The sequence below is a fragment of the Castor canadensis genome, chromosome 1 (assembly GCF_047511655.1).
Source record: "Castor canadensis chromosome 1, mCasCan1.hap1v2, whole genome shotgun sequence".
Taxonomy (NCBI): domain Eukaryota; kingdom Metazoa; phylum Chordata; class Mammalia; order Rodentia; family Castoridae; genus Castor; species Castor canadensis.
Genome location: NC_133386.1, coordinates 56,366,285 through 56,943,000, shown reverse-complemented (window position 1 = coordinate 56,943,000; position 576,716 = coordinate 56,366,285). Strand labels below are relative to the sequence as shown.

At 39.1% G+C, this 576,716-nt stretch overlaps 1 protein-coding gene, 1 long non-coding RNA gene, 1 other non-coding gene and 1 pseudogene across 6 annotated transcripts; 1 reads left to right on the top strand and 3 right to left on the bottom strand.

Moving 5' to 3' along the window:
- Nucleotides 1-79,189: 79,189 nt before the first annotated feature.
- Nucleotides 79,190-198,225, bottom strand: Prep (prolyl endopeptidase). Of its 2 annotated transcripts, none has more exons than XM_020184652.2 (15): nt 198,114-198,225; nt 193,326-193,400; nt 175,374-175,507; nt 173,674-173,804; nt 171,085-171,294; nt 164,825-164,946; nt 151,263-151,368; nt 136,412-136,603; nt 131,827-132,024; nt 127,450-127,553; nt 93,046-93,182; nt 90,089-90,183; nt 87,188-87,319; nt 84,223-84,379; nt 79,190-81,761 (listed from the first exon to the last, which is right to left on the bottom strand). In XM_020184652.2, the coding sequence occupies exons 1-15, from the start codon at nt 198,156-198,158 to the stop codon at nt 81,467-81,469; spliced, it is 2,133 nt and encodes a 710-aa protein (XP_020040241.2). In that variant the 5' UTR covers nt 198,159-198,225; the 3' UTR covers nt 79,190-81,466. The 2 variants fall into 2 exon arrangements, with proteins under 2 accessions (XP_020040241.2, XP_020040242.2); XM_020184653.2 differs by lacking the exon at nt 198,114-198,225 and adding an exon at nt 197,180-197,581.
- A 79,421-nt stretch (nt 198,226-277,646) lies between these two features.
- Nucleotides 277,647-545,171, bottom strand: LOC141424228 (uncharacterized). Of its 3 annotated transcripts, none has more exons than XR_012449216.1 (6): nt 542,278-545,171; nt 289,420-289,533; nt 287,320-287,351; nt 283,068-283,096; nt 282,678-282,821; nt 277,647-279,387 (listed from the first exon to the last, which is right to left on the bottom strand). It is a non-coding gene; the product is annotated as an uncharacterized lncRNA (long non-coding RNA). The 3 variants fall into 3 exon arrangements; XR_012449217.1 differs by having other exon boundaries at nt 282,691-282,821; XR_012449215.1 differs by lacking the exons at nt 277,647-279,387; nt 282,678-282,821; nt 283,068-283,096; nt 287,320-287,351; nt 289,420-289,533 and adding exons at nt 434,709-438,480; nt 462,075-462,237.
- LOC141416375 (U6 spliceosomal RNA) lies at nt 338,720-338,823 on the bottom strand. The gene has a single exon (XR_012441117.1). It is a non-coding gene; the product is annotated as a U6 spliceosomal RNA (small nuclear RNA).
- Nucleotides 523,191-523,921, top strand: LOC109701354 (peptidyl-prolyl cis-trans isomerase A pseudogene; annotated as a pseudogene).
- Nucleotides 545,172-576,716: the final 31,545 nt, after the last annotated feature.

Sequence of the window (576,716 nt, the reverse complement as noted above, 5' to 3'; positions counted from 1 at the left end):
TTTCTCTATATTCCAACCACTGACTGATTTGCTGTGCAAGTTGTCTCCAATCAGATCATGCACACAGGAGCAGGTGATATTCTGAAGCTACTGACTTGCTTTGAATTCTAGTCTAAATGAACCATGTGCTTGAGTGTTTCTGGGATAAATTTAGTAGAGTGGTGGCCTTGGCATGAGTTTTTAGGCCTGGCATTAAGTTGTACCCTGTTATCACAGGTCTAGTTAAAATTCCCACTCCCTGTGTGGTTGTTTATAATCAAGCTCACTTGTTTCCCATCCCACTGACCCCAAGTCTAATGTACTTCATACTGCTGACTATGATAAACCCTAATGATCAAAACCAAAATCAAATATGATTCCTCCCTTGCATAAGTTTTCTTTAAATAGCCATCCCACGATGCCTAAGGTCCTTAATAAAGGTGGAGTTGCACAGTTCTCTCTGCTGCACCTCCAGCCTGGGTGCTACCTCCAGATCTCTCAAGGGCTGTTGGCACCCCTGACCTCTCCAGATCAGTAAGTACTATATTTTGTGTGATTCAATTTTACCTCCTTGCTGTTTCTTACCTGTCTGACACTGGAATCTGACTTCCCTTGGTTGGGTTTCAACTTAAGAGTGGCTATCTTGACTTATGGTCACTCTTAATAGAGAAACCAAAGACCAAAAGAAGGAAACCATCACAGTAAGAATCACAACAACTTCCTTCTGCTTTGCCATTAGGAAGTTCAGGATGATTTGGTGGTCCATCTGTAGTTGTTAAGTTCTGACTTTTGTGTGTTAGACTCACATGTCTTAATCCTCTTCCCCATCAATTTTTCATGTATTTTTGTTAGTTTTGTAATGTATGTATTTATATAGCTTTGCTTTAGAACTATTCACAGTGTGAATATAAGTAATATGATGTAATTAATATGTTATGCCTACCTACAAACACACCCATGCTGAATATCTCCATCTTGATGGTCCACGTGAGTACACTGTAAATCCATCATGCTTGATATTTATCCTCCTCATATTTCTCTGCCATGAGCTAAGTGGGCCAGTCTCCCAAACCAGTGGTAATCTTAACCTTCAACTCTTCTTTCTTCTTCCTTCAACCTCATGTCTCATTAGTCATCAGGTCCTTACAATTTATCACAGCTTTCTTCTCTAGTCCCCTCACTGTTCCAGCTGGACTACTACAGCAACCTCTTGGCACTCCAGTTTATCCTATGTTCTGCTTCCAAAACAGCTGTCCTAAACTTGTGCTTGATCTTGTCAGTGCCCTCTGTAAGACCCTTCAACTGCTTTGCTGAATAAGGCTCTTCATTATGAGAACAGTGGATCTTTTCTCTCAACAAGAACTTCCCTTCTGGAGGCTCACGGCTCCCTTGAGTCCCCATATGTTACAGTTTGGATTCCCTGGGAAGCAGATTCTGAGACAGAAGAGAATGGAGAGGAGGATTTTGATCAGGGTTTTTTCTGGGGTTTACTACCAAAGCAGAGGAAGAAAGATGGTAGAAAGGGGCTGAGGGAGAACTTTACCCATGATGCTTGCATGGAAGTTGACAAATGCCATAGATCAGGGTTTCTTCTTCTGCAGAGCTCACTTTCCAACTTACCTCTGCTGCAATGCAATCTCAACAAGGCCTTAACTGAACCCATAAAGAGGTCAAAAGCTGACCCTTCCCTTTGGAGTTGCCCTGAATATGAAGTGAAAGACCAGGCACCCCTATCCTTGTGTCATCAGTCATTGGATGTAGACTTCCCCTTAAATAGGGCATGACCTTGGGGATGACAACTGCCTTCAGCTGAGGCAATTCAAACAGGTAGACAGCTGAAGAGTGAGTACAGGCACCACCTCACATCTAGGGCAGTGAGTGTCTCAAGAGAGGTCTTCTACAAGCTCTAGATGGCCTCCCCATCTCAAGCACTGCATACCACTGATTCTACTGGGTCAGAAGCATAGTTCAAGTGTGAGACCGGCCTTTGGCAAAAAGATAAAGGAGTCAAATGTAGTCCGTGGTTTTCACTCTGTCCCTGAACTTAGAATTTAAGAATTAGGGATTGCCATTGTTGTTTATTAAGCTACCCATCCTAAAGTCCTTTGCTTAATCAGCCTCATCATGTTCTTTATGATACTACTTCTGAACCGGGGGCAATTTTGCCCCTTACCGGGGAACATTTGGAAATGTTGGTTGCCATTACAGTGTATGCTGTTGGCATCTAACGCACAGAGGTCAGGGGTGTTACTCAAGATCCTATAATGCATAAGATAGCCCCTGTAACAAAGAACAATCTAGCTCAATGTGTCAGTAGTGCTGAGGTAGAATACACTTTACTCCATGGCAGTAACCACTCAATGATCACATCATCCCAGATGGCCATGGGGGAACAGTGAAATCAATTGTTCCCTCTCCGCTGGTCCTGAGAAGGCTGGAGCCATCCCCACCCTGCCTACAAGCTAGGTTTTCATTACCTTTTACCTCAACCAGGCCAGGTAATCGCTCTCAGATTCCTCCCTGTTTCTCTGGGAGTCGATTGCCTACAACTGTTCTTGTATGTTATGATGCTTTTACAAGAAAAATAAGACAACCCATTTTGATTTACACAGAAATTTATTGGGAGCACATTTGGTAACTCATAGAAATACCAGGAAAACTAGATTCTACTATCCCCACTGAATTAGGTAGCCCAATACATCAGGATCCTAGACATCCAAAATTATAGCACAAGGTTGGTCTAGTGAGGACACTGGCCCCAAATATTGACTTTTACAGCTTGCACACAGGATAGGATACCCATCATCTCACTGTGCTGCTGCAGCCCCTTAGTACTGTGTGCTGCTGGGGACAACCCCCTTCTACTCCTCTCTTCCACTTCCTCTGTTTCATAGCCTATAGCAGGTATATCTACCTGAAGAAGCCAAGGAGGTTGCCTGCAGATGTTGCTGTGAGAAAAGGCTCAGGAAATCTCAGCTTGGATGGCGGAAAGTGCGCTTTTCCCCTGTCCATGACTTTTAAGGGAATTCCTCAGACACAGGGATGTGCTCAGATGCTGGAGAGTGAATAGTGACAACCTCAGGTGAAGAAAGTGTTAAATTGCTTCTGACATTTGCACACATTTCAGGCTGTTTTATTGCAAACATTTATAAAGGCAATTCATAAATTCATAAATTTCTGACTATCACAACTGTTATTTATTATAGACACACAGTCCTCCAAACTCACACTTTGGACCCACTTGAGATGGTTGCTATATTTATTTTCTCAGGATAAAAATAGGTGGATGCCCTCTCCCAAAGATCTTACCTTTATTGTTCTAATTCATTTCAACATGTTTTAGGAGTACTGAAATAAAGAATGCAAAAATCGTTTCCTAATGAAATGAAACTAGACAGCCTGGCTTTTCATTTGTGTCCTTGATTCATTGCGTCTTGTCTATTCTTTTGTGGAAGATAAATCCACACGTAAAGCTATATCAAGGCAGAAAAACAGTAGACCTTTTGTAAGTTCTCTTAGTTCCAGTGTGACATTTTTCTACTTTTTTTTCTCTTGTCACTTGATGGGTTTTTTTCATTCACCTTTTATAACACCATCAAAGATGAAAGGCTGTGTGCCTCCCAGATGAGCTGCTGATATCCTGACAGTGCTGTGCAAGGGTTTCTGCTAACCTATCTCATAAAATACCAACATTGTCTACAAGACTCAAATTGCCAGTATGGTAGGGTAACTTTTTAAAGTCAACTTAATGAGGTATCGTAAAGTATTCAAGGCAGGTTAGTTTTGACTTTTCTATGAAGAATATAGGCAGCCAATTTTTTATCACTGTTGGAGACATTTGGGGTGCTTTGCTAAGAATCCAATTGTTTTAGTTCATTTTCTGACACTTTGACAGAAAATAGCTCTGGAGACTTAAGAACATGCATTCGTATCTGCTCAGCTCTGATCAGGGCCTTCTGGCTACCTTACAATATGATGGATGGTGTATTGACCGGAGTGTGTGTGAGAAGGAGAGACAACATGTAGGCCAGAAAACCAGACAGATACAGGGCCCAGCTGCAATTTTTTTTTTTTAATAACAATCCACTTTCTTGGGAACGTACTCATTTGTGAGGCCAGCATTAATCCTTTCAAGGGCAATGGATGCCCCTGTGGCCTAATTACCTCCCACTAGTCTCCACCTCTTAAAGTTCTACCACCTCCCAATAGTATCACAGTGAAGACTAACATCCCCTCTCACTTCCTTCAGTCTCTAGTCATCACCATTCTACTCTCAGGTCAACTTTTGACCAATATAAGAAAAAGATATACTTGTCTTTTTGGGTCTGACTTATTTCACTTAACAAACATAATGTCCTCCAGTTCCATCCACTTTGCTATAAATGACAGGATTTCATTCTTCTTTATGGTAGAATAATACTCTATTGTGTATATATACCACATTTTCTTCAACTACCTATCTGTTAGTGGGTGCTAAGGTTGATTCAATGTCTTAACTATTGTGAATAGTGTGAATAGACATGGGGGTGCAGGAATCTCTGGAATGCTGATTTCATTTCCTTTAGAGATACCTGAAAGTGGGATAGCTGGGTCACATGGTAGATGTACCTAGTTTTTAGGGTTTTTCTTTGTTTTTGAAGAACCCCTTTACTGTTCTCCATAATGATGGTACTACTAATTTACATTCCCACCAACAGTTTATAAGTCTTCCTTTTTCTATACATCCCTACCAGCATTTGTTATTTTTTTTTCCAAAATACCCTTTATAACTAAGGTGAGAATATCATTGTTTTTGATTCGTTGTTTCCTTTGTGGCTCATGATACTAAACATTTTGCATATATTTGTTGTCCATTTGTATTCTTCTGAGTACTGTCTATTCAGATTACTTAACCATTTAAAAAATTAGATTGCTAGGTTTTGTTTTTTTTTTTTCTTATGGTACTGGAGATCAACTCTTTTGCATGTTGGACAAGAACTCTACCATGGAGCTACATTCCCAGCCCCTTTTGCTAAGTTTTTTGAGTTTCTTATATATTCTGGATATTAAATTTCTGTTGGATGAATTGTTGGCAAATATTTTCTCCATTCTGTAAATTCCCCTTTTACTCTATGTTTCCTTTGCTGTGCAGCAGCTTTTCAGTTTGATATAATCCTATTTGCCAACTTTTGCTTTTGTTTTGTTTGCTTTTGGGAGCCCTATGCAGAAAATCATTGCCTGTACCAATCTCTTGAAATATTTCCCCTGTTTTAGTCTAGTAATTTTAAATTTCAATTCTTAATCTAGACATTTAGGTCTTTGCTCCATCTTGAGTTGTTGTTGTTGTTTTTTAGTGCTAGGGATCAACCCAGGGAATTATGCATCTAGGTACACACACTCAGGATACCACGAACTACATTCCTAGCCCTTGTTTTAGTTATATTTCTTTGTTTTTGAGGCAGACGGTCTCATGATGTAGCCCAGGGTGGCCTCAAACTCATGATTCTTCTGGTTCCTAAGTACTGGGATTACAGGTATGTATCACAATGCCCAGTTTGAGTTGATTTTTGTATAAGATGAGAGATTGGGGTCAAGTTTCAGTCTTCTTCATGTGGATATCTTGTTTTTCCAGCACCACTTGTTGAAGAGGCTCTTTTCTCCAATGTATGTTCTTGACAACTTTGTGGAGAATCAGTGGGCTTATTTCTGGGATTTCTGTTTGGTTTCATTGGTCTATGTGTCTGTTTTTATGACAATCATGTTGGTTTAGTTACTATGGCTCTTGAAATCAGGTATTATGATGCCTCCAGCTTTGCTGTTTTGCTCAGAATTGCTTTGGCTTATTAGGATCTTTTGTGCTTCAATATTTATTTTAGGATTGCTTTTTCTTCTGTGAAGGGTGTCTTTGGTATTTTGATAGGGATTACATTGAATCTGTGGATTGCTTTGAGTAGTGTGAATATTTTAACATATTACTTTTTCTAATTCTTGAGAATGGAAGTTCCTTCCATCTTTTTATGTCTTTTTCAATTTATTTCATCAGTGTTTTGTCATTTTTATCATAGAGGTCTTTCATTTTTTTAGTTAAGTTTATTCCTAGATATCTTATCTTTTTGTAGCTATTGTAGCTAATGGTTGTGTTCATGATTTCTTTCTCAATAAATTTCTTACTAGTGGGTAGAAAAGCTACTGGCATTTGTATGTTGGTTTTATATCATGCTCCTTTACTGAATTCATTTATATATTTGGTAGAATCTTTAGATTTTTCTATAGATGCAATCATATCATCTGCATACAGGGATAATTTTAATTCCTCTCTTCCTATTTATATCTGTTATATTTCTTCATCTTGACTAATTGTTTTGGCTAAACCCTCTAGTACTATGCTGAATCAGAGTGGTGGGAATGAACACCCTTGTCTTTTTCCTGATTTTAAAGGAAATGCTTTCATGCTTCTCCCAGTGGGTTTGTCATATATAGCTTTCTTGTGGTGAGATACAATCTTTCTATACCCAACTTGTTCAGAGTTTTTATTATGAGGGGTTGGTGAATTTTTTCAAATGCTTTTTCTGAATCTTTTGAGATGATCATATGACTTATTCTTCAATTTTATGTGATGTATTATGTTTGTTGATTTGTATATGTTGAACTATCCTGGCATTCCTGAGATGAAACCAACTTGATCATGGTTAATGAATTTGTTGAAGTGCTGTTGAATTTGATTTACTAGCATTTTGTTGAAGATATTTGAATGTATGTTCATAAGGGTTATTGGTCTATAGTTTTCTTTTTCTGTTATGTCTGTGTCAGGTTTTGATAACAGGATAAGGCTAGCCTTGTAGGATGAGTTTGAAAGGGTTCCTACCCTTTCAATTCTTTGTAATAATTTAAGAAAAACTGGCATTAGTTCTTTAAAAATGTGGTAAAATTTGGCAGTGAAGCCATCTAGTCCTGGATTTTTATTTTTTGGGAGATGTTTTATTGCTAATTCGATTTCATTACTAGTTGTTGGTTTATTCAGGTTTTTATGTCCTCATGTTTCCATTTTGGTAGTTTATAAGTGTCCCAAAATGTGTCCATTTCTTTTAGGGTTTCCAGTTTGTTAGCATATAGTTTTTCATAATGATCCCTATGATCCTTTATATTTCTGTGGTATCAGTTGTATTTTTTTTGGACCATATCAAAATACTTTAATTTCAAAAATCCAGACTATATTGAAATAAATGAAGTATGATCTAAAAGGTGGGTGTTTTTGAGAATTAAAATCCATATACAGTGGTAAATAGAAATTGAAGAATGCTCAAATATTACCTTCACTTTCTCTTGTCATGGCCTGGACCCAAAGCTGCTTGCATCTGTCATGATGACAACCTTCCAACCTCATTAGCATCGATGTGCTGGCACTTGCTCACCTCTGGAAGGGTGAGTTGGCACCATGCATTTTACTGCTGCAGGGGTCCTTTTTTATTATTATTTTTTATTGTTTTATTATTCATATGTGCATACAAGGCTTGGGTCATTTCTCCCCCCTCCCCGCCCCTTACCACCCACTCCACCCCCTCTCTTCCCCACCACCCCCTCAATACCTGGCAGAAAGTATTTTGCCCATATCTCTAATTTTGTTGAAGAGAGAGTATAAGCAATAATAGGAAGGAACAAGGGTTTTTGCTGGTTGAGATAAGGATAGCTATACAGGGAGTTGACTCACATTAATTTCCTGTGTGTGTGTGTTACCTTCTAGGTTAATGCTTTTTGATCTCACCTTTTCTCTAGTTCCTGGTCCCCTTTTCCTATTGGCCTCAGTTGCTTTTAAGGTATCTGCTTTAGTTTCTCTGCGTTAAGGGCAACAAATGCTAGCTAATGTTTTAGGTGTCTTACCTATCCTCACCCCTCCCTTGTGTGCTCTCGCTTTTATCATGTGCTCAAAGTCCAGTCCCATTGTTGTGTTTGCCCTTGATCTAATGTCCACATATGAGGGAGAACATACGATTTTTGGTCTTTTGGGCCAGGCTAACCTCACTCAGAATGATGTTCTCCAATTCCATCCATTTACCAGCGAATGATAACATTTCGTTCTTCTTCATGGCTGCATAAAATTCCATTGTGTATAGGTACCACATTTTCTTAATCCATTCGTCAGTGGTGAGGCATCTTGGCTGTTCCCATAACTTGGCTATTGTGAATAGTGCACACATGGGTGTGCAGGTGCCTCTGGAGTAACCTGTGTCACATTCTTTTGGGTATATCCCCAAGAGTGGTATTGCTGGATCAAATGGTAGATCAATGTTCAGCTTTTTAAGTAGCCTTCAAATTTTTTTTCAGAGTGGTTGTACTAGTTTACATTCCCACCAACAGTGTAAAAGGGCTCCTTTTTCCCCGCATCCTCTTTGCTAATGATGGCTATTCTAACAGGGGTGAGGTGGAATCTTAGTGTGGTTTTAATTTGCATTTCCTTTATTGCTAGAGATGGTGAGCATTTTTTCATGTGTTTTTTGGCCATTTGAATTTCTTCTTTTGAGAAAGTTCTGTTTAGTTCACTTGCCCATTTCTTTATTGGTTCATTAGTTTTGGGAGAATGTAGTTTTTTAAGTTCCCTATATATTCTGGTTAGCAGTCCTTTGTCTGATGTGTAGCTGGCAAATATTTTCTCCCACTCTGTGGGTGTTCTCTTCAGTTTAGAGACCATTTCTTTTGATGAACAGAAGCTTTTTAGCTTTATGAGGTCCCATTTATCTATGCTCTTAGTTGCTGTGCTGCTAGGGTTTCGTTGAGAAAGTTCTTACCTATACCTACTAACTCCAGAGTATTTCCTACTCTTTCCTGTACCAACTTTAGAGTTTGTGGTCTGATATTAAGATCCTTGATCCATTTTGAGTTAATATTGGTATAGGGTGATATACATGGATCTAGTTTCAGTTTTTTGCAGGCTGCTAACCAGTTTTCCCAGCAGTTTTTGTTGAAGAGGCTGCTATTTCTCCATCATATATTTTTAGCTCCTTTGTCAAAGACAAGTTGGTTATAGTTGTGTGGCTTCATATCTGGGTCCTCTTCTATTCCACTGGTCTTCATGTCTGTTTTTGTGCCAGTGCCATACTGTTTTTATTGTTATTGCTTTGTAATATAGTTGTAATGTTTCCTTTTTCATCTGTCATTTCATTAATTTCTCTTAGTGTGTGTGTTTGTCTTCCCCCTCCTTTCTTGATTAGTTAATTAAAGGTTTATCAATTTTATTTTTCAAAAACCAACTCTGTTTCATCTTTTGTATTTTTTAAGCTCTAATTTATTTCTGCTCTGATCTTTGATATTTCTTTCCTTCTCTAAATCCTTCAGATGTATCATTAGATTGTTTATTTGAAATCTCTTTTTCATAGGCACGGAGTGCTATAAACACTTAGTAATGCTTTTGCTGCATCACACAAGTTTTGATATGCCATTTTCCCATTTTCATAATTTTTTAAATGTCCCTATTGATTTTTGTTCAGTGACCCATTGTTCATTTAAAAGTGTGTTGTTGGGCTGGAGGCTTGGTGCAAGTGCCTTGCACATGTGAGGCCCAATGTTCAAGCCCCAGTATAGCCAAAAAGAAGTTGTGTTGTTCAGTGTCTGTGTATTTGCATAATTTTTTTCTTTTGTTGTGAAATTCTAGTTTTATTCCATTGTGATGAGAAATGATACAAGATAAAAGTTAATTTTTTAGAAGTTTTTTAAGACTTGTCCTATGGCCTAATACATAGTCTATTCTAGAGAAAGTCCTATATGTTGATGAAAAGAGTATATGCTCTATAAAGTGTCTAAGTCCATTTGCTCTATGGTATACTTTAACTGTTTTTTTACACTTTTATCTCAATGGTATGTCTGTTAAGTGGAATGTTGAAGTGCTACACTTATCACATTGGAGATGATCTCTCTCTTTAGGTGTAACAATATTTGTTTTATAAACTGGGTGCTCCAACCTTTGGCACATGTAGATTTAAAATCATTCTATCTTCTTATTGAAACAATCCCTCAATCATTTTAATGTAGTGTTCTTATTTATCTCTTCTCTAAGTCTATTTGTCAGATACGAATATAGCTACTCCTGCCTATGTTAAGTTTCTGTTTGTTTAGAATATCATTTCCCATGGTTTTACTTTATTAATGGGACAAGTTTCCTGTAGGCAGCATATGTTTTTGTTTTGTTTTGTTTTTGCAATACAGGGGTTTGAATTCAGGGTCTTGTGCTTGCTAGGCAGGTGCTCTACCACTTGAGCCAGTCTACCAGCCCTTTTTACTTTTGTTTATTTTTTGAGATAGGGTCTTGCTTTATCCTCAGGCTGACCTGGATCATGATCTTATTTATGCTTGCCTCAAAGCTAGGATGACAGGCACATGCCACCACACCCAGCTTCTTTTCTATTGGTTGAAATAGGGTCTTGTGAACGCTTTCTCCTGAGCTGGCCTTGAACCATGAACTTCCTGATGGCTGCCTCCTGAGTATGTAGGATTACAGGTTTTTGCCACCATGCCTGACTAGGGTTCTAGGGTCTTTTTTTTTTTAATGGATTGGTCATAGTCAGTCTGCTAGGCCAAGTTGGTCTATGAGGTTGGTATGAGGTGGTCAGTCCCCTAGCCAGTGCATTGGAATGTCTGAGGAGTCATGGAGTTGGGAAAATGTAGGAATTTCTGAACTCAGTAGCAGTCCAGCCTCAGACAATAGCTCCTGTCTCAAGATGGCTCCTATCTACAGCACTCTGGGAATTGGAGATGGTATCCCCTAACTTTTCTAAAGCAAAGTTACTGTGTTACTTACCTAAATGAGCCGCAGGCCTGTGAAGATTGTGAAACTTTTCAGCAGCTGGGATTACCACCATCCACACTGATAGTTTGCTGGGATCCTTTTTCACTCTTAGCCCTGAAAAGGGGAGACTCTCCTTCCCCCAGCTGTGGAGCTAGGATGGAAGATGCTGGGGTCCTTTATTTCTCTTTTTCTTCTGTTTTCCCAGGTCTGTGAATCTTCCAGGTTTCAATCTCTCCTTGCTGCTGTGCAGTGTTCTCCAGAGTTGCTCCTCTCAAAATGCTATACATTTGTTACTTTGGTTCTCCTTTGTGGTTGAGGAGGTGAGAGCTGGGTGCCTCTATTCTGCCATCTTAGATCTCCCCTTTATTGGGATTTGTCTGATGTTTTTCTCGATAATGCAATCTAAGACTGTCTCAGAAAATTAACTGTGACAGCAAGGGAGAATGTGAACTCTAATCATGATTCTCCAGTATTAAGATAGAAACCTTAAACCATTTGAAAAGAGGAGAGATAACCAACTTTGAGAGTCCACAGTGCTTGCAGACATTCATGCTCTATAGGAGTTAGTTACAAAGTTTATTCTGGAAGGTGCGTTTCTGACCAGGCTTTTTAATTTTTAGAACACACGACACGATGTTCTGTTGGTTATGAGGACTAATTCTCTCCTCATCTGAGGCTCTCAGTGAAGTAGTAACTTGTCTTTGTTGCATGCTAGTATTAAAACAGGACTTAACTTTGGGACTTTCAAGTAAAATTAAATTAGATACATGGATCTTGAGATCTATAAAATGAGCCAGTATTTAGGAAACATAAAACACAAAGCAAATTCATAGGTATTTTCCTTTGGTTGGGGGAAGAAGCAAATATTAGGATCCCTTCAACCATTTTAAACATGCTTGTTTCCATCTGTACAGTAAGAAACACCTTAGCGGGAAAAAAAAAAAAGAAAGAAACACCCTAGAGCATGGTCGTTTTACTGTATTACATCTCAAAATAATTTAAGGCACTGGAAGTTTGAAATTGTGTCCTTAAAAGGTTGTTCACAAGGCCAGGTCCACAATGTCCTCAGAGTTGATAGTAGTGGGTGTGGTTCAAAAGGCACCCTAAGAAGGGAATCATTTTTTAATTCCCTCCTTCTCTCTTTCTCTCTCTCTCTCTCTCTCTCTCTCTCCCCCTTTCTTTCATGGTACTGGGGTTTGAACTCAGGGTCTCATACTTGCTCGCTCGTCAGGTGCTCTGCCACTTGAGCCACACTCTAAGCCCTTTTTTTTTTTTTTTTTTTTTTGCTTTTAGTTATTTTTTTGAATAGGGTCTTGCATATTTGTCTGGGGCTAGCCTGGGACCCAAATCATCCTACTATGCCACCTGTGTAGTTATGACTGCAGACGTGGGCCACCATGCCCCCTCTTGTTGATTGAGATGGAGTCTCCCTAACGTTTTACCCACATGGGCCTTCAACCACGACCCTCCTGAGCTTTACCTCCTGAGTAACTGGGATTACAGGTATGAGCCATGGTGCCTGGTCTGTTGAAGGCATTTTGTAGGCTTGATGTTGCTGAATTTTTTAAACAACCATGTGACCTAACCTTTATTTACATGGCACAAAAGCTGAGACACAAAGGGTAGTTTGGTCAAGGTCACATGGATTTTTGATGGCAGAGTTGGAATGTAAGCCCACTTCCAATCTGACTTCGTGTTCTTTCAAGATTTTTTCCACTTTGGCTTTGTGCAATGTCACTTTGAGTGACACTTTGGACTTTGTTAGTCTTCTTGAATCCGTGGATTGATATTTTAAAGTTCTGGAAAATGCTCAGCCTTTGTTTCATCCAGTCTTTCTCTGCTCCTTTCTTCTCTCCTTCTATGAATCTAGACATGAATTTTTATACTGTATCCTCTCTGTCTCTAATCTTTATTTTCTTATCTTCACTTGTTTCTCTGTCATTTCGCTCTGTCATTTCCTGCTGGCCAGGCACCAGCCTGTAATCTTAGCTACTGAAGAGGCAAAGATCAGAAGGATCAGAGCTCGAAGCCAGCACAGGCAAGTAGTTCACAAGACCCTATTTCAAAATTCTTTTTTTCAACTATTTATCTATTGTTTTCTCATTTTTTGCTCTACATTATAAAATGATTTCTCTAATCTGAAATATCACTTTTTAAATTTCCAGTTTCTCCCTAAATTTACAAGGCTGTCCTTTATCATGGTAAGCAAAGTGGTCCTTCATCTTGTGTCTAATAATCCAGTGTTTGAGTTCCCCTGGTTCTCTTTATACTTTCTGTTGTTTCTGGGTCATGTTGTTTTATCTCCTCATGTCCCTCATTTACAATTATTTTTTGAAAAAGAAATAAAAATAATTTGAAACTGGAATGATGGTTGTCTTTCTCTGGAAAACATTTCCTTCTGTAAGCCCCTGAATGTGATAGTAGAACAGGGCCTTGGCCTTGAGGTTTCACATTGATTGGACCACTCAGACCAGTCTGCAGCTGGTAGCCTCCTTTCCATGGTGTCACACTTTAGAGTCCCAGCTAGGACCTGGGGAGGCAATGTTCAGCTTCTAATCCTGGGTAAGTACAAGATTACAAATTTTGATACACTGTTCTAACACCTCCCTATTCTTATAAAATCATCTTCTAGGTGCCACTTCTAGACTGGCAAGAATCCCCAGGATAAAACAAGTTCTACTTCCTTATCCAAAATTTTCACCTGGTAAATCCTTACTAGCATTTATCTCTATGATGTTTCTAAGATTTTAAAAAAATTGAGACTTCAGTGGAAGAATTGATCCAAATGACCTCAATTACTAATTGCAGCTGGAAGTGACTCTTTGCTCTTCTCATGACACCTCTCTGCTGCAAACTGTTCTTTACTGAAAAATTTAAGTTCAGAGAAAGCTGATGGCTGATCACTATAATGAAAAGTAAGAGTGTCTAAATGGCTGGCCCACTGTCAGTTCTCCTGTGCCTTTGACTTTTGTTTTTAGTGTGTTTTCCAAGTGATTCTCATGCACACACCAGTTTGAGAAGTATCTAGCTAATTCATGTTTCTGGTTAGTTTGTTGAAGGGGGCAGGGAGAGATGATATGTGTGACTGTAGTCTGTTATTTTCATTTCTTTGAAGAATCTATAACAGGACCATAATTGGTAAGAGGCATACAGGCCACATGCAGAAATAAACCACCTTTACCTCACTCTTCCCTTTGTCTAGTGTTTCCTCTCCAGATCTTCACCTGGTTGGTGCCTCACTTCCTCAGGTCCCTCCTCAGAACCCTTTCCTGACCAGCCTATCTGAGATGGTCCTGCTTTATGTTCCCCCATTTCCAGCACCCATCCATATATATATATGGATGTTTTATATATATATAAGTTTTCTGCTGCCTTGGCCTCCTCCTGCACTAGGCCACAAGCCCAACAGGAGCCAGCAACCTGCCTGCTTTGTACCATGTTCTCTGAGTCCCTGCGTATAGGAATCCATTGTTCCTAAGGAACATGAAGTACCATGCCAACTTGCAAAGGGCAGGGAATAAAAAGCCAGAGGTGATAGTAAGATTTCTTAGCCACCATATTCAATGAGCCATAACAAATGTTTATTATAAAAGAAAGCTTATCTGGTAGGAGAAATAGAGTGACTTTGATTAAAAAAAAAAATCTTTAAGCAATGTACCTACCATCACAATGATAGCATAGTACTGGCTCTTGTCATCATAACATGTTCACTCTTTACCAAATTCTGTAAGCTTTTAAATGTCATTTTCATGTACCAGTTTAACCAAAATTATGTCTAGTGCAACTGTCTGGACATTTTCACAATGGTACCACTTGGATGCATCTGATCAACATTCAGCAGCTATTTAAGTAGGAGATACTAAGTCCACTATATCATATTACAAATCAAAACAACTAGTCAAAGAAATAGATTCAAAAATATTATATTTAGTGGATAACACTTAGCAATTAAAAGGAATTAACTACTTTTCCCTACTAAAACATGAATCTCAAAACCATTAAGCTAAACTAAAGAAGGCAGTAACATTGTGTATATTTGTAAGACACCAATCATGTGAAATTGCAGAAAAGGCAAAAATAATCTAATCTAAGACTTTTGGTTGCTAGAGGAAGATGAAGTAAAGGCAAAAGGGCACAGGGCATGGTATGGCAAGATCATATGGCAGTTCTCTTTTTAGCTTTTTAAGGAACCTCCATACTGATTTCCATAGTGGCTATACCAATTTACATTTCCCACCAAAAGTGTATAAGGATTTCTTTTCCCCCGCAGCCTTGCTACCATTTTCTATTTTTTTCTTGGATAATAGCTATTCTGACTGGAGTGAGATGGAATCTCAGTGTTGTTTTGATTTTTATTTCTCTGATGACTAAGGATGTTGAACAATTTTTCAAGTTTATCGATCGTTTATATTTCTTCTTTTGAGAAGTGTCTGTTCAGATCACTTACCCATTTATTGGTTAGATTATTTGTGTATTTGTTAATTTTTTGAGTTCTTTATGTATTTTAAATATTAATCCTTGGCCAGATGAACAGCTGGCAAAGATTTTCTCCCATTCTGTATCCTGTCTCTTCTCTGTTAATTATTTTCCTTTGATGTACAGAAGTTTTTAATTTGATGCGATCCCATTTGTCAATTCTTTCTTTTTATTTCCTGAGTTATTGGAGTCCTATTCAGGAATTCATCACCTCTGATAATATGTTGAAGTATTTCTCTTATGATTTATTCTAGTGGTTTCAAAATTTCAGGTCTCACATAAAGGCCTTTGATTTATTTTAAATTGATTTTTTTTCTGCAAAGTGAGATAGGGATTTAGTTTGAAAGAAATGAAGTCAGCATAGACTAGAGATACCTGTGTACTCATGTTTATTGTGCAACTATTCACAATAGCCAAGATATGGAATCAGCCTAGGTTCCTGTCGACCGATTAAGGGATAAAGAAAATGTGGCATATATGTGCATAATATATATTCAGCCATAAAGAAGAATGAAATCATGTCATTTTCAGGAAAGTGGATTAAGCTAGAGGTCGTCATGTTAAGCAAGATAAGCCAGACACAGAAAGATAAGTATCATGTTTTCTCTCATATATAGAATTCAGAATTTCAAAAAAAGACTACCTAAAAAATAGTAAAGGGATGTCTAACATAAGGTAAGGGGACTGGGGGAAGGGAGAGAACAGGAGAGGATAAGAGAGGTTAGTAGGGAGGATGACTATGATTAAAGTACAATGCACCCATGCATGGAAATGTCACAGTGAAACTCACTAATATGTTTAATTAATATGCATCAATAATTATAATAAAGAACATGAGGAATATCTTAGGTATAATGGAAATGTTTTATATCTTGGTTATGGTAATGGTCACATGGGTATATATGTTTGCCATATTCATTGAATTTTATGTTTAAAACAGATACTTTTAATTACATGAAAATTACACCTTAAAGTTGATTTTAAAAAAGGTATTAATCCTATCTTCTCCAAAACTTTTATCACGTATCTACTTTTCCTCATCAAAACAATTCCAAACCTGATTAAATACAACAGTTACTGGATTATTTGTTAAAAATATGTTCTTACTTACTGTGTTAATACTCTCAATAAAAATAAGTTATAACCATATTTTATTAAATTACTATCATGTTTTTTAGTAAACATCTTCTGTAGGCTCTTCCTGACATGAGATCTATACTTGACAATGTTCTTGGAGGTCTTGGAATGAAACTTTCTCATTGGTTTATTCTTATTTGCAAGAATAAAGAGCTGTGATAGGTTTCATCATTTTAAAATAAACAACTAGTTAAATGTACATTAAATAGAGTAGATTGGTGAATACCAATTTCCATATTACATTTTTGGGTTGATTATTGCAGATAGAAATTTATTGAGCATGAGTTCTTTTTCTTACTGAGTTAGGAATTGGAATTGCATTAACAAAATGGGGCAAACAAGAAGAAAATAGAAAAAAGCCCAAAGAAGGGCTGGGGTATAGCTTAGATGTTGCTTAGCATAAGGCCCTGTGTTTAATTTCCAGCACACACACACACACACACACACACACCCTGAATGATATTATGTTGTGAAGCTCACATTCAGCAACAAAGAATGAAACAAACTTGGCATTCCTAAGCAAGCTTGGTGATCACAATCCATGCCAGCAGCTTCTGTGAAGCTTGTTACCATACACCCACTTTCTGCCCCAAGAAAGTCATTATTTTTCTCCATTAGTTGTAATTCTGCTGAAGCTGGTACTCTTATAGTAACTATCTTATAACTCAGTTGGCTAGGATTAATTTGTAGACTCTGAGTCTTTATTAGTAACCCTTACTGACCTTATAAAATTCACAGATCTTCATTATGGCAGAAGCCCAAAGTGCTTCACCACACAAACTATTTGGAAACAGCCTATGAGTCTGGATGGAAGAGAGGTTGCCCTGCAATGAGAGGCCATGCTGCCTAAACCGACAATTTTCTTTGACGATCCCAGTCTATGTTTGTTCTCCAATGGGACACATCTAGCTTCCTATTGCTGCATCCTTTGTAGCTCAAGGAAATGAAGGGCTGCCTTGAATTCTGATAATGCCTGTGTCAACACAAAAAACACTGAATCTTATACTGATCTATGTTGAGAAAGATTGAGATCTTTTTCAGCTCTTATAGCAAAATTGAATTTCTTCTTAAGAGAACTGTTTCATGCAATAAAATGTAATCTTTTAAATCTTCCACCATTGGTTTCTTATCATTAAGTCTGGAGAATTATGTTTTGGGATTGTGAATGTGTTAGTGAGAATAATGTCATAAAACCCAGAGAGGCAGCTTTTTATTAGTATTCATAAAAGCCAAATCCTTATTTCCTAGAAGAGCCAAGCAAATGATGACATTTTCTATAGTGTGTCACCATTAGTTCATCATTTTCACTGAGTGTCTACTCACGCTCTGCAGAAGCCTGTTTTATGTGGTCTGGAGGATTGGAAGAGGAAATGATGGAGGAAGAATTCTGTGGCTAAGGAATATAAATTTTAATTAGGATAAATGAGAAACATGAATATATATGTGCATGCATATATACATACACATATATGTGTTTGTATATATATACACACAAACACATACTACTCTGCTTGTCACCTGTCTTTAGCTGATATAGAGATTAACTGGGGATGATGGGTGTGTTTAAGGCAAAGAGAAAGTAGGTAAATTCAAAAGTGAAGTAGCAAAAGGAAAATGCCCTCTCTTCCTATCAGAGAAACTAGTATGTAGATATTTTCTCTCTGCATGCCTCAATTAGAGGGGATATTATACCAATTTATCTCTCTTTTTGTGATATTAGCAGCCACTGATAGATGTAAAATAATGAATCCATTATTTTATAAAATATAACAAAATGACATCCTAGTTCTATAATTTCCTCATGTATTAGCTGCTTCAACCATTTGATTATGAATTCCCTAAGCTGCGTGGAACCCCATAGCCGAGGGAAGGCTTGTAAATGGGTTTTATGGGGAGATGCACTCCAAGAGAAGCATGAGTGAAGGAAGAGGGAAGGGAGGCAGGAAAGGAGGAAAAGAAGAGGTGGGGTGGTGGGTGTGAGCTAGCACAGCCTCACAAAAGCACACAATTGTCTGCTTGGTCACAGAGAACATCTTCCAGAGGGCCAGTGTGAAACATGACATTTTGAATGTGTCCACAGGGGAGAAGAAGTCACATTTATGTGTTGATGCTTCCCTGTCTCTTATTATAAACGTTCACCTGAAGAGATGTTATATTCTCTAACCTTCTAGGTAGAGCTAGGAGACTATCTAGGACATCTGGAGATCCATTTGTCTTGCACTAATGTATAGCACATTATCTGGGCCTAAAAACAATGGGAGGAACCAAAGCCTTTGTGCCTGCCTTCTTAGGTTGGACCTGGGCAACAGGCAGGACAAGCATGCTGGAGGTGTGCCTGTTGAGCCTGGTCTTAGCTCAGGACAGGCTGAGACAATTAGCAGTATTAGAACAGCAGGCAATGATGGCAATGGTGAAGGTGGCCCAAACTCAAGAGCAGGTGGGGCTGTGCAAAGATGAGGAGTGTATAAACTGCACTGTATATGTTCTGAGGTATATCTCGTATAGGGAAAGTAAGATAAATGCTTGACTTTTTCTCAATAGTGAGTTGGTTCCATAGATCCTCCCAGGTTGATCAATAAGGGTGTTACATTTTATGGGGGTCATAACATACACATCCATAGAGGAGGAGGGCAGGGGTGTTGTCTGGGGATGTGGAGAATGCTCCTGGAATACACGCATGGACAGCCAGGAGGACCTGGTGTATTCCCAGACCTGCATCTGTCATCTCGTATACGCCAATCTCTCTTGATTCCTAGCTTTGATTCCCATTAGTTACCGCTCACTAGGAGCTCTCTTCCTCTTCCCTATTCCTGACTTGGCTGATGACTTCTGAGTGGCTGAGTCTTCTAGGACAACGATCCTTAATTAGCAGTAGTAGCTACCTTTGGGTCCTGAAGTCACACCTGGTAGACCTTCAAGCTAATCAGAGTGAGTTTTGTGGCAGCTTTTTTTTCTTCTTCTGTATATTACTTGAATAAAGGGGTTTCCTTATGCATTTTCATGCATGCATATAATGTACTTCAATCATATTTACCTCCATCAACTTCTTCTCTCCCACCTGACACTCTTTCCCCCCTAAAGTAGTCTCCCTTCTCCCTTTTTCAGTCATGTCATATATTGGGATAGGAACTTCCAAGACAAATTTAAAATAAAGTCTGATAAATAAGACTGGGAACAGTGTCATATTACTTGTTTTCAGATAAATCTAAGCATCAGTAACAATGATACTCTAAAACATGATGACTTAAAATGAATGAAATGCTCTCTCTCTCTTTTTCTCTTTCTTCCCCCACCCCCGGGGATCAAACCCAAGACCTCATAATGTTAGGCAAGATCCCTACCCCTGCGGCAGGCCCCCAGCCCTGAATGTTTCTTTATGTCCTATAAATAGTTCCAGAGTGAGCACTGCAGGTCAGTGGGACAGCTATACTCACATGAAGACCCAGGTTCCTCCCAGGACTCAGCAATGCCACCCCCTGGCCAGTGTATCTCAAAAATTAATGTGTATTAGACTTCCCAGGGATCTAGTTAAAATATGGATTCTGTGTTTTTTGGTCCATGTTGGGGCTTGGGATTCTGCATTCCTCACAGTTCCCAGGTGGTACAGTGCTGCTGTTCCCTGACCGCACTGGAGTAGGAGCCCCTACGGTGTTACCATCGTCTGCAGTGTCAAAGCTAGGATGGCCAGTACAGGTTCTAACCTACAGGAATTGGGAGGGCAGGGTGGAGAGACCCTCTTGATATCTTAAATCCCAGACCTGGAGGTGGCTCATATCACATTCCTTGGGTAAAAATTTCCATGTCCACATCTAACTGCAAGGATATCTGGGAATTATACACAACTACAATCTTACTACTTTCGAGTGAGGAGCAGATGTTGGCGGACAAATCACAGTCCCTGTCCCATTAGTCTATCTACAATCCCCTCACATGCTTCCAGGGACCTCTGGTGGTTACCCAATCAGCTGAGGTGTACTCAGAGGTGTCCGGGAGGTTTTCCAGAACTGGACTTCACAGCATTCTTTCCTTCAGTGCATACTTGAAAAATTCCACTCCCAGAAATTCCTGCATGCAGAAATGGCCTATTTAGGAGACAGTGCAGGAATAGACATTCTCTTTCCACTTTCATGACTTTGGAAGTGGACAAGATGACCAAATTATGTCTCTTCAAGATCTACTTGTCTGCTATTTCCTGCTTGGGTGAGAATAAATCAAATCCTTCATGCCCACTTTTGCATGGTTCCAGCAAAGACAGTCTTGCTGGGCTAGATCAACTGCACTGCAGGTTTTCCCGTCTGGTGAGTGAGATAGGATAATAAACGAGTCCAGGCAGCTGGTAAAATACACAGGCAGTCCGGGAGTTGAATCATAATCATGGTACTTTTACAATGAAGCTTTTGTTTATTTAGTAGACAAATAGCAGCATTAGATGGTCAAATAGCTCAAGGATATTGAATGAAAAACCTATTGTTCATGAGTGATGATATTTGCCCTTGTATTTTTATTTACCTGACTGAAGTGTGTGGCTTATTCACTAAAGGTATTTTCATTTCCTGATATCAGTCTCAATATTCAAGTAAATGACAGAATTAGCTAAAAATGAATAATATAATCTGCATTAGTCAAAAGGATAGAAAGGCAGTGAATAATCAAGCAAATACTCCATGGCTACTTTAATATATCCTTAATAAACAAATATAAAAGGAGAGATACATGAATATTCTCTGGAAAAAATTAAATGTGTGTATATTCTCCCCTCAAAATACAGGATGAGGGAAGATTGACTTCTAAGTTACATTTTCTCTCCAGCCTGGCGTTTTCATGCTGTCTCCTATTGAAATAAAAAATTTCAACATAAAACAAAACTGGAATATAACTCGAAGAAAAATCAGCCTACATAGCCTTCCAAAAACAGGTGCTTCCAGTTTTCCTGACCAGATTTTCTCATTTGTGCTTCATAAAGAACATTTGCATTTTAGGAGGAAAGCTGAGAATTGACTCACTTTATGTAGATGGTGAAGAGAGTAGCATAGAAAAGTAGGAAAAGTTCCCCTTTCATTCTGAATCAAAAGATATTGATTAAAGGCTGGATAGGGTGGCTCATATGTATGAGAGATTGAGAGGATCACAGATTAAGGGCAGCCTGGGAAAAAGTTCATGAGACCTCACTTCAACCAGTAAACCAGGCATGATGGCATGGGCTTGTGATCACAGCTACGCAGGAGGCATAGGTGGTGAGATCCTGAATCAAAGCTGGTCGTGGGGGTAAGGGGGACTGAGACCCCATCTGAAAATAGCTAAAGCAAAAAAGGCTCAGGGTATAGCTCAAGTGGTAGAGTGCCTGCCTAGCAAGTACAAGGCCCTAGGTTCAAACCCCAGTACCTCCCACTGCCCCCCAAAATATATAGATTGAATCTGTGCTGCTTCAGTGTCTAATAATCATCGTGATAAAAATAGGACAGGGATGATAACAATGACAATAGCCAGCATTTATTCAGTTTACTGAGAACTTGGCATGTTCAATAGGCTTCTGCACATAACTCATTTAAAAAAAAAACAAAACTCTTTAAGGCAGGTAATAATTCTTTTTTCTTTTTTGTCCCTGCTAGGCTTCTAACCTGGGGCTTCACACATGCTAGACAAGTGTTCTACCACTGAGCTACACCCCCAGCCAGTTGTGGAACCAGTGAGATACAAAGATGTTAAGTAACTTTCCCAAAGCTATATAGCCACTGGAGCCAACACTGTTCACTCAGGGTGTTTCTTTTTTCTGGACCCATTACTGTTAGGCATTTTCCAGCCTTCTCACAGTAAGGAATGGTCACTGGACTAAGAGCCAGCAGGTAGAAGTTGTGCCATTTTTACATCAAAGCTTTTAAGAAGTGCCCCTCCATGCTCATTCACCTTCCGCTGGATGCAGACCATGAGGAGGCCCTGGGGGATGGAGGGGCTACCAAGTGGAAGGAACCTGAGTCCTTGAATCACTCCACTCACCAGAAATACCCTCCTTGGAATATTACATAGAGTAATTCATAAAGAGAGTATTCGTAAAGTTCTATTCTGAACCATTATTGCTTTGAGGGGCTCCTTCTGACCAGAGTACAGCCTACCCTAGTTAACTCCCCAGGAAGTGGTAGAATCTGGATTTAAAAGTTTGGCTGCACAATCCACCTTGAGGAAGTAATTTCTTTATCTGAAAAATGACAAGGGATGGGAGTGTAGCTCGGTGGTAGAACACATGCTTAGCGTGTACAAGGCTCTGGGTTCAACCCCCAGCACCAAAATGAATGAATGAATGAGTGAGTGAATGAATGAGTAAACAAACAAACAAACAAATAAATAAATAGAAGAAGGGAATGACTGTTATGACCTGTTTCTCCAAGCTGATAAGCTGGTGTTCTTAAGGTGTCTGGAAGACTGATTCTGTGTAGTTCCTGAGGCAGCCAGAGACAGTGTAAGAAGTGCCTCAGTCAAGGAGCATCCCTTCTGCAAACACTCCATGGGGGGCAGAAGCTTGCCATAGTTGGGTTTGGATTCATTCTGTCTCTGTCTCTGTCTCTGTCTTCTTCCCCCACACCCCTCCCTCTCTTGGGACCTTAGTCATCAGTTGGGGCTTTCCAGGTTTCAAGATGACATTTCTGCCGTTCTCCTAGCCCAGATGAGATGTCTTCTGGGCCAGTCCATCCCTTTGCTGTATTGAGCTGTTTCTAAGGGGGGTCGCCCTATAAGCATTTCTCATCCTCCTCATTCCAGTCCTCCCACTCTGGCTTTTTTTCTACTTCCCTTCTACTGCTGAACTTTTACCCTAATAGAATCAGCCCTGCCTGCCTTAAAGGTTTGTTGTGAGGATGAGCTTAGATGCATGAAAATGTGTTTCAAATGTGTATTATAAAATCAGATATTATTAACATGCTTAAAGTTTTTATTCTCATGGGAAAGGGAGAATTTCATTTTGTTCAAAATATGTATTATTTAAAGAAATAACCCAAATGATTTTAAACTATTTAAAAATTTTTGATTTTGCAGATAAAACTAATCCAAATATTCCTTGTGTTGCAAGAGAGCTTTGACAAGAACTGGAGTGAAAAATGAAGGTGATATTTGAGTATAGATGTAATTACCAAAATCACAATTGAAAAGTGTTAATAGTTTCAAATAACACATTCACTAGTGATTCTCAGTGGCACAGACTGCTGGTTCCTTGGTGGCTTCCTTTATACTGAACGGTGGCACTGAAACAAACTGTTAATTACAAAAGGCTAAGAGGAAGCCTTTCAATGCTGACCTATAACTCTCATTTGCTCTTCCTTGGCAGAGGCTCCCCCAGAGCTCTGCCCTGGGTTGAAAGTCTGTAATTTTCAGTTCATGCAGAGAGGGCTTGAGAGGCCTCTTATCCTTAGCCCAGATCCACTTATCCTGGCCGATTTTAAGGAATCAGATTTCAGTTTCCAGGCAAAACAAATTCCGAATAAGTAAGATAGGAACACCAGGACAGAGAAAGCACTCATTTGCTTGAAAGAATTTTATTTGCTTGACTCTGTGCCCAAGGCAATGTACACACAAACAGTAGTCCCTGTTGACTGTGAGGGATGGGTTTCATGACCCCCAGAGGGTGCCTGAAGCACAGATAGTATGCAACACTTTATTAACTATGTATTTTTCTATTCCTGTGCAAACCTATGATAACGTTTAATTTATAAATTCAACACAGTAACAAATTAACAAGAAAAATTAGAACAATACACTATAGTAAAAGTTATGTGACTGCGATCTTTCTCTCTCAAAATATCTTATTGTGCCGTATCTACCCTTCTTGTGATGATGTGAGATGACACAATGCTTACATGATATGAGGAAAGGTAAGTGACATAGGCACTGTGATGTAGCATTAGATTACTATTGACCCTCTCCATCGAGCCTGGGAAACAGTTTTGAGTAGCATGATGAAGTCTGCTGTCCCACCCAGTACTCAAATTGTCCCTTTGCCTGGTGAACCCACACCGTACATGTTACCAACCCATTAGTCATTTCCTAGCCATCGTGGTTATTACAACTACTGTCATGGTGTCAGCACTTGTGTTCAAGTAACCTTCAGGCCACTGGGCAATTTAAAATCTATGAACTGTTTATTTTGGAAAATTTCCAGTTACCCCAAAGTTAACCATTAATAACTGAAACCACAGAAAGTCAAACAATGGATTGGGGAGTGGGGGCTCCTTGTGTATATTCTGAAATAATTTTTGATATGTAGAAAATTGTAAATACAGAAAGAGTTTCTAGATACTCTTCATCAGCTTTCCCTAACTTTAGCATCTTAAATAACCATAATATATTTGTCAGAACTAAGAAATTGACTTGTATACTATTAACTTCATTGCAGATTTAAATCAGATTTCACTGGACTTTCCAACTCCTGTACTTCCTTGCTCCAGTATCCTACCTATCCAGGATGCCCATAGCATGTAGTTGTAATGTTTCCTTACCCCTCTAGTCTCTGACAGTTTCTCATAATTTTCTTGTTTTTCATGACCTTGACAGTTTGTGGGGGGTGTGACGATGGTACTGAGGTTTGAACTCAGGACCTCATGCTTGCTAGGCAGGTGCTCTACCGCTTGAGACACTCCATTAGTCCTATTTTGTGTTGGCTATTTTTGAAATACGGTCTCACAGATTATTTGCCATGTCTGGCTTTGAACAGTGATCCTCCAGAACATTGCCTCCTGAGTAGCTGGGATTATAGTCATGAGCCCCCAGCACTCTGCAGCCTTGATAGTTTTGAAGAATAGTAGGTATTTTGTAGATTCTCCCTGAATTTTTTGCTTATCTGATATGTTATCATTCTCATCACATCACAACAAGGGGTGTACACAATGAACATGGCTTACCACTGGTGATGCTAACCTTGACAACCTGGCCCAGGTAGTTTTCTCCACTGTAAGCTGCTGTCACTCCCCTCCCTTGTTGTAGTCTATCCTTTAGAAGCAAATCACTAAATCAGGGGATGGATTGGGGATTAAGCTCCATCTCAGTGGAGTACCTAACATCAATTATTTAGAAACTTTTGTAAAGAGGGCTTGTCTTGGGCTGAGGATGTGGTTCAGTTGTAGAGTACTTGGCTAGCATGCAGAAAGCCCTGGGTTTGATCCCCAGCACTGAAAAATAAAGAAGACTTATGTCTACTCCTAAATGTATTTCTTCAATAAATTGTTTATAACAGCACAGACTCCTGGATATTCATGTTCTGCTTCAGGTTATAATCCAATGCCGTGTTATTTATTTCATTGATCAAATTGTTCCAATTTTGTCCACTGGGAGCTCTTTCAGGCTTGCTCTTGTATCCCTTTGAAATGGCTCATCTTTTTAATTTTAACTTCTTTTTAACACTTCCTTTCTTACACCAAGAGATGCTCCAGGCTTATCTTGTGCTTTTACTGCCCTACGGTCAGCCATTTATTAAATAAGCTCTGGTTCCTTTTATTGGAGAATTGTAACATGTTTAACACTACTTCAGAACCGTGGCAGTGTTCTTCACAGAGAAAACTTCAGCACAAGTGAATCTAATTTGGGCCCAGACAGAATTAAATGACAGTAGTATTAAATAGTTCTATAAAGGGCCTCAGGGGGACAGACCCACACAGGGTTTAATAATTGTGTGCAAGGTGACATGGTACAATTTCTTCGCCTTTTAGAAGTGATGCAAAGCCATAGAAATTCATTTGCCCATCTCAGGAGTTGGGATGCCTAAGCCAAATACATCTAAGTCAGATAGTTTTTATGGCTAGCTATGAATGTTAGTGTTTCAGAATTAATCTTAATGCCTCTATTATCAGCAGTAGTTTTAGTTGGAAATCTGTTTTCTTAGTCATAAATCATTGTTAGAGGTTGTCTGTGGATGTTGTAAGCAAAGAGTAGACTGGAGATACCCAGTGGAGATTATGTATTGGAGAAAGATTAAGTCATAGTGAAGTGTCTACTATTAGAGAAATGATACAGAAGAAAAGTTGCTCACTGATATTATGAAGTAGATGACTTTGGTCAGAATGTTTCTTAAATAAAATGTTTGCCATTTTGCAGCAGGATAGCCTGTCGAGATAGTATTATGTTTTGTTCATAGTGTTGTAGAAGAATCAAGGAATAAAGGATTAATTCTTACCCATTCTTCTTCCTCTGCTTCTTACACTATGTACACAGAGGAGTAGAAAGAACCTTGAAATTGACAATAGTACACATCAACTTTGGTGAATGATGGATGTGGACCAGAATTTCTTTGAATAGAAAAGTGAAAAAAATATATAGCATCTGATTTGGACGAATGACTTTCATGACTCACAGGATTCACATATAGTTGTACTCATGGCTATGATCTATTACAGTGAAAGGGAGCCAAACACAATCACAAAGAGAAAAGGTACATGAGTGAAAGCCCAAGGAGACCAGGCACAAGCTTCCAAGGGTCCTGGTTATCTGGTGCCTGAATCTTTGTTGATTTAATGCAAGGAAGCTATTGGCTTGGTATATGAGTCCAGTAAAGCAGATGGCTGGGAATATGGACTTCGGAATCGTTGGTTTGTTTATGAAAGGCATAGTTGCTGAAGAGTTAGTTATTATCCCTAGGAATTCAACCAACTCTGGGAGGAACAGTCTCCCCCCAGTCAGTAATACCTCAAAATGTCAAAGCTTCATAAAATTTAAAAAATTGTATTATGAAATTCTTAACCCAAATTCTTATTATTCACCAATGTGCAGCCATTTAGTTACTCCCATTTATCTCCATTGATCAAATTTCTACAGATTAGTGGGCCCACTTGCAATGGTCAAGAGCATTGTTGGTGTAATTAATGACAACTGGGATGTGTCACAGGCTATTAAAAACTATGAATATTCAAAGAAATGTTTTAGGAGCATTTGAGATTATTAGAAAGAGTGAAAGAGGAAATTAAACTATGTTGAAAGGTCTATTTCATGAAAGTGAACAAGTCATTTGTGGATATTGGTTAACTATTTGGTTTAGTCAACTGAAATAAATCCAGTTGATTTAGGGCAAGGAGGAATGGAAGCTTGTCATTGATTATTCTTAAATGGGTGGATTGTAAAACAAATGGGATTTACCTTTTGAGTTTGAAGAGAAGGTATTCAAAACCTATGTGAGAAAGAGGAGCCTTGTTCTGAGAGTGAGGGAATGAGATTAAAGTAGGTTACAGGTAGGAAAGGGTAGTTTGCAGGAAGAAGATCAATAAAGAGACCAATAAGGAAACAAGCCAGAAACAAGTAGAGGCTTATTAAGAATAAAAGGAAGACAAATCATCCAGTCTTGCCTGTGTGAAAAATGAATGGCAAAAAAGATAGAAATAGCTCAAGCGTCCATCAACAGATGCATGGCTAGTCACAATGTAGTATATTCATGGAATATTATTCAATTATAAAAAGAAATGAAATCCTGATATGTGCAACATGGATGAATCTTGAAGCTATTATACTAAGTGAAATGTGCCAAGCATGAAAAGATAAATATTACATGATGCCACTTATATCAAATACCTAGAGAAAATAAAATTCATAGAGACAGAAAGTAGAATAGTGATTACCGGGGGCTGGCAGGGAGAAGGGGACATTGGTTATGTCACAGAGTTTCCATGTGAGATGATTGAAAAGCTTTGGAGATAGACAGTGGTGATGGTTACACAACATTGTTAATGTAGTTAATGCCTTTAAATTGAACACTAGAAATGGTTAGGATGGTAAATGTGAGAAGATGTACATATAAACAATAAAAAAGGAAAAAATATGCAATTGATTTTTTGAAAATGGCAGTTGACCAGTGACTTTAGAGGATAACATGGACAGCAAGATGGGTTGGCATAACTTGGTGATTGGTAGAGCCAATACCCAGGTCACAGATTCTATGTACCTTTCTTTCTTTAGTGCCTGCCACTGATGGCTCCATTATCCCTAGTTAAGTGCTATGTGGATGCATAATTGAGTCCAAAGAAGATAAGATTTAAACTGACAGAACAGTACAACTTTATCAATGACAATGAAAAAGAAAACAAGCTCTTATGACAATGGGTCAGGAAATAATCTAAGTGTGTGCGTGTGTGTGTTTATGTACCACATATATGACTCATGATATTTACGATAGTAATAAAACCATGGTGTTATAACTAAGAACAGAAATCAAAGACTGCCCATTTCTATGGGAAAAGTGCTAGATTAAGCATCCACATCTGTTGGTTCTACTTCTCTCTCCTGCCTTAATTGCTCGAGCTTGGATAAGTCACTGCTCCTTTCTAAGTCTGTTTCCTTAACTTATCTTTACTTTAAAATAAGGAAGTTATTTGCTTTATTTATATTTTTAGTAGTTGTCTGTAAGATTCATACTGGTTAATATTGTCTAAAATTAATCAGTATCCACCTTTGGGACTGACACTGTTATAGTCAGCCCAAAAGCCAATCTTCATCCTTTCCTTACCACAGAGTTTGCCTCCCACTAAGGTGTTTAAAATACTAGATGCTCACTTTGCAGGCTATCTTCTATCAAGAAACATAAGCAGGTGATAATTGTCACCCATTGGACTTCAGGGGGAAGTTTGCTGGATGGAAAGTGTTTCTTCCCTGGAAAGAAGAAATATGTGAGGGGCAATATGACTGGGTCATTATCATGGTTAATGTTATGTGTTGATTTGACTGGGCATGGGGAGCCCAGATTAAACATTATTCCTGATGTATCTATGAGGGTGTTTCTAGATGAGAACAGCATCTAAACTGGTGGACTCAGTAAAGGAGATTGTCTTCTCCAATGTGGGTGGGCATCGTGGAATCTGTGGACAGCTTGAATAGAACAAAAGCAGTGGAAGGAAGACATTCCCTCTTTTTGACTGATCACTGGAGCTAGAATGTCTATCTTCTCTTACCTTGGACACTCCCAATGATCAAACTTTCAGATTCTGGGCTGGATTCTACATCATCAATGCCTCTCATTCTAAAGTCTTTAGACTTGAACTGGATTATACCACCAGCTTTCCTGGAGCTTCAGCTTGCAGATGGCAGATCATGGGAGTTCTCAATTTCCATAATTGCATAAGCCAATCTGTATACATACATGCATGTGTATATATACATATATAATATATATGCATATATTTGTATATATGTATATATAGGATAAGATTGTGTATGTGAATGTTGTATACCTCTATGTGTTTGGGCTTTTCTCTCTGCTACTCTTTGGAAACATTTACCAAAGATACCAATGACTTCCATGTTACCAGTATAATGTCAATCCCACTCTATACACATATACCTCCATATCTATTGGTTTGCTTTCTCTAAGGACCCTGGACTAGTCTACTCATTTCTGCTATCCTTGCTTAAACAAATAGTATTATGTCTGTACCAGTCATTTTGCAACCAAGAAGGAACAAGTTGAAAAGACCAAGTCAACACTTTGAAGATGCTGAATAGAAGTATGGGAAGAGCCTGGATCCTTGGAATCATTCCCGAGCTACTGAAAAACAAAAACAAAAACAAAAAAAATCTGGAACTGTTTACCTGGGAACTTCTCGTAATAATCCCCATTATTTAAGCAACTTTGGTTGGATATTTTGCTTCCTCCTGCCCAAAGTGTTATATATTATATAATCCAATTCCTAAAAAATGTAACCTTACAAAATAGAAGCAACTGGAAGGACAACTTCAACACACCCTTATTCAATCTAATGCTTACTCTTGTGTACTTATACCCTGCTCCTCTCCTGTGACAGGAGGAACAACCATGGGTAAACCATCCATGTTCCTGTGCAATTTGTGCACAGATCCCATCATCTTCTATTTACTCAAGGACTGTCCTCTCTCTTTCCTCATTGCAATTATCCTCATCCTCTCTCTTCTAGATTGTTCCCATTAGCATATAAATAATAGGGTAATATCTTCCATTCAAAAACAACACAAAACAGAACAAAACAAATGACTAAACCCTCTCAACTCTGACAGTCCACTCACTTCCCCATTTTCTTGCTTATGCTACACCAAGATTCTTTGAAACACTTTTCTATACTTCACCCTCTCTACCTACCCTCCTATTTTCTCTTGACATCAAGAGAGAGGTTTTTGTCTCTGCTACTCTTCAGAAATATTTGCCAAAGACATCAATGACTTCCATGTTTCCAGTCTAATGACTGATTCCATGTAACACATCAGGAGCATTTGATACAATTGTTACTCTCATGTTGAAACGTTTTATTGACCCTCACTGTCTCATGCCTTCCTACCTACTGAGGCTCCTCCTCAGTCTCCTTTGTGGATTCTTTTCAACTTCCTGACCGATAAGTGCTCAGTGACTCAGGACTTAGTCTTCAGAACTCTGCTACTTTTTACGTTCCCCAAGTGATTTATTTAATTGAAGTCTTTTCTTTGGTGATGAATCTCAAATATCTCTACCCAGAACAACAATATATCTAACTGTCTAATAGACATCTATGTTTGTAATGAGCATTTCAAATTTGACATCCTTGGGCAGTAGGAGCATCTTCCTGGCAAGTGCAAAGCCCTAAGTTCAAACCCCTGTACTGACAAAATAAATAAATAAACAAAAAAGGAAATTAAAAAGTTGACATCTTCAAAAAGTAGTTATTTCCCTCTTAAAACTACTACTCTTATTCCTTTTTATTCTCAGTAGACAGTATCTTAATCATTCCATATGCTCTAGCCAAGAATCGTGGAGTCGTCCTTGCAAATTCTTCTTGGTTCTATGTTTGCTATTATCCCTGTCCAAGCCACTATCAACTCTCACCCATGGTATTGCAACAGATTCTAAATCAGTAAAAGATCAAATTTGTACAATAGTACTCCTTCTTTGGGAGAGTTATTTAATATCACAAGTAAATAATGGAATCAACTGGATGTAAGGTCTCTTTCCCAACACCTTTTTTGAAGAGTGGTAATAAAAGCTAGGCCTACTTCTCATTTTCCCTGAAAGATTGCTCCTAATTTTTAATAATGCTTTATGAAGACATATGCGTGACTTCCCATTTTAAGTTCCATTTACACAGTGCTACAAAGGGTGCTACTGAGGACTGCATTGATTCAACCTTGATGTCTTCCAGTTTTAATAAGCTGGGGGAATCTGAAATTGCAGGGCAGCTATGACCTGACCCTTGCTTGGCCACTCACAGAGCTGAGTATTATGGTATGCATTAAATATTCAGCAACCTATCCCCAGTTTAAAACAAACAGAGATGATCTTTTCAGACTGTCTAGTGGGTCTGCATTGCAACTGAAGAATGACTTTCCTGCTTCATTAAACATTTAGGTTACTTCTTGGCTTGTGCAGCTGCCTGTCATTGTGATAGCAAACAGAGTACAGGAGTGTAGACTTCCTTTTTAGTACAGAAAAACTTCTATCTTATTTTTATTGATGATCTTTGGCAAAAGGGACCAGGAGAGGGATGGAATTTTCAGGAAGATAAGTAATTATTCTAATTCACATAAAATTGGCACATATTCTCAAGAAACAAGTGTTTAGGGCATTCAAATATGTAGATGTTTTAGCAATAATATTATGATCATTTATTTCAGTTTTGGAATGTGGTCCCTCTTGCTCTTGATGAAAGCACAAGAAATTTCTAAGGACTTATCTAAAATAATCCATAAACTTGTACTAGGATTCACATTAAAGATGACCTAAAAGACACTTAAAATGTAAGCTCTTCTTGTGTCTCATTCCTTGTATTTGTAGATATTTGGCCATCCTAAATTCTGAACATCATTATTTAAATTTTTGTTTTGCCAGATTAATTGTCTTAATGGTTCGTGCATGATGTTAGCTACCAACTTCTGTTTTTATAGTATATATTCAAATGCCTCCAAGAAGGTGCTATGGGCACTGGTAATTCAGAGAATCTATGCTTAACTGAAATGGTTGAGTGATAATAAAAACATGAACTACTGGGTATTTGTGAAGGGCTTTGAAATGATGCTCACAAATTTTGTTTGCTTGAGATAGGATCTTGTTATATAGTTGGAACTGGCCTTGAACTCATAGTCTTCCTGCCTTAGCCTCCTGAATGCTGACATTACAATGAGCTCACAAGCTTAAAATTTTTTCACAAATGAGACTTTTTGTTACTATTTAAATATGAGTTTTTAACAGATTCTTGGACTAGTGGTTAGGGCCATTAGTTCATTGACTTTAGCACCTGTCTCTCACCATGAAGCTCCATGAATTTCCTCAATTAAAAATTGGCTTCTTTACCACTTTTACTTTGCTAACAAAGACATCATGAAGAGATTAGATTGGCAAGCCTTTTCCAGTGCTGGTTAGAATCAATTTATTGTATACTTCTTTCAAGTCATTTGCACTTCTTATATTATGTCATGATTTCCATCACCTTCTAGGTTTGGCAGACCTGCTGGTGCTGACTGCAAGAAGTCTTCCCTAACCAATTACTGCATTTTTAAGCAAAACCATCACAGGATAGATGAAGCAAATAACCACTAGTCTTGGCATCAATGAGAGCCATTTTTTGACCATGGAATATATTTTGTCATGGGTAAGATCCATGCCATGGAAGTTCGGCTGTTTTTACTGAGCTTCCTCAGTAATCAGATTGAATTTCCTAAATGCAATTCCATCACCTGTGGATCAGCAAGGCTCACTTCAAACACACAACTCTTTTTTTTTCTTTTATTATTCATATGTGCATACAAAGCTTGGGTCATTTCTTCCCCCTGCCCCCACCCCCTCCCTTACCACCCACTCTGCCCCCTCCCTCTTCCCCCCACCCCCTCAATGCCCAGCAGAAACTATTTTGCCCTTATTTCTAATTTTGTTGTAGAGAGAGTATAAGCTATAATAGGAAGGAACAAGGGTTTTTGCTGGTTGAGATAAGGATAGTTATACAGGGAGTTGACTTGCATTGATTTCCTGAAACACACAACTCTTGAGGCCATCAGATACAATGTTGGTTCTACAAGTCTTCATGCCTAGTTTCCCAGTACTTCTTACGCCGAACATAGCAAGTATGCTCACACCATACCAATTGTTAGTAAAATGATTGTTTTTGCCAACTGCTGTGGTGCTATTTTGAGAGGCAACAGGCATTTTAGTGTTTATGTTTTAATAAAATTTGTTTTAAACAACATATCATAACAAAAGTGCACATATTAATGGAGTCCATGTTATGTTTTGATACAAATATACAATGTATAATGCTAAAATAGGTTAAACATAGTTCCTCAAATATTTATCTCATCTTTCTGGCAAAGAGATTTTAAAACCTTTCTTTTAATGGTTACCATATTGAAGAGGCAGCCCACAGAATGGAAAAAATCTTTGCCAGCTATACATCTGACAAGGAATTAATAACCAGAATATACAAGGAGCTCAAAAAACTAAATTCCCAAAAAATAAATGACCTAATGAAGAAATGGGCAAGTGAACTGAACAGAACTTTATCAAAGGAAGAAGTCCAAATGGCTAAAAACCATATGAATAAATGCTCACCATCCCTGGCCATAAAGGAAATGCAAATCAAAACCACATTATAATTCCACCTCACTGCTGTTAGAATGACTACATCAAGAACACAAACAATAAAAAATGTTGGTGAGGATGTGGGGAAAAAGGAACCCTCATGCACTATTGGTGAGAATATAAAATAGTACAATCACTAATAGAACCACTATAGAAAACAGTATGAAGGTTCTTCAAAAAACGAAAAATAGAACTGCCATATGATCCAGCAATATCACTCCTAGGAATATACCCAAAGGCATGTAAGTCAGGCATAAAGACTTCCACACAGTCATGTTTATTGCAGCATTATTCACAAAAGCTAAGCTATAGAAACAGTCAAGATACCCTACAATTGATGAATTGATTGTGAATATGTGGTATTTATATACAATGAAATTTTATTCAGCCATAAAGAAGAACGACTTTTTGTCATTTGCAAGTAAATGAATGAAACTGAAGAACATCATCTTAAGTGAAGTTAGCCAGGTTCAGAAAGCCAAAGGCCATGTTTTCTCTTATATGTGGACTGTAGCCTCAATGCAAATATGAAAAATATTATCTATACATATAAATATATGCAGATCATGTATCCAAAGGAGGTACTTGTAGAAGGAAAGTAAAGTAATGACTAATAATGAAGTACATTACCTCTTTTTATGTAGGAACAAGACACAAGGAAACACACTAAAAATTGTTAAACAACACAGGATGGAGGGAAGGGGTGGGGAAGAGCAGTGGAGGAGGGTTACATTGACTTAAGCGTAATGCATGTACAGAGACAATAACAAGGCAAAAGTCCCAATGAACAACAAACAGACACATAAACAATGAAAGACAAGAATGAAAAATGGGTCACACTAATAAGGGAGGAGTAAAAGAACAAAGTAAAGAAGGTGAATATGGTTGATGTACTTTTTTATTCATGAATGAGTACTGGAGGTGTCACTCAAGCAATAGAGTGTCTACTTTCAAGCATGAAACCTGAGTTCAAATCCCAGTCCCACAAAAAAGAAAAGAATGAGTGTAGAATTTGCTATTTTACTGTCAACTTCTATGAGATCCACTTTCTTAGATTCCACATATGAGTGAGATCATGTAGAACTTATCCTGCTGTGTTTGGCTTACTTCACTTAGCAAAATTGCCTTTAGTTTCATCCATGTTGTTGTAAATGACAGGATTTCATTTTTGTATAGCTGATTAATTTATATATATATATATATATATATATATATATATACACACTATACATATGTAATATACATATATGTATTTCTTTACCCATTGATCAGTTGATGGATACTTAGGTTGTTTCCACTTAGCTGTTGTGTCTAGTGCTGTAGTGGAAGTGCAGATGTCTCTTGGTCATATCCATTTAATTTCCTTCAGCTATGTAGTCTTGAGTGGGATTGCTGGATCAAAGATGATAGTTCTATTTTTGCCTTTTTGAGGAACATCTATATTGTTTTCCATAATGATTTTACTAACTTACATTCCCACCAACAGTGTACATGGTTCCCTTTACCCCACATTCTTGCCAGACCTTGGTATATTTAGACTTTTCAATAACAGCCATTCTTACTAGAGTGATGTGCTATCTTATTGTGGTTTCAATTTGTATTTCCCTGATGATTAGTGATGTTGAGCACTTTTTTATATATCTCCTGGACATCTGTATGTCTTCTTTTGAGAAATGTTTCAACCCATTTTTAAGTAAACTTATGAATTAATTAATTTATTCATTTGTTTATTTTGCTACTTATTTTTTATTTGAAGTTCCTTATCTGTCTTGGATATCAACCCTTTGTCCCATACAGAGTTTGCACATATTTTCTTCCAGTGTGTAGGTTGCTTCTTCACTCTGATTGTTTCCTTTGCTGTGTAGAAGTTTTCAGTTTTATGTAATTCCATTTGTCTAGTTTTGCTTTTGTTCCCTATGTTTTTGGTATCTTGTTCAAAAGAATCATTTCATTTCATTTTAGTAGAACTATCAGTGATACCACCTGACTCTGGGCTTCTTTTTTGGGAAGCTTTTTATTACTGATCCAATCTTGTTACTTGTTATTGGTCTGTTTAGATTCTCTATTTCTTCATGATTCACTATTGATAATATGTATGTGTCTAAACATTTGTCTATTTCTTCTAGGTTGTCAAATTTGTTGGCATATATTTGTTTATAATCTCTAATGGTCCTTTGTATTTCTGTGGTGTCAATTGTAATGTCTCCTTTTTCACCTTTCATTTTTGTTTGAGTCTTTTCTCTTTCTTAGTCTGGCTAAAGAGTTTTCTATTTTGTTTATGTTTTCAAAGAACTAGCTCTTTGTTTCATTGCTCTTTTGCACTGGATTTTTTAATCTCCTTTTCATTTATTTCTGCTCTGATCTTCATTATTTCTTTCTTTCTACTAATTTTGTTTGTTCTTATTTTTCTAGTTCCCTGAGACAGGTTATTCTTTTGAGCTCTTTCTCCTTGTGTGTATGTGTGGTACTTGGGATTGAACTCAGGGCTTCATGATTGCTGGGCAAGCACTCTAAACTTGAGCCACACATCTAGTCTTTTTGCTTTTGTTTTTCAGATAATGTCTCAAGCTAACTTTGCTCATGCTGACCTCAAACTGTGCTGCACCACGATTCCTAGCTTGTTTGAGATAGGGTCTTGCTAACTTTTGCTTCAGCTAGCCTTGAGCTGTGATCCTCCTGTCTCTGTCTCCTGAGTATCTGGAATTACAGGCATGCACTACCATGCCCAGCTCTTTTTGCTTGTTTGATGTGAGCACTGATTGCTGTAAACTTTCTTCCTAGTACCGTTTTTACTGTAGCCATAGGTTCTTATATGTTTCATCTCCATTTTCATTTATTTTGAGAAACTTAATTTCCTGTTTTGATCCATTGGTTGTTCAAAAATAAGTTGCTTAATTTTCATGTATTTGTATAATTTCCAGTGTTTTGTGCTGATTTCTACTTGTAGTACATTGTGTGTGGAAAAGATAGTTGATATTTCAGATTTTAGAAATTGGTTGAGACTTATTTTGTGACCTATCATGTGATTTATCCTATGGAATGTTCCATGTGCTGATGAGAAGAACAACGCATATTCTGCAGCTCTTGAATGGACTGTTTTGTAGATGTGTATTGGGTCTAATTTGTCTAGGGTGCAATTTAACTTTACTATTTCTTTGTTGATTTTCTGTCTGAATGATCTCTCCATTGCTGTCAGTAGAGTATTGAAGTCCTCTACTATGATTTTATCAATCTATCTCTCCTTTTCTGTCTATTGGTATTTGCCTTATGTAGTTGGGTACTCTGATTTTGGGTGAATATATGTTTTGAATTATTTATTCTTTCCAAATTGACTCTTTTATTATTATATAATGACCTTCATTTTTTTTCTTTTTACTGATTTTTTTTTGACAGTACTGGGGTTTGAACTCAGGGGCTTATACTTGTTAGGCTGGTGCTCTACCACTTGAGCCACTCTGCCACCCATTTCTATTGCTTTGGAGTTATAAATCTATTTTAACTAATTTTTTTTTTTTTGGATTCTGTGTGCCTGAAATATCTTACTGCATCCTTTCACTGTTAGTCTACACATGTCCTTAAGGTTGGAACAAGTTTCTTATAAGGAAGATATTGCTGTTTTATCCATTCAGCCACTCTGTGTCTCTTAAATAAAGAATTTAATCCACATATAATTAATGTAATTATTAATAGTTAAGGTCTTATTGTAGCCATTGTGTAACTTAATTTCTAATTTTATTATAACTCATTTCTTTTTTATTCCTGTTTTTAGGGTCTTTGTTTGTGGTTATTTCTTTTAGTAGTGTGCTTTGATTTCTCACTCAGTATTTTTGGTTTGCCTCTGTTAGATTTTTGTTTTATGATAATTATGAGTGTTAAACAAAACATCTTTTGATTTGAACACACTATTTTAAAATGGTAATTACTTAACATGATTGTAAAAGTAAGAAATAAAAAATATACTAACTAAAATCTCTACACTTGAAAAAAAAATAAAATATCTACACTTGTACTTCATTTCTCCCCTCCATTTGAATTTTTCCTTGCATTTTATATCTAACCATGTTGCCTAGCTCTTATTAATGCAATTATTGCTTTAATTGCTTTGTGTTTTAGTCATCACACTAAAGTATGGATGATTTATACACCATGCCTACAATATTAGAACATTCTGAATTCATCTGCATAATTACTCTGACCAGTGACTTTTAAATCATTGGATGTCTTCTCATTACTCATTAATGTCTCTTCCATTCTTGTTGAAGAACTCCCATTAGTGCTTCTTATAGGACAGATGTGGTAGAGATACGTTCCCTTAACTTTTGTTTGGGAGTGTCTTTATCTCTCCTTCATTTTCAAATGATAACTTTGCAAGGTACAGTATTCTTGGTTGGTAGGTTCCCCCCGCCCTTTAGTACTGTGAAAAATCTCCTGCTCCCCTTCTCCAGCCTATAAAGTTTCTACTGAGAAGATCTTTATCAGACAAATTGAGACATCCTTACATGTTATTTTTTTCCCCCTCAGTGCCTTGAGAATCTTCTTTTTATCTTTCATGGTTGAGACCTTGATTATGTCTTGGGGTAAACTTGGTTGAGTTAAATATGACTGATGACCTTTGGCCTTCCTGTACCTGTATATGTATCCTTCTCTAGGTTTGGAAAGTTTTCTGTTATTTTATTTTTGAACAAGATTTCTACTTCTTCAGCATTCCCAAGATCCTCTTGAACCTCCATAACCCAAAAGTTAACTCTAAAGTTCCCATAGAATTTTTTTTCATTCTTTCTTCTTTCTCCATTTTCAAGTAGCCTGTCTTCTAGTTCATCAGTTCTTCTGTTTGATCTATCTTGTGAATAATGCCTTTCATTGCATTTTAAATTTTTCTTAGTATATTTTTCAGCTCAAGGATTTATTTGGTTTTCCTTTGCTTGCTTCCATCTTGCTGTTATATTTCTCTGCTAGAATCTTAAAAATAATTTTTTAGTTTTATTGAAGCCTATTGAGTTTTCTTAAAACAGCTGTTTTAAATTCTCCATCAGAGTTCATCAAAGAGTTATTTTCTGGTCAGTTTCTGGCAACTTATCAACTGTTGAGTAAGGTCATGCTTTCTTGAAAGTTATTGATACTTGAAGGTGTATGACATCATAAAGGCATTGAAGGATTAGGTATTTATTTCAGACTTCTTAATCTGACCTTGTACTGTCTTTCCAGAAATCCTAAGACAGCTATTCATTTTCTCTGAGCCTGGAGTCACTTCTGCTGTTTCAACACTATATGGTACCCTAAGTCCAGGTTTGCTGCAAGTTGGTTTGTTGTCACTGTTTCAGCACTAGAAGGTGGTCCAAGCCCAGGTTTCTCCTAAATCTACCATTAGTATGTTGTACAGTACAAACCAGAAAAGTATCTAAAATTGATGGTTCATCACCCCAACCCTTTCCCTGAGGCTAGGGGAGGCACAGATGCTTTGCAACTTTCACCAGCCTGTGATCAGGCATTGTGGGATTCTGCTTAATCCAGTTCTGGGCAGAATTACTGTGGGGTAACCAACCTCAGATTCCTATGACACCCCTTTGTCCACCAATACCATAGCACTGTGTCACACTCTGAGCCCATAGCCTTCTTGGACCAGCACAGCACTGGAGAAGGACTAAGGCCCACACTGCAATGGGGTGACTATCGCTGAAGTGAATTTGTGGCACACCACCACTGAAAGCAGCCACAGGTAATGTTGGCTGGAAAAGAAGTCTGATAGACTCAGTCCGTATGACTCTAATGGGCAGGGTGTTGTCCTGGAAATCCTATCTGTGGACATTGGCTTGGATAGCTGCTGTTGGATCTGCCCAGTATTAGGTTTTATCAGACTGACCCTGAGTTTCAAAGCAAATTCCTATGCTAAAGCCTGTCCTATTGTAGTGTACAGAGTCTTGCTCCGAACTATGTTGTCTGAAGTTGAGATAGTGGTGAAGACAGTCCCTTAGCTACCTAGGCTGATACTAAGTCAAGTTGCACCTGAGTGTCTCAGCTGCAAGAACCTATACAGCTGTAAGGTGGGCACCCTAAGCTCACTCCAAGCTAGCAATGATGTAGACCAAACTCCAGTCAATCCCACTGGCACATCAATTTCTGCCTGATGCCAGGACAGGACTAGAGGCTCCATCTATGAACTCTGGCTGCTTACAGTGGCCTTTGGTTTCTGTGTGGTGCTAGGGATCATGATGGCAGGCCCAGTCCTGAGCTCTATGGCAAAGTCTTATGCTGGTTTTCATACTCTGTTCCCCATTGTGTAGTCTTGCTACCTGCTCTGCCATCCAAGTTTGGAGGAGGGTGTTGGCAGCAGTTAGCCAGCTAGCTAACTTGAGTTCCAGTGATTTGATCTGCAGTATCAACCTGGTGGTGAAGGTTGTGTTGTTCTGCCTGACACTGGCATTCCCTGTAGTGGGCCTGGTACTGGGTTTCAAATCAAAAGTCTGGACTTAACTCCCTCTCCCTCTCCCAGGTGGAAGTTGTCTTGCTCCACACTGATTGAAGTTGGGGAAGGAGAGATGCCAGCAACTCTTTTCTTCCTGGTTCCTTCAAAGTATCTTTTCTGTTTATTATACTAAAACTGGATACTATGAACTCTCACTTGGCTTCCTTTGCTCTTGTGTAGGTAGTCTGGTATGTGAATACCTGCTTAAACTAGTGTGTCTCTGCAGAGATGATCACTCAAACATCTTCCTCAGCTGCCATCTTGCTCTGCCCTCCTTTTTTTTTAATTTATAAAAAACAACTTTGCTTGCATTTCTTCTTCCATTCCTAAGACCAATGAAAATTCGAAGCATATTAAATATTAGTTCATTTTTAAGTGTAATGACTCAAATCACTTTGTTTTCCCTTTACTTTCTCTCCTTGTCACCTATTAGTCTTCCATTGCATTGTGGCCTCTTCAGGTCCAATGTCCTAAGAACCAATTCACATGCTGTTCTAATTTTTTGCTCAAACTCAACTTTACAGCAGGAGTTTCTTTTTCTTTTTTTTAAGCTGATCTTAATGTAGTTTGTCATATAAAACATTTCAATTGATAGCTTTGCTTTTACCCCAATTCTTTATGCTGATTCTTCAACATTGTTTGGTAATCAAATTTTCAAGCTGAATCTGACCTCAGAGATTGTTTAATCTAAATTCCTTACTTTATAGATGCATAACTGAAGTCTAAACAGGTGGCATGCACTGCCTGAGGGTTGTTTGATATCTTTCTTAATATTCTCCATCACTTTTCTATCTTCTGGGATAAAACTTTTCCTTTGTCCCCAGATCCTTGACCTTTTTGATGTTCCACCTAACATGACCTTTTCCAGGGCATATCTTTCTGAGTTTGTACACATCTTCTTCCCTCTATGGTATTTCTTCAGTGTGAGCACTTTTGTTTTTTGGTAGTACTGGGGTTCAAACTCAGGGCCTTGCACTTGCTAGGCAGGCAACTTACCACTCCCCCAGTGGTATTTCTTCAGTGGTATTCTGTTCAGGGTATAGTCTGACCCTTGACACCCAGATCTTATCATTTGCTGCCCTAAACAAATTTGTTAAACAGAAACAATCAGGTATAAACAATGTCCTAATTTCTCTGATGACACAGTCAAGAAATGTTTTCAGAGTTTGGATTCCATCCATCTGATCTGCCTGTTTCTATGAGCCACATAGAATTAATGCACAGAGAGTGAACACCAAAAAATGGTTTAAGTTTTGTTCAGCTTCCTTCTGTTAACATCCAAATTCACCATCTGTATTTTATCTTTCCTACTTTTGTGTGTGTGTGTGTGTTACAGATTTTTCCCCCATATTCTACCTATTCAAAAAGGTGTAGCAAGACTCATCAGTGTTCTAGCTTCCATGCATTCATCTTTAATAAAATCCCACTTCTGCATCTTTCTTTTACAGTTTTGCATTTTGCTTTGTTGATGCTTGCTTCAGACTCTCTGAATTACCTATTTACTCATTTACATGGAGACTTAATCTACCTGGATTCAGCATCTTCCTCTCCATACTGGCCTGACTGAACCTCACATATCTGGCGCCTGGACTCACTTTTTTTTCCCCCACTTTTCTAAGCCTGTTACTCCTTGCTGTCGGATTCCAGTTCAGTGGAGGAGCATACAGCATTTTTTGGCCACATCCCAGGCCTAGAGCTGTAACCTGGTCACTCTGATAGGATGTTGCCAGCACCCAGCACATGATGTGAAATACAAACCCCTTATGTATTTATTTAAATGCATCTATTTTAATTTCCAAATTCCTAGCAACATTTTTCCAGTGAACATTTATTTGGGTTGCTTATTTTCAATGTGGCTTGATTTCTCTCAATGCATTTTCTAGCTGCCCTCCAAGAAAGACTTTTCTAGTTCTTGACTCCCTCATCTCCTTCTTTTGGGGATTTTCCCCAGGTTAGTTAAATATACAAAATTCTGACTTCAATATTTAGAAAAGTTAGTGACCCATGTTTTTAATATTTTTCCCTATCTGCTTTTACAATTAACTTGCAAGATCTCCCAATTTCACTTTGCTGTTCTACTTACAGTCACTGATGTCTGTAGACCCTTCACTGCTTTCCATCTGGATGAAAATCCTGGGGACAAAAAGTGTGGTCTCCAGTTTCAAGGTACAATAGCAACCTTATCTCCCCCTTATCTGGTTTCCAAAGCATATGTCCACTCAGAATCAACAACTTGGAATACCACATAGAAGGCAGCAGATTTCTATGCCAGCCATTGTATTCGATTCTTGGCTCCTTCCTTCCTTCAGCTTCCAGCAAAGCTTGAAGTAGAGAAGGGTCACTTAGTCTGAGAGACTTGCTTGCACATCAGCCTCCTTCACTTTGAACAGAAACCAATAGACTTAGACCATGATGGTTTGGCTCAGGATAGTTTTATTAGCAATCATTATGAGCACTCACTTTCATGAAGTCTTCTACACTGGATGTAAAACAGGTGTCAGAGCATTTTCTAGACCATGACTCAGTGACACTGATATGAGATCACAAGTGAAAAGTGCCAATTTTTAATCCACTGTTAGAGCTTCCATTGCATTTTGTACCTGCCATGTTTTCCCATTGTTAAGTGCTAATTAAGCGATTTTTCATCTCTGCTCCAGTTGGACCCTTTTTTAGATTGTGCTTTCCTGGTCAGCAGGAGCTCTGCCTTACCCATTTTTGCATTGCCTACAGCTTGTGCCCTGGGAGTTGAATAAAATGTCTGAACAGGAATTTCATAAAATACCTAATAAAATAGTGTTTGAGAATGAGTAGAAACTTTTAGGAGTGGTGAATAAGTGTTAGGGTAGCAAAAAAACTTTATGTAGTTCTGAAAGGATTGAAAATCAGTTCTGAGATTCTTATAGCAAGGGACGCATTGTATTTTGAAATAGTATTGAAAGGAGAGTAGACTGCTTGGGTTCAATTGTCTTCAAATATAAACATGACCTAAGGAAAAGGTGTAGGAGGGTGAATAAAATGGAAATATTATGTACTCATGTATGAAAATGAAAAAATGAGATCTGTTGAAACTATTCCAGGAATGGGGGAGGGAGATAAAGAAGAATGATGAAGGGAGTGAATCCAACTGTGATATATTGTAAGAACTTTTGTAAATGTCACAGTGTACTCCCAGTACAATACTAAAAAAAAGTAAACATAAGCTAAAGGTGAAAAGCCACAGTGACTTGCTTCATGATCAGCCATCCCTTTTTCTATCTTGATTTTCCTACTTTAAGTTATTCTTCCTAGGACAATTCTTCAACCCTTTTTAATTAGAAGAGAGAAATTGTTATAGGAAAAGGTGTTGCATTCTGAACAATGTGTTTGTTCTTTGAAATATATTAAAGTAAAGACTTTCATTTTTTGACCAGGACTATCTGGTTGCCTTAAAGGAAGATTAGGATTACCTCAGCAAGGACACGAAGTGAAAGGTTCAATAGTCAGTCTTGGACTTCTAGGTCTTCAGAAAAGTATGCGTTTTGACAAGCAAGCTTTGTGGAAAGAGAATTTCTTTAGCACCTAGCATGAGCATTCCTGGGGGTCAAGATCACAATGAATGACAAGGATTGAGGGAAGTCAGTCAATGACCCAAGGTAGGTGGACTGTGTGGAAGTGAAGGGGAAATAGAGGGGGAAGTCAGGCAGTGAAAGACATATATCCTGAAAACTCTTCTTCGGGGTGATGGCCAGAGAAGGGTTGATGGTGGATAGGAGGATATAAATAGGTGTTTGAGCCTGGCTCATTCTGGATAACCTAGGAAGATGGCAGTATCCACAGGTTGGCATGTTGGCCATGGTGCATCCCTGGAGGAGAACTTGGCTTGACCTACGAGCCTGAGGCAGCTTTAGGCTTCCCATGGTCTTCAGAATATATGAAGATGACAAGAGATCCTTAAGTGTCTCTCTGAAGAAATTTGGGCATTGTGGGAGGACATAGGACCATCTAGAGCCTGAGGTCAGAACAAAATCATGAAGCTACAGTAAGAGAAAATGGTTAGGATACAGGGGGTGGATGACAGAATGCTACCACCAATGGGTGGATGGATAGGCCTGCTGAGACTCAGTCATCATCAGTATAGGGCAAAAACCAGACCATAACTTGGCAGCACAGGGCTAAACCCTGAAGGAATGAAGAGAAAAATCAGCTAAAGAGAAAAGCTATCTTTAGTCAGGGAAATCATTCACTCACTTAGCCCATGTACTGTACAGTTCTTTGAGATAAATAGGATAGTAACTTTACAGTTAAAGAAGCTGGGGCTCTTCAAATTTGAAGTAATTTACCTAAATTCCTCCAAGAGTTAAGACTTAGTGGTAAATTCAGTGTTCAACAGTTTATCCCAGGTACTTAACATCAGTTTTTCTGCTCCTTTGAGGTTTTACATGTTTTTATGGTTTCCACCTTTTCATGTCTCATTTAATTTCAAAAGATCCCTGTAATTCTTCCAAAGTACATACACCAAACAAATAAAATGCAGTGTGATCTGGCCTTGTGATATAATGACTTAATCAATCACCTTTTAATAAAAATGTTGCAGTAATCCCAAATGAAAAATTCCACATAGTATAAAATTAGCTGCCGGGGAAATCCCTGATTAAGTCTCACAGTTGATTTTATCATTCATTCATTTGGAGCTTATTGGATTTACATTTTAGACTCGAAACTCAGGAGAATATTACATTTTCAAATTCATTACACTTTGTTCATTTCCAATTTTTCTTTTGCATATAGTCAGAGTCTATGATGAAGATCTTATCCTAAAACCTATATTTTTCTTATTAACTAACAAAAAAAGTATTACCTATGGGAAATTTCATTTCTTAATCAAGATTTTTGTCATTATTTAAGTCACCTAGTTTGTCTTAAAAGTTAAAAAGTACTACATTTGTAGAATTTCAGTTTCCATTCCACGTGTAAGGAGCTTCAAAGTCTCTGTCCTAACAGGCAAAAAGCTGAAGAGAGTGAAAAACCAAGCCCTCTTCTTAGTTCTGTAAGAGAGGGTGACACTGGCTACACTGTTGCCTCCAAGGTTGAAGAGAGAGACAGGAAAATGCAGTGAGTCATGGCTAACCACTGTAGAGACTTGTACACAAGTGGGAGTGTACAAAAGCAGGGATGGGAAAACCCAGGGTGTAATTGATAAATTTCTGGAGGTTCAGTTGGATAACTCTGACAGTTAAAAGCATTGGGAGAATTTGGTCAGAGGGAGCCTCCCCACCAACCCCCAAATATTGTTAGATTTTTTTCCTACAGGGCTTGTTAAGGTTCTCACAGTTAAGCATCAGTGAAAAATCCCCTTGTGCTTTGGGCAAAAGGAGGTGGAAAGGAGCCATACTGAAATATGACACTTTGTTCTTAATGAAGCCCATCCTTATGATGCACAAGAATTTCAGGAGACCTGAGGTTTTTGCCTTTTAACTGTTTTTTTTTCTCTTTCCCTGAGGGCAGGCTGTGGAACCTGTTTATCCAGTTTACCTGATGCTTGACAAAGACAGTTAATCCTAAATTGGAGATTAGCACTTTTTGGTGCATGTAGGGATTTTTCCCAAACTTCCTGAAGGAAGCTCACTGCTGTTTAGAGCAAAGTGGGGGAGGAGGACATTCACCCTGAACTACTTGGGAAAGGGGAAGGAGAGGCTGAGGGTTGGGGGAAAAGAGAGTTTCCAGGCTCAACGTATGAGAGATTATTGGTCATCCCTGCTTCCAGGTCGATCCTGCCTGAAGGCAGTACTGGAGAACTGGAAGCAAGGGGTGACCTCCACTCTCGGGCCACAGAAGTCCTGAAGGAAGCATAACAGACCTGATTGTCTGTTTCTCATGGACATGGCTGGAGGGATCCAAGACCTAGCTGCCTTTGGAGCCTCAGGGCAGGTCAAGAAGTTGCATTTCCTGCCTTTGGGTGACACCAGGGAGTGCCCCAGCCAGAACACCTTTTTAGGCTTGAAGACAAACTTTCTTTTCCACTGGCTGTTTTTGGACCTCCTCTTAAGTGGGTCTGATCTTGAAAGAGAAAGAGTTAGAGTTTAAGTAGAGGGAAAAAAAAAAGCCTCAGTGCACTGAAGTTCGGTTCTGCCCAAGTAACATTGGCAGTGTGGTATGATCCCCCACCTGGCATCTGAGTTCCCTCAGATTGCCTACCTTACAGCTGTAATGAATGGGCTCAGAGCTTTTCCTCAGTTTCCCAAGGGAGAGACCCTCCTTAACAAGACAGAGAAAGTCAGCCTGAGAGTTCCACGATAGCTAGACCATGGTGGGGAGGTCTCTCCTGGAAAACAGACTCCATTGGAGTGCTGGATGCTCATGGTCACATTCCTAGGCAGCCTTTCACAGTTTGGCACAACCTATACTGACCTCAGGTGATGGCTGGTCCCTTTGTGGTCACCAAATATGATCCATGGATGGCATGCACAGGAATTTCAGGTGCTCAGGGTAATTGAGCCTACTCTGAGAATGAAAGCACAGACAGACTCCAACAGCAGAGGTCAGAAAGATTTTATTTTTTTTTTCCTTTTTCTTTTATTATTCATATGTGCATACAAGGCTTGGTTCATTTCTCCCCACTGCCCCCAACCCCTCCCTTACCACCCACTCCACCCCCTCCCTCTCCCCCCCAATACCCAGCAGAAACTATTTTGCCCTTATTTCTAATTTTGTTGTAGAGAGAGTATAAGCAATAACTGGAATGGACAAGGGTTTTTGCTGGTTGAGATAAGGATAGCTATACAGGGCATTGACTCACATTGATTTCCTGTGCGTGGGTTTTACCTTCTAGGTTAATTCTTTTTGATCTAACCTTTTCTCTAGTACCTGTTCCCCTTTTCCTATTAGCTTCAGTTGCTTTTAAGGTATCTGCTTTAGTTTCTCTGCGTTAAGGGTAACAAATGCTAGCTAGTTTTTTAGGTGTCTTACCTATCCTCACCACTCCCTTGTGTGCTCATAGTCTAATCCCATTGTTGTGTTTGCCCTTGATCTAATGTCCACATATGAGGGAGAACATACGATTTTTGATCTTTTGGGCCAGGCTAACCACACTCAGAATGATGTTCTCCAATTCCATCCATTTACCAGCGAATGATAACATTTCGTTCTTCTTCATGGCTGCATAAAATTCCATTGTGTATAGATACCATATTTTCTTAATCCATTCATCACTGGTGGAGCATCTTGGCTGTTTCCATAACTTGGCTATTGTGAATAGTGCCGCAAAAACATGGGTGTGCAGGTGCCTCTGGAGTAACCTGTATCACAGTCTTTTGGGTATATCCCCAAGAGTGGTATTGCTGGATCATATGGTAGATCTATGTCTAGCTTTTTAAGAAGCCTCCAAATTTTTTTCCAGAGTGGGTGTACTAGTCGACATTCCCACCAGCAGTGTAAGAGGCTTCCTTTTCCCCGCATCCTCGCCAACACCTGTTGGTGGTGGTGTTGCTGATGATGGCTATTCTAACAGAGGTGAGGTGGAATCTTAGTGTGGTTTTAATTTGCATTTCCTTTATTGCTAGAGATGGTGAGCATTTTTTCATGTGTTTTTGGCCATTTGAATTTCTTCTTTTGAGAAAGTTCTGTTTAGTTCACTAGCCCATTTCTTTATTGGTTCATTAGTTTTGGGAGAATGTAGTTTTTTAAGTTCCCTATATATTCTGGTTATCAGTCCTTTGTCTGATGTATAGTTGGCAAATATTTTCTCCCACTCTGTGGGTGTTCTCTTCAGTTTAGAGACCATTTCTTTTGATGAACAGAAGCTTTTTAGCTTTATGAGGTCCCATTTATCTATGCTATCTCTTAGTTGCTGTGCTGCTGGGGTTTCGTTGAGAAAGTTCTTACCTATACCTACTAACTCCAGAGTATTTCCTACTCTTACCTGTATCAACTTAAGAGTTTGTGGTCTGATATTAAGATTCTTGATCCATTTTGAGTTAATATTGGTATAGGGTGATATACATGGATCTAGTTTCAGTTTTTTGCAGACTGCTAACCAGTTTTCCCAACAGTTTTTGTTGAAGAGGCTGCTATTTCTCCATCATATATTTTTAGCTCCTTTGTCAAAGACAAGTTGGTTATAGTTGTGTGGCTTCATATCTGGATCCTCTATTCTGTTCCACTGGTCTTCATGTCTGTTTTTATGCCAGTACCATGCTGCTTTTATTGTTATTGCTTTGTAATATAGTTTGAAGTCAGGTATTGTGATACCTCCTGCATTGTTCTTTTGACTGAGTATTGCCTTGGCTATTCGTGGCCTCTTGTGTTTCCATATAAATTTCACAGTAGATTTTTCAATCTCTTTAATGAATGTCATTGGAATTTTGATAGGAATTGCATTAAACATGTAGATTACTTTTGGGAGTATTGACATTTTTACTATGTTGATTCTACCAATCCATGAGCATGGGAGATCTCTCCACTTTCTATAGTCTTCCTCAATCTCTTTCTTCAGAAGTGTATAGTTTTCCTTGTAGAGGTCATTCACATCTTTTGTAGGTTTACACCTAGGTATTTGATTTTTTGTGAGGCTATTGAAAATGGAATTGTTTTCATACATTCTTTTTCTATTTGCTCATTGTTAGTGTATAGAAATGCTAATGATTTTTCTATGTTGATTTTATATCCTGCTACCTTGCTATAGCTATTGATGATGTCTAGAAGCTTCTGAGTAGAGTTTTTTGGGTCTTTAAGGTATAGGATCATGTCGTCTGCAAATAGGGATATTTTACAGTTTCTTTACCTATTTGTATTCCTTTTATTCCTTCTTCTTGCCTAATTGCTCTGACTAGGAATTCCAGTACTATGTTGAATAGGAGTGGAGATAGTGGGCATCCTTGTCTAGTTCCTGATTTTAGAGGGAATGGTTTCAGTTTTTCTCCGTTAAGTATAATGCTGGCTGTAGGTTTGTCATATATACCTTTTATAATGTTGAGGAACTTTCCTTCTATTCCTAGTTTCCTTAGAGCTTTTATCATGAAATGATGTTGGATCTTATCAAAGGCTTTTTCTGCATCTATTGAGATGATCAAGTGGTTTTTGTCTTTGCTTCTGTTAATGTGATTTATTACGTTTATTGATTTTCATATGTTGAACCACCCCTGCATCCCTGGGATGAAGCCTACTTGGTCGTGGTGAATAATCTTTTTGATGTGTTGCTGAATTTGGTTTGCCATTATTTTGTTGAGGATTTTTGCATCAATGTTCATTAAGGAGATTGGCCTATAGTTCTCCTTTTTGGAGGTGTCTTTGCCTGGTTTTGGGATAAGTGTAATACTGGCTTCATAAAATGTGTCCAGCAGTTTTCCTCCGCTTTCTATTTCGTGGAACAATTTAAGGAGGGTTGGTATCAGTTCTTCTTTAAAGGTCTGATAGAATTCAGCAGAGAATCCATCAGGTCCTGGACTTTTCTTTTTGGGGAGACTCTTGATTGCTGCTTCAATTTCATTTTGTGTTATAGGTCTACTCAGGTGATTAATTTCCTCAGTTCAGTTTTGGATGATCATATGTATCGAGAAATCTGACCATTTCTTTTAGATTTTCAAATTTATTTGAATATAGGTTCTCAAAGTAGTCTCTGATGATTTCCTGGACTTCCATGGTGTTTGTTGTTATTGCCCCTTTTGCATTCCTGATTCTACTAATTTGGGTTTTTTCTCTCCTCATTTTAGTCAGGTTTGCCAGGGGTCTATCGATCTTGTTTATTTTTTCAAAGAAACAACTTTTTGTTTCATTAATTTTTTTGGTTTCTATTTTGTTGATTTCAGCTCTTATTTTTATTATTTCTCTCCTTCTATTTGTTTTGGGATTTGCTTGTTCTTGTTTTTCTAGGAGTTTGAGATGTATCATTAGGTCATTGATTTGGGATCTTTCAATCTTTTTAATATATGCACTCATGGCTATAAACTTTCCTCTCAGGACTGCCTTTGCTGTGTCCCATAGGTTCCGGTAGGTTGTGTTTTCATTTTCATTGACTTCCAGGAACTTTTTAATTTCCTCTTTTATTTCATCAATGATCCATTCTTCATTAAGTAATGAGTTATTTAGTTTCCATCTGTTTGCATGTTTTTTTCTTTACTTTTGTTGTTGAGTTCTACTTTTACTGCATTGTGATCAGATAGTATGCACAGTATTATTTCTATTTTCTTAAATTTGCTGAGGCTTGCTTTGTGCCCTAGGATATGATCTATTTTGGAGAAAGTTCCATGGGCTGCTGAGAAGAATGTATATTGTGTAGAGGTTGGATGAAATGTTCTGTAGACATCTATTAGGTCCATTTGATCTATTGCATATTTTAGATCTTGGATTTCTATATTGATTTTTTGTTTGGATGACCTATCTATTGATGATAATGGGGTGATAAAGTCTCCCACAACCACTGTGTTTGCGTTTATATATGCTTTTAGGTCTTTCAGTATATGTTTGATGAAATTGGGTGCGTTGACATTGGGTGCATACAGATTGATGATTATTATTTCCTTTTGGTCTATTTCCCATTTTATTAGTATGAAATGTCCTTCTTTATCTCGTTTGATCAATGTAGGTTTGAAGTCTACTTTGTCAGAGATTAATATTGCTACTCCTGCCTGTTTTCGGGGGCCATTGGCTTGGTAAATCTTCTTCCAGCCTTTCATCCTAAGCATATGCTTATTTCTGTCAGTAAGATGAGTCTCCTGTAAGCAACAAATTGTTGGATCTTCTTTTTTAATCCATTTTGTCAAACAGTGTCTTTTGATGGGTGAATTAAGTCCATTAACATTAAGTGTTAGTACTGATAGGTATGTGGTGATTCCTGTCATTTAGTTGTCTTAGTTGTTTGACGGTTTGATTATGTGTACCTAAGTTGAGGTTACTCTCTACTGTCTTGCTTTTTCTTTTCCTGTGGTTTGGTGCTGCCTGCCTTTTCATGGTTAAGTTGGGTTTCACTTTCTGCGTGCAGAATCCCTTGCAGAATCTTTTGTAATGGTGGCTTTGTGGTCACATATTGTTTTAGTTTCTGCTTATCATGGAAGACTTTTATTGCTCCATCTATTTTGAATGATAGCTTTGCTGGGTAGAGTATCCTGGGGTTGAAGTTATTTTCATTCAATGCCCGGAAGATCTCACCCCACGCTCTTCTTGCTTTTAATGTTTCTGTTGAGAAGTCTTCTGTGATTTTGATGGGTTTACCTTTGTATGTTACTTGTTTTTTCTCTCTTACAGCCTTCAATATTCTTTCCTTAGTTTCTGAACTTGTTGTTTTAATGATGATATGTCTTGGAGTAGTTCTATTTTGATCTGGTCTGTTTGGTGTCCTGGAGGCCTCTTGCATCTGTATGGGAATATCTTTCTCTAGATGTGGGAAATTTTCCATTATTATTTTGTTGAATATATTACACATTCCCTTCGCTTGCACCTCTTCTCCTTCTTCGATGCCCATGATTGTCAAGTTTGGTCTTTTGATGGAGTCGGTGAGTTCTTGCATTTTCTTTTCACAGGTCTTGAGTTGTTTAATTAATAGTTCTTCGGTTTTTCCTTTAATTACCATTTTGTCTTCAAGTTCTGAGATTCTGTCTTTTGTTTGTTCTATTCTGCTGGATTGGCCTTCCGTTTTGTTTTGCAGTTCTCTTTTGTTCTTTTTTCTGAGATTTTCCATATCCTGGCAGTTTTCCTCTTTAATGTTGTCTATTTTTGTCCTGAGTTCATTTATCTGTTTATTCATTGTGTTCTCTCTTTCACTTTGGTGTTTATACAGTGCTTCTATGGTTTCCTTTATTTCTTCTTGTGCTTTTTCAAATTCTTTATTTTTGTTGTCTTGGAAGTTCTTGAGTGTCTCCTGTACATTTTGGTTGACCCTATCCAGTATCATCTCTATAAAATTCTCATTGAGTACTTGTAGTATGTCTTCTTTTAAATTATTCTTGTGGGCTTCATTGGGTCCTTTGGCATAGTTTATCTTCATTTTGTTGGAGTCTGGATCTGAGTTTCTGTTCTCTTCATTCCCCTCCGGTTCCTGTACTAATTTTTTGCTGTGGGGAAACTGGTTTCCCTGTTTTTTCTGTCTTCCCATCATTGTCTTTGGTGTTGTTACTGTCTCTGTACTGTGTGCAGTTAAGTATTTTCTAGCTTGTAATAATAACAATGGTAATATTTAGAATGGAAGGGTGAGCTGAGATGGAAAGCAAGAAGTTAAAGAAAAGGGGAAAACAAATATACAGACTAGAGGGAGAAAGCAGAACAAGGTTTCAAAGGTATAAACAGGGAACATTAGTGTACTAATCGACAGTAAGCTGAATAGACATTAGAGAGACAGAGAGAGGATTGAAAATCAAAGGTAAAAAAATAAAAAATAAGTAAATGAAAGAAATATCTGTATATAAAAATGAATTAAAATAAAATGGAAAATAGAAAATTAAAAAAAAAAAACAAAAAACTTCCAAGTTTATATGCAATGCAGTTTCAGTCTTAATAATTTGTCCGTCTCAGTCTCCAGTCTTGGAGATGGTGCCTCAGATGTTGTTCTGTAGTTGTCTCATCAAAGGGGATGCATAAAGTAGAACAAAACTACATACACACACACACACACACACACACACACACACACACACACACACAAAAGCCCCACCAAGTGTCCCAAGTTCAAATGCAATACAGTTTCAGTAAGTTTTTCGGCTTGCAGGTGTAATTCGGTTGTTCTCTCATCAAAGGTAGGGAGAAAAAGAAAAAAAAGCGTCTGGAGACAGTTCTGAGAGTGGTATCTGCAACTGTGGCTTGCCTGCCTGCTGCTCTCAGCCTGCTGTTGCTGGCGGCGTTATTTATGCAGATCTCTGGGGTGAGCTTAGCACTCACCTGGTCCCACAGGCTTTGTTTGCTCAGAGTTCTCCTGTGCGGCGGCCTCTGCTACAGGCTTTCCCCTTTCCAAGCACTGGGAAAGGTGACACTGCCCCTGTGTTGTCAGGCCTGTGTGTTTATTTACAGTTCATGTGGGAGGTGAGTCTTCCCCCCTCTCCTGTGCAGTTTTCCTCCCACTGCCACTTTCACAAGCTTTCCTGTTCCTGCTTACTGAGTGGTGCTGCTGCTCCTGCCGGCCGCCATGTTTATTTACAGTTCACGTGGGAAGTGGGTCTTCCCTCCTCTCCTGTGGAGTTTCCTCCCTCCGCCACTCTCACAGGCTTTCCCACTCCTGGTTGCTGGGCTCATGCCCCGCTCCCGCCAGAGGCTCTCCAGCCTGTCTGGCTTGTTTATTTACAGTCCTGGGAAGGATTCCCTTCCCCCAGTCTTCAGCGCTCAGCGCACCCCACCCTCTTTCCAGCATGTCTTAATTGTTCTTATTGCTTATTACTCAGTTTCTCTTTTTTTCCCCAGGTGGGGGTCAGTCTGTCCAGGAGGCTATGCTGCTCTGGCCCAGGCTTGTCTGTGGGGGTACCGTGAAGCTCACCTGGTCCGCGTCTTCACAAGTCGTCTGGGTGCCAGCCACTGGCGGCCTGGGGGGCCCTCCTTGTTTCTCCATTTAACGTGAGGTGGAGATTCTCTGCGCCGGCTGGAAGTATGGAGGGGTCAAAGTTATGCCTTTTCTCAGTGATTATGCTTGCAAAGTGTGTCTCTGGCATCTCTCCAAGATTTCACTATTGGAGGCTTGCTTTCTGCTTCCTACCTCTAGCCGCCATCTTGGAATCTCTCCAGAAAGATTTTATTTGTAGAGGGACCTGGAAACTGGCGACCCCTGTGGGTCAGGGTGGGGAGTGGGGTTTTATAGCCTTTTTTGCATTGCCTGAGGGTGGAGATGCATTTCAGATGCAGACAGACATTCCCTAGGGAGGAGAGGTGTCTCCTTGACCACTTATCACCTTTTGGGATCTCCTGAAGTTCATCCTTCACTTAGGAGAATCTAGTTCATCAGAGCCTAACTGTCTTTGGGGGAGAAGACACCCAACTCTAGTATCTCAGCTCTCATCACCCTCTATAGTAAGTGTGGAGAAAACACTAAGAAACACTTATGAAGCTCATGGTCCAGAGGTCTAGGTCACTAAACACTGAGATCTAATCATAGGTCTGTGGGACACCTCCCCCACTCCCCAAATGCTCAGTAATGTGCATCTTAAATTGAGTGTGCTTGGGAATGTGCACCCCCCCAAGTGCTTTTCCATATGAATATGTCTCAGTTTCCAAAACAAATCCTCATCCTTCCTTTGTTTGAGGATGATATTGCTTTGGAAATGACTCCTCCCATGTTCTCCTTACCTGTTGCAGGTAATAAATCTTTCTCTACATTTTTTATATTTGACCATGCTTGTTTTGGCTCTGCACTCATCGAGATGTGAACCTACTGCTATTTGGTTACAAACTCAGCATTCTGTACCATCACTTCAAAAGTGAAGGAGAAATAGTTTCTCAGTGATACAAAAATTGAGCAGTTTTGTTGCCAATAAGTCTTTTGGTTTACCAACAAAATGTTAAAAGAAGTTCTTTAAGAAAAGGAAAATTAGCTCGGTGCTGGTGGCTCACACCTGTAATCCTAGGTACTCAGGAGGAAGAGATCAGGAGGATAGTGGTTTGAAGCCAGCCCAGGCAAATAGTTCAGGAGAACTTATCTCAAAATACCCAACACAAAAAGGGCTGGCAGAATGGCTCATGTAGTAAAATGCCTGGTTAGCAAGCCTGAGGCCCTGAGTTCAAACCCCAGTACAACCCCCCCCCAAAAAAAGAAAGAAAATGAAAATTATGCATATCAGAAATTTGTATCTACAAAAAGAAAAGGAAGAGCATCATATTAGGAATAAGTGAAGGTCTAATAAAAACTTTTTATTTTTCCTTCTAATTGATCTAGCAGAAAGTGTTCAAATTAACAGCAACAATTAATTATGTAGGCTTATGTATATATATATATATATATATATATGTCAATATGTATCTATACATAAATTTTTGTATGACTGAGAAACTATTTCTCCTTCACTTTTGAAGTGATGGTGCAGAATGCTGAGTTTGTAACCAAAGAGCAGTGGGTTCACATCTCGATGAGTACAGAGCCAGACAAGCATGGTCAAAAGATGAAAAAGTAAAGACTTATTACCTGCAACAGGTAAGGAGAACATGGGAGGAGTCATTTCCAAAGCAATGTCATCCTCAAACAAAGGAAGGATGAGGATTTGTTTTGGAAACTGAGACATAGTCATGTGGAAAAGCACTGGGGGGGCGGGAAGGGGTCACATTCCCAAGCACACTCAATTCAAGATGCACATTACTGAGCATTTGGGGAGTGGGGGAGGTGTCCTGCAGACCTGTGATTATGTCTCATATATATATAATATGCAGGTAAAATGAATGACAGCAATGATACACAGAACAGGAGAGAAGGAATTAGGATTGTTTTTGTTATTATTATAAGGCACACCACCTGTAAAGTGGTGTTGTGTTTTTCAAAAGTGGACTTGGATTACTTGTACACATATATTGCAAATTTTAGCTCAAGCAATAATAAAGAAATTAAAAAAGTACAGATGATCCATGGCCTACTCTGATTTGACTTAAAATTTTCAATTGTATTGTAGTGTGAAAGTGAAACCATTTTCAGTAGAAACCATATTTGAATCTTGAATTTGGTCTTTTCCTGGACTAGCAATATATGGTATGATACTCTCTCATGATGCTGGGCAGGGTGACAGCCATAGCTCTCAGTCACATGGTCACATCGGTAAGCAACTCATACTCTGCAGTGTACTGTGTTGCTGAGGGATGGTGTTCAGCACGTTAGGGGTATCAGCTCCATTTAACTTAGAATCCTTTCAACTTATGATTGGTTTACTAGGATGTAACCCTATTGTAAGAAAAAGTAACATCTGTATAATTGATATGGTAACAAAAGATAAGAAATGGAATTGTAAAACAATAAGATGCATTAAAAAGTATGGGACAAGGAACAAGAATAACAAGTAAAAACTAGTAAATATGGCATATAGCAATCTAATTATATCAATAATCACTTTGACACTTTGAAAATCAACAATCTAAAAGCTCTAATTAAAAGATGGAGATAGTCAGAATTGACTAAAAAATAAACAAGACCCAACTATATGTTTTCCATAAGAAATCATTTTAAATGTAAGCCATACATAGATTAGAAGTAAGTAGATAAAGGGCTGGAGATGTACCTCAGTGTAGAGTCTACCCTGGCATATGCAAGGTCTTGTATTCAATCTTCAGTACCACAAGAAAAAAGAAAAAATAAATGGACAGAGAAATGCATATCATGCTAATACTAATCAAAAGAAAGGAAAATGTGGCTATGCTAATGTTAGACATGGCAAACATCAAAGCAAGGAAAGTTATTAGGGATTAAGAAGAGTATTACATAATGATAAAGGGGTCAGATATCCAAGAAGACAGACATCCTTAATGTCTATACCCTTAACATCAGGGTGTAAAGGATTAGAGGCAAAAAGCAACAGAAGAACTATAAGAAGAAATCAATGAACCTACCATCATCATTGGAGATTTCACTCCACTAGCAGAAATGGATAGAGCCAGCAGGTATAAAATCAGTGAGAACACAGTTGAAGTAAACACCAAAAGTCAGCTGGATGTGACATTCACAGACTATTTCATTCAACCACCACAGAATACACATTTCTTTTAAACTCACCTGGAACTTTCACCAAGACACATCACATTGTGAGCCATAAAATCTACTTTACTAAAGTTAAAAGAGCAGAAATCATATGGTGTCAGCTTTCAGAACACAATGGAATTGAACTAGAAATCAGTAACAGAAAAATAATGGGAAAATCCCAAAGACGTGGAGATTAAATGATACATTCTATGTAAACATGAGTAAAAGAACACTCATGAGAAATTTTAAATTATTTTGAACTAAATGAAATAAAAACGCAACACATAAAACTATGTGATAGGAGAATTCCAAGATGGCGGCCAGAGAGAGGAAGCAGAAAGCATGCCTCCTATAGTGAAATCTTGGAGAGATGCTGGAGACACACCTTGCAGGCAAAACCACCAAGAAGAGGCAAAACTTTGACCCCTCCACACCTCCAGCTGGCACAGAGAATCTCCACTTCACATTAAATGGAGAAACCAGGAGAGCCCCCGGGCTGCCAGTTGCCTGCGCCCAGATGGCTTGGGAAGACAAAGTGAGCTAAGCAGTACACGGTACTCCCACAGACAACCCTGGGCCAGATCAGCATAGCCCCCTGGACAGACTGACCCCCACCTGGGGAAAAAAGAGAAACTGAGTAATAAGCAATAAGAACAATAAAGACACGTTGCAAAGAGGGTGGGGCACCTTGAGCTCCAAAGAGTGGAGGAGGGGAATCCTTCCTGGAACTGTAAATAAACAAGCCGGGCCTGGCCATAGAAGCTCAGGTGGGAGTGGGGGCATGTGCCCAGCAACCAGGAGTGGGAAAGCTTGTGAGAGTAGCAGAGGGAGGAAAACTCCACAGGAAAGGGGGGAAGACCCACTTTCCACGTGAACTGTAAATAAACCACCTGAGAAAGCGGTTGCAGTGTCATCCCCCAGTGTGCTTGGAAAGGGGAAAGCTTGCACCAGAGGCTCACATACAGGAGAACTCTGAGTAAACAAAGCCTACAGGGCCAGGTGAGTCCTAAGCTCACCCCAGAGATCTGCATAAATAACACCTCCAGCAACAGCAGGCTGACAGCAGCAGTCAGGCAAGCCACAGCCACAGATAGCCATTCACAGAACTGTCTCCAGACTCTTTTTTTTTCTCTCTCCCTACCTTTGATGAGAAAACAACTGAACTACACCTGAATGCTGAAGCCAGTATTACACTTATCCCAAAACCAGGCAAAGACACCTTCAAAAAGGAGAACTATAGGCCAATCTCCTTAATGAACATTGATGCAAAAATCCTCAACAAAATAATGGCAAGCCAAATTCAACAACACATCAAAAATATTATTCACCATGACCAAGTAGGCTTCATCCCAGGAATGCAGGGGTGGTTCAACATATGAAAATCAATAAACATAATAAACCACATTAACAGAAACAAAGACAAAAACCACTTGATCATCTCAATAGATGCAGAAAAAGCCTTTGATAAGATCCAAAGCTTTCATGATAAAAGAGCTTTCATGATAAAAGCTCTAAGAAGACTAGGAATAAAAGGAAAGTTCCTCAACATTATAAAAGCTATATATGACAAACCTACAGCCAGCATTATACTTAATGGAGAAAAACTGAAACCATTCCTTCTAAAATCAGGAACCAGACAAGGATGCTCACTATCTCCTCTCCTATCCAACATAGTACTGGAATTCCTAGCCAGAGCAATTAGGCAAGAAAAAGGAATAAAAGGAATACAAATAGGTAAAGAAACTGTAAAATATCCTTATTGGCAGATGACATGATCCTATACCTTAAAGACCCAAAACACTACTCAGAAGCTTCTAGACATCATCAATAGCTACAGTAGGGTAGCAGGATATAAAATCAACATAGAAAAATCATTAGCATTTCTATACACTAATAATGAGCAAACTGAAAAAGAATATATGAATACAATTCCATTTACAATAGCCTCAAAAAAAAATCAAATACCTAGGTGTAAACCCTACAAAAGATGTGAATGACCTCTACAAGGAAAACTATAAACTTCTGAAGAAAGAGATTGAGGAAGACTATAGAAAGTGGAGAGATCTCCCATGCTCATGGATTGGTAGAATCAACATAGTAAAAATGTTGATACTCCCAAAAGTAATCTACATGTTTAATGCAATTCCCATTAAAATTCCAATGACATTCATTAAAGAGATTGAAAAATCTACCGTGAAATGTATATGGAAACACAAGAGGCCACAATAGCCAAAACAGACATGAAGACCAGTGGAACAGAATAGAGGACCCAGATACGAAGCCACACAACTATAACCAACTTGTCTTTGACAAAGGAGCTAAAAATATACGATGGAGAAAGAGCAGTCTCTTCAACAAAAACTGCTGGGATAACTGGTTAGCAGTCTGCAAAAAAACTGAAACTAGATCCATGTATATCACCCTATACCAATATTAACTCAAAATGGATCAAGGATCTGAATATCAGACCACAAACTCTAAAGTTGATACAGGAATGAGTAGGAAACACTCTGGAGTTAGTAGGTATAGATAAGAACTTTCTCAACGAAATCCCAGCAGCACAGCAACTAAGAGATAGCATAGATAAATGGGACCTCATAAAACTAAAAAGCTTCTGTTCATCAAAAGAAATGGTCTCTAAACTGAAGAGAACCCCCAGAGAGTGGGAGAAAATATTTGCTAGCTACACATCAGACAAAGGACTGATAACCAGAATATATAGGGAACTTAAAAAATTAAATTTTCCCAAAACGAATGAACCAATAAAGAAATGGGCAAGTGAACTAAACAGAACTTTCTCAAAAGAAGAAATTCAAATGGCCAAAAAACACATGAAAAAATGCTCACCATCTCTAGCAATAAAAGAAATGCAAATTAAAACCACACTAAGATTCCACCTCACCCCTGTTAGTATAGCCATCATCAGCAACACCAGGAACAACAGGTGTTGGCGAGGATGCGGGGAAGAAGGAACCCTCTTACACTGTTGGTGGGAATGTAAACTAGTACAACCACTCTGGAAACAAATTTGGAGGCTATTTAAAAAGCTAAACATTGATCTACCATTTGATCCAGCAATACCACTCTTGGGGATATACCCAAAAGACTGTGACACAGGTTACACCAGAGGCACCTGCACACCCATTTTTATTGCAGCACTATTCACAATAGCCAAGTTATGGAAACAGCCAAGATGCCCCACCACTGACGAATGGATTAAGAAAATGTGGTATCTATACACAATGGAATTCTATGCAGCCATGAAGAAGAACGAAATGTTATCATTCGCTGGTAAATGGATGGAATTGGAGAACATCATTCTGAGTGAAGTTAGCCTGGCCCAAAAGACCTAAAATCGTATGTTCTCCCTCATATGTGGACATTAGATCAAGGGCAAACACAACAAGGTGATTGAACTTTGAGCACATGATAAAAGTGAGAGCACACAAGGGAGGGGTGAGGATAGGTAAGACACCTAAAAAATTAGCTTCCATTTGTTGCCCTTAATGCAGAGAAACTAAAGCAGATACCTTAAAAGCAACTGAGGCCAATAGGAAAAGGGGACCAGGAACTAGAGAAAAGGTTAGATCAAAAAGAATTAACTTAGAAGGTAACACACATGCACAGGAAATTAATGTGAGTCAACTCTTTGTATAGCTATCCTTATCTCAACCAGCAAAAACCCTTGTTCCTTCCTATTATTGCTTATACTCTCTCTGCAACAAAATTAGAAATAAGGGCAAAATAGTTTCTGCCGGGTATTGAGGGGGGTGGGGGGAAGAGGGAGGGGGTGGAGTGGGTGGTAAGGGAGGGGGTGGGGGCAGGGGGAAGAAATGACCCAAGCCTTGTATGCACATATGAATAATAAAACAATAAAAAAAGCTATGTGATACATGAAAGCAGTACTTAGATGGAAATTTACAGCAATGAATGCATATATTAGAAAAGAAGACAGATCTAAAATCAATCACGTTTTCCATTTTAGGAAACAACAAAAAAAGAGGAAATTAAATCAACACTAAACAGAAGGAAATAATTAGAGCAGAAATAAGTGAAATTGAAAATAAGATATCAATTGAAAAAATCAATTAAACCCAAACCTGACTCTTTGAAAGCGCAATAAAATTGATGTCTCGAGCTAGGTTAAGTAAAAAAAAAGAGAGGACGCAGATTATTAATATCAGAAATGAAAAAGAGATTATCCCATGGGCATTAAAATCACAATAAAGGAATACTATGGAGAATTCTATGTCTATAAATTTGATAACCTAGAGGAAATGGAGAAAGATGCAAACTGACAAAACTCACATAAGAAGAAATAGAGAAAGCTGGGGGCATAGCTCTATCCAGTACTGAGAAGGGGAGAGGAAAGGGAAGGAGAGGGAGAGAGGGAGGGAGGAAGAGAGAGAGAGAGAGAGAGAGAGAGAGTGAGAGAGAGAGAGAGAGAGAAATAATCTTGCAGAACAGAAAGCATCAGACCAGATAGGTTCTTTGGTGAAGTCTACCAAACATCTAAAGAGAGTACACCAATTCTTAAAGTCTTTCAGACAACAGAAGCAGAGAGAATACTTTCTAACTCATGCTATGAACCCAGTACAACTTTAATGCAAAAACCACACAAGGACATTGCATGAAACTATGCTCAGTATCTTTTATGAATATAGATACAAAAATCCTGAACAAAATACTGGCAAATAGAATGCAAGAATGTGTAAAAAGAATTACATACCACAAGCAATTGGGATTTATCTAGTCTGTTCAAGGCTGATTCAATAGTAAGAAATCAATGTAATCCATCACATTAATAGATTAAAGTGGAAAAATTATATGATAATAAAAACATATGTAGAGAAAGCATTCAATAGTCCAATGTTTTATCAATGATAAAACCTCTCGGAAATAGAAATAAAAAGGAACTTCCTAAACTTGTTAAAGAATATTTATAAAAAACCCACAACTAACATCATATTTAATAGTGAAAAACTCAAAAGTAATCCACTAAGATCAGGAACAAGGTGAGGATTTTCCTTCTCACCACTCCTTTTCAAAGTCATGCTAGAAGGTTTGGCTAATGAAATAAGACAAGAAAAGGATAAAAAGTATGCAGGTTGAGAACAAAGAAAACTTTTATTTGCAAATGTCATGATTACCTATGTAGAATATTCAAAATTCTTAGAACTAACAAAAAATTTTAGCAAAGTTTGCAAGATACAAGGTTAATACACAAAAGTCAATTGTTTTCCTATATATTGTCAATTAATACATGGAATTAGAAATTAAAAACATAAATTTTAATTTATGTGCATTAGCACCTCCAAAATGAAATACTTAGGTATAATTCCAACAAAATATGTACAAGACCTGTGTTAAGAAAACTACAAAACTCTGATGAAGGAAATAAGATAACAGCTGAGTCAATGGAGATATCATCCATGATCATGGGTAGAAAGACTCAATATTGTCAAGACATTGGCTCTTACCAAGTTGATCTATAGGTTGAGTGCAATCCCAATTGTTTTGTAGATGCTGATAAACCAATTTTAAAGTTTATTTGAAGAATAGCCAATATAATATTAAAAAGAACAACATCAGGGTAATTTAGCATAGGTGGCCTTCCACATATCCAATATGGTCCACTTGGGGCCCACAATTCAATGTCTGCACTGTCATCATTCCAGGCCTGTCAGAGGTGAGAGAAGTGAGACAAGGGGTGAGGATCTGGTTCGGAGTGGTTTGGGGATCTCCACCATTGCGTTTGCTGGGAAGTTGCATTATAGAGTCTCTGGCCCAGACATGTCAGGCTTCCAACAGAGATGTTAAATCGTTCTCCCTATTGGGCAAGACAGTTTTTTCCAATAATTGAAGTTTTTAGAAGCCAAACCCCAGTAACAGGATAGGGGGTACCCTGTCCCATTATAGGGCTTATGGGTATCTAGCTCTCTAGTCCCCCAGGGATAGTTAATCCCCTATATTGGTTCCTCCACATACATAGCGAGAAGAGACATTTAGAGACTGGGCTATAGTCTCTGCCAGGTCCAGAAACAGACTTTTTGACATGGTGGAGATGGGAGGTGGGCTGCTTTCTATTTTCTCATAAAAGGAATGGAAAACCTGGTGAGATGAAGCTTTGAGTGGGAACATGGTGCTCTTGAAGTATGATATGGTTCCTGGGTCAGTGCCCCGCCCATTTATATATAATGCTAACATTGTAGCCAATTTTCTGTCTCAATTCTTCAGGGTTAAGAATAGTAAAGTTAATGGGGTTTTAGGCTCCTAATTTACAGTTGGATGTGGCAACTTCTTTTTGGAGGAGGGCCGCCTTTTCCTTACCCTGTCACGTGGCCCATAACACATAGCTCCAGGAGGGACAGTAATCCCAATGGTCACCATATCACCCGGATTGGGGCAAGGCCTGTTCACACATGTACTTATCATTGAGCCTGTATTCCTGTTCCCATGGCAGACCCCCACACTTGATGACAAGTGGAGGGTTATTATTTATGGCCGTACATGCATCAAAATGTACTGACACTGGCAGGCGAGGATTAGTAATCTGGGTTCAGGTAATTACAGCCCCGCCCCCCTGCCCCACCTTGGAAGTATCAGGACCTCTAACCACTCTTCACTAGCTGAGTACTGCGGGTTGAAATAAATGTACTGATCCCCCTGTTAGCAGATAGAATAGATGGTCTTATTATGTGTGCAGGTTCCCAAGGCCTTTTTTTGGCAAGAGAAATGAGGGTGGTATGGCCAGGTCCAAGTAACTCCCTGGCCCGGCTGAGTTTTGCACATACACAGGTCACAGGATGAAGGCTCTGGAACCATGAAGGGAAACCAGATCAGTAACACCAAGTAGTAGATGTACATTTTGTCTTAATAGAAACAGTTCACTTATCCAGCCTGGTGGTTGATTCCTCAGGCTTCTTCTGTGTGTAGATTAGACAGCTACTGGAGTGACTAAAGCAAGGCTGTCATCTTGCTGCCCAGAGGTAGCCCAAGATTCTGGATGGTACAAGGGTGCAGGTGTTTCAGAGGGTGATCTTGCATGGTGAAGCCAGATCAGGGATGCACTTCCATTTGGTAGCAGCTGGCTTTACTCGGTTGTGGTGGATCCAGAAAGCGATCTCTGCTACCTTAACCGCAGTGGGGGGAGACAAAATAGTAACAAAAGGGCCCCTCCAATAGGGTTTTAATGGTTGGACATTCCATTCCTTTACCCAGATGGCATCCCTGGTTTGTAAGGGCATGTGGGAGTTGTCAGGCTAACGGGAAGTCTCTCTTGGACCCAGTCATTGATTTTTGAGAGAGTCACCCTGAGGGCTTGCATCTGTTGTCTCAAGGTGAGGTCACCTATTTCTTTGAGGTCCCCTCATATACCCTTCATTAAGGTGGGGAGTAGATTCCATAAAGGACTTCAAAGGGTGAAAGTCCTGTCTGCTTCATGGGGCTATACCTAATCCTTAGTAATGTTATGGGTAGTAACTGATCCCACTGCAGATGGGTCTCCTGACATAGTTTTCCTAACTGTAATTTTAGGGCCTTCCTCATATGTTCCACTTTTCCTGAACTTGTGGCAGTAAGCCATATGCAACTTCCAGGTGATTCCTAAGCCTTTAGCTACCAGCTATACCATCTCAGCCACAAAGGCTGGCCCATTAATCAACCTAATAGACATGGGTTTCCCAGTGTCTATTGGGATGATCTCTAGCAGGCATCTTGGCCACATCCCAGGCCTTCTCAGTCTGTGTAGGAAAGACTTCCACCCATCCTGAGAAGGTACAGACAAGCTCCAATAGATGTTTGCATCCTCAAGCTCATGGCATTTCAGTGAAGTCCACGATAAAGTTTTCAAGAGCAGTTCTGCCAATGCTATGCACCCGGCGCGGTGCCCTTGACCCTTGCTGGGGGTTGTTTTTGACACACAGGCTACATCTTTTGCATACTGCCTTACTTATGCTGGAGAGCATGGGGACATAGAAGTGCTGGGCGAGGGTGGTCTTGAGGGTTGTTTGCCCTGAATGGGTTCCTTTGTGGAACTGCTTGACAAACATGGGAGCCAGTGACTCAGGGATGGTGATGCAACCATTGGCAAACTTCCACCATCTGTCTGGTAGAAAGCTTTCCTTCTCAGTCTTGAACGAGGCCTGTTCTTGTGGTGTGTACCGTGGGTACCATTCAGCTAAGAGACATGGGAACAAGGCAGCTGTCAGGACACTTGGGGCTAGTTCCCTCATGAGGGCTGCCTGTTTGGCCTCTCTGTTTGCTCTTAGTTTCACCAAGTAATTGTTGCATCTCCTTTTTGGTGCCCTTGGCAGTATATAACTGCCACCAATTTAGGGCCCATTCAGTGCCTAGCAGTTTAAGAATTTCCTGCCCATTCTTGATACTTTTTCCTCTCAAGTTAATGAGTCCCCTCTCTTTATATAAGGACACATGGACATGAATGGTTGTGAAGGCATACTTAGAATCAGTGCAGATATTGCACCTGCATGAGGGTGACAAGTTCAACCTTTGTGTTCCAACTGGCAGCAGGAGGGCATCAGTGACTGAGTCCAGAGTTACTGCCTTATACCCGGCAAAGTGCATGTGGTCCCGGACAAAGCTGCTGCCATCTGTGAAGTATTCAATGTCCAGATGGCCCATAGGCTGATCAGTTAGATTTGGTCAGCTTGAGAACACCTCATCCATAACTTCTAGGCAGTCATGCTCTTTGTTGGTGGTGGGGCAGGGGGCTGAATCAACTGGCAATGGGGTGTCCGGGTTTAAGTGTTAACAACCTCCAGCTGGATGTGTGGGTTTTCACATAGCATACTCTGGTATTTGACCATCCAAGAGTTGGTCAACCAATAATTTCCCTTGTACTCCATGAGAGTCAGGAGTAATGGGGAACCCAGCCAGGGAGTTCTTGCTCTAGAGTAAGCTTGTCTACTTCTGCCACTAAGATGGCAGTGGCTGCTAAGGCACACAGGCAAGGCAGCCAGCCTCGGGAAACAGCATGGAGTTGTTTTGACAAGTAAGCCACCAGATGGTGCCAGGAGGTTAGTAGCTGAGTCAGGAACCCCAACAGCTGTCCCCTTTGGCTCTTGGACATACAGGAAAAAGGGCTTCATCACATCTGGCAGGCCTAGAGCAGGGGCATTTGTGAGTGCCCTCTTGATTTCGCTAAAGGCTTTCTCTTGTTCCTCTTCCCAAACTAAGGGTTCCCATTCTCCCCACTTTGTGGCTTCATAGAGGGGTTTGGCCAAGAGGGAGTAGTTAAGGATCCAGATTCAGCAGAAACCTGTGGCTCACAAAAAGTCTCTGATTTGCCAGTGAGTCTTGGGGGCTGGAATGGAACAGACAGCTTGTTTCCTCTCAGGGCCAAGCCTGCATTGCCCTTGGGACAGTGAAAGCCAAGGTATTTGATGGTGTTTTGACAAATCAAGGCCTTTTTCCTGGAAACTTTGTATTCTACCTCCCACAAAAGAGAGAGAAGGAGGCAAGTCCCTTCCATACAGTCCTTCAGGGTTGGTCCAGCCAGTGGAGGTCATCCACATACTGGAGGGATGTGCAGCTGTGCTGGTTGGCTGACAAATCTTTGAGGTCAGACGCCAAGGCAGTTCTGAAGATAGTGGGGGAGTTTTTGAAGCCTGTGGCAACTGCGTCCAGGTTATCTGAACTTTTTTCCCATTATTGGGATTTTCCCATTGGAAGGCAAAAATAGGCTGGTTCTGTGGGGCTAGGCAGGTGCAGAAAAATGTATCTTAAGATTTAGGCAGGTAAAAAAACTTTTTCTCAGCTGGGACAAGGCCTAAAAGCATGTAGGGATTAGGGACCATGGGAGTACAGAGTAACAGTTGCTGAATTTACTGCCCAGAGCTCCTGAACTGGCCTGAAATCCTTGATCCCCAGTTTCTGGACAGGTAATATATAGGGGGTGTTCCAGGATAACTGGCAAGGTCAGAGGATCCCATATTTTAGGAGTCTATTAAGGTATTTTTGAATTCCGACCTGGGCCTTGCAGGGAATGAAATACTGTTTTTGGCTGATGGGGGTGGCTCCCAACTTAGTTCTACAACTACTGGGGGCACGTTTTGGACCAGACCTTGGGGTGATATTCCACACACATGCCTGGAATCTTGAAGGGAAGCTCAGAAATCTCAGAAAACCTTTCCTCAGGGGCATAGAGCCACCACTCCTTTTCTTGTGCTACTGTGAGGGTTAGAATTCTTGCCTCAGGTCCTCTCAGTTTTAAGGCTGCCATACCATCAGAATCAAAGGTTATCTGTGCCCTCAATTGACATAACAAGTCTCTACCCATTAAGGCCATGGGGCAATCAGGGAGATAAAGGAACTTGTGTTTACTTCATGGCTCCCAAGATTACATTGTCTTGATGCTAAGAAGGGGTGGTGGGCCTAGTTCCCCTGGCTCCCCATGGCCCTAATAATAGTTACATGCCTCTTTGAAAAGGTCCCCACTGGCTATGTCACAACTGGATGCTCTGCTCCTGTATTGATCTTGAGATCAACAGGATGGTCTCCAATCTTCAGAGCATAGGCTCCTTGGGGGTCCAGTAGAATGGAGTCTGGTCTATCCTATTCCTCCTCATATTCTTCTAGGGCTGCCAGTGTGACAATGTTTTCTTCCCAGGGGCTGGCTTCCTTGCAGGTGGGCTGATAACTTCTCTTGGAAACTTGGCCTCTGCCTCTGGTCTGGGGGGCCTACTAGGAGACCTTGGACCATTGGGGACATTCATTCTTCCAATGCTCATCCTAGTGACCGTAACCACATCGATTTCACCCTAATTCCTCCTTGGGGTGGGTGTGTCCTGGGGGTGCCAGTCACCATCCATAGTGATGCCCTTGCCTCTATTTAGACCAACCTGTGGGGGTCCACCTGACTGCTCAACAAGGGCTGCAGCAAGGAGGTCCACTTTCCTTTTCATCTTCCTGTCAGCCTCACATTTTGCCTCCTGGTCTTAATTGACATACCTTTGTGGCTACCTCCTGAAGCTGGCTGGCGTTCATTCCAGCAAATCCCTCCAGTTTCTGCAATTTTCACTTTATGTTCCCTTGGGCCTGGCCAACGAAGGCAGCATTAGTCATCTGATGGTTTTCAGTAGCTTCTAGGTCAAAGGGATCAAACAGAAGACCTCAAACAATTGCTCATAAAACTGGCTGGGACTCTTGTCCAGTCCTTGGAGGACTTCTGATGTTTTGCTCATGTTCATGGTCTTTCTCCTTCCTTCCTTCGTGCCCCCAAATAGTAAGCTGCTGGTAGTCTCAATTGTCATTGGGCTCCCAATGGGGGTCTTCCCCAGGGAACTGAACCTGAGCATTGGCTTGGGCATTTAAAGTGCCAGCAGGGGTATGATCTTCTAACCACTTTAGAGCTGCCAACATTATATGGTGTCATTCTTCAGTGTTAAATAGAGTTAGAAGTCAACAGTCGGGTCCAGGTGAGTTTATGAGTCTGGATGATAGACTACATCAAATCAATCACAGTCTGAGGTTTTTCCATGAAGGAGGGGGTATGCTGTTTCCAGTTTAGGAGGTCTGTAGTGGTAAAGGGCTGGTAGGTGAATGCTCCCCCAACTCCTTGTATTGACCATGCTTGTCATAATATATCAGGGCTTGGGCTTCTCTCAGGGGCATCTGAAGAGTGGTGAGAGTCTGAGGAGAAAAGGGGTCCTTGCTGGGACTGGTTGGGTACCCCCATTTGAATGGTGGGTACAGGGTCAGAACTGGTGGACTTGGAGTGGACTTAGGATCCATAGGACCCAGGGAAGTCAAGGAAGTCATAGCCCGAGGCTTCTGGGCCAGATTTTACAGCTGTGTTCATCCCTCAGTCTTCCCCATTTGATGTTGAAGGCGAGGGTATGGAACTGGGTGCTGGTGCCAGAGGTGGATGAAGTGGCACATAGGGCGGTGTTTTCTCGGTCTCCTCAGGCAATACAGGCTCCTTAGACTTCTCCCTACACTTGGAAGTTGTGGCTACCCTAGCTATCATGATCCTACAGGTCTCTTCCAGACACGGTCTTAGCCATGCAGGCTGGCTGAAAACAGCAACCTGCCAGCAATCAATGTAGGGAAACTGATCTGGGTGTCCAGGCTTTCCTACAATTACCCTATAAATTTCATTGACTACAGTCTTGTCTAGTGATCCTTCCAGGGGCCACCTTACACCAAAGTGGGCCAGACTGATTCACAAAGGGTACTAACTTGCTAGGAGTTAACTGGACTCCATTGTCCCCATTAAATCCCTTTTTAAAGTTTTAAAGCATACACTCCAAGGGGCTGCGTTTATTCTGATTTCCACCTATTTCCTCCTGTTACCAGATGTCAAGACAGAAATGAAGGGGTAGGGGGTTTTGGGAGGAGAGGCAAGGGGTCCTCTTCTCTGATGTACATGGAAGAATAATACATGCCCCTTATTGGTGACCTGATGCAGTTGCCCAGCCAGGAACTGCTCCTACACAAGGTTCTCACTCTCTTTGTCTGTTTCCAGCCACTCCCCTCACTGGGATTTAGGTGTCTCTTAGCCAAAGTGAGTCTGTACAATTCTTGGACTGGAGGCCCTGTTAGGGCTCACCCTACACCATATGAGTTTGCCATGGACCCACAGATTGGGACTCACTTCTGCTTCATAGCCAGGCTATGTATCATTCACACACATTCACATGCAGGCATCCAACATTTCCACACTGCTCCTAGTCGGAGTTTCATTTTTGCTCAAAGCTACTCGGGTGACTCTGAGCAGTGATCAGGCTCCCCTTCTGGCACTAAGGGGCAGGCCTAATATTTGAACCTGGGTTCTTACCAGTCTAATGGGTAGTGCTCCCCTCTCTGGTTCCTGCACCTCTCTGGGTTCTGTTGTGCATCTGAAACCCTCACCCCGACTCACCATAAGGGTGAGTCCCTCGTCCAGGTCAAACTGTCTGTTAGCATCTGGTGGGATCACTTTTCCCAGCAGTCCAGCTGGTGACAAGGGAGGTGAAAAAAACACTGTCTCTGAATCCCAGACAAGAGCCCCCAGAAATGTGGGATTCTCAGAGTAATGGGACACTGAGGTAGTTCTGCAGTAAGCAACATTTTATTGTGTTGGCAGATTCATCAGACTCATGTCCAAAGTCTGAGTCTGGAGAACAAAGGGGACTTGCTTTATATACCCTTGCAAGCAGATGACAGAAGTGTATGGTTACATACTACTTCATTGGCTACTTTCTCCTCAGTGCTACATGACCCTCTCGTGTCCAGCTTCCTGAAGTTTCAGTGTCCTGCCACACCACCCCCAACTCCCTACTACAGCATAAGATATGGATAAGATGTTTCCAGGTCCTTTGGGTCAAGTGCAGGTGGTACTGGGGCTGGTGGCTTTGGTATCTGTGGTCCTAGAGCTGCAGGATATGAATGAGGTCTTCCCCTGGTCTCCAGGGAAAGGGTTGGGTAATGTCAGGGCTTTTGGCATGGAGCAGCTGCTGACCCAAGGCTGTGGACTAACTTCCTTAGTTCCCACCTGGCAAACACAAATGGTGCTGAGGTTTGGGGCACTAACAGCTGTGTTTCTGGAGCTGCAAAACACAGTTAGAACCTTCCCCAGGTCCCTCAGGACAGGCACAGGTGATGCCTGGACTTTGCATGAGGTTCTGAGCTAAGGAGGAGACCATCCTTAGTTCCTGGGAGGCGAGAATGGGTTGAATTCCAGCTTATGGCTATGATACCTGTTGGTCTTGAAGCTGAAGGTGCTGAAGGGGCTGTCTTTCACCCTTTGGGAAAGGAAGACACAATTGCAAGGCTTCTGAAGGCATGGCAGAGGAAGACTGGCTGCTGACCCCAAAGGCAAGATTGCATCTAGCAGAGGTTGTTGTAGCAGCTTGGGTTCTGGGGGTTCATGGAAGCCTCATGACCAGCTCCCCAAATTGGATTTAACATCCATGAATATTGGGATTCTCCTGCAGTTAGCTCCAGTGTTCTGCTTCTTTGATTGGGCTTGCTAGCACTTTCCCACTTACATTTGTCAGCAGAGGGGAGTCATCCTCTCTAATTCCCGCAACCCCTGGGAAGGAACCAGGTTTGAAGTTACAATTTTTTTCTCTTTTGTAATTTTCTTAACCACAGTCTGATAAACCTCACAGGTGTTAAATAATGGTAAGGTATAATGTCTTGAAAGCACCCTATAGTATCTGTCATATTCATTTAATATTAACTTTGTAGTTTCCATCAGAAGTCCTCTCACCTTCCACTTCAGTTTGGCAGTTTCTTAACAAAATTAAATGTACTCTTACCAGATGATCCAGCAATTGCATTCTTTGGTATTTATTGAAAGGAGCTAAAAAAACTTGTCCATACAAAAACCTGCACATATGTGTTTAAAGCAATTTTATTCATAACTGCCAAGGCTTGGAAGCAACCAAGATACTTTTCAGCTGGTGAATAAACTGCAATATACCCATACAATCGAATATTGTTCAGCAGGAAACAGAAATGAGCCATCAAGCCATGAAAAGTGAGAGAGGAAACTTAAGTGCATATTATTGAGTAAAAAGCCAACCTAAAAAGGCTACATTCTGTATAATTCCAAGAAAATGACATCCTGAAAAAGGAAAACAAAACAAAACAGAACTCTGGAGAGAGCAAAAACTATCAGCTCTTGCCAGGGGGTTTGGAGGGGTAGGAATGAATGGATGGGACATAGAGGATTTTTAAGACAGTGAAAACTGTATGGTACTAAGATAGGTACGCCGGTATACATTTGTCCAAGTCCATAGTGTTCAATACCAAGAGCAAACCCTAATGTAACCTGTGGACTTTGAATAACGGTGTTTTCATCAGTTGTTGCAAAGGCACCACTGATGAGGTAGGGGCTATTCATGCAGGAGGCGAGGTGTGGAGGGGAGGGGAAAGAAATGACAGCTGTGGTATGTAGGGAATCTGCACCTTTTAAAATTTTGCTGCAAATCTAAAACTTTTTGAAGTTTTATACACACACACACACACACACATACACACACACACACACACACACACCATGAATATGTTTATCACAAGAAAAAGTTAGCAAAGGAAGACATAGTGGAGGAGAAACCTCTAGGGCTGCGAGAGTGACATCATTCAGTGGTTTCCACTTGGCAAAGGAGTTTAGAGAACTGGGCCAGTATATGCTGAGACCACTTTGGTTCCCATCTCCTTTATCTCTGCCAGCATTTCTCCAGGATGTCCAACTGATAAACCTGCAAGACCAGAAGTGGAGCAGGTACTCATTGCTCATAAAAAAAGTCTGATTAAATGCTATACCTATTGTTTTCTTGGAAGATAAAATACTCACATTTTATATTTAATTAAAATTTTTTTCCTGAGGTGCTGTGGATAGAACCCAGGGCTTCTCACATGCTAGGCAAGTGCTGTGTCACTGAGTTATATCCCCAGCTCTGAACTTTAAATGTCATTGGTGGAAATTTTTTGCCATCTTAGAAATGAGGTTAGGGAGCCAGGTGTGGTGGTGCACACCTGTAAGCCCAGCAATCAGGAGGCTGAAGCAAGAAGATCACCAGTTCAAGGCCAGCCTGGGCTGCGTAGCAAGTTTGAGGTTACCCAGAGATATACAATGAGACCCTTCGGAGGAGGGAATAGGGTTAAGAGTTATTTAGGAATTATGCTGAGGTTTTCCCAAGCCTGCCTGTTCTGGTCTCTATAATGGTACAGTGAACTTGATAGGAATAATTGCTTGCTTAGGTTTTGGTAATGGTATGTGGGGCGGGGGAGAGAGCTGGGAATCAAACCCAGGATTTTGTGCATGCTAGACAGTAACTCTACCTATGAGTTATATCACCAGCCCCAAATTGCTTAACTTTTATTTTAATTTGAAAATGCTAGGAATGACTAAAAAGACCTAGTAGGTGAATTTTGTCTTTAAAAGCCTTGGAAGTCAATACGGTATGTATTGTTTCCTAATTTGTGCAACCGTGCCCATTACCATGCTTTGAGGACCAGCACTTGGGAAATGCCTTTTACAGATACTGGTAGTGGTTGGGAACTTTAAAATAGGACAATAGAACTTCATCTCATGATTCCCAAAAGATAACCTTAATAACTCTAGGGCATTCAATTTAATGAGTCTTAGGAAATTAAATCCATCTCCTTTCTCAAGAAAAGTAACAAAATTTTTGTAAGATGTGCAAGTTCAACAAGCATTAGAATATGCCAAGATTTCATGTTTAGTTGATTTTTTTTTGTTTGTTTGTATATAGTGTTGGGGATCAAACCCAGAGTCTTGTGGTAGACAAGAGCTCTACCACTGAGCTACACTCCCAGCCTCTAGCTGCTTTTAAATAAAAATCTTCAATATGATGTAATTCTAAATAAACTTGGATACATTTACAAGCCACAGCAGGACTGCAATAGCATTTACAGAAAGTTAGAAGATGAGGAAAGATTCTTTTTTCATACTCCCCTCCAAGAACTAACATCAGTTGGTATTTATTTATTTACTTTGTCTTTTCTTTTTTGGTGCTGGGATCGAACCCAGGGTCTCGTGCATGCTAGGCAAAGCGCTGTACCACCGAGCTACATCCCAGCCCCAGTTTGGTGTTTTAAATTGGTGATTCCTTACCTGTTCACATCAGAGTCACCTGGGAAGGTTGTTAAAGTCCAAATCTCAGGCTCTTTCTGTGGAGTTAGAATCTCTGTGGGTAGAACTCCATGGATTTGTAGTTTTAACAACCTCTCCACATGGTTCTGAGTTTAATTTAACAGCTGGGAGATTAATTTGTTCAGCTCCTCCAGGGATCATTTTAACACCCATTCATTCCAGAGGGCCCAATCCAGGCTTTGCTGCAGAGATAACCTCTGCCAAAGGCAGGAGTAAGCTACTGAAGGCTCAAAGCAGTTGATGACCTGATCTTATAATTGCTTTTTCAAGCTCTGGGGTCAGTGAGCAGAGAGAATTAGAGGAGAGCAAAACTCAGAGTCAGGAAGACAAATTATGGAGCAGGATAAGGACTGAGGTGGATACATTGAGGTACATTTGAAGCCAGAATTTGTAGAACTTGCTGATGACTGATTTAAGGAAAAATCAAGACAACTTCCAGGCTTATGGGACAGGGTTCATGGAAAGGACTATTCCTTGAGATGGGCACACAGGATCCCTTTTATATACATCTTTTGTTATAATTTGTCTCATTTTTTCCCCCAAAAGTGGTGCTTATGCATCTTAATTTAGCAAAAATGTAACGATCATCATTAAATTTCGAGGTTATCTTCAAGAGGGAAAAATAGTCACTATATAGTAGAGGAACTAGGCAACTACTGATATAGGAGTTAGGTAGACATTAGAAACCTGATGACTGAGAATGATGGTTAGATACTGACAGAAAAAAAATCGTATCTTGGCCTGCTGACATTAATGGAATGATTCATAACATATAGCAGGGTCTTACTGATCCACAGTCCCTGCAGCCTGCAGAAAATGACAATCTCAGTATGACCATCTGCGATAAAAACAAAACAAACAAAAAAACTCCACGTCTGATGTATGGGAGGAGTTGATGATACATAACTCAGTTTCCAAGGAATGATTACCTCGGTGTCTGCAGATTCCAATAAAAGCTTGAGATCTTGGGACCCCCAGTTTAGTGCTTGCACACCCTCTTGTCACTTTTGCTTTGCTTCCGCTTTGCTTTGCATAGATAAACCTACTCTTGTTAGTCTTCTCTGGGTCTGTCCTTGAATTATTTTTTCAATGGGACCAAGAACTTTCTGGCCCCCAACCTGTAGACCCAAATCCAATAACAATTTCATTTTAGCCAAATAATCCAGGTTGGAATTAGCAGTCATAAGACACATCAGCCCCATGTGCCCCTCTGATAATACCCTGGGAAGGGCACAGTCTGACACCTGGGACATTCTTACCAAAATGTATAAATGTATAACCTCAATCTCGTTATGAGAAGACATCAGACACTCAAAATGAGGGATAGTCTACAAAATAACTGACCAGTGTTCTTTGAGGGTGTCATGGTCATTGAATAAAAGACAAAGAAACTTTCACAGGTACTGTTACAGATTGGAGATGATTAAGAACCCATGACAACTAAGAGCAAAGCAGCCTCCTGGGGTGGAAAAAGAAGAGTCAGTAGGAATACAGAAATTTTAAATAAGATGTGCAAATTAGTTAATAGTACTATATGTCAGTGATCATTTCTACGTTTGATAACTGTACCATACTAAGATTGTGGAAGATGTCAGCATTAGGGAAACATGGATGAAAGTGTGTGGATACTCTATACTTTCTTTGTTTTTTTCTTTTTTGTGCTGCACTGGGGGGGGTTGAAGTCAGGGCCTCATACCTGGTACTCTACTTTTAAAGCAACTTTTCTGATCTTAATTACAAAGTCCGAAAATTAAAAGCAGCACACATTGTCAAACAATTCAAAAATATTACTAAAAGATACTTTTTCTAAAGATACATAACTTTGAGATAAAATGCAGGTGCTTGAAACAATGTATAATGTAATCTGGCCAATATGTGTGTGAACTGGTTCCTGTGTGCCTAATAGTTTTCCTTCCTCAAGGCTTCAGGCTGTATCAGCTTGACCAGAGCTCTCAGCCAGAGCTCTTGACATTATGGGATTGCTGGGGGTTGACCCTGAGTGACAGGTAAGCCATGCAAAATCTTTCTGGGTTGAGACACCAAGAGAAGGAGTAAGAAGCAGGCAAACTTTCTTGCAAGATCTATTCCCTAATGTCTGTTCTGGAATCATGCCTTCCGAGTACCTACCTCCCTACTCTGACTTTTCTCTCCCTAACCAAATAAACCTTAAACCCTCTTCACTCAGGATCCCTCACAGCCCTGAAATTCATAGGAAATAGTAAAATCAACTCAAAAGTGCACTTATTAGTAAATGCTGAAGCCCCTCTCAGTTATCTTCATCTCAGAAGCCACTTGCATTTAGCAACTGTCTTGGATGTAGCAGAGGGAATTTCACACCCTGAGGCAGGACCAGAGCAGTGATACAGTTGGGGGTCCCAGGTGTTCCCAGTTTCTGCACTTCTGGGGAACAAGGCTGCAGGGAATGGGTCCTGTGGAAAGTGACATAGTGTTATCTGTGTTAATTTCCACTATTTCCCTGGGATTTAGGGTTGTTGTGTTTTTGATGCTGACCTTGTTTTCAGGTTAACCTCACTTTATCTCATCAAACTGGCCAGAAGCTTTCCTTTGATATTTACCAAGGCCTTTAACATAGGACGTTAGAACTAGAAAACAGTTTATTTTCATTGTTAACTACATGTGGGTAACTTTCTAAATCAGTTGCTACCACTAAGGATTTTGTTTACAATTCCTAGGGTTATTTGGTATTAAGAACTTCCACAGATGTCCACCTAACATTTTGTCCTGCTCTGTAGGTAAACCAGCAGTAATAGAGCTGGCTTGCTGTCACTCTCCCTGGCTGCTTCTGTGCTGCAGTCCAGGATCTGCAGAAGACTCTGGACTCCTGAGCACAGTGAGGTCAGCGAGGCACATTCTGAGGGCAGCGATCAGCAGGGCTGACTTTTCGATCTAAGGAGTAAACTCAGTGAAGGGGAGAGTGACAGCATTGCCCTGAGATGTGACACAAGGACTGCTGCTTAAAATAGCCCTGTCCTCCCTACCCAAGGCTGATATGCAAGTTTTTATCTCAGTTGCTCTGGGTCACCTGCCTTTCTTACTTGACATTGCAATTCTCCATTGCTATTCCTGGATGATACTCATCCAGATAATTTTCCCCTCCTTTTTCAACTATCAGGATTCGTTTGATATCTTTATTGAAGTATCATTTCCATCTCAAATGTACAGTTCAATGAGTGTAAGGAACCAGGCTGTACAACCATCACCTTACTCCAGTTCTGGAGCAGTTTCACCCCCCAGGTAAGATCCTTTATGCCCAATGAGTGAATCTCCATTTCTACCTTCAATTCCACACACCCACTGATCTACATTGCCTTAATAGAACTGCCTTTCCTGAAGTTTCACCCAAATGCAGTCAGTTTACAGTCATTTGTGTCTGGCTTCTTTCAATTAGTGTACTCTTGAGCTTCATGATAGCACGTTGGTTGTTTGTGGGGTTCTGCTGTCACCTGCCCAAAGTTCCTCCAAAGTACTGGGACCTAGCCTTCCTGCTTCACCCTAGACTCCCTGGAGTCAGGTGTTGGTCCAACCTCAGTGGCTCCACCTGGGCTGAGCCCACTCTCTCATGCCCTCTTGTGCCCTGTTCCATCTCCAGTCCTGAGCTTTGCTCCCTCAACACACACCTTTGCCCTTTGATATCTCATTTTGTTTGGCCCACATGTCACTTCATTACCTCCTTGACAGAAACAGCATTTCTTGTCATGAACTAGTCACTTGTCTATGTGTCTTCATACTTCTTAATTCCTGAAATTATATTTCCTGTTTATTATCTTAATAGATTAGGAGGGGTCTTTGTCTGAGCTGCTACAACAACATACCATAAACTGGATAGCATATTAACAGAAATTTGTCAATTCTGGAAGCTGAGAAGCCCAAGATCAAGGTATTAGCAGATCAGGTGTCTGGTAAAGCCCAAAGTCCTGGTTCATAGATGGCACCTTACTTGCTGTGGCCTCAGCACATGGTAGAAGGGATGAGGATACGAATCCCACTCATGACAGTTCTGACCTTGTGACCTAACCCTCACACATGCCCATCTCCTAATTCCATCATTTTGGGAATTAGGATGATATTACTTTTAGGGGGTCACAGTCTCATGGTCCAACTGCTAGGGTTACTACCCTGCCTGGCCACTTCCAGGATGGGGAACTTTGGGTGGCCTTTACCAAGTGGAGTGTCATGTGAAGACAGACATTTGCACACGTGCAGTGCTTAGAATAGTGGTACAGGGTAAACAGAAAACTTACCATGCTTCCTCCCCTGCAGTGCCAACTCAATGAGGGCAGGACTTTCCCTCTGTACTTCCAGCTCGGGAAATGGGAGGGGAGTGGAGTATGGCTAAGTGTTGCTCACTTATCAGCCTCAGTCCTTCCTTCACTGACCTAACCACCTCCTGACAATCTGATCTTTGCCTCTTAACAGCCCCCTCCACCATTTTCCAACCTGACCTCAGCCCACTCCTGGGTGGTAACTGTGTTGCCTGGGGAGCTTGAGAGGCCAAGAATGCCTCACTAAGGTGAAGACTGGGAATGGTTTCCTTAGTTGAAAGTTAACCTTTTCAAATTAGCACCATTTGTGTATAACTGCCTAAGCTTTTTAGGAGTATTAAGAAACAAGATTAATTACAAAGTTTTACAATATTGCAGGGATGAATACATTAACTGTCATAAACGTAACTTCATCTTACCAAGTTAACATACGCTCTACGGTGTGTTCAGCAAAGCCCTGTAATGAGGCAGTTAGACTGTTTGCTCAACAGGTTCAACTTTCCCTCAAACACCACAGAACATTAAGACAGAGCTGCAGGGCAGAGCATAGGGCACAAAGAAAGGTGGCACTGAATGAAGATTGCCTGAGCGTTCTGGAAAGGAACCCAGTCTCATATATGTTGGGATTTGAACTCAGGACTAACTGTGAAATTCAGACACTGTACACTGTACTTCCACTCTGCTGTTAAGTAGACCTCCACAGGAAAGTATTGTTGGATTATGTGCAAACTGAAAAATGCTTGGACTGGGTGGGTACAACTCAGCTATTCTGCACCTCAAGTCTAGCAAAGAAGGTCTTTGGCCTTCCTGGACAAATGTGTTTATTGCTTTCCCTGCCACGCTGGTCAGAGGGTGCCCTACAGTTGGCTAGTGTTAGCATCTCTGAGTGGATGGTGCTGTCAGTTTCAGCAGCACTATAAGCTGGTGGCTTATTTTTCTCCACAGGGGTTATAGTGGATCAGATGTTTGGTAACAGCTGTGCTATGCACAGTACTTATTTATACAACAGTAAACAGGATCTAGAAGAAGGAAGGAAAACCTGTAGTCACCTTCAGTTGAACCTGGGATACAGTGATACGCTTGATACAAATGGTGTTTCCATCAAGAGGGAGGGAGTGAGGGAGGGAGGGAAAGAACAGACAGACAAAAAGAGACAGACACAGAAAGAGAAAGAGAGGGGTGGTGGAGGGAAAGAAAGGGAGGGAGAAAAGAGAGGATGAGCTTAAAAAATAGTGGATTTGCATGTGCATGTGATTTGGAAAAACAGGACTAACTTGCAAAAAGTACAAAGAATAATCAACCTTTTAAGCTATTTTACAAAATTAAGATACCTCATGCAAAATAAATATTTTAATCCCATTGGATAAAGCAAGACAAAGAAAAAACTTTTCTTCTTATAAATTAGATGAGCATTTCCCAAACCAAAACCCAAAGGAACACCGTTTTGTGAGATACAAAAATATATGCCTAGGGCTGGCAGAGTGGCTCAGGTGGTACAGCATGAGGCCCTGAGTTCAAACCCCAGTACCACCAAAAAAATCCCAAACAAAAAAAATCAACAAAAACATATGCCTTGAAAAAGGTATTATGAATAAGTTTTATGGATAAGTTTAAGCAATAGCATATCATTCTCTTAAAGATTCTTGGCGGGGAGGGGTGGCAGGACAAACCAAATCTGTTTTCTTTGGGGAGGTTGTTCCTTTTCAGTACAGAAGGAAATCACAGCTGGGGTAAATGTGTAGTACTCTAGGCAATGGGGAATCATCTTCTATTTCATAATGCTTTGACAATACTTAGTAACACAGAAGCCACTGTTCACTGGTAGACAGTGGCAGTCAGTGGAGTCCTTCAGAAGTTATGTCTTACATACGGCCATTAGAATTTATTAAATAAATGTTTTCCTCAAACTTTAAAAATAATCATCCACAAAACTTTTCACCAAAAAATCATTATTTAAAACAAGTTCCAAGAATGGACTAGTGTGGCTACTGAGATATGAATTTGCTTTCAGAGTCGAAAATACTTCTCATTTCATTTGCAACATGTATCCTACTGGTTTTTAAAAATGTTTCTAAATCATTCATATGCCAACGAGGCCACATTACACTTCTGTCCTTTTTTAAGGAAAGGTAAGATCATCTCTGGGGCTGATCTCCATCTTTGCTTCTGCATAACCACTGTGTCCAACCAATGACCACACAGCTCTTAAATGTTTAAGTGGACAAACATCCTAGTCATCTATGGTATTTCTCTTCTTAAGTTGATGTCCTGATGAGACAAACATCTAGACTCTTTTTGAGGCTTCCAATGTGCAAAAACAGTTTCCAAGGCATTGTGTCAACGTGGGCTTGCATTAAAGGTGTTTTGGGTAATTGTTTCAGCTGCCGCAAACCCTGTCTTGTATAGTGCACCAAGTCCACCAAACTGCTGTTGGGGGGCAAGGTGCATACTTTTGTGATGAGTTGAGCAAAGAATTCTTTATATTCTTCTTCATAAACACCACAGCCTATTCCCAAAGATCAGAGGTGGTAAGGACATGGATGTGATGGTAGCATAGGAGCAAGTCATATTGTGGATGGTGATTTGGGAACTGCTGCTGGCAGTCACCTTGCTGCTCCCATACTGTCAGTGTAAGCACTGGGACCCTATGAAGCTGGCAGAAGACACTGGGGAATGAGATGTTTTAGAAATAGTATGACTATTTCCAGGGATTGGTCAATGGGGGAGAAAAAGTTTGGGAAATCCTGACATTTCTGATTTGTTGTAAGATAGTCTGGATAAATACAGTTGTTTAGATAATTTACTCCTGGGTCTCTTAGTTTCATGTCTGAGGTGTTTTAATTTCCAAGAATACTCTGTAACCAAACCAATACACAGTCAAATAGTCGAACAATCTGAATTTTCCAGTCCACAAAGTTTTAAATGGAGGCATGGAAACCGGGGTAAGATCTTCACCTGAGTGGATAAAGGTTCAGACAGTGAGCACCCATGAACAAGGGAATTGGAATAGTGGAACTTGACTTCTTTTCAGTGCTAATACTCTGATTTAATTGTTTAGAAGCTAACTTGTTGCATAAAGGCAAAATGCTTTATTCCCACAGTCAAGTGCATCTTGAGGGATGTCCCTCAATGCAAAAGAACCAAAAATAAAGCCTCCCATTTTCCTGTTCTTAAATAGCATTTATTAGTATTGCAATGAAGTCTTTTTCATGAGAAGAATTCTCACATTTACTTAAGGATAGATAGGCTATAGTTATAGAAGCAAATTTCATTGAGTTGCTATATGCGAGTATGCCAACTACGACCCTTAATTCAGCAATCTAGTATTCACAACATGTTCGCTGCCACTTAGCTTTTCATCCAAACATGCTTTTTTTTTTTCTTTTTAAAATATATGCCTGGATAGGGTGGAAAAAGAAACTCCAAGGGCCTGCTAAAAAGGTGACGCCTAGAAAAGATAAAATTCCCACAGCAGTTCTGTTCAGCTGTAGTCTCTGAGCAGAGGAACGGTGTTCACGCTGGGAAGCATTCTGCCCGATAAATTCTTGGTCAGAATGGTGTGAAAGCCCTTGAGGTTTTCTGTGGTTGTTAGGAGAGTGCAGGGAATTCCATTTACTGAATCCAGTCGATGTTCAGGCACCGTGCTATGAATGCAAACATATCTGAGACCTCCTCTATCACTTTGGCGGTAGGCTTCCCAGCGCCGTGGCCCGCCTTGGTGTCCACGTGGATGAGCAGGGGGTTGCTTTGCTTCCGGCTGCGACCCACAATATATTGAAGGGTGGCAATGAACTTCAGGGAATGGAGTGGGACCACACGGTCATCGTGGTCAGCAGTGAGAAGCAGCATAGATGGGTATTGGATGTCATCTGCCTCTGGCAACCTCACGTTATGCAATGGGGAATACCTGCAAGGCAAAGGCACTTCAGTGAGGCTGACTACCAAAAGCAGAGTTGTTCAGGAAGACAATCACGGAGGACTACTGTTACACGGGATCCACATGGCTTACCAGCCTAACTTCAACAGCAAGGAGGACTGCAGGTAGTGACCATGGCAGCCTATGCTGGCATCATCAATAAGACCACAATAGTGAAGGCTACTGGAAACTGGGGAGCTGTATCAGTTATTCAGCTCCAACTTTGCAAGACTGTGAAAGAAAGGAGTTCACAGTGCTGCTAAAACCACCCAATTGCCTTGACTTGAACATTTTCATATTCTCTAGACTTTCTATCATGTGTGGTCATCTAGCTGTTTATCTTTTTCTGAAGCTGAAGTCCACAGTGCCCAGTAGCTTTCTGCCCCTTCACTATCTACACAGTCTTTAGTCCAGACTCAACTTGGCAATCTTAGGGAAAGCATGTGTCTTCTTTGGGCCTATTTCTTGTCTACAAGCCAAGGAACCTTAGCTGGACATTACAGTTAGTGAGAGAAATATCTAGATATTTTTTTTCTTTACATTTTACCCAGTATCAGTGTCTCTTCCCCCCCAGTGTTTAGTATTAATGAATATAATATGTTATTTTAGTAGTCTTATTTTGAAGGACAAACACCAAAAACCACTCTCAGGCTCAGTTATCCAGTGGATAAGATAATGGATGGCAATGGATCTGTCTTCTGATTGATCCCAGTCCTCCACATAAGGGTTAGTTAAAGGGGAAAAAAGTGTGGAAAACTCTGCCTACTAAAAATGCAGAGAAGTTCTGTAGAAAGTACAATCTGTTAGGCTTTATTTATTCCATCCATTTTCAAACTTGAAGATCGAGCACTTTTTTTTCTTTTGGGAGTTGGGGGAGCCTGTTAATATTCTGGACAGGGGTCCAGAGGACACACTCTGGAGCTCCCTATGTGGCTTTTTGTAGCTAATGTTTGGGGCTGAGCTCTAAGCTAATTTCCTAGCAGCAGAAAAAAGAAAAATATAGCCCTGAGAGAGCAAGACTAGAACACTGAGATCTGAAGTAGGAATAGCACAAAGAAAAAATATTTAGAACTTTATTTTTTTTTCAAATTAATTTTGGAAATATTAGGTTTCTTCTAATAGTTTGTTGCCTTTGATAAACAATTAACTTAGAATTTTCAAATAAGTTTTCAAAGGTCTTAGTCCCATACGGTACATATTTTAAGTTAATTTGAACTGTAACTTGTTTAGACATACAGCTTTTAACAGTGGCATCAATGAAGCTATTTGAACATTTAAAAGCCATAGTGCTTTCAGAGTTAACTTTTTTCTTCTTAGAGAACAAAATTTAGTAGTTTCAATGTACTCAGTTAAAAATATTCAGTTTAACCAAATTTCTAGGAGGGAAGCTAGCCACAGAAAACAAAATAAATTTTCAACTTTTTTGTTTTGTTTTGTTTTAACAAAGTTTATGGTTTTCTGAGAAGACCAGGATGGGAAAGAGACTTTGTGTGCTGGTCTGAGGGTTATTCCTCAATACTGCTAATAGCTTACATGTGGTAAGTGAAGATGAGGAGTCACAGAGTGTAAATGTCTTGTTTGTTCATTTATCACCAAAGTGGTTGAGGGATATGAATGAGTAATGCAATTTATAGCTTCAAATATATACTGAGAGTACAAAATGAGCTTAATTGTACTTGTGCATGTTCCTCTTTTATATTTCCTTATTTATTGATTTAGAAAGGGAAATCCCATGTACTGATTTAAGGTATAATGACACCTTTTTTTTTTTGTATAAGTTTCTGGTTATTGCAGTAACAAATTACCAGCAATTCAGCAGCTTAAAATAATACATTTCTTATCTCACATTTCTGAAAGTCACTGAGCTGTTCAGGTGATTCTCTGCTCTGGGTCTCCCAGGGTCAAAATCAGGGCATAGGCTGACTGGGAAATTTTGCAAAAAAATCTACTTCTAGACGCAGGTGCTTGGCAGAGTTCACTTTCATGCTGAAATCAACATTTCTTTGAGGTGGTCAGGACTGTTCTCAGCTTTAGAGGGCCTTCTTCCTTCTGCAAAGTCACAGTACTACCTAGATTACTGTTTGTATAAACGAGAGAATCTTGGCAGGTCATCTTTGCAACTCTGCCTATCACATCTTGAGGGTTTATTGTTTTTGTTAGAGACCATATTAAAACAAGGAAGAGAGTGAGGCGGGAGATATAGCTCAGCAGTAGAGCACTTGCCTATCATGTGCAAAGCTCTGGGTTACATACCCAGCACTGTAAAAAAAAAAAAAATTAAAGGAAAACAGAAATGAATTCCCATCTCTTCTTCCACTTTTGTGGTCAATTATATCAAATAAAAGACAATGAAGGGGTCCAACACCAAACACTAACCCTGTTGACTATGTTCAATATTATGATATCAATCCATTAGCATCATACATGTATGTCAATAACAATGAAAACCTACTTGACAAGCCATTCGAAGTGTTGTTTGCTGTCTGAGCACCCGTAATCAGTGGTCCAGGCATGACCGATGGTAAATTTATGGAACTTCAGCATGTCCATTACTCCAACTTGAGCAATAACACAACCAAAGAGGTCGGGACGCTGATTTGCACAAGTCGCTAAAACAACAAAGAAAGAAAAGGGAGACCATCTATTATTAAATATATAAACAAACAAAAGCACAGCAACACTTCCATGCTTTCAGAACCCTGGCTATCATTATCTTTTAAACATAAGAAGAAACCATTAGTAATCACCCAAACCTCAGCTTCCAACATGCCCCAAAGGTGGGGTACTCATTACTATTACAACTTTGCTCCTCAAAGTGTCTCTCAAAGGGAAGTGTTGCTTGCAGTGCTCCAGGGACTTCTGAAGAGCCTACTTCCTCTTCCTCCCATTCTAATTGCCTTCACAGGTGATGGGGGAGGTAAGGAAACTTGTTCAGGATCTCGGGACCAGACCAAGGCAGAACAGAGTCTGAAATGCAGCTCAGGGCTCTAACCAACATTGGCACACCTCCTTGTTCTGTTTCTTAAATACTTCTTTGGGTTATTCAACAGACATTTACTGAGTACTTGTCAGGTACCTGACACTAGGCCTTAACAAGTATCAATGGGAGAGATAAAGACGTGAATGTTCCATTACAATAAAACATGTCAATTACTATTGATGAGAAAGTTCAGGCACCAGGGAAACAAGGTGTCAGGGTGTCTAACCCAGTGGAAAATGATCAGGGAAACTTGGGAGTAATTCAACTGGTAGAATGCTTGCCTAGCATGCACAAGGCCCTGTGTGCAATACCCAGTAATGGGGGAAAAAAGGCAAGCAAGGAGGAAGTAACATCAAAGATGGCATGACTAGGAGTTAGTCAAAAGATCTGGGCTTTGCCAAAAAAACCAAAGTTCCCACTCTTACTATGGTTTCAGCACTTATTAATAATACTGAATTCCGAGCCCTACATTGGAAACCCAGATTCTTTTATTTGGGGGTGGGAAGTAGGTTAGGAATCTGTACTTCTGAAATAAGCATGCTGGTATCTTGATGGGGGAGCTCCATTTCTGAGGGTTCCTTAAGGGCCTTGGCTTATCAACAAGCATAAACCAATTTCTGAATATAAAAGCCCAAAAACATAATGGAGTTATTGGGTGAACCAGTAAATTTTAACATAATTCTCCCATTATCAAAATCAGATATTATTTGCAATGTTTTTCCCATCAAATCTTAGATTCACCCTTAGGTTCTCTTGTTCTCTTTCTCTTATTCTTCATATGTAACCCTAATTCACATATATTATGAATTCAGAATATATTCAGAATATATCCAGATCCCGTCTTACTACTTACAATGCCATAACCTGGCCCAAGCTATATGGTCACTTACCAAGACGGAGGTTGCCTAATTGCTCATTTCTCTGCCCAGAACTTCCCATTTCACACAGAGTAGAATGCTCTAGACTGGGTATGGGATCCCACCTGGGTTAGCCTGGACATGAACCTGCTGAGCCCCACCAACCCATGCCCCCACGTCCTCACCCTCACAGCCAGTGCTAGCCTCAGGGCCTTTGTTTTATCTGCTGCCTCCAATTAGAAGACCAAAATCAAAGCTCCATGAAGGTAGAGCTGCTGCCTGTTTTCTTTGCTCAAATGCCCAGTATCTGGAAAAATGCTTGGCAATTCTTGGTGCCCAATAAATATTTTCTGAATGAATGGTTCAAATTTGTTATTTAAGAATTTTATCAATACCCTTTCCAAATTAAAAAAAAAATATTTCAGACATCTGTATTTTTACCAGTACTGGGATCAAACCCAGGGCCTCATATATGCTAGGCAAGTGCTTTACCCCTGAGCTACCTCACCAGCCTGTGAGATTTTGTTTTTTGTTTTTTTTTATTATTTTATTATTCATATGTGCATACAAGGCTTGGGTCATGTCTCCCCCCTGCCCCCACCCCCTCCCTTACCACCCACTCTGCCCCTCCCTCTCCCCCGAGATTTTGTTTTTTAAAGGTTATACTCTATTGTGGTGGGAAGTATAAAACAGGAATTTAGGTTTTTTATATGACTCAGCATGTTCAAAGATAAGGACAATGAATACTGCTCATCCCCAGGTTCCCACCAAATAACAGACTGAAAAACCTGAAAACTCTCCCAGTTAAACACTAGTGGACAAGGACCCAGCAAGCTAAGTCCAGCCCCACTACACATATTTATTACGTTGTTAGGTGCTCTTGATAGGGGAAAAAAAGGAAAATTTCATAACCACTGCTGAGAGGCAATGTTACATTAGAAGTTAAAAGAGCAGAATCCAAAAATCATAGGATTTTTGGATTAAATGGCAGCAGCACCATTTTCCACTTGTGTGACACTGGTAGGCTATTCAACCTCTCAGTGCCCCATGCCCTCCCCTGTAAAATGTGGACAGTAACAACACCCATCTCACAGGGATCTGTGTGCATGAAGGGCTTGGTGACACAGGTGATTGACAAGTGTGGATTGTTTTAACACTATTAAACTGTGGGTCCATCTTTGTGTACCTCATTTTCTTCATGACTTCTCTCTGTGCCCATAGCATTTAGCATCACACAGCAGTTAAGCAACACATTTTCAGTGAGGCTCACAGCCACAGGGGATGTCAGGCTCAGTCCTGGGCTGGCTGAACCCTATGAACCTGTGGTTCCAATTTGTGTAGGAGAAGAGCTCAGGTACGGCATGGGGCAGCTTTTCAGACTATTATGAGGTAAGTCAGTATGATGTGGAATCACCTGTCTCTTTGTCACTTATCAGACACCTAAACATAAGTGGGTTTTGCTTTCTTTCCACTACTGCTACCATCTACAAACCCCAAAGTAAAGCAGAGCTGCCTATCAAGTGTCTGAAAACCCCATGAGTGTCAGGTAGTAAGTACAATGAGTAAAATCCAGTTCTCACCTACTAAGAGGCCTCCATTTGAACCTCCATTAATAGTCAGCCTCTTGGGGGATGTGTAACCTTCCTTGATTAGATATTCGGCAGCACACTGAAAATCATCAAAGCAGTTTTGTTTGTTGGCCAAGATACCACCTATAATGTACCAAAGAGAAAGATGGTTAATTAATAAAGCAACACAAAAATAAGCTCAACCTAAATGGAATTCAAATGATGACAGAGCATAGCTTCCAATTACTATCAACTTAAATAATACTTATAAAAACCACATTCACAGAAATGTCTCAATTTAAATTTTATGTACTATTGAAAGATATCACCAATACCACAATTTTGATTTCATATGGTGAATGTGTATTTATCAAAAATGCCTAGTACTTAAAAGGTCCAAAAAGAACAGATGATCTATCACGTGAGAGAAGCATGACATCAAAAAGACTCTCTTTAGAAGAAACTGAATGGAAAAATGAAACAAGATCTCCCGCAGTATTCAGCCCAAACTGTCATCCTCTGACAGAGCTGACACTGAGGGCCATGAGGGCCTCTCTCCCCGTGAAGATGGAAGCACGTTGCAGGGGCAATTTCCCATCTTCTCTCTGGGGGAGTCTGAGGTGGGTAAATGATGATCCAGTTGTGCTTGAGTTATTAACTTCATGAAAAAGTAGGAACTGGTTGGGGAGGTAGTGCAGCTGTAGATCACGCTGGGGTTTCTTGATTCTTGAATGAAAGAAGACCTAAGACATTTCCCCAAGGGAATCTGCACTTTACCACTGGTAAGTCATTCCCATGCATTAATCCAAAGAAATCACTTAGAAACATTCACAGGGGTTTGGAATATCTGAAAAGTAAAGGCCAAAAGCATGTCCTGAGAGGAACAGATGTCTGAAATAACTGCATCTGAGAGGAACAAAAAGCAGACGTAGATCTAACTAGATATTGAAGATTAACCACTTCTGCAAAAATTCAATTAAAGATGAAGTAATGCTACTGAAGGAATTTTTTCACATCAAAACAAATGTTATTAAGATTTTAATAAGAAATTATCAGTGAATTAGAGCAGCTAGGATTACTTAGTTTCCAGGAAAAATATCATTTGGGGGTATATAACTATTTTTAAAAGAGCATTAAATTTTAAATTCAACAAACAGAATGAACTTAGATTTATCAATACTCTGTATACAAGGCTATAATTGGAAAAAAAGTCCATTTTTGGTCTTTTCACTACCTAACTTTTGACAAAGTTTATGAATAAGTCTAAACATATTTTAGCTTGGTCGAGATCTAACCTGCTTAATTCCAAGGCTATGGACAATAAGCTGTATCGAATTAAAAAAAAAAAAAAAGATGGGAAAAAGAGCCAAGTGCATCTTTCCTACCAGGTCATAGTGGGCTTAATGGAGAATTTGGTTTTCAGGAAAAGACCACAGGATCAGGGGTCCATGTCAGAGTGTGTGTCTGCATGCATAACTGCATACAATTTAAGCAGGAAATCAAGTGAGTCAAGGGGTTCAATCTTAGCATATGAATTTGAATGTAAATCAAGAGTATAGTATGTAGAAATTTCGTTTCCATTCTCCTTTTGTCAGTCATCTTTTCATATCACAGTATGATTTTGGCATAATTATAGTCTAGTCGTACTATGAAGTCAAAATTATGTCATGAATTCTATGTAGTGTCCAATGTGGTAACTGGAGATGAGAGCCGACACTGCAGAATCAATCCATGAGATGGCCGGCAGCTAGGAGCACTCACTCTTGGTGAGATGCTCTAGTACCAAAGTGTCTAACATCAGCCCTTGGAATGTGTGGATGCCCAACATCAGGCCCGGGTCTTTTTTTCATCTTGGTTCCTAGTTTCCTAGTTACAATAATCTCATTACAGGTTCAACATCATTTTAGTGGATTTGATATAAAAAATTAGAGCCGTAGACCTCATAGGATAGATAATTGGGAGGTACTGGTCTGAAGGTGGTCTGTGAGGCTGGTCTTTCTCTGAAGGGAGAAGACCCCTCTTGCCTGGTGCCGCTGACCAAGACTAAGCACTGGTGGCAACTTTTGTCCCTGATGGCTGAAGACAAGAGCAGGGGAAGGATGAGTTGGCAGAAGTGAAGGTGCTGTGCCCATCCCCTTTCCCAAAGACACAGGACCAAAACTGTCATGAGCTTACGGGGCAGTCTGTGAACTCAACTGCAGCTCCACATGTAAAGAAATGGAAGAGTCAGGACATTAAAATAAAGATGATCCTTTTAAGAAACACTGGTCCTCTGGGGTATGAAGCTGAGTATTAATCAACTAGAATATGTGCTTCAAGGAGGTCAAAAAACAAAGAATGAATAATACTAGAAAAGAAAAACACTAGATTCTTCTGTCTAAAACCTACATGTTATCAGCAGTGACCCAGTGCCATGCCAGTAGGATATGATTTCCGGGTAATGTTGGGACCATGAGGAGGCCCACAGAGGGAACAGGAAAGCTGTAAGATTTCTCTTTCTCAGGAGAACATGGCCTGCTTGAAGTCTATTTTGAGATAGCTAAATAATGCTAAACTATAAACACAAGGCTACCAGGAGACAGAATAAATACCAAAAAAGCTCCCCTAAGACTCTTCTGATGCTGATAATTAAAAATGCACCTTATGCATTGCTACAAACCTGAAATTTTGATGATGGTCTTATGCGGAACACTTCTGAAAAATGCCTGCTTCATTATCATAGATGGCAAAGGAAAGTAAAATAGTGAAAAGAGTGAGCTGTTTTTAAAGGGGGGTTGATGTGTTTGCAAATATCCTTATTTTTTGATTGTTTAGCCAAAAAGCTTTTTTTACCCCGCATTCAAACGTGAGGGCTCGGCACAACTTGAGCCTTAACCTGGCTGGACTTGTGTTTCTACAGAGAAAAGAGCTCACCTTTATGCCACGTCTCTCCATATTCACCACCGCCTCTGATGTTGGCTACTGCAAGGATGCCACCCATGTGTCTCACAAAAATGAGCCTGGACACACTGAGAAACAGGGAAGATAGTTTAACCTCCCTACCAAACACCAAGCCATCTCTTGCCATCGCAAAACAAAAATGTGTCCCCAAGGTCACTCCACGAATCACAGCATCTAAACACAAGCCCAAGGCTTTTATATTACTTGATAAAAGTGAAAAATATGTAACTTGTGGCTAATGTTTACCGACAAAAGTGCATACATTTTATAAACACTTTTCTCAGTTTTCTATGTGGGTAAATATTTTACTGTGTAATTTATACTGCAGACAGAGAAGCAATCAGAGGCCCTGGTTTGACACTGAATCCATCTTTGAAACTACAAACTTGGCAAACAAAAGACTGTCAGGCCAGACAAGAATGGTGCTGGGCTTGCAGGCGCACTTGACAGTGGCTCCTGTCACTAGTAACACTCTACAAGGTGTTCAAGTTGGGAAAAGGCAAGTTCTTTCTGCAACATGGATTTGAAACATTTTCACTTCTTTGTCTGGGATGAATTGTAATTGAGATCCTTTTGATCTTCACCTCTAGGTTAGCTGGGATTACAGGTATGTGCCGTCATATCCAACCCTGATATTTTCCACTTCTAGAGAGATTTCAATGTTATGCTAGACAATACAAGGTGTAAAAGGTAGAGGAGATGAACTGCCACAAAGACTAGAAGAACAGAGTCCTCAGGGATGGAGAGTTCTAGAATTAAACAGAAGAAACTATACACAAAGTTTCTAGGAAAAAGTGTTAACTTCTTTGGAGAAATTGGATTTTGTTTTTTCCTTTCCTTTTTTACTGTGGCCTTAAAAGTGTTGAGTGACACTTATTTGTCTATGGTTAAAATTCCATCATTCTTCCTTTTAGCGATGGAGAGATGGGGAAACTAAGGACTGCAAACCTGAAGCTCTACTAGATTGAATGCTAGTTTCCTGGGTTATCAAGGATGAAGAGGAAATGTTACAAGAGTTGGGGCAGATGTAATTAGGTCAGCCACATCCAACTGGCCAAACTCATTTTTAATCTTGTGGTCTTCTAAATTCTCATCTCTGCTGAGACCATCTCTGATGTTCTCTCCTGAAACTACCATATCTATCCCCTGGCTTTTGAGATGAAATACTCCCGAGGACTCATCTTTTGACTTCAAACTCAGCTTGCAAAGGACTTATAGCATAAATGAACAAAGATGGGCAGTTTTAGCTACAGGAAAGCCCCTCAGGGATCAGTGTGCAAGCCTCTTGTTGTTCACTGGCTGGATAATGTGTTCACTGCCCTCCACTGAACCACTGTGGGCCAAAAATCCAAGAGACATCATCTCAACCAATGGCTGGGCATGGCGGCATGCACCTATCATCCTTGCTATGTGGGGAAGCACAGATAAGAGGTTCACGGTCCAGATCAGCCTGGGCATAAAACAAGATCCTAGTCACAAACTAACCAATGCAGAAAATGACTGGGGTGTGGCTCAAGTGGCACAGCACCTGCTTAGCAAGCAGTCCTGACTGGAATTCAACGTACATTACCACTCCCCCCAAGTGGTAAACAATGACGTATTTTATTCTTTATTGGAGGGATTAGACTAATCTAATGAACTGGCTTGCATTTTCTGGCCAATAATATCAGAAAGAATGTGGCATGTGATTTTATCACATAGATACAAATGTACTAATGAGATGACATGTCGCACTGCATGGGAAGCCATCTAGGGGCTGCTAGCTATCAACCAGGGTTCGGGCCATGTCTGGAATGGTGCCTGGTATATGGTACAGTTACAGTAGAATGAGTGAAGAGTCACCTCTATGGCACTCTTCTAGTTTCCCTTCAGTTTAGTCATAAAATGACATCAGGCAAATCTGTATCATAAAGCACTGCTCTACCTTAACAAAAGCAGAGTCCTTAGCCAGATGTTCAGGGGGGAGTCCACAATTTGGTTAAAAGCCAATTGAGGGCACAAACCATCTTTTTATACTTTGTTAAATCTAAAATAATGAGCTGCTACTGTTACTGAATGTTTAAAACAAAGTAACGGCTTTCTTGTTTGGAGTTAACTCTGGGACAGCTGGTAGACTGTTCTGAATTTATGTCCTCTCATAGTCATCAGTCCATGAATCTCTTTCCAAATAGAAAAAGACCCTGGGTGAATATGTGAATCAGATTTTATATGAGGCTCTATTTAGAAGTTAGATTAAAGCTGAGGTTACTGGTAGGAAATGTCTTGCCCTTATTAAAAATGCTCAAAGCGAATTCCATTTCATACTAGGAATAGGATGTTAAAATCAAGTCTGCAAAAAACTGAGAGAAGCTATTTACATAAACAATAGCAATGTATAAATGTAGATTTTCCTCCCCGAACATAAGTTATCTGGGAAATAATCACAAACAACAAGCTTAGAGCAGTTTAAAATGGATGATATAGTATTCAGAAAATATATTTATGGCTGAATGTTAGTAGTCTATTTTAAACCTCTATGCTGGTGAAAAACATAATCATTAGTTAAAAATCATTCCCTCTGAAGAGAATGCTGAGGGTAGTGATGTAGTAGCAAATGTACACACTGAGGACAGGAACTTCCTTTCTTAAAGACCTCATTGGATACTAATCTTTTGGAGCCAGGCAACTATGACTTCAACATCTAGCTCTCAATCTATTCAACTGAGAGCATTAAGGAAAACAAAAACAAGATTAGCTTGTCATAGTCCTGCAATTCTTGAACAAAAATTCAGGTACTTTCACATAGTTCTGTCTCTTTGTGAAAATACCAAGCAAGAAACATATAGTTATATATACTAGAAAAACATGATTTGGTATACCAGTCTTTGGTTCCTTTCCACTATATGCAGAAGATCAAATACACATCAAGTTCCAGAGTGCCCCACTCTTACCTGTAATTAGGTGTGATAGATATGTTAAAGCCACCGTAGCCATATAAGAAAGCAGGATGAGAGCCGTCTAATTTTATGCCTTTTTTATGCACAATAAACATTGGAATTTTTGTACCATCCTTGCTAGGGTAGAAAACCTAGAACAAAAGAAAGCAGAATCCTTAGATGTAGCACTACTTAGTAAACACTTGCATGCGTTTAAATGGGAAAAACAAACAGGTATGAAGATCTCTCGTCAAATAAACAGTAGCACAATGAAAACCTTGTACCACTACAGGGCTGTTTCATGGTGAGGTCTTTCAGCTTTACAGAGGTGGTGTAGAGCAGAGAAAAGACCATAGCTCCCAAAGATGGGACAGGGAATCCCAATTCTTACTCTATTAACTATCTAGCTGGGTGCCCTTGGACAAGTTGTTCATCCTCCCTCACCATCTGTTCATCTCCAAAACGTGGCCATGCCAGCCTCTCAGGACCTCTATGGGACACACAAAAGAGCAGGCACTCAGTTCTCTGCTCCTCCTCATCCCTCTGCACTGGAAAGTGGGATTCTGCCACACTGCCAGGCTGCCTAATCTAGGGAGATTTCTTGTCTTAAAAACAAATTCACTTTCAATTTCCTCTCTAAGGGTTAAGACACTCAATACGTCTTCATTTTTCTATGTTCAACTATTAAACAAATGTTAGCAACAACAAAACAGATTAGCTTAGAGAGCTGATGAGGAACAACATAGAAATCCTATTATTCCTGGTTAAACAAAGACATTTCCTGCAGTATTGATAATTAAGGCTCATCAAACCTTTCTGAATCTGGACCATCTTGGGCAAGTTCAGTCAACATTTCCATATTCATTACTTTTGGGATAAAGGATTAAGAGAAAAAAGATAAGGAAGGGAGCATTAAATGCTACTTAAGTGATAAGCCATAGAATGAATGAATGGTAAAAGCCAGAAAAGGCAGATAATGGCTTCTTCCAGACAGAAAAGCTGTAAATAGCTTTCTCTTTGGGCAAACATGGTGTCTTTACCCCAATTAACACTGGGAAGTGCCCCAGCTTGGCTCAGAACAATCTTGCTGGCTTCTCTTGTTACAGTCAAGGGCATTTGCTTTGTGTAACTTGGAGCCACACCACATCTGGAGCTTTTTATGGTAGCAGCTCTTTTGCAGAAAGTTGTCCTAAAGTCCTTGAAAACAAACAATGGGGACAAGGAGGAAAGTGTGGGCAGATGGGTGTGGCTCTAGAAACCGCTGCTATAGGACCCCAATAAATGACGGCAAATTAGTTGTTTTAACAGTAGCATAAAAAGCATTTGTTTGAACTTTGGAGAGAAATGCTGAGAGAGAGAGAGAGAGAGAGAGAGAGAGAGAGAGAGAGAGAGAGAGAGAGAGAAACTTTTGGCAGTTTAGGAATAATGGAGATATACAACAGAGTTCAAAATTATCAGAGGGGACAGTTTTCTTTAAAGTTGCCTAGTGCCAGTTGCCAGCCACTAACAGAGTGTAGTGGGTAACTGTGGGGTGGGTAAAGTAAAACAGAGTAAGAGGAGGCAGTGGGCAGTGTGAAGTGACAGGCCGGGACTGATGGACTGAAATATAGGGCCTTCACCTCTGAGTTGTGAAGAATTTAAGTACTTAAACCACAGAAGCAAAGCATCAAAGGAGCAAGTGAGAAACTCTCTCACATGATGGCACCTTAACTGAGTCATTTGTGCAAAACAGTATTCCCTCCAGTTACCCCCACCTACCCACACTGTCCCAAGTCCCTGCTTAGCTGCTGTCCCCCAGGCTGACCTCTCCTTGTGCTCCCAGTTCTCATCTAGCCAGTTGGATGTATGCACCTCTCATTCCCACTGACTGACTCTCAGACTGTCCACCAGTTCTCAAAGTGCTATTTCTTGCTATTTCGTTCATAACATTTCAACTTCCTCCTCTGAAACCACTTTTCCTGCTCTCTCTTGTAAGACTTCCAGTACCTGCAGCTGGCCTGCCATTCTGTTTCATCTGCCTCCAGGACCAAGGCATCCATTTAATGCACCATCAACAGCTCAAAGCACCCATATGCCTGTAGGAGCAGACATAACCACATTTTAAGTTGGTGTGGTTCTGATGTTAAAATAACGATATTTTGAACTGTCCAAAAGTCAAAGGGCATTGTAAAAATGGTTTTATTATGGGCAAGAAAATACCTTACAAAAAGATTATTTCAGTCCTGAGTTATACACACCACATATAAATGTGCACATACAGCAATTTCTATGCCTTTTCCACGTATGGAATTGCACGTGACTCCAAACCTAAACCCGACTCTTCAATGAAAGGGAAAGCTGAACCTGAGATTTTTTGATAACTAAGGGAGGAATCATTTGAATATTTTGGAAACAGTCATTAAAAACAGCCTAGGCATTTTGCACCATGCATTTTCTATTTATTCGCCTAACTGATCCTAGTTTCCTCTGGAAGCCTCTTTGCTAGATTAGGAGTAGAGACTAGCAAACCCTTGCTGCCATTTGCTTCCCAAATCTCATCAGAAAGCTCTCCATCAGTCTATACCAATGGGTTTATGAACCTCATTGGCTGGGCCTGGGCATCCATGAAGAACCATCAAAGGTAAAACTACTCCAGGACTGGGGGGAGGGCGGATAAAGGAGAATGATGGAGGGGGTGAATTCAACTATGATACATTGTAAGAACTTTTGTAAATGCCACAATGTACTCTTATTATAATAATAATATGATAATAAAGTAAAAAAAAAAAAAAGAACCTGTAAAAATATAATTTCTCAGGTTTTACTGCCAGAGATTCTGATTCATAGGTTTGGGGTGGAGCCTCAAACCTGTAGATTTAGCGCACCTCCTGGATACTCTGTAGCACGTGGACCTGGGCTCAGAAAACTAGTCACACCATTTGCTTTCATCATTCCCTTTATTCTGACAAATTATTATCAACTGAAATCAGATATTTCCCCTCAGTCCATTCTGACTTTACAGGTGCATGAAGGCCTTAAGGTCAAGACCTTCATTTCAACCCCACCATAACCCCTGGTTCGTTAAAATGTTTGCCAGGCACTGTGCTAAGCTCTGGAGACATAAAGATGACCAAAACCTGCATAATCCCTGCACTGCATATACCCATCACCTTTTGTCTTTACAGCTTGACATTCTTCCATTGCTCCCCCCCCAAACTTCTAGGGTATCTGTCTTTATTATTTTTTTAAAGCTTTTATCATGATATTTAATTCCTTATATTCTCTTTCACTGTCAGTCTCCCTTATGCTTTCCTGCCTCGTTCAGGACTCCTGGAGAGCCCTGTAAATGTCACTAGTACCTAAAACACTCTAATTCTAATCCTAGCTCACTGGACTCCTTTTTCTCTCCTGGGTGGCTGGACAATCAGGAAATGCCAGCCCACATCACCACAAACTAATACCTGAACTCATCTGAGCTCTGGGATTATGTCTCGGGACACCCTCCCCACCCCCCAGGAACATAAACTTATGTTTTTCCCTTCTGACGTCTTTCTGAGTCTTCCCTATATCCCCCCTCCCCACCATTCCAGAACAGCTGTTTTCAAATTTTCCACTTTCTTCCACTCATGATACCATTCATTTGCATTTCCTTCTCTTTGTAACTTGCTTATCTTCATAGAGGTCATCTGCTTGGAGTTCTCAAAACACCTTCCAACCTTATTCAACCTCTACAACCCCAAAGAAAGATCTTTCCAACAGTCTTGATTTTATTCCTTACGTCCTCCTCCCCCACCACACTCTTCTGATTACCACTTACTGTTTCTGAATTTTCTCCTTTACCTTAGTATATTAAACACTTAATCATTTCCTATCCTATAACAAAATCTTTTGCTTCACTCAGCTCCTCAAGGTAAATTTCTACCTCTCTCTTCCACACTCATAGCTTGCCACCTTCCTACCTGTTTATCCCTCTGTCCTGACCATCCTTGCTCTTTCAAGGGTCATCAATAAGTGTTTTGGTCTTCCCATCACTAGCCGTACCCATAGTTTATATACTTCCAAAATTTTCCGTAAGTCTATAAAGACACACCAATTTATACATATTCACAAGCAGGTTGTTTATGTAGTAATAAATAGAATCATGCTACTATTGGGCTACAACTTACTATCCCACTCCTCACTTAGCCAGAGATCATGGAATTCTTCCTGGTTTGAAGGGCAGACTGCAGGAGGCCCATATATTCCCAAAAGGTGTCAATTAGCCAGGGGGAAAAAACACCCCTTCTTCTACCCCAAAAAAACATCTGTTTGAAGACCTCTCCTTTGACATCTGTCCATGCCAAAATCTCCGCCCTTGGGCAATAAAAAAAGCTATAAAACCCAGTTTCTAACCTGACCCAGGGGACCACCAGTTTCCGGATTCCGCTGCATGACCGACCCCATGCAGCCTTTCCTTTCTCTTCTCTGCAAATAAAACTTTTTGACCTTTGCTGCTTGAGTCTACCTTTGATTTCCATCTAAGCGCAGAACAAGGACCCTCACCAAAATTCCTGTGTATCATCTTGGTGACCACAAAGCGACATTTCTTCACCTGAGGTTGGTACAGGTTGCGCCAAACTACAAGTGACTGCCTAGGAAATGGTTGTGATCGTTAGCACTCTGATGGAGACCGTCCTCCAGGAGAGCCCCCCCACCACAGCTTAGCTATGGTGAAACTCTCACGGGCATACAGGGGGTCAAAAATCTGCCCCATCAGAAGCCTCCATTCATGCCTCCACTGGAGTCCTCCCTCTGGCCATGCAAGCCCTCGTGGTTGCTTTAGAGCCCCTCACTGATAAGAGTTATATTTAAATTACAAGCTTTACAGCTGGTAGAGGAGAACCACATACCTGGGTCACAAGTCAAATAGGCAAAATAAGACAAACAGGCAAAAAAAACTGATCAAGGTCACTCCAGACAGGAGGCTGCAGCCAGATGTACGTAAATGTCTCCCCCACGATCTTAGCCACAGGTGGCAGTGGCAGGAAAGCACAGGGGAAGAGACTTCTCCTTACCTGGGGATGCCTGGGTAAAAGGAGAAAATTCCTCTTAAGGTGATCAATTTTCCCTTACTTCCCTTGTTTAGATGGGGAATCAAGCTTCCAGGATCCTGGAAGGATCCCCCTTTGCCTGCTTGAAAGACCTTGATCCAGAAAGTCTTCAATGGAAGCGACTCAAGTTTTACTGCACCCAGGCATGGCAGACGGGGAAAAATGGCCAGAAAGAGGGAGCATTAATTATAACACCATTCTTCAATTGGATATATTCTACAGAAAAGAGGAAAAGTGGGCTAAAGTCCCATATGTTCAACTTTTCTTCTTCCTAAGAGGCTACCCAGAATAGCTAATCAAATGCAGACTAGACACCCAGACCATGGTTACTCTTTGCAAAAAGCCCCCAGACTTCCTTGAGGAGCCAGAACTCGAAAAACCATCTGATGCCCAAGGGCCCCCAACAATGCCAAAGGGGGCCTCCCCCATGACAGAAATCAAATCTGCAGGGGAGCTACAGGGGATATATCCCACCCTGAGGAAATTGGTTGATGCCCCCACAGCTACCCCTCACCCCCTTACCCAGCTACCTTGTGCCCCTGACATCATCCCACAGGACTCTACCCCTCCAATTATTCCCGGAGAGGATAGGGCTCACGTTCCTTTTAGATTAAGTGAGCTTAAAAAAATAAAATAGGATTTAGGAAGTTACACAGAAAATCCAGATCAGTATATCCAGGCATTCAGAGAAGTCAGTCAAAACTTTGAACTAAGCTGAAAGGATGTAATGACATTGTTATCTCAGACTCTCACTTCTCTGGAGAAACAGCAAGTACTAGATCAGGCAGCCACAGCTGGGGACGATTATCACTTAGATAAATGTGGCCTTGTGGGCCTATCTCAGACCAGGCCCTTGGAGGAGGAGAAGAAGGGGAGGGGAGAAAGACAGAGACACTGGTTATCCAAAAGGGAATCCCAATTCCCAATTCCCACAGGCGATCAGGCGGTGCCTAGATATGATACTAAGTGGGACCCTAGAATGACAAGGATAAATGGACCCATAACCACTTCATCCACTGCCTTCTTGAGGGTCTAAGGAGAGTCAAAGGAGGGCCAAGGTAAAATCCCTTAATTACTCCCAAGTCATGGCTGTACAGCAAGGACCCTCAGAGACCCCAGGAGCTTTCCTATAGAGACTTAAGGATGCTTTACAAAAGCATACCAACATTGTACCGGGTCACAGGAGGAGGAAATCATTCTAAAAGATAAATTTCTAACACAGTCAGCCCCAAATAATTCATAGAAAGCTTCAAAAACCTGTGGCTGAAGGGAGCAGAGATCTAGACCAACTGGTCCATGTAGCCACAACCTTATACTATAACAGGGACTTAGAATAAAAATAAAAGGACCTGAAAAAAGAAAAAGAGAAAGGATAAACAGCAGGAGGTTCTGATCAAACACTCTGAGAGGTTCCCCCAGGGTACAGTCCAAACCCACAGACATGTTTTCAATATGGACAGGAAGGCCATTTTAAGAGGGAGTGCCCCCAGAGGAAGCCACCTCCAGGACCCTACCCAATCTGCCAGGGAAATCAGTGGAAGACACATTGTCCTCTGTTCCTAAGGTAACTGAGGCCAGAGCCTCTCACACAATGACAGGTACCAGAGCCTCCCATCCAGGTTCTTGTGACCACCATAAAGCCAGAGGAGCCCCAGGTGATACTTACTATTAAAAAGAACAAGGTCAGCCTCCTTGATACTACAGCCAGCATTTCAGCTATTCCTTTTCCTCCCAGACACAGGTCCTCCAAGAAAATTAATGTTCAGAGCATATCAGGCCAGCCCCTAGAGTGTTATTTCACTCAGTCTCTAGCCTGCTCCTGGGGAGATTTCTACTTCTGTCACTACTTTTTAATTGTCCCAGAAACCCCTACTCCTCTGCTAGGGAGAGACCTTCTATCTAAATTGGGGGTGCAGCTTTTACCCCCAGGGGAGTACTTTTGCTTGCTCCTGATAGAGGAACAAGTAGAGCCCACGATGTGGATAGATGGACATACTATGGGACAGGCACAAACAGTGATCCCAACCCTAACTCATCTCAAGGTCCCCCTCTTGGTTTCCCCATTAAAAACAATATCCTTTTAGACTGGAAGTTAAGGAGGGGCTAATTCCCATAATCAAAGACTTAAAGAGACAGGGACTGCTAATAGAATGCTCCAGCCCATATAATACTCCTATGCTCAGTGTCAGGAAGGCACTAACAAATGGAAGCTAGTCCAGGATTTCCGCCTGATCACGAAGCAGTAGTGCCTCTCCACCCTGTAGTTCCAAATCCCTATACGCGTCTAGCCCAACTACCCCCAGGGACTGCTTACCACTCTGTCCTGGACTTAAAGGATGCCTTCTTTTGCATTCCCTTACATCCTAAAGTCAACCTATCTTTGCCTTTGAGGACCCCACATGAAAGGATGGACAGCTCACCTGGACTGTTCTCCCCCAGGGATTTAGAGACAGCCCCCACCTTCTTAGGTTGGCCCTAACCCAAGACTTATCAGAGTGGCAATATCTACAAGCTACTCTGCTACGATATGTAGATGACATCCTCCTCCATGGACCAACTGAGCCTGTCATTTTGTGAGCCACTGAATCTTTACTAAACTTCTTAGCAGATAAGAGGTTATAAAATCTATAAAGAAAGAACCCAATTGTGTCAGTCTAGGGTTGCATATTTAGGTCTTGTCCTGGAGAAAGAAATGAGGGATCCGATCCTGATGTTTCCTCTACCTAAAACTGAAACAACTGAGGGCCTTTTTGTGGGTGACAGGATACTGTAGAATATGGATCCTGGGATGCAGACCTAGCCTTATATCAAATCCTTAAGGAAGCACAGGAGCCTTTTATTGAATGGGAAGACAAGTCAGAAAATGCATTCCACCAGCTAAAAAAGGCCCTTATGACAGCTCCAGCCCTGGATCTCCCGGTACAGGACAAGTTTCAATTATATGTCTATGAAAAGGCAGGAGTGGCCCTGGGAGTGGTGACTCAGCCCCAGAGCTGAGTCACTACTCCCCAGCCAGTGGGCTTCTTAAGTGAAAAATTAGATCAGGTAGCCAAAGGGTGGCCAGGATGTCTTCAAACAGTTGCTAGAGTTAACCTTCTAGTGCCTAAAACTCAAAAACTATTCCCAAACCGGCCCCTGACAGTTTATACCCCACATGACCTATGGGGAAGTTGAAACTCAAAAGAAGGACTTTGGCTGTCCGACAGCCATCTACTTAAACACCAGGCCCAGCTGCTAGGAGGGACAGAAATAACTATAAGGACCTGTCAGAGCCTAAATCCTGCATCCCGCCTACCAGAGACAAAGGAAATCCTGAACACTCGTGTGAGGAAGTACTTATGGAGAATTACGCTGCCTGACCTGACTTGACTGATTAGCCCTTAAAAAACCCAGATCTAGAATTATACACCAATGGCAGCTTCTTTGTCAAAAATGGCGTGAGACACACAGGGTTTGCAACTGTGACAGAATTTGGAATCCTCAAATCAGGTCCTCTTCCTCCTAATACAAGTGCTCAATTGGCAGAATTAGTGGCTCAAACAGAAGCCCTAAAACTGTCAAAAGAACAGAGAGTTCTAAGAGAATCTAATACAGATTCTAAGTATGCCTTCCTGATCTTGCATGCTTATGCAGCCATCTGGAAGGATGGGGAATGCTAACTACAGTGGGATCTCCCAATAGACACAACTCACAACACACTAGCCCTTCTAGATGCTGTTCTATTGCTTAAAGAGGTGCTGGTGATTTATTATAGAGGTCACCAAAAAGGGGAATATAAGATAGCAAAGGGAAACAAAGCAGCTAAATGGGCAGCCATGCAGGAATATACAGCTGGCCCTCCTCTGGGAGGGGACTCTTCTTCCCCCAGAGACCACAATATTGATCAGAGGAAAGTAAACAAGCCTCAGACGAGGGGTACCAGTTGGATCACCGGGGCTGGAGGTTTCCCCTGAAGGAAGCTGTGGCTGCCTGAGGCACTCCAATGGGAAATTCTTAAGGCCTTCCACCACCTTTATCATTTGGGCTTAGACAACACTTTGGTTTTGGTCAACAAAATGTTTGGGGGGACTAAATTAAGGGACACCATCCAACAAGTTGTACAGGGATATGAAACATACCAAAAAAAATAATCCCAATAATAAAAGACTCCAGGTGCCAGGGGCACAGAGACAGGGGTCCCATCCCAGGGAAGACTGGCAATTAGAATTTACCCGTATGCAGGGGGACCAAAATCAAAACTACTATTAGTATTGGTAGACACGTTCACTGGGTGGGTAGAGCCTTTCCTTGCAGTACAGAATGTGCTAGAAAGGTGGTCTGAGTTCTAATCACAGAAAAATCCCTCGCTTCGGTCTCCCCCAAAGCCTTCAAAGTGATAACGGGTCTACATTTAAGGCAAAAGTAACTCAGGGACTCTCTAGGACACTAGACATAAAACATGATCTCCACTGTGCCTGGCATCCCCAATCACCTGAAAGGACATGGTTCCTACCCTTTCTGGTGCCTATAGTTGCCATTACTCTCCTACTTGTGTTTAGGACTTACATTTTAAACTTGGTTGTCAAGTTTCTCCTTTTGCCTCGAATCCATCAAACTACAGATGCCCCTGATGGGAATGAAAATGACCTACTATCATGGTTCCCTCAAGACCCCTCTTGTGGTCAGTCCTGACACTGCAGGCCTCCTCATCACGCCCGTCAGCAGCAAGTAGTTACTAAAGAGACTTCGTCATCTCTATTCCTAACAGCAGTGAAGGCGATTATTGAGGGGGGACTTGAAGGGTGGCGTGTGGGAGGTCCGCGAATTTCCAAAAGGTGTCAATTATTGTGTGGGGGGGGTTTCGCCCCTTCTCCTTCCCAAGAAACATCTGTTCATGCCAGAGGGACACCTCTCCTTCAACATCTGTCCATGCAAATATCTCTACTCTCGGGCAAAAGAAAAGCTGTAAAACCCAATTTCCAACCTGACCCAGGGGACCACTGGTTTCCTGCTGCATGACTCCATGCGGCCTTTCCTTTCTCTTCTCTGCAAATAAAACTTTTTGACCTTTGCTCATTGAGTCCGCCTTTGATTTCCATCTAAGCATAGGACTCAAAAATCCCTGCGTATCAGGTTTGTCTCATTAAAGTGACTACCTATTATTTCATGGTATGGATGTACTCAAATTTACTTACCATTTGCTCACTGATACATAAAAAAGTTCTCAAGTCACTTATATATGTGTGTAACATGAAAGTTGTTCGTGCCTGATGAATAGATAGTTGCTAATGGTTAAATCCATGCGCTGGTTTTCTATTTGTCCACAGTTTATTTCTACCACAATAGGTTCAAGTTAAAAAACAAAAACACTTCCTTTTTCTCGTACTTGTAACCAACGAGAGAGATGCCAATACACATTTACTCTTTAAAAAATTTATTTTTAAAAAACTTTAAGTGGACACAATAACTGTACGTGTCTTTGGGGTCCAGTGTGACATTTTAACACATGTACACATATGCGACGGTCAAATGAGGATAATGGGTACATCCATCACTTCAGACATTTCTCATTTCTTTGCATCTATTGTGTCCATTATGGGCAAAGCCCTGAAGCTTTTATGGAAACTTTAATGTAAAGGAAAACAAAGTGCTCAAATGGGTCTAACAGGTACCCACTTGAGTAACAGGAAAGTCTGTCATCCAAGGCTCATCACATGAGGCTGATGGGCTCTGTTTTGTCTTCCTGTTAGGAGAAGAGCAAATGGATTGTGTGCCTGCTTTATCAAAAGGCCTTGCTTTATCCAGTTACACTGACAAAGGGCTGTCCTCTATCAACAGCTAAATGAATCCCTCATGATTAACCAGCTCAGGGATCTGAACCCCGAGCAGCAGTTAAGCTACTGAACTGTTTAGTCTGGTTCTCAAGAAAAGAACAGAGACTGCTGGATTGGGTTGAAAAGAAAGTGGCTAGCAAAGGGGATGTCCTCACTAAGAGACCAGCTGTCCTTTAAGCAGGGGGCCAGTCCTGTCTCCACCTTGCTGGAGAATAAGAAGGCTTGCCTGGTGGTGACTACAAGGCTATGGATCCTGTCAGCCGAGCTGCCTGTCTGCTGCCTGCTAGCCCTGTATCATACATGGGCTCCCTACTACACTCTCAAGGGGAAGGCCAAACTGGGCCATCTAGTTCACAGGAATATCTATCTGCATGACTATCACCCTCACGCAGGTTAACTTGGAAGACAAAGGAGCTCTGGCTAAGCTAGTGGAAGCTGACAGGACCAATTACAACACAGATCTCATGAGATTTACCACTGCTGGGGAAGGCAACAGCCTGGGTCTAAAATCTGTGGCCCACATTGCCAAGCTGGAAAAAGTACAAGCCACAGTGCATCATTAAACTGGTTAAATGCACACTGTTGAGTTTTCTATACTTTAAAGAAATTTTTCTTCAAGCTGGGCATGTGGTTCACACTTGTAATCCTAGCTACGTGGAAGGCTGAGATCAGGAGGATCACGGTTCCAGCCCAGGGAAAAAGTTCAAGAGATCCCATCTCTAAAAATAACCAGGGCAAAATGGACTGGAGGTGTGGCTCAAGTGGTACAGCACCTCCTTTGCAAGCGCGAAGCCCCGAGTTCAAATCCCATTCAGTCCCCCAACCCCAAAAAATTTTCCTTCAAAAAAAAATTAAACTCAAATTCTTCATTTTGGAGATTCACAGCAGCGTAACATTGTTATTCACATTTAAATCTGAGACTATTAAGCACAAGACTGTAAGGAACCATAGCCTTGGCGAAGCCCATGTTGTTTCTTGGTATTTTCTGAGCAGTCACAAGACTGAGTTGCCTGGTAACAAAGCTGGTGTCATTTCTTTCTCAACCCAGAGGAAGTAAGATGACAATCCCAAATTCGAGGACTTTAAAATGTTTCAGGTCCAAGGAGGGGTTGTTGGTTTAGGACCTTCTCTAGGCTGGATGTCCTCTTTTATTTTATGAGTGACAAAATAAGATTCAGGAAGATAAGTTAACTGCCAAGGTAACAGTGCTGGTAACTCTCCCCAGCCCCTGGTCCAGAGTTTTTTCTACTCTGTCACAAAGTAATTCACTTCAAACCATTACTTCCTTATTGTATCTTTATTGGGTACAACTATGCAAAATTTTGCAAATGTTAACACCTTCAGCATGGATTTAACACATTCCTCCTCCCCTCCTCCCACCTCAAGACAATGACCACCAGTCTCTAGGGAATCCAGTGACAAATGTCACTCTGCTACAGGTGCTATGTCCTATGTGCTTTTCTGTGTTCATTATGCCCATAAAAAGGAGACTCACTCAAGCATTTCAAAAGCCGTATTCCAGAGACAGGGATGGTTATCATTATTTTACAATAAGTCTGCTTAGAAAGATGATCCTTCATACAGACAGTACTCCCATCTTGAAGACAGATTATTAATACAATAAAGCTCCCACTGTATCTTGCCATGCCATTCTACTGAAAATTTCAATAGCATTTTTAAAAGACTTAACAGATACAATTCACTTTACAAATGAAACAAATATTGCTTGGGAGAATCATAACGAAAGCAATTCCAATTTTCTTAGTAACAGTCATGGTTTGAATGCCCTCCATTGGGGGACTGAAACTTAACCTCCCCAAATTCTATGATGATGGCATTTGGAGTCAGGGCCTTGGGAAATTCATGGATTAGATAAGGTCACTGGGGTGAGGTCCTCATGATGGGACTGGTGATTTTATCAGGAACTTGAGCTGACACATGCCTTCTCTGTCTTGTCATGTGATACCCATGTTATGATACAGCAAGAAGGCTCTCATCAGATGCCACCGTCATGCTCTTGGATCTGCCAGTCTCAGGACCATGAGGTGAATAAACTATTATTAACTAGCCAATCCTGCACAGACTGAGATAATCAAATTTAAAATAACTTCTAACTTTGTGCACTTAAAACCATGTTTTAATGAGTGGGTGATTAACAGATCCTTCAGCTGAACCCTTTAAATTAAAAAAAAAATTACTAAGGAAGTTTTTCTTACTAAAGAAAGAAAAGTCCACATTTACACAAAGCCATTTCAGAACTAACCCATTCCTATGGCCAAGCATGGTTTTCCAAGACATCACCATATACAGAAATTTCTCTTTGGAAGTATCTTTTGGCACAAGATGGCAGTCACTGAATATATGCCTATCTCACTTCAAACAAATGAAATGAAAACATCTTCCTTCAAAGGAAAAAAGAGGAGCAAGTTAACATAACGAATCAAGGAAACAATCCTTTTCCTCCAAGTGAATGACACTAGTTATGGAAAGACCAACTGTCTCCCTGCATTACACTCCTTGAGATGAATACACTTACTAACAACATCAATTTCCTTTAGACACTCAAATATGTGCAACCACTGAAGTTTCCAAAACAATCTCCACTGACACATTTGATACCACTTGAGGTAATGCCAGAACTCTCACTACCACCAGTAATGGGAAGAGCTCCTATATGAAAGATGGAGGCAAACTGCAGAGGGCGAGCCCTTCAGAGAGAAGAATGCCTGGTGACAGCAACTTCTGCCTAATTTTAGAGCATGACAGGTTTAAAGGAGAATGTTCATAAAAGGGTACTGAGCTCCTCCTTTTATCTGAGCTGACAGAGGCCACTTGTGTGGCCTATACATAGTGTAGTCAATAAATCTGACAAGAAACAGAACTGCCGAGATTCCACAGTCAAGGTACAGAGGGAACAAGACATTCATTACTTTACCAAGAACTGGGCAGAGGGCAACCTCTGTGCCTCAATTACCTTCCAAAACAAGTTTCTGACTTAGGGGGAGGTACTGCACATTTCTGTGCTGGGCTAAGGTTAAAAATACTAGCCTGCATTAGAAGGTTGTAATCCTGCCTATTTTCCAGGCATTTAACTTTGGGGGAGTAGGGAGGAGTTTAAGAGTCACCTTTTGGGCAGAAAATACAAAGGGAAAGTTTATTCCAGACTGCTTTAGTTTTTCAAAGGATGGCTGGACATTTTGGCAACACTCGAGATTTTAAAACTCCTGCAAGGCACCTCATAACAGCAAAGTCAGGCTATTTAAAACCCTTTTTTCATTCTTGGGTACCAACAATGCTAACACTAATGTCTGCAGAAACTCATCAGCTCTCTAGGGCTCGGTCTTATGTTTTAGGAATATGTCTCTTCCTGTGTCAAACTGTAGAACAAGACATGGGCTAGAAAGTTCTGAACAAAAGGAGAGAAGAGCATTGCTAGAGGCACAACTGGACCTTGTGCAACAGTACTTTGGTGGGGTGTATGGAGTTTAGAGGTAGTTGGGTAGAATGCCGGGCAGGACTATGATGAAGACATTTGACATGAGTGCAGAACAGAACAGCCATCTTCAGTTCCTCTGTTCTGATCTGCAATCACACCATCAGACATTTTCATTAAAGTGAAGAGACCCCCACCATGTGCAGAGGCCCCAAGGAAGCAGGTTCTATTGTGGTACAGGCAGAAACTGCCCTGAGATAAGGCTTTATGTGATGGGATTTAGGCCCCTCATGGAACACGTGTGCAAGGTGTTTTCATGCAGGCATGGAGCCAGCAGGATGAGCCCACCATCAGGAGTTCTGAGTTTGGCACTGTTTGCAATCAGTCACTATCTGTTAAATGAATAACTGAAGTAGAATTGCACATTAAACATTCTCTTTTGGAACACCAAGTACCTATGCCAGCTTGACTCAGTTTCTGAGACTCAAAGGCCTCTTGGCACAATGGTCTTGCCTTCTAGCAGGACTCCTGCTTGCAGCTTTTGGGCACCAGTTACCTCTGAAACTCTTCTTTTAAACTAGGTCAGTCCCCTACTGAAAACCTCAGTATCTCCCATTCTCCACAAAGCCTTCACCCTTGGTGAAGCCTTCCTAACTTCAATGGCCCTCTGGAGAGAAACTGACCTCCCACACCTCCAGAGCCCCAATGCCACACACTTTTCTATAGTAATCATGAGGGGAAAACATCCATCAGCTCTCAGCAGTTCACTCATTTGACCCCTTCCCTGCCGACAATAAAGCACCCTCAAAGCTACATCTCAGACGAGTTCACTCTTTGCTTGAATATTTCTAGCAATGAGAAGGAAACTTAAAAATAGCCTAAGTGACCATTCATTTCATTTTGGAGCCTGTTAGAAAGTTATCCCTTACCTAAAAATATTAAAATAACCAAAACCACAGAAACAGAGGTTAGCCAAGGCCCTAGAAAGAGAAGCTAGTGATATACTGCCATGCAAGCCAATTGTCAACTAAGCCAATTGTCAAACTAAAGTCCCCATAGGTTCAAAATATTAAAATGCCTGCTGGTTAGTTTCTATACTTTTCACAATAGGGTTTTCCTTAGTTCTTATGTTAGTCCATATATACATTATTCATTTTACTTGATTTGTTTAAAACACTTACTGGCTAGTACCAGGTAGCAAACACTGGTCTAAAGACTTTAGAAATATTCTCTCATTTTAATCCACATGCAATCTATGCTATGGATATACTCATTTTTTAGCTAGGGTCATTCTGATGCATTTTGTGAACGATGGGGGTTAGGATTTGAACCTAGATCTTTTGTTCTAGACTCCATACTCATAACCACTGTAAACAAGGGTCAGCAAATCACTGCCGTCCCTCCTCAACAGCCCTCCCAGGCACTGCTATAGTGCCCTTGTGTGACTTTCTTCCTAGGCTGTGTATCTCTTTGCCTCTGCACCTAGCAGGGTGCCTAGACGCCAATATGCTGGATAAATGCATAAACAAATGCTCCAACTGGACTGTATATTTCAATTAAGCAACAAAAGAAAGTGTTTCAAATGGCATTTCATTTAAAAATCACTACAGATAGAGCAGCCTAGAGAGTCTGGCCTCAAAGTACTTGCAAGTCGAAAAGTAATAAAATAAAAATTAACTCTGGCCGAAGCCCTTAAAAGATTACATAAGCTTTTTAAGGTCACAAATTTCCAACTTATTGCTAATAAAAATATTTTAACATCTGACATTTCCCTTATGTGTAGCTGTTAACCTATTAACGTAGCAACCCCTTCTTTAGGGCAGAAGCGCTTCATGGCTCTCAAGTTGTTTAGCCACGGTGCTTGAAATTGCACCTGTGTAGTAAAAAAGCCAGACGGGGGTAGTTGAAATCCACTCCAAATTTTTATTAATCCAAAACTACAGCAGACCGCTTATTTAACTTATTGCATCAGAAAAAATAAACTATATAACCAAAATGCAGAAAAGACAAACTTTGGTCAGTCTGTTCATTAACAGAACAGAAGACAAGTGTGCAGCTTTAAAATTTTGTGGCTGGTAGTTACTCACTCCTTAAAAGGGAGACTCATTAGAGAGAGACAGAGGTGAGCAAGAAGAAAGTAGAGCAGGGTTTGTGCAATCAACCAGTGCACAGCCAAGTAGGGGGATTAAACGGGACTGCAAAAGGCTGAGTGTGACCATGAACTGAGATGCCACTGCTCAAAGTCCTAAAATCAGGATGCTGGCGTTGTGCCCAATTACCATTCAACTGCAGACTGACATGTGGTAAAACACTGAGGAACAAATGCACACAAAATATCTTTTACTACAGAAAATGAGTGACCAGAATACCAAAAAGGACTTTAAAAACAGTCTTTCATTTTAATTCACATGAGGTCTATGCTATGGATTCATTCATTTTTAGCTGTGGTCATCCTGACACATAGAAATAACTAGTTCAAGTCACACATCTTGTAAAGGACGGAGTCAGGATTTGAACCGAGGTCTTCTGCTCCAGACTCCATGCTCTTAGCCACTGTGAATTTGGCAGTACAATCCTCTGGCGCAGACATTTACATGAACTTTTGTTGGCAAAGCTAATGTTCGCTATGATCTTCTGGAAGGAGTAGCTCAGATAACACAGATGCAAATTATTTAAAATAAAATCAGTATTCCTTTGGGTAAGAAGCAAAAAAGAAACCCATCACAGATGATTTCAAGTTACTCAGGAAGCCCATGAGCACCACAGTGCCCTTCACTCCCCAACCTGGGAAACGTGAGGCCAGAAGCAAAGGCAAGCTGGGGAAGGCAGGTTGCGAGCAGGTGGGCAATTAAGAGAGACTGCATCACAAGCAGCTACTCACAGGGGAATGGGGGTGGGGGGGTGGGGGGGTGGGAAGGATGGTAAAGAAGTCAAATGACAAAGTTCACAACTTCTTCTGTGAAGGTACAAGAACAAATTCTTTTTGATTTACATTCTCAACTTGGCTGTCTGAAATGTTGCTCTGTATTTGTGTGGTAGAATAACAGGGGCAGAAAGCTTATCAGTGAAACTGTATCCTTCTTCCCCAGCACTATCTTGTCTATCGGCTGGGCGCCAGTGGCTCATGCCTGTAGTTCTAGCTACTGTGCAGGCAAGGGATCAGGAAGATTGCAGTTCGAAGCTAGCCCACGCAAACAGTTCGTGAAACCCTACCTTGAAAAAAAACCCTTCACAAAAAAGGGCTGATGGAGTGGCTCAAGGTGTAGGCCCTGAGTTCAAACTCCAGTAACCATAACACAAAACAAAAAACCAAAGAATCACTTGTGTATTGTTGTATTGCTTTGAAATGTTTCTAAACACAGAAAAATACACACATGCCTTTGTTTATTATCAGCAGTAATCAAGCAAAATGATAGCTGAAGATGAATAATTGAACGATGTGCAGGGATGATCTCAACAAGAACATTGTTTGCTGATGATAGACAGCACCTGATGGTTATGAAGCTAAATCAGAGGTGTGTGCAGAAAAGCTGGGTATAAAGCCAGCACAGTGAGTACAAAAACTTCCATTTAGAGTTCCATCTAATATTTCTATTACCTACTAATTAGCACACAGAGCCCTTGCCTGTACAGAGACATCTCACTTCATTAGAAGCACCTGGGTTCACCAGCCCTATGCATACAGCATCTTCCATCCACTGCTACCTGGTGCTTTCTGACCCATTCATGTTCAAATGCTCATAGTCAATCCCATCACTGGCTAGCTCATATTCTCAGTGACTTCTCTGCAATGCCAAGTCATTCTCCTTGGACCTTCTCTTCTTGCTTTCATAATGCAGGCTTCCCTGGCTCTTCTTCCCGCCTTGGTACCCATAGGTATTAAGTGTTCCCTTGGGACTCTAGTCCTCTTTTCCCTCTATACACACTGCCAGAATTTTCAGTTGTGCCTATGGGTTCATTGTTCACCACAGCCTCTGTCAGGCATCTTGACTCTGACTTCTGATCCTAATTCTTTGAGCACTGGTCAGGATGATGGCCCCACATGCATTCTGTATGTGCCCTTTCAAGTGTTGTCCCATTTGTGGGTCAGAGCAGGCCTGTAGGGTCCAAGTCTGTCTCCCTTTCCAGGCACAAGTTCCAGCCAGCTTTCTGCTTTTAACAGTGCTGGGTGCCCCTCTGCTGCTGTACAGGCTTTTGTCCTCCCACCATCCATGGAGCCCTTCCCTGCTGCCTGGAGCTGCTTTCCAGGAAGCCTCCTTCCAGAGAAGTCTTAGATCCTCCTTGTCTGGGATTCCCAGGACCTGAGAACGATTGTAATATACCACCCCCATGAAATTTCTGGAGATGTTTGATTACATCCCCATTTTCCCTAATAAATTCTGTTCTTCATTATGTGCCCAGCAAGATCCACACTGCCAGATACCAAGCCAAGTACTTAAAAAATGTTTGTGAAAGTTGTTTTTATTTGCTTAACCAATCCTTTCATCCAGTCATTTCCAAACACTTGCTCACTTGAAAGTGATTTCATTTTATTAGGATTAGTCACCATAACTATCACTGTCTTTGGCAACCTTGGTGCTTCTCCCCATGGGGGACCTGACTTAGACTAACAAAGTGGGGAAGACATTTCACAAGAAACAAATAATCAAGGGAACTATAAAGAAAAAATTTGCTGTGATTCTCTAAAAATGAGGCAGTATTGTTTTTTGCTTTGGTTATAAACCATGACCAAAATAATTTCTTTTTTTTTGGGGGGGGGGGAAGCACTGAGGTTTGACCTCAGGGCCTTGCCCTTGCTAGGCAAATGCTTTACTACTTAAGCCCTATCCCAGGCCTTTGTGCTTTGGTTTATTTTTCACATACAGTCTTGTGCTGCCCGGGTGGTAGGCTTAGACCAGTCTTCCAATCCACCTCCCGAGTAGCTAGGAACCACGTCAAGACCTGACCAAGATAATTCTTAAAGATCAGATCATGCAAAAAATTCCGCAGAAGAATAGTGGCAAACATTCATTTTGTGACGGTATCTGTGTTTTGAGTGGACAAGACCAATTACCCTTCAAGAATAGAGGGAAAGATGGAACAGAAAGGAAATGCTCCATTTTTTGTATGTTTCTGGCAACAACTAGATTATTTCTGAGTCCGTCATCTATCATGGCCTCCCTTATTCATTCACCAAGCATTTATATCTGTCTGCTCTATGCCTGGGGGATACAGCAGTGGGCAAAACTGCATTCTAATAGGGAGACAGACGAACACATAAACAAATGAAATTGTAATGTCAACTGGTTTAACAACAATGGAGAAACAATAAAAGCTGGAAATAGGGATAAAGGGATAAAGAATGGCTGCTAAATCACACAAGGAGCTAGAAGGAGCCTCTGGAAACACACTGAGAGTAAATGAAGGAGTGGGCCAGGAAGGGGGGGGGGTGGACATTCCTGGGGGGTGTGCAGCAGGGGAGGGCACATGTGCACAAGCAAAGCAAAACAAAGCAAGGGGGCCAGTGTGACTGCATGGGCTGGATGAGGGACAGAGTGGCGGAAGATGACGTCAGGCAGAGGGCTGGGGCTAGATGGGTCTTGTGGGCATAAGTCAAGGCTGGCCTAACTGGAAGGGCATGCTGTTTATTACGAAGCCCCAGTAGCCTGGGAGACAATGGCAAATAGTTCCTTCTTCCCAGAGATCTCAGGACTGGGCTGCCCCACATGCCGATACCACCCCCAGCCAAGAGGTCAGCTAACGACTGCATCAAGGATGACATTACTCATTCACCTAAATGGATGGGACCACAAACTCTCAATACTGTGGGGGTAGTACACTGATAGGAGGCTTCAATCCACCAATGTCACTCTAAGGAAAGAGTCTGGGTCAATTACTCTTAAGTTATTTCACTGATGGATGAGCACTGTATGAAGTCAGTCTAGCTGGGAGAGCTAGTTTCCTTGCCTCCAGATACATGAACTTTGCTATTAGCCCTGCAGCTCTGGGCAAAAACAGTGGCCAAGGAGTGCGGTAGGGGGCCTGGAAAGCACTAGAGCTCTCACTCCAAGGGAGGGAGAAAGAGGAAGTGGCCTGTGGGAGGTGGGGGTGAGCAGGGAGATAAAAGGCAGGTAGATGCCAAAACTAAGAAGGATCCAGGGCCAGGGCCAGTGCCTGTTACACTGGGATGCAGCTAAGAGGCCGGCCACCAAGTCCCCAGTGCTGTTCCCCTGCCTTAGCCCCTCACTGTGCCTTCCTCTTACAGACCCAACATGTCAGCCCAGTCCAAGACTCCTGGATACAAACAAGTCCACAGAGGAGTGACAGGGCCCTGAGAGCTATGGGCAGAACTCCAACAAGTCCAAGGAGAAGCAGGCCTGCAAAAAGCCATGCAGATCAGCCCCTACCATCAGGCTGGGAAGAGGCCCTAATCACAGGAGGTAGAAAATTCTAATGCTCAGTATGAGTTTTTCTGCTCCTAAACTGAGCACATGACATAAAAAACCATAAATATTTCAAGATTTCAAAACCACTTTTGATTTTTATTTAAAACTCAAAAGTTGTTTGAAAAAAAAAAATCACTAAGAAGATGAGAATTCAGAGTCTACAAGGATTTACAGAAGGAAAGGGAAGAGCTGGCAACGGGAGCCCCCAAATCTGTAGGCCCTAAGCAGCCTCAGATCCAGTTCCCTTTCTTCCCTTCCAACAGAAAGGAGGAAATGTCTTCTTTCCACAAAGACTGGTCCTTCCACCGGTGTTTTGGGTCCCTCACCTTCTCCTTCACTTTCTCCAGGCCAGTGTCTGTGGTAGCTCCCTGTCCACTGGAACCAACCCTGAACACACCAAAAGAATGTGTTTTCTCCCACTTAATGCATTCTTCTCACCCTATGCAAAGAAACCTCCAAAGTCTATTTACACACAAGGTATCCATTTCTTTCCTTCTCATACCTTTTCCCTGACCCTAGGCCACAGAAGCTACTTGCTTGTAAAATTAACAAATAACCAATTTAATTTACAAAATGAAAAATTTTATTTTTTATTGGTAAGTTTTTTTTTTTTTGCATAGCAATACAAATTATTCTACATGAAAACAAAAGACAAATTTGAAAAGTGATCTGGAGGAGAAGAAATAGAGTGGGAAGTGGATATAAACTACAGCTACTAAGAGTCAGAGATGCTCAATTAACCTAGCAGGGATTTTTTTTTTCTTATAAAGACTTAAATATTGTTCAACTTAAGCCATTTACATTACAGCACCAATACAAGATTGACTTCAGTAGGAAAATAATGCAATATAAAAATGGGTAAAAGCAAAACTATTGCTCCCTACCCCTCAAACATACCCCCTCATTAGGAAACAGTGTTATGAGCACCATGTAACCTTCTCCAGTTCTTAGTACACCCCATCAGGCCACCAGGCTGCTCCCCACTGCTCACTAACAGTGCTGTTGTTAAGATCACTGTCCATCTTGTCAAGCCAAGAATTCCTCTCCCTCCCTCACCAATATCACCAATATCCACCAATATCACTGATTTACATATACCATTCTTTCCTTCAGCAGCCTCCTTCCACTTTCTGGTCTACCTCGCCTATACTTTCCTTCCCTCCCTGGCTAGTTCTTCTCAGGCTCCTTTGTTGGCCCTTCTTCCTTCAACTGACCACCCAGATGAGGGGCTCCTAAGGGCTCCATCCTGAGCTTTTTTCACTTACCACATGGTTCCACCCACCATGGGATTGTGTGCTTTCCCCTAGACTCAAATAATCCATTTATGCTGAAAATTCCCACACTTGTAACTTACTCAGATTTCTCCTTTGAATGTTAAGATCGAACTCCATACCTGACAGTATTATCTGGACAACAATTTAACATGCACTGAAAACAACATGCTGGAAACACTGTTCCCTCTAATCTCATCCTACCCAATCCACTGATTGGGTAAATAACTGATAAATGGTACCAGCTGCTCAGATTTCACATCTATGAGCTGTCTTTGACATGTCACTTCCTCCACCCCTCCAGGCATGCAATCCAGGAGCCTGTTCTCACCAGGGATGTTCTACCTTTCAGGTGCTTTCCAAACCCACTCTCCCCATGTCCATTCTCCACTCTAGTCCAGGTCACCTTGTCTCTGACCTGGCCTACTGCTACAAATGTCTATCTGCTCTGTTTCCACATCAGCCCCATTAATCTGTTCTCCACAAAATGGAAAACAATTTTCTTACATCAGAACCATGCCACTTTCCAATATGAAACCATGCAACAACCCCCACACTTGGAATAAATCTCAAATCCTGACCATGGCCACGAGGTCCTGCCTTCATCCATCATGTTTCCTCTGGTCCCCACTGGTCCCCAGTCTTCTCCCAAGTCCCTTCTGAGGCCAAGCATCTTGTGGCCTTCGCTTTAACATTTATTTACATGTCTAGCACCCTCTTGGTTTTTAGGTTTCCATTTAAATGAAAACTTGGGAGGGCTTTCCATGAGCACCAGACCCACATTCTTGGCTGCAGTCCTTGCTTCTTCCTTTGTAGCTCTTCTCTGAACCTGCAGTGTGGATGTTTGCTTGTTTTATTGCTCATAATGACAAAGGCCACATCTCTTTTGGCTACTGCTCCTTTCTAGTGTTTAGCACAATACTTGGCATACAGTAAATTCTTAGTGAACACACACTGATGGTTTGAATGAAAGTGGTTTCCCCATTCCCCCCTCTCCCTTCAATGCTGACAGAGAATTTCTGAGAAGGTGAGGAGAAGATCCACTGATACCTATATATGGAATAAGGCATTAAGTCCAGAAAGGTGAGCAGAGGCAACTTAAGAAATACCCCCTGAACACTCCACTCCTTTGTCCCTCCTACCTCTAAGGCTTCTGAGGAATGATGTTAAAGGCAGCACTTATAACACAATCAAATCTGCTGATTTTCACACAACACACTGTCCAGGATTCAGATTATTTATACTTCCCTCCAATCTCTTCCAAATACTTAAATTAGATATATATTAAGCCTGCCTTATTTACAGAATTATTATAAGCAGTTTTGACCAAGTGTGGTAAAATAAATAAAAGTCAAAAGAAATTTCAAAAACAAAAATTTTCACTTCCTGTGTGTACATTACTCAGCTCAGTTGAGGCAGAAGCTCTCGGTCAGTCCCACACTGTCACAGGTAAGTATTGTTCACTACCCTTAATTTTGTGAAAATATGCCTGCTCAAAAAAAAAATGGTGGCCCAAAAGCAAGGCAAAAGTTAATGCGCTTAATTTAAGTGTTAAAGTAAAAAGTTTAGATTTGTTGAAAGGAGGCATGTCTTCAATGGAAGGTGGGTGGTGGTGTGGGAAAAATGAATCAAGCACACAGGCCAGTGCTAAACTTTACTCATCCTGAGCATGTACAGTTTTTCTCATCAGCAGGCTCGTTGGATCCACATGCCTGTGGATCCCAACTGTATGCACTTTGGAGTTGAACTACATATATCTTATGAGGGTCCAGATGCAGGCAGCACACATGTGGTTTTCCACTTGAACCCTAAATGTTTTCTGTTTTGAAGTCCAATTTCAGAACTACCCAGTACTTGAACTGGGATAAAAGAGCACATTCTGTTTAAAAACATTTTTCCATGCACATTCACCCTTAGTTTGCCCTCTGTCTCTCTGTCTGTCTGTCTCTCTCTCTCTCTCTCTCTCTCACACACACACACACACACACACACACACTCACGTACACACATGTACAGAAACATAAAGACAGCTGAGGTAGGGAGGACACAGGGCATCATTTATGATCTACTTTAACAGAACTGATAAGACAATCTTAAACATTTCAGAATTAACACGGGCTGCATTTATCAATTCAGCCTGAACAGATGATTTATGGTTCTTTGAGACATCAACTAGGGCAAGTGATGAAACTTTCTCTAGGGTCTTAATAAAGCCACAATATTTTACATCAACTTCTATGTGAAGACCCAGAACTAACTACTGCAGAGTATGCAAGTGCTTAATTATGATGGCCTCATCAGAGAAGCCAGCTCTACTTCTCAGGGCAACTCACCTCAAGTTTCCCTCTGAAGAAATGAGATAATACACAGAGTACGCTGGCACAGGGCCTGGCATACTGTATGCAGCATACACATGGTATTGTCAGGTGACAGCTGAAGATGCCCTGTCTTCTGCTTTAGACTGGGTCCCCAAGGGTAGGGTCAAGAAGAGAAGCTTCTACAGAGATTTGGTTGAATACTGAAAAAGTGTGCAGTTTTGGAAAACAGAGTAAAGGAAAACAGCAGTTGCAGGTTGAAGAGTGGAGAAAGGAGAGATGGCAGAGGTGAAACTGAGAATGATGGTCTCAGGGCTTGGCTGGAAGTGAACCAGAAGTTTGCAGGGAGGTGGCACCTACAGGGGGCTCGATGAAGAAGGCCATTTTTACAGAGGAGCTCAGAGTCAACTTCTATGGATCTCAGAAGCCATGACTCAGAACAAAATATGTAAGACAATGACCAGGGATCTGCATGTGTCCTATGTGGTATGCTCACAGTGCCTTCCACATTGAGATGTTACCATGATGTTTATAAACATAACATCACTGAGTATGAACAGAGAATAAGCAAGTCACCTCTCTAAGCACAGGTGGGGTATACTTAATCCAAATCAAAAGATTGTATTTGTTGAAATGGGAAAATTTTCTTCCCTTCTTCATATCCAACAGTTATACCAGCAATGGTTTTTCCTCCAGGGGCATAATGGAATATCCCCAGTACCATATCTATTTTTACTCACCCCATCATCCATGCACCATCAATGTAACTCCAGGCAAAGCAGAGAGGAGGGGAGGAGAGGGAAGAAACTGTGGAGCAGGTAGGAGCCCACACTAAGCTCCTATTGTCTCTTCTCTCCTTTTGCCCTAAAAGACAGAGTAAAGCAGGAAGCCAAAAACAGTTGTGCATCTGGCAACCTAAAATATCCCCCTGGGGCCTAGGAGTGGTTATGACAGAAAAGCAGAAAGGGATCACCCCCAAGTCTCTCCTGCTGAGCCTTCTCAATGCAGGGAAAATCTAAACTGGTCAGAGATTACTGTTTCTAGCTGTCCCTTAGATCCTATCCATTCTTGTTTTTTCTTAGTTTTTTTCTTAAGTGACTTCAAAGACTCAATAAAAGCTTAACTAGGAAGGATACACAAGCAGTAACATCTTATTTTTATGTCATTTGACCATAATATTCTTTTGCTTTGAAATATTTTGAAGGAGCCTACTCACTCTTTATCTAACTTCCTCTACTCAGAGGCAGAAATATTTAAACAGACACTGGAATGGCTGTGCTCCAGCAAGGCAGTAGAGAAGGTCACCAACTGTGGGTATACAAGCTGCTGCCCATATTCAGTGCACAAGCAGAGGTCTTCCACTAGAGTTTCCAAAGGAAATCTGCGAATATTCTTCTGAATTTGAGTACCAATACAGATCAGGTGATGAGCGGAAACAAAAATATTTAGGTTTTATTTCACTTCTGAATACATTTTAAATGGGGTTTCAAGGTGCCACATGCAATATTTCAAACTTTAACTAAAGCTTCACAGATAAAATGCTCACGTGCCGTGTGTGTGTGTGTGTGTGTGTGTGTGTGTGTGTGTGTACTACAACTAATCAAATGGGTAAGGCAATAAAATCTCCATTAATGTGTAATAAGGAGAGTGGAAATGAACAATAAAATATTTGTCACTTAAAATTATTTATAAAATATGACATTAAATAAATAACTATAAATCACAACTACAAAAAAAAAAAAAAAGGATTTGAGAGTCCCTTTGCCTTTTACGCAGGGAGTGTTCTATCTCTTAGCAGGTTCTATTAGGGTCTACAAAGTAATCACCAGGTACTTAGCATAGAAATATACTTTCAGAGGTAACACAGTTTAGCAAATTAGAGGTCATTTAGAACGTTTATTTTAGAGGTGAAAAGCCAAAACCAAAAGACAAATCCTGAGTCACAGAAAGAGTAAATATTACTCTTATATTGATAACAAAATGTGAAGGATCATCACAGATCTGAGACCTGAAATTCTGAGTTCTTGTCTTGGCTTTTGACAATTACCAGTGGTGTAACCTCTGTTAAGGCATTTACACTGACTTTTAGTTCCCTCCTCTGTTAGGCAAGAGAGCCCGATCAGATGAAGTCTAATGTACGTGCAATTGGAAGGCATATCTGTATTAGTTCATTTTCCTTACTGTAGCAAAATACCCGAGGCAAAATAACTTTTACAAAGTAAAGAGGCTTATTTAGCTTGCAGTTTTGGAGGCTGAAAGCCCAAAGTAAGAGCAGCCTCATGGTTTCAGCCTCTGGTGAGGGCCTATGGAAAATGTCATTGAATGGCATAAGTCCATGTGGGAGGAAGAAATCACATCACAGAACGGGAAGCCAGAGACAAATTCAGGGTCAGGTTCACTCTTATAAGAGCTCTCAGGGGAGCTTCCCTAATCCCTTCCAACAGTAGCTTCCTCAATGACTGCCACTAGGCCCCACCTCTTAAAGGTTCTGCCACCTCTCAGCACCATTATTCCAGAGACCACACCCCCAGACATACAAACCCTCAGGGACACAATCAAACCATACATACCCAAATCAAAGGAGTATTAACTTTGTCCTGAGGCCAAAGCCACATTAGTGGAAACATACCACCAAGAAAAAGAAGGTGGCTATGGAAAGAGAGGCCTCGCCACTTCTCTGTAGGCTGATTCGAGCTTCCATTCCAAACAGCAGGCCCCTCATGCTGTGTCACAGCCATCACAAGGACATGCAGAAGAGCAGCTGGGAGTCGGTTATCCCAGGTGAGAAACAGACCCTGGCATCGAATCACACAGCTGGTGGGCCATCTGGACATTAGCTTACCTTGCTTCCTCACAGGTCCAGATAACCCCTCAGAGATCATCTTAAAGCTCGACTGCTCCACACTTCAAGTTTTAGAAGAAATATTAAACTTATTTAGCCATGGGAGAAGCATCTCCACATAAGGTGGTTGTTTTTATAGTCTGTGACTTCTGCTGTCAACAATTCCAGTATCTGAAAATCCACTTTTTTAAGTGCCTTCATTTTTCCAACCCTGATGCCGACATTTTGGTATCTGGCCACCAGGTGGCGTTGGATCCCTTGGTCTCAGGGCCTATCCCGAAAAAGTTTTTTGGGCACCTGTTTTGCCTGGTGTGGAAGACACAGTTGACCCCAACATTCAGTCCTCTGTCTCTTTGATAATAAAGCATCCCCCTCCCCACTTTTTAAAAAAAGCTGGGCACATTTTCCCCTCCTGGGATTAAAACTACATCTCAATTCTTCCTGCATCTAGGTCTTAATAGGTTTTAACCAATAACATGTAAGCAGATGTAAGCCATGCCACCTTCTAGCAAATAGCCTAGAAGCCATTCCCATTTCTTCTCTACTGCCACCTCCTTGTGGGCTGAAGAGTAGATGTAAGATGGTCAAAACTTCAGCAGCCGTCTGGGACCGTGAGGTGATAATGGGGACAGAAGTCATGTGTGACGAAGCAGCAAGAGAAGGTATGGGATTCCTCATTCCTTTGGACACCAAGCCGTCCCTGGGCTGGGTCCTCTGCATTTCTTTCATGTGAGAGGAGAACAGATATTTTCTTCAAGACATGGATGTTCTGATTTTATTTCTCCAGTTGTTCACAACTGAACCACACTTGAAAATATAGTTTAAGATTCAAACAGTTTTTTGGGATAGGAATAGCATATTAAATCAGCACCTGTTTGACTAATAAACATCTCAATGAAGTAAGCAGAAAGGAAAATTTCCAAGGCACTGGGCCACTGTGCCATGCCCCATACCCCTGGGAGAGCCGAGTGATGGGGCCTGTTTTCCTGGCATCCTTTCCATGCTGTAAGTGACCAGGCATGGTTCAACTGCTTTCCTGGTCTCCATCTCAGTGCAGATCACATTCATAATCTAAACAGGAGCATTTCCTCAGAGCAAAGCTCACAGATACTCAGGAAGTTCCACCCAGGACTGACCCAGCCCTGGATGTTTCTCCACCTGTCCCTGGGTATCTCCACAGGCTTTCATTATGGAGAGATTACACAGCTACTTGAGGCTGCCCTGTGATACTTACACATCTGGTTCATGTATGTTCTCACATTGCTGCAGTGACATTTTTGACATGCAAGAGAACGTATGTACAGGGGCAGAGAGTCCACAGCAACTACTGACTTGGAACACATGCTTTATTTCTCTATTATAAGGTAGCAAGGAAAGGGAAAGCAACACATATGTACACTCTGAATATGAACATTACACCAGTGATCCACAATGCCTCTGTGACACAAAAAACTCTAAAGCATGGCAGGAATTTTTCTGTGTAAAAATACGTCAAGATAAAGCATAAAAAGTAACATATATATATATATATATGCTTAAATCATTAGTTGTCCAGAACAAATGATTCCATTCCAGGCAACCTCCTAGTCACATTAGAAGTACAGTGAGCCTTCAACAAGAATTTCTTTTTGAAAATGTTCCCCCTTTTATTCTTTTCTAATATGTTCTGAAGATTTCTGACCAATACCCAATTGCATGAATCCAGTGCCATAGAAAATCCTAGCCAAAGAGGGTAGCTCACACCTGTAATCCCAGCACCTGGGAGAAGAAGGCAGGAGGACCAAGAGTTTGGGGCCAGCTTGGGCTACATAGTGAGACCCTGACTCAAACCCCACCCCCCAAAATTAAACATTATCATTAGTTCAATAGTCAGCTCGCCTAGGACACAGATGACTCAGTGTTCCATGTGCCATGAACGTGGAGAAGTTAATGAGTATTAAAACACTAATTAATGTTCCCAGAACATGTTCTCTAAATAGCAAATTTTGCATGCTAGCAATCACAAATTAGTCATTACCAATGTTAGAAAAATCTAAATTAAAGGAAAAAAAAAATCCCACTGCCCTGACCCCAAGGCATGTAGGTAAAGCCAAAACATCATCTAATCTTTAACATTTCTGTTCAGCTACAAAGCAAGCATCACTTCTGGGGTAGTCTTGATGCTTTATGTGCACTATAGCATAGTCCTCAGAAAGGTAGAATTCCTACTAAGGATAAGAGAAGAATAACAAAAAATAAAATTTTTGCATTTTCCCTCCTACAATTTTAAGTTTGCTCTCTCTCCATTAAAATATGGGTACTTGGATACTACCAATTTATTTTTCTTTTATAAAATGTGAAAAACTGTTGTACAGTATTTTCTAGTGTGTTCAGCTAATGGTTCATTTCTAGGTCTATGAATTTTATCTTTCATTTTAGGAGGAGAAAAGTCCATCTTTCAGCTGGCTGAACAACAACGAGACGCTGAGAAGCCAGAAAGTACATTTTTGCCACACTACATTTCTTTGTCGTGCCACATTGAGCCACAGTACACTACTCATCCACCAACGTCAGGGACCAGAGGCAACCTCCTCACAGAATGCTGCAGGATTAATCTTAATCCTATCCTTCTGGATTCACTGCGAGAGCATGGAATTACACTGCAAAAAGGCAGAGGCAGTCTCTGAACCAAAGGTGGTGGTAAAACCACCAGCAATCTCAGGAAGAACTGGGAATTATGGGAACAGCTTTCCCTTGGAGCAATGCCGACTCCCACCCTTTAGGAAGGCTTCTCCTTGACCCTGGCCAGATGGCCAGCATGCACAGAAGCCTGCAGCCTTCCCTTGAGCCTGGTGACATGATCAGGTTGACTGATATTTTCGGATCTATGTTTCAACTCTGCAACCTGACTGTACACTTGCTAGGGACAGGGCCTGTATCTGGGATGTCTTGGGATTCAAACAGTCCCTGGTGTTGCCTGCCATGTTAGAAATACTATTTAAGTATCATTACCCTCTTAGTTCACTTCACTGGTAAAATGAAACTTATTACTGGTGATACATATAGACAGGTTTTTTTTCAGGTAAATTTGCTTAGCACCAAATGTTTGTAAATATGCTCAAATACTCAATATCTCAACTTCTTCAAAAACACAGGCAAAAAGGTACTAATCAATCTTATGTGGTTGTACCATATACCTTAAAAGCAGGGGAAAGATTAATCAATTGAAGATTTGATAAATTTATGAAATTCTTTTCTTTCCTTCTGTTTTTAGCAGTACTGGGGTTTGAACTCAGGACCTCACACTCGCTAGGCAGGTACTCTACCACTTGAGCCATGCCCCCAGCCCTCTGTTGCTTTTAGTTGTTTTTTTGGATAGGGGTGCCTGCTCTTTCCTGAGGCTAGCCTTGAACCACGATCCTATCTATGCTTCCCACAGAGCTAAAATTACAGATGTGCTCCACCAGACCCAGCTTATTTGTTGAGACTGGGGGAGAAGGGGTCCTCACTAATTTCTTTTTTTTTTTTTCTGTCCTGGCCTGTCTTCAAACTGTGATCCTACCAATCTCCATTTCCCAAGTATGAGCCACCATGCCTGGCCCCTAAAACTAATACTCCCCAAACGGGAAGAAAAAGTGACAATTTTTCTAGGATATGACTTTCAAATTTGTCTTCTTCTTCTTCTTTTTTTTCCCCCCGCTTTGTGGTACTGGGGGTTGAACCTAGGGCCTTGCACTTGCTAGACAAGTACTCCACCAATTGAGCTACATCCCTAGCACTCAAAATTTTATTTCTGATAAAATTTTGAACCCTCGGCTATAATTAGGAATGGGTAAAAGTTAGTGTAGACAACAGTTTTGTTTCATGTCTGTTGGCAAAATATGACACCAGATCCCTCATCTTGCCATTCTCTTGTGGGAATATAAATCCTCAAAGAACAGCCCTCAGTGGCTTCTCCAGCCATGTGCTTCTCTGTCACTCTCCTTTTCCTCTCCTTGGCTTGGGCTGTGTTACCAGCTACATGTCCAGGTAAAAAGTACTATCAAAAGGTATGTATGCATGGCTGTGTCCACCTTGATAACTGCTGGCCAACCATGGAGGCTAACCTGTGGTACAGTGTGCAATTCAACATAAAAATATGCCTCACAGAAGGGAAAAAGAAATTACAAACATCCCATGGGATATTCTTTTAAAACCACACAGGAATAAATAGAAACCCCAGAGTCAAGTGGGGTACAAAGTGACACTACCCTAAGGTAACTGAAAACAGAGTATCTTTTTTTCAAAATGCTGTGTTTTTTCCTACATACTGCTAGGACACTTTCCATTCCTGCCCAAGCCCCTCTATAGAGGCTGCTTTGTACAATGATGTCACTAAGGGGACCTCTGCAGAAGGCCTCGGCAAACATGTCAGCAAGTTTGTCACATTCTCATCCACGTCAGAGCTGTGTTACACACACGTGACATTAAACCGCTGCAAAATGGGTTTTAAGGAACACAAGTCAAAGGTGTTGTCACATCAGAGTGCCTTTTTTTGGTGGTGGAGGGTGGGTACTGAGGATTAAACTCACTTGAGCCTCAGGCCTGTTCTTGCTTTTAGTTCGTTTTGTTTTTCAGATAGGATCTCACACTTTTGTCCATGGCAGCTTCCGACAATAATACTCCTACCTCATCTTCCCAAGTAGCTGGGATTATAGACATGAGCCACCACACTCAGATATCACAGTGCATTTCAAAGGCACCTTTATACAATAAAAGAACTCTATCTTAATAGCAGTACCGTTGGTATGATATGTATACTCAGTAGACATAAGATTGTCTACTGGGACTTCACACAGAGGCTGCACTCTGCGTATAGGCATAGTTCCAATTTCTAAAACATGGACATGAGGAACAACGAATTCAGATTTGCCAGCTAGTGTCTCTCCAGTCGCTCTGTTTAAATATTCACCAGGAGGGCTGCAGGTATAGCTCAGTGGCAGAGCATTTCCCCAGCATGTGTGAAGCTTTACAGCACTGCCAAATTAATGACAATCATAATAACTGCTAAATATCTACCCTCAATCTTCCCCCTACTGCAGCAGTACAAAGAAACTGTTGCAGGCATTTGAGTACCTCAATGTCAGGGAAGTTTTGTTTGGATGTGGAGAGCCAGGTGCAGAAGAATTGTGTGAGTTTTCCACTGACACAGGCAACTGGCAGCAACCAGGCACAATTCTACCTAGATTAACCTGGAAATTCCAGGCTGCTGTGTACACAGTTTCATCTTCTCATTTATAAATGAAAAGAATACATGTTAGGTGATGACTAATTTCTCATTTCTAAAGAATATGACTTCTATCAGATAGGAAAGAGTAGCAACTCCAAGCATCCTCACTGAGAGGTATGAATGAGTTTTCTGTAAAAAGCCACCTCTCCCACCTGGCACTATTACAGGTGCCACTCCCTGCCCTTTTCTCAAAGGCACAAACTGTGGGAAAGTGGGAAGAGGAGATAATTATGTAGCAAAGATAAGGAGAAGATCCGGGTCTTTCCTAGGCAACTCTGTCCAATCCTATAGTGGCTGAGGCTGTGCTGTGAAGAGAAGAGCGGACACTTGCTGGTGCTGCCTGAATCTCCAATACTAAAAGGACAGACACATCTATCCTAGCAGAAGACATCCAGGCAAGGAACAGAATAAGGCTGCAAGAGGCCAAATGTAACAGCTGATAGGGACAAATTTTATTACACATGAAGAAACTGGAAAAGAGCAAGGAATGATGCCCTAAAGGTAAATGGATTTATAATGTTTTAGCGAATTAATGAACCATGGTAACACCAGACAAAGGCTGTGGCCCCCACAGAAAATCTTCCAAGTAATGGCTCACCTTGAAAATGAAACCAACAAGACAAATGGACACAGAAAACCACAAGTCTGTTACACTTGTTTCTACTGAATGAAACAGATTGGATTCAATCTATCAGACTATTAAAATACATTATAATAATCCTAAAGACATCCTAAAAGCTAGATAATATCCCTATTTCACAGTTGAAAACATTATGGCAGATAGGTTACGTGACTTGCTCAGTGTCACCCAACAAGTACAGGGCAAATTTCAGGTCTATCTTGATGGGATTTCTTGACAAAAGCCCAGTGTTGCTGATTTTAAGTACTATTTACACTGCTGAAGATTGAGCAAGCTTTTTCTTAGTAAGTCAAAATTACTCCATACTCAGGCCTCATGGGCCACGCAGGTTGTGTAGTAACTCTGTCGAAGCACTAAAGCAGCTATGGATGGTGTATAAATGCATAGGCCTGGCTGCTCTCCAATGCAACAGAAGGCCAGCTTCTGTTGGTAAACCACAGTCCTGCGCCAAATCTGATCTGCTCCCTCTTTTTGTAAACAAAGCTTTATTTATGCTCCAGACCTAGCCCATCAACTAGACTACTTCTAAACAGTCAAAGGACAATTCACCAAGCTATAATAATGCTTGAGTTTGTGGAAGCGTTCTTGGGAGCATCAGAGATGCTCAAGCCTAAGTGTGTTCCAGTCTTTCTTCACATGTTCTGGTTCCCACCCCGTGTGTGGCCCAGCCTTCCAGGTGGCAGTGTCATGTTCAACACCTGAAGCCCTATCAGTGACCTCTCATTGCAAAAGAACAGAGACATTCTTCGTCATCATCAATCAACCAGTGATTCAGTTTCTGGAAGACTCAGTACCCTTGGGGAGCTGAAAGAACAAAGGAGGTTCTTAACCTGAAAAGCTGGTGATCAGAGACTGAACTTGTGGTGACAAGACATCCACTAGCTAATTTATTCATTCATTCGAATGTGCTACTGATTACCTCCTCTGTGGCAGGCAGAAACTCACGCAACTTCAGGCTGAAAAGACTGACTCCCATACGTGACTAAACATTTCACATGGAGCAAATCTCAGAAAGACCTGAGCTTGAGCACTACTGGTTTTCAAGAAAGCAGATGGACAAACAGTGCTGCTTTGTTAGCTATTGCAATAAAGCTCTGGAGACAAACAGCTCTGGTTTCCTGTTGAGAACGGCAGCCCTGAGAACAGAACCCACGAGTTATGAGAGGGCAGAGACTGTACCAGACTCACTGCTGAGTCCTGAGCACCTGGCTCAGTGCCCAGAAAGCGTGGGGACTCCAAAAATGTTTGTCATCTGTATTCCCATAGATTATCTACACAGCTGCTGACAAGGTGGAGTGTGAACAGCCCAGCCTAAAAGTCAGATTTCCTAACTCTCACATGAGTGAGATCAATTTCTCCATACCTGGATTGTCTGGTAATCGGAAGCATCGATTCCCTTCACAGTCACCTCTCGGAAAACTCTGGGCTCCAGTTCCTCTTTGGTAAGATCACAGTGATAAATGATACCTACAAAGGTAGGAAGTCTTAGGTTAGTCCACAAGACTCAAAAGATGCAAGAGCAACAAGGACCAAGAAGCACAACTCATGCCAGGAATGGCCAGAGAGGAGCACTACACATGGTCCTTGTTGTATGGAGGTGGGTGGACAGTCACTGCATGGAGTGCCTAGGAAAGGGCCCAATATGAGAGGTGCCCTGTAAGAGCTCACCTCCATTAGCACCATTGCACGCCATCTCCCTCTCTATAACACTAACCTGACTATACACTGCAGGAGATTCTAGTACACTCTGAGTATGAGAAATGGTAAAATACCTGACTGTAGGAGTCAACAGATTTTCTCCAAGCCAGGTCACTTAAGAGTTCAAGTCAAAGGAAATGGTAAACTTTGTTGGGGGAGTCTTTTAACTGAGAGGCAACTGACAGAAAACTCCAGTGACTTGCCCAAGGTCAACAGCCTACCATGGGGTCTCTTGACGGGTCCCCTGGGGCTCCTGAAACCTACCCATCCTTGGACACACAAGTGTTCAGCAATCAGGGACCATAAGTGATCGGTGCTCATGGCAGGTCTTCTTTCTGAATGTTCATTGTCCCAGAAATTATGCACAACACAAAATAATTAATACACACCAAGAATTTACACACCAGCTTATCTAGTGGTAATTAAATTCTACTTCCTAAATTTAATGCTACATTCTAACTTAAGAACTAAATCAAAGAAGCATTAAGGACAAGTCATTAATGTCTGCAAACAATGGCGCTGCTATGGTTTATGAAACAGAAATTGTCTGAGTGGCTGGCGTGGAACTCAGTACCTCTCCCTACACAATATTTTAAACATATGCCATCAAGTGTATAAAAAAAAGATTTTGTGATCCCAGTACTTGCAGGAAAACTAAAAACCAGACAGGATTCCCACAGGGCACATTTAATTTGATCGATCACAGGTTCAATGGCAGTTCTTTGTTTCTTCTCGACTCTTCTGTGTATGCATACTTCATTAGTAATTGGGAAACTATACTCTGCCCCCCACTTGCAAGGGTAATATGTTTTGATTTGTTAACACCCTGACAGCTAATCTTTATGAATGTTATTTCAATTCTCATGCTTACAGACAAACTATTCTGAGGTAACTATAATAGGGTGTATGATTAACACTGACAGTAAGAATATAAAACATGGCTGAAGTTTTGGCTTCCCCTGTTTAAGTTATATATGGATAGTTGATAGAATATTTCTTCATATGTAAAGTGCCTCCAAACTACACTCTTGTGAACATGGGTCCTGACTAACACTGAAGAGTGTATGTACTTCTTTATACGAATGTAGTCTTGAGAGCAAAGGCTGTCTGCACACATGAGCTTTTTTTTTTGGTGGTGGTAGTACTGGGAGGGTTCAACTCAGGGCCTTATGCTTGCTAGGCAGGGGCTCTACCACTTGAACAACACCTCCAACCATCTTTTTTGCTTTAGTTATTTTTCAGACAGGGTTTGGTGCTTTTTGCCTGGGCAGGCCTCAGACCACAATTCTCCTATCAGCGATGCCCCACAAGCTGGAATTATATGTATAAACCACCATGCCCACAGCTTATTTGTTGAGATGGGGGTCATGTTAACTTTTTGCCTGGGCTAGCCCTGAACCACAATCCTCCCTCTAGCTCTCCTTCCTGAGTACCTGCTATTACAGGTATGTGCCACCATGACCAGCTTAAAGATGAACTTTTTGATTAGTTCCAGGTACTGGTCACCACAAACACAGAAAGCATCTGAATGTTTGTGGGGGAAAAAAAAACCCTCCATTCAAACAAAAAGAAGACTGGGTGCAGATCAAGTGCATGCCATCTGAGCACCTGACTCATTATTATTTGTGATGATGTCAGGGTGAGTCAGGTGCCTGCCATTCTGGATTACTAGAAGACACAAGTCTGGCTGGAGATAACCTTAGACAACCCCTAGGTTCCACAAGCAAGAGTTAATCAGTTCAAACACTAAGTGGTTTGAGCCACAGGAAATCAATGCATCTTGCTTCAAATTGCCCTGGCTGACTGTTTTCTCCCAAGTCCAAGGTGCCAAAGTCACAAGTGGCTCAGGCTCAAGATGCACCTTCACTATGTACCTCCAGGGGAAACAGAGTCAGATGGCACACACTCACCAGATATTCCACACGTCCACAGCAGGGACTTGACCCACAGGCTTTACTCATTTCATATCTCTCCTACGACTGCAGTTGTGAACAGCTAATCTTCACAAAGCATGCAAGACAGCTTGAGTGATGTGTCTGTGTATGGATGTGTCTACACACACAGACAATTTTTGCTTTCCTAAAATCAAGTTAATTATCTGATGGCTGGTTTTATGTTGGACTCAGAAGGCCAGAGTCTGGAAACCCTATTCTCTGGCTTCAGATATCAAATTGCATTAAGAAGAGAAAGATGGAGGCAAATAAGTACATGTTTTGGAGACAATGGAGCTCAACAAAGCCTTGCAGTAACAAATTAAGGCCTGGTCAGAAACTGCCTGGCAGAACAGAACTGGGAGCACACTTCTCTTTTCAAACTCGGCAGCCACAGTCACGGATAATATTTCACTGCTTGGCACAGAACCCATTGTTTTACACTGGGACAATGAGCTCTTTCTTCCCCAGGTAATGATGAGCTGGCTCCTGAAATAAATGGTCACATGGGGTCAATCAAGAGGTTTACAGGCCTTTGGGGACCTGGCTTTTATTAAGAGCAGGTGAGTCACTTCTACTCTTCCTTATTGTCCTTCATCCATTTAAACTATTGAAGATAAGAGATTTTCCAAAGTAAAGTTTCTGGAACCAGTATAGCTTGAGGAAATGCACTGTGGGTCCTGCAGCAGTGGGTGAGAATAGCTGTCCAGGGAACTGGACTTGTCTTAGTCTGCTCACTGGCTGCTGCTATGCTCCGGGCTCCAGGGTTGGGGAGGCACAGGGCACCCTGACATGGAGTTCTTGAATGGCTGGCTCTTGGCTCTGTATTCTTTGACAGCTGTAATTTACTTCAACTTTCCCCCCATACTTTGCTGTCTTTAAAACATTAAGGCACATAAAATATACTGCTCGAGGTACTCTTAAAAAAAAAAAAAAAACTTAACAAATGAGCAAATTACTTTCAAATGAAGAGTTCTTTGTATCCCTGCTTGAGGAAAATTTGTTGTGGCAATCTAAGCCACTCAAGAGTTCCCTGGGCCTGGTTTCCACAGCTCTTTCACTAACCTTTCTTGATTCTTTGAAAAGTGCTTGGGAAAGTAAAGCCTGCTACTTACAGAACATCATTCTTTTGATTTTAATAACTCTGACAGCAACCTGTCACCATGATAAGATTTCTAATGGATGGCTGGCTCTGTGATGAGTCCTCACTGTGATCTGACCAAATCCCAAGAGGGGGATGGAGCCCCATAAGCACCTGCCTAACTTTCCCCTAAGACTGCTTTATTTTCTGATGAACAAATGAACACAACCAAACCTGGTGGGACAGAAAATGTTCCAGACTAGCTCAACACAGGAACAAGGCAAGGGCGGAAATTGTTTTCAGCCACATTGCTTTCAAGACAGGGTCTGCACAGTGAGCTGCAAATGGCCAACTGAGCCAGACTCCTGGGACAGAGCACTGTGTATCTGGTTACGACTCTACATGAACAAGTACAATGGAGAAGCAGAGAAAGCAAAATGAAAGTGACTGACTTATAAAGAAGCATAAAAGAGAATTATTTTACTTTGGGGAAAATTAACCCACATCAGGAAATCTAAAAATCACAACTCATGAGTATTTTTCTTTTCCTACTACACCCAAAGTTACGCTTTTTTTTTTTTCATGAGGTTAAGATTATACTTTTAGAATATATTTTAATTCAGTTTAACAGCAGAAAATTTACTCTCAGTTTTCTCAAAAGCACTTTTTATTTTTATGTCAGCTATGGGTACAGAATTTGTTTTTGTGTTATCTGCACTGTGTCTTTGTGGACTCTTCATAGACCAAAGGCTCAACTAAGGGTTACATTTATTGGTACTAATTTTTAAAATCAACTTAAAACAATAGTTGTTCCTACCCCAGAAGAACAGACTATAAAGTCAATGAGAGTATAGGTGTTTACATTTGCCTCTGTTCTGAGTTCCTATTAAGTAATTTTATCCCCATTAAGTATTTGTGTCTATCATACAGCCTGCGTAATACACAGTAACAGAGCATTATACTTCCAGTTCCCTAAAGAAACCCAACACATGCCTGATGTTAAGTGAACAGCAATAGGGAAGAGACTCACCTGGAGATAAGAAGGAAGTGAACTGATAGAAGATCTCGGTGTCCTTCTTCCGCCCGCTGTACCCCACGACACTGCCGACCTCGAGCGGGAAGGTCTTGAGGAGAGCACCTGTGGTCAGATCGTGAAGCTGCAGGATGTTCTTCACATCATGGAGGTAGCATAAGACCAGAAAGTTGGACCTGACGCAAGCCACCCATTCTGAACAGACAAGAAGAGAGAAAACCTAGTGCAGTTTTGAAAACAGGTGAAAACCGTATGATTTATTTAATTAACAACAGTCTAGAGCTCTACCTTGTGCTATGCAGCCATGAGACTTGTAAAGTCATAGTTGGTTTAGTCACTCATGTAGTGTTCAGCATAGTCCTTTGATAATGATTGTAGCTGTTATGTTCAGAGGAAACAAAATAGTCTCTACCTTGGACAGGGGCTTTTTCTAGTGTAGATAATGTGTGCAAATAACTGCCGCTATGTCCCCCAAAGGTTTGTGTGGAAGACCTGGCCCTCAGCCCACGGAGCTACTGAGAGGTGGTAGGACCTTATTTCAAGGATGAGCCTAGTGGGAGGAAGTTAGGTCATTGGGGGCATGTCCTTGGAGATATGGGGACCCTCACCTCTCCTCTTCCTCTCCTTATTGCTTCCTAGCTGCCAGGAAGTAAGCAACTTCGTCTTCCATGAGCTCTGGCCATTTTGTACTGCCTTATACTGCCTTGCCACAGGCCCACAAGTAACAGGGCCAACTGACCATGGACTGAAACCTCCAAAACCGTAAGTCAAAATAAGCCTTATTTTGTCAGTTGATTATCTCAGGTATTTTGTCACAGTTATGGAAAGGTGATTAATACCCTTGCCTACGTATTTTGTATCTGACATGCTATAAGAAGAAACAAAGATGTACTAAGCTCTTGGTGTATCATCAGATACTCTGCAAGGTACTAGAGAGGCAAGCAGTAAGGTAAGATCATTTCTGCCCTTAAGACATAATAAAATGCAAGTAGTAAGCTGCATGTGTGGTGATACGTGGCTGTAATCCCAGCTACTAGGGATGCTGAGGCAGAACAATTGAAAAGTTTGGGTCAGTCAAAAAATGGCTGTGGATGTAGTAATTTGTTGACTGAGGACCCCAAACAAGTGAGAGCACTTAAGCAAGGGCTGAGTTTCATCTTGAATTTAGGGTGTACTAACTGGAGAAAAAGATGTCTGGGAGTTTACTGGGGAAAGGACAGTTTCCAAAGGGATAAGGTGATGAAAAGGCAGGTGACTCAAAGAATGAAGGCAAGAGTGAGGAAAGAGGAAAGGATTGTAAATTAATGAAGGACAAACAGTAGGAAGGGCAGGAGGGAGAAGTCTGGTAAAGAGAGCAAGTGAAAGATCCATTTTCGAAAACAGGAAAACACTGCTCAGTTTAGGGGTGGGTGGTAATGCTGATGGTGGTCTGCCTGGGGCATTTGGTGAGTCAGGTAGAGAGGAGTTCAGTTTGCCACTACTGAGGAGCTACTGTTTGAACAGAAGGGTTGCATAAGCAAAGACAACATTAATACAGGTTGCATATATCTGACAGCTGAATGCAGACCAATGGAAGTCTGCAGAAGGGCAAAAGGGACAAACACTATTGCAGTACGCCAGGAAGAATACAGGAGATAAAGCTTGCACAGGGAAAAAAAGCAATGAAAGGCATTTTCTAGGAAGACACTCTGGGACTTGGTGACTTCAGAGATAAAGAAAGTGAGGTAGAGATGTGAGTTCTCCTCACTGCCCAAGGTGGCAGCTCACAGGTTAGTGCTTAGTGGCAGAGCTGGGACAGGAGAGGTGAACAAGGAAACAGGAAAGGGGGAAACAGAAGGGCAGGCACAGAGGTCAGCCTGAGGTAGGGACAGGCCATCCAGAGAGAGGGATACTGTGGCAAGTTAAAGTAAAGACAGGGCTTCAAGCAACAGTTGACCTGTTGAAAAGACTGGGGTTCTTGACACTGCCTATTTTCCTAACCTGGTAAGCTAGTTCACACTTACAATGTTATCACTTATCCACACAAACAGCAGGACATTGGCCCCAGGGAACTCTGAGTGGCTTAGATTACCACAACACACTCTCTTCAAGCCAGGATACAACGAACTCTTCATTGGAAAGTAATCTGATCATTTGCTAATTTTTTTTTAAGAGTACCTCAATTGAGCAATATATTTTATGTGCCTTAATGTTTTAAAGACAGGAAAGTATGGGGGGGGGTTGAAGTAAATTATAGCTGTCAAAGAATAATCAATCTGTGTTAACTATGAGTACATTAGAATTATAAAACAGACAAAGTGTGTAAGAAAAAGACAAGGAGATTTGTAGACTGTCATTAATAAAAGCCCTAACTTTATGGCTGTACTTTATGACTCATAGCTAGTTTTTATTCTCAACAGGGCATTCTGTGCTAATGATATGTAGCAAATTCGCCTGTGCTTCTTTTTGAATTGATGAGTTCTGGTGGATATTGAAGGTTTCCCCTTTCCAATCTAAGAACTTATAACCTTTCAGAAGGAAGGCTATGAAAATATATCACCCCCATTCCCAAATCTCCAAGTGTTAATTTGCATTTCATTAGCTCTACAAATGAGATAGGATGCTACCTTAAGGCACAGTTAAAACCTCCCTTCTTAACTTTAAATGGTAGAAACTTCTTATGCCTTGAGAAATATTTACAACATCCATGATGCCTTCCTCTCTAAGAATCACAATTGCAACCTAACTTGTGCCTAAAAAACACCAGGGCACCCACACAAAGACTTAGGCCTCATTTGAACTTAGGTCTCATTTGGACATACCAAGGCTGTGGTCAATGCCGTGGAGCAGAGCTGTGTCTGGCACCCAGGAAGCACCTACTAGGTGTTGGCTGTGACTAGTCTTAGGGAGGGATATTCCTGCTTCAGTGTGGACAGAATCTATCAGGCTGTCAAGGTGACTAAGTAAGAGTCCTTGTATGAAGATGTTTGTGGAAATGGCCCAACTCCTGATCCACGACTCATGGATGCCTCATCCAAATATAAACAAGGGTCAGTAAGTGTTTTCAGGAGAAAAGTGAGGTGATTTCCTCACAAAGAGTTCCTGCCATGCTGTGAGTCTCCCTTCCCACTAGGGGAAGGGTGGTCTTCTGTTGACCCCAGCTTGAGAGAGATAAAGTACTGGTACTTGACTCAATTCTAAGAAATGACAAAAACTGTGACCAGAAATATTGAAGGCAAAAGAGTCAGCTAACTACTTTAGAGGAAGAGCCTGGGATGGGCGGCTCCCTGGAGATACAGGCATGGATTTGGCAGGAAAGAGCAGGCAGGGGTCATCTTGGATCCTGTCCAATATTGGCTGGAAGGGTGTGACACCTCAATACAAAACAGTGGACAGATGCAGTCAGATGTCCAGGGGTTGAGGAGATGCTCAAACAAACAGTGCTTTCTCTGCAGCCAAGGGAACTGTAGAAAAAGGGACCCAACAGGAGATGCCCATAGGAACTTGTGACTCCAAGAAAGTCAGCTCTCTCCTATCCAATCCATTTGATACCGCCTTTAAATAGGTGCCAGTGGCTCACATCTGTAATCCTAGCTACTCAGGAGGCAGCGATCAGGAGACTCTCAATTCAAAGACAGCTTGGGCAAATAGTTCGCGAGACCCTATCTCAAAAATAAACCCCATCACAAAAAAAAAAAAAAAAAAAAAAAAAGGGCCGGTAGAGTAGCTGAAGTTAAAAAAATAAATAAATAAAATCAAGTTTTCAGAGAATGAAAGGATGAGAAATGGTTAAATGTTTACTGAATAGGGAGAATTTGAAACTAGAGTTAAAAAAAATTGCCATATTCAGATACAGACAAACACACACCTAAATAGTAATGACATAGCTAAGTAAGCAAGCAACATGAACTCTACGTGGACGGTGGGTGAAATGGGAGAATACTGCTTCTTCATGTGCCTAACAGGTATTTATTTATTTATTTTTGCAGTACTGGTAGAATAGACTGTTGTCAGACTTAACTGAAAGCCATTGCAGTTACTTCCTTGTGGAACTACATTAATCTCTTCAGAACCTGACTTCTGTATCAATTGTTTTTCATGGTGCTTTTCAGGTTCTTTTCATTCATTTTGTCTGATTTTTCCAAAAATGATACACTTCTATTCTCTTTTCTAATACGAGGGCCATAAACCCACTCTCAGATCTACAATAGGTACAAAACAAATGGCCAAAGGTTATTGAAAAGCTTAAAGCTAAGAGCTGTAAATCTAAATGTTTAAAAAACTAAGTGGTAGTGATTATTATCAGATAGTAAGTACACAAAGATAACTGGTATAAAAAAAAAAAGGAAAAAAAGCAGGTACCTTTGAAAGACTGAATTTGTACCTTGACAATCTTTATGAAGCATCTCTACACGATTCTGTATTAAGCTACAAAGATGTCATACAGCAAAAACTGGATGCACTATTTAGACACTTTGGTCCTCATAACCAGGATCAAAGGTTCTGTACATTGATACCAGTCACCAGAGAATTGAGAGACGGACCAACTTGATGCTATTCTCACCAAAAGCAAGCACAATTACCAAGTAACCTGCAGTCTTACCTAAGACGTCTTTCTTGTGCTCTGGAATGAGCACTTTCCACTTAGACTCAGCAGGGTCCGTGAAGTCGATGCTGATCAGGCGGTAGTTGGGAGAATGGCGATTCGTCTTGAATGTGAACACTGTCCCTTCATTGGTTACGTAGTCATATTCTCCTTCAAAGTTGTCGATTAGTTTTACCCACTTCAGAATTCCTGGTGAGAGACCACACATTCCCGTCACCTCTCTGATGTTGGGAAATGATACAGGTTTGTAAGAAGGGAGGCAAGGGTGGAGCTTTTCTATCTAAACACACGAGCAGAGAAAAATACCTGGAAGCTCTAAGGTACAAAGAAAGTAAGCATCGGTCGTGAGCGAATTAGTTTTTAAAAATTCTAGGGCTGGCAGCTAGGCTCAAGTGGTGAAATACCTGAGTTCAACCCCAAGTACTGCCAAAAAACAAAATAAAAAACTTTGGCAGTGAGGAGAGGGAAGGACTTCTCCTAGCCTACTGGTCCACATAATCCGCTAATTCCACGACTCTCCACCTTTCTTGTCAGCACACCATGCCAATTCTCCATCATCCCCCTGCTGGTCTACAGCAGTGGCTCTTAACCAGGGTCAACTCATCACCTTTCTCCCATGGGATATTTGAAATGTCTACAGACAGTTTTGGTTGTTGTGAAGTGGGCAGTGAGGACTGCTACTGGCATCTGGTGGGGAAAGGCCAGAGATGCTGCTATACAAGTTACAATGCACAGGACAGCCCTGTGACAAAACAGCAGCCAGCTCAAAAGGCCGACAGTGCTAAGTCTGAGAAACCTTGGACTACAGCACCGGCTTTCTGCCTGGTCTTCCCGTGGTTACCTTGATTTCCTCTGTACTTCAGCCACCACAATGTCTGAATAACCAATAAGCATGGTCCATGTTGGTCCCCTTTGAAACTTTCAAAGACTTCCCCATCATGCTTTGAATAAAAGTCAAATGCCTGGTCACAGTCTCCATGCAAAACTTATTTCCCACTGAGCGAACATCAGCTTGTTCGCACTCTTGCCTTGTCTTCTGTGCTCTAGCAATACTTGGCTATTCAATTCCTTAAAATGTGTTTCTGGCCCATATAAGAAGCTGTATCCTCTGCCAGGTCCAGTCTTGAATGGCCAGCCACTCCAGTTCATTCCTTCAAGATACACTTATGTGATTATTTGTCTTTCCTATTTGCTATTTCACACTCAGTACTGAAAATAGAACAGCTGGTATTTGAAAAATACAATTAAAGGTGTGTAGAACAAAAGAAGGGATACATTCCAGTCCTTTATCTCAAAGAACTAGTGTGGAGTTGAAGCACACAAACTTACTAGAAGCATCGAAAATATGTTCACTAACATCAATATTTAACTGGCTCACTACATACCACTTTTAATACTTAAAAACCCACAGGGAAGACACTGCTTCACAATGTATCTGACACAGATGTTCAGAGAACATCTCAAAAGTTTTATAAATGAACTGCATATAAGTGGCTCACACCTGTAATCCTAGCTACTCAGGAGGCAGAGATCACAATGATTGAGGTTCAAAGCCAGCCCAGGCAAACAGTTCCTCAAAACCCTATCTTGAAAAACCCTTCACAAAAAAAGGACTGGTGGAGTGGCTCAAGGTATAGGCCCTGAAGACCCAGTACCACAAAAAAAAAAAAAAAAAAAAAAGTTTTATAAATGAAAAAGTTGTCTGACTTCTAAACTACAAAAAGGCAATTCCAGACCTTAGGTATTCTCCAACCATTTCCTACTTTCAGTTCCTACAGTGAAACTGCTAATTTGGATAATTCGTATTCTTTTTATCTTTCACGAGCACTTTATACTCATTATGTATCCACAGAATATTTTTATACAATTTGTTGATGAATTAAGCTTATCAGGGAAAATATAATTTCACCAAAGAAAGAAAATTCTGTCTGTAGTCAGACATTTGAATTAAAATCCCAGCTCTCCCACTATTTAATTGTGTGACTTCAAGCAATGGCTTTATCCCCAGCTATACCTCATTTCCTCAACTGTCAACTGTGAATAATAAGAAATTGTGAAAATTATTTCAAAAAAGTGACTGCTAGTGTCTACCCCACAATAAAAATGCAACAAAAATTATTTTTAAATAAGTAATTCAAATTAAAACTAGTAAGATAAGTAGTTTTTTTTCTTTTTCTTTCTTTCTTCTTTTTTTTTTTTAAATCTAAAGCTTTCCTATGTGTGGGCAATAACCAGTTAGAAAACACATGGGGAGAGACCTCATTTACAAAAGAAGCAAACTTAATACTTTGGACTGCACCTAACATGAAATATGGAGTCTGTATGAAAAAAATATCTAAAATTTTTCTAAGGAAACTTAAAAAATGTAAAACAAAACCCCTGAGTAACTACATATCCCTACATGGGAAGACTCACTATTTCAAAGGTGCAAATAATCCCAAAAGAAATGTATGAATTTAACACAACTTTTGTTCATACTGAGGAGGAACCTCTCATACTGTAAGGCTGATCAAGCCCCTCTCCTGGGAGGTAATCACCATCTTGACTTTCATGAAAATCTTCTCAGTTTTCTTTTTGCTTTTTCTGCCTCCATTTGCATCCATACCTTACAGTTTTGTCTCATTTTGAACTTCATACACAATGAAATCACGTAACACATATTCTTTTGCATCTGATTTTGTTACTTCCCATTATCTTCGTGAGATTATTCATCCTTTGAGTATTACTACTGACTCTTGGTTAAATCTTACCACGCTCAAAAAGTATGTTTGATATGATCTCAATTCTTTTAAATTTGTTGAAAAAAGCTTTGTGACCCATTTTTAAAAATTATTATTCATATGTGCATACAATGCTTGGGTCATTTCTCCCCCCTACCCCCACCCCCTCCCTTACCACCTACCCCTTCCCCTCCCTCTCCCCCCCACCCCCTCGATACCCAGCAGAAACTATTTTGCCCTTATCTCTAATTTTGTTGAAGAGAGAGTATAAGCAATAATAGGAAGGAACAAGGGTTTTTAAGGTATCTGCTTTAGTTTGTCTGCGTTGAGGGCAAGAAATGCTAACTAATTTTTCGGTGTCTTACCTATCCTCATACCTTCCTGTGTGCTCTCGCTTTTATCATGTGATCAAAGTCCAATCCCATTGTTGTGTTTGCCCTTGATCTAATGTCCCTATATGAAGGAGAACATAACGATTTTGGTCTTTTGGGCCAGGCTAACCTCACTCAGAATGATGTTCTCCAATTCTATCCATTTACCAGCGAATGATAACATTTCATTCTTCTTCATGGCTGCATAAAATTCCATTATGTATAGATACCACATTTTCTTGATCCATTCGTCAGTAGTGGGGCATCTTGGTTGTTTCCATAACTTGGCTATTGTGAATAGTGCTGCAATAAACATGGGCGTGCAGGTGCCTCTGGAGTAACCTGTGTGTGACCCATTTTTTAAAAAAATGTTTCAAACAATGCTCTGTATGGAACTGAAGAATATGTTCTGCAATTATTGGGTATGGTGTACTAAATATGGTTAGTAGGTCATTTGTTAAAAACTGCTCACATCTTCTGTACTTACTGATTTATCCTTAGCCATTTCCTCCATAGTCCCAGAAAAAGTCTGTTAAAAACCTCTACAATTGTGGGTTTGTGTATTTTGACTTGTATGCCTCTTTAAATTTGCTCCCTATATTTTAAAATTATGATGTTAAGTATACAGAGAATTATAAATAAGCCACATTTAAACTTTTGTGGTTATCAAGTTTTATTTCCAGTAACACATTTTGCCTACTTTCCTATCAAAGTCTACTTTGATATTAACATAGCTATGTCATTCTCATGGTATTGTCTTAGAGCTGGTGTGTTTTTCATTTTCTCATTAGCTCTGTGAGGCCCTCTGCTACTCTAACTTGTCCTCTGTAGAATGGCTGGTCCCAATTTGCAGTTTATCATTTATGGAAGAAGTCTGTTCTTCTTCATGTCTAACAACTCATGTGTTTCCACATCTTGGTAGCTATATTCCAGGTCCTTTTAAAAAATATTTACATTCTATTTCACTAAATCTATTCATTCACCAAATAACTAAATATAATGTTAATTATCACATTTTTTTACTTCTAAAAGTACTACTTAGTCCTTTTCCAAATCTGATTGGGCATTCTTTAGAGTATCTTATATCTTGTTATGCTTCCAAGCTTCTCACTCACTTTTTTACAGCAGCATTACACTAATTATTTATCTTTAAAGGTATATTCTACACACTTATTTTACCCTACGAATCTGATAAACTGATGTTTCTGCTGACTCTATTTCTCATGTTGGTGAATTTCTTTGTCCAGTTTATGTTTTTTGATTACAAACTACTGTTTTCCCTTAAAAGTAGTCATGGGAATTCTTGGTGGCCTGGGTTGAAGATCTGTATTTCCCTTTGCTTGTTACTTGGAAGAAAGCCAGCCTGGGAGCACTTTAAATTAAATTCTTGTCATGAGAACTTTTGGACCCCACAGGTACAAACAAATCCACCTGTACACATGTGAAGGTCAGTGTCTTCATGTTTTCACAGGAAAATCCACAACTTGTCTCCCTCCCACCCTTCACTAGTGCAAAGGTAAAGCTGGGATTCTCTGCAATGTCCAGCTCCACACTGGCAGGATTACTTATCAGTCACCCTCTCATGGAGGGGACCTCTTGTGAGACCACAGGTTTTATCTCCTACCACCCACTCCTCCTTGCCTCAGCAGAAACATTCAGGACAATTCTGGATTCCCGCTTTCATTCTGTTTTTGATCTCTATGGTTTCCTTTCTTTTCTGTCAAATTAACAATGTATTTGGAAAGGCCTGTATAAACATTAATTGATTTATTGATAGCATTTTAATTGCTTCAGCTGGAAGGTTATTCTAAGTACACAATCTGTCCAACCCCCAGAAACACAGACCTTAACGATTACTTTTTATAGAAGGTTAAACTCTGCATCTGAGATACGATTACTTTTTTTCACTAACACACTGCAAACTTCAAAAGACTACTCAGCAGATGATCCACTGAAAGGTAACTGTACCTATAGTTCATTTAAAGCAACTCTTAAAAAACCCACCATTTCTTAAAAGAGCAGTAACAGAAGTAAAATTATTAGCTGTCTGCAAAATTTGAAGATAACCAGAAAAGTTCATTTGTTTATAACAAGAATAATGGAACATAATTTTCTGGACCATGACATTTGTAGTTACAAAATCTTGGTTTAGTGAAATGTCAGATTCCTTAAATACTCCCCTGACAATGAAGCATTTCCTGGCATGAACCCTTTATCACAAAGTAACCATCTTATGGTTTCTGCCTGAAAAGGTCTTGCAGGCCAAGGTATTTATTATGATCCCTCTCCACCGGAATCACTCAAGTATGTCACCAGAGGCAAAATGCAACAGAAATTTCCCTTCAGTTCTGCTGCATGCACAGGTGAGCCTGAAGATGAGGCACAGCTATTTAAATAACCAAGCTCCGATGAACATCAAAACTTCAAATAAGCCGCGGTCATATCTGTGACCACGTTCAAAGCATTAGCCTCAGCCATAAACAGATACTATCACTGAGCGGCTCATTCAGAATAAGGAATGAGGCTAGAAAGTCTGAGAAATGGTACAAAGGATGGGCCCTTACAGGGCAGGATGTTTTGAAAGGAAGCTCGTGAAATCCTCTGTAAAGACATAAGAGCTTACTCAAGAAGGAAGGCATTTCGGCTAAAAAATGAGGCTCATTCATTTTTGCTACTCACGTGTGAGAACCATGTTGATTTAAATGGAAAATAGGAAACTTCCTTTGTAAGAAAAGAGACATTGCTTAATTTTTTAACCCTTTCACATTTTGACCATTTCCTCTGAGGTTGCTTTGTCTATAAGTGGCACTATTCACTCTGAGCCCAACAGAATTCAATCCCTGAAACTGCCCACATGAAAGTTAAAATTGTTCCTTGGTAATGACTGATTTGTTTACTAAGAAGAAATTAGTTTAAAATAAATCCCCTTATGCTTTTCCTAGAGCAAAGACATATTTTGATTTCTTTAAGAATGATCAATGATATTAACTATATTTCATAGAAAAATATATGCAAGCTAACAACAGGAACTAGGGTCCTTTTATATTTTACAAAAACTACGGAGGCCTGACATGTTCCAAGGACAATATAAGGTGTAGTCATGTGCTGAGGCTGTTGTCCTTTTGGGCCACAGTGACAACTAAAACGCTGGCCTGGATCTGAATCTTTTATGGCACTGGGGAAGCAAGCTAAACTGACAGCCCATGAGGGGTTTGTGCTCCTTGGAGGTGGCTTAGAAAACTGAATGAAACAGCTACATTGTAGCTGGTAACCTGCCACACAGGAAACACTAAATACATAGTATTTACTTCCATGATCCCAGTGTTTTTCAAGTGACAAAAATAAACTAAATGTGATGCCTCTGAACAAAATGATTTCTTAAGTGGTCACTGGTATTTTGTTCATCACACTACATTTCATACTTTTCTTCTTCGTTTCATGTGGTCTTCCGATGCTCCCAATCTTCCCTCTTTTCCTTTTTCCTTTCCTCATCTGGCTTTTAATGTTCAGATGACTTAGCTAAGCTTTGTACAACGAATTTGCTTAAAGGTTCCCAAAGGTTCCTCTCCCCTTTTTCCACTCTACTCGCAAAGGATGCCCAGCCCCACCAGGCATGAACAGTGGAGTCAGTTCTTCTCTGTGACCTAAGAGCAAGAGGTTGGCCCCCTTGCATTGGCCAGTGATGGCTCAGTGTGCAATTTACATGTCAGACAAAGGCAGACTTCCCTTGCATAATCATGTGTTGGCATGCAGCATAGATTATGCTCAAGAAAGTCAATTTTCTTTAATGACATGAAAGACTAAAATAAAGACACGGAAAGTACCAAAAACTTCATCAATCTGAAATGATCAAACTTGCAGCAAAACAGGAAAAGGCAGAGACATGCTAGTGAAATCCTGGGTGAAGTGCAGAGTGTGCTGTTGTTTCCTTATAGAACCCAGTACATCAACACCCTCCTCTTCCCCTCAAAGCCCTTCATAAATGCTGGGATGTGAGCAGAGACTACTTCAGGCCTGGATAGTAAGTTACTAGCCTTAGGATTTCAGACTTATAGTCTCTTCATCTAACAAGTGCTTCTTAAGCATTCTATTTAGAAATTGCTGGTGTGATTTTTAATCTATTCAGAACAGGGATAAATGATTAGGTTTTTTTTTTTTTTTGCTGTTGATTATGCTGATTATCCTATAGGGAATAAAGTATCTGATCTTCTATAGAAAAATGAAAGAATCGGGGGGGAGAGGGAGGGGACGGGGGAGGGGGTAAGGGAGGGGGTGGGGAAAGGGGGGAGAAATGACCCAAACATTGTATGCACATATGAATAAAATAAAAATTTTTTAAAAAAAGAAAGAATCAAGGAGAAAAGCTCACAAATAAAAGAAAACAGAGAGGAGAGAGAGTTTAGAGTTTTCAGACTTCAGAGATATGCTGACTCTGTGCTTGGGCCTGTGCACTGGGTCATAGCACCACTAAAAATCGCAGGAACCCTGCCCTGACCACCTCCACGTCCCCCATCCAGCAGGCAGGGGCCCTGCCATCACCTCCAGTGCACAACAGAGCACTTGGCACAGAGTGGGCACCGATACATGACTGCCTCATAATTAAATATAAAACAGGGTCCTAGGTTTTAGACTGAACTTTACCTATAGTTTTGTTTTTCTTACAATGTAAAGACAACAAACTAAACCAAATTCAAAGTAGTTATCTTAAACTTTTCTAATATAAGCAGTTAGAACTATCCTTAAGTTAAATGTTTGTATACTTATAAATGTATTTATTTTAAGGTATAAATCCACTTAAGTTTTCATATAAAAATTTAAAGGTCCACATATTTGGGGGATAAAGAAATAGCTTTAAGTTCTGGTATTTAACTATAAGAGAGAAAATATGCAGAAATTTATTTTAAGTTTAGTCTAAGCATGTGAAGCAACTTTATATATTCAAAATAGGATCTTTTATAGCAAATTTAGGAAACAAAGTGTATATATACTTCAAAGATTTAGGAACGTGCAGAACACACTGCTAAGAAAACAGAGAAAGAAATCATTTTCTTTCAGGGTTCAGGATAATTGATTTCAACTCATCTGCAGACATCAATCACTTTAAGAACCAGAGGAGTCCAGACTCAGCAGTCTTTTCTACTGCAGGACTAATAAAATGTCACACTAGCCTGGTGTCCCTAATGACACCTTGATACCGCTTCACTTTTGATCTTAACAAAAAAAGCAAGCTGAAGATCTTCTCATACGATATACAGGACTGAAAGGAACGAAGTCTGGAACCCACCGTTCTTAGGGTTTAATTCAGGACAAAATTTGGTAACAGTAATAATAATAGAGCCGGGGGATAAGGATTTAAAATGCTTGCAAGTAAGTGAACAGGTATAGAGGGAAGATGATTTATCAGCAGGGCTGCCTGGACACACAGATCCCTAATGGACAGAGAAGTCATTCACCACACAGCTACCATGAGACCATCAAGCACTGGTACCTCACCTAGGACAGGACAAGCAAGGTCCTTGGACTTACAAAGCTCCCAGATTCACCCACTAGTGTTTTATGAAGAAAAAGGAAACCACAATAAAGGGGAAGAAACAGAAGGGGTGACTTTAACAGAACAGTCTCCACCAAAACCATGAGGGAGCCTGAGAGTTTCGGAGGCAGAAAACTTACTTCTCCCAAAGGAGAGGGATGGCTCCAAACATGCTTCTCTGGAAGCCCTTGGAGAAGTGCTATCAACTGTCCTGGAGAGCTGAAAAGTTACATAAACTCCTCAGGCCCAGAAGATAGGCAAATGTCATTTCTACACAGTGGTGCACGAGGCAGGACACGGGAATGAACTGTTTAAGGAGGCAAGGAACAGGAGCAACTGCAGTTGCTGGAGGAAAGATGTGGTCTGTAACAAATGTCTCCATTTTGTTCTTTTTTTTTTTTTTTTCCTTTTAATTTTGGAGGTACTGGGGATTGAACTCAGGGCCTACCAAGCGCTACATGGCTTGAGCCATGGCCCCAGTCCTTTTGCTTTTTTGTTTGTTTTTCATGTCCTGTGCTTTTTGCCTGGGACAGTCTCACATCACAATCCTGCTACCTCTCTCTCTCTCTCTCTCTTTCTTTTTTTCTGCAATACTGGGATTTGAACTTAGGGACTCACACTTGCTAGGGAGATGCTCTACTACTTAAGCCACTCCACCAGCCCTTTTTTGTACTGGGTATTTTCGAGATGGGTTCTCACTTTTTGCCTGGGATGGTCTCAAACCACTATCCTATTGACCTCTGTCTCCCAAGTAGTTAGGATTACAGGCATGAGCCACTGGAACCAGACTACCTCTGCCTCTTGAATAACTGCAATTACAGATGTGTACCACCACACTTAGCATGGTTTTGAGACAGTCTCACTAACTTTTGCCCTGAGTGGCCTTGAATTTTGATCTTCCTAACTCTGCCTCCCAAGTAACTAGGATTACAAGCATGCAACACTATGCCTAGCTTCATATTACTGTTACACACATGTACTGCAAATGTGAATGGTGGAAGTGAGGTTCTCAAGGCAAGGCCAAGGATTATGGGAGAGTATTCGTCACACTCACTAGACAGCAAGGAGGATGGTCAGCAAGGGAGAGAACAGCAATTCAAACTGCCATGACAAAAGGCATCCAGTCCATACAGACCTCACTTAACACCAAAGATTCCAAGGTTTATTTTCCATTCTGCACTTATGTATTTCTGTCTCCCTATGTGCTCTTTTTCTATGATATTAAGTTGCTCCTGGTCACCTTTTTTGGGATGCTTTTTGTGCTTCTCATCTCAAAATGCACATGGACACGTTTTCTTGGGAGACAAAGATAACAGAAAGATCAGAATAGAGCCATCTAGGCAGAATTTAGTTCTGAAAGAATGCAATTTCATAGTATATATCATATATAAAGAATTAACATATAAAAAATGCTGATGATTCTTCTTGCCTTTAAGGAAAAAAAGATTAAAATCAGAGCATTTCTGCTTTAAGATTATCAAAAGGGGCATAGATTTCAGTAATATAAAAGAAGAGGTTCATAGCGTAGGATTTAAGGTATAGTCACAGGGCACTCTTGACTAATTCATCCAACACTGAAGTGCACTGGTGCATTCCAGCCAAATGTTGACTGTCCTTCCCCTTAGTGTAAAGAGGATTAACACAAATGGGAGAGCAGGTAAGGGAACATAGGAGGAGGTGGTCACCCTGATCAACATGGCATGTAAACCCCTCAATTTTCAATTACCAACCTGCACAGTGAGACACCTGCCATTACAGTCTCTCACCAAAGACACACATACTTTTTTTTTTCCTGATAAAAGGACTTTTCTGATTGTGAATCTAGTTTTACAGAAAACAAATTAATACCAAAATCTTCTTAAGAACAGCTTTGATAATTAAAGGGGGAAAAAAGTGGATATCCTCAACCTACTTTACTATGCTATCTAAAACCAAGTGTTTATTTTGTTTATTATTAAAACCAAGTGAAATATTTCTCTTTCAGTCAAGGGAGGGGAAGGAAGGAAGACAGACTTGCCTAAGTGGTTCCAACAATCACACAAGTCAATTATTTGCAATAAATCCTTTTTTTTTTTTGTAGTAATATTAGGGTTTGAACTGAGGGCCTTGCAGGTGTTCTACCATGAGCCATAACCCTAGTTGGTTTTTTTTTTTTTTTTTTTTTTTTTTAGTAATTTTTAAAAATAGGATCTCCTTCTTTTTGCTGGGTCAGATCTCAGACTGCAATCCTCCTACCCATCCCTATAGCTTTGATGGATTACAGATGTGTACTACCACACCTTCCTTGTTTGTTGAGATGGGGTATCACTAACTTTTTGCCCTGATTGGCCTGGAATCATGATGCTCCCGATCTTTGCCTCCTAGGTAGCTGAAATGATATGTACACACCACCATGCCTGATCTGTTTTTCTCTCTCTCAAATCTCCTACCTATTCTGCTTCTCTGACTGACTACACTCATAAGCTATCAATATATCAAAAACATATAACACCTACAAGTAAGAAATGTGTGGATCCTGTATGACTCTGAGACAAGTAGCCCCAAATAATTTAGGTTGCACATAAATTCAGGCCTAGCAACCTGAATTTATTTCTAATCATGAATAATCTTAAAGTTCCTCTGGAAGATTTAAGACAAAAAGAGAACAACTTGGAAAATAACAGCTGTTAAAATTCCTGAGTGCTGGCTCTGTGCTGGCCTTTTTCAATTCAGCTGCACAAAAGCCACTCCAGGATTCAGCAAAACAACTGTGTCATAAATCAAGGAAAGACCAAGTAGGAAGGTGGGCAGCAAACTGGCATATTTTCTAAATGGGTCTTATAATCTGAATGCATCAAGGCTGTGGTATTATGATACATATGTATCCTCTTAAGTGACTAGAATGAAAAGGTTAACATATTTGCCTTTGTTCTAAAACTCTAAAGCAATTTCAGAAGGATGGAGGTGGAGGACAGTTTTGTTTCTGATGGTACTGGAGTTTTGAACTCAGGGCCTAGTGCTCACTAGGCAGGCACGTCACCATTTGACACATGCCCCAAACCTGTTTTTGCTTTAGTTATTTTTCAGACAGAATCTTGTGTTTCTTGGCCTGGACTGAGACCCTTCCACCTATGCTTCCCAGGTTAGGTGCAATTGGAGGCATGTCACCATGCCAAGCTGAAAGACAGTCTAGCGTTGGAATGCTGGGGAACTTTAGGCCTCAGTAACCAAAATCTCTCTGACCTTCCCTTGTCCTCCTTTCCTGTGGTTTTTTTTTTTTTTTTTTTCTTCTGTAAAGCAGGCCTTTGGAATTAGAATTTCTCCTTGCCAAGGCAGGTCATAGGAACTAAAAATATGCTCTTATCTTCCTGTCTTTGTCTTGAAGTTAGCCAGGAAGAAATTCTCTGCTGGGTGCCGCTGGCTCATGTCTGTAATCCTAGGTACTCAGGAGCCAGAGATTAGGCGGATCATGATTTGAAGCCAGCCCCAGGCAAATAGTTTGTGAGACCCTATCTCGAAAAAAAAATCACAAAAAAGGACTGGTGGAATGACTCAAGGTGTAGGCCCTGAGTTCAAACCCCAATACTAAAAAAATAAAAATAGAGAAATTCTCTGATAGTAGATCATAAGACTCTCTTTTTAAAAGGGGCCCTGTTCCTTACCCACAGGGAAAGAAAGCTACATGGAGAAGCCAAGAAGAACCTGAGCAGACAGGCCTCGCTGAGGTTCCCCATTCTGAGTTTGTTAGATCACACCCTTTTGGCTCAATCACATTTCCACACAGCTGACACAGCTGTCCAGGCTTCAATCATGCAATGAAGTCTCCATAAAAACCCAAAGGCCATGGTGTGGAGGGCTTCGGGACAGCTGAGCATGGGGAGGCTTGCAGGAAGGAGAGTAAGAATTCATCCAGGTGCCAGGATGAGGGTGCACCCCCAGCTCTACAAGAACTAATGCTCCAGCACTCGGGACCCTTCCTTCAAAATAAACTCATACAGTGTTCTCCTAAGTTCTGTGAGCCTCTCTAGGAAATTAACTGATTGCAATGAGGGGGTGGTGAGAACCCCAGTCAATCAGAAGCTTCAGAGTTAGGACTTATGACTGAAGTGGGTGACATTTGATGGGACTGAGCCCTCAACCCATGGAATCTGATGCCCCCTCCGGATAGGTGGAGTCAGAACTGAACTGAGAGGGAATCAGCTGGTATCTGGGGCAGACCTGACTGTGTGTGTGCTTGCTGGTGGGGAGAAATCCCCTCGCATTTTGGGATCCCGGACATGATCTGTGTTGTGAGTGTACAGTAAGAGAAACTGAGTTTTTTTCTTCTGTATCTTCAGAGAGCAATTTAAGATTTCTCAGTTGCTTCTGTTTTGTTCTTCATATTCGCTCATGGCTGCACTGTATAGAATTTTATTTGCAGGGGCCCAGTGCATCTCTGTGTGTGGTTTTTTTTGCAGTTCCAATCTCTGTGTATCATGTTCTCTTCTCTAAGTCTTCATTAACACTACATGATAAAATGGGAGGAAGGGTGTGAAATAAGAAAGATAAGGACCAAGACGTTGAGGGGAAAACAAAGGATTTCCTTGAATTTTGCTGGCACTTGTAGTTTCATTGAAAGCTTGCACATTTCTTTCAAAGTTTCATTCAAAGTGTTTACAAGTTTCTTACTAAAGTGGATACAGCAAAAGCAGTTCAGTGTATGAATGCCATGGATAGAAATATCTCCCCTATTTGGAGCAAGTAATTTGTATTTTTTAATTTGTTAACTTATATCTTTTGTAAGCCTACTTACTAATTTAAAGACATAATGAAGTTATTAACAGAAAATGAAAACAATTACATTGTAATTGGAATTTTTAATAAACCAGAGAAAGTCTTTTCTAACATCTCAGATTCACACGGGAACACATGGGCAGGACAACACTGTTTCATTCAGACTGTTTTTGTTGCTGCTGCTTTTTTGAGACAGGGCCCACTATGTGGCCCTGACTGGTCTTGAATTTTTCATCCTCTCATAGTCTCCTGAGTGCCAGGATTACAGATGTAGCCCCCCCACAAAGCCAAGCTCATTCTTAAGTCAACAATACAGAGACCTAGTGATCAATTTCTGGGTGGTGCTTTGTTCCTCTCAGAAAATGAGAACACTGATCTAGCTGTTGTACTTTTCTTGACACCAAATGAGTGTATCTATTTTTCCTTCTTTCTTTCTTTTTTTTTATTGTTGTGCTGGGGTACATTATGGCATTTACAAAGTTCTTACACTGTATCAAATATACCACAGAAGAAAATTCAGAGTTTATTAAAATGGATATATACTTGACACCAGAATGAAAGTTGTTGACTGTACCCTGTTATACATGTGAACAGTACTCTGTAATGTCTAAGAAGTTTAAAATGATATGATGCCCAATCAGAAGTAAATATTTTTGCATCATAATGTAATGCATATCAAATTCTAATAATGAGGTCATAAATTACTATAGAGTGACACTGAATATTGTTTTTAATAATTGAGTATTGCTTAAAACAAGCCACCTCAGGTATGGAATGGTGGCATGGGCCTGTAATCCCAACTATTCAGGAGGTGGAACCGAAAGGATCATAGTATGAAGCCAGCCCAGGCAAAGTTAGCATGAGACCCTATCTGAAAAACAAACTAAAAGCAAAAGGCTGGGTGTGGCTTGCCTAGCAAGTGAGAGGCCCTGAGCTCAACCTTCAATCTGTATAAAATAAATTAAATTAAAATATAAAATAAAAATGAACCATTTCCAGGATGCGCAACTGGCTGGTTCTTGGTTTACCATGGAGACATAGGAAGCAAAATCAGGCTGTTACTGTGCATGTGGCTCAGGAAGAGATAATTACTTGTTAATCTGATAATTTCTCGTTAGTATAACAACCCCATGCCTATGACAGTTTGCAAGCTTATATTCAGGCAGTTTCAGCGTTTTACAGATCAATAGGCCAACTTCTCCCTAACACTCTTCACTGGTAACACACACAGGATATTTTCACAAGCAAGTGCAGAAAATATGATTAACCTTAATCTATAGAGAAAATGTAAACCTAAGAGTTAGCTTCATCTAATTTTTCCTCATTTTATGGAACAGTACTGAAAGAAAAAAAAAAAATCACATGAACTGAGATGATGTGGTAAAATGGAAGATGACTTCCTGGGAAATCAATTAGAAGACTAGAATAATTGCTTCTTAATGGAAATAATTATCTGAGTCTGAAAAATAACTCACCAGTGATGCCACTGGATTCCTGCTGTAGATCACAGTACCAGAGTCGGTTTACTGGGTCACATCCCTCCCATATGGATAACAAGACATAGCGACCATCATCAGATAACTGTGAAGGAGACACAAACAGTGCAGCAGACTGATTAAAACAGACATTTTGTGAGAAGACTATTAAACATTAACAAACAAACAAAAAAAATTAAGGTTAACTTCAAATGCAGCACCTCACCCCAAACTTATAATCTGATAATAAAGAATAAAAAAGAATACCAATTTCAACTTATTTCACTTATAGTGTCAGTTTGTTATTTAAGCACAAAGTTATCAGTAGGTATAAATGAATGTCCTAACAACTTCAATGTGATTTTATGTAAATTTTTCATCTTTTAAGGAAAAATACGTACAATCAGTTCTGAACACTAATATCCTCAACTTTCATGGATTACCTATTTTAAAAGTTATGTTTCTATGTGAGTAAGAATTACCAGAGTGGTTATGCATATAGGAAATTCTTGTGCTTCATACTGGTCATATTAGCAAGTTTCTACAAAGCAACTCTAGGATATCTGTAGTCACCTCAACTACAGGATTTCAGATGAAAGGCCTGGGCTTCTGGAGATTTCTTTTTTAGTATGAAACAACAAAATCTTATGTAGCAATTAGAATCATAATAAAAATCCAATGCAACAAACAATACTATTGTTTTGAGTCATAACTATTGATACGGTATCAATCTATATGCCCTTTTGTAATTAATTTTTTGATTTAATATAATTTTTACAATTAATCCAGGTTGACATACATAAATACACTTCCTCTATTTTATTGTACAAGATAATTTAGAAATATGCTATAATTGATCTCTCTTCCTACCATCAAATATTTAAATGTTTTCATTTTCTTCCTAGTACATACAATCCTTTAAAAAATTCTTTTTTTAAAAAACACTTTTAATAGCATATATTAATTGTACGGAGGGGTGAGGGGTTCTGTTGTAATATTTCCATGTATGATTACAATGTAGCTTGTTTAGATTCACTCCCTCCACACACACAAAAAAATCTTGAACATGTTTATGTAACCTAAAGTAATTTCCAGGACACAGAAATAGAAGTAAAATTATATAGTAGTAGAATATGTACATATTCAACTTTATTAGATGTTGCCAAATTATTTTCCAAAGTGGTTGTATCAACTTATGCTGTTACTTGGAAGCAGCATATGAGAGGTCCTGCTTCTCCACATCTACGTTATAATAGTTAATTTTATTTCAACTTGCCTATGCCACAGAGCCCAGATATTTGGTTAAACATTATTCAAGATGTTTCTGGGATAGTACTTGTTAAAGGAAAGATTTCATTTAAATGAGTGGACTTGGAATAAAGCAGATTTTCCTCCATAATGTGGGTGGACCTTGTTCAACCAGTTAAGGCACTGATAGAACAAAGAAGACCTTTCCTGACCAAGAAGAAAGGATTTCAGCCAGCAGACTGCAACTCTTCCCTGCTAGCCTACCCAGTAGACTTAGGACTTGTCAATCATGAGTCATTTCTTTAAAATCTTCTATTGTTATTTTACACACACACACCACACACACAGACAAACACACAACTTTAACAGCAAAAACATGAGGGGATCCCAAGGTAGATTTCTAGGATTCTTAGTGGATATTTCCCTCCTTTGCTATTCTGTTATGCAAATTCCAATGGCTTCTCTCTCTTTAGAGCCTTAGTTCAGTGAGAATGAAATACTCTGAGTTCCTCCTCCCTGTGCTGGGATCCCCAAAATACCTCCAGGCAGAAAGTTGAGGCAATTAGAAGACTCATCTCTCTCATGGATCAGTCCTGAGCTGCCTCTTGGCCAGTATCTGAAAACAGGTGATCTGGCTAGTTTTCTAGCCATATATGACTGTAGTGCTAGGCCAGTACCAGTTATAGCAGCATGGCCAGAAGTGAAAATCTGTCATTATGTCTTAGTTGGGAGTCTCTTGCAAATGAACGCAATGTGATTTAGTTTCTAAAATCTAATCTCAGAATCTATATTTTGTGTACAGTAACTGCTATTGCTGATTGGCTTTTATACACTTCAATATTCTATTTATCTTACCTCTCTCTCTTTTTTCTCTCTGCCCTCACCTCCCCTTTTCTGGTGCTGGGAATTGAACCCAGGGCCTTATACATGCTAAGCATGCACTCTATCACTGAGTTACAGACACCTTCGTCCTTGTATCAATATAAATTTCTTTATAAATATATTTCCTTCTTTGACTTGGGACTTGCACATTCTATTTTCCTTAAGCTTTTAATATACATAGCTAATAAACCAACCTTCTGAATTTTAGTTTCACCTTATTTTTAGACCATCCTGTATTTAACAGTATCATCAGTAATCTCACAGTTATAATTTTATTAAATACAATCAAAAGCAGACTCATTAACAGTATTTCATACTTCTGTTCCCTTGTTTTTTAAATAAAGACAAACTGCACAGCTTAGTCATGTCACGTAATGTCATGTCACATCAATCACAAGTGATGGACATTCAGCCGCGGTGATTCAGTCAACAGAAAGAACAGTAAAATCCACTGCAAGAACCACACAACACTTCAGAAGGCAGCTGTCTCCAGCACATTTAATGAGCTCTTCTGAACATTTCTGGCTGCACTAAACAGTTGTTGCAGTTATGCCTGATCTAAAGCAGGAAGTCTCAATATACTCTGCCCTTAGAATGGCAATTAAGTCGCTCTTCCTCCTTATAATGCTCTTCTTCACAATCCAAAGGCATTCCACAGCCACTAAAATTTGCTGAACTGGAAACACCTTTGCATTTTCAAATGCTCAAGGCCTCAAATCTCCAAATCATTTAGAAGTCATTTGCCCCAAACTGTATACAAATGAGAAATATATCTTCTTCCACTAAAATTTAATCAAAAACCAGTATGTACTTAGCAACAGTCTCATATTTGGACTATTTCAAAGCAAGCTTAAAGACAGCTTTTCAGAAGTCATTGGGAGGGAACAACACAAATCCTACTGATAAGGATTTTTGAATCTAACAGAATAGAGTGACTTTCCTGAAAGCCAGAGAAAAGGAAAACAGAAAAGCAGGAGAGCGCAGAGCTTTTGGGGCCTTGATAGAACAGCACATATTCCATTTTACAAAATAGTATTTTTTAAGCAATATGACAGCAGCTAGAATAACTGTGCTTTCTGGAAGCAATCTGATTATAAATCAGTGACTTTGACTTATGACAGAGGTGCAATAAATGTTAGCCTGGCCAATTATGAAATACGTAATTCCTAAGTCTGTGCTTTTCACACCTTTCTTCTACTTTATGTCTATATCATTTCGAGCACTTTCCCGAAAGCCAAAACCACTTCATTTCATGAAAATCTACCAGTTAGGTAAATAAAGCACCAACAAATGCAAACTCTAAGGTTCACTATAAATGAAACACTAACTTTTGCTGATATTAAATCCATTACTTGCATTACTATCGCTACCAACAGGAATGAAAGATAATGCTTTTCACTATTATCACTGACAATTTTTAATAATACAGGCCACTGTGACCATCGAAATCTGTGAAATCATTTGGCTTACATATAGAGTACTGATTAAATGCAATCAGAAAATAACTAAGGAAGAAGGAAGTACTAATGCCTGTTCTGATAAAAGTATTTGGACAAAGGAAAAAAAATCTAGATGTACTAAGAATATGGTATTCTATGGGTATTCTAAATAACATCTGGTAATTCACTGGTACCTGGCTTTTCATTACCCATAACCAAACCAACACCTGATACAGGGGGAAAAAAGCTCCAAAAGAAGCCAAAAGCCACCCCTCCTTGCTCCTGCCCTAGTGACTGGCAGAAAGGAATGCCTCCTTGAGTGAAGGAGCAGCATGCTCACTTCCAGGCTAAGGGAGTAACTCATTCTTCCCTTGGCTCCTTTTCCTTGGCAGGTTTTCCACAAACTTAACTTCTCTATGCATTGGAGCAACATTTGGGTCCTTAGTGAATGGTGAAAGTCACTCAGTTTGCTTTGGTTATTGCAGTAGTCATTGTAAAATGAATCATATGGGTGGTCCAACCCAGGTCATCAAAAGAGCTAACCACCAGAGACAGGTTCAAGGACAAAAACCTTCTGAAAAGAAAGTATATGCCTTTGCCTAGGATGGATGGGGTTGGGCATGGCTACTGTCACTGAAGACAGCTGTTTCAAAAGGATAATCTAGTCCAAGACAACATTCCATCTCACCTACCAAAGACATGTCACCAAATACAGCCAACCACTATTCAGGAGATTTGAGGTCAAGGCTGTATTTTCAACAACTGTCTGAGGGTTCTCTGTGCCTGCTGCTGAACCAGGATTTGGAATACACAGATCAATAGGGCAGGGCCTTCAAGAGCTCATCATAAGATGGGACAGACAGACATGGAAACAGAAACAAACAACAATCCATATTGTAGAACACTACTAGCAAAAAGCACAAAGTATGATAGGAATGACAGAGAGAATTGACAGAGAGGGAGCTGGGAAGAAAAGTGAGATTGAGAAGGCTTTGGGGAAGGACACCTCTAACTGATTCCTAGAGGAGAGGTAAAATTCTCCTAAAAGCAGTTGCTTAAAATTTTCCATTCTTACAACTGGTATGCTAGCACAGGTATCTACAACTAATATATACTCAAGCTAAAGACGCTCATTCACTGGAGACAGTGTACATCTCACTGGCAGACATCAGCATATGTGCTGGATGCTGTGGTAGTCACCCTCTGACTAAAGCATTTATCCCTTCTGGGATGCTGCAGCCGACAGCACTCATCTGCAAACCTCTCCAAGAATCTCTTCAAGGTGAAGAGTTTCATCTCTTCCTAAAGTTGTGCATTCTTTCAGGTTCACCCCAATATAATGCCTGGTTAATGTAAGGTTATAAAGGACCAGACTTCCCCTCCTCTCCCAGTTAGGATGGGAGCTAACCTGGCTTGAGAACTCCCTGAAGGACCGGCTGTGGCCTCTGTGGTTACAGCATCACAGCTCACCTTTCCTCCCCATCCTCAATAAGGCAGAGGTTTGGAAAGCATTCCATTAAACTTCCAGCACACAAACTTCTTCCTTAGCATCTGATTCCCAGGGAACATGACCCATGATGGCATGCCAGGCTGTCAATATGCAGTGCGTAGAACAGCAAAGCCCACAGCTACCAGTCTTCTACCCAGTCTCCTGAGCAGGCCCAAACAGTACATTCTCCCCTGTCTGAACTCTGAATCATCTTGAAGTGAAACAAGAGTCAGGAGATGGGGAACCAAGACAGCACAGTACTTTGTTGCTAATAAGGAACACAATTAAGAATGCAGCCCAGGACTGTGAATCAGGTAAGCTGTGAACTCCCAATCTCTCTTACCCAGCTACTGGGAAACTATGATCAAGAAAAATTCCTCTGCAGGGAGGTCAGAGGAATGCAGAAAGAGGTGTTCCCTCTACTCTTTATGGTTTCTTACCTTGGCATATCATGCTAACCTGAGGAACCTTCAAAAGTGTTGGCTTCTATTTTTAAAGAGGCTACCCAATAACTACTGTTACACTCATTTACATTTATCAAAAAACAGGGCAAAAGGTATAGAGGTATTATATACTATTAATGTGAAACCACATAGATTAACAAATTTCAATTGTACATACTGTGGTCTCAGGTTACGTTACAGATAATCATGTTTACCAAGAAACCTTTGATAAGTATCATTTAAACTATTAGACAGAGTATGTATCTTATACTTTATTCTGTTAGCTTCACAAATATTGGCCCAACAAACACATAATTGAGGCAACCAAGCATATACAATTCTAAATCCCCAAACTGAAAACCCAGAAAATTTAGAGAGATGATCATCAACCAGGGGAATCTGGTCTCAAATAAATGTTTTATAAAATGTCTTCAGTTAAGAGCTTCCTGCAGGTGGAACAATGATTCATTAGACCAGAATCTTCATCAAGCTACTCCATGTCTTTTTTTGTGTGTGTGTGTGTGTGGTAATGGGGCTTGAACTCAGAGCTTCACTTCATGCTTGCTAGACAGACATTCTACCACTTCAGTCACTCTGCTAGTCTTCTTGATTTCAAGAAGTCATTAGCACACCATCAGGTCACTTGACTGACAGAGATATAGACATGTGTATATCAATCAGGTATATACTTGAATCTACAGAAATAAGTGTGAAATAGATACAAATATGTCAATAATAGCAGTTTCTCTGGAGAATGGGACCTCTGTATGTTTTTTTAAAAACTCGTATTTTTTTGATTACTAGTATGATAAAAGTCTTAAGGCTGATGAATTTGGGTATTGTCAGTCTTAATACTGTTTCATGATCAGAATGGCTAGGCTTTCCAAATGACCAAAATGAGCAAGCCTGACTGTGCATCTCATGGTAAGAGAAAATTAACAAAAAAAACTTAACATTCTAAGCTGAAAATCATTTACCTACAAAATTATTTGTCCTTCAAAACAAAAAAATACAAACTAATATTTATAAATACATGGAAATGTGAACTTTCATCAAACATTTATCATTTTCAAAGAAAAACTCATAAACTATACTGGAGCTGTGGAACTCTAAAGTCATGTGATCTTGTGTTAATAACCAAATCACCATGGGCATGAAATTTCTTTAATAAGTAAAATTGTTCTACTTAAAGAAGAGAGTAAAGAAAGATTTTCCCATTTTTTGGAATTAGAATCTACATGCACTTCTTTAAGTTGAGGAAAGTATTTTTGTGATAGTAAAAGAATTAACTGCACATGTAAAAAGTATACTAGAAAGCAGTGACACTTGAAATTGCTGCAGAAATTAACAAAAGTAGTAAAAGCAGATCTTAATAACTTTGAGAGTTAATCATGTTCGTCTTAAGAGCAAACTTCATCCAATTTATGTTAAAGACTGTTTTGGATTCTTTTCATAATAGTTGTCAGTCGTAACATCACTTTCATATTAAGTGTGTTTCTAACACTTAATTTAGAAAAACTTTTAATGTCACACTAACCACCCACAATGACAAGTTTTTGTCTATAGGACTCGTTTATGGATTGGTAATAAGTAAGAGGCAGTGTCAGTAACAAGCGGAGGACAGCCTTATAAGTATGTGAGTGTGTGGTAACCTACACACTCCTAACGGGCAGTCATTAAATCAAATTAGCTAGAGAGGTACCAGAGCAATGGGGAAAGACAAACAGTCAATCTAAATGCCAGGTGATATGTTGCCTGGTGTGTTGTAAATAGATGCAACAGAAAAGAAAACCCATTCAAAGCAAAATAAATAATGTAGTTCTTGACAACATATAGACACCAACAATTCTAACCTATATGGTTGTTTCTCAGGCAGATAAGCTTGGTTATTCAAGAATCTACTGTTCATTTTCTTTTCTCCTTTACTGAGCAATAATATGGATCAAATGAGAAAATCATCAAGTCCAATATTAATACAGGCTGAACATCTCTAACCCAAAAACTCCAAGATCCAAAATCTGAAACTTTTTGCACACTAGTATATTGTCACAAATGGAAAAATTCCACACCTGATCTCATGTGACAGTTTTTGGTAAAACTGCAGGTACATCAAAAATACTGTATAAAATTACCTTCAGGCTATGTATATAAGCTGTTAGGAAACATAAGTGAGTCTTTTGTTTATACATGGATCCCATCTCCAAGATGTCTCTCCATTAAGTATAGGCAAAAATAATAAAATCTGAAAAAATCAGCAATCTGATCCCAAGCACTTCAGATAAGGGATACTCAGCCCATGCAACAAAACAACTCTCCTATCAGGAGCTGTTTCATGCCTAAAGGGCAGTGTAGCCATCTTGCTTTTCCCACAGGCAGCTCTCTAGCTTGGCTTCCTGGCTTTTCTGCCTTCTCAAACATGCTGCATAGATTTTCCCCATGTACTGATCAGCATGGTAGATTTTGTCACATAAGGAGGTGCTAAGGAAAGGGAAGACAGCGGAGGACATAAGGCAAGGGTTTACTAGGTTTGGGGGAATAAATGTATGAACTGTGCCGACTAGGACACAGGCTGCTGAACAATCACTGCTCCAAGTTAAAATTACCCAATGAGTAAGGGGCAAAGGAGTCAGAGCTCCTCAGGAACTTCCCTGGCCTTTCTTTCCTGTGCATGCTCTATTGAGTAAGATTGCTGGTCTTCATGTGTATGAACCTGAGCAGAGCAAGCAGACAGAGAAAGGGAACAAACATTCACTGAGTACCTACTGTGAGGCAAGCTCAAACCATATCATTTTACAAGCTAATACACGTGTAACACATTTAATTATGTATATGAATATGTATTTTTAATAACTAGGGATCACAAATGAACATATAAAAATAGCTCTTGGTGATATGCAGCAAATACTAAGATTTAGGATTACCTTTGTAAAAAAAAATCAAGCCACTTTTCCTAATAGAATTAGGCTCCCAGTGTAGAATTCTGCTAGATCAGAAGTCAGGCACTTTGCCTTCGCCTTTCTCAAGTGACATTGTACATTATCACAATCCTCATTCTAGAGCACCCTCTGCTGGGAACAGTGGCTCAGTATGATTTCTTTGGGTTTTTTTTTTTTTTTTCTTCCCAAAATGTTCACATTGACTTTAAAATAGGGTTTTTTTTTTTTTGTCCAGTACAACCTTCCTAAAAAGCACAGCTATTTCTATCCTCCTACAATCCTGCCCTTCAACTAAAGCCTCAGGGTCTATATTAAATAATTGACATCTCTGTATACCCAAGCCAAACGTCAGCTGTTTTGTGCTACACCCCAGGGGCCTGAGGGAGCTCTTGTTCACCAGCACAGCAGTTTGACAAGTACAGGAGAGTGTGTGGGCAGGAGGTGCTCTGAAGTCCTTGGTTGACAGGTAAATAGTCAGTGGTAAATACAGCCTGTGCTTGCAAAGACTCCTGGACCAAGAGGCACCAGGAAGGTTGCTGTCATCCAGACATCTTGAAAAGTCCCTGCTGAAAAAGGATGGAGGGGGAGAGGAAGGGAGGTCCAAATCTTGAGGGAATACTTCTGGGAGCAGAAGCTTTGTGGGGGACGGAGGCAGTGCAAATGGGGGAAGGATACAGATGTCCCCAGAACTAAGGGAGACTCATCACACAAGGATGCCATAGAGAGCTGACACCAAGACATACATCATGACTGTGAATAGCCAAGAAAGACCAACAAACCTCTCAGGATGAACACAACTCCCATGGCCTTCTCTAATTTCTCCCTGCGTGGCTACTGGAGAAACTAAAACAGGATGCGTAAGTGAGGAGAGGGACTGAAACTTCCCCCGTCACTGTTGGCACCCCATGTGTTTCTCACCAAACTGGAGCTGGGGAGAGGGGAAGCAGCACATAAATCAGAGAGTGAGATTTTGTTTAGGCCTCCAATTATCTTTAATAATCCATACCTAAAAGTGTCCAGAAATCTCTGGATTCTACCTGGTAGAAGATGGTCATCCTGAGGAGACAGGATCACAGGCAGCCAGGACTGAAGACAATAGTGCTGCTTCCTGACTGGAACTTTGCAAATTCTCCCTGCTCAAAACAAGGAAAGCCTAGCTGGGCACCAGTGGCTCACACCTGTAATCCTAGCTACTTGGGAAGCTGAGATCAAAAGGCTGAGGTTCAGGGGCAGCCAGAGCAAAGCAGTTTGTGAGACCCCCACCTTCAAAATAACCAGCACCAAGTAGGCACTAAAGTGCCTGCTGTGCAAGGGTGAAGCCCTGAGTCCCAACACCAGTCCCACCAAAAATGAAAAAACAAGGAAGACTTGTCTGTGCAGGAAGGCAAAGGAGGCATCTGTACAGGAAGGAAGGTGAGTCATTGAGTCACATCAAGAACATAAAGGGAAGTTATCATCTAGGATACAAAGTGAACTTGACCTTGGACTGCAGTAGCCAAAGAGGAGGAAGACAGGAGAAATCCACACCCATGCAGCTACAGCAGCTCCACATCATCCCTCCAGCCACCCCACTTCCCTCACCCCCAGCAGCTATGTTCTCAGCCAGGAATCCTGCTTCAGGACTCTGAGATACTGTGATAAATCCTCCATCCACAGAATTTGAGAGCGGAAAAGTCCCAGAAGAAACCAAGGAAGAAACTTGGACAGATGAAGGGACTCACCCTAGACCACCCAGATGAGGCCCGAATAAAAAAACCCCATTTCTGTTCCAGTATACTCCTTCACTGTAACTCTGTCTCTTCATTCACAGACATTGTTAAATGCATTAACAAAATACTAGGTTTCATGATGATCTGAAAAGCAAATACTTTAAAAATAAAAGCAACAACTGCAGCACATGTCTTTTGTGCATGATTATAAAGAGGACTCCATGTTTCTCGATGATTCAGGAAACCACTCCCATGGCGCCCTGACTACTGACTGCACTCCAGCCATGGCTGCTGCTGGCCCAGCCAGTTCTATGGCACATCAGCTTCTTGGACTATCCTGGCTTTAGCACAAGTCTTCATAATTGAGATTTTTCTGAGTGGGAGACTTGACATTGAGCCATCAGTTTAGGGTGAGCCTAAGGCTTTGTTCCTACAGTGCTATAGAATTCACGATTCAATGACAGAATGCTCCTTTAGGTAGCAAGATGTCCCTCTTGGAGGGGAAAGGAAAGAGGTTGCACTCACCTAGCCAGTCAAAGGTGCTCAACCAACCCTGGTAACTGGTGTGCTGACAGTGGTAGCAAGGCCACCGAAGCAGCTGGGAGACAGCTTAGGGGAAGCCTGCATACACCCAGTTTGTATTTACTAATCCCACTAGTTTCCTCACAGATGTCCTCCATAAAACTTGCTACTGAGGGCCCTGATCTCATACAAGGTTCCGCTGACTCACTGTGTGTCCATTTATTTACTAATTTATTTCAACTTCATTTATTACTTCTATGCAGGAGAGATGAATCTCTCCATTAATTGCCAGTCTTTAAATAGTTGCTGTTTTTGTGTGACCTTTTTCCTTCTGTCCAATTGGCAAGATGCATGGTGGTTGAGAAGATAAAGATACTTTAGGACCTAATATATCCAGCAGGCAGCTCTAGTCATGGACTGGCATGCTAATGCCCTATAGGTATTTTATCTTGCCTATGCATAGGGTAATAACCGATTCTCAAAGATATGCTTAATACAATATTAGACAAGTTATGCAGAGCATAATCTACTGCAGGAATGGTATAAGGATCACCAGAATTATTTAAATTTGCTTTTGTTTTTATTTGCCTAGCTAGTAGAATTGATTATACATGTTAAATGTATACAGGACATGTTTACTACTTGTAAACACTAGCTGCTCATAGCAGCATTACAATAAGCCTATGGAAAGTAACCTAGGCATCCCTGGATGAAGGGATAAACAAAATATGGTATATACATACAACTGAATCTTGTTCAGACTAAACAGGAAGGAAACTGACACATGCTGCAACATGCATGAACCTTGAGGACATCATAAGTAAAGTAAGCCAGTCACAAAAGTCTACCTAAAACTGTTAAATACAAAGAGGCAGAAAGTTAAATGATGCTTGCCAGGTGGCAGTGGGAAAGGAGGATGAGGGATGGGAGTTATTGTTTAATGGGTGCAGAGATTTAGATTTACAAGATGAAAAGACAAATGATGGTGAAGGTTGCACAACTATGTGAATGTACTCAACGCCACTGAACTGTATACTTAAGAAAGGAAAATTTTATGTTATGTACATTTTATGATTTTTTTGAGTTTTAAAAAACGCATAAAACTAGCTGTTTCAACTACATGCTAGTAGAATCATCTGAGTAACTAGAGTTGCATAGGTCAAGCTGTCTTTGTTTTCTTTTAGACCTATATGCTAAAATATAGATATTTGCCATTTATTTTCAATATTTATGCTATTCTACCAACCAAATAACCTTGATTAAAATAGTTCTGCTGCAATGAAATTATTAACTTTGAAGCTTAAAAATTTCACATACCTTTGATTTTATAAGAAAACAAAGGCAATAACATCTGATTATAAGTTTTCCCCATTAACACCCCTGACAAAATAAAGCGAAATACACAGGACTTAACATTTTAACTTTTGTGATACCTTACTTATCTCTCCCTAGTTTTGTTTTCAATCAGATGAAGGTAAAAATGTTTATTATTTTTATAACTAAACACCTAAGCAGAAAACTTAGCTATGAGAAGCTGGGACAGGAAGCAAACTTAGTAGAAACAAGCAACTAGATAACTAGCTTTCAGAAAGTCACTAAAAACAAACATGTAAGAAAAACGACAGCAGTTACTGCAGAAGAAAAGCTGGTAAGGCAAGGAGCTAGGTGGAAGAAAACACATGAAAAGGAGTGCACTTTAAATTCTCTTTTTTTTTTTTTTTTTGAATGTACAAATAGCAAAAGCTTCCAGCTGTATGGCCAGAGAACTTCTAAGCACTACCCAATTCTGTTAGGTGTGGCTCAGCTACCATAAAACTTAGAAAACTAGGCAGCAGACTAGATATGGACCAAGGGCAGTAGTTTACTGACCTTTCGTCTAGATCAACAAAATAAAGAAAAGGACAACTTGGGAATACCATCTATACCATCTATTTTTTTTTATACCATGTATAAAATACTAGGAATCCTACTCTGTCCCTTAATGAACCCAGTAATAACCCCCAGTAATAAAAACTTTACATGTCCCTTTTCTACCAAAGTTCTACTCATCTTTCAGAAAGGAAAGTGCCTCAGTAGGCTAAAATGTCTGTAGTGGATTCCTCATTCCCACTACAAATGGGATAATTTATCCTACACATGTTAAAACACTCACCATGTTTCTCTTTCTTTCTTATTTTTTTTATTGTTTTATTATTCACATGTGCATACAATGCTTGGGGTCATTTCTCTCCCCTGCCCCCACGCCCTCCCTTACCACCCACTCTGTCTTTCTTTAACAACAAATATTTCTTCGTATACTCATAAACTAACAAGAGTCAAATTTTTCCCCAAGTACCCCTAAATTTCTTCACAGCTGACTCTCAATTTACAGAATAAAATCTAGACCACCAACTTCAAGGACATATCATTTAGTACAAGATCCCCAAGGAATGTATGAACAGCTATAAAATGGGAAAATGCCTAATAGATATTTATATAATATGAAAACAAATGAATAATACAGACAAAGGAGCAAAGTTGAGTAAAACAGGAAAACGCCCCACCTTCTCTGTCTCACACACATTCACACTCTCACTCACATGAACAAAGAAAACTTTTGGAAGGCTACTTTGCTCAACTCTGAGTAGGATTCTGAGTTTAGAAATGGTCATGCTTTACACTATCTACTTTTATATTTTTACCATAAGCAAGTATTAAGATTTTTATGTTGAGATTGAAGTTAAAAAGTTTATCACCTTCAATATTTAAAAACCAATCAGAAGAGCAATATTTTTAAAAAAGAATAGTCACTCACAAGACTTCTACTATCCATAAATATCAATACATAACAAGAATATTTATACATACATACATGAGACACAATCTCTGAGGTAAATTTCACAACTGTACAATACCTCTGCTCCACCCATCCATTTAGGTTCATCAGGAAATTCAGCACACAAAATATCTTCTGACTGCTCGGTCCCCAAAACATGGTAGCAGAGCTTTTGATGGAGATTGGTAGATGTCTCTGTGCCTGAGGAAGTTAAAAATGTATACTGAAATGCAATTGGCAATTTTAAGAAAAATTACTCCACCTATATTATATTATGGTAGAAATATTTAAAATGTTAAGTACTTGGTTGCAGGATACAAGGTTAACATAGAAAAACTCAATCACTATCTTACATGCCAGCAATGAACAAGTAGAATTTGAAATTAAAAACATAATACCATTTACAATAGAACTCAAGAAAATAAGAGACTTAGCTATAGCTCTAATAAAACATGTACAAAAAACTGTTAGGGAATATTATAAAGCTATGATGACAGAAATAAAAGTAAACAAATGTAGCGCTATTCTATCCTCATGGATAGGAAAATTCAATACTGCCAAGATGTCAGTCCCTCTGAACTCAACCTACAGATTCAAAGCATTCCCAACCAAAACCCACCAAATTATTTTGTGAATGTGGACAAACTGATTCTAAAGCTTATATGGAGAACCAAAGACTCTGAAGAGCCAAACACAATACTGAAGGCAAAGAACAAAGGTGGAGGACCAAATACTACTTTACTTCAAGACTAACTATAAAAGCTATAGCAATCAAGACAGTATGGTACTGGCAAAAGAATATACAAATAGATCAATGAAACAGAACTGAAAACAGGAATAGGCCTACATAAATACAGTCAGCTGATCTTTGACAAAGGAACAAACAAAATACAATGAAGCAAACGTCCTTTCAACAAATAGTGGTGGAAATGCAATTCCCATCAAAATCCCAATGACTTTCATCAAAAAGATTGAAAAATCTACCCTAAAATTCATTTGGAAACACAAGAGACCATGAATAGCCAAGGCAATACTCAGTAAAAAGAACAATGCTGGAGGTATCACAATACCAAACTTCAAACTATGTTACAAAGCAACAGCAATAAAAACAGCATGGTACTGGCACAAGAAAAGACATGAAGACCAGTGGAACAGAATAGAGGACCCAGATATGAAGCCACACAACTATGCCCACCTTATTTTTGACAAAGGCACTAAAAATATACGATGGAGAAAAGACAGCATCTTCAACAAATGTTGTTGGGAAAAGTGGTTAGCCGTCTGCAAAAAACTGAAACTAGCTCCATGTTTATCACCCTGTACTAGTATCAACTCAAAATGGATCAAGGACCTTAATATTAGACCCAAAACTCTAAAGTTAGTACAGGAAGAAGCAGGAAACACTCTGGAAGTAATAGGTATAGGCAAGGACTTCCTCAATAGAACCTCACCAACTCAGCAACTAAGAGAAAGGATAGACAAATGGGACTTCATAAAACTAAAAAGCTTCTGTACAAGAAAAGAAATGGTCTCTAAATTGAAGAGACCACCCAAGGAGTGGGAGAAAATATTTGCCAGCTATACATCAGACAAAGGACTGATAACAAGAATATACAGGGAACTTAAAAAACTAAACTCTCCCAAAATCAATGAACCAATAAAGAAATGAGCAACTGAACTAAACAGAACTTTCTCAAAAGAAGAAATTCAAATGGACAAACACATGAAAAACTGCTCACCATCGATGGCCATAAAGGAAATGCAAATCAAAACCACAATAAGATTCCACCTCACCCGTTACAATAGCCATCATCAAAAATACCACAAACAACAGGTGTTGGCGAGGATGTGGGGAAAAAGGAACCCTCGTTCACTGCTGGTGGGAATGCAAGCTAGTGCAACTACTCTGGAAAAACTTTGGAGGCTTCTTAAAAATCTAAACATAGATCTGCCATATGACCCAGCAATCCCACTCCTGGGGATATACCCAAAGCAATGTGACACAGGTTACTCCAGAGGCACCTGCACACCCATGTTTATTGCAGCACTATTCACAGTAGACAAGTTATGGAAACAGCCAAGATGCCCCACTACTGATGAATGGATTAAGAAAATGTGGTATTTATATACAATGGAGTTTTACTCCACCATGAAGAATAATGAAATCTTATTCGCAAGTAAATGGATGGAACTGGAGAACATCATTCTGAGTGAGGTTAGCCAGGCTCAGAAGACCAATAATCATATGTTCTCCCTCATATGCAGACTTTAGATCAAGGGCAAATACAGCAATGTGGTTGGACTTTGGTCACATGATAAGGCGAGAGCACATATGGGAGGTATGAGGATAGGTAGGAAACCCAAAAAACATGATAGTATTTGATGTCCTCAACACAGAGGAACTAATACAGAAACTTTAAAGTGACAGAGGTCTATATGAGAAGGGGATCAGGAACTAGAGAAAATGTCAGTTAGAGAAGAATCAACTTAGAATGTAACACATTTGTACATGAAAGCAATGCTAGGAATTTCCCTGTATAGCTATCCTTAACTCAACTAGCAAAAATGCTTTGTCCTACTTATTATTGTTTATACTCTCTCTTCAACAAAATTAGAGATAAGGGCAGAACAGTTTCTGCCTGGAAGGGAGGGGGTGGGGGAGACAGGAAGGGGATAGGGAGTAGTGGGGGAGAAATGGCCCAAACATTGTGTGCACATATGAATAAACAAAAAAAAAATGGTGCTGGAACAACTAGACATACACATGCAAAAAACAAAACGGATCCAGATACAGACTTTACACCCTTCACAAAAATGGATCATAGACCTAGATGTCTAGATGTAAATATGAAACTGTAAAGCTCCTACAATATAAAATAGGGGAAAAAAAATCTAGATAACTTTGGATTTAGTGATAACTTTTTGAATATTACGAAGACACAATCCATGAGATAAATAATTGATGTTAAACTTCGTTAAAATGAAAAATGTATGTGTGGCAAAAGATACTATACAAAGCATGAAAAGACAAGCACAGATTAGAAAAAAAATATTTGCAAAATAGGAGCAGTGGTACCTGCCTATAATCCCAACTACCTGGGAGGCAGAGATCAGGAAGACTCTTAGTTCAAGGCCTGCCAAAGGAGAAACTTCATGAGACCCCGACCTCAATAAATAAACTGGGTGTGGTGGCACATGTCTGTCATCTCAGTTATGAGGGAGGCGTAGGTAGTAGGGATCCTGGTCCAAGACCAGCTGGAGCAAAAACTGTGAGCCTGTATTTGAAAAAATAACTAACACAAAAAGGGCTGGAGGTGAGACTCAAGTGTTGGAGTACATACCCTGAGTTCACAAGAAAGAATATATATGTATATATATGCTTTTTCAAAACATGTAGTTGACAGAGACTGTTATCCAAAATATACAAAGAACTGATAAGATTCAAATATAAGAAAAGATACAATGTGATTAAATACAAGGCCAAAGACCTTAATATAAGAACTTAACACCAAAGATATAAGAAAGCAAATAAGCATATGAAAAGATGCCCCCCATCATATGCCATCAGAGAAATGCAAATTAGAACAAAGGTAACTGCTACACACCAATTACAACAGCCAAATTCCAAAACACTGATACCACCAAATGCTGGTGAGGATGTGCACCAAAAGAAACTCTCATTCTTTGCTGGAGGCAATGTAAAATGGTACAGCTACTTTGAAAGGTTGTTATGGAGATTTCTTACAAAAGTAAATTTATTCTGTCCACATGAAGCAGCAATTGTGCTAGTTCATATTTACCCAAAGGAACTTAAAGCTTATGACCATGCAAAGACTTACAGCAGCTTTATTCATAATTGCCAAAACATGGAAGCAACCATGATTTCCTTCAGTAGATAAATGGATAATAATGGGTTCATTTAGACAATGGGATATTTTCAGCACTAAACAAAACTGAGCCATGAAACTTAAATGTATATTACTAAGTGAAAGAAGTTAACTTAAAGAGGCTACCTTCTCATAATGCCAATCACAGGATACTCTAGAAATGACCAAGCCATGAAGACAGCAGAAAGATCAGTGTTGCCAACACTGGTGATACACACCTGTAATCCCAGTACTCAAAAGGCTGAGGCAGGAAGATTGTGAGTTGGAGGTCAACCTGGGCTACTTAATAAGTTCTAGGCCAGCCTGGACTACAAAGTGAGATCCTGTCTCCTAAATAAATAAATAAATAAATAAATAAAATCAATGATTGCTAGAAGTGGCTGGGGGGAAAGGGATGAATAGGTGGACAACAGAATATTTTTTAGGGCAGAGAAAAAAAATCTGTGTGACACTACAGTGCTGGATATATGTCATTCATTATACATCTGTCCAAACTCACAGAATGTACACATGAACCCTAATGCAAACTGTGGACTTTGGGTGATGATGATGTATCAATGTAGATTTATCAGTTACAATGGACCACTCTGTTGGAGAATGTTGCTAATGGGAAAGGTGATGCATGTGTGGGGACAGGATGTGGTATCTCTATACCTTCTCCTCAACTGTGCTGTGAATCAAAGTTTATTTTTTAAAAAATGAGTTAGGTTATCAGTTGGATATCACCCTGCAAAACTCACACATTCTTGCTAATTTTGGAGACTGTTGTGAGACTGAACTTTATTTTTCATTATGAAAATCCACCAAGCTGCCAGGGAAATTAAAGATAATACCATAATGTTAAAACGAAAACCGCTTTATGGTACCTAAGAGAGTCAGAGTTTTCCATGAACAGTGATAAGAAGCACAATGTGAATGTCATGGCTTTACAGTCCAAGAGAGGCTACTGTGTCCCTCTCAATGAGAAGGCAGAACACAGCTGGAAAAAGATGCTGGCTTTCTTAAACCAATCACAACTGCTAATCATTATTTATGTCTCTATACGCTGAAGAATAAATAACAAGTTTCATGCTTTTTCACAGGTTAACATTATACTCTCTAACAAGAAATAGCCAGTGATTATGCTTTCCCCCCGCCCTCCTCCTGTCTCCCAGAACTTGGAAATAACCAACATTTTCTAACTCTGGGGGACTCTTAACACAGGAAGCTAATTCAGTGTACAAGGCACAGATGTCTTTCTTTAGCCAACATCCTTGAAGCAAAAAGCCTACTCTTAGCTCCTCTTATAGTTCATTGGTCTATAAGGTCTTTCCATACCCTAATCAAAAGGCAGCAAAAGCTAAACATAGCCAAGAAATAAAAAGCATTACAGCCTTATTCCCCATTCAACCAGGGGGAGGGGCTTAACAAGGGGGGTACAGAAAAGCAAGTAAGTATATCTAAAGATGACAAAGACAGTGAAAATCATAAGAGGACAGCATGTACAAAAGAAAGCTCTAAGGCAGCCATGATTCTTGTCAGCCCCAAGCCCTCCAGCAAGTTCCTGAGCCTCTGCACCCAATCCCTTAATCTCTAACACAGAGATGGTAACATGAAGCTGTTACACACCATGTAGAAACATGGGGTAGCATAAGGTAGAAGATGGTGCTGACAGCTTGTGCCAGGAAGTTACAAGGTCTGTGGCCCTGCCTATCTGGGGTGATCAAGAGTAAAGAGGGGGGAAAAAAAGGAGGAGTCACTTGAACAAGAGGATCTTTGCACAAATGAAGAGAATAAGAAAAATGTATCCAGAAAGTAACAGGAAAAAAAGAGTGAAGATAAATGCAACCAACAAGTGACCTGTAACTTCTGATCAAAGAGATGTACTACAGAAGGAAAGGTTTACAATCACTTAACATTATCCAATAGATTGGGTTTTAAAAAAAAAAACCCCATTTTCTCCATGATTCCCTTGGAAGATATAACACATCTATGAATGAGTGATTGCAATCACCACCCCATTTTCTGAATTTATTTCCCCACCTGTTGAAAAGGGACTGGCCCTGTGGCTTGCTCTGGCCAATGTGCCAGTGGCAAGCTTAGGCATCAAAAAGGTTTGTGCCTTCCAGCTCTTCCTCTTGGAATCTTTCTGAGCAACCATGTAAACAAGTCTGGGCCAGCCTACTAAAGGATGAGAGACCAAATGGATCAGAGCTGGCCACAGACAGAAGAACCTAGCAAAGACCAGAAGAACTGCCTGGCCAACTCACAGATTCATAAGCAAAAATAAAAGACTATTATTCAAACTCACTGGGCTTTGCTGTGGTCTGTTACACAGCCAAGAGAACTGACACATGCTCTTTGAGGAAACCTGGCTCTGGGACCAAACAACCTCTATATAAGTTAGCTTCCTTTTTAGTCATGGGAAGTCACACCTCTTGTGGAAAAGTACTTTCCTGAAGTCTTCACATACCGTCACTCTTTCCATCCTGTTGAGGGTATGAGTTGTAAAACATTCCCTTCCCATCATGGGTCCAGGCCATACAGGTGAACTTGACTCTTTCAAGCACATCAGGAAGCTCTTTGGCACCATCGACTTTCATGAACTTGATCGTCACCCAGTCTGAGCCACTGGCACTTAGACCATAGGCAAAGTATTCACCATCTTCACTAAACGCATAACCTATGGGACAGAGGAGGCATCGTCAGATGGTGATCATGGGACACGACTCCTAGCCTTGCTCACTGTCTTCTATGCTGTCTGGCAAAGCTCAGTCATAACACAGGTCTGGATGTGGCAACAGAAGAAAAAAGAAACAGTGAGCCATCCTGGGGCTCAGCTCAGTCTTACAGGGATTACCCTGAAGACCTTATCCAAGTTCCCAATCTCTGTAGGTCACATTTTCTTCACTGGTAAAATGAAGTACTGCACTACATGCCCACAGAAATGCTCCCATTTTGAAAATTTCAGAATTCAATGGCAGCTCAATTAATAGCAGAGCTCATTTGGGATCTATAGGGAGTAATAACTGAATTACAATACATACAATGTAACAATTAAATTGTAGCCATTAAGTAATTGTTTGGGATCCAAACTATTTGAAATCCCTCCTTACAACCTCATTTAGAGGATTATTGGCACTCAGGATGAGTGTCCATACCATATGACATCACAGTCCAGGTAAATAAAACCTGAGGGTGTGCAACGAAGGTGCACAGTGTGCTCCTTCCAAAAGTAACAGAAAAGTAACACTGCCATGTCATGCCCAATTCTTTAGTGCCCTGACAGAATGAACATTTTCAGCACTATGGAATGGTTCTTGACAAATATTCACAAGGTGGTTTTTATAACTGTGAAGTATGTATAGCATTTGATACCATAGTCCTATGAGAATAAGACCCAGACAACCAGAGCTTTCCACTTGCAAGTTTGCTAAACTTAACTAAGGACTGGAAATTGTAAGAAGCTCAATTATTACCAGAGATCTTCTACTACTTTTACATGGAATTTCAATCAATAGGAAATGAGTTTAGTATTTTATAACCTCCTTATTAAATCACTTGTAAATCCTATAAATTATCCAGGCTCAAATGTATATAAATGTTGAATAACATTCTGAAAGGTAATGAGGTACATAGCTCTGTAGTGTATGAATTATTTTTATGTATTAGAAAACATTCAGGAAAATCTTAAACATTACTTTGATTTAAAATATATATAAAAATCACATACCAACAAAAGAATCCGAATGTTTATTCATATCATAACTCCCCTATAATACTACTCTCAAGAAACTCAATGACTAATCAAGACCAGGTCTCACACCTAATTCACCTTTTCACTCATCAGGGCCTTGCATGTGACAAACATTCCCTAAAAAAAACCATTGAAATGCATCATCAGAGTGAGAGGTAAAAGACTGTTATAATGAAGTCCTTCTGGATGGGCTGCAGGAGAGATCCTTGCAAAAATTAGTGAATTCCTATGCAGGATAATGACTAGAACTAGAGCATTAAACTCATTAAAAACTATAGGCTCAGAGTCAGGGAAATACATTCTTTATTAGGGTGGCTGGCATCTCACTTTCAATCCCAATTTAATAAAGGACCATCATTTATATACTCAGCCTATTCTTAGAGGGGAAAGAAGACCACTGAGTGACTAAATCATGATTCAAAATGCCTGAAGAAAGGTCTTTACGTAGATCTGGTGGATGGGTTTCCATCAGTCCCATCCTATTGATTAGACGATGTCGCTGTCTCAATTTCTCAGTTCTAGACAGCCAAACTATGGTTGTGTTTTATCCACAAAACAGAGACACTATAGGGAAAATGCGGAGCCAACTTCGCTAGGAACATCTAGGATGTATATGATCAAGAGGTAAGTTTTTTAAAAGTGTATTATTAAACCACAGAACTTGAGGTTAACCTGCTTCCTTACTCTAGAACTCTGTGTATAGCACAATCCTGAGATTATTTTCTCTATGGTTTGTGGAGAAGGTTATCTTGAGGACAGAATTTTGTAGGACATGTGTAGAACTTATGCATTCAGTGTTTAAAATTGAATTTTCAGGAGACAGGGTACCAACTGTCTAACTTCCACAAGACTGTGTTTAACTTTTAATTCTAGCATACTGAAATTACTAGTTTTTAAAACTCCGATCTCCTCCCCCAAGGAAATAGATCTAATAATATTTTTTACTGAATTACATTTATAATGGAACATTCTTTGTATAGCTTTAAATTTCTTATACAAGAAGATTTAAGTCTTTCTAGTCACAGATAGGTCTCAGGGACATTGCAGGAAATGATGATGATACTTCAAAATCCCAGAAGCTAATGTGGGTCCACTGTGAATTACTCTCCAATTCTGCTTCACACCAGAAAGATGAACGTGATTATTCATGTGTTCTAAATATACTGTGCAAAACTTAGCTTTCCTAATATTGTGTGTGCATCTGCTCTACAATATGGTCCACACCCTGCCTGGCATTCAGCGGTGAAGCAACTGTGCTAACTTCAGAGCTGCAAGTGAAGCCTTGGGACTCCCAAAGGCCCTCACCTCGGAGTGCCACCGTGCCATCGTCAGACAGGACGTTGGGATCAAGAAACACTCTGGCTTCACCCTCTAAGGAATCTTGCACGTATAATACTCGTTGGTTCTGCAAACCTGTATTGTAAAAATAAAAATACCTGGGGGGACAGAGATGGTTTTTATTTAGCTGTGTGGCATTTTCTATTTGTAAAGTCAAACACATAAAAGCAAAATTCAAAGCAAAACACCAAACACAGAAAGGTACAACACTAATCAGGCCATGACAGGAACATGAGGACAAGGGTGAAAGGTCCCACCAACTTCCCTGCACCTAGTGTTTGTAATCTGAACTGCTTTCTGTATGCAAATAATTTATGGTACACTAGTTCAATAGAAACAAATGAGGACCAACTCACTAGAAATAAGACTGCTATTCACATAAAGCAGTGACATTTTGTTTTAAATGAAGAAGAAAACAGATTTTCTAAAATGAAATTCTGGTCCACTTCCTCAGCCGGACTGCTAGGGTAGAAGGACAGAGCTCTTCTGCAAAGGGCAAGACTGCATATATTTCAGGCTTTGTGGGTCACAGTCTGTCACTATTAACACTGAACTCTGCAGCTGGATCACAAAAGCAACAATGGCAGATACATAAACAAACAGCCATGGCTGTGTTCACTGGACTTGATATATAAAAACAAGTGCAGGCAGAGTTTGGCACAGACTCTTCTTTGCTGATCTCTGCGTAAGAGTGGGGAGGGCCTGGAAAATTCTAAAGTAAGTTTGTAATGGTGGCTCCAAAGAGATTTTTTAAAAGAGCAAAAGATGATATTTAAGTGGATGTTAAAAAGAAAGGAACAAGAAGACTGATTTCATAGGCTACTTCGTGGCCCATTTCTATCCAAGTACAGAAGAAGTGCACATTAAATGTTTCCAAGTTAGCACAAGCCAAAGGTAAATTAGAGGGAAACAAATCTCCACTGCTGTTGATGAATAATCCTACCTCACTAATTACTAACTATGAAATAAGAAGGATTTTGTGTAATCTAGATTTCTTCATAGGCTACATCTCTACTACATTTCTTACAAACATGGAAAGTACCTAATAGGACAAAAATATTACAGTAGACCCATGGTATCCATAAGGACTTGGTTCTAAGGAAGCCAACACTGAGGAAAACCCGCAAGGTTAGGATGCATAGAGCTCAGCACCACAGATGCTGGACACATTTTTCCCACAGTGGTACCCAACTTCCGGTAAAGACAGAACACCTTTCAACAAATCTTAAATTCCCACTTTATCACTTAAATTAAGCACATTCACTTTTACCTGCTTTGGGGGCACTAGTTGCTTTTTTAGGAGGCAGGTTTTCACAAAATGAAGGGCAGGGAAAATCGCACAACGATTTTAACATAATTGATGATAATGTGGAACTAACTGAGAGCATCCACTGAGCTGAAGGCATGTGGGAATTTAAAATTTTTGCATTTGAAATTTCTTTTGATTTTTATTTATTTATTTGATCATTCTTTGTCAAAACCATGTGTAATAAATCCACAAATCAGATAGGCTTACTGTATTCTTATATTCCAGTAGTAGCAATTAATTCCTTTTACAATGAAATAATTTTATAAACTGGTAATTTGTTTCAAATGTGTATTTTGTAATTTAAGAAAGCATTCAACTGGACAGTAAAATGAGAATGAAATGAAAGACCCTCACTCACCGCTTTCCTTTCTTAAAGTGGCAACTATACTTGGGATAGTCATACAGTTCAGTCATTCTCTCTTTGTATAAACCTCTGATAGGACACTGCTCAAGAAATGGCACAGTAATCTTGTTCTGGGCCTCCACGAAAGCCTGCAGAGACAAGTAAAATGGACAAAAAGTCAAATATGAAATTCCCTATGTGGCATGTTTTTCATTAGTATCTATCAGCAAAAGTGTATTTTCCCTTGAAAAATAATAACCGATTCTTACATGGCACTAACTCAACTAATGCTTGCAGAGCAAGTATTAATTCATTTAAAACCTTCAATAATTCTATGAAGAAGTTTCTTTTACTAGGCCAACTTTACAGGTAAGAAAATCGAGGATCCAGTGGCTAAAAAGTTATCCATTATCAAACAGTGAGGGAGTGGTGGCTTCGAATCTGCACTCTTCACAAACATACTGCCCTGCAGCTCAGGCCACGCACTGCTAATAGTCTACTAATAATCCAGTAATTACCACAGCACCAAGGTTCCAGGCTTCTCATTCAGCAGATCTCAATCCAAAAAGAGGTCAGAGTTAAAGAGATAAAATTAGAGGGCCAGATATAGTGGTACACATCTGTAATCCCAGTTATGCGAGAGGCAAAGATAGAAGAAGGATCACAGTTTGATGCTAGTTTAGTGAGACCCTATATTAAAATACAAGTTGGGTGTGGTGGTGCATCTTAATCCCAGCTAGGTAGGAGGCACTGGTATCTGAGGCCAGCCCAGGCAAAGAGTTCAAGACCCTATCTGAAAAACAACTAAAGCAAAAAGAGCTGGAGATGTGGCTCGAGTGGTAGATCAATTGCCTAGCAAATGCAAGGCCCTGAGTTTAAACCCCATTATTGCAAAACAAAACAAAACAAAAAGATAAAAACGGAAAGGAGTGGTGCTGAATAAGTACAATGGCTTATAAGAAAGGCAAGAGAAGTATGCAGGAAGCCAGGACAATTTGACAGCAAATGTAAGCGAAGGGTCTGTTTTTACACAAAATCAGCTGCAGCCAAGTATGCCCAATTTATAAATAGGAGTTAAAGTTTATTATACTATAAAAACTCTGGCCTCATAATTCACACCTGGCTGTTAGTAAGAAATGAAGCAAGAATAGCTATCAGTTTTAAGTTCAATGAGTTTCATCGATGTCTACCCACAGGTAAGTCATTAGAAAATAATTCAGGAAATAATTGAGAACACGATCAATTCTGAATGACACACAAAAGATGAGTATCCTTGGTCTACTTCTGGCAGTATCATCAAACTCTCAGGGTTCATCCAAGCTCAAAATGTCTTTTAAGTGGCAAATATGTTTTGGGTTCCCCTACACAAAACACCATGATTTTGTGCTGTGAAGCTGTTCCAAAGCTCATTAATGTTTGTAATACACTTGAAAAGAGAAAGAATGTAAATCTGAATATAGTAACTAACAACGTATATGTAAGAGGACCAATTCAAGAAAAATAAAACTGTTATGGTTCACATTTTTTTAAATTTTATTTTATTCAAGCAGAAAGTAAAGGCCCTTAACAATGGTTTTTATATTTTTAAGGAGTTGTCCGGGGGGGAGGAGAAGTGTTGCTCAGTGGAAGAGTATGTTTGCCTAGCATTTATAAGGACCTGGATTCTATCCCCAGCACCACCAAAAGAAAAAAAGGGAAAAAAAAGACTGGTGAGAACCAACTATGTGGATAATAATGCCTAAAATATTTACTTTGTGGCATTTACAGAAAAAGATGGCTGACCCCACTAAAAAGAGTATGAAGGAAGAAGCTGGCTTTTGTTTTTAGTTACAAAATCAACACATATCTGAGAAACCACACAGGAGCAGCAGCTTGGCGATCACTAAGCATGTCCATGAGCAGGACTTCATGTTATGGTGGAAGGAAACACCATGCCTACTTCACAGGCGGGGAGATGGAGGCACACTGAGGCCGGCACCGCTCCATACCAGCAACACTAGCCATCACTGATACTGCATGAAGCAGATGCACCCAAAGGAAAAGGGAAAGGCAGCCCGGGTCTCCTTTGATTTTTCCCCCTTGGACTTGACTAGGCCAGGCAGGATAGGCACATCAGGGAATCGGGGCATCTTCATGGCTTTAACAAGAACCTGGAGTATGTTAGCACTGACCCTGGCACTGTGAAGAGATGAACAATGGATACAAGGCAACATCCTCATGCCATCACAGGGCACACATTCAACTGGGGGAGATAATAAACAGGCCAGAGGGTTTGCAGGGAGTGGACAGCTCTCAAGACATATGCAGGGTACTCAGTGGAGCAATGCTGCTACTCAAAGCATCATCTTACAGACCGGTGCTGGCCCCTGTACCATTGGCTTCCGGTCAGCTCACACTGAGACCATACAGAAACTGAGAGTGCTGAAGACCTTTCTAGCAATGGCTATGGCATCTGCTACATTTTCACAATATCAACCCATGATGGCTTGGAAATTTACAAACCAGTCACTTGCTGCATATCTTTGGAGCACTGAGAGGGAAGGCACTTATTTGAGCAGGCGGGCAGAGACGCTCTTCTGCAGGGGTCCTGAATGAACTGAGATCTAGGAACTGAGAGGGACCAGCCATGTCAAGTGGGGCAGAGAGCTCCAGGTAGAAGAAACAGCAGCTGCAGTGACCCTGGCAGAGGGAGATGCTGGCAGGTCTTAAGATGAGTAACAAGGTCAGCAAGGCTGAGAATGAGAGGAGAGGAAGCACCTGAAGCTGGAGGACCCAGGCATGAGGGGCAGAGATAAAGTTTCAATCAGTCATCAAAGTGCAAATAAGGCATGACTGGTTAAAGGGACACATCATCTGGTTTATCTTTATAAAAGGATTATCCTACATTAATGGAGAACAGACTGTGGGGGAGCAGTAATGGAAACAGGTCAGCTAGGAGACTGAGACAGTGGTCCAGGTGAGAGACAAGCTGATCCCTGCAATGAGCAGGAACAACCATTGTATGGCAGTGGAGACAGAGAAAATGGGCACAGAGCAGGTTAGTTTGCAGTTGTAATAACTATTAGCTAGAAGGGCCTTGCCAGAACATTCTAAGTACATAGTCTGAACCCTAAATAGGGTCCCCACGCTGAGATGCCAGCAAGCTAAGGATCTTGGCAGTCCTTCCTCTTCCACTCGGGGTCCCTGGGATGAAGGTGAGCATCCTAATGCTGACTGTTGTTTATATCTGGTTGTACTTCAGCCCCTGGTGGGTCCAACAGTCAAAGAACAAGCAACAGATTTCTAAGTTCATGTTCTCTGGAAAAGCAAAATGTGTTCTTCAACTGTTTCTCTATTTTGCTTTGCTTCTTTTACATGTCCCATGTCATAATCACAACTACAACACAATCCATCTCACTCTAAAGCACACACTTTGGCTTTCCTCATATAAAATTTTCACAAAACTTACACCAGTTATAGTAATGTTACTAAGTAATTTTAAGATTAGTACATAGTACACCCAATTTTGTCACCTCCCACCCATAAATGTTGGTCAGTTACTATACTGATTTTTTTTTTTTTTTTTGCAATTTTGAGGGGTCTAAGTCAGGATCAAGACTGCACTCTTCTAAGACAAAAATCCAGATGCAAAAACAAACAATGTTCAAATTCCTAAAAGTCTCAAGTTCTTGCATAATACAAACTTTCATAACTTGGACAAATCCTTTTCTCTACTTACAAAGTAGATTTTAAGTGTTTTAACCACAAAAATGATAAGTATGTGAGGTAGCTCACAGGTTACATATCTTGATTTAGCCATTCTACAATGTATACAGATACCAAAACATGATATCGCACACAATAAACATTGCAATTTTTATTTGTCAGTTAAAAATATATTTAGACTTATGGAAGACAGATGTAGGCTCATTTACTGATTGCTTTCCATCTGAATATATACATCCTAACTGTGCCTTTCTAAGCAGAAGTATAAATAAAAAATACAGCCTCACTAAAAAAAGAAATAATCAAGTCCTTTTAAAATTCTTACATAAACATGATGCCGACACTAACTCATTAACTAAACATTTATACAAAACATGATGATGTGCCACCTAGTGACTAACGTGATGAATTAGGGGTGAAGATAAATACTGTAAAAGAACAAAGGTGGGGAAAGCAGGGATAGGCATGGGGAGGGGCTGTCTGCAGAGTCCAGATGACCAGGAGGCACTTCTAGGGGGACACCACTCTGCACAAGGATCAACCTCCTCTCTTTTCTAATGACAACAAGAATGAGGGATGGTGCTATCTACATTCCACAAACTGAGTTTCTGCTACATGCTCAATCAGCCCTCCATATCCACACTTGGATTCAATCAACTGTGGATTGAACATATTTGGGGAAAAAAATTTTTAAATCTCTACTAAATGCATACACACCTTTTCCCTTGTCATTATTAACAAAATAATACAGTACAACTATTCAGAGACAGCAGTTCTTTATATATAAAAAGTAATCTAGAGATGATTTAAAATATATAGGAGGATGTGCATAGGCTATAGGCAAATACTATACTATTTATATAAAGGACTTGAGCATCCAAAGATTTTGGTATCTGTGGCAGGTCTTAGAATCAATTCTCTGCAGATACCCAGGGACAATTGAGATATATGTATATATGTGTATGTCACTCACATACTTATACATCCCATCATATATGTATATAAAACAGATAGACAGACAAATATAGATATATATTAGATTAAATCAGTAACTATTAGGGGCTTCTGAAAAATGTGGTTGGTGTCCACCAAGGGCTGGCAGGAAACCACAATCCCCACCTAAGTGAAAGGCTGAGAGTATCCAGGAGGCTGGAAGGGGCAGTACACTTGGATCCCCTCTCACTTTAGCGGAATTCAAAGTGACCCTCCAAAGGCAGGGACACTCTCATAAAAAAAAAGCTATGAGGTACAGAGTTTCCCTCGAGGCTGAGGAATGCAAGACCAAGAGGGCAATAGAGTCACAGAAAACTAGAAGCAGGCCATGCCAAAGATGAGAGCGAGATGGCTGCTTTTCAGGAAACACATCATAAATTGAGACTATCAAGGATTGGAATCATGTACTTTCCAGGGTGTTCTTTATTTTCCAGTATTCACTGAATATGCACAAAAATAAGTAATACATCAGACAACAGAGACTCTCTAAGACCCAAGAAGAAAACTTTGCAGTGAACTTAAACTTTCAAGTGCCTTTCTCCTTCTGGCCCAGCAAACCCCCTTCTCATTCCCAAGGAGAAAAAGGAGCTAATTCAATCAGTGAGGGCTACAAAGCATTTGGGCTTGTGTTTTAATATTTCAAACCCAAAGTGGGCCATCTCTTCCCTCTAGGACCATCTGCTCTCAGGTAAAGAGGACTCTCATAGTCAATAGGTCAGGTGAGGACTTCTAGAAGCCCAGTCAAGTCTCTGTCCACCTTCTCAGCCTGTTCCCTCAGTGGGGCTCGTTACTGTCAATCAAGGGAGAAGGAAACTGAAACCTTTGACCTAAGAGTTAAGCTTTGTTCTCAATACTAGACATTACTAGGGAGCTCATTCAAAACTAAAATGTTAACTCCATTTGGCTCAATTCTGTGGTTCTACTAACCAGAGATCTGATGAGGAAACCTCAAATCCAAACTTAACTACAGAGTCATAAAGAAATCAAACACAATATACATCATTCCTAAATAATTCTTGTATCAATAAGTGAATCTAAAGGCCAGTAAGAAAACAAGACTATTGCACATTACAGTTCATGGGATATGACCAAAAAGAATCTGTTCTTTTTGGTTCTTTGGGAAGGCCCACAGACAGTCAGAGAGTGGTTTCTGTCCTCTGCCGGCCAACCACAACACCCATATCCAGATCCAGGGCTAGCAGAACATCCATGCAGGGTGAGGATGCAGCTGGTCTAAGGCTTGTCTGCGTGACTTCCCCACACTAGAGGGAATGCACCTGCTCTAGTCCCCTGGTATGTAATTCAGGAGTGCACAGGGAACAGGCTTGAGAGACAGTATGAGTGCCTGGACAGGCCATATACTGAAGAGCAGTGACCATACTACGCTTGACGAGGAACATCTAGCCCAGATGCTCGTACTCAAATAAAAAGGCTGGGTCTGGAAAGTGACAGTTATGCCTTCAGAGAGTTTGAGGGCAACCTTTTCTCCACCAGATCTTATCATCTGCACCTGTGCATTCTCAGTGAGGATTCTGGGTACCATAACTGGTACCTCCATCTAACAGAAGTTAGGGATACCAATGTCTATGCTAATTCCCTTCCACATTCTTCACGTAAGTCAACCCTGTACATTTTTATTTGGTCTGTTGGTTGAACAGTTTTTTGGTGGTATTGGGGGTTGAATGCAAACGCAGGACCTTGTACTTGCTAGGCAGGTGCTCTACCATTTGAGCCAGTCCACCAAGCCAACCCTGTTCATTTTTATTAGCAGACTTTTCCCATCAATTTTCGTCTACAGGCAACAGTCAATAAAGGAGTAGTGAGCCCAAGCAAAGCTATCTGAAAGATTTTTCAGGGACAGAGATGAACACTGGCAAATAGAGGCTATCTTTACCTAGGAGATGCGGGGCTATATGAAGCCTAAAGAGACAACACCCACTTTTCCCTACCACACTGGAGAGGTGGCTAAAAAACAACATGATCGTGGAAATGTAGATGACCTAAAAGAAATACCATGTGCACTCCTAGTTGAGGCTGTGCCTAAACATGCATATTCATACATAAACCCTGGACTCCAATAATATAAGCCATACAGCTCCTCTTCTCCTGTGAGCTGCTTTCAGTTGGCTTCCAGGCATCGCCTGTTGAGAGCACTGACTAGAACAGTTCTCCTAGGAGTACCTGGCTTGCTAAGCCAGGTAAAGGGGACAACCAGGAGCAGGCTGGAAGGCGGGGCTGACCAGAAGCTTGCTTGAGGCTGAGAAGCCTGGAAACATTCTACACTAACAGTGTTTATCATTAAATGAGGAAAGGGAAATTAAACTAAGTGTGCATATAAAAGATTTTTAAAAGAAAAGAAATTTACATAGTTACACTTCTTAGCAACTCTTTCTTTGGACAAAAGGAAAAAATTGCACATTCAATCAAAGCTCTAGCTAAATCAATGAAGGAAAGGGACAGAAGTTACAATACTCAAAATTAGAAGAGACAGAAAAAAAAAATCACCCACAGGGAAGAGTAATTATAAGAAAAAGACTAATATACATAACCCCATGCCATGATGCAGTGGTCTTGTGTGTGCAGTGGTGGCTGCCAGAAACTTTGTCTTGTAAAATCAAAGAATGAAAGTTACAGACAATGAGGTGAGCAAAAGACAGATTTTTCCCCCTTTATTTATTTATTTATTTATTTATTTATTTTGGTGGCACTGGGGCTTGAACTCAGGACCTCACTCATGCTAGACAGGTGCTCTACCACTTGAGCCACAACACCAGCCAAGAGCAGGGTTTTGTTAAGTAGAGAGGAAAAGAGCAGAGAAGCTCCTGCATAGGAGGGGTCTCAGAAAGACTGAGCCACTCCAGGCTCCTTTGTCTAGGGGTTTATATAGAGCCTTATTTCCTGGTTGAAGTAAAGCCATGTCTCTGTGCCATCGGTCCATTCATGGGATGTACATCTATACCAGCCCATGGGTATCGCAGGGGCACTGTGTATGCCCCCCTTTCTTTTCCCAGTTAGCTCTGAGGTCTGGCATACTGACCAAGCACCCTATCAGGGCATAGATTATGTGCTGTTCACGTGCCATGACAGTTTTAAGGTTTTTAAAATTATTTGTTTAGCAAATAATTCCCATGCTATTTAAATTTTTTGGTGATAAGTGCAATGGTGAGCACTTATTAAATACTTACTATATGCCTGTCACTTTGATGAATGGTTCAAAAATACCATTATTTAATTTCTACCACAACTATGTAAGGTGGTTTTCTCCAAAGCACAAGTCAAGAAAATTGAAGCTTAGAGAAGCTAAAAACCATCACATCTAGTAAAATTGTAGAGCCAGAATTCAAGCCTGTCTTTTTACCTCTAAAGTTGCTCATTTTATGACTGTATACTGTCAACTTTTCACGAATAAGCAGGTTCCCAGATCTCTAAGGACTCTCATGAGTTGCTGAAGGGAATGGGGTAGAAAGAAGAGTCTAGAAGAGAGACAAGTTAGTAAACTGCTGAATGTCTGAAGGGTTATCCCACCCAGGGCTGTGTCAGGCATGGATCAGGATGAGGAGAAAGGGAGAGGTTTCGGGGAGGCAGAGCTGGAGCCCCAGAGAATCACGTGTTTGATTAAACAGCACTGATTCAAAAGATCAGAGCACTAGGTAAGTCCCAATAGTCTTTTTATGACATGTTTTGGTTTTTCCCAACCAGAAAAACTAGAAACACACACACACACACACACACACACACACACACACACTGTCTCTCTCTCTCTTTCTTAATTTACATTAATGCTATAAATAAAACTTTGGCTCCTTGAAAAGAGGCCCTAATAAATCCAAGGTATGATCATCATTCTGTAATCATGTCTAAGTATTCTCTGAGGAGTTTTCCCAGACTTTCTGGATCTTAAGAACTACCTGGGGGATGACAGCAGAAATTTCTATGAAATCAGATGCTCAAGAAGTACAACTTGGGGTTTTGTGCTTTTAATAAATGCCCTGGTTCTGTGACTGAGTCCCTGTGGAGATGGCAGAATGAGACAGTAAATTGTCTAGGGGTTTTATAAATATTATTTCCTGGTTGAAGAAAAGACAGAGAGAGAGAGAGAGAGAGAGAGAGAGAGAGATCAATCATAACTATCTTTGTCCTTTTTTCTTGTGCTGGGGATTGAAGTCAGGCCTTGTGCATGCTGAGAACAGACTCTACCACTAAACTACACCTGCAGCAACTAGTTGTTATTAACAACTGTGTTCCAAAGATACCATACCTGATGTCAGAATTCCTCACAGAAATCATTGAAATCAAACTGAGTAACTACCTACAGGGAAATTGTTGATATTGAGAGTATCCGTGTACTTTAAGCATTTCATTAGTGGTTTAGGGCTGACTTTTCCACAATGGAGCTTTCCTTGATAGTAAACAAACGGGCCATAGTCCTAATCTCTACTCAACATGTGGCCCAGCCTCCCTTCAGCACTAATCTCCAAAAGCTCAAAGATGAAGTGGCTTGGCCATCTGCAATCTCTGCTTCTGCCAAGTTAGCATGTAAATTTCAGGCTGGCACACATCTCATCTTCTCTGTCTTATGAAGCCTACTTACCTCATTTAACCTAATTCTCAGCCCAAGAGCACAAGATAAACTGAATACAGAAGACAGAGGAAAGAGAAAGGAAGAAAATGAAGTACATGGAGAAAGATGAATGAGACCAGTGAGCCTATGGCCTTTGGGGCAGTCAGCACGCACAAACCTGCCCTTCTAAGTGGGACAGATAATCCAGGTAGCAGCTCTACCACTACAGGAGCCGAAATGGTCCCTGACTGCTTCAGAACAACCAAGGGGCAAGCACATCTGGGCTTGGCCAATCAAGACTCCTTCTCTGGGGACACAGTTGCTTGAACAAGGAACAGAGGGGCTGAATGACTGAAAGCCACTGATCCCATTAGCAGTGTTGGGTGAAAAGTGGGGAATTCCTACACAAGAGCTTGAGAACGATCTGGTTCCTGCCTGCCCCAAGTATGGTTCTCAGTTCCTCCCTGGATCTGTCCTCACATTCTTCCTCTAAATTCCCTATTTGTCTAACTTGACGAGAACCAGTTTTCTGCTGCTTACATCAAAATTCCTGTTACAGAAAGCAAGAGAGTGGAGACAGAAAGAAAAAAAACACAGTACTTAGAAGGGAGGAGTGGCCTGGTACCAACAACTTCCTCATACCTTTAATAATTATCCCACTCACAGATCAAAAGGGATTTATACCCTAAATACATATTTCAAGTGTGGATTTATGGGAAGTACGTTTACAAACTGTAATAAGGCTAAATGTTCCCACAGGAGGTAATGAGACATTTAAGACATATGAAGTCTTAGAGACTGCATAATACATGGTAAGGTATTTACTTAAAGCATTTCTTGTCTCCACTAGAGAAGGGTGACATACAATAGTAATTCTCCATCCAGATCCTTGCATGAAACATTAATGAATGGGTAGAGGGGTGTTTCACAGTCCTACTCTGCCAGTGGGACAATGAATCAGTTAAAAGGGATACTATCAAACAGCTTATGATTATCCTTGGCCCAGTTTAATCAAGGCTTTAGAACATTGAAACCACACTTACATCTCACAGTTCCAATGAAAAAAAATCAATGCTGAGAATGTATCTTTTTCTGAAAACCTAGAATTTGAAAGGAAAATTTAGCTAATTGTTATGGATGAATTAAAAAAGTCTTTAAGGTTCAACACTCTGACTAAGCAACTAGAAGGAAGAGTTGGAAGATTTGTATCCCTGTACTTTTAAGCAGCAGCATCCAAACAGCACCATCCTCCACTGCTGTTTATGTAAAGTGAATTTTTACATACATGTACTCACTTGAGTGCCATGAATGAACATAACCTTATTCTTCTTACAAAGAAAATCAATCTCAGATTAAGTACCTTCCTATGATCAGGGGAGAAGAAAATGAAAGACTAAGGGCTACAAGTTGTGTCTTCTGAGTTCTGGTCTCATCTGGCAAATACTCAATTCCTCCACACAGAAGCAACATTGGAATCTCATAGGAGGGAGGAATGATCCACAAAGAAGATTTTTCCAGCTTGTCTTGAAGTGTCCAAAGAACAAGGTAAGCCTTTTATAGCTCTGATTTCTAGTAGGCCTTGGCTCCAACAGTCAACTTGCAAGGCTGGCTTTTGGCTTAGAGCCTTTTTTTTTTGGTGGTACTGGAATTTGAACTCAGGGTTTCACGCCGGTACTCTATTGCTTGAGCCACGCCTCCAGTCCTGGCTTAGAGATTTTTATCTAGCCCTTCAGGGTGCTGACAGTCCCCGGATCAATCTTCCACTTCTCCAACTCTCCTACATTCTTACAAACAATGGTCTGACAGGGAAAGGCAGTGAGATAGAGGAATCCCTGCTCACCTAGCTCCACACTTGTTCTTCCAGAGATGGCTCTGGACCCGTGCTAGGGGCCAGATTAATACCAGAAATAGCAGAAATTGCTGCTTCACAAATCTAGCTTTAACCTTAAGAGTTAACCTTAGAGAGTTAAAACCAAAGCAAAAGCAAGCAAGCAAATATGAAACTGATTTCGGTACAGACATGAAAGAGAACCAGGGAAAGCAGACGCTTATCTCTTTATGCTTTGCTCTCTACTAACCTCAGTGACATCATAACATTTCTACATATTAATCCTATGACTATTTAAATATCAGAGATGATCAGCTGTCCTTTAAATTTTAAATCTTTCCTCCCAAGGGAAAAAACTATTAGGACAAGAGAAGAGATGACCTTTTCATGCTCCTTACCCTGCGAGACTGAAGGGTATCTGTTTTCTCTACTTCTCACAGGTGTAGTGAGGCTACCTTTAACAACTCAGCCAGTGGGAGAAGAGGAAAGGAGACCACACAATACCCTAGAAAAGAAGATCTATAGTGTGTACTCATGTGATCCTCTCTGAAACAAATGACAATTTTATTGTTTCAGAAGGAATGACTCTACAATTTTTTTTTTCCTGGTTCCTATTACGAGTTCTCTCAGGAAATGGAGCTGTCATTATTCTCATTTTGCCAAAGGCTGCTCTCGGGGAAAACACAAAAATCATCAGATATATGCAGCTCATAATCCACATTTGGTTCACTCATGAACCCAAGCCCCAAGACAGTTTCAAAGACAGCCAGACTTGACAGTTAGAATTAAGGCAGCCATCCTTTGAATGGTGTAAAAGTTTCCTTTCTCAGTGTGTAGCTCCTTCAGTAAGTCCTCTAGAATATTCGGCTAAGAAGATGAAGACACATAGGTGGAATAAGAAAGGGAGATGGAGGTTACAAGGATGTTGCTTCTATCTGGACCCTGGAGTTGCAAAACTAAGCTAGAGAAGTAAAGAGAATTTATCACTATTGGGAAGGGGAGCAAAGGGTGCACTGTAGATTGGATGGCAGCTCATGGGTAAAGAGCACAGGGAGAATGAACATTAATTTAATATTCTTCTAGTGATCTGAGATGCTACCCAGATGATGAAAACCTTTTAAAGAAACTCCAAGGCCTGAGGATCAAGGCAGGGAGGAGAGGAAGGACAGTCCCCTGACAAGGATACCCAGGTCTTCCCAAGCTCCCCCGGATATGACGCATGATTTGTGGAAGTCACTGGACTTGACAACTGGGTTACCACTGATCTCTAAGAGAACAGTATACAAAAGCTCATTGACTTTTTTTTTTCTTTTATTATTCATATGTGCATACAAGGCTTGGTTCATTTCTCCCCCCTGCCCCCACCCCCTCCCTTACCACCCACTCCACCCCCTCCCGCTCCCACCCCTCAATACCCAGCAGAAACTATTTTGCCCTTATCTCTAATTTTGTTGTAGAGAGAGTATAAGCAATAATAGGAAGGAACAAGGGGTTTTGCTGGTTGAGATGAGGATAGCTATACAGGGCATTGACTCACATTGATTTCCTGTGCGTGGGTGTTACCTTCTAGGTTAATTCTTTTTGATCTAACCTTTTCTCTAGTTCCTGGTCCCCTTTTCCTATTGGCCTCAGTTGCTTTAAGGTATCTGCTTTAGTTTCTCTGCATTAAGGGCAACAAATGCTAGCTAGTTTTTTAGGTGTCTTACCTATCCTCACCCCTCCCTTGTGTGCTCTCGCTTTTATCATGTGCTCATTGACTTTTATGTGACTGTGTCCCAATAAACTCATCATAAGTTTAAGGTACACTAAGTTGAAACTGCATTTAATACACCTACCCTACTGAACGTCACAGCTTAGCAACACAATACACTGTAGAATTTTGGGGTTTACTCTCATGATTACTTGGCTGAGGGGAGCTATGGTTCACTGCCACTGCCAGCATTGCATGAGTACCATGCTACACATCATTAGCTCAGGGAAAAGATCAACATTCACCATAATTTCAAGTATGGTTTCCATTGAATGTATATTGCCTTTGCAAAACCATCGTGAGTCAAGGACTGTGCATTGATGGGAGATGTTTCTGGGACTGTGGATAAAGGGAAAGGGGGTTGCGATTAAATGGAGGAGGAGCACACAGAGAATAGCTTGTGGGTAGGCAGAGAAAGGCAGAGGAGGTAAAGATTAGGAAGACAACCACATGCGTGTGAATGCCAGTGGAGGAGGGGGCAAAGCCTTGTGTTGCAGTATGGCAAACAGGAGCAAACTACTTCTACAAGCTCCAAAAAGTCAAGCCAGAAATGCCAGTGAGATGGGAAGTATGAACTAACTGACTACTGGGACCTACCTATCTCATTTTCAAATCATTTGTAATGATTGCAAACTCCCCTCTCTGGCATTTCATTCTGAAAACGTTGTGGTTAAGTTGTATTCATTTGGAACACTACAATCTCGCATCCTCCTCTTACTTACTTTCTACCATGAATACATTTTCATACTAGTAAGGAATTGTTGTAGTTCACCATGTTAATGAATTCATATACTTCATTAAAAAGATGTACTATATTATATGCAATGAATCAATATTACTGGAAATGACTGTTTCAATTTTTCATGATTACAAATGAGGCTCCAAACTAGCCCTTTTCTGTATCCTTCCTCCCGACTTTTTTTTTTTTTTTTTTTTTTTAAATGCTGGGGACCAAACCCAGGGCCTTGTGCTGGCTGAACAAGTTCTCTACCCCTGAGAAATATCCCTAGTTCTAGATCTTCCCATTCCTAACAGTCACATTACACTGTCTTGATAGGCTTGAAATTTCTTCTTTACTCTCTAGATATTTGCTTTCTGTTGCTGCTATGAAATTTTTTTTTCATTACGGATGCTCTAAATCAATACAATTGACTTTATGTTTATTTTACACTTTGTCTCTTTACTGAACTCACTAATTTAAGTTTTTCGTTACTTCCTTTAGGTTTTCTAGACACATAGGCATTATTATCTACAATGAGTGATAGTTTTATTTTCTTTTCTATCAAATTTTAGTTTATGTTTTATTGCATTGGTCAAACTTTGCAAGACATAAAAAAATAATAGTAACAGATAACATTCTAGCCTAGTGTTTAAGTTATTACTTTGAATGATTATCATCATCTTGTTTAAGCAGTTATTCTTTTTAAGTTTTAATTTTTTAACATCAGGATAATTAGATGGATTTATATAATTTTATATCTATTTATATTAATATTAAACTCTTCTTGAATTCCTATGACAAATTCTGCTGTTCTCTAATTGCTAATTTGTATTAATTTTCTTACATCTATATTTATAAAACAAAGTCTACATAACCATAGTCCAATATGGTAGCCACTAGCCACACGTGACTCCTGAGCACTGAAATGTGGCTGATCTGAATTGACATGCGTGTGCTATAAGTGTAAAACACACATTGGATTTTGAAAATTTTGTTCAAAAAAATAAAAATATATTAGTAATATTTTACATTAATTTTACTAGAAACAAGTTGAACATGCTAGATTAAATGTAACATTGAAATTAATTCCACTTCTTGCTTTTTTAATATGGGTACTGTAATAATTTAAATGACATATGCATTATGTATGCATTGGGCAGTGATGGCGTACTGTTTAATTTTCACAGAACAATTCCATTAAATTTTCTATCAGGGTTGGATCTGCTTCAGAAAATCAACAGAGGTGCATGTGATCTATAGTCTGGAACATCTCTTATAAAATGGGGACAAATGGGTATTGGCAACTTGAAAGGCTTCACCAGATCCAAGCCTCCTCCTACCCCCATTCCAGGTTTTGAAACTTTTCCAAGTTACAAATCTTCTCTAATATTTTTTGCAAATGATAAAGCCCTCAATGCCTGGCACTGTCAGAATTGGATAATCTGTATTAAATACTAGATTACATCAAAGACCTCAGTATAAAAGAGCTACAAATGTTTCTTACTTCGGAATGGTTTTTACTGAAAATGTAACAAGCAATTTTTTTCTTTGTTTTGGAGGCTATGTAAATACTCTCTTCCTCTCACTAAGGTATGGCTAACACACCTCAGTGGACATGCTTATGGACACAAGTAGAAAATGCTGGGGCTGCTTTTCTGCTTATTAGAAAAACACATCCTGGGAGCTGAGGGTATAGCCCAGTAGCAGACCATCTGCTTAGTGTGCATGAGGCCTCTAGTTCAATCCTCAGACCCTCCACCCCCCCCCCAAAAAAAAGCACAAAAAGAAAAACACATCCTACCCTTCTGATTTGAGAACAAAATTTAACCCACTTAATCTCTGACGATACATTAGTCCACTTCAATAACAAGCCTGCTTAAAGAGGAGAGAGAAGGTGTGTAGGGAAGAGGGGAGGGAAAGCACAAGGTGCACACCCTGACACCTGCGGCATGCTGTCTGCACAGGTTACTGAGGAAGTGAAGCCCGCCCAGGGTGCAGGCATGAGGACTCACAAAGCCCTGTGGAAAGGAGAGACATGAATAAACTCCAACAGCTGGCGTTCCCAACCCTGTTACAACCCAGAATTGTGCTTTTATTTCTTTTTTTTGTTGTTTTTTGTGCTACTGAGATTTGAACTCAGGGCCTCATGCTTGCTAGGCAGACACTCTATAACTTGAGCCACTCCGCCAGCCTTGTGCTTTTATTTCTTAATATAAACTTGACAATCACCTGGGCTACCTGGGTTCATACTAGATGAATGACCTTAGGGAAGTTATTTAATCACTTAGTACCTCAATTTCTTCACCAGTAAAGTGGGGAAAATAAAATCTACTTCAGAGTCTGAGAATTAAATGAGCTAGGGTACGCCAAGCTCTCGGTAAATTGCCTAGCACATAGCAAGCATCCAACAAATGTACACCATGAACAAAGTATATACTCCAGTATCATTAGCTTTTATCAACGGCTGACTCTAAGATCACTAATTAGCAAAGTTTCATCCACTAATTGGAAGTCTGACATCTAGTAAACAAGCAGCTTGTAATCCAGAACCAGTGATTAACAACTAAGGAAGAGCAAAGTGTGTTCATCAACAAAGAAATTACATTTGGGTCAATCCAACACTGCTAACCCACTCAGACAATCAAGTCTAGGAGAAAATCCGGGTTATATAAAATACTTCAGGTAAAGATATCATCTGTCCTTAGGGACAGTTTTCCAATGGATACACAGGAAGTTCATTTTCTTTCCTGGTGCTTTCTGTCCATTACAACCACACAGCTGTAGTGTAGTTACAGCTCCCAGGCTCAGTCCCTGTCTCACCTCAACCCACTTTGGGATGATGAAGGTCACCAGCTGCCTAGAGGGGAAGAGGAGACAACTCACACCCTTTCCTCTTATCTGTAGAGCCAGAGATCCCACCACTCCTAAGAATGAATACTCATCCGCTCTTCACTTGGAATTTCTACTTATTCATCTCTAACCCAATGCTTCTTGGAAGAGAAATCAAACCCAAATATCAATCATCCTCACCCATGAGGCCTTTGTTTTTCTTAAACGGAATTAGGAGACAACATACGATTGTAGACAGAAGGAAAAAAACCATTAGAAAATCTCAAAACGCTGGTGTGCTTACTTGAGGAATGAAGGATAAGGAAGTGAGAACTTGCACAGTGAGCAGAGGAGGAGAGAGACTCTAGTCACAAAGAACAGGTGAAAATGGTAGAAAGGAAAACAGGCAAGCCAGTGCGCGGCATCAGGGAAGAAGAACAAGATGGCCGTGGGATTTACCCTAGTAGGAATGACCTCCTTCTCCTCTACTTTCTCCTTTGCTGTAGATCACCCTGCCCCAGCTAAGCTCTTCCTCTTACTCCTTCCCTTGTGTGTGTTTTGGGGCCAGTTCCACAAACCAATAGCACATCCGGACTTTCTGGCAACACTCAATGACCTTGGAAATCTGAATTCAAGGAACATTAGTATGGTGGTGGTATGGTGGCAATGGCCCACAAGATGTGGAGGAGCTAGAACACAGGCTTTGGAGAATGGCCTGGAAAACTACCCAGAGAGAATCTGAACTTTTCTTCTTTTTCAAATAGGAAATGAATGCTAGGATTCTAAAGATACTGAAATTCTACAATGGTGAGCATATTAGAAACAGCACACATATTCTTATGCACTAAGTAATATGTACTATGGTTATATCTAGGAGTCAAAGGATTTAAGGTGAATTTGAAAAACACTATTCCTCCTCCTAAGTAAACTTAACCACTTACAGTATATACAAATGTCAAGTTCCACTCCAAGGAGGGAAAATTTTTCCATGTGATACAGCACTTAAGAGACAGCTTTATTAATGAAATGAGACTTCACCTGAGACCTTGAAATATGAAGTTTCTCCAAAGAACAGAAAGCATCATATTCTAAGAGCAGAAAATTCTCCCTCTGTCCCCATACTTTTATAAAATGTAAGAAGGTTCTTCTATTTATAATTTAGTTTTTGTTTAACTATTAATAAGTAATCTAAGACCAGTTTTCAAAATGTGGTATTTTTTCAATGTATAAGATTTACATCCCTTCACACACACACAAAAAGTATTTTATCTTCATATCATTTTCTCTAGTAACAGTAGCTTTATTTCCTTCCTTTTAATACTTTTATTTCAAATACTTGGTCCATCAGGGTCACCACAAACCATAACATCCTTCCATCATTCCATTTTCTCTGGGAACAAAACATATTTTCCTCCTTTTTTCCCCATGAATCACTTGGCTAAAAGTGGTGGTTCTACCAGGTATCCACACCAAGGCAGAAAATACAGGGCAATACCAGAAGGAAAAGCTATGCTTACTAACATCTGGAGTTTGGTGCTGCTTACTAAAGTTGCTCATCTTTAATTATGAGCCAAAATTACCTTTGTCTGTTCACTGTCTGGGTCTTCAAGCCAAGCATAAGGGTCACAGATTTTATGTCCATGATAATCCTGTACCTGTAAAAGACAAAAGGAGGTGTTAGGTAATTAGTACCTACACCCGGCTAAAATTTGTATTTTCTAATGTAATGGAGAAATAAGAAAGGGACAAATATACTAATTGGCTCATTGGCAACACGTCTGCCCAAATTACCACATGAACCAAAGTTGGCAGGTTCTCAAAGGTGTCAAGCTACTCTTCATGAAAAGAATGTTTTAGCTGGAGAAGGAAGAAAGATGAAAGGTCAGAATGGGAAATGGCTCAGTCTGTACAACACAAAACAAAGGCCTGCTGCAGTGCTAAAGAAACTTGAAAATGTGCTGTCAGGGGCAGAGCACAGAGGACACAATACAGTGGGCATGCATGAAGGGCGTGCCTGGAAGGGAGCCACCACGCACGTGCTTACGTTCCTCTGCTGCTCAGCTCGTTCTCAATGAGAAAGCTTCGCTAGAACAGCAGATGGTCAGTCTTGCCTTTATGTCTAAATTGCCACAAAGCAAGGTCCCGATATGTAGTATGCAATGATTCTATTGCCAGCTTACAATGCTGACTTCCATGCAGTGAAGGCATTTTTAATCTAACACCCTTCTTCCTTTTTATGTACTACAACTGCCCTGAGAGTTGAAGAAATAAGATTGCTTTGAGTAAAGCACAGTCTGGCTGAGGGAACCTCTTAGAGCTCCCACCTGGGGAGTGTCTGATTGCACAGATTCCAGAGCCCACCCTCAGGGACCAGTTGAGGGAGTTGGAAGGAACAAGTGGGCCAGTTTGTCACCACTCTCCAGTAAAAATCACAGCAAACCTGTCCACATCATACTGTCAAGATTGATTCAAATACCGAAACCACACTGACAACATCTTACCAATCAAGTCTGTGAATGGCCCTAACATTCTGGTTAAAGCTCATTGTATCAGACTGTGGGGAAGATTACCTCTATCTCAGATGAAGTTTTAATCTGTCTCCTTCTTGCTTTATTTTAAAATACCAGAAAATAAGGGCTATTCCCTAAGGAAACTCTCCTGAAAAAGGAACATGTGAATACTCTTTCTAGTGCTACTCAAATTCCAGCATGGTCACTGCCAAGTGAGACCAATCACTCTGGCTTATAACACCAGTCTTTCTATATCTGTTCTCATGTGATGCCACGTGAGAGAACTCCTGAAGTATATTATTCTCATTATACAAGGGAACTAAAACCTCTCATGATGGGGCTTCATAAAATCACCAATTTTAATCTTTAACACTCTCAATTTTAGTTGATCATCACCACTGAATGAAAAGTTTTTTATTCTTTTCTTCTCATCTGCCAATATTTTACATTTTACACACCTTGAAGTGACTCTAAAACGACTTAAGGTAACAACTTTCTTTTCCTTGACAAGGTAGAAATCAGAACAACTTAAAGTTGTGAAGGATCTTCCGATCTTTTGTTTTGAGAAGCAACAGTAGGCACAAGACTGGGCAGTGCCCAAGGCCATCCATGTTTAGAGCCAGACCTGGGATTAAAACAATCAGCCATCCTCAGGTAGAGACCAAACACTTCCTCCAGACATACTAGAAATTTATATTTTCACAAGGAAGTGGAAAAAATTAACTAGGAATCTCATTAATTATATAAGTAAAGGTGTTACCAAGTAATAGACCCAAAGAGATGACTGCTTACTGAACATTCACAAACTCGTAAGGGGGCTGTTGATATTGCTATTTTATGAATTACGAAATGCAATTGGGAAAAGTTAACAAAGGCAAAGGCCAATGGATTTAGTGTTTACACAGAGATAACTGTGAGTTAAATATTATGCCACAGATTTTATCCACATGAACTCATCTGATCCTCACAGATGAGGAAACTGAAGCTGGAATGAGCTAAAGCAACTAGCAAAGGTCCAAGAGTTAATAAGTGGTAGGTGTGTAAGCCACCTGTAGCTGACCCCAAAGCCTATGGATTCAACTTCCTGCTCCATCAGTCAGATGAGCCAGGCCAGGTGTAAAATAGCAGGTGTATAGCTGGTCTCTGACCCAGAACCCACTACAACGGGCTGTCTCTTGAACAGTGTTTACCTCTAAAGAAACAGCCCTATCTTCCCAGACCCCACACTACCATCTAAGGCAGACTGAGGTCAGTTACTGAGAAGATGTTTTAAACAGAACAGGCAAGTGATGCTTTCAGACATTTTCAAGTCAATCCCAGAAGTCAAAGCCCACACTGTCCCCCTCATTTTTTCTTTTACAAGACCATATCCTACAAATGGGGTTGTCCCATAGCCATGTCCCTTCAGTGCATATAGTATCTAATTCTTCCATCTGATTTAAGTTTGCAAACCATTCCTCGCCTCCCCGAGACAGTTTGAGAGTCCTGATAAAGGGACTGGACTACTTAACCCTTTTCTATATTTTTCTCATACCATTAACAGCTTGCCCACTGTCTTCAGGATAAAGTGCACACTGGAACACATAGTCCATCTCCTTACCCAAGCTTACCCATCCATGGGTAGTCTGATCACAATGGCCTTCCTGCCATCCTACAAATGGGATTTCACAACTGTCCAGGCCTACATAACTATGCTTTATTTCAGTCTCAAGGTCAGGAATGTTCTTTCTCCCATATCTAACTGGCCAACTCCTAGGCTCAATTAGCAAGTATCTCCTCCAAATGATGGAAATTAGTCCCATCCTTTTCTGTGTTCTCCTCTCACCCGGCACTCTTCTGTAAGTGTGAGCCTTCTGTAACAGGCCTGAATTTCCTGACAGCAACAGTGATAGAGAATGTTTAATGGTACTGCACAAGAAGTACCATAGTTTCCAAATTTCTGACCAAGAAGGCAGAAGTTCACATTCAGCAGAAACTGTTTGAAAGATGCTGGGGGGATGGGGGAGTGGGTAGCTACCCCACTTTCCAGCACATGCTAGCGAACTCAGCCTCCAAATCAAAGGCTGCAATTTAAGCAAATGCATCAGTGAAGCCCAAGTCTTAGTAACCAGAACCCTGCTGCAGGAAAATGATACCTGTGTAGGCTCTCAGGGACAGCATAAAACACTGTGGGAGCCACATGGGACAATTTACACTCCCTCTGCAAACAGACTAAGGGTTTTCCTGGGTTCCTTGGTGAGAAGGAACTGCAGGGCCTTAAAATCCAAAATATCCCATCTCCAGTCATTGGTAATGTTATTATGTCTTCATAAAACCCCTACTAACCCTTTCAGGAATTGTTAAAGGTTGATAAAGGAACTACAGAATTTTGGTACCCAGAATGGGTAAAAACTTAGTTTCTTAGAAACACCGCCCCCCTCCAAAAAAGGAAAGCCCTGAAACTATACTTATCAAACAACAGAGTGTTAGTTCTTTATATTATTATCTCTCTTGAAAACTCAAAGATCCTCAAGAAGCAGAATCAAGAGAGTTACAGGTCTCCCCATCTGGCACACAGCAGAGGTAGGCTGTCAGTGAATGACTGACAACAGTCCTCTGCAGAAGAAGGAAGCCTGATAGTCCACATATGGGGTGGGGGAAAGGAGGACTGTAACAGCTTAGAGAGATTCCCAAAGACACCCAGCCAGTGAATGACCAAACCAAAACCAGCACTCAGGTCTTCACACTTAATCCATCCCTCTTTCCCATTCTAACAGGATCACTTTACTCCCATACACAAAGAAAAACAACCCTTTTGACCTCAACAAGAGAGCTTCTTGGACTGCTAAGGTAAATTTAATAAGCAAGCAGCTGTACAGACTGAGAAACATGGTTACCAGATGGCCACCGGTCAAAGAAACTATGAATTCATCAGAGACACTTACAAGTCTTCACTTAAAACAGTATGTCCTCTCCTTTACCCCAACATAAGATGGCTTCAGAGTACAGCCTTTCCTGGCATAAACTGAATCAAAGTAAACAGAAAAAAATTGCAAGTGTTTTATACAAAAATAGTTTTACTCTACCTTAAGTAATCTGAGAAATTTGGCTATTGGGTCAAGGATCGTGACCATAATGTTTGGATCCGATCCAGCTACTAAAATATCAATCTAATTTTTACACATACAAAAAGGTGTCTGTCCAGAATTTCACCCACTGGATCTGAATAGTTACCCTGAGTCCTCTACAGCTTAGGTAGTTAACTCAGTAGGCAAAACGTACTCCCGGTGAAAAAGGCCCATCCCTTTCCTTTCTTAAGAAAACTTATGAGTCTGGCCACACTACACTGCTCCGCCTTCCCCATTGCTCTGTCCCGTTCCCTGCACCCCCACCCGCACCCGGCTCACAGCAAGGCCGGCTTAAAATGAAATGAATGAGCGTCAACTCAAAGGACTTCAGAATTCCAAGTTTTAAAAGTTTGCTTTTGTCTTTACATCTTACATTTATTTCACACGAACCCCACCAGCCAAGACTTTCTCCTACCACCATATTTAAGCGAGAGGCTCCTCCAGTCAAAGGGCAGTGACACCCTCTGTCTTCCCATTGCCTTCAGGCGCCCCTGTCTCCCGGGCGTGTGCCCTTGACCCCACTGATTTCGGGAAGGGCCCAGAGGCGCTGCCGGCGAGTGACGGCCAGCCGGGCCCCCGCGCTGGGGAGGAGCCCCGCGCCCCCGGCCCCATTTCTTGCAAACAAAGGCCGAGGAGGAGGACAGGGACGCCGGGGGCCGGAGGCTTGCGGGAGCCGGCTGCAGGCGGCGGCCGGCGGGGCGGGCGCGGCGCGGCCGGCAGGGAGCCGGGTGGGCGCGGCAGGGGTACTCACGGCGGTCTCGTCGCGGTACACGTCGGGGTACTGGAAGGACAGCATGGCCGGGGGCGGGTAGGGACGTGGGGGGACGCGGGCTCTGGGAGAGGACGCGAGGGGCTGGGCGGGCGGCGGGGCAAGGCGGGGGCGCGGGCTGCGGCCGAGCGGCGGCGGCGGCGGCGGCGGCGGCGGACGGCTGTCGGCAGGCAGGGCGCGCACGAGCGGACTCGGCGCGGCGCGGCGCGAGATGTGCGCCAGGCAGGAAGGAGCTGTCGGCGAGGCCGAGAGCCCCTCCCCGGCGGGCGGGCCCAAACGGCGGCAAGAGGGAGAGAATTTGCCGTGCCGGCGCCACATCGGCCGCACAGCTCCCTCTGCAGGAGCGCCGGCCGCGCCCGCGCCCGCGCCCGCGCCCGCGCCCGCGCCCGCGCCGCCCGGGCGCATGGTGGGGCACGCGGGTGACGCGCCTCGTGCCTGCGCCCGCGCGCGTGCCCGCCCCTCCTCCCCAACAACCAACCTCAGGCTTTGCCTGCAGACCTTCCCCGCCCCGCGTAGGGCCGGGAAAGGGAGACTCGGTCTGTGCCCCTGCGGTGGCCTCATTTCCATTGCCTGCCACTCTGGGAAGAAGTAATGGATCTTGATAACCATGAAGGAAACATATCTCCCTCCACCCCAGCACCCCTGGTGGACGCCGGGTGGTTCGGCATCCAGATTATGAAAGCTTTTGGAGGTGTTCTACGAGCAAGGGATGAGCCTTTATTTGAGATTTACTGATGGAAAAGGAACCAAGGAGGGAGCATTGCGGATTGCGAATCATCTGGGGTCTTTTACTCATCCTGCCGCTCTGCTTATGTAGGTTGAGCTATTGCTGATCCTGGGGAAGGAGTGGAGGGATGCTTGACCTCAAACCCGTAAAAATTTAACAGTTACATTTCTTCGTCCTTGGGCTACAGATGGTGAGGGTTCTTTTCTTGCTTTCTAGACCACCCAGAAGATGCTTTGCCGCCCTGATCATCAGAGCTGTTGTGTGTGCCTAGTGGGTTTCCTCTCCCTGGCTTCTTACACGTCCTGGGCGAGGGCATGGGTGTGGCCAGAAAGTCCTTCACATCCTGAATGTGGATATGTAACAATTGTACGTGTTAGTCTTTCTGTTTCTCTCATGTTGTTGTCCCCAGTTCGTGTCTCATCTGTAGTTCAGTGCTTGTGTTCACGGTGAGATGTTGAATGATGCCTTCCCATAGCTGTTCCCAGACTCCTCTGTTGACCATCTGAAAAGCCTCAATTCTAGAACTCGCACTGTCTGTGCTGAACAGTGCAAACACACACAGAGGCTGAGGACGCGGACCCTACAGCCTGCTGTTCTTGATCCCGGTCACCACCCCAGCCAGGGACTGTCAGGCGTTGACCCTTCCTGCCCCTTGTGAGGGGTTCTTTAGGAGCATCTTGGGGACACTTGACCCAAGAAGTTTCCTAATAATAGCAATGTTTATTGGGTGGTTTTTAAGTGCCAGGAAATTATTTAAACTTTCTGAGATTAAAAAAAAAATCTAATAGTTTGCCCAGCACAAATAGTTTTTTGGTTTTTTTTTTTTGTAAAGGCCATGGTGGCTCTGGGAGATTAGGAGGATCGCGGTTTGAGGCTAGCCTAGGCAAAAAACAGTTAGTGAGACCCCCATTTCAACCAATAAAACTCAGTGTGGTGGTACATACCTGTCATCCCTGCTAGGAGCAAAGCATAAATAGGAGAATGGAGGCCCAGACCAGTAGGGGCAAAAACACAAGACCCTATTTGAAAAACCCAAAACAAAAAGGTCTGGAGGATGGCTCAAGTGGTAGAGCACCTGAAGTTCAAATCCCATTACTTCCCCCCACCCAAAAAAAAAAAAAAAAGCTAAAATTCAAACTTAGACTGATGCTGATGCTCATTCTTAATCACTCTGATGGCCTTCCTCCTCAGAAATACCTAAGATGGAAAGTATGGGAATTGCGGTACCCAAAGGACAATATCCCTTCCAGCCAGCCATCTAGGAGCCCAGCTCCTCTGGACCTTGAAAGCTAAAGGTGTGTGTATGGCACAGATGTAGTGGTCTACCCACTGCAGGTTGTCTGCTCCTGCACTGTGGTGGAATAGAAGAGGAGCGCATTCATTCCCCTCCCACTGTATGCTTCCTATGTGCCAGCTTCTTGACATGTGCTGTACCCTTTAATCCTTGTGACAAAGCCCATTTTAGAGACGAGGGAGGGAAATCCCAGCAGTTTTAAAGCAGAGCCAAGACAGAGCCAAGATTCAAATTCATCAATTGACTGCAAAGTCATCCTTACCCATAAAAGTGAAGAGAAAGGAAGTATTTGAACCACCTTAGCAATGAAAATACTATATTCATAATAAAAACCGTAGCACTGCTTTCACCTCTTCATTATAGACTGTTTCAGGGGAATTATAGAATTAATACCAAGAATTCATGCTCTAACCTAGAACATCTATTCCCAGAACCTTCGACTTTGGGAGGGTGGGGTGAGAGGTTGGGGTTTGGGGCAGTGGCAGAATGAACAATTGACTACATCACAGTTGACTAACACAAAGGGTCATCTTTGAAGGAAAGCATCCAAATGCTTTTAGAAAGCCTAACCCGGAGGTTTTCTGTTGACTGAATCAACCATGACTTAATCAGTGAGCATGCAAGGGCTCTATAATGGCATTCTATCTGTTTGCATCCAGCAACATTTTCACACCTCTTTCTGTGCTCTGTATTGCAAGGGACTGCAAGCCTGCAAACTACCTTCCCTAAACTCCCTTGTTATTGTGTTTCTGGCCAGGTTCTACCAAAGGAAGAAAATGGAGATTAGAGGAGGAGGAGAGAAGACTCTTTCTTTTGCTTAGGTCTCCCAATGGCAGCAACCTTCAAATTCTTGGTCTGATGCAATAGCAGCACAGGTGGGGCAGTGGGGTAGGAATGGGGACCTTGGGCCCCAGACACATCTGCAGCTAATTCAGCCATTTCAAAGGGACTGTGGCTGCACAGCTCTTGTAGAATCTGTGAAGCCTAGCTTTGGGCTTCCTCTGTGTAGCGGCAGTGCTCAGAGCAACACAGTGGTGCAGGAATGGTCAGCAGCTTTGCGTTCATGGGGTCTGTGTGATACCGCTAACCTTTCCCTTCTGGGGCCTGAGGAATTAGAGTGGCTTTGGCTGTTACTAGTGTCTAGATAGCACAACCTTTCTTTATATAAATCCACTTGTATAGCAGATTTCTTACATTAAATTCTGTTTGAAATACCTAGCATGGCTTTTTTTTTCTAATTTGACACTTAATAACCATGAATATGAGAAAGAAGAAATAGCAAGTAACATATTTAGTCTCTCTGAAGGTTTTACATACTAGAAAAATAAATCAGAGTATGAATGCCAAGATATCAAATGTTTCAAGAACAAAATGTTGTTAAAAAAAAAGTATAAAAATGACCAGCTGGATTTGGACAGGTTAAATATCATTTTGGAAAGGTTAAATGTCAAATTAGAAAGTTAGAGAATTAGTGAACTGAAGGTAACTCTAAGTAACACTAAATGCAGTGCTGAGAGGTAAGGAGAAGGAAAAACAAAAGGAGCTATGAAATATGGAAGTAGAAATAACATTTGATTACCTCTGTAGATTAAGAAAGCAAAATTCCATACTCTTTCATGGAAAAAAATGCCAAAGGATAAACATCACTACCCTAATTCAAGTAACTACAAAAAACAAAAGCAGAAAAAAAGAAAAGAAAAAACTGTACCATAAACATCAATATGGAAGCAGAGCATTCCCTAAGGAGTATCAAAAGAATGCTAAGCATGCCACTACCATCTCTTCTACTCCACAACTGGAGGATTAAAAAGAAAAAAACATTTTTATGATCTGATTACTAATTAGAGAAAGAAAAAACCTGCTCCCAAATTATTTAAAAATAACAAAAATGGTCATGCCTTGTGGCTGGATCTGATCATATAAAAGTCATGTGCATTTCTAGGCGCCACAAACAAACAATTAGAAAAAAATACATTTTTAAAAAGACCCCACTTTAATGCCAACAATGAAGCCAGGTATAGTGGTGCAATACAGTTGTGCACCCAACTACTTGGGAGGTGGAGACAGAAGGACCACAAGTTCCAGGCCAGTCCTAGGCAAAGTGGTAGGTAGAGAGATGCAATCTTAAAGAGAAAAGGGCTGGGGGCGGGGGTAGCTCAAGTGGTAAAGCATTTACCTAACATTTTCAAGGTCTTGAGTTCAATCCCCAATATCACCAAAATAATAATAATAATAATAATAATGATAGCAAAACACAATCTAACTATCTGGGAATAAGTCTAAAAACAAAAACAAAAAAATTAAAAAGGACAAGACCAGGTCAAAAAGGGAGAAATATCCCATGTTCATGGACTGCTATATTAAATATTGCAAAGAATCAATTGTCTACAAGTTGCTTTGTAGATATGATGTTACCACAGTTTAAAAATCCCACCATTTAAAAAAATTTTCTGGTGGAGCCTGACAAAGTGATTTTATAATTTATATAGAAAAATAAAAGGGTAATAAATCTATCAAGACACTAAAGCTATCATAGTTAAGATGGTATAGTACATTAAAAGGGATAGAAAAATTGACCTACGGAATAGAATAGGCAAAAACAATTGTACAAATAGAAGGAACATCCCTATGTGACTGTAGTGCTATTGTACACCAGAGGTAATAAACAGGTAAGAAGGAATTTTAACCCCCTATACAACTATTACTAACATACTAATAAGAGTATTTAAAAGCTAAAAAAGAATTTTTATTTATGAGGAAAAATAAAATTGTATATCTACCTGGTATCATACTTCAAAGTAATTTCCAGAAGGATTAAAAGCTTTAATTTCAAAAATACAACTTTAAGACATTTAAACCAAAACACAGATGAATATCTTTTTCATCTGGGGCTAAGGAAAAAGATTTTAGCATGGCACACAAAAAAAGTCACCATAGAGAATATATTGATTCATTTGACTGTATTAAGATAAAGAACTGTTAAATCCCAAAGGCTACCTAAGAGAAAGTGAAAAGCCTAGATATGAACTGAGAAAAAAGTATTTGCTATGGATAAAGATAATATTTCCTCTTGGGTTAAAATAGGAGTAAATAACTCATTAGGAAATGAACAAAAAATGTAAAATGGGTAACTTACAGTAATTTAAACACATATGGTTAATAAACATTCAAGAGATGAACAACAGTGTTAAAAATCAGGAAGGTAGATGTCATGACCACAATGAAGTTTCATTTTATACCTATACAATTAGCAAAACATAAGAAATGTGCAGTACCAAATATAAGGTAAGGTATAAATTCTTTCATAACACTGATGGGAATGGAGCAATATAAGAAAACGCCTAGTAATATCTTAAAATGTAAAGCAAATGTTAACGGAACAACAAACAGGGACTAACTCACAATTAATAACAGGAGTTTTTAATCTCTCAGTAATTAAAGAGCAAGCAGAAAACCCAGTAAAAATATTGAAGATTGGGACAAATAATTGCTAAACTTGACCTACCGTTTTTACCTGACAATTACAAATCAATTGTACATTGTTTTGAAACACAAATTGAATATTATAAAGCATCTTCAGCATCCACACCAACCATAAAGCCCGTGTTTAACACTGGCTCTGTTTTGAGACCCAAAACAAACTTGAAATGCTTCAGAGTTGAAATAATGTAGTAATAATTATTTTCCACAATGAAATTAAGTGAGAATTAATAATTAGAAGAGCCAAACATTTGTAGAAATTAGGGATCAATTTCTAAACACTCATGGGTCAAAAAAAACATGAAAGTAAAAAAGTATTTGAAACAAAATAATGAAAACCCAAACTTGTGATACATAGTTATGCAGAACTCAGAGGAAAATTTATAGATGCATGCATGCTTATATTGTAAAAGAAGAAATGTTGCATATTATGAACAATACATCCGTTTTGTGCAATTTGAAGAGAACAACAAAATAACCATCTTCATCTTAAATTAGCACAAAATAATAGAGGACAACATTGATAAAAATAATAAAAACATTGTAAGCTCAGTGTAGGGACACATGCCTATAATCCCAGCACTCGGGAGCATGAGGCAGGAAGATCTGGACTTTGAGGTCAGCCTGGGCTACACAGTGAGATGTCTCAAACAAACAAGCAAACAAAATTCGTTATATCTACTTAAAGAATCAGAACTTCCTTCTTTGAAAATCTTGATAAAATTGATAAAACTCTAGCAAGACTAGTCAAAATAAAAATGGAGAATGAAAAAATAAAGCCAAGGCAGGAGGACAGACAGACCTACAAAAGGTATGGACAAGGTGAGAGGTAGCATGAGCAACTTAAGCTAGAAAACCTGAACATTCAGGAGAAAGGAGCAAATCCCCAGAAAGCTGAATTTGTGGAAACTGACATAAACAAACACGGCATGAGAGGGACTGCAGGTATAGCTCAGTGGGAGATTGCTTGCAGAGTACATATAAGGCCCTGGGTTCAATCTCCAGCAACACACACACACACACACACACACACACACATACACACACACATATACACACACACACATACGCCACACATACCACACACACATACACACACACCACACATATACATACACATACACACACATACACACACCAGCATGAAAAAAGAAAATTATGGATAACCACATCATGAAAAGGAAATGGATGCTTATCTCACACTATATATAAAAATTACGTAAAATGGATTAAAGACTAAAGCATAATACCTGAAACTGTCAAACTACTGAAAGAAAAAATAAGGGGAAACTCCATGTCATTGGTTTGAGCAATGATTTTTTGGATATGACCTCAAAAATATAGGTGACAAAAGCAAAAATAGACAAATGAGACCACTTCAAACTAAAAAGCTGCTGCATGGTGAAGGAAACAATCAACAGAATGAGTGAAAAGACAACCTACAGAAGGGGAGAAAATGTGACCATATATTTGATAAGAGGCATGCACCTGTAACCCCAGCTACTTGGGAGGCTGAGGCAGCAGGATCACGAGTTGAAGGCCAGCCTGCAGGATTGGGAGCATAGCTCAGTGGTGGGTACTTGCTTAGCATGCTCAAGGACCCAGGTTTGATCGTCAGAACTGAAAAAAAAAAAAAGACAAATGATCTAAGTAGACATTTTTCAAAAGAAGACATACAAATGGCCAAGAAACATGAAAAAATGCTCAATGTCATTAGTCGGGAAAATGTAAATTAAACCACAATGAGCTATCACCTGAGACTTATTAGGTCTAGGATTATCAAAATGAAGGAAAACAAATGCTGAGAGGCTATAGCGAACAGAGGACTTTTATACACACAATTTAGTAAAGTCATTTTGGAAAACAGCAAGGAGTTTCCTCAAAAAATTAAAAATAGAATTGCTATATAATCCAATATTCTCACTACAGGGCATATGTCCAATGGAAATGAAGTCATTATGTTAAAGAGATCTCTGTACTCTTATATATATTCTAATATTATTCATAATAGCCAAGATGTAGAACCAGCCTAAATGTCGGTATATATACCTACTGGAATGCGATTCAATCTTAAAAGGAGCAATATCCATTTACCCATTTGTAACAACATGGCTGAACCTGGAGGACATTATTTTAAGTTAAATAAACCAGGCCCAGGAAGATCAACACAGCGTGACCTCACTTGTATGTGAAATCCACAAAAGGTGAACCTGGGACTGAAAGAGAACAAGGGGATTTTAGAGAGTTATTACAGGGCATACAAGTTTATTCAGACAGGAAGAAGTTAAAAAAAAAAAAGGAAAGAAAACTATAATGGCTAGTATTACTTGAAAACACAGATACCAAAATTCTAAAGTATTAGCAATGTATAGAAATGACCCACTGTGGTCTGATTTTTTATTTACTTACTTTTTTGGTGGCACTGAGGTTCATGTTTGATAGGCAAGCACTCTTACTGCTTGAGCCACTCTGGCAGCCTGTTTTTTGTGAGAGATTTTTTTTTTCAAGATATTTGTCTCAGGGCTGGCTTTGAGCCACAAACCTTCTGATCTCTGTTTTCTGAGTAGCTAAGGTTACAGGCGTGAGCCAGCATGGTCTAATTGATTAACCCATAGAATACAAGATTAGTTTGACACGAGACAGCAATTATTCACCACATAAAAATAGTACATGAGCCAGGCACTAACAGCTCACACCTGTAATCCTAGCTTCTCTGGAGGCAGAGATCAGGAGGATTGTGGTTCAACGCCAACCCAGGGGCAAATAGTTTATAAGACCCTATCTCAAAAATACCCAACATAAAAACGGGCAGGTAGATTGACTTTAGTGGTAGAGCACTTGCCTAGTAAGCATGAAGTTCTGAGTTCAAACCCCAGTAATACCCCCCCAACAAAAAAAGTATGAGGAAAATCATGCAATGACTTAAATTTCCAAAGAAACACACTTAAGAAAATTTAATATCCATTTGAGTTACAAAGAAAGATGGGGTAATTGTATGTCTACATAATCTATAATTTTTTAATCTATGCATAAATTACTGAATTAGAATTTTAGAGAGCTGCTGGTTATAAATTGGGTATATAAAATTATATTGTTTTAAATAATAAACAATGTTAAAATGAGACTTCATATGAAAAAATTTACATTTGACTTTTATCTAATATCACATATAAGAGTAAATTATATAGTTGGGTAGCTCAAGTCTGTATCCTAGCACCTTGGGAGGCTGAGATTGGGAAAATAGCTGTTCAAGACCAGCCAGGAGGTGGGGGGAACTTAGAGGGATTCTATCTCAACCAATATCTGAGCACAGTGGCACAGGCCTGTCATTCCAAGCAATGTAGGAGGCTGAAAACAGGATTGCAGTTTCAGGCCATTCTGGGCAAAGAAGTTTGTGAGACCTCATCTAAACAGAATGGCATCTGCCTGTCATCCCAGCTACAGTGGGAAGCATCAAATAGAAGGACCGTATTCCAGGCCGGCTGTGACAAAAAGCAAGACCCTATCATCTCCAAAATAGGGAGAGGAAAAAGGGCCAGAGGTGCAGCTCCAGTGGTAGAATATCTGTCTAGTCAGCACAAAGCCCTGAGTTCAAACCCCAGGCATATTAAAGCTTTAACAAGTGGTAGTGTGTGCCTAGTCTCCGCTACCCCGGGATCTCTTGAGCCCAAGAGTTTTTAGGCCAGTCTAGGTAACATAGCAAGACCCCATGTCAAAAACAAAAACAACAAAAAATTTAACAAAAAGTAATAACAATGAACTTTTTAAAGATAAAGCAGAAAAAAATCTGAGTTTCAGGATAGAGCCCCAGTGTGGTACTATTACAAATTTGCTGACTTAGAAAAAATAATTCTGAAAATATCAAGTGTAAGGGGGTGATGGGGATTCCTCTCGTGGGCTATATTACTTGGAAGAGTATACATCACTTTGGAAAACAGTTTTGTTTTACCTGGTGAAGTTGAACTTGCACATATGTTGCAACCGGTAATTCTGCTCTGTTTTGGTTTTTTGGTTTTTTTGTTTGTTTGTTTTGGTGGGACTGAGGTTTGAACTCAGGGCTTCACATTTGCAAAGCAGGTACCCTACAGCTTAAGTCATGTCTCTAGTCCACTTTGCTCTGGTTTTGGAGATAGCATCTCAAGAACTATTTGCCTGGGTTGGCCTCAAACCATGATCTTCCCTATGTCAGATTCCCAAGTAGCTAGGATTACAGGTGTGAGCCACTGGTGCCCTGCTTGCTCTGGTATCCTTAAGAGAAACTCATACACATATCCACTAGAATTCACATGCAAGAATGTTTATAGCAGTATTTGTAGGTAATAGCACAAAATTAAAAGCAAAACACATATGTCCATTAACAGAAGATTGAATAAATAAACTGTGGTATATGCACACAATGTATATTTATTTTTAATTAATAACTTGGTATGTGTTTGACTTTAACAGAAGAAGAAATCAAACCAAAATTGATAGGATTGCCAAACTTCAGATAGACATTTCTTCAAAACTAGTCATGTTAGTTCTCAAGAGAGCTCTTGGAAGCTAAGGGGGTAATACATGAAAAATGAACAGCCCTGCATTTCCCCTACCTTTTGCAGAGGCCACAGTTGAATAAATATTTAACTATAGGTTAAAAAGTCAAGATGGCATAGTCTTTATGGAATGTTTCCATGGGGGAGAGGAAAGGGGGAGAGGAAGACAGACAGAGAGAGACAGAGAGAGGGGTTTAAAATTCAGATAGTATGGTGAAAATAAATCGCTTTAAATTCATTTTTAAGTGGTTTTGAATTTCCTGGCATAGCCTGGTATCAGAAACCGTCGAGCTGCCCAACACTGCTACATGGGCTTGCTCATCAGACAACAAGAGGACTCTTTTCACTAGATTTTCTATTAAGCTGGTTTTGGCTCAGGTCAGGGTCCTCTGTGGGAGTTTGAAAGATCAGAGGCTGGACTCATTGGCCAGTTACATATAGCAGAATGTGGAAGTAGAGCCCTCCTGGGGCAGTGAGCACCCCTCAGGTTGAAGGCAAAGCTTAAAGCAGTTCTGTGAGACCAAGATCCAAGAACTCAGTCAAGTGTGAATTCTTCCAAATCTGAAAGGTTCAAAAGCAAATACCAAAGTCAGGGTATGAGCTCCAAAATTTGGGGTCAGGGAAATTGGAGGTTCCCTGACTTGGGAACTGTGAAACAAAAGAAGGCAGACAGGGAGAGGAGGGCCCTAGCAAAGGAGGGTCCTGAGTGATGGAGTACTGTTCATGGCACTTGAAGTATCAGCAATCAGCTATTACCTGTGGTTTATGAATCATGAGTGATTCTGTAGTGCATAAAGGCTCAGGATGAAATACTAGTAAGTGTGCTGACTGCAATATAAGGTGAGGAAATCTCCGTGTTTATAAACAAGGACTCTTCCACTCCCCGTAACAGGAATGCTCATTTAACCCCTTCTGACGTGGTCACCTGGAGCCTCAGGATGTCTGCATGCATGCATTTCTTTCTAAGACCAAGCTGCTGTGCAGTGAGACTTCTAGAATCTGTGGGGGTATGCTGGTGTCCTAAAGTTCCAGTGTTACCTTGTCAATACTTTCTATCCACTGACTTAAGGGACAGCAATCCTGGCTGCTCCCAGGATCTTTACACAGCTCAGATTGGGCAATGGCTTAAAAAAAAACCAAAAACTTTCATAGTAGAAATAGCTCGCTGTTCCTCTTGGTCCTGCCTATGTGGACAAACCCAACATATCATTGATAACACACCAACTCTTTAAAAAGAGGAAGCCTAGTGAGTTAGAGTTCAGTTGGTAAAGAAGCAGTGTCTTTATATTCTCTTCACCTTGGGGCAGGGTAGGGACTTTTCCTTCCCAGTGGCTGGCAGGAGATGAGTGAGGCATAAGGATTTTCCCACGATCCTCAGCATACTGTGAAGCTTCCTGCAAGTCTATGTAAAGAGAGGTTTGCAGGACAGAGCTGAGTGTCAGGATCTCACCTGAGCAGAAGGATCTGGGGGCCAGTTGCAGAGTCCTAAAAGAATATCTGGGACACATTTTGTTGTGATCTCTTCTCCCATCTCTAGAGTCAGTACAAGAGACCAAGTGTTTAGTGACTCATCTTCATTGAAGTGGAAACTAATTCCTACTTCTAAAACCTACTCATCAGAAGCGTGGACTCAGTAATTATTTCTTTATCTTTCAACGCAGCCTTGGTCTCACAGGCAGCTCCCCATTCACTAAGAAACTTTTTCATTAAGTTTCTGAGTCATTCTCCCACCTGTGAACTCTTAAGCCCCAGCTGTTTTGAGTCTGAACGTTCACTGCACTGCCCTCTGCTGGCCAGACTTAAATTTGGTAAAGGCTTTTCTCTGAGCTGGGGTGATTCCTGTTGTTAAGTCTAGACTTCTAATGATAGCTTCACTCCAGATGAATTGCTTGATCAACCTCTATTGTCTTAGAGTCTCTTTCCTTACCTGGTGAAATTTTCAATTCATACAGCACTTGAAAACACTTATGCTCCTAAGCAGTTTCTGTGAATGTTGTTTGAGGCTCCTGGAAAGGGAGACTATCCTGATGGTTGCTTGTCTGCTCATGGCTTAATCCCTGCAGTAACAATTTAAAGTCAGGTTTGAGGTTTACTTTCTTTCGTAAGCTACAGACTTTTTCTTGACCCTTAAGTATGCTGAGAACTATGTCACCTATATCCTTGAAAGGGAATTAGAAAAACTTTCCCTGGAGTAGCTTGGAAGTTTGCAATGAACCAATTGCTTCCACCTTATTCTGATTATGATTTTTTCTCACAAGAATCACCCGCCACTGCCAAGAACCTCATTCTGTATTTCTAACCCAGGGCTGTTTGCATTAGTCTGCTCTAGAAAGAATGTACAAATTTTTCAAAATTATCTACTAACAAGGCAATCTTTCATCACAGAATAAACATGAGATGTGTTACTGAGAATCTACCTGGCAACTCAAAATTCATCATAATATTTAAAAGACTTGGAATAGGATTTCTTTTCTATACCTTCCTAGACTCAGCTCTTCCAAGCCCATTCTCTTAGAAGGCATATGTGTGTACATACATACCTTCCCACCATCTCTCCAGCAGGCTTTCACAAATCTGAGAGTTCTTGATCATATTTTTCTTTGATAGCCTATAGGATTTGACCCTCCACTAAAATATCCTTTTTTTTTTTTTTTTTTGGTGAGACTGGGGTTTGAACTCAGGGCTTTGTGCTTGCAAAGCAGGCACTCTGCTGCTTGAGCCATACCTCTAGCCCATTTTGCTCTGGTTATTTTGGAGATGGGGCAAGGAGGGCCTCTGAACTTGTTCCCTGGGCTGGCCTTGAACCACCATCCTCCTGATCTCAGCCTCCCAAGTAACTAGGGTTATAGGCATGGGCCACCAGTGCATGGCTAAAAGTCTCCATTCTTCAAATTAACATTTTAGCCTCAATTCTGAGCTTGAACTGATGTTGCTCTGTTTGTCACAAGGATTTGTTTTGCATCTGTGTCAGTTTTCAGAGATACCTATTCTTCTTACATGTGTTTCATTTACATTGGCCTTTCTGGGTTTTTCCAGTTATCTCTCAGAGGAAAAAATTATCCTCCTTATGCATACGAAAGCCCACCTAAGAAAGTAGGCAAAGGAGTAATTTTAAGGACAAATGTAAATATTGGGTTTTACTCAATTAGCCCTTAAATAATAAAATATAAGTCTTTCTGAAAGAAGGTAATCACTTAACAGATATGTACATGTAACATCAATGTATGTGGAACTGAAATACACAATGGAAACATATGAATCAGGTCATCTTGATTCCAACCGCTTTCTCTGATTATTATGTCAGGATTCTGAAGACACTTCAGGAACTTCATTAATAAATGTATCTACCACATTCCGTGTTTAGCGTGGGAGGCTCAGTTATGAAAATGACAACCCAGTCCATGCTCTCATGAAACCTAGATTGAGAACAGGACAGTGACAGGTGTTATAGGACCTAGTACTATAGGACCTGTAAGACAGGGTACTGCAGGAGCAGAGGTCACCTGAGTCTGGAGGGATAGGGAAGAGCTCCCCAGATTCCTAAAATGAAATCTGAAGAATGAGTAAAAATTAACCAGGTAAATATCTGGAGGTGGGGGTGAAGTGAAAGGTGAGGAAGGGGTAGGTTAACAATATTTAAGGGAGCATCCTACAGAACTGCTGAGAGCTGAGGGAGAGTGACAATTCTGAGAGTAGGTGAGAATTCAATGTGACTGAAGCATACAGAGCACTGTGGAGGTGAGGAGAAGTGGAGAAGAAAACTGGTCATATGACAAATGTCTCCTGTATTCCTCCTTAATAGGGAAGCAGGAGGGTCAGGCACTGGTTTTATAGTAATAGTAAGTGCATAAGTCAGAAAATGTCATGGATGTGATCCAAGTTTGAATCAGAGTAGGCCTTGCTACTGTAGCAAAGATCCTAAACAGTCAGTGATTTAGAGAGCAGAAAGTTCATTTTTTTTTTTTTCACTATCTTTAACATGTCTTCCAGTGTCAATACCCCAGGCAACTGGAAGAGGAGAAGGGATTGTGAATTGATGTCTTTTATGTGCCAGGGCTGGAAGTGGCTCTCATTGCTTCCTCTCGCATTCCATTTGTCAGCACCAGGTCACATGGCCAACCACACTGCAAAGGAACTGGGAAAATGGATCTCAGTCATGTACACAGGATGAAGAGGAACTGGCAGCCTCTGCCCCAGTCATGAAGTGCTAAAGACTGTGAATCTGAACCACGGCTTACACCTTCCCTCAGGGGCCTTTCCTGGTTGCCTCTGACCATGTCACGGCCCTCGCACAGGTGCATCTAGGACCTCTTGTATTAGGTATGTCAACCCTAGCACTTCCCTTGGATTATAGCTACCCTAATATTCTCTCAATGAATTTGATTCTTTGATGAATCCCCTCACCTCTCACCACGTGAGATGTTTGCTTACCCAGCTCAGCCTGTTTTAAGGAAACAGTCTGGCCTTGCTGGTCACTTGGGGTAACCAGACTTGCTGGTTGGTGAATCAGTAGGTGGCACTCTATGTCAGCAAGACACCAATTCCAAAGCCACGCACACACAGTGAACGCCTGGATTTAGTCACGCTCAGGAGAACTCAACAAACACCGGCTCGCGTGACCTACTTCCTCAAGACTCAACTTTCAAAAGAGTGACCGCACCCAGGCTGACCAGTGGATTGTTAAAAACAGGGATGTCAACATGCTCTGAACTGACTGCCAACAAAAACATTCCCTTTGTGTCGCTGCTTTCTTCATATTGCATTCAGGAAGGGCAAAGAAGTTTGACCTGTCTGGGTTGGAGCGCCGCAAGCCACTGTCCTCAGGATTTCTCTCCAGGAGTTGAAGAAACAGGCCTGTGTGTTTTTAAATGAGAGTTGAGACACTGCTTTCATAACCACGGATTAGTCCTATCTGCTATTAGGAAACTCAGGATCCCCATAAAATGCCTCATTTTTTGGCTGTTTCTTTCACTTGTGTCACCTGCTTAGGTATCCTTTCACTTAGCAGTGTCTTCTGGGTTGTTTTTCACAACACTGTTAAGGTGTGGATGAAAGTGGCTAAAGAAAGGTTTGGAAATTTTCCTCACCAAGAGCTCCAAACTGACATCCACAGGGATAAGGGGGGACAGGAAATTTGTTTCTATTGTGTATGCCCCTTGGGTTTGTCTCTGTTTTTGTTCAACTTCAGACATTTAAAAATCCTGTGTATACTCATGATTCACAGAGACCTGTGAAGCTGTCACAAAGTCATATAGGTAACTTTGTAGATAAAGGCAACCTGGGTATTAGGGGTTTTTATTTGTCTTCATTTAATATACAAGCCTCATAGAAATATAGGCAAGGAATTGATTTTTCCCTATTGCTAATTGAGGCATTATAATATATGAGATATTCAGATTTTGATATCATCTAAAAACATAATTTGTTTATTATTGACCTTCTGATTCTTAGCCATATTTCAAATGAAGCTGGCCACAGGAGCATAATAGTTCTTTCATTAGCAGTGTCATCTCTTATCTGTTAGTCTTTTTTAAAAAGACCTTTTCCCAAAACATCTCTTCCAAGAAACCCCTTTTCATTTACCTCTACTTGACTCATTTCTTATACTTTATATTCACATCTCAGAAGTGGCTATGCTCTTGGATCAGTCGGGAAAGGCCACGTAATGTTGGGGTAAGAATCCCCATGTCTCGATGGTTTAAATCAACAGAAGTGTGTTTCTCCTTCATGTTCCATGTCCAGTGTGGGGACGTTTGGGCTCTGTGCATGTGTAGTCAGTCACTCAGGGACGAAATTCATATCAACGGAGGCAGTGTCCTTGTGTGTGTTCCACAATCATCAAGTGAGGGCAAAAAAATATAGCAAAACATATCCTGGCTCATAAAGTTCTTCTGGAAGTGGTGTGTCATTCCTATTTATATTTTGTTGTTCAAACAAAATCACATGGTCACAATTAACTGCAAACCGGTAAGAAGTAAAGGACTGCTTAAATAGACGAATGCCTCTTTCCATTCAAATAAGTCTTGCCACTTAAAATTTCTCAGACATCTCAGAGAGGAAGGATGGTAGATTAATAATTTCCTCATTTTATTTATAAAGAAACCAAAATTTGAGCCAGGTATGATGGTACACTCCTGTAATCCCAGCTTTAGGAGGCAGAGACAAGACAAGGAGGAGTTTAAGGCCAGCTTGGGCTATGTAATGAGATCCTGTCACTAAAAATAAAACAAATAAGTGATCCCAACTTAGATAGATTAAATGACTTTTTAAGATAAAACAACTGTCTTTTAGGTTAGATTATCATGATTGCCAGCTTTCTTTTTAAGTTATTTACAACTTTTGACATTAGATAGTCAGCATTCTGTATCTATAGTCCTGTACCTGCAGATTCAACCAACTGTGGATTGGAAATATTTGCCAAAAAAAATTGTGTCCATATTGAAAATGTACAGATTTTTTATAAACCGATCATTAGTATCTAAACAATGCAGTACAGTAAGTATTTATGCAGTGTTTATACTGCATTAGGTATTAAAAGCAATCTAGAGATGACTAAAATATATAGCAGGATGTGTATAGATTACCTGCAAATACCACCTACTTCACATAAGGGACTTGAGTGTTGGTATCCTGGGGAGTGGGTCGTGGAACCAATCCCCTGATAATCAAAGAGATGAGTGCATTTGCAATGTCTAACTTAAGCATCAGTTTTGTGGCACAAGCCTGGTGCTCGGAGTAATAGAAACAAAATAGCATTTCTCTAGCTATGTTGCCATTATAACAATGGAGAGAACCCTAAGCCCTTTTAAAAGTCTCCCCTCCCAACTAATTCTAGGTGTCACAGGTGCTATTAACTGTGTGCTAGTAAAGGTGGTCAGCCAGGTGACCTGTGGTCCTCTGCCCTCGCCCTGACTCTCCAAGGTGTTGATTCCCACTAAGCCCTTGACGCTGGAACTGAGGAACTTACGATCCGCCTAGGAAGGTGCTGAGAAGCTCTTTATTGGCAGTTTTAGCTCCTTCTTTTTCGGGCTCAACCACGCATCCTCAGCTCTTTATTGGCAGTTTTAGCTCCTTCTTTTTCGGGCTCAACCACGCATCCTCAGCCACTCTGACACACATTGACCTGGACTCTGGATTGCCCATGTCCTCTTGGACATGGCCTCAACTCTCATACTTGCGGCCTCAACACTCTTCTCTCACACAAATGGGTTCTTCCCAGAAGACCCTTCAGCCACTCGTGCAGACAGACACCCAGGGCCCTCTTTCCCAATCTCCGAGACATGCCGGTATTTGCTGAATGTCATTTTGAGTGGCACTCTTGCTAGGGTACTTCCAGAGAGGAATCCTCATTCCTCTATGACTTAATAAAAGAAAAGACTAGTTAACTTAATGGATTTAAGCACATCAATCTTTCTGGTGTTGTGTAAAGGGCACCATGCATCTCATGTGCTCTGCCACCTACGCAAATTTGAGACTAGCTGGTATGGGAAAATAAGCATTGACTTCCAAGGTCTGATCTATATTGTAATGTCAGGACTGTCTCCCTTCAAGTAACCTTGGAATGTCACTTAGGCCTTCTAGGCCTTTTTATCATGTAAAAAAAAAAATGAAGAAAGTAGTGTGGATGTTGTTTCAAGGACTCTTTCAGCTCTGGAAGTTTGTGATTGGTGGACAAGATTTAGATTTATTATTTGTGATTATTGTCAACAGGTGGCAGCAAAAACCTAATTTTTAGTGAGTCAAGGGAAAGCTGGCAGCCTTTATCCTCTGAGTTTCAGAGAGCACTTAGTTGATTTCGTTCATGCTAACTGTGATGAGAAACTGACTCTGTGAGAGAGGAATATACGTATAATCTATGTTGTAAAGTGAACTGAAAGGAAGGGATTTCAGGCTGAAAACTTGTTTTCATTTCATTTTTAAAATGTAAAATTGTTTGTTTCATAAACAGTTGAATTTTGTACTTTTCTTCCAGTCATTTTAACTGTGGTTAAGATCTGAGGGTACTAAAACTATAACAAGAGCAATATAGTGTGGTATTTACAACCTGTCTTTATATCTTTATTTTGGCCGTGCTGGGGATGGAGCCTAGGACCTTGTGCAAGCTTGGCAAGTGCTCTACCACTGAGCTATATCCCTAGCCCTGGTATCTTTGTTTTTAAATTCAGATATGGAAAGATGAACTAAGAACTTTGGAAGTTTCTTTTTAAATGGTGAATTAGTTTAGTATCTTTATATTAAATGTGTTGGGTAAAAGTCCATATACACAGTAACATTACAATATTACACTTTACATTTTATCACAGCTCATATCTCAGTAAAATGAATTCCCAAAGAACTTTTGAAAAAATGTAAAACCTGACTCATCAAAATTTTCCTGATTTTTAACAATTTTACTGTTTTTGAAACAATTTTACTATTTTTGAAACTTTGAATTTTTGAAACTGTAAGTTTTGTTGCAGTGAGCTAGATCATTAATTTAAACATGCATATGGATGACTTAAAATGTCAAAGCAAATGAATTTATCACACCCGATTCAATTTCATTTAATATTGTTAACAAAATAATGATTTGTGAAACTGGTAAAAAGCTATGGAAAAGATCCTTGAAGACAGGGCCTGTGTTGCAGAAACAGTCCATTAAAGCAATTTATAATTTAATAAAGTGAACATTTAACTAGTTTGTTCTTCTATGAAAATTAAAGAGTGGGCATGTGAACTATTGCCTTGAATTCTTCTTTTTTTACTTATAATTGTTTTTAATAGCATTTAGTCATATTATTTTTGACATTTACTTATAAAAGATGTTTAACACTGGTTGGTAATTTAGTCTTATCTTGGGTTTTCTTTTAAAATTGAGAGTAGTGGAACTAATAATGAGCTCTCAAGAAATATTTCTGGGTGTTATGTTGACTAAAAACTCAAAAGATACATTGATATCAATCCTTTGGGCTGCAAATATGAATGTGATTTATTTAAGTTTATTGGTTCACAGTTTAAAAAAATTCTCATTTCTTTAATTAAGTACTATCTATAAATAATTCTTCAAAGTCTATTGTAGATATGGCACATTCAGCTCAGCTTGGGGTATGGGAGATAATTTTATGTGACTATCCAATTCAGTCTCACTTAGTGTAAAAAAATCAAATGGCATGACGAAAAATGTTACAGTCTACAGGAAGCAAAATTCCTCAAACAATACAGCTTTCAAAACTCTCATCATCCTGGCCCCCTTCTTTTTGTTTCCATCTACATATTCTTTTCTTTTAAAATATGTAAATTCACCAAAGTTCTCAAAGTCATAGTTTGTACAGTGCTTAAAGGAGAGTAACTTTTGGCATTTGACAATGCAAAGTCACTTTCATCACAAATATTTTCTTCATTCTGGGTCAATCATCTTCAATTCTTCCTAAATGGCAGGTATGTGTATTTGACTGCCTCCTTGACTTTTTTTTTTACTTAGCTTTACTTAGCATAGACAAAAAAGACCTTCATGTGAATATGTGACTTTAATTGACTAAGATCATCAAGTCACTTGCTCTGGAGATTTAATAATATTATTTATTAGCAGTATTTGAATCTTTAAAAACTTCTTTATATATTAAAAAAAAACCACATTAGGAGCTGGGCATGGTGGTGCATACCTGTAATGGTCCCACTTGGAGGCTGAGGCAGGGAGATCACAAGTTTGAGGCCAATCTAGGCTTAAAAACCAAAACAACAAACAAATAAAAACAATGACCAAAAAATCTCATTAGGTTAAATCAAATCACCCATCATCAATTAAAGAGCAACCAATAGGCAATAGGAAGACTGAAAAAGAAGAAAAGATAATATTTTATTGCCTGATTAGGAATATGTGATTAATATAAAATCTGAAAAATATTCTTACACTTTTACATTGTTCTCAGATAAACCACAAGTTCCTATTTTACAGCCGGAGATATTTAATGGTAAAAGGATTGGTGCAGAGACTGGTATTTTCCAAACTGCATTTGTAATTTTGTATCCGCTAGTGCTTACCCGTGTCCATGTGCTGTCTTTCACTTACTTCTTCCAGACAGGATGTAACCCATTGTTTATAGCTGCCTTGCCCAATAAGTAGCCACATATGGCTACTTAATACTTACTTGAATTTTTGACAGTAATGGGGTTTTGAAATCAGGGCCTTCTGCTTACTAGGCAGGTGCCCAGCCTTTTTTGCTTCAGTTATTTTTCAGGTAGGGTCTACCCAGGGCCAGCCTCAGACTGAGATCCTCCTACCCATACCTGTCACGTACCACCACATCTGGCTTACTTGTTGAGATGGCGTTTCCCTAACTTTTTGCTCAGGCTAGGCTTGAACTGTGGTCCTCTTGATCTCTGCTTCCCAAGTAGATGGGATTATAGGCATGAGCCACTTCACCCAGCTACATATGGCTATTTAGATGTGAATTAAATACAATTAAAATTAGTTCCTCAGTTGCACTTGTCACATTTCAAGTACTCAGTAGCCACATCTGGCTAGTAGCAACCTTATTGGACAGCACATATAGTACATTATTTCTATCATTATCAAAAGTTCTACTGGCTAATACTAGTCTAGAATGTGGAACACTATAGCTGTCTACCTGTCCAGGCATCATCTTTTCTGTATATGATGCCCAACTTTTACAACTGGAAATAATCTAAAATGGACATCAGATTAGGCATGGTGGTGTGCAACTGTAATCCCAGTATCAGGAGGCAGAGGTAGGAGGATCAAGAATTTGAGGCCAGCCTGGGCTACATAGTGAGAACTTGTCTCAAAAAAAACCCAATGTAACTCAGTGGTACAGACTTACCTAGCATGTAAGAGGTTCTGGCTTTGATCCCAAGCACAACAAAAAAATAAAAACAGAATACACATTGGAAGGAAATAATTATATTTGCTATCAAAGTGCTTTCCTCAAGCTATGACTTCTCTTTGTTTAGCAAAGTTGATGATATCAGCTATGATTTGAGTAGCTAGTGTACATTGCAAGAAATAAAACACTGTGATTGTTCTGAAAAAGATGTCTCTTGATTGAATCATTTTCTAAGGTAATTTTCTATCACTTAATATAGGAAAATTTTTTCTTTTATCTAGAAAGAGCTCACTATTGTCTTTTGGACCTAATAATCTATATTCATGTAGCTATTACCAAAGAATTGTGTCATCAAATAGAAAAGGTGAGCAGCAGCACCACAGGCCGCCCATTGACCTTCTTCCTCCCTGACTGCCTTGCTTGACTCTATTTAAGATGCTCAGGCACAGATGTCGCAGTCATAGTGGACTCTCTGTGATGTCTGCTCCTTGATATGACTATTTCTTCAATGTTAGGATAGCTGTGGTGAGTCAGCCAACTGAAAGCAGTTGCTTGTTTTACTTCAGGGCCTGGACTTGTAGAAACATGTTCAATTGAAGGGCTCCTCCCACCCTGAACCAGTGAAAATACCTATATTATTTTAAGGTTTCCTTATCTGAAATACTTAGAAGTAGAAGTGCTTCAGATTTCTTATTTTTTTTTAAATTTTGGAATATTAGCATATACTTTATGAGGTGTCTTGGGATATATGCATGAAATCCATTTATGTTTCATAGATGACATAAGCACTGTAATGGTTTGGCACTTAAATGTTTTCCAAAGGCTCCTGTGTTGAAGGCGTGGTCAGCAGCATAGCTATGTTTAGATGTGGAGCTTTTAGGAGGTGATTGGAATGTGAGGGCTCTAACCTCATCAATTGATTAATCCATTTATGAATTGCTAATTTAATGGTCTGTTGGGAGGTGGTGAAAACTTTAGGAGGTGGGGCTTAGTTGTAGGAAGTAGGTCATTGGGGCGTGCCCTTGAAGAGAATATTTTGTTCTTAGTCACTTCCTCTCTTATTCTTTGCTTCCCATGAGGTGAATACCTTTGCTCTACCACAGGTTCCTTGCCATGATGTTTGACCAAGGTCCATAGCTGTGGAGACGGAAACCTCTGACACCATGAGTCAAAATAAATCTTTCTTATTAGTTGGTTATCTCAGATATTTTGTCACAGCAATGGCAAGCTGAGACACAGATACAAAGCCTAAAGGTAATTTAATACACTGTTTTAAATACTTTTGTGTATGAAACAAAGGTTGTGTACATTGAACCATCAGACTAATGGCGCCATGTTGGCACTCAAAATGTTTCAAATTTAGGGACCCTCAACTTGTAATAATAATAATAATAATAAAACTGTTCCCAAGAATTCTAAATCACAACTTAGTATCCAGAGTACTGGATCTGGAGATTATAGATGTCTGACTTGCCTTTAGAATGGATTCACTTGGCCCTTGAACCAAAGGGTTAGAAAAATCTAGTAACTCTCCTATAAGGTAGACTTGATTAAGGCATCTTAATTATATCGTCAGGGATTTCAATCACTCCAAGAAGCAACAAGTGTTTAAAAGAATGTTCTTTCCCTGAATGTAGCATCCCTTTGGGGTCACTTAGGTGGGACACACATGGCAGAAAGGAGTAGTAAGTGCTTTTTTCTCTTTCTTGGATGTTCCCAGATATAAGTTAAAAACTCACTCAGAGTTTGAGACATAACCTGCTCTGACAAGGCTAAAGATAAGCATTAGAGCAAAGAATCAAGGAGTACATATGACTTTTAAAATACTCTATTCAGCTATGCCAATATCTATATCACTTTAAATTTTAAGTCATTGGGAAATATTGAGCAATTATATAAAAGTTCTGACTGTGAGTCTGACCTTTTTTAAAGAATTAACCAATGAAAAGCAAGGGCAGACAACAAGCAGAGTGGTCGGTATCTTAGAAGTAGGTTCCTTATGTTCAATGGGCATTTTGTGTTAGGGAGATTCATAGTTTGGGCATGGAGTCCAAGGGTGTGGGTTTGCTTTCTGGCCCTGCCCACTGGCTCCTTAGTAGCTCATTCATTAAAATAAAGGGTTTTGATGAAGCTTCTTCTATGTCTATAGATATATCTCTTTTTTGTTTTATTAAAATTTATTACAAGAGTATATCATAAAAGAATTGTTATAGTAACATGAAACCACAAAGACTGGTGTAGATTTCTTAAATAATAAGAACTTGCATGCATAAGAAATCTTTAATCGCTCACATTGGTATATTAAAATGCTTATCTCTTATTGCTACTTCAATTACTTTTTTAAATTAAACTTTTTATGTTAGAATAGTTATAGATTCATGGAAAAGTTTCAAAGATGGCACAGGGAGTTCCTATGTATTGCACACAATTTCCCGTATTATCAACACCTTATGTTTCTACCATATATTTGGCCATAACAAATGAGAAAATATTACTAAATTGATGTCAACAATAGTTCATATTATATTCACATTTCCTCGTTTTTATGTAGTATCTTTTTCTGTTCCAGGAAGGATCTGATCCCATCTAGGATACTGTATTAAAAGCACTAGTGTTAATTTTCCAAACAAGTGTGAACCAATTATGTTATCTGTATAACATACTTTCACTATTTATTTTGCAACTGTACCTAGTATTTCCGGTTTGCTTTTTTTAAGATGATGAGAAAGGTTTTATCCATTGAAAATGCTGAATTTGACATCCTAATCTTTTCAAGCTATCTAGTATTCTATACTTAACACTTTTGATGGTGAAAGAATTTCTATGAAATAAGTTTGGAGCCTAAACAAATTTCCTAATATTCTCTGATATATAATGACACAAGAAATTAATCTCTCATTCATTAACCATGACTTAATTTTATTGTGAATTATTGATGATTAAGTCAAGTCTAAAGTATTGTAGCAGGAAATTCTAAAAAACAACAACCAAAAAAACCAAAAAAAACCTCCTGGACTGGGAATGTAGCTTAGTGTTAGAGTTTTTGCTATCATGTGCAAGGCCATGGGTTCAATTACCAGCACTGGGCAGGGAGTAGGAGATCCTGTAGAGTTTATTTCCACTTACTTACAGACCCTTCAATATGCATACAAGTTATTTCATGAGTATAGTCTTTGCAACAAACAGAATTTTCACCTTGTTTCAGAAGTATTTTTCTATGTCCATTCATCATTTTCATGCTTGTCTACTATTCCACAACATTAATATTTCATTATTTAGCCAGCCTCTATTGTTGGGAATTTAGATTTTTTTTTCAGGATTTAGATAGTATAATGCTGCTGTAAGCACATCTCTTTACTTTGAGATGCTTTCCAATAATATTATTTTTCTATTCTTGAATGATTTCCTTAAGATGTGTTTCAAAAAATAGGATTATTACAGTGTTTGGCAGCTGATGTGCATCGTCAAATCGTTCTCCAAAAGAAATGGTGCCAATTGACAAACCCTAGAATGATAAATGGATGAACCTATTTTCCTGAACCTCTGCCAGCACTACAATAATGAAATTCCATTAGCACTAGGCAACAAACCTCAGATTTATTTCTTACTTTTCTGGTAAATCTGGGGTTGTTTGGAAATCTCTTTTTACTAACATAAGACACATGACATCAATTCATAGATCTTTCTGCTAAGGGCAGGGAGCAGAAACTCACTGCAGGCTGCTGAGAACCGCCTTTTAGACTGGCTCCATTATCCTCCTTCTCCCCCTCTCTTATTTTTCTAAATTAGATTCTGATCTACTGAAACAGAAATAAGACCAACAGTGGTGAAAAAAGAATAGCAAGAATACCACCTCAAAGGGCCTTTGATTCCCTGAAAGTAGCCTGTAATTTTTTTCGTTTTCTATAGGGAAGCGGAAAGGATGGTGCTATTTTGCATCCCTTGCAACTTTGCCTACTGAGCAGAGTGAATGCTCTTTTTAGCAGGGAGATCCCTCAATGGGCACATGCATTGTCACTGGGGTTGGTAATAAAGAGAACCAAATTAATACAAGGGGAAAAATACAAACAGATTTCTGAATAAAGCATCAACGATATCATCTCAGATTGCCCAAGGCATTCCATCACTACTAAAATATAATAAGACTCCTCTTTCAGATATAGCTTTGGTAAACTGGTCCAAAGTAAGTCCTTTGACAATTATGTGAAATAAAGGACAAAGAAGGGGTTATCAATAATAATTTCTCAATGGGAGTGTGGTCGCTACCCTTTACACGTCTTGACTCCTTCAAAATGGCACCATTGTCTTCTTAGATGGGGTTGGGCCAGGCAGTCCTCCCACTCCCCCAGGGAATCTTTGTGGCCTTTCTAAAAAAACATTTAAAACAAACAAGCTCCTTTCTCTTCCCATAGACAGTACAAGCAATATTTAATGGTTATCTACCTGTGATAAGCGCAACAGTCTCATTTTACTTGACTTGAAAGGGTCATCTGTACTGTCAAGCCCAATTAACCTGTCTTACTCTCACACAAGAAAGGAAGGTTACTGAAAGGCCACATCTTGCTTTATATCTTGGCTTCTTTGGTACAATGGCTTGATCAAAGGCCATCAAAGCATCAGGCCAATAAAGGCAGACCCTGCTTTTTAGGATACTGGCGTAGGGCTGCACATGGGAGCTTGTGGGTTCTTACTTAAAGGCTTAGGAACCCAGATAGGATGCCTTATGAATAGGGCCTCCCAGGAGTTGTGAGAGGTGCCAATAACCATCCAATTTTAAACAGAGTTATAAAAATGATATATTTTAAATGCTATGGTCAATAAATTAATACTTTTAACACTAAAGCAATGCAATATATTTGGGATTTTCATACAATAATTGCAGGATTTATAAAAGATATTTGATTAAGTATACTCTAGGCAGTAGGCTATATTGGGAAAGCAGCTTATATTTGAATGATAAACATCTTCTGTCAATTATATCTGTGTATTTTTGAGACTTCCTTTGGGGAAATTACCAAAAGACACCATTTGAAATTGTGGGTGAATGGGAAGACTGAGAAAATTGCCAATAACTCTACTGGCAGCCCCTGATATAGGTCCTGTCGGTACGTACGTCAAGCCAAGTCACAGCTTCTTACTTGTCTGCTCTGCAGAGCCTATGTCAGTGCTATAATCCATTGGATCCTCTATATTGTTGATATATTTGGTTCTGTTTCATAGAGTACTGATGCTAAAAGGAAATAAGCAAAAACCCTCATTTATTTATTTTCTTGGTTCTCAGAAAGCTGGACTCGAAATTGTCCAGATTCACAGCAACATATGCGTGCCAATGTTGTTCTTGTTTTAAACTCTTATGATTCACTTTGATGTTTATAAATTTAAATTTTTGAAACAAAATCAAATGGAATGGGGATTATTTGATTTGGAAAAACAGGGAATTTGGCAGAGTTTCCAGATGTCCCATAAGGATGGGGGTCCTCTGGTAATCCTGTTTCTAAAAGAACACATGCATACATGAGCAGACATGTTCATTCACTTACATGCACTCACATACGAAATGCTTGAGGAGTCCAAGATTCTACAAGTCACTGCTATTACTGCAAATCTTGTCAAAATATGTACTATATTCTCCAGATTTCTATCTGACAAACCTAGCAAAGACGGACACTGATCAAGTCTTTAAATTCCTACATGTTCTCTGCATAAAGTTTATTTTATTTTATTTTATTTTTGGTGGTACTGGGGTTTGAACTAAGGGTCTCATGCTTGCCAAGCAGGTGCTCTACCATTTGAGCCCTCCGTCAGCTCCTTTTCTGAATAAAGTTTAAAACCAGATTTTCTATGCATATATTATGAATGAGAAATGAATGGAGAAAAACCAAGATACTCAGAACTTTAAAAATACTATGAGCTACAATTTAAAAATAAATTTAAATTTCCTAAAATAGCTCTAAGATATGTTTTGTTTTGGTGGGTGATAGGGAGGCTATTCCTTTCCCATAATTCTAATTCAACTGGAGGAACTGAGTCATGACTTGAATTCTAAAAGTACACCTGAAAGCTTGCCTAGTATGCACAATGCCACAGGCTCAAATCCCTAGCACTATAAAAGAATCCTGTCATTATAAATTAGTTTTAGCTGGGCTCATGATGGTGTGTCCCTGAAATCCCAGTATTTGGGAGTCTGAGGCAGGATTGACAGTTTTGAGGCCAGCTTCGGTTACGTAGCAAAACCCTCTCTCAAGGGAGGAATACACCTGAATGTATCTCTTTTCTTTAAATCAGGTCATGACTTGAGTTCTGTTGTCCTGAGGCATTAAGGAAATAAAGTCCAATCTGAGAAAGGAGGAATAGCCAACAGGAGATGAATCTTGGATTATTGTGAGCCCTTTTGGCTGCAGTAAGGAGAGTGCAAATAGACATGGCAGAGCTCATCAGAACTTTGTACAGAAGCACTTGGCATACCTTGGAGTGCAAGTTAATGGTCTTTCTGAGTTGGAGAGCCCCTCATGCGCACAATAAAGACAAAGAATATAAAGGGTGGTAGGCGATGAGCGTAGCATACATCACTTTGAGTTTTTGTCCTCTTTCCTTGCCTCTCTTCCAGTTGATAGGCAGAGTTGGTATTTCAGATAAATGCTGATGCCAAAGCCCCTATATCTGGTAGGCTTAACAAATTTTAGTAGATATTTTTGAACAAAAGAGAGTCTTATAACTGAACGAATCAATGAATATTTTGAACAAATTGTTTTGAGAATGTCCTTTTGTAGGCAGACTAATAGCTCCAATAGATGTCCCTATCCTAATTTCTGAGACTTGTGAATATGTTGCTTTATATAGCAAAGGGAGAGTTAAGGTTGCAGAAGGAATTAAGGTTAATAATTTGCTGACCTTAAAAGAGAGATTATCCTGGATTATCCATGTGTGTGGGGAGGTCAATGTAACCATTGGGGTCCTTAAAAATGGAAGACAGAAACAGTAGAGTAGGTGAGAGGAGAGAAAGGTGGGAGACTTGGAGGGAAGTCTCTGGAAGCTGGATAAGACAAGGAAATGGATTCCCTAGAGCCTTCAGAAAGAAATGTAACCTTGCCAACATCTGGATTTGAGCTTAGTAAGAATCATGTTTGCCTTTTATTCTACAGAACTGTAAACTAACCAATTTGCATTGCTTCAATCATTAATTTATAGCAATTTTATCGCAACTATAGAGAATGAATATACTTATTAGACAATTTCAAACAATATTCCTCTTACCACACTACGTAGATCATTAGAGGAAGAAAACCAGAACTAGATTATTTAGTAGTCTGTACACACATACCATTCACCCATAGCAATGAACACTTTGTCATAGTCCTCTCTTCCACCTCGAAACAGATACACTGATTAACTCATAACAAGATAGGTTTGCCTTTCTCACAAGCCCAGCAAAATTAGCAACTTTATCTTGTGATAGAAGGCTTTTGCATGTGTAACTTGTTATGTTGGGACTGCTCAGGGTTAGGCTCCAATCCTTGTGAATGAGCTGTGACTTTAGTGCTACTCCTTTATTTCTAACTCAGGTTTGGGGACAAAAATGAGACATTACTTTTAATAGAAATAGCCAGTATAACTTAAACAAAATGCAAAGTATGTGCAATAAATACTCAAAACCTGCTTTTTTTGTTTTCTTTCTTTCTTTTTTTTCCCCAGCAATATTGAAGGTTGAACTCAGGGTCTTGTTCTTGCCAGGCAGGTGCTCTACCACCTGAACCACTCCATTAGCTCTTGAAAACCTGCATTCTAAGACAGAAAGTAAATGGCAGTTTAGGTCAGTTAAGAAGTCAATTTATGGGCTGGGATGTAGCTCGGTGGTACAGCACTTGCCTAACATGCATGAGGCCCTGGGTTCAATCCTAGCACCAAAAAAGAAAAGACAAAAAAAAAAAAGTCAATTTATTTTCTTATCTTATTGGATTTTTGTACTTGTGCAGTTTAGGTTCATCAAATTCACTAATAGTCCAACTATGAGAACTAACGTTATCTCTGTGGGAAGGATAAAAAGCTGATCCATCACATCGTTCTTTAGTTTTTGCTTCTGTAAAACAAGAGTGAAAATTCTAAGACTTTTAAGTTCTAGTACATGGCACTGGGCGGGGGTGGGGAAGATAAGATTACTTTTGAATCACGCCATGTTACAAGAGGTAAGATGCTCTGAGATATGAGCCAGGAGCTCCCTTCATTCTTACGCAGGGTTGCATATTATTAGTCTCATTAGCATTTGCAGTGCCATGATAGCTAAAGTTTATTGCTTGTTACACGAATTATTACATTTAATTTTTCCATGTTAGAGATGAGAAAATGAAGCCAAAAGAGAGGAAATTGTACTGGGCCATACCGTCAGTTCTTGGTGAAACAAGGACTTGAATCAGGTCTCTGGGACCCTACATCTCTAGTTCTTAATCATGGAACTTTAACACCTTTCAAAGGATGTACACCATCCACTGTGAGAAGAAGCTTTCCATGCAAAATCTTGCACAGCATGCCTTCATGTGGGCAGGGTCCTTCACACCAAGAGCATTCCTGATACTTCTCTCTATTACCCTGCTTACCACTCAAAGCCCAACTCATTTCATTTCCTTCGCAACACTTGCCACCTCTGTAAGCAGGTCTGCAGGAATCACATGCTGATATATCCTTTATACACAGGATATAGTTACATCCTGTGCAATACCCAGCACAGGGCTTTGCCCATAGTTTGTATTACGAGGGCAATACTGCTAGGTAGTGGAAATTCCCTCCTTGTTCTTGTCTCAGGAGAACAGGGCTTGAATCTCTGCTTTTCCACTTGCTGACAGGGGGGCTCAAGATTCAGTGATCTCATCTGAAAAGAAAAAGGAAAGAAAAATAAGTAGTACTCCTCTCACAGATTTGTTATCAAGATAAGATGAACTATCATTTATAAAAGTACTTTGCACATTAAAGAACCATTCAAACACAAGGATACAAAAGGATAAAAGGGTTTAGTTAAATCAATTTTGTATTGCATTTCTGGAGATTGTTGAACCGTGTCCAATTTGTACATGAACACATTTTCATGAGTGCATTTCTGTGCCATTGAGGAAGGCTATGGAAGATCAGGATTGTTTGCCCAAGCAAAAAGAGAGCTGAAGTGAGTTTGCAAAACAAACTCCAAGTGTTTGTCTATTCAATTGACAATTGTGAGCAACTCCATAGACTCATAGGCCTTAAATTAGCGCAAAAAGGGATTTGGTCCAGACATAAGGAAATGCTTCATGAATATAAAGACTGTGAAACCTACTATTAAGGGAAATTGTGGAGACAAATAACAGCCACAAATAAGTTACTTTATGCTGCCAAATTGACCAAGGAGAAAAAGAACCATGTTTACTTTTCAAAATGTAGATGTTCTAAAGCAATTAAAAATCTTCTTGCACTAAATTCACATAGTTTTGGTCTTAATGGCACTATAAAATTAAATTAAAAAAATTTTTTTAAATGAGAGATGGCATTTCTTCTGGGGACAAAGAAAACAAAAGTTCTATTAAAATAGAACTATTCAAAAATAAGTATTGGTAAACTGCTATAAAAACTTATGTAAAGATAATAAAATCTCTAAGAAACTGTCTTAATGAAATAAAGTCCACTCCATACATGTTCCCTCTCTGTTTTCCTCATATTGCTCCTTTGCCCCTTGCAACAATCACTCTGTCTTTACTTTTGAGCATCCACCTGTGTTATGCTAACATTGGGGATCTCAACTCCCCCTTGATGTAGCAAGTGGTAGGTGTCTAGAAGGCTCAGTTGTGTTCAATACCCATGTGGATGTTACACAGAACAGGTGAAAACCCTAATGCTATTACAGCCAGAACTTCCGTTGAGCTATACTTTTGTACTTGTCTTTCAAAATAATGGAACCATCTCTGTGATGACTCACTAGTGACAGCAAGTGTAACCTGAGTCCAGTTAAAGGTCACTGGCCAAGCTCTGTGCTGTACAATAAGCTTATCAGGGCCATCTCTTGAAATAATAGTCACTTCCAGATCTCCTTCATCTTCTTCACTCTTCTGGCCTTCCTCTCTCCTCCCCCATGCTCCCCCGCCAGGATGCATCCTTCAGCAAGCTTCTCGCTTTTCTTGGGCTTTTCCTGTTGTTATCACAAAGCCTTCAATGTCCTGTACAGAGTATCTTCATTTAACCTTGAGTCAAAGGCCATTCTTGCCCCAAGGGAAAAGAAAGAAAGTCCCCTAATTTAAACATCTTCCTTTAAAAAGGAGAGGGTGTACTTTTAATATGAATGATAAATTAGTACATATTGAAGAAAAAATTATGTTAATGCTATTAAGTTTCCTTAGAGAATCTGGGTCTGAAAAATATTTCCACCAATATGTGGAAGCCTTCTTGCAGGTAATGTTGCTTTGATTTCCTGGGTAATTGGCTCACAATTCAGTTTTCCTAACCAATAGAAGTACATTATCCAACAAATGCTTCTATCGAATTTGCCAAAATGATTACCAAAATAGACGCGTGCCACTGCTGCTCCTGATCTTATGAATTATAGCCACTTATTTTATTTTGAACAGCTAAGCTTCAAGTTTCAAAATCACTGGTTATATGAAAATAAAAATGATCAGTCCTTTTATGTTAGCAAATGTGAATGGATGGGTGCCAAAGACCAGTTTATTTATGCAGAGACTTGCCAAAGGCTCTAAATAAGCATTACATAAATATTTTCCATGGCTGAGTATATCTACTGTGCCCATTTACCTTTTATTCCAGAGTTTACCTGCAGTTACTGCAGTTTCTTTGCAGTGTGGCTACTGTGTTAAAAACCACTACATGTATGAGGCACTATGGGGGGCTTGGAGTGAGTGAGACGTCTCCCTGTGCTCAGTGGAACATTGCAGCTGGGTCCTTCACTGTGACCCAGTCCTGTATCATCTGGGCCCTGTCCCCTCTATCTGCATCTCCAATAACTTTCCTCCTGCCTTGCTACTTCCAGACACATTGGCCTCCTTTCTGTTCTTTACAATTATCAAGTAAGCTCCTGCTCAGAGCTTAGTAATTGACACTCTTTCTGCCTGGCACTGCCAAATACAGGGAACTTCCTCACTGCATTCAGGTTTCTCTTCAGATTTCCCCTCATCCTAGCTACAAGATCATCCCTTGTCATCATCTTCTACTCTTTAATTTTCCTTATATATCATAGGTAGATAGATAGGTATAATTTTATTTATAACTGTGTCCTTGGCAACTTGCACAGTGTCTGGCATATGACTGATGCTCAATAAACATCACTAAGGAAAGGATGGATGGTCAGTCTAATGGAGACATTGGAAAGATTCACTGATACACAGTACAGTCACTGCTAAATGCTCACCTTCTGCCCTTGATTATTTTTTATTCCCACTCTATTTAACCTTAAACCTCCCCACTTCCCCATTCACTTACCATTATGTGATCCCCATGGTGCCATAAAACCCCTTTCTACTAGTCACCTTTATCTAAGCAAGGTGGTCCTTCCCACCAAACCCCATAGATGGGAAGCAGTTTTGTTGCTTAGCACCCATTCAAATATTACAGAAAGTTTTTTTTTTTTTTCCTTAAAAGATTTCAAATGGAGATAGACTCTACTGCTGTTCCAATTGCGGTAGCAATTCCTCCTTTTCTTACCTCTGGAAGGAAGCGAACCAGAAAATATCAACATACATCACAATAGCATGGATGAATAAGTGCTGAGACAGGACATGTGGTGAAGAAATGGAAGAAGTCTTTACTTTCATAGAATTGACAGTCCAGCAGCAGGTGTTTGCTGGAGACGACTCATCTGGATCACGTCTACCTGCAAGTGATTGATAGATAAGGAAGTGGTCAGGACAACATGAGCCAGCAAATGCAGGAAAGGGCAAAGACATGTGGCCGGAAAGGCCTGGGTGGAAGAGCCCTCAACAGAGCTGAATCGAAGCCAGGCGAGGCAGAGCCCAGCAGCCCCAAATGGAACCTGTCGATAGAAAGTGTGCTCCACATGATGAAGTATGCAGTAGGAGATGAGCCGTCAGTCTGTTAAAAAGAGTGCGTTATAAGAGGTGACTTTTCTGAACTTATCCTGAAGAGGATTTACTTTTTAAGTCCTTTGAAAACCTAAAGGAAGGTTGAAGCAGGTTACTTTCTTGAATATTCTTTGGCATACATGAGTAAAATGCACAACATGCATCATAGCTCATTGTTTCCAGGAAGGGAGGGTTTTTAAATTAAAAATACGAAATAATGGGTCACATTAGAATATTTTCATAATGTATAAAATGTACTTTGATCACATGTGTGCCTCCATTGCCCTCTTGTCCCTTCTCCCCTTTCCTATTGGTCTCTTTCTTCTTCCTATTTAGTCTCTATAGGAAGGGATTTTTAAGTTAATAATGTTTTAACCTTACAAGGCATAGTTTTAGTTTTATTAAGATGATCCTATACTTTGTGATACCATTTTAAGAACACTGTGTATCCTATAGTGACCTTCCAACAGAAAGGTCAATGATAAATATACCTCAAAAACAATCCTTAAAATATTTGGTATATTGTTGAATATGATACTTATTTTCACGTATTACATATAAAAATAACTGATTTTTAGTTTTGGAGTTTCCAACTGCACAGCTTTTAGCTTTAAAAATGTACTTCATGGTAGATACAATAATCTTAAAGAAGGCATCTTTTACAATAGATGATAAATGAGCAATTACATACTCTTTAAAGCCAAATGTATTTAATTTTATGATTGTTGTTTTCATCATTGTATCAAATTATATTGAAATCGTTGATGTGAGTGGTTATGTTAATGCATGTGAGCATTTTATATATTTCAAAATAAAGTACATAAAACCATAAGACAAACAAACAAAAAGAGATTTCAAATGGAAACCAGGAATCCCACCTTTACAAGAATTCCACCTAAACAAGTCATATGTTTTGGGATATAAAGGATCAAATTCAGATCTAGTTTCCTTCTTTTTGCTAAGCTCATATCTAAGCAAGTTTAAGATGGGGTCTATCTGTGACAACAATTTGATAATGCTCTCTGAAAGTTTTTTGAAATATCCCAAGGCTGGATTAAGGCCAAAAATGTTCCTTCAGGACATTCAGCTGCCAGGACTCCTTTGAAGGAAGGGTCAGAGAATTAACTAGCATATTAAATGCCTACTGCTTTCTACGAACAGACTGGTATGTTTGTAAGTGCGCAGGGTTCATCGTTGTTATTCTTTGTTTGCTGTGTCCATCTCCAGCTGCAAAAGGACTATAAAAACATGCATGTTTTCTCTTGATGGGCCCAACATGTTATGCTCATGTGTTGCATATAACATTATTTTGGGTCTCAATAGGCTGCATATATGATATTGGTCCCATAAGATTATAATTAAGCTGAAAACTTCCTATTGCCTAGTGACCTCATGGCACAGTGTATTACTCATGTGTTTTTGGTGATGCTGGTAATAAAATTGCTGTACTACCAGTTGCATAAAAATATAGCACATACAATTATGTACACTACTTCATGCTTGAGAATGATTATAAATGAACTACTGTGTTACTGGTTTGCATGTTTACTACATGATACTTTATATTGTTATTTTGAAGTGTACTCTTACTTGTAAAAAAAAAAGTTTTAGTTTACTATAAAAAAGATGCCATGTTACACTAGCAGCAGTCTCATAGTATGTTTACATGTGTCTTGATAGTATCACGAAGCCACCTGGAGTGACTGACCTGTACCACCTAGGTTTGCCTGAGTATACTCTGTGATGTTTGCACAGTGACAAAATCGCCTACCTATGCGACATGTTCATCAGAACTTATCCTTTCATTAAGATACTTGTCTATAGTTAGTGTGGAGGCCAAGTGGTTGTAACAATACCTGAATTTAAACAATATGAAAGTTATTTTTATTTCATGCAATAGTCCCAAGGGGCTCTAATATAGGGCTGGAGAAGCAGCACTGCCTTGTGAGGTTACTTAGGAGCTGCTTCCAAGAGCTGCTTTCCCATACCTTCATTCAGGAACCATGGCAGAACCACTGACCTTCTGGGAAGTCATCCAGGAGCCTGGCTGTGGGCTGCTTCTTCCATAAGCAACACATGTGTCTATATGTAGGTTCAAGGCAGCTGGTGCAACTGTTGCCATTTCTAAACTGGAAGGAAGAAGAGGAAAGGAAGTATAGGCTAAGCACCTTCATCTTAAGGAAAACTCCAGGCACAAGTATCTTCTTCTTTTTATACCTAGGAATGATCCTGCAAAGCAGTCTGGGAAATACACACTGTGGCTGGGTGGTCATGGGCCTGGCTAAACCTGGAGGAGTTACTAAGAAGAAAAGTAGAATGGTTCCTAGGAGGTGGTTGGCAGTCTTTTGACAGATGATATTGCTGATTGGTTGAATTTTAGGACAGAGCAACAAGCCCTCTGGGTGACAGAGCAGACATTTGCATGTTCTTGGCTGACTAGAATCTTTTAAACAACTTCCCTGAGTTTGGAAATTTTCCTCTTTATGATTCCTGGTTCTGTGAGTAAGAGCATTAGCTTGTTTTTCTGGCATCTCTTCAGAATGTGTTTGCTGGTGGGGTAGCAGTAGAGGTGTTTGACTTGGGGACAGCAGTAGCCCTAGTTCTAGTGTCCCTTATGTAAACCCTAGCATTGTGTCCAGTCAGAGTCCTTGGTGTGGATTAGGCAGGTTTCCTGTCTATGTCATTTCTAAGTCTAACTTTTTTCCCCTAGCCAAGATTCTCACCTATTATTCTTCAATGATTTTTTTTGATTATTGTTGTTTGAATTAGAGTTGTCCTCATTTTGCCAAATGAGAATCTTATGGATAAACTGAAGACCATCTTGAATTATTTCTGTGGTGTGTGTGTGTGTGTTACTGCGTTTGAACTTAGGGTCTTATACTTGATAGGCAGGTGCTCTACTACATGAGCCACACCTCAAGGCCTTTTTCTTTAGTTATTTTTTAAATAGGTTCTCAATCATCTTATTTACTTTCCCCACATAGCTATGATGATAGGCATATACCACCACAGCCAGCATTTTTTGGTTGAGATGGGAGTCTCACAAACTTTTTCCCAGGGCTGGCCTTGCATCATGATCCTTTTGATCTCCATCTCCTGAGTAAGCTAAGATTACAAACATGAGCTACCAGTCTGGCCATTTCTGTGCTTTTGTTCCCTGGGATGGTGTCAGATAAGAGTGGGGATAAGAGATGTCTGTGATATACTTTTAGTCCTCAGTCATTGTATAGTACTGTCACTGATGTGTGGAATACACAGATCTGGGATCCAAGATTGTGGGAAAGGTAGTAAAAGTTGTCTAACTCCCTGTCGTTCTCAGGAACTCACTTGTGTTTCTTATCCCAGCAACTTTTGCCTGTACTGTACTAGAAGTCCTGTTCCCAAGGTAGGAGTGGGATACATGTTCCCGCTATATCAGCGTCTGCCTGGTCATTTGGGGCTTCTTTGACCAGTAGATTGTCAGGCAAAGAAAGAAGTTAGTATACTGAAAGAGGCACCAAACTTTGATTGTTATGAGGAGTTAATGATGCTGTTACTAAAGGAAGGTAAGGAAAAAAATGTCTGAAGTTTAAGAATTCTTCAGGACACTTCTTGGTGCTTTATATACCTGCTACTGGTCATGAATGAGCTATGGCAGTATGAATTGGTAGTCAGGGCCTTGTCTTCCTCACTGTTGAAGGTTTGGGTTACTCTACCAGGCAAACAACCTAGACCAGAAGTTTGGCTGGATATGAAACTGACTTTGGCTGATGGAGAAGGGAACAGAGGATGTCAATTATAGTCCAGGGACCATTGCAACATTGGGTACTGTAGCTGATTTTGGCAACTCATGAGTGCTCCTTACTGCTATTTTTCTCTTAAACACCACCATGAAGAATCTGTGACAGGAAGTGTTAAACTTAATGTCTGAGCAGTACAAGGGATGGACTATAGTAGATAATACCAGTGTGGATCTACACTCTATTAGTATTCACTCTTTACTTATGTGTCAGTCCACTGACAACACCTATGACTTTCCTCAAAGGATTTCTGTGGCCATCCAAAGCCCTCTCTGCCATACACAGAGTAGGATACAGTGTCAGGGAATTAAGAACTTTAGGAATTGGACCCTTGTCCATGACTGGAAGGAGTAGTTGCATAGATACCTCAGTTTCCTGGGTCTGCAGTAAGGATAACAGAGCTTTTCAGAGTTTTCCAGTGGGATTAAACTTCATTTGACCAAGTAGTAACTTTTTGATTATATGTAATTTGTTATCCTTCTTCCCAGGGAGCTTGTCTTAGATCCTTAGAACCTGTAATTCTATGTCTGGATAGCTCTAAGCCTATGTCCAGGGTCTGGGAAAGTGCCTTCTTTCAGGCTATTCCTCCACAGCTGGATGGTAGCTTAAGTGGTGTGCTGACCTCCTGGCCTAAGGGGTGGTCTACATGCATGGATGTGGACCCTCTCTGTATGGCAGTGTGTGTCAGGAATAGGAGAAAAGGGGAGATAGGGTATGGGTAGAATGTTCTGGTACAAAATTCTAATATCAAAATTCTATATTTGAACCAGGTGCCCAGGTCACTTTGAAGGTAAATTTGTCAAAGTAGAAGGATAGACTATGTTTTATTTAATAGTTTGTTAACCTGATTTTTCACTTAAATTTTTAAACATTTGGGATATGGCTCTCAATTTTTATTCTTTCCCCAAGGCCAGGAAATGTTAGAGATGCCTGGCAGCAGGTATGTAATCAATGGCTGCTGAAGAGCAAAAAGAAAGCCAAGCGTAGGAGCCCAACTTCTCTAAGAAATAAGAGAAGTCATTTTCAAGGTTATTCATTTATACTTTGTCACCCTCAATTCAACACTTAAAAAAAAACCCTAGAGACTTTGGAACATTACTGTCCTGATGAAAACAAGTCACTGGTGAGGATAAATCATTTCATTGTCTTTTATTATTATTACTACTTTCACTAAAGCAGCTGGTAATTAGATCCACCATTGCACTCTGTTCCAAAAGAGGCCAGCTGTTGCCCTTAGCACATTCCTTCAGCTATAAATGGCCAAAAGTGTCCCCGAAGTAAGAGTCATCCATTACTTTGCCACCTCCAGGCAAAGCTTTTTGATACATTCCATGTATGGAAAAATGTAAGGCTTTGTCAGCGGTTTCATGTGTGACACTTGTGCTTGCCTGATTTTGCTATGCAGAAGCATTTTGATATTTACAGTATGAAATTTATAGTCTGAGCAGCACACTGTTTTTAGAAACTTCTTAGCAGAGGTAAAAAAATATATAGTAGCAAGCAAATATTCATCCTTCCGCCTCCATTCCCACAATCTCCTTTGGCATTGGTACAGACAGTTCCCAATTTATAATGATTTGAATTTTTTTTAATTTTTATTTTATTCATATGAGCATACAGTGTTTGGGTCATTTCTCCCCCCTTCCCCTATCCCCTCCCTTACCCCTCCCATAATGATTTTAATTATAATTTTTTGACTTGACAATGATGTGAAAGTATGTTAGTCAGCTTTCTGTCTCAGTGACAAAATAGTTGAGAGAATCAACTTAAAAAAGGGAAAAGTTTATTTTGGCTCATGGTTTCAGAGGTTTTAGCCCATGATCAGTTGACTGTATTGCTTTTGGGCCTGTGCTGAGGCCTTCAGGGAGTGTGTGGTAGAGCAAATCTGCTCACCTTGTGGTGGCTAAGAAGCAAAGAGGGAGAGAGGAAGGGGCTAGAGTCTCAACATCCCCTTCAAGGCACTTCCTCAATGACCCAACCTCCTTCCACTGGGTTCCATCTCCTGAAGATTGCACCACCTCCCAATAGCCCTATCCTGATGACTAAGCCTTCAACACCCAGTAAGCCATTGGGAGACATTCCTAAACCATAGCAGAAAGCAATATGTGTTTAGCAGAAATTGTACTTTGAATTTGAATTTGTGTGTTTTCCTGCACTAGTGATGTTGTTTTTCGATGTTGGGCAGGAACAGGGAGCTGTAGGTCACAGATAGCCAGGTAATCACAAGGGTAGACAACGATTACCTTGGACTGTATTGCTAAGATAAGATGTTCAGTAGGTTACCTGCATTAAATGCAGTTTTGACTTTTGATGGGCTTACTGGAATGAAAGTCCTCAGTAAGTTGAAGAGGATCTGTATTTCCATTGTACTGGTAGCAGTGCAGAAGAAAATACTGTTGAGGTATTATTGGTTCAGCTGATACTGTGATTTTTCAAGATACTGGAAAATAACCACCTCAAAAGATGTGCACTTGAGTTCTCTTTCTCATACAAGGTCAGACAAATTAGATTATTTGTGCACAGGTAACTCAGAGGAGGAAGTTTCTCTGCTCATGGTCAATGAAGAGTTTTCTTCCCAATTTCTACTTGGCTTGGATTTCCTTCCAGTTAGAACACAAATAGAAGCATTTGTGTGCTATTATCCCTCCCCGCCTCCTTGTTAGAGGTAAGCATTCTAACTCAGGATAGGGATGTTGGTTAATTTTTAAGTCAGTGGTGTCCTGATAATGGTTTTTGTGCGATAAGAGCTCTCTCTCTCTCTCTCTCTTTTACGTCAGTCATTATAGACAGTGAGTTAATCCAGGACTTAACATAGTATTTATTACCTTCGGAGATTAAGGCAGTAGTTTCAGAACAAATTTTAAAAAATGATCTTGCTTAATTTCAGGGTTTCACTGGGTAGTGTTCTTCATTTTCAGAGAGCCTGGCTGCTGGGTGTGTTTACTGTGTCAAACTTCCTCTCACCCCACAGTTTTGCAGAGACAATTGTAGAGGCTGCATCTTAGCACCACTATCCATGGCTCTGACCCACCAGCACCCAACTGGACAAAATGTTAAGGAAAACTCAGAACATACAACCTGGGTGCGAAGACCTTGAGACTCTAGATTATCTTCTTTCTTGTTTCATTTATTTATGTCTTCATAATCTTTGCCTGCTAGTGCCTTTGGATATTCCATAGGTTCTTGTCATAGACCAGGCTCAAAGTGAAACCCAAATGATTGGGTATAAGAGGCACAAAAGGGATTCAATAAACATTGGGTGGGATTGAAATATGCTGCTACTGAGACACAAACATCTTAGGGATTGTTTGATTACAAAACCCAGAAATTTGAGGACTACCTAAAGATGAAAAAAGCAATTCATTATATGATACATGAATTTCTTTGTGAGGCAATGCAAAAGGAAGTGGAAATTAACCTGGAATGAAGAAAGATGCTCGTTAAGGTTATAAGTTCTCTTGGTTTTGAATATATACTCTATTTTTCCTGCCTCTGCCTCTGTCTCTCTCTGTATCTCTGTGTCTCTGTCTCTCACAGACAGAGACTTATCAGTGTACATGAAAGAAAATGATATTCCTAACTCCTCTTTCAAGTGCGATGTCAACTATAACCATTCTGGTCTCAATACATGGGCAGTGGCTTTCTTTTAAATAGTTTACAGATATCATTGTCAAGCAGAATTCTTTCCCACTGAGCATGGATGCTGCTTCACATTCTTAATACAGAGCTACAGGCAGCCACAACTATTTATTTTCAAATGCCCATCTCTTTCTAATCCCTCCTTCAATGGACAGTCCTTCAAACATTTTTAAGATTGCTTTGGGATCATCTGTGAAAATGTTGCTCTAAGGCTTAGTATCTCTAATTTTTTGAGTTGTATATCAGGGTTTTAAACCTCCCCCTTTCTCCTGGTAACAGTAGAGTTGCATCAAAAGCTCATTTCACTTAAAAGAATACAATGATGTGTCTGTGTTGCACCAAAAACAACCATTACCACAAAAACAAATGTGGTGGGAAAATCCTAGTATCCCCTCCCATTTACACTTGGAGAGAAGATAAACTTTACCCTCTAGATTCTTTAGTTCTATAAATTGAGCTGACAAAAGACATATTAACAGGAGAAAACATAATGAATAGTTTTAGATGGCATGAGGGGAATAGGAAAATAGTGAAAATATACCATTATAACAAAGGGCAATAAACTTATGAAGAAATGGTTTGGGTTCCCAGGGGCAGTGATTTATGGGAAATGGCTAGGAAATATATTCAGGAAACTAATGGAAGATACAGGTTATTTCAAAAAGGTTTATTTGTGCTAGTACCTGGAGAAATGAGTGTCCTGCTTTGGAATAGAAAGGGGAAGGACAGAGAACCTTTTTTGCAGCTGCTGTTTCTCAGTTGCCTTCATTGCAAAATATTCAATACAGAAATGTGGCATAGGTTGAGGTGGTATTTCCTGATCCTCCTTCATACTCACCATTCCCTCCAGAATCATAGTGAACCAGGGAAAGGGAACCCATGGAAAAAAATATGCAGGGAAACAACACAAGCTAATTTTTGCTGTTTGGCCTTTTGAACTGAGGTCCTGGCAATCTAAAATTGACTTAAGGAGTTTTCACAGATAGAGTTCACCATATATGTTGTTTAGCGCTGGGGCCACCTAAAATGAAACTGTATTCTGTTCTCTTCTGAAGGTGGTCTACCTGCTCTTCTCTCACTTGGAGAATAACTTTGGATGTAGAAGCAGGACCCCACATATGGCTTCTGCAGCAGAAGATGCCATGGTTATTTACTAATTCTAAATGCTCTAGTTTTACACATGCAGCACATCAACAGTAGAAGGGTTACTGACAACCAAAAGTCCTTCATTTCACACTACAATAAAAGCAGAAAAATAATGTACTCACTCCTAACATGAATTCAAAGATAATACATTTAGGACCCACCCATCCCCTGTTGTCATCAACCTTGCATTAACTTATCATACTGTAGCTTATGGCGTGGCTTACCAGATTTTACAAGATAATTTGAGCAAAAGCACATTGTAGAGGGCTCAGAATCAAAAAGACATGCATCGAATATTTCTCTCTCAATCTTTGCAGGTGCTTTGTTGTGCACAGGTGCAGGCCATTTCCTGAATCACTGTGATTTTACCTTGTTGTTTCAGGTTCACATGTTGAACCTGTCATAAACTTTTTGGTCCCGGTTCCATCACCAGTGTATTTGTTCACCCTACAAGGTCTGCATGTTTCTGTCTTGTCAACTGGCTTTTTGACAGCGTTTTCGTTTCTTTTCGTGTGTTCAAATCCAGGTGAGAGGGAAACATGGCACACCTGGAGAAAACCCCATCCTGTTAAATACAAACCCCTGTCACTCTGCGCAACATAGCGTGCCACATGTTTCAAACCATTGTAAAATGTTATTTAATGATCTTTAAAAGTTACATGTAGCAAGCTGAAGCAGCTGAACACAATCACCAGGCTTGTCATATGTTATGTAGTGAAGATTTTCTACTTCAACTAATTCTGAAATAGAAGAGAGATAAAGGGGCACGTGAGTTGCTATTTTGTTTTGCTTACCCACTTTCTTGCTTAATTTTCTTTACTACCCCTCTGTCTTTGGCTCTGGTGCCAACAGCTTTGACTGTTTTATGCTTTTACAAAACCTGCAGATGCAATAAAGCAGGAAAGCAAAATTCATTAAAGGGCTGGAGGTGAATCTCAGTGGAAGAGTGCTTACCTAGCGTTAGAAGATAGTTCAAATGACTTAGGATGTGGAACCATTCGGGGGAGATTGGAGAAATCCTCCTTAAGGGAGAAAAAGGTTTCCTGCCTTATAGCTGGAAGGTTTTTGGTACCACACAATACAAGAAAACCAAAACCAAACCAAACAAACAAGACACAATCCCCAAGATTGGGCAGACAAGAAGAAAAAAGAGAAGAAACTCTGTCTTTCAAGAGGGGGAAGAGCTGTAAAGAGAAATGCCAAGGTGAGCAGTGGGCTTCAAGTGGCTAAATTTTATATGGATAATTTAAAAATAGAAAATAGAATTGGAATATCCACCCCCAATACATCCTGTCCTTGCAATTTTTAAATGTGAAGATCAATATTTAACAAAAACACAGAGATTAATCAGAAAACACATACACATACATATTATATGTAGATATATATAAGATCAACATTGAAATATATTCTGATACTGTAAAAAGTTTATTGTAGTAAGAAATATAGCAAAAGACCTAATGACTTTGCATAATTAGTGTTGAGTCTTATGTCATCTATTTGTAATATAATTATATAAATTTATATATAAAATGGTTTTATAATTATAAAATACTGCATAGAACTTTGAGGCCTGATCTCTAATGTGAAAGAAAACAGAGTATGCTGTTTGAATAAAAATATGTGAGGTTTGAGTCTTTGCTTGGCCACTTGCTATTCTTCTTTGACTAAAATTTTCTGAGTTTCAGTTTTTCATATTTGAAACTGGCATAATAGTAGAGAAGTGATGTGTGATGCTCTGCAAAGTGCAGGAAAATTATGCATCATTAGTAAACACTTTACTATTGGCTTTACAGTTCCTAACCAAACATTTCCATGATCTTTCCAAGATTCATGAATATCGTCATCCTTTCAAAGTATTTAGTAGAGAAAAAAAAACTTGGAAAAATATCCACTTTTTGAAACAGTCTCACTATGTTGAACTCATGGTCAATCTGGTCTTGAACTTATGAGCTCTATTGATCTTCTGCCTCAGCCTGAGTAGCGGAGACTATAATGTGCACTGCCCTGTCAGGTTAAATTTCCACTTCTACACCAAGTATTCCTGCCTGTGCTGTTTATATTTATTCACTGATTATTTATTCACAATTAGGAGAACAGGAATGATAGAAATACCAGTAAAAATAACCAACTTAGAAAAGTTAAAGTAGCCAGAAAATAAGTCCAATGAGTATTTTTATACCTCAGAAGAAGTGATTCACTTTGTAATGCTATACCAAGACAATCCCCAGGGGTCATTGTCCTAGACAAATTATTATCAGTCCAGGCTGAGAGCTGGAAATAGAAATGCCTCCAGGTGTTTTAAGAAGAAACAGACTTATACAGAGAGAGCCTCATTTTAAAATTACTGAAAGGGCTGGAGGCCACCACTGAAATCATTGAATTCAAAATCAAACTGCTGGCGCTTTGACAGCTCCAGCACCCACTCTGCCCTCGATTACTTTGCTTGTCAGCAGAAAATAAAAGAAAAAAAAAATCAAAGCTACAGATCATCTCTACTAACCACTGTAGACAAAAAAGACAGACGGCAAGAAACGTCAAGGCATTACTAGGAGCAAGTGCTCAAGGTACAAGAAATATGTACTAGATAGTTGGGTTTGAACTCCTGACATTGATAGTGGTATTTTGTGTTCTAGGTGGTCAGGAAAAAAGCAGCACTGAGTCACTTTTTTCATTTATGAACCTTTTAAACAAGAGACACCAAGGTTTGATATGAACATGCTGCCTTGTCAGTGCATAATTTTAAGAATGATGAAAACATTTATAAAAGAGGTAAAATAAAAATATTCTTTGCCGCTAGAGAAACAAGTAGTTTTTAATACCATTTATCACTTATATTCTAGAAATTTCCAAGCTGACAATTTTATTGGTTATTGAAGTGGTGTTGAGAGAACTGGAAAGTACCCTTAGCACACTTTTAGATGGAGGCTGAGAGAATCCCTGATGCATGCAGTCTTAAGTAAGTTGAAAGTTGGCTCTGAAATCACTAATTTTACAAAATTCAGTCCACTGGATGTTAAATAATAATAAAAATTTCTCTACATTTTTATATAGATGTCTTTTATTATTTTAATATCAAGGCATATCTACTAAAAAGCTTTTCTTACTGGCATCTGCTCACCAACCCAAAGCTTGACACTCTTATACATAGTTTTCTTCCTGCAGTCCCAGGCAAAATGTTGCTATTTTTATTACTAATCATTATTACTTTAGTTAGCAGATGTTATTTGGCCTGCCATCTTTATTATGAGATTCAGGTGAGGACAAGCTGGGAATGGAGGAAAGCACCGGACATGTATAAACTTGTCATCTCACCCTGTTCCTCCTTCACTGTCTCTGAAGCAAGTGATGTCAACATAGCCGAGAACCAGCAGGCCAGCCACACGCTCTCTCCCTGGGTGCATGGGCATCCGCTGTACTCAGAGTGGTTTGTTTCTGACGGTTACAGCTGCTGGATTGACACTTATTTTTTTCAAAATGACTCAGATGTTTATGTTCAGTTGCTTTGGGGTAATACCTATGACAAATATTAGGACGGGATGGTACTGGGCTGGAAAGAGTGGACGTGCCAGCCAGCATTCATGCTGGGAAGTAGCATCTGAAGGCTGTAACTCTTAAAGTTTGCAACTCAGTCTCCCCAAATCCTGCAAACCTACTAGCTGTATTCCCATAAACATTCAACATTCCCTCCAGTTTTGTATAGGCAGAGAGGTAAAAAAAAAACTTGATTTTCTGACAAAGGTTTTGGTGTCTCTCTCCTGGGAGACTTTAGACATTTGGTTTAGTTGTGATTAATTCTAAGAATGGATGGCACTATCACAGGTTGCTCATATCTATTGAAACTTAGACATGCTAGACACTGCCTGCAGGTTTACATAGTGCAATACTGTGAGACTGGCACTATTATTATTATGCTGATGACCATTTTTTATGGAAACTGGTGCAAAGAGAGGTTAAGTAACTTGTTCAAGGTCACAGATCTCTGGTCGCATCTAAATCCTAGCAGTTGGGATCAGATTCATCCCCAGGACTTCTGTTCATGTCTATTTTTATTGTGGTTACCCAGTCTCAGAATGTTAGATCTGGGAGAGAACTCAGAAGATATAGAGCAATCCAGTCACTGCAGGAAAGAGGAAAATAAAGGCAAGAGAATGACTACATAACTGTCCCAAGGATCTACATCTGGACTGTGGCAAAAACCAAGACTGTAGCCAATGTTGGTTCTTGTGTTGCACCACACTTTGGCTTTTCTCTGCCCATTGTTCTTTATTTCTAATGAATCACCAGGTCTTATCCACTTCCTTCTTTGCTTTTCTGATCTCTGTTCCTTCCTTTTTATCCCCAAATGCAGGACTTGTTACCCTTTGCCTAAACATTATCTCTGACTGGCCTCAGGCAGGACTGCCTATTTCTTTTCCTTTAATTGGGAAGAAATAGGAACAAAAGTAACTAGTAATTATAAAATCTGCCTTTCCAAAAGTGTGTGCCTATTCCATTCAGTCATTTCATAAATGCTGCCAAATTTCTCCTTTGCAATTGCTAATTGTTATTTTAAAATGTCTTTAAACATTATTAATGCTGAGCTCTTCCTTGCAATTAGATGCAATTACTACAACATAGTTCATATTAACCTGGAGTTTTTGTGTTGTGCTGTGTGAACCATTCCTCTGACTTATTCTTTAACCCTGCCTCCACAAAACCCTTACTTTATTTTAAAAAATCTTGAAAAACATCAAACATGTTTATTATAGAAAACCCAGTACATGCAAATAATTACAGAAGAAAAAGAACTCTGGGAGGAGGAGGGGTGGTGGCGGTGGGGAGGGGGGGCACAAACAATCTATACACATGTAAGTAAATGTAAAAATGACAAAATAAAAGGAGAAAAGAAAAAAGGGAAAAGAACTCTGGTTGAGTGCTCACACCTGTAATCCTAGCTACTCAGGAAGCAGATATCAGGAGGATAGCAGTTCAAAGCCAGCCTGGACAAATAGTTTGAGACTCTATATCAAAAAAACCCATCACAAAAAAAGGGGGGGGTGGTGTGGCTCATGGTGTAGCCTCTAAGTTCAAACCCTAGTACCACAAAAAAAAAAAAGAAACAAAACAGCTGACTTATTCATCCAAATCAAGTACAGTATTGTACACTGTTTTTCAACTGTGTGTAAATTTTTTGAGGTCTTTCCCTACAAGGGTAGTACAGAAATGTGAGTGATTAGGTGGTGTAATTGGATGATGGGAGATTTTTTTTCCTGATGGCATGATCGGATAGAAAAGGAAAATCAATGAAGCAGAAAAGAGAGACAGAAGTGACCAAGAATGGAGCTTCTAAGAGAATGCACATGGGCAGTTTATCTACAGTGGCAGGAGGAAGGGAGAGGAGATGGCCCTGCATGTAGATAGATGAAAAGAGATGATGGAGCTTGTGGAACTGTGGTTTAAAGGCTTCTCTTTTAAATAGTGAAAGAGAGGGCAGAGGTCACAGGCTGATAATGAGGAAGGAGAATAAGATACTCGAATTTGAAAGAGGCAAAAAAGTGAGAAAGAGGGAACATAGATGAGTGGGTGAATGGACTAGGGACATGTGCCCTTATTGCTCTGCAGCACTAGGGAACCACCTGAAGTTTTAGTCGCAGTTTAAAGTAAGAGCAGTCACTATAGTTATGTGTTTATCTCCAGCCTCATTCAGCATTGAGAATGCCCACTATGTCCACCACTGCTCTGGAGAATTGTCATGTTTAATTGTACTTGAGGTGTTTCAGTTACCTATTGTGATATAACAAATTCCAAGAAGGAGTTGCTTTAAGACAATAATTTATTAGTCCCACAAGTCTATGATTTGATTTTTTGGGTCTCCTGCTTCATGAGGTGTCTGGCAGGGAGGCAGCAACATGGTAGATTTGAGTGGGCTGAAATGTCTACAGAGGTGCATTTACATGTCTACCTCTCGGCAGCATGGCTGGAAGACTGGACTTAGCTGGGACCTCGGATGGCTGTACCTCTCGTGCCTGTGTAGTCCAGAGTCTCTTCCATCCTATCCAACCTCTTTAGCAGGTTAATCAGACCCATTAGAGGCAGTTTAGAGCTCCAATAGTGAAAAAGCAGAAGCTGCCAATACTTCTTGAGGCATAGGCCCAAAACTGGTAAAGCATCACCTTCACCAAATTGTGCTGGTTCATTGTGGGAGAGATCACAAGAAGGTATGGTCCATCAAAGGCAACCTTTGAGGCCAGCTACCAGAATCCACCTGCTGGCTTTTATTGATTCATGTGTCTCTTCCATGTAAAGAATATTTATTCCTTTCCCAAGACCCCAAAACTTTCATCTTATTATAGCATCAGACTTAGTATTCCAACTCTGGGAGCATCATCAGGTATAGATGATGCTCCTTTGGTACATCTCCTCTTGATCTGAAAACTGGTGAAGAAGAGAGAATATCTGATGTTTCTTTTCCCAACATACCCAGCACCAGTCACACAAGAGCAGGAGAACTACAAGAGACACTTTCATTTAAAATGGGATCTAGGACTACTACTTATGGATGAGCAGTCACTGGTCTATCAACTTTCTGAAATTCAGTGGGGGCACAAACCACTAATTGCTTCTATATCAGGAGTAAGGGTATACATTTGTTAGGGTAGGATTTTTCTCTCCTGGGCAAGTTCTCCTTGGCTCTTGGTTCTATTCTTCAGACTCTTGACGCCAGGGAGGCTACCCTTTCTTTTCCTTAAGAAGCAGTCCAATGTGTGTATCTGAATGGTATTCTCAATTTGATTGTTGCCTGTAAGAATCAAGTCCAATTCTTTTCCTTCTGGATTATTTCTGTAATTTTTGGTCCTAGTTCACATAGTTCCTTTAAAAACATTATGGGTTCCTGTATCAAATTATAATCTACTCCAGTAGACAAAGACTCATTCAGCCTGAATACCAGATCCACCCTTCATTAGGAACATTTTCTCTTATGACATAATGAGTAACAGTTCACTAATTATGTGACTTATTTTCCAGCCTCCAACAGCAATTTCTTTACTGACCTTACAATTGTCACTGATAGCCTCCTGGAGGCTCGTCTAGCTTTTGTAGGATTGCACAGATACTTCCACAGGTCTTAGGTTTTTGTTATCTCAGCACTGGACTTACAGAAACCCATTTCTCTTTCTATGATGCTTCACAAAGATCCCCAAAACAGCGACTTAAAGCAACAACAATGCATTATTTCTTGCAGTTATGTGAGTTGATCAAGCTGTTACTGACAGAGGCTGCAGCTATCTGGGTTCAACTGAATTGGTCCCTTGTCAGAGACAGCTGGAAAGCTGGGCTCAGGCCAGGATGCTGGGGTGGCCAGGCATCTCTTTCTTCTTCATAAGACTTTTTCCTGAGACAGCTCCGCGTGTTCTCTCCAGCAAAGTAGCTGAAGTTGCTGGGACTTCTTAAGTTTTATTCTTGAACTGTGTCAGTGTCACTTCCACTGCACTGTATTGGGCAAAGTGAGTCATAGATCAGTCAGATTCAGTTGAAGAGAGGACTACAAAAGGGCATGGATTCCAGAAGGCATGCTTCATTGCGAGCTATCTTTGAAAACCAATACATCAGATGAGGTTGGTGAAGTAGAGGGAACAGGATGCTGAGAAAATATGCATGACAGTGATTTTTAATGAATCATATGATTTAAGCAGAATAAAAAAAGAGAAATAAAGGATTGGATGAGGGTCAATGAAAAGATAGTGGAATCACTGAGTCCTCATGGGGTTAAAAGTCTTTACTGGGAAAAGAAGAGTGTGAACTGGAAAGATAGGCAATGCCTGGTGAGTGGGATGCTCAATATTGGGTTATGCCAAGCCCTGGATGAGGGGGCTGGACTGGGGAGGTGTTGGTTAAAGGATACAGACTTTTAATTATATGGGAAGAATAAGTTCAAGAGATCTATTGTAAGCCCAATATGGTGGTGCACACTTGTAATTGCAGCTACTCAGGAGGTAGAGGCAGGATGACGGTGAGTTGGAGGGCAGCCTGGGTAAAGGTAGTGAGTCCCTGTCTCAAAAACAAAATAAAAACAAAAGGACTGGGGACATTTGCTTAGTATGTTTGAGTCTCTAAATTCAATTCCCAGTACTGCAAAAAAAAAAAGGATATTTTTTGTACCTGGTGACTATAGTTATAGGTAATAATAATGTATTATATACTTGAAAATTGCTGAGAGAATAGATTCTAAATGTTTCCAGCACAAAAAAATAAGGATGTGAGGTAATTCATATGTTAATTAACTTGACCTAGCCATTCCACAATGTATATTTATTTTAAAACATTTTGCTATATCCCATAAATATGTACAAATTTTATTTGTCAATTAAAAATTAAAAATAACAAAAACTTTTAATTTTGCAAAATAATAATAATTATAATTATAAAGGAATTATAGGTATTGGTGATGCTAAAGTTTAAGACAGTTCTTCTTGTTCCTCACTGTATACCTCACTACTACCTCAAGAGCTTCCAATGCCTGGGCATCTTCCCAAACTTGTGAAATCAGAATCTTTTTGGCGTGCTGGAAACATATATGCATATATAGTTTAATCTTGCCATGGGATTCTAGAAGCCATCTAGGGTTATTTATATTGTGCCTATCACAGTATGTGCCAAACGCTAACCTAAATCTATACATATATTCTCTCACTTCATACTCACTAAATTCTATGAAACACAGACTGTTGTCTCTATTTCATAGATGAGGAAACTGAGGATCAGAAAACTTAACCTAAGCCACCTGAAGCACAGCCATATTCTTAACCACTGCCATCTTGGAATGTCTTTTCCCTAACAATTGTGTCAAATAAAAGACATTTTTAAAAGTTCTTAGAGCTATGTTTACTTTTGGCTTGTAAGAAACTGAATATAGATATTGTTCATACATTATTATTTCTTTATGACCAGCAGAGGTCAAAATTTGCCTTATTATCAACTAAGGCTATTTTCTTCTTAGTTCAAAACTCACCTGATCTGAATTCAATTAAGACAGAAAGAATTCCAGGGGAACCATAAACTTTGAGCTCAGAAACCCTGTGTTCATTCTTCCTTCCTCCCTCTCTCCTTCTTTTACTTTCTTTTTTTTCCTTTCCTACCCCATACCAGATAGAAGACTAGGCCAATAGTTAACATTTGACTAATAAAGTGCTGAGTGAATGACTAATATATTGGGGGCCTTTAAATATTCCTAACTACCAAAGATAGCATCAGGAAAGAACAGCTGGACTTTCATACACGTAATTTCATTTAGTCATCACTGTAACTATGACAGAGGTCTTACTAACATTACCATTTAATATAGGAAGAAACTGAAGAGGCTTCAAGAGAACCAAATAACACCCAAGTTTACAAGGCTGGAGTGGTCGTGATTTCAATTCAGAGCTCTTTATTTCCAGGAACTTTGCTCCGTCTATCACTCTAAACTACTACAGTGTTTGTCTGGACTTTTTTTTTTTTCTAGCTCGTGTAATGGAAAACCAACTTGAGCTAGTTTGGGCTAAAAGAAGGGTTTCATGGGAAGAATCACAGAGCAACAGGAAAATCTGAGAACACCACTGGTGGGGCCCGAGAAGAGGCTACCTGGAGAGGCCCATTTCTGCTCAGTTCCATTCTCTCCCCCTGAGAGGGCTGTTCTCTCTGTGTGCTGGTGTGGGAAGGTTGAGGGGAGAGAGGCATGTTGGTCCCCTCCACCCACCCCCAGACTCAAATCCCTCTTCTTTCATGACTCCAGAAGTCCCCATACATATCTTCTTGCTTAAAATTCCATTTTCCAACAATAAATCTCACTAGAGGAAGAAAAGCAAGTCATTCACCTGGTTTTGTAGTATAGCATCCTAAAGAGGCACAGACCGGCCTGGGTGATGAATGGCCAGACTGGTGCCTGACAAGAAGACGTCCCCTCTGCCTTCATCCAGCACTGGTCACAACTCTGGCCAGATCTCTTTGTTTGTTCAAATCACCATAATTTTTTAAATAGCTAATCTAGTATTAATATACAACCAGATTCTTTTTTGTTGTTGCTGTTTGGGACAGTCTCTATATGTAGTCCAGACTGACCTATACTTGAGATCTTCCTGTTTCAACCTCTGGGATTACAAATGTGTTCACCATGCCTGGCTTCTACATCCAGTCTCTTACTACTGTAAGGCTGATACTGATTTTGTATAATTATTTGTTATAATTGGCCTTTTTCTCTCAAACTGATCAAATCAGTTATCAGTACAAGAAAATAATGATGCAACTAACATTGCTCCAGATTCCCCAATGCTGGAGATCAAACCCAGGCCTCTTGAATACTAAGCAAGTGCTCTACATGGAGCTACACTCTGAGCCCTCCCAAGCATCTTACAACTTTCAGTTCTTGGGCAATTACAGTTGCCTTCTATCTTTTTCTTCTTTTTGTCCTAAGGCTCTTGTTCAAACAAAAATTTATCCAGTTTCCCAACATGTAACACAGATAAAAACAAAATTTTTATTTATTTTTTCCTGAGGGAATTTAGAATTGGCCCAGCATCCCTGTCTGCCTTCCCTGTGGTGATGCTTCTCTTAGATGGATGCAAAGAGTGTCCTTTGGACAGACCCTGAAACTCCTGGAGAGTGGAAGGACCCTGCAGAGGAAGCCAGGACACTTGTGTAGATCTGGTTCTGCCAGTTATTAGTTAACCTTCAGAAAGACATTTAACCTGTCTTTTTCCAATGACAAAATTATACTTTTTCCTCTCCAGCTTCTATATGGTTGTGAGCAGCAAATGGCATAATATATACACAAACGTTTTCTAAATGGTAAAAATAAACATAAAAATGTAAAATGAATGCTTCGTTACATTAATATATCAAAAATATTTGTTGATATAGACAGAACATTATAATCTAGGAAACAAAAATAATTAAAGATACTTAACTTTTTATGGCCCTAATACACTTGCAGTAGAACATGCAATAATTTTGTATGAAATATACACATATATACACATGTGTATACACATACACATATTTTGTTGGTACTGGGTTTTGAACTTAGGGCCATCCTTGCTTTTAGTTATTTTTTGGCTTTTAGTTATTTTTTGGACAGGGTCTCTTGTTTTTTTGCCTGAACCTGTCTGGCACCACTATCCTACTATGTATACCTCCCACATAGCTAGGATTACAGGCTTGTGCTTCTATGCAGTGCATATGTTTTAAGTGCATGTAAGTAAAGCTTTGTCAATTTCACTAACAATCTAATTTAGCAAGGTGACCTGCTATTACTTAGGTTATTGCTCAATTCCTAAGACAAGTCTATGGGAAGAAAGAGTAAAACAAGTCTAAAACACAAAGGCAAATTTTATGAGCAGTTAGAAAATCCATGGACTCATGGGAAAAGATCACTTGAATTAACAGTCATTGCCAGAAATCAAAGGCTGTTGATCATTTTAGTAACACGGTGGAAACTTCATGACACGAAAATAGAGCTGCAAAATACTAATCTATTTTTACCTGCTGTTAAGAAAGGAAATGAGTATTTCTGTTCAGATGTTGCCTTTCCATTTGCCAAATGCGACAATTAGAACCACACTTTCATGAATTAACCTGTTAAGAGAGTAAATCATCTCTTCAGCAGTTTCATGTCACTGGTTCAAATGGTGTAATGCTTCTCACATAAGCTTAAGGAGAAGAATTTCATTACGGAAAGTAGTGGAATTTATTATCCTCTAAGGCTATGCATTTAAGCAGACCTCAACTATACTGAAACCAAAAATGACCTTGTGTTTGGGGACTGTCCATTCCGGATTTGCAGCTGGCTTTATAAGGAGCCAATCCACTTCTCTTCACACTAGGAACTATGTTTCTTTGTGTGCATATCTCAACCATGCTTATTTCCAGGAGACTTCTGGGAAAAGACGTGTTCACCCTGGTCAACAATTTCAATTTGATTTTTATTTTTTTTTCCAGTAAAATCTGTACTTTCTTAATTTCTACAATCATGGAAAAAATTAAATCTATAAACTGACATACAATTTCTGTTGGTCACCTTAGAAGCTTCCTGAAAAAAAACATTTATAAAGTATATCATTTGTCTCAAATAGGGCAATTTTTTTCCCTTCCTTTTACTTTACAGCCTAAAAAAGAAAGCCACTCTATCTTTTCTACAAATATCAACAGGTCAGTGCAAAGCTGTTAATTATTCTCCCGGAGCACATTAATACTGCCAACTAACAACAACAGCCTTTCAGACTTAGAAGGCAAGACTAGAAGGAGCCAGCGACAACTCTCAGGGTAACAACAATCACTGTTCACCTCAGGCTATTTATTCTGAGAAAGGACTTTCTTTTCTTTCAGGACTTCTTTCCCTGATATTCATCTCAAACCCCTAATTCACTTCAGGAAGACAGAAGAAGGATCAGGGACTCCTTAAATTCGAGTTATTGGAAAGTTAAAAGCGTTAATTTGTAGAAAATGCATTTTTACTTGGAGTTAAAATTTACCACATCCATTACATCAAGATATATTTTCTCACCTCTTCCTGATTTGCAAAGTATTTTTAAAATAAATGTAAATATATAAATTAAAGTAAATAATTTTTTTGTCATGAATGTTCTAGATTATTTCAACTTTAACTCGAAAACTTAGTGTCCAGGGCCAGAAAACCCTAGCTTTTAGACGGGAGTCAGTTTATCAAGGAAACAACTGACTGCTAAAATGTTTAGACCTGTTCTGCCCTCCTATTCTCTGATTTTGTAGAAGAAAAAGAAAAAAAGAAAAAAAAAAGACATTTTTTGTTAGCCAGGCTCAAAAAGCCAAAAATTATATGTTCTTCTTCATATGCAGATTTTAGATCTAAAACAATTGCAGTAATATTATTAGATATGGGTCAATGCTAAGGGGAGGAAACACACAAGAGAAATAGGGAAAGGTAGGAAACCAAAAACTTCAAGGTGTCTGATGCCACTGCAGAAGAGCTAATATAGTAATCTTAAAAGGTCAGAAGCCACTATGGGAAGGTGACTGGGAAGTAGTGAAGAGGTCTGGTGGAGATGAACCAATTCGGTTTGTAATACACATGTGCATGGAAGCAATGCTAGGAATCTCTCTGTATAGCTATCTTTATCTCAATTTGCAAAAACGCTTTGTCTTTCTTATTATTGCTTATGTCTACTCTTCAAGAAAATTGGAGAAGAAGAGGGCAGAACAAGTTCTGCCTGGAAGCAAGGGGGGGTGGGGAAAAAGGGAGGGGACGGGGGAGGCAGGGGGGAGAAATGGCCCAAACAATGTATGCACATATGAATAAATGAATACATTAAAAAATGACATTTTTGCTTGTTTGAGATACAAGGAGCTTCCAAGTATATATGTATTATAACTCCAATTGGTTCATCTCTTCTATTTGTCCCCAGGTGTGTGGAAGGGAGTTAGTACCAGTGTGTGTGTGTGGGGGGGGGAAGGTGGCAGGGAAAGGGGGTAGAAGGGTGAATACAGTACAAAAAAAGTATGCACATGTATACAAATGCAAAAATGATACCCATTGAAACCATTCCAGGAATGAGGGGAGGAGGAGGATAAAGAAGAATGGTGGAGGGTGCAAATTCAAGTATGATATATTTGATACATTGTAAGAACTTTTGTAAATGCCACAATGTACCACAGCATAACAATAAACAAAAATAAAAAACAAACAAGCAAACAACAAAAAGTTGTTTAGATATCTCATCAACCAAGACTGCTAAGTTTAATTCAGGTAAGTCTCAAAGTGTGAGTTATGGTGGGAGCCAGGCAAAGCCAAATTGGAAGTATATTGGTTATTCCAGAAAAGCAAGTTCTAGCTTGTAATAATAATAATGGTGATATCTAGAGTGGAAGGGTGTGAGGAGAGGGAAAGCAAAGAAGGTAAAGAAAAAGGGAAAAAAACCAAACCAAACAAACACACACACACACACACACACACACAACAGAGCCAAAGAAATAAACAGGGAGAGATAGTGTACTAATTAATGGTGAGCTAAACAGGCATTAGAGAGACAGAAAGAGGATAATAAAAAAAAAATCCCCAAGTTCAAATGCAATAAAGTTTTAATCTTAATAATTTTGGTGTTCGTCCTTCAGCCTCCAGTCCTGGTGTTGGTGTCTGAGAGAGAAGTAAGTTCTAGCTTGGATGGATACGCCCTGCTTTGCATAGCAGCTTAATCTTCATGAAGCCATTCTTTTCTATTTACCATGTTGTCTCACAGTAGCTGTAACAATTCCTATTGCCTTCTTTTTGTTATTTCTTTTTTGAACAAGCTTAAAATCTTTTCTATATCTTCTCAATTCCTAGTGTTGTGTTTTCTATCAATTTCAGTACTGACAGCAGTTCTTCATTAAAATTCTGAAAAGTAGTCAGAAAATTCAGGCTATTAAAAACATAAAGTTGCTAAAAGTCAGAGCAATCAGAGAAGTGATGTGATCTTCCTTAAAGATACACAGTGAATTTTTTTGCAAGATGTTGGGAAAGTCCAGATTCTGGACTGTGCCAATCCACTGCTTTTCCCACTGTACGGAATCCAATCTTAAGCCAATCTATGAAATAACAGTGGCTGAACAAGTTTAGTCTTTCTCAACCAATACTGATGCTCCCCATCCTAACTTCCCACTCTCTGGACTACTTCTCCACTCAGTGTAGGGAGCACAACTCATTCATTTTTCACACTCAGCTCTCTCACCTGGTGAATGTGAGTGACAGCATGCATGGGCCCCATTTATTACTTAATATGTCTCTAACCTGCTTGAAATATGTCTCTCCAGCTAAGTTTCAAACTCCTCAAAGATCTAAACTATACTGTATTATTTAAAGATACTATATTTCCTAGCACTGTTTAGTACATGTAGACTTTTTTTTTTTAAAAATTGAAAGCAGAGTACAAGGTCATAGAATGACATCAATCCAATTTTCTAAAGAAGTACTATGGTAGACTGAGTAATAGTATCCCAAATAAATCTGTCTCCTAATCCCTGGGACCTGTAATTGTCTTATATGGCAAAAGAATCTTTTGCAGCTGTGATTAAGTTAAGGATCTTGAGATGGGGAGATCTTCCTGGATTACCCAGGTGGGCCAACTGTCATCTTACTGGTCTTTATAAGCAGGATACAGGAGGGCTGGGAATGTAGCTGGGTAGAGCACTTGCCAAGCATGCGCAAGACCGTGGGTTCAATACCCCAGACCAGAAGAACATAAAAGAGGGATGCAGGAGGAGTTTGATTAGAGAAGGAGGTCTAGGGAGAAGAGGTAAAAGGGATGTGCTTTGAAGGTGGGGGAACAGCACACAAGCCAAGAACCACATGTGGCACTAGAAGCTGGAAAAGGTAAGAAGGCAATTTCGTAAACTGGAAAAAGTGTAATATACAAACAAAGATATGACAAAAACATGGAATGATAGAATGGAAGGGACTTTGAAAGGTTATCTTTCTGGTCACCCAAAGCAAGGCAAAAGAGAGCTCGAAGGATAGAGATTAGATGTTTGTCCATTCTATTTTTAAAGTTCCCTACGAAAAATGATCCTGTTTTACTTGATTTTGTTTTCTTTTTTTCAGAGTGGCAGGAGATAAAGTTTTGCTTGCCTTTCATTCACTTGAAACACATATAATTTATTTTCTGTTTTTGTGCAAAGGAGAAAAAGTACAGCTCTGTGTGGTTGGTCGGCAGGCAGCTTCACCTGCACTCTTCGTGGTACAGATTTGAATCTGGAAATAACAAGTAGTTGCAACCAAGCTAAACAATCCAGTAAACAGATGGTTTTGGAGACAAAGTAACTCGTTTTCTTTAAGCCAATTCACTTCTGCTGTGGTCTAGCCCTGACCTCAATTCTACTTTTTAATCCCAGAATTTGTGGGGTGTGTATGTATGTGTGTGTACGTGTGTTATTCATCTGAACTAAGATTACCCTTGGCTTCTGAAGCATGTGAATTGGGAAGCTGTTCTCAAAATGAGCTCTCTCCTGGAGAATTTCCCAAAGCTCAGCTTGCTTTAATTACTTAACCAAGAAGTTTTCAATGAACTGTTTTGAACCTGGCATTCACAATACACTCATCTTGTACTGAGCGATAGCTTTATGACAGAAAGCTTTGTTAGCTGGACCACCCGGGGAATGCAGCTTCAGTGGAATATAGCTGCCAGTAAACGGAAGAATGTGGGCTTCTCTGGACATGCCATACCTGGGCTCCCTGGCTGCCCCAGCTCCTGCTCACTTCCTGTGTAATTCAAGGTGTTGAATTTAGAGCTTTGCATCAATAGCATCATGTATTGGTCTTCTGGGGCCATATGCCAGAAACCTCTACCTATGTAGTCAGAATGTGCTAGAAGGCTATGCAGATTCAACATTCAAATGATATCTAAGATATCATGAAAATATGTTTATGCAACAGCTCCAAAATATTTGAAAATTAAGCCTTTAACATTTCCAAAATAACCCCATTTTTTCCCCTCTCTTCCTAGAGATCAAACCCAGTGCCTTGCACATATTAGGCAAGTACTCTACTGCTGAGCTACACCCCCACACCCTCCCATTTTGGTTTTGACTCAATTTAACATCTTCATAATCAAAATCAAAATCAAAGTATTATTTAAAAGATCAAAATGATTTAACACAACTTCCACTGGAGATTTCCTATCATTTCTGTTTGGTTAGTGCTACAAATTGATAGTCATGGTTTGCCTCATCACCTGCATGTTGCTTTTTTATAAAAAAGTTATTTGTGACTGACAAATAATAATTGTATATCTTTGTGGGCTACAATGTGATAATTTGATACATGTATGCACTGTGGAATGACCAAATTCAGTTAATTAACATATCCATCACCTCACATGCTCAGCATGTGATGAGAACATTTGAAATTCACTCTTACAGTAATTCTGAAATGGACAGTACATTCTTAACTACAGCCACTGTGTTGTATAAAAGCTCATCAGAATGTATTCTTCCTGACTGACCGAAGCTGTGTATACTTTGACTCATATCTTCCCTTTCTCTGTCCATGCCCACCCCCAACATCTGGTTACCACCATTCTACCCTCTACTTCTATGATTCATCTTTTAAATTTATTTTATATATATATTTTTTTGGGGGGGGAGGAACTGGAGTTTGAACTCAGGGTCTTATACTTGCAAGGGAGGTGCTCTACCACTTGAGCCAGCCTGCCAGCCCTTTTTTGTGTTGGGTGTTTTTGAGATAGGGTCTCTTGAACTATTTGCCTGGGCTGGCTTTGAACCACGATCCTCCTGATCTCTGCCTCCTGAGTAGGATTGCAGGTGTGATTCACCTTTTTAAAATTCCACATATAAGAGAGATCGTGTTATATTTATTTTTCTGGGCATATCAGATTTCACTTTGCATAATATCCTTCAGATTCATCCATGTTGTTGCAAATGCAAGAACTCTTTTTTAAGGTGGAATAGTATTCTGTTGTGCACATGTTAGGAGTGTTTTAGTCCATCATCTATGGATGAGTACTTTGGTTGTTTCCATATCTTATCTATTATGAATAATGTTGCAGTGAAGGTAAGCATGCAGACATCTCTTCTACATAACTAATTTACATTCCTTCATCTGTATACCCAGAAAAGTGGGATTGATGGACCATATGGTAATTCTATTTTTAGTTTTTTAATGAACCTCCATATTGTTTTTCCAAAGTGGCTGTACTAATTTTCATTCCCATCAACAGTATACAAAGGTTCTTTTTCTCCCCACATCCTCTTCAACATTTATCATTTATTTTTTTTTGAGAATAGCCATATTATAGGTGTCATATATCAGTGTGGCTTTAGTTCATATTTCCTTGATTATTAGTGATGTTAAGCATTTTTTTTTTCAATTTAAGTGCCGGCCATTTGTACATCTCCTTTTGAAAAGTTTCTGTTCAGGTCTTCTGCCTATTTTAAAAACAGATTATTTGCTTTTTTTTGTGTTTTGTTATTTTACTATTGAGCTTTTTGAATTCCTTACGTATTTTGAGTATTGACTCCTTATTTAATGCATGGTTTGCAAATATTTTCTCCTGATCTATAGAGTATCTCTGCACTTTGTTGACTTTTTGTTTCCTTTGCTGTGCAAACTTTTTATTTGATGTAATTCTATTTGTCTTTTTTTTCATTTTGCTTTTGTTAGCTGTACCTTCAGGGTCATATCCAAAAAACCATTGCCCAGACCAATGTTACAGAGGTTTTCTTCTTTTAATTTTACAGTATAAAGTCTTACAGTTAAGTACTGGAGTTTGAACTCAGGGCCTCATACTTGCTAGGCAGTTGCTCTACAACTTGAGCCACTCCTCCAGCCCTTTTGTTGTTGAGCATTTTGAAGATAGGGTCTCATGAACTATTTGTCCAGTCTGGCTTCAAACCATAATCCTCCTGGGTCCTCCTAATCTCTGCCTCCCTATTAGCTAAGATTACAGGCATGAGCCACTATCTCCTGGTAACATTTAAGTCTCTAATACATTTTGAATTAGTTTTTGTTTGAGGTATGAGGTAAGGATCTGATTTCATTCTTCTGCATGTGGTTAGCCAGTTTTTCCAACATCATTAATTGAAGCTATTATCCCTCCCCTGTTGTATGTTCATGACACCGTTGTCAAAAATTAATTGGCCACTAGCTGCATGGGCTTTCTATCCTATTCCACTGATCAGTGTTCCTGTTTTTATGCCAGTACCATGTTGCTTTGATTATGATAGCTTTGTAATATATTTTCAAATCAGGTAGTGCAATGCCTCCAACTTTGTTCTTTTTGCTCAAGGTTATTTTGACTATATGAGTTTTTTTTTCCCTTGGGATTCCATATGGATTTTAGGATTCTTTCTGTTTCTGTGAAGAAGGACATTAGAATTTTGATGGGATTTGCATTGACTCTGTAGATCACTTTGTGCAGTATAGACTTTTTAATAATGTTATTTCTTCCAATCCATATCCAGGGATTTCTTTTAATTTATTCACAGCATTTTCAGTTTCTTTTTTATCAATGCTTGATGGTTTTCAGTATGCAGATTCTTTGCCTTCTTGGTTCAATATACTTCTAAGCATTCTTATTCTGTTGGTGCTCTTCTAAATGGAACTGTTTTCTTAATTTCTTCTTCAGATAGCTCATTGTTAGTGTATGAATATGCTAATGTTTCTGTGTGTCAATTTGGTATCTTACTTTACTAAATTCATTTATCAATTCTAATCATTTTTTGTTAGTCTTCATGATGACATGATATGCATACATATATATCAGTAAGCAGATAATTTTACTACTTCTCCTTCTATTTAGAAGTGATCAAAAAATTATTTTTGTTTAGACTCCACTCCTTCCTCAATTTGATGGTAGAGTACATGAGCAAGATTAAAATTTTATTCCCTTGGTCCAGTGATTGGCTTGGGTGAACTTGAACTTGTGATCTAAGATGGACCAGTAAGAGGAAATTTTGACTTACTCTGGAAATTCTGGGACAAAGATATTTATTCTTGTGGGAAAATCTAAATCTAGAAGGATGTAGTCCTAGGATCTTCTGTCAGTCATCTTGCAGCCATGTGCAACCCAAGAATGGATTCAACACTGAAATGGAAAATGGAAAACTGGTTCCTGGTGATACTGTTCCAATTGTCGATCAAGTTACACCTGGATTGTGGATTGTTTAGTTACATAGCTCCCCACCCCCTTTTTTGTTTTGGCTATAGTGGTCTCGAGGTAGGGTTTTGTCACTTTCAACTGAAGGAATATTCACTATTATAAAGACATAAAAAATTCATTGAATATTGTTCAAATCCAATGGCTTAATGATGCTTTGAAAGCGTGGTACTGATATTAATATAAAGCCCTTAAATATGTAGTTCTGTCTCAGAAATCTGGGAGGTGGTGGAGCTCCTGCTGTTGTTTGCATACATAAGTATACAAAAATCATTTATTTGCTCTTGAAAACTTTTTCTTTATTTGTATTTAAATGTCTGTGGTAAAAATTATTAAAACACTTTCTCCCCCACCTTGGTACAAAATTTTACTGAAAAGTCAGGCTTTCTGAGAGGGAAAATGTAACGTATGGTCACCACAAGCTCCCTGGGGCCTCCGTCTCCCCATGTGCTCTGTGCCAGTCACCAGCACCTGGCTTAACTTGAGCTTTTATCATCAGAGATGTAACTGAAAGGTTTTATATTGTCCTTGGAAGGATGTGAAATTTGGAACTTTCAAGTTTATCTTTAACTGAGAGGTTCATTTCGCCTCCCTTCCAAATGTGGATGACAGTGGATTGTTGCAATTCTGTTTTTTATTTTAAAACAGAATATAATTTCTTAGATTAAAAAATTCTAGTAAACAAGGTGACTTAAAAATCAAACAGGAATAACAGCCTAGTTGTGCTGTGGTTGACATATTTTGTTGAACAGATTCTAAAATTTAAAATTGAATGTTTGAGAGGAAATTGACTTATTTAAAATTGTATTTCCTCTACTTATGTCTAGCTTCACATACCTTTCTTGCATATCTTTTCTTTGTTTCTCACCATCTTTAATACTTCTTTATTATTTTATTCTATGAGTTTATTAATTTGAACATATGAACTCAACATTTTTATAGATCAAAAATGGGTGAATTTCATATAGTTCACCCTGATACTTTCTGTTTAAATGAAATGTCATAGTTGTAAATTTCAACCTGCAGGTTCTCTCACTTGCCGTAACATTTATAAATTGATTCTATTCTTATCTGCAACTCAACAAGACTTTTCTAGAACAGAAAAAAACAAGAAGTCAGTTGTTTGACACTCTGCTCCCCCCAAAGGTATTGAAATCCTTAACCTTAGTACCTCTAAATGTGATTGAATCTGGAATTGGGGGGTCTTTCTAGAGGTAATCCAGTGAAAATGAAGCCATCAGGGTGCGCCTTAATCCATCTTGACTGATGTTTTTATGAAGAGCGGAAATTCAGACATGAAATAAGAACAGAGGGAAAACCCTGGGAAGAGACACAGAGAGAAGGCTGCTATGTGATTAGAGAGTGAAGCATCTGTGACCCAAGAAACACCAAGAATCACTGATACCACTTGAAGCTGGAAGAGGCAAGAAAGGGTTCTCTCCTGGATATGTCAGAGGGCACGTGGCCCTGACAACACCTTGATATGTTTGTCCTGTAAAAAATCTGACACTGATTTCACAGTACCAATTTTAACCTTGTACTTATTTGAATAATTCTTGGTGTGTTAGAAATACTTTATTAATACAAAATCATTTTAAAGAATCCTTCCCATGACAATAGACATACAGTATACTTTTATGGTTGTAGAAAAATATCAAGCTTCATCTGTCTTAGTGAAAAGATTTATACTACTGATGAAAAACTTATTAGATAAATAAATATCCACAACTACTCAAGTTACATGGGTCTAGTCCAATAACCTAGTCCAAAGACAATTTTAGATGGGCCCATAATAATAAATACTGTGACTTTTAAATGCAAATTTGGCATATTTTTGAGATAAATATGATTGGATACATGTGTGTGACATTCTTTTTTTCTTTTTACTTTTACTGGAGCTCTGCTTTAATGATGACAATGATATAGCTGCACACATGAAATAGTTTTTCTTCTTTCTTTTTTTCTCACTCTTTCCTTTAAAGTTTCTACATTTTTTTTATTGATGTCAATGCTAACATTTGGCATCCTTCCCAAGTATATTGCAAAAAGAAATCACTAAAAACTTAAATTTAAAAAATATACAGTCTGGAGATCAGGTAATAATGACATGTTTATTTAAAAGCAAGTATGAGGAGTATAGCTAGGAGGCCAAAATCCTAAAATTGGAATCTTGCCCTTAACAAACAATGGACATTTCTATCTGCTGTGAACTTGACGCAGAGTTACCAAGGTCTGCACGTATTTATTTATGGAGAAGAAACTTGCCCTGTACACCTTTGTTAGCAACTTGCTTAAAACAACCTTTTGTGTTTCTTGATCTGTTTGAATTGACTTGCTAAGTTACTTATTGTTGAAAAGAAGTACAGTTAAGACAAGATTTCAAGCATGTGGAGCTTTTCAGATTCAGCTATAAATTTCTTCCTTCAGGATTTTGTACAAGTTGCAAGAGAGGAGGCACATGATCACCTTCTTAATTTTTTTGGTGGCACTGGCATTTGAACTCAGGGTTTTGTGCTTGCTTGCTAGGCAGGTGCTCTACCTCTTGAACAACATTCCCAGCCCTTTTTTTGTCTTTATTTTTCAGATAGGATCTTGAGTTTTTGCCCCGGACTGGCCCAAACTGCCATCCTCCTACATACATGGCTCCTGCATTGCTGGAATTACAGCTGTGTCTCACCATGCCCGGCTTACCTTATTAATACTAAGAGAATATGAAAATACATAAAAATGTGGAATTAGTAAAACCTGTATGCCTTTCTTTTTTAGTATTCAATCTGACTATATTTGCCTTTGAAGGGAAGTCCCAAGGCCAAGTATGTTTATACCTTAACCAAACTTGAAATATGTGAAAACTCTTTAAAAACTGTCACCAACTTAATTCTAGTTTGTAAGTAGGATAAGTTATCAATTACAAAAAAAAAAGAAGAACACTTCAAAGGTGTATATTTCTGTCACAAAGAAATTATGAATTAATATTTTGCTTTTCTTTTTTTAAAGTGAACTAATATTTTGATCAGTGCATTTTGTCATTGTGGAAGTCATTGAGAAAAATTGCCTTGGAAAGTTACTTGAAAATGCATGTCAGGTTAACCTCATTAGGAAGGAATTAAGAGTAAAGAAGACGGTAAGAAGAACATGCATGGGAAGCCTCATTATCTTTGTATGAATCATGTATTTTGTAAGTTTACATTGTGACTTTAAGCGTCTCAGTCTACTTCTTCAGTCCTCTAATTCCATCAGCGTGAGAAGATAGTGAAATGAGATTATACACAGTGTACACCAGAAGGCAGTGTCATTTGAAATGCCTCACAAAGTCAATTATAATTTGGTTTGGGATTACTGGCAGGAGGAGGGAACATAATTGCAGGCAACTGAGAATTGACTGTGCACCTGTGCTCACTGCATACTTGTTTTTGTTCTTGTTGGTATAATTGTGTAATATGAGAGAAAGTTCTCAAATCATCTTGCAGCTTCTGCTTTATTTTATGGTCGGTTTTTCCACTGACATCATGGGCTACAATGTAGAGGAGCTGATATTATTTAACAAGACCAGCTGGCTGAGTGCAGCTCATCCTTGGCTTCAGTGGTGGTATGGCTCTCCTCCCAAAACGCACACATGACCTTATTATTTTCACTTGCATGTGTCAACCTACAGAGGGCTCAAAATGTATTAACCTAATGGAAACACAGATTTTAATGTTTTGGGGTTTAAAATTTTTATTTTATTATTTTTACATTTATTCACACGTGTATACATTGTTTGGGCCACCTCCACCCCTCAATCCCCCCCAGCTTCAGGGCAAAGCCTGTTCTGCCCTCTTGTTCTCTGATTTTGTTGAGAGAAAACATAAAAGATAATATGAATGACATAGTGTTTTTGCTAGTTTGAGATAAAGATAGCTATACAAAGAGATTCCTAGCATTGCTTCCACGCACTCATGTACTGAAACCCACATTGGTTCATCTCTATCATTCCTCTTCACTACTTCCTAGTTCCTTACCCACAGTGGCCTCTGCCAGTTTAAGATTACTATATTTGCTCCTCTACAGTAAGCACATCAACAACATTCAAGTTTTAGGTTTCCTTCCCTTTCCCTATTCCTCCTGTGCACATTCTCCCCTTAGTGTGTGACCCACTTCCAACAACATTGCTGCATTTGATTTAGGTCTATAATCTGCATATGAGGAGAACATGTGATTTTTGGCCTTCTGAGCCTGGCTAACTTTGCTTAAGATGATGTTCTCCAGTTCCATCCATTTACTTGAGAATGACAAAATTTCATTCTTCTTCATGGCTGAGTAAAATTCCATTGTGTATAAATACCACATTTTCTTAATCCGTTCATCAGTAATGGGGCATCTTGGCTGTTTGCATAGCTTGGCTACTGTGAATACTGCTCCTATCTCCCTTCCTCACTTTCTTCCTTCTTCCCTTTCCCTTTTCCTCCTCCTCTCTTCCTCTCTTCCTTCTTTCCCTCCTCCCCCTTCCTCCCTTCCTCCTTTTCTTCCTTTCTCCCTTTTCTCCTTCCCCTTTCCTCCCTCCCTTCCTTCCCTTCTTCCCCTTTCCTCCCTTCTTTTCTTCTCTCCTCCCTCCCTTACTCCTTTCCCTTCTTCCTTCCCTCCTTCCCCATAGGCACTTGCCATCTCTCTCTTTCTTTCTGTTTTTTTAATGCACTGCAGTTCTCTTTGGGTTGACCAGGTCCTTGACGATGCGTGCAGAAATCCTAAATCATTAGCACATAAGGGGTACAAATGAACCCCTTTTGTTTCTGGCATGCTTGCCTCCTCAGAAAGTATGAAAACTGTATTTGGAGGCTGTCTGTCTTTTTAGAAATTGACAGATTTGCTTTATCTAGAATGGCTTGTATGTATCTGACTCTTTGACATCCCTAAGTCGAATGAATGGCCTCATTTTCACTACCTTTCACTTTGCTATTCATACTATTGAAAGTTTTCCTCTGTCTCTTCAGTTTTAAAATTGGATGTATCAAACATGCCTCGACTGTTTTACTATTGCCTATCTGTCTGCTGAGGGAGTGCTGGGAAATTCATGTTTAAATAGCACCTCCAAGAGCTCTTAGTGATGTGGCGCAAGTCCAAGTCCGGGGTTTCACGGCTGAGGCAGGAAGGGCAGTGTGGTCCTAAGGCTGGGGGGAAATAAACTAAAACAAAAACCCTATGTTCTGTGGGTCCCCCAGAAGATAAGTGACAAATATAGATGTAATATTTAAAAATTTTCCTTCTTAGTTTCAAAGAAACAGTACTTAGTAGTCAGTCAACTCCCAGTGGTTAAAATTATTAGCTCATGACATTTGCTTTAGTTTAGACAAAAACCTCTAAGTGGCCTACTTTCATTTTCGTCTGGTTGAACAGTTTGTGGTTATAAAATTTGAGTTTTTTTTTTTTTTCCCAAAAAATGGTCTTAGGGAGTAAAAATATAACAACAACAACAAAAAATGCCAAACTCGAAAGTCTGAAAACCTTTTGCCTGGTTGTTCTAAACAGGACATTTAAGTTTCTTACAGCTTCTGAAGCAACATAAAGTTATCCCCTCCCCCAAAAACTGCAGTTAAGTTTTGCATGAGTTCTTAGATTATCTGCACATCTTGTTTTTCTTGAAGAATAAAACGCAGCCATGTCTATCTGAGGCAGAAAGAACAGGGAGTTAACAGCTCAGAAGGAAAATACTAGTGACATTGGACCACATGCCATCTGACAAGGGGATTACTTATAGACGATGTGTGTTTTCTAGTTATCCCTCAAACTCCTCTGGCATGATTAACTGCCTGGTTGGGAGGTGAAGGCTAGGACAGACAGATTAATAAAACAGCTTTTCTTTACAACTAAGTCATTTGTTAAATAAAAACCATGGGAAAGCTGAGGCCATAAAAGAAGTTAGATAGCATCACCAGGGCAGCAATATCCTTGTTATCCTTGAACTCTAGAGACTAAATGATCTTCAAATAAGTAGTATTTAAACAGACTTCTTTTCAAATGAAACAAAAGATGATAGAGTTTATTTAATTACCACCACAAACATTAAGTAAGCAGTATAAAAAACTCTCCTGAATTAATTTTGATAACAACTGAAAGTGCTGAGTAAGACTTCAACTCTAAAAGTTAATTTTTTCACTATTTCCCACCTCTTTATCTATTGGGAAAAAAATGATTATGGTTGCTTTTAGATTTTTTTAAAATCATAAATCACCTAATTTGTTTAATTCATATAGAAGAAGGCTGGTGAGTAGAAGTTAATCTCAGAAACTCTCCAGGACACATGTGCAGGGTACGCGTATGCCTGAATTCCAGTACAAAAAAATACTTTGGGAAATTTCTTGCAACTCTGAACAGTTACTGCATGAAAAATGAAAAGACTACAATTTGCTTCATGATATACTGACAGACTTTGATATGTCTGCTTGGCTTTTCTAAAAACAGAGTCCATGAAGTCTGAGATCACTCCAAGAAACATCCATTAAAATGTGACTGTTCTTTGTCTATGTGCAAATTCCTGTATAGTTGTAGTCTTTATTATTTTTTTTTATTATGGGGTCTTTTGAGAATCTGATCAAAGCTGTAGAATCCAGAAAAATGCACACACACACACACACACACACACACACAGAAGTTGCAATACAAACTGTATTTTTGATTGATGAATTCATCCTGCATTTTTATGACCTTTCCAGGATGCCTGCATTTTATTGGTATTTTTTGGCAAGGGAGCTAAGAAAATCTTCAAAAAAAAAAATCCACAAGAATGAGATTTCTTAAGATGGAGAGTTAACAAACAAATAAAGAAACAAAATTTAAAAACCTAACAACTCCTAAGATTCAATTCTTTTAGGAAAATTTGTATTGTAAATCACTTTTCCAGGTGTCTAAGTTTCAGTCTTCATTGGTAGTGTGCCACCCCTGCCCTTCACTTTGTGGTCTCTGTCTTCCTTCTCACTGACCCCAACACAGCACATTCTTATCTGAGAACAGATAAGAATGTCACCAGGATGACAATATTGCTAACTGCATTCTCATATAATTTGTGAAACCAGGCTCTTTTCCTCCAGTGTCTGCAATTTTGTGTCACCATTTATCATCCCCTTTCTTTTGAAAAGGTCTTCAAGGGGAATAAGTTGTATACTCAAGAAATACTTTCCTTTCTCTAATTAGCTATAGATATAGCACATTGACTCATTTCAAATGCAAGAGATCATACTTGTTATCATCTGCGCCAGTTTGCTCTTTACCACCATAAAAAACTAACATAAGCTAGTTTTAGGTTTCTCTCCCCCTTTACCGTCTTGTTTTCAGCTCCACACCCTAAAATGAGCAGCGTCTGGAAGATCTCATAGATTTGCCTCCTGTGGGAAGACCCTGGTCATCTATTTAAATAGGTTCTCTTTAAATGCAGTTTTTCAATCTTCCACTAGTTGGGGCTCTATACAAAGAAAAGAAAACTAAGGGGCCCTTGGAATGACTAACTGGGCCAAGCACACTATAAATGGCAGTTTAAACTATTTTCAGCATCCCTGAATATAAGTTTGTTGATTTTATTTTGGTTGCAATGTAGCAGTTATGAGTTTATATTATACTGTTGGATTGGTTGTGATTTCTTTGCTTACCTTGATTAGAAAAGTCTAAACCAAGGTTATTGCTTTTGGCATGACTCAAAGATCCAGCTCATCCAATGCCCAGTTCTACTAACCATGAAATTATAAAGGACACATGTGGAACATTTAGTCACAAGTAGTATGAGCATCTTCTTAGATTTTTCTGGCACAGGGTAGTGGCATTCATCACTTAAACCCAGAGCACAAACTAGACACTTACTGAATGTTGTTTGATTTGAGTCTTTCCAGACTTGAGAACTTCCTTTCCTCCATCAGCCTAAAGACCAGTTTAGACAAGGCTATACAACATCTTGGAAAACTGTTTTAGTCTATGCTAATGTTTGACTCTCTCTCTCTCTCTCTCTCTCTCTAGTTCTCTCAAGCCTTACTTTGTGTCAGGATGAAAGATTACCTTGAATAGTCACAAATAATCAAGGCCTCCCCACTCCCCTTTGCTTACACTTGCGTTTTGTTTTAGGTTTGTTTATCCTGTCTTTCTCCACCTCCCCGGAGATCCCTTGGCAAATCTGATAAACAATGCCTTTTTCTTGCTCAAGGCAGAAAGTCCAGTTGAATACAATGGGAGGCCAGACTTGGCTGAAGTGCCGGCTGCAGGTGCTCTCAGTATTGTGGTCATTTAAACCAGATGCTAGGGAGTTGAAGCACCTGCTTCCCTTCTCTGTGAACACTCTGGGAGACTACACTCCGGGTAGGCAAGACCAGAGCACCAGGCTAATGCGTGTGATGCACCCACCACTACATCCTCTGGCAGATAAAAAGAATTGCACTAAAAATAGTTTTGAAAAGTTCCCCTTTAAATCTTCAAACTATATAGTTTGATTTGGTACTCTCTCTCCCTTTCCTGATTTGATGCCCCACTTTTCTCAATACTGCCTCCCTCCACCCACACATACAACAGAGCCTAGTTCAGTCAGACACTCAGAGGCAACTTTATGTTTCTCTGGGTTATAAGTCTAGAATGACTGGCCATAGGCAGGGGAGGTGATGATTTTTATGGCTCTGATAACAATGAGACAGATGCCAAAAGCCTTGTGTAGCCTCAGATTTTATGACCATCTCTATAAGTATCATAAATCTTTGAACAATTCACATTAAATCTATCTTGAGTGTTGAATAATAGAGATCAAGTGAGAAACCTGTCCTATAGAGAGCTGACAGGTTGGTTCTGATATTTTCAATAAGATGATTCTGAGGTATAATAATTCAATTCTAGATATCAGTAATATATGGACTGCATTGAAATTCTAAATAGTATTCCTGTATGAGTCAGATTTCGTACTGCTGCTAATATTTTTATTTTCAATATTATTTTCAGTGTTTGTTTTGATGACAAGTATTCTTCTAGGGCAAAGTTGATGTTTTGCATTTGTGTAGAGGGCTATATTACCTCTATCCTGGCACTGTGCTCACAGAAGCCAGTGAAAGCCTTTGTCTCCAGACTTGAGCCCTGACCCTGTGCCTCTTTGGAGGAGAAGTATGTTCTGGACCTTTGTTCTTCTGAAGACCCATACTCTACCTTCCAAGAGCAACTTGTCTCCTACCTGTGAGCCCCTAGTGGTGTCATGGCTAGAGGAAGTCCTTTACATTTGTTTCCCACAGATCTTGATACATGGATAGAGTGTGTGTGTGTGTGTATTGCTAAGAATTGAACCTAGGGTCTCATGCTAAGCATGTGCTGTCTCATTGAGCTACCCCACCCAATATCTATCTATCTATCTATCCATCTATCTATCCACTATATATCTATATCTATTCACTATATATGTATATTCACTATATAATCTATCTATATATTTTTTGCATTGTTGGGGATTGAACTCAGGGCCAACTTGCTAGGCAAGCACCCTACCACTTGAACCACATCCCCAGTAATGGATATATTCTTGTTGCTGCATGCTCAGACCAAGCCTACTCTCAAAATGAAATGAGGGATCTGGGATAGGTTTGTGAGCATGAGAGGAAAAGAGTGGTAATGGGACAGGAGAAAAGTAACAAATCCAAAGAAATGATTTGAGTTGGCTTGAGATGAAGATATGTAAGATTTGGTGAAAATTCTGTGAAATAAACTAAAGTTCGTTCACAACATATTTTCAAAAAGAAAAGAGGAGCTACTTGTTTTTCTCACCTCAGGCCCACATTCTTCTTAGTCAAAGCCTCATTAGAGAGTCCCCAAGACATAGCAAATGAGAGAGAGAGAGACTCCAATCTGCAGATGTGTTGTGCAGTTTCACATCTACTTGCGGGTAAATAATGGAGTAGAGGGGTTCTTACATGGAGATGAATATGGGAAGGAAGATTACAACCTAAGATAAACCATGCATCTTTTATTTAAAATCATTGGAACTGTTTTCACTTATCTGCATGACTCTCTTTTGTGCCTCTTAATTTGTCCTTGAAGTTCTGTATCTAATCATTAGTTGAGCAACCAATAATTCTCCCTCAGTCCCCCACCCCTTTTTACAACCAACTTTAATCTTTCGACTCAGTGAAAAACATGTTTCCCCTATCATAACTGGTTTAACAAAAATTCTCTTTCAAGTTTAGATTACTCAGATACAATGGCTTTCCTGCAGCTTCATGCTGGAGAAAGGAATTTACATTAGAAAAGAGAGATTTATGATAGCATTGAATTTCCATTTGAATATGGAGTTAATAACATGCATATGTTTTTTTATTATTATTATTTTAAGGTTTAAACTATGCCATCGGCGAAAGGAAAGCTGGAAACTGTGGGGCTGGCAGGGCTCAATGAATAATTTTATCTGGATTTCATTCACAAACAGCAGCTCACTCCTCAGCAAAGGACCTGAGCGTCTCCCCAGATCGGAACTGGAGTAAGTGCCAGGATTTCCTGATTTGTTTACATTTCTCAAAAAACTTTTTTCCCCTGGACTAGGACAGAATTAGACTTCCTTTTCCACTTTTGGCTCCTTCTAAGCTATTCTTGCTCAAGGTATTCTCTCCCCTTTCCCTGCATTCTTCTTTGTGGAAGTCTCAGCTGGGTTCTTTGTCTCACAAAAACACTCAGAAGCAATGAAGGAGGCTGGCAGAAGATTAAGCGCCACAAGGACAACAGTAAGCCCACCCTAGCTGGGTTTTCCTGGACAAAGCAGTTTGCCAGACTTCTGCATTGAAAATCTGCCGTTCTGTTTCTCACAAATGCTTCGAGGATTCTGAGAGGGCCACATGTGATACATCAAGTGACCTTGCCAAAGTCCTCATGCTCTAGAAGGAAGACTTGAAATCATTTCTTTTCACATAAACCCTGCTGATGAACCCTGTCACTCAGAGGGTGTAACATCACTGAACCCCAGCAGAAGACATAAATGTGTCCTCTGTAGTGACCAGGCTTCCAGGGCCCCAGGAGGGTTCCTATTCCACCCTGTTGTCCTCTGTCTTGGTTGGTTTCGCTTTCACCATTTTGGCCATCTATAATTGTCACAAAAGCTTGTTTTAATGATTTATTCTAAGTTCATGTGTTTATAAGTGTTTTGCAATGCAGGGCTTAATACCTTTTCATAACAAGGGAAATGAAGGCAGTTGTCAATGAGCCAATCTGAAAGTATCAAACACAGCCATATCTTTTTGGGGGCTCATAAACAAGAATAAAGCAGGGAAACAGAAGTCTTTTGAAAGGGAAGAGTTTCTTAACAGAGCTCTACTCTTGTTTATTGGCAGTTCTATTTCTTTTTTGCTTTTCTCTTGTTTCTGAGGCTAAAGGTTTCTTTGACTTCACTAGTTAAGTCATCTTTGTTTTGAAACCTGTTTGCCATCCTGGTCTTAGAGATAATTGGTAATTGTCTTGGAGCAAACCTATCTTTCCTTGGGTTCCTCAGGGAAGCATCCCTTCTGCTTTCCTGGAAATCAATCCCAGCTTTCAACAGAGTCAGGTAGCTTTACTTGTACTGGATGGGGGAGTGCTCTAAACAGTAGTGTTATCCAGGGGTAATTTGTATCATAACAGAAGAATGGATCTTAAGATGAAGGCATGAACTCTAATTATGGAATTTATTTATGGAGAACCTTCAGGAAATACAATGTCTTTCAACCACTCTTGAAATCAAACCATATTGTCAGTGATGTTAAATAAAAATTACAAGAAGTCATTGTTTTGGCTATATTAGGCCTCAACAGACCAGGCCAAAAATCCAAATGGAGCCACTTAGGCTCAAGTTCCTTCCTTGTCACCAAACTGAAGCTATTCACCTGACTTTTTAAGGAATCAAAATTAGAGAGATAATAGCAAAATTTCCCAAACAGGTCAGTTTCAGTTGCTATGATAATGAAATTTTCTCTGCCTTAATTCTTTCACAAAAGGGTGACTTAAAAGAAGCTTGATGTTAACCTGATGTTATTTTTCTCTTGTTCTATTTCCCTATCCCTGCCTTATAAGGAAAGTAACTTTGAAATGACCAATCTCTCTGTGTGTGTCTGCTTTCTTCTCTCCATAAAGTCAAACTCTTCTGCTTGGAACACTTATTCTATTTTATGGAGTGAAGTGTTGTTTGATTCTAGAATCAAAAATGAAGTCAATAAGGGTATTATACTGGCCTGGCGCCAGTGGCTCATGTCTGTAATCCTAGTTACTCAGGAGGAGGATTGTAGTTCGAAGCCAGCTTGGGTAAATAGGTCATGCGACCCTATCTCGAAAAAATCCATCACAAAAAAGGGCTGGTGGAGTGGCTTAAGGTACAGGCCCTGAGTTCAAACTCCAGTACCACACACACACACACACACACACACACACACACACACTCACACTCACACACACAAGAGCATTATACTGGTTGAAGCTGTAGCTCAGTCGTAGAGCATGTGATTAGCATCCACAATGCCTGGGCTCAATGCCTAGCATAAGAAAAAAAGAGGGGGCATTGTATGAAATTGTCATAATTTTATTCTTTGACAGGCCATATTGGTCAAGTCAGACATTTACCCACATGTGTACTGATGTGATGTACACATGCAGAGACACAGATTGTTACCAACAAAGGTCCTGCTGCTGGGCTGAATGATGAGAAATCAAGAGCCTTTTAGGAACCAAGTGCTAGAATACCTGAGTTATGCAGCGGGATGACAGTTAGCTATGCTGTCCAATATTTATCTGTTTATAGCATTTATTCACTCATCCAAGTGACTGTGTGAGCCTCTACTTTTTTAGAAGGCCAAAATAAACCCTTCTCTATGATCTGCTTCAAAGTGAGGGTGAACAAATGGCCATATTTTCACTATGACCTAAACTCACATTAAGATGCACCTAGAGGACTCATGTACAAAGGGGATTTTAAATAAACATCAGTACATTTAGGAATGACATTTTTCTTTTTCCTCTATTGATTTCAGAGACAGTACGATAGGTGAAAGTGTTTCAAAAGAAACTGAGGTTTAAACTTTTGAGGATTTGAAGTACTCTGTTCTTTAAGCTTGGGATCGTTTTCTACAATAAGCACTTAAGAAATTATCAGAGGCCAAGTGTCAGTGAAGCGCATCTCCCCAAACCACAGAATATCTTCACCAGGGTTTAGAGGAAGACATAAAATGAGGCCCATTGAGAAATGTACCTTCTAAGGTGGTGGTGGAGGGGACCCACAAACAAGCCCACATGTGTGATAGAAAGAAAAGAAATCAGATTTAGGATAATATAAATAGAAAATCTAAAGATTATTTAAATCACCTGAAATATTATGCATTTTATAATGTATATGCAAATACTGCAGATCTATGCATTTTCCAATTCATTTTCCATATGCCATTTTTATGTCTAGGCTTCATTTTAAGAGCAGATCAGATGCAAGCATCTTGCCTGAGAGGAAGCTTAGGCTTCACTAAAGCTGACTCAGTGGTTTCTTTAGGCTTGTCTCCAGTGCTAGACTATATTCCTGCAGAGGGGAGCACTGCTTGCTCCAGGATAGCCCCCAGTGTCCCAGAGGCTGGGGTGCTGAAGATCAGATAGGTTTCAGAGTAGCAAATATGTGTGCTTGTTAGAAGTCTGAGTATGGCCACATGCTATGCACCAAAGATTGTAGCAGACAGCATCACCTGGAAGGCTGCTACAGAAAAGTAAAAGGTACATTCACCCTTCTCTGGGAGCTGGAAAATTTGAGAGGCTACAAAAGTGGGCCCTTATTTCTGTCTTCTTAATTCAAAGGCAGAAATCTCTTTTATGTTAAATAAAATATAAGAACACAGCATTTTCCAATCTTAAAATATTTTCCTTTAACAATTGCTATACTGTCGTGAATTCAAATGGGTGCACAAGTGGGTGAGTGGGTGAGAACAGGTTCCAATTGTATATAAATAGCTTCAAGTTCTTATTAAAGGGTCATTTTGTGCTATAGTGATTGATGTCTGTAGTGTCTCTACTAGCACTTATGAGTCTTCCCTGAGTGGTGATGCACTCAGGTTTGGCCTTTAGGAAATTACTGTGGACAAGTCTTCTGCCTTCTGAGATTGCCAAAGGAGGCCTGGGAGTTGCTGCCTGAAGCCATGGTTTTGGTGTAGCTTTTACCTCTTAGTGCATAGACTGCCAGCAGCCTGAGGCGAGGCAAGGGAAAACAGTGTAAGTTATTAGACCCAGAAACCATGTCGTGGTCCAGTCTGCATTTTACTTCTTTTTTCTACAGCCAGAACTTCTTTGTGGCCAAATACAAAGTCTGGGGTATGTGACAGTGTGGGAGTCCTGGCTGGATGGCAAGATCCCAGGACCCACTGTAGAAATGGCAAAAGTGTTAGTGACCAACATGAAGACTTGGTCTTCCTGATAAATCCTCATGGTCCCCACTTGACAGATGAACGTAAAGCCTTCATTTCCGAGGAGGGAAAGCCAGGACACACAGGGAACACATGATTGCTTAAGGCCACTTTGTGATTCACAAGTAAAACAAGATGAAATCAGTTTCCAGCTGAGGGACCCAATGGGCCTAGGCATTTTTGAACCAATAGCAGAATTGTCTTTCTTATTTTCTTTACTCCACTCCACCCAGCTCTGATACCTTTCGGCCACCACTCAAGCTTGACACCCTGAGACCCCCAGAGAGAGAGGGACCTTGGCTGGGACAAAGTTCACATTTACCACGCCCACCCACCTTGGACAGTCTTGTTATCTCTCCTTGGAGTGTGATTTAGTAGCACATGACATTACGATATGATAACCTGAACTCTCTATTACTTTGGGGAAGACTCCTGAGGGGGGAAAAAAAAAATGCTTGCTGGAATAGCTTTTTTTATGATAGCTCTGTGGTGTTATCTTGGAAGAAGATGGAATATAACCCAAAGCCAGGAGTTATTTTGCATGGCTCAAGTGAATGCAAAAATACATAAAGATCTGCCCACATGTTAAGAAAATCCTTAAAGACCTGACAACCCGTCAAGATTGCACTTCTTAGCAGCTATCACCTACTTTTTGTTTTCTGCTTTGTCAGCTCTTAATCCTGCAAGTTTCATTATTAGAGTTTCCTGCTACACTTTTAGTTTTCAGTTACAGATTGACTGGGAACTGTAAGTACGCCTGGCTTACTGATGTTTGCTGGTAGATTATCCTTGCAAGAGCTACTAGTGTGAGGGTGGTTCAATTTTTAAAGATAATGAGGAGTGGCAACTCAAATAAATCGCACTGCCTCATTGCCTGTGACCCTCTCCCAATTATGGACAAGGCAGAAAGATGGACTCATCTTAAATAAATTTAAAAATTAATGAATTAAACAACCAAGCAAAGAAAAAAAGAAAAACAACCCCAAACACACAACACCAAACAACACCCGCTGGTTAAATTTATGAAGCTGAAGGGTTTAGACTTTGTGTATGTTAGTGACTGACAATTGACATCACTCAGGGATTCGTTTTCCCTTTTTCTCAATAGTGAATGGAACTCTCTTTTAAGGGCTTATAATATATTGTCTAAAATTGGAACAGAGACAAATTCAAAGCAGGGTGAAAGGAAGTCTCCAAAACAATAGCGCTGAAATTCTCTCAGGACTTTTTCAATTGTGAGAATTTAGTGCACCTGAGTTGCTAGACTTGCTATAGTGGCAACATGCCTAAGTGGTGTACATTTTAATCTCTATCTAAGGAGGTGGCTCTGTTGATAGAATGAACATTGGTAGGAAATTTTGTTCCTATTTTGATGAAAATATTATACAGTTTCCCAGGGATTAAGGAACACTCAGGCTAAGAAAGCCCAAATCATAACTGAGAATAAGAGTACAGAAGCCAGTACAGGTTCCCCCTGACACAGTGTCAGCATCCTTCACTGAGCTTTTACTTTGTACCAGACACTGAAATACATGCCTTAACACTCATGAATTCATTTGGCCTTCACAGAAATCTTTGCGGGTGGGTGCTGTTATTATTCCTATCTTAATAGGAAACAAGGAGGTTAAATCACTTTCCTAAAGTTGTGGGAGAGTGAGTAGCACAGTCAGGATTTGAACTCAGGCAATCCTACTCTATTGCTATACGCTTAACCTCTTGGCACACTGCCTCCTAAGAAATTGCCTAGATTCAAGGACATTACATACTGAAGACCTAAAAGGAATTGATTTTTGGTCTGAAGAAGCTTGGCATGGCTGGATGGATCCTAGAATCATTCTGCTGCTGAATAATGAGGTAGCCAAATAAGTTAGGTCCTGCTACCTTCATTCTACTAAGCTGACACTCTCAATTCTGATTGGTTTTATTCCCAATCTACCTGTTTCTAAAAATGACTGAAGTGGCTTACATGCAAATATTTGTTTTTCTTCCAGGCGTCTAATAAGCTCCACTCTCATTTTCTAAATATCACTGCTGAAGTCAGGTCCTCATACACCTCAAATACCTACATTAAACTTTCCAGTCCAACCCCAAATTAGCTCTTCACTCTGGTCTCCCCAGATGTGCAATGGTAACATTCCATTTTCTGGACTCTAACACTTAGGATAAGTTTTTACTTCCATCTTTCCTGTGCTGTCCAATGCCTCAGTCCCCTCCCTCCCAAAACAAGCAATTAGTCATTAAGTTCTGTTGATTCTCTTGGCTATACCTGTCTCTACTCATGCCTCTTACAATGAACCAAATTTCTAAAACCAAATTTTCAGTGTGGTTTCCCACCTTTAGATTCTTCACCCTGAATATAGTCACCAAGTTCAATACCTTTGACGGTGATTTTTTTTTTTTGTGCTCTATTATGTGCCAGGCACTGTTCTAAGTTGGAGACACATCACTGAATAAACAGACAAGAACCCTGTCCTAAAGAAGCTACTCAAGTGTACAAAATGGCTGCATGATTTCCCTATTAAACAAACCAAAACACTGAGGTAGTATCCAATGACTTTCTATTTTCTAGTAAATTAATGAAAAATTTTTGATTTGGAAATCAAGATCCTCCACAATTTGGCTTAACTCCCTTTTCATCACTCTTCATCAGCATATGCTCTGCCCTGCACCCCATGTAACCTTGTTATTATCATCCTGAGTACAAAATGATGTTCCCCACATTGCTACCTGGCTCTTTGCTGTTCCTTGGGCTACCCCTTCTTCACTCTTCCCTACCCCAACATTTCCGCTTTCAGCCAACACAGAGTCAGATCATGGGATACACATGTTCCTTCCTACTTTCCTGCTCCCATTGGATTCTGCCCTGCCCAGAGACAGGAGGGATTTAGAGAGTTCACAGCCCAATGCTTTCTTTGACTAGTAGAAAGTCCCTTTGTGATAATTTAGCCTGCACATTCCCACCCCTAGGTTTCTAACACCTCATGTTAGTTTTCAATCTTTGCACCTGAGCCACATTTTTGTTTTCTGACTCCTCTTATGACCTCCTACTTCACATGTCTTACTCAGTTTGCTTTTAATATAATTCTGTTCTGAAGCTCTAGGCCATGACTGACACTCTAAGGTTCCAGAATATTTTGCAGGGTTTGGTAGCCTACCTATCTCTTTGGAAACTGGGTTATCATGGTTCATTATTTAACAAGTACTAAGTGTTAACTGAAGCCTTCCTGTGTGCCAGGGCCTGGCCACATAACAGGGAACCATAAGGACAATTCCTTGTTTACATAGTTGAGCAAGTGGCTAAATAAAGAAAGCAAGATAAATTTGTAGTACTGGGGTTTGAAGTCAGGGCCTCACACTTGGTAGGCACCTAAGCATTCTACCAAGATAATTTTGGTGACTGAGAAAAACTATGAAGACAGAACGAGTTCCAAATCAGCGGTAATACTATGATCAGAAATATGGCTCTGGCATAAGTGCTTCCAATTCCTTATGTTTAAATAAATGATGTTGCTGGGTACACTGATTTCTAAAATGTTTCTGGCTATGAGACTTAATCATGATTCGGAACAACACCCTGAAAAATCTCGGGAAGAGCCTTTGGATGTTGGGTAACCTTTCCCCAATGAGAAGGTTTGCAAGTATTGGGGATTCTTCTATGACCTCTATGACACAATATGCTATTTTTAAGAATGAAGCAACATGTGTGGGAAATAAGATTTTAATTATTTGATTATTTCAAGTTAATAAATAATATATTTTTTTCAGATGTGCACCTGACATACCAAGCATTGTCAAGTATGTGAGGAAACATTAGTGTAGCCTCTGTGGAAAGCAACTAGACAATAACTACTATGATACAGCAATTCTGGCTAAATTTCATTGCTTGTTTTCTTGTTCTTATAGGAAAAATGTCTGGATTGAGGTTTTGAAACTAAGTAGCAATGATGACACTGAGAATGCTAATGAGTAACAATGAAAATAATTAAGATGACACGTTTTGAAAAGCATTTCTTACCCTGACATCCTGGAAGGGTAAAATTTTATTTTCCCTTCAGACAGATTTTATCTTACCAAATGCTCATTTAGGAACTTAATTATGTATTGTCTTTTACTTTTAGTTAAACTTTCTCCATATCTTCCCAGCTAAACTGAACCACGGCCTTGATCATCCAGTTTTCAGTCTGGAAATTTCCCTGACATTAGCACACTGTTTTCATAGTCAATACATGCTTTTCCAGGAGATGAATAAAAAATCATAATTTTAATACATCAGTTTCTGTTGTATAAATAAATGACATACGTGAAATGAGCATGTGGAATTACTACTCACTGAAGAATCTTTCAAACTGTGATCCTCCTGATCTTTGCCTCCAGAGTAGCTAGGATTACAGGTGTGAAGAGTTTGATTTTCTAAGGAATAGGATTGCTATTCTTTTCTTGATATGCAGGTATTCCAGCCCGCAGAGCATTGCAACAAACACAGGGAAACAAATCTGATACGTAATTCCAAAGTTTATAAAAATGCACACTTCAGACTGCTTTCTGAACAAGGCTTTCAGGCCACTCCCAGCACAATGTAAGATGGTTTCTACCATGTTTCCCTTCCCCTTTTCATCCAGGAAACACACCTCTTGCCCCTTCTCTGTTCTATTTTGATTGACACTTGTATTTTTTCAAAGGGAAAAATCAGATTTTTAATATCAAGAGCAAAACACTATTTAATTTTCAATGATAGCAGAAAAAATGAGAGGATACAGGCAAATTTTTCAGCAATGTGGATGAAAGCAATCTTTATTTTTCCCTAATACTGGATCTAGCTTTGAGGTTCTCTATTTCTACCAGATATAAAGGCAAGCCTTTGTAGTGTGTTTTCATTTTTTTTCCTCCTTTTTTGTTTTTTTGATGTGAGCTGGCATCTCTTATGAAAAGATAAAGGCATCAATTAACTATACTACCAAGCCTCAAGGATAAAAGCCATTGTTGTGAACAGGAGTTAGGCCCGCACATGGTATCAAGTAAAGGCCTGGAAACAGCCCGCTGCCAAGGAAAACAGATGTCTGTCTCCTTTAAGGAGACTAAATTGTGTGTATATTAGCTATTGCTAATCTCTCAATTGATCTAACAAAGATGCTATTGATGGGCTCATTTGAGTGGGTTACGATCATTACCATTATCATCACCACAATAAAATTTTAAAATGTTTGACTCAACCAACTAGTAACAAACAACAATAATAAAACAGCAGCAAGAAGCCATCCTAAAAGAGAAAAGGATGCATCAAATCCAGAAATGATTGAGGGTCAGACAGGCTCTACTTCTACCCTTTGCTGTAAAGGCAAAAGTCCAGATGTGGGAAGTTGAGGAATTCCCCCACAAAACAATGAGTAATAGCAACCAACTCACAATCATAGGATGCACGAGACAATGATGAATTGTATATTACAAGCCTATAGAGGACAATCGAAATGATCACTTTCTTCCTAGTGGAATCCACTAGCAAAATTGGAACCAAAAAAAAAATTCCACTTGAGGTTTTTTGTACACTGTTTTTCCTGTTTTCCTAACACGGTTATAAATAAGAAAAAGTGCAGATGTCCAGACTCTTTTCTCTGTCGCATGACCGTGTTTCATCCTTTTATTAGGTTGCTCTTATTGTTCCTTTTATGTTGTGGTGGTGGTGTTTTTAAACTCCTCTGCACATGCTGTCCTCAGGACCTTTTCTGTCTTTTCTTTCTCTCTCAACTCCATTTGTTATTTTTTCAGGATTACTGGGAGAAGAAGGAGAGGAGAGTTAGGCACAGATCTCATGAGCCTGAATCAAAGGGAGCAGAGTGAAACAGAGTGTCTATGTAAAAATGAGAATGAACTCTGTCCTTCCAAAGCCCACTGTCTTCTCTCTGCCTTCTAGAAGCCAGTTCAGTCCATGTTAACATTCACACTGAGTGAACTGATCCAGAACTAGATCAACTTGAAGGTTAAATAAGTTCTGTATGACCTGACCAGTCATGAGAACATGGGAAAAGTTCTAAAGTCATTTTGGAAGTTCAGGTTCACTTTCTGGAAGAAGGGTTCAGTTTAGTAAGTAATGACTGATATTAATGCAAGGTTAGACCCAAACTTTGGCTTGCCTCAGAGCAGATTCCCCTGCTGCTCCTTCCAAGTATTTAAAGAATGGGCATTGTAAGAGGTCCATTGGTCCAAGTCAGAGATCTCAAAGTCATTTGAACTGCAGTGGGATTTACTGTGTTTTTCCTTTCCTTATATCAGTTCTGCTGGCAAAGTCCTATTAGAATGTGTGTTTGACTTCAAGCTCTTTTCACTTTTTAAACCGAATAGCCTCACTCACTCTTAAGAGATTCACAGCTTCTCCTAACAGGGAAAAAAAAAGTGTCCAAGCTCCTGGCCTTTACTTCACTGTTCAAGACTGTGTCTACAAGATACCAAACACCTAGATGTTTCCAGATTTTGGTTATTGGTCTGTCTGATGCCAAACATCTGGATAGTTGAAAACATCAGGATGTTTGGCATCAAGCAGACACAACATCTGGATGGCTGCTTGAGTTTTTCACTTTTTAACTGGATGTTTGGTGTCATGTAGACACAAGCTGAGGCTCTGACTTCATCCTATAACAGCCCCCAGGCTGCCAGGCTGGCTCCACATTCCCTTTATTGCAACTGACATTTTTACAAGAAAACTTTGCATTCTGTGTGATGCCTGTTGCTCTTATGCTCAGAAACAGATTTGTTACACGGGGGGGGGGGGGGAACTCAACAGAAAACAAAACAAAAAAACCCTCTCAACTCAGCCCAAACCGACCCCCAAGGGCCACATGCTTGAGCAAGGGTTGGAAGGAGCTGGAGAATTTCAGAATCACTATTATCTTTGTGAGAAAAATTATGACGCAACTTTAGTCAAAGGGGTGGCTGGAGAGAGAAGAAGGCCTCCAGATCTATTCTAAACAGCCTTCAATTTGGCTCACTCCCATTTCAGCCAAGGAATATTGCTTCCAGGCTGGCAAAGGTGCTGCTTCTAAATGGTTGTATATAGCTTAATGACAAATGGTGAAACAGTCCATAAGATACACCAGTGGTTCCCTAAAGGAAACAAGAGGGATGGTTTAGAAAACACCACTTTCTCCAGAATTTTTGAGCAAGTAAATTTGAGTAAATAAGATGCTCCATTTTGCATAGATTAGAAGAGAGTTTCACAATCAAAATGACGACTCACCACTCTCCCACTTTGGAACACTTGTGTTGCTGCTGAAAGTAAATTATCAACGACTAATGATGAAAGTAAGTTATCAACAACTATTTATTGACTACCTTCTGTGTGCCTAGCTGTCATGAACTGTCTGACTTCACACCCCTTTCTCACCCCTGCTCTTGCCAAGTGTACTTATTAGCTTCTCCGATGAGCTCACACCTGCCCACTCACTGTGAACAGCCCTGCTCTAAGGCACAGAAGGATCCCTGGCCTTCAAAAGCTGTTGGAACAGGTTCAAATTACTCTCTTCCATCTTATCCCTTCATGTCTGGCGTATGAAATCCCTTGCCTGGATCTTGATCCTTGACACCTCAATCCTTGGCTTGTGTTTTCAGTCTCCACTTGAGTCCTCACCATTTATTTGTTAGGTTTGAAGACCAGATTCTTTATCTCTGGGCTCCAATCTCCCCAACTCTGGATGATGTTTATTAGCTATTAGAATTACAGGATTTGCTTCTTCCTTCCTTATTTAATAGAAACCACTTGTGTAGTATAGGAGCTAGCTTCATGTTGATCTTTTTTTACCTGCCTTCTCCTCTCAGTGCTTGGGATTGAACCCAGGGCTTTGCCATGCTAGGCAAGTGCTCTGCTGCTGAGCAATTTCCTGAGTTCAAGCTGACCTTTTAATATACTGTGCTAGTTAGTCTTCACATGGGGTTGGTAATGAGATTGACCTTATAGACCACTATTTTACAGAGTAGAAACTGAGATTCAGAACAATTTAACAACTTGCCCAAGCTCACAACATAGAAACCAGCAGAGACAGAACCAGAATTCAAACCTAAGAGTGACTCCAAAGCTCACACAGTTGTCACTGCTCAGTATTGCCTCAGTTTGCCTTCTTGACTGCTTGCTTGTCTGGCCTCTAGCACTTTCAGTTTTCTTTACTTGACTAACTCCACTAGACCCTATGACTGACATTAGTTATTCCGTTTTTTTGCAGTACTAGGGTTTGAATTCAGGGTGTTGCATTTGCTGGATTAGCACTTTTCTACTTGAGTCATACCTCCAGCCTTAGGTTACTTTTTCTTTATTGGGCAACTAGTATTTAGTGCCACTCTTGGCAGACACTGTTTTGTACTGAGAATAAAATGGTGAAGAAGAGAAAACTCAGGTTCTGCCCTGATAGGCCAACTGGCTTAGTGCCTAGTGGGAGAAATGGATGAGTAAAAGTCAATTCTGATGCAGTATAATTAACCCAGTGACACGGGAACTAGATTTCTGTCCAAAGCTCTATGGTCTTCCTTGCTGTTGGAGCAATATGGTTCCCTTTTCTTTCCCCCATTCAGCTGACATTGAGTCCTCCCAAAGTAGGGTTGCAGTTAACCTACAGTGAGGCAGATGGAGGGACAGAAGGTTAGTAGTCTTAGGCTGCAATATGGGGGGGACTTAGAATTGAGTTTTGCTTCCCAATTGTGGAACTCAGTGACTCAGTCATAACTCTGGTGCTCCTATGTGTTTTCTCCAGCCTCCTTTGCCACCTGGGAGGTAAGGACTATGAGGTTCTAGGAATTATCTGTCTTGTCAGCCTTTTAATCAGAGGCCCATAGAGCTGTGAGCATTCAGCAAATAGGCAGATGTTTTGTCTAAATACCTCCTTTAATATTTTATAGGTGTTGTCTAGGATCGGAGCCGTACTTTTACTGCGGGCCAGGGCTTTGTTTTCTCATGCCCTGGTCACCTGGCATATGTAACCGCATATAGACCACATGAATTCTGACTTAGACTGCTATTTAGGGTCCCTTTCTATAATGTTTCCACTCCTAGATGAGACTTCTTGATGTCACAGATTACCCGAGTCTCATACAATGTTGCTGCACATGAATTAACATTGAACTTGAGACCATCAAGCATCTCCATTCAGGATCATTCACTGTAGTCTGGACAATTTGCTCTTGACTTTGTTCAGTACTGGTGATTTTCTTAGGAACATTAAGCCTAAAAAAGAAATGTAATCTCTCTCAGCACAGTGATCATATGTGTAAATAAATAGAAATTTGTTAAAGGAATTTAAAAAGGTAAAGTTAAAACAAGAAATGATAGCAGAGTTTGTCATGCACATCAATCACTCAATAACCGTTTGCTGATTTAAATTTGTTTGAACTGAAATGAGCTACAGTCTAAGTTTACCTGGGGAGATAAGATATATAGATATAAAATAATTAATAACCAATAATAACATACCTTAGGATTTCCATTTGATGTCAAATGCCCTGTAGATAAAGGAAACAGTCTTAGGGATTAGAGTTGTCAGCAAAAAACAAAACAGAACAAAAACTAGTAACAGACTCCAAATGAGTCTTCCAAATGATTTATGCTAGATGTGTAACCCCATGAAAAATGTTTAACAGATTAAGAGATTAAAGCATATTTAGAAATGAAATAATGTTCAAATTTGGCAAATTTTACCGCAATGTACCTTTCTTGTACTGGGGATTAAATATAAGGCCTTGTATATGCTACTCAAGCATTCTACTGCTGAGCTAACACCTCCTGTGTGCCTTGCTTTCATGCCAAGAAATAGAGCTGAGAAATGGACAAAAAGATATTATGTCTCCTTGGGACACCACGTTGGTGTGTCTGGGCTATAAATAAGAAATCAAAGGACAATGTAATAAATTCTTAAAAAGAATTATGTAGCAAGTGCTATGGGACCTTATTGGATGAGTAATACAACCTGTCTTTCTGGCCATGGCATAGGTAAGAGGACACCAGTAAGGGATATTGTAGGACTTGAGTCTTGAGAAATGACTATTAGGCCTTTCTTGGAGAAAGCATCCAAGAGAAATTAGAGGGGCAATGACTTGTACTGGCAAAACAGGACTTATGTTGAGGCTGGCCAGGAAGGTTAAGAACAGGCTATGAAGTGCATTCAATACCTTGCCAAAGGGACTGAAGGGGGTCTTCTGAAGCATTGTGTGGGCTTGTACTTCTTGACTGTGGATTCCAGAGTCCTTTTCTCTCTACTTTTCTTCTTCTCTCCTTAACAACCAGACCTGCTTAGCGTTTGTTGCACAGACTCATTTGAGACCAGCTCAATGTCAAAATGTAGGGTTGCAGTTCCTGTTTGCTCTCTGCAAGGATGCCTGAGAGCATCTTTTGCATTAGTTGGATACTGTCTTTGTTCTCATGGGGCAAAAAAACATCTAAAAGAAGGATGTCCCAGGATGTTCTTGGAGTCAGAATAATTGACTTTGCACATTCTTAGTGATATCTAGAAAGTTCAAAGCATTTTACTGCACATAGGGAACAGAATGGACCATGGGTCTCTCCAACATGATGTTTATTTCTGGCCCCTGATTCCAGAAACATTTATTTTAAAAGATGGCAAAGGATCAAAGCCATTCATGTGAGCTATACCTCATATTGTACAGGCTTGCAATTGTGATTCTTTTCTCCAAAGTATTAGACAAGTTTACTTCCATTTGGCTTTGGCAATGGTTTTTTTAAATTATTTCCTTTAGAAGACAGAGTGGCTTGATCAAAAGTATATAAAAACTCACAGACCCATAGAGGTAGTCATTCTTTCCTTTGGTCCCATGACAATGTACTCCAAGAATTACACGCACTTGTTTCTATTCTAGGAGTGGGATCCAGGTTTGAGATTTGCACGGCCCATTAGCCCATCTTTGTGTCCTGCTGAGCCTTCCTACTGTAAGCCAAGAGTACTCCATGTGCACAAAATGCTGATGGAATTCCCTGCTAGGAAAAATAGAACCTAAACCATACTCAATGTGGGGATTCACCTGTCCACAGCATTTTAAAGGAGATGCTGCACATCAAGACCCAATTTAGTAGGCCAGATTGTCTGCCATGAGGCACATAGGCTTGTTCCAGTACTGACTGAGTTCATAAAACAACCCTTTGCCTTGTGAGTTTTTATTACCGTCACCACTACCACCATCACGGCTATTATTTCCTTTTATATTTACTTTAAAGATTTTTTCATCTTTCCTAAAATATTTATTCTTAATTTCACATTTCACATCTTTCAAATGTCAGAGGGCACAGACAGATTGCACATGAGGTGTTAGGCTCATGTTGTCTCCTACCCAATGTTTCTCAAGTCTTAGTGCAAATGAATCACTTGGAGATTTTTTTTTTTAAGCAAGGCATGGTGGTATGCATACCTGCAATCCCAACACTTGGGAGGCTGAGGCAGGAGGATCAAGAGTTTGAGGCTGGCCTGGGCTACAAAACAAGACCTTGCCTCAATCTCCACCTTCAAGAAAAAATTAAAAAAACCCAACTTTTGTTTCAGGAGGTTGGAGTGGACTTAAGATTCTGCATTTGTAACAAGTTCTTAGGCAATGACGGTAATGCATATCCAAGGGTAGCATTGAGGCAGCCTGGTCATATGACAGAGAGCTCCTTCTATGGACCTTCTGGGTGAGATGAAGGTACAAGGGGAAGACCTTATATTCTTTTTTTCCCCTTCATTCATTTATTCATATGTACATATATTATTTGGGCCATTTCTTCGCCCTACCCCCTTCATCTTCCCCACATTGCTTCCAGGCAGAACCTGTTCTGCTCTCTTCTCCAATTTTGTTGAAGAGTAGATATAAGCAATAATAAGAAAGGCATAGCGTTTTTGCTAGTTGAGATAAGGATAGCTATACAGAGAGATTCCTAGCACTGCTTCCATGCACAAGTGTCTTACAACCCGAATTGATTCATCTCTACCTGACCTCTTCACTACTTCCCAGTCACCTTCCCATATTGTCCTCTGTCGTTTTCAGGTTACTGTATTAGCTCCTCTGCAGTGGGGACATCAAACACTTTTTAGTGTGCAATACTAATCAGTTAATCAGCAAAACTTAGTTTTGTTTTTGATTGAGAATGGTAAGTGACCCACAATTACACTCTTAGATTCTGTTTTCTGCTGCTATGACTGAATATCACAGACTGGGTAATTTATAAAGAGAAAAAAATTTGCAGTGCTCACCAGTACCTTAGATACCAGGCTCTAGCACATGGTCAACAAGTGCCCGACCACTGAGCTGTGGCCCCAGCCCAAGGAAAGAGACTTAATTCTTACAGTTCTGGAACCTGAGAAATCCAATGCTAAGAGGCTGCAACTGGTAACTGGCTGCTTGCTATATTGTAACATGGTGGAGGGCACCACATGGTGAGAGATCACCTCCGGAGCAAGCTTCTTTTATAACAAAGTCACTAACCCACTTCCCTAATGACATTAACGAATTTATGAGGGCAGAGCCCCATGACCTAATCACCTTTTAGAGGTCCTTCCTTCCAATATTATCACAGTGGAAACTGAATTTCAACCTGAGCTTTGGAGGGAACATTCAAACCATAAAGCACACTTTCTCATCTAATTTTGTCAATAGGTTATTGTTTATAAGCAATGTTCTAACTTTCCAGGAAACATAGAGTGGTCATTATTAAGTGATTTCCCAAGTCTTATTACTTTTGGGGTAAGTGAAACACATAATGATTTACTTCCAGAGGGGAATGCTTCCCAATATTTTCATTTCATGACATGATAGAAAAATATAATGTTGATAGAAAAATATAATGTTGATGGTAAGCCACACACTTATTTCCCTGATTGGCAAGCTTTGATTTTTTGTGATAATTCCTTGGCTTCAGAAATTTATCTTTAAAATATAAATAACACAGGAATAGTAACATCAAAGTTATTCTCGGCTTAAAGTTCAGTAGGGATTGAGTGCTAACCCAGATAAAAGGAGAACCTGGCTACAACCTAGAGCACACCAAGGATGAAAGAGGGGGAAGACAGAGAAAGTGGGTGGTGGAAATATATAGAAGGTGGGTCCACTTTTATCAGATTTTTGCCTAAGGTTTGGTTCTTTCAGCAATAATCACACTTGTCCCAATTATTTTCTCCTCTCCCAATATACATTATGAATCTATGTAAAGACCAAGTATTAAAAAGTAAAGTGGTGAGAGATATGGACAGGCATCTGTCTTTGCATAGAGCATTTCCATTGTCAATGACTTTAAATAAAAAATTCTTTTGAGATGTTTCTATGATAAGGAATTATCACTCAAGCCTATGTAAATGGATAATTCTCTCCTACATTTTTCTTTTTTGCAGACCAGAAGCCAGCAAACATTCTCTATAAAGGAAAAGAATAGATAAGAGATATTTTAAACTTTGTGGCCCATACAATATTCAGCTATTGTAACATCCACAGACAATGTATCAACAGATGGTCTTGGATGTGGGCCAACTTAACTTTATTTACAAATACAGGGAGTGGGAGGGATTTGGCCCATGGCTTGTAGTGTGTGACTCCTTTATGGAAAAAACCTTATATGCCAATTAATCTAAAGTAAAAGTTGACCACAGAAAAGAACAGAGTATATCTACTTGCAGGGCAAATGGACAATCACAGAAGCATGAAGACAGACCCCCCTCCAGTCTCACCTGCCAAACACAAGTACTCACCCAGAGCCTCTAGAACGTGGTTGTAGATATGGCTGTAAGTGAGAAAAATGAGATTTTGTTGAGACAAATATTCTATGAAATAGTCCTTCTATGTCAGCCTGGCTGATGGATTTGAAATGCTACTCTTCTGTATAGACTTTTGCTTTTTTGTGGAGGGTTTCACCAGGTATTTGTCATATATGAGATAATACTGAGAGCCAGGTGTCTGAAAAATATACTGCAAGTTGGTATAGGTTGAATTTTTATGTTTTATTGAAATTCTTCTTTGACCACACACCAATTTATCTCTATCTGTGAGCCTGTGAGACTATGCTAATTTGGATGTCTGTGATTTGTGAAGTGGGACCATGTAGCAGTTTAAATTGTACTTTCTTAGTTTCTCAAAAGAAGCTAGATAAAGACTCTAAATATGATGATCCCAAAATACAATGGATAAGTGAATTTGTTAGGATTGTAAGACATATGCACATTAATTGTATTTATTATGTAAACATGGACATATTTAGAGGTCAAATTTTTCTTCCTGTGTGGCCCTTCTTCCATTATCTATTAAACTGCATTTTAAATGTAAATTAAAGGTATCTAAATATAAGCACTTTTATTTTAATTGCACCAGTAGCAATTTACTTCACTCAATTATGCTTCCATTTTTTGTTTTGTTTTTACAGGAAGTAGAATCCTTGTCACCAGATAGAACTGTAGGTAAGACCGGGATTTCTTGTTTGTAATAAGTGTGTTGTTCTCATTATGCCTTTTAACATTTATCCTAAATCAACCCTTTAATCTAGGAGTCTTTGATCCTAGTTTCTTTCCAGAGTCTTCAATACCAGAACTTCCCCTAGTTATTCTGTGTAAATTGATATCATGGATGTTAGAAGGCAATAAATGAACAATGTCACATCTAGTATTTATAACAACAGGGATTATTAACTTAATTACCTTATCCTTTTGAAATATCTGAAGAAGAATTATGACCTCTGGGACACCAGCAACAGCCACCTAATCTATTAAATTATAGCGGCAATGCCTCCGGCAGGCACCCAACACAGTCTGGCTTATTGCAACCACCATTATAGCAACTAGCGGTGTTTAGTCTCCACGGAATTCTAAAGGCTGAGTGTGTATTTCATCAAGTAAAATTTCAAAATTAAATTCGAGTACAAATGTCAAGTGTCAATTTTTAATTTTGTTAAGCGAAGTCAATTATCAAAACTCATCTATCTCTAAAAAGAAGGACTATTCAGACAACAAAATAGTGAATAGGAAATAATATCTAATTAAAGAATAGGTCTTTATGAAAAACTCCATACATTATCTTTATTTTTCTATTTTAATACTGATTGGAGAACACATGTATAAATCACAAAAAAGACAGAGGGAATCAGGAAATGTTAAAGTCTTAAAATTAGAAAGATTGTTTGCTGGGTTTGGATAAAAACTATTTGAAATTATTCTTTTCTAGCAAGTGAAGCTAAAAGAATGATTTAAGAGTTTAAGTCAGTGGTAAAGCTCAGAGGTATTGTGCTTACCCAGCATGTATGAGGCCCTGCACTAAAACAAAGAAAGAAAAACAAGTCTTTCTTTTAAGAATTGTAATTCTATGGGACATCTTCTTTCAGAAGAGTAAATTGCCTTTAGCATGTCATCCATGGGATTACACTGCAGGGAGATTTATCTCAGTGTTTTCTAAACTTTTCAGGTGGCCAAATGAAAGTCATTCATCAAGAAGGCTATTAGTGTAGTGGTTTTAACTGACTGATATTAATAGCCATATACAAGTATTAAAGAATGGTGGTCATTCTATATAAAGCAGTATTTCCTGGTCAATCTATTTTTAAAACATTTTAAATGGAAAAATTATACCCCACAGAACAAAAAATTGCAAGAAATTTTTTCAGATCCTTTCCTATCCAGTTCTCATTTCCTGTCCACTGGCCTCAGGGGTATAAACCAACCAAAATTTCAAAAGCTCTTGGAAAACAGAAGCTGTGTGTGTGTGTGTGTGTGTGTGTGTGTGTGTGTGTGTGTGTTGGGGCAGATAGAGATAGAAGGGCAGTAAAATCAAAACAGGTTAAAAATATCCCTCTTTCGATAATTTACCTGTTTCTTCTAAAGACTCAGATATGTGAGTGCTCTGGCCTTGTGAATTTCCCAGTGATAGGCACAACCTGATTGATGATGTGCTGTGATGAGAGAATCCAGTGGAAGTATTCACTGAAGGAACATAAATGATAGGGGAGACACCAAAGTTATCTCATTGTCAGGGTGATCAATGACTAAGCTACTATAAATATCAACACCTAATTCATTACACAGTAAAACACACAGAGGATACTAACTGGGACTGACCGGGTGTAATCCAAGGATTCAATTCCCTTTGGAGTTGGAGGCTGAGAGAGCATCGCAGCAGGGAGTGCAGAATAGAGAGGATGGAGGTAATCGAGCCTAGATGCAGGAATCAGTGTATGCCTGGGCACAGCCATGAGGGTAGCTAAGGACATGCTGATGCAGAGAGAGGAGGGACCTTTACAAAGTGATACCTTTGCATTGTGAGATTCTATAACAATACAGGAAACTGACATTAGGATCTATGATTTCCTGTAAATGGAGAATCTAAAAGAAAAAAAGCCACATATGTCAACTATCAATGGAGATGTCACCCAAAGATTTCTCACTCTGTATCAGGGACAAACATATGTGGGATAAAATAGGAGTTCAGAGCACAGTAATCCTGGAAGATAGATAGAGTGTGTGTATAAAATGTTCCCTCAGATCATTGATGGTGACCTGTCTTCATTAATGAGCTAATGAAGAAAGAATACTGAAAATTACGAGGAGGAATCTGTTGTGGGCACTGTCTGAGGGCTGTCTCTAGTCAGCGGACCAATCTGTTCTTCAGAAAAAGGACAGGGTGGATAAATAAGGAAGTCACTTATTTGGTAACTGCCTTCTGCTACCATTATTGGCAAATTATCTTCACTATGCACTGCAAATGACTACTGTTCATAGATCGTCCTCTGGTTATTAGGAAGAAAGAAGTCTAAATGCCAAAAAAGGATAAACAACATAGAGATAAATATTTCGAAACAGTCCAGATTCGGAAAATCCTAATACGTTGCTAAACTTTCAACATTTTCCTCACCACAGAATGACTCCTCTGAGAACAAAGCTAATTGTTGACTTCAAAGAACTCTGAGCAAGTTCAGTGGATGGAAAGAATTTGGCTGGCAATTGGGTGAATCAAATCTAGTTTTTCTATCACATGTGTGGGTTTGTGTGTGTGTACAGTAAGTGAATATTTCCTCAAAATTTTACTCACTACCTGAAGTATTTCTCAATGTTTCAAATGCACTGGAGAGGAACTACCCTTCTTATTTGATAGCACTGCAAAGCCCTCTCTGGGTTGCTTTATATCTGGGCTACACCCAGACAATGTAAATTGTAGACTCTGTTGGTTTCCAAACCTAGCTGGGGCTTACACTCTATAGAGATCTTTAAAAGTCTTTCTTGAGTTTTTACCATGGTCCTACTGAATCAGGACCAACATCCTGATGTTCCATCCAAGGTGGAAACTTTAAATCGATATGTATTTGTACAGGTGCCACTGAAACCAGTCTGGGTGTACACTTACATTTAATTCAGTTTGGCGGTAATTCTCATGAATCACTTATCTAAACAGCTCAATTGACACTGTAAGCAACAGCTCTTGGTTCCTATTGAAGTTATTCCCTCAATAACAGCAGATCTGGGTTGACCCTCAAAGACTTTAACCCTAATGGAATTACCTCTCCATTCTCACCACATGAGACACTACTTTGCATTCTTACCTTTCAAAGAACATGTTCCACCATGAAATTCTAACAGATTCTGGTCAACCTGGCCTTGAAATTGCCTGGACAATGGTACTGATTCTCCCAAAATGGAGTTAGGTGTCTCAGAATCCATCCTTCAGCAAGATGCTAGCCTGGGTTCCAAATAAGCAATATAAGACTGGACAATCTCTCATCTGCCGTATGAGACATCATGAATAAACTCTTGGTTCTGTTCATTCTTCCTGTTTAGTTTCCGTTTACTCAGTTCCTCGGTCTTAGAAACCTCCTCAAGTCTGTTAGAGTTCTCAACTGTATAGAATTGAATGCAAGAGACAAGAGCACAAAGTTCAAAGTCTCAAGACTCTTGGTGCTTGGAGTTTTGGGAGCACTAACTGTCACTGGAGGACAACTCACTTTGATTGCTGCTTTTCCTTTCTTTCAAAGTATTTTGGTAAATCAACTTCTACTAGCATCCCATATGGTGTATTTGTGATTTTGGCAGAGGAAAGCCAGGCGTTTCAAGATCTCAGAGTTCATTTTTTTCCTGAAGAGGCAAGAGAAATGTGTACTTGTTTTCCTCCCTGGGGAATGATTCCTCATGAGTCATTGGCTAGGGCAGTTTAAGAGGCACTGCCTTTTTTCTTTCCAGTCCAATCCCCTCTTTCTTGTTGGGTTTCAGCAGTTATAGAAGTTGGCAAGGAAGAATACATACATTATTGTATTTATCCATTAATCACTTTATGTCAACATGTACTTCTCATTCCTATGTTCCAAGCATTTTCAGGGATACAAAACAGAATAAATTATATAGAATTTCTAGTCAAAGTAGAAAGTGATTAGGAACAAGTAAGAAGAACACAAAGAGTGCTACGTGCGCTTTGCAGTCAGGGCTCAAATATCTTACAATGGAAAAGAAGATTGTGGGGAGAGGTTACCTCTCTTTCCCTTCCTATTTCCAGTCCCCCTGACTCTAAAGTGTATAGTGTAACACAACACTGGAAATACCTGTGAGGTCTTCTGTTTCAGGAGTCTTTGTGAAAGTGCCAGCATTCATGGAGTCGAGGAGGACTGAGTCTAGCTCTGCAGCAGAGTGCTTCATGATCACCTGAGAACTGAATGTGACAATTCCTGCATGTACCTCCAAGAGCTGGATTCCCAGTACTGGGGTCCCTCATGTCACCTCCAGGTACATATGCAAAATCCTCCCAGGCATATATCAAAGAAGGCATCTCTTCCTTGAGATGATTAACGTTTTGAGGACCAGAACCCTGACTTAAGCTGATTTTATATTTCCCACAACACCTAATCCACAGAAAGACAGAAAGAAAAGAGCAGTTGAACTACCACCAACAGGTGTTGGCGAGGATGTGGGGAAAAAGGAACCCTCTTACATTGTTGGTGGGAATGTAAACTAGTACAACCACTCTGGGAAAAAATTTGGAGGCTACTTAAAAAGCTATACATTGATCTACCATATGATCCAGCAACACCACTCTTGGGGATATACCCAAAAGACTGTGACACAGGTTACTCCAGAGGCACCTGCACACCCATGTTTATTGCAGCACTATTCACAATAGCCAAGTTATGGAAACAGCCAAGATGCCCCACTACTGATGAATGGATCAAGAAAATGTGGTATCTATACACAATGGAATTTTATGCAGCCATGAAGAAAAAGGAAATGTTATCATTCGCTGGTAAATGGATGGAATTGGAGAACATCATTCTTAGTGAGGTTAGCCTGGCCCAAAAGACCAAAAATTGTATGTTCTCCCTCATATGCCGACATTAGATAAAGGGCAAACACAACAAGGGTATTGGACTTTGATCACATGATAAAAACGAGAGCACACAAGGGAGGGGTGAGGATAGGTAAGACACATAAAAAATTAGCTAGCATTTGTTGCCCTCAACGCAGAGAAACTAAAGCAGATACCTTAAAAGCAACTGAGGCCAATAGGAGAAGGGGACCAGGAACTAGAGAAAAGGTTAGATCAAGAAGAATTAACCTAGAAGGTAACACACATGCACAGGAAATTAATGTGAGTCAACTCCCTGTATAGCTATCCTTATCTCAACTAGCAAAAACCCTTGTTCCTTCCTATTATTGCTTATACTCTCTCTTCAACAAAATTAGAGATAAGGGCAAAATAGTTTCTGCCGGGTATCGAGGGGTTGGGGGGGAGAGGGAGGGGGTGGAGTGGGTGGTAAGGGAGGGGGTGGGGGCAGGGGGGAGAAATGATCCAAGCATTTTATGCACATATGAATAATAAAACAATAAAAATTAAAAAAAAAAGAAAAGAAGAGTTGAGCATATAGAGCACACACTTTATGGCATGAAATGGTCACTGTCACCCATTTCACAGATGTAGAGACATGTGAGGAAACGATCAAGCAGTTGACCTAGGTCATGAGTGGTGTGTGATAGAACCTAGCTATGGACTTAGACCTCCTGACTCCAAGTCCAGTGCCATTTCCATGTTGTCACACAATGTACCCAGAAGTTACTCAATATCTGCTGAATGGAACTAATCATAGACAAAGTGGTGCTTCCAGAGCATCGGTGAAGAAAGATGAACTTTGGGCCCTTTCTCTGGAACTGGTGCTCAGACCTCAGCATTGGGGTTCACAGGCTATTCCTCTACAGACATAGTTATGTGATGTCTGCTGCCAGTGCCTGGGGTGTTTAGAGTCCTACCCAGCACTGCCATCACATCTTTCTTCCTTCTCAATTCTGTAATTGTAACAAAGACTGAGTAGAGGTGCAGTGTGATGCTGCCAAAAAGATCCTTTTCTGGCTGCCCTGTGAGACAGAGAAAGGGCAAAACCCATACATGAGGTCCCACTGTTTTCTTCTCAAAGTTGCCTTTATTTGTAATGGATGCCCAAGAAAAATCTCACACCCCTATTTCCTGAACAGTTGACTCCATCCATAAAACGTATGACATTATGCAAATGATTAAGGTTGTTGAAAGTTTGCATCTATAGCCACAGTAAGAATTTTCTGTAGTACTTATTTAGCATGCGATTTTCTTTCAAGATATTAAAATCACATTTATTTTTTACTTAAAGTAATTCATACTAAAGTTTTTTTTTATAATAGTCTATGAATCAATTGCAGAAGAAAGACAATTAATTGAATATTGGATAGCTACTGCCTGCATGGAAATTTGTGGTTTGAGGTACTTAGATGAAAACTTTACTACCAATTTAAATTATTCTCATTAAGTATTTTCTGTACTCTGAGATAAAAAATGTTTATCAGCTTTATTTCCCCTTCATGGTTCAAAGCCTTTATCTTGATTAATCAAATCTTTTGGTTTTCTTCTTCAATGCTATGATTCACTGGTTTCCTGTCATTTCACTCTGCAGAGTCTGGTTTTCCCATTGATAGCTTGCCATATAGTCTCAGCAACAATAATTAGCCTGAAGTAATTTGAGGCTGTACTTGTGGCTCCCTGACTTGTTTGTGTCTACAGGGAGACGGTCATGACCAAACAAAACAACAACCAAAAGGAAAAGCTACCAGGTCCTCCTGGTTTTGGACAGCCCAGATGTTATTTACAGCTTTGTTTATGAACTATTTTCTTGACCCTGCTGGCTAGACTCCACACACTTTGTCATTTTGGAGCACACACGTCCTGTCACATGGTGACAATGTGCCCTGAACAAGTAAACACACTGGAAGCCTATTATAAGGGTAGAATAGTTTTTTAACATAACATTGTGCTCCCCTTTTGTCTGCCCCCCCAAAAAAAGACAAAGGAAAACATGGAGAAAGAGAAGTGAACACGGTTGCATTTTTAGATTTTCAAATAACCATAATTAATGCTACCATTTTGAAACTCCTACTTGGACAAATTGTTATAAATGAAGAAGTTAGACAACTCTTAAGCCCAACACAGAGGCGCTCAAACTCTCATTGTATGACAAGCTATATTTATAAACCCCTGGTACAGATGCAATCAGAATGTACAATTGCTATAGGTGTTGGGGAAAGGTAGCAAACAGTCATTTCAGAGTTATATTTCTTATTGAAAATATAAGGAATATGGCATACTTCAAATTAGGAGGAGGATTAGCTAAATTATAATCTGTCCCTGCAGTGAAGAGCTACATTGTCCTTTTTACTTCTGCCATCCCCAGGGTTCTCTCTGGCAAGCCCTCCTACCTAGCCTCTCATTCCTACATTCTGTTGTTTGAACCAGTTGCCCACTGTGTTCCCAACCCTCTCCACCATGCTTCTTCTTGAAGAATTCTCTATGTATTTGACTTAAGCTCTGGACAATTTTGCTCTACCTGAGCCCTGCATATCCCCCTAGAATAGCTCTGCCCACTTGGCACTCTTAGGACGAAGCTGCTACTTTCTTGTGCCTCTGCTCTCACAGAATCTGAGGTTAAGTGGAAAGTTACTTTGTTTCTTGCTCAAAATCTCCCATTCTTTTAATGTTCAGTCATGAGGAACCAGGCTGGTATTATTGAAATAAATTACTGATAAATGGTCTTTCTTTCTCACTAAGGATTTTAGCACATGCTCACTAACTTTCCATCTACCACTCCTCCTGACATCATTTTTGGGGACTTCAGAACCCCCATAGATAAGTTAGTGTGATGTGCTCAAAGTTCCTTGCTTTTCTCAGTTAAGATGTTCTTCTCCTTTCTAACATTTCTTCATGGTTGTATCCTAGAATTTGACCTTATCAATTGATGCACTGCCTCCAAAATTTCAAGCTTGCTACTCTCTGTCCCCCATTTCCTGCATCTCCACTTCACTTATTATAGTATTCTGACTCCATTTCTTCAACCAACAAAGTTGCAGATTCATCTATCCTACCATTTTTCTGTGACCATTACATGCCACTTTCCCTAGACTCTATGGTTGATTGCTATAATCACTTCTTTTGCATATGCTCTCAATCCTTACAAATGATTCCCCAAAATTCATGGCCACTCAGAGCCTGAGAACATGCCTTTATTTGGAAATAGGGTTTTTGTGAAGTCAAATGATGTTGGAGTGGACCTAGTGCCCTTCTAAAAAGAGAAAATAGACAAACAATGACATGGACCTAGGGACGAAGTCCATGTCAAAATGGGAATGAGAATGGAGTTAAGCTGTCACAAGCCAAGGAATGCCAAGGATTTCTCAGAATCACCAGAAGCTAGAAGAGAGGCTAGACAGAGCCTCCAGAAGGGACCAGGTCTGCTGCAATCTTGGGTTTAGGCTTCTGGCCTTCTGAACTATGAGAGAATAAAATTCTGTTGTATGGAGCCACCATGTTTGTGGTGATTTGCATAATCCCTGGCTCCTCTCTTTCTGCATTATACTCATACAGGAAAAACTCCAACACCCACTAAACCCAGCTTCCCCTTTTTCTGGTCCTGTATGTAGAAGGCAGATGGAGGTAAAAGAAAGCTCATGGATATGCTAACTTGATTTACTATACAATTTTAACCACAAATTTTACATGGTCTCGACATTGCCTGGCAATTCAACTACACTTTGTAGTGTATTTCTCTGTTTTCTGGGGCAAATATTTCATACTTTCTTTTCCTTAGAGGAAGGAAAATAGAAAATGTGCGTACAAATGCAGATGGGTTTTTAGATTTGGTGGATGGAAGAATAATTCTTTCTTTTCCCATTGCTTCTATTTTTCTAGTATAATAAATGTTAGAGTTACCAACTGTGTTTCAGGAGGACATCTCTGACCAGATGTGAGGAAAGGTCTGAATAAAGTGAGGCATGATGAGCCATTTGGACTTCTTTCTAAGGCCAGACCGCATGTTTTGTGTTTTTGATCCCATCCTCCTTGTCCTATTCAGGGATTTTCCTCCTATAATTTTCATTTACTTGTCCCTTGCATTATCCATATCCCCTTCTTGATTGGTCATGACCAGTAGGATACAAAGGTATGATATGTACTGTCTTATACAAATGCTTCTGGAATCCAGCACGACTCCTTTATTTTCCGCCCCCGTATAATAAAATTCCCCCAAAGAACCATCAAGATTAACTATCTCACATGAACTCACTCCAACGTATTCTCATTTCTTCAGTAACTTCCATCTTGTCAAGTGCAGTGTTAAGTTTTAACCCTTAATTTTGTTTTGTTTTGATTTTTTTTTGAGACAGCGTCTTGTTATATATTGCTATGTATCTAGGGTAGCCTGGAAGTCTTATTATTTATTTATTTTTTTGGTGGGACTAGGGTTTGAACTCAAGCTTCCCGCTTGCAAAATAGGAGCTCTACTGCTTGAGCCACACCTCCAGATCATTTTGGTCTGGTAATTTTGCAGATGGGAGTCTCACGAACTATTTGCCTGGGCTGGTCTTGAACTGCAGTCCTCTTGACCTCAGCCTCCCAAGTAGCTAGGATTATAGGCATGAGCCTCTGGTGCCCTGCTGGCCTGGAAGTTTTTAGGTAACACAGGCTGGCCTCAAATTCATGATCCTCCTGCTTCAGCCTCCAGTGCTGGAATTACAGGCATGAGCTACCATGCCTGGATTTAACCTTCTTCTGAATGATTTCTTAGCAGCATTTAAAGCAGTTGATCACAAGTCTTTTCTTAAAAAATATTTTCTTTCATTGATTTCTCAGATATCTCAGTTTTCATGGACTTTCGTTCTTAGTTCCTAGGTGTCCAGATGTTCAGAGTTCAGCTGTCAGAACTCTCTGCCTCTGTCACTGCATACATGCAATTAGAGAACCTCAACCTGCCACATTACTTTAAAAACCATCTATATGCTAGTCACACAGATTTTATCTGTAGCCCTTCAGAGCTCCAGATTCATGGATATTCAATTCTTATCCGGCATTTTCATTAAGAGACATATCAAATTTAATGTGTACAAAACCAAGCAATTTCCTTGTCTCACAAGTTCAATGCTGTTCTATGCTTCCCCATCTCATATATGCCCTGGTTGCTCAGCCCAAAGCACTAGATATTAATTACTCTGGGATCCTTCATTTTGTTGCACATCCAAATTGAGCACCATGTCCTCTTCTAGCATTCTACAACTGCCACCCTGGCCCCAACCTACATCAGGTACTTCAAGAAGCTTCCTAACTGACTTCCCATTGGCCTAACTTACTCCCTCACTACTGCTTGTTAGTCACACATTATCCATCACCTCTGCTCCAGGTTGGAGTGATTGGGAGGAGCCAGGTCAGTTGAAACCTGTGAGCCATGATAATGTAGTTTTAATTTTGTTCTGAGTGTCATGGAAAGTCTTTGGAGCATTTGGCATATGGGGAAAGACAGGATCTGATTCATATTTTAATTAGACTGTTATGGAAATCCTGACATTCTCTACCAGGATAAGTCTTATGTCTAGCCCAAGGTCTGTGGTTGTGGTTCTCTTCACCTGCAATGCTTTTCCCCTTTGGTATCTGAGTGTCTTTTTCACTCAGTTCGTTTAGGACTTTGCTCAAATATTCTCTCTTTAGAGAGGACTTTTCTGATCCTATTATTTAAGATACTAAAATAGCATGTAAACTATCCCATATTCAATCATTTTATATGTCCTAATCTAATTTGTTTATTTTTGGTTGCATTTATTAACACCTGATATATATTATACTTACTTATTTACTGGTTTATTAGCTGTTTTTCTTGTTAGAATATACACATCAAAATGTAGGGACTTTTTCATTATTTTAAGTCTGTTTTTCTTTGTTTATTTATTTATTTTTGAAATAGAGTCTCTGTATGTAGCCCAGGCTGGCTCAAACATGCAATCCTCCTGCCTTAGCTCCCAAGGGCTAGGATTAAGATCTGTGCTACCACATCTGCATACTACTTTAACTCTAAAACCTTAAACATGGTGGTCATGAGATAACTACATGTTTAATTAGTTGAGTAAAACTTGTTTGTTTTCATAAACTTTTCTTTTAGGAACATGAAGAAAAAATTTAAAATACGGTTAATAATCTAAATAGTTCTTAATCATAAATACATGCCAGGGAATCTGCTAAGTGCTTTGCAAATATGATCTCTTTAATTCTTATATTCTTCTTCTACGGGTATTTTCATCTCCATTTGACAAACAAGAAAATTGGAGTAAAAGCATCTAAAATATTTGTGTCCCCTCGCAGGCCACAAAATGAACAATTGTGAGGAACCTGGTGCTAACCATTCAGAGATGATGTACTCCTGGATCGGGTCTTTCTACTTAGCAGAGCAGCAACCTCACTGTGATCTACTGAAAGTCAGCTCTGGACACAATCAAATAAAACAATCAAACAAGCCAAATTTACCTAAGGCCATGCCACAGTAGGGCAAAGAGCTGGAATTCTGACCTAGATTTGTCTGGTTCCAAACCCCAAGGATTCCAAACCTCAGCTATGTAATTGTTTATCCTTATTTATTATAGAAAAAGGTTGTGCTTTCTTGCAGTATGCTATACCCTAGGTGACCTTGCTGACTAAAACAAAAACTTACAGAATAAAAATACTTCATTGAGCTGGCATGAAAGTAAAGGATTCATGGAACACATACATATGACAGAAACTGGACAGCCCAAGAGATAAACAAATGCTGAAAGTGGCTTCATTGTGACTCAACCTGGGAACCTCGAACTTCTGTCTATTGCTTGGGGCTGAGGGAATGAAAGATAAATTTGGAAACTTTGCCAAGGTGGGGAATTCTTGTATAAAGTCAAAGATCTCAAATAGCTTCATCCTCTACCAACCAAGAAATAAGAAATAAACCCCACTGGGCAGGAAAAATAAAAAATAACTTGCTGCATTACCTTTGGCTCTGGAAAGTAGTAAAAACAATTCTCACTGAGAATCCATAATTATATTACTGTACTATGAAAAAGTTAGCTGTTAGAATTCATGCTTTCAGACTGAGAATTTAAATAATTTTCAGTTGGTAGCAATTCCAGGCAATTGGAGGAAGTTGAAGCCAATCTACTCTAGACAACTGGAAGTCAATCCAAGCCTGAAAGAATTCTTAGAGAAAAAGTTTTAAGGGAAAAGAGCAACTGGCAGTCACAAATCACAAAACACACAAGGGAAAAATATAAAGGAAAGTTTCAAAGAGCAGACAAAAGTGTCAGACTCTGAGCGATTTAGCCAGTTTAATGTCAGATGCTGAATATAACTTACACTTCATATGTTTGAAAAAAAAGAGAGTTGAAAATTGAAAGTACAAATGGGGAATGAGTAAAACTAAAACAATAGAATGAAATTAAAAACGTAATGCTTGAAAATAAATTTCTTTTATTGATGACTTCGTTAACAGATTAAATAGAACTGAATAGAGAATGACTGAGATGGAAGATGGAACCGTAGTCCAGAGATCAGAGGTCATTACAGAAGGCAAGGGAGAAGTGAAGGGCAATCACTTCCTAGTGGAAGTATGGGTCCTAGCAGACTGTGGAACTTGAAGACAGCAGACCTCATGGTGCTCCAGTAGCAGTTTAAGACTAGAGGTCATCATGACTAACAGCCTCTAGATGACAACAGTCAGCTCTAAAAACCAGCATTCATCAAAGAACCAGCACAAGATCAGGTTGTCCTTTCCCACTAATTCTGCAAGGATGCACACCACACATCTTCCTTCATACATACACTTGGTCAACCTTCTGTGGGCTAAGGGACTCTCTAGGAGTTCAAGTATTTTTTATCAAAATGAGATATTACTACCCAATATTTTAAATTAGAAAATTACATTAATGTTAAATTAGATTTAAAAGTTAACTTTTATCTACAATATAGTTGGATTATGAATAAAACTACATAGACAAAATTGTAGAGCTACATTTTCTCAGCCATATCTGAACATATGACATCACTCTATTTGTGTAATCTTTTATTTAAATGAGCTAAAATTCTAGCTAATTGGATTTAAATCTAGTCAATTTTATTTCTTGTAAATTTATAATATTGAATGGAAGATAAAACTAAAGATTTAGGGGAAAATGGTTTTTTCATAAGTTTCATTGTTTCAATATACATGAGTCCTTCAACTGGGGATTTTTTTTAGTAAGGTAAGCTTTGTGCAGCACTCAGATCATGAATTAAGTAATAAGTTGTTTGATTCCTTATGCCCAGTCCAGAGACCTGGCTTCAGTAACCTTTTAAGTAATTGTAAACATTTGGTCAGGGGAGCTAGAGGTCCTGAACTAAACAATATTTCTCTTTTCCGCTCATGTGCAAAATTTCTGGCACCTAGACATTAGAGAAGAGAAGTAGGTCCTGGGGTAAGAGTTGAGACATCAGGACAGCATAAGAATGACTTGGTTTCATTGCATCTGTCTCAGGGCAATAATTTGGGATGGATGAAAAAAACAACAGGAAAAGGGGTCTTCACATGCCAAACTTGCCCTCAGGGTGGCAGAAGGCCAGTGAATATCTAAGGACAGATGCTGAGATGGAGGTTCCAGGTTATGACTCGCTGGTGTGATGCCACTATCAATGCATGAACCCACCTGTCCTCCAGCCAACTTATCTACTGGCTGAGTGTTGATCCGAACATGACTTGCTCTGAAAAGATTCCCCAAATTATTCCCAACAGCAGAGGGATATGATGGGAAAAAAGCTTCCTTTCTGTTTATGGACTTAATGATTATACTCTGAGTAAGGAGGAGAGACCGGGAACGAATATATCATCTTAGCTCAGGTGTTTCTTATCTCTTTGTCCTCAGCCAGGAAGTGTAACTTACAGAAGAACTTGGGACTAGTGAGGCAGGACCTCACAGAGCTGAACTGACAGGCATGGGAGGTGTTGCTAAATCCAGTTTCTCTGTGGTAGGAGCCTACCCCTGGCTCTACACCTCTGAACTCCATACGACTTTCTTCCCACATCCCTTCTGAGGCTGGGAGTCCCCTCACTCAAGAAGGGACATGTTTTCCTCAGAACTGAGGGCTCTCTCTTGGCCTGTCTCTCTCTTATGAGGCAGTGTGATACTTGTCTATGTGGCTTATATACAGTTTGACTTCTGGGGTTACCCAGACCCAGGTTTTCTCCATTTGAAAACTGTTCTTGTCCTCACCTGTATTTTCTTCAATATGACCAATTGCTATCTCTTTTTTTTTAATTATATTCTATCCAAATTCTGCTAAGATTCTAGTAGAATTTTCTGTTTTTTTGATTTATAATTTTGTTGCTGTGAAATTTCATCTATAATCTGTGAAATTTTTTTCTTAAATGCCCCTACTTAAAAAAATCACTAAAAATGATATTCAACATTGACAATATTTCAAATCTTTTTACAATTAGATTTGATCAGATTCAAGGCTAACTTAATATTCAGTTATCCACAAGCTAAGTGGAATAAGTGAACAAAACAAATAAAACTGATATGTTTTAAAGATGAATTTGTTAAAGGAAGACAAGGAAGAAGAATTTTCTAAAGGAAGAGTTCCAGCAATTATTGCTTCCTTCCTTTCTGTTAATGACTAAGTCTAATTTTTCTTAAACAGTATTCCTACCATCACTTATAGTTTAAGATTTTATCATCTCTTGCCTGCATTCTTATGAAATGAAAAAGAAGTAGAGGAAAAGCCATCAGTTACTGAAAACTTAATATAGCTGGGAAATTTGCTTCATGGAGATACAGGAATAAATAAGGCGCAGCCTTTGTCCTAAGGGAGCTCACAGTCTTAAGGCGAGACAGGCATGCAAACAAGTATTTATGTTATATTGTGAAGAGGATTATAGAGCAACAGTATAAGGAATCATTCTCATTGATGAGAGATTAAGAGTGTTAGAGAATCTTTTCCAGAAGTAATTTCAGAGTTGGCAATTAAAGGATGTAGGGCAAAGCAATCTAGGCCTTGCCTACTTTCTTCTTCTGCCTCAAATTTGTGGGCTTAGGTATCAGCTGAAGGTTTATGGTTCCCCACACATTCCATGTGGTTCCATGTCTTTGTACTTTTGTGTATGTTCTTTTATTTATTCCTTACTTTTGTCCTGTAAGGGATGATAAATAGGGAAGATTCTGAATCGAAGGGAAACATGACCAAATTTCTGTTTTAGAAATATTACTTTTATGGTTTTGTTGGCGCTGAATTGAAGAAAAAAAGATGGAGAGAGAGAGAGAGAGAGAGAGGACAATATACCCCAAGAATTAATAAGACTCTAAAGTGAGGCAGTTGTAGTGGAAAAGAGACAACAGCATGGCTATGAGAGATGTTATATCCAAGGTACCTGACTTATTTAGTAGGATGAGCAGGGAGAAGAAAGATAAAGGGAGTAAGAGGGATCTATGATGACCCTTAGGATTCTGTTTTAAGACAATGGATGCTTAGCATTACCCACCAACCAGGGTAGGGACCAGAGGATGAAGAGCACATTTGGAGAGAAGATTAAATTCATCTTGGGCATGTGTCATTGTAAGTCACCTGGGAAGAGGTGACAGGAAGCAACTGGATTTGAAGCTAGAGTTCAAGAAAGAGGTCTGGAGAGGTATTTATACTGAGAGACATCGTAAGACAGAGTTAAAATGAAAAGAAAGCATTGCAGAAGAAGAGAAAATATGGGCAAAACTCATGGTTTGTGGCTGAGGTGGCAGATAAACTTGGCTGACTTTTGAGGGGAGACACTCATGGTATTGCAGAATAGTTTTTCACAATAACTCAACTAGACAGAATGCTACAGGTCCTCACATAAAGTGGATTTCAATTTCTCTAGCCTGAGGTGAGTGAGAATGACTCATTCAGAAAAGGAAAGGTCTACCTCAACTGAGGCCCTTAAGCATTTGCCATTCTGAACATTAATTATGTCAGTGCAAGAAGTCTTCCTGCATCTGTGAATATGATTTGATGATTTGATGAAACAGTTTAATGATTAAGATACTTTTCTCTCTAGGTAGTTACAGTAATGCCTGCAGACTTAGCAAAGATAATGTATTGTGGAATTGTTTTGAAAGGAAGAAGGGATATGGTGTAATATCAAACATAAACAATCTACTCTTCTCCACATTCTGGTAAGAGGCACAGAAGAATGTTCATATTTCTCTAGTACTACCCTAGAGAGGGCTTCGCTGACTGGCCAACATGATGTATTAATAGAATTGGCAGGTAGAGAATATCTTACAATAGTACAGAGAGACACACCCAGAAACTGTAGTGGCATAAAAATCTCTCTCAAAATGACTCAGTGATATTTATTCTGATGAGCACATAGTAAAGACTTAAATGATTATGGGATGAATCAATGACTTATTATTTATCGAGCAATTATCTAATCTTAATTTGCCTTTCCAACTAAATTTCTCTTTTGGAAAGAGATGTTTACTACTGGACTTTGACATATGAAGGAGGCAAGAAAGGATGGAGAAGAGTGGAAAGAAAAAGGAAAAGAAAGGTTGTCTAAATTAGTTTTCTTATATGTATTTGTTTTCAAGATTTTGAACAGTGTAGATAGTATGTTCTAAAATTGTGTTTTTTAAATTTGGCTGTGACTAAGTCGTATGAAAAGCTTACAAATAGATACCCAATAAATCTCTACTTCATACACATTAATTCAGAATTTCAGGTATGACTTCAGGCCATGCATAACTTTTTCAACTTCTGCTCCTGATTGATTGTTGTACAACCTGGGTTGAAAATTGCTGTCCTTGGTTCTAGTAGCCCCTGTTTACTTAAGTAGTGAAATTCCAGACCTATAGAATTAAGAAATCAGTTCCAGAACTCAGAGCATGTAAATTCAGGATAGAGATATCCTGCATGATAGCAGGATATTGTGAGGCTCCCCATAATCAACCTGTTAAGTCATTGTCTTGGCTGTGGCAAAGCCATGATCATCTGCATCTTACTCATAACACATGACTCCAACCCACTTAGTAGCTAGGGGTAGAACTCAGATGGATTCTTGATGAATTAGTATGTTTGAGGCATTACTGATTGCACCAAGCTATCTATCCCTCCTTAGAAATGCTAGTCTGGAAATTCTTCTATTCTTGCTGCTGCTGTTGTTTTTACCTAAAATAAACAAAGAATCTAGTTCCTTTGCAAGTCTTAGGACAAATGAAGTGGCTGAACACATTTTATTCAAAACATTAGTTACTTATTAGGTATAAGTATGGAAACAGCCGAAATGCCCCACTACTGACGAATGGATTAAGAAAATTTGGTATCTATACACAGTGGAATTTTATGCAGCCATGAAGAAGAATGAAATGTTATCATTTGCTGGTAAATGGATGGAATTGGAGGATATCATTCTGAGTGAGGTTAGCCTGGCCCAAAAGACCAAAAATCATATGTTCTCCCTCATATGTGGACATTAGATAAAGGGCAAACACAACAAGGGGATTGGACTTTGAGCACATGATAAAAGAGAGAGCACACAAGGGAGGGGTGAGGATAGGTAAGACACCTAAAAAACTAGATAGCATTTGTTGCCCTCAACGCAGAGAAACTAAAGCAGATACCTTAAAGCAACTGAGGCCAATAGGAGAAGGGGACCAGGAACTAGGGAAAAGGTTAGATCAAGAAGAATTAACCTAGAAGTTAACACACATGCACAGGAAAGCAATGCGAGTCAACTCCCTGTATAGCTATCCTTATCTCAACTAGCAAAAACCCTTGGTCCTTCCTATTATTGCTTCTACTCTCTCTTCAACAAAATTAGAGATAAGGGCAAAATAGTTTCTGCCAGGTAGCGAAGGGGGTTGAGGGGAGAGGGGGAGGGGGTGGAGGGGGGAGGCAAGGGAGGAGGTAGGGGAAGTGGGGAGAAATGACCTAAACACTGTATGCACATATGAATAAAAACAAAACAAAACAAAACAAAACAAAATGATAGGAATAAAAAAAAACCCACTCCAATGATCAAACCCAATGTTTAGATTTAATTTCCCTTCTTATAGGAAAAGAAATCTGTACTCAGTTATCAACAGATCATCCTTCAATAAAGTCCTTTATCCACAATTTTAAAGCTACCATTGAAAGTGAGGCAGGGAGATGGACAGTGACCACAGGACCAGAGAAGATCATGGCTGGAGAAGGAGGTCTCCCATTGTCACCCTCTCCTTTTTTGGGTCATACACTTTAATTACAACATGGGTCTACTACTACCTTGGAAAATTTATAGAGGAAGCAGAGGTAGGAAAAACCAATGATAACCTAAAATAGCCAATATTATATTTCCAGTAACTTTAAGTAGTATTCTTAAATGATTGAGACTCATTGGGGCACATGTTTTTTTTTTCCTACTGAAAAATTTCACTTTCCCTTTCCGATTTAAATAGATTTGCCTAGGGAACACACACACACACACACACACACACACACATACACACACACACACACACACACACACACACACACACACACACACGTTTTGGGGATTAACTTTGGGCCTCACCCTTGCTAAGCAAGCTTTCTACCACTTCAGTCACACCTCTAATTTTTCTTCTTTTAGTTTATTTTTCAGACAAGGTCTCATGCTAACTTTGCCTAGGCTGGCTTTGAACTGCTGTCCTCCTACCTTTGCCTCCTGAGTAGCGGGGACCACAAGCATGTGCCACCATGCTCAGCTATATATAAATATGGCTTTACTGTTTTTTCTTTCCATCAGTTTGCTTTCTTTATATGCTAATGGTCCTGCTTAAATGTAAGACTGCAACGAGAATGCTTTTTATAATGGAAAATCAGCCAACTGGAAATCCTTTCTTAATTCCAAAGATAAACATTACATTCATTTACTGCCATTGTTGACTTTTCCAAATTCAAGTTGTCTTTTCTGTTGGGAAAAAAAAACAAAAAAAACTGGCTTTATTTTGAGTGGTCTGCTCATAAAGGCCCCTGAAAGTGCAGTTGGGAGGGAGGAGGCTTTTAGATAGTAAGAAACATGAAGTTGTGTGTGGCAGGCAGGACGGTTTCAGGGGAAAAAAATGTGTTCCAGAGAAAGGTGGTTCACAGCCCCAGGGAAAATATCCCAGGCTACAGATATACAACTTAAGAAGCACTCATACACCATTGCTGCTTGGGAGACTTGTGGGCAAATGCCTGGCTCTGTGATAGACTAGACTACATCTAAAAATTTAATTAGATAGGAATCATTCCACATCATAAAGTAACCTGGAAGGAAAAGAAGGCAATTTTCAGGAAATTCTCATAAAATGTTAAATTATAACTTCTCAAATATATCCTATATGTTCCTCCTCTATGATGACTTAATGCTTAGAACAAATTAAAATTTCTGGGCATAGTTAATAATAATCCACAAGACAAATTCAGAAGAAGAAAGATAGTCATCTTTATAGATTCATACTTATGAGTTTACTACATTATATACACATACATATGCAGACTCTTTCACTAGTAAGGGGTTTGATCAATATTTATTGAACAGCTCTTATGTCTGAGACTCTTAAAATTTGAGGTGATGGTGGGTCCATGAAAGTTCCAGTAAGAAATCAGATGGCATAGTAAAAAAAATATTTATCTGAAACCAGTTTAAAGAAGGGATTATTTGTAGTGGCATGACCAAGATTAAGGGAAGCAATACACAATGATGAAACACCAAGGCATTAGATTCAGCAGGACCCTATTACCACCACTGGACCTGCTGAAAAGCAAATCAAGGAGTTTCAGATACCATGTATGTGGCTTCCTGTGATAGTCACAAGAGAAAATATGGCAGGAAGAAGTCCAGGTAGTGATGGAAGAATAGATTGAGTCAAAAGTCAGTAGAAGGTACATTCATCAGGGCTTGGTGACTCTTTAGATGTAGGAGTAAAGAAAGGAGAAGGATGTCCAGACGATCCCCAGGTTTCTAATGTGGGCAACCGTGGAATTCAGTGAAATTGTAAAATATGGAGATGCAATAGGGAGAGGTTGGTAAGGAAGGTTGGGATCCATTCCTATGCATGCCACATTTGGAATGGAGATCCCTCATAGGAAGTTAGACACATGTTTGTAGGCAAAAAGTAGTGTGCGCTGGGCTGTAATAGAGATTTAAAAGTCAGCCATATGCTATTGGTGCTTAACAATCGTAGTTTTACATACTGGCTGGCAAATATGGGTTAGGCATTCATTTTTCTGGGTATACCAAATATTTTATCATCTCATTTAATCATCAATGGAAGATTTTATGGAAGACATTATTTTCCCATTTTGTAGAAGTTTGAGATTAGTATATAAATGGTGAAGGGTTGATGGAATGGTTCAAGTAGTAGAGTGCCTGTCTAGCAAGTGTGAGGCCCTGAGTTCAAACACCAGTACTGCCAAAAAATAAATATATAAAGTAAAATAAATGGTGAGATAATACTTAAAAATAATACATTATTTGTCATAAGGTAAACACAAAATTGAGGGTAGATATGATTAGAACTTAACTCAAAATCATATGTAGTCTTATATGACATTAAATATAGATTTCTTAATTTTTCCAAAGTAGTGGGGGTTTTTTTCTTTGGCAGTATTGGGTTTTATACTCAAGGCTTCATGCTTGCTAGGTAGGCGCTCTACCACCTGAGCCACTTATCAGTCCTATAGGTGTTCTTTTTTGAGGGCTAACCACATGCAGCCTCAGTACTAAGAATGTTATAAGCATTTTTTGTTTTTTGCAGTGCTTGGGTTTGAGTTTAGGGCCTCACACTTGCTAGGTAGGCGCTCTACCACTTGAGCCATGTCTCCAGTCTTTTTTTTTGAAGTTATTTTTTGAGAAGTGGACTCACGATACTTGCCCAGGACTGTCCTCAGACCATGATCCTCCCACCTACACTTCCCAAGTAGCTGGGATTACAGACATGTACCACCATGTCCCACTTGTTTTGTTGAGATGTGGACTCCCTAACTTTTTGCCCAGGCCTCCGACTGTGATTCTCCCCATCTCTGCCTCCTGAATAGCTGGGATTACAGGCATGAACCACCACACCACACCTGACCCATAAACACTTTTTTTTTCTCTGCTTAATGATTGCTGGTCCTTGGGCTCACATCAATCCTATAAAGTTCTTCTTATTTATTACGAGGATTTGAGTCTTAGGAAGGTTAAATGATTTGTCCAAAGTCATATAATTGAAAGAAATGGTTCTCCAGTTCTATTATATGGCCTATTGGAGGTAGAAATCCTTAGGGAATAAGTCAAAGGAACTCCCAACAATTTTATCTAAAAACACTTGCTTATTTGTCCCCTACATTGTGATTTTTCAGCAAAAAGGACTTTGAATATATGTTCCTTATCATCATCCTTTTACACAGCTATTCTTACCGTCCTCCCCATCATTCTGGAAATATGAATGCCTATCAGGAAAATCAAGGCTGAGTCAAAAGCAGGAGATAGACAGGCTTTTTTTTTTCTTTCTTACAAACTTATAGCCTGAGAGGCGAAACCTCTACTCAGAGTGTCCCTCTGTCTCTACATAGGAAACAGGCTTAACGTTGTGCAATCGTGTGTGAAGAAAGTGTGTCATAGTACATAAGCTGAAGGGAAAAGTGAATTTAGAGGAAATTACAAAGCTTATTTGGCTTGGGAAACTGTCATCTCTTCAAATTAATCAATAGAAAAGATTTCATGGAAGAGGTGGAATTTCAGGAAACATATGACAATTTCACCTTTCACAGTGTGAATCATTGTGTCTGGCTGGCACAGGATTTGTAGGCAGATCACGTAGTACCTTATTTTTTGTTTTTTAAGGTGATGACCATTCATGGTTTCCTCTTATTATGTTTATCACCTTGTGGTTCCCATAATGTTCACCCAAATAAGGTATCTGGATTATCATAATGCAGACATACATTGGGTGAAATAAAATTATTCTAGGCAAATACAAAGCATTTAACTGTTGGTATTTGCTAAGTTCTCTGTTGAACAGTGTGACAATTTCCTCTATCCCTTACAAGTAGAGTAGTGCCAGTGCAGCTTAGATGGGAAAATGCTGTCATGGGAAATACCCATTAAGATGATTATGATGGTTACTTTTTCTTGAAGTTAGTGATTTTCCTCTGAATTGTCAAAAGTATTTTGCAGATATATTCCAGAAAACAATGTATATTATGGATTTAACTTTTCTACTATAAACAAAATTAATTTTAAATGTTCCTTTGAAGTTTTAACTAGCTCTGTTCACTTTTTACCACAACTAACTTCACTTTATATATATCTTTTTTTTTTTCCTTTTGAGACAGGGTCTCATTATGTAGCCCAGGTTGGCCTCAAATTTGTGTTCCTCCTACCTTATCCCACCACCAATACTGGGATTAAAGTCCTGTGCTCCAACTAAGAGATAGCATAGATAAATGGGACCTCATAAAGCTAAAAAGCTTCTGTTCATCAAAAGAAATGGTCTCTAAACTGAAGAGAACACCCACAGAGTGGGAGAAAATATTTGCCAACTATACATCAGACAAAGGACTGATAACCAGAATATACAGGGAACTTAAAAAACTAAATTCTCCCAAAACTAATGAACCAATAAAGAAATGGGCAAGTGAACTAAACAGAACTTTCTCAAAAGAAGAAATTCAAATGGCCAAAAAACACATGAAAAAATGCTCACCATCTCTAGCCATAAAGGAAATGCAAATTAAAACCACACTAAGATTCCACGTCACCCTGTCACCCCTGTTAGAATAGCCATCATCAGCAACACCAGGAACAACAGGTGTTGGCGAGGATGCGGGGAAAAAGGAACCCTCTTACACTGTTGGTGGGAATGTAGGCTAGTACAACCACTCTGAAAAAAAATTTGGAGGCTACATTGATCTACCATTCGATCCAGCAATACCACTCTTGGGGATATACCCAAAAGACTGTGACACAGGTTACTCCAGAGGCACCTGCACACCCATGTTTATTGCGGCACTATTCACAATAGTCAAGTTATGGCAACAGCCAAGATGCCCCACTACTGATGAATGGATCAAGAAAATGTGGTATCTATACACAATGGAATTTTATGCAGCCATGAAGAAAAAGGAAATGTTATCATTTGCTGGTAAATGGATGGAATTGGAGAACATCATTCTGAGTGAGGTTAGCCTGGCACAAAAGACCAAAAATCGTATGTTCTCCCTCATATGTGGACATTAGATAAAGGGCAAACACAACAAGGGGATTGGACTTTGATCATATGATAAAAGCGAGAGCACACAAGGGAGGGGTGAGGATAGGTAAGACACCTAAAAAATTAGCTAGCATTTGTTGCCCTTAACGCAGAGAAATTAAAGCAGATACCTTAAAAGCAACTGAGTCCAATAGGAAAAGGGGACCAGGAACTAGAGAAAGGGTGAGATCAAAAAGAATTAACCTACAAGGTAACACACATGCACAGGAAATTAATGTGAGTCAACTCCCTGTATAGCTATCCTTATCTCAACTAGCAAAAACCCTTGTTCCTTCCTATTATGGCTTATACTCTCTCTACAACAAAATTAGAAATAAGGGCAAAATAGTTTCTGCTGGGTATTGAGGGGGTAGGGGGGAGAAGGAGGGGGCAGAGTGGGTGGTAAGGGAGAGGGTGGCGGCAGGGGGGAGAAATGACCCAAGCCTTGTATGCACATATGAATAATAAAAAAATAAATAAATAAAGTCCTGTGATCTCACACCTGGCCCAGCTTGGATCTTGACATTTTTTTTTAATATAGAGCTGTATTAATTTGATACAGCATAGTGGATTTGGCTGTGCTATATTAAGAGGATAAACAGAGCTTGAAATTGTAACCTAAATTAATAAAGCAATTAAATGCTTGTTTGAATTCACTCTTAACCATTCTCTGATTATATAATTGCTTCTAATATCACATACACATATAGATATAGATATGGCTATGTAATATACCTTCTTTAAGGGCCACATAAAATTACTTTGAGGATAAAATGATATAAAATATTAGGCATAACAATAATAGTAACAAATATTATTATGTATCTTAAATATCATATTTTCTTACCCAAAGTCAACTTCTAGAATATTCCTTTTATAGAAAATACAAGTTCATCTATTAAGACAATGCTTCTTCATTCATTGCAATCATTTGTTGGTTTTAACTGAAATCTTAAATTCATTACATCTTCAATAATACGCTCAAGTTTCACAAGTGTGAATGAATTTCATTCTTTGATAGGAACTTACTCAATAGTCTCATGCTTAATTGATGTAATCATGGCAAAAGTTCATTCTTAAAACTAAGAAATGGTGATCCACCATAATATATCTATCAGATATATAAATAAATCAGATAAAACAATTCTTCATCTTTCCTGATATTCCTCCTTTTTTGGTCATTGGCCTCAAAATATCTTGAATAATAAATTTATTATTCATTAATACTGGGATTGAGAATATGAAAATGATTTAAATATGTAATTTAATTTTTAAAATTTCTGAATCTCTAAATATTGTTTTTCTATTTTAATTGATCATGATACATAATTTCTCAGTGATTTGGTAAGAGAACTAAAATTGTGAACTTAGTAATGTAATTCGATCTGAGTTTCTTGTGCACATTTTCCATTTAGGCACATTAGCTGCAACATTGAGTGAGAATGACTTGGAGTCTTCCAAATCCAACAAAGCACGGTCATAGCTAGGTATCCTTCAGGTAACATTTCAAGACAGTATCTATAGCAACATGGTCTCTCCATAATGACTTATGTGATTACCAAGAGACTGTTTTAGACTATAGCAAAATTGGGATATGATCATTTCAATTCCCCCAAATATTCAACCCCAAAGGCTGTCCTGAAGAACTGAGAAGACTGAATCAACCTTTACATAAAGGAGAGGGAGTGGTGTTGTAGATGGATCATGGCCAATTCTCTCTGGGAAAGTTACCTTTAGTTAAAGTGAAAGGAAATAAATCATGTCACAACTTGCATACACTGTCATCAGAGTTTCCAGGTAAGAGTACTTGGCTTCCAGACAACTGGAGAAGACTTTAAGTGGATTACCTGAACTGTTTCTCTGAAAGGCTTCACATCCATGCTCTTTTCAATGTTCTATTAAAAAAAAATGGCAATGTGCTTTTGGAATAACAAAAACCTTCAACACTTTTTCCATTGTGTTATGTTTTCTCTTAGGTAATTGCTACAAGACTGAATACCTCCAATTTGGTAATTTTAAATGGCAGAAGAAGTAAATTACATTATAGCTCATAGATGATTTGATGTCTGAACTAATCTGGGCAGACTGGAGGGAGTAATGAAGAAAGAGAATAGTACACAGCTAATCATGTTGAAGATTCTGAAGTCTGAGATCATCACATCTGGACACTCTGTCGTTGTAACTTCTTTATTAAAATAATAGTGCTTTGCAGAAAACATATACATATTTCCCTAGAGAATGAGTGATGAAAGGGTATGTTCTGAATAGAAAAGTGGGTGGGTAAATTAAATATAATACACACGGGGAAGAGAATATAATGAAAGTTCAGAATCTGGTAATCCCCAAAGATATCAGCAGAATCTATAAATGAGATTGATGTTTATTGAAATTGTATGCATACTAATATGACAGATCTGACCATAGGAATTTGGTTCCAGGAAATATCCTATTATTTCAGTTACTTAGCTACCTCCACACTGCTCCCATTAAATCTACTATAGTCTCATTATTAACCTAGAAAAGGCTCTGAAGAATGATGGGAGTCCTTGGAATATTGAAGTTTTGATCCCAAATCTGTAAATGAGAAAATTATTTGCAGTTGATAGAGATGTATTTTAAGTAATGCAGAGCCTTTCCCATTCATTCCATGTGTCATACATATATGAATTTAATGGTTATCTGGGCTTGGGTGGTTCTTTTTTAATTTTTATTTTTTTATTATTCATATGTGCATACAATGCTTGGGTCATTTCTCCCCCTACCTCCACCCCCTCCCTTACCACCCACCCCGCCCCCTGCCTCTTCTCCCCATCCCCTTGATACCCGGCAGAAACTATTTTGCCCTTATCTCTAATTTTGTTGAAGAGAGAGTATAAGCAATAATAGGAAGGAACAAGGGTTTTTGCTAGTTGAGATAAGGATAGCTATACAGGGAGTTGACTCACATTGATTTCCTGTGCGTGTGTGTTACCTTCTAGGTTAATTCTTCTTGATCTAACCTTTTCTCTAGTTCCTGGTCCCCTTCTCCTATTGGACTCAGTTGCTTTTAAGGTATCTGCTTTAATTTCTCTGCATTAAGGGCAACAAATGCTAGCTAATTTTTTAGGTGTCTTACCTATCCTCATATCTCCCTTGTGTGCTCTCACTTTTATCATGTGATCAAAGTCCAATCTTGGGTGGATCTTATTGTTTACCTGCCTAACCTACAGATACCCATCTTTCAAGATTTAGCTTAGATCCGAGTCCCTTGGGAATTGTTTCCCAATACTAGCAATTTGGCTAGCCAAACCTTCTTATTACCTTACCATAACACAGTCCTATTGTCTGTACTGTGTCACATTTCCTAGCCTGCTTTCGCTCTAGACTGTAACTTTCTTCAGAGTGGGGGCCTCCACTATTAATCACTTCCTCTCTAGCACCCAAGGGCAAGCCCAGCACCCAGAAACACCCCAAAACACCTGGATATAAAGTTCTGAAAGCCATCAGGGTAGGCATTGTCATTTGTATGAAGGCTATTTTTTTTTAAGATTACTAACCATAAAATTTATATTGAATGCTGGAAAGTTAGGACAACAAGAATTATGTGATGTTATTTTTAAATGTTCAGAAAATTAGCATAGAAAACAAAAACTTACCCACATATTTTGCAAGGTATTTTTAAACCAAAAATATGGCACAAAGTGAATCCATAGTGTTAGAAAGAATAGATTTATCACAAATACCCAAGAGAGAAGTGTACTTTGAATGTCGTTTTATTTCATGAAGTGAGAAGGATTTTACCACAAAAAGAATTGCTCAATTTGATGCTACTCATGTATCTCCATATATCACAGTAAATTCCATCAAAATCCTCTCAAAATCAAAGGTTATGAAATATAATGCTGAAAAGATGAACTGCTGTGACGTGATCCTGAATTTAAACCGGTAGTCTGGAGAGGTAGTAATACTAAATGAGAAAAGATTTGTTCTAGAGGCACCAGCTCTATTCTTCAGCTGCTTAAACATGGAAAAAGTATTATAATTTAAAAAAAAAATTCTAAATTTATTATTCTGTAAAGTGATAAAATGTTACCTATCTTGCAGAGGAAAAATAAAAAGCATGCATAATACTTGACACATAGTGTGCCTTTAACAAATATCATTTGTTAATATTTCATTTCAACTCACTTGGCCTGTTAATTACCATTAAGAAACTGGCACATTTCTTAAATCTTCTCTTTTGGATTTCAGTGTGAGAAGTGTGGTTAATAATTATGCCAAAATTGATGGCTCATGCCTGTAATCCCTACTAGTCAGAAGGTGAGAACTGCTGCTTGAGGACAGCCTGGGGAAACCGTTAGTGAGAACCCCCCACAATCTGAACCAATAAAGAGCTGGGCACAAAACAGCATGCTTGTCATCCCAGTTATGCAGGAGGCATAAATAGGAGGATCACATTCCAGTCTGGCCCAGGAATGAATGTGAGACCTTATTTTCCAAAACACTAAAAAGCAGAAATGGCTGGAGATGTGGCTCAAGTGGTAGAGCACCTGCCTACTAAACATAAGGCCTTGAGTTCAAACCCCGGCACTGCAAAAACTTAATAATTATATACATGAGATTATAAAGACTGTTATAAGACTTAAAGTTAATAATGTACCGTATTGGTATAGTGTCCTATGTATAAAGTATTATTAAATTTTGTATAAACAGAGGACATTTTTCAAACTCAAAGAATTGAAGATGAAAATTGGTAATGACAGTGGTCCAGGAAGGGGAAGTGCACCAGGTTGTCATTATGGGTTTATTTACCATTCATTCCCTTTCTAAGAACATGGACAACTTATCATTACAAATTAAAGGAAAGCCACATTTAACAGTGCTTTTCAAAACAATTCAAAAGAAAGACTTTGGTTGGCATACTGCATAACCAAGATAATACATAACAAAATAATAAGTAGCTTCCTATACATCAAAGTTTCTGTTCAGTAACTAGTGCTCTTGTCCATCCTTTTGGGAATCCTGCCTGTTTTGTTTAGCCAGAGATCCCTCAATTTTTTTTTTTTCAATTTTAGCTAGTGGGCAGAGGAATTGTTGGTTCCTGTGTTTTAGTGGTTCTGAGCCTTTGCTCAAGCATGTGCTGAGGTACAAAATGAAAACTCTGGCCTCTGTCTCCAGCACATTATGACAGACAAAGAGACAATGCCCAGTGGTCATGCTGAGATTCTTCCGGAAAGAAGAATCTGATCAGCACTGATCGTAAAGCAAGATGCCAGAGAAGTGCTTTTTATGGTGCAGCTTAAGGACTGACTTGTGAGCCCACTGTGCCACAACAAGAAAAAGTCAGCTGATTTTTCTCTTACTTTTCTCTTAAAAAGAAAAAGGGTGAAATAAGTATCAACAGTACATGCAACTTTACTGTGCAAGAAATGCTTTCACCTCTATTATTTCATTGCCTCCTCCCTTTCAGACAAGGAGAAAAGGACTATTACCACCCCAAATTTTCTTAATGAGGCCCTATAGTTTGTCCAAGTGATACCTGTAAAAATTCAAGAGACTGAAATTTAGTCTGAACTCATCTTAGATCTTGGACCATTTCTCCTGATAATCAATAGTCCTCAAAGTGAGTTCTACAGAGTGTTAGGGTCATGTGATATTACATGATAAAGAATTCCGTAGTCAAAGCAGATAGGAAACACTGCAATAAGAAAGTTCACAGCTTTCTCTAGTGTGGGCCCTTAATATAGCAGCCTGTGATATGAGTAAGAAAGAAGAGGAAAAATGTACCATAATCACTAAACTTATGCACCCAAGATTGTATATACGAAGTCAGATAGGATGAATACATTTTGAGGAAACTGTCCTATATTGTGCTTATTGAAGAGTACGGATGTTTTAGCAGATGTTTAGTGGCTCACAATTCTGATTTAGTCCCTGGTTCTCTGCTCAGCAGTTGACTGCTCCATTTTATCCATAATTCACTACAGTGGGGAGGAATGAGGCACTGACCTCTTGATCCAGTCTCCCTGGTAGGTTTACACTTTCACAATCAAAGGGCAAGTATTGGAAATCTTTGCACCAATTTTTAACATATTATGACTTGGAGAATATCATCTTCAATTCTGACCACATGCATTATTTAAAAAGTTGTCTTGCTATAACTTTAGTATAGAAGTTAAAGCAAGCCATTCCTTATGTTTTTGAGTTGTATTGAGTTTGTCAGAGTTGTTCTCAGGGCATTTCTGAAAAGGGAGATGGATGTCACCATGTGGAACCAATAGTGTTTTCAAAAAAAATTTAAAAGGATGTTATTTTGTGTTATGTGCCCTCATTCCCAGGGGACCTACACAGTAAAATAAAAAAGAAAACCTTCCCACCACTGGTAAAACAAATGAAAGATTCTGTTTTCACTGGCTTACAAAATAATCCTGCAAATATTTAGCAACAGTATTTTTGCTTCTCTCATTTCAGACACTTCACGGGGATAAAAGATTGAATTTACAAGTGGAAAATAGCCATGCATACAATTTCAACTGTCCAAATTGAAAGCTAGCAGCATCTCACATTTTTAATTAGTAACATTACTTCCATTCACATTAACTCATATGGGATTAATGCTAGTGAATGTGCTATAATCTCATTCCAAATAGAACTGCCAAATAAAGAAAAGACTGCAGCGACAGATGTGATAGATACATTCCTGTGGGCATGGATTTTTACCTACAATAATTAAAATGCATAACTGGTATAAAGGAGCTGTGAATATAAAGGATAAACCCATATCCTAAATGATAAGGATTAATTTAAGGGAAAAAGAAATTTAGTCTCAGGGCTGGAAAGGAAGTTCAGCTTCTCAGCTGGGCTCCCAGTCCTGGATTTAAATACCATGCCTAACACTAGCTGTACAACTTTGGATGTGTTTCTAAACCTTTCTATAAGCCACAGTTGCTTATTTGTAAAATGGAGATAATCATACCTCTTTCTCAGAGGTGTGGTGAGGATTAAATAAGACTAAGTATGTAAAGAGCAAATATTCTGGCATAGTCTAATTACTCAATAGCTATAATGGATAGAGTGGAAGAAGACTGATAATTTGAGAAACTTTTAATAAAACCGCCGAGTCTGTCTTGGGTGGCATATCTCTTTTCTTCCTAGATCATGATATCCATGTTCATCACAACATCCCCTATCAAGATTGAGTAAATAGAATCAGTTCTCTACTTCTGAGATTCTGATATTTAAAGGCTTACTTGATATTCTTAGTGAAATGGTCAAATACAAAACCAATACAAAAAAAAAAAGCCATTTAGTCTGAAAAAAGGGGACCTATACAATTCTAATGTCATGCCTGTAATCCCAGCTACTCAGGAGGTAGAGATCAGGAGGATGGCGGTTTGAAGCCATCCCGGGCATATAGTTTGCAAGACCCTATCTCGAAAATACCTATCACAAAAAAAAAAAAAAATCTAAAATCACCCAAGAAGATCTGGAAAGGAAAAGAATAAAGATTTCTTACAAAACCTGATATAACAGGATGAAAAAAATAACCTGTAAAGTTCAAGAGACAGAAATTTAGCTCAGTAAGAAGAACAATCCTTATTCTATTAGCCTGGGTTACAAAACCTTTCTCAAGTGGTCAGCCAAATTCATGAATGATGGCTCTATTTGAACTCATGAGAGATATCAGGATGCTTGTGGTTCATCTAGAAATGATCTGAGGTCAGTATGATAATTGGAAGCACCTCTCAACAAAACATTCCTCATTCAACATGGCATTGATTTTTTAAAAAAAAGTCATACATTTAATGCGCTTTATCTAGAGGAGAGTTTTGATTCGTTTTCAATTGCAATTTTGTTGCTGTATAAGGTGAGCAAATTATTAAGAGGTCAGTCTGTGTTTTGCTAAATTTTCGGTTCCCTAAGGCCCTTTTTACTCTCCTTGCACACATGCTAAATTAGAGATAGTTACTCAGGTTCCTGGAGACAGTTGATCTCAGCCAAGAAACTATAACTCTACTTCTTACTCATCTAGCTAGGATGAAGGAGAACAATGCATGGCTGAGACACATTCTTCATTCGGGCTTATGGATCATGACCATAGCTTATGGAGATCTTTATTTTATATAAAGATCAGTTTACTGATTTTTTTCCTAATTTTCAGGACATTTCCTAGTGACCAGAGACACTTGAAGCTCAGAAAAGAGGCACCAGAACCTCTACAAGAACTAAGAAGCATAATAATTACTCTTCCTTAGAATAGTATAGGAATTGCTTTATGATTTTCCCCCTAAAGTTGGCATTTGCCTTGGACTACCTTTATCAAGATACAGAGCAATTTTGTTTTTGCTGTTGTTATTACAATACTCTCTCCATCCAATAGCAAATACCAGCTGTTAAGATGGAACCTGGATGGTAATACACACGAGTGATATTTCTCATGCCATGGGTTCTGTGGTACAGTGCCCTTGGAGGCTGGCCTGGGAAAGCAGCCATGAGTTTGTTCCTTCCCCCACTCTATTTTATACACAGCTATTGAAAGTTAGAGGCTTTCTCTGAGACTGGTCTCTTGAATCAGAGTGCAAAACACAATTCCCATTAAGATGCCACTTGAAGCAAGGAAGCCGTATTCATATCCTGTGAGCAAATGTGGATTTTCCACTCAGGCCCATTTCAATGTCTCAGTTCCTGAACGCAAGAATGGGGGTGTCAAGTGTAGCATTTCCAGGATTTGGGAAGGGGGAATCCTGTGAGTGCTGTCTCATGACTTAAGGAAACTTATCTATTCTGAGAAACTCATAGTTATTTATCCTTATAATAATTACTCATTTCTAATTTGAGAAAGAAGTCATTTGGGAGGCGAGAGTCTTGCCGCAGTGATTCATGTCTTTCTTTCCAAGGGGATTAAGTGCAGTGCTGGACAAAGCACAATGCGAATTGCATCATTTTACACTACAAATGAGAGCAATATGCGGTATTAAGAAATGGACACTTTCCAAAGTCTAATTCTGCTTTCTGTCAACAGCAGAGTTAGCTGTAAGGATGTTCTCTCTCTCTATTATCTTAAGTATCTCTAATTCTAATGTCACATGCAAGGGACTCTCAGAAATGAAACCAGTGCAGAAAACACGTGGCCAACCTCCTGTTTCTAATCCTACAGAGGACCCTTAAATGGTGGTCCTTTGAGACTGGCCTTTCTTTGAATTGTGGGAACAAGGCTTGGGGACTGGAACTGTCTATAACTCACTCAGACCATCTGTATGCTGGTATACACAGGCCACATGGACAGTGTGACCAGGTAGAACACACTGGACTGGTAGAGTGAAAATAGCTTTATGAAAAGCGAAGTAAGTTTAAAGAACAAAGGAGTGTGTGTGTTTGTGTGTGTGTGTGTGTGTGTGTGTGTGTGTGTGTGACAGAGAGAGAATTAGGTTCCAGAATTATTGGAAATTAGAAAATAGATGTAGAACAAAAGTACAGAGAGCAACCAAAAAAACAGGAAGATATAAACATCAATGCAAAGTGTAGAATTAGTAGATGACAAAAGTTTCAAGGTGTACTTCTGAGCTTCCTAAATTCATGCATGTTACACGCGCTTCAGTTATTGGCAAGAAACCTCTGGTATTAAGTGGACGAATTGTTAATTCTCCTTTGATAACCAATACTGAACTAACTTGCATTAGTTTAGTAAAAAGAAATCTTTAGGAGGTGGTAGTGATTGGATAGAAGTTAAGAAATATTTTTGCCTTAATCTTATCATTAGATAAGTTTCCTCACCTTTCTGAGCCTCATTTTTCCCAGCTATCAAGTTGGGTAATGGATCCTAAGGTTCTTTCCATTGTGGAGGCAATCAACATAGAAATATATTTTTAAAGAACATTTTCAACCTTTGGTTTTATGAAAATGAATGTCCTGCCATTCTTCTGATTTACTTTAACTTCTATATATTTCCTTCAGAATAGAACTATAAAAGATTTCTGTTCTATTAAAAGCAGGCTTTCATGTAAAAGATATGAACTTTAAATTAAGTAAACTAAAGTATCTGGATTTGGGGTTACTAATTTATATTATTACTCGTATCTAAGATTTCAGTTATTAGTTTCTAAAAACGAACACCTTTTAACATTTATCTTGTTAAGTAAAATTTGATGAAGGCTGTTGTTTTTGGCTAAGCTCCTTTGTTTAACCCCAATAGACCGGGCAAAAATTCAAAATGGAGTCACTCATGCTAAAGCTCCAGATCACTTCACTGAAGTTGAGCCATTTATCTGACTTCGTGAGAAATCAGGGTTAGTATGCTAAAAGTCAAATTTCCCAAACAGATAAGGAAGGTCCCTCTGCTTTAATCCCAACATGGAAATCTGAAGTGATCTGATGTTAGCTAGTTGTTTTCCTATTGGTCTGTCTTCCTGTCCTTGCCTTATAAGGAAAGCAACTTTGAAATGGCCAATCTGCTTCCCTGTCTCCCTTTCTGCTCTCTTTAACCTTTTCTACCTATAAAATCACCTCTCCTGCTCTGCTCACTAAAACATGTACTTTGTTTAATGAAATGAGTGTCCTATTCTAGAATTAAAACTAGAGCCAATTTAGATCATCAAAATAAATTGTTATAAATTTATCTTTGACATACCTAATTCCTTTGCATTATTGTATTCTTTCCTGCTCTCTGAAGATAATTTATTATCTGTTCTTATATTAACAGAAAAGAGAGGAAGGAAGGAAGGAGGGAAGAAAGGGAGGAAGGGAGAGAGGGATGGAGAAGGGAGGAAAAGGAGAGGAAGGAAGGGAGCAAGAAAGGAAGGGAGGGAGGATGGCGAGAAGGAAGAGGGAGGGAAGGGAAAGGAAGGGAAAAGAAAGAAGGAAAGAAGACAGTATTGAAAAATCGGAGGTCTATTATTAGAATTTCATGTTCTCAACATCATTCTATCACTGCTAAGCTAGAGCAATAGAACAAATGGCAGAACAAAAAGTTTTGAATTCAAAACTTGCACACATAGACCTGTACACTTACTAACTTTTCTCTCCCTTTCCAAAGTCAGAGACTCAACAATGTCTACACTTTTGGTGCTCACTTCCTCACCTCTAATCAACTCCTCACCATTCCTGCAAGCTGACTTCTGGACCCCTCAATACTGAACCCATACTTGCCTAAGTTGCCTGATGGCTATACCTCACTCACTCTCCATAGCAATCAGCACTATGGACTTCTCTCTCCTTCCTGAAACTCTCTCTACCCTCAGATCCCACGATACAGAGCTTCCCATTTTCCCTATTTCTTGGTCATTCTTGAGTTCCTTTTTGTCTGCTCAACCCTTAAATGTCTGTGTTTATCAGGCCTCTGTCCTTGACCCTCCTTTTTCCTCACAAGCTCACAGTGGGTAATTTCCGCCAGGCAATTTTTTTCTTTTTATCTCTAGTCTGGATCTCTTCTCCAATGCTCCAGGACAGTATTTCCAGCTGCCTGTTGCAATTCTCCACCCAGGCTTCTTACACGCAAGGGTTCAAATTTCAACTCTTTATCTTTTACCAAAACCTGCTTTCTTTTCCTGCAATTCCTGTCTCTCTAAATGCTTCCACTGTTCACCCCACCACCCAATTGGATCTGGACTCATTCTCTCATCTCTGATCTCTGATCAATTACTCAGTTTATCCCTGCCTCTCTGCTTCCATTGCTATGGTCCAGGTCTTCATGATCATTTACATCTGAATTGCTGTGAAAGCACCCTCCTTATATCTCTGATTCCAGTCTTCTCTTTTCTGTGATCAGTTTTCTACTATGCAACCAGAAAGAAATTTAAAAGAGAAATCAACTAATAATGCTCTTCACTCCCAAGGCTTAAAAGCCTCTTGAGATTCTTCATGGAGTTCATGCTAAAATCTAAAGTCGTACTTCTCTATTTGTTTTGTGGTGCATATTCTCTGGTCTGCTAAGTTGTATTCATCAACCACAGTCTCAAGAACTAGCCCACTCTCTCCACAACTGTGTTTTACAAATGTTCTCAACTGGGCAGTGTCTTTGCTCCACAGCTTGGTGTGGTGTATTAATTAGCAGCAAAACCTTCTTGTCATTTGTCACCAAGTGACAATGAGTTGCTGAATGACAGGCCTCACATCTCTCACTTCAGTGTTAAATAAAGCAATATTCAATACATGAACTGAAATCTAGACTCTAAATTTCAAGTTGCTTATAGAAGATACTACAAAATTGCAACATGATTAAGGTCTACTTCTTCTCCTGCCCTTAGTTTTATTAATATTAAATTATATACTTTCAATATTTATTCTGATAGAAAGAAATTAACATTGGTTTATTTCCATGTTCAGTTCCTTTTTTTTGTTGTTTTTTGGTGGTACTGGGGTTTGAACTCAAGGCCTCACACTTGCTGTGCAGGTTCTCTACAACTTGAGCCACTCCACTAGCCCCCATGTCCAGTTCCCAACAGACACACTTAAATCATGTTCTTCAATGATCATTCCAAATTCCATTAGAAGATCCCAGCCAAAAAGTCATGAATTGTTTAGAAATTTTCCTTTACTATTTTGTTTAAAACAAAACAATCAAACAAAACCCTCCAAAATCTTAGCTTCTTGCTATCAAACAAAGGAAAGGACAAATGACAGAGTTTCGCATGAAATGAAAAGTCCATGTGCAAATTGTCTTCCAAGAGAATTAATATTTAAAATTCTTCTGCTTGTTTGGTAACTCACATTCCTCCTTGATTTATTTTATAAATAATGAACAGAACTTAGCACATTTGACTCTTTCTGCTCAATGAGTTTCTGATTTCTCCCTTGTATTATGAGTTCCACAAGGGTAGGGAGCATGTCTATCTTTTCAATTCCATATGTCTAGCACCAAGCCTTACCCATAAGGGTTCTTAATAAATATTTGTGTAATAAATGTTAAAATATTTTGGTTTTGTTTTATGTGTTGTCTTATAAAAGTCCTCATTTTATACACATAAAAGACAAAAAATAATTTACCAAAGATGAGAGAAAAATGCCACCAGGGCCATAAAAATTGTACAGGACTAATCTTAATGATGAAATAACAGATATATTTTTTCTTCAATTCTATATGAATTATTCTAAGTTTGACTGCTATACATGGCCTGTTGAAAATTTTGAAATTTGAAAATATCTTTTGCTCAGTCATAGCCAGTATACTAAATGAATCTGGGATGAGTTTAGTACTGATTAAACTTGGCAAGTATCTCTATGGGAAAGAAAGCACAACAAAAAGGATTTCTATTTCTAAGTCAGGAAGCAAAGAAAAACTTTTCAAGAATTACTCCACCTATAACAATATGAACATTGGTTCAGAAGAAGTACCCATTACCCCAAATAAATTATTCAACAATAAACTTTCCCAGTATTATAAAATAAGTTTTCCTTCTGCAGTTTCTTCGTTAGTGCCCATTCATCAGAAAGTGGCACCACATCAAAGGATGCCCACAATAAACTCAATATTCTTCATTTAATAACATTTAAGCAAGCCATTGTTTTCACATTCATGGTTGTTAAAAAAATAGGAGAGTTTTTTTTTTCCAAACTATGTGCATCTGGTTAGGAGAGAATAGAATAAACCAAGAGTTACAAAAAAGGTGTGGGAGGGACATTTTTGTTTCCTGACTCAGCACAAAGAAAGCTAGAATCTGCAAGTCTTGATTTTTCTCTTGTGTGGGGTCTTAGAGTCCAAGCCCTGATCCAGACATGGGTATTGCAAAAACAGAATGAGGTATCTTGCTAAGGTAGCAGTGCTCGGAATGGTAAAGAATGTTCCGTCTTTCTGGGAAATGTCACTTGGTTTTGTAATAAAGCTGGAATGACTTCCCAATGAAGATGTAGTCAATGGAGAAAAGCAAAGACTTTCCAGTTTTCCAAATGCAGGAAGAAAACAAGTTAGACAACTGTTTATAAAAATGAATCCAGCAAAAAGGGGTCTCGGTCAATGATAAACATTTATTTTATCTGCATGTTTAGTATGGGAAAAGAACACATTGAAATTTGGCCAAACGTGATTAAGTATTAGTCTCTGCAAAGTCCATAAACCTTGGGTTGAGAATGTTTTTGAAAACATTTTAATTTTATTCTCAAGTAGATTAATAGTAGGTAGACAGAGAAAAGTAAAAATAAAAAGCAAAAGGGTATAGTAAAATAGCACACAAAACAGCATACTTACTATGTGACTTACGTGATGCTTTTTCTTTTTCCCAAGTCTGTTGTCTAAATTCTGTCTAATCCCAGAAGCCGACTCCTCTCTGAGTCAAGTGGACATCATCTCCAGCACTGCAAACCTCAGATGCATACTCTGTTCTGCATTATGTGGCTGTCATCTGTGCACTTACACTTTTGAGCTCCATGTTGACATCCTTCCTTATCTCTGCAGAACCCAACTGCTTCCTTATCAATGGAATATAACATAGTTTTTTTGACTAATTGTTCTTTTAATTTAAAAAATTGTGAATATTTGATCATAGTTTATGAAACTATAAGAAACTTGCATATAATATGGAAGCATTTAATAATATTCTCAATGTAAAGCAATTTATGTAAATGAAGGATAGTAATATGAAAATGGACTAATTCATTCTTTTTTAAAATTTCATTGGTTCCTAGTGCCTATCAAGGCATGTCTGTTGATAATCTTTCCTGATACTATGAACGGTTTAATTGCAATGGTCATTTTTCTTTCAATACTTGGGATTGAACCCAGGACCTTGCATATGCTGTATCCCTCTACCTCTGAGTTAGCCCAGATCCTTAATGTTCATTTTTCATACATGGTGGTTTTCATACAGGTCTAGAATCATACAGGTCTAGAATCATACAGGTCTAGAATCATATTGGCGTAGAATCATATTGGCGTAGAATCATATTGGTCTAGAATCATATAGTCTAGGATCCTCAACATTTGGAGTCCCTTTTACTGTGAATCCCTCTGCTATCACTCTCCTGGGGGTACCATTCATATGTTTCATTCACATCCATATTTGGTCTGTTTTCTGATTCTAAATATCCAAGGACTCTTGCCATTTAATGCAGAGGCAAATGCTTAGGTTCTGGGGAACTTAAAGCAAAAAAACCTTGTCCCTTGCATGGTAGATGGGATGAAAATGACTGTTGGATTATCATTCAGAAACAGGAGTCACAAGTTAGTGGTGAAATTATAGGGCAGTCCAAGGGAAATAGAGAGGATTTAAGAGAATGAACATGGCACCTGGAATCTTGGACAAGAAGAGATAAAATTAGGAGAAGCAGTTGTTGAAAGAAGTTGTTGGAATCCATATGACTTTGGCTATAACATTTTGTGAGGGCATAATAAGAAAGTGCTAAAGCATAGCTAAGGATATTTGAAGAAGGAGCCTGACAGTGGTGGCTGGGAAGAGTGGCCTGCAGAGTCCTATTTCAGTGGCCAGGGGCTGGACTCAGACCTAAAGTAGGCTGGAATCAATGAACAAAAGTCAAAATGAGCAGTAAGGAAAGAGAAGTTTGCAGAGATATCTAAGTTGGGGTTATGCTTCTTTTCCAGCAGGTGATACAGTCAGATTCAAGGAGGTCTTTCTGGGCTCAGATGAATCTCCTGAATGGCAATTGGCTGAAGGTTCAAAGAAGATATTTAGCCACAACTGAAGACTGAAGTACAAATTAGGAACCAGAATACAAGTCCCATCACACAAAATAAGGGGCAAGTACTAGAAGATGAGAGAGAGAATTATGACTCAGTGTACTTGTGAGTATCCAGGGCACACCACAAACCCCACGGGGAAGAGGAAATTAGTGCCAACTCCATCCCCTTGGGGCAGGCAGAGTTTCAAATTTATTTTGTTCCAGTTAATGGGCAGAGCTGTGATTACAGTATCATTTGTACCTGTGTTGCATGACTCAGAAACAGGCAGGTAAAAACACAGGGAAGGAAGAAGGAAGTGTGGCCTAGGCTTTGTACACTCCTATCATCCTTGAGAGTCCCAAAAGCCTGACACCTTCTAATGACTAATCAAAATTGGGGTCCAATGTTTCTGCTTCCACAGAAGTTTTCTCAAAACCCTAAGCACAATGGGGAGTTGGGAAGTAAGAGCTATCACCACTACTGTTATCATTGTCATTGTCGTTACTACTACTTCCTTCAAAGTCAATAACATCATCTTCAGAATTGGGTGACAATTTTTCTGCCCTCGACATATCATCCATCTGCTCATGACTGATTGGTAAAGAGCTTTTAAAGAGCTTTTATTCCAACATAGAGACAATATTTTAAACAGCAGACAACTTAAAGTTCTATGAAATGTCTACGAATGATATTTAAAGTAAAAATGGTGTGTCCTAGTTTGGATACTTTCAGCTAGGGAGAGTAGAAAATCATCTTCAATTAGCCAAAACAGTAAAAGGAACTGAGGGGCTCAAGAAGTTCCCAGAGGGAGTTGACTTCAGGTGTGGCCTGAGCCAGTGGCTCAAAAATCCCACTAAGCAAGCACTTGGTTTCGTTCTCTCTTTCCATCTTTTTGTTTTCTGTGGTTGTTTTTTCTCAGAGGCAAGCTTGTCAGAATCGCTAGACAATAGCCATCTTTACTTACGTACATCCAGAAAGAGAGACTGTCTTTGCCTAAGCATTCCTACAGAAAGACTGGCACTTGGATCATTTTCAGGGACTTGGCTCATTGGGGAACCACTCATGGTGTTGATTTGCTAAGCAGAAATGTTCCTACTCTCCGTTGGGTCCTGGGGAAGCCAGTTTATCCCATAACTGTGTGAATCCCAAAGTGGAAATTGGGGCTGTTGGGATAGATGAAAGGGAGAATGGATACCAAAAGAAGTGTCAGTCAGAGTCTTTAGGTGCAAACAAGAACGAACTCAGTTAAGGAAAGGAATTTATTAGGACATTGGGTAGCTCAACGACATGTCAGAAAGGCCAGAAAACCAACTTGGGGAAAAGGGCATGTATTAATTTGCTAGGGCTGCCATAACAAAGGACCACAAACCAGGGGCTTAGGTAACAGAAATTTATTGTCTCCCAGTTCTGGAGACTAGAAGTCTGAGATCAAAGTGTTGCAGGGTGGGTCCCTTCCAAGGGCTGTGTGGGAGTATCTGTTCCAGGCCTCTCCCTAGCTTCTGGAGGTTTGCTAAAAATCTTTGGCACTCTTTGGTTTGTAGATGCATCTGCCCAGTATTTTCCTTGTTCACATGGCGTTCTCCCCATACACGTGTCTGGCCTTGTGCCCTGATGTCCTTTTTTGAAAATAAGAATATAATCATATTGAATTTGGGTCCACTCTCACGACCTTACATTAATGTGATTATCTGCAAAGACCCTATTTCCAAGTGAGGTCCCATTCACAGGTACTGAGGGAACTTCAACATTTTTTGAAGGGGTAGAAGTCAAACCAAGACTGTGTAGTTATCTGCTCCCACCGCAGCAACCATGTTGTTAGCTACCAGCTGTGGAATTACGGCCCCTGGATGCTAGACGCTACTCCTATTGGTCCCACTGGCCCTTGCAGCTATTCCTGCCCCTTATTGTCACTGCTTCCTGTCAGATCCTTGACATGGGGGGTGGGGAGAAGCAACACCTGGATCCTTTATTTCCTCTTTCCTCCTCCAGGTTCTCAAAATGGGGTATCCTCCCAACATAGGAAAGTTCTCAGTGACTGGACAGCCAAAACCAAAGACAGTCTACTATAGGTGGCTACCTACAAACTACCATGTGCATTCTTTCCTGATTTCTATAAGGAAAAGGTTGGAGCCCAGTTATGTATGATGTTCTCAAAAGGCCACGGGACCTTGATTCTGAAGAAGAGTAAAATGGATCAGAGATGGCAAATTGGAAAAAAAAAACCAAAGGCAAACTTTTCCTGTTCTGCATTTTATCTTCAAGGTGACTCAGTTCCTCTTCCTTTGTCCATGGGGGAAAAGAAATTGTGTCTGGTGGTTCTTTTCTACCAGGTGGGGTATGGGTGTAGACCTCCTGTAAAACATTCTCATGAATTAGGGCTTCTGCTGGTGGTGCTCATAGGAAAGCAGCAGAGGCTGAGTTGTCCTGGTATCTGCACATCGCAAACGCATGGGACATCTTCATTAGCCCCTGTCCAACCCTGAGCTATTTGCTTTTGAATGATAGTGAGATGTCTTTGTCTTTGGGATAAGCTTTCCCAGTGATAGGTTAACTCTTAGATCCCTGCAGTGCTTTGATTCCTTTCAAATACATTGCTTTCACTTCTTTCTAGGGACAACCTATCTCTATGTGTACCTCCCTCCCCCCTTACAAAGTTGTATCTCTTTGGAGATTGGAAGAAATCTTATTTATTGCAGTATTCTCAATGTTTATGCTTGCATCTGGCGTTGAAGTCCCAGCAAATGTCAGATGAATTAGTGAATGGATGGATAAAAAACTTGTGTGTTTGATTTGGAGGAAAAGCAGGGACAGGAGAATGTACTAAATAGCTTTAAAAATGCTCGATTTGAGAAGGAAATTTCCACAGAGCAGTTCTACTATAATCCATGACTATGTCTTTTTTTATTACAGTCATCTATATAATAAAATGATGGAGAACAAACAGAGATAGTAGATATGTACTCTCCTAGAAACGCAGTCTTGCTTGGTCCTGTGTGTTTGTCTTAGCTGGGCATCTGGCTGCTTCCTCTCTTGGAATGAGAAATCCTGGATGAGAACAGAGAATTTCCTTCACTGCCCCTTCCTGATGCAATTACATCTGTTTTTGATTGTTACTTATTGGTATGTATTTTTACTCCTATTCTGGAAATCAAATACATAGTAACTGAAATAAACTGATTGCAAAGTTAAAGGGAGAACACAGTTAAAAATGTTTTAGTCTAGGTTGCCTTCAATTCTGAAATGCATTAGCTCTGGCTTTTGAGTTTGATTTCCTTAGTAGCTCTAGACGCAAACAAGAAAGAATTCATTTCAAAAAAAATCTGTTTTATTTGTATAATACAAATTTGAACTTATTCAGAAAAAAAAATCATGTTTTTTAAAATTAAATTTCCTTTGAAAAACAAAGGCTTAAGGGTAAAATGTTTTGGAAAAAGTGAAATTTCAAAAAACAAAACTTGAAGAAAAATAAAAATGGTTTTAGGGCTTTATGAAAAATCCCTGATAGTGCTGAGGCCCCCTCCTTTGTTCATTATGGGCTGCACACTTTACTGCCCCAACCAATAAGGTAACTGACATGTTTAGTTCCTCTACTTCTGGTTGCTGCTGACCACTCAGATATACTTGATCTACACTGAGAAGTCAAATTTTCTATTTGTAATATCAAACCATTTTCGTTGTAATGAAAGATTATATCACAGGTAGAAAGAAGGATGATAAAGGAGGAATTAGTAACAGTTTATTGGGACCTCCCAAGAAGTTTTTTTTTTTCTTTTCTTTTCTTTTTTACAGTACTAGGGTTTGAACTCAGGGCTTATACTTTGAGCCACTCCACCAGCCCTTTTTTGTGAAGGCTGGGCTGACTTCGGAACACAATCCTCCTGAGTAGCTAGGATTACAGGCGTGAGCCTAAGGCACCCATCTAAGAAGCTCCATTTTAATGGTCCTGGTGAGTGAGGTGGACACATAGAGATAGGTTAAAATTTCTTCATTTTTAAAACATGAAATACCTGACTCACCTACAATTTAAAGATATACTTAGAAATGTTTAATTAATAAGCAGGTATAGCTTAGTATGCATATGGCGTCCAGTTAATTTATATCTTACATCACACCCAACTCCTAGACTTCTAAAATAATAGTCCATTTCATTTTCATAAAGGCGTTTTATTTCCCTTGTGAAGTATCTTGTGATTATTTGCCTATTGGAAAAATCTTGCATATATCCGTCTCATTGCATGAATTTCTGCTTATGTTACTATGGCTCCATTTATTTAAAGCTGCTATAAAAACATGAGCACACTAGTTTATAATACTAATAACACAAATTATAGTCTCATGTTAGGTTTCCTAATGGTTTGGAAAGTGGTAGTAAACACAAATGTATTTACTGGCCGGGAGGGTAAAATAAAATGTAAAATAAAAAGAAATAGGGATTGGTTGACCTTTAGCAAACTGGGGAATAGATGCTGTGGCTAAATCACTCAAATCACTTTAATAATATGATACTTAATACAGATGAGCATGATTCAGAAAGAACATGTCTATATTTTTTTTTGGTGGAATTTTGGTTTTCTTTCTTAACATTTTGGACAATGATAATAAAACAATATAGACTTCCCTCACATAAACTCAAAGGTGTGAGGTCTGTGGTTTACTTCTAACCATGTTAAAAAATTAAAGCATTTTTAAGTACTTTCTGATGTTAACTAAAATAAAAAAAGTACTAATAACTGAAAATCAATTTTCATTGCCTAATTAACCTATGAGTGTCATATGGCATTTTGAATTCCCAAGAACTCTTAAGATTGTATTGCTCTTTTTTATTTATTATGATTCAGTTGTGTGAGAGGTGTTGAGGGCAAATTTGGCTCTGGGAATTTATTAGAAGCCATTAGACATGGTATTTTCTACAGTGTTGACTCTATCATTATTATTACTTGTGTGGGACTGGAGATTGAACCCAGGGCCTCATGCAAACTAGGAAAGTGCTCTACCACTTGAGTCATGCCTCCAACCCTTTTGTTTGTATTTTGTTTTTGAGATAGGGTGTCATTAACTTTGCCTCAGTTGGCCTCAAACTCAGTATCCTCTAGTCCCTGCCTCTGGAGGAGCTGGGATTACAGATGTGCACTTCCATACCCAGAACTGTAGTGTTGACTTCTAAACCCAACACTCTTCAAATTGTTACCCACCAAATTCAGAGGAAATGCTCAATTTAACATCACAGAGAAGGTGCCAATCTCAAAAGAATAATGAGAAAGAACAACACATGCTTTAAACAAATCATACAAATGTAGTTTAGCATAAACACAGAAGAGGAGGAGAAAATACTGACTAATTGCCCGGGGAACTAGGGTGTGCTCCAAAGCCTTGAATCTGGAAATTATTAATTCTTATTTTTTCTCTCACCTCCCCAAAGGCTCAGTTCGTTCATTGATGTCTGGAGCAAAATCCAACAAGATGCATTTTTCACACAGCATCTGGTTCTTTGTGAAGTTCATTGCCTGCTTTCTTGAAAGCCTTTCACCTTTTTGTCTGAAGTGTGTCCTGGCAGCCAGAGATGTGTCTGAATTACTTTGGGTTTTTAGGAATCTCACTTTCTCTTTGCTCATAAAATCTGCAACCTGGGACAAGGATGGTCAAAATATGTTTCCTGAGTACGTACATTGTGGGGAGGGAGAGCAACCAGTTCACATTGGTTCCCATCCCACCCAGAGACTGGGGTTTCCTTTTGTCAAATGGTCTGTAGTTAAAACCACAAGCCCTCTGGTGATCAGTGAAATCATGTCTTTGCCATCTTTGCCTGATGAATGAGGTAGCTGTTAGATCTCTGTTCTTTTGTGAACAGAATACAAAACAAATTGAATATACAAAGGAAAAACCCATACAGTGTTTTAGAGTAAAAGTACTCAAGTTTGAAAAACTACTTTGGATTTATTACTCTATATTTGCCATCAAACCCAGATGCTTTATTATATTAAAAACATGTTTTTTTAAGGAATCAACCATTTGCAGAAGGATATGGAGAGGTTAAAATATGTATCTCCCAAACAAACTCCTTTCTTTTCTGAACTAAAACCAAACACTGTTTGTTATATCATATGAATAAACTACAACCACCAGCAGTGGCTCTCCTCCTTCAAGCAGAGATCTTTCTCCAAAAGCCATGGCTTAGCTGCACCTTTTTTCTTGTTTGAGACTCATGTAGAAGATAATAGCCATAAAGATTGAAATATTCCAAGGTATGTTTTATAAATCTTTTAGAAACAATTTTTCTATTTCAATTCCAGGCTATGGGAGATTACTGATGGTTCAGTATTTCTTTCATTCTCACGTTGCCTTCCATTTTTGAGAAGTATCAAGAAAATGATATTGTAGTAACTTACTGAAAGTAACCGGGTCCAGCAACCTCATGCTGACTAGTATGTACTGGATATTAAGTTCTTCTTTATGACACTTTAAACTCAAAGTACTTTTCTAATCATTTGAGGGAACCCTACTTAAAGGCAGATGTTCTTAGAACCAGAAAATAATAATACTTTACAAAGTCCATTCTCAAAATAAAAAAACAAGTAGTGTGGATATGCAGATATTTGTGGGTGGTGCTTATTATCATATATAAATATTAAGCTATAATCGATCTGGAAGGCTTGGGTGTGAACCACTTATTCAAATACTACTGTGTTTACTCTAAACAGAAAACGTCTCTCAAAGTGTTTGAGCAAACCAGGAAACAATACTCTATTAAAATAAACCTATGAAAACTCCAAAACTCTGTATTTGATAAATTGAGAATCTTCATTACAGTGTCAAGTTTTCAGTCACTTGTATGAAATCATTGAAGTAAAACATTAGGTTAAGATTAACTTAATAGCTAACATTTACCTTAGCCACTTTCACTTAATCAATTTGAGGAAAGTTGGGATCAAAAAATTTAAGTGATATCTTTTAATGCTGTTGAGAGTAGTAGAAGGAAATGGGATCGAAAAGTCTATTGACCTTAGAATAGTGGTTTCAATGACCCACAGCAAGAGATAGATGCATAGCAAGATAAAAATGAGTGCACACAAGGGAGGGGTGAGGATAGTAAGACACCTAAAAAACTAGCTAGCATTTGTTGCCCTTAATGCAGAGAAACTAAAGCAGATACCTTAAAGCAACTGAGGCCAATAGGAAAAGGGGACCAGGAACTAGAGAAAAGGTGAGATCAAAAAGAATTAACCTAGAAGGTAACACACACACACAGGAAATCAATGTGAGTCAATGCCCTGTATAGCTATCCTTATCTCAACCAGCAAAAACCCTTGTTCCTTCCTATTATTGCTTATACTCTCTCTACAACAAAATTAGAAATAAGGGCAAAATAGTTTCTGCTGGGTATCAAGGGGGTGGGGGGGAGAAGGAGGGGGCGGAGTGGGTGATAAGGGAGGAGGTGGGGGCAGGGGGGAGAAATGACCCAAGCATTGTATGCACATATGAATAAAAAAAATTAAAATAAAAAAAAAGAAATAGACGCATAGAAATTCACATCTGAATTACAAGTTCCACAAAATAATGCTTATCTTTATTTGTAAAAACACTTCTGGACTCTGACCACAAATTGTAAAGCACCCCTTGCAACCCATGTAGTCATCCAGGCCAGATGCTTGGTGAATGTGCTCATGTCATCTTCAAGATCTTTTGTTGTTGTTCTTTGAGACAGGTTCTTGTAATCCAGTCTAGTCTTGAACTTGCAATTCTTCTGCTTCAGTGTTTCAGTGCTGGGATTACAGGTATGCACCACCATGCCTATCTGTCATCTTGGGATTCTTAACTTTATCTTTTCATTTGTGTTGTGGAAATGAAGTTCAATGGGACAATGGAGTACTCATTTGAGCAGAGATATCTCCAGTCTGCTATCTGCTATTCGTTGCTACCCTTCTACATACAGCATTGGTGATGCTTCATTAGCACAGAATGCTGGTGGGCATTCAATGTGTGGGAACACAGTGAAACACAGCACCAGGTACGTGTGTTACATCTATTACTAAGTGAGAGTGCTCACAGCCTGGAGAGGCCACACTTCGAATCAGAGCCAGAACTTAGTTCAGATGAGAAAGAGGACAAGGGCATTCTAAGAAACTGACATAACAAGAGGCCTTATCATATCTTTCCTAACTTATATTGCTTCTCTGTATTAGCCAACTGCTTATGCTGAGAATGGGTATTGGTAGAAAGTGTATGCCTCCACAAATGCAAAAAAAAATGCTTGAGTTAGTTTTGTGTAATATTTTCACAAGAAGAATTAAATATATATATATGTGTATGAGCTATGGAATGCAAATTGTGCAATTTGGGTGGTTCTACATATAAGTTAAATGTTGTTATATTTGCATTTAAAACTGTCATTGCGAAACTTAAAAGCAACTGAGCCCAATAGGAGAAGGGGACCAGGAACTAGAGAAAAGGTTAGATCAAAAAGAATTAACCTAGAAGGTAACACACACGCACAGGAAATCAATGTGAGTCAACTCCCTGTAATAGCTATCCTTATCTCAACTAGCAAAAATCCTTGTTCCTTCCTATTATTGCTTATACTCTCTCTTCAACAAAATTAGAGATAAGGGCAAAATAGTTTCTGCTGGGTATCGAGGGGGTTGGGGGGAGAGGGAGGGGGCGGAGTGGGTGGTAAGGGAGGGGGTGGGGGCAGGGGGGAGAAATGACCCAAGCATTGTATGCACATATGAATAATAAAAAAATTAAAATTTAAATAAATAAATAAAATAAAACTGTCATTGCATTACATAAATATGAATGGCAAAACTATTTAAATTTTCTTTCTTTTTTATTATAATTTTTTTATTAGGATATAGTCATTATATAGGGGTGATTCATAGTAATCATTTCAATTAGACTCATATTGTACATTATTTACATTGTCCCCATGGTCTCTCTAAAATACCTTTCTTTAAAGAATACTTCTTTTTATAAATTTTATTTTATTGTTTTTGCATTTACTTACATGTGTATCCATTATTTTGGTCCCATCCCCCACCCCCTCTGCTTCCAGGCATCATCTGTTCCACCCTCTTGTTCTCTGATTTTGTTAAAGAGAAAACATAAAAGATAATGAGAAAAACATAGAATTTTTGCTAGTTGAGATAAAAATAGCTATACAGAGAGACTCCTAGCATTGCTTCCAGGTACATGTATATTACAAACACATTGGTTCATCTCCACCAGACCTCTTCACTACTTCCTAGTCCCTTCCCATGGTGGCCTCTGCCAGTTTAAGGTTACTATATTCATTCCTCTACAGTGAGCACATCAACCACACTCAAGTTTTAGGTTTCCTTCCCTTTCCCTATTCCTCACACGGGCAGTCTCCCCTTCGTGTGTGACCCATGTCCAATAATATTACTGCAATTGTTTCCGGTCTAAAGTCTGCATATGAGGAAGAACATGTGAGTTTTGGCCTTCTGAGCCTGGCTAACTTCGCTTAAGATAATGTTCTCCAGTCCCATACATTTATTTGTGAATGACAAAATTTCATTCTTCTTTCTGGTTGAATAAAATTTCATTGTGTATAAATACCATATTTTCTTAATCAATTTATCAGGAGAGGGGCATCTTGCCTGTTTCCATGGCTTGGCTAGTCTGAATTGTGGTGCAATAAATATGGGTGTGCAGGTGCCTTTGTAATAAACTGAGTCGCATTCCTTTGGGTATATCCCTAGGAGTGGGATTGCTGGATCATATGGCAGATCTAGGTTTAGTTTTTTAAGAAGCTTCCATATTATTTTCCAAAGTGGTTGTACTAGCTTGCATTCCCACCAGCAGTGTATGAGGGTTCCTTTTTCCCCACAACCTCGCCAACATTTGTTGTTGTTGGTGTTCTTGATGGTAGCAATTCTAACAAGGGTGAGGTGGAATCTTAGTGTGGTTTTGATTTGCATTTCCTTTATGGCCAGAGATGGTGAGTATTTTTTCATGTGTTTTTTTGGCCATTTGTTCTTCTTCCTTTGAAAAAGTTGTTTAGTGCAGTTGTCCATTTCTTTATTGGTTCATTGACTTTTGGGGAGTTTAGTTTTTTGAGCTCCCTGTATATTCTGGTTATCAATCCTTTGTCTGATGTATAGCTGGCAAAGATTTTTCTCCCACTCTGTGTGTGGTCTCTTCAGTTTAGAGACCATTTCTTTTGTTGCGCAGAAACTTTTTAATTTCATGTAGTCCCATTGTTCATCTTAAATTTTCTTTTCTTAGAATGACTTTAAATAGCTAAAAACAAACAACAACAACAAAATCCCCAAACAAATGAACACCCTCCTCCAAACCATAATTACTCAAGAGGGAAACCACCAAAGAAAGAAACAAGCTCTTTAGTATTTTTAATGGCACCATTTTCCTGTTTTTTTTTTTTTTTAACTTAGGGCCCAGAATTTTCATTTTTCACTGGTACTGGCTCAGAGAGTTGAATGGTTGCCCTCAAAATGATTTGTCCCTATACTTACCCATGGAATTATAAATATTACCTTATATGACAAAAGATGTGATTAAATCAAGGGTCTTGAGAGGAGCCTATTCTGTTTTATCTAGACAAGCCCTAAATGTAATTACACTTATCTTTATAAGAGAGATACACAGAGAAGAGGAGGATGCAAAACAACGATGGAGGTGGACTGGAAATGGTGTGGGCACACGCCAAGGAATGCCTGGGGCCATCAGAAGTAGGAAGAGACCATGAACAGGATCTTCTTTAGTACCTCTAGAGGGAGCACAACCCTGCACACACCTTGAGTTCAGACTTCTTTCTAGTATTGCGAGAAAATAAATTTATGTTGTTTTGAGCCACCCCATTTGTACAGCAGCCCTGGGGAACTAATACTTGGCTCTGCCTCATTGAATCTTCTTTAGAAAATAAGACATGGTGATTGAGTTTTGGAAGAGTTTGACCATGACAGCTGCCCGGGGCAGGCTCTCCCTTTTCCAGTGAGCTTATTCTTCGTGATTTCTTATAGGAGGATGGAATTCTCTAATCACATCACACATTAGCTCTGTCCTGTTTGCTTTTCACTCCAGATTTCTTGGGAAAGAAGAATACATCTCAATGCTCTTTATGCCCTCTGTACTGTCATTTTTTTAACGTTCTTTTTTTTTTAATTTTTATTTTATTCATATGTGCATACAATGTTTGGGTCATTTCTCTCTCCTTCCCCCCACCTCCCCTCTGCACTGTCTTAATCAATGCTAGCTTTATAGAAATGACCCATGAATTCCTGTTGATACATCAAAGTCATGAAATACGGATGAGATTTTATAAATTTAAATTTTTGTTTTTCCATTTAATATTTAGATAACTTATACTAGGAACCAAGTTCTCCGTTTATTGGCAATGAATAGAGAAACCCTTAGTATTGAATCTCAAGCAAATGTATTTTATTTTCACAAAGGAATTGTGAGAGACCTATAGGTGATTTAAAACCAAGAGGTCTAATAATCCTACTTTTGCTATCGAAGAGGGGCAGTCCTGGTGTCATTATTACAGAGGCTTTTAGTTTTTCATATCAGATAGCATTAGTTCAATTGCACGTGGTGGAATTTAAAGCTGATTGAGAAGTCATTTTAGGGCAAGAGCCATTCTACCCCCTTTGACTAGCAGCTTGGAATGGAGCAGGCTACATATTAGATACAGTACACAGGTCTTGTTTAAAGAGTATATAGATCTTAATGTTAAAAAAAAAGTCAGCGTGTATTACTTGTACAAAATAATGGGTTTCATTATGACATTTTCATGTACATAACATATTTTGGTCACATTCATTCCCCATCACCTTTACCTTAATTTAAGCTTTATTTATTTATTTTTGTAGGGCTCAGGATTGAATCCAGTACCTCACACATGGGCAAGTGCTCTATCACTGTGATATAACCCCAGTCCTAGATTTTATTTTAATTATGTGAGATTGTTTTCTTAAGCTTTAGGAGATATTTTAAAGTAAATTAACATCTTTATTTTTTTTTTATGTGGAGTGCTTCGTGAATTTGAGCATTATCCTTGTGCGGGGGCCTTGCTAATCTTAATATCATTCCAATTTTAGTATATGTGCTGACAAAGTGATCACTAAACTAAATTTAGTTCAGCAAATATTTATTATGCATTTTCTCTGGGAAAGGACTTTTACTTGTCTGATGTGGGGTTACTAAAAATGAGTTAGACAAAGTTCTGTTCTGAAATGACTCTTTAATATAGTCAAGTGTTTACATGGATACCTTCAATTTTATCACTAAGTCCATTAAGATACACACATACATGGCTATACCATTCTGAACGTACCCCATCTGGTCTGATCTCTGAAGGTAAACACATACGGACGTGTGAATGCATCAAAGATGTGCCAAGAAAGAGAGGAATGAAGTCTGAGAGAAATGATTGGGTATGACTCATCATAGATTATAGTATTTGGGCCACATCTAAAGAAAGGAAACTTTGTCAATAGTCACACAATTTTCCAGGGAAGGTATTGTAGGAAGAGGTCTAGCAGAAGCTAGGGGAAGGAAAACATGTGGTCTCAGCAGGGTCCTGCAAGACTACTGGTAATGTTTCTGGAGGCCAGGATGCGTAGAAAGATGTAGGAGATGGAATGTGAAAAAGGTGTTTAAACTCAATCATTTAGAGCCTTAAAAGTCAGGCTAAGAAGATGAGACTTCATCTCCTAAGATGTGAGAAACTCTGCAGGTGTTGGAGCAAAGGAATTATGTAACCTGGCATTTGTGTCGTGTTAATGAGGTGTGGATTGAAGAGATAAAGCTTAGGTGTAGAACTGGCTATTCCTGTGGTCTAAGGAAGAGATGCCACAGATGTGAGGCGACAGCATGTTTTTGGAAAGTAACTTTGGAAATAGAAGGGAAGAGACAGAGTTGCTTGAGAGATAATTAAAAAGTAGAATCAACAGGATTTAGTAACTGCTGAGAAATGAGTGTAGTGAGAGGAGCCAAAACAGACTCCAGTAAAAGTGAGAGAGCAGGGAGGCATATGAGTGAGGTGTGCAGAAAAATAGAAAGTTCTCGAAAGAACCTGGCCAGAAGACAGCAGGTTTTTCACCTTACCAACATTTTGAATTATCAGATGTTGACTTATGGCTCAGGAGATGTCAAATTTGGAATCATCAATATGGTGTCTGTGCTTGAAACCCTAAGAGGGGAAGAAAGTACAAAGAAAGAAAGGGAAAAAGGGAGAATTTTTTATGACAGAAGTCTTACTCTGGCATACCTCATTCTTGGACTACACCATCCCTGAAATTGTGAGCAAAAACATTTTTTTTTCCCGAGTCAGGTACAGAAGCATAAACTTACACAGTTATATTCATCCTTTTTACAGTGCACAGCTTTAAGAGTTTTGACAAATACATTTATGTAACCATGATCCTGAAGATAAAACATCGTTGAATTCAGGGTTGGAAGATGACGGGGAGTCAGAAAGGTACACTGAGAAGATCAGAAAGGAGTTGTGGGTAGAGAGCTGCTAAGAAGCAAGTCTAGAGCATGAACCAACAAGAGGACACTGAGTTGGTTCCTGGTGATCTGAGGAGAGCTAAAGACAGAAGTGTGCTCGTTTGGACATGGAAGCAGCTTGTACAGACCACTCCTCTAGGAGGTATCCTAACAGAGTTAACCTGAACTAATTCCCATTATTAGATAAGTCCCTCACAGGACAAAACAATGAGCAAGGTTACTGGCATTACCATTATTTATTTTTTTAAATATGGGTCTTTGGTGTGCACTTGATTTTACTTCAAGTTTTCCCAGAGAGTAAATTCACTTTACCAGTGATGCCACTAAGTTGGCGGAAAAGAATTCTTGGGCGTAGAGAGTGTTATTGTGACCATGAGAGCTTTTCCCCAGCACATGTCCAGGGTTTACGACATATAATAAGTGTGCTGTCAGGAAGCTTTACTAGTCAGCTGATGCAGGCTGCAGCCCCATAATCATCACCCTCCCGCACTGCATGCTGTTGTGCACAACCTCAGCTAATGTCTCCACACCCGTAAAAAAACCAACCATGACTACACTGAAATGAAATCAGCATGTGGTAAGGAAGGATTCACTACTCTAGTTTAAGCTTCTGCTCAGATTATGAGAAAAACCATGGAAGGAAAGGAGACAAAAATGTAGTCAAACTCAGAAATCTGCAGACAGAAATCACTTCTCAGTCTTGATGTCAAATTTGAAGGCTGAATCAGAATAACCTATTCCTGAGTCTCTGAGTTTCTCTCTGTCTCCCTCCCTCCCTTCCTCCCTGCTCCCCTTTCCCCGCTTCTATGAACATGCTATAGAAATAAGGAAGCAGAAAGCACACAGGTTGCATTTTCCTCCACTGTTTCTCTGCCTCTCTCACATACACACACGCAGGCATGTGCACACTCACACAACCCGTGTCCATATTTTGATTCATGGTAGCTTCACATCTAATCTTCCACTGTTTTTGTTCAGAACTGGGCCAGATAAATACATGGTGTTGGGACTGTAAGTAGCTGGTCTTCCATGAGTTCATTGAAGGAGGTTAGAATAAGAGGATCACATTAATACAGCTTAGAAGACTGGAAATTTCATCGAAAGCCTACTTCCTCCCCTCTGCTTGTTTTAGATGCTGTATTCCACTTGACTCTTTACCTATCTAACATGAAATAAATTGTTTTCACAACTGTGGTCATTGAAAAGAGCACCGGAAGTGGAATCCAAAGAGATGGGTTTGAGTCACAGCTCTGTCACTTCCTAGTTATGTGACTATAAGTTACTAATTCATCCTCTCTGTCAGGATTTTCACCAATAAATTGGAAACAAACTTCTAAGTCATACATCAATATTCAAACAATGTTGTGAAAGTCTGAAGTTCTAGAGGGTTCAGCAATTACTGGGTCTTACTAATACTACTCTCTGCAAGTGTGCAGGGCAATGTGCCCCTGCCAACATTGTAGGGAAAGCTCACCAGTTCTGACAGCCTTGTTTTCACTTTGACCTTTCCTCCCCAGGAGCTAGCTGCTTTCAGTACAGCTCTTGCCTTGGAATTCTGTCCCCTTCTCCCTGATGTGCCTTCCTTCCATCTTCCAGAAACAGACTAATTTCCACTGGAAATTGCTTCCTAACCTGGGCATTCTTAAAGCAGATGGGTTACAATATTTCTGGGCACTGTTGATCTCTTTTTTCTTTTAGCTTTATTATTATGATTAAGGATATTTTTTCAAAGCAGCCATCCTCCCCGCACCATCTGCTGTTCCTTTCCCCACGGCCACAATGTCAGTTGATGGGTGGGATACCCTCAAATGGAGAATTTGGGGAAGCACTGCTGACAGTGAGGCTCCTGAGCCAAAAAGAGGTGAACAGAATCCAGTTTTCTGATTTCAAAGTAGATAGTTGTTTCCTGAGAACAACATCATTAGTTCACAAACATTCCCAATCTCTGCTCAACAATTTACTACACAGATGCTCCATCCAGATTTACTTGATATTGAATAAGTCTTGAAAAAGTTTATCATCCCAGAGTTTTAGGCAAAGTGCTGTAATATTCAGACTGGTAGAAGCAGTCAAGGTGCATGATAGATAAGATAAATTAGCTTATGAGAAGCCAGGACTAAGATAATGTCAATGTCAATTGTGTTTTTTTTTTCCTTTTCTGCAAAACTGGGGCTACAACTTGCCCTTTGCCTGTAAGAAAATATCCCACTAAACTAAAAAGAATGCTTGGGCCAAGGACAAATGTGGCCCTTTGGGATTTCAAAACTGGTGCAGACTTTGAAATAAGGGACAAGCAGTTGGTCAATATGTTGATTGTCACATGACTGAGTTAGGGACTATAATCTCTTCTTGCTTCAAAATTCCCTAGAGAAATGTGGATTTTTTGCTTGTGTTTATCTGTGCTATATCAAAAATAATGTTCAAAGTAAAAAGATGACTGATTATATACATCAAGGAAATTCTGTTATTCTGCCTTTCATTGGACAAGATTGGGTGTGTTTTCTTTGTTTTAACCTTGATTTGATAAAAAAGCATTGATAAATATGCATTGAGTGAAGTAATATATGACATTGACTTTGTTCAGTACAAGAAGATCTGCTGAGCGATGTTTACTTGTTAAGTTGGCCTTTCTCCCCAGCTCTTTATTTAGAAAATGATTCTTGTGCTATTCCAAATGCCAGGTGGAGATAAAAGAAGGAACAAGTCACCAGAAGAAGATCCAGAAAGATGGAATTAAAATTTGAGCATCTCTTAAATGTTCAACAAATTCTTCTTTCCTATTTTATCTACTTGTAAAGTCCCTAAATTGCTCTGGAGTTAGATTACTTTGAGGTCGGCCATAACATAAACAGAGCGAAGCCTTGTAGAGATGTTCTATTGCACTCCTACACTTTACAGAAGGCCAACTCACCTCAGAGAGAGAACCAAGTTGTCTTTTCTTTGGTTATCTACGTTGAGAGGATTTTTATTCTGGGCATTTCATCACTGTTTAATTAAAATGGTGAATTTCTATACTTTTTCACACTCACTTCTCAGGAGAAGTACCCAGAGTTCTCAACTTCAAAGCTGAGCAGTTCTCTGTCAACTTCCTTTGCTGGCCAAAGCTTCCTTTGAGGTTTATTTGCCAGCATGGATATTCAATGAACTGGCCTATGGAGCACTCACAGGTGGCATATCCTGCCCACCCCAAAGGGCAAACTCTCTCTGGCATAGCTATTACAAACCAACCAACCAACCAAACAAACAGAAAACAAATCCCCAAAACATCACCAACAGGCTATTGATTGGATGAAATGTGGATAAACATCACAGTAGGACCTGCTTTCTTGGGAGGAAAGTATCTTCAGGCAGAAAACTTAGATGAGAAAACATGTATCGCAATGAAGATTCAATGCTGTAGTCCATGAATTTTCATTTGCAGTTGAATTTAGGGGATTAGCTTTATTGAATGAGCACAAGGGACTTTTCAAAGCTCAGCTGAATTTTACTTCAAAGTCAGAGGGAGAACATAATACGAAGCATTCATTTCTAAGTAGAGGAGACTTGTGGGTAAAGACAGAACTATGAAACTGTTAATACTCTGCCTAACTCTAATCCCGGGCAATTTATAGTATGACTCATGAATGTCAAATAGAAGGGAAAAGTTCACTTTTAAAGCCATTAGCCCAAGGAAAAGATCTTTGAGAATTTCATCCCAAACACCATATCCTGACGATTCAGTCTCTTGATGTTTGTGCTAGATAACCTCTTGACTTTCTTCTTCTGCAGTATGCCTTGTCTGGTGAGCCTGGAGTTCAGCAGAAAAGATAACACCTTTCCTCCCATGGACTTTGACAAATGACAGATTCTGCATCTACTGGAACCACTTTACCCCTATCCAGAGAAGTCTGAGTCTCAGCATGTTTTTTTTTAGTTAAATCACTCACTTTCTAATTTTTGCTTAACCTTTGACATAGCATTTTGTTATGGGACTACAGATTCTTGATGGTTTTAGAAAAATTTATTTTACTAAGGCAAAAAGTAATAATAATTTTAATCTCATATGGGTTTATGAAATTCAGTGATAATGAACAAAACTGCTTTGTGATGGGAACTGAGGGATGGAAGACAGTTTTCATGTAGAAACTAATAAGAATCCGACTGCTACCTTAACACACTTTTAACACACCATGTACCTGGAGTGGTGGTCATGATCAACTGTGAGCCTGCAGTCTCACTGGACTAGTATTCAAACAAGGATTCTGCCCTTTGCTGGCTGGGTGTTCTTTTTTGACAAACATTTCATTCTGTTAAATTCAGTTTTCTCATCTACTAAAATACATTTCATTCTGTTAAATTCAGTTTTCTCATCTACTAAAATGAAGCTACAATTCTTATTTCACAGAGCTCTTATGATGATTCAATAACACATTAAAAAACTTATACACATAGATTGAGACACATTACCTGTTCAGTATAACTACTTTTAAGCCTTCCTATCTTGACTCTATCAAATGGGCTTCAATGACCAAAGTGCATCATCATGACGTGCTTTCTACTCTGCACTGATCCTGGAGTATAAGCCTCAAGAATGGTGCAAGAATAAAGCTCTAGTGACTTCAGCTTTAAAATGGATGAATTGTTTGTGTTCTCATGATTGTGAACACTTGTAATGCTTCAGAAATAAAAGTTGTATCCCACCTTAGAGGATGCCTTTCTGGAAGGATGCAAGAGACAGCCTTTTTAGCCATTTTTTTCTGTCTCTCCAAATAGCTGGGAAAGTTTGTTTCATCATCTCCTCTGCCAAAATGAAACACAACAAAAAAAATGAAACAAAACCTGTACTCAACAGGAGAAAGATTAGCATCATTGATCCTTGACTTTTCCCTGAAATAGAATTTGATTGTAGTGTAGGGACTTAGGCAAAGCAGATGCACAGAGAAAGTAATAGGTTGGCATCAGTCATGATAAAGATGGCTAATGTTTGTTAAATGATATGCTAAGTATTTTGCCAACATTTCTTCTAATTCTTATGAAGAGAATAATGTTATCGACTTTATTTTACAAATAAAGAAATTAAGGTACAGACAGTGACTGATTTGCCTAAGCCTCTCACTGTAGGAAAGTGGAGGCAGGAATTCACATTCAGCTCACTGAAGGAGTTCTGGTCTTTCAATCCCCACACCTTTGGGAACTTGATGGAAAAGAAATTGCAGCCACAGTGACAACTTGTTGCACACTGCCCTCATGAGCTGCTTTCCACCATGGTGTTCCAGCAATGAAGTGTCCTGGGGATCCTCTCTGTCCTTCAACTAAAGTGAAGATACCCACTTCTACTGTTACATAAATAAAAAGAGAAGGGTTTGGGAGGCTGGCGTTCCTCAATATCTGTTTTCCCTGGTAAGACGTAAAGGCATTTGAATATCTTTTGGACCTATTTCAGGATTCAGCACATGACTTAATAAAAAATGAATGCATTAAGAATGAAAGAAATGATATGTGTGGAATCTCTCATGCTTTTCCAATTCTGTGGGACTCTATGCCTTACCTGTTGGCTTAATCTCTTTCCATTATATGTGAAAACAAATGAAACTTCAACTAATTTGTTCTTCAACAAATTGAAGAAATGTACAAGCCTGAATTTTATCTGATATAGTCTAGCACATTCTCTTTCATTTCAAGTTGAAAACCAGCCTGGCTGTGGAGAAATGGGATAGAACTCCAAATTGGAAAATTAATGGAAACAGAGGCGAGAAAGAGGGATATAAACAGATGTAGAAAAAGAAGGCTGAGGTCACTAATTAAATAAAGAATTAGAAATGACCGTGTCATACTGCTAGGTACTAGGTCATTGAACCTTTTCTGGTCTCTTCCTACCATCCTGTGGTCCCTTCTCTGGATCTCTGAGGCATTCATCCTCTTAGAGCATCCTCTTCCCATGGCCCACTCTCCTTGTTCTTAATGTCTTGTTTATCTGGTTGCCACGGTCAGCATTGTGTAAATGGGTGGTTGTACAATCCTTGTTGCAACACATAGGGAACACCTTTGGCATTACACAAGTAGTATTTTATGATCATCTTTATCTTGACGAATAATGATCTGCGTTGGTCACCTGGAAATTTCTTAGAGGAGATGCAGATCCTGACTAAGGACAGGGACTTTGGGGCTAGATTGACTATGAAATCTGCCTGTGCTGATCAGTAGTTACGTGAGTTCAGCACATGATTTAACCTTTCCTCTCTGAACACTGGGAATGATAATCTAGATACTTGTCCACATATTATGGGTTTATGTCCCAATAAACCCATTGTAAATCGATAATATTTTAAGTCAAAGATGCATTTAGTAAACCTAGCTTACTGAACACTGTGGCTTATGAGCACAGTACACAGCACAGTTCAGTGTGTTGGTCATTTACCCACATGTTCAAGTGGCTGAACTGTAAGTTGGGGCTTACTGCCACTGCTCAGCCTTGCCAGGGAGTATCGTACTACATATTGCTAGCTGGGGAAGGATCAAAATTCGAAATTTGAAGTATGATTTCTATTGAGTGGGTATTGCTTTTGCACCACCGACAAGGTGAAAATCATAACTAACCATGGTAAATTGTGACTGTCTGCAATACCAACCATATACAGCGTGTCTATAAGGATCAGGCAATATTAGACATTCTTAACCTTTTGTGCCATGGATCCATTTGACAGCCTGGGAAGCCCTTGGAACTCCATTTCAGAACAACATTTTAAATACATAAAAGATACAATAGTATAAGGCAAATCCATCATATTCCAGCCATAAATATATTTTAAAAAATAAGTTTGTGATCAGCAATAAATATACTGAATAACAAGATCTAAAGTGATAAGTTTTTATATCAGTAAGAAATTTCAAGTTTGTGATGACTGTGGATTATTTTTTAAGATATCTGTAACAACTATAATGTAGTATGAAAATATCTGTGATTTTTATTGGTAACAAACACAAGGTACCCCTAATGTTATCAGGGTTTGCTGTTTGTATCTATATTTGTAAGAAATGCTAAATTCCAATTACAGGTTGGTAAAAAACAAATATGTAAGGTGAAAATAAATATGCAACTTTTAAAATCCAAGTTCAAAAACCCTTCTCAATTTTAGACTCAGACTCTTTGGACTCCAGGCAAATATCTTAGATTAAAGTCATATATGGCTTAGCAGAATGTCTGGTTAATAGAAAGAGTTCTATAAATTACTTATTACTCAAAAATTTTCTCTGTGTAATTGAAATGACGGCATACTGTTAGAGTGAAATACATAAAATCACCAATTTATTTGGTTAAAAAACAAATTTCATATGACTTGATCTAGTATCATTTAAAAACCATATAAAGTCACATGTGAAATTACCTTAGTTCTTCAGTTATACATTATGAGGCTTGTTTTTCTGAGAAAGTATATATTATCTTAGGGGGTTTTTTTCAAGCATAGACTATTTAGAATTACATGTTTGACTATTTATTTCTTTTGGTTCTTTCCAGTATTTGTTGACAAAGACAAATGGACACATTTTGGAGTTATTCTGAGATTTATTATGCTTCTTAACATATATCTTTATCTTCTTAATTATAGAACATTTATTTTGTCTCAGACTTACTCATTCCTAATGATTCATTTAGACCTAGAAAATCTCTCTCAGGCTGCCAAAAAGTTTACTTTTATTAATTTGGAGGGAATCCATGACCTAACAGCATTTAAGTGTCACATGTAATTTAGAAAGCTACTTTAAATAAGGTGACTCAATCACCCCCAAATGAGTTTCAAGTGTAGTCCCAGAAGTACAAGTCATCCTGAGCAGCACTGCACAGTTCCCGGATTGAGAGAATGGAGGCAAAGGAAGGCTTCTGGTGACTTGATACGAAAGCAAATTCTTATAACAAAGTCTTAATCTTTACTGTGTCCTGCCCTGGGGCCCAGATGGATGGATGGTATAGTGGGAAGGTAGGGAATCTTCTTTCTCTTGTTTGTTAGGGCTATCCCAGAGCCTAGTTCTGTGCTGGCTCAATAAATACTTGTTGAAATGAAAGAATGAGGAAATAAAAAGAGGTGAGGAAATATTGCTAACTACTAACCCTACTAACTGGAGAAGTCAGGGCAATGATTCTCATCAAGTTTGCCTTCAGTGTTCCAATATTAACTTTGTACTCTCAGTAAGATGGTTGAATTCATAAAGTATAATTAAATAGGAAGAATAATTTGTGAGCATTTAAAAAAATTGGATTGAAGATTATACATTCTCTGTGAAAAAGATGTGTTAATCATGTTAAGCTTATAAATCAATTGCTAGAAGTTTGGCTTCAGGGAAAAAGTAACACCTTTTGAGCCTTTTGGAGGCATAATGCTTCTATTCTAATTGCTGATCATGTTATTAAAAATGGATAGTTTTTATGTACTATTATGTAAAATATGCACGCAAGAATATTTAAAATATCAATCTTGTTAGCGGGTATTGAAAAATAATGTTAATTGGATAAATTAACCTAAGTGAAAAATATCACATTATCGTTTTAATTTTTGGCAAGATTGAGTTCAATCTCCAATGCTTCAAAAAAGAATGTTGAAACAAAACTTGAGGATCTTTTCATGTTTATTGACCAGATGTAGTTTTTTCCCTTTATCTTTCTCTTGTCTTTCTTATTAAAAGTAGGGTCTTCATATTTTTAATTGATTTATAAATGCTCAATCTCTTAAAAATTGACAACATTGGGTTATAATAATGGCTGAAGTAACAGAGCACCTTTCAAGTAAGTATGAGATTCTGAGTTCAAAACCCAGTACTGCCAAAAAAGTTGAGAATATTTTCACAGTTTCACATTTGCTTTTTTGCCATTCTTATTGAATGTCTGTTTATTTTTGCTGACTCACTAATGAATATTATTCTATATTTTAGAAGTTTTTTCCAGTACAATATTATAAAAATATTTAGTTTTGTTTAGATGATTTTTTATTTTTACATTCACATCTTTGCTCCATCTAATTTAAAAAAAGGAATTAAATAGAAATCTAGCTTTCTTATTTTCTAAATGATTTTTCAGGTATCTCAAACCCTTCTACTGCAGCCCTGTTTTCTTCCCCACTGACTGGAAACCACAGATTCACTGAAGTTACCCATAAACTTGTGATTCTTTTTGAGTTCTTTCCATTGAACTCTCTATTGTTACAAACCACAATTGCAGTTGGTTAATCCACACTTGTTATTTTCCTTCCCCGAATTTTCTCACGTTTATTTTTCAGATAAACTTTACAGTCATTTTGCAAGTTCCTGAGAACTTCTGAGTTTAATTAGGATTTTATGGAATAACCCAGTGCCTGACACAGAGTAAGACTTCTGTAAGTGTGAAAATAATTGCAACTTTGATAGCGATTATGGTTATTGCACCAAATATGACAAGTATGAAGAAGATGGACAATATCTTGCAGTATTGAGTCTTCTTATCCAAAAGAAAGTCTGGATCATTTCCATATATTTAAACTTAAAACACAAATATCTACCTCAGGGGTTGAAACATTTTTCTTATTTACTCAATGTCCTTGCCTGCAGTAGCAGTCATATTCCATCCTCACCTTCCCCAAGGTCCTTTTCTCCAATGTCTGTGCTGTTGTGGAGAAAATAAACATCCCTGACTACAACTCCATCTTCCTGCACTCATCTCATTGTGTACTTCCTGTTTCCTTCTTCACCCATTTATAAACGACACCTGTCTTGCTAAATCCAATGGTCATTTCCAGGCCATATGTGCCTTGAAGGAACAGAGTATTTACTTGACAATACTCTGCTATCTTCCTTTTGCAATATTCTCTTCCCTAGTATTTCTCTTGGATTTCTTCTTCCTCTCTGACTTCTCCTTCCCAATCTCCTTGCCAGCTCCTTTTCTCCTTAACCTTTAAATGTTTGAGTTCATCAGGGATTTCCTCCGGGCCACAGCTTTTTTTTCTCTTCCCACTTTCCATGTGTGACCAGACCACCCCCTTGATTTTATATTGTGGATGCCAAAGATTTAACACTTTGAGCCCTGACCTGTATCTCTTTTTCTGCATTCCAGTTGGTGGTAATCTCCACTTGGAACTCTCACTGGCATCTTATCTTCTATTTGAAACTGAATCAGACACCTCCTGCTCCACTTTAAATCTGCTCTTTGTCTACCCTCCCCCACATGCCTGGGAACATGGTTTCTCCATCCACTTCAATGTCCATGCCAGAATCTGGATACAATCTTTGATACCAACCTTACATTCAAATAATTACCAAATCCACTCAATGTATTTGGAATCCACTCATTTATTCCCATCCTCATTGCCTTTACCCAATTCCCAGGACCCCCAAGACCTCATCATTCACTTGGACTCCTACAATCACTTCCTTTTTTCTTTTTTGTGCTCATGTATGGTATCCTCTCCAATCAAACTGTTCTCTACCTAAAGGTGAAAATAGAAGCCTAAAAATATAAATTTCATATTATTACTGTCTTCCTTAAAGGCTTCCTATTACTTTCATAACAAAATGACTATAATCCACAAGACCAGTATGACCTGTTGCCAAACTATTTCTCCAGACTTACCTTCTGTCAGCCTTCCTTATGATCACTCTTTCTGTCCATGTTGAGATGCCACTCCTTCAAAAGTGAATATGTCCTGTCTTTCATCTCCTTTTTTGTTTGGCCAATTTTTAATCCTCACTTTAAATGTTATATCTTGAGGAAAGCCTTTCTTGACTTAAGTGAAGATTAGGTTACTCTGTTATATGCACTTTTGGTACCCCATACTTTCCTTCCAACTTCATTATAAGTAAGTAGCTGTTACATAGTTCTTTGTGTACATACTTATAATCTATTCCTACTACTAGATGTATTCTGCATGATGTCAGTGACTATGCAATTTTTCATTTTAAGATAATTATAGAGTTACACGCAGTTGTAAGAAATAGTACAAAGGGGTCCTGTTTGTACTTCACTCAGTTTCCCCAAAGGAAACACCTTGAGTAGCAGTCTAACAACCAGGAAATCAGCAACCATATCTTAAATCAGATTTCACCAGTTTTATGTATGTGTTTAGTTTACGCAATTTTATCATGTAGATTTTCACGACACCACCCCTGTCTACAGACACAGAGCAGTTCCATCACAGGGTTCTTCATGCTGTCTTAGTATACCCAGTCATATCCCTCCCTATAATTATTATTTGTTTATTTACTTATTTATTAATTTGTGGTACTAGGGTATCAAACCCTATAATTTTTTTAAATTGTAATCTCTCTATGACTTAAGGCAGAGCTTCATATGTAGCGAGTATTTATTAAATGAATAAGCTTAATAAATTGTGCAATTTATTAAGGCTATAATCCAATAAAATAACAATTTATCATAATCAAAGAGGACTTATCCTAGAAATTTATGAGAGGAAATCTATTAAAATAATGTCCCATAATGATAATTTTTAAAGGAAATTTAATAATAGACAAAAAGTCATAATTTAAAATTTGTTTTCATTTATTTATTTTTTTTTATTGTTTTATTATTCATATGTGCATACAAGGCTTGGGTCATTTCTCCCCCCTGCCCCCACTCTACCCCCTCCCTCTCCCCCTCACCCCCTCAATACCCAGCAGAAACTATTTTGCCCTTATTTCTAATTTTGTTGTAGAGAGAGTATAAGCCATAATAGGAAGGAACAGGGTTTTTGCTGGTTGAGATAAGGATAGCTATACAGGGAGTTGACTCACATTAATTTCCTGTGCGTGGGTGTTACCTTCTAGGTTAATTCTTTTTGAGCTAACCTTTTCTCTAGTTCCTGCTCCCCTTCTCCTATTGGCCTCAGTTGCTTTTAAGGTATCTGCTTTAGCTTCTCTGCATTAAGGGCAACAAATGCTAGCTAATTTTTTAGATGTCTTACCTATCCTCACACCTCCCTTGTGTGCTCTCACTTTTATCATGTGCTCAAAGTCCAATCCCCTTGTTGTGTTTGCCCTTGATCTAATGTCCACATATGAGGGAGAACATACGATTTTTGGTCTTTTGGGCCAGGCTAACCTCACTCAGAATGATGTTCTCCAATTCCATCCATTTACCAGCGAATGATAACATTTTGTTCTTCTTCATGGCTGCATAAAATTCCATTGTGTATAGATACCACATTTTCTTGATCCATTTGTCAGTGGTGGGGCATCTTGGCTGTTTCTATAACTTGGCTATTGTGAATAGTGCTGCAATAAACATGGGTGTGCAGTGCCTCTGGAGTAACCTGTGTCACAGTCTTTTGAGTATATCCCCAAGAGTGGTATTGCTGGATCAAATGGTAGATCAATGTTTAGCTTTTTAAGTAGCCTCCAAATTTTTTTCCAGAGTGGTTGTACTAGTTTACATTCCCACCAGCAGTGTAAGAGGGTTCCTTTTTCCCCGCATCCTTGCCAACACCTGTTGTTGGTGGTGTTGCTGATAATGGCTATTCTAACAGGGGTGAGGTGGAATCTTAGTGTAGTTTTAATATGCATTTCCTTTATTGCTAGAGATGGTGAGCATTTTTTCATGTGTTTTTTGGCCATTTGAATTTCTTCTTCTGAGAAAGTTCTGTTTAGTTCACTTGCCCATTTCTTTATTGGTTCATTAGTTTTGGGAGCATTTAGTTTTTTAAGTTCCCTATATATTTTGGTTATCAGTCCTTTGTCTGATGTATAGTTGGCAAATATTTTCTCCCACTCTGTGGGTGTTCTTTTCAGTTTAGAGACCACTTTTTTTGATGAACAGAAGTTTTTTAGTTTTATGAAGTCCCATTTATCTATGCTATCTCTTAGTTGCTGTGCTGCTGGGGTTTTGTTGAGAAAGTTCTTACCTATACCTACTAACTCCAGAGTATTTCCTACTCTTTCCTGTATCAACTTTAGAGTTTGTAGTCTGATATTAAGATCCTTGATCCATTTTGAGTTAATTTTGGTATAGGGTGATATACATGGATCTAGTTTCAGTTTTCCTAGCAGTTTTTGTTGAAGAGGCTGCTATTTCTCCATTGTATATTTTTAGCTCCTTTGTCAAAGACAAGTTGGTTATAATTGTGTGGCTTCATATCTGGGTCCTCTATTCTGTTCAACTGGTCTTCCTGTTTGTTTCTGTGCCAGTACCATGTTGTTTTTATTGTTATTGCTTTGTAATATAGTTTGAAGTCAGGTATCATGATACCTGCAGCATTGTTCTTTTGACTGAGTATTGCCTTGGCTATTCATGGCCTCTTGTGTTTCCATATAAATTTAACGGTAGATTTTTCAATCTCTTTAATGAATGTCATTGGAATTTTGATAGAAATTACATTAAACATGTATATTACTTTTGGGAGTATACACATTTTTACTATGTTGATTCTACCAATCCATGAGCATGGGAGATCTCTCCACTTTCTCAGAAAGAACTTTAATTTGGGTTTGTGTTAAATAATTTTGGGGTATGGTTTAAGGGACCAGGGTTTATGTTTGCGTAAGATGCTGTCATGAAGTAGCAGCAATACTATGATTGAGTATCTTAGTAAATATTATACAAAAAGATGGGAGACTAAACCTAGGCTAATGATGTAACTTGTAAAAATACAACAATCATACATATGAGCCAAAATAGGAATATATTTGGTATTTTGTGGCTTGGACATTATTTATGTTTTGTCTGCATTCAGAACTGACTACAGAGTGATCTTGGTTTTTTTTAATATTTATTTATTTTTATTTTTGGATTCATGTTGGTTATAGAGCAGCCTGGTCAGATGTTGATGTTCTGTGAAATTGTTTATAATTAACAAGAGAACACCAAGGCCTAGCTAATAGTACTCAACCAGCTCCTGGAAGTCAGAGACTGCTTTTCTTTTTCTCAGTAACAATTGTCATTATTTGCAAACCAAACTACCACATACAAAAATAATTATAATAAGAACATTTATATTTATTGAAAAAGCATTATTTAGTAACATTTGTATAGAAGACAAAAATGAGCCATATATATCAGCAGCAACCCACTTTAAAAATCATGAAAAAATAGACTTTTTCATGACAGAAAACATATATATAAGCTGGTATTAAATTTAGTAATCTATGCAAAGGAACTTTATATAGAGAAAACAAAAAAAAAAACTCACAAAGAGAGTGAGTCAAGCATGTAGATATGTTTCCAAAAATGTACACATTTAAAAAATATATTTGGTTATACCTAAACTACTTTATAAATTTGCTTTCCCCACCTGTACTATCACTTTATCACAATGCCCCTGCAATAAAAAATAAAAAGAAATGCTATTATACCAGATGTCCTTTCCTAAGTATATTTTGGATCTAGGCTACCAAACTAGAAGAATTTAGGAAAAGCTGGTGAGATACTGTTAATCTTTGTGACTAAATAAGAAACAACAATGTATACACATGTAAGTAAATGTAAAAATGTTAAAATAAAATTTAAAAAAAAAGAAACAAATTCTAAGGTTGACCTAATAATTCATCTTCTAAAAATATGTAGCCTATCATGGGGAGAGGATTATGTACTGAGACTAACTCATTATCTTGTCAAAACACAAAGTTTTAATTACAGGGGAAAGAATTTTCTTAATTTTTCAATTATTAATCAGGATATAGATACAAGTAAACAAAGTGAGGAAAGAAAAAAAAATAGAAAATTATGTTGCCAAATGATAGCATTAGATCCTTCTGTAACACAAAGGCTTCTATTTCCTGTGTTCTATGGGGGGTAGCAACTGTGCAGAGAATCAGAAATCAGAAAGAACTGGTTGTAGATTTTCTTCTTTCAACTTACTAGCGTATGGAACCTTGTGGAAATTATTTCACTTCTTTGAGTTTCAGTTTCCCCGTCTGGAAATGGGACTCATGCTCATTACATTGCACTCTTACCAATGATGAAAAAAGATCGTATCAAGAACTACAGAAACCATCTATCTGTTTGACATATTGCAAGGTAAAAAGAAAGAATGAAGGAAGGGAGGGAGGGAGGGAGGGAAGTAGGGAGGGATAGAGGAGGAAAGAAGGAATGAAGGAAGGAAGAAAAGAGGGAAGGAAAGGATGGAGGGAGGGAGGGAAGGAGGGAGGAAAGGAAGGAAGGAGGGAAGGAAGGAAAGAAAGGATGGAGGGAGGGAGGGAAGGGGGGAGGAAAGGAAGGAAGGAAGGAAAAAGAAAAAAATAAGTAATGGAAGAAAAAAAGAAGGGAAGGAAGGAAAGAATGGAGGGAAGGTGGGAGGAAGGAAGAAAGAAAGGAAGAAGGAAGGAAGAGAAGGCAGGGAAAAGAAAAATAAAGGAAGAAAAAAGAGAAGGGAAGGAAGATAAGAAAGGAGGAAGGAAGGAAGAGAGACAGGGAGGAAGGAAGGAAAGAAGGAAGAAAAATAGGGCAAAAAAATGGAAAGGTTTATTTTCCACACGTATACTTCTCACTTGTTTTCTCTTCAAATGTGCTAATTTAGAAATGAGAGGAAATTAGGTTAAAATTCCAAACAAATATCTGACATTAAATATTGTGAAGTCTAAGTCTAACTGAGTGCTGTAAAAGTTTAGAGACTGTGACTTATAATGGTAAAATAATAGAAGAAAAAAAAAGGGCATTCAGACAACCACCTTTTCTGAGGTTCTGTAATGTAAGGCCTTACTAAGGTAAATTTTTGTTCCACTAGTGAAAAGAAACCTTTTTCTGCTCTCTGCCTGGCTTACACCTTACAGTAACAATTAAAATGCCTGTAGAGATCTCAGGTGTGGGCACACTAACCGCTTGACGTTTCTTCACTGGGACAGAAATGTGGTTCTAGTACTTCCTATCTGACTCTGACTGAGGACCTTGATCAGCCAGTGCCTGAGAACTGCCTGCTTTTATTATCTCGTGACCCTGCTGCATTCTTCCAGGAAGCCTGAATTTTCCTCCGTCACACTGGAAGGGTGGCTCCCACAGCACTTTCCTCCCATCACAGGCCAGGACTTACCTGAGGCTGTGCCAGGCGGGCTTACCGTTGGGTGACTTTCTCCTTGAGGTGTCTTCCCCCTGGGGGAAGGGACACGTCTGTTTCTGATGTAGTGGTGCCTTTCCTTATCTCTGTGCTTCTCTAAAGCTGAGCACCACAGACATTTACAAACTCGACTGGGCACGAACTCATACCACCAAGCTCAAGTCTCCCGGGGGCCAAATCCTTATTTAATCAAGTTGGTAGATGTGGAAGAAAAGAACAAAACCACTTAAATATGGACCAGAATAGTCCCTGACTTCACCTCTACTTGTGAGAAATAATCACTCTTTCCAGTGACACATACAGTAAGTCAGAAGTTTGCCATTTACTGCTCTTGCTTTTAGCGTATTCCTCATCGTTACATATGGCATTCCATCCATCACCAGAAAATTGTATTTCATTGACATTTAGGTTATAAATTCATCTTGGAAAAGAAAGACTCCTTTTCTGGCATGCGTATATAATATATGGAAATATACAACTTAATTCAGTCTTAATGATAATATGCAATATCTCATAATTTATTTGTATCTTCATCTTAACTATACTTTTTTAATGTTCAGAAAGTATGAGGAAGAATGGCTTTCTTCCTCTTTTACATTTTTTTTTGAGTTGAGAATTTTTAAACATGGGGAACTATTTTTTGTCCATTTCTTCTATAAACAGTGCTGAATCTTCTTTAGAAATGTCACTTAATTTTTTAAGTATTCATTTTAAAGATAGAAAAAAGTATTTTTATTGTTTCACAATTATGATAAGATCATTAATAATTTGTCTATCTCAATGTCAAGGTTTTTTACTCCTAAAAAAATCTATACTTTTAATAGAGTATAGCTATCATTGCTAAGCACTTTATAGACATTTTTTCTCAATTTATCTTCACATCAACCCATCAAAGTGTATTATTTTACTTATTCCTACATCAAGGCATATTATTTTACCTACTTTTAAAATGTATGATACACCTGAGACGAAAAAGAGAAGTCATTTTCTCAAAATTCCACAACACTAGTTAGTGACAGAGCTGGGATTCAAAATTATGAAATACATTCCCCTTTAACATAATAACACATGAGCTTTCCTTGTCCCCTTCTAGGATGTAATAAGTAATTATTTTTCTAAATTTACATAACTATTAAATTTGTCAGTTAAACTAATGTAGCAGATATCAATTCCTCATACTCAGATGTGGGAGAATAGTCACTGCTCTATGAATGACAGCAATTGAATTTCTGCTTCTGTTCTCAACCCTTGTTGCATCCTCACTGTGAGTTCCCAGGTCCCAAGAATGCAAGACTGCTTTCCCCATCTATCACAGTCCCTGAGGGCAGGGCCTGTTTGTAAATTTGTTGCAGTTCAGCCAGCCTGTATGCACTTTGTATCCCTTCCTCTTGGAGGATTTCCATCTCCTGGAACTGTGCCTTGCATGTGGACCCCCAGAAGTCTTTCCTCTCCACATTTTTCACCCATTTTTTTGACCTGGAGGCAGTAGAAGGGGAGGTTGGCAATCACCTGTTCTCCCCACTTCTCCAGTTGCTCTATCTCTATCTGGAAATCCTCTTCTTTTACCACACAGACTTTCTCCCTTCACCTAAGTTTTTAAGCCTTCAGGGAATAAAATAACAATGACTGGCTTCCTACAGCTGCAAATAGGACCTCAAGCCTTCCCTACGGCAGTGGTGTTTGGAGCCACTTCAATGGGAGAAAAACTGGGGTAAGGGATGTTAGAAGAAAAATAAAGGTTAAACATCTCAAAATACAATCAGACCCAACAAATATTAAGGAGGTATGAGGATTGTCTTAAAGACTGAAAGGAGAGGGGAATGGGATGGAGACTACCAAATCAAAAAAATTATTCTATTATTAGGAGCTTACAATCTATTAGTAGTTGGGATAAAAGAAAAGAAAATGTGGTCCTCTGTACCCATAGATTCCACATATGTGGGCTCTGTATTCATGGATGGGAAATATTCACATGCAGAAAACTGTGTCTGTCCTGAACTTGGTATTTTTTCTTCTTGTTATTCCCTAAACAATATAGTATAAGAACTTTATATAGTATTTGAGTATATTAAGTATTGTAAGTAATCTAGAGAGAATTTAAAGTATATGAGAGTATTTGTGTACATTTTATGTATATACTATGCCATTTATATGAGGGATTAACTTGAGCTACTGCATATTTATGTGTACTCAGGGGGTCCTAGTACCAATCCCCAGCAGATATTGAGGGACAGTACCAGCATCTGTGAAAATGGCAGAGAACAATAATGCCAAACTATGCAATAGAATTTCAGAGAAGGAAATTAGAAAGAGCTAAAGCGAAAGAAATATTAAAGTATTTAAATAATACCATGTGCCAACTTAATTAGACTCTACCAATGCAATTCAAATTTTTTTACTATTCATTCATGATTTACCAAGTACTTTAGTAAGCACCAGGAATATGGAGGGAGCATAATTTGAAGAAAGATCATGGGAAGGGAAAGAAGGTGAGATATCGGGAAATGCATTTCAAAGGATGGATTTGACCTGGGTATTAAAGAAAGAATAGAATTTTGCAGTGAAATTATAACTGTAGAAAATATTACTGCAAAAACAATGACAGAATTGATCTAGTTTTGGTTCTTCCTTTTTCACCATACTTGATAGCAAGTCTTACTAGTAAAATAAAGCAGGAGGAATGAAAGGGAAGGGACTTTTTTTGTCATCAGATAAATCTTCGTTAGAGACTTCTTCATAATAATTGAAGGAAAGGAAAGGGGTTAGTTTAGGTCCCCTTGAGGATGAGACTAAAAACAGAAACTGCAGCTTGCAAACTGATCTTCACTCTGACTAGTAAAGCTGACAAATAGTTTAAGGTCAACATTGTATATATGACACCTACTTGTTCAGAGCCACATGTTCCAAGATTAGGACATGGTCACATTGATGAAACAGCAACTGCAAAGACTCATGTGTTCTAAAGACAAGACCAATGACTATTCCAGCAACTTGAACTCAGTTCAAGTGCCACGATCATCCTTTGACTGATTCTAGCCCCCCAGGGGCTATGAGTACCCTCTTCACGTTCCACCTTTCATAATTTACACCATGGTTCCTTTACTTTTCATTTTTTCCTTGCTGTAGCAGGCTAAATCAGTGTGATTTTTTTCCTTTTTTATTACAGGTGAGTTCCTGATCTTCTCTGGACAGAGAGTCTTTACTAACAACGTCCTACCAAGATTTGTCTAACACCCTTGCTGCTGTGGACCAGGACTTCTATTGGACCTGTGCATGAGAGCCCTGAGTCGCTATTCCCCTGAGGGCTACTCATAAGCCAAATCTCATTGCTAATGTGAAGGACAAGGATTTTATCGGGCCCTTCAGCATTGGTTTTATTGTGTTTGTCTTATAGATAAAATCTCCTAGGATGTTTTGGTTACTTGATCATATTTGTACTCTTTCTCTTGAAGTTCTGCCAAAGTATTGATTTGCCACTACTTTGCCTATTTTCTCTCTATGTATTGACTTTACAAGCAATAGGGCTTCATGTCCTTTTTGAAGGGATGAACATTGTTGAAACATTTGGCATGACAGTGCCTAGCAGTAGAATTTACTACTGTGGAACTCATACATTTTGTGCCTGCGACATGGACAAGATTACTATTGAAGTTTGAGATATTTTCCATAAGTCTCATAATCAATTTAAATTTCTTCCTCTTTCTGGGGAAGGCCAACTACCATGTCATAAGGACACTCAAACAGCCTTGTAGAGAGGCCCATGTGGAAAGGAACTGAGGTTTTCTGCCAACAGCTACCATTAACATGCCAGCCATGTGAGTGCCCACGGTGGAAGTGAATACTCCAGCATCTGTCAATTCAGCCTTTAGATGATGGCAGCTTTAGCCAACATCTTGGCTGCAGCCTCCTGAGGGACACCAAGCAGAACAGCATAACTAAGCAACTTCCAAGCTTCTGACTCATGGAACTCTGTATATGAAAATAAATGTGCATTTGTTTTAAGTTTGAGCAACTTTTTTATATATCAATAGATAACTAAAATAACAGGTAACTTATACTAAAGCAGATCATTAATAAAAATAAGTAGTTAAGATCAAGTCTAGTTTTCATTTAATAGACTGTAGAATCGGTCCCCTATCTGCTAATTAGGCAATAATTTGCGAAGTACCATAAACATTGGAGGGAAAGGTCTACCAATAACCTAGAATCATGAGCCAGAAGGAAGCAAAAGTACTTCGTTTTACTAAGGGTTTTTATTATTTCTTGCAGAAAACTCAATTTCTGAAGATAGAGCCTTTAGGAACCCCAGAGAATGGTAAGATGCAACTGGCATCTGAGATGTGCCCTAATGATCCAACCTCTTACGATGTTTGTATTTGTGTAATTCTCTTCCTTTGAACAGAGACTGTATCAAGTGACTTGCTCCTAACCAGGTAAATACAGAGACAGAGATGGGCATCACTTCCAAGAAGAGGGTAGAGAAAACCTGGGCTTCTAGCTTGCTTGTCTGCCTCACACTCTTGCAAATTTTGCAATCAAACCAATCCTGACATTCCTGAGTGTTAAGTGCATACTGCTTCATCTCAAGACCCACCTGTCTTCTGCTTCTTTTTTCTTTTTTACCAAATGCTAAATTCTGGCATCAGTGATATATTCTGAGGTTCTAGCTCATTATTCCAGAACAAAATTAAGAGGGGAGGTTTCCTTCATTGTCATCTTTCTTTATTTCATAAATATGCCCTTGACTTGGGACCACTGAAGGACAGCTGGTGGTTTCCGTGGTGAAGTTCCACAGAAAGTAGCTCAATTACAAGGTAATTGTGTAAAGGTTTCTTATGGATGAAGTTATTTTTACTTAGAAGACAATTATCTTCACCTAGGCTTTTACAATTTCCAGGGTCTGTGTGTGTGTGTGTGTGCGCCAGGATTAAACTCAAGCAGCAAACACACACCCAGAGATGAACATTTCAAAGGATTATTAGGTGCTAGGAAAGTGGATTCTAGGGGGCAGACCCTGCAAGGTTAAGTGAAAGCTATTTCTGGGTCTATTTTTTTAAATATGCAGTCTTCAATATCCAGCTAATTTAGAAAAAATTCACAAGTAATAATGCATATCAGAGTTCAAATTCTATTAAACACCTAAAACTCGGCTGTGATCTCTCCTTCCTTCTCTTTCCTCTTGCCCCGAACTCCCCAAGGCAAGGAATCAAGGCTTCTAGACAGCACTGGATGAGTCAAGGTACCGTGGCCCAGACAAGCTAAGCACTGGCTCTGTCGCCACATAGACACAAGGCATCCAAGAAACCACAGCCCTCTGGTTTCACCGCTCCTGTCTTCTTAATCAAATCGACATAGAGCACATATGGAGAGTTCAGCCATGGCACAAAAACGCCGTGAAGTTGGCCAGCAGAAATGCCCATGGAGCTGTGATTCACTACGGAAGAGGAAGACTCCAACGGCAGCCAATCAAATTCTGACCCAGGGAAAAGTCACTTGGTTCTTACAGGAAGCGGTCTAATTATGTTACTGTAATCCTCAGGCTTGCATTTTTCAGCCACCTCAACACGAACTCACAGACTTCAACGATTATGTAATTACGGAAAACTTCACAACAAACAGGAAGATTCCTTCTGGAGGCCACATTGAAGACTGGGATGTGCATTAGAGCGTGGGAGGGAAGCACACAGCTCACAAAGGGGAGAGCAAAGAGATTTATTGAACTTAAAAGGCCACATTTTAAAAAGGGGCCTCTACCAGACCTCCCTTTTCGTGTGCACATTTTTTGCACCTGCAACTGTTTGTGGGCCCAAAAGCAAAAGCCCTCCCCCTTCTCCCGAGAGACTATGCTTTAATGCCTTGGCCCCAAATGTGTCATTTTCCTGCCAGGGGGGAGAAATCAAAAGAAACCCAAGTTTTTAGAACTTCGCTGTAAAGAAAATAATAGTTCTGCAAAGGATTGGAGCCACATTTTCAGGTTAGACACAGTTGTTAGAGACATGTCAGAAGGGAAAACATTCCTCTTCACTTTCTTTTCTAACTTGAAGGTCTTCATTTCACTGGGTTCTGGGTGACATGTGTAAGCACCATTTCAGTGTGGGCTGTGCAGGCTTTTGACTCCACACATGTAACTGCACTCAGACCACAGTGTTCAAAGTCAAGGCTCCAAATGGACCTTCCTGATTCTTCCCAGAGAAGATGCCATATAAATTATTTCCATTAAGACAAACCTTTGATAGCATCAGTAAATTGTAGAATTTTGGTAATGATCTTCATGAATGACATGCTGACAAATGGTCTTGCTTTAGATGGTGTTTGTGGGTGAGAGCTGGGATTAAAATTTGATTTTGGTCACTGGTCTACTTCCTCACTCCCCTACCACCCACCTCATATGTTGAGATGAAAGTTAGAGCAGAAAGCCTCTTTTAAACCATTATCAACTGTTCTACTCAAAGCAGCATCTGTGAATTTTTATAAGACTGGCCAAGATTTGCCCAATTATTTCTCCATTGTATCCAAGAAGCAGAAAGTTTCAAATAGGAGGTTCGTAATTGAAGCAAAAATGTTATGTTCATATGAGATAGAATGCATTACTAAATAAATGGAAAACACAATACAGACCATGGGTGTATATAATAGCTAAAGGATGAACTTGATTGAGCAGATTAGAGGAGAGATGCAGATCAAATAAGCTTGGCTGTCCTAGGTTTAACTTGAAAGACACTAAGGATTTTCCCTATGGTGCAAATCTTTCATGTTGAGGATACAGAGGTTCTCATACATCTTGTAGAATACTAGAGTCATGTAGTCAGATAGCTGGAGGTTCTTAAAAAGTAGATATATTAATCTCAGTGGGAAGAAACAAATTGTCTCAGAAAGAGTGACTTTTTTTCTTCTCATTATACTTTTTTAAATTATTGTGTTAAGTGGAGGTACACTGTGGGATTACAAAAGTTCTTACAATGTATCAAATACATTATACTTGATCATTATACATTTTTCAAGTAGGTGGGTTTGGGATTTCTGATTTCTGTAGAACAAAGTCCAGGATATTCTTTAATTCAGTTGTCTCATGAGGAAAATGAGGGAGAAAAGTTGAAGAGGTTCGCTCTCACTGACTACTGAATTATGCTTATGCAGAGAGACTTACTGATGGGATGGAGCAGGGGTAGGGAGTGCTGAGAGGAGAGACAGGAAGACTAGGGTATCAAGAACAAAGGCTATGGGGTTGGTATGGTAGCATGTTCCTGTAATCCTGGAGACAAAGGCAGGAGGGTAGCCTGGGATACACAGTGATATGCTGTCAAAGAAAGAAAAGATAGAGAGAGAGAGAAAGGAAGGGAAGGAGGGAGGAAGGAAGGAAGGAAGGAAGGAAGGAAGGAAGGAAGGAAAAAGAATGAGGGCTATGGGGTTAGAGGAAATGGGAGAAGAAAAGACAATGCAGACTAAGGAGGAAAGCATGAAGTGGCAATTGACATTGAATGACTCTATGGGGAGAATGAGGTTTCACTTAAACACATGTCTCCTTGACGTCACCAGGGTCAAAAGGGAAGCCAGGAAGCCTGCCTTGAAAATGCCAGGGTGGAGCTTTAAACCAAAGAAAGCAAGGGTGGGATTCTGGGAGGCTTCCTCTCCACACAAATGGGTTGCCTGAGAAAGTCTTATTTTAGGCCTTTGCTCTTAAACAAAATAATGTTTCCTTTGATAGGCTTATATCCATGGCAAGAAAAAGATGAGAAAATTCAGAGCCAAGGGCAGAAGTGGGTCCAGTGAGAATATTAACCTGGGCAGAAGCTTTGGAGAGCCTAAAACTCTTTGGGAGCTAGAGTTAAGATTCAAAGATCTGCCATTCTACCGCCATCTGGGCTCCTGTGTAGCTAGGTGCCCTTTGGGACGTTTTATCCTGATACATGTTTTCACTTTGTAAAACTTGTTCAATGGATGAATTTCCTCCCTCTCAACTTGTACAAAAAATACAGAATGGAGAAGAGAGCAGTAAAATGGGACCCGGATGACTCGGGAATAGTTTAATTACAGTTTCATTTGGAGGAGGAAAAAAACAGACTCTTTTCTTTTTTCCTTGTCTAATTTCCTTCATTCCTGGGTTTAGTACTGTGAGAAGGCTCCCTAGGCTTTGCAGAGACCTGGTGAGTTTCCCATCTGCTCCTGGGAAGCTGGGGACATTGGGGGGATCTGGGAGCCCCACAGTGCTCCACATGCAGTCCCTCTTCTCCAAGTCCATGAAACTTGGAAATAAACTTAAAGCTGACCATTTCATCTCCTATGCAACAAAGAACATGTACCAAGGATTTAAAATTTGCTCACGTTCACTGTCCAGTATGAAAAGGAGAGGGGTAAAAAACAGATGAGGACAAAGAGATGCCAGAAGGATCTCTACTTCCCGTTATTACAGATACTTTTGACCTGTTTTTGAATCATACTCTTTCTGTCTTTGGGCCATTTCTTCCTCTTACTGTCCAAACAATACACAGTTTAAGAATTAAAGTCTCTTGGTATTACTGGCTCTCTTCATCCTTATCCAGGAAGGTGGATAAAGCAATTGTTGAACTGCTTCTTGGGTCCCCCAACCCTGGGTGTCCCTCCTTCTCAACCTCAGACTGATTTTTAGATACCTCCGTCATAACCCATAGGCTTTTAGCAACTCTGCACTTGCCCCACCTTCTAGATTATCTGTTTTCAGTTGGGAAATTCCACTAGCCACTTCCTGAAAACAAACTTTCTACTCTGAGTCTGTAGATGATTCGAGAGAGTGCCGGACCACTTTCCTGTTCCCTTGTCTACTGTTGTGGAAGTTCTTTGGCCAACATAGCCTTCCACCCCACCCTGCCCTGACCCATCCCCTACCTGTTGCATGGATTTGTCAGCATTACCCCTTATTCGTAAAGTAACAACTATTTCTCCTTTACAGGGAAAAGTCAAGTTGATAATCTCTCAAGTACTGCCAGTAATTACATGCAAAACAAGAAGTGAATCATTGTGGATTTACAGTTCAGGTTTTGTCACTCTGTCCACAGTATTTAAGTGGCTAGTGACTAGTGTGTGCAGGGAGGGTCTGGCAGGAGATATTTTAGGAGATTATAAAACAACAATAATAACAACCAACGGATTAAGGATGTGTTGTAAGATTCCGAACACTCAGAGATGGAAAATTTGTGTAGGTTTCAAAAATTAATCAGCTAATATGATATCTATGTGCCCAAATAAATCTTTAAAACATCCTGCTTCCACATTAAAAACTCATATTAATATATTAAATCATCATAAATCAGTTTATATTCCTGTGTGTAATAGTTCAATGAAATGTTCTTTTGATTTACCTACCTGCATATCTATCAGCATAAAAAGAAAAAAACAAAAACAAACAGCAAGACTCGGTATTCATTTATTTCTCACCAAAACTAACATCTTAAAAAAATTGGTAACCTAAATATATGTGGTTAAATATATAAATATAATGGTTCTCCATACATTAGTAGAAATAAGTACACTTGAGAGGCCACAAATTATATTAGTCATTTTGATGTTTCTGAATCAGAAAATACATTAATGAGTTAAATCTAAAGACAATGTGAAGAGCACCCTAAAACTCTTTTGTGCTGGGAGTAAAACCACAGACAGATCCAACAGGAAGATTTTCAGAGCATTGCTCAAAAGAAAGAAAGTTGTGGATGTTGTTGGGTAGAATGGAGTATCGAAATCCAAGAGTGTTAGGTCTGGGGAAAGACTTTTCAAACTCAGCTAGTATAGGGAAAATACAAACTGTCTGACCTCAAGGATTCATTGTACAATACTTTTATGTTTGTATGTTTGCCATGTGTAAAAAAGAAATAACTCTGTCAGACTTCTAAAGAAACGTTTATCTCAGCTGACCACAGGGAGGAACCTAACAGCCCATCCTGGTCTTGAAATTCTGGTCTGAGGTAGGATGCAATGCATGAGGGAAACTCAGCCTTCATGTAGCCCTGAGGTTCATCCAGCCAAGATCTTGACTCCTTGTTCTGATATATGGTTTTTGCCTTGTAAGACCAGGCCTCCTGGCTATCTCTGACTCAAGTGCTGGGCCTGAGTTACTCTTAGTAACCTGCCTGTTCCCACACCTCCTCAGGACCAGTTGGTTGCCTTCCCAGTGGATGAAGAAACACTCCTCTCTGTTTCTAACATCTACTCCTTTGTGTTGGATTGTGTGCTGCTGTCTACCTCCCCTGCACATCTACCTATCCTATTGAATGTCCTTTTAATTTAATAATGATAATTCTTGAAGTCACTGTGTATAGTAGGCACCATGCTAGTATGTCACATGCATTATCTCAACTGAACTTCCCCACGGGACCAGGAGTCCCATTATTATAACCATTCTGTAGAAGTGCAATCTGGGAGGGCTGGTGATGTAGCTCCATGGTAGCTTACTTGCCTAGCATGTCTGAGGCCCTGGGTTCAGTCCCCTATACTGCAAAGAAAAACAGGGCAGAGGGGCTGGTGGCATGGCTCAAATGGTACAGTCCTTACCAGCAAGTGAAAGGTCTTGAGTTCAATCCCCAGTACCACCAAAAAAAAAAAAAAAAAAAAGATTATGCTTTATGTATGGAAATATCACAATGGAACCTCTCATTTCGTACAATTAATATATGCTAATAGTAGTGCAATCTGAAGCTTTACAGGATTAATTTGTTAGGAAGTGTTGAATCTAGACTCAATCTAGATTTCAAACCTGAAATCTGAAATCTATCTTATTCCAGAGACATGATGGCTTCAAAGCAAAGAAATGCAGTGGGGCTTGTCTCCTGCCTGTGTTGGACAGTCCAGTCTATATTCTTCTCACTGCATATATATTCTGATATATGATAGGCTCCTTCTGACTTACTAATGAATTTCATAAATAAATACACTTTTATGCATCAACAATAGTCCCACCTTTTTTCTGCCACTGCAACCACAATCACATCCTAGATAACATTTAAGAATCTTATAAGCATTTAGGAAGGGTACAGTGCAAAGTCCCAAAGTATCCCTTCCTCTTTGACTGGCAATGGCCCCTCAAAAGACATCATAAAAGGAAAAGGATGGAAAATTTCTGGGAGGAAGTTTTCTGAAAGTGTTTACGTGACAAAGAAGCCAGGGAAATATGGCATTGTGGTGATTCTCTTCATCATTTCAGGATCTGAAAGAAAGACACTCCAAAGGAAGATGGACTTCCGAGGGATGTGACTCACAAGGAGGAATATAAAAGCGAAAAGAGAGACTTGTCACATGGACAATGGGTTTTTATTTGAAGCATATGAAGCTGTATGGAAGAATACTCAGAGGTGGAAGCTAAGATGGGAACAAAGATGATAGAAGAAGCTATTGCTGGCAGGGCTGGGTTGGAGGGGGTGGGATGGTAGACGGCAGAGGAAATGAGTGAGGAAGGACACAAATACAGGAGACCTTTGTGTTTGTAGTAGAGAAACAAATGCCCTACTTTTAGCATCTTGGAAAAGGTTGCCTATTTGTTAACATGAATGAAAACAAACTTCTCTTAATTCTTTCTTCCAAATAACTCAGAGAACTTCAAAAGCTTGCTGCTTATGGTGTCCATTAGCTAGGAGAATGTCTTAATCTTCTTTTCTCTGATAGGCAAAAGATAGCAGAAAAATGTTTCCAGTCTCATGAAGAGATGGTTTTTAGAGAAAGACACAAAAAGTTTCCTAAAAGAGATATCAAAAGTTTATTTTTTTTAGTTAGCGTATTACCGGTGATCCTCAAGGAGACTGAAGGAAAAAAAAGATCCAGGCAGAAGGGAATTGGGCTCTTTATCTGCTTCACTTTACTGTCTCCACAGGACATGGTTGTTCCAGTGTGGCTTTGGTGCCACTTGTTGACCCTCAAATAAAAACCTGTGGGTGACTTTTCCTCTGCCTCTCAGGAAATGCCGCTATCAGAAATCTCTGTTTATAATACCAAGAGCCTCAGAAAATGCCATCTGGTGTTCCCGAAAAACACATTCCTATACAAGTTTATCCTGCTGAAATCCTTGGCATTTTCCTGAGGCTTTTTTTGCCTTCTTGCCAAATGTTAATTGATACCTGTTACTGCAAGTCTTGAATGCTCGTTTCCCAGCTGTGGAGATCAACCTTAAGGACCCCTTTTTGAAAATTTCTAAAACTGTTCCCTGAAACTCTGTCCTGTGTCTCAGCCCTGACCTGAGCCCTCTTCCCAGGCTGCATTTTTGGGGTTCTTTTGTCGACAGCCTTATACTGTATTTGTCATTCCTTCCCTCCATTGCTTGCTTTCCAATCTTTCTTAGTGACTTCTGCTAACAAAACTGACCTGCTATGCTGGTTGCTTAAAAGCTTGGAAAACACATTCAGCACATGTTATTACTGTCAGTTGCCACATGTGCCTAAACGTCATGCAATGTGGTACCCCAGATTGCCATCCAGCTCTTCCTGGATTACAAGACCATATAACCTTCCTTAAATACCATTTCCACTCCCATTGTTGGAGAATATCATGGAGGAGGCAGGAAAGCATCAAATTTGTTGTCACAGAGATCTGATTTAAAGATTTTAAATCCTGGTTCCCTCTTTTTTTGTCTCTTTCTCCTCTCTCCCTCCTTCCCTCCATCCCTCCTTTCTTTCTCTTTTCTTCCTTTCTTTCTCTTCCTTCCTTCCTTTCTTTCTTTTTTCTTTCCTGCTTTCCTTCCTTCCTCTCTCTCCTTCCTTCCCTCCCTTCCTCCCTTCCTTCTTTCCTTCCTTCCCTCCCTTTTTCCCTCTCTCCCTACCTCATTTCTTTCTTTTATTCTTTCTCACTGAACTTCAGTGAGTGATCTAACTTCCTGTTTCTTTATCTTTAAAATGGCAATGATGGTGGAGTAGTATAGATTAAATATTCAGGTGACTGGCACATAGTAGGCACATGAAAAATGTGTTGAATAAAAGAATGAATGAGTTAATAAATTAATGAAAGAGGAGAGCAAGAGAAGATAAAGGAGACCTTAGAGTTTTTGCATATCCATAGTGTGCTAGTCTTATGGTAATATCCTCTTGGTTTTGTAAGGGAAACAAATACTTACCATACAAAATTACCAAGCAATTCAGTAGATGGAATAATGTGTGAGGAGATCTGGTGTACAGAGAAAGGTATGCCTGACCACCCTTATGAAGGAGGAAAGTCCGGAAAAAAATTGCCTTTTGGGCAATAGCATTTCCTGTGTGTTAAACAATGACTACTTGCTAAGGTATTAACAGTTGAACATTAAGATTTTATGTAAGATGGGATACAATGATTCCATGTTGTACACCATATCCTAGTAACTTGGCCACCTTGGGAGACAGACCTGGGGCATATTAAACGTGTCTGAAGAAACATTCACATTTTCTTTCCAGGGTTCACGGAAGATGCATTTTGGAGACCTGGTATAAAATCCAAGTGTGCGGATTTGTATACAAGTGTGGAACACAGGGAAATGGAATTTTGTTATTTGTTTTGTTTCCTATACTATGTATCACACTGAGACAAACCCCACAAATTTCCACATTCCTTAGTTTTGTAGGTACCAAATGTCACCAAAATTACTGGTGTGATATAAGATAGTGCTGATAATGTGAGGTATGGATCCTCTCAGACATGTCTCCAAAGTTAGTCATTTCCTATGGTGGGTAAATTCCTAATCTCGACAGTGGGTACCTCAATATAATAAAAATGGCTTTCTTTTCTTTTCTATGAATCTTTAAATGATGTATTTTTTCACATTTTTAAATAAAGACTTCTCTTAGATCAAATGCTAAGACTTCTCCTAGATCAAAATGCTAAGACTGACCCCACAAGAATTCTAACTCACCAACCAAATATTTTGATTTAATAATCTAGTAGCAATTTCTATAGGTAAACGTTTCTCCCTTAAAGGATGAGAATGGCCCTGTGCTGCAGACTAATACCGTTCTCCTGTTTTACAGATGAGAAAATTGAGGCATGGGTGTAGGAGATGAGTTGCCTAAACTTCCACAGCATCTTCGGGGAAGATCTGGAATCTGTGTTTTTAAGTCTGTTGCTTAGTCACAGGACATAAAACATCCCAAGAATTGCCAAGATCATTAAATATGTTCTCTTAGTGGTCATCAGTGGTTCCATTCTCAGGATGTAAAATGTGACAAACTGCAGAGAGGAAAATAAACCACCTCCAAACCAGAAAAAAGAAAACCACATTTGAGAGCAGTAGAATCTCAACCTTGGCTTTGAATAGCATCATTCAAAGATTGGAAAATCATGTGGGATGACTACACTGGATTTGGTCACCCTTCAGTAATGTCTATGGTATTCAAATATCCTTGTGCAAACTCAATTTCTGAAGGTTATGAAGGGAATTTTTGTTCAGCAAAATGTTCTTGTAAAAGTTGTCTCCTATTAAGCCATAGACACAACTTTAAGGAATCGCTTACTAGAAAGCAGTGCATTATTCCAACATGAATCATGGAGTGAATTGACTATTTTCCCAGGATCTTATAACTGACTGTTGCACTCAAATGAAAACTAGGATGCTTTACTGTATCTATGATTGACCTATCCACTGAACAACAGTTTGAACCAAATTAAGGATGAGTTTGTTGTATGTAATGGGAACCCAGTAGAATGTGCTTAGAGGCAACTTCCAGTTCAGTAGACTACAAATTATAGAATATATAGACAGAACATTAAACATCATATCCTCAAATCACGTTTAATGTTGATCTATCCAACACTTCTGGATGGCAGGTGCAGTGAAATTCCAATATGGAAAGAGGAAGTCATTCTAGAGTCAAGCTTTGTGAAAAGGGGTTTATTTGTGTAGGAGAGTGGCTACAGTCATTGTATAAGACTCATTAAATGTTCAGGTGCAATTTTTTACCCTTGACCTCCATCTCCCCATCCTATTCCTTATCCTTGCTGCATTTGTAACCACGGTTCTACTTTCTTTTTCTATGTATTTGACTTTTTTAAAAAAGATTCCACATATAAGAGAGATAATGCTGCATTTTTTTCTTTCTGTGACTTACTTATTTCACTTAGCAGAATGTCCCCCAGTCTCACCCATGTTGTAAATGGCAAAGCCTCATTCTTTTTAAAGGTTGAGTAATATTATATTGTGTATATCACAATTTCTTTATGCATTTATCCATCAATGGACACTTATGTTATTTTCATATCTTGGCTTTTAAATAGTACTGCAATGAACAGTATGAGGTGCTGACTTTCATTTCCTGTGGGCATGTACCCAGAAGTGGGATTGCTGGGTCAGATGGTAGCTCTGTTTTCAAGTTTTTTGAGGATGCACCACACTGTTTTTCATAACAATAATACCAATTTATATTCCCATTAACAGCATTCCCCTTTCTCCACACTCTTACTAATTCTTGTCTCTTGTCTTTTGATAATAGCCATCCCAATAGTTGTAAGGTGATCTGTCATTGTGCTTTTCATGTGCATTTCCCTGATGATTAGGGATATTGAGCATTTTCTCACATATTTATTGGCCATTTTTATGCCCTTTTAAGGTTGTATTTTACACGCCAGTCTTTCTCTAACTATAATTTTTATTGATGACAGTTCGAGAGAAGGAAGTCAGAGGAAGTGCCATATTTTTTTCTCATGAAATGTCTTAGCATCTGAACAGTGCTTTGTTCTTTGAAAGGAGTTTTATACATCTTGCTTTTTTTCTTTCACAAAAGCTAAGCAATTCATGCAAAAGGCATTATCCTCTCCACTTTTAAAGTAAGGAAACAGATTCAGATGAAGCTAAGACACTTGTCTGAGGTCAAATAATAAGTTAGGAGCAGAGTTTAGACTAAAATCCAACTTTCTACTTTTTTCTTTTTAATAGTTTTTACTTGAGCTTTTAATCTTACTGTATAATCTTCTTTATGTACTTTTAGTTAGGCTTTAATATTTCCTGATCTCAAGAAGCAGATATATGTTTTATGGTCCGCATGAAAAATGTCGCCTTGCTTATAGAAATGGAATATTTGAGGCAAGCTTTTGAAAAACATTAGAAGGATATTTATTTCATGGGTTCAAAAAACAAAATATACTTTTTTCCTACAGAAATATAAAGTTTCTTTTATTGATTTGTCTTTGTCTTGAAAATGAAAAACATCCAGATGACCTGCAACTGATGAATGGATTAAGAAATTGTGTGTATATCACCATATACACCAGGGAACATATATGAAATACACATATATTTTATATAATATATATGTATATATACACATACAATGTGGAATATTATTCAGCCATAAAGAAGAATGAAATTTTGTCATTTGCAGGTAAATGGATGCAAGTGGCGAAATCATGTTTAGTGAAGTAAGTCAGGTACAGAAAGACAAAGGTCACGTATTTTCTCTCATATGTGGAAGATAGATCTAAATACAAGCATGGCCATATATACATATAAATATATACAGAACATGTTTCCTAACTGGGATTATTAGAGGAGACTAAGGGAGAAGGAAAAAAAGAAGAAAATGTTAGAAAGTGAATAATACTGAAACACATCACATCTAGAAGGAACAAGACAATAAAACACTGAAAACTACCGAAGTACTAAACCATATAGGGTAGGGGGAAAAGGGTAAGAGAGAGTAATGGGTGTGGGGGGGCTAATCTTATTAAAGAACACTATATTTACAGGTAAAAATACCAAGGCAAAAATACACTGAACAATGAACAGACACTTAAACTATGAAGGATAGGAGTGTAACACAGGTCATGGTAATGGGAGGGTTCTTGTGGGAGGGTAACTGAAGAGGGCAAAGGAGGGCTAGTATGGTTGTATGGTTGATGTTTTTTCTACATATGTAGTATATGGAATACTGAAACTGTCAAAGTCATTTTAAGAAGTGGGAAGGGAAGAGTGTGCATGACAGAGGGATGAATCAAACCAGGGTACATTATGTGTATGCATGGAAATGCCACAACAAAATGCCCTAAACAACTATTATATACTATAAAACGTTTTCAAAAGAAGAAGGAAAAAAAGGAGAATTTTTCTAACCCTACAGAAATATCATATAAAAGGAAGAAAAAAGAAAATTAGAAACATATAGAAAAGAATAGTAAATAGTATAGAATTCTGAGTGCATACCTCATGCTATTGACCAATATTGACATGTCCTATTTTTGCTTTAGGTGAAGTATAAAGTTGATATAGCTTCATACTTATTCATCTGGTGTGTACTTTACTAACATAAAATCCAAATTTCTTGATCTTGAAGCCAGAGAGTGTGACGTCACACAGACCATAAGAAGACAGAAAGTTCTTCCTCACTCCTATGGCAAACCCAGACAGAAAATGTTAACCTAACCAAAAGCCTGTCCCCAAGCAAAACAGAACCATCGGTCCCCAGACACCATGCTGCTGGTCTTTTCCTGAAGGAAGCACTGAGTCATTATTTGCTTCATTTGTCTACGATCTTTCTTCTAAAGTTTTAAGCAGCACCTCAGCCCAGGCCTCTCTCCACAAGAAGCTTGGAGTTATTTATTTATATTTGTTTATTCCAAAGGAAAGGGAAAGGGGAAGGGCCTTGGGTAAGAACAGCAACTGTAGCTATTGTTTGTGTAAAGAAGAAAAATAATTGGTTGCTTTCCTTGTCTGTTCAAGTTCCTCAGATCAGTTATTCTGATGGGAAGAGCTGGTTTAGCATACTTAGAAACTAGAGGAAAACTGAAGTCATATGATACCTTAAAGCTTTTTTTTTTTTTTGGTTGTTGTTGAAAGATAAATACTATTTTGCATTTGAGTCCTGCAATATACGTGGCATAGGAACTGATGAATGGCTCGTTTGTTGTTGGAAAGTGAACAAACTTGCCTAATTATGCAGTTTTCTTTTCACTCTGTGTGTGAGTGTGTGTGTGTGTGTGTGTGTGTGTGTGTGTGTGTGTGTTCTTTCTGGGCAATGTCTCCCTTTGATTCATCTCATATTTTGGATTATGGTATTTTTTATTTTAAGCTGGCAAATTCAGTTTTGAATTATTTCTGTCCTTTTACAGGATGGTCACTTTAAATGCGTGGCAGAAGCAACAGAACCACAAATGAACTCCAAATGTTGATCATTAGGGACTTTGGGGTGCTAGCAGACAAATAAGAGCAATGTTCGAGTGCTATTTGATAGAATCTTGTTCACAAAACTAAGGCATATTGATAAAATTGCTATGCTACATCTATTTGGTTATTAACACAGAAATACACACATACACAGTCATGATATAATACCCAACTTATCATAATAATTCTTTATACTGTTTTATTTTACTTCTATATACAATTGTTTCTTTCCTTTCTATTCAGGCTCCACTTTTTTTCTTGTTTTGTGAATCACTTCAATGCTTTAATGGAGATTAAATCAGAGATGGATTATGGCTGTGGAATGTAAAATCCTTTGTTTCAGGGCATCTGTATTCAGTTAGGGACAGCACCTTCCTGACTGATAGATGGGAAAGAGGAACCCAGGAACTGACATCCTTATCAAAGCACTGGGGCACTTTTTATTGTTATTTTTATTCTGGTATATCTTTCTTTCATCTGTGTTCTCTTAGAGCAACTTGGATTTCCACATCTTCCAAAACTTTTTGGAACTCCATTCTGTGTTCCCCTCTGTCATGTGTGTCCTTATCTTTATTCTTATCTGTTCGTCTTTCCACCTTTTTGAGGGTTATCTATCAGATTAAATCAGGTAAAGCACCATGATGCCAACATGTGAAAAGGTGTAAGTGAGTCTTAGATCGTGGCTCTCAGTCCCCATAGTTTAGGAGTGAAAAGACTCTATTCCATAAACAAAAATATTTGGAAAGATCTTGTAAAAGATTGGCTTTTCCAAAATCAAATAATGGATAACATGTCCAGATAGGATTTTTTTTTTCATTTTCACATGGAAAAAAAGAATCTCTGACATCCTTCAAAACAAGCAATCTTGTAAAGTTCTTGTTGGTATCAACTATTAAAACCATTAAAACTTCGTAGTGTTCTATGAGATCACAGCATATAGTGAGTTCAGTTTTTTTTTGACATGAATTTAAAGTTCCATCTGATGCAAGTGTTCTAAGTACTCCATTAATAAAATGAACTCAGGGCTTTGCACTTGCAGAGCAAGCACTCTACCACTCGAGCCACACCTCTAGTTCATTGTTCTGGTTATTTTGGAGATGGGGTCTAGAGAACTATTTGCATGGGTTGCTCTTGAACCATGATCCTTCAGATCTCACAGCCTCTCAAGTAGCTAGGATTACAGGCATGAGCCAATGGCTCCCAGTAACAATAATTTGAATATTGATTCTTGGCCCTTTTAGAGAAATCTTCATTTGATTCCTATGCTTGCTATTTGCCCTCATCTGAGCACTCACATGATATTAGTAACTTGCTGCTGGATAACTGACTTGTTTTTCAGGGTACCAATTATCCTTCCCAGCTAACACCTTGTGTGGGCTTTGCAGACTTCAGCTTCAAGCACCTAGAAGGCACTTCTTTCTCCAGAGTAACTTCAGGGAAACAAGGACTCTGTTGCAACTGCCTGGAGTTGGAATTAACTCCTCCTGTCTGCATTACAAAATAAGTGAAGACTAACGGGTCCAGGCAAGTTTTCTATGTTCTTGGATTGATCTCCTTGTATTTTCTTTGCCTCTTTTCAGACTACATCTAAATTTAGTAGTGAGATATGGGACAAGCAAAGCTTTCATGCTTGCTGTGTCACCGAGGGGATTTCAGCTGGTCTAATTGGTCTGCCTTGGCAAATCTGATGCAATCTCCCATTGGTCTGTACTCAGGAATTCGGGTGGGAAGTGAAAGTACAGATGAGCCTGTCAGGCAGTCTCCACCATGCAAGGGCTTGCTGCTGTATGTGGATCTGAGACCTAGATTCAGGCCAATTCAAAATGAAAACCTTCAAATGAGTGCTCTAAGAGTAAAATGAAAACTGAATCTGCTTACTACATCTCAAGGAGGCCCCAAAGAGACCAAAGGTCAAACTGATGGGTTGAAGACTAAAAGGCCTTTCACTCCTCTGCCTCTCTCTTCTTTCCTAGTGGCATGTCAATAGAAAGGTGGCAGAGAGGAAGTCCAATGACTCACCAGCCCTGCAACCCACTGCTGGACTGCATTGCCTACCCACGCCTTTTCTCCATGGTCACTGTCACAGAGGGGCTGGCTCCAAACTGATTCCCAAGAGTTATGGGAAGTTCCCTCAGAATTAGGATTTTAATCTTCCTTGATATACTTACAAATTGTTTTTAATTTCATTCAACAATATACCTTTCCATTTTTGCTTATAAAGATACCTTGTTCATTTTAAAAGACTAGACTTCTTCAAAATTATGTTATACATAAAATAAAAACATCATATATTATAAGCTACACAGAACAAAAGCAAATATATACATTTATAAATATGCTTATTCATATCTGTATATATAAAGTAAAACTGCATCCTTTCCATTGTTTCTCCCTCTCAAGTAATACTCTGGTTTTTTGGAATCTTTTTAAAGCATTTAGAAGTGCATACATATGCACTTGTATACATTTGTGTATTTTATTTCTACACAGATGGAATTGCATTATGCAGTTCTGAACTTTGATTTTAATATTTAGTACTAGAATATTATTTCAATTAGAACCAAAGAGTGTTTAACCTGATTATACCACAGTCTACTCTGGTAGGGCAGAAACCGTACCTGTCTTACTCACTGCTGTGTGAACATTGCCACTGTTCAATACATGGAAGTCTTGAGGTTATTCTACTCCAGCCAAGAAAACCTCTGGGAGGCCACCTAGTGATCTGTGAACGAACACAGATGGCTGCTTTATCATGTGGGACCCATAGGAATCTTTCTCCAGTAGACTCAATATCAAGAGCCTCTTAGAGGTACCAGGTTAAAGAGAGACTTGTGCCTGGGTGGGGGACCATTTGGTGCTCCAGAGTCAATACAATACAATACAACAGGGGTGTGCATCTATATGGCGAGAAAATAAGGAGACCAAAGTACACTGATGTTGCTGAAAACTCCCCAATGTCCAGCAATCAATAAAATAAGTCCAATCTTCTTTAGAGTAGAAAAATCCAACTTTGATGACAAAAGTATATTTTTAGTAATTAGTAAAATTATATTGTACTAATATAATTTTTGAGTAAATTTGAAAATTATTTGTGTGTGTGTGTGTAAGTTAAAACTGACAAGCAATGATATTAATGTGTGAATTTGAACTCATTACATTACAATTTGTCTAAGACTGCCACTTACAATAGCCTCCCAATACTTCCTAATGTGATATTTGGTTCTTAATTCTTCAGTGCTAGGAAAACAAAAAGATGCATAGCGCTATATTTGAGAATCAATTCAGGTCATTACTCAAATAATAGCATTTCAGAAGACTCTAAATTCTAATCTTAGGGTTAATAGAAATTAAAACTAATATATGATAGCCTTGAGTAAGAGAGAAAACCTACCTATTGGAGAGACTTCAAAGGTCAGTGCACCCAGAAAAGTTCTCACATAACAGGAGACATTTATTATGCACTGACTTAGAGACATTAAAATGTCACCATCAGGATTTATGGTTTTTGCAAAATGTGTACAATTTCTGAGGGAGAATTTTCCTCATCCCAAAGGACAGGGATAATAGAAAGGAAGCCTTTTATTAGGGCTTACTTTTAAAATGTTCTGAAAGTACTGAAAGACTGTTGTCCAGCTGGCTACAGGCAATTGGTACATAAATCAGGAGGAAATGGCCATAGTAAGCCTCTGTGTGGAAAAGCTCACACAAATTGGCAACTGATCATTCCTTCTCCTTTATTTCTGTATAAACTGTTTACAGAAAACTATGTGGCAGAGTGTCTGAGAATAGTGACATTCTAATCCCTAGTAATTCTTAGGAAATGTAATTGTAGGAACAGATTTCGTAAAGTGTCTTCAATCTTATAGAAATCTGTGTAAATCACAGACCCCTTTCCATGACATTTGGATAGCAGAGCTCTAGCTGGAACTGCAGCCTGACTTCCCCCTGGGGCTTCCTGAAGGCAGCTGCTGATTCCCTGGTGGAACATTGCCTTCCCTAGGGGACCAAACCTTGCCAACAGCCATCAGTTGTTTCCAGAAAATTGAGGGCAGTCTTACCCCATTGGCTAAAACTGGTCCCCTGAATTTTAAAGGCATCTGCATTTCATAAGAAAACCCAACTCTGCTTCTTACTCATTTGCACAGGGAGTGGTAGATGCCTAATTGAAGTGAGTGCTTGCTGTCCTTGGCTGTGAACAGGCTCTCTCTGCTGGAAACTGAAAACTCATGTGGCAGATGGCGTGAGTCCTTCTGAGTGGTGCACACTTCCCCTCTACAAAGCACTCTTTGAATAGAGGAGGGTGGACAAAGTGAGCATTGGGTATAGTTTGCTCACAACTTCAAAGCAGACGTGATCCCTCTTGGAATGGAGCGTGAGGGGGTCGTTATCCTGTTCCTCTTTCAACTTGCACATCATAAAAAAGAATCACAGTTTGTATTTGTACAAAACTTGCAAAATAGGTAAGAACTGTCTTAGAGAACAAAAAGCATGTAGGGCTTTCTTCTGGCCACTCCATCAAGCTGGCAGAATCAGAAGCACAGTGTGCAGATGGTTGTTACCCAGATGGGTCCCTGTCACTCTCCAAAATATGTCTTCAACTTTGCCCTGCATCTCCATTTGTACTTGCACTGTACCATGCTAGCCTTCAGCATCTCTCACCTCTCATCTCTATAGTCTCCTATCCTGTTCCTCTGATTCTAATCCAGCCTCCACTAATCCATTCCTCCAGACCATTGTCAAGTTTGTCTGGACATCTACATCTACGACACAATTGCCCTGTTTATAATTTTTGGAGTTGTTCTTCCAGCATTAAGCTTATCTGACGCTCAGTGTCATCTTGCCTGCTGCTCCAGGCTCAGTCACAGACTTTTATGTCTTGCATTGTATGCTATTCTGATGTGTGCATTCCTCATGCCAACTGCTCTTTCCTACCCATGGTGCCAGCTGCCCTCTTTACCTGAGATGTTTTCCCCTTTCTCCTGGCTGGGTTAACTGTTGCTTAATCCATTAAGATTCTATTCATACACTACATTCTCCAAGCATCCATCCTTGGCCCACTGTCCCTCAGGGCAGGTGAGATACACAGCCCTCTGTGGGGCTCTCGTTCCACAGGCTCAGCTCTCACTGCGTTTACCATATTGTAGTACGGTTATTACTATGTTCTGAATGTTTGTGTTTCCCCAAGATTTGTATGTTGAAACCAACCCCCCCCCATGGTGATGGGATTAAGGGTCAAGGCCTTTGAGAGATGGTTAGGTCATGAAGGCTCCAACTTCATAAGGAAGATTAGTGCCCAAGGGAGTTTGTTCACCCCTTCGGTTATATGAGAGCACAGCAAGAAGGTGGCATTGATGAGGTGGAGAGCTGGCCCTTTCCAGACGCCAAATCTGCTGATACCTTGATCTTAGACTTCCCACTGTCCAGAACTATAAGCAATATCTTCTGTTATTTATAAATTACCCAGCCTAAGGAATTTTGTCATAGCAACCCAAATGAACTAAAACACTAACCTAATTATGTGTCTTCTAGTCTGTGACATGCCTGAGCACATGAACTGTGGTTTATTCACTGTTGTTTTCTTACCCAAAATATAGCACCATGTCTGATATATACTTATTATCTAATAAATATGTGATGAATTAATAAGTGATATTGGATAGGCCAAATGAAGTATATGAAAAGTTTACATTTTTGTATTAGGCTTATAAAGTTTATAGTAGATTTCCTGTAAGTTTTAGAATAGGTATTATATAAGGTCATATAAGGCTTATAAGAAACATAATTTATAAGTAGGATAATTAAAAATAATTTCTAGAGCTGAAAGGCACTTTAGGAAGCATCTAGTTCAACATTTTTCTTTTAAAAATGGGGGCACTGGATATACCCAAAAGACTGTGACACAGGTTACTCCAGAGGCACCTGCACACCCATGTTTATTGCGGCACTATTCACAATAGCCAAGTTATAGAAACAGCCAAGATGCCCCACCACTGACGAATGGATTAAGAAAACGTGGTATCTATACACAATGGAATTTTATGCAGCCATGAAGAAGACCGAAATGTTATCATTCGCTGGTAAATGGATGGAATTGGAGAACATCATTCTGAGTGAGGTTAGCCTGGTCCAAAAGACTAAAAATTGTATGTTCTCCCTCATATGTGGACATTAGATCAAGGGCAAACACAACAATGGGATTGGACTTTGAGCACATGATAAAAGCGAGAGCACACAAGGGAGGGGTGAGGATAGGTAAGACACCTAAAAAATTAGTTAGCATTTGTTGCCCTTAACGCAGAGAAACTAAAGCAGACACCTTAAAAGCAACTGAGGCCAATAGGAAAAGGGGACCAGGAACTAGAGAAAAGGTTAGATCAAAAAGAATTAACCTAGAAGGTAACACCCACGCACAGGAAATTAATGTGAGTCAACTCCCTGTATAGCTATCCTTATCTCAACCAGCAAAAACCCTTGTTCCTTCCTATTATTGCTTATACTCTCTCTTCAACAAAATTAGAAATAAGGGCAAAATAGTTTCTGCTGGGTATTAAGGGGGTTGGGGGGAGAGGGAGGGAGCAGAGTGGGTGGTAAGGGAGGGGGTGGGGGCAGGGGGGAGAAATGACCCAAGCCTTGTATGCACATATGAATAATAAAAATAAACAAATAAAAAAATAAAAATGGGAGCCCAGAGACATTACCACCTCTCCCAGAACCCCCAGTAAGGGACCAATTTAACCTTCGCGCCAATCCACAGATCTACAGTCTAAATTGTGCTCTGCAAAATGTATGCTTTAATATTTATGTACAAGTAATGAACCAATATCACGATTCCTTAATGATACATGTAGCCACAGACATGTACCAATTTCAGAGTAAAGCAAAGTGTCTAATCTTGCAAAGTGTTTCTCAGCTACATGTGAAACTACCTCTGGGACCACCAACTAGAGCTTGAAGAGGGACAAGAAAATGGATACTCAACACTACTGGGAGGAAATAATTGATTTTGCAATATGAAAGCATTTGATATGTCAATTAATTTGTCTTTTTCTCTACTGAAGTGCTCCAACTACCTGATATTCCCCATATTCTAAAGCAACGCCTATCTCTGATGTTAGCGGTGGCATAGCCACAAACCTCTGTGACATTTGGTCATAGTCCTTTTGTCCTGAGGACATTGAGCAAGAGTAATGCAACAGGGTTTTTCTGAGTTTAATAAGATTGGCAGATGTTGAGGGGTACAAGCTGTTGGTTAATGAATGTGGATTGTAATGTGTGGGATACTGAAAACCAAAGGCCCAGAGCACCAGTGTCTCCTGCCTCACTCTATGAATGCATTTAATCAGAAAGAAATTCAGGCACAGTAACTAGCAAGCTCCCCATCACAGTGTCCTATTGTGGCATTATCTGATACTTTATGAGGTAATAGTCCAGTGGGGTCCCCAGTATGGGTTTCTTACATTCTTTGGCATTGCATGTAGGATCATCTAAGGTATAAAGGTCTGAGGGGAAAGGCCAAGAAACTGGGAATTTGCAGTCCTGGATTGTTTTCTTACATCTACTGATTACCTACTGGGTAACTTTGAGAAAATACAACCTGTTAATGATTAGCCATTTCAGTTTCTCTACTCATAAAATAAGCCGTAAATTATCTACACCCTTGCAAAAGTAGTGGAAGAATAAATGCTCAAACGAAAGGTATTGTAAAAGTGTAACATGTCTTTTCAAAGTTGGAAAGTTGTTCTGACCTCCATGTAAAATTAGCATGATATCAGACTCAGAGAAGGGGCTTCTGATTAACTAGTCTTCAATGAATCAGTGTATTTTCTTTGAGCTACTCAAAGGAAAGGTGTTTTACAAATCTGATCCATTTTCTTGAGAAAATGAATTGTGTATAACATGAACCTATCACAAAAGACTACATTGTGAAAAGAAGAATTTTGGCTGAGAACCTCTTCCATTCTGTTTATATCTCATCGTTGTTAGCGTAATACCTGTCCGTTTGGGCTGCCAGAGACCTGACAGGTGGATTCTTTTGCCTTCCAGTGCCATATTTAGGCTGTTTGTGTCCTGGAGTCAGTTAGAACCACTTGTGATTTAGATTACAAATGCACCAAGGACCTCAAAGACACTGAGAGGAATGTTTCAAAGCAGTTATTTTCTTGATTTAAGATTGAGAACCAACTTCAGAATTCATGAAGAAGACACTCTGAGAGACAGCTGACCACAACAAAATAGCCTGTTCTTGTCTCAAAGTGCCAGGGTATACCCGCTGCATGGCTAGAGTCATTCTTGGCACACAAAGAATTTTGTGCTTCAGAAGGAAAGAGAATTGTCTTTCGCCTCCAGGTCAGGACTGGCCCCGGGGGGACTCAAAGACTCTGGAACTACAAGACAAGGTATCATAGAGTTGCGGGCTTTGGTGACCTTCAACTTCCTGAGGTTCTAGGTTGAAAACAAATCACAACAAATGGGAGATTAGTGAGGCTGTCTGGGAAGTGGATGGTTCATTTGCAATTTCCTTTTTCCACTGTAAGGAGCCTCTTCACTTTGAGAAAACTATGATTCACTTGGCGAGTGTTTTCCAATATCAGAAGCCTCCTAAGCCAAACCTTTCCTGTTCACCAATATCTCCCCTAAACCTGTCTCATGTTGGCCGGAATAGAGGTTCAAAAATATACATGTTGAACAAACAAATAAACAAAGCATTACTTTATTGGTCTTCCTTTGGTAACCTAGTAAAATATCAATACCCTACTTACAAGAACTTCAAAAAAGTTTTTCCCATCTTACAGTTCCCCACAATCCAAATGGACAAAATATTTCCATTTTAATTTTTAAATATTGGAAGAATGCAGTGACCACAGTTTATTTTTCCCCTCCTCTTCTTTCCTCAGGGCCAGTGTTGCTCATTTAAACGCAATTTGCTGCATGTTTGGGTCAGTGGCCTAAGTCGGGAGGTTCTTACAGTAACTGAGTGCTGTTGAAATCCCAGAACTTCTGTTGGGGCCTGAAGAAGAGGCCCAGGATTGGTGGTGCTGAGAGCCAGGCTACTTAGGCATCAAGCAACCGTCCGGCCTACTCTGGGCAGCAGATCTTCAGCCTAACCCGTTTGGTTGAGCATGGAAACAGCAATGCCTGAGAAAACCAGAAGGCCAATCCAGATGGCTAGGAAGATTATAAACCAGAAAACTTCCGCCTTGGTATTTGAAAACCACACGGTATTTTACAACATTCTTGCCTGTTAACTGCTGGGAAGGGCACTACCTTATTGCCTTTTGCATAATAGAACCAATCTTTCCCCTCAGAGGCCCTGTGTTGCTTTGATGGAGTTCAAAAGATGAGAGGAATGATGAGTAAGGACCTTGGGAACCAGACTGAAGAATCTCACAGACATACTCAAGGGCTTTTTTTGGGATTCTTGTTTGTTTTTTTAACTGATGCATCATTTTGGTAAACAATTCCTATAGTCTGCGCACTTATCAAATTCCTCACCCAAATATTTGCTATTTATAAAATAATCAAGGAAACAGACTTATGTTTATTATTCCTAAATCAGCAGCAGTTTGATGAATTAAAACCAGTCTTACTTTTTCCTCTTTCCTTTCCCTTTGCCAGCCTCTTGTAAAAGTGCCAACTTTACACACCCAACTCTCTCTTTAAACAGTAAAAACAAAAAATAAAAGTGACCTCTGTGAACTGAACATTGACTCTGCACAGGTTAGAGTTTGGGCCACTAGCCAAGTCCCCTGAGCACCAGAGGTAGATGTTTGGAACTGGGTGAGTTAGAAAGGGCTACAGTAAATGTCTGTTTCCGGTTCACAGGGGCCTCAGCGTCACCACATAGTTTGGACGTCTGACCAGTTTCCTGACTTTGAGAGTCTCTTTCTTTAAACACGAGGGATCGACCCTGGAGAAGAAAGGAAAGACACACGCAAGAGTCTGGCTCCACCCATGGTCACTCTCAGGATGGTTCCTTCAGATGGGATTTAAACAGAACTATTTTGATGTGGACAATGTTTTCTGTCGCTGTCCTGATGGAAGGTGATGGTGAGGCCATGGGTGTGCTCAGAGGCTCTGAGTGGAAAAGATTGGATCTGAGTCAGTTCTTGGCAATGGAACTTCCAGAAAGTCCTATCTTCAATGTGGTGATAGAACATTTCAAACTCAGAAAACCCTTGAAGGCTGGTTCATCTCCACACTATATCTAAGTGTTTCTATTTATGTTTTATTTACATGAAATAAAGGCTTTGTTAGGTGAATGCATCTCAACTCTTTCTAAAAAAGGCAAATTTGCTAAACCATCATGAGGAGGGCATCGAAAAATTCCAATGAATCATTTTATTTAAAAATAGTTACAGTTATCCTTTATCAAACTGAAATTTCGGGTGGATGATAACTTCAACCTTGCACAAAGTTGCCACAAAGCTAACTATATAGATTTAACACAGCCTCTGATGAATTTCCTCGACCTTATCCTTACTTTCATAAGTGTGCTACTAGAAAGAATAGTGAAGTTCTACCTATCATTAGAGCTCTTGCACTAATTGCTTCTATTCTCTTAAAATATACTGTGCTGCTTAAAAATAGGTGCCTGCTCTGCCAAAGTGGGGTGGCAGTTGTCTCCTGGGGTGGAGGGTGTAGTCTCTTTTTGTCAAGATTTGGGGCTGAGAGAAGCCAATAACCCAGCCTTCTTTCTAAAGGAAGGGAGAAACATCAACCATGAATGCAGGAAGGCATCTGTAGAAAATGGTATACTACATATTCATCTGTCAACATTTCATATTCATGAGTAAAAATTTCATTTACCATTGTACAAGTAAAAAAAATCATGTTCATACGAAAGTTTTCAGTAAATAATTTCATGAGATCTAGAACAATCCTAGAGGGAGGTGTCTCTTTTCTCCTACAGTGCAGTAGAAGCAACCAGCCCTTGAGATGTAGCACCAGACAACTGGCAACCAGAGGCAGGGCCAGAGGGGCAGGGTAACAGTCTAGTTGTTTTCTTTTCCAGCACCATCAAACAACTCGGGAGGCTAGTCCCTTAGGATTCCACTCAAGGCTAGCCCAAATGACTTTCTCTCAGGAACTTTTGTCTTGAATCACTTTAAGGCACCAGCCTAGTTTCATTTCACAGGAAGAACATTGTTTTATTATCTAAAATAGTACATGCTTCCTTCTGCGATACCATCACGAAGCCCTATTCATGCCTTTCCCATTCAACTGTTAGCAATTCTCTTTCTAGTAGACACAAAAGAACATGCAACCATTACTAACTTACAACCTAGAGTTTTTTTAAATTGAAAAATCACATTATTTAGAATCTCTACCATTCATATAAGCCTGTGAGAACATGAACTAATGTCCTATGTTTTTATAGCACCTCAATGCCCAGTATTATTTTTGTACATAATTAGAGATGAATAATATGTCTTTTATTATTATTATTTTGTGGTACCGGGGCTTGAACTCTGGGCCTTATGCTTGGCAGGAAAGAACTCTACCTCTTGAACCATTTCAACAGCCCAGAATGTGTATTTTAAATTTGTTCCCCAAATTAAAAATCTTATAGAACTTTGGCCAAGCAGAAGTTCATAGCATCTATAGATGTGACAGAGAGGAAATGAGGCTCGTTCTCATTCCACAGTATCTCAAGTAATTTGTTTCCCTATTCACTCTCTATGCTAATTGAGGGAAGGAGAAATGAGAATAATTGAAAAACAACTTACAATTCAACAAAATTCATCCACACTTGGCTTTCATTTCTGGTGAATCCTATATTTCCATGTGCCCATGATTCTTTGCCATCCATCCTTAACTCAAACCTCTGGGTGGTTCAGCTTACAGAAGGACCCGGGAATAGGTTCCAGAGAGGCAGAGTCCAGGAAGGATAACCTCTGGACAAAAAGCCAAGGCGGGAGAAGGTGCTGGAATTGAAAGATTCGGTAGTGTCTGTTGAGTCTCTGTCACTATATTACTTTTTATCCGTGAGAAAAGCTTTTTTCTGTCTCTATTCCTGAAGTTTCTTTTCATCAGTATAGATAAATGTCCTACATAGTCTATAAATTTTCCTGCTGGCACTTGTGGTTGAAATTCACACACAAACAAAAATTAATTGAACTTTGCATTGTGCTGGTATTATGCCTAATGTGGAAAGAACTTAAGTATTATAATAATAATAATAGCTAAAATTACAAAAACTAAGCTAAACTTAGAGATTTAAAAATCAATTCAGAAGTAAAATTGTTTTAAAAAGTTGCTATTTACATTTTTTTCCCTTTATTGTTGTGCTGGGTGGGATTTACAAAGGTCTTACAATGTATCAAATATGTCATACTTGAATTCACCCCCTCTACCACTTTCCTTAATTCAAGATTTTATTACTATTTCTTCTTACAATTTATTTATTTTTAATTAGGATATATTCCTTTTACAGGGGTCTCTAGCTTATTTATACATACATTTCAAAGTTGTAATAATTTTGAGCAAAGCCCCCAGTTGACTTGACTCTATGCAAATTTGATCCTAGTTATTTGAACTTGACAAGATTCAGCAAGTTTTAAAATTCATATTTCAGTCATTCAAATAAATGAATAGTGTCATTTGGCTATTTGATGTGATTTTTTTTTAATGTGGGTCTTTTGAGAAACTGCTTCTGGGTATCAATACTAAAATGAAAACATTGCTTAAAAATCATAAAAGCAGGAAAATTAATTTCAGGGCATTTTAAGCCTCTCCTGCTTCCTGGGCTCACAGGGCTTCAGAAGTTGGGAATTGCTCTCTGATGTCACTGCTCTCTGAAAGTTGATCCACTCAAATCCATATGGTGGACATCTTTGAGTCACATACTGCTTACATTTGTCATTGCCTCAGAAAATGGAATTTCCCTCTTTTAATCCTCAAAACCAAATTCAAATGAATTGTTTTACCCACCTGCAACTTCCTCAGAGGAATAGAACTTTGTGATTCAATCCATAATTTCCTCATATTCTACAACCTCCAAATTATCCTACTATAGTTTTAAGTCCAAATTATTATTTTTGTCATTGGTTCTCAGTTGAGAACATGGAGGACTTTTTTCTTGAGTGATCCATCACAAAGATGCTATACAAATACAAGGCAGGAAATGTCTTACTTCCTTAATTCTCTACTGCAATCTATAACTTTGTTAATTCAATCATGAACTGACATGATACAATATGCTTTACAAATCCAGAAACTTTTGACTTCTAAATGCCTCTATCAAGAGGAAAAATTTTGCCTGCTGAATTCTGAAGACCATGCACCAGAAGTAGAGTGTGGACCCCACTGATTTGTGCCTCAAATAGAGGTTGGTTGTGGGAGGGGCATAAAACAAGATACTGCATGATAGAATTGCTTTGGGCCAGAAAGTATCAGTGATAGGTGGTTAACAAGTAGTCCACAGCAGGCCTCTCTCTCTTCCCTGACTATCTTATAACCTGGCATTTCCATGGCTGCATTGTTTCAACTTCACGCTCAGCTTCCTTCCTATGCCAACACCTTTCACTGTTTCTAGATATCTTTCTTACCTGTACACATCTCTGTTTTATACCTTCATCTGGAAAGAACATAAACCATTGCAGTATGTTTAGACTGAAGCCATGATGCAGTTCTAAAAGTTCAGAATATTACCATGTACTTGTGAGCTCTTGATTTATATACCCTGTTGCATCTGAGGGAACAGCCTACTGTTTGCATTCAGAATAATTACTGCATACTTTGTAGGCCCGGTTATGTCTCATATGTTCTGTGGAACCTCTGACTGTGCCTACCTCTGTGCTTGCCAAGCACCCTGGGCAACCACTGTCTAGCTTTTAATAGATGGTTATGAGTGAAGTTGTGTCCTCCTCCTTCAAATGCATATGTAGAATTGCCAACCCCCAATACCCCAGAAAGTAACCATATTTGAAAATGAGGTCTTCAAAAAGGTAAGTTAAAAATGAGACAAATAGGAGGGTCTCAAATCCAGTATGACTGGACCTTACAAAAAGAGGAAGACAACCTGGAGATGCTCTCTCATAGAGGAAATGCCACATGAGGACACCGCGAGAAGATACCATGTGCAGGACAAGGAGAGAGGCCTCAGGAGGAACCAAATTCCAAACTTACTGACACCTAGATCTTGGACTTCCAGCCTTCAGAACTAGGAGAAAGTGAATTTCTGTTGTTTAAGCCACCCAGTCTGTTGTACTTTGTTATGGCAGTCAAAGCAAATTAACATATCATTCTACAAAATTGTTGCTTTGGCCATCTCCACTTCTACATCCCTCTAGTCCCAAAACCTAGCAGAGTGTCTGGCAAATGTCAAGAAATGTGTGTTGAATGAATAGCTGAAAAAAGGACCTTCTCGACTCTGATGATCGTGAAATTTCTTGCTCTTTTTTTTCCCCTTATTTGTATATCTCTTTGGCTGCCCTGATATTAATGGCTGAACTCTTTTCTGCGTCTCACACCTAGATCTTTAACACTGTTAAGCTTATTCCTAGCCTTCAGAGATGTCCTACATCTGTAGTATCTGGAATCATTCCCCCCATGGCAGACATACACACAGAAATTGGGATCTGAGCTCTCACATTATCGATAGCAGTATGTCCAGCCAATGGACATCGACTTACAAGAACCCAAACAAACTTCAGTAGGGCCAGCCTAGCAATTCAACCTCAAGAAAGTTGAAACTGCTCTAAGAAGAGCCTCTCTTGATTGCCAGTTGCCAAGTAGGTCATCAAAATGAGAAAAGAGGTAGGTCATATATTAACCAAGTAAATGTCCACAAGGGTGGAAAGTCAGGTCTGCAGGATATTAAAAGCTGTTTTACATCCTGAGTAAAATCCCTATAAAAACCCTCTTATATCCAGATTTTTCTTTTCTTTCTTTTTCCTAAACAAATTATTGTATACATACATATAACAATTCAGAAAGATCACATTTATGTGAATAAGACATGATTACACCTCAAAACATTTTTTTCCAATGTCATTCACTGCTCAGATCTCCTAGGCCCAGTGAATTCTGAGCAAAGAGTTCTGGACTGAGTATTTACATATCCTTAAAGGCTATATTTGTTTTTACACATACTCTGCCTAACTCTGCCATTCTTGCTTAGGAAATGTTATGTTAAAATGGAATGATGTTTTATGTGAACGAGGCCATAGGGTGAGGCCTCTCGTAAAAGGGTGACCTTGTCCTGAATCAAGTAGACTCAGGGTAACCTGGGCTCTGGAAACTGGTTAGCAAAGTTTGCATGGGACACTGATTGAACCCAGTGTTGGGAGGAGTATTTCTTCATATAATGTGACTTTTTTTAATGGCAAATCATTTCATTTCTGGGTCTTTTTTTTTTTTTTGAGTATGTGTGTGTTTAAAAAAAAATCTCAGTTTAAATAGTAAGCCTAACAATATCGGTTGTTTTCCGTAAAGAGATGTTTAAGGGTGTAGAGTTCCTTAATGTTTGAATTATGCTGAAATACCTTGCACCAAGTTACTTTGCTTCTCAAACAAGTGTCATAAGGAAGACTATAAGTTTAAAAGAAGGAACACTCCAAGTTTTAGCCCCAGATCCTCTCAGTTGAGAGTTCAGGAAGTAGGATCTCTTCTATGACTTGAAATGATGAGGATTCTTCAGTAAATTTCCAGCACTGCCTCTTCTAGAAACTCAATTAAATAATTTCCATATTAAATATCAATTGTGTGCAAAGCATGATATGAATACCTTAAGAACCATAAAGGATAAAATTCTTTAAAATGTCCCTACCCACAAGGAGTTTATAGTAAAGCTGGGAATATAAAATGAACCATGATCCCTATACTTTGGATGTAGTTTTTAACCCCAGACTTCATGTCCTGGAAGCTTGATGCCCTGTGTGATAATGTGAGAGGTGGTGAAACCTTTAAGAGGTGAGGCCTAATGGAAGGAACCTTAGGTCATTGGGGATGCTGCCTTTAATTACTATAGTTATCATAAGGTTCCAGTTAATCCCCACAAGGTGGGTTGTTATACAAAGAGCAAGACCAGCTGCTGTCCAGTCTTTGGTTTCTTGTCTATCCATGTGATCTCCACCTGTGTTTCCACCTTGTGATGCCATCTGCCATGAAGCCCTTACCTGAGTCAAGCAGAAGCCAGTGCCATGCTTTTTGGACTGCCAGAACTGTGAGACAAATAGCCCTCTTTTCTTTACAAATTACTCAGCCTCAGGTACTTTGTTGCAAAAATGGAAAATACAATGATCAACCTTAATCAAGCTTAAAAAAATTTCAATAACAAAAAAAACTAAGAAGAGATGGCACCTCCCATAGACTGTTCATGGTTAATTGCCAAATGAGTTCAACCAGCAGAAAGTGCTTAGACCTTGGAGAGAGCAAGCTTGGGAAAGCATCATTCAAGACAAGCAGAATGTAGGTAGGTGGAGAAGGAGGCAAAATGAATTCACCTGGTTTCTTACAGACCATGAAGTAAAGTAGGCCTAAGTTCAGCTCTACCTCAGATGATCTGGGGCAAGTCCTTTCTGCTCTGCTTAGTGCTTCTCAGAAGAAAATAGAGGTCACAAAACTCGACCCTTTGGGTTGTCATGAGGAGTATAGGAGAGCAGTCTAAGTCAATTCTTGGTATAGAGTCTCACAGATATTAGCATTTATGATAACAGACATCATGTTATATATTGATTTGCATTTTACTTTATTATCTATTCCTCTAGTCAAAAGTAAACTCATTAAGGGTAGGGCTTTGGTACTGGTCCACTCTTGGATCTACAATGTCTTTATTACTATTTGGCATGCAACAAGTGCCTAGTGCACATATATTTAATGAAAAAAATTTTAACACCAAAAAAGTAGAGGCACTCATTATTAGCCATATATTTTTCACTTTTTTTTCTTCAACTTGGGGAATGACAAAAAATGTTGCAAGAAACAGGTTAAGTTACAAATAAGCAAGATCATTTTGGAGTTTTAAAGTTGTCCCTATGAGTTATAGTTACTGGAACTTGGATTATTTGCCTTGAGAAAAGTAGACAAAGAAATAGAAAAAAAAAAATCTTGCCTTCTCAGTTCTCCTTTTTTTCTCTACCCACTCCCCACTGTCATGTCTGTGCCCTTTGAGCCCCTCTTGCCCACCAATACCTAAAAATTAAAATAATAAAACAAACCCAGCTAAACTATGGGGAGGAAACAAATGATTTTCTATGTAGTCCTTCTAATACCCATGGAGAGAGCATTGGAATGTTATTTCCCCTTTCTCTAACCCAACGCAATTCCCTATTTTTAAGCCTAGGAATAGTGATGTAGCCAAAGCATGCCAAATGAAGCATGACGGTTAGAAAATGTTATGTTTTCCATGACACCAGGTCAAGTGGCAATGGGTCTCTGCTGTGAAGTCACTTGGCTTTATGCAAAAGTCCCTATCACTGCCACTACGGTCAGATTTGTTTTGATCTAATTTTCTGTCTCATTACAGTTTTGTAAGCTAAAACAATTTTGGTGTGTTTTTAAGAACAATGGACCTGGTTTTACATCACTAACCCTGGGAAGGAGAGGAATAATAACCAACTTTTTATCATCTTCTGTTTGTGTGTGACTAGCTAAAGAATCTCATTAAAATCTTACTTGCAGGAAATGGAGTCATTTATAGTTCCCCACTTGGTAGTATGTTTGGTTACTAGTGCAGAGGAGAGGTAAAGTGAGTCACAAAATGTCAACCCTGGATCAAGTGAGTGTCCTTCACAACTACAGATCACGGATTCCTCATTGTGCTCTCCAAAATGTGTTATACAAAGCTCTGATCCATGCACACGCTAACCTCTCAGATAAAATCCTGTCCCCAGACCTGCAAAACCCATTATTGCCTAAGAAAAGCCAGAATTGCTGAATGTTTTCCTTTCTTCTGACTTATAATGCACGTCATCAGCCATGTAAAGGAAAAGAACAATGTGCAAATGTTGTCTGGGGTTTCTCACCCCCTCTAAGATATTTTCATAGTGAGTTCTCAGCCTAAAAATTATTTCATCAGAGAATTTTGATGTCCCTGTGTGAGATCTTCCAGAGCTTCAAATAAATAAAATCCAAACATTGCAGAAACATTTTGGAGGGAAATTAGTTAGAAAACTTGGGCATTTTTGTTTCTCATGTGAAAAATATTATAGTGTCTATATAAGGGCCTTTCTGGATTTCATTGAAAAAATTTGTATATGTATACATTAGTCAGAATCCTGGCAAAACAAAATTCATCCTAGAAGTTATCAGTGAGATTTTTTGATAAAGGACTTCTTATAAAAGTGTGGGCAGGTTAAAGGAAAAAGAGGGGATGTTGAGGCACCCAAAGACTAGTGATGATGGAAAGCTGTTACTACACTTAGGCATAAAGAATAAGGAATCAAATAGGTGACACTCTACAGAAGCAAAGCTTTGTAAAGGCCATAGCCACTGCCAGTGATCCACTCAATCAAGGCAGAGACCCAGGAGAAAATACTCAGGACTATCTCCTTTCCTTCCAGACTTTGATCCCCTGCTAGTGCTCATTGGCCAAAGTCAACTGGAAGCCAATGACAAGGATCCTTGGTGCTGCTGTCTGTAGGGGTCATCTTCTCAGGACGTAGGGCCAGGTAGAGAAAGACAAAACTTTAATGTGCTCAGCAGACTTCTCTATTTGCAATGATTTTGCTCTTTGTTACCAGTTTTTATGATAAATTTTCATCATGTATCCAGGCCCTCTCTTTACCTTGATCTCTTTAGCAACTCTGTGATCTATACTTACATCCTGGACTCTGAACAGAGTTTCTCTGTGTAGTGCTAACTCTTCTCTGTTGCAATTAATCCCGATCCTCCATATCAGTCAAATGAAATTTAATATGAAAACTGTGAAGGCCTTCTTCACCCTTATGAATCTTCAAATTCATAATCCTTTGACTTGGTACAATCTCATTTTTTCAGGGACATTAAAACATTTTATTTTCATTATCTCATAGATCTTGACCATCTCTCTGTCAAGTAGGCATCTTGGTATAGGACCTAGCACAATGACACGTGAAAATAGGCGCTTAATAAATGTTTGTGGATGGGATGATCATCATTAAATGCCTCTTTGTCAGATAGGGAAGCTCATACTGAAAAGTTAAGCAACTAAGCCAACATCTCATGACATGTCAAAAGGAATAAAAGCCAAGCCAGAAGGTTTACCCTGAATATGCTACCTCTGAACAGAGATTTTGCTAAGTAAGGCAAAAATTTAAACAAGTTTCTTTTTTCCCCTGTACTTTGACCCAATCTTAAGAACTGATGAGATATTCAGAGCATGGTTTTTCAACTAATTTATTTTCTTGTTGTCAGAAAAATGTATGCTCCATTATTTCTTTTTTAATCATTACACACAAATGTAGTTACAAGCAGGAACAAAAGTAGAGTTAAATAGAGCAATTGAACAGAACTATCATGCCTTCTTATTTCTGGGGTGAGGAAAAAGAAAAACAAAGAACAGATTAAACCTAAGAATTGCCTGCCATGGCAACTTCTTATCAGTGAAGACAAAGGACAGGGATGACTTGAAAAATGAAGTGTGCATATTTTTAAGACCTCTACAGTGAGATAAACTGATCTTCAACAAAACCTCCCACTATATTCCAAAGTTCTCAACGCAGGTTCTTCTTGGTTGACCCTGTTTTCCCGAACATCCTCAGGAGGAGCCATGTAGAGAGAGAGAAGCCAGGGCCCTGGATTCACTGAAAACGAGATAAGCTGTTTGTGGAGTAATCTTAAATCAGGCAGATTGAATTTTGTACATGGGGAAAGTCATCAATCAATATGGAAACATTTGGGGGTAAGGCTAGTCTATAATCCTGGAAGCATATGTGGAACCTTCCTTTGGAGAGTGTGCATAGCCCACTCCATCTGTGGATGGATTCTGTATACAGCCTCGATGTGGGTGCATATGACATGGCAAGCGTTAGCAACAAGGGCTTGATTCTTCTCAAAATCACATTGATTTTAAATCAGTGACAACCAGTTTCTAAATAGCATGTTCTCAGATGCACATTATTCTTAGCATCTTCCTCTTTCTCCTCATACTCATGATTACAATTAAATTCTACTTGTATATAGGAAATATCCTTATCTCTCGAATGAGATTCTTTTTCTTCATTATCCTCCAGTAACTCCTAGATTACTACCCACTTATCATTTCTCATCTGGACCATTATAGACCACGTTTTTAATGGGCCTGCCTCCATCCCCAATCTCACCTCAACTCTCTCCACACTGCAAACATCATGGCTTAAAATGCTTCACAGAGGCTGGGAGAGTGGCTCAAGTGGTAGAGCACCTGCCTAGCAAGCATGAGGCCCTGAGTTCAAACCCCAGTACTGCAAAAAAAAAAAAAAAAAAAAGGTAAAATGCTTCACAGGTTTCCCATTGCATTAAAATCCATATTCTTTTCTTTTGAGACAAAGTCTCACCCCTTGAACGCTTCATTCTCCCACCTCAGCCTCTCATGAGCTAGGATTACAGGTGTGCGCCAGCACGCCCATCTTAAAAATCCATACTCTCTCAGTGCTGGGGATTGAACCCAGGGCCTTCATCACATGTTAGGCATGCACTCTGCCATTGAGCTACAAGCCTAGCCCCTAATCCATACTTTTAGCATCATCTCTTCATCTTATCTCTTCAGCTTTTCCCTCCCTAGTCTCTAGCTCACGCTTCACTGTTAGAAAAAGAAAGTGTAAGCTCAAGGCCCATCACATTCTGACTCTCACAGTTCTCTTCGGTTTCATCTCTGACCACTCTTTTCTATGCATATCCAGGAATACATGTGTTTGGCAGTGCTTCACCTCTCAAGACTTGGTTCAAATGTCGTTTCTTTTGATATCACCAGTGACAACTCCCTTTGTCACCCTAGCACAATGTATTTATGTAAACTGTTGTACAGACCACATTATGTAGAATTCACTGTTTATATATCTGTTTTCTCAATGGAATATAAAGTTAGAAACTTCAGCTTACACAGGATTTTGGCTCCTTAGCCTACATTACACCTAGAGAGAAAAAGTTTCCGGATGGGAAATGACCTCTTCTAGCAGTGTCATTCCACATAGGTGAGAAATCCAAGGAGAGATAACTGCCATGCTCCTATGTCTAGAATATTCTATGCTTACCTAGAACTCAAGAATTTCCTTATCAAATCATCTGACCTTTCTTTCAAGGCCTGCACAGATCTTTTCCCTAGATCTGTCTTCTAGACAAGGGCCCATGCAGGTGTTATGCTCACTTGTAGGCTCAAGTGGTGGCCTGGGTTGGCTATCTGCAGTTACATAGACTGAGCTGGGATATATACACTGGATTGTCCACAGGTGCACATAAGAAGTGCCTAGAGATGTAGGTCAGAGTCAGGACAAGGAAGAGAAGATGGTAAGCCAGTAACTACATTTTGTAACAATGAGTTACACAGTTCTAAAGTTGAACCTAGGCTTCTAGGTGGTTATGAAAGCATTCTTATCATGGTGGGAGGATAGAACATATTTTGTCATTTGCAACATTGAAATATTTAGACATATGTCATATGAACTTCCATTTGTACTCCAGTTTGGACCTCTATAAATGTTAGGGTGCTCGTGTTATCTAGCATGGTGAATCATGTAAGTGGTGCTTAATGCAGGATTGAGCATAACTAAAGACAAAAAAGGCCGAAGTTATTGAGACTCAAGGGAAATAACTCTGTGATGTTTGAATTAGAGAAAACACTAGAAGACATCAGTTATAATTTAACTACCAAACTAGCTAATATACTTCCTAAAAGCACTTAGGTTCAAAGAAGTTATGCTGATGGTGTAGCTCAGTGCTGGAGAGCTTGTCTAGCATATGTGAGCCATGGGATCAATCCCCAAGACCACAAAAACAAAAACAATGAAAAAGAAAGTTAAACATGTTTGCAAGGAAGATGTCACTGACTAAACAAATAATCAATTTTTTAAAAACTTTATTTGAATTTTCCAACATTCTTTGTATTTCCAAAACACGACATTAGTCTACAAACTGCTCCACAGATGAGTTAAAAATGAAGTCAATTAAAGCATAAGTCAGAGAGCAAACAATTGTGAGGTTACACCCCATCCAAAGAGGAAGGATTAGTAAAATAAAAAAAGCAACAAAATACCTTGGAACCAGCGTTTCAGGTCTCTGGTACTTCAAATGACCCTTTTCTCCCTACATAGGCAGATAAGGAGGAAGAACATTTGTCTTCCAGATGGAATCTTTAGAACTAAGATTCTGCTTACTATAAATATGATGATTTCAATGAGCATTGGTGTTTAATTTTTTCTAAGATGCAAGAATCAATGGCTCAACGTGACTTCTTATCACTTATCTCTTCCCCCAAAGTTAACACTTTTATTGTTACATGAATTTGCATTGCAAAAAAATACAAAAAAACTTTCAGACTAAAAAATGGGTAAGCATATGCTTATACAGAATATAGGCGCATTATATATGTATAGAAGTAGAGACTCAAGGGAAGGTATCAATAGAGATATAGATAAATAGGTAGACAGAGAGGCAGACAGACAGACAGATATTTAATCTGGAAAGTAATTGAGAAACATTTTAAGATAACTTATCTATACCCAGAATTTGCCACATTATGCTAAGCATGGGTGATGAAAAGATAAGACTGTTACGGCCGTACTATGTTGGTGCAGGTGAGGTACGATACGGCTGAGAATTGCTAATTGCCTGTCATGAACAGACACTGTGGTTAGGTGCATTATATTAAGGCATCTTATTGAATTCTCACAAATCAGTGTCTAAGCATTACTCCCATTCTCCAGATAAGGAAACTGAAATTTGGAAGAACAGCTTAAGGGCTATCCATTTGAACAGTTGCCAGAGTCATTCAAAAGGGACTTAAAACATTTTGAAATTAATCAGGAACATGGTGTCTGTTAACCAGAATAATTTTATTGTGTGGTTTCCTCCATAACTGGTGGAGTGTAAATTGGTACCACTTCTGCTTGGCACATGTGTTAATCACTCATTTGAATTTAATTATGACAGGAAAAACTTAACATATATTTTTTCTCACTACCTCCTAAGAAAAATAGATTCTGATACTGAACCCTGGTTCTTTGATTTGAATTACAAAACCATTATTGTCAGTGAAATTATGTTTGACATGATTGAAGACTTATCACTGGTGGAAGTAGGTTATAAATTTGAAGATAGAAGGTCAAAGTTAAGTTGCTCTGCTAAGAAAGGCAGATAGATTTCAGGAGGTATAAGACTCAAAAATAGGGTATCAGAGCCAAGAATGTTGAGCCCTGAAAAGGAAGGGAGAGAGACAGAGAAAAGAGACTAGGGCCAGGGGCATGCACAAAGAGACTTTTTCAGGCAACATGCTGTCTTTGGTGTGGCCTTTCCCACACAAGTCTTTGATAAAGTCCACATGGTCATTAATGCTTTTGACTGGGAGGAGCTGGAATCATCAGGCAATGGGATGGACATACTGTTTAAAACAAAGAAATGTTGAATTTTTGTTATTAGAAAAACTGCTATCTATATCCTCACTAAAGATAAATTTTGAAAGATTGTTAAATAGAAGGGGTATATTGGTGTTGGGTCTCATCTTTGGTGAAATAACCAAATCATGCAGGTGGTCATCAGCAGAAAGCTCATACTCACCCATGATTTCTTTTACCACTTACCACTTTCCATGTAGTAAAACAATTCTGAGCCTGGAGAGAGCATACTTCATTTTAAATCTCAGTCAACCTCACAGGTCAACATTGAGGATCAAACGAAATAACAAATGAGAAAATAAGTTGTAGACTACACAGAGTTTGAAGTGATTTGACCAGCTAACCCCACAGATGTATCTGAATAATCCTGAATGAGATTATAGCAATACTGGTCCTGAATGAGAGGTTCCCAGTTCAATGTAAACTGACATTACCAAAGAGTATTAGTCATTTAACTCAGTGACTAGTGGCGTTTGCTAATGCTAAAATTACCAGAATGAAAAACAAACAAACATACTTCTCCCCCAAAATCCTAAACAAACAACAAAACAAAATAGCAAACAAAAGAACCTGAGATTTTTACGATCACCATTGAGGTTCAGTCATTTGACTTGTTAGGTGCTTTAAGATTTTCTTATTGACTTAGTTTGGTTCTTGGGACTAAAGTGGGAAGAAAAAAGTTGGAATTCAGCTGGAGGTTCATTGGGTGGTTCCCTTGCTTTCAATAATGCTGAGCATTCTGGAGGTCATTTGGTAGTGAATGGTTTCTTGTATGTCCTAGAAGGATTGAGTCTGGTATCCTGAACTGCTGACAAGAGGTCCTCATACATGCAGATTTAATGTAATATTTCTTGATCTTGATCGCCATGGCATAACATTTTTCTTTATATTTTAGTAGATATTTCCATGTATACAAAATACAGCTCTAATCTGCTTTTTTTTTTTTTTCAAGATAGAGGCGAGCAGTTAATGCTAGCATGAATTTACTCTGGAGTTATTTCTATTGTTTTTCTTCACAGACATGAGAGTCTATTGAGTTAAACTTAACAATGAGGCTAACATTTTTCTTCATTGGCCAGCTAATAAAATAAAAGCAATTAATCAGTAAGAGATATGGAGAAACTTCAGTCAACACTGTAGGTTTCTAAAGTTATGTCTTAGGGGTTCTTGTCTGTAAGTCCTAGGAAACACTAATGCTGGGAAAATCTACATTTATGTCTCTCCTAGACATGTATTTCTATAATAGACAATTTCAAATTTTTGAAAACTTGCCCTTGTCCTAAAATGTATGAAAGATAAATGAATCAGTCTGTGGTCCTGCTTCTGGGGATTGTGTTTGTCATAAGAAAGGATTTTCATTACACCATCTTCAGTTTCAGTTACAGTTTATATTAGAAAGTTCAACTTCCAAGCCCAGCATATTATGTGACATTTTTCACTAACCTAATTGAGACAAGACTGAGTGACTGTCAATTTGGATAGCTTCTCAAGACTAATCCTAGTCAACCTGTTTCTGAAGCAGTGCAATGAGGACAGGAAAGCCGTGCCAATGCACGCTTTGAAGAGTGTGCTCTGAAACAGCAAGGACAGGATTTTCCTCTCTTCAATCTCTCATAGAGCCAGTACAGTGCTAAAAAAAATGTTAAAATATCAATAAACACTGGATTCAACCAAGATTGCCAAAGGAGGTGAGATACAAGAGAAAAGCCAAGGCAATAAATAAGAGGCTGGGTATTGAAGAAATAAAGCAGAAACCAAACCAGGAGGTTTAAATAGGAGGCACAAAGTGAATCAATCAAAAGTCAATCCTGTTAAGCCCATCTGGGTAAGTTCCTTATCCTCCTGATCTCTCTGCTTATGTGTTCTTCCATTGGTACTGTTGACCTTGATCAACTATTAAACTCGAACCCACCCTTTAAGCGCTACTTCAAAATCATCTCCCCTAGGAAGGTTTTCTTAATCTCCCCAGACCCAGTGAGTTGCTTCCTTTCCCGTGGAGTTTGTACCTAGCTAGCCCTTTGTCCCTAACTGTGTTTCAGCATTTATCTCATTATATGTTTATGGTTTGTTTACATATCTGTCTCTTCCCTCCTCTTCCTCTCCAGACTCAGACTATAATTTTCTTGAATAGCTAACATTGTTTTCCTGTTATCTATACCTCGTATCTATGTAACCAGTTGCTAGCTGAGTTCTTGGTCCACAGGAAGTACTCATAAACATTTACTAAACCATACCCAGAGTAGCTTCCATTTGTGGTTTCCATTAGAGATATCAAAATGCAAAAGGAGCAGGTTAGAAATGCCCTACATAAGCGTCATCCTTACCTAAATGTGTAAGCAACACCCAGAACACTCAATGGATCACATCCCTCTGGAGCAAACAAAATCAACAGGCATTCTTGATAGGAAGTTCTTTCAAAAGACACTATCGTTGAGTCACATCAGGTTTTGAGATGTGATTTAATTTAGCTTTAAAATAACCACTGCCAAGAGGGTTCCATGAATTCCCGAAGATGGCTGTCTCCTGAATTAGCAGACTTCTAGGGATCTCTTGTACAAATAAACAGTCTGTGATACTGAACCAGGGCTAGGCTGCTTTGGTATTTCTTTGTGTGCAGCTTAACTGAAACATAGCTGGACTTGGAACATGTTTATACAAACTTAACTAATCCTCCTAGATCATCATGACCTGCAATTACCCTGTTATTCCCAGCCTGTACTACACTTGTGCCAAAAACGCTATAGTTTCAGAATGAGAAAGACTTTCCATTAAAGAGACAGGTAGGGCTCTTGCATAGCTTTCTCTTCCCTCAAGCATCCCATGTCTTCCTATATCTAGCCCTCCCACTATCAATGATAAATGAATAGTATAAAAGGCACCAACCCCCAAAGGGCTGCTGAATGTCAAGCAGTTGCCACTTGGATCAGATGTAGGAACTCTGAGTGGGAGGCCTCTCTCACCTTTTGGCGGTTACTACGTTTGGATTTCAAATGTCTCCTAAAGGCTCGTATGTTGACTACTTGGTCCCCAGTCAATGGACTGTTGGAAGGTGGTGGAACCCTTAGGAGATAGGACCTGGTGGAAGGAAGTTAGGTTGTTGAGGGAGTGCCCTTCAAGGAGATATTGGGTCTCCTGTCCACCCTTGCTCTTTTTCTTCCCAGCTGCCATGAAGTGATAGTTTCCTCCACCACAATTCCCTGCCATGATATGCTGCCTCACCACAGGTCCCTAATCAATAGGGCCAAGAGACCATAGACTAAAACTTCTGATACCATGAACCAAAATAAATCTTTCCTCCTTTTAAGTTGGTTTTGTCACAGTGATGGAAAGATAACTAACACAGTGGCAGCCATGTTGCTTGAATAGGACTTATTGGCCTAAGGAATTTCATTTCACTCAGGATAACACTAGTTAGTCAATAATTCATGATGCAAATACCAATGAAGTGATATTCCAAGAGACTTGCAAGGGAACACTTTGAGCTTGTGGAATATCTTAAAATACTTTGCATTTGCAATCTGATGGAACCCCAACTATATTTTCCTCAAATATCTCTTGTAAATTTTTAAATAGCCAGAGGATTCTGCAAAGATATTAATTCATGTGTTTTCGATTCATTTACACTCGTACTATTAAAATCCTATATTATAAGAACTAGCTGATGTTCAAGAAACCAGTTAAACTTTTAAATAATCTTTGTTCTTAACAACAGGAAGATGTGCTTGCCAAAAGAAAATGAACTCAAACACTAGAAAAATCTGGGTTTGATTCAAAACTAACCCAGGAGGTTTAAAAGGGCCATAAATTTGGTGAGTGAAACGAGTTCAGTTTCCATATACTACATATCCACATGTCGTGTTGATACTAGTGTGCACATACTTATCTCACACACGCTGATGTGGAGTGTTAACATTTGGAAGGTCAGAGCCCGTTGGCAGGTTAAGTCGGAACAGGGTGCTAATGAGGTCAAGATTCTAGGCTGGGTCTTCCTGAGCATGGGCGCCATTTCTCTTAAACCAACCACTTGCCATTAATGAGCTCAGTGGCCTTGGGCTACTCTACTTCAGTCCAATCTAACAAGTTCATGGAAGCCTACAGAGCGCTGACATTGTACCAGGGCTACATCGAGGGTTTTGACATGGTTCCTACAGTAAATGAACTCACAGAGCACCAGGAGAAACAAGCAAGTAGTTGCACAAAGGGTGCAGAGTAATACAGAAAAGACCTAGGACTTCCAATCATTGGAGATCAAGGAAGGCTTCATGGAAAAGGCTTTTCCACATCTTTCAAACCTCAGCACAAATGTTTCCCTCTTTTGTGCAGAATTCCCTTGCAAACATAACTATTTCTTTCTTTATTGGAATAGATCAATACTAAGGACAATCAAAAACTTTGGTGAAAAAATGGTAGACATTATGTAGGATTATACACAGGTTTTGGAGAGGAGAAGAACATACCTGAAAAAGAAACGGGGAGAAACAAATTGGAAATAAGGGGCAATGGATGGAAGAATAGCAGGGAATGAGGTAGGGGAGTAAGAAAAATAGATTGTACTTCTTGAAGATTTTAAATGCCCTGTAGAAAAGCTTGGATTTGTTTGGTGGTCTATGAAGAAACGGACCTGTCTTTGTAAGACCAATTTGGTAGGCTGCTTGGATGAGAAAAAACAGTCCCACTGGGAGCAGTGGGACTGTTTGAAAACCTACTGCCACTCTTTGGGCAGGAGGCAAGGATGACCTGATCTTAAACAGTCTTAGGGAGCATGGGAAGGAGAGGGTAGATCCAAGGCATGTTTAAAAGGCAAAGTCAGTGAGACTTAAGAGTGACTGGATGCAGGTAGGGTAAAAAAGTTTCTCCTTTGGAAACTGGAAATTTGAGTAGATGGTGGTAAAAAGAGACTAGTGAATGATGGTGTTACTAGTCAGCATGGGAAATGTTGGTGGGAGCCTAGGAGTTGTGAAGGGAAATGCAAGAAGTTTTGTTTCTGGCTATTTGTAGGGAAAATGAGAAGTAGATTTAATTTTGATAGAGCTATAGCTAGACCTAGATAGGGCTGGAGATAGGGATAAAGCTAAGAACTGAGGCATTAAGATGAGGATAAAGATGGAGTTGGAGAAAAAGATATGTATCTGCTCACTCATGGTTGCATATGCCTGTTGATCCCAGCATTCAGGAGGCGGAGGCAGGAGGATGATGAGTTCAAGGTCAGCCTGGGCTAGAGAGTAAGACCCTGTCTAACGAAAAAAAAAAAGATAGGTATCCAGGTAAAGCAGACAGAGTGAGAAAAGAATAAGAATGAAGTAGGAAAACACTGATAGATCCCAACATTTGAGAGAGATATGAGGAGAAAGTTGATTTAGCCAGGACTCTAAGTTTGTTTGGAGAGGTAGAAGGGAAACCAAGAGAAGGTGCTGGCAGGGAAAACTAAAGAGAGGAAGGGAGTGGCCGATCATATCAGATGCCTTAGGAAGATCAAGGAAGGAGGGAACCAAGAAGAGTCTGTTGAATTTGGTATTGGTGGGGAATCAATGACATGGCTGAGAGCAGGTGTCAGACTTGTGTTCAGAGCAATGAGATGACAGAGGGGAGTGAACTGTGATTATTGTTGAGGAACTGAGGATGATAGAAAGAAGTGAGACAAGGTAAAGGCTGGGCAAAAAACACAGAGAACAGGCAACATTTAGAATGTTCAGAGCTGAAGTTAGGGGCCCCTGAGAAGAAAAGAAGAAATAAATGTTCTCAAGAAAGAGAGAGCAACCCCAGGGAGATGTGAGCCTAAACAGGAGGCCTAACACCTCAATCACCCATGAGACATTTCTTTCCTAGTTTTTGGAGTAAAGTATTTGTGGGTGTTCATACTGAAGCATTTTTATCACATTATTCATCTAAAAAATTTTCCATTTCCCCACTTAATAAACATCCTAAAACCTTGGTTTTAGATATGAGGCAAACTCCTTGTGAAATAATAATAGAAGGAAGTACTGGAGTATGGTGAAGGGTGTGGGGAGGGTTGAGATTTGGGTTGGAGTCCTAGCTCTACCACCTGTATATTATCTGGCCTCTCTAGTTTTCATTTCTTTACCCAAAAAGTTTCCTGGAGGGTCAAATGAAACAAGATCTTTGAACTCCCCGGTAAACTAATGCAAAACAGTGCTAGCAGTTACATTCAATTTCCTGGCACTGAATCTAAAAATGCACCCCAAAAGTTCATGTATTAAAAGCTTGGTTGTCAGCTAATTGTTGTTTGACAGGTGATCAGATAATGAGGGCTTTAACTTCATCAATGGATTAATCCATCGATGAGTTCCTAGCTGAATTACTATTATGAGGTGGGACTTGGTTGGAGGAAGTAGGTCACTAAAGGCATGTCTTTGAAAGGTCTAACTTGTCCCCATACCTTTCCTCTCTTGTCCTCTACTTCCTGGCTGTCATGGGGTAAGTACCTCTGCTCTGCATGCCCTCCCCACCATGATTTCTGCCTCAAGAAAAGCCTATCACAGCAGGGTCAAGCAACCATACACTGAAAGCTCTGAAACTTTAAGCCAAAATTAACCTTTCCTTCCTTAGTTGACTTTTTCAGATATATTATCACAATGATAGAAACACCAACTAATATAGTCGGTCTTCAGTTTTACTGATAGGGCCCCTTTGTTTTAAATGAGGTAATAATTGACAGAAAGCCCATGAACAATACTTGCCACAGATAAGGGCCTAAAAAAAGTTAACCAGCATCCAGAATCCTTCCCTACAAGTCCCCTTCTCCACAGTGTACTGTTACCCAGATGCTGTGTTGCTTCCTGTAGTGTCTACTTTATACCCCTTCTGGAGCTTCTCACCTGCTGTAATGAATGCTCATTGGGATGGTGTTGCATTTCCTCAGACGCACCCCTTCTTAGCAGCTGTCACAATGAAACCCATCTGTTTAGCCAATTTTCACTAGAGTGGTGATGACTAATAATTTAAATGATTACTTCTCCCCCAGATATTTGCAGTTTTGTATGGCACAAATTTTCACCAACGAACAAAGCTTCTGATGATTGATTGGTAATCAAAATGACTAACATTTTCTATCACAGATGGGAAATCAAAGCTGAATGTTCCATGGGAGTGTCCTTAGAATTTTCATTGTTCATATTCACATTTACTGTTTGTTGATACCACAGCCCTTCCTGAAAATGACTTGAGTCATCTTACAATACATTACATATCTATAAAGAGTTTGCTATAATCAAAGCATAAAATCAAGACTATGGAAAGGAAATGTACAGAAAGTAATTCAAATACAGAAACATAAAAAAAAAAAATCCTAAAAATCATATGGAATCACCAAAGGACATAAATAGCCAAAGCAATCCTGAGAATGAAGGACAAATCTGAAGATATCACACTTCTTGACTTCGAACTACATTGTAAAGCCATAGTATTTAAAACAGTATGGTAGCAGTATAAAAACAGACACAGAAGCCAACGGAATAGAATAGAAACCCCTGAAGTGAACCCATAAAGATCAAACTAACTGATGGTTAACAAGGATGTCAAGAACATACAATAGGAAAAAGGATAGTCTTTTCAACAGATGGGTTTGGGAAAGCTGTGTATCCACTTGCAAAAGAATAAGTTGGAGCTATATCATACATTATAAGCAAAAGTCAACTCAAAATGGATTAAAGATTTAGACATAAAACTCCCAGAAGAAAACATAGGGGAAAACTATTGGTTTGGTAATTGGTGTTGGCAATGACTTTTAGAATGTAACTCCAAAAGCGCAAGCAACCTGTGAGTTACTAGATTTCCATTCAATTTAGATGCAGGCTTCAGCAAAAGCAGAAATCTGCTTTCGAGTGTACCAGCTGCCACCTTTTGTCAGGCTTTGCTGAGATTGGCTATTACTGGTAATCCGCCATTGGTGGTAGTTTTGCCATGACTTGAAAAGCTTCAGTTCTTTTACAGGTTTTAGTATCTTTACCCTCAATGTCTGTTGCCTGACCATTAAGGCACTGTTACTTATTTTAGGGTTTCTGTGTTTACTATAGTGTTCTACTTCTATATACCAATTTGTGAACTTGCCCAGTACAGTATAAGCTAATGAAACAAGAAGATCCAAAACACAGTAGCTTCAGCAAAGAAATGCCCAAACGTCAGCACCTGGAACTAGTAGAAAGAGTCTTCCATCCATAAGGTACAATCTTTCTGGGTTCCAAATATCTACCCAATCTTCTGCCATCACATCTGCATCTCAGTTCATACTCATTATACTGAAGGGTATATCCCATGAGTTTCACCTCTCAAGTTCACTCATCTCTCATTGGCTAGAAAGAAGCTGATCACATGGCTAGGCTTAACTGAAGCAAGTACTGCTTGTAGCTGGTAAGCAGCTACAATTCCCACAGTAGAATTAATTTGTCTTACTTTTCATTTTTCCTGTGAAATCAGGAAGCTCAAAGTCAAATCTGTCACATTTATATATAAGCTATGTAAAAATCTTATGTGCAACGTATACACTATGCAATACTATATTAATACACATGATATACAATACGATTTAATATAAATAGCATATTATATAATATATTATATATAACAAAATATATGCAGTTGGAAATTATATATCAAAGAGCACTGGAATGTCGATATTCTTTCAATATTCTGATTTTAATTCTTTTGGATATACATATATTGAATATATGTCTATATATGTATACACACATATAATCTATATATCATATATAAAAATATATGTGTGTATGTATGTACACACATTATGTATATACACATATATGCATGTATAAAATCTCCAGAGGTGAGATTGTTATATCATATGGTCCTGCTATTTTTAGTGGTTATTTTTGGAGGAACCTCCATACTATTTTCCATGGTGGCCACACCATTTAACATTCCCATTAACAGTGTACAAGTGTTCCAATTTCTGTGCATCCTCAAAAGTACTTGTTATTTTAAAAAAAAATAGCCATCCTAATAAGTATAAAGTGGTATCTTGTTTCGATGTTCTCATATGATTAGTGGTGTTATACGTTTTTTCATACATCTACCTTTGACCATTTTAAAAGTTTTTTCAGAGGAATGTCTATTGAGGTCCTTTGCCAAATTTTTAAATCAGATAATTGATTTTTTTTTTTTTGCTCCTGAGTTGCAGAAGCTTTTTATATATTTTAATCCCTTATGAGATAGGTGGTTTGGAAATATTTTCTCCCATTCTGCCTACAGGAATGGTTTCACTCTGCTAATTGCTTCCTTTGCTGTAAGGAAAGTTTGCCCCCCCAGTTCTTTGCTCAGGAGGCTCTCTTGCCTGGAGTGCTAAATTGAATGAAAATCTGTTCATTTCTAGGCTTTTGGTGTCACATTCAAGAAATCACTGCCAAAATCAAAGTCACGAGTCTCTCCTTTACGTCTTCTTCGAGTAGTTTCCCAGTTTTATTTTTAAATGTTTAATCCACTTTGAAAAGTAAAATTGATTTTGTAACACTAAATACCCTGAGAGATGAGCTTGTAACCTCGGGCTTTTCTGGGAATTTAGCACTAAGTGTTCCCTACAAGACAATAGGGCCGCTCTGGAGGTGGCCATTAAGGGTGTTGTCTACTCACTCCACCTATTGTTCCACTGGCCTCTAGGGAGTCTATCGCATTGTGGGAGAAAGAGGTATGCTACACATGGTGACCAGGAAATAAAAGAACAGAATCTTCTGGCTTAAGATTTATGGCTACATAAGATCTTTGGCAGTAGTTCCTGGCATCTGGACCTCACAAGAAAGCAAGCAGATCAGAAGTCTATTTGGTTTTAAGGGAATTGTATTGCTGAAGAAACCCTGACCTCTAAAACATGTGGTTATCCAAACCCTCAAGTAATCCCCAGCCTCTCAAAACTTCACCAGCAGGGAACTAGTTATGCCCACTTCCTAAGTAGATGTGAAAGATAAAAGACAAGGGAAATTCTTCTAAAAGCCAGAGAGGACAATATATATAAAGGAGTTGCTTCCAATATCCAGATCTAACCAAGGGGTCCCTGCAATGCCAGGGCACAGAGTCTGCAATTCCTGCCCAGTGGGGCTTGACAACTGCTGTGGACTAGTGGCTGATGTATGTTCATTTGCTTTTCTGAATGGGAGTTTTTATTGTGGTTCTCCACAAAAAAATGGTCACAGAAGTTTGTTTGTTGTGGTATTTTGGGTGGAAGGTGGGGCTGAAGATAAGTAGCCTCTTAGTTCTAGGTCATCAGATCACAGGAGTTAGGTGTAGACTTGATGGAGATGATGGTACATTCTACAGATTTAAGCTTTAAGCCTCATGGAGAATGTCTCAAGTATGGGAAGAAGGATGCACGTGGATATTTGAGTGTCTAGAGGGGAAAATTCCAACAGAGACTCTGACCATTCACTAATATCTATCACCCTTTTTTCCTTTAAGAGTTATGCTCTGATCATCCTTGTAGCTAGGGACAGCCAAGAACTCATTTCTGGCCAGTAGATGGTGAGTAGAAGTAACTCAACAAGCTACTTGTGGGCTCCCCTTGTCCTGTGTTTCGGAGCAATCACTTTAAGCCCAAAGTTAGAAACTAAGTGTTTAGGATGACAGAGCCTCTTACTAGTTCCAGGCCATCTATTTATGGAGTAGTACATAAAATAATAATAAACTTTCATCCTGTTTGAGACACTGTATTTTGGGATATCTTTGTTATAGCAGCTTGAGCTAACATACTCTATTTCTTAAAAAGGAGAAAGTCCACCAGTTTCTTAAGAAAAGCCTTTTTGTTTATACTGCCTCTCAACCCCAAAGAAAGTGTTCAAGTGGAGTCTTCCATCAAGTGTCCTGTGGATAGTATCCCTGACAACACTTCATAACAAATCAGAGCACTATCCTCTGCTCCCCTCCACACACTACACTTAAAAAAACAGCTCCTTAAGAGCCTCCTCTAGAGCACTTCACATATGGAATCTTCTAGGGGAAACACAAAATTTCATTCAAGGGAAGACCTTAAAAACCTCTGAAATAACACAATCTACACAGTGTTTCCCAGTCTAAGTCAAAACCTGTTCAGTAAACTCCAGTCGTGACAACTAGGGTCTAGAGGGTGTGTTTGATGTCACTTTTGAAGATCTGCAGAGGAGTGAGAAGCTGACATTCTATCTAGAAACCAGAGAAGCGTAGGCCAGGATTCTGTGCAGTAAATTCAATCCCTGGTCTCTTCCAGGGATTTCCTCATGATGGTTTTGTGCAGGGGCACCATAGCTCTTTTCCACTGCAGACTTCTTTCACCTCACTAGCAGCCTACAAGCAGCACCAGAAGCGAGCCTCATGCTTCTTCCATGTTTTTTAAAACAAATCTCAGTAGCCTAGAAAGTGTCACAGTAAGCAAAACAGTTCATCTTTGTACTCCAAAGCTATTTTTTATTCTAGAACTCAGAGTGCATATTTTAGTAAAAAAATAATTAAGACACACTTTAATATATTTTCTGTATTGACTTATAGAGTTACCAATTTCTAAGGTGAATAATTTTAACACCAATTAAGAAAAATATACTAGGGGCTCTGGGTTGACCTCTGCTCATGGGAACATGTTAGCCTCTAGTTCTACACCCAAGCAGAACACAGCTGGTTCAGGCTGGCAATGTTTTCAAAATGGTGGTTATTAGGACAACTGCTTTGCTCACAGAAATTTTCTGCAATATTTCTCTGGATTCTCAATCCCATACTCCAAAAATGACCCTCTGCATAACCGAACATGTAGGCTTGCTATATGGAGTTATTTGCAATTTAAATATACAAATTATCTGCCAATGACAATGATTTTGATTTCAGCCTAATACTGAGCTACATTTTTGAACTGCATATTTGATATCTGACAATTAGCTTCTTTGGGCCACCACTGCTCATGAGCCAAAGCCACTACCAAGAGATCCTATGCTTTCTATTTGTTACAGAGCATAAGTACCTGCAAATGTCATAACTTCATGTTAACTGAAAAAAATCTAGATAACTGCACATACTGTGTGTGTGTATATGTGTGTGTGTGTACACATGTGTGTAAATTTGGAGTATGGATAATTTTTGTTTTCTTCATAGTAAATACTTTTAGTTTTGAAAAAAAACCATATTATTTATGTAGTCAGAAAAATACTTTAAAAATATCCTCTTCCAACTTATCAGAATTTTATAACAGAGGAATTGGGTTGACATTACCTAAGTCCACTGGTCTGGCTAGTTTTAACACCTTTAAAAGTATGACAAGCAGATGTGATGTGTTTCCTGATATGAAGCAATATAGCACACATGTTCTTCTTCTTCCTCTCCTGCCTAAAAAAAAAATCCCTAAATATGGATTAATCAAGCCTCACAATCTGATCACCAGTTTACAGGAAATATGGGGATTTGAAGAACAAGTTGAAATACACTAGCAGGAAGCAATCTAACAATCTATAACATGGGAGTATGCTATAGAATAAGGTACTCGCTTTCTTCAGTAGAAAAAAAATGCCAAAAAATAAAAAGAAGATAATATTGGAGTTGGAAAGGACTTATGAAAGTCAACAATTAGATACAATGTGTGGACCTTGTTTAGAACAGAATTCAAATCAACTAATGGTAAAGATTTTTTTAAGTAATTGGAGAAATCTATTGAGTGGGAATAAGATCTATATTAAGAAACTGATATGAAATGTTGATTGAAAAAAAAAAAGGAAGTACCAACAGAAATGAACACCAACCTAGAACTGTGAACCTAATTAAATTGCCTTCCAGAGGAATAGGAAAATGAAAATATTTTCAGTCAACTAACCAGCCTGCTGCCCAACTGCATCATGGCATTGAAGTGAAAATTAAGAGAGTGAGGAGATTAAATGAAATTTCTTTTTATGTCTAATGAGTCTATGACATAATCTAACAGATTCTGTGTGGCTATAATTCTTGCAAAGGGATTAAAAATCCAAATTTTACAGCAACTCCACTAGTTATTGATGCTCCCACAGTGAGAAACAGCATAAATAAATATAATAAAATATCAAATAAAGTTGAAAATAGATGCATGGTATCTTGGACATATTTTTCTTAAGATTGAGAACTATATTAAGATAATAGTTAATCTATCACTATACCTGAATTCCAACTGTCCCTCAACTAAGATTTTAGACTAAGAGATAAAGCCTGCCTTGTAGGGAGAGCACTGATTTGGATCTTAACTTTATTCAACCTTCGTGTCAGGGCAGAGACCTCTGGGAAGCAGCTAGAAGGCTTACCCTTGGTAAGGATTTTTGTGTGGCTTGAACATGTGTCATAAATATCTAGAGCAGATTCTGACACATAGTAGCACAGAGTGGTACTCAATACATTTTGGTTGAATTTTGTTTTTTATTTACTTATTTTTTGGCAGTACTGGGGATTGAATTCAGGGCTTTGCACTTTCAAGGTAGGCAAGTGCTCTAACAATTACACAGCCACACCCTCAGTCCTTTAGCTTTTAGTTTGTTTTTCAGATTAGGTCTGATACTTTTGCCTGGGCTGAATTCTCCATTGCAATCATCCTATCTCCACCTTGCAAGAAGCTGGGACCACAGGCAGATACTATAATACCCAGCTTGTTTTTATGATATGGTCTCACTAACTTTTGCCTGGGCTGGCCTCAAACCATAATCTTCCTATCTCTGCCTCCCAAGTAGCTGGAATTACAGATTTGTACCACCACACCCAGTCTTGGTTGAATTTCAAATTGTGTCTCACAACTGGAACATAAAAAAGAGAGACCATGTAAGTTGACTGGGGGTTTCCAGTCCCACTTAGCAAAGAAGGGACTGGAGGAGGGATCACAAAGGATTTCACAACTAAGGCTCTCATTTCACTGGACAACCCTCAAGATAAGAAGCATAGTTATAGGGTAAAAATGAAGACTTTGTGTATTAATTGATTTTCTGGGTAGACTAAAAGGTGCCACAATAGTATCTTATTCTTCCTTCTGTAAATGAGGTTAAGGACTACAGAAGGAGGTCTTCAGTTAACTCCATTTTTGTAATTTCTTTGTAGGAGGACCATGTTCATGTTCTGCGAGTAGAGTGGTAACTTTACTGTTTTGGTAGAAATATGGAGAACATGCAAGTTGGATAATGAGTACTTATAATTTTAAGTGACTCGCCCAAATAGGAACACCTATCTGTATCTTAAAATAATCTATGTCCTAGCCAGCATAGTACCCCAGTGATAAAGGAAGAGCAAATTTACATTCATTTTGATTAATATCATGTGTATATTCAGCCTCCATCTGCAGACCTTTACACCACATCTGTAGTCTATCCAAGTCCACTTATTTATACTAAGATCTGCAGATTTCATAGGGAACCTACAGATAGGTACATCTCTCCCTAAAGAGTACCATCTTACCCAATAAATTCAACTTGGGAAGCTTGACATGAAAGCTTCTGGAGGCTTAGGAGAAGATTTGTTTCTGGGCACAACTCAACATCATATCAGTCCCATTGTAGGCTTATCCTTGATACTTCAGCAATTTTAAGATTTCCCCAATTTGTGAAGCATTTTGAAGATACTTGAAAACAATCAGCATGGACTTGTTAAACATAAACAGTCCTGCCTCTACTAATATGAAAGCTTTTGTACAGGCACCATGACCACAACAATGATTACAAATGTCATTAGTTTTCATATGTACTTAATAGCTCAGTTTATACTAATTTAAAGGAAGAAAAGCCCTTTATATCCTGGTATAACCCAACTAATCATTCTACCTTGATTCTCTCTAGCTTGTGCCAAAAGGAGATTTCATTTTAATGGGTGTGGAATGAAAAGATGAGGGAAGTGCCCTTCTGCAGTTCTTGGAATGTTTTTGTCATTAAGTTTCCATGAATGTCTTGATTGTACAATCATGTTAATAGTCTGCTCTGAATTAGGAGGAAATTTTATTTCATAACACTTGTCACCAAAGACAAGCACATCTCATCACCCATCCATAACATGTATAAACATATGAAAAATCAAGTACAGGTGTACAGTTAAACATGAGAGCCTAAGCTGGAACAGGTTAAACAGGTAGAAGGAAATGTTATAAAGCTTTAATATCCCAACTTTGTGAAGTATAAATAAGAGTTTATCACTTGAAATTCTAATAAAGAACATATTACATAAGCATTTATAAATATGTCCAAGCAATTTTTTTTGTGGTACTGAGGTTTGAACTCAGAGCCTATACCTTGAGCCACTCCACCAGCCCTTTTTAGTGATGGGTTTTTTTGAGATAGGGTCTCACAAACTATTTGCCCGGGCTCACTTTGAAACACAATCCTCCTGATCTCTGCCTCCTGAGTAACTAGGATTACAGACATGAGCCACCAGCATCCAGCCCAAGCAGTTTTTAACAAATAAAAATAAAATTAGGTGAAGGGAAACATATCTTATAAGATAAAATGATATAATAAAAGGCTCCAATGATTAAATGTATGTACATACTCAGAGCACAAAGATAAATCAATTGAATGGAGAGGTATATGAAAAAAATGTATACTGGGAGAGAAAAAAAAGAATGAGTTAAATATGTAAATTATGGTTCTAAAAGAGGCCCAATACAAATACAGCAATATTATGAAAAACAGGTCATGCTAAGGGGAGGTCACTAATGGGAGAAGGAAGGTGAAAGAAGGAAGATAAGAAGGTGAATATGGTTGATGTACTTTCTATACAAGAATGAATATAGAATCTTAAACCTGCTGAAATAACCATAGCAAAGAGACTAATGTAGAAAGGAGAAAAATATAGGGATGAATCAATTGGGCTTATAATACACATATGCATAGAAACGTCTCAATGAAATTCCTGCTAACTATCTTAAACAAGCCAAAATGTCTTTTTTCAAAAACTGGCGAACAGGAAGGTAAAGCAGGTCCTGATTGGGGAGTTGGCACCAGTGAGGGGGGGAGAATATAAGGAAAGGGTATAAGAGAAAGAATGTGGTGGAAATAATATATACTCATGTATGAAAATGGAAAAATGAGACCTGTTGAAAGTAGTCTAGGAATGAGGGGAGGAGAGATAAAGGAGAATGATGGAGGGTGTAAACTCAACCATGATGTATTGTAAGAACTTCTGTAAATGTCACAATGTACCCCTAGCACACCAATAATATGATCATAAAAGATGATTTCAAAAAAGAAGTGCATTTTCAAAACTCTAAAAGCATGCATTGATATAGATGTCACAAATAATTCCTCACTTTTACTCAGGTGCTATACGAGGGTGAGCTTCCCCGTGTGTGCTTATTAGGAATAGCAGCAGCACTGGACCAATATAGATTCTTTCTGATTAGTGACTTACACTCAGAGGCTTACAGCCCTTCAAGGAGCTGGTGACTATGAAAATTTTACAGTTTATTATTCAAACTGTGATACTTTGTAGAACAAAAATGGTGCTATTGATAATTAGGCTGAAGCAACACACAAAATTCTGGGAAAATGAGGACTTGCAGTCTCTCTGCTTGTGGATCCATACTACCAGGGCCTTCACGCCCATTCTAAAGCCACTTTGGAATACAGTAATTTCCAAAGTTGACTGTAAGGATCCAGGCCTAGTTCAGGTGACTTTCTACATTATGCTGTGGCCCAGAGAACATGAATACGTTTATTTCAGAATCACATAATTCCCATGACAGAAGATATGAGGGCAAGGGGAAGGGAGAGGGCCAAAGAGAGCTAGAAGGATCCAAACTAGATTCTATAATGCATCTGTTCTTGTAAGAATACATTACCTCTTAAAGGGCTCACTCCCAACACTGTTGCATTGGAGATTATGTTTCTAACTCATCAACTTTGGAGGAAATATTCAAACCATAGCAGAGGTAATATATACTCATTTTAAAGATGGAAATAATAAGCTTCGAAGATGCTAGGTAATTTGTCTAATATCACATAGCTAGATAGAGCCAGTTGAAGAAAACTTTTTCGTCCTATGCTCTTCCAATTCCACTTGACATTCTTCACTTCAGTATTGACTTCATCCTACTCACAGTTCCAAGTGATATTGATACAAACTTTGTTTCAGATATAGTTGATGGAGGCACGGTCAATGGAGAGGAAGACAGAGACAGAAATACCATTGGGTTACATTTAAAAGAAATAAATGATTTGGAAAGATTTATAACATTTGGTTTTATTTCTAAGACTTCAATTTTAGAGCTGAGTGGGAGTTTTCTACATTGACAACTAATCTTTCCCTACCATGGGTATAGCAAAATTTGAATTCTCAGAAATCGTTTTTAGCTGGGCATGGTGGTGCTGTAATCCCAGTATTTGGGAGGCTAAGACAAGAGGATAGAGTTCAAGATAAGCCTGGGCTACTTTGTAAGACCCTATTTCAAAAACAAAAGCAAAAAACAAACAACAGTCATCATCTTTTTTACCTTCTGCCACCATGGTCTTGAGTCCTATGCTAAAAAAATTGATGCCTTCTCAGCATCTGATGTGCTGCAGTGCCAGATGCATGTCAGTGTGACCACACTGACTACTTTGATTCTGTTTCCTGTACATCCTGCTGAAGAAAGGCCAGCTGAGGAGTTGCAGGGGATTAGTGAGCCATGGGCACAGTGGCTGTGGGATGCTGGATTAAATACCAGCCTTTAGAATTGCATTCTAAGTAGCACTTCACATTTGAGATGAGTTGGATTTGGGTTGCCCCAAGCCAGGCAGAAAAGTCCCTATGCTTCTTTTCCTGATGCATGATCTTTGCTTTGAGTCTGCCCCCACCTTTCTAATTAGGATAGATCTCACAAGAAGGTTACTAAACTTCAAACAAATGCTTAAGGTTAAAAAAAGGTCTAGAAAATTATACATATGGTTCATGCAGGTTTCAAGCCCAACCCCTCCCCCAGCAAATACTGGAAAATTAGACATCAGGTTGAGAAGAACTGTCTTGAAAGGTATGTAGATTGTACTTTTTGGAGTGGGCATACACAAGTTTAAATGAGAGGGTTATCCATTGTGCTTAGAAATGACAATAAACAGGATACAAACAAGGAGAATGGGATCATAGAATTGCATCACTGTTCATTAGAGCAAACAATGACCCTTATGATGCTGGGACTGTACAGAACCACATTATCATCTATTCCAAGCACAAGCACAAAGATGGAACAGAAGAACTAATGAGTTGAGATGTCATCCGAATTTCCATGGGTTATATTTACAGCTTAGAATTGTAGCTTTATTGAATGGTGCCAAATGTTCTTATTTATAATAGCATTAGTGACATTTAACTTGGATAATCCTATTTGTTTTCATTTATTTTAATGAGGTAGTTTGGGATGGTAACCCGCAGCGGAAAATTTGGGAACAGGTGACAGCATGATTTGAAATGCCTCTTGAGTTGAAAGGTAGTTAAAAGCTAAACTGTATGCTTAGATGCACAGCACTGTATATTTTACTCTGAAAACAGAGGCTAAAATGCCAATGTGAAGAATGTAGCACTTTATTACCTTTTAAAAGTCTCCTGCTTGGATGAATGAATAACAAGGACTAATTTGCTGCATTTTTGTGGCCTGTTTCCACATGTCTGCATTTCCCAATGGCGCTTTCTTTATGGAAAAGAATATGCTGGCCATAACACTTTTTTTTCCATGAGATGATCAGATGTCTATGATTCATTAAGTCCTTCAAGATACACACATCCAGTAGTGATGCAGATGGCTAACAGGCATGGATATCTGCCAAACCTTTAGGTGTCCCAGCTTACTAAAGGGGTTTCTAACATTCAGAACCTCAATTATGTCATTTAAACCCATCAACCTTTTTCCTTTGCCTCATGCTATAAATCTTTCCAATCTATTATTTCCATAACATCTGATGCCTGAGGTGAAGAGAACCCCTCTGACATTTTAAGGTTTTCTTAGAGCCTTAGAATAAGAAAATGGGAGCTCTTTAAGTTTTCCTTATCAATTAAAACAAAAAGACTTTCTCTGTTCCATCTTATGTGAAAACTAACTTTGCAGTAAAGCAGCTCTCCAACAGCTTTCTAGGGCCCAAGATAAGAATTCATAATTAATTATGGTTTTTTAAGTCCAAAGAATAAATAGCAACAAGTTATTCTCATCCAAAGAGCACCAGTCTCAGGTTAGCTCCAGCTATACCTTGCAAACTCTAGTCAATATCCAACGGAATCAGCTCTGAGGTCAAGGAATGGACTTATTTTATCAGGCTAGGTCCAGTCAAGAGACAAATTATACCAATGGAGATTATGTAATATAAAAATTTGAAGAATGATTTACTAAGTACTGAATATGCAAAAAGGAAATTATGTACATTCTATCATGTGTATCAGTTATCATGGAAATAAGATGAAGTTGCTACCCATAGCACTGAGATCACAAGGAAGATACAGAAATTACTAAAACTAGAAGCTTGAAGAAAGTCTCCCAGTGGGTCTGACATTTAATTCTAAGGAGGAAACACTGCTCTGATGGTTCTGGAACTGCAGACCTTGGAGCATGGGCCCAGTGGTAGTAGGCTCAGACCTCCCGCGGGGGTTCAGGTGGTGGGGGAAGGGGCAGCTGTCTGGTGCTGGTATAGCTAAGGCCAGTGGAGAGGGCTGTGGATTGGCCCAAACATCTAAGGAGAAGATGCTGTCAGCTAAGACAGTGTACTTGAGGCAGTGCCACGAGATTGATTCTGCAAGTTTGGGAAGAATTGCTAGTTACTGTCAACTGCAGTTACTAGAGTGAACTGTCACTGCTTGTGTGAGGAGGTGTTGCTGGGTGAGGCTGCAAGGGACACCTGCAAAGCTGGAGTTGGAGGTAGCAGAGAGGAAAGAAAATTTCTCCTCATTCAGGCTGGCAGTTCCATGTGAGTACTTTCCTGTTGGCCAAGCCAAACAGGAAACAAATAGAAAAATAAATGTTTTGCTGTTTGTGACTCGGCATCACAAGAGTATAGAAGGATGGGTTTCATACTGACAGACAATAGCTTAGTAATGGTTCCAACTCATTCATATAGTAAAAAAATATACTGACCAGGAGTGAGAGAAAAATCAAACATTCCAAGTGACATTCTTATGATTGATCTTACACCTGACTTTCTACTTCCCAAGTCAGCTCCTCCAGCTAAGAATGTGTTGGGGTAAAAATTGAGCTAAGATTTTTCTTTTTTTTCTTTTTTCCTTTTTCTTTTATTATTCATATGTGCATACGAGGCTTGGTTCATTTCTCCCCCCTGCCCCCACCCCCTCCCTTACCACCCACTCCGCCCCTTCCTTCTCCCCCCCCTCAATACCCAGCAGAAACTATTTTGCCCTTATTTCTAATTTTGTTGAAGAGAGAGTATAAGCAATAATAGGAAGGAACAAGGGTTTTTGCTGGTTGAGATAAGGATAGCTATACAGGGAGTTGACTCACATTAATTTCCTGTGCGTGGGTGTTACCTTCTAGGTTAATTCTTTTTGATCTAACCTTTTCTCTAGTTCCTGGTCCCCTTTTCCTATTGGCCTCAGTTGCTTTAAGGTATCTGCTTTAGTTTCTCTGCATTAAGGGCAACAAATGCTAGCTAGTTTTTTAGGTGTCTTACCTATCCTCACCCCTCCCTTGTGTGCTCTCGCTTTTATCATGTGCTCATAGTCCAATCCCCTTGTTGTGTTTGCCCTTGATCTAATGTCCACATATGAGGGAGAACATACGATAAAATTTTGGTCTTTTGGGCCAGGCTAACCTCACTCAGAATGGTGTTCTCCAATTCCATCCATTTACCAGCGAATGATAACATTTCATTCTTCTTCATGGCTGCATAAAATTCCATTGTGTATAGATACCACATTTTCTTAATCCATTCGTCAGTGGTGGGGCATCTTAGCTGTTTCCATAACTTGGCTATTGTGAATAGTGCCGCAATAAACATGGATGTGCAGGTGCCTCTGGAGTAACCTGTGTCACAGTCTTTTGGGTATATCCCCAAGAGTGGTATTGCTGGATCAAATGGTAGATCGATGTCCAGCTTTTTAAGTAGCCTCCAAATTTTTTTCCAGAGTGGTTGTACTAGTCTACATTCCCACCAACAGTGTAAGAGGGTTCCTTTTTCCCCGCATCCTCGCCAACACCTGTTGTTGGTGGTGTTGCTGATGATGGCTATTCTAACAGGGGTGAGGTGGAATCTTAGTGTGGTTTTAATTTGCATTTCCTTTATGGCTAGAGATGGTGAGCATTTTTTCATGTGTTTTCTGGCCATTTGAATTTCTTCTTCTGAGAAAGTTCTGTTTAGTTCACTTGCCCATTTCTTTATTGGTTCATTAGTTTTGGGAGAATTTAGTTTTTTAAGTTCCCTGTATATTCTGGTTATCAGTCCTTTGTCTGATGTGTAGTTGGCAAATATTTTCTCCCACTCTGTGGGTGTTCTCTTCAGTTTAGAGACCATTTCTTTTGATGAACAGAAGCTTTTTGAGCTAAGATTTTTCTTTCTGACTTTTGATGTATTTCATGTTTCAATGTGAAATCAACTAGTAAGTTTTTTTTTAGAGAGGACAACTGCCTAGCTTTTACTTCAAGTTGTTGTTTACCACTCTGAGAAGGATTTTTTGTCCTATTTTTACTTAAGGAGCAAAAGCAAACTCTACTTGGGAAATGATTTACCAGAGAAGACTAATTTATGAGCAGAGGCAGCAGTAAAATTGCACTTATCATGCCCAGGAATTGTGAAATACCTTGTTAGAGGAGATCTCCTGCCATCCTTCCTTAGTATGGGACAGAACCTGTGACACACATAGCTGCCCTTTCAAAATTTCTAGGCTTCCTGATTCACCTTCTTCCTGCTAGCTCTGAGTTGATAATGACAAAGCCCACTTGCTTTTTCTTTTCTAAACCGTGAGCCTACCCAATACTCACATAGAGTTTTCTTAAATCTATGGAGATCTGTGGGTGTCTTCAAATAGGAAGGCAGAACACCAGATGGATTTTGTTTTTGATAAGGACTTCAGTGAAATGAATGTCTGTTTTATGTAAAGAATGGTCAATGAGTTGCCACCTCATTTCAAGAGTGCTCAGCAAATCCCTGGCGACTGGCTTATGTAACACCCTCTCACAGTAGAAAACTTGAAGGCAGAACAGACTGGTATTGTTTTCCGGTGTTTCACATTGGGAAATTAGTTTGCTGCCTGGCAAGTGGAGAGATGAGCAAGTATTCCTAGAAATAACAATCTACCTGTGTACTTACCAGACTTTCACCCTGGATGGAGGCCCCTTTGTGAAGGCTGGAGATTATTTCTGGGATATACGAATATTAACCAGGAGCTCCTCAAAGGAACTTTAGGAGTAAGAATAAGAAGAATAAGGAGTAGGAATAATAATAATTACTTATTCTTTAAATGAGTAATTGAAAGGCTTACTTACACCTCATCCCATAGCCTGAATCTGATTTTTAGCTAAATGCCTAAGAAGGAAATGACAACAGGTATTAATAAGTGATGCTTCTTTCAGTAAACTAACTGAAACAGAACACTGGATAACATTTATTTGCTTGAGGAAGATATGTAGATATGGAAGCTTATATAAATATCAGTAAGTTTTAACAAACAAACCAATGAGGCCAGGCTTGCTCTAACATGAAAAAATGAGCACTATTTTACTTACTTTGGGGTGGAGAGGTATTAGGGATTGTTTATTTCCGTTCCCAAATAAAACTTGATTTTTCTCCATATTGCAATTAGTCCAAGTTGAATATTTATTCTTTTTTTTTTTGTAGTACTGGGGTTTGAACTCAGGGCCTATACCTTGAGTTACTCCACCAGCCCTTTTTTGTGATGGGTTTTTTCGAGATAGGTTCTCTTGAACTATTAGCCCATGTTGGCTTTGAACCATGATCCTTCTGATCTCTGCCTCCTGAGTAGCTAGGATTACAGGCATGAGCCACCAGTGCCCAGCCTAAATGTGTATTGTTTTGTTTTTTTTTCTTTTTGGTGGGACTAGGGTTTAAACTCAGGGCTTTGCATTTGCAAAGAAGGCACTCTGCTGCTTGAGCCACACCTCCAGTCTGAATATTTACTCTTGTATAGACACTGGGTTCTCCTCCAAATTTGAAGAATTCAGATTACCAGTTATACCCTGGAGAATAAACCTGAGACAAAGCTGCAGTTTCTAGCATTGAAACCGAGGTCCTCTGGGTTCCCGTTGCCTCCTTATGTCTTCTGGAGAAATCACGAAACACCCCGAGACTCAGGCTACTCTTTAGGAATGTCCAATGTCACCAAGGCTTCACATTCAAAGAGACACCAGAGGATCTCAGACAGCCACAGGCCAGACAAAGGGACTTTGAAAGACTCTCTTTCACAGATGAACAGAGTGGTTCAAATTCGTGAGCCTAGACCAAGCCAGCCAGATCAATAGTCACAGTAGAAAACCTGAAGGCCAGTCTAAGACCAAACGCATTAATAAATGAAGAGATCTGTCAGTAACCTTCCCACCAACATTAACCACACCAAAAGCAAGTCAAACCCAGGCTTCTCATAATTGATTCTTGTTCCGACACAAGAGTGAGAAGAGTCACTCGCTGTGGCCAACGGTTACTATACCTCTCCTCGGTAGAAAGCCACCGTCTTCGAAGAGCTTACTAAGGGTCTCCACTAAAGAACAAAAAAACAAGGGTAAGACTGGTTTCCTCTCAAGTTATGACTCAACTTTGGTGACCGCACTTCCACTTGGACCTATTAACATTTGGTGACCAGAATGTCACTCTTTTTAATTGGCCGCTACAGCAAACAGCCTTGCTGCCTTTCAGTCATACAGAAAGCCACAAGAACAATGCCTTTTGACTTTCCTCTCCACATCAGACCCACAGTCAGGCTAAGGCTGAGGTCTATCTTCTCACAATCTACTAGAAAGTGGCCTGCCTCAACTTGCTTACCCTGCTAAAATGAGAAGCAAGAAATAAACAGCTCAGTGGTAATTATAAATACGTGGTGCTGGTGTGTTAATTCTGGTTGTAGATGGCAGAGCAGGAAAGCATGCTTCTCCGTCCCTGCTTGAGGCAGGAGCCATAGTCCTTGGGAGCACAGTGAATCCCTTTGGAGCAGAAGGGATGATAACATGCACCTCAACAGAAGCCAATGGGGAGATTCTTATGAACGCCTACAGACTCCTGGACTAGGAGAGGTGTGGGGGAGGGTATCAGACAACAACCAAGAGTGATAAGGACCCTCTTGTATCTCTTCATCTTCTCATTCTAATAAAAATTATTTTTCTTATTTTCTCCATCTTTCTTGGAAATCAGAAAACCATAGCAAGTTCTGAAGATCCATAGTCTTCACAGGTGATCTGTGCACATTAAGAATTTCATGATGCTAGCTGGGTATAGTGGTGCATCTCTGTAATCCCAGCACACAGGAGTTCAAGGTTAACCTGGGCCACATAGTAAGAATTTGCCTCAAAAAGATTATATGCTTACTTGACTTTGAATTTTTTTATTGGTGTTGTTATTATGTTACTTATGATTCTGTAAATATAAAATATAAATATAAAACCAGTAGTTAAGATTTATTGAGCTCTTATTATGTGCCAAGCACTATGATAAGCACATTAAATTTTTTCTCTCTTTTAATCTCACAACTACCCTGTGGATCAGATACAAATATCACCAATTAAAAATTAGGAGCCTGAGGCATCAAAAGTGAACTGATTGGAGGTCATAGCACTCATTAATAGCAAATCCAGGATATAGCCTTAGGTCAGGTGCCCATTCTATTACCTACTTCAAGTCATTGCTTTCCCCGTTAAGACTCTGAACTGTTTATAAGCTCAACAAACCCAAATATTTAGCTTCAAGAGCCAAACAAAAATAGTTGTTGCAAATTCCACTGTTGGTTTTCTCAAAAGGTGCATATCTCAGGGTCATTAAATTCAATGCCCCGTTTCTTTGCTCTAGTAATTACTTTGGCCTATGGAAAGTGTCCCTTCTGTTCCCTTCCCTTTTCTTTTCTTTCTCTCCCCCCCACCCACTGTTACCCAGGCTGTCTGAAGTTTACTCCTGCCTTAAAGATGCAACTTAACTGCTGCTTCTCTCAAAATGGTTTCTCTAACTCCTGTGATTTCTACTTTTGAATCCCTATAAAATGTAATGTTTATACTACTTACTTGGCACTTATGTTTTACCTTTTGCTATTAGTTCTGTTTGAAAATAATTTATCTTCAGGCTGAATTTATTATGCCCTATTTTTTTCATGAACTGTGAGATCTTTCAAAGTAAGGATCATGTATTAAACATTTTTATATGTCTTCACACACCAAGCTCAGCACCTGAGGCACGTTAAGCTCTCAATAAAAGACCCTTGAGAGCTGGGTTACCAAGTCCCATCATAGCCTGTACTTTGAAGAGAAGCTGGGTTAGTAGGGAAAAAAGTGAGCTTATCTTCTTAGAACTCTAATGTATACTGGAAAATATATTTAAAAGTAAAGTCTGTGGAGTCTGTTTATAGGAGTATGAGAGAGTTCTTTGACCCTTCAATCACTGGCCTCTGTGTCTCAACTTCTCTCTCATAGTCCAGTCAAAGTCCTACATTTCAAACTAAAAGTATATAGACCATGGGACACTGAAAAATAACACTAACTTTTACTTACCGGTTTCACTTACCTTCACACCTGCGGTTTCAAAGGTGTCAAATTTCCTCTGAAGTCTTTCTGAGAAGCTTTGTCCCCCCCACTTTTCCACCCTGCCAGTCATCTCTGTCAACAGCAACAATCTCCTTGTCAAACAGAAGTATCTGGAGCTATCAGTTTTCATTAGCCTTTTTGTTGGGGTAATCCCTGCTTCCTACAAAATGGTTTGCTTCTAGGAATTGATAGTTCCTTTTATTTAGGGTTTCTGAGCCTTCTGTAAGCAACACAGATGATTTCTCACTATTTTCTAAGCTCTCCTTCAGCTAGAAGGGGTTGATATCTTCATTCTCTAGAGTTTGTATTATGAAAAAGTTTGTCATATTACTTTTGTTTTTCAACTATACATGTCATGTCCTAGAAAGGGGTATTTCCTCTGGGAAAACTTTTAGATGACTTTTTGTTCCTTTATCCCTTCCATTTCCTACTAAGAGCCATCCTTTGGTGACCTGAGCCTAGTGAAAAAAGTTTTACCAATGTTGGAATTCTGTCACCTTTTTCATTTATATTGTTAAACACACTGACCTAGCAGAAAGCCACAAGACAGTAAATGTCACCACATGAAAGGACCCCTATTCATCCAGCTTCTGTAAGTATTAATTTTGAATTGGGGACAAGTAAATTGGTAAGTAAACATCTAGACCTCTTTTATCTTTGCCCTCTATGACCATTTCTCTATTTTCAGCCTACCAGTTCTTTGTCCTCAACCTGACCCTTCTAGCGAGTATTCAGAAGGGATGGCGAGCTCTTCATTTTCCTGTGGAAGTTGAGCTATGCAGAGTTTATCTGTTACCTGCCCAATCTGGTCACACTCAGCACCTACCGCCCATCCCCTGCTCCCTCTCTGGTGCTGTTTACTGCTCAGGTATTGAGAATAAGGGGTAAGTACAGAAAAAGAGAAAGCACTAAGAGGCAATGACAGGAATGAAGCCATGAAAGTGACTTAAGATAATCAAATGATGATCGTGGTCTCCACTTGGGCAAAATGAATCCAAAAGAAGCAGGTGACAGGAGTAGTGTGAAGCCATGCATTTTCATTGACTGAACCTGCAGTGTCCATGACAGAGTATAAAGACAGTGATCCATCTTCAAGCAAACCTTTAGAAAAGATGTCTTTTTTATCTCCTGATTTCCTTTAAATCAGTCAATGGCAAAGCAGAGACTGTATCTTTCTTTCTAAAAAACAGAACAATCACTGCTCAAGAACCAGAAAAATGCATGTTCAAGTCTCATGTTAACAAGATATCAGCCATGCAACCTTGTACAGGTGACTAAGTCTCCCAAATGTCAGTTTCCTAATATGCAAAACACAGATTTTGCTCTAATTACCCCACAGCAATAGTGAGGATGACCTGAGTTCACATACAAATTTACTTTCTAAACTTCATTCACTACATAAATATAAGATCTAAGAACATATTATTCTATCATTAATTCTTGGTTTACTGCCATTTCTCAAACCTACTCTTTCAATACACCAGTGAGTCTTTTCTAGAATATTGAAAAATTTCTTTTTTGTAGTTTAACTCCATTTCTAATGCTCTACAAAATAAAACCCAACAAAAGCCAGGTTTTTACTGAACTATTTTTATATAAATATTCAAGCATTTTTGTTTTTGAATTTTTAAAATAACTAAGGAATTGGTTTGCTTTTGAGAAACTGATAGAGATCTCTTTACACTGACTCAGAATACAACAGCTCTTGATAACAATTCATATCTCTCGGTTACAGCATCAGCACTACCTTCCACCGGCAAGCCTCAAGAAGCATTGTAAGCATTGTCACCTCTTCTTCACTACTCTACTCATTTGTATACCTGAACAATTTGTTTCGGTAATTCAGGAGAGCCATGCTTGAAATCCTACTACAGTGCTCAAAAAGGGCAAAATCAATGGAAAAATGATCATACATTGGCTTGAAAACAGAAGAGTCCTTTAACTTGGAGAAGCAAAATTAAAGGAGACAGCCCACTAGTTGAACCCATCACCTCACTGGTGGCATCTGAAAAACAACTTTTACAATATATTTTCCTCATCCTCACTGGTAAATAGCCATTTGAAATTAGCATACCATCTCAAACGTACTAATTATCTTCCATAAATACTTCATATAATGAGATCTACCTGGTGCTAAAATAGATAATTTGTATAATCCAATCAAGGCATTTAATTTGGTTTTAAAAAAAATCTAGACAACATAATGAAAGGATAACTTTTCTTGAATTTGTCAGTTGATGATAAGGCATTGCATGATGTAATTTTGTTTAGAACTGACCCAAACTACAGCCACAAATAAACTCTAGCCTTAATACTTGTTATTAGTGATGATTCATTGCTCAATAGATAATGCTAAACTTTTTACAGGAATAGTGAACCAGACCTTTAAAGAACTCACAAGATAAAACCTTGGTGAAGGTAAAAGTTTCAAAAAGTGAGGTGAGTTGTGGTAAAATTTAGGGTAAAAGCTGATAGTGTGAAAATACCAAGCAAAATCCTTTTTTGTAATTTGAAGTGTCATTTCAAATTTACAATGTGTTGGGCAATAAGAAGCTGTCTGCATAGATGAGAATGCTGATGAAATGGTGTCACCTTGTAAGCAAATGACCCAGGCTAAAGTACAGAGTATCAGTTCACTGATTCATTGTTTTGTGATTAGACCTTAGTGAATATTATCGACAGGAAACTGCTGGGTCACAAGTAGAGAACAGTGGGTGATTTTCAAGAGCTACAATAGGTAGGTGAAAACCATGTTTCCTTTTGTGAGACAAAGTGGGAATGACCTGTGCAGTATCATAAGAACTGAGAAGTACTGCAGGAAGGGAGCAGTGACTCAGACTGTGAACTTACACAGCAGCTCTGCAAGCCACATTCCATCTCTCTTGGCCTCCACTTGTCCTGAACAGAGAAAAGAGGTCAATGACCCAAGGTGCTGTTCTAGAAGTAAAAACAGATGGATGGAAGAGAGCTCTTTCATTGAAAGCCATTCTGAAGATAACTGAACCATAGTTTTTTACCTTTTAATTCCTTTGAATTTGAAAGCATATCCTTCATGGCCATTTATTTTTGACTCAGTTGTTTACTGTTTATTAAGAAAGAGACCTATAGAGCCAAAGTAGATACTGTGAAAAGCTTCAACCTTTTAACTGTGAGTTAGCAGCACCTCATGATAAGTATTCTTATTTGAGCAGCACGACATACCTACACACATAGTGCAAGACATATGAGGTCATTTTGAGTAACCCTATAGTACCTAAATGATTATTCAATATTTAGGCTTTAAATTTTGTTTTCTTCTCATGAGAATTACTCATTACATAAAGATTCTCACATCATCTTTGAAAGGAAACTATTATTAGTAATTGAGACTAAGGTAAACTTCATCAATTCACTCTTCAAAAATTTAATGCTAAAAAACTAAAGACCAAAGGTCAATGACACCAAATAAGCCATCTAACATTACCTGGTTATCTTTTGTTTAGAGACAGGTCAGAAGAAGAACTAGTTGAACAGAAAGAATACAGAAAAGATGAAAGACTTGTTAAGAGAAAACAAGATAACAAAACAGGAAAATGAGAATTAATGGATTAACTCCAGTGGGGGATAAATTCTATAAACTCTGGGCATTCTGAGTTTTCGCCTTTCATTTGCAATTCAGGACAGTTTCTAAAGAGAAAAAGTTTTAGAATTCAAGATATTAGTCCAACGATGATTTCCCAAACATAGAGAGAACACTTTTGCTTCTGCTCTTAGAAGCTTAAAAATTCCTAGTTTTGCAGGATTATTAATTTCAGAGATTTCTTCCATTGCTTTTTTTAGAAGTCAGAAAAAGATAAGCATCTGCAGTGGTGACTCCCCTTTTCCACACAACTGTTTCTGTGTATGGAAAGGAACATTCTTGTGACTCTGACCTACATGGAGGGTGACTGACTTGAGTGTAGCATTTAGGCTACACGGTACCTGTACAGGTGAAAGTGAGAGAATATAAGCAAGCACTCCCTCAGTCTCCCCAAAGTACTCAACTGACCAGGCTCAGGGAATGTTCCATCCTGTCTTAGCAAACAAGAGAGAAAGCAGCTCATCACATGAGGAAGATTCTCTCTTCCCCAACCACTCCTGCAGGCCCACTTCCAGAAGGCCAAGAAGTTGGCGTATATAAGTGGCTGACCACCCTCCTAACTGCAGGGCCACAGTGGTGAACTGTAAAGCCTTTAGAGGAGGTAGAACAGTAGTAATGATGACTTGGATGGTAGCCAGGTGCTGGTGGCTCACCCCTGTAATCCTAGCTAAGGAGGGAGGAAGGCTGAGATCAGGAGAATCATAGTTTGAGGTCAATCCTGGTCAAATAGTTTGTGAGACCCCCCATCTCCAAAATAACCAGAGCAAAATTGGACTGGAGTTGTAGCTCAAGCAGTAGTGCACCTACTTTGCAAGCACGAAGCTCTGAGTTCAAACCCAGTCCCCACCCCCCTGCCACACACACACACCAAAATGATGACTTGAATGGAGTGGAGGCTTTCTTTCTGAGATCACTTGAACATGAAGCTTAACTTGGCTGATTCATAGCAGAAGCACCAAGAAAGAACATCAGAAGGCCAGTCTTGTAAGTCTTAGAATGTGGTTATACTAGTACAAAAAGTATTGCATTTTAATTTTTGAGAGATAATTCACATACTATAAAATACACTCTTTAAAGTATACAATTGAGTAGAGGGTGTTTTTAGGTCCTGGGATGTCACCATTATCCAATTCCATACCATTTTTATCATCCCACAAAGAAATCTCATGTCTAGTAGCAATCTCTCCAAATTACCCCCTTTCCTCAGCACTCAGGAATTAATTCCTTTTCATGGCTAAATAATATTCCATTGTATGGATTTAACACATTTTGTCTATACTTTCATCAGTTGGATGATGGATATTTTGGTTGTTTCCACTTTGGGGCTATTATGAATAATACTTCTATGAACATTTTTTATTTTGTGTAAACATATGTTTTTAATTCTCTCTCTTTTTTTGGTGGTTATTGGGGTCTGAGCACAAGGTATTGTGCCTACTCAGTAGGTGCTCTACCACTTGAGTCATGACTTCAGCTTTTTTTAGCTTTAGTTATTTTTTTGGATAGGGTCTTTCATTTTTGCCCAGGGCCAGCCTTGCATTTCAATCCTCCTACATATGCCTCCTGTGTAGCTGGGATTACAGACTCATACTACCTTACCTGGCTTATTGGTTGAAATGGAGTCTTATTGACTTTTTTTTTTTTTTTTTGGCAGCACTGGGGTTTGAACTCAGGGACTCATACTTGCTAGGTAGGTACTCTTGCCCTTGGAGCCACTCCATCAGCCATCTCACTAACTTTTTGCCAGGGCTGGCCTTGAACCAAGATCCTCATGGTCTCTGCCGCCCAAGTAGCTGGGATTACATATATAAGCCATTAATCCTGACCTTAATCATCTTGAGATATAGCTAGGAGTGGAATTGTGGAGTCATATGGTAACTATGTTAACTTTTTGAAAAAATGCTGAATTCATTTTTAAAGTGGCTGCATCATTTCAGATTTTCATCAGCAATGTACAAGGATTCCAACATCCCTTATTTTTCCCTTTCTTCAATTATAGCTCTTTTTCGTGAGCCTGAAATGGGATTTCATCATGGGTTTGATTTTTATTTCAACTAGTGATACTAAGTATGTTTTCATGTACTTATGGGCATTTGCATGTATTCTTAAGAGAAACATATATTCAGATGTTTTGCCCATTGTCACATTGGATTATTTGTCTTTTATTGTTGAATCATAAAACTCAACCCAGTAGTGGTTAATAATATATATATTTACAGATACACGATTTACAAATCATTTCTCCTTCTCTATGTGCTATCTGTTCACTTTCTTGGTACTGTCCCTGGAAACACAAACCTTTTTAGTGTTGATGAAATACAACTTATCTATTTTTTTCCCTTTGGTTGCTTGTGTTTTGAGGTTATATCCAAGAAACCATTGCTAAATCCAAGGTCACACATATTTATACCTTTAAAACTCTTTTTAAGAGTTTTATGGTTTTAGCACTTACAGTTAGGCCTTTAATTAATGTTGAATTAATTATTCTGCATGAGATGAGACAGTGACAAACTGCCCTCTTTTTTTTATTTTGTTGTTTTTATTATCATATTATTGTTGCATTGGGGCCACATTGTAACATGTACAAAAGTTCTTACAATGTGTCATCGTTATACCCAAAAGACTGTGACACAGGTTACTCCAGAGGCACCTGCACATCCATGTTTATTGCGGCACTATTCACAATAGCCAAGTTATGGAAACAGCCAAGATGCCCCACCACTGATGAATGGATTAAGAAAATGTGGTATCTATACACAATGGAATTTTACGCAGCCATGAAGAAGAACGAAATGTTATCATTCGCTGGTAAGTGGATGGAATTGGAGAACATCATTCTGAGTGAGGTTAGCCTGGTCCAAAAGACTAAAAATCGTATGTTCTCCCTTATATGGGGACATTAGATCAAGGGCAAACACAACAATGGGATTAGACTTTGAGCACATGATAAAAGCGAGAGCACACAAGGGAGGGGTGAGGATAGGTAAGACACCTAAAAAATTAGTTAGCATTTGTTGCCCTTAACACAGAGAAACTAAAGCAGATACCTTAAAGCAACTGAGGCCAATAGGAGAAGGGGACCAGGAACTAGAGAAAAGGTTAGATCAAAAAGAATTAACCTAGAAGGTAACACACATGCACAGAAAATTAATGTGAGTCAACTCCCTGTATAGCTATCCTTATCTCAACCAGCAAAAACCCTTGTTCCTTCCTATTATTGCTTATACTATCTCTACAACAAAATTAGAGATAAGGGCAAAATAGTTTCTGCTGGGTATTGAGGGGGTGTGGGGGAGAGGGAGGGGTCGGAGTGGGTGGTAAGGGAGGGGGTGGGGGCAGGGGGGAGAAATGACCCAAGCCTTGTATGCACATATGAATAATAAAAAAACCCCAAAACCAAAAAAAAATGTGTCATCGTTGAATTCACCTCCCTGCCCCCGTCATTTTCCTTTATCCCTGCTCCCCCATTCCTGGAATTTCAGCAGGTCTCACTTTTCCATTTTTGTACATGAGTACATAATATTTCCACTACATTCACCCTCCTACACCTTTTCCTTATATCCTCCTGCCTCCCACTGCTGCCAACTCCCAGACAGGACCTGTTTTACCTTTGGGATCTCCATTTTTTAAAAAATCAACTGCTCTCTTTTGCATGTGACTATCTGATTTTTCAATCACTACTTGTAGAAAAGACTCTTTCCCCCCATACAGTGGCCTTGGCAGCCTGTTGAAGGTCAAGCGACCATAGATGCATGAGTTTACTGATTTATATATCTATCCTTAAGCCAGAAACCACATTGTCTTGATTACTGTAACTTTTTAATAAGTTTAAAATGAGAAATCATGAGTCCTCCAACTTTTTCTTTTTCAAGATTATTTTGGCTGTTCTTGGCCCCTGAGCTTTTGTATGAATTTTAGGATCAATCTGTCAATTTCTTCAAAAAATAGTAGCTAGAATTTCAATACGAATGACACTGAACTTGGAGGGGCATTGAATTTGAACATATTAAATCTTCAAACCTGTGGATGTAGATGTCTTTCCATTTACTTATGTATTTTAAAAGTTCTTTCAATTCTGTTTTATAATGTTCAGAATATATAAGTTTTATACATTTTGTTAAATTTGTCCCTAAGGATTTTATCATTTTCAATGATAATGAATGGAATTATTTTCTCAATTACATCTTCAATTGTCTCACTGGTACTGTATAAAAATAAAATGAATTGTTATATATTGATCTTCTATCCTGAAACCTTGCTAAACTATTTGTTCTACCACTATTTTAGTGGGTTCTCAGGACTTCCTGTATATGTGATCTTGTTATATACAAAAAAAAGTTTTATTTCTTTCCAATCCTTTCATTTAGTTTCTTTTAATATCATTTTCTTGCCCAGTTGCCCTAGAACTTCCAGTTCAAGCATCAAGGGAGAACATCTTTCTCTGGTTCCTGGTGTTAGTGGGAAAGTATACTATCTTTCATCATTGAGTGTGAACTTAGCTGTGGGTTTTTATGGGTATCATCAGTTGCAGAACTTCCCATCAGTTGCTAATTGCTGAATGTTTTTTATTGTGGAGGTGTGTCAAATTTTACCAGATGCTTTTTTCCTCACCTATTGTAATGATCATTTTGAGGTTTTTTTTCCCCCTTTAGTCTATTGATACGGTATACTATATTAATTGATTTTTTTTATATTAAACGAACCTTGAATTCCTGGGATACATTTTAATTGGTCATTGTCTTTGTTCACAGAGGCTACCATAACAAAATACCAATTGAACAATTGGTGTTTTGCTTAAACAATTGAAATTTATTTTCTCATAATTCAGGAGGCTAAAAGTCTGGTATCAGGGCTAATTTTGAGTGGGGCTCACAGAGGAGGCACTCCAATATATTTAGGTTGCAGTGCATCCACACTGCCACTTGGTCCATGTGATCCACCAGATACAATGGTGCTTTGAGGAACCAGAGGCACATAGGAATGCACACAGGAACGTGATTAGAAAATTGTGGTGACCAGAAAATGTGAGTAAGAAGAATACACTTCTATAAATGATCAAGAAGTGTGAAGATAATTATGTGCCAAGTGAATGAAGCCACCAAAAGATGGCTTCAGCACAGAAGGTTTTATTAATAATCAGGGGAATAGAATGACCTGTTCCACAGATATCAATTGGCTGCTTTCCCCACCCACCCTATCACGACCCAACGGGCTCATTAACAACGTAGCTTTGGTAGCAGGGGTACAGGTTATGCCTGGCATCAGCAACATGGACTTCCACTAACCAAGGCTGAGTTGGCTAGGACCAGTGCTGAGTGCACAACCTGCCAGCAGCAGAAACCAACACTAAGACCTGGTGAAAGATGGATTGCACTGGACCACTTCTATCATCGAAAGGGAAGCATTTTGTCTTACAGAACTAGACGCTTACTCTGGGTATGGATTTGCCTTCCATGAAGGCAATGTTTTTACCCAAACTGCCATCTGTGGACTATAGAATGACTTATCTTCCAGCATAGTGTTCCACATAGCATTGCTTTTGATCAGGAAACACATTGCACAGCAAAATTAATGCACTAGTTGGGCCATGCTTATGGAATTCTCTGACCTTACCATGCTTACCACCATTCTGAAGCAGCTAGCTTGACAGAACAGTGGAATGACCTTTTGAAGATTTAGCTATAGCACCAGTTGGTGCTAATACCTTACAGAGCTGGGACAGTGTTCTCCAGAATGTTCTCTTTGCTTTTAATCAGTGCCCATATATTGGTGCTGTTTTACCATCAGATCGGATTCATGGCTCTAGGTATCAAGGGGTAGAAATTGCATTATCATCACTCACTATTACTAGTAGGTCACTATTACCCTTAAAAATTTTGCTAGCAAAAGTTTTGCCCATAACCATATGCTCTTCTGGCCTTGAAGTCTTCATCCAAAGGAGAGGACTGCTTCTACCATGAGACAAAACAATGATCTTATTGAACTGGAAGTCTGGGTTTGTCATTGCCTCTGAATCAAGAATCAAAGAAGAGAGTTACTATTGGGGTGATTGATCCTTTCTTACCTTTAGACTTGAACTAAAAAATCAGATCTTAGTCGCATATTTGTTGATACTTACACTGGAATTTTTTCTCTTTTACTCTCATGTGTGTGCATGTGTGTGTGTTGTTTTGCTGGAGATTGAATCCAGGACCTTATTCCTGCTAGGCAAACTCTCTACCACTGAGCCACAGCCTAAGTCCTTATGCTAGAACTTACACTGTCAGCTTTCTTGCGACTCAGGAATTCAGACTTAGACTAGAACCACACATTGGCTTCCCTGTGTCTTTGGGTTGCCAAATGCACAGGTGGAGACTTTCCAGCTTTCATAATCGAGTAACTTGATTCCTTATAATAAATCTTAGATAGATAGATAGATAGATAGATAGATAGATAGATAGATGATAGATAGATAGATAGATAGATAGATAGGTAGACGGGTGGGTAGATAGCACATATATGCATGTTTTAGATCTGTTTTGCTAAAGACCTGTGATGAATATAGTCATGGTACAGAATCCTTTTTATATATTGCTGGATTTAATTTGAAAATATTTTGTTGAAGATTTTTGTACCTATATTCATAAGAAACCTTGGTCTGTAATTTCCTTTTCTTGTGATGTCTTTGATTTTAGTATCAAAGTGATATGGACCTCATAAAATTAGTTGATAAATATTCTGTAGAATTTTTTGATTTTGCTGTGTTGCTAATTCAATCTCTGCTCTGTGTTCATATTTTCTAGTTCTTCTTGAGTCAGTTTTGGTAGTTGGTGTCTTCCTAAGAGGTTGTTTATTTCAACTAAGCACTGTGTTGGCATACAGCTGTTCATACTATTTCCTTATTATTCATTTTATTTCAGTAAGTGTTAGTAGAGAAATGTCCCCTCTTTCATTTCTGATTCTAGTCTTTTCTCCTTTTTTTCTTGGTCAGTTCAGCTAGAGTTTTGTCTTTTTTTTTTTTTAATCTTTTCGAAGGGCCATCTTGAAGTTTCATTAATTTTCTTCTATTGTTTTTCTACTGCAGTCATATTTGAACTTGTAAGTTGATATTCCCTTTAACATCTCATCTAAGTGAAATTTGTTTCTCTATGGTAGTTAACACAACATTCATTGGACAGAAATGCATAGTACAGCCTACCGTGGTATTTGTCATTGAGTGGGAGCATGAGCCAATACTCTCACTTAGGGAAATCCCCCACCTATTGGTTTTTTGGAAAATACTTTAGAAAAAAATAACCTTATTACACATTCACAATGCAGCACAACTTTAAAAGATATGTGCAATTGTATAATTCCTTTTACATAAGTTTGAAAACAATCTTTGGAGATGTAAGACTTTTTTTAAATCCTTTTTAATTCAGAGAGTTGGCTGCACGTTCTATATATTTCATATATATTTCATGTCTCAGATTAGAGCCCAGAAATAAACCCACACATATATTGTAGGTGACTTACCCCTGTAATTCCAGCTACTCAGGAGGCAGAGATCAGGAGAATTGTAGTTCTAGGCTTCCAAGCCAGTCCTGGCAAATAGTTTTTTTTTGTGCATACAAATGTGCATACAATGTTTGGTTCATTTCTCCCCACTGCCCCATGCCTTCCTTTTCCTCCCGCCCCCTCCCTCCCCCCTACCCCTCGCTTCCAGGCAGAAATTGTTTTGCCCTTATCCCTAATTTTGTTGAAGAGAGAGTATGAACAATAATAAGAAGGACAAAGGGTTTTTGCTAGTTGAGATAAGGATAGCTATGCTGGGAGATTATTCGCATTGCTTTCCTGTACATATGTGTTACCTTCTAAGTTAATTCTTCTTGAACTAACCTTTTCTCTAGTTCCTGGTCCCCTTCTCTTATTGGCCTCTGTTACTTCAAAGTTTCTACATTAGTTCCTTTGCACTGAGGACATCAAATGCTATCTTGTTTTTTTTTGGGTTTCTTACCTATCCTCACCCCTCCCTTGTGTGCTCTCGCTTTTATCATGTGCTCAAAGTCCAATCCCCTTGTTGTGTTTGCCCTTGATCTAATGTCCACATATGAGGGAGAACATACGATTTTTGGTCTTCTGGGCCTGGCTAACCTCACTCAGAATGATGTTCTCCAGTTCCATACATTTACCAGCGAATGATAACATTTCATTCTTCTTCATGGCTGAGTAGAATTCCATTGAGCATAAATACCACATTTTCCTAATCCATTCATCAGTAGTGGGTCATCTTGGCTGTTTCCATAACTTGGCTATTGTGAATAGTGCTGCAATAAACATGGGTGTGCAGGTGCCTCTGGAGTAACCTGTGTCACATTCCTTTGGGTATATACCCAGGAGTGGGACTGCTGGATCATATGATAGATCTATGTTTAGATTTTTAAGAAGCCTCCAAATTTTTTTCCAGAGTGTTTGTACTAGTTTACATTCTCACCAGCAGTGTATAAGGGTTCCTTTTTCCCCACATCCTCGCCAACACCTGCTATTGGTGGTATTTCTAATGATGGCTACTCTAGCAGGGGTGAGGTGGAATCTTAGTGTGGTTTTAATTTGCATTTCCTTTATGGCTAGAGATGGTGAGCATTTTTTCATGTGCTTTTTGGCCATTTGAATTTCTTCTTTTGAGAAAGTTCTGTTTAGTTCACTTGCCCATTTCTTTATTGGTTCATTAATTTTGGGAGAGTTTAGTTTTTTGAGTTCCCTGTGTATTCTGGTTATCTGTCCTTTGTCTGATGTGTAGCTGGCTCCTGGCAAATAGTTATTGAGAGCTTAGCTCAACCCATGGCAGGGTGTGACTGTCATTCCAGCTACTAAGGAAATGTAAATGGGAGGATCAAGGCCCAGTCCAACTTGGACAAAAAGCAAGAACCTGTCCCAAAAATAACCAGAGGAAAAATGGGCTGGAGGTATTGCTCAATTGGGAGAGTGCCTATAGGCATGAAACCTTGAGTTCAAACCCCACTACTGCCAAAAGAAAACAATTTGAGTTTCCTAATCCCCTGCTCCATTCCTCTTCACACTCTATTCATGGGCAACTACTGGTCTGCTTTCTGTCACTATAGATTAGTTTGTACCTTCTAGCACTTTTCATAAATTGAAATATGTAATACACTTTTGTATCTGGTTTCTCTCAATCAGCATGATTATTTGGAATTCATCCATGTTGTGTGTATATCAAAATGACTCATTTCTTTTTACTGATGAGTGGTATTGAGCTGTGTGGCACACAACTTATTCGTCCATGTTCCTAATGGAGTTTTGAATGCCTTTTTACATTTTTTCTATTACATATAAATTTGATATGAAGATTTGTGTGCAACTCTTTGGATACATGATTTTGTTTGTTTGGTAAATAATACTTAGGAGTACAATGGTTGAATAAATTGTAGGTGGGTTTTTAAGAAACTGTGAAACTATTTTTCACACTATTTTTCAAAATGATTGCATCATTTTGCATTCCCATCAGCAGAGTGTGACAGTTCCACTCACTCTACAACCTCAGCCAAACTTGGATATGGACAGTTTTTTGAATTTTATTCCCTGCAGTGAGTGTCTATAATTGTTCTTTCACTGTGGCTTTAATTAGCCTTTCCCTGGTGATTAATGAGGTGACACCTATTTTTCATGTGCTTATTCCTATCTGTACAGATAGGAATATGAACTGTTCATTCAAATCTTTCACCCACTTTTTCCAAAATTAGGTTGTCTTCTTAGTAAATTGTAAGAATTATGTAGCCTAGATATAGGTTCTTTGTCAGATATTTATTTTTCCAATACTTTCTCATAATTAATGTCTTGCCTTTTTATTTTTGTAACAATTGTGTTTTGAAGGACAAACTTTTTAAAAAATGAATTAATCAAATTTATACATTCAGTTTCTATGGTTCTTGCTTGGTATAGTATTTAAGGAAGCTTGCAAATCTCAAGGCTCGCTAAGGTTTTTTTATAGCATTTTTATAGCTTTGAATTTTACATTTAGAATACATTTGAGTTTTTTAAAAATATAGTATGAGATAAGGGTAGGGCTCTCTTTTTCATAAAACTAATTTTCAGCACCATTTATTGACAAGATTATTCTCCTACACTGCATTGTCTTAGTAACTGTCACATCATGTACCTTTATTTTTAGAGTCTCTATTCTACACTGTTAGTAAATACATTTCTTTTTGTGCTACTGACGTACTGTCTTGAATTCTGAAGTTTTATAACAGGACTTCAAATCAGCTAGTGTAAGTCTTCCAACATTGTTCTTTCTAAAAGTCGTTTTGCAAATTCTAAGTACTTAATTTTTCTATATAGATTTTTGTTACTTTGTATACAGAAATTTGATAGAATTTTGTTTGGAATTACACTCAATCTGGAAGGGAATTTGAGAAGAAATGACAATTTAACAACTCAGAGTTGTCCAGTTCAGAAACACAGCACACCTCTCTTCTGTTTTGGTTTTTCCTCAATAATGCTTTGTAATTTTTAAGTTGTGTATGCTTTTGTCAAACAATGTGCTATAATTGTAACAAAAAATACCAAAATACTAGTGGTTGAAATTTTTTTCTGTGCTGACATAAATCCCAGTCTAGTATTCTGGGTCCCATGCAGTGAGTGATCCCAGATCCCAAGTTATTTCCATCTGTTAGTACCACTGTCACCCTTGGTTTCTGAGTCCTCTATTAGATCCTCTGTATCTGAGCAGAAGACAGGAGAAGGGAGAACCTTGAATAGGAGAAGTTTTCATAAGCTAAGACCAAAGCATCATGTATCACTTCAGCCCATGTTCTATTGACTAGTCAGTCACATGGTACCCAGGTAATAACTGTAAGAAAGGCTGCAGAATGTCCCCAGCCACTGTATGCAAAGAGGAAAAGGACAGAGGAATTACTTAGTACAAGGCAGTCTCAGCCATCTAGATAAATAGTGTAGAGAAAATCTCACACATTGAATAAAGAGGTGGAAAAAGATATGTGATACAACCTTGTGTGAAAATGTCAAGAAAAACTTAAATGCTCATTATCACAAGACTGGATTAAAAACATATTTCCTAAAACAACCTCAAAAGAATGAGCCATAAAGCAAAATGTAATGGATTTGTCTGTATTAAAATACCAAAGACAATATTAAAAGAAGAGTCACAGGCTGGAAGAAAATATTTTCAACATCTTAACTGAAGGCCATATTTGAGAACATGTTTGGGTCCTTTGAGTACTTAGGCTATAACAATGGGCATAAATCTTGCATATAATCACCTCATCTAAAACCAACAGAGTGTTTGTTTTAGTCTGTGTTCTGTTGCTATAATTGAATATCATAGACTTAGTAATTTTGTAAAGAATAAAAGTTTATTTAGTTCAGGATTCTGAAGCTGACAAGTGCAAAGTCAAAGGTTGGAATCTGTTGAGGACCTTCTTACTGATGATTTTCTGCAGAGTGCTGAGGTGACAAAAGACACTACCTGGAAAGAGAGGCACATCCAAGAGACAGTCAAACTGCTTTTGTAACAGACTTACTCTTTAGCTAATCTATCCATCCACTAGTCTATGAATGGATTAATCTATTTATATAAGAATAGAGGCCTCATAACCTAATCATCAACTAACAACTTCACAATGAAGATGAAATTTCAACACGAGTTTTGGTGAGGTCATTCATGTCATAGCAGTATTAATGACTAAAATATCCTTGAAAACTTATAAATCAATAAGAAAATACAGGAAACTCAACAGGAAAGAATGGACAATTCACACAGAAGAAAACCAAATGACTAATGAGGATCTAATGAGTTATTCAAGTGAAATAGTAGTTAGATAAATGCAAAAAAGAAAATACTTTTGTACCCATCAGATTTGCAAATATCACAGTCAGATAGTATCAAGTGTTCATTAGGATGGAGGAAATGAGTATCCTCATGCACTGTGGTGGGTGTAAAAACTAGTTATGTGTCTTGACCAGCAACAGGAAAGCACTTTGAAATTAAATTGCATTTCACAGTATATGCTGTAAGGTACCATATGTGAGAATATATCATGAAATGGGGAGGCTCACTAGTAAGGGAATGGAGGAGTCATATACAATGGATGTACACTGTGGAATACCATGAAGCAGTTAGAAGCAATGAACCTTACAAGACAAACAATAAGAAATGATCTTTAAAATCTCATGATAAATTTAAACAATAAATTAAAGAAATTACAGTACAACATAATTTAGACACAATATCCTTAAAGTTTATATATACATCCAAAGACATATTATTAAGTAAACTAGAGAAGGAAATAAAGAGCAGTATTGTGATTTATAGAGGACTGGATTGGATCGATGATGCTAATGAGACTTGAACTGCTGAGATAATTAGCTTAGAAACATGACCTAAAGCTTCCCCGAAAGAAAAAACTAAAAACAAAACACCCTACATAAAGGGGAGAAGGTATGAGTCATGTAAGCAGGATAGTCCAACTGGTAAAAGACAGGAAAAAAGCATAGAGTCTCTCAAATTTTAGTTAACTCTTATTACATTGAGATGGTTTGGAAATTTTAGTTAACTCTTATTACATTGAGATGGTTTGGAAATTTTAGTTAACTCTTATTACATTGAGATGGTTTGGAAATTTTAGTTAACTCTTATTACATTGAGATGGTTTGGAAATTTAAGAGGAAAACACTATCCTATGACACCTTTGGGTTTTTAGAGTGTGAGAAGCTTTGTGGGATTGAGGGGTGAGATTTGCTGTTTATTGAGAAACCCATGGAGTGGTTTGAAATGCCAAGCATGGTTTGCCACACTGCACTATACTGTAATTAAGCCATTGGCTGTGAGGCCTGTTTGCCCCATTTAATGTGCTTTGTCAAACAGGGTGTTTGCCTCTTGCTGTTGCTGGATCTTTCTGACATGCAGCTGAGAGAGGGGGAGGTCTCCACATAGTTTCCTGCACTTTGCTTAGGCAATCATTGTGTTCGCTGTCAGTAAACAGAGGCTCTGCCATGACTATTTGACTGTAGTTACAAGTGTTGGCAGGAGATGGTCAAGGAGACAGGAGGAAATTAAGATCTGTGGTCCTTTGAGATACAAAATTGTAAAGCTGCCACAGAAATGAGTCAGCCTATGAAGTTGGGCCATAACCACAGCAAGCCAGAGTGCTCTGGCTTCCTTAGTCATAGATGCACACGGCACTTAAATGCTCCATTCCCTCTGTATATTCACAGCACCCAGAGCTCCTAAATGAATTTTGTTGATTACCTGTTGAAGTCACAGACCCATGCACATAGTGCACAAATCTGAATCTCAAGTCTGTATAAAGTTATATTATTCTTGGAGCTGTAGAAATGTTGAGAAAAACTAGTTAATGTATTTCTTTGGATCAAAAACAACCTGTGGAAGATAGCACCTGACAAACACTTTGTATGATGTAAACTATTGCAGAGTGAAACCCAAGAAACTAATTCTGAAGACACTAAATAGGAACGGCGGGCAGGGGGCAACAAGCTTACGAGTGTCAAAAGAAAATGCAGGGCTATCAGCAAATACAGGATTTAGTGATTTAAAAGATTACAATAAGAAACAGTGGTAAGTGAAATGTACCACTTTAAGTAACAAGTTCAACTTTTACCCATGAAATGCTTCCCTGGTTCCATTTGCACTGCTAGATACTATGTTGTTCTTTGTTCTCCCTCAGAATTGTCTATCCTCACTGTCTTGACATCTTCATTTCCCGTTCTCTCTTGAAAACACTCAGATCAAACTTTTGTTCTCACCACTCCATGAGGTCGCTCTTAGCCAGGTCATTAGTGAGCTCTGTGTTGTCAAATCTCATACTCAATTCCAAGTCCTTTTCTGAACTGACTTCTTAGCAGCATGTTTGTTCTCTTAACTCTTTTTAAAATGTCTACTTTGAAACACTTTGATTCACACAGAACTTACAAAAATAGTTCAAAGTGTTCCTGGGTACCTTTCACCTCGTTTCCTCTAATAATAGCATCTTTCATAACCATAGTGCACTTTTAAGCTTTTAAAACCTATTCCAACCTTCTTAAAACTCTTTCCTACCCTGGATGCTCTTGTACTACTCCCTGGTTTTCCTCCTCTTCTATCTCTTATGTGGGACTCCCCTTCTCTTCCCTATGTCTAAATGTTGGCTTGTCTCAGGACTCAATCCTTCTTTTTTCTTTTCTTTTTTTTTTTTTTTTGTTAATCTAAATTTACCTCTTAAATGACTTTGTCAAGTCCCATAGCTCTAGATAGTATGGATATAAGTAAATTCCCAGATTATGACTTCCAGCCTTGAATCCCCCACTGAAATCTTGGCTTGCATCTCTGACTGCCTCGTCAACATCTTCACCTTGGTACTAATAGGTATCTCACTTCAACATTCCATAACTGAACTTCGTTAAGCCCTGTCATCCAAGTCTTTCTTCCATCTTCTCCTTCCCAATAAATGGTTCCATTAGTCCACATGCTGAAAATTGGAATTGTCCTGGAAGATTCTCTTTCTTAAGTATAACTACATCAGTCTCATAATATGACTGATAGCTCTAGGTTAAACGACCTTCCTCTCTTTTCCAGATTATTGCAATAGCTTTCTACCTCCTCTGCAGGTCCCACTCAGGCCTCCTAAAGCTACATGGCAGTGAGAGAGTCTTTAAAATGCAGAGCATGTCATGTCACACTTCTACTCAGAACCTCTCAGTGTCTTCCCATGGCTACAGATCCATTGTCTCCATAGATTAAATCTTGTCATGGCCTACAAGATCCAATATGATCCACGCCATCTTCTCCCACTAATTCTCTAATCGTATTTGCATCCTTACCTTGTGTAGCCTCTTAGCTATACCCAGAATACCCAGAATGTTCCCCATTGTGGGGATTTGCATTTAGGGCTCCCTCTGCCAGCCATCCATTTTCATAGCTATTCCCACTTAAGACTCTGCCCATCCCCTCAGAGAAACCTCTGACCTCCACTGTCTGAGACAATACCACCTCTCTCATGGCTCTATCCCAATCCAGGTTTGGTCTTCTTAGTAAGAGTCTGACATCAGATGGCTGGCTGGCTGGTTGGCAGCTTGCTTGCTTGTTTTTCTATTTATCTACCTCTCATCCTAGACTATAAGCTCCATGAGAATCAGTTTACTGCTGATTCTCTGTGTGGTTTATGGTGGATACTCAATAAATACTTATTGAACAAATGAATAAGCAAAGGAGCAGTGAAGGATAACATACAGAAAACATAACATATATAGCTTGGTAATGATGAAATTTAAAATCCAGGTTAAAAATGTAAGACTTTTACAAAGACTAGATGAAATTTCTATCACTTCTGATGAAATGGCTGTGTGTGTGTGAGTGTGTGTGTGTGTGTGTGTGTGTGTGTGTGCACATAGCCATCTCAGTCTTATTACATAGCAAGCGTCATTATCCATGGCCAATTATAGACATGTCAACATTGAGTATTTTAAATACAGGGTTATTTTCATTGGTTTTCCTAACATAATTTTCAGGAAACTTAAAGTGACATATGTGGGCCCACCAATTTCTCACTATGTAGCACATAGTTTAATCTCTGCTTACAAGGCCTCGCTCCTGGGTCACTGCTCCAACAAAATAGCCTCACTTGAGCAATGAAGGGGTGAGGGTTTAAAATTATATCCTTGGCTAGCTTAATGATGCTATAAAATATTTTCTTCTTTTATCTCTAAAGAAGATATTTACACATGAATTACATGTATAGACTACATTAGTATTATTTGTACCTCATTCTCCCCGAAGCAGTGTTCTATCCTTAAATAATCCTTAAAGACAAAAAACCAACAACAGACATATCCAAAACCAAAATATCATTTCCCTACCCTTTTTCATTTTCACTTTACAAATCAACATGTTATGTTACAATCTCTGAGAAAGTGACTCTAAATTATAACAGTATTATTTGTAGGCCCCAGGGAAGGTTAGCAAGGGTGCTTGTAAGGTTGTTTGGACTAGGTAGGAAGAGATCCATGATCAGAGCTGGGATTCTCTCTCTCCTGCTGCCTTCCCAATTTAACTTCCTTTTCCTCTGTCTAAACCTGTTTCTTCTGCTCCTTCATTGTACCTTGCTTCTAGTAATGCATGAAGAATAGGAGAATCACTTTTCTTCTTAGGTTAATGCAACAAGACCCAGAATTCACAAAAGAAGTATGCACTAAGAAACCAACAAAAATTGAGAATAAATTCAGACAACAGTTGTCTTTGCCTGTTGTTTATTCTCTCAGAGATTCCAGAAATAACATTGACTAGTCCATCAACAGGTTGTGGAAGATTTTTCTGAGACCCCTAGCCTGGCTCTTTGTTCACCCCCATCCCCCTTAGTTAACCCTGCTTCCTTGAGTCGCTGACTGCAAATCAGTACCAGACAGCCCTTGCCAGGGAAATCTTTAGGCTCTTGGTTCAAGATACTGATGGGATGAAGAAAAAGAGCTCAAGGGAGAGTGCACCAAGTGTGAAATGTGACATTGATGGTATGGTATGTCTCTGAATGACAACAGTTTCCCTTCCCTAGGAAGTCATGGGGTAAGAAAATGGGGAAGGGGCTTAAGGGAAGCCCATGTTGATTGCATTTTTACCCAAGGGAAGCAGATATAATCTAGAAGGTAATGAAAAAAATGGAAACACTGGAGAAGTTACCAAGTGGTGTCAGGTCACAGAAAGATCCACTATGATTTGTAAAAGCTATATCCTTTAGATGGAAGGGATAAACTCTGGAGTTCACTTACACAATAGGAGAACTATAACAATAATTCATTGTAGATTTCAAAACAGCTAGAAGAGAGGATTTCCAAATGTTTTCACCACAGGGAAATGATAAATGTTTGAAGTGATTTATTTGATCATTACAAAATGTATACATGTATCAAGATATCACCTCACAGTCCATAAATATGTACAATTATTGTTTGCCAATTAAAATAAAATAAAACTAAAGTGTTATAAAATATTTCTCTAAGTACCTCCAAAAGGAGGATCACAAAACAAAAAAAACAACATATGGTAGAACTAGTAAGACAACAGGAGATAACATTTGAAATAGGAAGAATTCAGGAAAGAAACAATAGAGTAAATTTATATAAAAGTAAAATTGGAAAGAGAACAAGGTTAAATCAACCTTGTGGAAAACTCAGTAAGATACTATAGCATAGACATCAGAAAAGTCAGCAAAATGTAATAAAATACAGATTTTTAACTAGACAGGAGAAAGATAAAATATTTGAAAGGGCATCCAACATACACAAAATTAGAATTTTCAAAGGAGAAAAATAAATATAATAGAACAAAAATTTGAAGATAGAAGTAAAGACATTTTTTTTTTACAAAATTAAAGCATGTATCAGGAAGGACCGATTCAGAGTCATCATACCATAACACATCATGGTAAAATTGTTAAACTTCAAGTAAAGAAGTCCTTGTACAGTCAGGAAAAATACCTCACAGGGGAACAAGGGGATGAGTTCAATATTCTATACCAAAGCAAACAGATTAATAACCCTTACAGATACTCAGGGAAAAAATATATATATTCTAGGATCTCACAATAAACAAGACTAAAGGATGCATACAAACAGCTTTTGGCAGGCAAAATCTTAAGGAATATTTACCTCGTAAGCCTTTTCTGTATAGACACCCACAAAAGAAAAGCTATGACAATTAAATAGGAAGCAAAGACTTAATATGTAGCTGGGATAGCACAGAATATAAATGTTTTTGACAAAGTAGAAGTGGTACAACTGCAAAAACTACTGTGAAATGGAAAGAAAAAGAAAAAAGTTATTAATGATGAATATAAGCCTTCCTAGAAAACCATACATGCATACATAAAGCAAAGAAAATAAACTAATAGGTTTTTTTTTTTGTGGTACCAGGGTTTTGAACTCAGAGCCTTTTGCTTGAGCCTCATCTCCAGACTTTTTTGCTTTAGTTATTTTTCAGGTAGAGTCTTGTGCATTTTGTTTGGGGCCAGCTAGCTGGGATAATAGGTATGCACCACTATGCCCAACTTGTTGTTTGAGATAGGGTCTTGCTAACTTTTTGCCCGGGATGACCTTGTACTGTGATTCTCTCTATCTCTACCTTCTGAGTAGCTGGAATTACAGGCATGAGCCACTGTATCTGGCCAAATTTTTTTAACTATAAAAAATTAGAAGTATAAAATTAGATGCCAGAATTAAAATAATCATGCTAACTATAAGTGGACTTAATACATATTTTGTATAAGTTAGGGTGTAAGCTGCTGAATCAAAAAAATCCCAAAGATAATGGCTTACATAAATGGTTCACCTTCTTATAAATCTGTCCAGGAATGAATATTACAGTATTGCAGGGAGGCTTTAATCTACAAGGTCATCCAAGGACTCTGGTTCTGTCTATCTTGTGGCTTAGATATTTCTCACGACATTATCTGTTCTGGATTACCAGCCCAATACCTGCAAGAAGGGAGATAAAGGGAAACCAGAGAAAGTTGCTTCATATTTAAAAATACAGTTGTTCAATTTCAGTACATAGTCATGTGACCAAAGGTAGCTGCGAGGGAGTCTGAAATAGCACAGAAATTCCATTATGGCATTGCTTATAACATTTATGTTTTCCTAAATCCCAAATTCCAAGAAATTTTGTCAAGAAATCAGGAAAAGTAGGAAAGAAATGTACAATTCCTTTCAGGAATCAATATATTACAATCAAAATGGAAATGTTACTAATCTGAACAAATCCACTGACAACAAGTTGGAAGTAAGAATAGGAGGCATTGACTTGTGAAGTTGAAGATTAAGGTCAAGATTTCTGGGCAACCAGGTCAGGATGCAGGAAGAAGAACAGTCCTTGCTGCCGAGTTGTAGAGAATGAGAATGATCAGAGACCTGTAAAGAGTTTCTCTTAAATATTTACCTGGATAATGATGATGACATGCACATGAGGCTGGAGAAAGAACCCTAAGAAGTCTGGAGAACATATTCCTTGGAGCTTCAAAAGATAAGGAATGTTTCCATTACCCAGAGTGGAAACCTTCATCATTCAAGGGACCCCAGGTAGAGTACACCCAAGACCATTACTTCAGTATTTGGAGAAAATTAGTCCCAAAACGAATGCTGCCCTGGCCCTGTAATAAAGCTTAAAAACCAGATCCCCAAGCATCGCAACTGTTTCTAGGTCACTTGCATCTCAGAAGAAAACTTAAGAATATTCAAAGACTATAAAAAATATTCAGCAAAGAATAATATAAAATTCACAATGTTCAACACACAATCAGTAATTATTAGGCATATACAGAAACAGGAAAATATGAGTCAAAATGGGGAGAAAAACAACTCAATTGAAAGTAACTTGGAAATGAGACAGGTAGTAAAATTAGTAAACAAATGTATTCTTTTTTGTTCTAGAAGCTAGAGAAAAAATTAGAATGCTAAGTAGAAATATGGAAGACATGAAAAAACTGAGATCTAAATTGTAGAAATGAAAAATATATTTCTGAGTTAACAATTTGCTAGATGGGATTAACATCAGATTAGATAATGTGCAAAAAAAATTAGTGAACTTGAAGACATATCAATTAAGGAGATATGGTCCATTGGTAGAGCATTTGCTCTTCAAGCATGAAGCCCTGAGTTCAAATCCAAGTTTTATCAAAAAAAAAAGGCATAGCAATTGATATTATCTAAAATGAAATGAGAAAATCTCTGAAGAAAAAAAAAAAGTATAGCTTCAGCCAAATATACGTATAATTAGACACCCAGAAAGATAAGAAGTGTAGACAACAAAATGATGGCTAAAATTTTCAAAGTATGGTGAAACTATAAAACCATAAATCCAAGAATCCTACATGCAAGAAACATAAATAAAGCTACAAGAACATTATAATCAAATTGCTTAAAAACAATAATAGAGAATCTTAAAAGCAGTCAGAGAGAAAGTCAGTCGTCTTGTAACAAGTGATGCTAGCCAGAAGGTGGTATAATAGCATGTTTAAAATCTGAAGGAAAAAAAGTGAGTCTAGAATTTTAAACTCAGTGAAAAACTTTAAAAAGCAAATTATGAAAAAAAGACTTTTCAGAACTATAAAAGCAGAAAGAATTGATCACCAATAGATGGGTACTACAAAAAATATTAAAAGAAGGTTATTCTGGAAAAACACAAGTCATTCAGATAGAAGGAAAATGGTAAAAGATGGAAATCAGGGTCTAACGAAAGAATGATGAGACCTGAAAATTTTATCCATATGGTTAGTTATAAAAACTTGTGTATTACTAAATATTTTGGAAAATAATTTTCCAAAGATCTATCCATCAATATATTGCAGGATTTATAACATAACATATTCTGAATTTTTCTGCACCTACAAATAGGTGCAGGATTATAATAAGACCTAGACAAATCTACAATTACAGTCAGAGATTTCTCCTGACTCTCTCTCTCTCAATAATTGGTAGAAAAAGGTGGCAAAAAAAATCAGTAGGATACGAAAAAGTGATCAATGCTATCAATCAAGATGATCTGGTTGATATTTATAGAATATTCTATCCAACACCAGCAGGATGTACACTTTTTTCCTTAAGAGCAAGAAGAATATTCATTAAGATAGACAATAGTCTGGACCATAAAACAAATCTTACTAAATTGAAAGGAGATTCCAAAATGTTCTCTGGCCACTATGAGATTTAATGAGAAATCAATAAAAAAGATATCTAAAACATACTCAAGTATTTGGACTCCATATAACACATTCATGCATGTACACTATCTATTAAAAAATTAGCTAAAACAATGTTTGTGTATTTTTTTAAAAATTTTTTACAGTACTGAAGTTTGAACTCAGGGCTTCACGCCTGGTGGTCAGGTACTCTACCACTTGAGCCAGCCATGCCTCCAGTCCTTTTGCTGTCATTATTTTGGAGATAGGGTCTCATTTTTTGTCCAGACTGGCCTAGACTGTGATTCTGCTATTTTACACTTTCCAACATTAGTGGAATGATAGGCATGTACCACCATGCCCAGCTTTCCCATTGAGATGGGGGATTCATTAATTTTTTGGCTGGGCTGGCCTGGAAGCACAGTCCTTCATCCTAAATAGCTGGGATAATAAGTGTGAGCCACCAGTACCCAGTTTTTTTGTTTTCCTGTTAACTACTTTTATAGCACACATTAAGAGTACAAAGGGATTTCATTGTGATAATCCCATAGATGTATTCAGCGTACTTTGAACAAGTTCACCTCCTCTATTAATTTGATTTTTCGAAGACATTAGGTCATTAGCTAATGAGTAGTCATCAAGATGATTTCAAAGAAATATCCTCCTGATCTTTATTTGAATCTATATGTGTTCTCTCAAGAGTGCTACCTTGAAGGATAATAGTTGTTTGGGAACAGAAATTTGATTTGTTTGCTAGAAAATCAACCTGTATAGCTACATATTGTAAAAAAAAAAAAAAAATCCTCAAAATTATTGAAAGGACAATACTTTAGCAACAGACTTGCAACTAGAGCTGATATTCTTTGCCTTCCTTTCAGGGAAGGCAAAAAATTGTTACATTTATTTTTGCTTTTGTTGAGTTATTCAAAAACTTATTAAGCACTCAGTGATACCAGCCATCATTTTCACAGAGCAGACAGCAAAACACAGTCCTTGCTTTTGTGTAGACTGATTCTAGTGGGGTGAGCGGGAGGGATATACAATAAACAAAAGTGTGTCAGGTGACAAATGACATGACAAAATAAAACACACCTGGATGCTAACGATATTGATGAGAAGGCCAAGATAGAGGAAGAATAATGCAAGGAAATACTTGATTTTTTTAATTTTCAAAATTTAGGGTTAATTTTAATTTGGTTTTAAATGAAGTCATCATTATTATCAAACTGCATATACTTTTTCACAGGGGAGCACAAAACGTAACAGCCCCCCAGGAGCAAAAAGGCAAGAGTCTTCAGAACAACAGCATAAAATGGAGGAAGCTGAAGTTGACTTTAAAGGTAACAAACAGCTCCCTTCAACAACTTGGTCTCTGAAGTCTGATATTATTATGAAGATGCTTATAAAAAAATAAAATAAAACATGCCCACTTCTAAAAACTTTATTAAATATTACCAACATTGCTTGGAAGTCTCCTCATAGAAACTCCACAAGAATTAATTATCCTCATGATTTCTTCCCTTGATTTGTAACAGTAAAAATAAGACAGTACTTATAAAGATGGGAGCTTTGCCTAGTAGGGTATGAGAATGAATCTTACTAGCCACAATCAGTGCAATCCATTCCCTGATGACAAGGGACCTGGACATCCATACTGCAGAGTCTCTGCAGGTGATTTTAGTCAGTCAGTCCACAGAGTTCTGCAATTGATCATAGGACCTCATTGCTACTGGCAGTAGCAATGAGGCTTAATTTGTCACAAAGAGGCCAGGTATATGCTGTGCACACATTTTTATGTAGCCATTATTTGGAAAGAAATCCAGTTTGGATTTGATGGAAAGTTTGACTTTTATAATTACTAGGAAAAATTCTACTGATGATCAAAAATCATAACTGTCATTTGTTTCTTTACTTGATACGGTATAATGTCCCCCCTGTTTCTTTCAAACCCCTTGAAAAATTGCAATCTTGCCTTGTACCTCAAATGTCCTAATTCCAATGTTAGAAGAAAGTCGAACATGGAACTGTGTGTGTGTGTGTGTGTGTGTGTGTTCTAACCTAGGATTTTCATTTATGACAAACTCTACCCCAACGATCACCTTTCTCCCTTCCCCACTCACTACTACACCTCTTAGGCCTAGTGCCTAAGTCAACTTGAAGAAATTCTCCCCAGACCATTTGTTCCAGTTCACATTCCAGTAATTCCAGAATATCGAAGTGTGTGAGCATTCCACAGCCCTTTTCTGGCTTGAGGACACAAGCACTGGCCAGTTTTCAGCTGGGAGATGGTAGCTGCAAGAGACATATACGTGTAGTGTAGATGGGATGTATAGCAATGACAGAGCACCGGCTCTGAGTGGATTCGCTAACTTCAGATGAGAACTGAATTGGTACAAGTAATCTCAGATGTTAGATGTTTTTTCTAACTTTTCACTTTTCTTGATGAAACAATGTGCTGTAACAAATAATCTTATTTTCAAAAATTCTACTATAATTTTGAGGATCTTAAAATTCAGTGTAAATTATTAATATGATAATTTAATTATAAATATCCTTCTTGGGAAAAGTAAGCCTTTGTTTTCATCATGGTAGAAATCCAGGAGTTTGTATGCCATGCGGTAAAGCAAAAGATTCCAAAAGCTGAGGATCAGTAGACTATGTCATGGATTCTTCTGAGTAGTTAGGCTCCATTATAACTAAAATGTCACATTGTTTGGTTTTTTTTCCCCAAAAGAAGAACAATAGCAAAGCTTGCCACAGCTAATGACTTTTGCCTTCCTCTCCAGGGCACTGGTGGGTCTAGCCATAGGTTGGTTCTACATACCAAGTAGAAATATAGATTATGTGCTTCAAAAATTGAGGCTGGGTCAGTTGCTGGTCCATGAGCTTACTCTGACCCAGTGCCTGCACTTCCGCCTCAGCTGTTGCTTTGCTTTAATCTGGCAAGAACAACATACTTTATAAAGAGGACAAAATCGCAAGGAAGAGTCAGCTTGAATCTGGGAGTTTCCTGCATCACACGAAAACACACTGCCATCGTGCCACAGGTGTACATTACAGTCAAACTGAGGAAAACATGGCATTTTGAAGGGTTTGGAGCCATGGCATTTATGTTCAAAGGAAAAAAAAAATCACTTTTTCCAGAAAGATGGCCATGACTTCTCTCATTCGTACAATCTGTATTAGTTCTGAATAGTTTTCACAAACAGTGTCCTGGTGAAAGTCTTTAGTGTGGACTTTCCAGAAAGTAGATCACTAGCCTTCTAACGTTCCTTAAACGTCTTTAAAATTCTGGGCACCTTATTCTAAGTGACTTAGTGGTAGACACACCACCTGATTTTAACCACAAAAACCTCCGTCACAGCAATACAAAGGGCAATGAGAAGGGCTGAAACCAAACCTCATGACTTTGATGTGGGCAGCACTGCCTGGTGTCTGTGAGTGCCAACCTCATGGCACATTCCACCACCTGTGGCCCTGTCAGTGGCTACTGATCCTTATCTGTCCAGGTGGCTTCACTAGCCTTTGCCTTTCTATTGCAGGTGCAAGGAATTTGGGTCTACTGAAAATGTGTGTGCTTACATTCACATCTGCTGTGTCTGAACCCCACCCCCAAGCCACCCCAAAATAAATAATTCAGAGGTAAATTTGAATGTGAGTACCTCACCCAGCCTAATATATTCACCTCAACATATATATTTTCCTGATGTCTTTGAGCCAGCACAATAGGCAGAACCATTGACTGACATCACCAGCTAAAGCTACATAGCACTCTTAGGGTATTATTTCTGCTCTAGGTCAAAAGAGTTCATAGAATATTTAGTTTAGCCACCTAAACTAGAAGACAGAAAAAAATCTCAAAGGGTCGACATCACAATTCAAACTAAGATCTATAATTAAAATGAGGCTTGTTAAAATCACATAGACTGGGTCATTTATTTTTGTAATATTTTTCTGAGCCTGTAAACTAACTTATTCCTATTTTATAACACCTTCTTGTGGATATAGGCAGATTGAGCCTGCCAGAACACTTCTCTGTAAGCAGTGTGAGAAGAGAAAAGGAGAAAGGAGAGATGGTTAGGAATAAAAGTCATGGGAAGCCTGAGCTCCAGTTAGGACACATGACTTGCATCACGTCCATGGAGTGGCTAGGCTTTGGTCTAAAGATTTTATGAATCTATTTATGTATAAAATTGGACCAACTGAAGAAATTAAATTATACTATGTTATATATTTCACAATTTTTTCTTGACTGTAAAGTATAAAATTTTTCAAAAAGACCTTGATGGAAACTGTGGGATTTGGCATAAGAACTATTTAGGTTCAAATTTTGGTTCTAACAGTTATTGTCTATGTGACCAGGAGCAAGAAATTAATGCCCAAGACTTTGTGTCATCATCTGTAGAACGAGGATAATAAATTCTCCTACTAAGTCACTATGTGAGTATGAAGGGTGTGATTCATATAAGAAAAGCTCCCAGCCTAGTGTCTGGTCTATGAAGACTCAACAAATGTCTCTTTCATTCTCTTGACTCTCTCTACTTTTTCTCTCCACCAACTATATAAAGGCATTAGTTCATTCACAAGTTTTCACTAAGCTATACTTATTGGCATGTGCATAAATTATTGCTTTAGGAAATAAATTATTGTCTTCCAGGTTTCTATAGGTGCTCTGACGCTCTGCTCAATCTTGAAGACTCACTCTCTTCCCCCATGAATCCTTCCTGGATTATAGCAGCCCTCGCTTACCCCCTCTTCTGCTAGTGACAACACTTAAATCTTATACATTGCCACATAAGCACTCCATCTTCTCTGGTATTTTTGGTGCTTAGTCTTGGCTTTTAAGTAAAATGCAGACTTCGTAATGTCAAGAAACAATTTCTTCTCATTTTAGCCTTGAGAATATATACATATACATTACTAACCCCAATACTAACAAAATCAATAACGTGACATATTCCCATAAACCCTGAAAACGAACAAATTTTATGTATAAACTCAAAAAGTTAGATACATTCTTCAGTTAAATACAATTTAGTTACATATAACTAAAATTCTCTTACATTAAATGGAATTCTTTATTATTTGTTTATTTGTCCTTGAGACAGGGTCCTGCTATGTAGCCCAGATTGACCTTCACCTCGCTGTGTAGCTCACACTGTCTTCAAACTCACAACTCTCCTGCCTCGGCATCCCAAGTGCTGGGATTATGGACATGTGTCACCACATGTCACCGCACCTGACTCTAAAGCAACTCCTAGAAAGTTTTTCAGAGAATATATTTGAAAATTAGGGCATAATGTTAATTTGCTAAAAGGTCAACAAAAATTAAATGAGTGTTAACATATTTTATATGAGAAGCAATAAAAATGTAGCTTTCCTAGGAATTAAAGTCTTAAGAGACCCATTTATATGTGATTCATTACAAGATTACTTATAGGGCATATATTAATTAAACAAAGGGATTTCATTGTGATATTTTCATACAGGCATATAATATACTTTGATTAAAATTGCCCCTTCTAGGGCAGAACAGGTTCTGCCTGGAAGCAAGGGGGATGGGGGAAGGAGGAGGGAGTGAGGGGTCAGGGTGGACAAATGTCCCAAACAATGTATACACATATGAATAAATGAATAAACAATAAAAAAAGAAAATGCAAAAAAAATTGTCCCTTCTATTACTCTTTCTTATCCCCCCTTTAAATAACATGTAAGGGTTTCATTATTCTATTTTCATACATATTCATTCCCCCTCACCACAAAATAAGTGTAACAATGGTGTGGTATTGTGCTTTCTCTCTGTTAACTTTCCTAAGGTGAAAACATTGGGTTTCTTATCCAAATAGTTTGAAAATAAAGAGAATTTAGTGAAATGATAATAATCATAGACTTTCTAAATCCAAAGATAAGACATTGTTATAAACAGAGGTTGTTGTATGACTTTGTGTTATCGATCACTTTTTTCTGGCTTAAGAATAATACGGAATATGTATGGGGGGGTACTTCCTTATGGAAAAGTAGAATAGGTCATCAAAACAGAAGTGCATTTGTGAGGGTTGTGGTAGGAAAACTGGTCACTATTAACTTTTAGAGTTAACTTTTTGAGTCTCTTGAAAAGTCCCCTCTCCATTCTTTATTTCCACAGAGAATAAAAGTAGACATCACGTGAATTAGGATGCATACAATCATACTGTATTTTTCCAGTTAGCAAATATTATCTGATTATTCATCATGACTCCTGAAATGTATGTGCACACACACATATTTATATATACGCACACGCATCTGGTTCAATAGGCATTTTTCCTTTAACATACTTTAACATGCTATTCAGTTACTTTTAATTACTTGGATAGACATAATTTACCAATTATCTTTGTGATATCATTGTCTAACAATGTATAGAAGCAAAATGGATTTTCTTCTTTAAGCCATATAAGAAAAATATTTTAGTTGATTCAAACTGTACTGGGTAGGAGATGTGGTCAGCGTGTAAACCACCTCAGGGATCATCCAAAGAGCCAGGTTAAACAGTCTTAGATCGATGGGTGGCTTGCCTTAGGAGACCTACACTTAATTAGGAAGGGCAGCTTGGGCATGGTACAGAGGCATAAGTGTGGGAATAAAAAAAATCACCCAGCTTCTGTGACTCCAGGTTCTGCAGGCACTCATCATAACAAGAACACCCCAGTTTAGAGTTGTGTGGTGTTTCCACCCTGCTTTTTGAGAATTAGTGTCCCGGGGCTGCCTTCTTTAAGCTTGTCAATGCATCCTGGGAAAACTTACCACCCTCACACAAAAGGATTATTGAGGGGGCCATGAGTCAATTGGAAAACACACATGGCACTTTCTCAACTTGTTTCTTTCCATTGCTGCAAAATAGAATGTCTTTTAATTTAGATTTCCACTCAACAAAAGAAGGCCACCACACTGACAAGCACTTACAAGTGGGCCTTAAGGCAGGGAGGAGTCCAGTTCATTAGGAACTAAATTTCTAGTAAACACCTCAATGGGCAGATCCAGTTCACAAAAATCAGGCCAAGTTATTTTGTGCCTATTTTATACCTAGATGAACTCTTCAGAATCATAAGGTGTGAAAGCCTTATGCCGAGGATGGGGGACATGTGTGTGGAGGTGTCCTTGCTTATTTTCAGTGGGAGATTTTCCAGGAGCGTGTGAAGATGATTTCTCAGTAGAAACTAATCCTGTACTACATGTCACATATAACCTGTGATGTATCTTAGTAAATTAGTGTAGTTGATTCAAAGAACTATGTGTAAACAATAGGAAAATTTGTCCTCAGGCAAAGGGACATTCTAATTTACAGTTTATTCTTTAATTGACCTCTGTGTGAAGCACAAGAAGGGATTCTGAAAACCAGCCCCCCCCCCCACTAATGCTGTTTTCCAGTCTCTGAATACCAATGTACCATGAGAAATCTACTCATTGACATGACAGGAAAGGCAATTGTATAGCAGAAATGGTATGGTCTGTTGCAATAAATTACAGGTTTCCTTTTCATGTTCAGCACAAGAGGCGGCCCTCATGCAATTAGCTACAGCTGGTTAAAGAAAGAAAACATGCATCTGCAGAGTGATCAGACTGGGACCCGACTCTTATTTTCTGGCATATGTCACTAGAGGAACAGAAAAAGAGACCTGATTGTTGTCCCTGAGCATAAACCCATCTTAAAACATGTACTTCCCCCTTCTGAATCACCAAGACAGTGTACCATTTGGGGAAATAAAAGTACAGTCACATTTTTTTCCCTTTAGGTCACCCGTTATGATTCAAAAAAAAAAGAAACCTTGAGTGCTTTCCACTTGTTTCTTTTCTTAGTCCTTGCAAGTCTTTTCTTCTTCAGATACCTCAGCCTAATGCCTGCTCTTAACTGAACAAGCCATGATGTGCTATTTTCTAACTGGCAGCTTTATATTGGTATACTAAAGTTCTTCCAGAAAGATGATTTGATGTTTTTTTTTTAATCTTCCTGCTGCTGTTCAATAATGATTTTCGTGATAAAATATCTACCTTGTTTCTAAAAAAAAGAAATATGCAGAAACTTTCAAGAACTGTTTTAATTGCATATGTGTGGCCACTGGATCCTAAATAGATTAATAATATATTCATATCACTCACATAAAAGGTGCAAAAATACTTTAGTGCATGCACCAAGTAAATAGTTTGTCCTTCAAGAGACAGCCTACCAAAATACTATTACTGGATCAAGAAGGATCTAGGTATAAGCATCTAGGATGCACATATGTCCTGGTGACTCACCTCTTCACAGTCTGTGCAAGACCCTAGCTATATTTATTCTGCAAAAATAAGTTAGCTGTAGGAAGTTCATATCTTCTTTCCCAGAATTATGATTTCAGGATAACTTCATTCTTAAGTCCTTCTTACATTTAAAAGCACCTATATTCCTACCAATCTTCATCCAGGAAAGTCACTTTGTAAATGAGAGTAAGTGTCAAGCAATTAAGGCAAAATCTTAGGAGTAAAATCGTCCTCATTGATCTTCTGGAATTTTTTGGGGTTTCTATAGAGTTATTAACAAGTCATTCATACACATTGGAATCTTATGAAAGTCAGGAGAGGTTTTGCCTTGTCTGCTTTTTGCTTTTTTTTTTTCTTTTTGTTTAACACAGAAATAAAAATCATAATGGAAATCATCTGTAATTACTGATTCCCAAAAAAAAGTTTTTGTTTTTTTTTCTTCAGAGAAGCAGTAAAGCTACTGATGTTTAAAAGGGGAAAAAAATAACTTGACAGTTCAGCTTGAAGATCACAGGGCATTTGTTGAGATGTCTCTAGAGCATTTGTCTGAAGATTTATTTTTAAAGCTGTGCTTAAAAGTAAAAAGCCGCTTCCCAGTGTCCCTCCCTTGTGTCGCAACCAACCTTACAGTGCCACCAAAACAAAGAAAACGATTCCCATATTTTTGTTTCATTAGGTTTAACAGAGACACATACAGAGAGAACACCCTTTAAACAACTAAACAGCAAATCAATATTACATGTTTGGAAGAAAGGAACGGAGCCAGCATGTGTGCCCAGACAACAAATTTCTGTAATCTCAAAACCTGTAATTTACTGGAGAATGTGAGTTTCCCTTGAACGGACTGCCAGACTCCTGTGAACTGAGCAGCTTATGTGTGAATGGAAACGGGTTGGGGGGAGGGCAATGATGAGACCTGAAGGCACACAGGCAAACATTTTCAAAGTGAGGGACTAAGCAATGTCTTTTGAACTAGTTCCTTTTTTCCCCTTCAAAGACACATTTTCCTCTTAAAGCAGGAAGAGATCTAAGAAGTTCTCCCTCTGCCCAATGCCAAAAATTACACTACATTTAGTAAAACCCACCTCCCAATAAAACCAAAGTTACGTTACAAAGACCCACTGGGAATTTTCAGAGGAAGTAACCAATTTGTTATCCCTGAAGTCAGTTCAAACAGAGGAGGACAAAATATTAAGTTATATGTCAATGCCTAAAGATTAGCATTAGCAAAATAAAGATCTATAATCTTTATTTTAGAGTCTAAAATTAATAAATATTTATAAAAAATAAATATTAGCCATTTTTAACATCACTTAGTCCAAGAAAGATGTCAAATTATGGGTTCATTGAACAAGTGTTTTAATCCAGAAGGAAAAGAAATTGCTTTAATATCCAATATCTTTTACTTACACCTGGAGGAAAAAACCATGGAGATTTTTGGTGATATGATTTTAATTATCTTGATGGTATTTCCATAGTGCTTGAGGGTAAAATCATAAAATTCAGAAGAAAAGCCACCAAACCCTGAAAGCCAGAACCTCAAACCAGTGGAGCAAACCAATGATGGATTTGATGGTTACTTCCATTTAAAGAACCCTTAGGAAGTTGCAGGAGAGAGCAGAAAATGTCATTCCTTGCCAAAGCCATGCTGCTAATCTTTCACTCAGCAGCATGAAATTTGTTGATGAGACAAAATGTATTGGGGGTCCACAATTGCTAGGCCCTCTGCTGGGTACAGTAATAAGCAAAGTAAATACACCTGTTCTGAAGCTTACACTCTAACTCGGCAGAGAGAAAGTGAACACTATGCATGACATGAATGTAATTCGTATGGTATGTTAGAAAGGGATGAAAGAAAGAGCAGGTTAAAGGAAATTAGGAAACTGTGTGTTGGGAGCACATTTAAATAAAGTCATGGGGAAATCTCACTAAAAAAGAGACATTTGAGCACAGACCTGAAGGAGGTCAGGGAAGTAGGCACATGCATCATCCAGGGTTTCTTGACTTCAGCATGACTGACATTCTGGGTCAGATAATTATCTTTGCAGTGGGGACTGCATTGTAGGATGTTTAGCAACAGCCCTGATCTCTACACATTAAAGGCCAGGAGTACACTTTATTGATTGAAGTTGTGACTACCACACACTGTTAAAAGTCCCCTGGCAGAAAAAGATACACTGGTCTGACCAAGGTGAGGGCAGGCCTCATAGAGTAAGAGACCAAGTCAGGTATAGCTAAAGTAGAATAGAGTCGGGGAGGGTTGGGGCTGAGCTCAGAGAGGTAAGGGAGCTGATCTTGCAGGGCTTCCTAGGCCAGTGAAGACCCTTGTCGTTTACTCTGCATGAAATGGGAAACCACTGGAGAGTTTAAAAGGAGAGTACACTGTGATGAATGAACAGACAGAGGTAGAAGAAGGAAGAACCATTAAAAGGCTATCACTGAGCTCCAAGCAAAGGATGATGGCGGTGCCTACCAAAGTAGTGAGAAGTGATCAGAGGTGGTACTTCCTACAGTAGGAGAGAGCAGCTTGAGAAAGAGTAAATTCTCCAAAGCATCTGGCAGCCAAGAAGAGTTATTGAGACTAGAATTGCAGTTAGAGAGAGGCAAGTTGGGAGGAGAGCTCAGAGAAGGCATTTTAAGTCATTCTTTGGCAAGTAAAAGACAAGAGACAATGTATTTCTGTGTATGTCATTCAGTTTTACATCAAAGAAGCAGCGAGATTTTCACATGTGAATGGATATTGGATAAGAAGAGAGAGCAAACTTTATCTTAATGCAGAATCTATTTAAATGCCTCTCCTCAGCAATACCATATGAACACAAAGAAACATTTCTTCATTTAGGTACATTTCAAGAGATGTCTCAATAATGCTACAAGTTATTTTTTTCTCAGAGGGAAGCTATACTTGTTTTTTTTTGTTGGTTTGTTTGTTTGCTTGTCTGTTTTGCTCTGTTTGGCAGTATTGGGGTTTGAACTCGGAGACTCCTGTTTACTATGCAGGTGCTGTACCACTTGAGCCATGTCCCCAGGCCTTTTAGTTGTTCTAAATTCTAGTGTTATTACTCCAAAATAAGTATCATTATCAGTGAAGACTCAGAGCACTAGAACTGTATTCCTTCAGAATTTCATTCTCACTTCTCTCACAGCAGTCACCATGTTATATCACCATTAGTTGGGGTCTTAAATATCACCTCCGCCAACTTTGAGGTATTCAGGGACACAGGCTGGAGTAATTGATTCATATCATTTGCAATTCCTATCACATACTAGACACTCAATAAATATCAAGTATATGAAAAGTGAACAGAAAAATGGTTACAAAGAACTCAAACACTATGACATATATGTATAGTATAGCTGGGGGTGTGGTTCAAGTGATAGAATGCCTGCTTATAAGTGCAAGGCCCTGAGTTCAAACCCCAGTGCCATCAAAAAAGTCAAAGAAATGTGCATGGTACAGTATTACCACACAGACCAATATTCTTTTAATTCCCATGCACGTGAATATTATTTTAACATTGGTTACACAATCCTGAGGGCAAGGAGAACACTGCCTCAATTTTGCCTTCTGCCTGGGCCTTAGGTCCTTGGGACACAGTGAAGAGGAGAGAGAAAGCTTCTTCATGAAGCTTTCTGCCCAGTAGAGAAGGAAGACTTTAAGCAAATAATCCCATAAATATTTATCTAGGATTGTGGTAAGTGCTGGGAAGGAAAAGAACAAGAGGAATTCAGCTGAATTTAGGGGCAAGCATGGAATGGGGGAGTCACATTTTCTATAGAAATCACATTTCAGCTGAAAACTGAATCCTGAGTTGGAGTAGAGGGGTGGCATGCAGAGTTTGGGAAGGAAGAAGCTGGAGAATAAGGAAGTTGTAGAGAGAGTTGGGGAAAAGGATGCTCCAAATGTAGGGAACTTAAGGGAATGAATAGTAAGGACCTGGGCTAATGTATATCTTTGTCAATGAAATGAAGATAATGCCCATCATAGGTGCTAAGTTTATGTTTGATGGATGAATGAGTTTTTGGAACCCCTAATTCTGTGAACTACACATCACACACCTCACAAACATACTTTCTCAAAGCCAACCACTTGGCAAGTCCCACATTCCCAAGGAACTCAGGCTTTTTTGGCTTGCCAGTATTCACACAATCACTTTGTTTTTCATCTAAAATCTTTTGAGTCACTCTTCAAACACAAGGCACTTGACAATTATTTTTGTTGTAGATAAGATTCCATCACTGACCTGCAATTGGCCCTAGCTGTCCATCTTTTCTGGTATATGTTATGTCTTTGGAACTGGTGAGGTCACCAATTCACTGGACGGCTATGACTACCGTTATTCATTTGAAATTAGGCTAAACCTTGTAATACTGGTGTCTGCTTTTGTTTTGCTTTTAAGGAAGCCTATAGACAAGAAATCTTTTTTTAAAGTTTTACTCTTTTCTCTTTAGCTCAGAGGAAATGAAATGAAAGGGGTACTTCCCTTTTATTTAAAGAATCATTAGAGATAAGTGGGCTTAGCCAAATGAGGAAAATAAAACATGAAGACCCATTCCAGAAGTTACCTCTTCTTTCCCTGGTGCTTTCATGAGAACCCCTGTGGCTCATGTATTTATGTTAACTCTATCATAAAACGTGATCTTTATTGCAACTTGCCATATAAAGTTTCAGCTCTGGGGGCAAGTCTACTTCTCTCCCAAACTACATTTGCAAAGTAGTCCCTTTTGAAAAACCCTTGAAATATTGAGGGAGACACAACTGGCAGCTTGTATCCTAATTCATTCTTCGTTGTAATCACTTTAATCCCATTAACAAAAAGAGAAAAAAAATCTGGCAGAGAATTTTCCCAACTCCTCATAAGTTTCTATCATCACTTCTATAATTTTAAAAATGAAGCTGCCAAGATATTTAGATGTTTATGAATTGTTTAACTTTTTACAAGTTTCACACATTCTATAGGCATCATTAAAAAGACTATACATCCCCATTACTGTGGATAACCAACAACTTTTACACATTTGGAAGCTGTTGACTTTTCTACATTTCTCTCTAAAATATTTAAAATCTGGTTTGATCACCCAGATTTCAAGGGGGGAAGTAATATTTTATAAACAGCACAAACTAAAGCTAAATAGAAAACCTGGGCAATCCAACCATATTGCTCATTCTGGCCATATTGACTGTGAGCGATGTGCATGCCACAAAACACAAACATGATTAGTGCTACTTTTAGGAACTTGTGATCTAACAGAAATGATGTGACATACAAAAATAGTACCTAGTATTTTGACACATAATTTTTTCTCTGACTAGTCAGAAGAAGCAGGTGTGTCTCTGTGCCCTGACCATCTTCCCATGCAAGGTGTACTAAGATGTATGCCCCAATGCCAGCTTCCCAACTGGTCCTATTCAGATACTACTTCTCAGCTTTGGAGAGCATCCAGACTTGCTTGCTGTGCATGTTTCAACCGCTCTGGCCATGAGGTGCTGCTGATAATGAGCAGATTCCAACCCCTCCTCCTTCTCATCAACTAACCTTTATAGAGCACCGCAAAGAACACTAATAGAGGTTAACCAGACTCAAAGGGGCTGAAGGAGTAAATGAAAAGCCCCGGGTCAGTCATTTAAAGGTGTTTCATGTCAATGACTATGCTTAGGAAGTGGAAGCACAAGTAGGCGTCCAGGATATTTAGACATCCTCTGAGCAACCAAGAAGGCATTCTGACCTGACCCTCAACCCTAAAAGAACACTCTCTGCTTTTAAATTCTATAGTTCTGAGGTGATATTGCTACCATTACTCCATGGAATGAAACAAGAGGACACACTCAAACAAGGAGACACTGAGTCCCAACTCATGCTCCCAGCCAAATACCCCATAATACTCTGGACACTTTCTTTTTTTCTTAGAATGTAAGCTATTTATGAGTATGCTCTTTGAAGAGGCTCTGAACTAAATTTGGGTTTTATAATACTACAATGATAGATATGTGAACTGAGCACTTACAGTCTGCTTTGCATGCAATATTTCATTTAAATTTTCAAACTGACTATGTTAGATGGGTTCTAACACCATCTGCATTTTCACATACAGTAACTGAGATTCAGAAGTTCAAATCATTTACCCATGGTCCATATTGTTGTCATTCATGGTGTTATCCATGTAGGAAAGGCTGGTCAATCTTTGAACACTTCTCTTTGCTTACCAGGGTCAAAGGATCACAAATGCAAACATTAATTTATGTCTTCATGTTCTATTCTTCTTGCTAAATCTTCATCCAAAGGTAGCTGGAAATAACCAATAAATTAGAAATCAACATAGAATACTAATTTATTGACAGATGGACTTGTCTAATCTCTCTCTACATAGAACTCATCTAAATACAGCTCTCCTATTACAATTGGAAAGAATGGTTTGAGAGGCAAAACAAAAAGCTGTTTTAAAAATATGTTACTTCATTGCTTCTCTGCTCTAGTGTCTTAAATAGATAATAATAACTAATAACAGCTATTCCTTTGGATCTAAAACTTAAAACAGTGGCACTCTCTTTAAACCTCCCTTTATACCTTGACTCTTATTGTCTTATTCTTATGAATTATTCTTTATTTCTCTTAGTTTTATTCATTTTGAAAATCTTTTCAACTTCTGATTTTGCTTTGTAGGTATTTGGTGATCTGGTTCATTTTAAAACAATGAAGCAGACAGAAGCCCCTGAGGCTAACTCATTGAGAACCAGGGAGGTCTTGGTGACACAAATAAACTGGCAACATATCAATAGAAACAGTAGAGAAAAGGAAAGAAAACAATAATTAGAACACTCTGTCAAAAAATAGAATAGTAATTAAAAGATGCAAACTATTGTTTTCCATGTTAATTACATTTTAATTTTCAATAGATTGCAGAAGGCCATAAAAAGACTGCCTTTTACCATGTTGCGGGGTTCTGGTTTCCTTACTAGTTTGATAACACTATGATTGTGTCAAAACTGAACGTCAGGAATTTTCATCAAGAAGGATGGGAAAAATGAGTAAAATGGTTCCTTGATAGTTATATAATATGAATAAAATCTTTTATATGATCATTCTGATATGGCCTGTCATTAGTCCTGGTACATGTTATACGTGTGCACATAAGATGATTTGCGATGTATGATGATATGATGAGGAGGATGAGGAGGAAGAGGAAGAAGATGCTGATGATGACAACTGCTCCCTTTGAGCACCATGTACAAGGCACTTTGCTAGGCATTTAACATGCATTCTATGATTTAATTCTTATGATAAATTAATTACTTAGGTAAAGTATTATTCACATGTTTTGTAGTTGAGTAAACTGAGACTTAGAGACATTAAAAATATGCCAATGATTGCACAGATAATGATTGAAAGAACTAGTACTTGAACTTATTCAGACTCCAGAGCATGTTCCCAGAATCAGCATGGCTCAACAGCATGGTTCTTCCAAAACTCATGACAAGGCCAGGAGAAGAATCAGCTGCAAGTTTGTTCCTCCCTTTACTAACCATTGCTGGACCCATGGAGGGTACTATGAACATTTATTTTGAGGGTACTCTGATTTCAAAGATGTTAAAAATGCAAGGAGGAAGCCATGTGCCTTCCAACTCTTTCAAGGAGTTTTGCTGCAGAGGGAGAAATTAAAATGAGCCCTATTGAGAAGGAAAAATATGGTCAAAACAAAACGTAAAACTCAAGAAAGAACAGCATACATATATGCTGATGAGATGGTTCAGTGGAAGTGGAAGACTGAATGAAGCAAGAGAGAAAAGGGAGATTCTGGAGTAAGAGGAGGAAGGAGGTAGGTAAAAGGGAGTAGGTATAAGACAAAAGGGGTGGGATCAGATTTGTGGGATTGAACTGCGTGACAGTAACACATAGGAGGATGATTATAGGATGGAGATGGTGGAAGTACTTGAGTAGATCTGGTAAAGTGTATCTGCAGAACTTATGTTCTGATTAAGAAAATTGAAAGACTGAAGCAATCAGAACATCTCCATCATGCACACACGTGGAAATACCAAAGTGTTTTCAGGTGAAATAACATGATGTCTATTATTGCTTTAAAATACTCCAGCAAAACAGTTCACAGCATATCCCAGAGTTACTGGAAAAGAGAAATAAGAGCAATTGTGATTTACTGAGTACTCACTATGAGCCATTGTACTAAATGCTTTCCAACTCAGATGATCCCTGGCTCTCTTGATTCTGTTTCCATTTGCACTCTGTTCTACCAGAAGCACGTCCTTATTGGCCTTTCTTATTTTGTAAACACTCCTAGACCCACACACCTGAAATTCCTTGGTCATGAACTGGAAACCACCAGTGAGTAACAAGTGACTTACTGAAGATCCTTTCCCTGCCTGGAGCCCTGGTGTCAGCAAAGGCTGCAAATGTTAATTCCCCTAGGGAAAGCTGGTACTGAAATCATCCGAGTCTTTCTACCTTGGGCAACTGCTGAACTTTCAATCTTCTCCTGCCATGTTTTACTTCATTTCTCTGATGTTACAGAAACACAGTATGAAAGGAGAGAATACAGGGAATCCACTCCAGGCAACTGTGTTGGTAAAACCATATCCAGATGTAGGCAACATGATGGTGTTATCAAAATAGTGATCAGGGATATTTTTATCCTGACATTTTCTTTTTATCTTTGGTCCCGGGTCTCCTCATTGAGTCATGAGGTTGACCAAAATTCATTGTCCCAAGAAGAGATATGAGTACACATAACATAGGGGAAAGAATCTACTTCCTGGCTATTGGGGTGCAGAAGTAAAGATAAAGGATGGATTCCTAGCATAGAAATAATTTGGGAGGAGCTTTAGGATGAAAAACAAGTCTTCCATGGTCATAAAGTAAGAATCACTTGTGAAGAGGAATTTGGGTACTGGGTAAACCCAATAAAGAGGAAAGGGGGTTGACTGAGGAGAGCTAAAGAAACAGAAATGTTGGGAGTATATGTATTAGTTTTCTAAAGCTGCCATAACAAATGACTATAAATTGGATGGCTTAAATAACAGAATTTATTCTCTCTCAGTTCTGGAGCATAGAATCTTGAAATCAAGAGTTTCCTTTAAAATTTTTCTTATAAATTAATTGTGCAAAGGGGTTTATTGTGATATTTGTATACACACATATAATGTATTTTGATGGAATTCACCCCATCTGCATTACTCTGAAATCAAGATATTTCTGGAGGATTATTTCTTTTTGAGGATTGTTAGGGAATAATATATTCTAGATCTTTCTCCTTGGTTTGGCCATGACTGTTGTCTCTCAGTATATCTTCATATTACCTTCCCTCTTCATGTTTCTCGGTACCCAAATTTCCATTTTCTATAAGGACACCAGTCTTATTGGATTAGGGGCTATCCTAATGATTTCATTTTGACTTGACTAACTCTATAAAGGCATTGACTCCAAGTACAATCACAATATGAGGTTCTAGGTTAGGACATATGAAATATTTTGATGAGGAGGATGGGACACAATTCTACCCATAACAAGCTAGAATATGAGAATATCTTAGAAGAGACTCTATGGATATATGCCACAATAGTTCCCAAATTCTCTGAAAAGTCCTCCATCACTATCTCCCACATGGGAGCTAAGACAGCCTCTGTAAACAACTTGCCTCCTTTCCTACTTTTCAGGGCCCCAGCCACCTCTCATCATCATTTGGTGACAATTTCCCTTTGTCTATTGGGATTATTTCATAGTCAGTGGGAATAAAGTGCATTGGTGCCCTAATGTTTGACTCCACTCCAAACAGCTTCAATAACTTATTTTATTGATAGATTGATATCATGAGAATCCATGACAGTTTCAGACATGCAATCAGAAGAGCCCTGGTTGTGTGGCAGCCTGGTAGCAGTGAGCATGACAGGCCATTTTATTGGTGCTGTCCTGGGACTAGAGAATACCAGTAGGGCAGAAACACATAAAATCTATTCTTTGGATATATAATGTGCGTATATCTTTGTGTAAAAGCATATTCCTTTTGTGGTTCTATGCTTACCTTCAACAGTTGGGGTCAAAAGAAAAGGCTGACAGTTTGTTTTCTAATTCCTAACCTGTTTCCAATATTTTGATGCATTTACAAAGTCCAAGGTATGAAGAGTATCAAACACAAGCATGGAATTACCAAAAATGTATGTCTGCTTTCTAATTTTATAGAGGGAAATCTCACTAATCATCACACATCATATAACATAATAACTGCCCCATAATAACAGGTAATAATATATAATGACAAGTAATATTCAGTGTTATGGTTTTCTCCATGATTTCTAAGGTCAAGGCTGGAAAACTCAAAAGGAAGTTTGAGTGTAATTTGCTTCCTCACTCTTCCAATAACATTAGACACACTTTGAACACAAATTTGGCAAGCTCTACAAATTAAGTCAAATTTTGTCTCTACTTCAAAATAAGTTAATACAGTCTTAAATGGCAGGAAGTGAGCAGGGTGAATAAAGTACCTGAAATCAGTTGAATTTAAGAATCACTTCATCACTGTAGTGATTGTTGATTGGCTACCCAGGAGAGCAGTCCAGGAGCCTTGTTAACTAGTCTCAGAAGCATCAGTACCGTTGTAGCCAAAAAGATTCACAAAATGCTATCTTTAAATGGCATATTCGGTAGAAGATAAAATACAATCATTCACTTCTATTAGAGTATCTGTAGCCAACATATCTCAATATAGAAAAAGAGAAGACCCAAAAGGTGAAGTTTAAATTATTGTAGAACCATGGTGTTTTCTAAATGAGAATGGTTTAAAATAACAAGAAATCTCAGATCTAGCAGATAAAGCCAAAGAGGCAATATGACTAAAAATCACTAAAATCATGAACAGTAAATATGACCATTTACTTAGGGCTTCTCAAAATAAATACTGGTCATATTCAAAGGAAAGTTATTCACAGTTACAAAATAAAGTCAGTCATCATACACACCTTGAAAATATCTCTTGGTTCCCTAAATACAGTGATTCCCTATTTTTATCTTTTTCCTTTGCATAATTCAAGTTAGTGTTTCAATATCATCACCCAATTCAGCCAGGTTGAACCATACCCATTTACCTTCTCATTTGATGGGTTTTTTCCCAGCCATTTTACCACCTTATAATCCTACTCTAGTGTATTTCCTTTAAGCATGGCAATATTCCTTTCAACCACATAGAAGTTTAGTTTTCTCAAACTTTGTTTCTTCTCTCTGCACCATTGTCTTATACAAAATTAAATCCCTCTTTATTTACCTCAACTTCCTTCTTCCACTCTTGACAAACCTCTTAAAAGAAATATTTATATCACTACACTCACCATTTCAATTTCAACAACACTCAGGCCTCAATCCACTGCTTCTCTGACCTGGATGGTCATGTCCCTCTAAAATTCATACAGTGAAATCTTAACCCCAAAAGTGATGGTATAAGGAAGTAGGGCCTTTGGGAGGTGATTAGGTCGTCCAGTGGAGCCTTCATGGATGGGATTAGTGCCATTATAAAAAAGGACCCAGAGAGAGCTATTGTATCTTCTGCCATGTGAAGACACAATGAGAAGATGCCATCTGTAAACCAGAAAATTAAGTCCTCACTAGACATCAAATCTGCCAGCACCTTCATCTTGGACTCCCATCCTCCTGAACAATGAGAAGTAAATTTCTGTTGTTTATAAACTGGATATAAGATACTCATTTGTGGTATTTTGTTACAAGAGCCCAAATGGACTATGACAACTGCCAAGTGGTTTATTTCTTTAATATGCTCTTAAAATTGCAAATGTCAATATTATTAGTGACTTAATCACAAACTCTAATACCTTATATCCACACCATATCCCATTTCAAATTTCTTTTTGAAATGCTGTACATAATGATTTCGAGGGTAGAATTCCTGCCTACATTTTCAGTTACCTTTCTGATTTCTCCCTAGTGCATACTCAGTCCTTATCTTCTCTTGCCATCCTCTACATTCTCATAAGTGTTCTCATGTATGTGAAATTCACTCTCAACTCTGTATGTCTTATCCTAGTTTTCTTCTACTGTTAGGATTATACTTTTGAATCCTATCAAAGCATGTATTACACTGCATAGTAATTGACTATTTACATGTCTGTGATGCTCAATAGATTCGAATTCCAGGAAAACAGGAAACATGTCTTCCTTCTCTTCCACCAGTGTTTCTTCATCATCCAACAGGTTTTCAGATTAAGTCAAGCTGTTCAAGGTTAGTCTTGTAGAGAAGAGGACATCTGGCCAACCAATGGAAGGAAGTAATGGAATAAGGTTTGTAGATATCCCAGGAAGAACAGTCCAGGCAGAATGAGCAGCAGTGCAAAGGTTCTAAGTCTTAAATTTGCCTGGTGCACTGGTCTCATAGAGGAAACCAGTGTGCCTAGGGTAGGTTTTGATTGTGAGGGGTAACATCAGAGAGATAGAGGGTAGGGAAGAAATCTTATGGGGCTGTATAGGGCTTTGGATCTTTCTCTAAGGGAAATGAGAGCCGTTGAGGGGTTTGAGGCACAAAAAGACCATAATCTCACTTTTAAAAAAAGATTACTTTATGCTACATTGGGTATAGACTATAGGAAGACAGGAATGGCAGCAAGGAGATCAGTTAGGAGGACTTTGCAATAATCTAGTAAAGAAATGATGGAGAATTTCTATCTGGAACAGAGCAAGGATAGTTGAGATGTAGATGATATAACAGAGTCAAGAAATATTTATGAGAGGAAACTAAAGTATATTCTGTAATCATAAATAACTATCACAAAAAGGAGTTATGTTGAAGGACGTAAGTTTGAAATCTTAATGTTGAAAAACACAAAACAAATCTTTAGCTCCACAAAATTTATAACTTCTCTCTGCTTGAGAGTTCAGTGGTACACATCTTTTTTCTGTAATAATAGTTAAGTGTAACGCTGACTGAGAACCATTTTTGCTTGGCTAGTCCTTATGTTTAGATAGTGCTGATTACTTAATATAAATATTTGCTTTTTACAAAAAAAGATTTTCCAACATATATTGGCTGAAAAATTATCTCCCAAGAGAGATGATAAAAGGAAAGTTTAAATAAAAGTGACAGTATTTATCATCACAAAATGCTCATTGTGGATCAACAGCATTTTTAAAAAGTGAATTATAACCCCAGGGAATATATTAAACTGGATTTTACTTCTACTTTTTGTAAACTTTTATTTGAGTATAATATCCATATAGGTAAGTGCATAAGAAAAAAGCATTACCACAGTGACTTTTCACAAAGCAGAACAACATATGTATGAAACCAGCACCCAGGATAAGACACAGAACCTGACCAGCCTCCCAGAAACTCCCCGAAGCTCCTTTCTAGCCACTGCTCCCCCAGGAGTACTCATTCTCCTGACTATCACTGTCATGGCAGAGTTTTACCAGTTTTCAAACTTTATATAAAAGAACCTTTTCATTCAACATTATGTTGTGAATTTCAACCATATTATTGGGTGTAATCCAATCTTTTTTTTTTTGCTGTATAAATTTCAACTGTTTGCTATACCACAATTTATTAATCCATTCAATATTGATGAAAATTTGCATTTGAACTAGGTAAATACTAGTTTTTAGCTAGTATTAGTAATGCTGCTGGGGTAGTCTTTATTTTTTCTTTTCCCTGGTACTGGGTTTTGAGCTCAGGGCCTTCTCAAGTACTCTACCACTTGAGCCATGTCCCAGCACTCTAACTCTGAACTGGCTGGACTTGAACTTACTGCCTCCACCTGTCAAGTAACTGGGATTACAGGCATGCACCACCACCCTTGGCTTGCTATGGCATTTTTGTAGGATAAATAGACAGGTATAAATCTGCTGATTATATATTAACAGTATAACCTAACAGTACATTATATGTCTAGTAAACTTTAGCAGATACTGTTTAAATGTTTACAAAATTCTCTGTTCTAGAACTGATTTTGATCTTTTTAGGAAATAATTTTATTATATATCAAAAATTTTGTCCTTACAAAATCAGAGAAATCCAGGTAAATTATGAAAAATTCAGACACCTAAAGAAAACTATTTTAGAAATTTAGTTCATGATACCCAGAAAGTTAAGAGAGAGATAAAGGAGATGCAGTGATAACAATAATCGCTCAGGTTTTCTGAGCAGCTACTGTATCACTCCATGAAGGTGAGCAGGAGTTCTACAGAAAGACAGGAAGTTTCTTTCCCCGAAGATCTAGGTTGGGTGTCCTTGTGTCTCAATGGGCCAAATGCCTAGTCCCCAATTCAGCCAAAATGTCTATCCATCTGTGAGTGTGTTAACCCACTTCTGTTAGATAGCAAATACTCAGTATGTATTTGTCAAGTGAGCATGTAAATTAATTGTTAATCAAAGTAACTGCTGGGAAAAATAACTGGTTGGGAAAGACTAGCCTAAAAATTTATGCTTTTGACATAGCCATACACCATAAAACTATTTTTTGCTCCTCAGTTATATGTGTGACCTGGAATCTGTTAGGTCACCCTGCCCTTCAAGATTCAAGTGAGTTGGTTCAAACCATTATCGTCTATGGGCTAGGAAAACCAATGTTTATCCCAAGGTTTATTTCTCCTGAAAATCATGGAAGAATCTCAATTTTTGCTCATCAATGATGATCTCATATTCCCAAATCCACTAGATTAGTTCACTTTGTGAATCATCTCACCATGTTCTGAATACTCTCCTTTACCTAAACAGTGTGGCCATATACTGGACACCAGCCTGATTTCTTTCTTCCTCAAAGTACCACAATGCAGGACAGTGTGTACAGCAAATTTTTCCTAAGGCTTGGGACCATGGAGGGAGCTTACATCACAGAACCACAGACAATTTAAAATTGACTAGTGGACAACTTTGTTTTTAAGTGTCTCAGATGTACTGACAACGGGAATCTTATTAGTTACTATTTCTCACTAGGTATTTTTTTCACTAGAAATTTTTCTCATGAGCTCAGCCTCCTGACTAATTGCCCAGCTCTCCCTTCCTTGACTCATCTTCTGTTCTCTGTTAAATGTCTGTCAACTTTATTGCAAAGAATTTTAATTTTCTGGATTGGCCTATTGTAAAGCCCTTTAAAGGTCTCCTTCCTTCCATTGCTACCACTCTGGAGTCCATCAGTCACACAATAGTCAATTGCAAAACTAATCTTCTTAAAATGTAAATCTGGTTATGTCATTTTTCAATAGCATTCTTTCACACTTAAAATCCAAACTCCTTGATCCGGCCTACTGGCCTCACATACTCTGACACCTTTGCCTTTCAGCCTTCTTACCTTCTTGTTCACTATGCATTGCATGCCTGGTTAGCTTATTATCTTAAACTTGAGCCTATTCTACATCAGGGGCTTTATACCCTTGTTATTTCCCTCTGTTCATATTTATTGTTTTGTCTCTCTTCCATCACTCAGGGACATCTCAGATATGAGCTCCTCAAAGCAGCCCTCACTGAATTACCTGTAAAGTTGCTCTACTCCATGCCCCTGCTGTTTTCTCCATAGCTCTTATATCACCTGTTATTTACTTAAATATTTATTTATTGTTGTGCATTCTCACTAGAATCAAAGTGCCATGAGGGTACAGAACTTCCTATCTTAGTCACTTGTATATATCAGGGACTTAAAATATGGAAATAGAACACAAGTATTCCCCATATATTTCTTGAGTGAATAAATGGATGTGGGAAACAATTACTTTATGTCACTCTTTCCTTACTGAAGTAGAATTTCGACTTCTATGTTCAAATAGGCCAATCAACTAGTTTGGTTTTAAAAAAACCTATTCCAAATACAAATTATGCCATTACTTTAGTAATAACTCAGAGTTGGATTAAATTTTTGCTTTAAACATTCTTTTCTTTTTTCTCACCTGCACATGAAAGGAAAGATACACAAACATTTAGAACTACAATAGCTAATCAAATATATTGAATAACATATATAATTTATTGCATGTCCTTAAATGTTGCCTTATGTTCATGTATCTTTTTCATGTATGTACATATTTCCAATGACATTATAATACAGTATTGAATAAGTAATTCTATTCTTAATAAAACTAAAAGACATTTCCATGACATATATATTAATCTGTCTCATAAGAGGAACAAAACCCAGCACTATTCAAGGTAGTACTACAAAACCCAGAAGCTAACAATATAAAATTCAAAATGAGTGGCATTTTATAAAAATCATCAGGCATGTAAAAACAAAAACAGGAAATAATGACCCATGGAAGAAAAATTAATCAATAGAAATAAATTCAGAAATAACAGAATTGACAAAAGTAGCAAACAAAAATGTGAAGTAGCTATTTTAATGTGTTCTGTATGTTCAGGAAGGTGGACAAGCTGGGTGCTAGTGGCTCACGCCTGTAATCCTAGCTACTCAGGAGGCAGAGATCAGGAGGATCATGGTTCAGCCAGCCAAGGCAAATAGTTTGAGAGAACTTATTTCAAAAAAACCCTTCACAAAAAAGGCTGGTGAGGTAATTCAGGGCGTAGGTCCTGAGTTCATCCTCGGTACTGAAAAAAAAAAAAAAAAGAAGGCAGACAAATATATGATGATGAGGAAAAATATGAAAGTTATAAAAAAAGAATCAAATGGAATTTTAAGAGATGAAAAATACAATATATTATGTGAAAAATCCAGCAGGTAGGATCTAAGACAAATTAGTAACTGCAAAAGAAGAAAAGAAAATCAGTGAAGTTGAACACATAGCAATTCAAACTATCCAAAATGAAGTAGAGAGAGAAAAAAACACTGAAAAAAAAAATAAACAAAGCATTATTGACCTGAGAAGTAAGATCAAATCAATGAAGTGTCAGAAGAAGAATCAAAAATTGATGTCTAAAAAAAATTCCAATTATCCAAATTTGATGAAAACTATAAACATATCTAAGAACTCAACAAACCTTAAGAAAAGCACACCAAGACACAATAATCATAAATTATGCAAACCAGTGACAAAGAGAAAAATCCTAAAGGAATTTGAGAGATGGGGAAGAGAAGACACTTTCAAAGGAACAAAAACAAGAAATCCAGCAGACTGCTTTAGAAACTGCAACTCAGAAGACAATGGAAAATCATCTTCCTACATGGAAATATTATATATATATATATATATATATATATATATATATATATATAAACTTAGAATTCTGTAGTCAGTAAAAATATTCTTTAAAAACTAAGGAAAAGTAAACATAAATCCATATTCAAAAACTGTCCTGAGAGAATGTTACTAGCAGAACTGCTCTACAATAATGTTAAAGAAAGTTCTTCAGACAAAAAGAAATTAGACTATATGGTGACTGGATTAACACAAATGACTGAAGAACAGTGGAAATATTTTTAAATATTAACATATAGAAAATACTCTTTTTGGTTATTTAATACAAAAAGTATCAGGTTTACAGTATGTAAAAGTAAATTGTGTAACAGCAGTAACACAAAAATGAAGAAATGTAAGTATTCTGTTATAAGATCGTCACTATACATAAATTAAAAGTAAACAGTAATATATTTTAAATGTGTATTACACTGGGGTAACTATGAAAGCAATAAAATAACATAATATAGTTAAAACTCCAGTACAGTAGTCTCCTCTTATCTAGGGTTTCTCTTTCCATGCTTTTAGTTACCTGGTGGTCAATTGCAATCCAAAACTATTGGCTGGAAAAATGAATAATTGGTAAGTTTTACATTGTATATTTTTCTGAGTATCATGATAAAATCTCATACAGTCCAACTCCATTCTGCCTGAATGAATCATCCTTTTGCCTAGCATATCCATGGTGTATACCTTCCCCACTCATTGGTCACTTGGTATCTGTCCTTGTTATCAGATCAAGGGTCTTGCATTGCATTACCTTGCACTGCAGTGCCTGTGTTCAAGTAACCCCTATTTTACTTAACAATAGCTCCAAGGTGCATGAGTAGAAGGAATGCTGGTGATGCAGTTATGCTAAAAAGAAACCATAAAGCTCTCTTTAAATGAAAAAGAAAAAGTTCTTGACTTCATGTGCAAAGAAAAAATTGCATGCTAACTTTGCTAAACTCTATAGCACAATGAGATATTTTGAGAGAGAAAAAATATTCAGATAAATTTTATTATAGCATATTGTTATAATTTTTCTATTTTATCATTTTTTGTTAATAACTATGCTTAATTTATGAATTAAACTTAATTGTAGGTGTGCATGTATAAAAACATAGTATATATATATATGTATAGATTCAGCACTAGTTTTAGGCATTCATTGGGGGCAGTCCCTAGAACATATTTCCAGTAGATAATAGGCAGCTGCAATAGTGCAAAAACTTGAATTTAAATAAAAATTAAATTAAACCAAAAGAAGCAAGTGAAGGAGGGGAAAAAAGCAAAACAAAGAAAAAATTGAACAAATAGTAAAGAACTAGCAATATGTTGGATTTAAATTTAACCATATTGATAATTATATTAAACATTAGTCAAACACCTCCCTTAAAAGGCAGGAATAACCAGGTTAGATTTTAAAAAAAGCAAGACCCAACTACACACCTTCTATAAAGAATGTAAAAGATACACTATGAAAACACTAATCACAAGGAAACTGAAGTGGCTGTATTAATAATTTATTAAGAAGATTTTAGAGTAAAGAATAATAACAGGGGTGAACGAGATAATTTCATAGTGAGAAAGGACTTAATTCATCAAGAAGACATAACCATACTAAATGTACATGCATTAATAAAAGATCTTCAAAGTACAAAGATGATATAGCACATACATAAATTAAAGTAACATAATGTAGAGAAGAAATCCATAATTATAGTTGGAGAGCTCAACAGCTTTCTTTCAAGAGCTGAGAGAAGTGTATCGAAAATTAATGTAAAGCATAGAATACATGAAGAACATTTGCCAACATTTGCCACTTCTAAATCCTTCTACCAGTAACAGCATAATACATATTCTCAACACAGATCAAATTCTGAAACAGTAAATCAGTCTCATAAATTTGAAAAGATTGAAATAATACAAAAAGTATTATCTGACCACAATTAGAAAGCAATGACAAATAGCTAAATGAAAGTCAACAAATATTTTGAAATTAATCAACATACTCAACCCATGAGTCAAAGAATAATTTATAAGGAGAGCTAGAAAACATTTGATAATAATAAAAATAAAGCCACAACATATCAAAAGTTGTCAATGGAGAGGGTGAGGGATAGTGAATACGTACTTTGTATTTGCTTATGAAAAAAGAACAATGAAAACTGTTAAAATTGTTCTAGGAAGGGGAGGGAGATAAGGGAGAATGATGGAACAGGTGAATGGTGGATCTAATTACAATATACTGTAAGCATATGTGTACATGTCATAATATATCTCTCCTGTACAACTATTATTACTAATAAAACATTTGTGGGATGAGACAGACTGCTTACAGGTAAAATTTATGCATTGGCTGCTTATATTAGGAGTAACAAATACTTCAAAATGATATCTAAGTGTCTACATTAAGAAATTAGATAAACAGATATCATTTTTCCATTTACAAACACATGTACATGACTCCTGTTGACACTGTTCCAGGAATGGTGGGAAGGAGGGATAAAGGAGAATAGTGAAGGGGTGAATTCAAGTATGATATATTTGATATATTGTAAGAACTCTTGTAAATGCCATAGTGTGCCCCCACCCAGCACAACAATAAAAAAGAACAAGATAAAATTGTAAAGAAAGTATAGGTAACACCTATAAATAAAATGAGAATGGGCAATATTAAATGGAAGATGATCTTACTTGTGTAAAAGTATATATTGATCTGTATTTATTCACATGGGAAAATATACAGTCTATAGGAAAATAAAAGTATTATGTAACTCAAAAAAAAAAAAAAGAAAATTGATAAAGAAGACTAAATGAAACCCCAAGTAAACAAAATAAAGAAATAATAAAAACTAGATCAGAAATCGATATATAGAAAACATTAAAATGATAAAGAGAATCAGTGAATATAAAAGATAATTCTTTGAAACTGTTCATAAAATTGATAAAAACATAGTCCATGTGTTGATAACCTGGAGTCCATGGAGAAAATCCAGTCTGTCACTGATTTTGTATAGTCTGCAGCTATAGTTTTTGTGTTTTTAAAAGATGTTGGAGGAAATGGAAGAGGAGGTAAAAAAAGAAGAAGTTGGAGAAAGAGGGGAGGAAAAGAAACAGGGACAAAGACAGTCTATGGCCCACAAAGCCAAAAACAATTGCTATCTTACACCTTACAAAGAAAAGTTTGCCAGTTGCTGACCTAGCCAAACAGATCAGGAAAAAGAGAGAAGATAGAAATTGCTAATAATTAATTCTACTAAATATCTAAGAAATAAATAATACTAATGCTACATGAACTCATGGGAAATACAAAAAAAAAAAGGATGGGATCTTTTCCAAATCATTTATAAGACCAGTTTTACCATGGTCCTAGAACTAGAAAAAATATTATTGTAAGAAAAAAATTGTTAAGGCATAATATATTTACAGGTAAAACACTAAGGCAAAACCCTACTGAACAAGGAATAGACACTAAAACAATGAAGATGGGAATGTGAAATAGGTCATGTGAAAGTGAAAGCAATCGAGGAAGAAGGAGGATAAATGAAGAGGACAAAGGAGGGTGAACATGGTTGAGGTTCTTTCTATACACATATGAATATGGAACACTGAAACCTGTCAAAGTCATTTCAAGAAGGAAGTGGAAGAAGAGGGAGATAATCGAGGGATGAACCAAACCGAGGTACAATATATGCATATATGGAAATGTCACAATGAAACTCCCTGTATAACTATCACATACCAATAAAAACATTTTTTAAAAAAGAAGAAAAAGAAAAAAATAGTAGATGGCACATCATGAGCAAGTATTATTCTTCCCAAGAATTCAAGGCTTGCTTAATATTTGAGACTTTAGTGTAAATCCAGCATACTAACATACCATAGTAAGGATGCATTAGATAACCATCTCAATAGAGCCTCCAGAAAAGAGCATTTGAAAAAAATTCACACTCATTTTTGATAGAAAATGTTAGTAATTTAGGACTAAAGGAGAACATCAAACAGATAAGGGACATCTGAAAAAACACCAACAAGAATCTAAAAGTGTGTGGATAGACATACAGACTGTTGGAACTGGGTTGAGAGGCAGTAAGTAGATACACACATACATCCTCAACTGATTTTCAACAAAGTATCAAGATCATTCAGTCAGGAAAAAGTGCTCTTCCCAAGAAATGATGGTGGGAAAAAATGGATAGTGACATATTATACCCTACCGATCCTTCTATAAAACTTGATTATAAAAGTCTCCTAGACCAATATGAAAGCACTGTAATTATAAAAAACCTCTGGAAGAAAATAGGGAGAAAATCTTTGACACCTGTACCTGAAAAATAACTAAAGCACAAAAGGGCTGGGGGCATAGATCAAGTGATGATAGAATGTCTGCCTAGCAAGTGCAAGGCCTTGAGTTCAAACTCCAGTACTGCAAAATAAATAAAGGATAAATTGGTCTCCTTGAAAATTAAATAAGGCTCCTTTTCAAATGTATTCTTCAGGAAAGGTCAGTCACAGTCTGGGGAAAAAACCTTTGCAAAGGTATAGACCTGAATCAGACTTACTGTTCAGACTATATAAAGAAATTTTGCAACTCACCAATGAGACAATCAACTGATTTTTTAAATGGGCCAAAAATTTTGATACATCCTCCACCAAATAAAGTGTGCTATGACAAACAGGCACATGAAAAGAGTCTACATATAATTTGCTAGGGAAAATCAAGTTAAAATAACAATGAGATACTTAAGCACCTATTAGAACAATGAAAAATTTTGAAAACTGACAATACAGCATAGCTGAGAATGTACAACAAGAGTTCTCACACTTTGCAGTTTATGCACAATAATCTGACAGCTTTGGAAAACAGTTTAGCCATTTCTTAAAATATTAAACATTTGCTGATTGTAGGGCCCAGAAATTCTACTCTAGGTATTTATGCAAGAAAAATAAACATGTATGTTCATTAAAAAAAAAGACTTGTACTCAAATATCATGGCAGGCAAAAACTAAAAACAACCTAAAACTCCATCAGTTGGTTAACGGGTAAGTAACAGCAGGAAAGTGGAATAAACTATTGAAAGATACAGCTACATAAGTGAATTTCAAAAGCATTATGCTAAATGAAAGAAATCAGACAGACCATACTACGTACTGTATGACTTCATTTATATAACATCTTACAAAAAGCAAAACAGTGCAAAAAAGTATCAAAATGACAAAAGGATTAGTGGTAACCAGGAACTGAGGCTGAGCGGAGGACAAAAAGCCAAAGGATGGGTTCAGGAAGTTAGGGGTGCTTTGCATCCTGACTGTCATGGAGGTCACATGATGGCATGTTTTGTCAAAACTCATTGAAGGGAATAATTGAAATAAATGAATTTTAATGTGTCTAGAGTAAATACAGCAAGCTTTAAAAAGAAGAAGAAGAAGATACTAAGTAAGATATTTTAGAATAACAAAAATATAGAAAAAGCCTGTTATTATTTCTTGGATAGAATTTCGTAAAGCAGGAAAACCATGATCTGATCTAAGGTTTTATCTTTTGAGTTTGCAGTGAAGCCACTTGTTCTGTTCATCTTGTGAGAATGACATCGTAGTTAAATAACTATGCTGGGGAACAGAAAGCAGTTACCAAGTCATATATATGATACGTTTTAGGAATGAAACATAGGCTCAGAGTAATTAGCCAACTTTCATAAAAGGCTCCAGATGTAAGTAGCCGAGGCTTTTATCCAGCCTAAAGAGGTGTGCTCTACATGACCAAGACATCCAAAAAGAAAATAAGCCAATAGTAACTCTTAAAACAAAATTTTCTTCATTTGAAATGTTAGGGGAAAAATATTTTAAGCATGCAAGGAAAGCAAAGATAATAGAATCATACAGAACTAGAATAACATACCTAATCAGCAATTATTCATACACAGCCTTTGAAGAGATAAATATTTCCTCACCAGTAAAATTGAAATAGTAATGTATATATTGTAAGACTTGAAGATGAAAATTCTATATATAGCTCAGTGTGATACCTTAACAAGTAACATTTGTACTTGTACTTAATATTGTATATTTTTATACTCTTAGTGAGGCAGAGATGTCCCCTGTTAAAATAAATTTAGACAATGTAGGATTAAACAGGTTTTGTTCACATCAGGTTTTCTTAAGAGCCTTCTCATAATATTAATTTTAAAATTTCCAGGAAGGAAGTATACATGAATTATTTCTCACATTTTTTAACTAGGAATTCCCTTTATCATGCTATATGAGTTATAAGATTCCATCTTTCTTAAAAGTGTGTCCTTCCTGTTTTGTTGTCCCATATTTTCTAGGCTGTTCCCCTTGAATGTGTAATCTTTGCTTTGGTTAAGGGCATAGACTTCTCAGTCAAATCCAGGAATTTGAATTATTGCTGCTTCATTTCATAGCCGTGTATCCCGGGTCCAGGATAACTCTCAGTTTCCTCATCTGGTAAGCGAAGATAATAACCTAATGTAAAAGGAATATTGTCAGGACTAAATGAGTTCATAAACATTAAGTATTTGGCACAGTGCCTAGCACATCATAAGCACTCAATAATTGTTAGTTATCACTCCATTTTGGTGTTTTGAGTTAGGGAGGAGGCAGCGGTTCAAAGTAGCCACAGAGAAATTGAACTGATTAGTACTGCTCAGAATAAGCAATGAGTCTTCCTCAGAGCATGGACACCTGCCTGCTAACCCCTTCCCTCTGCTGCATGCCCTGGGTTGCCTGACAGGAGACTTAGAACACTTACAGCTACCTCAGGCATGAAGAAAAAATTTCATGCCCTTGGGGCTCTGCAGTTACCTTCTGGACAAGACATGACCTCTGAGCTCTCCATGTTAGCATGGTATTATTATTATTGCATGGAGTCTACTTTCCAGCTAGCTGGAAAGCGTTCAGAGGAAAGCAACCAGCATAATAAAAGGGTTGAAAACAAACCCTATGAGAGCAGATGAATAACCTGGGCAGGTTCAGTCTGGAAAACAGGGCAGCAGCATAGGTGGACCAGGTCATGGAGGAGAGATACGGTGTTCTCAGCAATGAGTGAGGTTGCTACAGATGACATGGGGTTCAGATTGATTCAGAAATTCTTTGGAGAAAATGGATACAGTACAGAATGAAAAGTTAGATAACCTAAGAGATGCTTAGGATGACAACTAAATTACTTTCCAGAAATGAATATTTTGAACCAGAGCAATTGAGCGAATAGATTTTCTGGAGTAAATCTCAAATACAGAAATCAACCACATGAGAATGCAAAAATCACCTGCTACTAGAAGTAGAAGATGGGTGTTTTGGTTGTAAACAACTACTTTGCTAAGACTCTTACAAAAGAAAATTTTAATGGAAGGTATGAGTACCAAATTTGAAAGAAGACAATCGAGGCAACAGGAATTGATGAATAATCTCTTCAGGGTAGCAATTAATTCAAGATTCAAAGTCCTAAAAGATAGTCTGGTCTACCTCCAGCCATATGCCCATCCCTTGTTGAAGAGAAGGTAGAGAGTTGGTAATTATACCAAGAGAGAGGTAAGAAAATTATTGCTATTACCAAAAGAAGCCAAAATGCATACTAGGTGGAAAAACAAAAAAAATTCACTATATCTTGTGAATTAATATTGAAAGTACTATTATGTACTAAGTATTTATTCAATGTTAAATATGAGAGCAGTGTAGCTCAGAGAAATTGTCTAAGGTTGTAAAGCCAATAATTGGTAGAGAAGAGATTCAGAACCAGGGATTTCTGAATTCAAAGACTAAATTTCTTCATTAATATATCATACTGCTTCCTGGTCATCCTTACCAAAATCTTTGCTATCACTGCCACTCTTCCATGTAGCTTTGGCCCCACTCGCCAAGACAGAGGTCAAAAAAGTCATCATGATTCTCTTCCCTCTGTGGCACTATGATTCAACACAAATGCTCCTTTCCATGTGCACAGCTTTCCCATACAGGCACCATATTTGTAGGACCGAAACTCCCCAACAATGGGAAAGGTTTGGTTTTGTGGGTCTTTGAGTTGAGAATGATTGGGAATACCTATTTCAGCAGCATGACCTTATCCTCCTAAGAAGCTTTAAGAGGAATGTGAAACGTCACATTGCTACTTAAGCTATTACATAGACGAACAGCTTAAAAAGGATCTCTGTGAGGGAATAATTTTTTCCTATGTATATATGTTGTCCTGTGTGACCAGACTATGAATAACCCTTTGTGGATAAGGACCATGCTCTACTTCTCCTGTTTTGCAGCCACTGTAAACAATAGGCATTTAATTATGTAGCTAAAAGCAAATATGATGAGGATAAGGGTGATGACTTTGAGATGACAGTTTCAGATCTAGGGTGAACCTCCCATTTACATGATCTGTAATCCTAAGGATTCACATTCTAAGTAGCCAATTTAGAGGTCTGGAAAAAAAGAAAACAAGGGAGAGGGAAAAAAGGAGAGGGGAAGAGGAAGGATGGGAGATGAGCATAAGAAGGAGGATGGAAGGAGCTGGGGATAGGAAGGAGGGTAGAAAGAGGGAGGGAGAGAGTGAGGAAGGGAGGGAGGGAGGAAGGAAGGGAGGAAGGAAGGAAGGAAGGAAGGGGCATTGTGTATATGGAGTCAAGAAACAGTACCATGTCATTGAATCTTGGCATTGGGGGGACTGGGGAAAGGAAAAGTCATCCAGTCCAATTTAATAGTTAAATCACAGACTTTGGAATTAATCAGACCTGGGCTCAAATCCAGCTACTAACTAGCTGAATGACCTTTTGCAAATTACCCTTTAAACTTTAGTTTCTTCATCAGTAAATATAAGGCCTAACAAATTTGTAGAGAAGATTAAATAAGATTATGTATGCAGAGCCCTTGGCTGAGTCGTTCCACTTAGTAAGCCTCCACAAATGTTAGTCATTATTTCAATACTTTGTTACATGTCTTTTTACCCACACTACAGTTGTGTGCCTGGGGTCTGGGGCTGGGCTGGGCTTGATTTTATAGTTACTGAATCATATTAGAAGCTCTAGGCTAAAATTCTTATATATAATTTCTGAAAAGAATTCACAATGAATATAGTTTTATATCAGCCATTTTATATGAAGATATATTTATTGTTGTCACTAAAAATTATTTCCTAATGTGTACTTTTTCACTTTTTATATTTGAACAGCTTCATTGAAATATAATTCAATAAATTTTTATTGAGCATGTTCTCTATGTCAAGCACTGCACTAGGACCTGGAAATACAAATTATGAAACACAGTGTTGCCTCTAAGTTGCTTGGAGCCTAGGGGTAACAAAAAACTGCAAACAGCAGGGGATAAATTACCAAAAATGAGAAGATGTTTTTCTATAACTCAATTATGCAAAGATTAGTAAGGTGAAAGAAAAGAGATTAGAAAAACAGCTCCAGGAAACTGTATATAGTTTCTTCCTATGGAAGAACTGCTAACCTGAACCAAAGGGAGATTTAGATCCTTTTGTCAGAAAAGTTTATAAACTATGAGGAGAAAGTAATGAAATGACTTCACTTGATCAGCATTTTAAGTTTCAAAGGGAAAGAAAACTCCTACATGACATATGTTGGGAAACAAACAAAACCAGTTTCCTAGGAAAGAAAATATTTCCAGTTACCAGTCCCTTCATTCCCCTGCAACAGAAGTCCCCAAATTCTGTACTTATTCCTGATGTTTCCAATGTATAAAAATGACGGGAAGACCTATTCTTGCATTTATGAGGATAAAGACCAGAGATCCCTTATCCATTGTGATATTTTGAACTGAAAGTATACACCAGTTGACTTAGAAACTAGTAGAAGAATAAACTCAAAAAAATAATAAAGCCTAAGGCAAATATCAGGAATAATCTTTGAAAAAGAGTTTAAATATTGTGAAGAAGTAATGAAGTGTAACAAGAATAAGGACAATAAATCAATTGAGCAGGCAGACTGAGGAAATCAAAGAATGCCAAGTTTTTTATTTTATTCAGAGATATTCATCATTTTATATAAAGTCTTAAAAAGATATAAAATATTAATATATAACAAACCAGCATCTTAAATCATCAAGGGAAAGTGAATTACTCAACTATTGGTTAAGACAACCATCTAAATATTTGTGTGGAAATAAAAAGTTAAATTACTACAATACACAAAGCATGAAAGTAAATCTCAGGTAGATTAAAGATTGAAATGTAAAATATAAAAAATAATTATTCCACAAGAATAACGCATAAGTGACTCTTCAAAGGAGAGTAAAACTTCTCAATGTGTGATAACAAAGACAAAAAATTTAAAGATTAATAAATGTTTACAAAAATTTCTCTTTTTGCCCTGAAAAGAAGCAGCATACACAAAATTGAACTACAATAACTAGGGGGAAATATTTGCCCTCTAAATGAGAGAGATTGAATAGAATTAGTGTACTTAAATCAGTAAATCAATAAGAAAATGAATAATATTCTCCATTTTCAAAAAGGATATATTCTAGCAGTTGACAGGAAGAAGAAAAAGAAATGGTTGGCAATCAGAAAAAATTTACAGCCTGATCTTATTTAAAAAGCAAGATAAATAAAAGTACATTGATGTGCTCAAAAAACCAAACAGCAAATGAGGAAAATTTAGTAGTGTTTATTCAAAAAACTCAGGACAGAGAATACATGCTGAATATTGGGAGGTTTTCTTTTTTCCCCCATTACCTTATATTTCTTGAGGTCTTTTCTGAAACAAAGTATCAGTTTGACACTATGGAGAACATTAAGATCAGAATATTGTTTTATCATTTTATTTTAGTATTAATGGTTGCTTCTGTTCTTTGCTTGGCATTCCTTAAAAAGTTAAACCTATTATGTTAGATACCTTCAAATTAATTCACTGTAACTTCATTGTAACTGAAATTATAGATAGCTAAAAGTTAAGATAATTAGAAAATTAGTTTGTAGTTTTACAATTAATACCCTTAATTTGATGCGTTTGGGGTAAAACAAATTGTTCTATGTGTGTGTATACTCTCTTTTAGTTTTTTCATTTGGTAAAATGAACTCAAAATATTTTGCACATATTTTAATTTCCTTTTCAGGAAGAAGAGAAAAATGCCCACCTTACCAGCTAGTTTGGATACCAGATTAATTAATTCCTTCCTTTAATGATCCCAGGAGCTCAAGTCCAGCCCTTGTTCCTGGCCAATTGGAGGTTACTAGAATGGCAAGGGTAAGAACCAAGATTAACCTAATGACACACATGACACCAAAGTAGGATCAGAATGACCTGGTCCCTTAGATCACTTGAAAATTATTAGGCTTCTCTGAGAAACCTATAAACCTATGATCACCTGATTTTAATGAATGCAAGACCCATTTATTTTTAGACTCACCACTCAAAAAGATAGATGAATTCCAGATTGCCTTCAGATAATAAAAGGAAGAGTTGAAGATCACTAATGCAATAGCTTCAGAACCAGCAAGCTTGAAAGTCAGGGCAAAGAACAGGTTCAAGGGAATATAAGCAAAATTCTCATATAACAAACCTGTGACTCTGACAAACCACTTTATGAGTAGGTGGCTTTATGAAAATGGATATATCAATGGAAATAATGTTTACAACCTTAAGTATACAGAGAAAGGGAAAACACTAGCAGAATAAGTTGCAAATTAGAGAAATAAATGTAAGGAAAACTTCACCTTCAGAGAGTTTTCACTTAATTTTCTAATTCTAGCTCCAAGTTCTTTGTGTATGCACCATTTTGTTTTGGTGGACTTTGCAGGTTTATTTATTAGTGTTGTTATTATGTCCCTAAGGTAATGGTTAGAATGACCTATGTGGGAACAAGGAAAGAAAGTTGAAGAGTTCTTACTATTTAATGGCAGACTATAAGATCTATTATGTTCTATGTTGCAAAAAATTTTTTTCAGTCTTTTTCCCCAGTATCAACTGCTATCAATTAATTAACTTTATTATACAGACTAGCAGGCACATGGAGGGAGACTAATAAAAAATATTTGTTGAGTTTATTATAGAGAAAACACTTCAACTACTTTCCAAAAAGTACTGTCATCATAGACCAGTGTCTTTCAGGTCATATAAACACTCCTGCAAAAAAAAAAAAAAAAGATTTCTTCTAAAAGGATTTATCAATAGGAAACTTCAAATATCTAAAAACAAAAACCAAACAAATAAACTCATGGATTTATCTGAGAGGAACGTGAGTGTGAAGTTTGTGAATTGTTATCCAAAAGAAGTAATTAAAAAGATGTCATCAAATGTTTTCAAATAGTGAGGCTGGTTTTAAAAGAATGAGAGAACATGTACAAATTAGTAATTTATTAGCATTTTTGAGTTTTTATTTTCTTGAAACTCTCTAATAATTAGAAGAACAACATTTTTAAGACCTTGGCTAATTTTAGTAAACATTTCTCTAGAGTCTTATAAAACATCTTTCATATATGAGAAATATATATGAAGCTACTGAAGATATACATAGATAGACATAGATTTCTTTACTTTGGTGGCTGTTGTTAGAAATACAAGAATGTAGAAAACAGTTTACATAAGTCATTTGCCAAATAATAAGGTTGATTTCTGATTTCTTTTCAAGCAAGTCTTTTATTTAGTTTCTTTTTTTGAAAAGTGCTATTACCTACTCAGAAATCACAGTTTACTTCCCAAATCATTTCAATGATGGAAAAGGATTAATGGTTACAGATCCATCAATCCAAAGATAATTTTCTCATCATCCCTTAAAGATGTATTCCTCAACTCTGAGATGACTTCATTGTAGCAGACTACATTTCCATTGGCCTTACTTAGTGGGCACAATGCTCATGACACAATAATTATTATTAACTTGAAACATCTTGATCTTTGAGGCATTAAACTAGGAAGATTATGGCAAATGAACATAGAACCCCACTGATTTAATTAAAGGAATAAAAATAACAGCATACTTTATAGATGGACTATTTCACCTATAGAAAGGGAAAGTTTGTATTTTCTGTGAGACTTTTGAGGCACTTTTCTTGTGAGCTAGCCACTAGAGGGCATCATGATGCTATATGCTCAAAACATTTTGAATATTGATTATTCTTCAGTTAATTACTTAAAATATTGTTCTTCATATTTATAACTAAAAATGGAGGTATAAAATTTCATTTGTCTTCTATTTGATTTATATTAAGAACATTTAGCAGAATTTGGAAAGAGATTATACCCCATATTACTAGGTACAGTAAATCACACACCAAGAAGATTCATTTAAGAAAACAGCAGCTATAGCCAACAGAAAATGAGATGCTTCAATATGAGCCCTGAAGGTAAGCAAATGTCTTAGAAATGCACAACCTGTTTCATCATTTTTTCCTTCACAAGTTTTATGAACCAAGAACCAACATTCAACTAAGTGCTATTGCTAAGACAGTCATGTTCAAAGTTCACATGTATTTCTCAGAAAATACAAGGTAGATGATTGCTACTTCTTGATATAAGCCCTCAGGGTCTCAGCCAATGGTTCATTTCTAACCTGACAGTTTAGGAGATACTGTTGAGAAATTTGTTAAAAGTTAGACCTGGATTCACTTAATAGCTTGCTTCCTTGACATCTTTCATGAAAACTCAAGGCACCGAAAAATGGCCAGGCCATGTCGCCATTTGTGATACATGAACATACTTGACTTAAACGTGGACTATAATGATTTTTTTGAGCTAATATGTAATTTCTCAAGAAATCTGGCCTAACATTGGGTTAACTGTTGTTTGGGGGTTTGTTTATTTTTAATTAATAACTTTATCTTCTAGAGTAGTTTTAGGTTCACAGCAAAATGGAGCATAATGTACAGTTTCCATATATCCCCTGTCCTACACAAGCTCAACTTACCCACCTCAGACATCCCCCACCAAGGTGGTATACTTCTTATAACTGAAACATATATTGACACATGATTATCATCCAAAGTTCACAGGATACATTCATTGGGGCTCACTTGGTGAAACTACAGGTTTTGACAAATGTATAATGATGTATATTTACCATTGCACAGCACAGTTTCATCAATCTAGAAATCCTCTGTAGTCTACCCATTTATCCCCTGCTAACCCCTGGGAACTATTGCTATTTTTATTGTCTCTGTAATTTTGCCATTCCCAGAACATCACCTACTTGGAATCATATAGTACGTAGCCTTTTCAGATTGATTTCTTTCACTTAGTAATATGCATTTAAGTTTCTTCCTTATCTTTTCATGATTTGTCAACTCATTGGTAGTGATAAGTAATATTTCATGGTCTACATATATATTTATTCATCTACTGAAGGACAACTGGGTTGCTTTCAAGTTTTAGCAGTTATAAATTAGCTGCTACAACTATGTGCCTGTTTTGTGTGGATATGTTTATAATTCATTCTCATATTTTGTTTTGGTTTAAATATATCTGAGTTCCTGAGGGAAAGGAGCAATGCTTCTTTACAGTAGGTAATGTTTGGTCATTTTGGTTCTGTTAACTCAGAGAGCCATGTGATATTAGAATTGGAAGGGAATTGGGTCGCTCTATCCTTTTAAGAAGGCAAGTCTTCCTGGGCTTTGTTTTGAGATGTTTTTCAAATGTAATCAGTCATATTCATTTTTGAATGAGCAGTCAAATTTAAAGATTTCTTGTCATTTGAGTTCAACCTCTGATGTGATAATTAGCTCTTGGAAATAAACCATAAGAAGTTTTTTTTTTTTTTTTAAATTGGCAAATAATTTAAAAAATGCAAAGCTCAAAATGGGAGTGGTCATGAAGAAGAAACACTGTCTTAGCAGTCACACTTTGGTCAGACAGTTGTCCTGTGTCGGAGGTTTTCACTCAGCACTGCAGCAAACAACTTTCATCTATCTTGCTGACCACTGACTGGCTACCAGCCTCCCCACCTCAGGCAATCTTTGAAGCGGAGTCCTGGCTTCCATGCTAGAAAACCAGCTGCAATGGAGTAACTGCATGTTAAAGAAGACCTCTCCTGTTCCCACCTGTCAGCTGAGGTCCCAAAGCTAAGACTCATATATGTGGCAACTACTTCTGCCTTCTAAAGACAAATGTTAAGCCATCTCTACAGCGTTCACCAAGAATGTGGTCCTTCCTTGGCCTGATCAAAAGAGGATGAAAGTAAGGATTTCTTGGAAAGGCAAGAGAATGGTGTCTCTCCCTAATTCAAAACAAATGAAGGAGGCTTTTTCAAGACCCAGTTGTAGAGTGTGTGGGTCTTGCTGAGAGAAGGTACTGACATCTTAACCCTTCTCACGTCTCCGATCCTTCTCCCTCCTCCATACCCTCTCTAAACAGAGATTCAGAGCACAGTCTGGTTGATGAGAGCTCTTAGGAAAACTTGATCCACATTTTCTGGAGTGTGGAGATTAGGGTCAAATTCTTTCCTGGGAGAATATAAAGAACAGAATGTCATGTGGGCATCCCATCAGGGGCAGGGACTAGGTTGGCATGGCAGGCAGGCACCTAGAGGAACATCCCCTTCTCTAGGGAACAACAATGGCTGGTGGAGTGGCTCAAGTGATAGAATGCCTGCCTAGGGAACAGCAATTCTGGGGATCCTTTTGGGACGAGTGAAGTGGTTCAATCAAGAATCTACAAAGCACCTGCTGCAGAAGCAGTCCTCCAGGAATCACTCACAGAATGATCTGGAGCTTACCCACTAGGGATGCTCGCTTCTCTGAGGCCACCACTTGAGCTGGAGGCTGCAGCCACATCCATCACTACTCTCCTTATAGGGAAATGGCAGATGAACACAGGAACCCTACTACAGGGAAGTCTTGTGTTCCTATTATTTTGCTGTACACATGTAAGTAAACGTAAAAGTGATAAAAATAAAATTAAAACGGAAAGAAATTTTAAAAAATCAACTTTAAAAACTCTTTAAAAAGAAACCATAGCCTGTACCCTCAGAAAGATGACCTCCACCTTATTCCTGCTTTCCAGTTCTTCTGATAAATGAATCCAGTGACAGAAATGAATTCACAACTAGAAATCTACCTGCAAGGGAGGCTGGGAAGTATAGTTTTCCTCTGTCCAACCATGTCTACTAGAAGTAAAGTAAAACAAGGTTTATAAGCCCATCCAGAATAACCAATATATCACTTTGGGAGAGAAAGGACCTCTTTTTTGAGGGGTTCTTTGCCTTCCCCCTGCAGAGGACCTTGTTTCTGGATTACAATAGCACTGGCCAAGTAAGATATTTTTTGTCCTTTTACCTCACCTCATCTCTCTCTCCATAGGGCAAGAGTGGAATACTGTTAAGGGTAGTAGACAAACATGGTGGAAAAGTAGCAAAGAGTCCATGGCCATGTTTTGCACTGCTGGTTTCTAAGACTGGGTCAGGCCTGACTGGTGGAAAGATGGAAAGGCTTTGAATTGATTTGAAATCAGAGTTTTGTCTGTAGACAAGGCCAACCTTTTTCAAATGCTGAAAGCATGACTGATCATTAAGTAGAGGTGGTGTTTAATATGTGCTAGGATAGCACAGTCACTGGCCAATCAGAATACATACTAGCCATAAATAACTGGTATAATTACAGTAGGCACTCTTCAGGCTGGACATCAGTCAGGCCTTCAAAGTGACAACTAGTGAGGGATTTTCTAAAGATACTGGTTAGAGAACAGAAAAGGATACCTACCAGTACAGATATAGAAGTTGAGTGTGAGACCAGGCTCAGAGGTACTCATCAATAATCTCAGGTACTCAGGAGGATTCCTGTTTGAGGCCAGTAAAGGCAAAAAAGTTAGCAAGACCCACCTCAACTGACAAGCTGGGTGTGGTGATACATGCTTGTGATTCCAGCTATGTAAGAGGCATAGGTAGGAGGATCAGGCTCTAAGACACACCTTGGCAGGGAAAAGTGAGAGAACCTACTTGAAAAATAACTAAAGCATAAAAGGATTGGGGATGTGGCTCAAGTGGTAGAACACTTGCCTAGCAAGTGCAAAGCCTTGAGTTCAAACCTCAGTACTGCCAAAAAAATAAAAACAAATAAAAAGTTGGTGTGAAACAACCAACTTGTTCTACTTGTTCCATACTATATTTGGCTCATTGGATCAACTGATCACAATTCATTTTTGACTTGAGTTAATTCCACTGATCACTTTATTGCTCTCTAGTATTTATAGCTGGAGTTTAACAAAGAAGTATTGAACTTTTTCTTCTCGATTCTGAGTTTGAGTTGGCTCTCTGTACCTTCCTTGGACTCTTCTGGTAGGTGACTCATTACCCTGTCAGTCCTTCCAAATGAATAACAGATTTGATAGGGGACTTGTCTAGGTGTCTCTATTCTACCGCTCTCTTTTTTTGATGCAAGAGCTATAATTTGCAGGGGAACTGTAGATCACTATAAGAACAGAGTCTACAAATATCCTAGATCTCACAAGGTGAACCTTTCAAGGCCTCAGGCACACACTCCGTAAGGTAACAAATTGTCCTTGTATTCCCTCTATTGAGACTGGCATTTTGTAAAACATCACTGAAGTTCATTCATTTTGAAATCTTCAGGAATTTTTTTCTTTTTCTGCCTTTTTTTCCTGTTTTGGTTGTATGCAATACACTTATTGTGCAAGTAAGGGTCATGGAGCAGTATATTAAAAACCTAAAAACTTTAAAAATCTTCAAATGTGTAAAGTCATTAATTTTGCCTTAAAATGCAGACAATTTAACTTGTTTAAATCTTTAGTGTATTAAGGGACATTATCTCAGCATAGATATTGGGTTTGGGGTTCTCCCTTTGCCAAATCCCAATAGATTATAGATACTCATGAGCAATGGGTCACTTTGCAAAATGAATGTAGACTCTAACATCATTGGTCCAAATTGATTCTACTCTCTGACTAAAATAATGCATCTGCTATCTTTACCATGGTGGTCCATGCCAGACAGTGTCATGATGAGTAATGGCTCCTGTATTTTCCAATCATTGCTATTATAGGGCAAGGGGGAGAGGAGAAGTGTAACATGCATTTGTTAAGAACTAAAAACACCTAGTTTTGATGTAAATTTCAAATAAATATTCCAAAGTTAGCTCCTAAAAAAGTTTTAAAAAGAAATCTGTTTAACTTTGTCCTCCCTCTGAATACATCCCTACCCATATTTAAAAGATTTTACTCATTGTACAGACTTATATGTTATGATTCCTTCTATTTTGTCTTGAAATTATCTGTTTAGAATCACAAAACCAGAGATCAGTTGCTTCTTTTGTCATTATGTTGGTTTTCTCCCAAGTTCTGACCCTGCTTTTTTTTGTCATTGCTTATTTTATTAGGCCAAATGGATATATTTTGTGAGTATTTTCTGTTATGCCGAAGACTATAAAGAATTAAAAGGACATAGGCATCAATGCCGATGAAGACAAATTAATTAATAACTAAAATTCATCTTCAAGTTGATACAAGTTTGATTATGAGCCTAACGTGGAGGTTAGTTAAAGAAAGAAAAAAATACATTCTTATTCTTATTTGACATAAACCTGGGTCTCCAGTCTTAGGGTGACCCTGCATGTCAGAAAGCATTCAGCCATGCCTGTGGTGGTTCCAAACATTCATAATCATTTGTACAAACTCATGCATATGCCCCATCATGGGTGTGTTAGGCTTTAATTCTTGCCTTGTGCTTATCATCAGAAGAGACACTTCCATTATTCCATCTCCTCATGAGTGGAAATAAAAGACTCAGGTGTGGAGGAGAGTAAAGAGATTTCCCTCTCAGAAAGAGTGAGGTTCTTGCTTGAGGCAAGATGTTTGAAATGTACCATATAAAACTTCTCTTTCTGTTCCCAAATAGGCTTCATATGCCAGTGGAGATGGAAGTGGAGCACTGTTAAAATTAAAGACAGTTTTGCCTTTCAACACAACAGATGAGGAGCTGACTCATCCCGGACACCCTAACCAGTGTCTCTCTTTGTCTTTCTTTCTGTCTTTCTCGGAAAACCTGGCTTTGAGATGGATTTTCCATTGTGAGAGTTACAGAGCTGGCTCAAGTACTACAACTGATCATGGCTTCTGCAGTTCCACAGATAGAGGCATAGACTCAGATAAGACATGAGAACCCTAAAGAGAGAATAGCAGAAAGACCAAATCAAATTGGGATGGCTCTAACAGATCAAGGCCATACCATATGACAGTTAAAGACCGTGGTACCACCCTGGGAATTTGCAGTCTGAGCACTGCCCAGACCCTGAAAGTCTCCTGAGGCAATACCCAGAAATGGGCTTTTATTCCTTGGTGCGTGCAGTGTCGTTTGTGAAAGCTCTGCCCACAAAGCCATCAGATGGTAACAATTTTCAGTCACTTCCAACATGAGTTGGTTTTGAACTTTAATATGCAACCTAATTATGACTGCAAACACTTTGTTAAGCAAACAAACTTCAAACCCTTAAAAAAAAAATAAAGCAGCTCTTCTCTGGTCATTTCTTCTTGTACAAAACTTTAAAAATAAAACTGTGTAGGGAATTAGGGAATTCAGGGATGAAAAAAACTGCCAGAAATTAAATGGCTTTAATGTAATCACCACTTGAATACTGAGTGTCTGCATGTTTTCCTGCAAATCAAAATCTAGAAAAGTAAGTCCTCTATATTCTATTCTCTCCCTTTAACCAGTCAACTTCTACTCCAGAGACACAAATAATTTTCTTTCTTCCTTTTATATGAGACAGAAATAGACTTCTTAAATTTGTTCCCAAATTTCTCTTTGTTATTAACTTCCTCTTTTCTGATTCTGAAATGTCCAAGTTGTGGAAGGTTCCTTTTCTCCCTTTTCGTCTTCTTCCTTGTAGATCTCATAATAAATTTTCTTTTCACCTTTCTCAGTTATTTATCAAGAAGAGGGATCATTGAATAGTAAGTGGAAAGCACAGACATAACCCTTTGGAAGACAAAGCAAGGGGAGGGACCTTGTAGTTCTCAGTGTGAGTGGTAGAGGTTGCCGCCAGGCCCTGAGATAAATCACGAAAGGAGACTGCAGCAGCCTCACCTGCACATTCCAGAGTCTGGGTTCCTCTGACTGTAGACATTGATCTCCCCTCCCCAATGTTAAGTTTCTAATAATCTTCTCTATTTGCCTATAAGTCTTTGATTTTCCTGAGTGTTTTTCTCTGGTTCCTGCCTGCACTGTTCTACAAATCTGAGAGGGAAAAGTTACAGAAGGAATTTTCTATACAGCTCTAAAACACGAAGTTCTCCTTACAAAAAGAAAAGAGCAGCACACTTCAAAAGGGAACCCTGACATGCCCAGTTAAGGTTCACCTAAGGAGAGAGAGACAGGGAGAAAGGAAGGGAGGGAGGGAGGGAGAGAGGAAGAGAGGAAGAGAGAGAAAAGGAAATTGTTTCACCTCTTTGTGAAAGTAGAAAACTGTCAGAACCAAAACATTGGATTTTGATTCTAAGCACATCAGAAGACTACTCTCTCCTAGGGAAGTCTATCTGTATTTAGGGTACTGAACTGCAGTTTGGTGACAAACGACTTTTCTTGCCTACTAAATGACTATTGCCTCCCCATGCCTCCTTTTCCTCCAACAGTGAGATGTAAAGTATACTCAGAGAAAATGTTCATATTGACAAGAAGAGACACATAAGAGGAAATAAACCATTGGCTGCCTCTGGGGCTTTGAGTAAGGCAGTCATCTTGGGCCCATGAGGATATTCAGCTGAAAGACAAACCAGCTTGTGTAGAGAAGAGGTGTGGAAAAGCTGGGAATTGACAGTACCACTTAAACACTTGCTAAGTGAAGCAAGTCTGGAACTACCCACTTCGCCAGTATTTTGTTATGTGAGGTATAAATGTTCCTTATTGCTGAGGCTACGTTTAGTTGTCTTCTTTATTCACAACCAAAAGTATCTTGATATTGATGAAAATAGAAAAATACAGAATTTTGTTTTCCTTTAAAGTCTATTTGCAAAACCATTAGAAATTTTAGAGCAAAGAGCTTTGATATGTAATCACCGAATGCTACCTATTCTGTCTCTGAGATAAGACTCTGTTCTAGATGAATCTAAGTGTCAGCTTCACGCCTCCACCAGACTCCCAGACATACTCCTCCACATAAGATTTCTTAATCCTGGCCAATCAGTGGACACTTCCTTCTTTAACCCTGGTGCACTAGACTAATTGAAATATATATATGGGTTCATTTAGAAATGTTAAAAATGACATAGAAGCCATTATAATACCAGCCCTGGTAACAATAGAAATTTGGGGCCCCTTTGCCTTAACCTGGAGGCATTTGTCTTCTCTCATTCCATAGCTACGTCATTTTTCAACAAGACAGAGCAGGAATAACAAAAGCCTAACTTCTGTGACTGGGATGAGTTGAAAATGAAGTTTGCTCCACAGCAAAACAAAGCTTGAGTGTGGCTCTTCTCACCAGCTGTACAGCAATATGAGAATTCCAGTAAGCTATCTGACACTATTTCTAAGGTTTTAAGCAGATTAATCAGTCAAACACAAGCACAGCTTTACAAATGAACTAAGACAAGTTTCTAAAGGAAATTGTAGAATTTCTTTTTTGAGTCAGAATAGGCTGTCAACCCATTTAGGGTGGGGGCCTTGGGCTGAGGCCGTAAGAAGATTCCTTTCTGCCCAACTGAGGCATGGACCAGACATCTGCAGAAATCTTCCTCCTTTCCATTCTTCAACAGTGAAAGTGAGAAGGTGCTGCTTCACTGGTACTTATAACCTAGTCTAGATGGAGATATCCCAGTAGCATTTAAAGAATACAGTAGGGTTCCAGAATCTGTAAAGGAGAGTATTGAGTTACCAATTCATTGCAATTACCTAACCATGCCTTTCTGGGTTTCTTGTCTTCATGTGTGGATCTGGGAAATGGTTGGAATCTAATGAATATCCATGAGAATATACTACAGAGTGGGAGAGCAGATCCTGTACTCTCTAGGGAGAGGATTAGGGGATGGGGAAAGGGTCCTAGATTGTGGTTAATCAGAGTAGCTCCTTCCTCATGCTATGCTGTTTCATCATCATGAGGCAGCTTGGTCCCTAGGTAGCCCAAGTTGACTTTTGCCACAGCCTAAATTGTAGCCTTTGAGACATTTCTGTTCTTTCAGTTATTTTTAAAAACTCTTTCTTGTCGTGCTCCAAAAGAATGGTTTTTCTCTCTTGCTCGCCATCATTCTTTATGCTACATGAATACCACTTAGGGCACTGGATTTTATCTAATGATTCAGAGTTATCAGCACTGAAGAAAGTCATTTCAGTTTGAAGAAAGCCTTAGAAAATGAACGTGTTATTTTAAAAGTGAACACCAATATCACCCAAACTAAAAAAAAATGTGTTTTCCATTCTGAAAAGAAAAATAGTATGTGCTGTTTGTTTGGGTTGGGCGGAGGGTGGGAGGAGGGGAGTTTAGTTTCGAACTGTTTTGTACAGTTTAATGCAGAGATTTCCCCTGACTGTTAATATCGAGTAAACTGGCTGATAGAGCGGGGTAGGGATGTGTGGCAAAGGGTTTATTCATGGAAATGGTTATTTGATGGCTCATAAAGCTAATTAAAGCCAAATTTTGGCAAAAGCATCAGGATGTGAGTGGCCAATTTTGTTTTGTTATATTACCCCAAATGACTCCTTCATGTGGGAAAATATTTTTACTTCAAATAAATACAGGAAAGTATAATTTGATCTAGACAAACAAAAGAGTAAGACAAATTAACACATGATCAAATCCTAGAGTCTAAAACAAGTCAGGCATCAAAGCCTAAAAGAAATTCAATAAACTCTACCTTTCATCTCTGTTTCTAAACTGGTTTTCACAGAATTTGTATATATGGATGACATATAACCACTACCTGATCGTGACCCCAGAGATTAGAGGTGTGATCAGGAGACAATGGCAAAGGGAATGCTAAAAGAAAAAAGAAAAGCTATGTGTTCAAATAGATCTGCCCAGCTGAGACAGAGCTAAGAGAACTCAGTGTCATTTCAAATATAGGTGGAATTAGTATGTAAATAACACTTGAGCCAAAGATCTCATTTAACAAGAGTTATTCATAGAAGCTGAATAGTTTTAGAAAAAAGTACCTATTAGTCACATTACTTTGGCCCCAATTTTTCTTTATTCTTTTCACCCATAAATATTTATCAAGAATTCTCTGTGAAGCAAACATTGGTGCTATGAAAGGTGCAATCTACCATAAATAATTACTCAAATAATTTTATCAAACTGACAACCAATAGTTAAAGAAAACTGTAATGTACTTTGAGAGTGTGTGAGAAGGATCCCCAAATTTCTCTGGAGGTATGGATTCAAGGAAGCCACCAGCAGACTTGAGATTACAACTGAGATCCGAAGAGAAGAATGAGTTGAGTTCAAAGTAGAGAAAAACTGGGAAGACTCCCCAGCAGAGACACAGGTGTTATAAAGCCCTGCATATTCAGGGAAGCCAAAGAAAGTCAGGGTATGAATACATGATGAGGCAGAGGAGAGTCTGCGAGGTGGAGAGGCACCAGGTCACAGGTATTGACCCAGCCAACAATCTACATGGTGGAGGCAGTCCAACTGGCTGACCATTGGCCCAGTATAAAAGCCTAGTAGGACACATTTTTGAATTCTGGACTTGATAAACCTAGAGCAAGAAAACAACATTGGAGAATTTTCAATTAGGAAGGAAACTTTATTTTTTTTTCCTTTTTTTTTAAATTGCTGTGCTAGGGGTACATTGTGGTATTTACAAAAGTTCTTACAATTATCAAATATATCATACTCTAATTCACCCCCTCCACCATTCTCTTTTATCCCCCCCTTTACCTCCATTCCTGAAATAGTTTCAACAGGTCTCATTTTTCCATTTACATACATGTGTACACAACATTTACACTATATATACCCTCCCACACCCTTTCCCCATATCCTGGTACCAACTCTCCCAGACAGAACCTGTTCTGCCCTCCTGTTCTCCAATTTTGTAAAAGAAAAAAAAAGTTTGTTTAAGATAGCAATACATGGAGTTTTCTTGTGGCAGTTCCACGTATATATGTACTCTAACCCAAATGGGCTCATCTCTGTTTTTCTTCTTTCTACCCTAGTACCCTTCTTATGGTGATTTCAACAGGTTTAAAAATTCTATATTCATTCTTGTATTCATCAACCATATTCACCTTCTTAGCTTCCTTTTTTTACCCTCCCTCTCATGTTAGTGACCTTCCCTTAGCGTGACCTGTTCTTTGTAATATGATTGTATTTGTATTAGGTCTGTACTCCACATATGAGAGAAAACATGCTGCTTTTGGTCTTCTGAGCCTGGCTAACTTCACTTAAGATGATGTTCTCCAGTTCCATCATTTACCTGTAAATGATAAAATTTTATTCTTTTTTTGTGGCTGAAAGAAAATTCATTGTTATGTAAATACCACATGTTCTTAATCCATTCATCAGTAGTGGGGCATCTTGGCTGTTTCCATAGCTTAGCCATTGTGAGTAATGCTGCAATAAACATGGGTGTGCAGGTGCCTTTAGAACCAAACAGGAGTTATAAATGCGTTTCGAGAGACAAAACTACAAAAGATGAATTAGTTGTTTGCCAATGAGCACCTACATCAGAAAACAAGTGCTCTTGATGAAGGATAGTGATGGATAGCAGCCACTGCCCTTACCAAGCTTACAATTAATAACTAGTTCTACCTCCTAGAGGACAGTTACTCAAAGATCTGCTCTATTTTGGTAAAAGGTTTTTCAGAGAAATTGTTGGGAGCAGAGAGAGTCCCTTTCTGCAATCCACTGTAGTAGCTCTGTATTACAAAGGTAAAATACATTAAATATATTCCTGGCTACGGAAGGACATTTTTTTCCCCTGAAAGCCCAATGCTTCCATACATCATTGCCTTATAAATCTGTTTAAAGTACTCCCCAATGTAGAAAGCCAGAATGCTTGTAAGGATTTTGTTTCCATCACCAGCCACACCTCCAAGCAGCAAGAAATTGCCTTAACCGAAGGTCCCCATCATTCTGTCAATTTGGGTATTTCCAGACACAGAGTGGTTAAGAACAGCCAGGAGTCAGTTTAGATGTCCTCCCAAAATGTCCCTGTAAAGAAAAGGTAGTTTTATCTTCACAGAAACCACAGGAAACTAATTTTTCTTAATCACTTCCTAAATAAAAATGTTTTCAAAAAAAGATAAAAAGCTTTATCAAAGGTATATAAACTAATGTAGACTCATACTGTGGGGGTGGGGAGGGAGAAGGGGGTTCAGGGGTGTGAGCGGCAACATAACATGAAAAAAATAAACTTGGTCAACTTTTCTGTTTATTTTATTTCTTTCAAAAGTTATTTAGTAATGGGAGAGATTTTTATCAAAAGATAATGAAATTTCAGTTCAAGAGACCTAATGTACAACATGGTAACTATAATTAACAATGACATATCATATTCTTGAAAATTGCTAAGATTTTAAGCGCCCACACCACAGAAAATATGAAATACAATATATATACTAATTGTCTGTCTATCTCCATTTAACCATTCCACAACATATACATATTTCAAAACAACATATTGATTTTTATCAACCAAAAAAATTAAAATGCTTTAAAATGTGATTAAGTAACAAACTAAATGCATTTTAAGTAAATGGGAAAAACTATTGTATCTATTCATAAAATGCAGAATTCTGTGGACTATGTACAACATAAAGAAACCCCTCTTCTCTTCTAGTCTCACTCACAAGGGTAAGAACTTAATCCAATTTCCACTGGTATTCTTCTGTTTATCAATATTATACACACAGAGAGAGTTGCTTTTTCATCAAAATATAACTATTCCAAGATATTATCTAACATACTGTTCTTATCACTTCATGCATCTTGAATGTCTTTCCAAGGTGGTCTGACTCATTCTATCTAGTAACTGTCTAGGAGTTTCACAGAATGGATTAAGCATCATTTTGCTATGTATCCCCTTATTAGTAGGCAATTGATATTGTTTCCAATGTTTTTGCCTTTTAAGCAATATTATAACAGTACCTTTACAATAGTATTCTTATCCATTTGTAAAGTAAGATTCCTAGAAGCTGGCCTATAAAATCATAGAAAATTCACGTTTTAATTTTAAAAGAAAATTTCAAATTGCCCTCTAAAAATGGTTAGACTGATTTACTTTCCCAAAGGTATTATTTTAAACAGGGGCAAGAGGGAATAAATGCTTCTAAACTTTAAAGTCACTGGTGTTAATTCACATCTTGCTAAGAGCTTCAGATGCATTTTCTCTCCATCTCCCCTTCTCTTCCAGGAGGTGGGCAGAGCTGAAAGTGTGTGATCATTTTGCTGCTGAGACAGCTGGGAGTAGGGAGCTTGGGCCAATGTGCACACAACAACCTTGGCAACCAGTACAGGAGAGGTGGAAGGCTTGGGCTCTGGTGTAGGGCTGCCTGAGTTCAAATTCGGGCTCTATTTTACAATCGAGTGACACAATGCTTACTTTTCTGTGATGATTAATTTGGTATGTCAACAAAGCTTGGCCAGAGCACCCAGACATTTGTTCATACACCAGTCTAGACATTTCTATGAATGATTTTTTTAGAGATATAATTAACTTTTAAATCAGTAGTGAAGCATATTACCTTCCATCATGTGGGTGGGCCTCATCTGATCAGTTGAAGATCCTAAGAGCAAAAGACTGAGGTCTCACAAGAAATAAGGAATTCTTCCTCCAGACTGCCTTCAGACTCAAGTTGAAACACCACCTCTTCCCTGGGTCTCTAGTCTGCCTGCCTGTTCTGCAGATCCAGTCTTGCCAGCCTCCAAAATTGTGTGAGTCAATTGAGAGAGAGAGAGAAAGAAAGAAGGAGGGGGGGAGGGAGGGAGGGAGAGACTGGGTAGGGTTAAGGGGCAAAGGGATGAGAGTGGTAATGAACAGAACAGTAAGCTAAAGTTCATTTTCTTCTCTCTCTCTCTCTCTCTCTCTCTCTCTCTCTCTCTCTCTCTCTCTCTCCCCCTCTCTTTCTCTCTCTTCTGATGAGAAATAGAAGCCCAAGCTAACTGAAGCTGTTTGCTTCACAGCCCACATGAAGATGGATCTAGGCTCTGCACCACACACTAGTGATGTCATGAGATTTGCATCTGATTCTTCTATGTGTCACCTTGAGTGAGGACCTGTGTCTCTGCTCCCTTTGCCCCTGAGTTTCACTTCAGTAAATCATACTTGCAGGAGTGACAAATGCAGCTCAGTCATATCTAATCCCAAGCAGGTCACTGCTCCACCTCAGCCTGGAGGAAACAGGTAGACTCTCACTACCTGTACTTTGGGGTGTTAACAGGCATGATGAAGTTAGGGTTAGTATTACCCCAGGGTTGCTTATATTCCCTAATACAGAAGGTCTTGTATAACCAGCAACACATTCTGGGTCACCTTCAATTCACTTCAGTTGTATGCTTTCAAATGTATTGTGATTATGTTTTGCTATTTCAGGTGCTTTGAACAGATAGGCTTCACAGAATACACCCAACTACCCAGAAAAATCTGAAAATGCACTCATAGCAAAGTAGTCAGCCCAGAGTGACATTCAGCTGTGGCTTGAATTAAAATGTATTCATAAATTCTTCATGAACATATCATGGCTAATTAAAATGACTTTTGGTATTTTAAAACTCATTCCAAGTTTGGAGGTAAACACCCTCTTTGTCTAACAGACAGGGCAAAGAAGTGAAGGGCAATCACTCTATATTTGCAACAGACCCACCAAAAAGTTCTCGTCACTCAATGCTGAGAAACTAAAGTTTGAGGATAAAATGATGAGAAATAATGAAGAGCCATATTTATTGCTTGTCAACACCAACTGTGCTCAGGAGAAATCTACTGAACTTCTAGCAAAATGAACAAAATTAGTGAATAGGCATGGAAATGCTTAAAACTTTCCTCAAATGAATACATTTCTGTAAATAATACTGCAATTTTTAGCAAAATTCAGTAAAATTGTCTTTTGATGAAGATGATCTTTGTGACTGCATAAGTCAGCTGAAAACCCATAACTAATCCAGTGTAGTGGGATGTCTAAATTCAGACATCTGGGGTTTTTGTTTAGTTTTTGTTACGTTCTCATTGCCTATCCTGCTTGTACAGTGTTGGAACCTGTATGTGACAAATTCTTCACTTATATATTTAACCAAATGATTTGTTTCCCAAACTAGAAATGCAAAAAGAGCAACATTCTTTTTTATTATTTATTTTTAAATTTAACCTGCCCTGCTAACCAGGGCTACTACCTATTAAGCAGTATCATCAGATCAGGAAGTCCAAAGGGGCACAGGAAAGCCCCAAACATGCAGACAACTGGAGTCTGACCAGGCTGTAAATAATGCCCTCATTCAGTGTCACATGGAGGCCCTTTTTGAAATTGATCCTGCAGGCTTTGACTGGTCATTCTTGCCCACTGAGTCAGGACTGCCCAGCCCAGGGGTCAGACCTATTCAAGTCATCACTGCTAAGCTCTTCAGTTTACCATCACATACCATCCCCAAAGCATGCTCACAGTGACAAGGAGGCTGTGGGTATATGAGTGTCCTCGGCTGCTGTAACAAAGTACCACAAACTGGCTGGCACACCTGACAGCCTTGTATTCTGGTCTCACAGTTCTGGAGACCAGAAGTCCCAGATAAAGGTGTCAGCCAGGCTGGTTACTTCTGAGGGCTGTGAGAGAAGACCCATTCTATGCGTCTCCTCTAAATTCTGGAGACCTCGGGCGTTCTTTTGCTTTCACATGGCATTGTCCCACTGCTTCTTGGTCTTTTGGCTACTGCCAGGTCAAGATTGTATTTTCCCTGTATCTTTACATCATTTTCCCTCTTGGAGTGTCTGTCTCTAAATTTTCCCTTTTTATAAGAACACAGTCATATTGGATGATAGTGTACCCTAACTACCTCATTTTAACTTGATTACCTCCATAAAGATACTATTTGAAATAGGATCACAGTCCTGATCAATGGCTCAGGATGCCAGCATCTTTTTTTTGGCAGGAGGACGACCCATAACACTGGGTCAAAATGAACCAGATTCAGTCTAGTCAAATGTAGCTCCAACATTAATTACGACCACTCCGTAAGTCTCCCACATCTGCACGGACTCTCTGGGAGCCCAAGTTAAGGTCCTGATACTTCTTGTCACAGAAAATCCTTTGCTTTCTAGACACATTCATCTACCTCCTCCTCTGAGACAAGATTATTCAATCAGATGTCTCTGTCGTCTTGATAGCACCACAATATTTTACTTCCAAGCAATGGCTGTGACGATGCAATGAACATTTCCAAACCTACGCGTGACAAACAGGACACACCTGTCAAGTTCTACTGACTGTAAAATTTTCTACATAAAATAAAGATAATGCCAACTAATTGGACCATCTCATTAAGTTACTGTAAAGGCCACCTGAGATAGTAGAAATACAAACAGACACAGAGACACGCACACACACCACTTATAAATCTTAAAATGCACCTTAAGTATAAAACTCTATTACAGATCAGGACTTGACTAACTTTTTTTGTGGCCCAGATAATAAATTGGGTTTTGTGGGCCAGGAGACAAAATTGAGGGTATTATAGAAAAAAAAGCAATTTCCACAAATTTTAAAAAGTTGAAAATGTAATAATAATTGAGCTCAGTCTTTTTATAACACAGGTCTAGTAATGAGAAGAATGAAATCTTTTGGGGGAAGGTTACCATTGTCCTTATTTGGGGTATAGAGTTGGTGTTTTCCATCATGGAAATGGATTGCAAATGTTCATCTGTTAACTCTGATCTGCAATAAGATTTTCTGTACTTCTTTCAGAAAGGTGACACATGTCCTGCCCAAGACCCTGTCAATAATTTATAACCACATCACTGTAGTTCTCGGTGCATGGGGTAGCAATGCAGAGCGGAGAGGACCACACCTGGCTTGTGTTGCAGCTACTTGGTTTTGCTGAGTAGTCATAGGCAATACACTAGCAAAGGTGTGTGGCTGTGTTCCAGTAAAACTTTACTCTGGACACTGACATTTGAATTTCATGTAATTTTCACTTGTCATGAAATATTATTCTTTTGATTTTTTAAAAACAATGTTAAAATATAAAGAACATTCTTCACTCACAGGCAACACAGAAATAAGCCATGGGCCCAGTTTGGTCCTAGGACTACAGCCGCTAATTCTTATTATAAAAGATTCTTTTCTGTTTGTTCGTTGAGACAGGGCCTTGCTATGTAGATGACCCTGTTCTGGAACTTGCGATCACCCTCCCTCCACCTCTCCAGTGCTGGGACGACAGGTGTGTGCCACCACGCCTAGCTATAAAGGATTCTTTAACTGGGAGAAAAATATTACTCCTCTTCTGGTTCCTCCTACCTTGACTGAAACAGTGTCTTCATCTTTGTTTCTATCAATATCGTGTAGATGTTCTTCTATGAATATGGTTATATTTGTTTTATTCCTAACTGAGTTGTGTGTTTTGTGAATCATTTCACATAAGCAGCTCAGGAAAGAGACTGGATGTGTGCAGGCAGGGGGCCCTGATTTGTTTTCTCAACAATATCGCCCAACATACAAAGATATGTTTGTTATAGAGAGTGGTTACTCAGATCCAGTCCTTAAAATCTCTCATATGGGACTTTATTAAGCTGAATCCACTTTTCATGACCCAGTGCCAGAGCTTGGTCCTCCAAGAAGTTTTCTCCAGCTATTCTACTCCACTCCGTTGTTGGCTTTCTCTGCTTTTCCCTTGAACTTAAACTCCATGCCTCATCATTCACTGCGTAACCTTTGATGAATTCTCACCTTAGTTCTGACTTTTCAACTATAAAATCAAAACCACTCAAAGAAAGGAACTTGTATTATCCTTATTTCTCATTTCCTTGGGAACAAATAAACAATCACAGCAGGCTCACTTCAAGGCTCCCCCATGGGCAAAGCTGGCTGCCCCTGTACCTCCTGCAGGGAATAAGCTGACCACTGTCCACTCACTTTTCTGGCCCTGAGCCTTTTGCCAAGGCCTGACTGCACAGAATCAATAGTGACAGCATCTCTGTAGCATCAAAATTCCAGAACTCGAAGATGGAGTCAGGTCCTCAGTATTCTAGCCATGGCTGGACACCAGTAATCAGAACTTGCCTCCAACTGAAAACTTTTTAAAAAACTTGTCATTTACTGAAGTATTTTTTCAAGCATAAAGTTTTAGGGGACATTGACCGAATTCATTCCCTAACTTATACCCTCTCTTAATACACGAATGTCAACAATGAAGGAGAAAGGCCCCAGTCTCCCATTCCACGTGGATCTCTTCTTTGGGCATTTTCTTTCTTAGAAGACCTTGCAGTAATTAGTATAAATATTTGAAAACTGGAAGTCCGAGCCCCACAGCAATAACCAGGATTTTGAAACTTGTCCAAGTGGAGTTAAAAGCACAAGACCAATATGCTTTCTTTTTTTTGGATGACTTATAGTGAGAGATAAAAACACTCCAAGATGTGGTAAGAATAGGCGATATCACCACACCTTGGGTGTGTGAAGCTACTTGGCATGGGGCACCCTGTCTCGCCACACCCCTGAGGTGTGGCAGAATACCAAGAGTACCACACCTACTGGTCTGATGGCTCAGTGAAAACCAAACACTTCCAAAGGCAGAGAAAAGAAATCAACGCAGGTGCCTCCAGAAGTGATACTAGAAAACGATGTGATGCAGGTAGGATGTGCACTGCAAGGGAACAAATCAATTTAAATAATTCAAAGACAGCTTGTTCTTTGAAAGTACAGGGCGTAGCTGGCAGGGTTAACCATGAAGGCCAGAGCCTCCTTTTAATGGTGGTTTGAGATTAGCATCTACCCTGGTCAGTCTCTGTAGAAGACATTTCCTAAGTTACTCCATCCTCTAAATACTATAAGGGTTTGGAGACTAGGCTGAAAACTGAATTAGCATTATGCAAACTGTGGCCTTCTGGTGTTTCTAGTAAGCGTAAGGAGCTGCCAAACAGTCCTGCCAAGTTTCCTGGAGCCTGGAAAGGCCTACAAATGCTAATCCAAGAAAGCAGTTGCCTGGGACAGTAACAAATACTAATTCTCTCACAGAAGGAGAGGGAAATGCTTCAAGCTTGGGGAGGTGGACTTCTTTTCGGGAAGGAGCAATTAGACCTTAAGGATGTCAGCTTTAGAAAAAGCTCTAGGAACCAGACAGGGTTTAGAGTCCTCAAAAAGATCACAGAGGCAATAGGGCCCACCTCTGGTAGACCAGAGTAAATGACTGACAGCTTGGAGAAGTCAATCCTAGTAGTCTGTTTTCCTCAATAACGTTGGAAGATGTCAAGGTTTCTATACATGATTATAGTGGAAAAAAATACATTATCTTCCTTTCACAAAGGTTTGATTTTACTCATGGTTGATATGTAGTTCTTTTAAAATGACACCTGACTGCCTTCTTTTTGATGTAGTTTATTACTTGTAAGTCTGACTAGCTTTCATAAATAATCCATTTGCCCTAAACAGAATTTCGAGGATTATAGATTGGTATTTTCAGAACATTTTTTTTTTTTTTTTAGTAAAGAAAGAAATAGGAAAAACAAAGCAGGTCTATTGTGTGTTCTACATGTGCCAAGTTATGTGTTATAAAGTGTTTCAGATTCAGTATCATACTCCCTTGAAAAAAGAAATTGTCTGTTAATTTGGGGATTGACACAAACCAGAAAAGTTATTAAACTTAGGAAAATTGGTGAGTAAATGTATAATTGAGATAAAGGATTATCAGAAGGGAAGATCATTCAGCTCAAATCTGACTGCATAGAGGAATTACCACTGTCTTTTTTTCCTTTAAGATAAAATATTTATTTACTTTTATCTTCATTCATTTATTCATATGTGCACACACTGTATTTATTTATTTATTTTTGAGACAGCGTTTTGCTATGTAGCCCAGGCTGCTCTTGAACTCATACTCATCCTGTCCCTACCTCCCGAGTGCTGGGATTACAGGCTTGAGCTACCACTCGCAGGCACTACTGTCTTGATTAGCAAATAAATAGATGCTGGTACTGGTAAGGCTATTCATCCTTTGATCAAAGAATGGGTCATCGCATCCAACCCCACCCAGGCGCCACTACTAATGAGTCTGTCATTGGAAGCAAAATGGAAGTTAAGTCTTCTTTTGGATTTTCTGAAGAGCCAGTTTCTGGTGTTCAACTTTCCCCTAGTGTGTCTGGTTCACTGATTATTATTACTTCTCCGAATCATTTGACCATTATTTATTGAATATCTTACCCCAGGAATTAGGCTACACACTTTGCACCCAAGCACAATCCCCACCTTCAAGAAACCTGCTGTTGACTTTTCTTCTCCATATGAAGCAGGAGGCAGGGACACTGGCCACAACTGTGGGGTAGTATTCAGGAAACCAATTCAGACAAAAGCAGCACTCAGTACTTCAACACGTGGATCCAGTGATAACTCTCTACTTCTTGTGAACCAAAACATTCTGGGGAGTCAAAGTCAGAAGGTGGGTGGAAGAGTTTGGCACAGAAGAAAAAAAAATCAGCTAGTGATCAGAAATGGAAGAAAACAAAATAAGAGTGGCTGTTCCCATTTGGGGTGGAGGAGGATATGGGATATGGAGGCTTGCTAAGTCAAGGTTGCAGCATGCTCGGATACTTTATTGGGGCGCAGACTCCTCCATGAACAGGAAAGACATTCTCAAAGATGCTGCTCATAGAATTGACCCAGCTCAGAGATTCAGAGAATGGGAGAAGGCACAGAAACTAACAACCACACTAGGAAGGAGCATGGCATGTAGTTGAATGACTATGGATTCCAGAATCAGACCAAAGTATTAATCCTGGCACCACTATTTCCTGGGATAAATAACTTGGGCTCTGTGGTCCTCAGTTTTCTCATTTGTATAACAGGAATTTTGTTCTTGTTGTGAGGGTGAAATAATACATATAAAGTCCCTGGTACATTGTAGACAACCAATAAGCAATAGCTATTTCCATAATTTTTACAGGTGGTAGGATAAGTGTTAAAATAGAATAAAGCACCAAACAGGACATCTCTGTCTTCCCTGAGGAGGTCCAGAGGAGTTTCACCAATTCACAACCTTGAAGAATGGGGTTGAGTTCCCTAAGTGGTCATGGATGGAAGGCAGAAAAAACCACATGTGTGAAACATGTGTAATGCCCACATGTGCCCAAAGCACAGATGACAGAGGGTATGAGGAACAGGGGTAGGGAAGAGGCTGTAGGCACAGCAAAGGCCCAGCTCTGAAGAGATGAATGCTATACACAGAAGCTACATCTGCCTGGACTATAAAATGGTGGGAGTTGTAAGCTGGATCCCACAAGGAAAGGTAATTGCAGCTAATACTTAGGCAGTCAACACTTAATTAGAGGTTCCTATGTAAGAGACTCTGTTCTAAGCACTTTACATATACTAAGTCACTTAATTCTCATATAAGCCTTTGAACTAAGTAGCAGCTAAGAAAACGAAGGCATAGAGAGGCTAATGGATGTTCCCAAGGATATACCATGCTATGAGGTCTCTGAAGAGTATTTAGATGGATAAGGCCAAGAAGGAGGAAGTTTGGAGAGACAACATAGTGCAGAAGAGAAAGCACTAGAACTAAGTTCAGGGTTGTTCACGGCTGTAAGCCCAGCTACCTGAAAGAAGGAGATCAGAAAGGTCATGGTCTGAGGCAGGTCCCAGGCAAAAAGGCGAGACCCTATCCAAAAAATAACCAAAGCAAAAAAGTGCTGGGAGTATAGCTCAAGAGGTAGAGCACCTAGCTAAGCACAAGGCCTGAGTTCAAATCCCAATAACACAAGAAGAAGGAGAAGGGAGTGAGGCAAGGCTATCCAGATGAGAGATGAAAGCGCCAGAACTAAGAAGAAAAGAGGATACACGTGAGTGGAAAATCCAGCATTCAGGGAACCCAGTGGTCAGTTGGATTTGAAGATAACAAACTTACTTCTTTGGGAAGAAATCTCTGAACTTAGTCTGGTTTTTGGCTTTGAAACATTTCCATAACATTTTCCTTTTCTAAGCGGGGCTGGGGGGGCGCTTTGCTAGAATGACAGTTTGCACTTTCACTAATATTCATTCAGTTGTCCCTAACCTGCAAATCTAGATAGTTTAGGGCATTAAGACTTCAAAAAGATTCAACCTGGCGTTATAGTTTTCTCCTTGAAATGGAGTATTTACTTTTAAGCTAGCAATAGACATATTGTTTCTGTCTTCTAGGAGTTTCACTTTGATGTGTCAAAGGAAATGCCATGAACTCTAGGGGAGGGTCATCACGGCATGAATACAGGATAAACAGCAGGTGTGACTGGGGCTTTGGAGAGGTTCAGTCCTTCAATCCCCTCTTTTTAGGGATAAAAAGAGGAATGTTTCAAATGCTTTGCTTTTCAAAGATCTAAGTTTCCTAAAGGATCAATAAATAGAAGCCCAGCACTTCAGAGTGAAGCTGCCTCTGAGAGAGGTGCCTCTCAACGTTGTGATGATCATGATTAGGAAGGCGAAACCCAGTACACTCTTCTTTGCATCACTCGAGTGAAGCAGGTGGGAGGCAGATGTACTGCCTGAACACCTGGGTAGGTTGAAAGCAGCTCTTTAGTTTGAACTTTAAGCAATCACCTTCCCTTTTAGAACCTGCTGAATCAAATTATGTCCTAGCAGAAGTCAACAGATGCCCTGGCAACAGCCAGGTCTTGAGGGTAGAAATAATAATAATAATTGTAACCCCTGCATTTATATTGTCTCTATAGCCTTCGTACTATGGCCTTGATAAAAATGACTGTGTGCCTATTGTTGTTTTCATTGAAAAGCTAAGATAATTGTGGCTTAGCAAGCTGTTTTGCAAGTAAAAGAGGGAGGCAGAGCAGAAATAGGTCTTCTGATCACAAGCCTGCTGCCTCTGCTGCCACACCATGAGGTGGATTGTGATGGCATTGGGCCTACTAGCAACAGAATAGTCTCTTCCTGGCAATAGAACCTTCCCATCTCAATCTCTTACTTGATTATGGAGGTATTGACTAGAATGGAGACAAGCTGGACCAGCCTCAGTTCTTCCCTGCATATCCCTCTCTCCTGGAGAAAGACGCTGAGTTGGTACATCCGGTAGGCTGGTAGTCTTCAGCATCCTCTGACCATCATAGTCACTCAGGGAGGAAGATGTCAAAGAGATGGAGCCAGTAATGAGTCACATTTAGGTCTCTGATTGCAGCCATATCTGAAAATAGCCCTAACCTTGGACTATTCAGTTATATTAACTAATAAATTACTTTTATTGTTTAAGCTCATTTGAAAGTTTTGCTTTGTCTTTCATCTTAATCACTTTGAACTAAGAGTCCAGACCAACATATGCCCAGTAGAAACAATGTGTTAGTCAACTTTCTGTCACTGTGACAAAATACCTGAGAGAATCATCTTAAAGGAGTAAAGGTTTATTTTGGCTTACAGTTGCAGTGGTTTCAGTCAGTTGGCTCCATTGCTTTGGGCCAGAGGTGAGGCAGAATATCATGGCAGAGAAAACTACTCACCTCATGGGTGCCACAAAGCAGAGAAAGAGAGGGCACCAGGAGCCAGGGACAAAATGCACTCTTCAAGCCGTGATCCTAGTAACCTACCTCCTCCAAAGAATCCCAGCCTTCCAAGAGTACCCCCTGGGGACCAAGCCTTTAGCACAGGGTCTTTGGGGGATATTTAAGGTACAAACCGTAATAAACAATAAACTTCAACATGAATGTTGAATTCTTGTTCAGACAAGAATTTCTAAACATACAAATTGATACCCCAGCCCCATTTACCACACCCAGGCCCATACTCAATGTGGTTCTCCTAAGCTGTGAGAGCCTACAATCTTGGGTTACTTCAGGAACTCTGACTATCCTTTCCATAATCAAGACGGCTTCTTCCTTCCTTCGTATTGAATTCTCACAATTATGCCTTGGATCAGGTGAGTAGGGTACGTGCTTCTGGAAGCTCTTTAGCTCTGGGAAGATGAAGGGAAGTGTATGTTGGAGCTAAGGTGGTTGTGCCCAGCAATATTCATGAAATTGGGGTGAGGAGAGTGTGAGTTCTGTTCATATTGCTGTTTTGTATTCTTTCTGATATCTTCTAGAACACTGAAACAATAAAGTAGGATTAGGTCAGGGAGGCTCACAGGACTTGCCTACTGGAGGCTTCAGTCCAGAGCTCTTGGCCACACTGTTGGCATGAAGATCAGTCCAGAAAAGATCATGACAAACTCTGTGCCCCTTCCTGTCTCTCACAAAGCTAAACAGAGTCAGGGATGTGACTCAAATGTGTTTTGCTTTTCCTATTTCTGCCAAATATTCAGTGTTTTAAAAGAAATGCCTTATGTAAATACAATAGTAAAACCTAATGAGCACATAATGAAGACTGAAGGAAAATTGTACCATTTCGCTGTTGCAGCTTATAAATTGCTTTTTTGACAGTGATAAATTCTGAGAAAAACGTTGCTATTCTGTGATATAAATTCTAGCCCCTACCAAACCAAAAAAAGTATCTCTGATATTTTTAAATAGTAACATTTATGGTGCTTGAGTCCTTCCAAAGAAAAGTAAAAGCTGACTTACTGCCCCTCGAAAACATGTACACAACACAATGGTCTTGTCTGATGTGTGTGCTCTTGGACTTGCATGATCTAGCCTCAAGAGGTTTGCTGACATATTGTTTGTTTTACTCAGGACTAGCAGAAATTTTCTGTGGGTGTTTTACGTCACTAGAGTAGGAAGCACTGAAAAACTGCACCCGCCTGGTTGATATTTCTGGAAAGAGAACTCTAAATTATTAGAGGAAGGGGGTGGGGAAGCCAGGAAAGAAAAGAATGAGTAAGGCTCAAGAAAGCCCCATCAGGAAAGTCCCATTTGGAAAAGCGAATTGATGGCAAGTAGGTATTTTTTCACGAAGCAGCATTCAGCTCTACTTCATGAGAAAATAAAAGTTCTTATTGTCTCACAGGGGGTGAAAAAAGTGTGGATCTCACGTTAGTGTCTACCAATTTGTGGAACTCGCTTTGGCAAACAACACTGAGAGTTAGAAAGCAGTAAAATATCCCTTTTAATAAACTACAGAGTTATATATCATTGGATGGAAAGGGCTAGGAGAATTTAATCTGGAAACAAGTGGTATAAAGTTTGAGATTTTTCAGACATTCCAAAGAAATATAACAGTCATGGAAATAATGTCAAGCCCACATTTTTAAAAAAAAAATCTAACCCTGCAAAAATGGGCAAAAGATGTGTAAATACCATTGGTAAAAAAAGAAATACAAGTGCCAAGCCACGAAAACACAACAAAACCCTGATTTCATTTATAATCAAAGAGATGAATATAAAATAAATAAGCATCTGTTTTTATCTATTAAATTAACTAAAGTTTTTTACATTATAATCTCATCTGTGACAGTGTCAGGAGAGGCACAGTTGTATGCCAACTCAACTGATACCACCATTATGGAAAGTAATGTCAATGTTTTTTTAAAGGTGTGCACTTTGAGCCTCACAAGCCTACTTCTAGGAATTTATCCTAAGAAAAATTATAAGAGACACACAAATATTTGCATTCATAGTGGTAATGTTCAAATGTTGACAAATGGGAAATAATTCAACTCATAATAGAAAGATTAAATTAATTAAAATTTACTCACATAACTATTATAAAAATATATAAAATCATTTTTCAAAAAAGTTACTTGTCTTGAGAAAATGCTTAATGTAACATTAAAAAGAAAAATCTGATTTCAAATTGTATTTAAATGTCACATATCATTTACATAAAACACATGTATACCTGTGTGTACATGTATACAGTAAATACAGTGTATGTATTATAATACATCTAGATAGAAAAGTTATGGGAGAAAAGAAAAATTATTTATGGTAGTAATCATGGAGTGATGAAACTATAAAGTATTTTTCTTTATGTATATATTTTCAAATCACCTGCAATCTTGCAATATTTAAGGTATAGGAAAACATTTTTTAAAACATACTTTAGATGTCCTAAAGAATATTTCTAAGGGCTGGCAAAGTGGCCCAAGTGGCAGAGCATCTGCCAAGCAGGTGTGAAGCCCTGAGTTCAAACCCCAGTACTGTCAAGGAAAAAAGAATATTTCTAAGATAGCCAAATATAACAGGGTAAAGAACTTATTCTTTAAAATTTGATTGCATTTATATTTTTCAAAAGTAAGAGGAGTAGTGTGATATAGCAAAAAGAATATTGGATTCGCAAATATTTGTCACATTAAATGTCTGTTATGTTCTATATGGCATATACATAAATATGATATATACCTATCACATAGATTCCCTAAAAGATTTTGACCTTTTAAAAAGGTCAAAAGACATGTGAGAAGGTAAGTTACCTAGATTTTTTTTTTTTTTTGCAATAACGGGGCTTGAACTCAGGGCCTACACCTTGAGCCACTCCATCAGCCATTATTTGTGAAGGGTTTTTTCAAGATAGGGTCTGAAGAACTATTTGCCCAGTTTGGCTTCAAACTGTGATCCTCCTGAGTAGCTAGGATTATAGGTGTGAGCCACCGGTGCCCAGCTAGATCTTAAAGGAAACTTAGAAACCACTTGGGATTACAGAAAAGTAAAAGATCATAGTGGCAGAAACATGGAAATGTTAGTTTGAGCACTATATTTAACTGTGAGTTTCTCAGAAGTCAAGCCAAATGAAGAAACATAGCAAGCTACACAGTCCTAATCATCTGATAAAGGAAACAGTTTGTCGAGAAACATAGACTTCTGCCTACCAACATCAGTAGAAATTTTCCGTGTATATCTACCTCTATATAAGAAATTTGCATAGTAAAATGAACATTGATCTTTGATAGAAATTAAAGACATCAAATTAAAACAAAGCTCACTGAATATTTCTACAAGGAATTGAGCTAATGTACTTTTGGTATGGTGTTTTCTGGGAGCTCACTGGCTGTAGGAATTAAATGTATAGAAACTGGAAAGTTTGACTCCAGAAAGGGTTTTAATTGGCTACAAACTGACTGCCAGTGGCTGAATTTGGCACACAGGGTATTATGTAAAAATTTTAATTCATTGTCAATATTGAAAAAATCAGATTTCACACTTAAAAATCCAGCTTTCATGCTTGATTTAAAAGACTATAATATTTGGCAAATTGAAGCCAGTTTCTTTACAGCTATTGGCTGGACTAGAGCGGCCACTGACCCCTGAAGAAGGATATTTGTGCATCACAGTCACCGTCAGGAAGTTTCCTCAAAATCCCATTTTAACCTGGCCCGCGGAGACTTTTGCATGTGTGAACCTAGATCTAGATGAATGAGCAGATATCATTCTTTTTGGATTATACCTTTTGACCAATTCTAGCTAGCAGTCAGTTTAACATGAGTTTTCAGATTGTACATTAAAAAGCCAATAATTGATTTCATGAATCAGAAAAAGTCCATAAAATGGCATGCTTGGCAACTGAGGCCAATAGAAGAAAGGGACCAGGAACTAAAGAAAAGGTTAGTTCAGAAGAATTAACTTAGAAGGTAACACACATGCACAGGAAATCAATGAGAATCAACTCCCTGTATAGCTATCCTTATCTCAACTAGCAAAAACCCTTGGTCCTTTCTATTATTGCTTATACTCTGTCTTCAACAAAAGTAGAGATAAAGGCAGAATAGTTTTTGCCGGGTAGCGAGGGGTAAGAGGGGGTAAAGAAGGGGGTGGGTAAGGGAGAGGGCGGAGGGAAGGGGGGGAAATGACCCAAACATTGTATGCACATATGAATAAAATAAAAAATTTTTTAAAAATGGCGTGCTTGGAGCTTTGATGTGATCCAGTCAGGTACCAATGAAACAACTGCCTTAAAGAAGTCATGTGTTTAACTCCTGCTTCCAAGGAAGATGAAGGTGGCCAGCTTATAATTGAGCAAGCACTCATATACCCCTTCCCGCCCGTTACTCTTTTTCTTCCTTTCCTCTGCCTCATTTGTCTGCTGGTTCCCAGAATTGTCATGAGGTATTTGCCTAAGTTTTACAAATAGTGGTGATGACTTTGCACTGGCCCATATGCACTCTCACAAATTCTCCCACTCTGCCTCCTCCCAGATACCGTGATTCATCCTACAAACTTGTGAAAAGACAGATAGAAATTCAGAGTTCAAGTAGCAGCACAGAAATAAGAAGTGTTACTTCATTCAGAGACTGCCCTACAAAAATATAGCCTTGATCTTAGCTCCTATTTTATTCAACCTAGTTCAGTTGCCTCCAGCACAAAAGATAAGGAGACACTTGCCCACTGGACGATCTTTAGTCAGAGCAAGAAGTTATCTTTAGTTAAGCTGTTTGTGGGAGACACTATGGATTGTATGGTAATAGAATCCTTCTTTCTTGTTCATGGTTTTGTGGGTCAGGAAATTGTGGGGGCAGCTAAAAATTTCTTTCTTGGGATATCTCATGCAGTTGTGCACAGGTGTCGATGGGGACTGCTGTTATTTGAAGACTAGACATCCAAGACATCTCATTCCCATGGCTGAAGTCGATGTTTGTTGGTGGCTGAGATTTCAGCTGGAGCTGCTGACTCAAGAACCTATACGTGGCCTCTCCAGCATGGTGGTCTCAGAATAGTCAGTTGTCTTTTGTGGCATCTATCGTCTTTACAGGGAGCATCCAAGAAGAACCAGGCAAAAGATGTGGGACCCTTAATATCCAAGCCTTAGAATCATGTAGCACCACTTCCACTGCTCTGTTAGCTGAAGCAGTTCCAAGCACTTCCATATTTTAGCAGATGGAACCCAAGCCTCACTTCTCTATGGAACAAGAGTCAAAAAATTTGCAGACAGGTTTTAAGTCTTCTACAAATTGTGAGGCATCAACCCACTGTACTTTTCAAAAATAAGTCTGCATTCACAAAGTTGCATGCTGTTCACTGGAGTGCAAGAATGATCTATTTCAAATTTGTCAGTTTGGTAAGGGAGTACAGGTTAAAAAATTGTCTCACACCCCAATTACCCATTATTTTTGGTTACCCAGAGAGGAGTCTGGCTCCTTCTCAGGTTTCTCTTTTCTACATTTCTAGTTCTTCTTACTGTCTCTGTCTCTTGTCCCTCTGCCCTCTACCATTTGACCCCAATTGACCTTTTCTGTTCCACATCACCACATACACATAACTTAGCATCAATATGGCCACCCCATTGCCCTATATTACCCATTTAAGTCTGAAGACCTTCTCTGGGTTCCAGTTCCAAATTCCTGAAGCTGAGAGTCATATTAGTCTAGAAAGAAAGAACACGTGTATTGTTCAAGCAGGCCTGTTAGAACAGACTCTTTGAAGGCAGGCTTGAAATTTTAGGAAAGTTAATACATTATATTTGAGTAGCAGAAAGTCAATCACTTATATATAAGGGTTCCAGTAACACAAAATCAGCAACCCTTTCACTGGCTTTCTATTACTTTTGATTAAAAAAATAAATGTTTGCCTTTCAGTCCATCTGCACGCCACCTACTGCATCCACGCCTTGTGATCTACACAGGTGGCACTGCTTCCTTCACTACCAGGTTCACCCTTTCCCAACATGATTCTTCACACAATTCTTACCAGCACCCAACATTTCTAGTCATGTGAAACTAATCTCAAGCATTACTTACTTCAGAGAAATAATTACAAACAAATGGTCAGTTTGATGGCTGGGCTCAGATAATTTTGTGCTTAGAGCAGAATCATGTTCTCGAGGTCCTTCTCTCCTAATGCCCCTACATCCCCTATTGGCCACATGAACTCACAGATGTCCCCCTCGTGGCAAAGTTCACTCACATCTCCTTCTATTTTTATTACTGCACTTACTTTTTTTGTTGTTTTTGGAAGTGCTGGGATTTGAACTCAGGGCTTTATACCTGTTAGGCAGGCGTTCTACCACTTGAACCACTCTACCAGCCCTGCATTGACTTTTAAAGAGTCACACAGAAGACAGAAGTGAATCTAGCTTTATGACTCGAACATGTCCAGCATAACACTGTCCGAGGCATGCGTAGCTAGGCCATTTAGTCATGGACGTTCACTGGATTTGGGAGCTTTGTTTTAGGCATGTCATTATATAGGTGCTTAAGAAATAGTCACATGGACCCTGTACTGCCTCCGCCAAATAAAAAATGTCGATGCAGGTCACCCTCAACAATAAAGGGAAAGGACGCTGTGGTAGCAATAGTTGTGCCCAAGGTAAGGGTATGTATATTTTTTGGTGGCATGAAGGGAGTGTGCTAGCTATGAAGAACTTGGCCGGACACTGGTGGCTCATGTTGTAATCCTAGCTACTTAGAAGGCTGAGATCAGAAGGATCATATTTTGAGGCCAGCCCAGGCAAATAGTTCAAGAGACCCTATCTCCAAAATACCCAGAGCAAAATCAGCTGGAGGTGTGGCTCAAACAGTAGAGTGCCTGCTTTGCAAGTGTGAAGCCCTGAGTTCAAACTCCAGTACTACCAAAAAAATAGTGAATAAGAATTTGTAAATACTCAGCACTCTCCTTTCTAACAAGGAGAAGAAGAGCTCATATTAGAATGCGGGGGACTAGTAAAATTAGATTCTGCAGATTGTCAAGTTTCAATTTGAAAAAAAAAAGCATGATAGTCAAAGCAAGACCTACAGAGCCTCTAGAACAAGGACAGTACATTTAATTCAATTGTTACTTATACATATTTATAACTATTTATATATATTTATAATTATTACTTATAAATATTGAAGAAAACACTCAGAAATCCAACTGAAATGAGTGAGTAGATAGCAATACATTTTCTTTTTAATCAGATTATAAACCACTGTGCCCTGCTCTGATACCTTCCAATTCAGAGACTCAAAGGTATTGGCTACTATAATTTGGAGATGTCTCTAGACTAAAATATTTCCTTACAGTAATCTCACAAGCGAAAGTGAAGAGAATAAAATCAAGGCAAGTACATATCTTCCATGTTTGGCTCTTATTCCTCTCCCCCCTTATCAATGAAAGGTAGATAGACATACCTTCTTAACCACACCTTTGAGAGGGACCAAGGTAAGCAAAGGTAAAGGTCTAAGGATCAGATATCTCGTACGACAGCAGTAGTTGGAAGTGAAATGGGGTCATCTCTGCTTCTGTTGGGAACCCAAAGGAGCACCCAAATTCACTCAACCCATTTCATTGCTTTATTGAACCTGTATTTTCTGTCTAAAGATAGATAGGTTTTGACTCCTAAACAGACTAAAGGAATATTCCATTTTTCTATTAGTAGGGCATTTTTAACATTGTGTTGCATCATGTGTTGATTTATTCTTGCTTATTTCCTTGTATACATGCACTATTTTCCTTCAATGACTTATTTCATTGGTGCATAGAGAAGACCAGTTAGTGTATTTTGTTTCCTTAATTTGTTCTGAAAAACACAAAGCACTTCCTTTCCCAACCCCCCAGTGCATTCTTTTATTTCTGCAACAAAGCTTTTGAATAACTCAGGTTTATTGAGGATTATTGAGAGATTTTTGTTGTTGATTTGGTTTGGATTTTTTTTTTTTTTTTTTGGTGATACTAGGGGCTGAACTTAAGGCCTTGCACTTGCTAGGCAGGTGCTCTACCACTTGAGCCACTTGAGCCACTCTACTAGTCCTATTGAGAGTTTTTGAAGAGTATTATCACTGTCCTTGTTTTGTTCCACCTTCCCCTTGAGACAAAGCAGGAAACACATGAGCAAGTCAGTAAGGATGAGAGGTGGGTTTAGGAGTAGGAAATTACCAAACGTGCATAATAATAACACCGACCAAAAAATGTACAAGTGACGCACAAAGTTTTAAGTTCTATCTTAACACAGTTGCAAAGAGAGAGGAAGTGAACATGTAGTGCTCAAGAGTTTAAATTCTGTGACTGAAACCAACTGAACATAAATCCCAATTGATTTTGGACATTATCAATAACTTCTTTAAGCTTCAGTTTTTTTCTTCTGTAGAGTAGAAAAATAAGACTAGGTGCTCCATAGAATTATTTTAAGAATTAAGAAAAAACAAGCTATTACATTTCCTATACACAGTAAGCATGTGTAAAATGTATGCTATTGTCATGTTACAAGAGGCAGAGTGAAATAATAGTTTATTATGATTGTTAAATGAAAAATAGTAGATGCTAAGCAACAGTAGGAATTAATCATTCATGAAGACACTTCCCTTGAATGCCACACACTTCTGCAACCTACTGCTTCTCTTCTTTGCTTTCCTTTAGAGTAAAATTTCTCAAAATAACCTTCTATGCTCACTATTTCCATCCCCTCCCCCATACACACACACCCCTTGTCATAATCACCAATGGCCTCCACATTGCCCAACCTGAAGTTCAGCCTTCTCCTTCCACCTTATTGTCTCAACAGCATTGGACATGGCTGATCCTCCTTTCCTTTCCTTCCTCACTTGCTGGGGTTACCCTCTCTTTTGGTCTCCTGCCACCTCATTGGTCAGTTCTTCTCTACCTCCATCATTGTAATTCCTAGACTTCAGTCTTTAGACCCCTTTTCTTCCATCCATATCACTCTCAGTGATATCTTCTTGTCCCATGGACATATATTCTGTCTATAACTAAAAACTGTCAGTTTATATCTCCAACATTGTCCAAGCCACTATCCAGAGTCATTTGTCTGTCTTCCAACTAGACAGCTCCATCAAGTCATCTAATAAAATCTCTAAACTTAAGATGTTTACAACTGAATATTTAATTCTCTACTTTTCCCCAAAATAAAGTCTTCCTCTTCTCCAGACTCATTCAAATAGTACTTCTAGCCCTGTCTTTCCAGTTGCTCAGGCCAAAACCTTCATGTGGTCTTGCCTTCAGTCTTTTAAGTGCGTTCTGTATCTAATCCTTCAGAAAACCCTGAAGGTGCCATCTTCAAAATAAACCCAGAGTGCAACCACATCTCACCACTCTCCACTGCAATCCTTATCCAAGCTACCCTGGCCTTTGAGTCATCGCAACAATCTCCCAATTGCTCTCTCCTCTCTCTCTCTCTCTCTCTGTTCCTATATTTGCCCTAACAACCTCTACTCTCACAGCAGCTGGGAGAAATAATAAAATCTGTCAGATCAGTCTTATACTCAAAAGCCCCTAAGGGGTTTTCCATTTCACTTAGAGCAAAGGACTTGGCCCTGGTCCCCTGTGTAATGTTGGTCTCCTACCACTGTCCTTTCTCGGATGTATCAGCTGGGACATTCCAACAGCCTCCTGCATCTCTGCTTCCAACCTATTCTCCTTGTCCTTCATCTTGCTCTGATCTCACTGGTCTCCTTTCTGTTCTTCCAATTCTCTAAGCAACGCTTCACTGCAGGCCTTTTGCATTTATTGTTTCCTCTGCCTGGAAAGTTCTTCCCTTAAATAATCCATTTAACTGTTACTCTTTCTTCTTGGGTCTCTGCTCAAACATCATTTAATCAAAACGTTCCATGAGCATCTTAAATAAACTAGTAATCCCCTTCCCAATCACTTTTTATCTTCTTAACTCAAGGGTTTTTTTTGAGACAGGGTCTCACTATGTAACCCAGGATGTCTTCCAGCAAGCTCGTGATCCTTCGGTCTCCAAAGTGCTAGGATTACAGGCATGCATCACCATGCTTGGCTGCCACTTTACTTTTTTGTTGTTAGCGTATATCAGCACTAGATATACTATAAGTTATTTCTTTTTTAAATTTGTTTATTGTCTATCTTCACAACCAAAATGTAAGCTCCATGAAGGCAAGGATTTAGTTTTAATCACTGCATTAGTCCAGTGCCTGAAAATGGTGCCTGGCTAACCATAAAGACTCAAAAATATTTCTTGAATGAATGAATTGGTCTCCCATTCAATGTACAAGTAGTGGGAGGCAAACAAAAGATTTTACAAATTAAAGGAGTAGGTCAGACTTTGGAGAGTTAGAAAGAAGAGAGTAAAAAAATCAATGAAATAGGCTAATTACCCCCCCCATGGTACCATTCATTATAACTGGTTTTCCATTGGTGACATTTCCAATTAAAGAATCACTCCCTTCATTGACTAAAGCCTGCCACTAGGCTGAGTCACAGTGACATGCTGCTGAGCCAGTTTTTCTCCCATGTGCCCTGAATGACTCAAAGTGCCAATGCCAATGTCAGTTTTATGTCTCTGGAACTCCACCTGGAAGACCAGAATCAACTGTCAACTGTATTCAAGTGCATCTTGCTCAACTTGGTGAACTTGAAACTGCTCATTCCCCAGAAAAGAGTGCTGTTTTATCTTTTGTCATCCACTTGCAGTGTGACTAATTTGAATGTTAACATTTTTAAGTGAAAACTCTTTGATACTAAACAAAACCATTTGAAAAGACTTTCAAAATGTCTGGATATAATATGTTTCAGAAAAAAAGGCAACTTAAGACTTGCTAATCATAAACTAAATATACATGATTTTAATTGAGTGTCAGGAGTACAAACCTATTATTTCAGCATAAGGACATCTTACCAAATGATACGTATTATGGCATGCTGTTTGAGTTTGAGCCTCACATATTAATGAACCATATGCTAAGCTTCTAAGGCAAGAAAATGTTCTCTCTTCCCTTCCATCATAAAGTGAGATGAGTGAAGTATACAATCTCATAAAGGAAATGGGAGATTTTAATTATTAATTATTATCACCACTGGTATTTGAGAAAATGTCATAATTGTCACCATCTTCACGATGCATTTAAAAAGCAGTATTAGTACTAAGTCATCAAACATAAGCCTTTTTTCATAAAAGGGAAACTGATGTAGTATTATTAAATATTCCCAGGTAAACAAAAGAGACTGAAGAAAGATCATGATCAAATAAAAATAAAGAAATAGGCCTGGATGATCTCCGGAGATGGTATGACATTGCACACAAACTACTCTTCAGTGTGCGGTTTTAGCTTGCCAGGGAAGATGTAAGTGCATTCAGTTCTCACTTCCAGAGAGAAGTTAAGGAGCTTGAGAAACCCAGGCAGTAACTTCAAATGGTCTCTTCAGTTACCCACAACCTGAGACACTGGGTTGCCACTTCCAGGGCCATTTGCTTTTAGGTATATATAAATTAGATCATGACCGGTAACAAGCCAAGAACTAGATATAGGAATACAGAGAACTATGTTAAGTTCCTCTGCAATATTAAGAGAAATTGGAGTCTCCATTATGACTACTTTGAAGGGTAACATCTAATGACACAATTTTCTGAGTGACTCAGAAGCTCCCCTTAGGTGAAGTCAATTAACTTTTTAAATTCATTGATGGTGTCAGTGCATCATTCCATAATCTATATCCCACTTACTTAGTCATAGACTCTTACAACTGTAAGGTTTACGACTCCTACCCTACTCATTTCAGGATGAGGTGTTTATCAGCGACGGTGCAGTGTGTTGGATACTTTGAGATTCAAGGATGCAGTCTCATGGGGCTCTCAGTCTGGCAGATCAAAACTTTATCATAGTGCTGCTGGGATGAGGGAAAACACTGTTATAGATGCAAAGATGGAGTCATAGAGCTCTGCAGATGGCGTTAGAGGAAGAGGGTACAGCAAGGTTGGGAATGCTTTCCAGGGGACTGACTCTCAAATCTTGAAGAAGAATAGGTGACCTGACAGTAAGTTTCTAGAAGTGGAGAGAAAGGCAAAGAAGGGAAGAATATCAAGCTATATGGTCCAATACTTCAGCTACTTGTGTATATTTAAATTAAGATCAAATAAAATGCAAGGTTTAGTTTCTCAGTCACAGAAGTCACAGTTGAAGTGTTCACTATCCACATGCAGCTAGTCTTTACCATATTGGACCATGCAAATATGGAACATTTTCATCATCACAGAAAGTTCCATTTGACAGCACTGCCTCTGATCAATAAGAACAATAGCAAAAGCACAGAGGCGTACGAGTAAATGTTGGGAGTAGCTACAGATGGCTAAGAATAGCTGGAGGACAGGGTAGCAAGAGAGAGAGAATGGCAGATGATGAGGCAGGAAGCAGGGACCACCATGGACACAGTGGACTTCCTTGGCTGATATCACAACGTTCAGAAGGATTCGAGCCCTGGCAACTTCTGCCTCTCGTTATCCAGCAGTCACTAGGCGTTGGAAGCCTACATGGCTAAATGTTTGAACAAGTGTCCGTTCAATTGTTCACCAATTGTGTTTCTAAAACCATATGTCTTATGGTAATGAGGGCAACTTACCACATCATGAATTCATTGTTTTTCTTTGAAAAAAGGAGATTGAATTTTTTATTTGGGCTTTTTTTTCCCTCTTTTATTTTTTATATATTAAAAAAAATCTGTGTAATGTTTTATATTTACAAAACTCTTTTTGAAAGGTTTCCTGGTTCTACAGCACACAGATTTTGGTAGTAACACATAATCAGACTGTTAAGAATTCAAGGATCTGGTTGTGGTGGCTTATGCCTGTAATCACAGCTACTTAAGAAAGGGAGATTGGGAGGATCACAGTTCTCGAGACCAGCTCAGGTGAAAGCTAGCAAGACCCCAGCTCAATAAAAAACCTGGACATGGTGAGGTACACCTGTGGTCCCACATATGTGGGAGGAATAGGCAGGAGGATCTCCGTCAGAGGCCTGCTCCATAAATAAATGTGAGACCCTATCTAAAAAAATAATGAAAGTATAAAATGGCTGTGGGTGTATCTAAAGTAGTAGAGCATCTGACTAGTAAGCTCAATGCCCTGAGTTCAAACACCATACTGCCCCTCCCCCCCAAAAAAGAATTCAAGGATGATTATAGGTAAACTCCATACACTCCCCACACTTTAATGTATTTACATTTTGTAGCGAGAATGACATAAACAATTTAAGATTCACTCTACTGCAATCCTTGGCTTCCTTAGCAGAAAACATGGGGATATAGGATTTAAGTATCTGTCATTTAGCTATGTGGTACCAGTTTAGAACCGTAACCTCTTCAACCTGTTGCTTGATCTGTAACAGTTGTTAAATGGCCTGTCTAGAGATGTGGCAGAGACTAAGGGAATAATCATGAAGAGCTACACTAATGTGTATAGAGCACTGAGCATATGAGATTACACAGTGTGTTTGTCAAGTAGGTAGGGAAGAGAAGTGTGGATGCATGCCATCAGTGTAACTGATGGTAATATAAGTTTGTTCAACACATCTAGTAACTAAGTCTCCTGAGATGGGTTCCAACATCTTTTCCACTAAAAATGCACCTCGAGTCTCTGCTGTTCCCAGTAGCTGCCCTCTGCCAACCGTGGTCAACCCCACCATGTTCTTTGACATTGCCATCAGTGGTGAGCCCTTGGGAGCTGTTTGCAGACAAAGTTCCAAAGACAGCAGAAAACTTCTGTGCTATGAGCACTAGAGAGACAGGATTTGGTTATAAGGGTTCCTGCTTTCACAGAATTATCCCAGGATTCATGTGCCAGGTTGGTGAGTTCACGTGCCATAACAGCACTGGTGGCAAGTCCGTCTCTGGAGAAGTTTGACGATGAGAACGTCATCCTAAAGCACACAGGTCCTGGCATCTCGGCCATGGCCAACGCTGGATCCAACACCAATGGCTCCCAGTTTTTCATCTGCACTGCCAAGACAGTGTTGGATGGCAAGCATACAGTCTTTGGGAAGGTGATGGAAGACATAAACGTCGTGGAAGCCATGGAAGGCTTTGGGTCCAGGAATGGCAAGACCAGCAAGGATATGGCCTTGCCCACTGTAGATAACTCAAATGCACTTGACTTCATTTCTCGTGCCCGCCAGATGACTCCTGAGGCTCAGGACACCCCTCCACCCAACGTGCTCAAAGTATCCTTCATCTGTGCTCTCATCGCAGGTTTTTTGGGTTCCATATTTCCTCATTTCCCTCCAAGTCTAGCTGGATTGCAGAGTTAAGTTTATGATTATGAATAAAAACTAAGAGACAAAAAAATGCACCTCAAAGCATATGAACTAACAAAATCACAAAATAAAAAATAACTCCCATCTATCTCAGATGCAGACACCCACATGGCTTTCATGAAATGGGTGTTAAGTATGGAGCTTAATGATTCAGTTACCAAAATACAGTCCCCAATTTTTCACTTATTAAGTAATCACAGCCAACATATTGATAACTCAGGCAGTGCCCGATATGTTACCATGGTTTCTAAGGAAGGTTAAAATAATCTGCGTGTTCCTGGGACTTCATTACAGTACCCCAGGGTATCTCAGTACACAGTTTGGGAACTGAGTTTCCCATTTCCACTTTACAAAGTACTTTTACAACCATTAGTTCACTTGCCTTTATTGCAGCTACTGTGAGACACCATGTAAACAAGAAAACTGTGACTAGAATAGGGTGTATTCAAGGTTCATAGCTAGGAAATTGCAAATTAGGAGACAAATTTATTGAGATTTGACTCCTAAGAAAATTCTTCCTGCTCTGTATGCTGTTTCGTCCTCTACTCAAAATGTCAATGGCATCTTTTATTAATTTCTATTATGTTCCAGTCCCATTCCCCACAAAAACAGTGAACTAAAACACACAAGGAATATTACCATGCTTCTTCTCAAATTTATATTTTAATTCCTTAACTAGACAAAATGTTATCCCAAAATAGTGTTTATAATATGTGAACCTACACACACCTATTGCAGTAGGTACTTGCATGTTTTAAAATATAGCAAAGAATAAGGTTTCAGATTAAATAGTAGAAAAGCTGTCATGCAAATTATAGAATGATAATAGTTAACACTTATTGAAAGGCTAATGTGTGCCAGGCACCTACTAAGTGATTAGAAAAAATTTAAGCCTTTCCAATAACTCTTCATTTTAGATATCTACTTTTTTAAGGTGAGAAATTTCAGGGTCAGAAGAAACTTGAGGATACAACTGAAAAAGACCTGGCCTAGCCAAAATAATCTTGAGGGAAAAAACAAGTTGGAGGCTTCACACAGCTTAATTTTAAGATTTATGATAAATCCTTACTGTGCTATAATCAAAACAGCATGATATGGCATGCAGGATAATGAACAGGTAGACCTGCACAGTGACTGGATTCATTTTCAACAAAGGTGACAAGGCAATTGAATGCAGAAAACTTAGTCATTTCAGCAAATAGTGATGGAAAATCCATTTTCTCAGAAAAGGAACTGCAACCCATACTTGAAGCAGGCACAAAAATTAAACTCACAACAGGTCATCTATCTACATGCAAAATCTAAAACTGTAACATTTCTAGAATAAAAAATCATAGGAGAAACCTTTGTGATCTTGAGCTAGGCAATGATTTTCAGGATGCAAAAAACAAGATCCATAAAGCAATAATAATAATAATAATAATAATAATAATAATAAATTGTATCTCATCAAAATTTAAAGACACTTTCTTTTTAAAAAAAAGATGAAAAGACAAGCCACAGACTGGGAGAAATTATTTGTGGTACATTATTATTTTTAAAATGTGCCTCCAAAATTTTCAAAACTCAATAAATAATAAGGAAAAAAAACAATTATTTAATGGCAAAGGATTTGAACAGGCAGTTCATCATGAAAATCCCTAGGTGGAAGATAAATACCGAAAAAAAGCTCAAAATAATTTATCACTACAAAATCGCCAGCTAAAACCACAATGAGATATTATTACATGTATTTTAGAATGGCTAAAATGTTTTCAATTGACAAAACCTAGTGTAGATCAATTAGAACTCCCACACATTGCTGGTAGGAATGCCAAATGGTATAAGCAGGTTGGAAAACCTTTTGCCAGCTTCCTATAAAGTTAAACTTATGCTCACAGTCAGGCACAGAGGCACACCTGTAGTCCCAGCTACTCAGAAGGCTGAGGATCACTTGAACTCAGGAGTTCAAGCTCAGCCTGAGCTAATCTTGAGACAAGAACTTGTCTCAAGATTAATAATCAAAGAAATAAATTTAAGTATATAAAATACAACACAATAAGCATACTCACCATTCAACCCCACAACCCCCCTCCTAGATATTTACCTCTCAAAAAATCAAAATATGTCCATAAAAGAGCAAATGTTTATAGCAGCTTTATTCCAGATCACCAAAAAAGCCACTGAAACAACCCAAGTTCTTTCAACTTGTAATTGGATAAACAAGTTGTGTGGCTTTCACACAATAGAATACTACCCAGCAATTATAGCAGCTATATATAGGTAGATATATAGCTATAGATATATCTCACAATGAAACTCCCTGTACAGCTATCTTAAACAAACAAAAAAATGCCTTTTTTTTTTCGAAAATAGAGAACAGGAAGGTAAAACAAGTCCTGTCTGAAGATTGGTACCAGTGGGAAGGGGAAGATATAAGGAAAGGGTGAAGGAGGCTGAATGTGGTAGAAATATTATGTACTCATGTATAAAAATGGAAACTATTTAAGGAATGGGATGAGGGGGGATAAAGGAGAATGACAGAGGAGAGGGTGAATTCAACCATGATATATTGTAAGAGCTTTTATAAATTTTACAATGTGCCCCCAGTACAACAATAACATAATTAAAAATGTAAAAAACAAATTGCTGACATATACAGTGAATTGCTTCAGGAACCATTTTTCAGTCTTAATCCTCCTTAGAATCAGTCTTACAAAGCTTTGTTGCTGCCATATTTGTCATCATACTATGCTATAGATTGCAACTTGCATTTTCATGACAAATTTTACTTTCCAGTCTTATTTTGTGGAACTCAATGGCCAGGCATCTGAATCATGCCTTATAAAGGTTCTTGTCTCCGTGAAAGGGTGCAGCAACCCATTCACAAATACCAACCCACTTAGCTGATGGAATCTCTTGAGTACCGAGTTTCGCCTGTTTCTAGTTCAAGTGAACCTCTCTTAGATATGTCTTCAAATTCTGATGAACCCTAAATGTTGGAGAAAAGCTTCAGATAGAGTTCCTGCTACTGTCTAACCAGGGAGACTTTTGATGATTTTTCTTGGGAAAACACAATTTCAGGTCATTTTATTTTTGTAATGAAATTGATTAATTACTATTATTTTAATAAAAATAGTTCCTCTGAATGAATCAATAATTCAAGGAAATATCCTTTTATTCAATCATATACCCAATTTTCACGAGGAAAATACAGAGTGTCTGATATTGTGTAATATATTATTATTGATCTATATAGCTCAGAATACTTCTTTCTCTTCCCAAATCCACTTGAGGCAGATTATGGCTTTGTTGGCTCCAATGAACCATGCCTCCCAGTAATCACATCTTTTTGTAATTCCTCCCCACACTGACTCTGGGCTCCATCATGTGAGTAGTAGATGCTTCACCAGTGCTTGCACACTGACTGGGTCTTGTTCTCTTGGTTTGCTCACTTTTAGTGTCTTCTTTTCTTGTGACCAAGCCGCCATGATGTTTGGAAGCTCGAGAAGCCATAGAGAGGCACAAATAGAAGATAACCCTTCTTTCCCTTTTCTCTTCCGTCTTTAATTGAGTTGTAGCAGTGACCCACATTGGAGCCCTTTCCACAGCAGCCTTCAGACTTTATGACCTCAAGACCCCACTACACTCTTAGATACTAATGACATTTTTGTTTATATGAGTTATACCTACTGCTATTTACTATATGAGAAATTCAAACTGAGAATTTTAATGTATATATTTAATGATTAAATTAATTTAAAAACTATTGCATGTTAATATAACATCTTATACTATTTTTAATGTTAATAATATTAATAATAACTGTATTTCCAAAAAATAAACAGCAAGGCCTGGGGTGTTATTTCACACTTTTGTAACTCACTTTGAAGTCTGGCCTAATAGAAGACCACAAGACTCTCCTGTCCACTTCTGCATTTAATCTATTGCAATATCACTTCTCAGCCTCTACAAAACTCTACTTCACACTCATAGAAGAATGAAAGTAGAAAAAACATCAAATAATCTCTTAATATTGTTGAAAAAATATCTTTGTTTCTGGGGAGTCACACATTTTGAGAACCATTGCCCCAAGGGTCAGCAGTGGAATCATCCCCATGTCCCTGAAAGTCTAGGTAGAGCACAGGTCTCTGCCTACGTAGAACACTCAATCAAGGACTCTGTTAAAGAATCTCCAGGATTCCCTATTGCAGAAATACACCCCTACTATGGTCTCAGGAATGAGAACTTTGACATCTGTCCTACTACTCTGCTTCACAAGCATGGAGTTCAAGACCTACTTAATACAAAACACAGATCCACTCCCTAGTTTCCCGCTATCTGATTCTGTGTTTCACTCCCAAATGATCACCACATAGCCAAGAAGAGCTTCTCTCCCCTACAAGGACCCACTCCAAGTTTCTTTGTGCCATACATTTAGGTTGAATACATCACAAATCAGCAAGAGGGAGTATCCACACCTCCTTCCTGAATTAGAACCTTTTCCTCTGAGGTTTCATCCTCTGCCTCAATGTTAAGTTGTCCTCTGAAAGACTGATAGTGGGCATATCTGCTGCTTCCCTTTAAGGTACCCATCACCCCCGTCCAAAACGGTGTGCTAGGACTCCAAAGCATGGAAAAGACATCCACTTAAGCACTGACATCAATATTTTATCCAAAATCTGCATTGCACAGCCTTAACCATACTCACCTTGATAATATCCATGAAGATAAATAATAACAACATTGACCCAATTAGTGACATAGATGATATGTTCTGTACTATCAGACTATAAGTGACATGAAGGATAGAAGGAACTTTGTGTTTTTCATGCAGGAAAGGAACTTAATGGGTCCCAGCCAACATTTATGTAAAGAAATATAACTGAATCTAGTAAAATAGAATAGAATGTAGAAGAGACCAGAGTATAACTAGTGTCTGAGTTCAAAATGGATTCTGCTATTAACTACCATTGACTTTGGAGGCTTTATTTAAACTTTTGGGTATTCCGTGTCCTCATTTATAAAGTGGAGATAATAGTTTCTACCACAGAGGATTATGAAGATTTAGTGGGTTAATATTTTGAAGGTACTTAGAAGAAATGCCTGGAATGTACTAGGCACTATAAGTATTTGTTAAATGCAATATGCAAAGTGAGTGTGTGTCTGTGTGTGTGTGAGAGAGAGAGAGAGAGAGAGAGAGAGAGAGAAAGAGAGAATTAGATCAAAATAAAAAGTTTGGAAAAACACAAAACTAGAGGAGGTGAGAAATAAACTTACTTTCAGTGTACAGAGAGGATACACCTAAGCAAAAGGAGTGTTTTTATGTTTGTGGGAAGACAGTCTCAGGTAAGAAACGTGGACTGTGGAGGCTTGGCTTTAAGTCTCTCCTTCCATAGTATGGGAAGCTAGCAAGAGGGGGACAAGAGAATATTAAGAAGGTGAGAAAGTTATTTTACCTTATATAGAATTCTTTTGTACCCAACTCCCCTTTATCGGGACCCAGATGTTTTAAGAATGGTGCCAAGCTGTGATAAAAACAGATGTACATGCAGGAAACAGTACATCTAGCAAGGAAGGCTGTTGGGTAATTCAGTTTATTAACGACACGTTCAGTGTAGTAACCATTTGCAGATGATCATTAAAATATATCCCCAACAGTCATTTCTTTTGGTTGTTATTGTTTTCAAAGTTTCATCTCCAGAATCTCTTTAAACCACTTACCCAGCTGGGCTGAAAGCAAGTTACAATTGGACAATTATTTAACTCTAAATGAGCAGAAGCAAAGAAGACAATATGGTTTGAAGATCTCTGTTCCAATATGTTAGAATCCAACACAAAGAGGATCCCTATCACTTCTACTTTCCTGCATGAATAACTTGGACTATGGTAAGATCCTTCTTAGTTGGTTATACCTGACTAACTTAAATCAGATAAAATTTGAATCCAATAATATTGACATGAGAGCTAACCCAATGATAATTTATTTGTGACATGTAAGCATTCAAAGGCACCAGGCCTATTATTGAATGGTGGTGGACTGGGGGATAACAAAGATGGAGGCTGATCATGTCCAACTCCACTTAATCAGTGTTAGTGAAAGATCCATTCAGAGCCAGGCATGGTGGTGGAGGTCTGTAATTCTATCTACTCAAGAGGCAAAGATAGGTGGATCAAGGTTCAAGACCAGCACAGATCAAGTTAGTGAGACCCTGTCTCAAAAAGAACCCAGGCATGGTGCTACACATGCCAGCTACTTAGGAAATAGAGGTAGGAGGATGGTACTCTGAAGGGGCCAGACAAAAACATGAGACCCTATCTGAAAAACAGACTAAAAACAAAGAACTGGAGGTGTGTCTCAAGTGGCAAAGCACTGCCTAGCAAGTGCAAGGCCCTGAGTTCAATCCCCAGTAACATTGAAGGAGTGAGAGAGAGAGAGAGAGAGAGAGCCAGCCATTCATTTTATTCAGTTCAAAAGCCCCACAGGAAAATTCTGTGAAGTTGATATAAAAATATGATACAGAATGAGATCCTTAAAGTACCATGAGTTAGGAAAGCTGTCTTGAGGTAGGCAATGTATTATTATTAGCCAGTATAGATGAGCCAACTAAACCGAAAGAAATTAAGCAATTTAGAACATGAAGTTGATGAAGGACCACATAGAGACCAAACACAGGTGTCCCATAGTGTTGGTGGTGCTGTATTGCTTGGGGCACTCTCCACCTTCAGTTCTCTCATTTGAGAATGTAGTGTGTGTTACATTATATTACATTACATGTCAGCTATCAGATGTACACCTAGGCATCACACCTAAAAAAAGACATGCCAAATACTTCTGAAACTGAATCCACTTGGTGTGATGTAAGTATAAACTCACTGCACATTTCAAGCAAGAAAAATAGAAAAATACTTTCCTTCAGATTTCCTGGTGATTCAGGCACTTGGACATCTATCAAATTCAAATTCACGGTTGGGGAAGATGAACAACAGGTTAGTCAACATTACTCTTCGTGGAGTGTCAGTCACGAGGTTTTCATGGAGAAGCAAGTTGTTTTTTTGTTTTTTAATGATATGTTTCCATGTAGTTAGGAAGGGGTGTGCCTATTCAAATCTGTGGCTATGACACCAAGAAGGATGGCATTAGAGTGAAACCCATGAGGCAATGACCTTAAGCACAGGTGGTTGCCACAATGTCTATTATTAGGAGCCATGAGATGCAGTCAGAAGTCATGTTGCAAAATGGCAAGATGGAAGGCCAGTTTCCCCTGACAAAGTGCAAAGGCATGCTATAAACACTTGCATGAACAGACAGCCTTGGCAGCAACCACAACCAGAAGAAAAATTAGAAGAGGTTTTCCACAACAAAGGAAGTATTGTTCTCCTGTGGTCACCCTTAAATTCATCCTTTGTTGGAGAAGACGCTTAGGCTCCACCATGGAACTGTGACGTCCCACCCAGCATTCTCCCTGTAGGCCAAAGTGATGGAATAAATTGATTCATAGAGAATTGTTCCTTCTGACTCGGGATCCCACATCTTCAGTTCAATAGCAAAGAGTTCTCGAGAAAGAACAATGAGGTACAGTGGGCCAAGCTGACAGCAGTAAAGCAGACTTAGGCTGATCAGTTGTGTCTCAGAGCCTGGCGCCCCGTCTGACCTAGGGCAAGACAACTACCCCCAGGCTCCCTTTTCTTCACTTCTTGTGGGGCTCCCCAGGCTGGCACTTCGTGGTGATTATCAGTATAACAAGTCTATAGTTCTTCCACAAGAACTGCTTGCTTTTTTTTTCTTTTCTTTCTTTCTTTTTTTTTTTTTAACTTTCTTTTCCCTTCAAGGTATAGAAGCCTAAACCTGTTTGCTAAGGGAAATGAAAAGCTTACATGAAAACATAATTTGGTTGTGTAATAGACAAGGACAATGCCAGACAACTGTCTGGGTTTGTGTAAAGTCAGAGGGGGAATTACAGAAACAGGGATAATAGGGAATCTCGGTAAACCCTCCTGCTGGGGAGGCCACCATCATCCCACGACTCTACAGACTCTCTCCCCACCCACACCCACCCGCAGATGGGGGATTAATCATCTCTGCCATGTCATCAAGGTGTGCCTGCACTGATTTTTGCTTTCTCAGTTTCAAAGTACATGTGATTCAAAAACATTTGTTAATTCAACAAGGTTAGCTAATGAGAATTTGGCAGAATGATATGAAATATAGGAAGGTAATAACATAATAATTTAGTAAATTTAGCAAGATGCTAGCCACAAAGAATCTAAAAGGTAAATAAGATCTGGCCTAGGCTTGAAGAGGCTCACCGTCTAGTGAGGAGCCTGACAGGTAAACAGGTAACACAGGAGCAACCCTATACTAGAAGTAACCACAGTATTTAGAAGTCACAAGAATTGCCTGAAATGCTGAAGTATGTTTATGCCATTCCTTCTGCCTGATTTTAAACTGGCAAATAACCAAAAGAAGAGGGCTCCCACCCCTTCCACCAACCAGTACCTGGTCAGGTAAGAATGGAAGAAAATAGCTCAAGTGGTAGAGCACTTACCTAGCAAGCCTGAGGCCCTGAGTTCAATCTCTAGTACTACAAAAAGAAAAAAAAAGGAAAAAGAAAATATGGGCAGGGTTCTGAATGATACGATTGGGTGTAAATTCAGTTACACTTGTAAAGCCCCTTTCTGAAAGAACTTCCTGTAAACAAGGTACCATGACTGGCCAGCTCATGATGAATAAATGAAATAATGGATCAGAACAGACACACTGCTAAAAGGAAAGTGGCTCACACAGTGTCTTATTTTTCCTGTTCTTGGGCGTGGTTAGGCGACTTTCTCTTCATAAAGGGACTTTGGGGCCTGACTGCATAAGGTTGCAAAGTTGAAAGTAGCCAACCAGGAAGTATCTGCTATTTGATAGAAGTGTGTGTATGGGGCGGGGAGGGGGAAGCCCTTGCTGTTACCAAATGAAAAAAGTAAGAAAATAAAAAACCTAGTTGAAAACATCTTTAGCTCATTGGCTTAAAGTTTAAATCCTGTGATTATCTCAGCTTCTCCCAATCCTTTCGCATTAGAAGATACTGTGTAAAATATAATTACAATTAAAGATAATGTGTGCTACTTTATTGCGGGGAGGACCCCTTTCCCACCCAGAACCCCCCACTGCAAAACAAAACCCTCAAACATAGCAATGACCATTTTGTTGCTCTTTTGAATGGTTGCCCTAAAGGTCTTCAGACTCTACGGAGAGTGAGGCTTTTACACCCTGCGAAATGGTTTTCATTGCTATGGTTTTTCCTTCTGCTTAGAACTACTCTTCTTCTTTCTCAGATCTTAATAATTCAAATACTAAGTCTGAAAATGAGCTTTCAAATTTAAACCTGATCTTGAAAATTCAAAGGGGGAGTGTGTGTATTTGTGGTTCTAAATCCTCTGCAGACATGAAGATGGGACTGGAGGAAGAGAGAACCCTATCTTCTCCCAAATTCACTAGCATTCTTTAAAAAAAAAAAGCTACAAGTGATTAAATTATCTATTGAAGTGACTAAAAAACAATGGCCAATAGTCCTTTACAAATTCGGGCAAAAATAGGAATAAATAAGAAGGCTGAAATGCCTGATTTGTTTCCCATACTCTGTGCAGTTACTTTACTGGGTATGCTAGAGAATTCTGATAGGAACTTCAAGGAAAGATGTGAGAAACTGGAAAAATGTTTCTTTTCCTTTCTTCTTTTTTAACCATTAAGGCAGCATTACCTCTGAACATTTCACAAGAATGTATTGAGCTGCATATGAAGAAGTGGAAGAATGAAGCAGAGATATCTAAAGGAAGTTAAAGTAGGAAGTGGCTGAGGCTAGAAGCCCCCCCCCACACTCCCCCCAGCTGAAGGGCTAAGAGGTTGGTCAGAGGGTCCAGGACACCCATTCAAATAGGCCAAGATCTCACTCCCTTGGAGCTGCTGCCATTAGCCAGGTTAAACTGAGACAGCCTCATGTCAGAATCTGCTGAGCCCTGCCTCTTCTTTTCATCTTGTTATCACTGTCCTGAAAAGCCACAGTGTCCTTCCCACTCCACAGAGCAACTGGACATAAGTCTCAGAGGGCCTGGGGCTCATCTAGGTTTGGGTTCTCCACTGGCACTGGGAGTTATAGAAAAGGCCCCCAGGTCTAAATCAGGGAAAGGAGAGCAACAGGAGATTCCGATATTGTCAAGCAGAGTGTGGATTGGAGGAAAGGTTCAGCATCCATAGTCAGTGAATGGCTGGTGGAGTGGCTCAATGGTAGGAGCAGCTGCCTAGCAAGTGTGAGGCTATGACACTCAGCTTGTTTTTGTTGAGATAGAGTCTCACTAGCTTTTTGCTCAGGCTGAACTTGAACTGTGATTCTCCTACTCTCTGGCTCCTGAGTAGCCATTGCACCCAGCATCTCTATTCCTTTTCTGTCCCACCCACCCTAGATACTGGTTTTCCCTACATTCTTTCTTTTACTGTCCTCCCCATTTCTCTCTTTTATCCAATTTTTGGTGTCTGGCTCTAGTGAACTCTCAGAAGGCCAGTGGGGATTTGAGACAGACCTGAGACCAACAGACCTGAGTCCTCTGTTTAGCCAGTCATCCCCCCCACACCCTCTGTGTAGAATAACCAAGTAGTTTCTTTTAGTGTGCACTCCTCAGAGTCCCAGATCAATGGACCTTCAACTGTCCTCATTCCTTCCCAGCAGGGATGTTCAACCATAAAGCAGCCTCTGTAGTCACCATCACCACATCTATAAACGACATGATAGTAGCTCTCCAATGGAACACTCACTATATGACATGAGTCATGATATATGTTTTGCACAGATAATCTCCAACTTCCTAAGAAACCTGTGAGATGAGATTGCTATCACTATTTTGCAGATGAGGACACTGAGCTGTTCTAAGCAATTTGTCCTCTGTCTCACAGTTATAGCATGCTGACATTGGGGCTGGACCCCAGCTTTGTTGGGCATGGTCCAAGCTCTTTGCACCACAGCAGCCATGTCTATGGCTGGGTGTTAGCTTTCATCCTAACTATAGGCTTTATCCTGGGAGAACCCTCTAATGAATTAATCTGTCACATCATTTTGATATGGGAATCTGCTTTCCTTTCTCCCTCAGTGGCGTCTGTCTATGTGAGTCTTCTTGGTTCTCTGCCATGCTCTACAGCACTTCACTAACTATTAGGTTCTTCTTTCCTCTCACAGCTTGGACCTTCCTTCTTTGTTCCTGAATTTTCTGTAGAGGAACTTAGCAGTTACAACTGATAGAAGACTAGCAGCTTCCTTCTTTGCTCTTGGTATTTCCTCCCTCCCTCATTCGAGTTTCGCTTTCCTCACGAGTACAGCCATCCAAATACTGTCCCCTCCCCTTCATGCCTGAAATTCAGGCTCTTTCCTGGGTCACTTCAGTAAAAGTCAGCTCTTGAAGCATGGCTCTTGTTCTTGCTGGGCACCAGTGTATCTTCTGCTGACTGATTTCCACTCTGCTATCATCAAATATTTGTCAAACAATTTTCTTTCCAAATCAGTCTCTCTACTCCTTCCCAGGCAACTGACAACTTAGTTTGCCCATGACTGCCCCAGCAGTTGGTAAGGCTCAGGGTGTATAACATTTTTCATGCAGGAGCAGGGCTAAGACTTTGTCAAGAGCCCCAAGGTTTGCCAGGAAGAGAACACTGACTGGAATCTAGCTTCAGGTGGTGGATGGGTTTCTTTTGAGTCTGTGTATCCATCACACCAGAAGTTCTCAAGCTTTTCTTCAGTGGTAAAACTGAGATGATGATTCACTAAAACAACAGAATGGTGGTCTTCCAATTTATCGGGGGAAGATCCTGGGGAAAACTTGCCTCATTTTTGTTTTGCAAAAATTTCTAAATTTTAAGATACTACTTATCTTAAAAAGTAAATTAATTCACAGAAAAGTATTATCAGAAATTTATAAGCATATCTTTAAATATTTGATTTTTTTATTTGGGCTATTTTGGTTTATGTTTTATGCTGATTTTCAAAGACACATATATAATTAAATGACAGTTTCTGGTAGTAGAATGACTATTTCTTAATGTGGAACTTATTCCATCAATATTTAATTGCATAATTTTCCCACTAGAATCAGTGGACTGCATTTCTGAAAGGGAATATTGGCTGGGGGAGGAGACCTGAGTTTTCTGTTTCCTCTTTGGAATAAGCCAATGTAAGATCTGCCTTGGGCAGCTTGAATCAGAGCATTCACCCTGGATGCCAAGGGCTGGAGCTTCCTCTGTGTTTTTAGGGAAGCATGGAGGATGCAAGAGGAGACAACCAAGGAGGAGCCCAAATGGGGAGGGGAGGCCAGAGCAGGCTGCCTGTAGACTGTGCAGCTCTTCTGCATGGTCACTCGCTTCTGCCCCCTTGTTTTTAATTTACCTTTTGCTTGATGTCTCCTTTCCCCAACTAGGTTTCTCTAGATCAGGATTTAATTGAACTCCTTCACAGTGAAACCCTGGAATGTTCTTGAGAGGGGAAGAGGCAGCATTTGCTGTGATGGCTTCTGGTCCCAATCCTCCAGGGAGAGGCTGGCACACTGGTCACTATAGTTTGGAATCTCCCACTTGTTTTCTGTGATGCCAACACATTTGGAATAAAAGTGGAGAGAAAATAGTCACCTGCCCACACGTGGTGTTTTGACATTTGTGGTATGTCTATTCATCAGTGATGCACAAAGGTACTGAAAACATTCACAAGAACAACCTAGTCCTGCAGCTAGCAGTAGCAAGGCAAAGACCTCCAGGCTGGCACCAGGGTTGCTCCTGCTCAGGTCTCCATGGTAAGGTTTCCCTTGCCTTGCAGCACTAAACTTGAGTGCAAAACTACTTGATAGCAAAATGTCTCTTCCTCTAGGTATATGAAAAATGAGAAAGGTCACCCACTGATTTCAGTAGTGAAACTTTTGCTCATGGCAGGCCAGACATGTGGTGGGGTGGGCAGCACGCAGACAGGCAGGAAGCGATGTGTGGTAGAATTACTTGCCTTCGTGAAGGCAGAGATGCATGGTCACTGCCTTGATGGTACACTCTCTTGCAAGCAAAATCAACAGGCTCTCCCTGAACGTCTGAAGCAAGGCTGTGAGGGGTTCTATCTCACGTACAGGGCATAAGTGTGCAGCTTCATTTAGTTCTTACAAGAAGAAGAAAGCGAGGGGCCAAGAGCAACTGCTGACAGATTCCAGAGTAGTGTGACCTCTCCAGTGTTCAGGAGTATCATCTCATGCAATGGTCCCACCATCCCAAACCCCCATTCTGATATCAAGGGTCCAGGTTTGGGCCAGAGCCTATTTTGTAAACCGAACCCAGCTGGTCAGAATGAGCAGCCAGGTGTGAGACCACTTGCCCGGTGTCCCTGGACTATTGGGCATCTTGCCCTTTTCAGAGCCAAACTAAACAGCTTATTTTCACTCATTTGGAGCTAGGGACCATGTCCCCAGTACCTCATTTTGTGCATAAACTCTGAAGACAGGAAGTACTGTGGTTCCTAAGGAAGATAAAGCCTGATTTGTTAAGAAGCCTAAACTCAACCCCTCACTGGGCTGGTGCACAACATGGGACATAAAAGACCCTCAGCCAGAGCTCGGAGAGAAGCCCACGGTCCCCTGGCACTTAACCTCTCAGGACTCAGTGCCCTCAGTGAACATAGTGCTAGACTCACTAAACAAACTCTGAACTCCTAGCTTTAAATGTGTATGTTCCTGGTTATTCAATGCCTCTGATCACTTCAATCTATATTAATCTATTCTTTCCAGCTACAAAATAGAAATGAAGGGTTTTATGTATAAGTTTTTAGTTTTATAAACCCAAAAATATTTTCAAACTCTCTTTGTGGCAATGTTTCATCTTGAATATATGAGTTGAAGCAAATCAGTTCTGGTCATTGATGTGTCCAAGAATGACATGTTCTGAGGAAGGGACATATAGCCAGGGCACATCTCATTATTCTCTGCAACCCCAAGTACAGTATATGAACAGTGATTCCCCCAAAGAACCTGCTGAGCTCTTCCTGATGCAATTCCCTTGAGAAAATGCTAAAGAAGATAGACATCCTGTGGCAGATTTCACACATGGGGCTTCCAGGTACACTTGGTGCATGTGCAAATCTGACTGTACCTGCCATCTGTCACCAGGCAGGAGAAGGACATGATAAAGTGGTACCAAAAGCCTCAGGAATTTAAAAGTGAAGCTGGCAGCCCACCATATCAATTTCCTATTCTGACTTTCTTTATAGAAAGAGTAAATCATTTTATTATGAGTATTCCCTCTATTGCTACCTTTAGGTAAATAATTAATAGCCAGTTTTATCACTCAACAATATTTATAACACTTGAATTTTTACTCCCTAAGACACTCATGATAGCTGATAGATAGGTAGATATAAAGAGGCATACATAGGTATGTATATATGTGTGCATTTGCATATATATATATATAGTTTGCTTATTTTGTTTAAGTAATGGGGATTGAATTTAGGGCCTTGCACCACCTAAACCATGCCCCCAGTCCTTTTGCTTTTAGTTTCTTTTTTAGATATGGTCTCTTCCATTTGCCCAAGCTAGCCTCAGACCATGATCCTCCTACCTCTTCCTCCCAAGTAGCTGGGATTATAGCCATAAACCACCATACTTGTGTTATTTTTTTTGAGATAGGATCTTGCTAACATCTTGCCTAGACTGGCCTACAACTATGATCCTCCTAATCTCTGCTCCTCCCCAAAAAGCTGGAATTACAGATGTGCATCACCATGCCTGGCTGAATGTGAAGACACATGCATCATTGTCATAAATACCACCATCACCATGGGCAATCATTTTATTAAATACCTATTCCAATCTCTGCTCTTGGGGAACTTGCGATTTAATAAGAGAGCAGGAGTGTAAAAGATGCTCATAAAAAGGGATGGATAGGATAGAGTGGTGGCTCTTACACAGCAGGAAATGGTGGTTCTCAAAGTGTAGTCCAGAGGCCTCTGGGGGATCCTGAGACTGTTCAGTCTAACAAGGAAACACAATTTCCATAATAACACTAAGGTGTTATTTGCTTTTTTCATGACATGTCTCCCATGTGTTCAGTGGAGTTGCCAGAGGTACATGAGCTATGAAACTGCAACAGGCTGAACATGGAGGCAGCTGAAGAATCTGACTTTCTTTTACTAGGCCAGAAACGAAAGGGATTGGCAAAAATGGAAGGAAATATGCTTACTTCCCTCATTCAATATTTTGTTTTTGAAATATTTTTTCATTAAAAAATATGTTAGTAATGTTACTATGTAATGAGTTTGTTGGTTTTTAAATAAATTAATAAGAAATTTCTTAGTTTTAATTTCTGCATTACAGTGCTGTGTTGGTACATACAATCCACATAAACAGAATTTTAAACAGAATTTTGGGGACTCTTTGATATATTTATTTGAAGCAGGTAAAAGACCTAAGTTTGACACCTGCTGGCTAGACTGTGTTCCTTTGCCTGGAATGTTCTTCTTATCCTTCTCTTCATATGTCTAGGTTTAACCTATTTGGTTAGAACCAAGGGCCACTTCTTCCCGAGGCTCTCACACCTTTCTCAGCTACATAGCAGCTACTAAGGTACCTGATATATGCCAAAAACTGTGTCTGGGCCTTTTAAAATATTAGATTATCCCTCAATCTTGTGATCTCCTAATCCTCTCTTTCTCATGGAGTATTCTGACTCTGTAATATAGTTTAGAAAATATAAGCCATCACCTTTATTGTATTGTAAGCTCCTTGAAAGATATAAGCCTATTTTCCTTTTACATCCTAAAAATATTGAAAAACACATGAAGGAATGCTGAATGCCAAAATAGTGACTTAGACCTAAACTGTATAGGAGATCAGAGGAAGTGCCTCTATTGAGGAAATTTGATGAAGAAAGTGAGGGGTTTTTTTGTTTATTTATTTGTCTATTCATTTTTTGAGACAGGGTCTCACTAGGTAGGCCTCAACTCAATCCTCCTGCCTCAACCACCTGAGTGTTAGAATTATAGGCATGCACCTTCACACTCAATAAAAGAGAGATTTGAGGGAGCAAATTGAAGTCGAATGGACCTTTTAAAGATGGGAAAGCCAGAAGTAGTGGCCCATACTTATAATCCCAGCTGCTCAGGAGGCAGATATCAAGAGGATCATGGTTCAAAGTTAGCCTAGGCAAAAAGATGGTGAGATCTCATTTCAACCAATAAGCCAGGAATGGTGGTGCATGCCTGTAATCCCAGGTGGGTGGGAAGGGTAGGCTGAAGAATCATGGTACAAACCAACTCCAGGCAAAACAAAACCCTACCTGAAAAATAAACTAAAGCAAAAGAGCTGGGGTGTGGCTCAAGTGGTAGATTACTTGCCTAGCAAGCCAAGGCACTGAGCAAACCCCAGTACTGCCCCTAAAAAGGTAGGAATAACATGACACAGAATTAGGAATTCTCAAAGCGCACTCAAAAGAATAATAAGACAAGTAATGCTGAAGCTGGCATTAGTGAGACTCATAGATGTAAAGGATCAGATAAGGAAAGAAGGCACTATGTTTTCATCACGGTGTCTTTGTAGGCTTAGTCTAAACAAGAAACAGTCACATAAAATCTGCAGGTTTCCTGAAGACGAGGATGAGAAGGGTACTCACACCCTACTTCTCTGAAAATAATATAACTTCATGTGTTGAGATATTCATGACTTTTTAAATTTTCTTATTTTGTAAAAAAAGAATTAAAATAAGGTCACTAAATCTCCTAAAAATATCTTTTGTCTTGACAAAATAAGTATTAGAAACAAGCACTTCAGGCATCTTAAAGTAATTTTTTCTAGCAAGTGAGCACCTCTTTAAAACAAGAATATTTTCCTAGTTTCCAACCCTGTAGAAAGTTCTACAAGAGTCTTCAAACATCTTGAAGATTAAAAATATTTAAGGCTGTATAATCAACTGTATAGGACACACACACACACACACACACACACACACACACACACACCCTGAAACCAGAAAGTAAAGAAAGCCAACACCTGGCCGCCAGAGTGAACTTGGAGTTGAAGAGGCAGAGCCATCATCTCGGCCTGGATGCCCTGCTCCTCTCCTCATGGGAGCCATGGTCCAAGCCACTAACCTGTTGTGTGTGTTTTATGTTTGTTTTGATAATGTAACAACAACAGCCACAAAGAGATGGAAAAAGGCTAGCTTAGGAGAAATATAAAGCCTCACAAAAATATATGAATATTGGTCTTTGGTAGCTGAATAGCAGTTGTGAAATTGTGAGTTTTCTGCAGCACGTTTTGGAGGTAGAGAATAGCTGTGACATATTTAACATTAGGGAAGGCATTTGCTGCACTGTCATCTACTATGGACTTTTCTTATAATCAGTTCATCAAATCACTCTTTTGTTCAAGGTCATGAATCAATAAAGAAAAATAAGATTGAAGTCATTTGTATTATGATCTCCTTCCCTCAATATAAGGAAAAATGTAACATAAGTTTTCATAGAGTGTTAAGTATTGTACAGATTCTATAAGCAAAAGTTTGCCATTTTCCAAACCAAGCACTCTGAACATTCTTCTTACATTAAAAAAACAAGCAAACAAGGGGGGAGAAATGACCCAAGCCTTGTATGCACATATGAATAATAAAAGAAAAAAAAAACAAGCAAACAAAAATAACCTTTGCCTCTCTGCACTGGCATCCATCTGTTTTGGCACGCGCGCGCGCGCGCGCACACACACACACACACACACACACACACATCATGATGCAGAAGCAACAGAGGGAGGGTGAAAAGATCCATGAGTTCTGAAATCTTTTATGATTCTGTTTATCTAATTGTAAGGCATGAGAAAAATCAATTTTTCTAAACTCCAATTTCCTTTTTTTTTAATAAATTGGTTATAATAAGAACATCTCCATCTGCCTCAGAGGGTCATAATGATACCCCAAAAGGAGATATATAGGAAAATATTTTGTAAGAAGATATGATTTTCATAAAATATTTAAATACATGCTTTATGCTGCAAGGGCTCAGTTTCAATAAGAGCTATCTTTGTTAGGCAAAAGTCGAGTTATGAAACTAAAAGTACAACTTTCCATATGATGTGGAATTTCCTGTTCTGTGTTTTACAGGGCCATGTCCCAGATGGGCGACTATTACCATATGACCAACCCAAGCTTTGATTGCTGTTATTAGGACATGAAAATATTGACCAAGCCAAGATCGCTGTTGTGAAATATAAGGACCATGAAAATCTAAAATGTCATGATGGGTCACTACCCTTCATTCATAGTTCTAATAGCTAAGGAAGCTAAGCACCATATCCACAGTTGGAAATACAAAGTTAAAAATTACCTTACTGATGAATCCACCATCTTGACTTCTCTGCTGGTATTAGGAGATCACGCTGAGACCTGGACTTTGATGCAACCACTGGCCTCACTCAAGGCAAGTGAAGAGGAAAGCAGGTCCTGCACCCTGGGGCACCAACCTTCCAGCTGCTGGGCTCAATTCCAGTGCCTACCTGCCTATCTGCCCTGGCCTACAACCTCTGCAAGGCCCAGGGCCTGACATGAGACCTCCCTCTAGAACCTTCCTTCACTTTCAGTTCCTGCTTCAGATTTCCCTTCACTCCCAATCAGTTCCTCATCCTCTGTGACATTACTGGTTCTGGATGTAGTTTCCTCTGCCTCGTACAAGTGGCACTCAACTTGACTCCAAGGGTCTCACACTGGAATGACCACAGGGACCAGGCAGAAAAAGCAAACTGTAAAATGGGCCAGAGAGGGTCTCTCACTTTGGAGAGTACCTAAACCACTGCACAGAAACAGTGACCTCTGAGCTATAACTAGTTGTCACATTACAAACATACATTTCCCAAGGTGGCCCGAAATTCTGAGGAAAATTTTGAAGCTGGGGCTTTGTTTAAAATCTTAACTTTATAAACATTGCAAAGTAAATAAAAGTGATTTTTTGAGTTTTTAAAAATGTCTTTGTTTTAAACTCTAAAAATAAAACCCACCAACAGATCATATTTAGATAATAGTCAGCCACTTTTCACCTCTTATTTGATGGGTGCAGCAGGGAGGCAGACACCCAGCAGAAAGAGCCTCTCACCATAGACTCTCAGCTCCTCCCAGCCCTGACAGCTGATATGTGTGCCTCAGAGGAACAACCTGTTCCTGCCCATTTTTCTGTGTTGTAAAACACAAGATGACCCAGGGCTCAGAAGAGGAAAGAGATTGTTAGAAATTGGGTTGCTTGCTCCATCAACAGCTCCAGCTGACTGCCAAAACATCCTGTGGACTGTAGCTGCAGCCACACCATGCCATTGACCCCCAGGATGTTTTGTAACCCCTCCCCCAGCATTCTGCCAGCCTAGAGTCCCTGGGTAAAGGGAGAAGACTGTACACCAGAGGGCAGGAAGTCAATACACAGTGCTATGCCCAGATGAGGAAGTCATGGTGTTTTGGTAAGTTATTAGCAAAGATAGACATAAGAAAAGTGTTATTTCTAGTTAATCCAAAAGATTGGCTCTAATTCAGAGAATCATGGTGCATGTGCCCTCGAAGGGCCTTGGAGATCATCTTGCTCTGACTCTCCATTTCTCAGGTGAAAAGATCAATTCCCAGCAAGTCTTCTATACCCAACAGCATCAATGCCTCCTGTATAGCTTTCTGTTCAAGACAAATAAATGCCTGGAGAAAATATGTGGTCCTGCTGCCCTGTCTCCTCCATGTAAGTACAGACTCTGCTCTACGCTGCATAAACGCCAGGACAGGAATTTCTCAGAAACAGAGAAGGGGAAGAGATACCATCAGTGGTCATTATGTTACTCTGTCACTGATTATGATATCGGCACCCAATAATTGTCTCCATTTCAACAGGAACCTGGTTAAGGGTGACAAATGTGTCCTTGCCACTCAAGAGGTCTCTGGAAAGCTTTGCTCTGCTGTTTGTGACTCTTGAAAACCAAAAAAAGAAAAAAAAATGATTCAGTTGGATTTGATTGAATTGCCTTATAGAAACCACCTTTGAAACCAGTGAGCCTGTGAATTACATACAGGAACTCTACCAGTCTAGAAGTAGCTGTCATAGGTTCTCCTCAAAGACAGCCAGTCTGTTGCAGCCACGAGGACAGCAAGGTCTAAGGTTCAAGACTCAACGCCAGTGCAGGAGCTCTGTCTGGCAGTTCTGCCACAACTGGGGAAGGAGTGGCTCTTTTTATATAATAGGAAACAAGCTTACAACACAGGACAACAAGAGTGATTCCCAGTGAAAGCTAAGTGAGCTGTACCGTGGCTGTCTCCCAAGGGAACTGGTTCAGCAGTCATGTCCTGCTGTGTTAGCATCACATTTCACTAGGAGGGCTTTATAGATCTTTCATTGTTATTAAAAAAAAAAACCCAAAAGATTATTAATCAGGTCAGTACTGAACCTCCTACCTAACCAGAGGGGAAATTAGGGCAAAGCACTTGCCCTTTCAGTCCCATTCTAATTTGAGTCACTTGGAAGCATCATGCCCGGGGTGCCCTGGCCACGTGGCCCCCCGAACTTGTGGTGAAATGTAACATGGGAGAGAGAGACTCTAGATCTGGAAGGGATTCATCTTTTGGTTTGGGTTAATTGTTTTGTTTTGTTTGGCTAAGGGGGAATATCATTTAAAAAAACTGTAGGTTTTGACCTTAAATTGTGTCACCTTAGAGTACTTTTTTTTTTTCATTTTTTTAAAACCATCATAGGACTGTATTCTATACCTAGAACCATTTCCAGTGTGACTTCAGCTGGAAACTATATTAGCTCTTTCAAGCACCATCTGTGTCATTTAACAAAAGGTTGTTTCAATGTAGTCAATAAATGTGCTTTCAGAGGAAGCTATTAATTCTGTCCAGCCCATTACCTGTTGTTACATATTCAAAAGGAAAGTAACAAGTAGTCAGGTCAAGATTGGCAGAGGGAAAAAATAGTGTGAAATGCCCTCCAAAATCCTTTACACTTGTACAACAGAAGTTTAAGAAGGTTTTTCATATAGCTCAAACGTAATACCAGGCATACTAAAATGTGTTCACATGAACTAAAGTAAAATATTTGCTTAACTTTAACTTTTGCAGGGAGTCACTCAGTGATACAGTACTTGCCCAGCATGTGCAAGGACCAGAGTTCCATTCCCTGCACACACACAAAAAAATTTAGATTAAATGTGAAAAAGAAGCATTTTCATACAGCTATTATACTCACAACTACCCTTGTTTTATAGATGAAGCACCTAGGGCTAAGAGGTGTTAAGTAACTTGCTGGATTTTCCTAAAATGCTCAAGTCAGAGCCTAGACATACTTCCAACTCTGGTGTTCTTTCTAGGGTGACACAATTTAAGGTCAAACATTCTCTTTTCTCCCCAACTCTACTAAGAAAGGAGCCAGGATTTCACCAGCTAGTGTTCATCTCTAATCTGGAGACATTTCCTTATTCCCAACAAGATCTTCTCCTGATCTGAATTTTTGGTGAAATCATAACTCCATGATAATACATCTTCCTTCTTCACCATTATCTCCCCAAACCAAACTCTGTGCCTATATTTTATTACAATAAGTATTTGTGAAAGGGAGGAAGGAAAGAAGAAAGGATGGGAGGAAGGAATCAGAACATTCATCTTCTCTCATTACCATGGCAACTAACCATCCATAAGTGTGGATGTTACAGGCTCTGTGTTCTGCTAAGACATAAGAGAATGTCAATCAGGGCTCCCACCCTGAGGAAAATTACAATGTAGAGAAGAAGACCTTGTTAGAGTAGGGAGTTTAGAAACAGGTAAGGAAGACAAGGAAGTTTCCATAGAGTAAGGGGTTCTGGAGACCCCAAAGCTGCCAATCCCTGATGAGGGGTCAGAAAAAAGGGTGCCTGTCAGGAGTGCAGGCTGATCTAGGAGACTCAGTTTCTCATGTGTTACGTGTCTTACGTGCGAACTCCAGAAGGTGACACTGGCTACTCTGTGGGCATGAATTGACTCCATGAGTCATTGCTAGAATGTCAAAGGATTTTTTAGCCAGGAAGTAGCCTCTGCCTCGGTGTTTACAATTACCAACTTAGACAAACAGAAGTCTAAAGAACAAACAAGCAGTGCAGAGCCCCAGGCCCCATGGACCAGGCCTGTGTCCCATTTACTGGAAATGCCAGTGGCCGCACCAGGCCTTTCGTCATCTCAGTGAGTCATGCCCCTTCTTGATGGACACCCCTGCTCCTTGTTCAGCATTTCACTCAAGAGAGACTGATCAACATTGACCTAAAATACAGTGTGCACACAATAAAATATCTTTTGTTAAAAAATAATCATTTGTGGATTGGAGTTGTCATTTCCAGGTAAAAAAAAATTGCAAAAATCCTGGTCTAAGTCACTACATAATTCCCTTTGGGCAGACTAAGACATACATGGCTTGAATTTGTAGGAAAGGTTATTTTTATTAATTAGATGCAAATAGTTTGTACAGATAGGGCATATCTCTTGTGGAGCAAACTTGTAACCCAGAGAAAATCATTTAGTGTTATAGGCCTGTTTCCCCATGAGCATAATGATGGAGGAATGATCTCCATGTTTCCTTTGCAACTCTGAGACTCAGAGAACCTAATCTCTGTGTATCCCTAAAGTAGGAAATATCACTAAAAAGGCCTGCACGCAGTCTACCCCTGAGGAGTTCAGATCTTTGAACATCATGAATGATCAACAAAGCAGCATCAACCTGCTCCTTGGAATCTCTCAGATAGAAGACTATTCATTACCTCTTTTCTTGTAACTGAGATCAACCAAAGGACCAGGAGATTTGGAGATGCTTTCAGCAGGCTATTTTAGTAGTGTTTGTTTTCCTAAAGTATTACCAAGGGTTTTTTTTCCCTAAAAAGATCATCAAGTAATTTTACAACCAAGTGCTCAAAGTATTTGCACAACTAAAGAAAGAAAGAGAGGGAGAGAGAAAGAGACCGAGAGAGAGATAAAATTTTAAGTCCACTCACTAGGTAACCTGGGATACCCAACACTCAGGGCCTCATAAGCCTTGCTCTTTTAAACAGGGGGACAGGGGAAAGAAATAGGCCTATGTCTAGCTCATAGATTCGCCTGAGGGAGGAAGGAGATGGTGTAAAAGTGCTTCATAAAACTTAATGTGTTCTACAAATGAAAGGGATCCTCCTTTTTTTTTTTTAATTGTGCACCATTGTTCTTGTGACTGAAGGAAGCTGGATCTAGAAATAATAGCATAGAAATGGACTAAACATGAGTTAATAAACTTAAGTCTAAAAGTTAATGTCTTTAGCAAAGGAAGCATTATTTTTATTATTATCATTGTTGAGAAAACAAGAATCCAGTGTTCACAATCTAAAGGAAACTCATCAGGAGGTGCTCCACCCTGTAAAGGTCATTAAGCCTTGTGACAGCACAGGTAACCAGGCAAGAGGAGCACCTCCTACTTTGAAACAAGACAGGTGACAATGGCATAACTCACTCTTTCCTTAGTATCAGGTGCAACTTCCACCAAGAACAACACCCAGGCCTGGGTGATAACTGTGCCAACGTGGGTTAGCATCTCAGCTCCTCAAGATGAACAATCCCAAGGCAGAGATCTGAAATGTCATGGTGAAATTTCTACCTAAGAGTCTTGGTTGACCAACAAGCTCTACACAGGAGCTAAAGTCCAACACCTATTGGTCCTTCCAGACCAGAGAGCAGCTCCTACACTTGGAAAGGAATGCCTCTCCTACCTGGGTTGGAATAATCTTCATGAGTAGTGTGAAGAGTCATCCTACAAAAATAATGACTGGGGTGTGTTACTCTTGATTTTCCACAAGTATGGCAGGGCAGAACTTTTCCTGAAAATCCTGAAGTTCAGATGTTTACAATTACAGGCAATGAGGCTCAAAGAGCCAGCCTCATGGATCACTTGTGTTTTATTTTTGGTTTTGTTTTCATTAGATGCAACCCTGAGCTGAGCCATAAGCCTTCCCGGGAGTTGCACAACCTCAGCTTTTAGAGATTGTGTTTCATGGTCACGGAAAAAAAATAATTGGATTTAATAAGTTTTCACAATCATATTATCTACTTAACCTTCCAAGATCATTACTCATTTAATTGCAAGCCCCAAGGAAAGATCATAGGGTAGGGGCTGCTCTAGACAGTCATAACAATAAAGAAAGCAGATTCTTCACAAATGATGTAAAAATCTATATGTAATATCAAAAGTTTTTTTAAATGTTCTGATTCAAGTGCATTAGATTTGAAATGATGGTGCTCTTTTGATCATCATTCCCATTACAAAATGGATACTTGCATGTTAAACACGATGCTTATTTATTTACAAAAAATATATATATTTATATATCTGCATACAGATTATATAGGTCAAAAGTGACCAATACGAGCCTCAAACTGTGACTGACAGACTTTTGTTGTTATTTTGCTATGTATCTTTGTCACAAATATTCTCATCCCCTGTGGAAGAAAGTCTACAACTAGAGATTTCAAGGTCATTGGAACAGTGTGCTCCATATCAGGAGAAAGAATACACAGAAGAACACATATATGTGGTCAGGGTGCTCTCGTCCTGTAGGGAGTGAATTCTTTGCTTAGCTCTTAGAGTACCACAACAGGTAATTCAGGTTGTAAGAAGCTTTAATTAGCTGTTCTACAAATTAGAGCATTCTTCAAGCTCCGAACGATGGTTTCTACCTTGACACCATCTAAAGAAAAATCTTCAATGAAGGATTTACTCTCAATCTGGTTCTTATTCTCTCATTTATTTCTATGGGATTAAAGCAAAACAAAAGCACTTTTTTTGCTCTCTCTATAGAGTGTTCTATAATTGGATTCCTTGTTCCTGTTCCAAGGCAAGGCACTCAGATCCATATTGCTTCTGCCAAGTTTTTTTTTCTCCACACTGCAATGTCCTTGTTTGTGTTCACTCACAGTGTGCCAGGTTGCTTTGTCAGCCCAGGCTCAAATTGTACCACATCCTCCCACACAGGTCTTGTTTTGCTGTTGAGAAAGGCTCAGCAGGAGGATGAAACACATCTACAACGCAACCAAAACACCACCCTAGGAAGACTGAAGCCAGTGGTGGGGGACAGCAGAGCTTCCAGTTGACCAGGAAGCAGGCTGATGAAAGACAACCACACAAAAGTGGAGCAAACACATAGTCCCTCCAGGCTCCCACCAGTCTAAGAATCAGGACTGAGAAGGGCTTTCTCAATCCAGGCCTGGCACCTTTCTCTAAATCTGCCTGGAGCCTGACAAGCAAAGAGAATCTGACTTTCTGGAGTAGGTTGATGAAGGAAGAAAAATCCCATCTCCTTGGTCACCAGTTCACAAGTATTTCTATAAGTTACAGTAGAACAAAAGAAAAGTATATGCTCCTGATCAGCCATTTCTTTCAAAGGTATATGGAAAGGAAGGAGACAGTATTGTAACAAGATAAAAACTGTATTTATCTTATGAAATATTAAAAATCTATTTTAGATTAGATAGTTCCTTAATGAGATGGCCAGCACAAAGAAGACTTGGTTAAATTACTATTCCAATTGTCAGAATAATGAGTTTAGTGAAAAGACTTCTTTACAAATACAGAAGATTGGTGTCTGATTACTTGGTTGATATAACTGGAAGAGCACACTGGAATGTTCTGTATGTCCCACATCTATGGTCATTCCAAAGGCACAGGACACCACAGTTTGTTCCAATCATCATCTCCTCCCTACCTTACTCCACTCTCTACTCTGGCCAAATCTGGCATGCCTTAGTTTCTTTGTCTTTGTTCCAAAAGCCACCCACTCTTCTCAGTGTGCCTCCCAGAGCATCATTCCAAGTAGCATTCCTGATCCTAAGCTTGTTGTGTAGTATCTGGTCATTAGTGTGTTCCAGTAACAGAGCCACAATCTAGAACTCTCATCTAGACTATCTACTCCAACGATAACACAAGCTGAGCTTAGGTAGGCCCATACTAGTGGGGATCAGAACTCCGCTGGCTTCTAGAACAGCTCTACCCTCCTGAGGCCTCTCCAGATGGAGGACACTCTCCATCTCTGTACTCCTCACTTTCGTCCACATCCACATCCACAACCACATGAAATGTTCTGGAGCCATGTATTTTCTGTTCCCCCAGAAAACACCTAAGCAAATGGACACTAAATTTAACAGTGTTGGTATTCATTACAAAAAAGAAAAGCTATTGAGAACTACTCTGTAAAGCTCTGTGCGAGGTGCTGAGGATATAGAGATGAAAAGGCGGGTAGACTAAAGGTGGGTGTTAACAATAGTCATTAAGGTCATCCTGCTTCCTTTGTTCTGACTCCATGATCACTATTAAACTCTTGGTTTTATTTGGGCTTTAAAACACTTTGGCATCCTGATTTATTTGATCTTCACAACAACCTTGCTGGATAAGGTTGTTCATGTTGTAGATGAAGAAACTGGTTTAGTGTACTGAGTGATTCAATTCTAAGTCACAGAGCTAGGAAGTGGTAGACTCAGGAATCAAACCTAAAACTTCTCACTAGAAATTCACTGCTTACTCCATATATCAGCCAGCCTCCTGAGGCTCAAGAGGGAAGTATTTTTCCAGGAAACAGTTGGTAGTAACATAACAACAACAAATCTTGAACACCTACCATATGCAAAACTTGCCCTGGCTTCTGGGAAGAACGTGTAGCAATATAAACATGACTGCAATACTGTCCCTACTCAAAGGAGTTTAGTAAAGAGAAGAAAAGTCACTGAACAACTAATTCAAGAAAGTTAATGACTTCAGGAAGAGAGGAAGAGAAAGTACCATGTGAGAGCTGGAGCCTAAGGGTCTAGATTAAACTTTGGGATTATATTTGGAATGTGCTATCTTTACAGCCCATTCAATTAATCTCAGTCAAAGAAGTAAACATGGCTTTCTATGCAGAATTTTCTACAGGAGAGAAAGTTTGCTTCCCAGCTAACACAAAAATCCTCTTCTACCTAGGTATGGTGATGCATACCTGTAATCCTTGCCCTGAGGAGGTAGAGGCAGGAGGATCATAAGGTCAGCCTGGGCTACATAGTAAGACCATGTCTCAAAATACCATCTTCTAAATTAATAACTTGGAAGAGTATATTATTTTAACAAAAGCCAATAGAAAGTCTCATGGAATTTGTGTATGAGCCCTCAAGAAACTGAAAACTTTCAGAGAACTGATAAAGTATTTTAACTTATGAAAGTGAAAAAGTAGACCTTGAACCACTATGCCCATCTGTGAATTTTTACATAAAATGACCACCTGGTCTCTCTTCCTGCCTTCTACTTAGTTTCGAAATTTCATAATGGGAAACAGGACAAACTGAGGCTACCACCACTTCTTCTGGAAGATCAGGAAAATTCAACAAGAGTTGGTATTGCCCATCCTGGTTGGCTGAAAAAATATCACTGCAGCAAATAGCAACAGCTTGGCAATAAAAGAGGCTCTAGACCAAGTCAAGTGCTCCATAAAACAGTGATTTTAGGGATAGCTGTTGTACAAAGAAGAGAGTCAAAATGTGTCTCCCTAACATGGAACTAAATTGTGTTTCTTCTGCAGACAACCAGTGCTTTCTTCATGGAAGGGTACTGTTCCTGTGAAAACTCAACCACGCTATCCTGATCACTGTTTGAGAGACCACATAGGATTAACAACCCATCAACCCATTCATTTGCTCAGAGTTGACGTTGACCATTCCAGCTGCAAAAACCAGAAGAAGATCATCTGTTACCAGGTGGCACCATCTGAAGGCAATGGGGTGACAAAGTGTCTGGAAACTTACTGAGGAAGAAGCTAGAACATAGACCTGGAGAGGCTCCTAAGAGTGAACAATGGGAAAAGAAGGGGGGAGAAGAAAAAGTGGAAGAGGGGAGAAGATAAAAAGGAGGGAGAGACCTGAAAAGGAGTCAACTCCTTTTCTGGATTATCAGGAATATCATTCTGAATAGTTTTTATTTATTTTTATGCTACCCAGCATTCATCTAACTCACTTGATATTTGCTTAAATTAACCATAGATACCTTTTGTTGCTTGCATCCAAAAGATTCTAACTACTCTCTCTCTAATCTTTCTAACACCATACTTCTAAGCCTACTTAGGTCAACATCTACAGTGAAGTGAAAAAAGCATTCAGTCTCTTATCAAAAGACAATTCTTTCAGTGGGCTCTAGATTCCACCTTCTTCCATACTTTAAGAAAGTCCTTGGATTATCTTCTCTTTTCTGAATCATCAGTCTCTTCCTGGATCTTCTGTGTAAGCACATAAACAGACTCTACCATTAATTCCTTTAAATACCCCCCTTTCCTTCATAATTTCTTCTTCTCTATATTTCATTTTCCCAGCTACTCTTCTGTAGAGAGTCATCTAAATGAGCTATTTTTATTTGATGTTCAAATTATCTCTTTAACTCACTCTTGTCTCTTGTATCCCCAGCACACCAGTAACACTAAAACTACCCTCACCAGGTTGCCAGGTCCATGGATATTCTCCTGTTCTTGCCTTACCAGGTTTTCTGGCCTAGTTGGCCATCTCCTCCTTGTTGATGACTCTTCTTGACTCATCTGGAGATGGCTTTTGCAAAGAGCAAGATGATGGAAGAGCTGCTGTGAGAACTGAGAAGCTGGAATACCCAAGAGAGGAACACTGGAAGCTCATTCTATTCTTACCAAGCAGAACGTGTGATGTGATGTATGTGTGTGTGTATGCATGTCTTTGTCTTATGCATGCTAGGTAAATGCTTTACCCTTGAGCTACTACTCAGCCCAGTCTCCTTAAATAACTCAGATGTTTCAATCCCCTCATTCATGCATAGGCATCCCACTATTTAGTGTAAATTCCACAGCCTTTAAAATGTTCACAAGGAAAATCCCCAAATAAGCTGACCCTGTCTATATTCCCAACATCGAAAGTATTCTGTTGATTTAATCAATGTCCTATATTCTCATTTTAAAACATGAAGAAGTGCTTAAGGCTTGTTTTCTAGTCAGGTGCCAGTTGCTCACTCCTGTACCCTTAACTACTTGGAAGGCTGAGATCAGAAGGATTTCAGTTCCAGGCCAGCCCAGGCAAAAAACGTTTGCAAGACCCCATCTCAATGGAAAAAAACTGGGCTTGGTAGCACAAACTTGTCATCCCAGCTATGATGGAAAGTATAAATTAGGAGGGTCATGGTCCAGGCTAGCCTGGACAAAAGAAACAAGAGCCTATTTCCAAAATAACCAGAGCAAAAAGGACAGGAGGTGTAGCTCAGGCAGCAGCACACCCGCCTAACAAGCATGAAGCCCTGAGTTCAAACCATAGAACTGCTTCCCATCCCTGTCATCCCCTGTGGAGAAAAAAAAGAGTTGTTTGTTTTCTTTGTTTTATTTTTTGAACCACATAAAGTCATTGTAGTACTTAAAATCAGGAGTAAGGGGAAAGCCTATCACTAACCATGAGATCTGAGCAAAAAGTAAGCTCATGCCCATATCGGTTGCTCACTGGCCTTTGAACCAGATAAAACCATAACTACCTTCTTATTCAGTAGCTAATGTATTGGTCTTGCCTATATAATTGAAAGCCTTTAAAAAATGATCTTACTGCCTTCCCTCAACCAGAGATAACCTAAGACTATGTTATCTTTTACTATGTAATGTGTTGAGCAGAAGAGACCACATAGAAACCAATGTTTTATCCATGTGAATCAGGATGACTCTCAAGCCAGTGTGTAAACTTGTTAGCTGCCTAGAAATGCGATGACAGCTACTGCCTGAAACTAAAGGCAAGAGTTAGCATTAACACTAGACCTCTTTCCCCTGTTCTCCATGCTGTGAGTTTGTGAGCTTTGACTGTAATCTGTAAAGTATTTACCTCCATTTCATTTCACATTTTTGTCTTTCTACTCCGAGAGAAATGTGTGTCAACATTCATGATTGGATTTACACAGGAACTACCCCACACCTCAGTCTGGATCATTTTTGTGTATAGCACACATTAGGTCTTTCGGCAAAATTTATAAATGCAATAGCAAACATTGCCATGTGTGGCCCAGTCTGTCTGATAGTGGAGATACCCACATGCTCACTAGGCCATGAAAAGAGTAGTTTTCTAAGAGAAAGATAGGTAACCCATGGATAGTGGTCTTCAAGAGCAATAGAGTTAAAATCTCTAGTTTTTCCTGCTTTTGCCTCTAGTGTAGTCCCTGGTGAGGTTGGATGGCCTTTTTCTGGATGGACATCACTTGACAAAGCTATCCAGAAGGTCAATCTAGCCAAATATTCATCTGGATTTTATCAACTTGGTGTGGTTAGAAAAATAAAAGTGAATTCAAGAACAAAGTACAAAGTCATACAACTCCCTTTTTAAATAAAAATAGAATTTTTTTTAAAAATCTTTTTTTAGCCGTTCTTTTCCCTCTTAATTTGCTTGGTTATTTTATCTTCTTCCAACATCTTCTTCCCCAACATCTGGTATAACTGAATTGAAAGATCCTTTCTTGCTTCCTTTTTCTGAAGACAGTGCGTGTAGATGTGGCTGGCCTAGTATAATCTGAAACAAGGCACAGAGCCTGCTATATCACTGACATTGTTCCACTGTAAAAATTTACCTCCCAGTCACTTGGACTTGGCCTTCAGTGATTGGCTGAGTCAATGGAGGTCAAGAAGAGAGTCACCATTATTAAAAATAATCAACAAAAAAATGAATCAATAGGAATTTGGTAAAATGTTCTATGAGTTCAGTAATTATCTCATCTATGTAAAATTTAAAGAAGAATGCCAGCTGGTTCCTTCCCCAGAGAGCTCACATCCTAGAAGAGGAAACATGCTCAGTAGAAAATTTGCTTTGTCTCCTTTCCAGATCAGTTATTAGTTCTCTGTTCTGAGGGGAATCTACCACCATTGAGCCTTAAGATAGGCAAAACTTTAGAATGAGCACATCTCTATAAATGTAAGGATTTGACTTCCTATTCTATTCCCAGCACACAACAGCATTTCTAATTTCCCTAGTTCTTTATTCTTTCTATTATTTGGACCCTGATCTATCTTCTCAACTTGGGGGAAGTTGGGCAGGGGAGAGACAGAAATTCTTTTGATTGCTCAGATAATTGTATCCAACATCAATTAGAATTTAGTATGAGATCCAACACCTATAGGTACTCAAAGAGCAAATGTTTGCTTTAAAATTTGAAACCCAAAAAGAACAATGAACAGCATGGAGGTCTCAAAAGCTAGAGGCAGGAGAATGGTGGGGAATACAGTGTTTCAGGAAACACTGAATTAAGGGTATGAAATCAGATTGGAGGGTGGGAGGCTAGAGTTAGGCAGGTTGGTCAAGAAAGGGCTATAAATGACCTAGTTCTATGATGATGAGAACTCCAGTTAGGAAATGGGAAAGAACTCAAAAAGATAAGAGACATTTCAAAAAAATCAGCGGAACTTGATGAATAACAGACGTGATAGGGAAAGGCTGCAGGGTAAACAAGGATTATGGCGAGAAACAAAGTAGAGATGACTTCAAAGTTTTAGGGGGAATGACCGTGAGACAAGGACTCCAGGGCAGAAACAAGGAACTGAGAAAGGGAACTGGTTTTGTGGGGGAGAGGATGAGCTCAGTTAGAGATCGTTCAATTTGAGACACTGGGAAGACTTTCAAGTGAACATGACCAGTCGGCAGTCAGAGATATGGGAATAAACCTTGAGTAAGGGACAGGACATGAGCTGTAAATCTGAGTCATCACCCCATGTGTTTGCAGCCATGAGAACGGGGACAATCTCCACACATTGTGGTGTCCAGCACAAAGTGGAGGGCCAGGGACTGAACCTTGTGTAAGAGGGAGTGTAAGGAGGAATCAAAGACATGCGGGGAAACTTCAGAAAGAAAGTTAGCAGGATTGCAAGGAGAGTACAATGACATGACATGTAAGAAGATGAGAAATTTCAAAAAAAGGGGGTGGGAAAAGTAATGTGGGCTACAGAAGGAACAGTGAGGATAAGAGTGAAAGAAAGGACATGTGGAGATCACAGTGGCAATTCAGTGACTTCTAGGAGCCATCTTGGGTAAATAGATTAGAGAGGAGGGGGATGGAGATTAGGTTTCAAGGAGTTATGGAGGGATTGGGCTGAGAAGAAATGGAGACAAAGAATATGAAACAGATATTCAAAAAACTCACCAGTGAAAAAGAAATAGATTGTCTGGAGAGGACAAAAGTGTACACCTATTTGTGGGGAATTTTTTAGAAAATCTTTTTCATATTTGCCAAATGAGGTATTTAATTCCCACATCTCTTGCTGACATTGCAAGAATAAATTCAGATGGACTTGTATAATCCTCCAAGTAGAGCTTAAGATTCCTTCCCCCTTCCATAAACATGTGCATAGACTCATACATGCACACACACACACTTTCTAAAAGTTCACAGACCTCTCTCCATATGACAAAGAATTGCATTCCCCAAAATTTGGGCCTCAAGATAAAATGAGACTGACACTTTCTTCAAATGGGCAATCTGTGCCTCTAAGGATATCGAGGCTGGGTAGCACCAGATGACCAGGCCAGCCTGCCCCTCACAAGAGTGCTTTTATTTGGCTATTGCATGTTAGCCTTTTGCTCTTGTGTTTGCAATCCACCTTTTGTGTGAAAGGGACTTCATGTTCAATGTGAATGTTTACTAATTAACTAGTCTAGCCATATTAGAAATTTTTAAGAAAATGACTAATTCTGTCATTCCTGATTGGTCAATCCAATGGTGATTTCAACATAGTCCTAGAGAAACCTATGAAATCCAAAGAATGAGCTACTAAGTCTGTGCCAAAAAACAGCAAGAACACCCTGACTGAGGTCTACGTGTTTCCCAGCCCATCCATTTGTCTAAAGACTATCTTGCTTCTTCTTACCTTGTCCCCAAACTTAAATACCCTATGCCTCTCCAAGGTTACAGGAAAACATAACATGTGGACCTAGAAACAATGATTATATAAGTATCTAATATAATTTCAAGCCTGGTATCCATAATGTAGCTTGACAAAAAGTGAAATTTAGATTTGAATATAGAAGATAAACGTCCATAAATTTAATTTGGAAAATAAAAAACAATTTTCTCTAAACTTGAAAATAATAAAAACAGATACTTTTGGATATAGAAATAGAATGTACCCATTAATTTGATTTCAGGAGTGAAAATAAAAACTGCTTATTAAATTATAACACATATACAAATTACAAGTTTAGTGACTTTTCACAAAATGAACACTCCTGTGTAGCCAGCACCCAGACCTGGAAATAAAACAAGAGTCCCTGTTGGAAGTATGTCTTACTGCACTGTTTTCTAAAACTGTATGCTAGTTTTATCTGCTTTCAAGATTCGTAGAAATAAAACTTCAGTGTGTTTGCATTTTATATCTGGATTATTTCATTCAGATTCATCTATGTTGTTTTAGTTTATCATAACTTGTTCACTGCATAACTATACTGCAATGTACTTATCCATCAGACCTTCTTGATGGATATTTGAGTAGTTTCTAGTTTGGGGACAAATGCAAATAGTGCTTCTGGGAACACTCTTGTATGTGAGGCACATATTTCCTTTGGGTATAAATGTAGGGTGGAATTGCTGGGCCATAGACATGCATCTATCCTGTCTCAGAAGACAGTGTCACAATAGTTTCCCAAGGTGTTATACCTAGTTAGCCTCCCACTAGCATGTGTTCAAGTTATAATTGCTTCATGTCATCACTAGTCCTTGAGATTGTCAGATATTTTTAGTTTTTTTGTTTGGCTTTTTCTCTTCTGGCAGGTTTGGCACTTTTTAAATTTTCTGCAGAGATCACATCATGGGGAACTACAACTTTATCTTTCTTAGTCCTCATAAACATGACTAGTGCTGACAGCTTCCCATTTTAAGAATCTACAATCATGAAAACTATCTTTTCTAATGTCTTAAACTTACTTCACACTTACATTCACATTGAAGGAAATTTTACAGACTCTTTAGTTTAAAAGTTGTACAGTTCACAAAGGCAAACTGAAGTGCTAGAGTCCCTCAACTTTACTTCCACATGTCTTAAAAAAAATAAAAGACAGGAGGAAGGAATGAAGGAAGAATAGAAGGACAAAGGTGGGGAAAGAAGGAAAAGAAGGAGGAAGGAATGAAGGGAGCCACTGTTGTCACTAGTCACAGTGAATTCATGAACATGGCTGTTTCAACAATAAAAAGAAAGAGGCAGGTTATGTAGGAAAATCTTTGATTAACTCTAATTCCCTTCCAAAAATATTATTCTTGGGGAATAACTATGCGATTAATTAATTATACATGTGCACACATATATACATATTTTATACATGTAAAATAAAGTATGGGTATAAATAAAAATAAAGGAAGCAAAATATTGAAATTTGCAAGAAGATAATAAGGACTGAATATCTCTCCAATATTTTTACTATTGCTTGGTTCGGAGGAAGGTTGCTTGGAATGCCCCTGAAATGGCTGTAATCTTCACAGTCATCATTCGAATTAGTCATGTACCACTCTTCAAAAAGCCCCCAAAAAACTCAGGAGAAAAAACAAAGGGAAAAGGAACAAATCACCTGTTACCTACCTACTCCTTTGCCTGGCTCTTCATTCAGTGTAGACACTCCTTAGAAACCAGTTCTAAAGCCAACCCCCTAAGAGGACTTTCAAGTGACTTTACTCTGTCTCCTTGAGCTCCAAACATTCAGTGAAAGCCCAGATCCCCGAACCCCATTTGGGGCTCTCATCAATTTTCTCAGGCTAACCTGCATCCATCCCAACCACAACATTCTAATCACCTAGTGTCAGAGCCTTGGTATGCCTATAAGTTTCCCTAAAAAACACTGCAGAATTCAGAAGGGTAGAGCCCAAGGCTTATTCATCTTTTGCATTGCCTACGGTCACAAGCATTTGTGACATTGCCCATGGTCACAAGCATTTGCATGCACAGAGCCATGTCTAAGAAAACTTACTGAATCAAACTGACCCCTAGGCCAAGTCAGTTATCTAACAGTGGTGGGTTGTCTACAATTTTTTAAATGTAGGTGTTATTTCTTACAATGTGGAAATGTGGAACCATTATATCATATTTCTATCATTTTGGACACTTCACCTTCTCAACACACATACACACTTTCTCTCCTATTCTCCCTGTTATAAAATATTCATAAGCACTGAAAAATAGTCACTCTCCTTTCACTGATTAATCAGAACCTGGCTAGCTTCACCACCACTAGGAATGAAAGCACAGTTGGAAATGGGGTGGGAGAAAAGGCTAAAACAGGAAGAAGGAGCAGAGAATTCTACTCTTTTCAGCCACTAACCAGCTGTGACCTTGCCTTTCGGGCCTCACTTTGCTTATGCAGTAAGTGGTCTCTTAGTCTCCCTCAGTGATATGATAAATGTGCATGCCTCCATACTTCCTCACAAGATGGGAGTTTCCATTGCTCTCCCAGTTTCCACCAGGACACTGTCAAAGACAAAGCAAAATCTGATTTTCTGTTTACTCAGAATGCAGGTCAGTTACATCCAAGATCAGTTTATCAAATAAGAGCATGGTGACAGCACTTCCTGTCTGTTTTGACAACAGAACACTTGAAAATAAGAACTCAATCACTGGACTTTCAGCACTCAACTCTTACTGTCCCTTTCTAGCCTGAGCTTGCTTTGATCATTGGGAAAGGGAAAGGAGACCGTCAAACTCAAGCAAGACAGAAACCCAGCAGGTAGAGTACAATAAGGAGCTCAGCAATTCCTCCCCTTTGTAGAACTGAAGAACCATAATTTCCTAAATTACTTCTTGCCAGATTGTTGCACATGAGAGCAGCTGAGGTCTTGGATTTCTCCTAATCCTAAATCAGCTGGATCTTCAGGAGTCTAAGCAGATTTTCTCCTTGGAACTGTCTGATCCACAGTGACGTCTGTAGCAGCCCCACGTGTGACCCTGTTTGCCTTTTCCCCCAAAGCCAAACAAAAGAAGTCACTCCGGGCTAGGAAGAGGCACTTACTGAAGTTTATTTTTCCAGTGCAAAGTAAAAACCTAGACAGAGACTGATTGAATATTGACTGAACAGCAACAACAAAAATCAGTGAAGTTGGTGAACAAGGATAGATTTAAAGGTGTGTCTGGAAGTTTTAACAAGATACCTGGAGTGAATTTCAAGATACTTTTGATTTTGGAAGAATAAAGGAGAATGTTAATCGTGGCTTCTAGGATTAGGACTAAGACTCAGATCTCCCTCCCCTCCTCTTCCCCTCTTCCCTTTCCTCTCTTCTGTGCTCCTCTCCTCGGCAGAACACTGCCAAATACCAAATGTTTGAACTGGTGGAGTCACTTGGATAGGGGATGTTGCTGCTGTTCTCCTGCCCCCTCCCCATACTCTTTGCCTTTGCTCTCATTGAATTTTAAAGTTCAAGTTCGGATCCAGCTAAAGCTGCACTCTGAGAATGGGAGTAGATGTCTGGCCACAGAACAGGAGGCGGGGAGGCTGACTTTCTCTGTAGTTGTGTGTCCTAGATTTTTTGAAATGATTACATTCTGAGACTCAGAGGCAGCTCACACTTTCAAGTCTAAATGCTGACTCATGTCCTCCCCTCCAGGGCAACGGAAAAGAAGGGTGGAGTTGGAAGATCTGGGGTTGGGGAGCAGAGTAGGAACTGGCAGGGGGTTGGTGGGGAGCAGAGAGACAGCAAGGACACCAGCGAGACTCCTTTGCTGAACACAAGCCTCTCAATTTTCTTGTAGACTCATGAACCTTGATGGAGAAGTCTGCAAAAATTGGCCTGATGGCACTTTCTCATCCTATTCAAGCTACTCCTTTCCTTATCTTCCTTTGAGACCTTCAGGATCATGTAGTTAATAAAAGGGAAGGGAAAATGTCAAAAGGCTATTTCTGTTTTGTTTGCAAGGATGAGTGAAATGAGTCAAATTGAGGAAAACCAAAAAAAAAAAAAAAAAGTCTCCCATAACTTAGGATGATCCAGAAGGGAATCTTTGCTGTGACTGGAAAGTGTCATTTCCTCCAGTGACTTATAAATGGTTCACAAAAGTTTTGGTCATCTGCACAGCTGGCCATCCACAGGGATATGGAGTAACTTATTCTTTAACTACTCAGCAGTTCTGTATCCAGCCACTGACAGGAAGCTTACATGCTCTGTCTTGTCTCAGGTACTATCAAGGTTCTTCCATCAGGAACATCAGCTCTAGTGGGCCCAGAAATGAACTCACCTCCAGTGACCCAGGACAGGACTAATGTCAGCATTTTATGCTACATTTGTGGTATATACAGATGTGTCTTCTACACACTTCATGGCTGACAAATTTTTTGGTGGTTTTACTGAATCAGATAACCACTTTCTGACCACCAAGTGTCCAGCACCTTGACAGAACCTCAGGATACCTGGAGTTCACGTCCATTGGGAAGTCTGAGAATAAGTACTTACACCCAGTCACATCCATACACAAATGTGCACATTTAAATCATGTGTTGTTGCGGGTATCATGCAGGAAATTCACAGAATGCAGTAATAGAATGAAGGATGAAGTGTGTGAAGGAAGAAAGGATCCACTCTGGTGGCTGGAGTAGAGTCCCGAGCCTCTGTCACCTTTATACCTCCTATGCTCAACCCAGTGACAAATACCCTGAACAGTGAACATTTAACTGTGTGTCACTAAAATGCAGCCCACCCAGTACAGATGCTCTCAGAAAAGACATTTTGTCAGAGCACACAGGCTGCACCAATTTCTCAGTTGTTCAATGACTTTGAAATGTGCCCCCAACTTGCCCCCAGTCCATCTCCAAGACCTCCCCCCACAATTCAGTGATGACAGACGGACATGCTGGGGACCTCAAGACCCTATTCTGGTATTCCCACTGGTTCCCATGCTTATTTGGGAGTGCAAAAGCTACCCAGGCCATTCAATATTCCAGAAATGATCGCTGGTCTTACAATGGGGGAAAAGAGAGAGAACTTGCTCAGCTGGCTTAGAAACAGCTAGCCACATTGGGGAAAATGTCTAGGATGTTGACAGTACTGTACCCTTTGTCAGTCTCATTATGACTAAAACATAGTATCTATGATGTCTATTCCCTCCAAGTCCCAGAATAATGGTAGATAAATTAAACAGATATAATGAATGCTATCTATTATACCTAAAATGTATAATAAAGTGGACCACATGCAAAAAGTGGCACTGTGTCTGAAGAGGTAAGACATTTGTTTTAATTCAGTTTGTTTTGGGTAAAGCAGTCATATCAAAGTTGACTATTTCCTCCTGGGAACCCTACCTGGCATTCTGGTATCTGTGTGTGCTCCACTGACCAAACAGTGAAAGTCTTTAACTATAAGAACAGAGAGAAGTAAGAATAGAAAAGGATTCCCTAATTGTCCTTTTCCTACAGAAATATGAAACACGTATTTCCATGTTTAACATTTGTGATAGTCAGCTTTTCATCACTATGACAAAATACTTTAGAAAATCAATGTAAAGGAAGATTGATTTGGGGTCATGATTTCAGAGTTTCAGTCCATGGTCTCTTGCTCCCACCACTGTGTGGCAAGGCAGAACATCAAAATGAGGAGGGCGTGGTAGAGCAAAGATGCTCACTTCATAGCACCCAGGGAGAGAAAGAGAGATACCGAGAGAGGAAGTGACACAGGACAAGATACAGTCCCCAAAGGCACACCCCCAAGAACCTACCCCCTTCAACTAGGTCTCACCTCTTATATTTCCACTATTTTCCAATACCCATCAAATTATGAACCCATCAATGGATTCAGACATTAATGATGTTAGAGCCAATCAACTCCTAAAAGCTCCATCTCTGAACATCACTCCACTGAGGGACAAAGCCATCACACGAGACTTTGGGGGACATTTCAGATCCAGATCCAAACAATAGCAATATTAACATGTAACTATTCAACTAATAGAAAAATTTCACCTTTAGGCTCTGGACTCCAGATACAATTCAGAATGGACTTTTGAGTAACTATAAAAACCCAATCACAAGTGAATTAACTTGCTCTCCATGACTAAGCACTACTGAACTGAAGTCTGCTTTTTGGGTTTTGTTGCTTTTTAAAATTTTATTCAAGAAAGTTCTTTTCAATCTCTGCTTTCTTTCCTGCTCTGGCTCCTGGCCAAGGGCTTCCCAGTTCCTCTAGACTTCAAGGGCACCTGGGACCTATTGGTTGGATTTCTGCTTTGCTGCCTCTCCTGTGTGTCCCTAATGGAAAGGAAAGTCTCTTTCACGTGGCTTAGCTGAACCCCAGTCCTGCATACTCTCTCAGCAGGAGACAACAACAACAAACCTCAGGCATGTAGGCCATGACAGTTCTTCCCAATGGCATCTTTCTTTTTTTTAAAAAAAAATTTTTTTTTAAATTAAAAGTCAATTAAGGGGCTGGGATGTAGCTTGGTGGTACAGCGCTTGCCTAGCATATGCAAGGCCCTGGGTTTGATCCCAGCACCAAAAAGGAAAGACAAAAAAAACAAAAAAAGTCAATTAACTTGATATGTAATTGTACATATCAATGGGATTCAGTGTATAAGCATACATGCATGCAATAGCACGCTTTTTCTGCCCTTACCCTCTTCGTTCCCCCCAATACCCCTCAGGGTCTTTGTAATCAATATTCTACATTCAGGTAGCCTCTTTTTAAAAAAAAGTTTATACCGGGCTGGTGGAGTGGCTCAAGCAGTAGAGTCCTTGCTTAGCAAGCATGAGGCCCTGAGATCAATCCCCAGTCCCACAAAAAAAAAAATGTTTATACAAATGAGAGAGAACTTGCAGAGCTTGTCTTTGTGTGCCTGGCTTATTTCACTTAACCTAATGTCCTCTAGTTCCTCCATTTTGCTGTAAATGACAGAATTTCACTTTTCTTTATGGCTGGATAATGCTCTGTTGTGTACATAGCCATATTTTCTTCATCTGTTGATGGGCACTTAGGCTGATTCTACATCTTAGCTACTGTGAATAATGCCACAATAAACATGGACATGCAGAAATTGCTTTTGTATGCTGACTTTATTTCCTTTGCATATGTACCTGGTCATATCATAGCATCTTTCTTACCAGAAAAAAAATGAGCCTCTCTTCATCTACAACCCACCTCTCCAGTTTTATAGAAGCTGCTCTGTACCTTTAAGATGGGAGCTTTTTAAGTGGTGGTCTTGTCTTCTGCCTAGGCCTCTGTCCCCTAATGGGATCACTCAGTGTACTTTGGTTAATTTCAATTCAACTCATATAGTAAGGTAGGAGGTTGTCTGTGAAAGCACTTTGTAGCAGTAAGGTGCTTTACAAATAGAAGTTGTTACCAAGCACTAATTATGTACTGTTCTTTCTGCTGGGGTGTAGGTGGGAGTGGTAAATACAAAAAGGATGAAAAGCTTTGGTCCTGATGTTCCAGGAGCCAGGTGATTAGTAGAAGAGACATGAGATGCTTGAGAAAAATAGGATGACTACTACAGGAATTACAGGCCAGGATAAAAGCAGTCCCCAAAACCTATCGGAGAGGACCCAGAAAGACATGTGAGACTTGTGCTGGCAGAAATTCTAAGTACATTGAAAAAAACATAAGAAAGATGAAGACTTCTCACTCAGGGGTTCACCTAATGTGATAGAAGTGGATACCTTCCAACAAACAGAAATCCCATCAGATCAAAGAGAGTCCTGGGAGAGGAAAGCAAATGAGGACTCTGACCCTTACCCATAGCCTCAATCTCCATGTTAAATGGAGAATTAAATGTTCAACTTGCATGCCTCTGTTTTGAAAGATGTTAAGTTACACAGGAGAATCTTAAATAAACAAAATCAACATTTACCGTGTACAGAAAGGTGACAAGTCCCCTTCAGTCTGGTTGAAGACTTGAGGAATCTAAGTGTCTTTGACCAGGGGAGAGCCTAGGAATGGGGATACCAGGTGACATTCTTTTCAACTGAAGGTGCAAACGCTCTGTTAAAATGAATGGTGCATTTAGAAGGAATGTGGTCACCATACATCACCTGTGATTAACTTTTGGACAACTTTCAGGGACAGGAAGGCTTCCATTCAGGAGCAGACAATTCCCCCGATTAACTGTGGGTCTTAGGTCATCCCTGACAATGGGAACAATGCCCACAGACCTGTAGAGGAAACTCCATCAACCACCTCAGGTGTGCAACGAAGCATTTGAAGAGTCATTAAAGGTGCTGTTTACTCTCATTGGGTTTTTCGTTTGGGGGTATGGAGGTAAATAACATGATGTCTTTTACTAGAAATCACATCTGGGAGATTTTTGTTTTTCTGTTTGGGGCTTTTACCAGTTCTGTATTCAAAGACCAACACAAAACCCCTATTTACTTTCTGTCCTGGAAAATGCTATCAGTTCCACATTGAGCACTTCCTGGAAAATCCTCCCCTCCCCTCACCATAGCCAGCCTCTTCAGGTTAGCTACAGGAGAATATTTACCTCTGACACTTAGCATCAAGGTTCAGCTCTGGTCAACCTTTTACTAGCCCTGAACACATAAAACCATATTCTTCTTGAGGACATTGGATTTTCCTGGATATATTTAAATGGTCCTTCCCCTACTCCCACCCCCCACCTAACTTTTGCATTTGGAAAATTACAAGGACCAGTTCTTATGCTTGTTTGAGACAATTTTGCCATCTATGATTTTCCTAAGGCAGAAATCTATATTCAAATATGAGAGCAAGAGGAAATTTTAGCCTAGGCATTAAAAAAAGGGAGTGAACAAGCTGAGAATCACTGCAAAGTGTCACCCTTTCCAAGAGAAAGTAAGGACAGAACTGTATCTAATTTGATTCTTACATTGCAAAGAATTTTACGATTATACCTACTGTCCTTTCCTCTTTGACACCCATCCAAAGTCACAATTTCTTTGAGGAAGTTCAAAAGCTGAATATTTCTGACATAGTCTCTCATTAAGTGATTGAAAATAGAAGCCAGAGGAGAAAAATACTCTAACTTGTACTCAAAGCAAAACTAGCCACCAAGATGTATGAAAGAACTAGTGAATGAAATAAATCTCGAGAAGACATAAAAGAGAGAGATGAGAGATGGGCAGTTTTTAAACTTCTCTTCTGGATCTACCATGTGTTTAGCTGGCAAGTCACTGCTGAGGTTAAATCAAGAGAAACAGAACCCATAATACAGATAGTAGTGTCAGACAGTGCGGGCAGCATGTTTGTGCCAAATACCATGTTAAGAGGGAATGTTTGTTTTGCTTCTCAGGTGTAGGTGCAAGGGGAGAGAGGAAAAAGAGAAACTCTTCTGGCATCCACCCGCAGAGAAAATTTTTGTACTTTTTACCTTGGAAATGCTAACTTAGAAGAAGGAAACAGATCCCTGGGGACTTCCATCCCAAAGCCATTCTGAAAGGGAAATGCCCAGAAGCATATCCAAAAAGGAAGAGAGTGGCAAATGGATTTGTACAAAAATGCCAGCAGAATCAGGACACCAGATGTGTCCTGCACTTACTCAGTGGGGAACCAGGCAGATCACTGTCACACCATCCACAGCACAGCTGCCCTAACCATTCAAGAGCCAGGACCCAGGGTGGGTTGAAATGTCACATTGCTGCGCTCATCCTACTCAGAGTGTGCAAACCCTCTCCCTCATCTTTCAGCATTCACCTTAGTTACAACATTTAAAATCTTCTGTAATCCCAGGGGAATAGGAACGAAGCACTAGACCTACTTGGAGACATACCTTATTTTGAAGTCAAAATCCTTAACCGAAGAATAAATCCTCAGCTTTTACTTCTAAAGTCTCATGAAACAGTGCTAGGTGGCCGAATAGCCTTGAAGGACTATAAATAAACTTTCCCCATGTTTAATATGGCTCTATTTCTGTTTCCTTCAAAGAGCATTCATAAAAAAATTTGCACAAAGTCATATGAAAAACACTGAATTCCCACATCCACTCCTCTCTCTTTGCACACACTCCGCAATGTTCACTGTGAGTTGGTATGGGTATTCTCTTAGTACACCCTGTCCATTTAGTGATGTGCTTTCTTCAGGTCCCAGGTACCCTCATGTACCAAGATTAAGGTAAATTGGAAAAAATGGAAAGGAGACCACGAAACATGTATTTCTTCCCTGTTCCAGGAATACTCCTGTGTTCAGGACTAAGGTTATTCAAATGTTCACTACAAATGGAGATGAACAATATTGCCAATGTAGTTTGTAATGATTTGGAAAAGGGGTTCTAAAATTAAAAGCTCTGAGTTGGGCACTGGAGGCTCATAACAGTAATCCTAGCTACTTGGGAGGCTGAGATCCGGGGATCATGGTTCAAGGCCAGCCCACATAATTACTTCAGGGGACTCCATCTCCAAAATTAACCAAAGCAAAATGAACTGGAGATACGTCTCAAGTGATAGAGCACCTGCTTTGCAAACACAAAGCCCTGAGTTCAAATCCCAGTCCCACCAAAAAAATAAAATAAAATGAAAAGTCCTGAAGGAATAGAATGTTCTGTTCTAAGCCCAACCAGCCTCTAACTAGCTACGACATGATTTTTCTGGACACAAAGATTTCATGAAGGAGATGAGCTGACAGATTTCTAAGCTCCTTCCATAATTCATAGTTCATGATTGATTTTCTGCATATAAATACTTAGTTATCCACAGCTGACCTTTCCCTGCCCAGCTCACTACATCCATACTTAGATGAACGTTGACCACAGGGGGACTGTCAGAAGTGGTGTTTGCTTTATTTTAAAACTGTATTAGGCTGCCTCTTTATTTATTTATTTTTTGGTAGTATTGGGAATTGAACTCATGGTCTCTCACTTGAGCCATGCCCCTTTTCCTCTTACTTTTTTTCAGGTTTTTATTTTTACATAGGGTCTGGCACATTTGTCTGGGCCAGCCTTGGACCATGATCCTCCTATTTCCACCTCCTAACCAGCTTGGATTATAGCTGTGCTCCACCATGCCCAGCACAGCTTCTTCTCCTTGTTAGTACAAATCATCCAGAGTTAACTCTGTAGTTGATTCAGCCAAAAATCACCCAGCAGCTGCCCATCCTGGGTGGTGTGCCACACACATAACAATAGGACATTAGAACACCAACGAACCTTCAAAACTGTCAAGATGAGCAGCCTGTAAAGTCTCAACGGGTTACACATAAAAAGAGCCATCAGAATGTTGAGGAAAAATGGATGATCTGTCTTTATTTTGTCATATCCCTCTTAAGCTTTTTAGAGGTAAGTGTTATAATGTACATAATATAGTAGAACCTTACAGATACATATTATTTATAAATTAGCATATATCTATTGAAGCATGCTAAAATTTTTGGTGTTACTTACATGAGTGTGTGATCCAAAAAAGAAAATTAAGTTGGGCACCTGTGGCTCACACCTGTAATGCAAGCTACTCAAGAGGCAGAGATTGGAAGAATCACAGTTCAAGGCCAACTCCAGGCAAAAAGTTTTCAAGACCCTGTCTCAACTAAGAGGGACATAGAGGTTCATGCCTGTCAACCAAAGATAGCCAGGAGGCTGACACCAGGAAGATCATGGTTACAGGCCAGCGTGGACAAAAAAGTTCACTAGACCCCATGTCATTGGAAAAAGCTGGACCTGGTGGCACTCATCTGCCATTCTAGCTACTGAGGGAAGCAAAAATAGGAGCATGTGTTCCAGAACAGCCTGGAACAGCCTATGTCTAAAATAACTGGAGCAAAAAGGGTTGGAGGTGTGGCTCAAGCAGTATAGTACCTGCCTCTCAAGTGTGAAGCCCTGAGTTCAAATCCCAGCACTGCTCCCAAAAATTTAAACACTGACCATCTACAACCTAGGTCTGGATTCTGTCCCCCATCTGTTTTGTATATAGAGTTTTATTGAAATATAGCAACACCCATTCATTTACATAGCATCTAGGCTATTTTTACACTACAGTGGGAGAATTCAGTAATTACATTAGAGACAGTATGGCCCACAAATCCTAAAATATTTACTATCTGCTGCTGTGCAGAAAAAAATCATGGACCCTTGATGTAGACAAACCCTATTTTTATGGGAGAAAGAATTGACAAAGCAGAACTGAAACCGTGGGTGATCTTCAAAGTATTTGTCAGCCAATTTTTCACGTGTAGAATCACCAAATCAACCTCAGACTTGCATTCTATAAGTCTTTTGACATCCAGACGAAGCTATTACTAGACTAAAATTCCACTTCACCCACAATGGGCAGCTTCTGCCTGAGCTCTTCTCCAGCTTCTCCAGTCCTTTGCTGCCCCTGGCTGGCTTACATCAGCTTCCCTGGAGCCAAACTGGTGGCCTGTCTCTGCCAAAAGATACTGTCACACTCCTCAGCCCAAACAGAGGATCACCTGCTGGGTTTCTTTTTTCATTCTTTTTACGTGCTTTAATTGCAGCACTATATTTCTTACAATACTGGGAGATGCAATAAGCAATACTATGGTATACTTATTCTAGGACACCCAACAGAGGCATTAGTATCGGTAGATCATGAAAATCACTCAGAAATCTCTAACTGTGGAGCCATCCAGGGATCACACTCTGCAGCCACATAAACTTATAGAGTCACTAACACAAGAAAGCACTAGCATGGGAGCCTCTTCTTAGGAAGGGAAGATAGGATAAAAATGAGTTTCATGCTCAAATTACTTAAAGCAGTGCAAATCACCTACAACATCAGCATTACCTGGGAACTTTCTAGAAATGCAAACTCTCAGACCCTACCCCCGAATTCCTGAATCAGAAACTCTGAGGGCTATAGAAATCTGTTTTTCAACAAGTGCTCTTATTGATGCTGATGCTTGCTGAGGTTTATAAAGCACTGGTTTTAAGGATCTGGCATCACAACCAAAGACCAGGAGCCAGAAGGAAAGGACTTTGTCTTCTACCTCCATTGCTCTTCCCTAAAGTCTCTACCTGGCCAACATTCACTGCACCTGGATAATTTGCAAAACTCCAGGAAGAGAAACTACTTCCTTGCATTCAATGACACAGTAAATATAAGAATGAGTTTTGGGCACTGAATAGAAAAAAAATTCCAACTTGCTCAGTGATCATAGTACCTGACCTCAGTTATGGTCACTTTGAATCACTGACTCGCTGAATTTTGTTTAATGCTCATCAAGGTCCCAGTAAATATAAAACAGTATGCAAAAATGGATCATATATATATGATCCATTCACTGAAATTTATATATCAGTGAACACTCAACTGATGAAGGAAATAAATTTTCAGCTGAAAAATAAAAGTCCAACAAATATGATATCCAAATGATGTGTTTGAAGCAAAAGAACAAGTTGCTATTTGAACATCTCACAGAGAAACTTGACCAAGATGAGAAAGCTGGGATGAAACCCTGCAGAACTGACATTTGAGCTAATCTATCTGCAGAATATGACTTAAAAAAAAAAAAAAAACGGAAGAAAGCATTGTTTATTCAGAGAAAAAGTATGTGTAAAAGCCCAGGGGCAGAAGGAAAATGTTATTCTGAAAAACTGAAAGCAGACCAGTGGGCTGGCACGCAGTGAGGGTGATTGTGACCTAGGGAAGCTAGGGAAGCAAGATGCAGCCATGGAAAAGGTTGTGTTAATTGCTACACTAGTGAGCTCACCCTGGCTGCTGTGTGGAAAACTGGAAGGTGACCATTATAGTTGTCCAGGCCAGGGTGGTTAGGGCAGGGAAAGCTGAAAACAAGTGGACAGATTTTGGAAAATATTTAAACAATAGCAATATAGAAACTTAGCTGACATGGAATGTGGGAGAGAGGAAGTGGTGAAGGGTGATTCCTTGGTTCCTGGTAAAGGAAATTATAACTGCTCACAGACATAGGAAATACTGAAAGAAGAGTAGATAAGGTAGTGGGTGTAGGTGTGAGGTCTGTTTTCAATGGTCATTGTATTAGTCTGTTTTGTGTTACTGTAACAAAATACTTGATGCTGGATGATATTTACAGAAAAGAGGTTTATTCGGCTCATGGTTCTGATGGCAGGAGGGTCCCAAGTACCATGGCATCAGCATCCTAGGCCATGGGTCATAGCCAGGGTCCCCTGGCTGTGTCACAACATGGTAAAGAAACCAAAAGGGAACTGGCTACCTGTGAAGGAGTACATATGCAAGCAAGAAAGTAAGAGGTTAGGGAAGGACAAGATTCACTTTTTTTTTTTTTTAAATAACAGTTCACTCTTGTGGAAACTATCATACATGACCCACCCCCAAGAGACAGCCTTAATTCATTCATAAAGGCAGAGTTCCTATGACCTAATTGTCTTTCACTAGGTCCCACCCCTTTAAGGTTCTGTCACCTCAAAAAGTGCCACTCTAGGGACCAAACTTCCACCACATGATCCTTTAGGTAATAAACCACACCCCTCCCCCAACCAGAGCAGATATGTTTGGGGTTCCTTTGATATTTACAAATGAAATTTCAGGTAGGCAATAGTAGAGTTTTGCAGAAGAATGATGTGAGGTGGGCACATAAACTTGATCTTTGTAGGCATGTAGATGATGATTAAAGCCACAGGTTCAGGTAAAGCCACCTAGGGAGAGTGCATAGAGTGAGAAGGGGCCTCCAGGAAATACATGTCATCAGTATATGAGGGACAGCCTCCTTTAGTGGAAGACTGAAAAGGAAAGACCAGAGAAGTGGACAGAAACCCAGAGAATAAGGCATCACAAAGACTAATAGAATGAAATATTTTCAGAAATAAAATTGGCCCAGATCTTGCTCCTAGGGTAGAACTCCAGTAAGAGTCACCAAAGATGTGACAATAAGCAGGACCCTGGCAAGGGATGTCCTGAGGCTAGAAAATTCATTGAATTTCCTTCTGAAAAAAAAAATAGATTATGCCCTCTTAAACTTTATCTGTCAATTTTGGAGATGTCAATATTTTCTAAGCATTGATGCAGTTATTAAAATCCAATCAAGAATAAAGAGATATTTGACCAAATTTGTCTCTGTATGTAGTAAGTGACAGAGAAAGTCTCCATCCCCAAAGCTTTCTTCCCAAGTCCCCATCAGAGATGCAGACTTTTGGACAGCAGTGGAAAGACCCTTTCTTGGCATTGGCTAAGACAACAAATACAAATATCTCAGCTCTAAAATGAAGGCACAGAAGAAAAACATCAATCAATGTCAAATACAACTCAGTTCAACTTCCTCAGGTTGAGGCAAGGCACAATCGGTTGAGGCCTGGGTCGCTGTGGAGAATGAGTACCATGTAAAAGTAGTAATTGACATGATAATGGAGACACTGCTTTGGATTAACAAAGTTCCTTTTAACAAGAATTTCTAAAACTTCTCACCAGGCCTATTGAACATTAAAATTTAGTCCATACCCAAAGGATTGACACAGACAGGTACAATGACCTGACCAAGACAGCACAATTCGGGCAAGTCTTGGACACAGGCTATCTGCCAGGGCAGCACCTATATCTTCCTCCTCTTCGTGTTCCCCACCAAGGAAAATAGGAGTTAGAATGGGTGTTGGGGTTGGTTATTAACTGAGAAGTGATAAGAGGAAGTAACTGAGCTGTATGTACCTTTCTGTACATAGGTTATACTTCACCAAAAATAACATAAGCATCTACATAAATATTGTTTGATTTCAAAATGCTTACCCTGAGTTAACTGACCCTCACAATGTCCAACTATCGATGTAGTTTTAACTTACTTTACTCTTTGGGCAAGAATGGGGGCAGGGACATAGTGGTTGGCCTTCAAAGCCTGCACCTGTAACTCCCACCTTCTGTAGGAGGCACCCCAAAGATACATCAGTCACATTGAATCCTCACAGAACTCCAATGAGATAGTTGTTGTCACTCTCATTTCACAGATGAGGAACCTGATACTCAGAGGGGTTAAATCATTTACTATATGTATTTGTGTCCAAAGCCAATGATCTTTTCAGTAAAACCTACATGTAATAAATATTACTTAGGGAACAGTGACCAAATGGAGAACAACTTTGATATCCAAAGCTGAGACACAAGAAAGAGATGTCAAAGAGAAAGGCAGAAATGGAAAGGACTCAGTCTGATAACAAGCATATATACGTGCAGAAAGTTTGGTGAAAAGTGTTATGCATAGGATATTTTTGGAAAAGCAAAGCATGTAGAAGGAAGACACAAATAAAAGAATTTTAACTGCTTAAGGGAGATTATAAATCAGCATAATTTTTAGCCACTTTTGAACCTGAAAAGGACAGACAGAAAGAAATGCATCTTCTTTCTAGACAAATCTTCTGTTTTATTAAATTGTTACACAATTATTTTTAAGTGAGTGTATCATGCCATTGTTTTTATTTCATCTTTCCTAAACACATTTCCTTGGGTCTAGACACTTGGTAAACTCTCATTATTTAGAATAGTTGATTATCTTATATTTTTTTAGGTAGATGAGCATATAATCCACAAATAAGGACAGTTCTCTCTCTTTCTTTCCAATCTTTATGACTCTTACTTGTATTTTTTGACTTACTGCATTAGATATAACTTCTAATTCAATGTTGGATACTACATTGAAAATCAGTATCCTTTTCCTTAATGGGAATATTTCTAATTTTATATTATGTTCTCCTCTTCTATATTTCAAAACATGTCTCCTCTTTCTTTGCTTTCACTGTACATATGTCTACTTTCCAAGAAAATACTGGAAAATTCTCAACTAACTTTCTAATCCTTTTCCTTTGGGCATGGGAAATGAAGGTGGCCAGTGGAGATTTGGAGCACCTCCATCTGGGGATCCCCAGAACACTGGTGAAGGGGCGGGTAAACATAGCCTACATCCATCACCACCTGAGTACAAGAGGCAAATACTCACCTTCTATGGAGTCAGGGCAGGGCGGGAGTCCAGGGTATCCTGCGTGGTGCATGGCCCGTGCATTAAGGCACCAGGCCCAGTCGCTGGCTTCAACACATCATTGGGGCACTGACTTGTCCTTCTGTTACTATGCACAGAGGCCAATGGCATTTTTCATGTGGGCCAGGACTTTGCCATCTATTTGGATTTGTGGACTAAAAAAGGAAACCTGAGCTAAAGAGATGTTTCCTATGCTATGAAACTGGCTTTTTAATTCAGATTAATTTTTTCGAACTTTTTCTAAGTAACTTTTCTGCCCTCCACAGCATCCACACTAATTCCTGACACATTCAGGTTTTGAAAACTCAGCAGCATATCCCTCACTGGGGCAGGATGTTTTTGATTGCCTCTGACTTCTGACCTCCCACCCCTTAACTGTCCTCTGGCAGAACATGGAGAGTGACAGAGATGCTCCAGCCCATGAGGGGATCACAGTCTCATCCAACATTGACAGACTAAGGTACAGAAAAGAATTCCAACAACTCTTGGCAATTGACATGTATTAATATACTTTAATATGTAAGGAGATTCAGCATAAGCACAATGTAATTTTTTAAATAAAATAAATTTAATAAATTCTTTTCTTTTTTTGGTGGTTCTGAACTCAGGGCCTTGACTTGCTAGGCAGACACTGTACCACTTGAACCATGCCCTTAGCCCTTTTTTGCTTTCATTATTTTTGCTCAGTGCTGGTGTTAGACTTGGATCTTTCTACCCATGTCTCCTGCCTAGCTGGGATTACAGATGTGCACCACCACCACACCTAGCTTGTTTGGCCAGGCTGTCCTGGAACTTCGATCCTCCAGATCTCTGCTTTCTGAGTAGCTGGGATTACTGGCATGAGCTATCATAGCCAGTGGAGTAAATTATTTTCTCAGTTCAGTTAAGATTTTCCATATATAACCCCCAAACAGAATTGATTGCCAACTACACTGGGTTGTCGTGGAAAGTTGTGCCGCTGATGAATCAGATATCACAGATGCACATCTGCCAATATTTTTTTTTCAAGTTTCCCTTTCTGAAAATCCCTACAGCATTGCATTAGTGTAGTGACCCCACCGAGGGACAGTGTACATCACAAGACAGTATTCATGTCCCATACTCCAGCTCTTCCAGCTCTGGGGAGACTGGCTGCCTTCACCTTCCTCCTCCAAACAGCAGGCAGGGAAAGGCTGTCAAACACTGAGAGACCAGTTTTTACATCTTAGGTTGAGAGTGGGAGAAAAGGGGAAGAAAAAATAAGCTATGTCTGAGACTGAGAACACAAGAATACTAAAAGGAACTAATGAAGCATTTTATACAGAAGAAACATGGGTGGGAACCATGCTATTAGCTTCTTGGAATTACTGGATGGAGAGTGAGAGGTAGTTTGCCCCACGAGCCACTGGTAAGGTGAAGATGCAAGTAGAGTGGGGATTCCTGGAAAGTCATTTTTCTAAGGCGAGGTTTGGTCCTTTGTAGCTTCTCACTAGCAGTATTTTCTTTTTGAGTCATGACTCTGCTAGTCACAGAGTTATTTCTAGTTATAGAAATAGTCACAACCAAAATGTTTGAAAAGATTACCACTTGAAGAAGAATAAAAGCTCCCTTTTGTCCACACTATTTCCTCATCTTAGAGAACTTTTGAAAAGCTAAAGTTTCAGCCAGTTAAACTTTTTCTGCTTTTAATTTTTTAAATTGAACTAAAACATGCACATAGAAAAGTGCACATTTCATGATATATAGCCCGAAGAATGTTTGCAAAATCAGCATGCCCTTGTAACTAGCACCTTCTGGAAGAAACAATGCTGGACTGGAGGCATGGCTCAAGTGGTAGAGCACTTTCCTAGCAAGTGCTAAGGCCCTGAGTTCAAACCCCAGTTAACCCCTCCCAAGAAAGGAAGAAACAGAATGCTACCATCACCCCCAGAAGTTTCCCTGTTGCCTCTTTCCAGTAACTAACTCAAAAATAGTCATTCTTTTGACTGCTAATACCAGTATCTGATTGTTGTCCTTCAAAAAAATGTATTATTATACTGTATCCACTATATTTCTCTGACTTGTTTCTCACAATATTATGCTCATGGGAAGCATTCATATTTTTGTGTGGTTGTAGTCATTCACTTTTATTCTTATATTGCATTCTATTATGCTAATATATCACATTTCAATTTTTAAAATAACATTGCTTATAGGCATTTGTGTGCTTATAGTTTTGGCTCTTACAAATAGTACTGCTATAAAAATTCTAATACATGTCATTCAGGGTCCATTTCATGTCAGCCTTTAAAATTAAGAAGAGTATGTTTGATGGAAAAATACTTGAATCTAATTAATGGATACCTAAATATCAGTGTTATGATGGCAAGTTTGAATATCATTATGAAAATATGCTACTGAAATTATACTCTAAAAATTGTAACCCTTTAATGATAAAATAAGAATTCTACTGAAAAGGAAATGCTAACATCCACTTTTAAAATAATAAATGCCTGTGCCAAAGTGAACAAAGAAGCTAATGGTAGCAGTCTTTTCTCTTTTTTTAACTTCATATACTTATCACTTATTCTATTAAAAATATAGCTACCATTGATTGATCAGTCCCGCTATTGGCTATCCATACAAAGGAAAGCAGTATGTCAAAGAGATATCTGCACTCCCATGTTCACTGCACCATTACTCACAATAGCCAAGATATAGAATCAACCTAGGTGCTCCTCAACAGATAAATAAGCAAAATGTGGTATATATACACAATGGAATACTATTCAGCCTAAAGAAAGAAGGGGCCAGTTGCTGGTGGCTCACACCATAATCCTAGCTACTCAGAGGCAGAGATCAGGATCATCGAAGCCAGCCCCTGGGAAATAGTTCACAAGACCCTATCTCAAAGAAAACCATCACAAAAAAAGGACTGTTGGAGTGGCTCAAGTGGTAAGACCACCTGCCTAGCA

Coding starts and splice junctions, on each gene's coding strand:
- Prep (XM_020184652.2), bottom strand. CDS start 198,158: ATGCTGTCCTTCCAGTACCCCGACGTGTACCGCGACGAGACCGCC. Junction 193,401..198,113: donor TGTACCGCGACGAGACCGCC/GTGAGTACCCCT, acceptor TGTCTTTTACAG/GTACAGGATTATCATGGACA. Junction 93,183..127,449: donor CCGATTACCAGACAATCCAG/GTATGGAGAAAT, acceptor CTTTTGTTCTAG/GTTTTCTACCCTAGCAAGGA.